Source organism: Malaclemys terrapin, chromosome 9, assembly GCF_027887155.1.
Source record: "Malaclemys terrapin pileata isolate rMalTer1 chromosome 9, rMalTer1.hap1, whole genome shotgun sequence".
NCBI classification, from domain to species: domain Eukaryota; kingdom Metazoa; phylum Chordata; order Testudines; family Emydidae; genus Malaclemys; species Malaclemys terrapin.
In genome coordinates, this window is record NC_071513.1 from 60,061,707 (window position 1) to 60,609,229 (window position 547,523).

General features: G+C 43.5%; 4 protein-coding genes across 4 annotated transcripts; 2 read left to right on the forward strand and 2 right to left on the reverse strand.

The window, feature by feature from the left end:
• The first annotated feature begins 43,338 nt into the window (after window positions 1-43,338).
• Window positions 43,339-74,971, forward strand: FAM168B (family with sequence similarity 168 member B). Its single transcript, XM_054040509.1, has 7 exons — window positions 43,339-43,522; window positions 50,070-50,150; window positions 55,695-55,778; window positions 62,055-62,197; window positions 64,451-64,628; window positions 66,176-66,301; window positions 69,895-74,971. Exons 2-6 carry the CDS (start codon window positions 50,081-50,083, stop codon window positions 66,286-66,288), a joined length of 588 nt encoding a protein of 195 aa, XP_053896484.1. The 5' UTR covers window positions 43,339-43,522; window positions 50,070-50,080; the 3' UTR covers window positions 66,289-66,301; window positions 69,895-74,971.
• A 14,686-nt stretch (window positions 74,972-89,657) lies between these two features.
• Window positions 89,658-426,125, reverse strand: LOC128843202 (uncharacterized). The gene is given in 17 exon segments (XM_054039816.1): window positions 89,658-95,029; window positions 95,032-95,129; window positions 98,247-98,324; window positions 99,120-99,363; window positions 101,901-102,032; window positions 106,610-106,739; window positions 108,676-108,908; window positions 110,188-110,367; window positions 111,508-111,702; window positions 114,371-114,550; window positions 169,601-169,740; window positions 263,158-263,287; window positions 269,858-270,178; window positions 274,568-279,019; window positions 366,114-366,215; window positions 407,932-407,967; window positions 425,859-426,125. Coding segments are annotated over 17 exon segments (6,957 nt in total). The 5' UTR covers window positions 426,072-426,125; the 3' UTR covers window positions 89,658-94,936.
• Window positions 426,126-456,209: 30,084 nt separating this feature from the next.
• AMER3 (APC membrane recruitment protein 3) lies at window positions 456,210-509,021 on the reverse strand. Its single transcript, XM_054040413.1, has 3 exons — window positions 508,971-509,021; window positions 497,080-500,154; window positions 456,210-456,990 (listed from the first exon to the last, which is right to left on the reverse strand). The coding sequence occupies exon 2, from the start codon at window positions 500,131-500,133 to the stop codon at window positions 497,095-497,097; it is 3,039 nt and encodes a 1,012-aa protein (XP_053896388.1). The 5' UTR covers window positions 500,134-500,154; window positions 508,971-509,021; the 3' UTR covers window positions 456,210-456,990; window positions 497,080-497,094.
• A 30,400-nt stretch (window positions 509,022-539,421) lies between these two features.
• On the forward strand, window positions 539,422-540,465 carry GPR148 (G protein-coupled receptor 148). The gene has a single exon (XM_054040866.1). It carries the CDS (start codon window positions 539,422-539,424, stop codon window positions 540,463-540,465), a length of 1,044 nt encoding a protein of 347 aa, XP_053896841.1.
• Window positions 540,466-547,523: the final 7,058 nt, after the last annotated feature.

Below are 547,523 nucleotides of genomic sequence, written 5' to 3' on the forward strand. Positions count from 1 at the left end.
CCCCACCCCTCCTGTGGGGGCAGGAGGGTGAGGAGGGACACTGTGAGCAGCGGGAGGCCTCATGCAGGAGTGGGGTGGAGGAGAGGAGGGATACAGCAAGTGGTGGGGACCTCCGGAGAGAGGGGTGGAGGAGAGGAGAGGAGAGGAGAGGAGAGGAGAGGAGAGGAGAGGAGGGACTCACCAAGCAACAACAGCACTTTGGGAAAGGGCGGAGCAGGGAGGGGAAGAAGCAGAGCACAGGGGGGTCACCACGAACCTGGCATTCAGCAGTGGGACAGCAGCAGCTGTGCCATGGGACACTTAGCCTCCCCTGGCCTATTATACCCACTGCCCATGCTATCTTTCCTCTTTTGATGATCTGTTTTCTTTTTAGTTTTATTCTCAAGTTGATAATAGCCCTGATCCAAAGCCCCAGTGAAATCAATGAGATTCTTTACATTCACTTTGGGGGGCTTTAGATCAGTCCTAATGTGACTGTTACCGTTGTGCTGCTTTCCTTTTGTAGAGGAAGAAGGATCTCTGTATCCACTGTCTAATTGTACTCAATTTATATAGCGATATAGAAGCTCTTTAAGAAGAGTTCATTAGATGGCCAAAAAGCCATGCTTCCACAATGATGAAAAAGGACAACTTGGGGTAAAGGCCTATCTTGATTCAGTGGGGAAGTGGGGGCAGCAATTAGAATTATATATATATATATATAAATAAATGGAAAAAAAGGGGAAGTAGGTAACAATCAATATAAATTAGAAGTTATGAAGTACATAAAATTGAGAAGGAAAGCTAAAGACATCAGGGAAAAATTCATGGCTGGCAGAGCAATAAGAAGGAGGTTTTTTAATAGTACCTACTATTATAGAACAATAGTACCTAACTCTTATATAGCATTTCTATTCGGTAGCACTTTACAAGGATACAAGCATCATTATCACCATTTTGCAGAAAGAAGCATAATAGTTTTGATCACTTTATTAAAAATATTACTATCTCCATCTAATAATAATTCAGGAAAGGAAGAAGCATTCTATAATATTTCTGTTCTGTATTTGGAAAGAAACAGGATGATGTACTCATATCATATGAGGATGAACTGCTTTTCAGTTCATTAGTAACTACAGAGGAAGTTGAACAGGGATAATAGGGATAAACATTTTAAAATCAGTAGCCACAGATAACTTGCACCCAAGAGTCCTAAAAGAGGTGGCCAAGGAGCTCTCTAGCTTGCTGATGTTAAAAATGAACACATCTTGGAAAACTGGGGAAATTCCAGAAGACTGAAAGGGTGCTAACGTAGTGTGAATATTCAAAAAGGGCAAGTGGGATGGCCCAGTTCATAGACCAGTTAGCCTGTAATCAATCACAGGCAAAATAATGGAAAAGCTGATATGGGATTCAATTAATAAAGAATTAGCTCTCTTAGTTTTATGGAAAATAAGTCTTGTCAAACAAATATAATTTCATTTTTTGATAAGATTAGAAGTTTGATAACAGTAATGTTATTCTTAAAGCACATGGATTAACAACAACTGGCTAACTGATAGCTCTCAAAAAGTAGTTGTCAGTGGGAAATCATCATAGCTTTGGGGTATTCCTAGTAGGATTAGTAGTAGGCCTGAGCCTAATCAACATTTTTATCTATGATTGTGAATGACACACAGACTGGCAGAATGGTAAATAATGATGAGGATAGGTCAATAATACAGAGCAATTTGGATCTCTTGGTAATCCAGGCCCATTCAAACAAAATGTGTTTTAATACAGCCAAATGCAAAGTCATATTGAGGGATATTTGCAATCTAATATTTGCAAAAACATGAATGACAGGAGAGCTCCCAGAAGACTGGAGAAGGGCTAACGTAGTGTCCATGCTTAAAAAAGGGAAAAAGGAGGAGCCAGGGAACTGTAGACCAGTCAGCCTAACCTCAATACTTGGGAAGCTACTAGACTAGAGCAATGTATAAAACATTCAATTTGTGAATACATGGAAGATGAAGGGGTGATCACTAGCAGCCAGCATGGATTTACCAAGTACAAATCATGCCAAACCAGCTTGATCTCCTTCTTTCATAGAATCAGAGGATTGGAAGGGACCTTGGGAGGTCATCTAGGCCAACCCCCTGCTCAAAGCAGGACCAAGCCCCAAATCCCACCCCCCTCAAGGATTAAACTCACAACCCAGGGTTTAGCAGGCCAATGCCCAAACCACTGAGCTGACAAGGTAACTGGTTTGTTGAATGGGGGAATGCAATGGACATAATATACCTGGACTTCAGCAATGCTTTTGACACAGTCCCACATGACATTCTGATAAGTAACCTGGAAAAATGCAGGCTCAGTGGAACTACCATTAAGTGGATACAGAATTGGTTAACAAATTGCAAACAATGAGTAATTATTAATGGAATGATGTCAGAGTTAAGGGCGGTCTCAAGTGGGGTTGCACAGGGATCTGTTGTGGGTCCAGTGTTGTTTAACATCTTTAATAATGACCTGAATGTAGGAATAGAGAGCATACTGAGCAAATTTAGCTGGGGGGTGAGGGGTTGCCAACACTTTGGAGGATAGAGCTAAAATTCAGAGGGATCTTGAAAAATTGGAGAACTGGACTACAGGTCTGTCGCATCTTACACTGGGGTTATGTTCCGCAGTCAGCGCGTAAAGCGAAAATCGCGTATAGTCAAAATTACATTGAGTGTAATGGCGGGTGGAATCGCCTGCACTACAGGTACAGTATTAAAATTGTTTTTTTTTTTTTTTTTTTTTGCCGACCGCGTAAAGCTGAAATTGCGCATGTTAAATGCGCATAAGATGCGACAGACCTGTATAGACAACAACATCAAAATTGAACAAAGACAAATATAAGGTGCTACACTTAGGGAAGAAAAAACTAAATGCACAAATACAGAATGGGGGATAATTGGCTTGTCAGCATTTCTGAGAAGGATCTGGGAGTTGTGGTGGATCACAACCTCAACTTAAGTGAGCAATGCGATGCTGTTGCAATAAAAAGGCAAATGCAATTTTAGGTTGAAATAACAAAGACATAGCATGCAAATCACAGGAGGTGATAGTACCGCTCTACTCAGTGCTTGTTAGGCCTCAGCCGGAGTATTGTGTCTAATTGTGGTCACCAATGTATAGAAAGGATAGAGAGAAACTGGAAAGGATCCAGAGGCGAGTGACGAAGATGATGAAAGGGATGAAATCCAAGCCATATGAGCAAAGGCTGAAGGCACTGGGTATGTTTAGTTTGGAAAAAAGAGATTACTGGGGACATGATAGCGGTCTTCAAATAATTGAAAGGCTGCCATAAAATAGATAGAGAAAAGTTGTTCTCTCTTGTCACGGATGGCAGGACAAAAGGCAATGGGTTCAAACTACAGCATAGCAGATTTTGATTAAATCTAAGGAAAAACTTCCTAACTGTAAGAGCAGTAGGACAATGGAACAAACTGCCTAGGTAGGTTGTGGAAGTTGCTTCACTGGAGGTTTTCAAAAGGAGGCTGGATAGCCATTTGTCTTGGATAATTTAGACATAACAAATCCTGCGTCTTACCATGGGATTAGACTAGTTTACCCTTGCAGTCCCCTCCAACCCTATGGTTCTATGATTCTAATGAAGGATGCAGGTCATATCTCCAGAATGGGGCACCATATTCTGGAAAGACATGACTCTGAAAAGGATTTAGGGGTCATAGTGGACAAGCAACTCAACATGAGCTCTCAGTATGATGTTGTGGCAAAAGGGTTAATGCAATCTGTCGATGTGCAAACAGCAGAATAATGAGCAGGACTAAGGAAATTATTTTACGTCTGTACACAGCAGTGGTGAGACTAATCCTGGGAGACAGAGTACAGTTCTGGGATCCACATTTTTAAAAGGATGTTGAAAAATTGGAGAAAGAAGCCACACAAGTGATTTGAGGGCTGGAGAAAATGCATTATAGTGAGAGCTTTGGAACCGACTCTGTGGGTTCTTCAGGGCTCAAGCACACATGGAAAAAAATAGGGGTGCGCAGCACCCACCAGGCACAGCTGTTTGGCAGGGCCACCAATCTGCTGTTTGGTGGCTGGCGGGAGGTGCTCAGGGGAGGGCAGAAAGCAGCAAGCAGTGGGTGGGGGCCTTGTGGGAGGGGCCAGAGCAGGGGTGGGAAGACACAGAGTGAGGATGGGGCCTCGAGGCAGAGCTGGGGTGGAGCACCCACCAGGAAAAATAAAAGTCAGTGCCTCAATGAGAGACTTTGAAGAACTCAATCTGTTTAGCTCAGTGGTTCCCAAACTGTGGGGCAAGCCCCCCTTCGGAGGTGCGGAGGAATGTTTAGGAGGGCATACAGTGGGGCCCAGACCAGTCCCCACATGGGGGACAAGGAGGAAGCACCACCCAGCCCCGTTCCACTCCCAGCTGCAGCTCCACTCTGCCCCCACCTCAGCTCTGCCCTCATTCTCTCTCCACCTCCAGGCCAGCTCTGCCTCTTGCCCCAGCTCCTCTCCCATCCCCAGTTCTGCCCCCAGCTCCTCTGCTGAGCCAACTGTGCAGAAATGGGGAGGAGGCATGGACACATTCCATTACTGATATGGGAGTGGGTGACAGGAAAAGTTTGGGCACCAGTGGTTTAGCTGATCAAGAAGAGAGAGTAAGAGATGACTTGATTAAAGTGTACAGGTTCCTTCATGGGAAGTAAAAACTGAGTACTAAAGGCCTCTTTAATCTAGCTGAGAAAGGCATAACAAAAACCAATGGCTGGAAGCTGAAACCAGACATATTCAAATTAGAAATAAGGCACATGGTTTTAGCAGAGAAGGGGATTAACCACAGGAACAAGTTCCCCAGGGAAGTGGTAGATTCTCCATCTGTTTGTGTCTTTAATGAAGACTGGATGCCCTTCTGGAAGATATGCTTTAGCCAGACACAAGTTGGGCTTTAGTCAAACCCATGTTTTGGGGCTCAATAGAGGGAAAGTTAATAGCTTGTGATATACAGCAGGTCAGGCTAGATGATCCAATGTTCCGTCCTGGCCTTAAAATCTATAAAAATTGTTGCTACCCTTTCAATTTATCAACACACTAAAGTTCATTAAAAGCCTCATCACTCTTCCCCTCTCCTCTCTGAACCCCAAAGCTATCATATTAGCTCAATTCTGTTGCTGATGTAATGCCAATAATGTCGGTCAAGTTAAAAATATTACCTGGATGTATCTAATTTCAGACCCCTACTACTACTTGTAGGCACTGTACAAACCCAGAGTAAAAACAGGACACTGTTGCTCCAAAGAGCTTTCAGTCTAATTTAAGACAGGATACAAGCAGTAAGTGTAACAGGATGGAACAGGAGAAGGGAGCATGAGGGGAACAATAACATGAACATGTATTAACATGGGCCAACTATGCACTCAGATGGTTTCAAGTCAGTTAACCAAATTCTCTAGGATGTATCAAAACACGTAAGTTTGAAAATCCCTGAGAAGAAAGCAATAAAGTGACAGATTTCTGAGTGACAGACCCTGCAGACAGAGTATGGACCCCACTCTCCCCTTGCTTTGGATTGGAATCAGTAACTCCATTGACTGCCAAGGAGTTTCTCCTGACTAACTAGGGTAAGTGAAAGGAGAATTGTGGCCTGTGTGTGTGTTTGGTGTTCCCACCCGCAGTTACAGGCTCTTCCCCTTCCACACAGAGAGTCTATCTTTACACAAGGGTCCAGATTCACAGAGGGAGGCAACTCGCTCCCTACCCTACTTAGGTGCCTTTGTAAATGCCATTAGGCACTTTTCTGCATTTTTAGATGCCTTCAAAGATCTGGCTTAAAATGGCTACTTCTCTGGGGTGCTGCCAACTCACCAGCATTGACTGGAGGCCCAGAATTGTTCTCTGATACCAGTTTTGTCTAAACCAATGGTTCTCAACCAGGGTCTGGGGCCTCCGGGGGGCCATGAGCAGATCTCAAGGGATCAGCCAAGCAGAGCCAGCATTAGACTCACTGGGGCCCTGCGCAGAAAGCCAAAGCCCCAGTACATGGGGCTAAAGCCCGGGGCCCTGAGTCCTGCCACCTGGGGCTGAAGCTGAAGCCGAAGCCTGAGCAATGTAGCTTCACGGGGCCCCCTGTGGCATGGGGCCCCAGACAACTGTCCTGCTTGCTAACCCCTAACATGAGCCCTGGCTTTTATATGTAGAAAATTAGTTATTGTGACACAGGTGGGCTGTGGAGTTTTTATAGCATGGGGTGGGGGAGGCACAGAAAGAAAAACATTGAAAATCTCTGGTCTAAACAATGTTTCTTCTTTTGGCCAGCATATAGGCCCACTTGAGTACATTATGTTATATGTAAGTATTAATTCCCCCCAAATCATACCTACAAGTCTATTGGGGCAGGGGGGAGGGCTAAGACCTACGGACAGTACCTTTATTACCATGAAAATGGAGGTAAGCCTGTTACAGGCAGCAGAGTTCAAGAAAGGGAAATATATCTTCAGGTAGCCTATACTGTATACAGAACGCAAATTAGTTAAATCATCAATGTTTATACTGCAGGTGAAATTCACATAGGGCAGCTCGCAGCAAGGTTTCATTTATTAATGCCACAAATATATTTACAGCCTGCTTCTCACATGCCCTATTCTTATCATGTCGACTCGTGCACTGTTGTATTAATCATTCTCAGAGACTTCTGTTGTTGTCTTTGATGCGTAGCTGCTGTCAGGGCCAAGTTATGCTGCTAATTAACTTGCACGCTTCCCCTTTGTTTTCATCCACTGAACCTCTCTATGTCATTACTGCTCAAACTCCCATCCTCTGTGCTTTGAATTCCTGAACAGATGTTGACAGAAGGAGCTGTTGATTAGATAGCCTCTTGTGATGCCCTCTCCTTGCAAGGAGCTACCTTGCATCCCCAACAATTTTCTTAATAATTTGTCAGTTTTCTTTTCTCTTTCATTTATATAATATGTATGAAGGAAAGAAACACACTAGCTATACAGCGAATACGATCAGGGCAGAAACATATCAACATAATGCTTTGTATTTCCTTTGCAAATTAATTCTCCATCTTTCCTATCAATACCCTCGCTACAGACCTGATTCTCCATTGCCTTGTCCTTGTAGAGTCATTTATGCCACTGCAAAGGAGATTTTAAATGCTACCATAAGTCAGAAAGGGAGCATTTTGCACAGGTGTAAGATGACTGGCCACAGGGGAAGGCAGGGGAGAATCAGGTTCTCTAGTTTTGATACAACTTTTTTGTGTAAACTGAAAAATCGACAATGTCAGAATTGTACTTCTCAACCTCAGCTGTGAGAATTGGCAAGGAGTGAGATACCCATTGAAGTGATGGGGACAATGATTTAGTTATTTTGTTGTCAGTAAACGCACAGAGCTTGATCATTTTACTTAGTAGTAAATAAAGCTTCCCGGGGTACTGGGATTGCTGGGAAGAATTCTCTTTTCTTCTTGATTTCTATTTTCTAGCACTCTGGCCACATTTATAGGTACTATTCAGATAACTTCACAGCACTATTTATTGTTACGTAACTATTTTGATTTATACATAAAGAGAAGATGATTATCGCAGTCTCTAAGCACCCTACTAATTTCTTTTAAAAACCTCAATCAGTCCTATAGAAATAATAATTCTAGTGGATAACTCCCCCCTCCCCATGAAAAAGAACTCCTTAAACAAGGCAAGTCCAAAATAAACTCCAACCATCCAGGCAACTCAAAGTGTGAACAAATAGATCGACTCTCTGAAGATCAACAGATTTGGCTGTTTCAGACCAAGCAGGGAGTGAATTCCAACATCATAGATTCCAAGGCCAGAAGGAACAATTGTGATCATCTAGTCAGACCTCCTGTATTACAAACAACATAGAACTCCCACAAAATAATTCCTAGAGCAGATCTTTTAGAAAAACATCCAAGTTGCCCGTGGTCAAGAATCCACCAAGACTCTTGGTAAATTGTTCCAATGATTAATTACCCTCTCTTTTAAAAATTTACGCCCTAGGGTTCTAATAGAGAAAACCTTGCCAGCAACAATTCCCTGTTTTCTAAAACAAGGGGGCCCCAGTTCAAGTTTCTCTAGGGCTGGTAACTACATTTTTATCATACATGGAGAGAGGTAGTTACTCAGGTAGGGAGGTTCCAAGCATGTAGGGTTTTATAGGTCAAACCAACACCTGAGAATCCACCTGGAAGCCAAGTGGCAGCTGACTGATGTGACATACTCATGGTCAGAGTCAACTGTCGACATTTCTACATGGTACCTCTTAACCAGAAGGGACTCTTCTCACTTTCAAATTACAGAAAGTATAGTGGTACACATTGTGAAGAGCAATAAGAGCTGAGCAAAACCTACCAGGAGAGCGGAAATAGGGGATTCCATCTGGCCAGCAGCACCCCTCTTTCTCCTGCAGCCTTCACCTTCTATTGTGGGGAAGCCAAGTTCCTCACACTGAAGGGGTGGAAAGAGTTGCTAGCCAGAGCAAGGACCCATTTCTCTTGGCTCTCATAGCAGATCAAAGTCTGGGTAGCCAGTTCCAGAGGCAGTGAAGCTCCCTGCCGCCATTTCTCCAAATACTACACCCCCAGGGGGCAGAACATTTGGGAGCAAGCTGGTGAAGCTGTATTTGGAACTAATTTTTACCTACTTCTCTCTACTGGGAACAGTGATGCTTGTACTTTCACTGCCTATCGTGGCAGAGTGACAACTGGTACATGTTCTCTACCCTTCCAACAGCCTGGCCTTTGCTGCTCCACTCTCCTTCCCTTCAAGATGCACAGGACCCTGATTCTGATCCCCACAACTGCAGAAAGCTTCTTTTCAGCAGCTAGACCATCTCCTCCCTGCTACTGTCATGGTGGAAGCTCTAGATGGTCCCACAGACAGCAAAGGTGGGGAGAGAGAAGATCCCCTAAACCCTCCCTCCAAAAAAAAAAAAAAAGTAAGGAGTTACTGTATAGAGAGATGAGAAATAACAGACCTCAACTCTATTGTCCCTCTGCAAATTTGTGTACACAGAATCAATTCCTTACCTCTCTCTAAAAGTGCAAAGTTTCAAAAAGTTCAATGAATAGAAGATTGTTGAGGGTGGAATAGATCTGGACAAGGAGAAGTCTGGAGATAAATGTGAGAAGGGAGGGACGTATGCTTGTTTTGTTAAAATATTATATGTTTGCTGTTGAAGAAAAAAATCCAGAATACTTAACGTTGTTGTTTTAGTTAAATAAAACAATTTAAATGTCTGGCTGGTGATGTTCTCCTCCTAATACAGCATGGCAAGAACATCCTCCAAATATTAATGATTAACCTGTGAATTGGAGATAGTTCACCTCCCAATGACTTCATAAATATCTGCTTCAATTATTTTTGGTAAATGAAATAACCAAACACTCATTCATTTGCTGATATAGCTGTAAAACTAATCTGAAAAGTTTTCAAAATAAATCACTGTTTAAAAATGTATAGTGTGTACCTTCTAAAAATGAAACCTACATCTATCTCTGAGTTGTGAAGAATATGTATTAAGGTTAGAACAACCAACAAGAATGCACTTTTATGTAGAAAATCATGATATTAAACTGAGTCTTCCTGACTAGTGATTTAAATCATGATTTAAATCGTGATTTAAATCAATTTGATTTAAATCAAATCTACCCTGCCTGCACTAATCAGTAATTTGCCCAAACGTGATAGGGCCTACCTCCATGGTGCCCCTCATGGCCCAACAGGGCACTACTCACCCGGTCACCGGGTCGCCAATGGTCAATTACCACCTCTTACAGCTCAGGCACACTTAAGTCCCATCCCTTTGGGGATATCTGAGTCCAAAAGTAGGAGAATGCTAAGAACTCAAAATAGGGTTACCTGATGAGTCTTCACTGGGATCCTGCCCTTGTACTCCAGGCCTGTCTTCAATCAGCCAGTCGTTTGGTTGATCTCTCCGGTTGTCTCATCCACTGGGACACTCATCCAGGGAGCAAACTGTCTCAGACTCTTGACTGAAACCAGTCATCTTGCACCAAAGGAGAAGCAGAGCTTTGCTCTCCTTCCTTTTAACGCCACACTTGACATCTCTAGAGGAGCGGGGCCAGTTGGGTCCCCAGGTCTTCATTAAACACCTCCTTGCTGGTGTACGGTCTGTACACCCCATCACAAACATGTTTCAGAGTAATAGTTTAGCTGTGTAACTGCTATTCCTTTGTTTCCTGTGTACTGCACCTTTAAATCTCTAAGGACTGTTCCCTGTAGCCATTTTGTATTCTGCTTAGTGCAGACTGGTGCATAGGAGATGCTCTGTCATGGGGACTTTACTTTTGTTCTTTCATTTTTTGTTCTGTATTAATTATTCTCACTGAAACTATCTATTACCTCTTTCTGTACAGAAAAAAATGAACAGTTAGGTTTGAACAAGAAACTGATTGTGGAAGTGGTACTTGGAGAAAACAACTTAAATGTTCATGTAATGACATTCCTACATGGGTCAAATATAGAGTTTAATCCAGGGACTTCTGAATTTAAAAGCATGAGCCTTTAAAGGAATGAGCCTCTACTGAGGCTAAATGTACAAGACTGGGGCTAAAATGTTCAAAAGCACCTAAGTCTCACTGTTTTTCAACAAGCCTCAAGTCTGATCTATAGACAGTTTTTGTACCACTTTAACTACATCTGTTTAGAAACAGATTCAGTGTATGCAGTTATACTAGAAAATAGGTACTTTTATCAGTATAGTTCATTCCCCCACATTTAGTAGGGACATTGCCCTCTGACTGTTGCATGTGCACCCTGCTTCTGGGGTGGTTGCTACTACATCACTTTCCCCATTCCTCTCCCACACTGTCTGCTGTAGTACTGTTTCCTCTAGTAAATTCTCATTTATCCTGGTGGCTTCTTCGCTGGCCTTTCCTCTTTTTCTTGGATGCTGCTGACCCCTTCCCTTCCTTTTTTCCGGTAGCTCCAATTTGAGATCAGGTGAATAATTAGGAGTAATTGGATTAAATTAAAAATCAGGAAGACTTGCTAACAAGGGGATCTCTTGAAAAGTGGAAAAATCACATCCAGAATTTATGGACCTTTGACAATATGAAGTATTTTCAAAAGAAATTGGCCCTCTAGCACAGGGGTGGGCAAACTTTTGGCCTGAGGGTCGCATTGGGTTTTAGAAATTGTATGGAGGGACGGTTAGGGGAGGGGGTCGTGGCCTGGCCTCCACCCCCTATCCGCCTTCGCCCCCTCCCCCCCGGGACTCCTGCCCCATCCAACCCCCCCGTTCCCTGACAGCCCCCCGGGACCGCTGCCCCATCCACCACCACACTGGTCCCTGTCCCCTGACCGCCCCTGGAACCCCCGCCCCTGACTGCTCCCTGCTGCCCCATCCAACCCCTCCTCTCATTCCTGACGGCCCCCCTGGAGCCCCTGCCCCATCCAACCACCCCTTCTCTCTATCCCCTGACTACCCCGGGAACCCCTGCCCCTGACGGCCCCCCCGCCACCCCATCCAACCCCCCCCTCTCATTCCTGACTGCCCCCCCGGGACTCCTGCCCCCATTCAACCCCCTTATTCTCCACCCTCTGACCGCCCCGACTCCTATCCACACCCCTGCTCCCTGACAACCCCCCCAAACTCCTCTGCCCTCTATCCAACCCCCCTGCTCCTTGCTCCCTTACCGCACTGCCTGGAGCACTGGGGGCTGGCGGCGCTACAGCCGCGCCGCCCGGCTGGAGCCAGCCACGCCATCACCACCATGCAGCACAGAGCACTGGGTCAGGCCGGGCTCTGCAGCTGTGCTGCCCCAGGAGCTCACTGCCCAGAGCATTGCACCGGCAGTGGGGCGAGCTGAGGCTGCAGGGGAGGGGGAACAGCAGGGGAAGGGCCGGGGTTAGCCTCCCGGGCCAGGAGCTCAGGGGCAAGGCAGGAGGGTCCCGCGGGCTGGATGTGGCCCGCAGGCTGTAGTTTGCCCACCTCTGCTCTAGCAGAAGGTGTTCACCAGGTGCTAGAATTTCTGGTATAGGCTGATCAGAAAATTTATCAAAATGGATTTTCTTCAGAAAATGCTGTCTCAGTGCAAGCTAAACTCTTTGTGAAATTGCATCAATTTAGACAAAATTTTGTTTGAAACAGTTGGAAGGAGCATTTCAAAATTGTGGAAAATATCCTCTTTTTACACCTTCTGAATGAAAAGTTTTAACTTTTCATTTCAAAGTGACTTTTTGTTTCAAACCTTACTTTATATATATATTTTTAAAATAAAACAGCTGATATAGAAACAATGTTTCAATTGACTAAACTTAAAAAAATAGAATTTCAGTTTATGAAAAATTTCGATGTAGGGAGAAATACAAATTTTTCCATACTCCTGACTGTGGCAGACTGGACGGAAATGGGTGGATCTGCGGCAAAGACTCCGCGTGGAATGATCAGATCTGTGACTGAGCCTGCAGCGGTCCCATTGGTCAGTATTTTTTCCAGAGGGTTCCAATTCAGAACCCAAGGCATACGTGCATCCCAGGAACAGGGAGTTAGCTGAAGCCTCTTTGAAAATGTTAACTTTACAGTGAAGTGAACTTCAGAATAGGTTGGATAATTTTATAAATCTCTTTCTATTTTTGTCCCTCTTCACTTCTGCTTATAGACCTGGCCAGAAATATAAAGTGCCAAAATATTGCAAGAAAAATGTGTTCTCATGAGACTTCCAGCCTACTTTTACAGACTCCAGGTGTTAAGAAAAGCATCTAAACTCTTGATTGCTTATCCAAACCTTTTCATCCTTAGTTTCAGACCGACACATTAGTTATTCACATGACCCCACGGAAGAGAAGTAAAGCTCTGCCTCATTTGGAAAGCGTGATATATTTTACTTGCCAGAATAAACAGTGCACAATATGCTTATTAGATACAGTGTATAGGAGGCTCGCCTATTTGTGATTTTTAAGCACATCTTCCAACTAACTCCGAAATCTAAATGTAAAATCCAGGACATCATGAAGATGTGTTCCAGGCTCCTGAGAATTCTGGGTCCATAAATCAATGAATGAATTATGCTGATCCATATTCAGAGCTTGGTTATCTGTGACAGATGCTAGAGTGATATTACGTTTAATTTATTAAATCATCCAAGTATAATTCTGTGGAAGTTAGTAATCCAAGTTAGAAATAGTCTTACCTTTATGTAACCGTTTAAAGGTGAGAACACACCTGAACAGAGAACACTGCTTATACAAGCATTAAAAAAATGTTGTAATCTTTGCTTATTTCCTTTGCGTCTTGCAATAGGTCTACGGAAAGTGTCACACTAGGGCTTGTCTATTGGAGCATGCCACAAAGCTAAATGGCATGTCATAGGTCTACACTGGAGGGGGGATCGATCCAAGATACGCAACTTCAGCTATGCAAATAGCGTAGCTGAAGTTGAAGTATCTTGGATCGAATTACCTGGGGTCCAGACGGCGCGGGATTGACGGCCGCGGCTCCCCCGTCGACTGCGCTACCGCCCCTCGCTCTGGTGGAGTTCCGGAGTCGACGGTGAGCGCATTCGGGGATCGATATATCGCGTCTTAACGAGACGCGATATATCGATTCCGGATAAATCGATTGCTACCCGCCGATACGGCGGGTAGTGAAGACGTACCCATAGTTTAAAACATCAGCTGGCAATATGCCTTTTCTTTTAGAGAGCAGCATATCAGAATGTGCACTGTGTTTTTAAATATGTAGTGGGAAGCCAGTCAGGAGAGGGGGCGGAAGAAGGTTCCAGGTAAAAGAATGAAGCAGAGAGCGAGAGCATGTGAAGCAGAATAGTGATGATACAGTTTTTCCTCATTCTAATAAAGTTCCTTGTTCGGTGTTCAAACAAAGCAACTCTCTGTAATTCTTATCATTGGCACATAAGGCATGACACTTGTCCCAAATTGTTATAGCTTGCCATGCAAAACACTTTGAGTATATCCGTAATAATAAGACCTAGCTCTTACTTCTCATTAGTATATCTCAAAGTGCGTTACAAAATAGGTCAGTATCACTATCCCCATTTTACAGATGGGGAAACTGAGCTACAGAAAAGGGAAGTAACTTGCCCTAAATCAGTGGCAGAGTCACGAATAGGCCCAGGTCTCCTGAGTCCCAGTCCAGTGCTTTATCCCCTAGGCCACACCACCTCCTTTGTAGTATTGTTGCGCTATGTGGTAGTGGAATAGGCCCACAAGGCAACAGTGAATGAGGCCCTGAGTACTTGCAGAATCAGGCCCAGAACACAGAGACACTTGAGTGCCTAACTTCTTATTTCTATGTGCAGATTCAATCTCTAAAAGCAATGGGGGGGAGGGGAGGGAGGGAATCACTGAAAGTTACCAGGGTCAGTGTACAGGAGGGAAAGAAAGAGCACTGGAAATACACTGCCAATGCAATTCCTTCAAAATGTCATGACTGTCTTGCCAGTAATTAATATTTGCCCTTATGCAGTAACTCTTACAGAATTCCTTCTCTTAAAATAGGTACTGCTAAGATGAGTCTATTAAGTGTGATGGTTGCTTCTACATTAAAGTGAGACAAATGTTTGTCTCAGTGATAAAGGTATCTATCAGAGCAGACATGTGAAAGGCATTACCCTCTGAAAGTATCTCAGCCCTGCTAATTTTAATAATTTGGAAGCACTAGGAACACACCATGAAAAGTGACTATGCCACAGGGCATTCAGCTGTCAAATAATGTAGCAATTGGAAGTCAGTGTGAGTATCCAAAAAAGAAAAGGAAGATGTGTAGGAGTTATTGCAAGCCATTTTCATATACAAAAGCAAATTCCTTGCCCATACAAAACCAACAGAGATTAAGCCAGATTCCCAATTGGTATAAATTGGCACAGCTCCATTTAATGTAATGGAGTTATGGCCGTTTACACCAGCTGAGGATTTGACCCACTTGTGATAGACCCCTTAGGAAGCCACCTGATGTGCTGAGATACCACTGAGTCTACCTGTTCTGCCAGTATGGGCCCCTTTTAACCTGTCTTGCTGAGCCAGGCTCTTAAAACCTCCTCTAACACACACACAGGCAGGGCCACACCCAGCTGCAGATTAGCTCAGTTTAAGGGACTTGCTTGAGCACTCAGATGTCTACCTACCTTGCAGCACAGACCCAAAGATATATTATGAAATTTGCCCCCTCCCTCAATGTGGAGAGGTGTGTGCACACTTCTTGCCCCCGCAGTTAGAAATTGCAGAAACTGGGTTTAATAATAAACAGAACAAATTTTATTAACTATAAAAGGCAGATTTTTAAGTGGTAAAAGGGGTAACAAACAGAACAAAGCAGATTACTAAGCAAATTAAATCAAACATGCAAACTAAGTTAGTTTCACTAAAGAAATTGGTTACAAATAGTATTTCTCACCCTAGATATTGTTGCAGGCAGTTTGCTAAGCTTCTGTGGTTCAGAGTTCCAGTTATATTCCTTTTCAGACTGGACCCCTGTCTCAGTCTGGACTCCCCCCTTGCCTTCTCTTTTGCAGTCTTTTCTCTTGGGTAGACAGGCCATGGAGAGGAGGAGACCTGTTTGCCTTCCTCCCCACCCTTAAATAGGATTTACATGAGGTGGGAATTCTTTGTTTCCCAAACTTGTCCCCCCTTCCCTTCCCATGGAAAGTTACAAGAAGTGACAGGTAATGTTTTAGTATCAGGCAACAAGACCACCTGACCGTGTAGTACCACAGCGTCCATGAGTCAGTGGCAGTATGGAGCGTCCACAGGAAGGCCAAGCTTTTCAGTCTATTGCCCTCACTGATGTGCCATCCGCCCTGTCTGGCTTTTCCATTGTTGCACCTGAAGTGTTAGCATTGGGCACCACCCAAAGTAGCATAGTTGAAATACAGATACATAGTCAATATTCCTAACTTCAGATACAGAAATGATACAGGCATACAAACTGGATAATCACATTCAGTAAATCATAACCTTTCCAATGATATCTCACATGAGCCATCTGTCATAAAGGATATCTCAGTTATGTCATATTCATATCATAAGCATATTTTCATAAGGAATATTGAATGCAATGTCACACCACTATTTGCTTATGTGTAATAAAATAAACAAAGTATATAACAGGAGTTCTCAAACTGGGGGTTGGGACCCCTCAGGGGGTCACAAGGTTATTACATGGGGGATCGTGAACTGTCAGCCTCCACCCCAAACCCCGCTTTGCCTCCAGCATTTATAATGGTGTTAAATATATAAACAAGTGTTTTTAATTTATAAAGGAGGGGTCACACTCAGAGGCTTGCTATGTGACAGGGGTCACCAGTACAATAGTTTGAGAACCATTGGTATATAATATGGAATGTGAAGCAGTATCAGAAATCTCATGGAAATATAACTAGGCTTGGAAGAATGTGATTTTAAAATAATTTTGACAGTATATCAGTGTTGATAAGCATGTTTTCTATTTTTATTTATTTAAATGTTCAGAGTTGTGCAAAATTATGGGTTTTAAGCAATTTTTTGATCATCAATTTAAATTTTTACAGTTGTGGGAAATTATGTGGGTTGAGAGGGGAATCAGACAATTGTAATTCTTTAATGGCAGACAGAGTCAAAAGGATAAATCTTTATAACTGTTTAAACAAATTGTCAACATTATATGCCACTATGTACAAAGTAAATAGCCTTAAACCAAATTCTAATAAATTCTCAATCTGTACATTTCAATTATTATCAAGGGATACATTTTTCATCAGTTTGTATGTGTGTACAGTGAAATCATTTATCTATATTTACAAACATGTGATCTTTCCAAGCCTAAATATAACCCATCCTTTTAAAGATTTGAGACAAAAAAAATCAACACATGGGTGAAAGGAGCAGAGATGACTGTCTCAGCACAGAGAACAACAGGGTTTCTGGTAGCAATTTTCAGAAGCTATATTATTAGTGCTGGGTAAAAATTGGAAAGATAATTTCTCAAAACATTTTGAAAGTCATTTTCATTCTGCATGTTTTACAAAGGAACAGTTTGTTCTTTATTCAGACTCTTTTACAGAAACAGTTATTTTTTTTAAAGCGTCTAAAAATGTCTCCCTTCCCCTCCCCACTTTTTACCTTTTCCATTTTGCTCCTAAAAAGGGGTGAGGGAGCAGAAAGGGAGGGAAAGGGGGTGGGGGTAGTGAAAAGCCAGTAAATATTTTTGCTTTTCAGTTTCACAACCACCAACACCCCCAAGATTTATTTTTAATTCACAAAATTTTCCGATTTTGAAAAAAAGGCCCATTTTTCAACAAAAAACTTTTCCCTTATATTTTCAGCATATTCTGTTTGTAGAAGGGCATAAAATATTAGTATACATTTCCAAAGCTGCTATTCCACTATATTCTTAGTAATCTACAGCCAGATGGCAATACCCTTATTCACACCGAGGGTTTGTCTACACTTACAGAAGCCCTCCTGTTGACAGAGCACAGGAGTTTTGTCGGTATAACTGCCTCACTCAGGGGTGTGGATTTTCCACATCCCTGAGCGACGTAATTATACTGACATATGTTTGTAGTGTAGACCAAGGCTGAGTACACTGAAGTCAATGGGAGTACTCATATCATAAGATACTGCTCAATATGAGTAAGGGTCGGACAATGTGGCCCTATAGAGCAGTGGTTCTCAAAGCTGGTCCGCCACTTGTTCAGGGAAAGCCCCTGGCGGGCTGGGCCGGTTTGTTTACCTGCCGCGTCTGCAGGTTCGGCTGATTGCAGCTCCCACTGGCCGCGGCTCGCTGCTCTAGGCCAACGGGGGCTGCGGGAAGCGGCGTGGGCTGAGGGATATGCTGGCCGCCCTTCCCGCAGCCCCCTTTGGCCTGGAGCGGCGAACCGCAGCCAGTGGGAACCGCAATCGGCCGAACCTGCAGATGCGGCAGGTAAACAAACCGGCCCGGCCCCCCAGGAGCTTTCCCTGAACAAGCGGCGGACAGGCTTTGAGAACCACTGCAGAGCATCTCAGAATAGGAACCTTAATCCTCGTGTCTTCTGCTTAAATCTTTGCTGTCCCCATTGCTTTATATTCCATGGGCTATAGCATGGCTTTTAAGCCACAGCATACAATACGTGGAGGGAAGAAGGGCTCTGTAGTGATAGTCCCTGGAGTGCTTGGGGTGCACCTATGGAACTCACACAGCAGCATCCACTGCTATCCTCTTTAGTAGGGGGCCTTGCATGTTCCTCCAGAGATAGCTCAGGTCTACCATAATGCGGAAGGCTGGGGAGAGCCATGGGCCAGGCCCCTCCTTCCCCTTTTAGGGTTAGTAGTGCTGCTACCAATGCTAGACTCTCCTGGTCTGTTTCCAAATGTTTACAAACATTTGGAGTCCATAGGGAGGACAAGGACTATAATTTGGAGCTGGCCCCTGTGCAAGAACTTAAGGGAGGGGGTCATAGGCATAGTTTGATTTCTATATTTGGGGGGCAATTAATACTTAGTTAGACCTATACCTATTAATAGGTATAGGTCTAACTTCTGGATTTACCGATTGTTAGTGGTACTTAAATAGAAATCAAATACAGTTTACGGTCATTATTGAATCACCCTTAATTTTTTTAACATAATTTGCCATGTTTACCAGCTACCATTTAAAATCAACATTAGCATAAAAACAAATTCTTGACTAAACATGAAAGAGCTCGGTTCTGTAACTATGAATCACGTCTTACAGATACATAAGCATGCAATGCTCCCAAACAAATCTATTGCTAAAGCCTGTTCCCTTTGCCCATCTGCCTAATCACATTCCACTCATGTGTAACCTTCCCTGTTCACTCTCACTCACCTGGGCTTGACACAGTCAATGTGCTCAGACATTGGGAAGCAGCTCAGAGCTTATGTTCACTTGCTATGCTGTTACCAGTGCAGATTAGCATGCGGCCCCTATGTCTAAATGCCTCTGTTTCTGGGGCAAGTCTCTTATTTTATAGGCTAGTAAAACAAACAGCCAAGCTGGAGCTCTCCTGCCCTCCCTTTATGCAGCTCAAGTGGGGAAAGTGAGCTGGATGCACAGAATGCCTGGCGTCACTGCTCCTTCCCCCTCCCTTCTGCAGGGAGGAAGCAGAGCCTGATAGAAGGGAGAAAAAAATCTGGGTGCCCCTGCCACACATTGCCTCTGCAATGCCCCCCATGTTGATCCCCCAATCTCCGCTCCTGGGGAGGGGCGTTTCTATGCACCCTTGTGTACCTGCAGATTGTTAGCTAACCTAATCATGGAAGGCCAAATCTTTATTTAGGCCCCAGTCCTGCAGAGCTCTGCACCCATACAGAACCTCACTGGAACTTGGCACAGGGGACCAACTGTGTGGCACTCATGACAACTAAACCCCTGATTCTGCTACTTGGGTGGAGGTTCCAAGTAAGTTCATTGTAGTTTTGCCTGACTATGGACTCCACAAGGACTGAAGAAATTGACCTCTCTGGCATGCTTACTCTAGTGGCAGGTCCACATAGACGATAACAGCTTTTTACTGCTACAAGTTGCTCCATTAGTTCAGGTGGAAAAGAACTGTGGTCTGGATCTGAACAGTCCCTCACAGTGATGACCCAATTATGGGTCAATATGGTCCCATTTGATGGAATATCTGTTACTTCAGTATGCTTTTTAAAAATACATTTGAGATCACATCCCCCCCAAAATAGGGTAAAAGAACATTAAGGTGGCAAAGTCAAACACTCAAAAGTTAGGAAATTCCAGAATTAAAGGTGTCTGTGCATACAGCACTATGAAAATCTTTAATTACATGATCATATACTATTTTTTCCATAGGACTCCTAAGTTCAGATCCTTTCAGAACTTAGCAAACAGCCATAGCCTTCTGCTTTTCTGTCTGTCTCTCTCAGACTCTTACTCACTCTCTGCTAGATTTCATACCAATGTTAACTATAGACATCTGAGATATAAATCCCTGAAAAAAAAAGAGATTATAACTGATGACGCTATTATAAGCTACCCAAATAAATAAGATGCAATGCACCAGTTAATTTCAATACTAAACAGGAAGTGAAAAAAAATGGTGGACAAGTAAATCTACTAAAAGAGAGGTGTGTTTGGTTTTCAAACACACATTGAAATGAGGGTTTCTTGTCCACCTCTTTTAATAAAGCCTACTTCATTAGCCTGCCTTGTACAACAGATGCATCAAATAAAAAGTGACAGTTCAATGACAGGAAATATTAATGGGTGTCCTTTTCTAAATGTTATACCCTTCAGTCCTTTTCTCAGCTCCAAACCAAGTCTCTGCCTGATAGAACATTCCTTTCACCAATCATGCCATCATTTAGGGCCCAATCCTGAAAGATGCTGGCAAATATAAGTGTTCAACACCCTTCAGAATTAGGACTGATCAAATATAGAAAAAAATGAATCTCTACAGTACCCATGAATCTCCAACCTATACCTCTACCAATAATATGAGGTTAAATGCCCTAAAATATTATTCAGATAAATTATTTGACCAGAAACTGAAAAATTCACCAAATACTATTATACCAGCTCTTCTCCAAATCAGATCCTTATACTGAAAACTTCTGTGGGAAGAAATCTGTCAATTTTGTTTGTAAAGACCCAGGCATATTTATGGTACTGTAACACAGCCAGTGTTCGCTGTGCCGAAATCACTGCTAACAGCTTACATCTGGGAAAGTATATGTTCCACTTCTGCATTTGAAACTAAAGGAGATTGTCCCAGGGTTTTCAACAATTTAATGTTTGCTGTGGAGAAGGGGGTTGATCCTTCACAGCATGAAAACAATGCTTCATAACCATGTAAATCAGTACCCCAGAGGTTCCCCTAACCTGGGCTCAATCTTGTTATTCATGTTTGGGGGTTCTTACTGCAGTAGTAGATTAAGAAGCCTGTCAGTCACAGAAGAGCAGGCTCACCACAGCCCAGATGGGAAGTAGTATTTGACCTGCTCCCTAAATAGAACAGAGGCATATTTGCTGAGTTGCTCCATATTTGAGCAGGGCTGTGTCTTTAGTCTATAAGAAATGTTCAGCTATTCCTCAATAAAACCGGACATGATGGGTGAAATCCTGACAGCACTGAGAGAAATCCCCTTGTCTTCAATGGAGTCAACATCTCACCCCTTGTCTTTAAGCTTATCTATGCTTATACAATAGTAGAGTAAAGGTGGCGTAAGTGATCTTATTTCCAGGTATTTCAGTGTTTGGCTCTCTTATGTTTACCCTTAACTCTGAAATTCCTGGTTTCTAATGTTTTTTTTTTATAATTACAAAGTTCTTGTCATGTCTTGTATTATTAATACACAGTTGTAATCTTAATTCCAGTGATACAAAGTGTTTTCTGGATATTTAATTACTTTTAATCATATTATGATTAAGTACTGCAGCCAAATTCACTACTGGTAGAAACAGTTGCAACTCATGGAGAAGAAAGGTGGAGAGTAGCTAAGATATTTTCATCATGTTGGCAATGCCTGAGGTAGCCATGGAATCAAGGATAGCTGAGCCTGGGTCCATTTCCTGTGTCCCTAGAACAGACCAAAAGATTTGTTTCTACTGCTCCATTGACCATTCTCGGGCCTGGTGTAGTTGTCCTCATGTATATTGTTCTCAATCACTTCTGTGTGCATGCAGAAGTTAACTGGTTCATTACTTCCAGATAGCCACAGATTCTCTGGGCATAACCCAGAATACCATGAATACTACTACAACCATACTCTTGACCTCATATTTGGATTTATGTTAGCTATTTAAGAAGTTCAGATTACTAATAGAATGGTCCAACCTTATATGTTTTGATACAGAGGATATTCCACACCTAAATTAGCACCAGAGGCAATCTGTTTGTTTACAGCCAGAGAGATTAATTAATCCCACTGATTTCTCTGGTCTCATTGGTGCCAGGCACAGCTCAACACCACTGCCCTCCTTGCCCGAATATCAATCAGCTCACCAACACACATTAGTAGCTGTCATCCTCCGTTGGCTGTTTCTTGTCCCTGGAGGTTTAATGGTGATCTGAGAACTGCAGTACTTGGGGTACAGACTGGAGAGGGCATGGGTGTGAAGCAGCCCAGATTTGGACCTGCTGTAAGACATTTCATATGAACTAAAGTGCTGTGAGGAAGGCCAAGAAATATAGCTTGTTCTAGGCCATAGGTCATAGAAAAATCAATCCAACAGGTTAATCCAGACTGTCTCATCCCTGTAACTGTTACATTAACCAATCCCTATGTTGAGTTTGGCATTTTCTTTATGAATAACACCATATTATTGGTGTACTAAAACGTACTCCCCTGACAATCAGAATTTGCCTTGCACCCCCTTTATTTAATAAATTGGGTTTGAGCATATCTGGTAACTGAAGTTTGCATTTCTAATATATTGACAGACAAATATGGTTAATATTTATTGAATAGATTTTAAGGAACGAGAATCAAGTATTTTAGAAAAAAATTGTTTACTAATAATGATTAACATTTTAATATATTGTTATAGATTGAGAATGTCTTCTTCAATATGGCATATTATTTTTCAGAACTAAATCAGAGAAACATAGGGGTGTGCGATGGGGTCCAGTGGGCCAGGTGCATCTATCTCAGTGCCCACAGTACAGTCTGTCTACAGCCCTGTCCCTGGACTCAATCCTCAATCAGTCCAACAGGACCTATCATAGTTCCCCAACAGTCTCTCAGCCCCTTCTGCGCTCTCTCAATTATCCCTGCTCTGGTGTGGAGCAGTGCCCCCAGGGCTTCCTCCTTGGAGACTGCTCATCTGTTGTGCCCAGCTCTCCAGCTGAGCCACTCTTGACAGTTTAGTCCCCTTCTGGGGTGTTATCAAAAGTCCAGCAAATACTGACCCTCTTTCTGGGGCTTCAGGCCCTTCCCTGGGTTACTTCCCTTCTCAGGGCTTAAGCCACTTCCCTAGTGGCTTGGGGGAGGGAGGAGAAGAGAGGGAAGAGGGAGAACCCAAGCCTGCCCACTACTCTGGGTCCTGACCCAGGGACCCTATAACTAGCAGCCACTTGCTGTGTCCCTTTACTAGTTGCTGCATTTCCCTGGGCCACTTCCCCACAGCCCCAGTACCTTCACCTTCACCCTTATCTCAGGGCCAAAGTCTTTCTTGAATCCCTGTATCCAGCCAGGAGTACCGACTTTGCTCCTCTTGCTCCAGCAAACAACTGATGTTCTCTGTCCAGCAGCTCCTTTTATATGAGTTTGCTGGACTCTAATTGGCTGCTCCAATCTCTCTCCAATTGGTTGCTTCCCCGCAGCTGCTTTATGCAGCTTGGAAGACTCACCTCTACTGCTCTTTTCCTGGGGCACGGTGTGGTAGGACACGAGGCCTCCAGCAGCAGACCTCTGAGCTTGGTATACCCTATCACAGGCTGGAAGAGACTTTGAGCGTTCAGCTAATCCAGTGTGCTGAGGCAGGATTAAGTATTCTTCATATACAAATATTTACTTTAGCCCCTCCTGATGTTTTGGCCACCAATAGTGAGTCAGCCAATTAGAGTCCAGCCAAAACCTATGGTTTTCATCAATAGATCTCAAAGTACTTTGCAATTTGTAATGCATTTATCCTCACAACACCCAGTGAGGTAGGGCTCTGCTATTATTCCCATTTTACAGATGGGGAACAAGGCACGAAGAGGCTAAGCAGAGGAGCAGAAAATTGAAGCCTTGTTTCCCAAAATCTAAGCTAGTGCCCTAACCACTGAACCATTTTTCCTCTCACAAGAGTTATGAATGGCAGTTGCTCAGATCCAGAACAAATGTTCAGCAACACTTTTTTGCAGTATTTGCCCAGCTCTGTGGACAATTAAAATTGTCCAGAAATTATTTAGACTAAAGACACCATACTTATGGATATTTATCACTCATTGGATTCTTTTGCCAGTCTTCCTGAAGTATAAAGATAGCTCTCTCCCCTGGCAAATGCACCAAATATCTACATTATCAAAGTTTATCACAAATTAATTTGAGCCCATGTCACGTATTAGCTCACACTTTCATCACTGGGAGACTCTGTTACCACTAGAAAAAAAAATTAAATGGTTTGTGGTAGCAGTCACACCATAGAAAAGCACAAAAAATTAAGACAACAGTCAATAATCACTCATGACTCCCTACATATGGCTGGAAGATGGTACTCATACAGTTTAGAATCGCTCCAGGTCTACAGTAGCTTCTAAATTCCACTGGGTGGTGATTAAACAACTCTGTGTATGTATTTCCCTGTTCAAGTCAGGGTCAGGTTGCAGATGTCCTGTGTGCAGGAGAACAAAGTTCGGAGTCTTTCCAGACAGGTCAGCTTGAAGCTTGGAGAATCCTTAGCTATCAGAGGTGAATTCATTTAGTCTGTTCTTTTCAAATCTATGGAGCATTCTTTTATGACATGAAGAAACAATTTGATGGGGGGAAGGAAAAGTATTATATTTTTCTACACAGTATCTTCACCTCCTTCCCTCCTACGGAGACTGTCATCAGTTCCAGAGCCAGAATAACTAAACCATATTTGCCCCAATGCATCAGAAGTGAGGGAGGTTACATATTTTCAAGTGATTTCTGTGTATGTGACGACAGATAAAATTTGTTCAAAAACCAAAAAAAGGAATAAAATTTCATTGCACTGTATTGTCAGAGACAATGTCCCAGATTCCTCGACAAATTCAGTCCTGTAAAGATAGTAATGGTAATGTTCTGTAATAGCTATTCACCAGCCTTACTGATGTATGTCAGTTATCAGCTCTGGAATTGTGGTACTGTGAAAGAGAGGCATTCAAGGAGAATCATTTGAAAACAAAAAATTGTCCTGCCTGTCAGAAATGTCAGAGAGCTAAGAACTGGTTTGCAACTCTGCCGAGGGGAGGCATGTCACATTTAACTCTGCTTCTAAAGAAATGAAATCCTGTGAAGGAAATTCCACAAATGGTAAAAAGAAAGCCTTCCTTTTTATTAGTTTTTTAAAATGATTTCAGTCTTGTAAATGATTTCCCAACCACGCTCATGGGTTTGGTTTTTTAGAGGGAGTCAGAGAGTGGGAATTATGCTAGCCACAGCTATCAGTCCCGTGTACACCCAATTTATAAATAATACTTTATTAAAATCAGTTAGCCATATCAGGGAGTGATGGATTTACATCTGTGCCATTAATAGAAGAGTTCAGATTGTTTGGTATTTTGCTTGAAACATACGGGTACATTTTTCACTAACATACAAATCATGAGATAAATATTTATTATTTAGACAGTTTTTATATAATTGTATCTAATCTGATTAATAAGCCTGTGCTCTGCATTAGAAATAAAAGCTGGCAGGGCCGGCTCCAGGCACCAGCCGAGCAAGCTGGTTGTTGTTCCACTCCGGCTGCCCTGTAGGGGGCAGCAGCATGGAGGATGGGAGTGCCCTGCAGCAAGCCCGGCAGGGCAGCCCGCATCCTTCCCTCCCAGCCGACCGGAATGGTGCGAAGCCCTCCTGCCAGGGGGCACGGCGGGAGGGGCTGCATGGCAGCGCCCCGCTGAAGCCCTGGCCACCCCCTTTCTCTCTCTCCCCCCGCTAGCCAGGGCACATCTGCAGAGCAGGGAGTCCCCCTGCACCCTGGCTCCGGCCGCGCCGCAGGTTTTTTTTTTTTTTTTTTTTTTTGGCTTGGGGCGGCCAGAAAGCCAGAGCCGGCCCTGGAAGCTGGGATGGTACTAAAGGATATTATACCTGTATTTAAACAGAGCTAGATTGTACTTTCATAAGAAGAGGAGATTCTGATCTGGGGGAGTGCCACAGAAGGAGAGTGCTGCCTCTGAGACACAGTCGTGAGAGCTTGCAGAAGTTCCACAGATAGAGCTGCACATGATTCATTCTTTGTGGAACTCTGTAGGCACAGAAGGGAGTTGCAGAGGTGAAGCAGGGCCAAGCCATGCTGTGACATCATTTCCTGCAGAGGCCATGGATATCCCAAGAGATACCTGAGTCAGAACCAATGCTGCTTCAAGGAGCATTAACTGCCAGTGGGTCTGTCTACGGCACACAAACAAGAGGGAGCTCACCAATGGCAAAGTCATTTCTGAAGGAGATAGGAGCCAAAAAGTACCACAGAGGGCTCAGCCTTGTGCTTTGCCAGATATGAGGCTTCCTTTTCCCTTAATTAAATCTCTAAAATCTACAATATTGGGAAGCCACTCCCCTTGCCACACCCATTGCCTCCAAAATCGTCTAAATTATAGCACAGTTACTTGGAATATCTTCCAGCATGTGGAATTTCTGGATCTCTCTGCCTCCACATGCAATGTTTTCAAGTGAAATGGACAGGAGAGCAGTCCCTTATTTTCTTTAATTGTTAACATTCCATCAGCCTCTCTAAAATTTTACCATCCTTCTTCGGTAAGGATGTACAATCCAGTTCTCACTATTAGCTGCATCTGTATTTGACACGTGTTTTATATGCTTTTAAGAAACCCAAAATGTTTTGAAACAATACCCAACTTAGAATTGGACACTAGATTGTATACTTCCTATTGGAGAGTTAGCTGATGTCTTTTCCACCTGCTGAGATCTCTATTCACAAGCTGAGAGCAGAACAAAAAATCAAATATCTTTCCTCAGTCCCAGAAATCAAATTGTTCTACTTCATATTAGCATCAGCAAAAAAATAATATTAAGATCTCCTGCCCACAGTACGTTTGATCAACCATATGCATGCTTCTCTTTCCTATTCTTCAATTCTTGCAGCCTTAGTAGAAAGACAAACTGTAAGATGTTGCATGGTGTCAAAGTATACCCGTGACGGAAGTAAATACAAACCTCACAGAAACAGATAATCAATGACATAAAAAGCAAAACAAAACAAAAATGGGTAACTACATTCAATTTTATCTTTGTGAGATGATTCTTGTCAAGGGGTTTGTCATTTATGTAATATTTGAATTCAGTATAAGACTATTACAGTATATTCGTTTTAGATAATTGGTGTAAATAATTTACCTTGGATTGACAGTGCAGAAGAGATCAGATAGAAAACCCCTACATATCACTGGCAGATCTTCAGGTGAATCACCTCCTTCTCACCTCACAAGAGAAAGTGATATGCTGACAGGCTGACAGTTTGGTTATATCATCCAATACTTAGCAGACACATGGAGAGACTTCCTCCCCACCCCCACCCCCAATCCTTCATAATGGAAAAAAAGAATTTGTCACTTGCAAAATAGACTATCTGCACCCCACTACAGCCCTGGTCTACACTACGGGGTTAGGTCGAATTTAGCCGCATTAGGTCGATTTAAAAATGACCACGTCCACACAACCAACCCCGTTCCGTCGACCTAAAGGTCTCCTAAAAACAACTTCTGTACTCCCCAGCTAGGGGAGTAGCACTAAAATAAACCTTGCTGGTTTGAATTTGGGGTAGTGTGGATGCAAATCAACGGTATTGGCCTCCGGGAGCTATCCCAGAGTGCTCCATTATGACCGCTCTGAACAGCACTTGGAACTCTGATGCACTAGCCAGGTACACAGGAAAAGCCCTGGGAACTTCTGAATTTCATTTCCTGTTTGGTCAGCGTGGCGAGCTCAGCTGCACTCAGCAGCACATGTGACCATGCAGTCCCAGAATCACAAATGAGCTCCAGCATGGACCGAAAGGGATACAATAGATCTGATCACTGTCTGGGGAGAAGAATCTGTGCAGGCAGAACTCCGATCCAAAAGAAGAAATGCAAATATATTTGCCAAAATCTCACAGGGCATGTTGGACAGAGGCTACACCAGGGACACACAACAGTGCCGCGTGAAAGTTAAGGAGCTCAGGCAAGCCTACCAAAAGACAAAGGAGGCAAACAGTCATTCCGGGTAAGAGCCCCACACATGCTGTTTCTATGAACAGCTGCATGGCATTCTAGGTGGGGACCCTACCAGTACCCCACCACTGTCCATGGACACCTGCAAGGGGGGAGTCATGGAATACGGAGGAGGATTTTGCGGATGAGGAAGAAGAGGAGGAAGAGGAGGAGGAGAATGCACAGCAGGCAAGCGTTCTCCCCAGCAGCCAGGAACTTTTCATCACCCTGGAGCCAATACCCTCCCAAGGCGGGATCCCCGACCCTGAAGCCGGAGAAGGCACCTCTGGTGAGTGCACATTTGTAACCACAGTACAGGGTTTAAAAGCATGGTCACCTGGTTGAAATATGGGAATTTTTGTAAGAGAACAGTAAAAGAACCCGTTCATGCTGGGCTGTTTGCGCTTGGCTAAAAGGGATCATCCCAGAGAATAGTCACGCGGCGGGGAGAAGGGATCATCCCAGAGAATAGCCACACGGTGGGGTGGGGTAGGTGTGTGCTGCACATCTACTCAAATACTGCAGCCCCTCCTTTTAAATGTGAAACAAACCCAACCCATTGCTTGCTCTGGGAAAGGGGGGCACTTCAGTTTGAAAACATTCCCACATGTTATGAAGGCGTAAGAAGCCAACCCAATTTTACTCTCCCTTTTTATCTCCTCCCAGGTGCAAATGTTTCTACGCTTCCCCCATCATTTTGGTCTTTGTGGTTTTTGCAGATTAGAAGGCAAAAAAAAAAGCACTCGCGATGACATGTTTTCCGAGCTGATGCAGTCCTTCCGCACTGATAAGGCACAGCTCAATACATGGAGGCATTCAGTGGCAGAGGCCAGGAAAGAATTGAGTGAGCATGAAGAGCGGAAGCAGGACGCGATGCTGATGCTAATGGGGGAGCAAACAGACATACTGAAGCATCTGTTGGGGGAGCAAACGGACAAGATGAAGCATGTGTTGGAGTTGCAGGAAAGCCAACAAGAGCACAGACCCCCTCTGCATCCACCGTATAACCGCCAACCCTCCTCCCCATGTTCCATAGCCTCCTCACCCAGACGCCCAAGAACGCGGGCGGTGGGGGGGATGCTCTGGGCACCCAGCCACTCCACTTCAGAGCATGGCCTAAGCAATAGAAGGCTGTCATTGAAACAGTTTGATTTGTAGTGTGGCTACAATAAACAATGTGGCCTTGTCCTTCCCTCCTCCCCCACCTCACCCGGGCTACCTTGTCCATTATCTATTTTTTTTTAATTATTAAAGAAAGAATGCATGGTTTCAAAACAATAGCTACTTTATTTCCAAGCGGTGAGGGTGGTTGGCTTACAGGGAATTAAAATCAACAAAGGGGGTGGGTTTGCATCAAGGAGAAACACACACCACTGTCACACTGAAGCTTGGCCATGTCATGAAACTGGTTTTCAAAGCCTCTCTGATGCACAGCCAGAGGTGAAAGTAAGCCAGTATGGTACGGCGTACTGGCAAGAGCCAGTACGCTGTGCTGGACTGGACCAGCTTCCGCGGCAGTGATTTAAAGGGCCCAGGGCTCCAGCCGCTGCAGGGAGCCCCGGGTCCTTTAAATCTTGAAAGGCCTCACCTCTTCCAGTTGAGGCCCTGCCTCTTCCGGTTGAGGCCACACCCCTGCTCAGGACTCTGGCATACCAGTAAGTCCTTTAAGTTACTTTCACCCCTGTGGACAGCGTGCCACGCTGTGCTCTTCTAATTGCCCTGGTGTCTGGCTGTTCATAATCAGATGCCAGGCAATTTGCCTCAACCTCCCACCCCACCATAAACGTCTCCCCCTTACTCTCACAGATATTATGGAGCACACAGTGCCAGCGAGCTTTTAAACATCCAAAGGCACATTCTATCACCATTCTGCACTTGCTCAGCCTATAGTTGAATTGCTCCTTACTACTGTCCAGGCTGCCTGAGTAAGGCTTCATGAGCCATGGGAGCAAGGGGTAGGCTGGGTCCCCAAGGATAACTATTGGCATTTCAACATCCCCAATGGTAATTTTCTGGTCTGGAAAGTAAGTCTCTTCTTGCAGCTGCTCAAACAGCCCGGAGTTCCTAAAGATGTGAACGTCATGCACCTTTCCCAGCCATCCCACATTGATGTCAGTGAAACGTCCCTTGCGATCCACCAGTGCTTTGCAGCACCATTGAGAAGTACCCCATGCGGTTTATGTACTGGTTGGCAAGGTGGTCCAGTGCCAAGATGGGGATATGTGTTTACATCTATCGCCCCACCACAGTTAGGGAACCCCATTGCAGCAAAGCCATCCACTATGACCTGCACATTTCCCAGAGTCACTACCCTTGATAACATAACGTCAATGATCGCATTGGCTACTTGGATCACAGCAGCCCCCACTGTAGACTTGCTCACTCCAAATTGATTCCCGACCGACTGGTAGCAGTCAGGCGTTGCAAGCTTCCACAGGGCTATCGCCACTCGCTTCTCAACTGTCAGGGCAGCTCTCATCTTGGTATTCCTGCACTGCAGGGTAGGGGAAAGCAACTCACAGAGTTCCAGGAAAGTGACCTTACTCATGCGAAAGTTTCGCAGCCACTGTGAATCATCCCATACCTGCAACACTATGCAGTCCCACCAGTCTGTGCTTGTTTGCCTGGCCCAAAATCGGCGTTCCACTGTATCAACCAGCCCCAGTGCCACCATGATGTCCCAATTGCCACAGCCCATACTTTCAGGAATGTCTGGGTCCATGTCCTCATCACAATCATCCTCATGCTGGCGTCTCTTAGCCCAGTTCTGCATATACTCAAGGATAATGCATGAGGTGTTTACAATGCTCACAACAGCAGCGGTGACGGTTAGCTGAGCGGGCTCAGGCTTGCCATGGTATAGCGTCTGCAGGAGAGCAGAGTTGCAGCAGAAGTGGTGGATGATGATGGTTAGCACCGCACAGATTTCTGGAGAAATTTGCTGTTGAGACTGAACACATTTACAAGAGCAGGAGAGTGGAGTTGCAGTGGAAGCGGTAGATGGCGACGGTTAGCAGTCCTACTGCACTGTCTGCTGACAGCAGTACCCAGGACACAACAGCAGCAGTGACGGTGAGCTGAGCTGAGTAGGCTCCATGCTTGCCATGGTATGGCATCTGCACGGGAAAAAGGCATGAAACGATTGTCTGACGTTGCTTTCACGGAGGGAGGGGCGACTGATGACATGTACCCAAAACCACCCGCGACAATGTTTTTGCCCCATCAGGCATTGGGAGCTTAATCCAGAATTCCAATGGGCGTGGAGACTGCGGGAACTGTGGGATAGCTACCCACAATGCACCGCTCCGTAAGTCGATGCTAGCCACGGTAGTGAGGACGCACTCCGCCAACTTAATGCACTTAGTGTGGACATACGCAATTGACTGTATAAAATCGATTTCTAAAAACCGACTTCTATAATATTGACCTAATTTCGTAGTGTAGACATACCCACAGTCATTGCTGTTGGAGAAGCAGACAAAGGAACAAATTAGTTTTTTTAATAATTGAATTTATTTTAAGACAATATGGAAGACTTAGTTTAAACTGGTTATCCGTTTAAACCAGATTTCAGCCTATTTCAGGCATTCTGAAATTGTGGTCTGTGGACCACCAATAGCCCGCAGAGCACTTCCTGCCGGTCTGCAGTGAGCTGGCTGGTCACATGGTGCTGGCGTCTCCTTATTTCTTAAAATACAAGAAAAGACCATTTAAAGTACATTAAATACTAATATAATATCCTATTATAATATCAAAATAGAAGAATATATAAAATCATTGATGGTAAAGTTTGCAGATGAGACAAAAATTGGTAAAGTGGGAAATAATGATGCGGACAGGTCAATTATACAGATCAACCAGTCTTGCTAGGTAAGGTGAGCAACATGAATTTTAACAATATGCACTTTAAAACAGCTAAATGAAAGAAACAAAGACTGTAGGTCACACTTACAAGATGGGAGATTGGATCCTGGAAAGCAGAGATTCTGAAAAGGATTTAATGGTCACAGTAACTAACCAACTGAACAGTAGATAACTAACAGAACATCAGCTTCTATTGTGGTAGCTAAAAGGGCAAACACAATCCTTGGCTGTTGTGACGGGTTGGATCACAGAAACCCCCCTGGGAGTTGCCACCCGATGTGCAAAGACTACCTCTGCTCCTGTTTTCCCTGCCAGCTCAGGACTCCAGCACCAGCTCAGGACTCCAGCACCCTGTCTTGCTGAGCCAGACACTCCCATCTGGCTCCAGACACAGACGCAGGGTCTGAATCACTTGTCCCAAAGCTGCAAGTTTACCTGAAAACAGCTCACAGTAGTGTGCTTGTCTTTAGCACTCAGATGCCCAACTCCCAATGGGGTCTAAACCCAAATAAATCCGTTTTACTCTGCATAAAGCTTATGCAGGGCAAACCCAGAAATTGTTCGCCCTCTATAACACTGATAGAGAGATATGCACAGTTGTTTGCTCCCCCAGGTATTAATACATACTCTGAGTAAATTACTAAATAAAAGGTGATTTTATTAAATACAGAAAATAGGATTTAAGTGGTTCCAAGTAGTAACAGACAGAACAAAGTAAGTCACCAAGCAAAACAAAATAAAATGCACAAATCTATGCCTAATTAAACTGAATACAGATAATCTCACCCTCAGAGACGCTTCAGTAAGTTTTTTCTCAGACTGGACACCTTCCAGGCCTGGGCACAATTCTTTCCCCTGGTAGAGCTCTTGTTGAAGCTCAGGTGATAGCTAGGGGATTCTTCATGATGGCTTCTCCCTCACCTTGTTCTCTTCCACCCCTTTATATATCTTTTGCATAAGGCGGGAACCCTTTGTCCCTCTAGGTTTCCACCCCCCCCTCACTGGAAAAGCACCAGGTTAAAGATGGATTCCAGTTCAGGTGACATGGTCACATGTTACTACAAGACTTCATTACTCACTTGCCAGCACACACATATACAGGAAGACTCACAGGTAAATACAGCCATCTGCAGACAATGGGAGTCATCAAGATTCCAAACCATCCCCAATGGCCCACACCTTACACAACCACAACAGGTCCTCAGAGCCATGCCCTACATTTCCAGTTTTAGATACAAGAGTGGTACATTTCTACAAATAGGATGATCACACTCAGCAGATCACGAGCCCTGCAATGATACCCCACAAGAGACCCTCCGCATGAAGCATATCCCAGTCACTCCATATTCACTTATTACCATATTTTTTCTAAAACTATCCCAGTTACATTATATTCACTTATTATCGTGTTTTTATAAAACCACATAGACTGATCAACGTCACAGCTGTATAATCAGGGTAATGTCTATAGTAGTAGGGAAGTGGTATTACCATTGTCTATGGCATTAGTAGGGTTGCCAACCCTACAGAATTGCCTTGGAGTCTCCAGGAATTCAAGATTAATCTTTAATTAAAGAGTATGTCAAGTGATGAAACCTCCAGGAATACGTCCAATCAAAATTGGCAACGCATTAGTGAGGCAATTACTGGAATACTGTGTCAAGTTCTTGTGTCAGTACTTCAGAAAGGATGTAGAAAAAATTAGAAAGGATTCAGAAAAGAGCTAAATGAATGCTCATAGGCCTGAGAAACCTGCCTGATAGCAACAGACAAAATAAACTCAATCTATCTAGTTTAGCAAAGAGAAGGTTCATAGGTGACTTGATCACAATCTACATGGGGAAGATATTTCTGTTAGTAGACCACTCTTTTATCTAGCAGAAAGAGACATAATGAGATCCAATGGTTAGTTGCTGAAGCTAGACAAATTCTGATTAGACATAAGTAGTTAGTCAGGATAATTAACCACAGGAACAACTTATCAAGGGACACAGTGGATTCTCTGTCACTTGCAGTCTTTAAGACATAACTGGACATCATTCTTAAAAGATATGCTATAGCTGAAACAGATGTGATGGGCCTGATGCAGAAATTACTCCTGTGTTATGCGAGAGATCACACTAAATTATCATAATGGCCTTTTGCAGGGTGGATTTAAAAAATGATTTCTTAAAAATTTAAATTGGATTTTTTAAAATTTAAATTAAATGCAGTTTTATTAATAAACCTATTTTAAATTCTGATAACCTATGGTAAGGCCCAACCATATTATAATCTGTTAAAATCACTTAAATTAAATTTTAAAAAATTAAGCAGCATGTTTGCTGCCAACTTGTAAAGAAAGTCAAACCACTGAACTGGTGTAAGTCATTGGCTAAGTACCTGGAACCAGAGTTTGTTGAAGTGCTACACCAGCTTTTGCCAGCAGTAACCACTTCTGCAAGTGAAGAGAAAATATATTCTTCATTTCAGTTTATTCAACTAGCTCAGTTCAATGATTACTTCATTCGAAGTTAAGAAACCAATTGGAAGTAGAAAAAGCAGGCTAACTGTTTTTCCTTTTCCAATCTATGAATAAAAATTAGGTGTGAAAGGACAAGATCTACTAGTTCTAAAATCTTGAAGGATATGGTGACCAGAAACTATCAGTTCAATTAATTAATGACATATAATATTTGCTTTGTTTAATAAATCAATCAGTTTCAAATGCAAAACATGTTTTGATAAACTGTTATTTTTATGTTTCCAGCACTTTTAATGTAATTTTGTTTAATAAAAAATTAAGATGCCGTTTTTGTGTATTTTTAATTGAATGTTAATTTCCATCCAAACAGAGCTTGACACAAATCACAGGTAAACAATTAATCATCATCTAGTAAATCACCATTTTCTAACATAGAAAAATATATTTAAAAATTAATCTAAATAACGATAAGGTAAACTATACAATTTCTTCAGTGAATGTGTATAGATATAGTATATCCTCCTGGTTAGCAAAAAGAAGCACTAAATTTGGTGTAAAGACTATATTGATTCACAAATGACATGTTTTAATTAGGGCTGTCAATTAATTGCAGCTAACTAACGCAATTAATTCAAAAAAATTAATCGCGATTAATTTTTTAATCACGATTAATCGCACTTATAACAATAGAATACCAATTGAAATGTATTAAATATTTTTGGAGGTTTTCTACATTTTCAATATAGATTTCAATTACAACACAGAATACAAAGTGCACAGTGCTCATTTTATATTATTATTTTTCATTACAAATATATGCACTGTAAAAATGATAAACAAAAGAAAGTATTTTTCAATTCACCTCATACAAGTACTGTAGTGCAATCTCTTTATCGTGAAAGTGTAACTTACAAATGCAGATTTTTTTTGGTTACATAACTGCATTCAAAGACAAAACAGTGCAAAACTTTAGCACCTACAAGTCCACTCAGTCCTACTTCTTATTCTGCCAATTGCTAAGACAAGTTTGTTTACATTGACAGGAGATATTGCTCCCTGCTTCTTATTTACAATGTCACCTGAAAGTGAGAACAGGCGTTCGCATGGCACTTTTGTAGCCGGTGTTGCAAGGTATTTACATGCCAGATATGCTAAACATTCGTATGCTCCTTCATGCTTCGGCCACCATTCCAGAGGATACGCTTCCATGCTGATGATGCTCATTAAAAAAATAATGCGTCAATTAAATTTGTGGCTGTACTCCTTGTGAGAGAGAATTGTATGTCTCCTGCTCTGTTTTATCCACATTCTGCATATGTTTCATGTTATAGCAGTCTTGGATGATGTCCCAGCACATGTTTGTTTTAAGAACACTTTCACAGCAGATTTGACAAAACGCAAAGAAGGTACCTATGTGAGATTTCTAAAAATAGCAAAAGCACTGGACCCAAGGTTTAAGAATCTGTGCCATTCAATATCTGAGAGGGAGGAGGTATGGAGCATGTTTTTAGAAGTCTTAAAAGAGAAACACTCTGCTGTGGAAACAACAGAACCCAAAACATCAAAAAAGAAAATCAACTTCAGCTGGTGGCATCTGACTCATATGATGAAAATGAACAGGCATTGGTCTGCACGGCTTTGGATCATATAGAGCAGAACCTGTCAGCAGCATGGACACATGTCCTCTGGAATGGTGGCTGAAGCGTGAAGTAACATATGAATCTTTAGCGCATCTTGCAACCCCAGCTTAAATAGCTTAAATATCTTGCAACGCCAGCTACAAGAGTGCCATGCAAACACCTGTTCTCACTTTCAGGTGACATTGCAAACAAGAAGCAGGCAGTATTATCTCCTGCAAATTGTAATGAACCTAAGTGATTGGCTGACCAAGAAGCAGAACTGAGTGGACTTGTAGATGCTAAAGTTTTACATTGTTTTATTTTTGAATGCATTTTTATTTACATAATTCTACATTTGTAAGTTCAACTTTCATTGTAAAGAGATTGCACTACAGTACTTGCATGAGGTGAATTGACTTTTTTTGTTTTTGTTTTTTACAGTGCAAATATTTGTAATTAAAAATAAGTAAAAAGTAAGCACTGTACACTTTGTATTCTGTGTTGTAATTGAAATCGCTACATTTGAAAATGTAGGAAACATCCAAAAATATTTAAAATAAATGGCATTCTATTGTTGATAACAGCACGATTAATTTTTTTAGTTGCTTGACAGCCCTTGTTTTAATGATTGAAAACTAATGAGACTCAATATTTCTTTAGGAAAATAACTATAAAGTATAAATTAAAAACATGATTAAAATTGATAATTTAAATCAAGGTTTCCTGCTTATTGATTTAAATGATGATTAAAATTGGTGATTTAAAGTCCTTTGATTTAAATCATTCCACCCTGGCCCTTTGTGGCTCTAAAATCTATGAATTCCTCAGAATAATGAACAAAAATACCTTTGACAAGATTCCATGTTAAGTCATAATCCTTCTAATTAGTATCTGAAAGGAAATACTTTTTACACAATGTATAATTATCCAGTGGGACTCATAGTCACAAGATATTCATGCTATGGGCTAGATCTTCAACTTGTGTAAATTGTCACAGCTCAGTTGGAATCATGACAATTTACACTAGCTGAGGATTGGACTTTAAGATTTGAGATTGACACTTCAGTAGGTAATTAGAATACCCAACGTTACATTAGATATATTCAGAAAAGATATAAATACTCATGATTCATGGTATAATTCAACCACTAACTACCTTGGAATAAGCAAGAAACTTCCCTACATGGGTAAGTGATTTCATAATTGACCTTCACAGGGTTTCTTAAAGTATCAGTACTGGTCACTGTCACGGACAGGATACTAGAGTAGATGGATCGCTGCTCTGACCCATTACAGCAATTTCTATGTTCCTAAACAGGATATGTCGGTTCTTAAAATCAAAAGGTAATCTGTTTTAAACAGTGTACAGCAACACCAAGCAACAGTTTAGGGCAGGAAATGAAGATGAACAGTATATTGAATTGAAATTGCAGGGGGAATTTAGGGAGGCAGCCATAATTAGCTGAAGTGTAATATGGCTAGGACAACAGAGTTAGATCGTATTTCTTATGAAAAATATCATGTGATCCTTAATGACTACAAAAGATCAAGGGCTCAATTTCACATCTCATCTGATCTATCAACACAGTACTTCCTAACATCCTGCCGGGACACAGATTTTGTACATTTACATAGATAAAAACTAAAAAGAAAAACCCCAAACCTAGGAAAGTCCATAAAAAAGAATTATGCTAACTGGATGTAGGTAAGGTACAACAAGACGTAATGGGCTTAATCAACAGCAAGGGAGATTTAGGTTAGATATTAGAAAAACTTTCTAACTTTAAGGATAGCTAAGCTCTGGAATAGGCTTCCAAAACAGATTGTGGAATCCCTGTCACTGGAGACTTTAAGAACAGGTTGGACGAACACCTGTCAGGGATGTTCTAGGTTTACTTGGTCCTGCCTCAGCACAGGGGGAATGACTGTCTCCAGTCCCTTTCAGACCTACATTTCTATGATTCTGTGAATGTTATAGTTGCACAATTAAATTGCTAAAACTCAGGAGAATCCAGAGCTAAGGTTGCAAGTACAAACTGTCCCAGACTTTGTCTGCATGGTGTACAGAGTAGTCTCATGTAAAAGATCCAGCGTGTGTTCCTAAGGCTGCAATCCTGCCATGAGCTGAGCATGGGCAGTATGCAGATGGCAAGCAGTGGAACTCATGGGAGGATCATGGCAGAAAAGACTCTGAGATGCTGTGGTGCGATGTGAGAAGCTGCATGTGACCATATAACTGAGGCCGTTGTCATGAGTGGCGGTGGACAGTTAAGGACACCTGCAAACTTCCCACCTTTTGAGTGTCCAATGGGCAACCTCTCGTTCTGTGAAGTGGGGGTTCTGTATGGAATCAGGCCTGGCTCTCAGAGACCACTCAGCAAACCCTGCCCACAGAGGATAGCTGTGCCTTGCCTGGGGCTGTCCCCTTCCCCGACAAGGCCTCCCCATCATTCCCTACCAGGGAAGTCATCCCTTGCCCGCATCAAGCATGAGGGAGCACGCCAGGGGGCAGCAGTGCTGGGCTCTTCCATGGCCTCCTCTCCTCAGGGAGACCACCCCCAGCAGGGAGTGAGGGAGAAGGCTGCACTTCCCAGTTCAGTTATCCAAAATACAGGACCTGGTAGTAATGGAGGACTTTAACTATCCAGACATCTGTTGGGAAAGTAATACAGCAAAACAAAAATTTCCATAAGTTCTTGGAATGTATCAGGGACAACTCTTTGTTCCAGAAAGTGGAGGAAGTAACTGAGTGGGCGGGGGGAGGAGGGGCAAGAGCCATTTTGGACTTGATTCTCATCAACAAAGAGGAATTGGTAATGAATCTGAAGGTGAAAGGCAATTTGGGTGACAAGTATCAGAGGGGTAGCCATGTTAGTCTGTATCCATAAAAACAATGAGGAGTCCAGTGGCATCTTTAAGACTAACAGATTTATTTGGGCATAAGCTTTCGTGGGTAAAAAAAACACTTCTTCAGATGCATTAATTTGGGTGACAAACTCAGAGAACTGGTAGGGAAGGTCCTATGGGAAGAAAATCTAAGGGAAAAGAGTTCAGAAACCTGGCAGTCCTCAAGGAGGCCATATTAAAGGTGCAACTGCAAACTTATTCAATGCAAAGGAAAGATAGGGAGAATAGTAAGAGGCCAATATAGTTCCATAAGGAGCTCTTTAATGACCTGAAAATCAAGTAGGAACCCTACAACTAGTGGAAACATGGCCAAATTGATAAGGAGGAGTACAAAATAACAGCACAAGTATGTAGGGATAAAATCAGAAAGGCTAAGGCACAAAATGAGTTACACCTGGCGTGGGACGTCAAGGGCAATAAGAAGAGGTTCTTTAAATACATTAGGAGCAAGAGAAAGACAAAGGAAAGCATAGGTCCTCTATTTAGCAGGGAAGGAGAGGGAATAACTGATGGCATGAATAAAGCTGAGGTACTTAGTGACTATTTTGCTTCAGTCTCCACTAAAAAGGTTAATGATGACCAGATACTCAACACAATTAATATTAACAACCAGGGGGAAGGAATAAGTCAAAATAAGAAAAGAACAGGTTAAAGAATATTTAGATAAATTAGATGTATTCGAGTCAGCAAGGCTTGATGAAATTCATCCTAGGGTACTTTAGAAACTCGCTGAAGCAATCTTGGAGCCCTTAGCAATTATCTTTGAGAAAGTATATAGGACAGGAGAGGTCCCAGAAGATTGGAGAAGGGCAAACAGTACCTGCCTTTAAAAAGGGGAACAAGGAGGACCTTGCAAATTATAGACCAGTCAGCCTAACTTCAATACTTGGAAAGATATTGGAGCAAATTATTAAACAATCAGTTTATAAGCACCCGGAGGATAACAGGGTTATAAGGGAATAGTCAGCATGGATTTATCAAGAAGAAATCATGCCAAACTAACTCAGTGTTCTTTTTTTATCGGATCACTGGCTCAGTAGGTTGGGGGAAGCAGTAGACATGATATACATAGATAGTAAGGCTTTTGATACAGTTCCGAATGACATTCTCATAAGCAAACTAGGGAAATGTGGTCTAGATGAAATTACTATAAAATGGGTGCTCAACTGGTTGAAAGACCGTACTCAAGGAATAATTATCAATGGTTTGCTGTTAATTGGGAGGGCGTATGTAGTGGTGTCCTGCAGGATCAGACATGGATCTGGTACTGTTCAATATTTTCATTAATGACTTGGATAATAGAGTAGAGAGTACGCTTATAAAATGACACCAAGCTGGAAAGCAAGTATCAGGGGGTAGCCATGTTAGTCTGTAGCCACAAAAACAATGAGGAGTCTGGTGGCACCTTAAAGACTAACAGTTTTATTTGGGCATAAGCTTTCATGGGTAAAAACCCACTTCTTCATCTGAACTCCATGCATCTGAAGAAGTGGGTTTTTTACCCACGAAAGCGTATGCCCAAATAAATCTGTTAGTCTTTAAGGTGCCACCGGACTCCTCGTTGTTCAAGCTAGGAAAGGTTACAAGCACTTTGGAGGACTGGTTTAAAATACAAAATGACCTTGACAAATCGGAAAATTGGTCTGAATTCAATAAATGAAATTCAGTAAAGACAAGTGCATAGTACTTCACTTAGGAAGGAAAAATCAAATGCACAACTGCAATATGGGGAATAACTGGCTAGGTGGTGGTACTGATGAGAAGAATCTGGGGGGTTTTGTGGGCCACAAACTGAATAGGAGTTGTCAATGTGATGCAGCTGCAAAAGAGGCTTATATGATTCTGGGGTGTATTACCAGAAGTATCTTATGTAAGACACAGGAGATAGTTGTCTACGTGGCACTGGTGGGGCCCCAACTGGAGTACTGTGTCCAGTTCTAGGAGCTACAATTTCAGAAAGAGGTGGACAAATTGGAGAGAGTCTAGAGGAGAGCAATAAAAATGATAAAAAGTTTAGCAAACCTGACCCATGAGGTAAGGTTACAAAAACAGGGCTTATTTAGTCTTGAGAAAAGACGACTGAAGGGGACCTAATAACAACCTTCCATTATGTTAAGGACTGTTATAAAGAGGACTGGGCTCAATTATTCTCCACGTCCACTGAAGGTAGGACAGGAAGTAATAGGTATAATCTGCAGCAAGGGAGATTTAGGTTAGATATTAGGGAAAAGTCTCTAACTCTAAGGATAGTTACAAGCACTGGACCAGGCTTCCAAGGGAGGTCATGGAGCCCGCACCACTGGAGGCTTTGAAGCAGAGATTGGACACTCAGTGGTGCTGGAACTAGGGGTGCTGTCGTACCCCTTAGCTTGAATAATAACAAACACCAAATAGATGGTTTCCATTATTATCACCCCCACACACACTATAAAAATTGTTCCTGAACCCTGTGGAAACCGCATTGGGGTGGACTGGGGGGTGGGGGTCGTGTCTCAGCACAGGGGCTGGACTAGCTGACCTCTCCAGGGCCCTTCCAGCAAGGGTTACCTCCTGGCCAGAATTTGAGCGGTCTGGCCAGTTTTTGAAACTATAGTAAAGAACGAAATTGTTAGACACATAGATGATCATAATTTGTTGGGGAATAATCAACATGGTTATTGTAAAGGGAAATCACTCCTCACCAATCTACTAGAATTCTTTGAGGGGGTCAACAAGCATGTGGACAAGGGGATCCAGTGGATATAATATATTTAGATTTTCAGAAAGCCTTTGACAAGGTCCCTCACCAAAGGCTCTTAAGCAAAGTAAGTAGTCATGGGATAAGAGGGAAGGTCCTTTCATGGATTGATAACTGGTTAAAAGTTAAAAGATAGGAAACAAAGGGTAGGAATAAATGGTCAGTTTTCAGAATGGAGAGAGGGAAATAGTGGTGTTCCCTAAGGGTCTGTACTGGGTCCAGTCCTATTAAACATATTCAGAAATGATCTGGAAAATGGGGTAAACAGTGAGGTGGCAAAATTTGCAGATGATACAAAACTACTCAAGATAGTTAAGTCCTAGAGAGACTGTGAAGCGCTACAAAAGGATCTCTCAAAACTGGGTGACTGGGCAACAAATTGGCAGATGAAATTCAATGTTGATAAATGCAAAATAATGCACATTAGAAAACATAATCCCAACTATACATATAAAACGATGGGGTCTAAATTAGCTGTTACCACTCAAGAAAGAGATCTTGGAGTCATTGTGGATAGTTCTCTGAAAACATCCACTCAATGTGCAGCGGCAGTCAAAAAAGCAAACAGAATGTTGGGCATCATTAAGAAAGGGATAGATAATAAGACAGAAAATATCATATTACCTCTATAGAAATCCATGGTACACCCACATCTTGAATAGTGCGTGCAGATGTAGTAGCCCCATCTCAAAAAAGATATATTGGAATTGAAAAATGTTCAGAAAAGGGCAACAAGAATGATTAGGGGTATGGAACAGCTGCCATATGACGAGAGATTAATAAGACTGGGACTTTTCAGCTTGGAAAAAAGATGACTAAGGGGAGATATGAAAGAGGTCTATAAAATCATGACTGGTGTGGAGAAAGTAAATAAGGAAGTGTTATTTACTCCTTCTCATAACACAAGAACTAGGGCCACCAAATGAAATTAATAGGCAGCAGGTTTAAAATAAACAAAAGGAAGTATTTTTTCACACAATACACAATCAACCTGTGGAACTCGTTGCTAGAGGATATTGTGAAGGCCAAGACTATAACAGGGTTCAAAAAAGAACTAGATAAATTCATGGAGGATAGATCAATCAATGGCTATTAGCAAGGATAGGCGGGGATGGCATCCCTAGCCTCTATTTGCCAGAAGCTGGGAATGGGTGACAGGGGATAGATCACTTGATGATTACCTGTTCTGTTCATACCCTCTGGTGCACGGGGCATTGGCCACTGTCAGAAGAGAGGATACTGGCCTAGATGGACCTTTGGTCTGACCCAGTATGGCCGTTTTTATGTTCTTTTTATGGATTTGCCAGTTGCCAGAAAATTAATTTAATCTGCCACTTTTTTTAATGTAGGTCTAAAAACTTTTCATTATTATCACCATACACTGGATATGAAATGTTAAACATTTCGGCGTCCAGCTAAAGATGCTACGATGTTGCTGCTAAAAATAAGAAATGGCTGGAAACAGCATATACAAATTCAAGAAACAGACCCAATGGATTGTCTTTATGTATGAAGTGCCAAAGTGTTCACATTCAGGGATGTAGTGAATATATCCAATCAATGCAGTTTGGGGAAAAATAATCTCGAGAAAGATGGCCAAGATCAGAAAACCATGTTATTGATCTGACATCTGTGTTATTGCTCTAGCTACTACAAGTGGCTGTTGGGGGGGAGGGCGGATTGTGGAGTTGCCTTGTGATTGGGGTTGCCCTAGGCTTGTCTGGGGTGGGGGGGTGGCTGGCTTTTTTGCAGTTCAAAGGTGATAATCACTCCAGCCCCAATGTCTGTGATTTTACTTGGGGGAGGGGGGGGTTCCCTGGTCACGTGCCAGGGCCGCCTCAGAAGCTTCCTTGCACGTGACCCTCCTTTTCCTTCCCTTGTAACTTCAGGGCCGAGAGGCCCCCTCCCCCCGTGCGGAAGTGACGTGCGGCTGCTCAGTTGCTGCGCAGCTCTCCGGAGAGGGACGGGAAGGCGCCGCCGGGACACACAGCAGCAGGAGGCGCAGGCCCCAGCCGCCGCTCTAGCTCCCGCCCCCTCCGACTGCGAGGCTCCGCCCCCTCCCCCGGCCGCAGCAGACACCGAGCGCCAGAGCCAGAGCCGGGGCCGCCACCACGAAGCGCCGCAGCCCGGTGAGTGCGGGACTGCGGATGGCGCCGGCTTCCGGACTCCTCCCGCCCCCGGTGTAGAATGGGGCCGGAGCCGCTGCCGCTGGGCTGCGGGAAGCGCACAGCCTGGGGGGCCCCGGCGGATCCGATGTCCAGGAAGGGGGGGATCGTCTCCGGCCCGGGGTTTATTTACCTCCGTGCACCCGGGTGCGCCCCCCCCCCGCCCGCGCTGCGGCCGGCCCCTGCGCTCCCCCCTGTCCTACCGGCGGGGGTGACAGCGGCGGGACTCCGGCCCGGCTGCGCTGGGGCCTCCTCCAGCGCCCGCCGCCGAGCTCTGGGAGGCCGGGCGCTCTGCCCTTCAGGCAGGGAGGCCCCGAGCCGGAGTGGCTGCGCCCCGCGGCGCCGTCCCCGCACGGCTCTGGCGCTTCCCCGGCTCCGTGAGCCCGGCGGCGATACCGCAGCCCGGAACATAGCTGGCACTGCCCCTCGGAGCGGCCGCCGCCCGAGCATCCAGCGCCGATTGGACCCCTGGTGACTGCCGGCCCCAGCCACCTCCCCTGCGGTTGAAAACCCTTCGGGCGCTAGCAAAGAGGCAGGCCGCTTCCAGCAGCCATCAAGCACGATCCACAGGCAGAGGAGGCTCCAGGGCACTTTCTGTAACAGGTGTCAAAAATGGCTTGGCCTTGAGGACGCTAGCGGCCAAGTGATGGGCAAGGCATCCAGTGGTTGTCAGCCATGTTCCTTTCTTTGACCAAGTCTACTTTTAATTTTGCCCCTCATTTTTCTCCCTGCCCCCAGAGAAAGTTACTGCCCTAGAATAAAGTCAGAGAAGAGGGTACGTTTTAAGCTGTCCTGCAACATATTGTTAGTCCTGTACTGATGTAGGCTAAATGACAGTCTTGCCAAGACGTTTATGAAAATGACATTTGCATGCTACCAGGTGGTCAGAGTCAGCAAAATTATGTAAATAATAGTCACAGTAAATATTTCCAGTGCATGCTGAAGAATCTGCTTGCAGTAGCTGAGTGTGCAGCTTATCAAAACAGTACCATGTTCAATAGGCTTTACTAATTTTGTTTTAATTATTTAAAAAAAAAAGTTTTGATCAAATCTACAACCCTAGAAAGGATTCTGTGATTTAAAAAATCTAATATGAATTGTGCTTTAATTAGACATTTCCCTGCAGTGTTTGAAACACATCACAACGTTCTGCTGAAATTTTTTTATTGTTCTGAGAAATTGTTTCCCTTTAGTAATGTGCTGTTGCTTCAGAGATCAATAGTAGAACTGCACTTTAATATGTATTTTACAATCAATTTAAGATGCTTACTATTAGCATATGTTATCTAATTTGACTAGATTTTGTCTGAATTAATACAATTTCATAGTGAGACTTCTAATTGGAAGTGTCATAAAACACAGCTTCCCAACCTTTGCATTTTGTGGCATTAATTATGTATTTCAACTTCCAGGTTGAAAGATAGGAAGAATTAGAAATGCTTTTTTAGGTTCCATCTTTGTGGGGAACTCATGACAGTTGCCTCTCATTTCTAAAAGGTGTGCAGAATAAAGTGAAAAACTAATGTTAGGAAAGCACCCAGGTAGGCTAATAACTTACCAAAAAGAAGAAATATTATCTTAAGTATACATATATATTGAAGTGGTTTTGTTCTTTAAGTATTCATTTTTTCCCTTCCATCTGAAAATCTGTTAAGTGCCCAAAATCAGCAGAGAGGGTAGTTTATTTTTTTGTAAGACTCTGATTATCAAGGAACTGGAGGCTCAGTTACCTGTACTTTCTCACAAATTATATAACATCTCCTCAATTATCTCATGAGGCACAAAAAAAAAAAAAAAAATCCTCTTAAACTCTGATTCTGTATGTGATCAGTGTACCACTGGGCTGGTCTGAGAAGACTTTGCTTCAAATGTAACTAATGGAAATTCTACATGAAGAAGTACTAAGTGAGTAGATTAACATTTTTCTTATATATAGAAATTCATTGCCATTCTTCTCAAAGAGGAAAAATATCCTCCAGCTCTTTAGCATTATACCTTTCCAGAGGTATAAATACATAATGTAAATAAATTACAAATGATGCTTGTTACCTCAGGTTCTTGGCATTGCCTGTCAGTTTGTACCACAACTTGCCTTAACTGATGGGGTAAATCTGCATATTTAAATGGCTTCCTGTAATTTTAAAATTTCCTGTAATGTATAATCATAATGTTTTGTGTTCTCAGATACGAGTGTAAATAGAGACTTTAGATGATGATAGTTTGTGTTCAACCTTAAAAAAATGTAGAACTATTATTAAGAAAATTACAAATGAGAAGACTGATTTAACATATTTGAAAAGGAATTCATTTACGGATTTGCAAAATCCTGAGTTCAGAGCTCACTTCTCTTCCTGCCTGACTTGTGGCTAAGGCATGAGACTAGAAGTCAGATGTGGGTGCTATTCTCACCTGTGTCACAGATTCCCTGTGCAATTTTGGGAAGTCACTTAAAAATAAATGGAGGGAGAGGGATTGTTTAAAAAAAAAAAAAAGGGGGAGGGGGGAAGAGGGGAGAAGAAGAGGAATGAAGTTTTCTGAATGTCGGACTCTGCCCAAAGGTGAGATTTGGCAAACTTGAGCAAAAAAAAAAAAGGGGGGGGAATAAATTTTTCCCCATTAAACATTTCCAAGCATGCTTCAGAATAAGCTACATATAAAATGACTGAATATAAACTGAAAATGACTAGCAATATAGAAAAGGCTGGGGGTTTGCAACACCCAGGAGGAGACTGCGTGATTTCTAGCACACAAACAAGTTGGGTCCTTCACTGAAGATGTGGAAAGGATTGTTTTTCACTGAGTTGAGTGGTGTCTAAGGCTCAGTCCACGCTTGGAAAATTTGTAAGCATTTTTCTATACTGGTATAGCTCCATCCAGTGGTGGAAGCTGCTGGTTAAACACCACGATTGTACACACACCTGCTGTGTCCAACTGCAGCTTCCTTTGTTGTTAGCACAAATGGGTCTACATTGGTTCATATACATGTGTACAAACTTTCCAAGTATGGATGCCTCTGAAATGGAAGAATTGACATAGTATTAATAATAGCTCTGTACTTCCCACAAGGAGGCTGTGTGATGCAGTTTAAGGCCGTGGTTCCTTACCTTACTTGTCTGGAGTCCCCTTTGTGCTGGCTCCTTACTCTGCATTTCAGTTGATGTAATGCCCTGCTGGAGCTGCTGTCTCGCCTGTTTTTGTTCAGTTTCTCTAGAATTCTCTTTTCTGGGTTTGTTTTTTCATCTTTTCCCAGGTTGCATATTCTTCAGTTCTATTGCTTATTTATGACAATGCAGGTTTTGTTTTTTTGCTATTCCCTCACCCTTCCATTGAATACTCTTACTGCTTCTTCCCTTCCCTAGAAGTCTCCCATGTTACTTAGAACTGTTGCCTCCCAGTTACTATAGAGATTGTGGAGAGCTGCACTTTGAAAGAGGAGGTCACAAGGCTGAGGGCACCAGAGAGAGGGAGGGATTTGTGATAGCCCTGCAGGTGTGAACACAGAGGCGTGGCTATCTCCCAGGGCATTCACTCCATGATTTAGAAATACCAGGACTAAAGGAAAGCTGGGATCTCATGGTTTTTTTTTAAGGTCTAAAAAGGCAGAATGCTTTAAAACATTAAAAGGTGGACAAAGATGGAAATAGGAAGGTAACATACAACATGAAAGATGTGCTGATGTGTAAGTGGATGAAAGTTAATTGATTCAGAAAAGAGTGAGAAAGACAAAGTAAAATGGCACAGGCTAGTGAAATATTAATCTTTAAACTTTACTGTGATTGTAAGGAAAATATCCCACAGCTTTGTACATGGAGGAGAGGATGAGTCAGGAAGTAGTGTAGAATGTTGTTGCTAATGGGAATTAGGTCAAATTGTTCCTTTACAGTTTGGCAGGTAGTAAATGCGGCTGCAGGTAATGTTCCTTAATATTAGGCAATGTAAATTGTGGGTTAATGTCATTTAACTTTTAAATGGACTTTTCCAGTATCCTAAGTGATTTGATTTTTCTGTGCTGGAGGTTTGCCTGTTTTTTTTTTTTTTTTTTTTTTAAGTAATGTTTGTATTGCTATTAGATAAAATAGTTGAGTTTGTAGAATACCATTTTCTGTGGTATTTTGGATTTTCTATTAAAAATGGTACAGCAGATAGTTTTGCAGAAAGCATAGTAAATTTCTGTTTGCACAAGTTCAAGGGGCTTCTTTGCTTATGGTTCTGTGTTCTAGAACAATGGTCTCCAAACTTTTTTGATTGCGCACCCCTATCAGTAAAAAAAAATTTGAGCACGCACCCCCTGCCGCGCCAGCTCTACCATTTTTGCTGAAGCAAAAAAAAAAAAAAAAAAAAAAGCCATTCTGACTCCTGCCCAAACTGCCAAAGCACCTTGGAGACCACTGTTCTAGGAACAATATTTTGATAAAGAACTATACTCTTTACTCATCTTAAAAATCTGGCTGACTTGTTTTTTTGCTCTTTCTACTGTTTGATTGCTTCCACTCATTCATGTTAGCTAGTGAAGTTACACTGGCCAGTTTAACTTTAACTCCCTTACAGTAGTATAACAGTAAGTCTCCAATGCTGCAGTGTAAGGAGTTGGACTCACCCCTGTACCACCTCCTGCTGGTCATCTATGGGAATTAGCTCATCTCAGCTCCAGAGCACCCCCTGCAGACTAGTGATCTGCCTTGCCACTGGCCCAGTGTCCCTCCCAGGACCCCAGTGCCCCCTTCTCTTTGGGTCTCCCCTCTCCAGGGAACCCCCACCCACTAGCCCCACCTCACCTCAGAATAAGGTCATTGCCAGTCACCAACTAGCCCCTGCTCCCTGGGGCAGACTGCAGTATAAGCTATTCAGCATCGGCAAGTTTGGGTTTGGACCTGCTGCCTTTGCCTACCCCTGGGCTGCCCTCTGCAACCCCCAGTACCTATTTGCCTCTTGCTAAGCTGCAGCCTGGGGCTTTCCAGGCTGGAGCTCCCCAGCCCTGCTCAGGTACCTTGCCTCTAGCTCCCTGCAGCCAGAACCCTCTTCCTCTATAAACCGAGAAAGACTGCTGAGCTCCTGGCTCCCAGCCTCTTATATAGGGCCAGCTGAGGCCTGATTGGGGCATGGCCCAGCTGCGGCTACTTCCCCAATCAGCCTAGCAGCTTTTCCCCTTCCAACAGCCCTCCCTCAGGGCTGTCTTTAAACCCCTCAGGGTAGGAGTGGGTAATCACCTTGCTACATGTAGGTAATGTTTTAGTTACTGAAGCCCTTTATTTAGGTTCATAAATTTTCTATACTCAAAAGTTGTGTGACAGTTTTGGGCCTAAACTAGTAGAGTGTCCCTTCATATAACATTTACAGGTCAAGCAATAGAGAGAGGGAGGGACTCAAGGATAATGGAATGGCTAGTTCTGGTAGCATGCATGTTTTGCTACCAGATATTATTTTAAGTGCAGGATTGGCACTAATGGACAGAAAAGAGGAGACATACCTGCAAACACATTTATCCCAGTCCTCTGTTTTAATGTGTCATACTTGAAGAAACTCAATTTTTTAAAAATTAAAAGCAGTACAATTAACTTAACACATAATCTTGTTTCTAAAAATCTCTAATAAAGAGAATTTTATCTTTAGAATGTGCCAAACTGACCATTTGGGACTGGAATCCCTTGTGAATAGAAAAATTAGTGAAGCTTCTTTGCAGTCTTGCTAATACCTCAACCTTGACGTACAATATCCGCTCTAGAAGTGGGAGCATGGTTTAGCTTCTGTACCTGTTAAGCTTTTTGCTTTTTTTTGCTAATTATGGCAACTTTTGAGATTTGGGCACTTATAGTATTGATGTAGACTAAACTTGAACATATGAATTGTGGTGCTGTTTTCATACTAATTCTGAGCCATTTAGTGTAGAACCTTTTTTTTCCCAGCTATTTTATTTATTTCTTAGGCTATTGATGCTTCAGGAATTTAAATTTGAGAGATTAGAATCCCATGCCAGAGAGATTCATTTATTTTATAGCCCTTACTCCACACTGCCAAGAGAAGCACTAGCAGAGTATAACTGTTAGAGTATCACAGACATAATCTTACAGTAAAGGAAGAGAGAGAAAGGAGGAAGAAAGTCAAGATTGAGATGGAGGTGCACATAAATGGAGAAGGCAAGGTGAGTGGAAAGCTGAAGCAGTGTTTTGATGGTAGTGAATGCTAGTTTGAGACAGTTTGGTGGTTTTATATTCGCTTGGAGAGCAGGGGATATGGGTACAATTTGAAAATAATATGCTCGACCAGTGGGGAAATACTTTGCCCATTAGTAACCACTCCGTTAGTGGACTCAGGGAAAAAAACATTCTTAGAAACTTTTATACAGGAGCAGCACAAGTGTGTTTCTCTAGCTGCAGTTTAAAATGTGGATGGCTGGGATGGGTGGTAGAATTGTGCACTTTCCTTCCCACCAATTGCATTTAAAGGTCAAGGATTCTAGGGACTCCATATGGTTGGCTAAGTAGATCTGATTATGTTCTTGTTTCCTTTTCAGTTATTGAAATCATGAATCCTGTTTATAGCCCTGGATCTTCTGGGGTTCCCTATGCAAATGCCAAAGGAATTGGTTATCCAGGTAAACAACTGAATTTCTATCTTAAGTTTTCTTTCAAAGGGATGCCTGTGGGTTGTTCATTATAACCCTGTCAGTGTAGACATTCGGGTGACTCACTTGTGAATGTTTCCATACCTTCTGATAACTTTCACTCACCAAGTTTATAATTCAAGAATAGATCACCTTGATTGATCTTCAGCCCTCATATAGATTACGCCGATCACATCAAGACTAGATGGGGCACTTAAGTGCCTTGATTTTGTGTTGTACACCTCTACCCCGATATAACGCTGTCCTCGGGAGCCAAAAAAATCTTACCGCATTATAGGTGAAACCGCGTTATATCGAAGTTGCTTTGACCTACTGGAGTTCACAGCCCCCCCCCCCCCCCCCCCCCCCCCCCCCCCCCCCTGAGAGCGCTGCTTTACTGTGTTATAACCGAATTCGTGTTATATCGGGGTAGAGGTGTATTTTGTGTTCCTTAAACTAGTCTGGAAAAAAGTTACCTTAGGGGCTGTAACTAAATTTAAAATTAATGGCCTGAAGGGAAACAATTGGGTCTACTATTGGCCCATTGTTGGCTGAAAATTTCCTTTTATATCCTACAATTTTTGTTTCTTAGGCATTGGCAGTCGTGTGCCACAAATACAATACAAAAATTGAGACAGAGTGCCAGTGCCAAAGATTTTTAAACAATATTTTTAGTGATGCCAAAACTATAGGGTTCTGTGCATTTCCCTTATTTTTTTTTCCCACTCCTGTTCTGAGGTTTTCTTTGTTTCTCATCCCCAAGCCCGCCTCCTTTTTCACAACTCAATGTTTAGTTTGAGTAGGCCTGGCTTCTGACGCCTCCAGGAGTTCAGAAGTAACATAAGACCATTAGTTAAGCCTATCCAGAGTTCAGTGAGAGTGTATGAAGTGAAGAAATATATAAATGTTTTTTCTGCCATGAAGTATTCCAAGTAATTATTCTATTAAATAACTATAGATATGAGAAGTATAGACCTTTTAGGGCAGGAATTGCTCTATACATGATTTTTTTGTTGCTTTGTCCATTCTGCTTTTAAATGATTGAAGTGATAGGATTTATAACTTCCATTGAAAACTGTTCTCCATTTTAACAAGTTATACTGTTGGGAGCTTGTTTTAGTTTCATCCTGTTTGTTTATATGCTGTTCAGTCATACTAAATTCATTATTTGTGTTCACACCCTTCAAATATTTATAGATATTTGTGTCCCTGCTTAGCCAAATTATGCATAAAAATAATGAATCTTCTCATAATTAAATTCTTCCAATACCCTAATTTTGTTGCTCTTCTCTGAATCTCTTTTAATTTACATATCTTTCTTGCACTGAGGTACTGTTGTAATAATTGGGCCTACAGATTTACTGTAATTGCAAGCTCAATTGTAAAAAATAATGTAAGTTTTTCCCAGTTTCTCTCTTTGAACCAGGTTTAAGCTAGTATTTACCAGCACCCTATCCTAAACTAGTTTTTCCAAGGGAAATTGCCAGCCCTCACGATAACAAAGTTCATGTGGCTATTAAGACTTAAGGTTATTGAAATAACTTAAAATAATAGTTCAGCAGTTGCTGTACAGAATAGTGCAGAGCTGAATGGCTATAGAAACAGTCTTTGAAAACCTTTGCCATCATTTTCATTGGTTATTATATTGCCTACATTAATTGATGCTAGTTAATTTGCTTTCCATCCAGAGTGCATGATTTTCGTCATGATTTAAATCAGCAAGCAGCAAACATTTAAATAATTGATTTTAAATTTGTGTTTTGCATTTGTACTTCATTATTTTCCTGAGAAAAGGTTTATTTTTTGGTTAGTATAACCATAAAAACATATTTGCAACCAAATGTAGTCTTTACAACACTAAATTTGGTACTTTTTGCTAACTAGGAGCATACAAGATACCCACACACACGTGTTTAAGCAATTCTATAGCTAATCATAAGTTTATTCAGAGTCTAGTTTGTATGTTTATTCTATTAGAAAATGGTGAATTACGTATTTTAGATTTTTTTTTTTTTTTTACTTAGAATTTGTCAGGCTACGTGAGATGGAAATTGGAATTAACTTACAAAATCAATATTTTAAAATGTCTTTTGTTAAATAAAATTACCTTAAATGTGCTGGATACATAAAGAAAAATGTTAACACATGTTTAAAACTCATTTAAACAAAGGAAATATTAACTGTAGTTAGTGAGTTGATAGTTTCTGATCATCAGGGGCCAGATTTTCAAAGGTATTTAGGTGCCTCAAGATGCAGATAGGTGGATAGTGGGATTTTTCAGAAGCACCTGAGCAAGAGATGGCTGAACTTCCATTCAAATCAGTGGGAGTTATTTAGGCTCCTGATATGCTTAGGTGCTTAATGTGATTTTTAGAAGTTCTTATCAGTTTCCCCATGATACTGATCACCTTTGTAAAGCACTTTGGGATCTATGGATGAAAAAGGTAACAGGTAGTTAGTATTATATGCATCTTTAGGTGCCTAAATACCTAGGGAAAATCTGGCCCCTCTGTACTTCGTTTTTAGAATTAGTAGATCTCATCCACTTCCACTTGCCTTTGTTCATAGATTGGAAAAGAAAAACAAGTGTTGCTGTTCTTTCAACTCAGTTTCTCAACTGTGAATGAACTAGTCCAAATATAGAGTATTTTCTTTGCATCTGCTAGCTAAACTGAAGCCAGAAGAAATTGAAGCAAAATCTTTACTGTATAAGAGAAAGTACATACACCCTGTAAATCCATTAAAGCATGATGACTCTCTGATGTAGCAAATTTAATTGATTTTAGTAGATTATAGTACATTTAGTTAGTTAGTAACCTAAATTGTCAATTTTATCATTTAATTTTAAACAGGACACTAACCTCAGAACTTTCACTAATGTTTTCTTTTTAGTGTTTGAATATATATTTAGTGCCAAGCTTTGTTTATTGTTTTTTTTTAGCTTTGTGTTGTATGAATATGGATTTTTCATATTTCATTAATCATTCAGGGAATTAAACAATGTAATAAATTAAATTGATAAAATGTAAATCTAATGCCGTAAAATGGTATATTGACAGATTAAATTAAATTAAATTAATATATCTTGTCTAGTTCAGGTTTAAAGGGTATAAACATGCTCTTAAGTAAATGATGAAGGTTGGGACTTCTTTAATTAAAGATAAGACACTTTTAGTCACTGCATGACTAAAACATCCCTGGCCTCCTTTTTCATAAGACCACTGATTCTTTCTTCAGAACTGCTGAATTTAGCAGGATGTTTTGGTGCTGAACTGGTCTCTGTTTTCAGAAGGCACACTTTATCTAAAGACAGGTTTCAGAGTAGCAGCTGTGTTAGTCTGTATCCGCAAAAAGAACAGGAGTACTTGTGGCATCTTAGAGACTAACAAATTTATTTCAGCATAAGCTTTTGTGGGCTAGAAGCTCACTTCTTTGGATGCATAGAATGGAACACACAAACAGAAGATATCTGTCTGTGTGTTCCATTGTACTTTATCTAAATGCACTGATATCTTCATAAATACCAAACATAGCAAAAAGGGTTTTTTGGGACTAAAACTGTTAAGAAGGGTACTTAGGCAGGATTACAGTAACAAATGAGTAGTCAAGAATGAAAACATTCGATTTAAAGACTAGTGGGTTATGGGGAGAAGTTGTTTAATCTGCTACTTATGTTGTGCTGTTTGTTTACATTTCACAGGAGTAATTTCCTCTAGGAGTGTCTTGTTTTTAGCTCAGTAGGCACTCTTACTGTGGAGCGAAACCTATAAAATAAGGACAGAGGATGGAAAAGCTCAAACAACCTTAAAAATAGTTGTGTTAGGTGGCAAGTTATAATTAAAGCATTTGTTTTTTAATTAACACCTTAAGTCAGTGAAATAACATAGTAGTGTAACCCTCAGTCAATTGTTGACACTATGGATAAAAATATTTTTTTAAATAACAACAAAAATCATTTAAAAATCAGATTTAAAAGAAACTTTCGAAAGTTTGAAATTGACAACGTATGTCAAGGCCTAAAATTATTATCTAATACAAAAAAAAGCAGTAATGTTTGCTGCCAATTTTTTAAGACAGTCAAACCACTGAACTGATGGAAATCACTGGCTAAACACCTGGAAACAAAGCTTGTTGAAGTGACAAACAAGTTTTTGCCAGCAGTACCCTCTACTACAGATGCAGAAAGAATATTATCTTTCCAGTTTATTGAACGGAACAAATTGAATGACTGGTTCAAGTTAAGAAACCAGTTGGGAGTTGAAAAAGCAAGAAAGCTTTTTTTCCTCTCCAATCTATGAATAAAAACAAAGTGAGAGGATGAAAGCTGCTAAAATCTTGAAGGACATGGGGACCGAAAACAGTCACTTCACTGGCTGCTGCTAACATTTCTTTGTTCAATCATTTTTGAAAGGAAAACCATGTTTTGATAATATTTTCTTATGTGTCCAGCACATTTAAGCTAGTTTTATTTAATAAAAAGCTTAAAATGCTTTTTTTGTGCATTTAGTTGCTTGACACAAATCACAAGTAAAAAGTTATCTAGTAAAGAAGAAATGCATCCTTTTCTAACGTAATCAGAAATGTAAAAATTAAGAATTTTGAAAAGAGGTAACTGAAGCAATTACTGCTTAATAAGTGTATAGATATAGGTATCCTCCTGGTTAGCAAAAAGAAGCATCAAATTTAGCGTAAAAGGCTGTATTTAGTTGTAAGTTAATAGTTTTAATAGTTACCAACCAAGGAAAATAACTACAAAATACAAATGCAAAACACTATTGAAATGGATGATTTAAATCAAGGTTTCCTGCTTGCTGGTTTTAAATTACCAATTTAAATTATTATTTAAATCAGTCCACCCTGATTGTCTTTCACAACGTGCTATTATCACCTTAGAACTTGGTTCCAGTCTTTCTTGACATTGGTTTAGTCATGGTAATTGTGTATATCCGTGTCAAGGTGTCAACACCGCATTTTGCCACTCTGCCAGAGTGAATCACAGATTGTAACTGCTGAGTGTCATTGTGGGTGGTTGAAACGATAGGAGTATAACTGACATCTAAAAACAGAAACCAATCTAGGTTAAATAAAAACAAGATATTTTGGAGGGTTAAAGTTGGCTTTTACTGTCCAATTTGGGAAACTATGATCCAGGAAATGAGTCACTCACACTTCTGTATCTTGTCTTTACACCGGGAAAAGGGCTCACTCTGAGTTCAGTAGTCTTAATGCATTTCAGTGTTTGATATTCTTTTGGATTATTTAATATTAAAGCTTGCAATCTGACTGCAGTTACTAGTGAGCTGGCTAATTCAGACTTTTGCTGAAAGTGTGTTCGGGGAGCTGGGAAGGTTGAGAAATGGGAACTGTGGCTTACTACACTTTTTAGCTTTTCTTCTCAACTAGTAGTAACATGAATTTTGAAAAATTGCAACTTTTGTTGATCTTTGGTCAAAAAGTGTCATGCACAACAAATTCTCTGAAAACATTGTGTTGCTTATCTAGAAAATAACCTGGAATTGTTCTCTTTTGTCATAGCTGGTTTCCCAATGGGCTATGCAGCAGCTGCCCCGGCCTATTCCCCCAACATGTACCCAGGAGCAAATCCTACCTTCCAAACAGGTATGCATAAAATACTTATTGCTAAGAAATACTCAAAAACTTTGTCTACATTAGAAGCATGTAAAATTGGGAGTGAGGAGAAATGCATAACATTTTCTTTTACTTTGAAAATAGCATAAAATGGTGGTCTTCCAAACTAACCAGTGACTTCAGTTTTTGCATCTGGGGATGTTTACGCAGTGTCCACATGCAGTCTCCTGTTATAGATAAGGGAGGACTTTAACTAGTTTTTGGGGAGGTTTGAGTTATTTAGTTGCCAGAGACAAGTATTAGATAGGTAGTTAAAATCCTTACACAAATTTTTGCTAACATCTTTCACTAGTCCCATCTGACCTGACCTTCTGGATATTTCCCTTTATTTCCATGTCCCCTCAGTAAGTCTCTTCCCTTCCTCTTTCAGAAAGGCGTCTGGAATATACCCTTTTATCACCTCCTCTGATCTTTCACCTCCTAAATTCTACGTGCCCCTTCCTACCTCAGGATCGTGCCTGTCATGCACCTGCATACGGTGATTGTCCAACAATTCTAGCAACAGGGTGATTCTGGACAGCTTTACTATTGTGTTCCTACTGGGTTGTGGGGAAAGAGCAGTGTTTAGGAACAACACTCTCGTACTGCTCAGCTAGGGGGCAGGCAGGAGGAGGGATTTGGGGAAGAAAGAAGAAATGCACAGGGGCCAACGAACAAAAGTGGAAGAATCCCTCAGTATGATGAGCATTCTATTAATATTGGAAAGAAGGAGAAACTGATAGTAGCTGTTAAATTAATCTCCAATCACAACAGAAGGATACACTCGGAAAGGAAACCTTAGACTTTTTCAAAAGGGATATTATATACAGATAAGAAATTGCTTACTGTCCTTTGTAAAATATTATGGCTTGCATAAATCTACATTAGCAATGAAAGGGAAAAGGATAGTGGAGAAAAACTAGCCTGTTTATTCATTTGCATATTGCTATACAACTTATCTAGAAAAAATTAGTATTTATAGATTGATGTGTAAAGCATACCAAAGATGACAGGGGGTGAGGGAGAGGAGGGGGAAGAGAAGAAGGGGAGAGCAGGATGGAAGGAGAGGAATTTGTATGACGAGCCTAATCCACAAATGGGTCATGTAAGTGGTTTCATTTACCACTGTAGCGCCCACTGGTGTCAGAGCCTGCCATCGCTCGGGTCTTCATCTCCAGTGCCCCCTGCTGTCCATTGCTTCGACTACGCAATGGCCTGCCTGGCTACATCTTCCATAGCCTTGTCCTCCAGCTAGGTCACTTCTTTCAAGTTGTGTCCCCTTCTGGAGTAACAAAAGTCCAACCAAAGAATCCACACCAACAACAGGGCTCTTGGGCTACATTGGAGTTCCCTGCTCTTCACCCCTCTTCTTGGGGACTGCAGAGTTCCTTCTTTGCTCCTTTAGCTGAGTACTTCCTCCCATGTTTTTTTTTCTCCTGGAGGCTCTTCTTCCAAGCAAGTTTCCTCACTGCCTTTCCTCCCCAAGGACTCCAGCAGTTTTCCCCAGGACCTCTCTGCTTCTTACAGGCCCTATTCCAGAGCCTCCCAGAGGAACCTAATTGCTCCCTGTCTCTCCAGCCTGCCTTCACCAGGCACTTCCCCGACAGAGGAAACTCTTCCCTCAGTGAGTTCTCTTCCCTCTTTATGTAGTTCTCCCTGACCTTTTCATAGGTGGGATCATTAGTTGTAACTGAGTCACCAGATGAGGATGAGCTGGCGATTAAACGCTATGTCCCAAGCCAAGCTGAGCCTAACTTCTCTTAAAGGGCCAGCCAGCTTGGACAGGTCAACACAGTGTGATTTCATAATAACTTTTTTCAGGCAATGTAAGCTTAACTAAGCTTAATTTAACTCTTAAGCTTACCTTAAAAAATTTAAGTGATGCCTGACATTCTGCAAACTGCTGTTCTAGGAAGTAGACAGTAGATATTAGGTCCTCTGGCCCTGGGAAGCTTGTCATTTGTACTATTCATGACTCTCATTACATAAAGTATGGTTGTAGTCACTCCTGTAGTTCAATATTCAGTAATACCATTCTGATTTTAGTTTTTGTCTATGCACCTTCAAGAGCTGCTCCACTCAAATCCATTGTGGACCAGAATTTCAGAAGTACTCATGTACTTCTCCAAAATTGGCTCTGAATGTCTAGTTATAACTTGTGGAAAACAATATATGGTACCTAGGAATATAGTTTGGTCCTCTGCCCTTCATACGAACAACCTTGTTGTCTCTACAAGATAATTCTAAAGTGTTGTTCTGTTAGGTTCCAAAGACAGCTCTGTCAAATAGAATGCAGTCATAAAGTCTCACAACTGAGAGTAATCACCAACTCACAAGACTTGGACAAGTGACTTTAAATTTAGGGGGTAACAGGAGAACCTTATTTCTCACAGGGCAAACAGAGCTGTTCTCAGACTTTGTGATACATCAGTAAGTACTTACATAGTTAATGCCTGGAAACATGGTGCTTATTTGCAGGGCTATGAGTTTTAATGAGTCATCAACTTCTCTCACTTATAGAAGAGAATGGCAGCATTTGCTAGGGCAGAGAGTAAGCAATCTAAACTCCTAATTGGGCACAGGTTCTATATTTATAATAATAATATCACTGTACATGGAACTGGACAGTGGTTTGTTTGGCACATCTCAGGTCCCTGCCCTGAATTACTGTCTAAAGGCACAGCAGGTGGAGTACTGGTTTCTGCTTGCCTTTGTCAGTTGGATCTTGAATTTGAGGCAGGGTAGCTTATAAGCATAACTTTTTTCTTTAAAAAATGCTCAGAATCCCACCAGACTACCTTATTTGTAGTCTGCAATGAAACCAAGAACTCCAAGCCTCCAGTATATTGAGGTGATGAACTGGTCATACTGAACTCCAGCTTATCAGATAGGACACTGTGTCTCTGGAAACACAGAATCCGGGAGGTGCAGAGAGGTACAGCAACACTCTGTTGTTTGGCACATGAGTGCCAAAGTCCTTGACTCTAGGCAACTGTGAACAGAAACCAGAAGACACCTCCCCAGGCAGAGGTAGCATTTGGCATGGGACTAGAGGACCCTAGATTGGGGCGGGCAAACTTTTTGGCCTGAGAGCCGCATTGGGTTTCAGAAATTGTATGGAGGGCCAGTTAGGGGAGGCTGTACCTCCCCAAACAGCCAGGCGTGGCCCGGCCCCTGCCCCTATCCGACTCACCCTGCTTCTCGCTCCCTGATGGCCCCCTGGAACCGGTGCCCCATCCGCCCGCTGTCTGTCCCCTGACTGCCTCCGGACCCCCCCGCCCCTAACTGCCCCCCACAACCTCATCCAACCCCCCCCCCCCTTCCTGACTGCCCTCCGCCCCAGGACCCTTGCCCCATCCAACTACTCCTTCTCCCTGTCCCCTGACCGTCCCCGGAATCCCCGCCCCTGACTGCCCCCTGCTGCCCCATCCAATCCCTCCTCTCCTTCTTGACTGCCCCCTGGGACCTCTTACCCATCCAACCACCCCTTCTCCCTGACCGCCTCCGGAACCCCTGCCCCCATTCAACCCCCTGTTCCCCGCTCCTGACTCCCCCCCGCCCCCGAACTCCCTGCCCTCTATCTAACCCCCCTCCCCCGCTCCCTGCCCCTTTACCAATCTGCCTGGAGCACCAGTGGCTGGTGGTGCAGCAGCACCAGGACAGGCAGCTGCGCTGCCTGGCTGGAGCCAGCCACTCACTGTGCAGCACAGAGCACCAGGTCAGGCCAGGCTCTGCAGCTGCGCTACCCTAGGAGCTTGCAGCTCCACTGCCCAGAGCGTTGTGCCAGCGGTGCAGTGAGCTGAGGGTGCGGGGGAGGGAGGACAGCAGGAGAGGGGCTGGGGACTAGCCTCCCAGGGCAGGAGCTCAGGGACCGGGCAGAAAGCAAGGAGAAGCAGCCCACAGATGACTAGAATTTGTTCTGTGAACTGCTAGTTCTCTGCAGACAGTGGTTTAAGAGCCATTGTGTATGTAGATTTGGGTCTGGATAGTCACACACAATCAAGCATAATTATCCTATATAAAAATAAGTAGCATATGATGTACTTACCAAATTAAGGTGGTGTTTAATTTTTATCCACAGCTCTTCAGTTTGTTCTCATTTAATATTTGGCCACTTGTCTTTCTGACATGCTTTATTGAATGGTTAGATCTAAGCTTAGCTTGCAACACATTTATTACAGTGGAACTTATTCTACATTTGATTAAGGAAATATTTTTCACTTTTGTAGGGAATGATTAAAACTGGATAGAACTACCTCTTTGTTCACCATCCTCAAGCATACCAATTTTATGAAAGCTAACACCATGAGTTCCTTACTGCTGAATGGGGAAACTAGAGGTCTTCTTTCAGAAGTAATAGCCATCATTTTTGGTTACTTTTAAAAATTATTTTAAAACTTTTAAAATATTAAAAAGTCCAGATTTTTCTGCTTAAGACAAATAGCTTCATTAGGCACTTGGTATTAGTCAGAAGTTCCTGTAAATAAATAAATAAACTTTCCCTAGGAGGATGACAGTCACCAATCCCTTGCGAGTCAGTACATTAACACTTAATATCCTCTTTATTTGAAGCAAATATTTAAACTGCACAAAACTGATACAGAAACTCAAGTTTAAGTAACTGCACATCTATATCCAATGGACTTCTAATGTCTAAGGCAAGATGGACCAGTCACTGGATTCTGTTTTTGGTACCCACTGGTGGCTCTCTTAGAGTTAACACTGAGCATTTTGCATCAGCTCCATGGAGCCATACCACATGAGGCCAGAAAGTGCCCTTACTGGGAATGCCAATTATATCATTCAGCATGTGTGACTTGAGGCCTTAGTCTCCTGCCTCAGGGCTGTTCATAGTATGGCCCCACCTTCCATTGGCAGAGGTATGCACTGCTGACAGAGGGTGTTCATATTCTAGCCTCTCCCAGTTAAGGCCCAGTGTCAGCAGTTACGGTGCTGCTTCTCACTGTTCTCTTGCATGCTCTGTCAGACATTGACTCCATTATCCTAAGTCTGTTTACCCACTGAGTAGGCCCACAGAATCTCAGATCTGCCTTTCAGGTGTATGGGGTCTGAGCCAAAAGCATATGCCTCAGTCACTGCATATCTGGGTAATAACTGCGTAGCTCCTAACATGCCTGAGAGGGAGGCTCACTTCTATGGACCTCCCGAGATGTGTAAAAGCATTGTGGTGGGATCAAGCCTTTTATGAATCTATTTTCAAAGTCATTAGAGATCTTTAGGAGCTTGTCTACACACAAATTGTATAAAGGTCTTTATTATTGAATACCAATAAAATGTAGGTACACAAGTGCTATCTTTAAAATGGGATCTAAGCTCTTAAGTGACTTAGGTGCTTATGTTACTTGTATCTTACTTTAGCATTTAACCACTGAAGCCTAGATTTTAAAATTTAGTTTAGGCATCCAAGTCTGAAAATGTTGGCATTTGCTGTTAAATGGCAAGGAAATATCATTAAAGGTAAAAATGGAAGAAGCAAGCGGGAGGTGTCACTGCATCCCTCCATAATGTTTGAGAAGCCCTTCTAACCATTTAAAATAGTTCTAACCTGTAGAGTAGGGTAGTTCTGCCATTGCAAAGGGGAAATCTCTGCAGAAAACTATGCAAAGAGATCATTGATTGTAATGATTATTGGTGTGTGCTGGGAACTTGGTTAGCATTTAATGCATTCCAAGTCATTTTGATCAAAATAGACCTACCCATTATGGTGGAGCCAAGCTTCTCATCAGTGTCATAACAAATGTGAGTTACAGCATGAAGTAGACTTGAAAAAGATCCTAGTTAAGACATGTTTTCTAGATGCCAAAAGCCGAATGTGTTGCACTACGTCCTTCCTCTCCCTAACATCAGTGTGTGGCCACATTTGGCACTACTCTTCCATTCTGCCGCCTTCCTTCTGTTCTGTTGGAGCACTTGACTCAGTCCAGGAGGATCTTTGGGTTCTTCATAGTCTTCTGTAGGAAAGCAGCTTCCTTAAGTCCATTAGTAAATTGGAAAGTGGTGAGTTATGTGAATTAGTTGATTGACAGGCAATCAGGTATTACTGACTATATCTGTCCCTATGTGACTAATGCCTTTAAGAATATGTGCATAGGTATTGATGATAATATATCATATTGAATAAGATAAATGTGAAACATGAGGGTTAAGAATAATAAATTCAGTTATATTAGTCTCAAACTTTAGTACGCAGTACTCTGGTCATTGTCTTGCCTATGGCATTTTAAAGCAGACTTATCTTTGTTTCAGGTTATACACCAGGAACACCATATAAAGTATCCTGTTCCCCCACCAGTGGTGCAGTGCCACCTTATTCTTCATCACCCAATCCCTACCAGACTGCTGTGTATCCGGTTCGAAGTGCCTATCCACAGCAGAATCCATATGCGCAGGTAAAAAGTAAAGCTCAACTGGTTTGTGCCAGTTCAAATAGTATCTTGCTTTCAGCGTGCATTGTAAACTTCAAAATTCTAAATGTTGGGTTTCATTGTTTCATGAAATAAAGATGACCGCTTATTTCTACATGTTTTGAGGGTTTGTTACCAAAATGCTTCATGTATTAAAAAAAAAAAAAAAAAAAAAAACTTAATTGCCTGTCCAGCATGTACATTTATTTTGTGCACAGTGATGGGCTTTTCCCTTGTAATTCTTCAGCTCTACTCCACGCCGATTAGGCCTCAACTGGAGTATTGTGTCCAGTTCTGGGCGCCACATTTCATGAAAGATGTGGACAAATTGGAGAAAGTCCAGAGAAGAGCAACAAAAATGATTAAAGGTCTAGAAAACATGACCTATGAGGGAAGATTGGGAAAAAAAAAAAAAGGGTGTGTTTAGTCTGGAGAAGAAAAGACTGAGGAGGGACATAACAGTTTTCAAATACACAAAAGGTTGTTAGAAGGAGAATAGGACAAGAAGCAGTGGGTTTAGATTGCAGCAAGGGCAGTTTAGTTGAGACATAAGGAAAAACTTCTTAACTGTTTGGATGGTTAAACACCGGAATAAATTGCCATGGGGGGTTGTGGAGTCTCCATCATTGGAGATTTTTAAAAGCAGGTTAGACAAACATCTGTCAGGTTTAATCCTGCCATGAGTCCATGGGACTGGACTGGATGACCTCTTGAGGTCCCTTCCAGTCCTGTGATTCTGTACTCTTACACTAAAGTTAAGAGTTTAAAAAACGGGTGCCTAAAATTAGGCTTCTGAGTCAAGATTTAGACATCTGAATACATGGCCTTATTTTTCAAAAGTGTTGAGGAACTCATTAAAGTCCATGTGAGCTTGTGTTCAGCACGTTTGAAAATTTTAGCTTTAGTTATCTAAATAGGTCACCTAATTTTGAAAAGTGTTTGTCACATTATGTAAGTTGGAAACTTGAAAATCAGTGAGACTTAAGAGTCTAAGTGCCCAAGTCACTTGTAAAAATAGCATGTTAGCTTCCAAATCTCTTAAGGTAAAATTGTAAAAGTGCCTGTGTCTGGCTTTGGAAACTAAATTTTGGGCACTCCTTTTCTTAAGTTCTTTACCCCTGCTTCAAAGAGGATTGTGGCAGCTACTATAAGAGGATTGTGGCAGCTGCTGTTCCTCCTTTATGCAGTAATAGCAGGAACACACTGTCCTGGTCAGTTTCAATCCACTTTTCCTACTGTGCCATTGTGAAAACAGGAACAGAAGCCAGATTGTTCACTGTGTGTAGTAGAGACTGAGGTCTCTCCTACCTTTTCCTGACATTCCATACAGAGTACTTCCCCTATGACCCAGCTGAAGCAGCATAATGAAACTGATGATAGCATCAGTTTCACTCTTCTGCATCACTAGACAAGTATCTAGGATACAGTGGCATAAGTGTGATGCTATGGAGAGGTTAGAAGTAGAAGCAAGGAGGAAAGAGCTGGGGCAGGGCTAGATGAAAACTAAGGGCTTGTATGTATGTACTCCACCTCTCCGAGGGGAGTAGCGTGCAGTGCTGTGAGCGAGCGTGCAGCGCTGCAGGCACTGATTACACTGGTGCTTTACAGTGTTTTTTCACACCCCTGAACACAGCAAGTTGCAGCGCTGTACAGCACCAGTGTAGCCAAAGCCTCACTAGGAAAAGTGAGCTGCCCTTGGGAGTCAGAGTGCAGCATGTTGTAATATTTACGTAAACTTGCTTGCAGGGCCTTGGCAGTACTCTGAAGTGGTCTACTTGGGCCCTGCGGGACGAAAACTTCTTCATATTGCACTGTAGTAACCTTTTAGGGCTTCTGATTCTGGAAGGAGACGCACCCAATCCTCAGCCACATGGTTTATTGGGAGGGAGAGCAACCTTGAAGGATCCCCAGGGCATGAGAGGGGAGGGGGCAAAAACATAAAATCCAGATGCAAAGGAAGAGACAAAACAGCTTAATTCTAGAGAGAGGTTATATTTGGGGGTTTTGGCTGCCCAACCAGTAGTTAGTAGCTGAAAAACCGTTTTTCAACCCTGAAGTTTTAGTTTTTCTCTCTTTCAGCGTTTAAGTATTCTGTCTCCAGTCCCTGACATACATCAGACTCCTATTTCTGGAATAAAACATTGCTGCCTTGAACATCTCAAAGGTTGAATTATTGCTTTCAGTACATGTGATAGTGAAAATATACTTAGTAGGTTTACTTATGTTCTTTTCCAACAGCAAGGCACTTACTACACGCAGCCTTTATATGCAGCACCACCCCACGTAATCCATCACACCACAGTTGTGCAGCCTAATGGCATGCCAGCAACTATGTATCCTGCTCCAATTCCACCACCAAGAGGAAATGGTGTGACTATGGGAATGGTGGCTGGGACCACTATGGCAATGTCAGCAGGTAGATTGATTTATATTGCTTACACTTTTTGATGAAGTACAGTTTGGGTTTGTGGTCCATCTTTTACAGTATGGATGCATTACATGTTAAAGCCTTACCAGAAATGTACTGCAGTTATAGGTTTCCCACAACCACTAGTTTTGTTTAATGTGAGATGTTTGTGTGTTTGTATATGAATTTTAAGCCATTCTAACTACAAAATCCTAGTATTCTGGATCAGGCCAAGTAAGCAGCATAGAAACATTGAAACCAAGGAAATCTGACGTGGCCTTCTAATTGCAGTGCTGCCCAAGATATCATCAAGAGGGGCTTTTGTTCCTCTAGTCGCTTGGGGTTTGGGAATTAAAGGGTACAATTCTCTTTCCCAGGCTGAGTGCTAAGTGAACTCTCCATTTTAGTTAATCAGATAGAGAATCATTGCTCAGAACTGCCAAGAACTCCCAAGCTGCACTTTCAGAGGGAAGGCTTTTGGGCCTGGACATAATGCAAGTACAACTGTGGTCAGCACAGTTGACTGTCAGTTACTGGTGTCCGTGTTCTAACATGTGTTTTTAGTGTTATCAGAACAACATAGTTTTATGACTAAGACCTAGGTCGTAATATTGTGCCCCAGCACAGTTACAGAACACGCAGTCCTGTCCGCATTAGCCCTAAGCTATGTTAGAACTTGAGCGACTTTGTCAATCTGAAGAAATTGGTGTCTTTGATTAAATGTCTCAGAAACAAGTCTGTTTCTAGTACAGAATTAATATACACTTGGGATGCTTCTCCCCAGAATTTTGAGTGATGCTGTTTTTTAAGCACCAACAGTGTGAGAAATCTGTTTTTCCCCGCACCACTGCTGCTCTTCGATACCTTAAAAGTTTTCAGATTGGCTAACTAATGATTGTGTTACATGATAGTGTTCTGGATTATTGAACTACAGATTTCGGCTTTCTAACCTCAGGTATCCCACAACCCTGGTGGGGATATTTTTTTGTGTGCTCTCTTCATTACTTTTGTATTTTTCCCAGTTTCTTTGTTTGTGTGGGGTAAGCAGCAGCAACTAAACATTAGTAATTTGTACGTGAAGTGCTGTAGAAGGAAATTGTTAGGATTCTGGGGTCCCAGTCTGTTGCCTTCTACAGTCCCTTTGACTATAAAACCCATTTGCACAGACAGGAACTAAATGATACTTACCCTAGTCAATTTTCTTTTGCATCAGGTGTTCCTAAAGCACACAGAGCCTGCTGTGAGGAAAAGTATTTTTCAGTGTATAATGTGTGCTTGTGGTCTGGAGCTGCTGCTAAGTAGTTATTCACTACTTAAAAAATACCTAAAAATGCATTGGACAGAATATCAAAGTGTCCTTGGTGCATAAGCATTTGAAGGACGGTAGATGGAATTGAAAATGTTAAGATACAGATTCACAGAAGTTTCATATTGGTATATGACAAAAGATGTTCAAGTTCTGATTAATATGATTTTGGTTTTCAAAATGACTGTAATAGTGTTGAAAGGCATATTTGTGAAAAATATTTAATATAAAAATGTTTTGTTTCTCCTAGGTACTTTGTTGACAACTCATTCCCCAACTCCAGTAGCCCCTCATCCAGTTACTATGCCCACATATCGGGCTCCAGGAACACCAACCTATAGCTATGTGCCCCCACAGTGGTGATTATTCTGGCAGTGTAAGTTACCAGTGCCTACAGTTGAAACAGTGGCCTGTATATAAATGACTACATGACTGCAACTTCTTTCATGGAGATTTCACAGGCATTAAGATATTTGGGGGAATTTTACAATATGCCAATTCAGTGAATAGGGATATAAGTAGACTATTTTGCCTAAATATCAGTTCGTTTTGATTAAGTTGTGTAGGAGGAAGGATGTTTTTTAAACACGTGTCTGTCTTCTGATGAGACTTTCTTTTTCTGCATATTCATCTAATTGATGCCTGCATATAGAATTCCAAATGATCTATTTCTCAAAATACAGCATTTTAATTTGCGCAGCTGTAGAAATGTTAGGTTTGCTGAATCCAAGACCCTGTGGGGCCTATATGGAAACAGGCTAGTTTGCTCAGTGATTTGAGTTTTGTGACCATACTGAATCCAACAACACTGATCCATGAGTGAAAAAATATGTAAAACATGGACGTTGGATCAGCTTAAATAAGGGGGCTATTTGGATCAGTATAAATAAAGGGGCACTTCATATTTCCTTATGGATGAACATTTCCCAGAAAGAGAGGCCATTTACTAGTAAGCATAAGAATCTGATCATTCCTATCACCCAAATTCAGGTGGGTTTAAATTTAAATTTTAACTGCTTATAGTCTTCATGGAAAAATCATTACAGTCTGTAGCACAGTTTAAGCTACATGTGGAGAGAAAAAGACTTGTGAAATCTGCTCTAGATTTCTACTGATAAAAAAATTGTTAATTTATGAAGCCAGCGTATTATACTTTTTTTTTTTTTTTTTTTTTTGTTAAGTTTCAAAGGGGAGTGCTGCTTAAAATTGACATGGCTCATTGTTCTTACTCTTTTGGGGGCCTGATTCTGCTTGCGTTTCACCAGTGCAAATCAGGAGTAACTCCACTAGTGTAAATTTTATGTTTATAAAACCAGTGTGAGAGCAGAATCAGGCTGGCTCCCTTCATTTATTGCTCTGTTAAATGTTTATAACAAGTTAAGACAAAATCTAACTATCCCCTATTTTCCTTGCCCATTTCTATGATTGGAAGTCAGGAGCTCACTGATATGTTCTGGTTCTGCCACGGGCTCATTGTGTGCCCTTTGAACTAGGCGCTTAACATCTGTTCCTCGTTTGTCAGATCTGTAAAAAGAAGCTACCGCTACCACTAACCCCTCAGTGGTATTGGCTTAAATATCTGAAGTGGTTTGCACTTACAGCACCTTTCAACTAAGAATATGCTATATGTGTACTTAAAGTGACAACGTGCCATGAGCACAAGGGCGGAATTGTTAAGGATAAGTTGCATATAACAATGTACACATTGTCCACCTATAACCTTTCAATATGCAGTTAGTGCAGTGGGACTGATTCTGTAACCCTTGCTTACATAAAGTTTCCAATGACATCAATGGAAACCTTGCTGGAGTAAGCTATAGGATTGGGACCATTATAATAAACTCTCATCTAGCATGTTTCATCTGCAAATCTTATTTTATGCTTTCCTTTGTACTGTTCTTCTGAGGCAAAGAAGTAAAGTGACTTTTCTAGGGTTCCATAATAGATTAGCTGAGCAGAGACTAGCACTTAGCTCTGCTGATCTATATATGTGGCTTTTTGCATGATAAGTTGTGACTCCAGGCCAGCATTATGACCGTGTCACCAATATAATTTCTGCAATATCGCAGTGGAATGAGTGTTAAACTTCACCAGTGTAAGCTTATTTGAAGGGAGTGTCGTTCGTATGAAACACAATGTGTGCACAGGTCTATTTGTAACATCTTATTACTTCATTCCAAATATATCAGTTTTAGTAACTACGATTTTCTTAAGGTAATTTCTTCAGTTGCTCAGTGCTTTAGTTGCTAAGTATTAAAGGTTTTCTTCAAATGAGATGTGAAGGAAAAGTATTATGCTTTGACTTAAAACACTTCAGTGGTGGTATTAAAAACTGCCTGCATTTGGAGCAGTTAGCCATTTTTATTTGGATTTTGGTAGGGTTACCATCCGTCCGGATTCCCCCGGACATGTCTGGCTTTTTTCAGGTAAAAATAGCGTCCGGGGGGAATTTGTCAATGTCCGGACTTCCCCCGCCCCCGCATGCAGAGCGTGCGGGGCTTACAGGGCAGCCGGCCGGATGGTGCCACTCGCATGGGGCTCCGGCAGCCAAAGCCCTTCCTCCACTTCCCCCCTCCTCTCTCCTGCAACTTGACACCACTCCCCTCCTCTCCCTCCCTCCCCCCGCCCTGCATTCACAGATCACCGGCCGTAGCCTCGGCCTCCGGAAGTCTGGAGCTCTGAGCCTGCTCCCCTCCTCCGCTGTCGAGCGCGCCGCTCTGCAGCACAGTAAGGCGGCCGGGGGTCAGAGAAGCGGCAGGGAGGTTCTGGGGGGGGTGTAGTCAAGAGACAGGGAGCAGGGGGAGGGTTGGATGGGTTAGGAGTTCGGGGGGGGCTGTCTGGGGGTTGGGGGTGTAAGGTTTTGGGCAGAGTACAGGTGGGGGGGTCTCAGGAGGGGGCAGTTAGGGGACAAGGAGCGGAGGGGGTGTTTGGGAGTTCTGGCGGGGTGCTGTCAGGGGGCAGGAGTGGGGAGAGGGATCGGAGCAGTCAGGGGACAGGGAGCAGAGGGGTTTAGATGGGTCGGGAGTTTTGGGCGGGGGGCAGTGGGTGGGGAGTGGTTGGATGGGGCGTGGGAGTCCCAGGGGTCTATCTGGGGGTGGGGGTGTGGATAAGGGTTGGGGCAGTCAGGGGACAGGTAGGGGGTAGAGTCCTAGGGGGCCAGTTAGGATGTGGGGAAGGTCTCAGGAGGGGGCAGTCAGGGGACAAGGCGTGGGGGGGGAGGGTTGGGGGTTCTGAGGGGGCAGGAAGTGGGAGGGAGTGGCAGGGGCGGGGCTAGGGCAGGACAGGGGTGGGGCTCCTCCCATCCTCTGTTTTGATTGTTGAAATATGGTAACCCTAATTTTGGCAAATCTGGAATATCTGTTCCCTTTTGCTTGTGAAGTCCGTGGAATGTCACTGAGGGGTTTGCTTCCGAAAACCTAATCCTTTTTTGTAGCAAAATCTGTGCCAGCAATCATGTTATAAATAGCATTTGGGGTATGAAATTTGTAGGAAAATCTCTTCACTGCCAAAGCTACTTAAATATAACACCTCAGTGGATGTTGGATGTGTGAGGAAAACAAAGGGTCTTGTGTTCAGGATTGTTGCGGTGAAGTACGAAGTACTTGAGTGTGCTACAAATTCCTCAGTGGGAAAATTCAAAAGCTAACAAATATTTTTTAAATCAAATACTTTGTCAGTGACCTTTTAAAAAAAGTCTAGTCAACATAAGATATTCTAGTAATAAAAGCTGCTGTCCCCCGATTCACCCCAGTTGGTGACTTAAGGGGCAGTGAGTGGATGGTGGGTTTACAGCATAACTGCTATAAAGTAGCATTAGGTTATAGTTTGCCTTTAAAAAAAATCAATCTATTTTAAATGCATAACATTTAGTGTAGAGCTTGCAGCATTAAACTAGATTCTGGGATATTACTTGGTTAAAGTAAAACATAGTTATGAGTATCTATCTTGCCTCTTTCTCTCTGAATGTAGGTTTGAAGATGGGAGATATGCAATCAAGTAATTGAGGTTTAAAAGTTGGTGCTGAAGCCCTCATGCCTCCAACCAGGACTTTCTTTCTTCTGAATGCTTTCAACACTTTGCTAAACACTACTAATTCCAGATCACTGAAGATTTTTCCAGTGCTGCATATCTTACATCTTGGAACTCCAGCAGTTAGTCTTAAAGCAAATCCTGTTTTGTGGACTGTCTTGCAATTTTTTAGCTAATTATAATGATAAAAAAGGGAGTATAAACTTATTCTGATCAATATCTAGTTGAATGCATGTTAAAAAAAAAAAAGCAACAAAAAAACAAAGCTTGCTCATGCAGTGACTGATGCAAAAACCATATGCAAAATCCAAAGGAACCGAAAAGTATTTTACAACTTGTATCGCTAATGCACTGTTGTAACATATGCAGGGTCTTAAAAGGTAGAATTGTGAAAGTGAATTTCTTTATAGAATACCATAATATACGTCAGATAACTGCTTCAACCTTTTTGGGTTGATGGAGTTGCCAGTTAAAAGGGGGAAAAAATTATTTAAGTGATGTATTCCTTTCTAATTAAATTCAGCTAATGCAAATTGGAGTGACTGGAAATCGAGTCTGATGAGCTGTAGAAATCCTGCACGGAATTAGTTTACCACATTTACCCTTTCATTTCTATTGTATGGATGCAGTGTTACGTGGACATTCTTAAGGATCAGAATGGAATGGTGAATGAAGTTTTGTGTGGCCAGTTAATGAAAAATGTGAGTAAAGCAGCCTTCCAAGCTGCCCATATCCTTAAGGCAAATCTGCGCCATTAGATGGGGTGGTAACACCATATATGTATATATAAAATGAATTCTGGCTCCTGAAAAAAATACATGGTGATAGAATCAAATTTTCTTTGGCTTCAATCCAGGAAATCCATTCTGTTTTTTCCTAAAGAATGTTCTAATCAGCTGAAAATGTATGTGCAGTTGACGCAGCTTGCTTTTCTAATACTTAAGAAATGCTAGGGTTTTCTGCAACCAACAGGAGGAGTTCAACTACATGTTATCCTGAAGAAAGTTTGTGTGCTTGTTAAGTGTATTAAAGGGGAACAAACCATTTTAACACAATTTCCTTTTAGCTTATATTACATGCGATGTGGTTTATGGGTGCAGTATAGCAGGGCTGTTGGAATGTAGAGATTTCAGAAAGTTTTTCCTTTTAAAAAAAAAAAAGTAATTGATCATAGTAGGAGTCATTCATTGGTTACAAAATTGTTGATGTAATTGTTGGGTTTTCCTTCTTTTACCTCTTAAATTGCACTTGGAAAGCATGCAAATTAAGACTGACTGCAGATTAGTGTTTCATTGCAATGAGTCATTTCTGGTATTCTTGCTCGCAGCTTCAATTTTTAAAAAGTACCTCAAAGCAAATGCTGTGGGGATAAAGGGCTAGCCTTGGAACCCATTTGTATACCAAAATCATTATGGGAAAGATTTTAAATTTTTAAAGTTGATATTGCACAACAAAATCAAGGTTTTTCTGAAACCTGCCTGATTTATGATTCCAGTAAGATGCAATTTTTTTCCAGATACATCCTGCCTGCAATAAATTATGCGGTAAATGGTTATAAAATGTTGTTCCCTTTTAAGAGTTTACATAGAGGTATGTCAGGCTGTAGTGTTTGTAGTCTAATTTCCATCCAAAAATAATTTTTTTTTAAAGTTGTGTATCGACTTGGGTTTTGTGTTGAAGTGGTCTGCTCCTTCTAGAGGTTTGGCAGCTACTTCAGGGTAGCATCAGTGCTGATTTAATGCTGCCATTCCCATACTCTACCCTGGTGGGAGGCGTATGCAACCTGAATGCCCATTAGAGGTTAGAGTCTTCAGTAACTATTTTTTACAATAAGCACTCTTTGTATTTTTTTACTTCCATGTTTTGTTTTATAAAGTTTAGGATTATTTTGCATGGATCACTGTAAACAGACTACCCCTTATTGCTAATGCCTTTAACATAACTATGGTGTTAACTATAAGTACTTTAAAACTTACTCATGAGCACTTACTACAGCTTAAGGATTTCCATATATTTGTATATGGAGCAGAGAATTACCCCAAACAAACAATTTGAATCTGTACTGCTTTGTTCAAGTCTGTTTAACAATTCCATTTGTGTAGTAGGTTTGCAGCATTGACTGGTCAAGTGCTCCAGAGGCTGTAGTGAACATTAATGCAGTTTAGCTAGTTTAGAGTGAGAGTTTCATTGTCTTTGTATGTTTTTAATAAAAATACTTGTGAGGTGTGAAACAATGCTGTCTTGGGGAGAAGCTATAGAGAACAAGTTTTAAGCTTTGCTGTCTCCAGTCTTGTTTCCCAGCGATAACAAAGCTTTGAAACCCTAGGAGAGAACTTTCATGAATGCTGTGTTAGATAAATAGTTATGGAAAGAATATAAAGTCCTATATATTTGCTCTGACTTCAGATTCCTAAATGTTTCCTTGGAATTGTTGTTTCCTAATAGTACTGTTCCATAACATTTAGGGGGTCTCGCTTGAGCACTTTTTTCTAAGTTGCATTACGGGATTCATCCACAAAGGGGAAATTATACCTTTTTTCTTGCAAAAGGTATGGCACCTTCCAGATGTGATATAAACTAATGGGAGGTTTGAGCTGTTCTCCAGTAGTGTAAGGGAGTAACCAAAAGCACAGTGGTGGGGGAGGGGGTGGTGTGTATATAAACAATCTTAATGGCATTTTGTTGCAAATAGTGGAAAGCATGGATATGAAACGGTGATAAAAATCATACATTACACAGTGGGGTGGGGGGTCGGTCTTATGAAACATTCTCTCCTGATTTTTCTATTACATTCCCTATTTAAAATCCTGTATAGCTTTACACACATAGACACAGTACGTGGCTGCATTGGAGCTTTCAAGAAAATGAAAGGGCTCTACTGCAGTAGAAACCAGTTCAAATCAAGCTTCTCTGAAACTTTTATGGCAGCTTCATAGAATAGAATAAAAATACTACTACTTTAAACCTGTAATTGAAGACAGCTATTACAGCAATAATATAAGAGAAGTCTAACGTAAATTTTGGATCTAACTTCAAGTGTTGCATTTAAACAAAGTATTGTTAAGGCTGAGGAGTTTCCCCTGTTGGTAACATCTGATTGTGTCTCTTAAATATAGCAATGAAATCAAGTCATTCTTGAAAATGACTAAATAACTGGCATCAGAAGCTGGTAGCCCTGATCTGTAGTGTGGTCATTAACCAACCAATAGGAAGGAAATAGAACTACTTCATTATTTTAAATCTTGTTTATAAACTTATTTTAACCAACCATTTCCTGCTGACGTTTTAGAAGACGTACAGAATTGCTTTGAGTGCACTATGCAAGGTAAGGGCTTAGACGCAGCGATAGATGACAAAAGTTCATAATTTGGGATTCAGTTGAAGTCCTTCCTCCTGCCACCTCAGCCACTGAAAAGCCCCGTAAGTACAACCATGTCTTAGTGTTTTCTGACTTACAGTTCCTGGTACAGATGTGTAGAACAGGGTACTCCACCTTGATTAGTCTTTACAGAGCAATCTAGCTTAATGTCTACAGAGAGAATAGGCCACTTACCGTATCGGAGCCAAAAAAAGTTCAGAATTTTGACTCCAAATAGCTCCCCCAGTGCTTGAACACAGTATTGGATACCATTAGTTTTGGCCTTAAACATGTTAATTTTGCCAGAAATGCAGCAATCTTTTGACACAATCATTAACTGTAGGTTTAAGACCATATAAGAGAATAGAAAATACCTTTTATGTGAAACCCTCACTTCTAGGCACAGAAACAGTGAGGTGATACTTCAGTTAAACTTCTGGGAAGAGAGGACAGATTTCCTGATAGTTATTTGCATAACTTGAAACTAACCAGAGAAAGAAGCTTGGGCTGGTGTCTTTACACACATTTTATGCCTATTCTTCTCCAGCAGGTGTCACTATAGGATAATTTACTATTTCTGGAGGTTTGAAACAATCCATTAATCCCCAGTTTAAAATGCATTCTGTTAATGGAAAACCTGTTAAAAAACATAAGGAAGAATTAAACTTGTCCATGTATTTCTAATTAAGGAAGCATTAAGCAGATAAGTTTTACCCACTGTAAGCCTCTGTACACACAGTTGTGAATGTTAATAAGGAAAAAGTGCAGTGAGGTAGGATCATTTTTCACTAACATGCCTCATTCAGAATGTTCAGGCCTGTTCAAAGATTTCCTCTTCTAAGCTAGTGAGGACTTCCCAGCAGGTGCTGTTTACCCTGTGAGTGTGTAGGGAGGAGATGAGATGAGGCCACTAGTGTTGAGGGGAGGAGGGGGCTGGCATGGAGGAGGAACAATGCTTAATTGGGGTGTGTGGGGGAGAAATCTCTTCCCTTGTCTCTTGAATGTGACATTTGGAATTATCGGACTACCACAGTGTTGAGTCCACTTGTAATATCAAATATTCTGAACAGTTTATAACCTGAAGCTCCAACATCAAAAAAGTGAACGTCACTTTCCCAGGCCTGTTGTGACTTTTGGGACTTAACAGGCAAACTGGGAAAGCTTCTTTAGCTGGCTGCTGTACAGACTTGTTTCAAGTAGAACGGATTTGTTAATGATTTTCTTTATTGTAGTGCTATTATTGGCTGCCCTCATATCTGCGATTTTGGGGATGGGGGAGTGCATGCAACAGAAGTACAAGAGGCCCCAGTAATAGTTCTCCATGTTTGTTACAAAATAGGCACAGGTTTCCTTTTTTATGACTTTTTTTAAAACTGTCTTACAAGCAGTTATATTGGTACTTTTTTAAGTTTAGGTAAATGTTGTCTTCCAGAATAAGTTTTAAAGCATCACTCACTTCTGCATTGAACTATTGCATCAACACACAAAGGAGTGGAGATTCCATTCTGAGCCAGTTCAATTATGTGTAAATTCATACTTTTTTATTTTTATGCAATCCAATGAGTAGATGAGCTCAGATTTAAATTCTTAAAAGCACGTTTATTGTAACAAGAATTGTTATGTATTCAGTTTTCAATAAAGATTGACTTGTGTTGCTTATTATGGTCTCTTGCTATTCTGTTTTTAATAACGCTGGTCACATTTTTATTATTTAATTGCTGACTGGCAGCATAACAAATGTAACATGTTAGAATAACTTCCTTATCAATTTGCTGGTTACTGTACTTATTAGCTGAATATTTTCTTCCCTTTCATCAGTTAGCTACACTTATACAAATAAACTCTCTTGTGGTGCCTTAGATTAATAGAATCCCTGCTAGAATTCTAGCTCTCCAGTTGGGTCCAGAGTAATTTGGCTCCATAGTCTGCCAAGGGCTACCCACAATTGCAGGTATTGCTCCCTAATTTCAGCCCTGGGTGTGCCTGGTGCCCAAAAGGGGTCTGGGTGCAGAAGAGAGAAATCTGCCCGGCCACCAGAAACAATGAAGTGCTTCACTTAGCAGAGTGGGAATAAACTTCCCTGTATAAGCAGGGCTGGTGTAGCTCCATGTCATCCCCTTTGACATCTCTGCCTTACTGGTACAATTGAGTCCTTAGAGTATAATGAAAATGTGTAACTGTATAGGTCAGTGAAATCAATGAAATGCACATGCATTTTCACAATGTCTTAGTGTTTGTCTTGTATCTGGGATTCAGTGATCTCTTAAAGGCAACAAGCCTGGAATAGGAGGAAGTTTAGGATTAATTAGGTTATTCTCTTGGGCTTTCCACACAAGCAAATTCACAAGTAGGAGTGATAAAGACCGCTAGTCTAGTCCTTTTTCCTTTAGAGGGCAGGTGGCTGTAAACATTCCTCAGTTCATGGCCAGGAAGCAAGACAAAGAGTGAAACTTGAACATTATGACTTTGGCGTATAATGTTTCATATAAGAGGATCAGTATTTATTTTAGGTTTCTGACCTGAAATAGTTTAGTAATACTCCATCAGAGCAACATGGATTTGAAGAGAGATGGGAAGGTAGTACGACACCATGGAAATCTTACTGCAAGTGCAAGTTGTCTGGACTTTAAAATTGCATAGGGTTCCCTGTTCCATTATGTACTTTTGCAGTTATCAACCAGCCTAAACCTCCCATCTGTGGCTGGGCATTTAACTTCTACTAGGATGTTTCTTGATAAGTTTTTACCTCCAGTTAATTGATTGCCAATGGATAGGGTAAACTACAAATGTTTGGGTGGTTGTGGGGAGAGTCCAGACTAGTTTTTACAAACACATCAATGGCATTGAGTTAATTGTCAATCAGCTAACTTGAGAGAGAAAAAACTAGTGGAAACAATCCCTCCACAAAACTACCAGAACCTGAATTGTATTTGGAGGTGGGGGAGGCGGTGATGTGCAATTATGCTAATTTTCCCTCCCCCCAATCTCATAAATTAACAAACACTTTAGTGCAAAGGTTTCTCTTCCCTCCCCCTTCCCCTGGGTAATGGCCAGGGTAGGAAAATCTATTTTTTGGCTGAGGTTTAAATATATTAAGATACAAAGAGCCTTCAACATTCTAGAAACATCTCTGTGCAGCTTGGATAGCAGTCAATGAGAAAAGCAGTCTGAAAACTGCTAGGACAGTGATCACCAGCAGTAGGGCAAGAACCTTTGGGGTTTAAATTTTCCAATAGGCAGTAAAAATGTATGCCTCCCTTTGAGATCCTTATCTCCAGCTGCCAAGATGACGGACAAGTCAGCTAACAGTGGGAGGTGACCACTCCTGCGAACAATCACTGCCTTTGCTTCTTGGTTTGTAGTGGTTTCAGAGGGGACATATTCACTAGGAGAAAGTCCCACTGTTCTCAGTTTTTATTTTTAAAATTTTCTGGGAATTTATCACTGTTACAAAAATGGAAAAAAAAGGGTGAAAATCTGTTCAAAAACTAATGTTTCCTGGGTAAATATTAGGGAACAGGAGTACAGAAAAAAGCAACACATAGAAAAAAGTACTGAAAGTAAAAGCAGTTTGATGCTGTTGCTTATTTAATGAACTGTACAGTACATTAACAGTACTAACTGTGGCAAGGCACCACCTCGGTCTCATTGGGCTTAGCACTTCCCCCGCTGGCTGTGGAGGGTTCTGGGGTAAATCCCGCCCCACTCTGACCCATGTTGGGCTTCCCCCTCTGTTCTCTTATCGGTATTTTCAAGGAGTGCTCCTCCAGCAAACACAAAAAACCCAATTTACAAACAAAGAGGGATACCTTTCCGCGGGCAGGCAGGTGTGGGGGAGGGGTTTTCCTGTTGTTCCCGGGTGACAGTCCTTCCCCTAAACAGGCAGTCCATTTGGTTGTTTCCACCTTGGAGAGCAGCAGCCTCTCACAGTACTGCTATTAGACCTGCAGCAGCTTGTCATTCCCTCCCACACCAGAAGAGGGGTTTTTAAAGATTTCAGACAGCCCTTCATTGGACTCAGGTATCCCTAATTGACCTGAGGTAACCCCTTCTCAGCTTATAGGGGAAAGGGCCTTTATCATTCTAGGGCTGACATCTCTCTCAAAGAAAATGAAAAGAAGAAAAAGGAAGCAAAGGAAAAAGACACTTGATTTAAACTGAAACGCCAGCCTTCTCCACCCAGAGAGAACCAATGGCAAAGAAACAGCTGCTGGAGCCAATTCCCCATGGATTCATGGCATAGTGTAATTTAAAGAAATAAAGGTGTCTATTTAGGACAAAATGCAAAAATAATAAACATAATAAAAATCACACTCTTGCATCTATCCCAGCCTGACTTTCACAGTACATATATGCACGTGCATGTGTGTAGCTTCTACTACATTGCCTTAGCCTAAGACATAGCCTCACATTTACACTTCAAAACACACCTAGCTAATGTACTGGCTTTTCTTAACCTAATCAGTATCTTCACTTACTTGACCAGTCCAAAATTTGGGTGAAAATTGGTAAAAACCATGTAGCAGCTTTTGTAAAGCCTGGAAGAAAACTGGAAACAAAAGGCCTCAACTGTTAATTCCCTGAGAGGCTTCAGCTGTAATAAATAGGTGCTAGGTCCTGATAGAGTAGCTACACCTTGCACATGGGTTGCAAGATAGCCCATATCCAAGCACAACAAGTGTGATGCTTTTGTTTGCCTATTTCAGGGTCACATCAAGCCATTAGCTATGCTGCTTCAGATGTAATGGAATAGAACCTGGGTCACGTGACGATCACAAGCGTTTACACAATACTTAGAGGTCTCTGGTAGTCATAAGAAGCTTCTCTGCTACCTGTATCGTCATGCTGGGTATTGCTGGCCTGTTGGTGATGGGTGAATCAAACTTGTCAGCTACAACTACTATTCCTATTTGGCCAACTAAATGTTGCCAAACAAAGTGGACCTGAAAAATGTTAGGCTGCCAAGTCATGTAGTTAGATAGCTGCTGAGAGCATGTCAAGTCACCCTGTTGCTTGGTTTGGACTCTTACCTTCAGCTGTTCTGCAGTCATTTGTAGTAGCTTGCTGCTTTCTGGACCAGAGGAGAGCAACATAAGGCTGTTGGTAAAGGTACCAGCCACTTTATAGGCTAAGAAACCTAATAAACATACTTGCTTATAAAAAGAATCGCCTCTCTGAAGTCACTTGCTTGAGTGGGATGGGAAAGAGACTAAAATGATGGAGCAGTAACTTCCAATCTTTACCCCTCCTCTCACTTATGCTTTGGTTCAAATCCCTATACTGCACTGATGGAGCAAGCAGCGAGACAGTCTTCTGAATGCAGAAATAGCAGCAGGAGACTTTCTATAGCACTAGGATGCAGTCAGGCACAGAATCATCCTCATGGCCTAAAGCTGAGGCTAACACAGGAATAATTATATGATTGTAATGGCCAGGAGAGAAAAACAAAGGCTTGGACAATGCTGCAGTCAACTGAAGCAAACTTACCACCTAATTTCCCCATGACCAAATAAGGCATTGGATGCTCTAGTGCACAAATGTTAATGTTGCTGAGGTCAGAGTTAGATGAACAGAGTGTGTGTATTGTGTGCAGGGCAGTACAGGGGAGGAGAAAGGGAGCTCCTGGTGGAGGTGAGTCTGTCATCAAGACCAGCTCTACACTACAGATGCTACAGCCTGCAGCTATGCCACTGTAGTGTACCACACTGTAGCTGCTGCCCATATCAATGGAAGGGGTTTTGTCTGTCGCTGTTGTGAATCCACCTTCCTGAGCAGCTGTAGCTAGGTCGGGTGGATGGAGGAATACCTCTGTTAACCTAGCTGAGTCTAGACCAGGGGTTGACTTAACTATGGCCTTGGCAACACTTGCAGATGTACAGCGCTATGAGTTAAACCTGACTTCGTGCAGCTGAGTAGGGAAAGCGCTGCAGTCTGTCCACACTGACAGCTGCCCAGCGCACTGTCGTGGCCACATATGCGGCAATTGCAGCACTATTGGGAGCGGTGCATTATGGGCAGCTATCCAATAGAGCACCTTTTCCCATTCTGACGCCGTGGGTTGTGGGAAGGGGGCGTGGGTGCAGGGGATTCTGGGTCCTGTCCCAACACCCCGTGAGGCATCGCTTCGCATTCCAGAAATCCCTTTGTTTCTGTCCACCTTTGGCGCCCTCTTTCAACGGTTTCTGTGCAACGCGATCTGTCTGCAGGAAATGGAATCCGAACTGCTGAGGCGTATGCTGACGAGTCTCGCCAGCACGTCACGTTTGGCTGTCGAACTATTCCTTAAGATCCAAAGTGACAGTGCGAGTGAGGGTGAGCAGTCCGACGATGCTATCGAGCCGCGTATGACACGAAATTGCTTGTGGCATTCACGGACATGCTCAGCACCGTGGAATGCCGCTTTTGGGCTTGGGAAACAAGCACCGAGTGGTGGGATCGCATCGTCATGGAAGTCTGGGATGACGAGCAGTGGCTGCAAAACTTTCGGATGAGAAAACCCACTTTCATGGGACTATGTGAGGAGCTTGCCCCCACCCTGCGGTGCAAGGACACGAGATTGAGAGCTGCCCTGCCAGTGGAGAAGCGAGTGGCTATTGGAATCTGGAAGCTGGCAACTCCAGACAGCTACCGGTCGGTCGCCCACCAGTTTGGAGTGGGAAAGTCAACCGTTGGAATCATGTTGATGCAAGTTTGCAAGGCCATTAATCGCATCCTACTCAGAAGAACCATGACTCTGGGCAACGTGCAGGAAATAGTGGATGGCTTTGCACAAATGGGGTTTCCTAACTGTGGAGGGGCGATAGATGGGACGCACATTCCTATTCTGGCACCACCCCACCTAGGATCCGAGTACGTTAATCGGAAGGGGTATTTCTCCAGGCACTTGTGGATCACTGTGGGCGTTTCATTGACATTAACACAGGCTGGCCCGGAAAGGTGCATGACGCACGCATCTTTCGGAACACTTGGCTGTTCAGGAAGATGCAGGCCAGGACTTTTTTCCCAGAGCGGAAGATCACGGTAGGGGAAGTTGAAATGCCCATTGTGATCCTTGGAGATCCCGCTTACCTGTTAATGCCGTGGCTCATGAAACCCTACACAGGGAGCCTTGACAGCAGCAAGGAACGGTTCAACTACAGGCTGAGCCAGAGCTGAATGACTGTGGAGTGTGCCTTTGGCTGTTTAAAGGGCCGCTGGCGATCTCTATATTGGAAGCTGGACTTGGCCGAAAACAGCATCCCCGCGGTTATATCCGCATGCTGTGCCCTCCATAATATTTGTGAAGGGAAGGGTGAAAGCTTCACTCAGGCATGGACCTCTGAGGTTCAACACCTGGAGGCTGAATTTGCACAGCCAGAGAGCAGGGCTATTACAGGGGCCCAGCGCGGGACTGCAAGGATTAGGGATGCCTTGAGGGAGCAATTTGAGGCTGAAAACCAGCAGTGATATCTGGTGCCCTGGACGGGAGTGAAGTGCAGTAGTTCCAATCTTTAGGAATCAGTGTTTGCTAAGCAGACAAGCAGACTTGCAGTGCCTGTTTATTTCTTGGGCTAAGGAGTCTTTTACTTTATGCAATAATAATGTTTTCAAAGCCAAAAAATCCATTTATTGAAAAGAAACAAGGGGGTGGAGTGGGGAACAGTACAATCACAGATTCGCGTATGTCCTGTCTGGTGTGCTGTGCAGTGAGTGCTGCACTTCAGGACAGCTATACTGCATGGTGATGGGAGTTGAGTGCAGAGGGTAAGGGTCGTGGTTTTCAGGGCTGGGTGGTGAAGATACCGGTGTTGGAGGCAGCGGGTGGCGTGAAGAACACGGAAATTGGGGAAAGTGGGTTGGAGGTGACAGTGGGGCACAACGGAAAGAGTTTTGGGACAAGGGTTGTGCGGGGGGGTGGCGTTTGCGGTACTGCTCCTCTTTCTGCATGGCTACCAGCTCCTGGATAGCGTCTGCTTGGCGCTCCAGGATGCTTATGAGCCTATCAGTGCTTTGCCGCCGGTGCGCTGCATTTTCCTGGTGGATCCTGCTTTCTCTCTTCCTCCAGTTCTGTGCTTTCTCATTCTCTTTAATAGCTTGCTGCATCACTTCTTGCAGCATGTCTTCTTTGCTTTTTCAGGGTCTCTTCCTGAGTCTTTGCAGTCTCTGAGCAGGCGATAAGAGGGATGGCTGAGGTCTCAAGCTTGATGCAGCTGTATAGGCAAAATGCAACATTTAACAGAGGCAGCATTGTTTATCCCAGACAGAGTAATGATTCCACCCCCACTTAAGGAGTAGAAAACACACAGGGTCTACACAATAGCATAATTTTCCCGTCGGAAACAGCACACATATCCCACGGGAGACTCAAAATGGTGAGTAAGGGGGACTGATTGCTTCAGGGCTGCACTGTCCTCTGGGTTTCTGTGCTTTGGGGAGAGCCAACAGCTTCAGGGGGCACCTACACTGAACACTGTCCCAACATTTTCCACAAGAGTTCGTCCTGTACGATATCTCACTGCTGAGGGTGACCTGGGAAGCCAGGGAGGATCTTCTACTGCAATGCGGCTTCCTCCCTGGCCCACATGCAGCTTGCCTGTGAGCACCAATGATCCCCCCGCCCCTTGCGGCACAGTGGCGCGGACACGTTAGCCTGGCTGGGACAAGGACCACGGTTGGCTCTCCTGATAAACCTGCGCAAGTGCATTGCACATGTTCTGGATGAGACATTTGAGGAGATTACCAAGGCCGATTACTGCGATGTGATAAACCAAATCATTGCACTATTCCGTATCTAGGCATGCATGCCTAACCCTCCTCTCCCAAAGAGCCCGCACTGAAAAAATTCCTTCCTGAAAAAAAAAAAAAAAAAAAAAACGCTTACCGGGAACCTGCTCTTCTGTTTGTCCTCCACCAAGTACCGGCCGCTGCGACTGGCTACCTTCCTCCTGGTTTGAGAAGAGCTCCTGGCTGCATGGCTCCAGGGATTCCGGGGTGTCTCCATCTGGCCCACCACCATCACTCCCGTTTTCCTCCTCCTCCTCCCCCCCCCGTACACCGGCTCTGAAGTGTCCATGGTGGTGCTCGGAGTGGAGGTGGGGTTAACCCCAAGTATCGCATCCAGCTCTTTGTAGAATCGGCAGGTTGCTGGGGGAGTACCCGAGCGGCCGTTTGCATCGCGGGCTTTGTGGTAGGCACTACGCAGCTCCTTCACTTTAATCCTGTACTGCAGGGCGTCTCGGTCATGGCCCCTTTCCATCCTGTCCTTTGATACCTTCCCGAAGGTATCATAATTCCTACGGCTGGAGTGCAGCTGGGACTGTACAGCTTCCTCCCCCCAAACACTGATGAGGTCCAGCAACTCGCCATTGCTCCATGCTGGGGCTCGCTTGGCGCGTGGAGGCATGGTCACCTGGAAAGATTCGCTGATAGCACTCCACACCGGGCTGAGCAAACAGGAAGGGGATTTTTAAAATTCCCAGGGAATGTAAAGGGTGGGTCACATGGGTTACTTGAGGCCAGGGCAGTAGAGTTTGAACTGATGACCAGAGTGGCTAGAACAGGCATTGTGGGATACTGCTGAATAATTTTGGAGGCCATTCACAGTGCATTGGGCAGCCACACTGACGCCGCAGCGCAATACTTGCTATTCCTCTCGGAGAGGTGGGGTACATGCAGTGCTGCAACCACGGAGATGCAGCGCTGGAAATGCCTTGCCAGTGTGGACAGGGAGTGAGTTACAGCGCTTGGGGAGCCTTTACAGCGCTGTAACTCACAAGTGTAGCCAAGGCTTATGACACTCGGGGGAGAGGGGGGTAAATTTAGCGTTGTAGCTTGGGTGATCTAAATTTTCAGTGTAGACCAGGCCCCATACTGGTTAATCAATGTGTAGGTGTTAAAGTAGGCTCCCTCAGCTTGTTGCTTTCAAGGGCTTGTTGTGTGGGTGGGTTTGGCACTTAATCATTCTTAGGGAGTTTAACCTTTTGTTGGGTATACAATAAACCTTCAGGCGTTGTTTTACATTCCAGCATTATCTCCAAACCACAATTGAGGGCTGGGGCCCACTGTGCTAGCCGGTGTGCAGACACCTAATGAAGACAGCTTTCTCAGGCTGCATGGGAAACAGGTGATTGAAACAGACAGACAGGAAGGGGGTAGGTTGAGCGGCTGAGATAATGAGAGAATTTAGCAGGAAAGCTGCAACCACAACCCAGCACTGAGCTAGCTGCTCCCACCCAGGAGTGATTTGAAGGCATTCCAGAAGAGGGGGTACGAGGCAAAGAGGAATTTAAGAGGATAAATGGCATTGTGAGCTTTGACCAGGAGCTTTCCCCAGAGTGCTACATGATCTTCCTTGGTTCCTTGTAATACTGTAGTGTCATGATTAACCCCTCCTGCCAGCTTCAAATAGTCATGTTACGGGTTAGGTTGCTAAAGTGGCACATCTTTGCATGGAAAGAGGAATTAGTGGGTAAATGAAACCATGTCCTTCCGGAACTAGCTGTGCTGGGCAGCTGGATTCCTGTTTGTCTGTTAGTGTTTGAAAGTTGTGTGTCCAGGATTCGGCAGGCCCCTGATGTGGAAGTGCAGGGGAGCAAGGGGGAAGCACATCTGGCTTATAACCGAGCTGTGAGTGGTTTATAAGCAATAATCTGGAAGTGATGCAGATGTAGCGACACCTACAGAATTCTGGCACATCTCCCTCCCTTAAGCTTTAGAAACACTTAATACTGAAAAGCTCAACAAGGTCCCACGCTGTAGTTTACTGGAGGGTGGGGCAGACTACCTGGATCCCTGAGCCTACTGAGAGGATTATCCTGAATATTATTATAATTAGATAGTTCATTTCTTCTTTAGATTGTCTTTTCTCTGATTCTAGGCCTCTCCTTTTTCTCCTCCTCCTCTTGGGCTTTATTTAATTGATGTTTCAGATTCCTAGATTGCAAGGCCAGAAGGGATCATTGTGATCATTTACTATGACCTCCTGTATAACACAGGCGAGAGAACTTCTCCAAAACAATTCCTAGAGAAGACTTTCAGAAAAAACATCCAATCTTGATTTAAAAATTGTCGGTGATGGAGAATCCACCATGACTTTTGGTAAATTGTTCCAATGGTTAATTAGTCTTGCTGTTAAAATTTTACACCTTATAGCCAGGACTGCCTCTCCATTTAGAACTTCTTGACCAAAGTGAGATTGTGATGATAGAGGAAAAATTAATTCTCAGCATTTGCACCATCAGTTCTAACATTCTCTATTGCGGATGTTTTGTTTTTTTCTCTCTAGTTCTCTTTCACCAGTCCAGGGATCAGGCAGCTCTGTATCAGTGTCCAATATGGCCATTTCACCCAGGAATGCTATCTTCACTTCCTTGTTCTCTCAGAGACCATCACCTGCATCTGCTCGGACTAGCTGCATGATTTCTGTGATGTTAGGGGTTCTGTTTCTCTGGGCGTGCTCACTGAGGAAGCTGGGAATTCCTGGTCTATCTTCCTCGTGTGGTTTTCAGGCTGCTCTTGCTTGTCTGTTTCCAGAGCCTTCTGGGTTGTCATCTTATATTTGAGCTTTTTTGCTTTGAACCTCTTTGTATCTGAATTTGCTTCTCCAGGCTCCTGCTGATATTCTGTGGGTGTTGCTTAATGGAATGTTCATCAGTATGGTCACTGTTCCCTCCATGCTTTCCTGATCTGGAGTTTGGCCTGATCTCAGCTGTATGTTGCCTACCTCCTCTCCCATGGTGTATATGAGGAAATGCTGCCTCTTTCTTTCAGTTCAGCCCTGGCAACACAGCCTGTAACGGGGGCTTCTCCCCTGTGTCTGGCAGTAGGATCCAGCCAGTTGTGACACTATGCAGACAGGAGCAGGGAGCATCGAGGGGCATCTGCGCAGTCTTAGAACAGAGGTAAGTGCTTTATCATGGATAGTTAGCAGTACTTCTCAGTAGAGTGAGCCTTGCAACATTAACCCTTTAAGGGCTTGGCTACACTTGCGAGTTACAGCACATTAAAGCAGCCCCGGGCGCACTAGCTCACTACCCGTCCACACTGGCAAGGCACGGCTAGAGCGCTTCTGGTACTCTACCTCGGCAAGTAGAATAACATTTGATGCGCCTCCACTGGAGCGCCCCAGCATCATGTGAACGAGGTGTTGCATTACTGCACTCTGATCAGCCTCCGGAAACGTCCAACGATCCCCTAAAGTCAAGTGGCCACTCTTGTCATTGTTTTGGATATGCCCTTTGAAACCTCCGTTTGAAAAGCCGGCTGCTTATCTACTCCAGGACAAAGCAACCATTACTGTGGAGTGCTGTGTGTGTGTGTATGTGTGAGAGAGAGGCGGGGGAGGGGAGTGGGGATCTGCTGCTGTCTGAACTTACAAGACAGCATGCTGACATGCTCTCAGCCCCCCCAAAACCCACTCTCTCCCCCCACATACACACAACACACTCCCTGTCACACTCCATCCCACCTCGCCATTTGAAAAGCACGTTGCAGCCACTTGCATGCTGGGATAGCTACCACAATGCACTGCTCCCTGTGGCCGTTGCAAGAGCTGCTAATGTGGCCACATCAGTGCGCGTGCAGCTGTCAGTGTAGACAGACTGCAGTGCTTTCCCTACTGCACTCTCTGAAGGCTGGTTTAACTCAAAGCACTCTACATCTGCAAGTGTAGCCATGCCCTAAGTGCCTGTCAGCCCTTACACAGAAATTAGTCGGCAACACTGGTGTTGCAATTAAAAAGTCAAATAGCTTTCAGTTGGGCAGATCACTCTCCAGAACCCTTGCTGAGAAGAGCATTTGTAGGAAACCAGTGATTTCATTGCTGACAACAACTGCAGTGCTACGGTATGATGTCGTGGGATGAATCATGGAACCAAGCAAGCAGCCCTTTGTCCCTCTAGGTAAACAACTCTGGGAGAATCCCAAACAGAATCATTGCCCCCCTTTCACAGGCACCTTTTGTCCCCCATTCACAGGCACCTTTTGATGTTTGCTTGGTTTATTGGTTTTCGGCCACTTGTGTGGAAAGTAGGAAAGTGGACAGGTGGAAATGTGGATACCTTGTTCATGTACCATTTCATGAGTGCATATGTGAACAGCCATTCGCACGTGGAGGTATGTACATGTCTCGGTCAAGGATCATACATGTGCCACCCATTGGGCTCTAAAACAGTGCAGAGAGCTGCATTGCTAAGAGAGCGCTGCAGAATAACAGCCCACCATGTACTGGGGGAAGTACAAAGTAGTTGCAGGGACAAAAATGACAGTGAATCTAAGGGCACGTCTTCACTACCCCCAGATCAGTGGGTAGCAATCGATCTATCGGGGATAGATTTATTGCATCTAGTGTAGACGTGATAAAATCGATCCCTGATCGCTCTGCCGTTGACTCCGGAACTCCACCGCAGCGAGAGGCGGAAGCGGAGTTGACAGGGGAGTAGCAGCGGTCGACTCGCCGCCATCCTCACAGCCAGGTAAGTCGACCTAAAATACGCGAATAGTGTAGTGTAGCCCTAGCCTAAGTAAGCAGGACAAGCAGCCTTCAGCAGAACACAGTCCCTGTCAAAGCCATGCTTTTTTTTATATCACAGCTCATGATTGTTGAAGGAGACAGGAGATGGGGTAGAAGGATTAAATGTGATGCGAGATGTTAATCCCACAGCAGGAAGGAGATTGCAAGCTCTGGATAGTGAGTGGGTATAAGCCAGGCCAGGAAACCAGAATTCTTTCGCTTCTCATGAGTCTGAAATTATGCAATGGCTAACACAGAAAACACAAGTGAAATAGAGTTTGTGGCTAAGAAATGTACTCTTTAAACATGCTGTACGCAACCTCCCTCCATCCCCCCCCCCCCCCCCAAAACGGAACCTGTACACAGCAGTCCTCTGAAGCAGCATGTGATGGAAATGCAGATGTGGACACTTTGGTTCCTGCCAAGTAATGTTTTTGGTTCACTTTGGAATGAAATTATGAAATGGTGGAGTTGCAGCAAGTGGTGACTGAAATGAGTTGCACTGATTTTCTCTCTGCTGCTTTGAGGAATTGATTCCCCCACCCCCAACTAGGTAAATAAAGCATTGCATCTCACATGGGCGTCCCAACCATTTAACTTACTTTTAAATTAAAATCTATCAACTCAAGAGCTTATTCTTTAATCCATTACTTACGAACTGCCTGATCCTGCAGCCCCGCTTAGCACTGCAAACTCTGTGGGGCAGGGACCATCTTTGTGTTGGAATAATTATATTTGGTCCCATTAGGTTCCATTGGGCAATTAGTGAAGAGGGGCGCAGGATTAGACCTGAGTGTTTAAAGCAGAAATGAGCAGAAAGGGCTGTTCTTAGAGCACTAAAAGTTATTGCAATCTCACACTCCCTGTTCAAACATTTAACATGATGCAATAATCCTCATTAGCAATGCAAACAGAGGTAGTTGCAACAACATGGTAAAATTAGCACTTTGATATTGTGGATGTGTTAGCACTTTGATATTTGCATTAGCCCTGGCACAAAGCAATCTATTTCATGGGATCAGTTTGTTTTAATTAAAACAAAAACAAAAAAAAATGTGAATCCCAGGCAATCAATATAATGGAAGTTTCACTGAAAATATAACCCACCACAGTGCTTTGCCATACATACTTAATTCCACTGCTAGTAAAGGATCTAATCCTGCTGCCACCGAACAGCAATTCAGTGGGGGCAACCTCAGGCCCTAATACTTTCCTTCAGTTCGCAAAATTAAAACCCTTAGTTTTCCAGAGAGGATAGAGTAACAGCAAACGCCCCAGACTACTAAACGGAGTGGAAATTTCTGCTTATAAAGTCACAAAAAGTTAGTCAAAAGTGCCTCTTACTTTTATTTGCCTCCATTCTTGGGTGACCAACTCGACCCCTTGGGGCCCAACTTCCTGACACCACAGCTATTATTAAGTGAAGCACTTCTCAAAGTCACGGGCCCAACGGGACTCAAGCTGGACATCCAATTGTGTGGTGACTCTTCAAAATTGGCTGCATCGCAGGGTCACAATTCATGGGATGCAAGTGTTGCAGCGTGATGCATCTTGAGCAATTGGAACTGTCGACTCTTTACATATGGGGAATATGCTTTTTTTGAAATCGACAAGAGCACAAGGAGGGAGAGTCTTTTCCATGTTCTTCCGCTGCAGCACAAAACCAAAAAGCTCCACTACTTAGACTATGCAGATTCATCTAAAAGTTCAGGTCCTATTTGCCATGGAAATTCATCAGTTCATTACTTTCTTTGCATTTGCTCTCGTAGGAAGTCTCATTTGAAAGTACATCTTCCAAAAGTTGTGGTGAACCTATGGAACCATGAAGCTTAGGTCTGGCTCCAGCACCTACTCTAACGTTTTCAGACCACATAGTCGTTATTCCCAGCTACTGAGCTGACATGGGAAGATCAGTCAGATGCTCTAAACAAAAGAGAGATTTCTTGGTAACCACACAAAGTCCACATTACACTGGCTACTTCAAGAATTTCTCATGCAGTCTTTTAACCAATTCACACATTTAAACCATTCCCCCTCCTCCCCTCCACCAAAAGTAAAGTCTGGACCAGTTGTACTCTAATATTAATACATATTTTTTCTGTAGCTTCTGACAGGGAGTTCCCACTTGGTGAGCACACTGAATTTTCTCACTAAAAACCAGATGGCAAGCGTTTTCCCAAGTTAACAGCTCAGAAAAATTCTAAGCCAGGCCAAATCCCTCTTATCTTTTTCAAGTGAGTAACCCAGTTTTGCAGTACATGGAGGAGTAGACTCTTTGGTCTGCAGTCTGGTCTGCAATCTTGAATGGGCCACTGACATTAAAGACAGGTGCTCCTGTCCAGATAGGACTGGCATGTGAAAATACAGATTTCTATGTTTGCAAAGGTGCTAGGCTCATCTCTGGAGGAGAAAGACTAGCCCCTAGGTCCCTGCTGGGATCGCCAAAATTTTTGTTATGTTTATAAAGTGCCTAGCACAATCTGGTCCTGGCCTCTAGGTGGCTACTGCAATACAAACAACAACAATCTCGGGCATAATTGTTCATACCACTTTCCCCCTCTCTCTATGTTAAATAACCATTGGTGACTGCTTGAAGAAAAAGCAACTTTTTTCCACTGAACTGTTGCTTATACATTAGAAAACATGTCCCATTGTTAAGAAAGTAGATAATGTTCTTAAATCTGCTGGGTATATACAAACACTTCCCCCCTCTACCCCCGTTTTTTCTAATGTTGGCAGTGTAAATTGAATGACAACTCCTTGATACTCCAAGTATCAGGCTCCAGGGTGGGAGGAGAAAATAAAACTCACCTTGAGAATGTGGATGATTGTGTCATTTTGACCTTTACCCAATAATGCAGGAGAAAATTTCTGACTTTAATCATAGCAAACCAGTCTATTTAATACACAGATATCTGATAACACAATGGTCCATTCATGAAGGAATAGGTCTTGTATGATTAGAGAACACTGAATTATTACGGAATATAAAATAAGACATGGGATGACAATTACTTGTTAAAATTCTGTCCACGTAAACTGGTTTCTATCCATTAGCTGCTATATGAATTTGCTATATCGTATATACACATGTTGGTGCATGGGAAGAAATCTTGGAAAAAAATGAGTCAGATCCTTGTCTCGATCATACAACTGTCAATCCTGGAACTCCACTGAATATAGAGCTAAACCCTGATTCTACTCAACGGCAAAACTCCCGTTTTCTTCAATGTGACCAATATGTATCCTTAATGCTAGGCTTAAACTGAGGTCAGCTTCTAGGCTCTGATGTTTCTTACAAGGCCAAAATTACAGCTGAAGGAACTTTTAAATATTACCAATGACAGCAAACATTTAAGCAGAACACCCCTCTCTACCAGAAATAAATTACAAGTACTCAATACAATACATAAAAAGGGACATCATTTGGCGGCACTAATCTATCTTGGCACCTATTAGAAAAGAGATGTCTAGAAAAGGATTCTCTTCACAAATAGTTGTAGTGTGCGCTAACTAGGTGTGAACCAAGACTAGTAAAACAGTTAAACTCTGCAGATTATGTCTATGAGGACAATAGGACAGCAAATCACTTAAAAAATTGGTTTTCAAGACTCCTTCTCTCCCTTAGACTGGTTCTATACTTCAGTGGAATTACCGCAATTTATACCAGTGTACGAAGTTGGCCTACATCCCAAGGCTGATTGGCTTTAGAAATTAAAACTGAGTTTAAAACCAGGACAAACCAGCTCCCCAGACTATATATCATGAAACAGTCATGGTCAGAAAATCATCACTTACATGCCAACCTATTTTCTTCCTGGCCAATCAAAACAGACATATTGCGGGAGGTAGGGGGAAAGGAGAAGAGATGCAGACATGAAGGGTAAACAGAAAAAGAACAGTGCCTTCTGTCAAGCTGAATGTTTCTGCAACACAATCCAGCTCTGACTGTGATAATCTTGTGGAGTGAAGTGTGGCAACCTGAATGCCGCAAGGATGCTTCAAGGCAGAAAATCACCATCAGCTCAGTTAAATGAACTAGGACACTGGGAGATCAGCATGAATCCTCTTCTAATTGGTAGATAAAGGGCCCTTTTCTACAATCCTGATTTCTGTAAGTAATTCCATTGCTAAAATGTGATTCAGTTCCCTAGCCACGTGAACCCCAAAGGCAGTACGTGTGTGGGGAACGATGACTCATGTGACATCCATTGCAAGCTTGTATTCAAAGATGAAGCCCGGTGCAGCAGTAACATGGTTAAAGCAGCAGGCAGAACATTTACTGCACTAACCCCAGAGGAATGGATTGTTACCAAGGCGAATGATGAGTGGGTCAAAACGTTAGGCTGAAGTCACATTTTCAGGCCCCCACCCTACAGGGACTTGTGATCATGTTGAAAGCCAATTTCGAAAGTGGCTGTAGTAGTCTGGGGGGTCTACATAATTCACCTCTAGCAGTGGTAGCAATGATGGAGGGTTTAGAGCAGATACAACCTAGCCCAACTTCTTAACAAGGTTTGTAATCATGCCAGTCATAGATCCTGAGGCCCTGTGGGAGCATTCACTGAAAATACCATTGCTAATGCTTCTTCAGCTCCACCAGTGTTAGCAACGTTAGGGGCCCTAGTGTGATGGCTGCAGGTTTTAACACAATCTCAGGTAAGCCAGCGCTGAACAGGTCTGATTGGTGTTAGGCTGCTGGTGGTGTTTAGTACCATGGTCGTTAGACCTACTCAGGACACGCTTTAAAAAAACAACTGTGCAGCAGCCCAGCTCCATGAGCGCTTCCTAGGTTGCTAACTCAGGGGCACCTGTATAAGCAGCAGTGGGGCATGATTAGAAAATGTAGACAGGGCGTAACGTAGACAGGGCCTTGGCATGCATGTTTACAGTCTACTATGTACTTAAAAGCCCAAGGCAGGATCACATTAGGTGTCCCTAGGGCAAGTTAGTAGTAGTGAATAATGCTTCAGATTTTGGCTTATGTAGAGACAGGCTCAGTAAAAACCATACTAGCCTTGAGCATTCAACAGCAGCAGCTGCTGCAGGTGTTTTCATCAGTATGCCATCTAGGCCTACTCTGAACAAAGTCGGGCCAGTGGTAGATCCATTCGTAGGCCTCTAACTGCTGGCATAGACATTTCTTCTTAGCAAGTCTTTGTTAAGGGGCCAAGTCTATGCCTGGGTTCTAGTAGAGTGGTTGGCTGAGGAAAAAATCCATGTCCACTCGTGGCCAGTGAAACCATACGTGCTCCAACTAGTCAGCCCTGGTGTTAGGACGTGGCTGTAGCTAGCTTAGTTCTGATTCCCATAGCGAGTCGGAGTACAGAGTTGGATGGGCAAGAGGAAACCAGCAGGAAGACTATCATCAGGTATTGCAACCAAGAGAAGCAAAAGGCCAAAGCATTAGTAAATGAAATATTTCCTGCTGTACACTTAGGCTAGCTGATTATTAAAAGAAATGAGACGAAGTGGGTGAGGTGTAACATCTCATTGTACCAACTTCTTTTGGTGGAAGAGACACGTTTTTGAGCTTCACAGAGTTCTTCCTCAGGTCTGGAGAAGGTAACCAAAGTGTCATAATCAAGTTAGGTCCAATAAAAGCTATTACCTCACCTACCTTGTGTGTCTCACAGCCTGGGTCCAACACGGCTATGGCAACACTGCAAACAAGTATTAAAAGGAATGTTTGTTCACACCAATAGTCTTCAGAGGATGTTATTCTGAATATAGTAAAGTTTTCTAAGGGACCTGTTTACCCAAAGTCGAAGATGCATTTGCAGAAGTGACAGACTATGCTCCTGCAATTGATGCAGTGTTGCCCAGACAATCAGAAGACCAATTTTGAGGACTCTTTTGAAATTTGGCTCCGTCATGGAATTTAAACCTTACACTTTCCCCATAACTTGAAAAAATTACCTTGTGCAGAGATTTGTCCTTCAGCTGAAAAGTTCAACATTCACAGAGAGGATTGCAAAATAGGGGTCTCCTAGGCCTGAGGAAATTGGGCATGTGTCTGCAGTTACAAAGGGTGGTGACCTTTGCAGCAAGTTCACGGAAAGGCCACACCCCATGACAGTCTCTGTACTGGGCTATACAGCTGCTGCATGGCTACATATAAGTTCTTTCCGGCAATTTTTTACATCTTGGAACGGCGTTCCCATCTCTCTCCTCACAGGAGTGAGAGGCAAAACAGAAATCCAGGGCTCAGGCATCCACTGCAGCTTATTTAAATACAATGTATCGATGGGAAATGGTCCATCATGAATGATGCACTTGCTTTGAAGTGACCGGCTGATGTCAGGAAATTCAGTGCTGTAACCTGTCAAGGGATAGGACAGGAATTTGGAAGCTGGCCTTTAATTCCACTGGCAGCCTTGAGCACTCAATTCCAACTGACTAGCATATTTCCAGGTTCCTCTGTATCTCTCGACAGATATGCCATCCCCAGGAGGACTTTGAAAGATGCCACTTCCAGAGTGGCCTCTAGTGACACATGGCCACCTATGTAGCAAGGAAAAGAAGCAGCTAGGATTGTGAGGAGGCCGAACGAGGACCACACCGACAGACATGTACGTGTAAGACACAAACACTGGCTGTATGTCACTTTTACAAGTTTCTTTATGAAATTAAATGTAGCCCCTGGCGAGGGGAAAGATATAGTGCAAGAATGACTTTGTACATGCTACTGAATTCAGATATCCCTGGATAACCAGACTTCAGTCAGCTACAGTATCAGCAAACATTGGAACTCTGAGCTTTGCAGACAGTTAGTGCTTACTCACAATAGCAACACGCTGGAACGAATGGGTGTTTTCCTTCCAACCAGCCGCAACTTCTTCTAAGCTATGGAATTCAGTCCTTATGGCTTCTAACTCTTTCACTATTGTAAGGCAAATCTTTCCTTTTACTAACCGAGGATTAAATGAATTCTTTTTGGCCAGAATTTACAAACCTGCGTGCCTACTGCTAAGCTCTTAATTCCACATTTAGGCACCTTATAAATGGCCTGATTTCTTTTTTCAAAGGTGCAGGTGACCTGGAATACACCTCAATATGGGGGGGTGGGGTGTACGTGTTCTCTGGTTTGGAAAAATCCATCCATTTTGAACGAAGGAGCTCAACTGTGGAGTTAGGACCTTAACTTAAGGGAATTAAGTTTGCAGATGTTGGCCTTTGTTTTTTGTTAACAAAAAAAAAAGAAAGACAGACGAACAGGCATCAAGTTAACAACATCTGACAGGACTGATTACAAACTTACAAAATACACAGTTCTGTATTTGCCATAAATAAACACATTACAAACGTTTAACATTTTCATTGGCCAGGAAATATGGCAGAGTGACAGTGGGAAGAGTCTAAGGAGCTGACAACAGTATTTATTTTAGGCACATTTTTTTCCTAACTCATTTTTTTTTTACATAACTCAAAGAAAATCAACTAGGTTGCAAGATGCATGTACTTCACTCATGCTGTGGGTTTGATTGGCACCATTTAACGGACTATAGTTCAGCGGTGTGTTGACCTAAGGAAAAGAAAAAGGGCACAGCAATATCATTGTTGCCTTCTCTGAGTGCCAATAAAGGCTAATCAGTCTGTTAAACGTGTAGTAAGATCATTTCTTTGAAGATGAACTCGGGAATTGGGGCAGTAAAAGGAAGGGTTTAGTCCCCCCAAAAGTGCATCACATCAGCAACAATGAACCATGGTTCTGAGCATGCTCAGTAGACACCAAGCAGGCTGGTGTTGGAATGGACAAACTGCCATCTCTGCATGGGCAGCCAAGTTGGCTGAAGGCTAGAGTCTCTCTGGCAGTTGTCAGACAGCAATAATGTTCACAGCTGGGAGGATTGGTTCAAGATGCAGCTGACAACAAGGGTAAGATGAAAAACAGTTCAGGCTCCATCCTGTCGTGATCTCTTCCTGGGGGTTTGTATGGCTCCCGAGTGTTGTGCAGGGCTGGCTCACTTTGACTGGCACAAAAACACGCAACACAGTGTTCCACTTCGGACCCATTCAAGTACAGTCAGTCTGCAGAATAAATAGGGAAGGAAGGAGCATGCGCCATCCTTTGCAAACAGAGGGATGGAGGAGCCGGGGGTCCGTCAGCTGGAACAGATGGCTAAAGTGCTTTCTCAGTAGGGATTCAGGCACAATAGGGAGCTGCCCCTCACTTCCGAAAGGGTGTCAGCCTGCTGATGTTCTGCCAGAAGTTCGAGGGCTTGCGCTTGGGCTCTGCCAGCATGAAGACTTGCTGCTGGGGGAGGTTGGTAGGCAGAGAAGGGTGCTTCTGACGCATCAGAAAGTCATAGTAGGGCCTGGTGACAGCTGTTCAGACCATGAGACAGGGAAGAGCAAACGTTAGACTGGTACAGTCCCATGCCCGATTCCCACACAATCATTCTCAAAGCTGAGGCAGAGTTAGCCATAATAAGTAACAGCCAGTTACAGATAACTCTGTTTTGAGTTATCTAACCCCAAAGGCAGTTCGGGGATTAAGCCGATAGTCTGGGAGTGCCCCAAATGTTGACTGGAATTCAGAGATGCTCGCATGCCCTCAGAATGTTGCCTGCAGCCACGCGCAGCAATGCGAGGACAAAGCTGGACACTTAAGGCATGTCTACACTGCAAAGGAAAACCCTCAGCAGGCCGTACCAGCCGACTCGGGCTCTTGGGGCTGTTTTATTGCAGTGTAGACTTCCGAGCTACCACCCGAACTCTGGGACCCTCCCACCTCACAGCCCGAACCCGGAAGTCTACACTGCAATGAAACAGCCCAAAAGCCCAAGCCCGAGTCAACTGGTATGGGCCTGCCATGAATTTTTCTTTGCAGTGTAGACATGCCATTACAGTGCTCTACTGCTGACAAACTTAAACAGCACCCAATTCTGAATGCTTGGAAGACTGGTTAACTGACCTGCACTTGTGCACATTAGCCTGTGTGGCAGGTTGTAAATACGCAAGTATTTATAAATGTTTAAACGTTGCAAAGTCTTACTGAGCAGTGGGCCCAGTCCACAGCATTTAGATATAGGATCTGGATTTGGAAGCCCTTGGGGTTCAGTAGTGTTTGGAGTTAGGGGCTTGTCTAGACTACAGACACTATAATGGCACAGCTACGGCACTGCAGCCGTAGCGCCATTGTGTAACAATGGAAGGGGTTTTTCCATCACTGTAGTTAATCCAAGAGGCGGTAGCTAGGTCAACAAAAGAATTCCTCCATCAACCTAGTGCTGTCTACACTGGGGCTCAGATCGGCTTAACTACTTCTCTCGGGTGAATTTTTCACATCCCTGAGTGACCTAGCTAGGTTGACCTAAGTTTTTGGTGTAGACCAGGCCTTGGTTCACTGCACTAGAGAGAGACTGGGCAGCCTATGCCAACTGGATCTGGCTCCTGTTTCCAAACTCCCATGATACTTGGCAATATCTGGCTCCAAGTCTGGATTACAGCCGAACTGTCCTTCTTGGATTTTTGCAGTACTGTGCAATAAACTGCCAGCCTGTGTTTCATTCCCCACACAGTACCCAGGGAACCATAGAAAGGTAAGAGACTGAATTCCTTGGCAAGCTACAGTAGAGGGAGTCTGGTTTCCCAGGGCAGTTCTGTGAATCTTCACCTGGAGGCAGCGTCCATGACGAAGGGCAGGACAGGCATAAGGAGGGGAAACTTCCCTGCAACTCATAGAGCTCATCCTCCCTTCGGCTACTGCTAAACCTCCCTTGTTAGGCTGCTGCTTTCTGTCCTGGGTGCCTACAGACGCTGTTGAAGAACACATCATCTGCATCTGCCAATCTCCATGTACAGCAAAGGGTGGGTATTTAATTAACTGTTCTATTGTGGTAGCAGCAACACTGCCAAATACCACACAAACATACACAGAGAGAGACTGCCCCTGCCGCAAAGACCTCAATCTAAACCCTTTTCACTTCCCCAAGAGTTCCCCTAAAACTCCTCTTGTCATTCTTCCTGCAAGCTGCCCCATTCAAATTGCTTAGAGACCTGGCTTCTAGGGCTGAGGGGGGGGGGATTCCAGTCCCCAGCCAGATGCCATCCAACAATCTCATAAACAGAAGCTGCCAATTGTATTTAGCTACCTTGAACTGTTATAGGGGTTTTGGAATATGAACCGATGATTAGACACACAGAATGGCCCTTGTAGCCAGGAAATATTGGGTTGCTGAATCTCACTCGCTTAGCTGAGGCTGCCAAGTCTTCAACTTGGTGAGAGCTGCTGGGAATTGTACTGCAATTTTCCACCTCTCTAAGCCTACCAGCTGGCCTATCCCAGAACTTTGTTAGCGTCACTTGATTGACACTAATCACATGCAGTAAAATCAGCTTGTTCGGGGAAAATTTCCATATAATGGGAGACAATAGAAAAATACAGTGCTGAGTAATTTCCACAGCTTGCGGACAGTTCAATTAATTTCACCGGGATCCTATTTCCCTGTCATGACTCTTTCTCTGTATTTTCTTTCTCATCCATCAGTGATGAAGGGCTTGAGCCAGCAAAAATATTACATACTCATAAAACTGCATTTCCTAGTTCACCTAGGAGAACAATAGCTCTCAATATGGTAGTAGGCAGTTAGTGAGGTGTTAGTCACCCCCATCTTTAACATTCCTGTTCAACCCCAGTGGAACAAGACCCACCAGTGGAAATCCTTAGTCATTTCCCTCTTAGCAGTAAGAGTAGGGAGATGGATCAAAGTTTGTGACAAGTCACGTCTCCCATCCAGCTAAAAGGGTATATTGACTGGATGCCACTAGAGTCTGGTTTATTTTCAAGGTCTACAGTCGCTGTGAGATTCCTTAGCATTGTGTTTAGCTATGGATCCCTATTGGGATCTGAATTGGAGGTTAACTCTTAACACTGTGTTCTTTATTTAATACTGAAATGCTACCTTAACCTGCAGAATAACTAATTGTAAATATTGTTATAAACAAAAATACTGTCACTGGGAAGTTATGCTGAAACATTGCTCACCTGTTTATCGACAAGTTCAGATTGCTTAATGGGCGGCACGTTTATCAGTGAATCTGGATTTTTATTTAAACGTGACTTCACTAAAATATTTGTTTTCCGAACTGTATGTGCTGATCCAATTTACAGCTTGTATTTTTTACTCTTAAGTTTGATCAGGTTTGTTCCTAGGCTCCATAAACCCGGAGCGACAGAAAATTAAGAATGGCTATTGCTAAAACAGGGGCAATTGCTTCTCATTAATTTCCCTACCACACCAAGTGACCCCTGTGCCACTGGAATAAAGATCTTAAAACCTACCCCCCCAGTGGTAGGAGAAGAGTAACGCTTACCAAGCTCCCAAAGATGAACAAGCCGGGGGAGGGGGCAATTAATGCATTGATCAACCCAAGCTTATTTGAAGTCGGGTTTTTAGATGTGCTGATGTGCTTAGGAGAAAAAGAAAGGGCCACACTCACCCTTAGGCTTTCCGGTGTGGTGCTGTTTGTTGGCATTCAGCATCGCCTGCTTCTTCTGCACCTCTGTGATTGAAAAACCTTAAAGACAAAACCGAACCTGTTAGCAGCTGTACCGCTTAGGGCTCCACCTAGTTCCTCCTACAAACAGTGGGGCTCATGAAGAGGGAAGTGTGGGGATGAACACATCACTATGGATTTGATTGTGCTCTTCAGGCACAGCCCTATATTGGGGTCTACCTTGCCGCAGGAGCCCCGGGACACATTCTGGGTAGAATTCAGCCAGAATTGCCCCTGGTGCTGAGGGAGAGTGTATGCTGCCCAGGGCGCGCTGCCAATTTTTAGCAATTGCAACATGTGCCTCACTTTGTGGCAGCTACGCCCCCACTCAGTTCTCCCTGCCTCCTTGGTTAGCATGGTCAGTGGCAGCCTACCATATGGCCTGCACACTTGGCGCACTGGGTTGGCCCTGCTTGTGTGGCCCTAGTCACATTAGACCAAGTATGAAAACGGTGAAATGGATTTGCCCCCTAGAGAACATGTGGCCATGTATAGAATCCTGGATCAATCTTGTGCTGGGCTATTGACGAGTCTGTCTCTAACCCTGCCAATGGGAAGAATAATTCAAAACTAACATAACTTACTATTTAATAGTTCAAGCAGGCTAAGCAAAAGATTTTAGCAGCTCCCTGAGACCTCATTTCAGTGATTGCTCTCTGCTCTATTCTTTGTATGATGAGCAGAGGGGAAAAGAAACATCATGCAAAATATATACATCTGCAGCCCAGCCCTGGGCTGGAGGGGCACGTATTGCATTTGCACACATTTGTGTTCAGCGTGATGGAGGGCCCTGCTAGACAGACAGCCTTGCCATACCAGTTTCCTGGTCAAGCTGAACCTGTTTCCTTTCATTCTCGAATGCCTTGAGCCAGCGCTGTTTCTGTTCAGGCTTTTTTGCACAGAATAAGTGGACTTCCTCAGGGTCCCTGCAGAGCAGCTTGAATGCATTTTTAACACTGATATTGAAGTCCTTATCCTTCCCATCCTCCACATCCACTATTTCCATGTCATCCATGTTGATCCGACTCTTATAATAGAGGATGTCCCGGCGCAGGAGATCCTGGAAGAGATTATTTTCATTGTAACTATATCCATTTCCATGCACACAATTCCTTTCTCTTCCTAGCCACAACAGACGACCTGTTACCTTGCTGATGTGCACTGCTGCCTTATGAGAAAAAGCAATGACACCTAGGCCTCTTCACCCTGACTGTGGCTTTCTGGAACTCACTTTCTGATGCTGACTCCAGTCTTAGAACAAGCTGGTAGGGCCCAGGAACAGTTTCTGTAGCTGATGGAGCATGTGTCTGGGCAGGACTATACTTACAGCAGTGTGATATATGTACTGCCACTCAGGGATGGAAGTGAGCCGGTACAGCATACTGGTAAGAACCCATATTGGCCTGTATGCAGCCCACATTAAAGCGCTGCCACGGCGCTTTAATGTCCCTGCCCCTTTTGCCTCCCCCGTCGGCGGCCCTGCTAGTAGGGTCCGTACTGGCAGGGCCGCCCACAGGGGAGGCAAAAGGAGCAGGGACATGGACGGTCTTTTGTCGTGGCAGCACTTTAACATTGCTGCGCCCCTCCAACGGCGGCCCTACCAGCAGGGCCACCGACTGGGGAAGCGCAGCAATGTTAAAGCACTGCCACGGCAAAGGAGCCTACAGAGCTTTAACGTCCTTGCCCCTTTTGCCCCCACTCGGCCACCCACGGGCGGGGGGTGGGGGGGAGGCAAAGGGAGCAGCTGCCCCGGGGCCGGCGATTTAAAAGGGCCCGGGGCTCCGGACGTCGCTGCCACTACCACAGCAGCGGCGTCCAGAGCCCCAGGCCCTTTAAATTGCCACTGGAGCCCCGGGCGGCGCGGGCCAGGCAACCTGGAAGGGCTGGCTGGGGGATGCTGACCCCCCCAGCCCTGCCCCTTCCACCCGAGGCTCCGCCCCTTCTGGGGGTCGGAGCTGGCCCCAGCCCCATACCGGTAAGTGTCTGGAGTTACTTTCACCCCTGCTGCCACTACTGTCAACTGCACTAGAGTGCTTCTGTAATTCAATGTCACTTTCCAGGATGTCTGAAAGGCAAGCACAGGTTCCTGTCATTGCCCTGACACGGGGACACTGGGTACTTACTAAGCCAGACAACTAGTCAACGTTGTTACTCCAGATTTAGGACAGTGTAACGGAGCAGGATTTGGCCCCTACAGTCTATCTCAAGAAGCCACAAAATGCAGGATTGGATTTTCCTGCTAATGTTGCTGGTGAAAAATACAGCCAGCACTAGTGTCTGAGGCAAGGCCCTCATTAGTTTAAGTCACTTGAAGTAAGGAATTGTAGGTATAGTGAAATGGGTCATGCGCTCAGTGAAAAGCTTTGGTGTGGTCACTTCTGACGTGCTGTAGGAAGAGCCCTGTCTCCCTTCGCACTAGGTCACAACCACATCTGAGTCTTTGCATTTACACATGTAGCTGTGACCAGCCAGCATTCCCAATGAAAACAAGCCAAGTGACGCTTGGCCTACTGATGTGGGGGCCTGGTTTTCAGTGGTGCTGAGCAATTTGACATCACCTGGAACTTGTAGTGCTCAGCAACCCTGAAAACCAGGCCTGTGAATTAGCTCAAACTCTGAAAGAGCTTTCAATAAAGAACAACATATGGGGAGGAAAGAGTCTGTGGGGCACATTGTGCTTCCCCTGAAGAAAATACAAAACTGATCTTTCAATACTACCCATCCAGGGGGAAGTGCCAAAAGGCAAGACCCCAAGTGAAATGTGTTGTTCCATCCTTACTTAGAGCCTGAGCCAAAGTCAATGGAAGACTCTCATTGACTTCCGTAGGCTTTGGGTCTGGCCCCTAAAGGGAAGACAGACGGCTTTAAGGACTGTGATCCCTCCTGTTATTTAAATAGGCCATCTCCTTGGGTTCGTTATAATCCAATATAGGAGCTGTAACATGCTATGCTTTCCCTATGAGAGCAGTGTATCCAAACTGATTGATCTGGAAGTTAAGTACCCAGCCACAGCCATTTTGTCTTCTGGGTACCAATTCAGTAATCTGGCCCTAAATTCCTGCTGATGACAACCGTGTTAGCTGAGAGCGAAAATAGTGATGGCAATGTTGATGCATTTGATTTTTTTAAAATTAAGACTCACGCTGATCCTACAAAAACCAATGCCCAGCTTTCCTCTCTAGAGTGACCAGACAGCAAGTGTGAAAAATCGGGACAGGGAGTGGAGGGTAATAGGAGCCTATATAAGAAAAAGACCAAAAATTCGGGACTATCCCTATAAAATTGGGACATCTGGTGACCCTATTTCTCTTTCACAGGACACCTGCCTGTCAAGAACCCGCTACTTCCATTTATCATCTGCAATCAAGTGCACAGTAGACCAGCATGGCAGGAAAAATTGCTGTGTATGCACATACACAACTCCAGCCCCCTGACTGATAGACAGACATGTCTAGCTTTAGCCTGCCAACCTACATACTGACCCTCTTTAAAGATATTCTGGGGAGGGGAATGTAAAAAGTAAAACTGAACTGAGGCGGGATTTGACTTCAGTGGGCAGATCAATCAACAGAGATAGAGACAGGCTCCTCAAGTTACCTTCTTACAGCAGACCAGCTGGTGATCAAAGAGGAAGAACATTCTCTGTTGGCTCTTCGCTTGAGGCTGGGAGATTTTGGTTAATTCCCCAGAATAGATGAGTTCTGAGCTTCTGACTAGGACGTCTTCACCCTGGTGGCAGCAGCAGCACCACAAAGAGCATGTTAGTTTGTTCCAAGAATCACAAGAATTCAACCTGATTGAGCACCTGGGCTTGATTGGTTAAATGGTGTGGTCCTGACCTACCATCCTGGATCTTAGATGAAAGTTCATAAGATGTCACAATGACCTAGAACAACAAATGTTGATGGGAAAAGGTGCAAAGGGGAGACAGACTGAATCAGTCCAAACAAAAAGGCCTCCTGATATAACTCAAGGAGTTAAGATCATGCTTGGTAAACAAGAGAAACGTGCAACCAAAAATCAGTGAATCAAAACTGGTGCATCCTGGATGCAGGCTGCCTCTGTGAATGCGGATGGAGTGAAAAAGGAGCAGGGGCTGTTGTATGAATTTAGATGGAATAAATGGGCCAAAGGCGTTAACATAACCCAGTCACTGTCCAACACTCAACGGCATTAAACAAGGTTCTGGGTTTAGTATGCAGGGTTTAGTACTCAGCCTGCTTAGTACCATGGCAAACACACCATTAAAAATCCTTAGCCTTTTATTAAAGACATAGAGAAGAAGGAAAAACAGTTAAAGCAGTTGAAATATAAAGCATTAAGGAAGGCTTTCATTTTAAGAAGATTTCTTGTTCCCTTTCCGTTTAGCTGGAGAGAGTTTTTAGAAGGAAAAGCCCCCTTGTCTGACATCTCTTAGATGGTATCAAAGATGAGATAATTCAGTTTAAACTAAATGGAAGGATAAACAAAAATAGATCTGTGACTAGGGTTTTTTATTTCAAAAGGGCTAACTTTAAATAATTAAGGAAATTAGTTAGGGAAGTGGATTGGACTGAAGAACTTGGGGATCTAAGGTGGAGGAAGCCTGGAATTACTTCAAGTCAAAGTTGCAGAAACTATCAGAAGCCTGCATCCCAAGAAAGGGGAAAAAATTCATAGGCAGGAGTTGTAGACCAAGCTGGATGAGCAAGCATCTCAGAAAGGTGATTAAGAAAAAGCAGAAAGCCTACAAGGAATGGAAGATGGGAGTGATCAGCAAGGAAGGCTACCTTATTGAGGTCAGAACATGTAGGGATAAAGTTAGAAAGGCCAAAAGCCATGTTGGGCCTTGCAAAGAGAATTAAAACCAAGAGTAAAAGGTTCTATAGCCACATAAAGAAGAAGAAAACAAAGAAAGAAGAAGTGGGACCCCGCTAAACACTGAGGATGGAGTGTAGGTTAAGGATAATTTAGGCATGGCCCAATATCTAAACAAATACTTTGCCTCAGTATTTAATGAGGAGCTTAGGGATAATGGTAGGATGACAAATAGGAATGAGGATATGGAGGTAGATATTACCATATCTGAGGTAGAAGCCAAACTCGAACAGCTTAATAGGACGAAATCAGGGGGCCCAGATAATCTTCATCCAAGAATATTAATGGAACTGGCACATGAAATTGCAAGCCCATTTGCAAGAATTTTTAATGAATCTGTAAACTCAGGGGTTGTATCATATGACTGGAGAATTGCTAACATAGTTCCTATCTTTAAGAAAGGAAAAAAAAGTGATCTGGGCAACAGCAGGCCTGTCAGTTTGACATCTGTAGTATGCAAGGTCTTGGAAAAAATTTTGAAGGAAAAAGTAGTCAAGGACATTGAGGTCAATGGTAATTGGGACAAAATACAATATGGTTTTACAAAAGGTAGATCGTGCCAAACCAACCTGATCTCCTTCTTTGAGAAGGTAACAGATTTTTTAGATAAAGGAAATGCAATGGATCTAATTTACCTCAATTTCAGTAAGGCATTTGATACGGTTCCACATGGGGAATTATTAGCTAAATTGGAAAAGATGGGGATCAATATGAAAATTGAAAGGTGGATAAGGAACTGGTTAAAGGGGAGACTACAACGGGTCGTACTGAAAGGTGAATTGTCAGACTGGAGGGAGATTAGTAGTGGAGTTCCTCGGGGATCGGTTTTGGGACCAATCTTATTTAATCTTTTTATTACTGACCTTGACACAAAGAGTGGGAATGTGCTAATAAAGTTTGCGGATGACACAAAGCTGGGAGGTATTGCCAATACAGAAAAGGACCGGGATATCATACAGGAAGATTTGGATAACCTTGTAAACTGGAGTAATAGTAATAGGATGAAATTTAATAGTGAAAAGTGCAAGGTCATGCATTTAGGGATTAATAACAAGAACTATTGTTATAAGCCGGGGAGGCATCAGTTGGAAGTAACAGAGGAGGAGAAGGACCTCAGAGTATTGATTGATCACAGGATGTCTATGAGCTGCCAATGTGATATGGCCGTGAAAAAAGCTAATGCGGTCTTGGGATGCATCAGGCGAGGTATTTCCAATAGAGATAAGCAAGTGTTAGTACTGTTATACAAGGCACTGGTGAGCCCGCATCTGGAATACTATGTGCAGTTCTGGTCACCCATGTTTAAGAAGGATGAATTCAAACTGGAACAGGTTCAGAGAAGGGCTACAAGAGGATCCGAGGAATGGAAAACCTGTCATATGAAAGGAGACTCAAAGAGCTTGGCTTGTTTAGCCTAACCAAAAGAAGGCGGAGGGGAGATATGACTGCTCTCTATAAATATATCACAGGAATAAATACCAGGGAGGGAGAGGAATTATTTAAGCTCAGTACCAATGTGGACACAAGAACAAATGGATATAAACTGGCTATCAGGAAGTTTAGACTTGAAATTAGACGAAGGTTTCTAACCATCAGAGGAATGAAGTTCTGGAACAGCCTTCCAAGGGGAATAGTGGGGGCAAAAGACATATCTGGCTTCAAGACTAAGCTTGATAAGTTTATGGAGGAGATGGTATAATGGGATAGCCTAATTTTGGCAATCAATTAGTCTTTGACTACTAGCGGTAAATATGCCCAATGGCTTGTGATGGGATCTGAGTTACTACAGAGAATTCTTTTCTGGGTACTGGCTGGTGAGTCTTGCCCACATGCTCAGGGTTTAGCTGATTGCCATATTTGGGGTCGGGAAGGATTTTTCTCCAGGGCAGATTGGCAGAAGCCCTGGGGTTTTTTCGCCTTCCTCTGCAGCGTGGGGCACGGGTCACTTGCTGGAAGATTCTCTGCACCTTGAAGGCTTTAAACCATGATTTGAGGTCTTCAATGGCTCAGACACAGGTTTGATACAGGAGTGGGTGGGTGACATTCTGTGGCCTGCGTTGTGCAGGAGGTCAGACTACATGATCATAATGGTCCCTTCTGACCTTAAAGTCTATGATTCTATGGTCATAACTGTCCTTTTGGGGAAGAGAGAAGAAGTTAGTTGAGATGAGCTGGAGCTGCTGCTGCTGTTAAAGTCCAATCCTGTTTCATCTCAGGTGGTGTTTGGGATTCAGCTGGAGCTGGCAGTGGTGGTGACGTCCCCTAGGTCGCTCTCCCTGGCCTGGTCTGCTCAGGACAGCTCCAGGATCAGGATGATGAAGGCCCAGGATCCCAGGAGATGGTGGGGAGTAGTAGCCATGATGGTGAAGCTTGCTCCAGTAGCCAATTTCCCCCCCAACGTCTCTTTTTTTAAGGACCTCCGAAAGGGAATTATGGGTGGATAGTGCATACCCTCATTATTTTGTCCACCAGTTAGGCCTAGTTTCTGACATACCAATTTTGGTTCACTGATTTCTGGTTGCACACTTCTCTTAACACACTCCTTGAGTTATATCAGGAGGCCTTTTTGTTTGGACTGATTCAGCCTGTTTCCCTTTTGCACCTTTTCCCATCAACATTTGTTGTTCTAGGTTATTGTGACACCTTATGAACATAAACACACTATTTTACAATTGAACTCACAATTAGGGTAAATGTGTAGGTCCAGTTATCACAGCATGATCTCATTCCATCACAACACTGGAGCACAATCCCTGCCTCCCATGAGAGTGAGGGATGCTGTCCCTCTCACATCCATTGAGCACCAATTTGGCTGGGCATATGCAGAAAATGAAATTTTGTTCTGGATTCAGCCCCATTTGCCAGGTTTGGATCATCTGCTCATCTGCTGAGCCAAATCCTCTGCCCTCAGAGGAGCTACATTAGTTTACACCAGCTGATGAGGGGGGAAAAAAGGATAATTTAATCAAAATACATTTGCTCAGCTCTAAAAAACAGGCAGTTTTGTTTATTTAAAAAATAAATAAATAAAACTGGTTTTAAAAAGCTTTTCTGAGCATGTACAAATACTATAGGAAAATTCAGATGCCATTTTATCTGTCAGGGCCTGGTAGCCTTCTCAAGGATGTCGCCTAGATGCCAGCTCTGCCTGCCTCAATAATGCTTGAAAATTATTCAAATAATAAATGATTTATTGGAATTTCAGTAAGCAGCATGTGCCAATTTCCTTCTGCAAAGAGCAAGGATGTATGGTAAACAGGACCCAGAGAGCTGTACAAAGCTGTAGAAGGGTATCAGCCTAGCTCAGGTCTTTCAGAGTTCCTCCAACCCTATCAGGAGAAGGTGAATCAATAAGCATGAGTGTGACAGAATGTGATTGGGCTAGTGAGCCATATAAAATAATCACTTGGGGGCCCCATTCACTCTGTGTGGCACTTGAGTCCCCTCACCTCCCAGTCCTCTATGGAACTCTGCCACTGGGCAATTTTGTCTATGTTCTCCAGCCTCCTTTTTCTCTCATTGATCAGTCGAGCAACGTTCTTCATGGCATTTAAGGCAGCTTCAACATCTTTAAAATCCCTAGGGCGAAACAGATTTCATTAGGCACGTCTACATGAGCAGACTGGAATCTGAAAGTGCTGCAACTCTAGAGTCTAGTGAACTGGAGCACAGAGCTGGAAATCTGGGTTCCATTTCTGGTTCTGCCACTCACTAGGGTTGTATTTCTAAAGCACTTGAACAATGTCACACGGAGAGCCCCGTGGGCCACATTTTCAGAAGAACTCATCTCTCATTTAGGCATGAAAATAAGAGGTCAGATTTTGAAAGGAGCTGAGTTCTTTGGAAAGCCAGGCCCGAATGGTTAGCGCTGAGTATCTGAAAATCTAACCCAGCAGGTGCAAAGTACTTGTTATTCTAAGTAACTGTTTTCTCTGGAGATTTAAAGCCACTATTTTGTCCATCACAAAAACTATTTTTTAAGTGAAATTGTTAAAGCCACAATATTTTCATGCCATTACATTTGAAGATTTAGTTGTCAGACATGGGACCAAGACCATTTAGAAATGCATGGGTCCCTTTCAAACAGGAGGCATTATCTATTTGTGGTAGGACAGAATCTCCTGCAACCAACCCAAACACCATCTGCTACCACCATCTCACTCATTATCCCTGGAAGAAGAGCGTTGGAGTGTCTTGCCTTACACACTATTTCCAAAATCTCAGAGCACCCACTGTGGCACGTACTCTGAGTAACCCCTTCCAGATATATTTAGTTTCACAACATAGTATTTACGAATTTAATAACACACACACAAAGTAATTCTGAGAAACATCAGTGTGGTCATTAGGAACTTGAAAGTCCAGCTCAATTCATAGTGTGTCACTATGATCACTTTCCTCCAATACAGATTTTCAGGTTTATTTGTGTAACTCTAGTTATATCAGGTGCATTATTAAGAGACACATTTTATTATACACAAATACGTTCCTTGTACTGTGATTCCTTAAAAAAACCAGTTGATCAATGGTTGCGCTATGAGAATTTGAACAGATTCCGTCAAAACTGTAAAGAGATTCTGTTTAAAAACATGGGCCCAAAGTTTGTTGCGCCTTAAAATTGTTATGATGCCCAAGGGCAAGTTCTCTAGAGCCAAAGGGCCACATCCTCAGCAATGTGTGTAGCCCCACTGAAGACATTTTAAGTGCAATGATTCCCACTAACTGAGGATCTGGCCGGGTATTTTTTAAGCCTATTACCCTGACTCCATAAAATCGAAATCATGGAACAAACATGCCCATGCAGTGTGTCCTAGGAACAGGTTTCAAAGCTGGGGGGTGACTGTGCAGAGGGGGCTGAAGCAGCCCAGACCTAATGCATGAACTGTGCATGTCCCTGATGCGATGGAGAAGATCTCCACAATGGTACCCAGTTACTGCAGGCAGGGAGGGCAAACTAGATGCCTGAAGATGTACGTCTGTGCTCACCATGAATCCACTGGGCCATAGGACAGCAGCAGACCAAGTCCACCACTCCCCTCATACCCTGCAGTATTAGCCACAGCCTGGCTGCTCAGACATCCTGGCTAATTCTGGCCGAAGAGCCCATCCTTTCAGACATGATACTTCTAACTCAGGCTTTGTTCAGATTCCCAGACAAACAGCCTTTGTTTTGGTAGGATCTACAGCATTTTGTGCTGTGCTCCTGCACAGCCAGCAAAGGAAGCACAAGTTGACTCATGAGGCCTATTTGCTGTGCTAATATCACTCTTGGGGCTCAAATAAGGAAATGAACATGATACTAAACAATCAGTAGGGTGGTACCTACTACACAGATAGAGAAAGCTCAGTGTTTGCCTAATAGAAAAGGAGATATCTGGTAAGAGGGCATGCTAAACAATTGTGAATATAACATACAGCTACCATGAATATCCTTTTTCTGTAACTCTGAGACAACTGTTCTCAAATTCCCCATTCCCATGCATGTATAAGCCGTTCCCTGACATTTTGCACCTACCTGTGCTGGGGGTTGGTATATTTGAGTAGTTCAGCCAGCTGCAGTGGATACTTGCAGATTTTCTGCACTGGAGTCAGCAGAAACCCATCCAAAGAGATGTCTATCATCTTCTGAAGCAGGCGGCACGCTTCAAAGAAGTAGACATACTTGTTGACTTTGGTGAGTCGGGACAGCTCCACGCAGGCGTTGGGGTGGTTGTTGCAGTACTCGGAGTATATCTGGAACTCTGTTTGCTGAAATGGGAATGAAAAGGCAACCCCTAGTGGTAATCTCTCTCATATCAGGGTCTGGGCCTGAAAATGCTGCACAGTGCAGAGCTCAGCCATTCTCTACCCACTGCAGGCCCCTCTTCCCAAAACAACTACAGTACCTACCCTGCTTCCCAATAAAGGGACTCCACCCAACTGTCCTGGTAGAATCATAGAATCATAGTATCAGGGTTAGAAGGGACCTCAGGAGGTCATCTAGTCCAACCCCCTGCTCAAAGCAGGACCAATTCCCAACTAAATCATCCCAGCCAGGACTTTGTCAAGCCGGGCCTTAAAACCCTCCAAGGAAGGAGATTCCACCACCTCCCTAGGTAACGCATTCCAGTGCTTCACCACCCTCCTAGTGAAATAGTGTTTCCTAATATCCAACCTAGACCTCTCCCACTGCAACTTGAGACCATTGATCCTTGTTCTGTCATCTGCCACCACTGAGAACAGCTGAGCTCCATCCTCTTTGGAACCCCCCTTCAGGTAGTTGAAAGCAGCTATTAAATCCCCCCTCATTCTTCTCTTCTGGAGACTAAACAATCCTAGTTCCCTCAGCCTCTCCTCATAAGTCATGTGCTCCAGCCCCCTAATCATTTTTGTTGCCCTCCACTGGACTCTTTCCAATATTTCCACATCCTTCTTGTAGTGTGGGGCCCAAAACTGGACACAGTACTCCAGATGAGGCCTCACCAATGTTGAATAAAGGGGAATGATCACGTTAGGCAACCACTAGTCTCTTCCACGCCTCACCCTGGCCTTGGTAGTGGTGCCCTTTGGTAGTGGGTATGCCAGGCATGCTGATATACTTCTCTCCCTGGTAGGCCTATACACTCAATGATGGATCTATATCTATATGATCTGATAAATGTCCTATATGTTTTCCTGGCTGAAGCCAATTAAAAATTATGGTACATGCTACTTTTCAGACAGGCTAGGATGCGTCCAACATCCCATGTACTCCACAGGCCACTCTATCCCCTACCCAGATGGACGTTTCTGATGAACTGATGATCAGGAGTAAAACACTTAAAATATTGGCCTGCAAATGGCAACATTAGGCTACAGAGTTTACAAACCCAATGGAGAGGTATTGCACTCAGCAAGGCAGCTTTTTATTGAGTCACATTGGGAAGGTCTTCTTGGCAACCAGAAGGGCTACAGATTTAATTCTAAAAAACCTAAAGCTTAAAAATTCTATCCAGCTAACATCTCCCCAGCTAGCCTTCTCCCACGAAGACACTGCAAATCAACTCACATATTCTAGGAAGCAGGAGCCGACCTCACTCAAGTGTGGATGGTCTTTGTTGAATTTCTTCTCCAGCGCTTTTACAAATTTTTTCTGGCATTTGTAAATGTCTTCGATGTTCCCAAAGATTGTCTTCAGCTGTTCTTCTGTAAACATGTCAGCCCTCTTGCGGCACTGCTTAATGTAACCCTGGGAGGAAGTCAGATTTTCAAGGTGTGTTGGGTATTTGCTCAAAGGCCTGGTCCACAGACAACTGGAGTCAATGAAAGACTCTCATTGACTGCAGTGGGTTTTAGATCAAAACGCTATACCTTTCTAGTATGAGTCCGCTGTGCTTTTATTACTATTTCTGAAGGTACCATGCCTAAAAATGGCACACATGGAAATCAAACCATAGTCAGAAACAGGCCTTGGATGACACTGTAACCCATGCTCAATGGTACAACTTGCGCTATAGAATCTTCTCCGGTAAATAACTAACTGACTGTATGTGTACCAGATATTCTGGTTAAACACAAAGGGTCAGATCCTCAGCTGGTATAAATCGACATAGCTCCATTGATGGAGTTATGCTGTTTTACACAAGCTGAGGATCTGGGCTTGAATATACTAGTGTCCTTGGATAAAACTGTCTCTGTTTCGCCCCAGTTGGCTTCCTCTGTCCATCCCGGATGAGGCTGCAGCTCAGTGGTGTTTTAGATATGTATTTTGCGAAGTGTTTGGGGAGGAAAGGTCCTATGTCCATGCAAAGCTGTTATCACCAATCATCACCACCTGGCACGTCTCTTGTTAAAGGAGATGTCAGAATATTCAGCATGTTCAGAAGTGAATGCTCTAATAGGCCGAACATTCCCCAGGATTTGGATCTATGAGTATATGAATTGCATGAAAACTGGTATTTCTGTTCATGCCACCTATTACCATTTATTAATAAAGAATATAGTGGTGCTAGTATTCTAGTCTTCTTGGCTTGGGAAATTCAGTTCATTACATTTCATCAGGACTCCTCTTTGTGCTCCAAATAAAGGGGCATTTGGGATATTCCTGGAATGAATCAGTATTCTCCATTTCCTGAACATGCACAGTGATTACAGAGGGGGTAGGCAAAGGGTATATAACAGGTATATGACAGAGAGACAACTCTGCTAACCGAGGGTTCTTTTCTTAAGGGAAGAAGAGTAATTTGCAGCTAGAGAGAAAAGAAGAGCACAAGACAGCTTAGTAGGGTGGGGGCTGGGGATCTCTCCCTTCTGAAGTGGGTTCAGTTCATGCATTTGGGTCACACCCATTCTATCTGCCCCTTATTCTCTCCTTTCACAGCCTGGTTACCTCACAGATGTCCTTCAGGTGTTTGATGTAGTCTCTCTCTGTGCTTATGATCTCGTTGATAACATTGGTCCTCATTTGGTCCTTGCTGGTCTGCCCCACTCCATAACGCCGGGCGGCGGTGCTGGCATCCTCCTCTTTGCCGTCCTCTGCCTTCATAGGATAGTCTTCCATGGGTTCATCTTGGTTCACTCGGAGCTGTGTCAAACACACATGGGTTTCCATTGGGTAACACTCCCTGTTTTTACTCTCTCATCTTGCCTGGGTCACTAATTCAGATCCTTCTACCACCAAGAAGGACATGTTGGAGGACAGCAAGGCTGCTGTGATGGGCACTTCCTCCCTGTCACATTCCTAGAGCCCACACACGGGTTAGTCAGTGTCCTCCAGAATTAATTCTATGAAATATCCAGAACCTGGGCCCAGAGATTGGCCAGGGGAGGGTGGAGGGAGTTCTAGTGATAGGGATAGCTAGTTTCAGTCAGTAGACCTTGCCATTTGCTCCATAGACCTTGGAGGGGCTGAGAATATGGCAGAGGATAGGTATTCAGCACCTGGGGGATGCCTTCATATCACCCAGCCACTGCTCCCGTTAACTAAGGTGTGACATTGATGGGTTCCCTCTTGGATGGAAGGATCACAGATGTGATGTGAGGAAATACATATAAATCAAGGGAAAGCACCTCAGTAAATGATTTACTAGTCAAGTCTGAGGGTTTTTTATGGGGTGGGTTTAGGGGAATAAATCAATTGATAAATTCTGCTTTGATAGTCTTTGTTAAGGAGTAAATTAAAGGACACTCATTACTTACAAGGTAAATAACAGTAATAAAACATTTCTTTATATGAATTGAATACAGATGCCAGTGGGCAAGTAATGCCATATGAAGAGACAGCTCAAGGCTGCGTCTGACGAAGTGGGTATTCACCCACGAAAGCTTATGCTCCAATACATCTGTTAGTCTATAAGGTACCACAGGATTCTTTCTTGCTTTTTACAGCTCCAGACTAACAGGGCTACCCCTCTGATACTTGACACATTTAATATGAGACTCATGCTTCTTTCAGTATGGCCACTAGATGGCAGCACAGCATGAATATTGGCAAAAATATCAGACATTTTCGTAGAGGACTTGCTGTACACTGTCTACCTTATCAGCTGTACTAAAATCACTGTTAGGTAGTTCCAGGCAACATTTTATCATCTGGAACAGGTCTTCGGCTAGGGACTAAGGATGCTAAGGAGGAGACAAGGAACCTCTTCTTTGCCTCCTGCACAGCCCTAGCAAAAGATTTCAAAACTTTTATGTCCCAATCAGTCAGACTCCCAACCAGGACTTTTGCTATAGGCATAAATACATAATTTGTATCAGGTAATTTGCGTGAGGACAAATAACTGAGAATCCAGGTATCCTGACAGACCTGAATTTCCCCATATCAATTCTCAGTTAATGTAGTCGTGCTGAAGCAGAGCTGGGATTCCATACTGAGAACTGCAGCTCACACAATGGAATGAAAATTCCCTCTTACCTGGAAAGGGAAGGAAAATATGTGGCCTATGCACTGAATCTGCCTGGGCTCTTGTTCTCCCCCATAAGTAAAAAAAAAAAAAAAAAAAAAAAAAAAAAAAAAATAATGGAGATATCCCATCTCCTAGAACTGGAAGGGACCTTGAAAGGTCATCGAGTCCAGCCCCCTGCCTTCACTAGCAGGACCAAGTACTGATTTTGCCCCAGATTCCCAAGTGGCCCCCTCAAGGATTGAACTCACAACCCTGGGTTTAGCAGGCCAATGCTCAAACCACTGAGCTATCCCTCCCCCCTAGTAAGTAAGGAGAACTCGGATGGCCCAGCAAACCAGCAGTAAGGAATCCCACTTCTGCACTATCCAAACCACAGACTACACTTCTGGAGCTCACATTTTGTCCACTAAGTCTGTCACATCCAATAAATGGGGCTTGTAGGGCCAGATTCTCAGCTGGTGTAGGTTCGGCATGGCTCCATTGATTTCAATTCAATTATGATGCTTTACAGTCGCTGGGGATTTGGGCCTACCATGACAAATGGAGAGATCCACTGAGGCTTCAGTTCAGGACAGCATAGGGTTGCCAACTGTCTAATCACACAAACCCAAATACCCTTGCCCCGCCCCTTCCCTGAAACCCTGCTCCTGCTCCACCCCATTCACTCCATCCTCCAGCGCTCGTTCTTCCCCACTCTCACTCACTTTCAGTGAGGCAGGGGGTTGGGGTGAAGGAGGGGGTGTGGGGTGCAAGCTCTGGGAGGGAGTTTGGGTGTGGAAGGGGGCTCAGAGTTGGGCCAGGGGATTGGGATGTGGGAGGGGGTTCAGAGTGTGGAGGCAGTATGGGGTGCTAGCTCTGGAAGGGAGCTCAGGGCTAGGCAGTGGTTTGGGGTGTGGAAGGGGTGAGGGGTGCAGGCACCGCCCCCGCAGCTCCCATTGGCCACAGTTCCCGGCCAGTGGGAGCTGCGGAATCGGTGCTCAGGGCAGAGGCAGTGTGCGGAGACTCCTTACCCACCCCCCACCACCAGGGACATGCTGGCCACTTCAGGGAGTGGGGCAGCCTGCTTTTGCCCCGCTGCGCCACCGGACTTTTAGCGGCCTAAAATCTCCCAGTTTGGCTTCAGTAGCCTCCGGGAGATAGAGTCTGATTCCGGGAGACTCCCGGCGAAACCAGGAGGGTTGGTAACCCTAGCAAGCATTATTAAAGAGAAACAACAATGTACATGGCTCTGATCACCAGCACATTCTACACCAAATCACCTCCAACCATGGAAGTGCTTGGGGCACTCCTATCAGGGAGCTGGTGTTAACAGACTGGGGTTAAAAACAATGTTTAGGTCCTTACCCGTACAAAGCTGGCTGGAAACCAGCCTTCGCTGTCCAGGATCCTCCCCCACCACCACTCCTTGTTGGTAGCATCCATCACTTCGATGACATCGCCAGCCTTGAATCCCAGCTCTTGGTCATCCATGGTGACATGATCCCAGAGGGCTTCTGCGTATACCACGCTGCCATCGCTGATGAGCTGGGAACAGAGCAAGTAAAGCATTGGCAACCAGTTACCTCCAACAGAAGCATTTCACTCAACTAGCACTCTGAGCACAGGCCTTGTTCCAGATCACTGCCACAAATGGCACAAGTCACCCCACTGTGAACAGGAGGAGGACAGAACCATGCTGCCTTCCCTGCACACACACTCACAGTGTCCAGCAAAAGACAGCATGTTCCAAGCTTTGGAAGGCTGACACTGTTGTGTGAACTCCTGGTTTCCAGGGGCTCATGCTGCAGTGTAGCCCCTCCTTGTCCCAGTATGGGCCCAGTTTAAAGCCTCAATCTGGTTCTTATTCTAGTGTGAATAAGAACCTTCAAATCCTTGCAGTAGCATAAGAATTTAAAGCACATTCATTTCTTAGTGCAGTTCATAGGGCTGAATAGTGACTATTTCAAACGGCACCTTCTTACTGAAATGACCTGCCCTGCACTCTCTGTGTATTCAGAGTCATCTCTGCTGACTAGGCCCCAAATCAGATTTTATTGCTTTAGAGCCCTTCAGAAGCAGCGAAGTGACAAGAAGCCAAGTCCATTCTCGCTCATGCTTCATCAACAGAATTACTAAGTGCCAACTGCACAGCCAAACTGTGCTTTCTATTGCATCTGATCCACCCCAGTTTGAAACAGCGAGAGGTGCTGGGTAAATGAGGCAGATTTTGGATCAGAGAGTTGTTGTTATTGGTGATTATGCATTAGCCTGAAAGAACAGAGCATGCACTTTAGATCTCAGAGCACGTTTGTGGCACCAGGTCATATTTGCTAAGGAAGCCCTTGAGATACAAAAATGGAACCCAATGGTAGCATTTTTACAGAGCCACTTTTCAGAACAGAAAGTACCCCACAGTGACCTAAGATTTTATGCTGCTTTTAGGGTGGTTAAAATTAGCACTTAAGCCTCTTTAAGTAAGTCCTCAAAGGAAAATAAATGCTTAAGCTTAGGGTCAACTGGTTATTAACATATATCAAAAAGTGCTTACTTTGGAAAAAATGCACATATGCTCAGCCCAGCTCTTTGGGCGAACAATCACTTGCATTTAAGGAATGATTCTACTGCGTGTATTCAGTATGTAATTTTCAAATGGTTGCAACTTTCTTACTTTCCAAACAATTTGTTTAAAACTTAGTCTTGGACATACTCCTCACTCAGGACTATTTACATGCCATGGTTGAGTCATTTTTCAATGATCTGTGTGATAAAACAGAGCAGCAAGTCCTTATAACCATGGGGACAATAGTCCTTCCCTGCACCCACTCATGATTCAGTAACATCAGAGGAGGTTCACTTCAAACATTCCAAGTAAAAGCTTTGCTCTGGCAGAGACGAAGCCTGGAAAACTTCAACCCTAAAAGATCATTTTAAAAAAAATGCATGAAGAAGTAAAAGCAAGGGACCATAAGGAAAATCTTTGTATCCTGCACTGTGATAATCACTACCAAGGGAATGTCCAGCTGTCTTTTCCCTACAAGTCCACCCTGATTTGTTGGGTCAGAGACTTTCCCATTAACCTTAACCTCTGGAGAACAACATTTATGGGCTTTCATCAGGGACATGACTAAGAATAACGGCCTAGACATCTATGCGAGTCTGTGAACCTTTGGGGGCTCCCTTCCTAAGAGGTCAAAGAAAACACAGGACTCTTCCCGTTATGATTTGGTTAGGGAAGTGTCCCCAAACAGTCTAATCCAATGTAGAGGGGGGTGTGAATCCTGATTTTCTGTAACCCCATTGTGCAGTGCTAGCCTCTGGAAGGCGGGTGGCATGAACAGTCCCTGAGGAGGATGGGAAAGGAGAAAACTTCTGTGTACACCTCTACCCCGATACAACGCTGTCCACAGGAGCCAAAAAATCTTACCGCATTATAGGTGAAACCGTGTTATATCGAACTTGCTTTGATTCGCTGGAGTGCACAGCCCCACCCCCCCAGAGCACTGCTTTACCGCGTTATATCCGAATTCGTGTTATATCGGGTCGCATTATATCGGGGAAGAGGTGTACGTGTAACCCACACACCTTCTGGGTGTGGTGTTCTGTCCCATCTAGTGGCACTGAAACCACTTAGAGAGAGAGCAATTAATGAGTCTGCTCTACAGCCCTAGCTAACAGCCAGTTTGCTTTTAGCTCATGTGGTAGAGGTTCATGCACTAAGCTCCAGAGGTTCCCGGTTCAATCCCACCCGCCACCGACCAAGGTCTGTTGGCGTTACATATGGTTCAATGACAAGTTATTTATTATACCCAATACCCCGTCTTCAGTCATGTTAATAATCTCTTCTGAAATATTATCTCTGTATCCATCCACTGTGCTGTATAGCCCAGCATCGGCTATGATATGCACCTGAGGTTGATTATATTTTTCCAGGCATAGTTGATCACATCCTGTGTTACTATTTTTTTTTTTGGTTTGGTACCAATACAAATAGTACATGGACAAAAAAGGCAGGGGATCTTGTGCATGCTACAGGATGCAGAACAGGAGGCAATAGAGCTAGTTGCATTTTTTAAAAAACAAAATTATTTTGGATGGGAAATGCTTTTTTATCGAAACCAAAATGTTTTGTGTCAATGTATCTGTTTCGCCAAAATGTTACAAGGAAGATTTCTCAGGTCCAGGTGAGGGAGGGAGAGAAAGATTCCTGGAATAGCCAATAGCCCATTAGTTTGGGCACTCACCTGGGTGGTGGGAGACGTAGGGACAAGTCCCAGCTCTGAATATGGCAGGGTGGGTACCTGGGTCTCTCACATCCCAGGGGAGTGCCCTAACCACTAGGCTATTTTGGGGTGAGAGAACAACTTGCTGTAGTTTTTTCACAACATAGATTCATAGATTCTAGGACTGGAAGGGACCTCGAGAGGTCATCGAGTCCAGTCCCCTGCCCGCATGGCAGGACCAAACACTGTCTAGACCATCCCTGATAGACATTTATCTAACCTACTCTTAAATATCTCCAGAGATGGAGATTCCATAACCTCCCTAGGCAATTTATTCCAGTGTTTAACCACCCTGACAGTTAGGAACTTTTTCCTAATGTCCAACCTAGACCTCCCTTGCTGCAGTTTAAGCCCATTGCTTCTTGTTCTATCCTTAGAGGCTAAGGTGAACAAGTTTTCTCCCTCCTCCTTATGACACCCTTTTAGATACCTGAAAACTGCTATCATGTCCCCTCTCAGTCTTCTCTTTTCCAAACTAAACAAACCCAATTATTTCAGCCTTCCTTCATAGGTCATGTTCTCAAGACCTTTAATCATTCTTGTTGCTCTTCTCTGGACCCTTTCCAATTTCTCCACATCTTTCTTGAAATGCGGTGCCCAGAACTGGACACAATACTCCAGCTGAGGCCTAACCAGAGCAGAGTAGAGCAGAAGAATGACTTCTTGTGTCTTGCTCACAACACACCTGTTAATACATCCCAGAATCATGTTTGCTTTTTTTGCAACAGCACCACACTGTTGACTCATATTTAGCTTGTGGTCCACTATAACCCCTAGATCCCTTTCTGCCGTACTCCTTCCTAGACAGTCTCTTCCCATTCTGTATGTGTGAAACTGATTTTTTCTTTCTAAGTGGAGCACTTTGCATTTGTCTTTGTTAAACTTCATCCTGTTTAACTCAGACCATTTCTCCAATTTGTCTAGATCATTTTGAATTATGACCCTGTCCTCCAAAGCAGTTGCATGTTTTGAAATATCTCAGTTTTGGTCTGCTCTCTCACAAACAAATTCCAAACTGTGACATATTTCATGAAATGGAATTGTTGTTTTTCTGACCACCCCTAGAATTAATATAGCAACTAAAATGGTCCGAAATGTTTCAGCTGTGCCTCACCCCTTTTCAGCACTCCAGCTATTGGGGGTGCATTATAATAATGCTTAGCATAAATAGAGCACTTCTCATCTGTGCAACTCAAAGGGGCTCATAAAGGTGGACAAGCATCATTGTCCCCAGTTTACAGATGGGAAAAAAGAGTTACAGAGAAGTTAAGAGATGTGCCTAAGGTCATATACTCTATCAATGACAGAGCCGGAATAGAATCCAGGACTCAAATCCCAGTCCTGTGTCTTATCTACTGGACCTCACTACTTCCCATCTCCACTGAGTTAGGATGAGTTTGGATCATACACCTGGTGTTAGTATGGGACCATTTTCTATGTAAGAAAAGCAAGGATTAAATAGTGGTAGTGAGTGACCCAGAAAACCAAATGCTACCATAGCTAGTGCAGCAGTAGAGAGATCTTTTCACACTTCTAAATGCATGGTATACAATTTGTCCTATTAAGCTGTGTGTGTGTGGGCGTTTAAGTTTAAGCTTGATAATTAATCAATAATGCTGTTAGGGCCATTTACTACACTGCTTACTCATGGTTCACATAGCAGAGGGGAATAGAAGCCTACTGCTGAAATTTCTCCTTTCCCTTCAGGCATGACTCATTTGCTCCACTGTCATATAGCTATGGAGTAGACTAACTAAGAAATCCTTGAAAAGAACAGAATTCAAAGGGCCTCTCAAGATACAAGTTATGAAGAGCTCATAAGATAAAATAACTCCACTATGGCCTTAAATCCACTGCTCTGAGTGTGGAATCAAGTACCAGAGACATTCAGGTCACACACTCTGTGAATGGGGCCACACACACCTATATGACGCTTCTTTACAAAATTGCTGCTGCAACACAAGCAAGATTCAGCAGAAGTGAATAAATAAATACTATAAGCTCCAGGCAGTCAGAACTGCCTATCTTTATAAGGAAGACAGTATGGCCAATGAGACCCAACATTAGCAATGATCCCAGGTTGAGCTGTTAACAGCTCACTAGGGGATTTTACACACACAATTCCCATTGAACTTGATGGGAGCCGTGTCAGTAAAACGCTTAATCAGCTTTGAAAATCTCAGGCTTCGGCACAGGTGGACGGCTAGGCTATCCTTTAGTTTAATGCAGCGTCTAGTATTAATACCTGACGTCTTCTACATTCAGGAATGTCGCTATAAAGGTGGTTGTGTATGTAGCTACAGAGTCATAGCTGAAATACCAAATACCCAGGAGTAGGCAGATACATCCATGCCAAAGATGTTTGGGACTCATAGTGGTTACTCAAAAATGGTGGTGGGGATTATAGACCAACTATTGTTTCATCAACCGTTAACAACATTTCTATAATAAGGGAGCAATGAGAGGAGATTAAGGCAGAAGAGTGAAGAGAAAAATGTTTTATTTAGGCTCTGGACTTTCTCACCCAATTTAGTTCCGCAATATTTGAAACACCACCTTGACTGCTACAGCTCCCTGATTCAATGCGACTTTAACTCAGGGATCTATTTGGCTTTTGGGAGGTGACAGGTATTGAAAAATTCAATAGTCCATTGATTATTATCAGCATATCATGTACTGCCCATTGGTGCATCATGTCTTTGATCTGCACCTTTTTAAAAAAAAATAATTTTGTTGGACTCTCATGGAATGATTAAATGACTCCTTGTTTTAACAGACCCTCCTCTGAGATAGATCATTTAAGAGTAGACTGTGCCACTACTCAACATCAGTCATGATGTCATTGCCGTAAATATTGTTAAACTATTGATATTATTTCACAGTTTCTCTGACTTGATAAGTGCAGCTGTTCCAGACGTGATGCTGAACCACAATGGACACTGTAGAATTCAACAAAGCTTGTTCTGGCAAATACATGTTGCGGCTGGGGTAAGAATGGGACAGTTAAGGTTCTCCTTTTGCTAATTAAGAGGAAGCACAATAGGAGGAGAAGGGTTTTCTGCAAGATGTCCAAGAACACTGCATAGTTAGACAGGTACATTACAAGCGCTTCTTGCCTTCCACAGAAGCATCACGCTAGATGGAGTATTGATCACTTCCAGCAGAGCAACTCCTATGATTGAAAAGGTTCACAAAAGTTACCACAGCACATGCCCTGCTCTTGCTATTTACCATAGTCACTGAGAAACAAAGGTCAGTTTCCATACACAACAATGTATAACTTGTCCATTCTATTGTTGTGACTTCGGCAGCTTTTCATTCTGACCACTCCAGACCTTTTCTGAAAGGCCTGCATTTGCTACCGCTAAACTTGTTCTTGTGACCTAAGTAAGGTGACCAGACATCCCGATATTAGGGGCTTTGTCTTATATAAACAACTATTAACCCCTCCTCCTCCCCCGCAAAAAAGTATCCTGATTTTTCACACTTGCTATCTGCTCACCTTAGACCTAAGCAACTTGTGACCCAGAGTTTCCAGAAGGGAAATGGTAGAAAACAGAATGCAAACCTTGCCTTCTCCAGACCTGCTCTCAATCAGTTTTGTTTGCAACTCTGGAAATAAGCAGAAATGAGGGAGTTCTCTTTATTTACACCAGGGTTGCGTGTGCAAGGATACATCAGCAAACCAAATGCAATATTATCAGTGTATCACTGACATTGAATATTGACTGTACTGCAGGTGCTCTAATATTACATTAGCATTTTTATTCATCTGCAGCTGTTTTTAACTGTCCACATAGCTACAATCGGCTGTAATTTGTTTGCTGCTCATTTACAGTTCACCAAAGAAGCACTGTGTATGTTACTCGATATGTCACAAAAGTGAACAATAAGGTACGTTAGAGGCTGCTGCATCAGGCTCCCAAGCACTGTCTGTTCAAGGGCAGAACAAATATGACCTAGAGGGGCAAAAAACAGCCCGGGGTCCACTGCAAATCCACATAATTACACTGAAATTAGGCCAAGTATATGTATGCAAAGAAATGGAGTTTGCCAAGCACTGCATCTATATGCATGTTTGTATTTTGACTGTTCAGCTCTTGTTGATCTTAGGCTGTATACCTCGGCATAATTGCCTCATCTGTCCCAGGCTTGTTCTAGCAGAAGCTCCAGGCAACATTAATAGAGATAAAAGATCTGTGAACTGTGTAGAAACCCTATGAAACCAGGGATGGAGGCTGCGTTAGGGAATATTTATCTGTCAGCTGTTTAGTTCTACTTGAATAAAACTGTAATAACCTTCTATTGCTTATGCTGAACACTAAAAGCTGAAAAAGCAGCCCTCCTTCACTAGGTGCATGGGCTATCAGTCAGGCACAGGGGATCTCAGCCTCCAGTTGAGAGAAAGGATAAGGCACAAGAACCACATTTTCTGCTCTGTGACCCTGGAACAGATGCCTTTCAATCAAGAGTAGCTATAAAGTCAATCATTGCAGCACTAACTAAAATATGTCTGAGAAGCGTTGCTTTTATTTTTCTGAATATTTCTTTGGATCTCTCCGAACACGTGTATTAGAAACAGAAAAAGAGAACTGGGCCAAGACACCAAACATTTAAAGCCTTCAGTCCCACCAGTCTGCAAGTCAGCAAGCCCCCCAAAAGGCAAAACCCACAGACTGCTCCAGCTGCTTCACTCTGTCAATCCTTCCGCTATGGAAAGTGCAGCAGGGAAGTTTTATATAGCATATTATTTCCCATCATGCCCAGAGGCACAGCTTTACTCACTCTATAGATTCTTTTAAATGTACAGGTGTAATCTAGCCAATCTTTGCCCCGACTTAAAAATTTCTCCTGTAGTTCAACGCTTCCCTCCCCCTCATAGAATCATAGAATATCAGGGTTGGAAGGGACCTCAGGAGGTCATCTAGTCCAACCCCCTGCTCAAAGCAGGACCAATTCCCAACTAAATCATCCCAGCCAGGGCTTTGTCAAGCTGGGCCTTAAAAACCTCCAAGGAAGGAGACTCCACCACCTCCCTAGGTAACGCATTCCAGTGCTTCACCACCCTCCTAGTGAAATAGTGTTTCCTAATATCCAACCTGGACCTCCCCCACTGCAACTTGAGACCATTGCTCCTTGTTCTGTCATCTGCCACCACTGAGAACAGCCGAGCTCCATCCTCTTTGGAACCCCCCTTCAGGTAGTTGAAGGCTGCTATCAAATCCCCCCTCATTCTTCTCTTCTGGAGACTAAACAATCCCAGTTCCCTCAGCCTCTCCTCATAAGTCGTGCTCCAGACCCCTAATCATTTTTGTTGCCCTCCGCTGGACTCTTTCCAATTTTTCCACATCCTTCTTGTAGTGTGGAGCCCAAAACTGGACACTGTACTCCAGATGAGGCCTCACCAATGTCGAATAAAGGGGAACGATCACGTTCCTCGATCTGCTGGCAATGCACCTACTTATACAGCCCAAAATGCCGTTAGCCTTCTTGGCAACAAGAGCACACTGTTGACTCATATCCAGCTTCTCGTCCACTGTGACCCCTAGGTCCTTTTCTGCAGAACTGCTACCTAGTCATTCGGTCCCTAGTCTGTAGCAGTGCATGGGATTCTTCCGTCCTAAGTGCAGGACTCTGCACTTGTCCTTGTTGAACCTCATCAGGTTTCTTTTGGCCCAATCCTCTAATTTGTCTAGGTCCCTCTGTATCCTATCCCTACCCTCTAGTGTATCTACCACGCCTCCTAGTTTAGTGTCATCTGCAAACTTGCTGAGAGTGCAGTCCACACCATCCTCCAGATCATTAATAAAGATATTAAACAAAACCGGCCCCAGGACCGACCCTTGGGGCACTCCGCTTGAAACCGGCTGCCAACTAGACATGGAGCCATTGATCACTACCCGTTGAGCCCGACGATCTAGCCAGCTTTCTATCCACCTTACTGTCCATTCATCCAGCCCATACTTCTTTAACTTGGCGGCAAGAATACTGTGGGAGACCGTATCAAAAGCTTTGCTAAAGTCAAGGAATAACATCCCGCTCTCCAACTCTCTGTTTTCATGGAAGGAGAGAGGAGACGAGAAAAAGGTCAACAAAGAATGTGCAAGCTGGTTTTCAGAAAAACACCAATAACAAAAACAGAACCAGCCCTTGGCATGAGCCAGGCCCAGGCAATTAACATTCCCCTACCCAGGAGCTTTAAGAAATCATTGTCCCCTTTTGTTACTAAGACGGGAACTCCTAGATAGTCATTTATTCATACTGTGTAAGGCCTGAAAGCTCCATTAGCTCATCTAGTCTCATTTCCTGAATATCACAAGGCACTACATTTCACCCAGTTTCCCCTGTATTGGTCCAATAACTTGTATTTGGCTAAAGCATACCTTTCAGAAAGGAATCCAGCCTTGATTTGAAGACATCCACAGATGGAGACTCCACCACTTCCCTCAGTAGTTTGTTTGAATGGTTCAGCACCACAATTGTCAAAATATTGTGCCTAATTTCTAGTTTGAATTTGTCTGGCTCCAGTTTCCAGCCATCGGTTCTTGTTCTGCCTTTCGCTGCTGGATTAAAGAGCCCTTTAGTATCTGGGATTTTCTCCCCATGAAGGTACTTACTTATACAGAGTAATCAAGTCACCTCTCAATCTTCTGTCTGATAAACTAAACAAACTGAGCTCCTTAAGTTTCTCACTGTAAGGCATTTTCTCCAGCCCTGCAATTGTTTTTGTGGCTCTTTTCTGTACCCTCTCCAGTTTTTCAAATCCTTTTTAAAAAATGGACACCAGAATTGGACACAGTATTCCAGTGTTAGCCTTTCTAATGATATATCATCTCCCTACTCCTGTTCATACATCCAAGGACCACATTAGCCTTTTCTGCTACAGCATCACTTTGGAAGCTCACATTGAGTTGCTCTTCTACTATAGGGTGACCAGACAGCAAGTGTGAAAAATCGGGATGGGGGTGGGGGATAATAGGTGCCTATATAAAAAAAGTCCCAAATATTGGGAGTTTCTCTATAAAATCAGGCATCTGGTCACCTAATATACTATGACCCCTAAATCCCTTTCAGAGTCACTGCTTTACAGGATACAGCCCCCATGTAGGTGTGGCTCTGCATTTTTTATTCCTAAATGTATGGCTTTGCATTTGGCTGTATTAAAACACAGTTTGTTTGAGTGGGCCAAGCTTACCAAGTGATCCAGATTGCTCTGTATGACTGACCTGTCCTCATCATTATTTACCACTCCACCAATCTTTGTGTCATCTGCAGATTTTATCAGCAGTGATTTTATATTTGATTCCAGAACTTTGATGAAAGTGTTGAATAGTGTTGGGTCCAGAACTGATCCATGTAGAACCCCACGAGAAACACCCCCATGCAATGATTTCCCATTGATGACTACTTTTTGAGATCTTTCCGTTAGCCAGTCCTTAATCTATTTAGTATGTGCTCTATTGATATTATATAGTGCCAATTTTTTAAATCAGAATGTCACATGCTACTAAGTCAAATTCCTTATAAAAGTCTATTACATCTACTTTTTATCAACCAAACTTGTAATCTCACCAAAGAATAGAATCAGATTTGTTTGATGACCTATTTTCCATAAAAGCATATTGATTGTCATTAATTATATTCCTATTCTTTAATTCTTTATCAACTGAATCCTGCTTCCAATTCTTCCTGCTCCCCGGGATAATTTCCCTCTCAAGGAATATGCAGCAGTAGGTGATTAAAGTAGATTGAAACAGGAGGGGGAGCACCCACTGTGCCACACAAGGAGAAGGGGGAGCTGTAGAGAAACAGATTACCCAAGCCAGGGGGAAGAGGGATGCTATCCTTGTTTTTAGCAGAGTAGGCAGAGCGGTGCTAAGCTCTGTGTGTGTGTTGGGGGGAGAGGTTATAGGAAAGAACTACAATCCAGGCATTGCTTACAATGCTTTGCATGTTAGGGACCCACTACACAGCACATACATGCACCTTTTGGGGGAAGTCTTCTCTTCAACATCCATTCCAAGGACAGATTTCCCATAATTTTCCCCTCTGACATTTCATGACCGATCACTTTAATCAACCAGAAACAAATTTGGTAATGCTTTCTCCCACGGACATCTCATTGACTCCTGTTAGAGATATGGGAGTTTCCTGTTTTTATCATGTGCTGTATAGTAACAGAGTCTGCTAACTTTCTAGAGCTAATATCCTCAGTCTTCGGCAAAGGAAACCACAGAAGGTAAAATACCACTGAATCCTTCCCAAGGTTATCATCATTCTCTAAAAGACAGTTCCTGCTATCACGCCAGGTAACAAAAATGTTAATTTATTACAGAAGTTGCTGGTAGTTACCACTCTAATTAAGGTTGTAAAATGGTTTCCAGAAGCCCTTGTTATCATTCACTCAAGTTTCCAGAAGATTATACTTTGAAGATGAAATTTTCCATACTTTTTTCCCATCCTCAAGCCATATTTTTTTCTGGTAATTGTGAACTAATTTTCTTCAACTGTTTTTGAATGAGAAGATAGCAAAAACAAAACTAAAGCAATTTTCTATTTCCCATTCTGACCATTGTTTTACTCACAAATGGCCGAACTCTGAACATTCAGACTTGATGTGTAGGCTCCTCAGTGAGGAATAGCAGAACCTTTGCTTGGCTGGAAAATGTGTGGTTTATCATTTAGTAGTTATGAGGGTTTGAAAATGCCCTCTGTGGAGCATGCAGAGTGGAAATATTCTCCTGTCCATGAATGCACAGTACAAGTAGGCATGCGTATAAAACTAAGGAAATACAGTGTCTAGGGTTACCATACGTCCGGATTTTCCCAGACATGTCCGGCTTTTGGGGGCTCAAATCCCCGTCCGGGGGGAAATCCCCAAAAGCCGGGCATGTCCGGGAAAATCGGGAGGGAGGGCTGGGCCGGGGTCGCGGGGCCGGGCCGGGGTCCAGGGGCGCAGTGCCGGGCCGGGGCCGCGGGGTTGGGCCGCCGGGGGGGTGAGCTGGGCCGCGGGGTCGGGCCGCCGGGGGGGTGAGCTGGGCCGCGGGGTCGGGCCGCCGGGGGGGTGAGCTGGGCCGCGGGGCCGGGAGCTGGGGGGTCGGGCTGGGAGCTGGGCCGCCGGGGGGGGGTGCGCAGGGCCGGGGGGGTGCGCTGGGCCGGGGGGCCAGGCCGCCAGGGGGGTGCGCGGGGCCGGGGGGGTGCGCTGGGCCACGGGGCCGGGGGGCCGGGCCGCCGGGGGGGTGTGCGGGGCCGGGGGGGTGCGGTGGGCCGCGGGGCCGGGCCGCCGGGGGGGGTGCGCGGGGCCGGGGGGGTGCGCTGGGCCGCGCGGGGCCGGGAGCCAGGGGGGTGCGCGGGGCCGCCGGGGCCGGGAGGGTGCGCGGGGCCGCCGGGGCCGGGAGCCGGGGGGGTGCGCGGGGCCGCCGGGGGCCGGCCAGCAGTGCTGGGTGGGCCGGGGGTGGTCGGCCGGGGGCCAGGGCCGGCACCCCAGGGCCCGAGCCGACCCAGGCTGGAGCCGCCGGGGGGGCCAGCCTGGGCTGCACCTCCTCCTCCCACACCCCCCCTTACCTGCTCAGGCTTCCCGCGAATTAAATGTTCGCGGGAAGCAGGGGAGGGGGCGGAGACTTTGGGGAGGGGGCGGAGTTAGGGCGGGGGAGGGGCGGGGCTGGGGGCAGGACCAGAGCCCCGTGGAGTGTCCTCCTTTTGGAGGCACAAAATATGGTAACCCTAACAGTGTCTTTCAAAAATGTTCAAAAGGCCTTTGGCAGTTAAGTGATTGATTAAAGCCATCTTAAGCCCACAGAGCCCAAGAACTTAAGTTGCTCTAAAGCCTTAAATCAGCTTAAGTTTAAACCAATCTAAAGCCTTAAAGTGACTTAAGCAGCTTATACCAGTCTAAGGCCTTTAAGTGGTTTAAAATACTTCAAATTTTGGCTAACCTGCACCTCCCTCCCCCGCAGGCCTCTCCAGCAATACAGTTTGTGAACAAGCAGCAGGCACCAGCTGCTAAAAACTTTGCCTGGGATTTTCAAAGTGTCCGAGATGCCAAACTCATATTGACTTTGAATGGCAAGTGGACACCTTACTCCCTTAGGTCTCTTTGAACTTCTCCAGCTTTAACATTTTGCTGCACACCACATCCACTCTAAAACTCAACATGAGACTAGGACAGAACTCAAATCCTCCTGCCCCTTGAGGTGAAGACAAGTAAAACCTCAGGTAGCTGTTCTAAGTGTAGGGCCAATGGCATACAGTTGACCAGTTCTGATTCTCTCCAGTAGAGGGAAGCAACACATAGGAACTAGTCAGTGCATTACAATATTAACTGTGAACTTTCCACTGTGCTCTTGATTGTGGGTCAGACCCCAAACCATAAGGAACCTATTTTCCAGTTCTAGTTTGGATACAGCTAAAATGTTGGTTGATCTCATAAAATTTGAACCCCAAACAGAGGGAATCTCACAAGAGTAGCTAATTGCACAACAGCAGCTTTAAAGATTTTGGCATCTTCAAACTTGAACCTTACCTTACGTCTGGCTTCAAATCCATCCTGTGAAACCTAACTGTAGCGAGGCCGTGGGCTACCCCACAGCCCCGCTGAGGGCCAAACCTCCCCTACTACTAATGTGGGCGGAGCCACCGGGTGCGGCGCCCACCCCTCCGAGGTCACGGCCCCGACCCGGAAGTATAAAAGCCCGCCTGCAGAGCTCAGTGGAGCCCAGGCCGGCGGAGAGAGCAGACGTCCCTGGCCGAGCTCCCGCTTGGGAAACAGCCGCAGGCCACAAGCGGCCTGCTGACTCACCGGGCCGGTCGAGCCTACCTCTCGCCAGGTACCCCCAGGAGGACTGGCCAAGCCTGCCCCGTGCCAGCTACCCCGAGGAGGAGCCGAGCCTGCCCTTCGCTACCTACCCCGAGGAGCCCATGCTTGTGGAGAGCACTGATGACACTAAGACGGCCCAGGTACCAGACGAGGGGGAGTGTGGAAGTAGCCCGGGGGCAGCCAACCCCAGTCTGGCTGCTGCACTGCCAGAGCCGATGTCAGTGTGTTGCGGCCAGGATCCCCACTGACAGCAGCGAACGTCCGTCGCTGCTAGGGCCCCGGGCTGGGACGCAGTGGAGTGGGAGGGCCTGCGTTCCCCCTGCCACCCACTCCTTGGGTGGCAGACTCCCCCTTTTTCCCCTGGCCTAGAGAGGCTGGGTGCCTGCCTATTTGATTATTGCCCGCCCTGACCTAGGGCCTGGGCTGCTACAAACTCTGACCCAGCCCCTGCTTAAAGGCCTGGGTATTTGCCTGACTGTGTAATTACTGCCCCGCCCTAATTGAGGGCTCGGGGCTCTTTTCTGACTGTAGCGAGGCGGTGGGCTACCCCACAGCCCCGCTGAGGGCCGAACCGCGGCCCAAAATTACTACACGAACCTATACCTAATAGGAAGGAATCCAGATCCAAACATCACCTCCTCAGCCTCTCTCTCATTATTTAATTGTGACTGGCAAAATTGTTGCAACTTTTAATTTTATCTTTACTCAGGGACCCAATTGGGAATGCTAGTTATTGTCTTCATTTTAATGTTATGTGTCTATGATTATACTACATATACATGCTGCTGTGTTCTGTATTCTAGTCTCTCACCATGGTTCTTCCCCATCCCCTTCTTCCTTCTTTCCTCCAGGATCTGAATTTCTCTTTAAGCCTCTCCCATCAGTGCCCCCTTTATTATCCTCCATGATACCACCTGTCCCTCTGTCTTTTTGTTGGAGTTCAAACTTCCCCTTAATCTCCTGTCCCTAAAGTGGGCTGCTGCCAAATTTTGAGGTTCCTCCTTTGTACCTTCCTTCTCCCCCTTCAAGGTATTGCTGCCATTTTTGAGGTGTGGGGAGATCACGTGCCCTTTAACTGTGGGCCAGCAGCCTGCATCTTATCTGGCTCCTCCATACAACCGCTGCCCCTTGTGGCTGGAGGCCACATTGACAACTCAGGAGAAGCCAGCTCAGTTTTAGGAAAGCAGCGACTGCCTGAGAAGTTCAGAGTGCCCTTATCTCCGTTGGGAGAAGTCCAGTTACTCCCCTAATGGATCAGGAATCCCCCGCACCAAACAAGAAAAAAATGGGTAGATACACAGCCACAGCATTCCTGGGCATAAACACCTGGCCCTAGCTCTTCATCTGTGGAAAGACGAGGGAACCAGAAAGACTCACAAGGCTCTAAGCTTTGAGCCAGACCTTTATTCCTTCCCCAGGAGACTCAGTAACTTACAGAATGAGCTGTAGCTTGGAGGCAAATTAATCTAAATTTGTTTTACAAATGAGGCAAGAGGAAACATTTGCAAGAGGCAAATATAACAGTGCTGTTTGCAAACCACTTCAAATCAGCAAAAGGTCAGCATATCTCTGGTTCTGGGATAGGCAGCATGCCAGAAAGTAGCCCTCATTTTTCTTTGTGTGTAATTTAATTTTAATGGAACACGCTGCAAGGAACACACTAAAATGATTTTTATTGCTACAATTGCCTGTGAAAACATCCCCCTTGGATTAACAGTCATGTGCCAGATCCTGCCCCAAATTAATGGGAGCTGAGGACACTCAGCACCTAAGAGGAGGAGCCCCAGAATTTTCAGGATTTGGCACTTAGTAACAATTTCCCCTGCCCCCAAAGAACCATTCAAGAATTAGCCTCTGCCTCCTCCTGTTAAAACAACTGCAAGTGTCCAGTGACCCCAAAAATTAGCTATAGTGGCAATTTCTCTACCTGTAGCTCTCTCTCTCTCTCTCACACACACAAACATACACTTCAGGCTTTCACCTTATTATGCTAGTGGTCAAATAGCCCTCATCCCTTCTTCCTTTCCTAGGTGGCCCTAAGAAAATCTCAATATTAGCAGGGCTGTGGGGTGGAATTAGAACTGATGCCGTTTCACATGTTCGTCATTAGGCAAATGTTAGTTATTCCTTATCTGATTGGTTTCTGTAGGAGTAAAAATGTAGTCAATCACTTTCTCCTTTTTTATTCTAACAAGAGCTCCTTTGTTTTAATCAAGTTCTCTCCATATCTCCTTCTCTGAGTAAATATATGTTGTTGTTTTAAAAAACCCTATTGATGGTACATGTAGTGGGTAGACAGAAGTAGCAGCTGGTTGGGATCTTTTGGGGTCCTATCATGCTTATGCCATTTAAATATTTCCCATTTTCCTCATTTATCTGAGGTTTCGATTGCCATTTTGGTCAAGAAAGCCAATGGATTCCCTTAGCCCATTATCCATATTGCTGCCTCCAGTCCGTGAACATAAGAACGGCCATACTGGGTCAGACTAAAGGTCCATCCAGCCCAGTATCCTGTCTACCGACAATGGCCAATGCCAGGTGCCCCAGAGGGAGTGAACCTAACAGGTAATGATCAAGTGACCTCTCTCCTGCCGTCCATCACCACCCTCTGACAAACAGAGGCTAGGGACACCATTCCTTACCCATCGTGGCTAATAGCCATTAATGTACTTAACCACCATGAGTTTATCCAGTTCTCTTTTAAACCCTGTTATAGTCCTAGCCCTCACAGCTTCCTCAAGCGAGGAGTGCCACAAGTTGACTGTGCACTGTGTGAAGAAGAACTTCCTTTTATTTGTTTTAAACCTGGTGCCCATTAATTTCATTTGGTGGCCCCTAGTTCTTATATTATGGGAACAAGTAAATAACTTTTCCTTATTCACTTTCTCCACATCACTCATGATTTTATATACCTCTATCATATCCCCCCTTAGTCTCCTCTTTTCCAAGCTGAAGAGTCCTAGCCTCTTTAATCTCTCCTCATATGGGACCCGTTCCAAACCCCTAATCATTTTAGTTGCCCTTCTCTGAACCTTTTCTAGTGCCAGTATATCTTTTTTGAGATGAGGAGACCACATCTGTACGCAGTATGTAAGATGTGGATGCACCATGGATTTATATAAGGGCAATAAGATATTCTCCATCTTATTCTCTATCCCCTTTTTAATGATTCCTAACATCCTGTTTGCTTTTTTGACTGCCGCTGCACACTGCGTGGGCGTCTTCAGAGAACTATCCACGATGACTCCAAGATCTCTTTCCTGATTAGCTGTAGCTAAATTAGCCCCCATCATATTGTATGTATAGTTGGGGTTATTTTTCCCAATGTGGATTACTTTACATTTATCCACATTAAATTTCATTTGCAATTTTGTTGCCCAATCACTTGGTTTTGTGAGATCTTTTTGAAGTTCTTCACAGTCTGCTTTGGTCTTAACTATCTTGAGCAGTTTAGTATCATCTGCAAACTTTGCTACCTCACTTTTTACCCCTTTCTCCAGATCATTTATGAATACGTTGAATAGGATTGGTCCTAGGACTGACCCTTGGGGAACACCACTAGTTACCCCTCTCCATTCTGAAAATTTACCATTTATTCCTACCCTTTGTTCCCTGTTTTTTAACCTGTTCTCAATCCATGAAAGGATCTTCCCTCTTATCCCATGACAACTTAATTTATGTTAGAGCCTTTGGTGAGGGACCTTGTCAAAGGCTTTCTGGAAATCTAAGTACACTATGTCCACTGGATCCCCCTTGCCCACATGTTTGTTGATCCCTTCAAAGAACTCTAATAGATTACTAAGACATGATTTCCCTTTACCGAAACCATGTTGACTTTTTCCCAACAATTTATGTTCTTCTATGTGTCTGACAATTTTATTCTTTACGATTGTTTCAACTAATTTGCCCAGTACTGACGTTAGACTTACTGGTCTATAATTGCCGGGATCACCTCTAGAGCCCTTTTAAATATTGGCATTACATTAGCAATCTTCCAGTCATTGGGTACAGACACCGATTTAAAGGACAGGTTACAAACCATAGTTAGTGGTTCCGCAATTTCACATTTGAGTTCTTTCAGAACTCCTGGGTGAATGCCATCTGGTTCCACTGACTTGTTACTGTTAAGTTTATCAATTAATTTCTGTTTAACTAACCCCCTCATTTTTGCATAGTTCCCCTTTCTGAAGTTAATGCCACAGTATTGGGCTGTTGAGGTGTTCTTCCCACCACAGGAGTGTTAAAAGTTATTATATTATGGTCACTATTTCCAAGCGGTCCTGTTATAGTTACCTCTTGGACCAGATCCTGCACTCCACTCAGGACTAAATTGAGAATTGCCTCTCCCCGTGCTGGAAAATAAGGCAGCTGAGCTGGGGCAGATCACAGGTTCTCCTCCTCCTCTTGTGTAACACTATTCCTTACCCCAGCCAAACACACAAGTGTTCAACAGATTCCCTCTCTTCCATGGAACTGAAACCTGCAGCTATGGAAGAGATTGCAAAATGAATTGTAGGCCTTGCAATAAGCGGCTTTGCAAGGCAATCAGAGGCAATGTTGTTTAGTGGCTATGGCACCAGACAGACCCAGCAGACCTCCGTTCTATTCCCAGACCTGCTGTGTGACCTTGGGCAAAGTCTCTTCCCCTCTCTCTGTCTGCTTCTCTTCTTGCCCTTTGTCTGTCTTGTCTGTTTAGACTGTGAGCCCTTTAGGGCAGGGACTGCATCTTACTATATATATATGTGTACAGTGCCTAGCACAGTGAGACACTGATTCCTATTGGGGCCTCTAGGTGTTACTGTAATACAAATATAATAAATACTAAAACATTCAGTTACAATTTCTTACCAAGATTCCTCACGGTAATTTTCAAACCCTGCTTTTACTTATCCACTTATGAAACTTTTTTGGGGGGACTCATGGGGGAGAAAAAAATCTTCTCTGCTAGGTTCTTTGTTCCAGATCCTCGATTGGTGTAAACCAGCACAACTCCTTAAACTCAACAGAGCTAGGCCAATTTACACCAGGTGAGGGGCTGATACTCTGTGTATTAAAACAATGCTGAAAGTGATGGCTGTTTTGGAATGCCTGAAGTAAGCCCAGCACAAATCTGTGCAGAGGAATAAGTCAATAGGTACAAGAGAAATACCATTTTATTCATATTTTGCAGCTTTTTCATTAGTTAACATGCCCAGGGATGCAATATAAATACGAACATTCCTCATTTTTTAATCTTATCTAATCTTTGCAAATGGACATTTTAAAAATTACAACAGTAAAAGCATAAATTACAAATAATAGTTGATGGTATCATTCTAAATACTTAACGTGTTTCTTATCGGGCCAGCTCTATGCCTTAGAGCCCAGGAATAAATCACAAAGACAGCAGATGGTTATCAAAAGTCACCCTACAGAAATGAATCTAGCTTTGGAGAATAGACGCAGACCAAAATGTGATCAAAAGCAAATAGCTCCCTCCTCGACATAGGTCCAGTTCTCCTCAATGGAATGGAGCAAACTTTTGTACTGTCTACATTTAAAGCAAAGAAACAAGCTTAGCAGGCCCTACTCTCTCATTGGACAGGCCACTGCCAGTGAAATGTTCTGGTGCACTAGAGCTAGACCGCTTCTCCTGGTCCCATATCGCTGTGTAGGGGAGTGGAAGACAGTAAAGACACACCTCTGTGCAGCCCATGCGGGTCGCTTTTTCTTGCAATTGGGGAAGTACAGAGGTTGCACTTGGAATGTTCTCCCCCGGCAGCAACCAGGAAGTCAGTGAGTAGGGAGTGAGGGGAGCCATGACTCTGTGCCCCCATGCATTGACCAGAGAAGCTGGCTGGCTGTGGAAGAGTGCGCTGTACCCCAAAAAGTGCATCAAGACATTACTCCCTCCTCTCCAGCACAAATGGAGAGCTAGGGGAGACACTGTGCCAAGGAAGCTTGTCTGAGGCTCACCATCACCAATACTGCTCCTCAGTCAGGGGCTGGGTTGTGCCCAAAGGCACAACCGAGCCCAACATCTGCATTGCTGCAGTGAAGAAAACGAACAGTCTTGCTGCTGGGTCTTCAGCTTTGATGATGATTAAGTGCAACTAGCAAAAAACAAATACACAAACAAAACCCAATGCCAACTTTTGTGCCTTCAAATCCCAAATCACCTTCCTTTCCCATCAGTCTTTTCAGCGTTGCCAATGCTGTTCACACCCAACACGACTCCGGAATCCTTGGCCTGATGTCATCTTTCCAGGTTGTTTCTTAAACTGAGATTTGAGGCGGGTTTGAATGAATCATGGTTTCTAAATACAGGTTGATTAACTTCTATAGGCCAGAAGTGAGGATTTCCAGGGTAAAATCCCACTTTCAGAAACAGATTTGATCGCATAATTAGCTGTACCCAGCTTGAGGCTGTATATATGACTGTAGGCAAGGCTGGGGTGGAGCAAGAGAAACAAATATAAGTGTTCCCCTCCCAACCATAAAACTATGCCCAGATACCACGAAAATGGCCATCTTACAAATAACACTGCTCTACAGCCAAAATGCTTCTGAAATAAATGTAGTCAAACTTTACTAATTCTGGGTCACTGAGAATGAAAATGATGCTTAAAATTGTTGATTGGCTCTAGTTTTCAAGATATGCTATTGGGTCAGTATATACGACCCTTGACTTGGGAATGGCGGAGGATAAGTGAGGTATAAAGGGAAGGGATCTCAATTTAAACCAGAAATGACTAAAATACATCTTTGACTGCATCTATGAATAAATCTATGACTGGGTTTGGACAGTACTTGCCTTTTAGGCAAAACAATGAATGATGCAATCTGAAGCTGGTATTGCGTCATACATGATATGAATTGCATCATGTTATTCCTAGAAGTCATGGATGATGCAATCATAATGAAGCTTACATCACTCTGCTGAACAAATTGCCCTATATCAGCTCTAGAAATCATACAGTGTCGTGCTCTCTTATTTGTCAGTGTTTGATTTTGCAAAGGGACACATTTCTGTTTAGCCAAAGTGAGCAGAGATGCCTCGTACTTGTGTGAACAGTGCAGATAACTTCTGCTATGTTTGTGGTGAAGTGACTTTTGCATCACAAAAGCGCAGTACAGCCACTATGGTTAAGAAAGCCTATCACCTTTATTTTGGTTGCAAAATTGGCGATCAGGACAAGAGGTGGGCCCCACACATATGCTGCAACACTTGTGCAACAAATCTTCGCCAGTGGTTGAACAGGAAAAGGAAATCTATGCCAATGATTTGGAGAGATCCAACTGATCATACCACCAATTGTTACTTCTGCATGGTGCCTCCAGTTGGGAAAGGTGTGTCAAAGAAGAAAAAGTGGACTGTGCATTATCCAAACATTCCATCAGCTATACGCCCAGTACCCCACAGAGAAGGACTGCCAGTTCCTGATGCACCAGAATCATTCTCACTTGAGTCAGATGAGGAAGAGGAAGAGGATGAAACTTCTGGTCCTGAACCATCAATGCACAGGACCCACATTTTCTCCCATCCTCCTCCTCTGAACCACACCTCATAACACAAGGTGAACTGAATGACCTTGTCGGGGATTTCGAACTACCCAAGAGTAAGGCAGAGCTGTTGGGCTCCAGACTACGGCAGTGGAATCTCCTGGCAGGTGATGTTAGGGTTTCCATGTTCCGTGACCATCAAAAGGAACTTGTCCCATTCTTCTTCATGGAAGGTGATCTTGTAGCATGCAACAACATCGATGGTGTGATGGCAGTCCTCAACATCATTCACGATCCAGATGAGTGGAGACTGGTCATTGATTCATCGAAGACGAGTCTTAAAGCTGTTTTACTGCATAATGGCAATGTTTTGCCATCAATTCCAGTTGGTCATGCAGTCCATATGAAGGAAACCTATGACAACATGAAACAACTTTTGAGGTGCATAAACTATGACCAACATCAGTGGCAGCTTTGTGGAGATTTGAAGGTTGTTGCTCTCTTGCTTGGTCTGCAGACTGGATACACAAAGTACTGCTGTTTTCTCTGCGAATGAGAGAGTCGTGCAAGAGATTCCCACTACATCAAGAAAGATTGGCCACTCTGACAGTCATTGGAGCCTGGGAGGAAAAGTGTTCAGCATCCACCACTTGTTGAATCAAGGAAGATTTTGTTACCACCCTTACACATCAAGCTGGGTCTGATGAAGAACTTTGTCAAGGCCATTGACAAAACACAAGCAGCTTTCAAGTACCTCCGTGGAAAATTTCCAAGGTTAAGTGAAGCTAAGATAAAGGAAGGTGTCTTTGTTGGTCTTCAGATTCGTGAACTTCTTCGAGATGATGCACTTGACCATGCACTGCGTGGCAAGGAAAAGACTGCATGGAAAGGCTTCCAGTTAGTGGCAATAAATTTTCTCGGAAACAACAAGGCAGACAACTACAGATTGTTGGTGGAAAACCTCCTCAAGGCATACAAAAGCCTTGGTTGCAACATGTCACTAAAGATACATTTTTTGCACTCTCATCTAGATTTTTTTTCCCACCGAACTGCGGAGCAGTGAGCGACGAGCACGGCGAGCGATTTCACCAGGAGATTGCAACAATGGAGAAACGCTATCAGGGCAAATGGAGCCCATCAATGCTTGCAGACTATTGCTGGACAGTGACAAGAGATGCTCCATTTAATGAATACAAGAGACAAGCCAAGAAGCGCCGAGTAGACACTGAATAGGACTAAACTATGTACAGAATAGTTTTTTGCCCTTTGTTTCATAATACATTTTATTTATATAACCCTTTTGCTGATTTTTAAAGTGTTACATAAACAGGACAGGTGAAATATTATCATGTAAAGCAACCATAAACACATGGAAAGACCTAGGTTTACAATTTATGATTAAAACTCTACTATCTTCACAACATACATAGACATAAAATGTAAAAACTTAAATATCTTAGAAACAGTAGCCAATCAGTTGTTTTAATTGTCATATTTGAATTCAGCACATCAAAATGCATAATAAATAGCACATTTTATCTCTGAAGCAGACAACTTCTCAAAAATTGTAGACCAGTGTAACCAGATAAAGAGATGGAAATGCAAAAAATAATAATAATTCATCCATCATTTCCTCATTAAATATTAGGGGCAAAAGACCCAGATTCTGACCCATATCCTGTATTCCCAGGCGTGGTGACCATCCAGGGCTGCTGGAGTCTGGAGATATACTTCCAATTAGCACTTTGCTTCAGGATTTCAGAGTTGCCCTGTCTTTGTAACAACTTCCTTTTTGACATAAGGATTGCTGGCCCCTTCAACTCCCATCTACGCTGTGAAATAATAATACACAGCATGATCTGTTAAGGTTCTCATAGCAACATTAAACTGCCCACGGGTGCACGTGTGGTTTTTGGATAACTAGCTATGCTGTTAAATGTGTGCCTTAAGAGCTGAAAGAGCTTTACAAACATTGATTCATTTAGTCTCCCAACTCCCCTGTGAGAAAAGTATTGTTATCCCTATTTTACTGCTGAGAGAAACTGAGGCAGAGAGCAAAAGCAATTTGCTCAAAGTCACCCAGAATCTATGGCAGAGCCAGGAGTAGGCAGCAGGCCTCCTGACTCTCAGTACTGTGCTTTCAGCCCCAAGACGCTTTCCCCAGAAATCCCTTTCTGGGTATTGCAATGCTTGCCTTCCAAGGAGATCATTACAGAAAGAGGGAAGTGGATTAACTGACATTACAGAACAATCAGAGGCAGCATATAGATGAAGGCAGGAAAAGCCTTTATACACATTTCACAAACCACAACCCTGCTGTCTTTACTGAAAAGGGTGCCCCTTAACACTCCAGCACTTGGGACCACAGCCTTGCTGAGCTGAGGATTTGCTTCTTAGAAAGGATTCTGAGATAAAGAAAAGGATACGCACCGTACACTTAGAGCACCTCATGACTTTAGAATAGGTAAGGCAACTATAGTTGGAGCCGGAAGCTGCCACTATTATTCAGATTAAGCGATACCTTTACATGTAGTCTCAATCCTTTCAGGGGGCCATTTGCGGCGTAAGGCTCTGCCCAAGACAATTACAGAGGGCAGAGTCAGGCTTTATGGGAGAATTTTCTGACACACACACAAAAAGCATTGACTCATTTTTCTCTCTTTTTATTGCCTTTAAAAACATTATCAAGGAATTTTAATGTAAAAGGCTGAGTTAATGCAGTGCTAAGATTGCAGATTTAAACATCAACAGTCAAGACATGCCAAAGTTAAGGTTCTCATAGCAACACTAAACTGCCCACAGCTGCACGTATGGTTTTTGGATAACTAGCTATGCTGTTAAATGTGTGCCTCAATATTCAGTACTGGGTATGTTAAAATCACTGTAAGAACCTTCATTATTTCATCTCCTGGATTTTGTGTGTTTAAATTTGCAATCTTAACATTGCTCTAATGTAGTTTTATATCCAGTATATATATAGTGTGTGTACACACACATATACAAACTGTACATTCTCAATATAAAACTACACACACACACACACACAATATATGCATGCAACGGAGTCAAGTGTTAAATAATTCTCCTACTAGCTTAAAAACAGGGATGATAATAGCTTGCATTGCAAGAAGCCTTTCCCTTTATTTGTCTTTAGCTTGCTCCCAACCCTATTTCCGCAACTCTGCCAGGCTCTCTCCACTGCCCACTAATGGCAGCCAGCACTTTTCAAGTCAGAAGCAGTCCAGGAACCTTTGTGTCAGCAGTTGCTGCATGTCAAGAACAAGGGAGCTGCCATGGCAGTCAGCAGTGAGGTAGATCAGTGCCCTGGGGGCACCAGCTGCCAGAATTATGTTTCCAACCAGACTCCTCTTGGTTGTCTCCAGAAGCAGATTTTCCACCTAGTAATGGCAGCTAGCAATTTTAGGTCTCATATGCTCCCCAGGATCCACTCCATTGGCTGCTGTTGCATCACCTTTGAAGGGCCACAAAAGTTAATGCAAAAGGTATTTGAATTCATCTCACTCCCAAAGCCATCAGCTCCCGTGACCGAGCAGAAAAGGGCAAAAGCTGCGTCCTGGGACAGATATGAAACTGGTGGTGGCAGTGGATGGGAGAAGAGTGGAAGAGGAGGGTCACTAATATGTTAACAAGGGTCAAATTTCCCCCTGTATTTAGCCTGTGACAAACACCATGTAAAAACAGGGGTACCTGACTGGAGAATTCCTTCCTTTCAAGAAACACTTTCTTAAAGCCAAGAAAACAGTCAACATCACTTGGCAAATCATTAAGTGCAACTGGTATACAAGTTTATATTGACTTCCTGAAAAGCATAATGAGTATATTCCCTGCATTCAGTGTTCAGCTTGTCAGATCTGAAGGACACCATGGTGGGGTGAAGACCTTGGTAGGGAGTGAGGGGCAGTGGGTTCTTTCTCCCTCTTTGACATATTTTACAATCTGATTCCTTCCACAAGCAAAGGCTTATGTAACCCACACACATAGGCACCGACTCCGTGGTGCTCCGGGGCTGGAGCACCCACAGGAAAAAGTTAGTGGGTGCTCTCCACTCACTGGCACCTCCCACCCCACCTCCTCCTCTTCCTCCCCCCCATCCCGAGCGTGCTGCGTCCCCGCTCCTCTGCCTACCTCCCAGTACTTCCCCCCGGCTGCCACCAAACAGCTGTTTGGCGGCGTGCTGGGAGGGAGGGGGAGGAGCGGGAATGTGGTGCGCTCAGGGGAGGAGACGGGAATTTGGGGAAGGGGTTGGAATAGGGGTGGGGCAGGGGAGGGAAGAAGCGGGGCAGGGGAAGGGCCGCATGGGAGGGGTGGAGTGGGGGCGGGGCCAAAGGAGAGGGTTGAGCACTCAGGGGAAAGCGGGGAAGTCGGCACCTATGCCCACACACCTCCTGGATGTGGTGTTCTGTCCCATCTAGTGGGGCAGGCGGGGGAGGAGGAAGAAGAGACAGACAGACATCAGCCTTAGTTAACAGCCAGTTGGCTCTTAGCTCATGCAGTAGAGGCTCATGCACTAAGCTCCAGAGGTCCCAGGTTTGATCTTGCCCGCTGACGACCAGCAACTGTCGGTGTTACACTTACTCTACAGAAGTATTTTTATGAATTCCCCCAGAAATAAATCATTTCAAGTTGGTACAACTGAGCAATATCTAGAGGAGGGCAGAGTCCTTTAGAATCAGGGAAACCATTCTAACCCTCCCACAAATTTTGTGGTAAAATTTTTAAAAAGGGGGCTTCTGGGACCCCCCCTCTGGCACATCACTAGGCAGTGTGTAATGGACGAAAACGGAGTTCAACTGGGTGATGAGAGTCCTGATATTGAATTCCAGCAACTGCCGACTGGCTGAAAAAGTGGGGGGAAAAGCGTATGGATCTCTGGCAAATGGCTATGTGACCAATAGCATGACCAACTACTGATCAATACAGAATTCTTTTGATTGCATGAATCTACCTTAACAAACAGGATTGTGTTCGGTCTTCAAACATTGTAATCAATATTTCAGGGTGTATGCATATGTCACCCTGCCCAGGCATGGTTTGTGTATATTAAGACAAATGACTGGGAGATCAATGGATGCATTCTAACTAGGGGTGTCAATTAATCACAGTTAACTCATGTTTTAACTCAAAAAAATTAATCGCGATTAATCGCACTTATAACAATAGAATATTACATATTATTGGATGTTTTTCTACATTTTCAATATTGATTTCAATTACAACACAGAATACAAGGTGAACAGTGCTCACTTTATATTATTATTTTTGGATAAAATATACGCACAGTAAAAATGATAAACAAAAGAAATAATATTTTTCAATTCACCTCATACAAGTACTGAAGTGCAATCTCTTTACTGTGAAAGTGTAACTTACAAATGCAGATTTTTTTTGGTTACATAACTGCACTCAAAAACAAAACAGTGTAAAACTTTAGAGCCTACAAGTCCACTCAGTCCTACTTCTTGTTCAGCCAATCACTAAGACAAACAAGTTTGTTTACATTTATGGGAGATTCTGCTGCCTACTTCTTATTTACAATGTCACCTGAAAGTAGAGTGACCAGATAGCAAATGTGAAAAATTGGGATGGGGGTGAGGCGTAATAGGTGCCTATATAAGAAAAAGTCACAAATATCGTGACTGTCCCTATAAAATCGGGACATCTGCCCCCCCCCCATCTGAAAGTGAGAACAGGTGTTTGCATGGCACTTTTGTAGCCGGCGTTGCAAGGTATTTACATGCCAGATATGCTAAACATTCGTATGCCCCTTCATGCTTCGGCCACCATTCCAGAGGACATTCTTCCATGCTGATGATGCTCGTTTAAAAAAAAAAAAAGCGTCAATTAAATTTGTGACTGTACTCTTTGGGGGTGGGGGGGAGAATTGTATGTCTCCTGCTCTGTTTTGCCCACATTCTGCATATATTTCATGTTATAGCAGTCTCGGATGATGACCCAGCACATGTTCATTTTAAGAACAGCAGATTTGACAAAACACAAAGAAGGTACCGATGTGAGATTTCTAAATATAGCTACAGTGCTTGACTCAAGATTTAAGAATCTGAAGTGCCTTCCAAAATCTGAGGGACGAGGTGTGGAGCATGCTTTTAGAAGTCTTAAAAGAGCAACACAATGAGGCAGAAACTACAGAACCCAAACCACCAAAAAAGAAAAAGAACCTTCTGCTGGTGGCATCTGACTCATGATGAAAATGAACATGCATCAGTCTGCACTGCTTCAGATTGTTATCAAGCAGAACCCATCATCAGCATGGAAGCATGTCCTCTGGAATGGTGGTTGAAGCATGAAGGGGACATGTGAATCTTTAGCACATCTGGCACGTAAATAGCTTGCAATGCCAGCTACAACAGTGCCATGCAAACGCTTGTTCTCACTTTCAGGTGACACTGTAATCAAGAAGTAGACAGCATTATCTCCTGCAAATTGTAACCAACCTTGTTTGTCTGAGTGATTAGCTGACCAAGAAGTAGGACTGAGTGGACTTGTAGGCTCTAAAGTTTTACATTGTTTTATTTTTGAATGCAGTTTTTTTGTACATAATTCTACATTTGTAAGTTCAACTTTCATGATAAAGAGGTTGTACTACAGTACTTGTATGAGGTGAATTGAAAAATACAACTTTTTTGTTTTTTACAGTGCAAATATTTGTAATAAAAATACAAAGTGAGCACAGTACACTTTGTATTCTGTGTTGTAATTGAAATTAATATATTTGAAAATGTAGTAAACATCCAAAAATATTTATAATATATGGTATGCTGTTGTTATTTAACAGGGCGATTAATTGTGTGATTAATCACGATAAATTTTTTTAGTTGTGCGATTAATCGCTTGGTAGCCCTAATTCTAATATTATTTATAGCTATATTTCTACAGGGGGAGTCACCGTAAATATCCTTGGTTCTTGTCCAAAAATGCCAGAGGTGTACTGCACTTTATCAAGACATAGAGTAGGATAGGTATTAATAGCTGACACTTCCAACTTTTTGTAGGCAGTGCTGATACCCTGTGGCCCAATACTGCTCCCGTTACTGTCAGTGACAAAACTCGCATTGACTTCAGGAGGAGCAGGAGCCAGCCCACCAAAACATCAAAGCTTGCTTAAGCCTGGTGAAAAATGAAGATCAAATTCTGCTATCATACGTTCACAGGCATCTGCCAGTGACTTCACTGGGAGTTGGGATTCGTGTACCTGAGAACAAAGTTTAACGCTGGACCTTTAATATTTTGAGGGATTTGCTTGGCTGTATCTATAATTCACCCCTATCTAAAAACAATCCCTTTTCCATAATACCTCTGTAAAGTTATGACTTTAAAAAAAAATTACAATCACAGAATAATCACAAAGCTAGAATGGGGAGATCTCTTTGAAATCCAGATTTGTTTTTTAAACAGCTTGAGAAAACAATGTCTGTGTGGGAATTCCAAGGGCTGGATTCACTATGCTGTTCTCTAAGGAATATTTGTATATTTTGATCACTGACATTAGATCATGGTTGGTACTCAGAAAAGCACCCTGGGGTCTGATTTGCAGTATCTCAGCCCTGTGATCCATGGGATTATATATAGATGTCAGGTATGGTTACAATGAAAGAGACAAAGAAAGAACTCACAAAATACAATTTCATTTCTGTGTGTGCTGAAATGGCAGGATTTTGGCACAACATCAATGTATTACACATAAGCATGTAAATAACCAGTACAGAGAACATCATACGTGATATGACAAAGACAACACCACAACCAAAGCTCTCCCAATATCAGATCAAACTCCATGAGCCATTAATATTCAGGTCTGAAAAAGATCATGGCAGCTCCAATAACATCACAGGGAAATGCACTGCCCTTATGAAACCTGCATCTCATTGCATGCTGCTTGCAATTGCAAAATGAAGAGGGAGCATGTTGATTTTTTTAAGGGCTTGGACATTTTACTGAGCCTTTTCTATGCCAGTAAAAAAAACAGTCCCATGGCTTCCTTTATAGTGTGTCTTCCCAAGATTCATTTGCCTTTAATGCTACCAGGTAGAATGTTGCTCCACTTACGTGCCACTGCTTATGTCTGGAATTTCATGATGTAACAAGCCTGGTGATATGACATCACCAAGCTGAAAAAGCTATGTCAGGGGCTCAGCTTCATTCCCCTTCTCTTCTAACAGGCCTATTTCAGTGCTCCTGGATTCAATGTTCACGCTGTGCATGCATATTGTGTTTCTGCTAGAAATAAGGGGCACGAAAGCAGTTTTCTGTCCAGTGATTTTGCCAGCCATTTTAGCAGACATGCACATCTATACAAGCATGGGGTGGTAATTAAAGAAACAGGATAAACGCCAACAAAATGCTCTTTCCACACTGTTGCAGCTTTGTGTCAAACATGGATTCCTGATGCACCCGAAGATCCATTATTAATCAGTTACAGTTAATTGTACATTACTCACATCCCACCACACAGCACATATTTCACAGCCCCGATGCTGGCAATTAGAAAGCAATACAGGTTTGAATGGATCAGGCTTTTGACAGCACATGTAGCCTTTGCTTGCGCGATAGTTTGTTATAAAATGATTGCCACTCAACAAGCAAAGAGAGTGCACAGTCTGTACAGTACTTGGGGATCCTTTGGGTTGAGAAGTGCTACATTCACGCATGGGATCACCATTGTTCTGAATCGGGGGTGTTTAGCACCACGGATAGCAGTTATTCAATTGACCGGGTTGGCTCTGTTACCTCTTTCACTTTCAGTGGTGTAACGGTGCTCTGGACAGCAAGGCACAGACGATGACAACAGGGAGTGGGGGTGGGGGGAGGAGTGCTGACTAATCAAAACAACAAGGGGTACTGTCAGACACACGGGCACCGTGATGGGAGACAGGCAAACCAGAATCAGACAACGACAAGCTGACCTGCTGATCTGTCGCCCAGTCCTGGAAACCCCCAATCCACCACCACCACGCAACAACCGTCTTCCTTCAGTGAAACGCCAAGAGGAACATCAGCACCACGTTAATGAGGATGAGGAAGAGCAGGATGACAAAGACCACTACCCGCTGGGTCTCCGGGTTCATGTTGCAGCGGAGGAACGTGTGAAGCGCGCTCCATTTATGCCTACTTCGGTCTGGCCCCTTCGCCATGGCCAGTGATGGCCCGCTCAGCCCTCAGACAAAAACAGTTCTTTAGCTGGTTACTGCACGGTTCCTGGGGCGGGGGAAGGAGGGAGGAGGGAGGGAAGAAGGGAGTTACACACAATAGAGCTCTTCTGCAGCTGTCAGGAGAAGTCTAACGGACTCGGTATAGCCATTATCGGCACTTAACGAGATACAGCACACGTGCCAGAACCCCCCTTCCTCCCGTCAAACAATCCGGCTTATCTCCTTCTAACTCGGCATAGCAACGGGTTTCCACGTCTTCTTCAGCAAAGCAACCGCCTCCGTTACATTTGCAGAAAGAAGACATTAAATTCCTTATTGCAGGAAGCCTGCGCGTGCTGGTGCACAGCGATCCCAGCTGCGATACTGGCTTTCCAAAGAGCCACTCAGCTATTTGCTAAGCTCGGTATCCAGGATACATGCAGGCCATAGCAACAAGGAGAGCAGGGAGGAAAACGTGGGGGGTGAGGGTTCTTCTAAGGAGGGTCAGGAGTGGATTAGGCAGCTGCTTTTTTTAAATCCTTACTCCCGTGCTAAGAGTATGCCACAGTTGGAGAGAAGGCTAATGGAGCGCCCTCACAGGGGGCCTATGTAACTAATGTCCATACAGTGTGACAGCACAGAGGTAGGGCACATCTAGGGCTGCAAGGATACTTCAGTTAAATCCAAGTTCTAAAAGCACAGGTGTGGATTAGAGGAAGGATGGACTTGGGGTTAAGGCACGGGCCTGGGTCTCAGAGTTCAATTTCCACCACAGCCTTTCTGTGTGGCAAGCAAGCCACTTAACCTTTCTGTGCCTCAGTTCCCCATTTCTAAAATGAGAATAATAATACTTCCTGTGTCTGTCTTTTCTATTTAGACAGCAAGTTCTTCGGGACAGGGGCTGTCTCTTACTCAATTTATGTACAAATTTGAAAGATTTCAAATTTAGAAATTTTTTAAAACTAGGAAAATATGTAGTGATTTTCCCCTAAATCCCCCTGATGCCCCACAGTTGTATTTATTCTTCTTCTTTATTTTACAACAGTGGCTGGAGGCCCTAATCAAGATCAGGACCCCCCACTGCAGTAACAACAAAGCAGAGGAGGGGTGTGGGTTGGAGGAGGAGAACAGGATGCTGATAAATGCTCAACTTGCTTCCATTATTGTGATATATATAACACACAAACCACCTTTTTTCAGCTGTTGGCAAGATTTACAATCAGGACATCACCTCACTGAAGATACCAACATTGACCATCATTTCTTCTTGAGGATTTATATTGCTTAACTTTTTCTGAGAGTTGCTGTCTTTTTTATTATTATTTTTTAATTGTGCTACTTTTGGGAAAGAGCGGGTGTTGGGTGGGAACTGCTGACCTGAGAAATAATTTCCTCTCTGTTATATTTTGGTAGTGTGTAAAATATCTGTCCTTTGCAGACAGTGTTATAAAAAACAAGTCTGTAACAACTGCAGCTCACTGGTATCTGCACGTGAAGAGTACTGTGAATCATCGCTGACACCTAAATGGAGAGCAAGACATACAACGCCTAGGTGGAGAGGGCTTAAGACTCCAATGTATATTTAGTACATGGCAAATAATGCTCCATTTTGTCTTTGAGCCCCATTAGCAGTTTGGGATGGGCCTCAGCAGCTTTGTCATTCACTGCCTCATAGACCAGGGGCTGTGTAGCCATATCACATTTTAAAATCTATCTGAGGTTGTCAGATCTATGCTGTTGATCTCCACAATCTGTTTTTTTTTCTGAGGCATTTCAGCATGAGGATCTGCTGGTATGATGCCTTACTGGAAAAGCGTAGTACTGGAGGTTCTTCGAGATGTGTGGTCCCTATATGAATTTCAAATATGGGTGTGCAGGCAGGTCAGGCACTGGAATGATTTGTAGCAGTGTCCATTGATCCACACGTGCATTGTCCTCATGTCTGCAGCTGAGACTATAAGAGGCCGTGCAGATCGATGCTACTCCAGTATCCCTCCCACCGATAAGCAGCGTAGACTGCAGCAGAGGGGATGGAGGGCGGGTATCGGAATCCAAAAAGGGATGACACATCTTGAAGAACCTCCAGTTACAGGTAAGTAACTACTCTTTTTTTTTTTCCAGACCTGGGTGATTAGTGATCAGTGATCAGCGTGGAGGCAGGTGTGAGAACTTGTGAGGAATTATTGTCTATAGCACAGTGTGGCCCATGGCTGCATCTGCGGCTGCCACCCAGGCAAGGTAGTGAGACATGAAGGTGTGAATGGAGCGCCACTTGGCTGCACAGCAAATGTCCTGCCATGGCACTTCTGCAAGGCAGGCTGATGTGACTGCATATGCTCGCATGAAGTTTGCTATGACTCTAGGAGGTGGAAACACATTGGTGAGTATGTTGCATTCATGAATGCAGCAGGAGATCCACGTGGAAATGCACTACGAGGAGAAGGCTTGTCCCTTGCATCAGGCTACAATGGCAACAAAGAGCCTGGGTGATACACAAAAGGCACAGGTGCAGTGGATGTAGAAGGCCAGTGCATGCTGGACATTGAGGGAGTGTAACGCTCTTTCCCTGTGGGGGGTGTGGGGTTTGGGATAGAAGACTGGGAGGTGAATGCACTGATTGAGGTGGAATTCTAATATCACCTTAGGTATGAATTTGGGTTCAGGCACAAGGAAACCTTGTCCTTGTGGAAGACGGTGTAAGGAGGGGGTCAGCCATCATGGCCACCAGTTCACTAATGCATCTCGCCGATGTGATGGCCACCAAGATCATCTTCATGGAGACATGGAAGAGAGAGCATGTTGCAAGAGGTTCGAAGGGCGGCTTTGTGAGGGAAAAGAGAAGAAGATTAAAGTCCCAGGAAGGTGTGGGGTTGGAGTATTGGTGGGAACATATTCAGCAGACCCTTGCAGAAGCCAATTGTGGTTGGGGGTGCAAAGATACAGATGCCATCCCCCGGGGAGAGGAAGGCACTGAGTGCCGCCAGGTGGACCCGTTTGGAGTTGTGGGCAAGGTCTGATGTTTTGAGGTGGAGAAGGTAGTCCAGTACGATAGGAAAGGCTATGGACTCCAGCAGGTAATGGTTGCTTGATAAAAGGCCCTAGTAGATGACTTCCTGTTTTGCATAAGGATATTGTGCACTGGGGTGGAACACGCCTTGTTTCTGTGCAAGCTCCTTCCAAATACCAAGCTGTGAAGTGGAGTGGGCTTGGGTTGGGGTATCAGAGCTGGCCCCACACCTGTGTGAGGAGCTCAAGGTGTGTGCAGAAGAGGAGTGGGGTGTGAGCAGAGAGGCAGAGGTGGTCTGTGAGCCAATACTGGTCAGGCCAAGAAGGGACTAACAGTATAACCATCGCTCAGTCCTGGCCAAACTTGTGCAGGACTTGTGGGATGAGCGGAATGGCATATCATAGGTTGCCGGTCCAGGGGAGGAGAAGGTCATTGCCCCATGAATTCTCCCTCACACGCCCTTTGGAGCAATAAAAGGGGAGTTTGTGGTTCTTGCTGGTCATGAAGGGGTCCCATCGCGGGGTGCCTCACCTGTGGAAGACAGATTGGAATGTGAGATTGTGCAGTTCCCACTTGTGGTCCATGTAGAAGGACCTGCTGAGCATGTCTGCAAGGGAGTTGTGGGAGCCTGAGAGGTATGTGGCCTGGAGTATGACATGGTTTTAGATGCACCAGTTCCACAGGTAGATGGCCTCTACCCAGAGAGAGGGGGACTTGGCTCCGCCTTACTTGTTGACATAGACTACCGTTGCCATTTTGTTGGATAGCAGTTGAATGTGATGGGATCGTATGAGGGGGAGGAACTCCCGGCATGCAAGGCAGATGGCTCTTAACTACAGGATGATGATGGGCATCTTGGCTTCTCTTGGTGTCCAGATGCCCCGGGCTGTGTGACCATTCAGGTAGGGACCCCGATCAGTGAGAGAGGCACCTATGGTGAGACTGGCATGCGGGGTGGGAAGTGTAAAGGGAGTACTGACCATGACCTTAGAAGGGTTGATCCACCATGTGAGGGAGGCCAAAACAATCTTGGGGGAACAGGGCGGTTTTGTCCAAATGATCTGTCTGCGGTCCGTAGATGGACAGAAGCTACAGCTGAAGGCAACACATATGGAGGTGGGCATGGGTCATCACTGAGGTACATGCCGCCATCTGGCTGAAGATGGAGACACATTGGCAGACAGAGGTGCAGGGGTTGCAGCGCAAATCCATGATTATAGAAGTGAGGGTGGCAAAGCAGTCTAGTGGGAGAAAAGCTCAGGCCACGATAGATTCCAGGTGTGTACCAATAAAGGTGATCAGATAGGTAGGGACGAGGACCGACTTTGCCTCATTGATACAAATGCAGAGAGTGTTGAGAGATTGTGAAAGACCAGGATGGCCAGTAAGAGGTGTTGGTGGGAAGGCACGAGAACCTGGTTGTCCAGGTAGGAAAATACAGAGTGGCCGAAACGTCCAATTTGTACTGTGACAACAGTGAAGACTATTTTATGAAGTCCCAGGGAGCCACTGCAATACCGAAGGGGAGGACATGGAACTGGTAATGGGAGTGTCTGACTGTGAAACGGAGAAATTTCTGGTGGGCTGGGTGAATGTTGATGTGAAAATAGGCCTCTTTCATGTTGAGAGCCACAAACCAGGCACCCTGGGAGAGAAAAGGGATAATCATGGAGAGTGTGACCATCCAGAACTTGAATTTCCTGATGAATCTGTTGAGTACCTGAAGGTCCAGAATAGGGTGGTGTCTGCCTCCCATTTTTGGAATGAGGAAATATGGGGAATAAAAACCGTGTCTCCAGTAAGGAAGTAACATGCTCTATGGCGCCCTCGAGGAGGAGGGCATGCCCTTCCTGTCGGAGGAGGTCTTGATGGGAGGGATCTCCATGGTAAGTGTGGGGTGGACAATGAGGGGCGGAATAAGAGGAATTCTATGGAGTACTCCTGATGGATGATCTCCAGTACCCAACGGTCCATGGTGATCTTTCCCCAATTGTGGGAGATCAGGGCAAGACAGCCCCCAAAGATGAAGGGGAAGGGTGGGAGAAATTTTACAGTTTACAGTTCTCAACCTGTGAGTGAAATCTGCTGCTTGGACTGGTGTTGCAGGAGAGTTGATGAAGTGGAGGTGGTGGAGGTGGAGTAGTGTGGTCGTTGAGCTCGCTGGCAGGGGCAGGGTGTCTCCTACTGGTGTGGATAGCAGGGCGGGTAGGGGATGTGGGGATGTGGGGATGGGGAAGAAGGACTGACTCTGCTACCGTTGCCTCGGGGTGGAGGTGTAAATGCCAAGAGATCACAGAGTGGCATAAGAAGCCTGGGGCAAAAGAATCCGTCTTTTCACTGAAAAGTTTCAGAGTAACAGCCGTGTTAGTCTGTATCTGCAAAAAGAAGAACAGGAGTACTTGTGGCACCTTAGAGACTAACAAATTTATTAGAGCATAAGCTTTCGTGGACTACAGCCCACTTCTTCGGAAAAGTTTGTCGGTGTCAAAACAGAGGTCCCAAAGAGTGATTTGTACCTCCTCAGGGAATCCAGAGAATTGGAGGCAGGAATCCTGTCGGAGTACGATGCCAGTCGCTAAAGAGCGGGAGGCAGTGTCGGCAGCATCCACAGCTGCTTGAAGGGCCACCTTGGCCATCAGCTTCCCTTCATCTATCAGCACCGGGAACTGCTGTTGCTTTTCCGTTGGCAGAAAATTTTTAACATCCAAGAATTTGGAGTAGGTGTGAAAATCGTATTTCGCCATCAGGGCTTGGTGGTTGGCGATACGAAATTGAAGTCTGGCGCAAGCGTCTACCTTCCTGCCCAAGAGATAAGAAGGAGCGCTCCGGCTCCAAGAAGCCCTCGGACTTGGAGGATGGTTCCAGCAGTGGCGGAGCAGTCGGTCCAAGGTGGGTGGAAGAGGCACGCCTCTCCATCAGAAGCAATAGGGGTTCATCCGCTGGAGAAGGCAGGAATGAGGTGTCCAGGGATCCAGAGAAAAGAGATATGGGAGCATTCAGTGGGCAGTAGCGGTTCCAGGTGGCTGGGCGTGTGTGGAAACAAGTGTGGCAGTCTGGAGAGTCTGGGTGCCGTCAACAGTGCTGCATCGGTGTTGATGCCAGAGTGGTGACTGGGGCCACTTCGGATCTAGAGCAGCCAAGTCAAGACGCGACTTCTCACCCAACCTGCTTGGCTTGGCAACACTGCAATTTGTGGGCAGTCCAAGACTGCCCTTATGCCCATGGCCATGCTTCTTGTGCTCCTGGCGGGGCCTGTTGGACTTCAGTGGTATTGACGGAGCCAGCGTCTGGGAGGTAGACAGAGGGGTGCTCGCAACCAGTGATGGATGCCAGTCCCGGATCTGACTGAGCATGTGGACATGTAGCTTGCTTCATAAGGAACTTGTGGGGAAAAAGTTCCCTGGCCTCCCGTGTTCAGGGAAGGAACGAGCAGCAGCTGGTGCAGCTGGTGGCAACGTGGGCTTCCCAGAGGCACTACAAACACCGTTGGTGCTCATTGCTCACAGAGAATGAGTGAGGACTCAAGCCATTTTGAAGCCAATTTGCTGGGACATAACTCCTGGGTGGGAATGTCTCCCCAACGGGGAAGAGCTCCATTACGGAGCAAGCCTAACTAACTATAACACTAATAGACTACAAAAATAAGAAAAAAATAATTGTATACAAGAAGGAAGAATGGGCAAATCACTCTCTCAGCTAGGTTAAGAGCATGAAGGACCAGCGGTTCCGATTCAGGCCATGCAGCAGTAAGAGGGAACTGGAGCTGCGTCGACCTGCATGGCCTCTCATAGCCTCGACTGGAGACATGAGGGCAACGTACGTGCAGGTCAATGGACACTGCTACAAATGGCATGTGCACCCACGTTTGGAATCCAAATAGGGACCACCACTTGCCTGAAAACTGGGTTACTGCAAACAACTTCGCAGGTCTGACACTAATACTGGGCCCCTGCTCATATATCTTCAAGGATTCTCATGCAGGTTTCTCATCTGCTAGCCCTCCTGCTCAGTGAGTATGAGAAGCTGTTGAAGGATATAGTAAGGCAAGGTGGACTGCAGTATTTTCAGTATATGCATGATTCCAACTCTACCTCTGTGTCCTCAGACCTGAACAGAACAGATGATCACTTTACACAGTGTCAAGAGCCACTTGGCTGATGCCCACCCTAGATAACCTCCAGATAACACAGAGGTAATGCTTGTGGTTGGAGGGAGACAATTAGAGGAAATGTTGGAGATTATATCAGATCCTTCAATTGGCAGGTATGGAGGGCTTGTTGGATACTGTGCTGCTGCTTAGACTCCAGGCAGCAGCAGAGGTCAAGACTGCATTTTTCATCTATATTTGGATGAAGGATTTTACTTTTGGGGGGAGGAGAAAGGGGGTTGCTGTCCTTGACACAGTTACTCATGCCTTTGTCTCCTCAACACTGTGTTACTTGCAACGTGCACTGCATGAACGCTTGAACCTCAGCTAGAATACGATATGGCTGCCTGTTTATTACAGCTATGCTCCGGAGACTGTCCTGGGTTCCAACTCATTTTGACCTTTAAAGTCCTAAGTGGTTTAGGCGCTGATTACATAAGAGCCCACTTCTCTGTATGTGTGACAGCACATCAACTGGAGTGACTGAGCCCATTTTGTGAAGGGTCTTCAACTCCAGAACTTACTCTCCCACTTGATTTGCTGACCTTCAGGACAGCCTGCAAAGCTTATTTATTCCTGCAGACTTTCCATGAGTGGATTGCTGTTGGACACGAGTGAAATGAAGGGGCTGAATCTTATTTGTGAGGATTGGGGAAGTTTTGGGAAGGCTAAGTAGGCTGAGTGGAAGAACTTTCTTTAGGGTGGGAGAATGATTATACATATTTTCATAAAACGTACAGAGCACCTACAACTTTAGCCAGGCATCTGATTAAATTGAAAATAAATAAACAAACTGTAGTGATTGATGAAAGCCCTTGATGTGTACTGACAGTGACTGAGGCTGAAAGGAACCTCAACAATCTCTGATGGGCTGTAGGAATACTGAGAAGATGTGAAGAAGTCTCCGGGTAAGGGTTCTTCTAATGCTATAGTTCAGGAAATCTCTGTTTTGAAATATTTTTATATTAGAAATGTGTGTAGGTGTGATAAATGAAGTGTGTGTGTGTGGGGGGGGAGAAGCTCCCTTTTATGAACACCCAGCCAGTCAGTTAGCTGTAAAATCCCTCTTGGTGTCTGTTTTCTCCTTGCATTACCTGTAAAGGGTTAACAAGTCCACAAGTAAAAGAATAGGAGTGGGCACCTGACCAAAAGAGCCAATGGGAAGGCTAGAACTTTTAAAATTGGGAAAGTTTTCCTTTTTGTTTTTAATAAAAATTTACCTTTTTTAAGAACAGGATTGGATTTTTGGTGTCGCAAGAGTTTTGTGCATGTTGTTTGATTAGCTGGTAGCAGATAATTTCCTTTGTTTTCTTTCTCAGCTCTTCCCCGGAGGAGGGTGAAAGGGCTTGCGGGTACCCCACAGGGAGGAATTCCCAAGTGTTTCTTCCTGGGTCCAAGGGTTGGGGTTTTTTTTTTTTTTTTTTTGCATTTGGGTGGTGGCAGCGTTTACCAAGCCAAGGTCAGAGAAAAGCTGTAACCTTGGGAGTTTAAAACAAGCCTGGAGTGGCAAGTATTAATTTTTAGAATCGTTGCAGGCCCCCACCTCCTGTACTCAAAGTTACAGCGTGGGGATTCAGCCTTGACAGTAGGAACTTGAAGACGAGGAAAGTAAATACACCTTGACATTTTTTCTCTTTGGATACTCCCATGAAATTTCTTGAAAAAATGAAATATCTGGAGGGCAACAGGATGCAAGGGCAAAAGAAGAATTTTTTTTAACACAAAATTCTGTGGAAGAAAAATATATTTTGCATACAACTCTCATCACAGCAGAGCTTAGAAGACATCCTAACCCAAAGATCATATCTGTCATGACTCTTACTTTATGTTACAACCCCTATTGCATCAAGCGGGAATGCATAAGAGTCAGGTATAATGTATTTAATGTTTGTATGTCTTAAAGTTCAAATAAAGTCACACAGTCACCTTGCTGACCTTACAGTGGATAATCTGACTGTGAAGGCATGAATGGCACAGATACTGCAATCTGACATTGGTTGTGATACATCCTGTGTTTCTACTACCTTGGCAGGTCATCCAAACCATCCAACAACATTTCTTGATCAGGAGAATTTGTACCTGGAAATAATTTCCATGGCAACTCAAACTGTTTCCCTGCTGCAAACAGCTAAAATACAATCGCTCAGTTATTAGCTATTATTTTGTGCACTTTTCATTACAGAAATAAGATCTGGTTCTCTCTCATCACTGACCATGCATTTGTATATATATATGGTAGGTGTTGTCACTGTCAGAGGAAATGACTTAAGATATTAGCTTGCAATTTGGTATACTCTGAAACAGTGAGATTTTGTATGTGTGCTCAATGAGCTCTCAGGAATCAATGTAACCAGTAATTAGTAATTAGCAGTAACTAGTAATTCACGTTTGAGCCAGGGCCTAAAAGTGTCAGAATGGAAAAAGTTCAGCTGTTTAAATTGCACATGGCCAAACATTTTTGTAATGGAAAACTATTCTTATAGGTCCAGAATGCCCTCAGAAGTTTACAGTCTGTAATGTTCCATGGCCACTGATACTAGTACACTGGGAGAAAGTTGTTTCTCATCATTCCAGATAGAGCACAGCATGTTCTCTAGCAAGTATGACATGGCTTAATTCAGCTTCTACAGCCAGTACTGCACTGGACAATTTACAGGTGTTCTACCATTAGTATATTACAGATGGCTTCATTACTAGAGTGCTAAAATATGGTACATTGGTTGTCAAAGGACAATAAGCTAGTCTGGATTTCTCTGTATAATCCACAGATTTAGAGATTGTTGGATGGGGTGGGGGTGAAGGGTATGACATTCAGCCATTTCAACCATGTAGTTATAACTGAAATCCTGAAAAATTAAAGGATTCCGGTGACATTTCCATACTTTTGTTCCTCCTCACTTTCTGAAAGTGGCAACAACTCCAGCCCACCAACAATTTATTCAAGGTTGGAGGAAGATGTAGTAATCCCACTTTGGAGCAGTTCTCTACAGGGGAAATCCCTTGTATGAAGAAAAAATCTTAACTGGGGATAATCTAGAAGCCAGAATCAGTTTTGAAGGAGACCTTTCACCTTCAGACCTCTGTAGTAGAAAGTCTTCAAAGTCTCTGCTGAAGGCATAGTTCTTGCCCTCCGTCCCTCCCCCTTGCTCTCTCTGATTATATAAGGGGTTTCAAGCAAGCAATTTAGTTTTGTGATGTTCAGCTTATTTAAATGACACTACTCAGTAGAAAGAATGAGCATTTGTGTATCTCTTTTCTTTACACAATGTGTTTTACTACAATTCAGGTCAGGGAACTGTCATGATGGGCTCACTGCCTTGTCTTGTTGCCCACCTCTGAATATCCCAATCTTGCCAATTCTGTATGTGGAAAATACTGAAGTCCGTTACACCAAAGAGTGCTGTAAAGAATACACAGCTGGCATGTTATTGTGACCCCAGGAACCCCTCAATGCCAGTCAGGAAAGGGGTTACAAGAAGGTCCTGATTCTGGTATGTACATTCTGGTTCACCAAAGAATGTCATGTGAGATCTTAAATGAAAACCAGGGTCACACTGGTCATGGATATCATTGTGAAATGTATGTACAGAGATACTATGTAGGAGTTATGTATGTACGTTGTTCTTATCTTCTGTGTCACAGCAGAGGTGCAGAAGCAGGTTTCCTGTCAGACAAAAGATTCTTATTCACCTGTCTCTCTGTCGGCATGTACAGTTACTTTGTGAACCACTGCTATCACCTTGTGCTTCTCCATAGTAGAGTATGCATGTCCATTGTGGGAACAATCCGTCCATGCTAAGAAATTAGACCCTGTTTTAAGCAACAGGTGTCGTGGAACAACAGGATGTCTAAAGCCAACACCAAAGGACAGCCTGTCCTTACCGGCTGGCATTGCACCACCTGATATCAGGAGGAAGGTAGCAAGCCCAAGAGAAAGATCCTGGCAGATGGAAGTTCCAAGACATCCATTATACGGTCACACAGGAATAATCAAACACTTTAAATCACGAAAGAGTTTTATAACCAGTTTTGTGCCTTTGGATATGACAGCTGGCAAGGCACAACTGAGGTTATGGAATGAAAGACTATGCACAGTTGGACGCACTGAAATAGATCTGGAACCCCAGAAGGACTTTCCCGGAGGGGCTGATATAGACTGGTCAATATGGCGATGCCTGAACCACCTGTGCATGCAGACTGGCAGATCAAAGACTAATATGAATAAATTGGGCTATTTTAATGACACAATATAGGCGAGTGTAGCAGGGTGCAGATCATGGAGCACCTACTTGTTTGCCAACTCTTTGGGGAGACCTGTACAAAGGAGGATCTTGCTGCAGCAATGGAAAAAGCCATTGCTTGTGCACAGTTCCGGAAAACATCTAGTCTGTGACAAGGACGCGAGAAGAAGCAGCAGCATGTATATTAAGCATTGTAAGCAAACACAATGGAAGCACATTTACATACGAATTCAACAGAGAAAGATGACGTCAACAAGGAAGGGCACACAGCAGGGGACGAGAACCTTATCTTGTGATACACTTCAAAGGTTTGCTAGACTGTATTTGGGGAACAAAGAAGAAATGTTGTCATCTGGTACCTAAGAAGTAACTGGGCAGTGCATTTACACTCATAGAAATAGAATCATAACCAGGCTTGGTTGAAACACTGCAGAGGATATATGGGGTGAGAAACTTCAGACAGAAGGTTTGCCCGTTAAGTCTAGTCTCTAGAAAGCATGGTAAGATTTTGTTTTATACATAACTTTTTGTTTCCATCATCCTCACTCTCTATCTCTTGAACCTTTGCTCAACTTATCCTTGTTTTCACTATAAATATATCTCAGTGCTGTGATATTAAGCTAGGCGCTGATCCCAAATTGAATCATACAAGCTGGTGTGCGCACTGTTCCCTCAGGGACAGCAGACTTGGTATTTCTGAGTGTGTCCAATGGATAAGGGGCTGAACACTACAGGGAAATGCTTCAAAGGAGCTTAGTGACTGGGGTGCACCTATTGTTAAGCTGCAAAGCAAAATGAGGGTTGACATTGTCCTGCAGAGAGTGCGTGGGTAGTTAACAGGCTAGTGGTATCAGGAAGCTGACACCCAGTTAAGCACAAGCAAGTCTCCATTATGCTGGAGGCAAGGGTGTAACAAGGTGACTCACAGTTGTGGGTACCCCGAGAACCATCATGGTAATATACATAGGGCCCTACCAAATTCACGGTCCACTTTGGTCAATTTCACAATCAAACGATTTAAAAAATCGTAAATTTCATGATTTCAGCTATTTAAATCTAAAATTTCACGGTGTTGTAATTGTAGGGATGCTGACCCAAAAAAACAGCTGTGGGGGTGTTGTAAGATTATTGTAGAGGGGTTTGCAGTACTAATACCCTTAATTCTGTACTGCTGCTCATGGCAGCACTGCCTTCAGAGCTGTACAGCTGGATTGCAGTGGCTGCTGGCCGGGAGCCCATCTCTGAAGGCAGAGCTGCCACCAGCAGCATGGTATGGTATTGCCATCCTTGCTTCTGCACAGCTGCCTAAAGAGCTGGGCCCTCAGTCAGCAGCTGCCACTCTCTGGCCACCCAGCTCTGAAGGCAGCAGTGCAGAAGTAAGGGTGGCATGGTATGATATTACCACCCTTACTACTGCACTTCTGCTGGTGCCCGGCCAACAGCCACCGCTCTCCAGCCACCCAGCTCTGAAGGCAGCGCAGAAGTAAGGGTGGCAATATCACGACACCCCTCCTACAGTAACCTTGTAACCCTCCTGCAACTACTTTTTGACTCCCAATTTGAGAAACGCTGGTCTTCCCTGTGAAATCTGTATAGCATAGGGTAAAAGAATACAAAAGACCAGATTTCACTGGGCCCGAGCAGATTTCACAGTCTGTGACGCGCTTTTCATGGCCATGAATTTGGTTGGGACCTAAATATACAATAAGGTTTGCGTGGCAATCCTTTTCATCAGCCTCTGACGAATTTAAAAAACAGGAAAAAGTCTGAGTTTTCTGGAGTGTTTGAGTGAATAGGTTATTTGAAAGCAATAACTTAAATGAGTTGTGTTCAAGAAAGAGACTAGTAGACTGGAGGAAATGTTACCAAGCAAAAAAGCTAGACTCAGAGAAATTTGATGGAGAGAAATGTATTGGTCCAAGTGGCCTTTTTCAGTCTAGCAAGTACTGATGCCTCTATTCAGGCCAACAAGTTAGGGAAAATGCAGCAAAGTAATGTGCACTGAAGAATAAATAATTACAGGCTGTTCCTCGTAATGTGCCCCATTTGTTTTGCCCAAGAAACAAACAATAACAAGACACACAGCTCTTGATGATTCCCCCATAAACACTCCAGAATGTAGCTTTCAAACAGATCAACAACGCTGACTGCAGAAATTATTGCTTTGTGACTCTACTGATATACGACTCCTCCTCTGACCTATGGTAAATAAATAAGTCATTCTTGTTTGTATTACAAGCAAAATATTCATGAGGGGCTGATGGTATGTCTACATAATAAATGCTATATAGCTGTACCACTGTAGCATTTCAGTGTAGACACTACTATGCCAATGGGAGGGGCTCTCCCATCGGCATAGGTAATCCACCTCCTTGAGCGGTGGTAGTTTGGTCAATAGAAGAATTCTACTGTCACCTAGTGCTACTCAGGGACTTAGGTCGGCTTAACTACACTGCTCAGGGTGTGGATTTTTCATACCTCAAGCGATGTTGCTGGGTTGATCTAAATTTATAATGTAGACCAGCCCTGAGACAGCACATTCAGGGGAAGGAGTGAGTTACCTCCCTCCATCTGTTCAGAGAGTCATACTGACTGGTCCACTTGGTGAGAAGATGGGTTGGCCAAATGCAAGGATTTTGGGAAAGGATAAAATTTGAAATGGGTTGGGGGAGCAGTTGAAAACAAAACAGAACTGAACAAAACATTCTACAGGACCACTATCACCCACCTCAAACATCTAAATCTAAACAAAGACATTGGGACCAGATTCTGAACTGGCATAAATCAGTGCAACTCCAATGAAGGCAGCTGAGGCTCGATTTACACCACCAGAGGATCTGGCCAATGATTAAATGTCTCCATGAGTCTGCTTCACAGATATGCAACATGTGGAGATTTGTTCAATCTAGTCCAAGGTTATATACAGGCAGAGACAAAGGAAGCTATTCTTCCCTCAGGGTCACATATGTATGTGTATGGGTGCGGGAGTAATGGGGTTAATACAAGTAACTTCTATTCATTCTAATGGGAGTAGCAGACATGAATCACCTGACCAGCAAGAGAATAACAACACTCAGAGCATATGGTCAGGGTAATCTAATGGGGCTTGAAACAAAGCCCGCTGAAGGGAATAGAAATCTTTCCATTAACTTCAATGAGAACTGGATCAGCCCTTAAAGAACTCTGTTGTGACACTAAAACCCCCTCTGTCTGCAGCTCCTACAGTTTGCTGCTTTAATCAAAAGAATCAAATAGGATATAAAGGCACCTTCTAATACCCCTTTTATTACATTCAAGTGCTCTGTAGCTTTGCTGCCTCTGCCCCCAAACTCAGGCCAGTTCTGCTCCCATTGTCCTCAGTCCATGCAGCACTGGCCCTTTGTCCTGAAGGTCGCCAAAGCCACAAGGGAGGGTCTGCCAAGGGATCAATAATACTCTCTGAAGTTCCAGAAGTCAGGAATGAGTCACAAAGACTTTTGTTTCTCTGCCATAGGATTCAAACAGATTCTACAGTGAAAGAGGCAAAAAGAAAAATAGCTTCTCAGTCAGAACTGGAGGAAAAATAATCTCAGAATTTTTCTGTCAGTAAAACCATCCCAAAGGAATTTTGAGATAGAAAAGTTGGTATGAAAACCAATTTGTTCCACATAAACTCCCTCCTGCTTCCATGTCAACACTTACGTTCGGAACTGCCTAAATCAACATTCACCAAGTGCTTTCCTACTCTTTCAAATGATTTCCAGAGACCATATGTACAGAAACATCCAAACCTCTTGTGCTCCCACTAGCCACTACATGTGCTTCTTTAACTAGGAGACCCATTCTACTCTACTAACTGTACTTAGTAGTGGCATAGTATGGGTGGGGCTGTATCAGTAATAACTTGGAAGCTAGCCTTTTCTGTTGCACACTGATACACTATCCCGTACTACAAACTTAACTATGGTTATATTATTTTTTCTGAGGTAGACAGGGCCAAACTCTTTGTGCCTTCTTAAGAACAAATCTTTCCCTTGATGTTAGGTGTTATGCTGGTGACAGAACAGGGTGGACACATATTGGCTCCAAACCACAACTTGCTACTGCACAGCAGGATGGTTCAGGTTTGGCAGTCACACCACACACAGGAGTCTTTGCTACAGAGTATACCTGGGGATTTTCAGCCCAAATCAATATTCCTAGCCAATGCTGGGGAATAAACTAGAGATTTATATGGAGTGTGAAAATGAAGTTTTATAATGGAAGTTGACTACAGCCTTAACTGTGAAGAAGCTACCATCTCTCCAGAGCACTAGTAATTGTTTTGAACAATTAACAAACCAGTTTTCTGATTCTGTTATTGTGGCAATGGTTAGATTAAATTTTGGGAGGAGTCCCATATGACTGAGTGATCAGTTTTTAAAACCTATAGAAATGCTGGGTAATGTACAGACAGACTGTACAAAAAGCTTTTGGAATTAAAAATCTGTTTGGATATTTTTTTCCCCAAAGGGAAGAAGTATTCTGTGATAGGGTGCTCATCTCTTCTCCCATCTCCCGAAACTAGGAATGCATTTAATACTAGCAAAGAACAGAAGTTATTAACAGTATCCCCTAGTACTTGCATTGTCATTGTCAAGCCTAACAAAGCTGCTATAGCCTTTACAATTTAATAGCTCACATGAGATTGGCATAAACATTTCAAAAGACACTGCTCTATCTTGGGTGTTTCTTTTGAGTGACTTTTTTATGTTTGTTTTCCAGACACAGACAGACATCTAATCTTTAGCCATTTTAAGGTCTGTGGGGAAAAAGCAGAGAAACTGGCCATTCTGTTGTGTCCTTTAAGTTTAGTTTACATTAGAGGCAACTGGCCAGCACAGAGAATATCATCATGAATCACTAATTCTTTATCTAGATACTGTACTTAGATGGACCCCCTCATTACTGAAATATCTCAGCACATGCTCTGAATTAAAAATGACAGTACTCTCTCTCTTTAGTCTTCCCCTGCCACCAAGAACCAGAGTTAGGAGTTGCTGTTTTGTTTTGTTTTGTTAGGAATGAATCTGAGAGAATGAGGATGCTAATGAGGAAAAGCCTGGGGTGAAGCTTGATTCAAAACTTTCTATATCATTAAAATGAAAACAGTGATTGGAATTAATGTCAATTTGTGTGTATTTTTATACAGAAATCTCATACATACATACACATATGTACGTATATACATACAGGGCAAGACACGTGGTCTTTTGCATGACTGGAAGGGTGCAAAGAAATCATAAGCCTGCCCTAGAAAGGTTGACGAGGATTTCCCTGCCCTAAAGAGACTAGGATAATCCTCACTTCGCATAAAGCAGGCATAGTCTGCCATACATCACCAACTCCTCATCTCTTGTTGTAGAGGAGGTGGCAAAATGAGGAGCAGAACCAGGCAGGACAATAGCACACAGTGTTCTGTCTGATCCTCAGCTAGTAGAGAAGTCCCTGTGGGATTCCTCCAAACAGTGTAACTTAGAGCATCCCGGAACCACCTTTTGCTGCCCCAGGACTGAGAGTGCAGAAAGCTGTCTTGACAGCTCCCTGGGAAACCTGTCCTACCTCCCTAATCAGATGCTCTGGACATGTAATGAGTAGGAGCTAAGCATCTGGCCGACAGTATATGCCATGAAGCATTTGCATATACTGAAACTTTTTAAAATAAAATGTAAAAATATCTCTGATGAAATATTCAAAGTTTGCACATTTAAGAATCTCTCTCACACACACACACAAATCTGAAAATACAAAGAGTTTTTAGAACATGATGCTGCAAACGTGTATGCACGTGCTTAACTTTAAGCATATGAGTAGTCCCAGTGATTTCAATGGGACTGCTCACATGTGTAAAGTTACTTATATGCTCACATCTTTACTGGATCTGAGCCTTAGACTACAGGGTCCTCAAGGAAGAAACTGTCTATTTCTTGTCCTTTACAGCGTCGAGCACCACTGGTGTCTAATAAATAAATGATTGCTGCTGTCAAACCATAGTTGTCTCTGTTCAAATCTTGGCCACAGTAACATGTGGGATCTGCAAACAGGAACTTGAGCCAGCAGAAGGAGGGAGGGAGAGCATTTGTTTTACAGCTACATTTGCTTTAGAGTCTGGCTATCAGTTGAGAGAACAATATACTCACATGAAGACATAAAAGAGGCAATAAATCATCTCTCCTAGACTATATGCATGAACCCAGTGTATCACTTCCAAAAGATTGATCTATCTAATTATGTATGTTGTGGCTGGAAGTCTGGTCTCACAATTTCTTTCCCAAATTATTTTGTATCCTTGAGATTGATTATATCCTTCCGAGGCAAAATGTTACATGGAGAATGGTATGTTTTAAAGACTTTTTTTCCCCCCCAAATTGTTCGCTCATGAAGTATATGACAAATGTATAATAAACAAAATATCTTAAGGATTCTAGATGTATTATTAAATTCTATGGACTATACTCTGTACATTAGTTACTGTTTATGTAGTCTTCTGCAATATTGAAATTTACCTGAATTATCTGATGGTAACTTAACCTGTTTTGGTAATGGTGTTACACTGCTGAATCCCATGGAATGACTAAAGATGCAATTATAAAAACTAAGTTTTAGAATCAAATTACAGCTTCCATTACTGTATTTACTAGGGCTGTCAATTAACCGCAGTTAACTCATGTGATTAACTAAAAAAATTAATCACGATTAAAAAAATTAATCACGATTAATAGCATTGTTAAACAATAGAATACCAATTCAAATTTATTAAATATTTTGGATGTTTTTCTACATTTTTACATATATTGTATTCTGTGTTGTAATTGAAATCAAAGTGTATCTTATCCTTGATTACAAATATTTGCACTGTGAAAGGTAAACAAAAAATAGTATTTTTCAGTTCACCTCATACAAGTACTGTAGTGCAATCTCTGTGTCATGAAAGTGCAACTTAAAAATGTAGACTGTTTTTGTTACATAACTGCACTCAAAAACAAAACAATGTCAAACTTCAGAGTCTACAAGTCCATTCAGTCCTACTCCTTGTTCAGCCAATCGCTAAGACAAACAAGTTTGTTTACATGTACAGGAGATAGTGCTGCCCTCTTCTTATTTACAATGTCAACAGAAAGTGAGAACAGGCATTTGCATGGCACTTTTGTAGCCAGCATTGCAAGGTATTTACTTGCCTGATATGCTAAACATTCATATGCCCCTTCATGCTTCAGCCACCATTCCAGAGGACATGCTTGTATGCTGATGCCGCTCATTAAAAGAATAATGTGTTAATTAAATCTGTGACTGAACTTCTTGGGGGAGAATTTTATGTCCCCTGCTCTGTTTTACCCGCATTCTACCATATATTTTATGTTATAGCAGTCTCTGATGATGACCCAGCACATGTTGTTTGTTTTAAGAACATTTTCACTATAGATTTGACAAAACGCAAAGAAGGTACCAATTTAAGATTTCGAAAGATAGCTACAGCACTTGACACAAGGTTTAAGAATCTGAAGTGCCTTCCAAAATCTGAGAAGGATGAGGTATGGAGCATGCTTTCAAAAGTCTTGAAAGAGAAACACTCCGATGAGGAAACTACAGAACCTGAACCACCAAAAAAGAAAATCAACTTTCTGCTGGTGGCATATGACTCAGATAATGAAAATGAACATGCGTCGGTCCTCACTGCTTTGGACTATTATCGATCAGAACCCATCATCAGCATGGACGTATGTCTGCTGGAATGGTGGTTGAAGCATGACGGGATGTATGAATCTTTAGCACATCTGGTACGTAAATATCTTGTGACGCTGGCTACAACAGTGCCATGAGAATGCCTGGTCTCATTTTCAGGTGACTTTGGAAACAAGAAATAGTCAGCATTATCTCCTGCAAATGTAAACAAACTTGTTTGTCTGAGTGATTGGCTGAACAAGAAGTAAACTCTAAAGTTTTACATTGCTTTATTTTTGAATGCATCTATTTTCTGTACCTAATTCTACATTTGTAAGTTCAACTTTAATGATAAAAAGATTGCACTACAGTACTTGTATTAGGTGAATTGAAAAATACTATATTTTTGTTTTTTTACAGTGCAAATACTTGTAATCAAAAATAAATATAAAGTGAGCACTGTACATTTTGTATTTGTGTTGTAATTGAAATCAATATATTTGAAAATGTAGAAAACATTGAAAAATATTTAAATAAATGATATTCTATTATCGCTTAAAAATACGATTAATCGCAATTCATTTTTTTAATCGCATGACAGCCCTAGTATTTACTTCTTTTATAGAGTGAGGCACATAATTCATACCCCATACCATGAAAGAAATCTCTTTACTATGCATTAGCTATTTTGTTAAATAGAAGCATTATATATATATATATTTCTGGGTGTATTGATCAATGTGTTTCTTAACTGAAGCCAATGAAACAACAAATAGAACATATGCAAAATATTGCAAAACTGGTGATTTAAACTAGGGGTTCTCAACCTTTTTCTTTTGGAGGCCCCCCCAACATGCTATAAAAACTCCATGGCCCAAGGGAGACCTTTGGGCTTCAGCTGCGAGTGGGGGGGGGGGGGGAAGGGGGACTGCTGCCCCACAGCACTGGGCAGTGCTTGGGAGCCCCATGGGTTGGGGGGCTCCAGGCTTCTGCCCTGCAGGGTGGCTTCTGCTAGGGCTTGGGGCACCTGGGCTCAGAGCTTCAGCTCTGTGGTGTGCTGGGACTCGGGACTCCAAGCTTCAGCTGCTGGGTGCCAGGGCTCAGGGGTCCAAGTGACTCTGCTTGGCAGACCCCCTGAAAGAGTTTGTGGCCCCACAATGGGCCACAGACCCCCGGTTGAGAATCACTGATCTAAACTATATGGCATGATCACAGAATGATAGAAATGTAGGGCTGGAATGGACCTGAAGAGGTCATCTAGTCCATCCCCTAGTGCTGAGGCAGGACCAATTATACCTAGACCATCCCTGATAGGTGTCTGTCTAACCTGTTCTTAAACATCTCCAGTGACTGGGATTCCACAGTGTCCCTTGGAAGCCTATTCCAAAATTTAACTACGCTTGCACTTAGGAAGTTTCTGCTTCAGATTAAGCTTACTATCCTACCTTCAGTGGACATGCAGAACAATTGATCACCATCCTCTTTGTAATGGCCCTTAAATATTTGAAGGTCCACCCTCAGTCTTCTTTGCACAAGACTAGACCTTTCCTCATAGGTCAGGTTTCCGAAACCTTTCCCCCCCGCCCTCTTTGTTGCTCTCCTGTGGACTCCTTCCAATTTGTCCACATCTTTCTTAAAGCGTGACGCTCAGAACTGGACACAGTGCTCCAACTGAGACCTCACCAATGCTGAGTAGCGCTGGACAATTACCTTCCATTTCTTACACATGACACTTCTGTTACTATAATATAAACTATAACCCCTGTTCAGCATTACTGCTGCCTAGCCAGTTATTCCCCTTTTTGTAATTGTGCAGTTGATATTTTTCTTCTTAACTGAAGTACTTTGCATATGTCTATATTAAATCTTGTTGATTTCAGACCAATTCTCCAATTTGTCAAGGTAGTTTTGAATTCTAATGCTGTCCTCCAAAGTGCTAGCAACCCCTCCCAGCTTGGTGTGGTATGCATTTTTTACAAGCATAGTCTACTCTATTATCCAAGTCATTAATAAAAATATTGAATAGTACTGGACCTAGGATAGATTCCCTGCAAGACCCGACTAGATACCTCTCCCCAGTTTGACTGTTATGTAATACGTATTGGATTTATCATTGACTTTAATGGGACCAGGATGTCATACAAATGTATTAAGTGCACTGACGTAAATAAATAGAAAAAAATGACCAGTTTAGTCATTGCATTAAAAGATAATTTCCAGAGACTTGATTCCTTCCTCTATACCCAACCTATCAATGCTATTGATCTTGGAAAAATCATCTAGTAAACAACAAAGATATGCTCAGGTACAACAGCGAATTTTCCAATTTATGCAGAAACATGCTCCCCACAGCAGAGAGTAGGATTGAACCCTTTGTCTAAGATCTGATATGTTCTAAATCAGTCATGCCTAAGTCTATTTGCCCAGTTTGATTAATTTTATTTGATGAGCAAATAAAGTATTATTGTTTTCTTCACTATTGTCATGGTACGGGTGAGTAAGTAGATTTTGTGCCTAAACCAGTCAAGGTTCTAGATAATTTTACAGTGCTTAAATTAAATGGATATGCCTCACATTTCACGTAATTTATAGCTACATGTGTCCAATATATTATGTTTCCATATGGGAGGACTGAAAAACTACACAGCATTAGTAATACAGCTTCCCCGGTCATATTTTTCAGCTGATCATACTTCGGATGTGTGTGGATCTGTTGCCTGGAACTCCCCAAACTAAACCAAACAAAAATATAATCTCAACCAAAAATCTCTTTTAAATACATTCTCTCTGCTCATGAAAAAGCTTTGACAGGGCCTCCAAGAAAGATATTTTTCCCCTTTTCTTTTCTTAAGAATTGGTTCATATAATTCCAGCCCATCCTCTATTATTACTTTTTGATTGGTTTCTTTCTTGGCTTCTACACATCCTTGAGCAGTTCTTCCTAGGTGGGCTCTGTAAGCCTTCCCCCTTTTCTTCTATCCCTCAAACCCCTTTGTCAATAAGTCATTCTTCTTCCATGAAAGGCTTCATTGTCATTCCACAACCATTGTCTACTGATCCCAAACTGATAAAAACTGAAGTTAAAAATAAGGAACGTTGGGTCTGCCAAATGTTTAAAAATACATTTAAATCTTTCTCTGTTTATTTAAAGATAGCTAAGAATGAGGATATCTGCAAGGAAATTGGCATGGTTTCCTTCCTCTAGACCAATGAAATACCAATGGAGATTCAATAAAGCAGGGAAAAGACAACTTGGAAAAGTTTATTGGAAAAATTATTTTATCAATTATTAAATGATTATATTTTAGCTTCTTCACTTGCAGTTCGCCCAAGGCTATTACTGAAAACCTTCAGAGAAGATCCTGCCTAGAAATATTTTTATTTTATAGAGGCTATGAGCTTTGACGCACCACTGAAGTTCATCAAGATGGCTGGGAATTGGGAAGGCTTATGTTAGAAATGTCCATTCTACATTTTACGATATTTATCCATTTAAAATCCCTGCATTAGAAATTAGTATTCTACCATACTGTGCCATTCCAGAAGGCCATCATGCGGAGAGGCACTTCGCTAATGCTAATTGATGCTAAATGATGGAATCATTATCCATCCGAACCAGTGGACAAGGTAAATAATGTGCTACCTGTTATTGGGCCAACAAAACAAGTTGTAATACACAAGCTTACAGGGCACAGGCCAATAAACAAATAATCAATGTTGACTGGTTGACCTGATAAGTCTATGGATCTGAAATGCCAACAGATCCAGATATGCTACAAGAACTTCGCATGTTACAACTGCTCTGGACAAATCAAAGTTACATGATGGATAAGCAGTTAACAAAGACAATGAACTCTTAAAAAAAAAAAAAGTTCTTGTTCTCAGTAAAAAGAATGAGGAAAATTAAATACAGAGAATATCTGATATAGAAACAGAACCATTTCCAAGTGAAACAAAATATTTTTCAGAATTTATCACACGGTATAAAGATTTCTTTAAGGATATCTGTAATTCCTACAATATTATATTGTATCCTTTTTCTTTAACCTCCCCCCTCCCCAAGAACTAGGAAGTTACATACAAAAAACTATGTTAAAAGAATGTTTAGGTTGCACACTCAAGCACTTGAAAAATCAGGAAATGCAGTAAACACCTTCCATAGCTCGAAATGTATCCAGTACATGCTGTGGAATACATTTCCCGTGCTGCTAAACATATCAGAGGCTACTGGCCAAACACACCTCAGGTACCAGCTAAATGTGGGCGAATGCATTCCTAGTGCTGTCATATGTACCATGTCACTTCCAATTCCCTTTCATTACAAAGTGAAGTGGATGTAACAGCACAGAAACTGAGCAAGAGAATAGTTTTGTGGCAAATCTTGTTTTATCCTACCAGTTTTCCCATCTGTATCACAGCATTAGATGCGTTGGTGTTCTTCTAGTTTCTTTATGTTTACTTGCTGATATTAAGGGGAAAAACAGTAATGGGATGAATTCTTAGTTCTATGCTGTTGTGGTGGCATGAAGAGGCTGTAAAGTGGGTGGAAACAGCCCCTCATAAGCTGCTTTCATTAGGAGCCTCCTCACCGGTATAGAACTATGACGGAGACCCTATGATGGGCCTGCTCCCATCCCCATTGTAGCAGTGTAGCTGAAGCATGTTGTATTCCAATTATTCTCTGCTCCCTATCATGCCCAGGGGTTGTGGGAAGCAGAGTGGAAATTAGAGCAGCTCTAAGGCTTTCACTTTCCCAATAGAGTGGGAGACTGGTACTGGAAGGAGTATATATGGTGTACTGTTTCTAAACGGTTTGTTTCTAAGTCTTTACCTCATACAGCTCCTAGAAGCTTTATGACTGCCTCTGACACAGGCATAAGGTGTAGCCACCACCATTCCAGCCATAGCTGACCCCTAAGAAAGCATAATATATCTTTTATCGGTGCCCCTCCATCTTGTGCAGGTCACAAAAAGATAGAGCATACAGCACACTCAGTACAGCAGTCCGTATTATAGTTCATAGGGAGCATGTCCTCAGCTCTTCCAATGAAATGTTTATTAATTCACCCAAAGGAAAGAGCATTCTATATATTGTGTAATACTGCATAGCAGGATTCCTATTTTAATGCACTAGACAATGGCACTGTACTTTTGCAGACAGACAGATCCTGTGTGTTGACTAATACTCACCACACAAGTTAGACTATGGAACACGTTCTAATTTGAGACAAGCAATTAAATTGATGTCAGCATTACAAGAACCGTTTGCCAAAACCATTCCCATTCACCAATGTGCTACTTGTTTGGACATAAGCTTGCATTCAAGGTGAAAGGTTTGAACACGTGTTCAGAATAATCCTTCCAAGGGCTTCAAAATCATCATTCTAGCCCCACTAAGTAAAAATGCTTACCAGACTTCAGATCACACCACCCCTGAAAGTATTCCAGCCTGTGCTGCTCACTCATGTCTGTATATTCCCTTTCTGCCTAAAAACACATGAGAAGAGAGGAACTCCTAACTGAAGTTACCTACAGTGTAGGGAGCTGCAGTTTCATTTTATATCACATCAGCATTCCTTCGATGCTGGAGCCAGCAGCTCTATGGAAAACCCCAACGTGAGTTTGGGATGATAATGCAATTAAAATGGTGACCGCACCAAGTGAATACTGAGCTGTACCCATTTATCCAGGACCCTATTGCAATGGTGATGCCTCACTACCAAAAACCAAAAGCAGCCTCCTTTCTGCTTCTTCACAGACCTACAGTTGCAATACCTCATTGATGGCAAGTTGTTCTCCTCCTCCTCCAGGATGGCCATAGCGGTGATTGGAACTCCGAAAGTCCTCATACAGATCCTCCTCACTTCCCACATCATCTGCAAGAGCTGTCTTATCCAGTGCCCCATCAGTGATCACTGCAACAACAAGAAATGAACTGCTTAACAACACTGCTGAGCAGAGAGACATGAATGACAGCAGATGAAAAAGATCATTAATCTTGGATTTTTAAGTAAATTATTTTAAAATCTGTTCTGTTAGCATGACTGAGAGGTGCCGATTGATGTCACTAGAAATCAAAGTTGTCAGTTTATACAGAGACCAGGAACGGCAAAGGCACTAATAATGCAAACTGTCACATGCAGCCACACAAAAATGGCTAAAACCCAACGTAAAGGAACTACCAGTGCTGCAAGAGGACAGTTCACTACTCATGCCCATTTCAAGTTCTATCTCACTATGGCCCTGATCCTGCAAACCATTATGAACATGCATGAATACGCCCATTGAGATCTGTAGGACTACTCACATGCCCATTAAGTTGAGCACATGCACCAGTGTTTGCAGGATTGGGGCCTAAGTGAAGAGCAAAACAAAAGCTATTTTCACACAAAATCTCAACCTGTGTGCAGGTGAGTGAAGAACTCAACCACCAGCCTCTTCCTATTTTGGCAAACAATGAACAGAGTTAGTCAGAAGAAAAAATAGGAAAGTCAAGGGAATGTAAACTTAAGTTTGGATTCAGGTAGAAATCCTGGGTGGTCGGAGCTGTTTCACCTTCACTAAAGCTTGATTGATACCAGCTTATACGCATCTGAATTCCACACATGGGATACGCATGCCCACCATGCGCCTGAGTCTGGAATATTTTATAAGCAATGTCTGTTGGCCCACAAATGCACCATAGCTCTCCTCATTATATCTGAACCAAGGGCACAACAGGTGGTGTGGGCCAACGCCTCTCCAGTTCCCATTCTTATCGCAGTTCAAATAATCTGCAGCAGAGGGGATAGAGAATACAGATAGGGACCATACACCTGAAAGAACTTCCAGTTACAGGTAAGTAACCTCCATTTCTTCTTCGAGTGTTGATGTCTATGTGTATTTCACTCGTGGGAGATTAACAAGCAGTAGTCAGATGGGGAGTGGGTGTGAGGATGCAGAAGTGATAGCTGGTAGTACTGCTGTTCCCACTGCTATATCTGCAGCTGATGACAGGACCAGAGCATAATGTCTCATGAAGGTATTCAAAGAGCTCCAAGTAACTGCCCTACATATCTCTAGAAGGGGAACATCTCTCAGAGATGCAGCCGAAGCAGCTTGCTCTCTAGTGGAATGAGCGCTCACCCTGCTTCTGAGGGGGAATTTGAGCTAGCTGATAACAAAGGGTAATACAACCCGAAATCCATTTTGAAACTGTCTGCATCAATATAACTTGACCCCTTGATCGCTTTGCTAGGGAAACAAAATAGTTTACGTTTTTCTACCATACTTTGTTCTTTGCAGACATACAGCAAAGCCCTTTGGATGTTCAGAGAATGGAGCTCTCTCTCTTCATTTGTGGATGTGGTTTTGGAAAAAATACCAGTAAGTGAATTAACTGACTCATAAGAAACTTGGAAACTACTTTAGGAACAAAGCTGGTATGGGGTCGTAACAAGACCTTTTCTTTATAGAATGCAGTACATGATGGCTCTACCATGAGCGCTCCCAGCTTGCTGATTCTTCTGGGCTGACATTATGGGTACTAGAAAAGCCACCCTCATGGACAGATGGGCCATAGAGTATGTAGCTAGAGGTTCCAAGGGGTGTGGTGTGAGCGATGATAAAACAAAATTAAGGTCACACTAAGGCATGAACTTCACCAATGGTGGAAAGGACCTGAGAATCCCATTCAGAAATCTAGTTGCGACAGGGTGAGTGAAGACGGTACAGTTATCCACCGGAGGATGGAAAGCACTGGTCACTGCTATATGCACTCACAGACAATTGAGTGCAAGACCTGAAGACTTAAGGGTAAGTAAAGATTCTAAGATAGCAGGGATCCCAGCTGATTCTGGAGACGAGTTTCGTTGGTGAGTCCAAGAAAAGAAACACTTCCATTTTGCTGAGTAACTGCTTCTTATAGAACCTTTTCTGCTTTGGTTAAGCTGGATTGTAGCCTTTTAGAATATGAGTGCTGTATTTCTGATGTCCATCCAAATATCAAGCCCTGAGTTGCAGACTGGGGTGCTTGAACCTGCCTTATGCTGTGTTAGAAGGTCTGGTAATGTGGGGATGTTCATAGGAAGGTGAACTGAGAGCTTCAGCAGATCCATAAACCAGAACTGTCTTGGCCAGATGGGCACAATCAGTATGACACAAGCTCTGTCCTGGTGGATCTTCTGTAGAACTTGTAAAGCATCTAATAGCACTGTTCATTGCCTAAATAAGCACTTGCCACTGAAAGAGTATCTATTACCACCATGGGCATGTAATTCTACTCCTGCAGCTTCACGTAAGTGAGGGCACATCGCCTGAAAGCCAGTCTCCTTCTATTGGATGAAACAAGTGCTAAAGTCCTGAGCATGAGTCTGAAGCCAGTGGAGATACAGACTAGATATCAGAAGAGAATAAATGCCATTTACGTTATTTTAACACAAGGAAAAACTGGTCATCTTCTTTAAAGAATAGAACCCTTTTGTACTGTTTTCTCAAGGTTAGTTACAATTTTCTGAAACTCTCTTTTTACCAAGTACATTTTGAGACGCAAGTACTGGGTGTTGACCGATAATCACTCACTTATTCTATGCTTTTATAAGATATTGTGTATACGTTTTCTGATTTGTAAACTCAGAGGATATCATCTTCCTGCTTTTCTGAGACAATAACAATGGTAATAACTGAACAAAATGCTGATTGGCATTTGTATTCTGGTTAGCAACTGCTATTAGAATAAAGCATACACAGTTTACATGACAAAGAGGTGTACTCCAAGGAGTCTTTCTACGTTATAAAATACAAAGGGAATAACACTATGCCTACAAACAAAACGCAGGTAAAATATACCTGATGGAAAATTTCAGCTCAATGGATTCACTAGTATTGCAGTACTAAAGCTAAATGAAATTAAGATATCACGAGAGAACACCATCTGGACTCTTGGTGATCTCACTGACCAAGTTACAAATGATGTCATACTCAAAATCCTTGCAGAGCAGATGAAACGCAAAGGAAATAATTCTAGAGTCATATAAATAAAAGCTGGGAAAGCCTTATTATATTATCTAGTCCATGGGTTCTCAACCTTTGCCATCCTGGGACCATCCTGGGATCAGCCCCACATTTAGCAGTAGGGGAAGGGCAAGGGGGTCATGACTCCTGGGCTCAGAACCATAATCTAGTCCATCTCCCAAGGACTAGTCCAGAATCATTCCCTACAGGGTATTTTCTTGTAGTTTATTTGCTCTCCAAAGAAAACCACCATCCAGAAGTGACACTCTGGTATCATCAGGAAATATGTGGAAAGCCTTCAGCCTGACCAAAAGAAAATCAATAATATCCAAAGCACAAGCTGCAATGATAGGTGGACCAGGAGCAAGTCCAAAAATGTAATCTGATATATCACTGTGAACAACCTCTCATTCAAATCAAAGTAATAGATGCCAAGCGGTATATTTTGAAAGGCCCCAAACATGGGAATTTAGCCATATGACTAAGAGCCCAAAGGAGCTGAGCTTGTGGCCATTGAATCCAATGGCAAAGCTCCCACTGAATTCAGTGGTGTAATATTAGGTCCTTAACAGCTCTATGGGCTAGACCCTTAGTTGATGTGTACCAGTGTAACTCCACTGAAGTCAACTGCATCACCTTAGGATCTGTCCCTGTAATTCCAAGGCAATGCTTTGGAAATACAGTCATAAATTTCCTGCACAGCAGAGATTACAGTAACAACTGCAATGACAGTTCCATCAGTGCTTCCATTATATGCCATGTTTTGTCAGGGTTTCATAATGCAATCATTTCCAATCACATTGTGTTGAAGCTCATATGTTAGTAATCAGTGAAATGCATTTATTTTACATCATAATGACTGAAGTATGCATCAGATCTGAATGAAACATTTGAAATGTTTACCCTTTAAATGACAATTTACTGAATTCAACAGAAATTTGCAAGGTGACAAAGACCTATTGATTCTCACTTTCATTTGCAAACAAAGCTTCAATTAATTTCAGTGGAAACTATGTGCCTGGGGACAATATGCCCTTATGATTAAAGTGGAGTTTGCTGTGGAATGGTTTAACTGCCCAAGAATTCAGTGTTTTAAGGGATGCTTGACAAAAGCCTGAGTACACATCAAACATATTTCAAATATAAGCTACCGGCACCCTATTGAATGTATGTTCAAAGTATATGTTTCATAGAGAGCAGTTCTCACATCTAGAATACTACATATAAAACTCAAAAGTACTGAAACTGCCACCTTCATAATTTTAATCGGTGGGGTTATAAAGGATTCTATTCTGATATTTATTTAAAATCAACTAATCTACCACCGCTGGTACATCTACCATAGTTTGAGAGCTGCTAACATACAGTGTGTGCTACACACTGTACTGTTGATGAACTATTTTGGGGGCAATGTGTGTAATGACAGAAACAAAAGGTACACTTTCAGGAACATAACGGATTGCTTTGTACAGGAGTGAATCATTGTTTAGCCCATCAAAGCTCCTTTTCTTTGTGTTCTGTCTCCCTTAGCATGGCACCTTATTGATTCCTGCAAGCTTTCATTGCTTTTGCTTTATACCCCCTCTCGACTAGTTGCATTACATAGAGTATAATTTTTGGCCTGAAAAATGTTTCCTGACATCATTAAAGCTTTCTGATTTTGTCATGTTTTCCCAGTTGTACTATGATCAGCTTTATATTGGGGGGGGGGGGGGGGGGAAGCTCCATGGAGAATAGCTCTATTATTTAAAATATTCTATATCTCCGGTAAATCTCTGGCCAACTTTATTTAATTTTGCTATATAGATTTGTTTTTCTTAGTATGTCTTGATTAACTTTGACTCAGGTGTCAGCCTCATTAACCTTCTCTGCAGCCTTGAAAACTGTTGCTACATCTTGTATTGGTTGTCCAAACTTAACTAAACAAACAAAAAGCCATAGGTAAGTTTCACCAGAGAACTCTATTGCTTGCAATAATGCAAAAGGTTTTTGGTTCTTAGTCTGTGATGGAAATTTGTCCAGGAGAGAATTTTTTCATGATATTTTGTGAAATATGCTAATAGTTCAGAAGGCAGGAAGAAAGAGTTAAGAAAAATGGTGATTAATGAGACTTTGTTCTGAAGCCGCTTATTCAAGAGGGAAAAAAGAATCCTGAGAGTTGATTATTAAAAAAAAACCCTTTGAAACAGTGACCCAATACACTAGAAATCAGTCAAGGAAGTAGGGCAAGTGAAGGCTGTTAATATAGGTAATGATTCAACATGCACAGTCGTAATTAGGTCAAGCAGGAAAGAAGTAAGCGTTAATCTAAAAATCTATTAAGTGGACTGATAAAAATTGTTAAAATGGTCATTCGGTTTCTTCATTAGTTTCATCAAGTGCACAGTACTAGTTGGACAGGCACCCATTATGCTGCACAGGAAGCAGAGGCAGCCTGCTGCGCCCTTCTCCCCAGCCCCAACAAATGCTTGTTTCATCCACACTTGAATGCACTGATGTGGTCACAGCTGGCTGTCTCCTTTTCTCTCTGAGCCCAATAATCTAATCTGTCACGGGAAAACACAGAGCAGTAAAGAACAACTTTCACCCCAAAACAAGATTCTGAACTACATTCAATTAATTTTAAACCAATTTCCCCAGAATTTAGATGGCTGTCCAGATAAATTCGTCTAACTGTGACAACAGATTCTACTCTGCAGAACATGGGGAGGGAGAGAGACCATGATTTACCACTACGGCTGCCTGCCAGAGTGTCAAAATCCTGCTTTGTATTGCTGCAAGTCTGAACCTGAGCTCAGGATTGATGTCACAAAAATACCACGGCAAATGGAAAACTTTGTCATGCTAGCTCATAAGTTATTCTTCTTAGTCCTGAAGCAGACATTCTCTGGAGAGAGGACAACAAACCATATAAACCCTTCTGGGTGCTGCCGAAACCAGAATAAGCAACACTGGGAGGAGGGTATAGGGATCTGAGCCCCATCATCACACATGAGCAACAGTGGGGTGTTACAATAAACGACAAACTCAGAACACTGATCAGTGTTGATAGCACTACTTACACTGAAGACAGAGTCGAGAACACATTTGAGTAAATACAAATGTGGCTCGATAAAAATTAAGCTAAAATATGTTAGAAACAGAAAAGTGGAATAAAGAAAAATGGTTCAGCTTTCTTCAGGCTGCTGAGGAAAAAGTGATTTATTTTTCTCTGCAGTGTGAAGAAATGGTGGGGGGGGGGGGAGAGCGGAGGCGAAGGAGCATGCTGTGCTCTTTAAAGGGGCTGTAGCAAATTATTTCCCACACACAGCGCTATATCAGAGCAAATGGAGGAATTATGCCTCAGAGGAACGCCTCCCAGAGCACTGCAGTCTAGCCTAAAATTAAATTATAATTATATAATTATTCCCAACTCCAATGCCAGCTCACTTCATGACTTCAAATTACTCCCTCTGCCTACAGCCTTGTCTATGCTAGTGGCGGAGTGTAGAATATGTGTAGCTACAAGCTGCAGTGAAAAGCAGGCTGCGTCCACACCGGCGTGTAGCTACACACGGAAGTGAAAGTCTCTGGCAGGGGGAGGCAGTGGGGAAAGGCTTTGGCAGCGGGGAGCTGCCGGTGCTTTTCTCCACTGTCTTCCCTGACAGAGATTTTCCCTACAGCTGAAGTCTTTCACTGAGGCGGGGAAAAGCAATGGGACACTACACTGCTAAAAATAGCACTGTAGACATGGGAGGCACTGGTTGCTCGTGTAGAGAGCTGTGTAGGGCACACAGCCACAGGGTTCAGGTGTGTCCTTACTCTAGTTGCCTAAGCAATGCCTCATTTTCTACACTGTTATTTATACCTATGCTAGGTGGCATATGTACTCTACATGCCACCGTAAGTGTAGATACAGCCTATGTGCATCTGTCTATATAATGGCTATATAGTTACCCATCTCACAAGAGTGTTATTTATTTGTATTATAGCCGTGCTAAGGTTTCATGTGAGATGGGGCTAGTGCAGTAGGTGCTGTGCATGCGCCTAGTCAGAGAGAGAGAGAACCCCCTCCCTGGAAAGCTCATAATCCAATATAGACAAGACGGACAAAGGGTGGGAGGAAAAGCATCCTCATCCCCATTTTCTAGATGAGAAACAAAGGCACACCAAGCTTAAGTGATTTGCCTAAGGTCACAGAGGGACTCCATGGCAGAGACCTCCTGAGCCCCAGTCCAGTGTCATAATCACAAGACAATGTTTGTAGAATACTCCAGAGGGAAAATGCTATTTTGTACAATGCAAGGGCCAAACATTCCCATGCAATCATCGTTTTTTTTTTAATTTTGCAACTACTCAGCAGATATTTTAAACCACATTCTACAAATGCAAATAAAACAGAGTAAACAAATTGTTTAATTATTCAAATACATTGGTTGGGACCCCTTTTCCCCAGAGAACCTGCAGGGTTATTTTCTAAAGGGGAGTTTCCTTGTTAGGGTGGAAGAGGGGGTACTCTAAAATCTGTAATCTCATAATAATTGATGTCAATGTATCTCTCTGAGTCAGATAGGCCTGATGCTTAGCTGGTATAAATCGATGTGGCTCATTGTCATCAGTGGATCTATGCTGATACATTCCAGCTGAGCATAAGGGCCAGGGATTTGGGGAGTGAACCCAGCATTGATGATGAGTGAGTTAAAAGAAGCTGTATTGATAACCATCAGATTCATTTTCATAGGGCCTTTTATAGGAACGCAAGGGAAATACTCCACAACAGTTATGGGTTGCTTTCAAGGCTGATAATTATCTGAGAGCATCTATATTTAACTAGAAGCAAATGAATGAAAAAAAAAACTTCCAAGGGGATTTGATTTTTTGCTCATTAGAAGGCTGTCTGACAGAAGTTGTTTTCTGGGTGCCATAGCCACCTGCTTAATTTATCTCTGTACAGCATTAAATCTAAAATAATGCACAGAAATAACATTAGGCATCCAATTTACACTCAGAGAGCAAATGAATTCAGAGCTAAAGACATCATTCTCTCTCTCTCCCCCCCCCCCCCCCACGCCCCCAGACTGCTGGTGATTCTTGATTGTGGAGCTGCCAGGGTGAAACAGTTTACAGTTAGAGTTCCCATGGCCCAGGAGGCTAAAGAAAAGTATGGAAAAGAAAGGCCAAACTGAAAATGAGTTGCTCAGGTGAGCTGAGCTAAAAGCCTCTATTCTCTGCAATCTAGACTGCTATGTTCTGGTCTCCTTTAGAAATAGTGGGTAACAGCATTCAGCAATTCTGCTTTGACTTATGTGCTTCATTTATCAGCTGCCTGATATATTGTGATCCCTATGCAGCTCCAACAGTAAAATCCATCAGACAGTGATGTCATCCCATTTCTGTTCCATCAGTACAATTCCTCTGGCTCTTTATTGTTCCAATGGACCCTCTTCCATTACTGTCCTCCTGGTTGTGGGCTGGTGAAACAGGAAGAGGGTAGTCTGGTGGGAAATGGGTGACAAGGGAAGAGGAACCAATAATGTTGCTTTATGAGAAAAATGAAAGCGGTCCTGCAAAATAAAGCCTCATGAATTTAATCTATTCCATGTGCAATTATATGCTGGTCATGAAACAAGATTTTAGGGATCTTCAGGGAGAAAATAATGCATGAGAGAGACATACACACAAAATACGCAGAGAAAGCAAATGATGAACAGAACCCCTCATATTAAAACACAAATTAAGAGTAGAAAAAACCCCCATCAAAATGAAATCAGCCTTTCAGTAAAAGTGCCATTACCCAACACTGTTGTGCATGAGCTAGTTGCTAATTAGCTGAAGCAGAGCGCAAATCCACTCTTTGGAACAAAAAAATGCTGCAGCTCTTTAATAAAAACATAGTGGGGTTCTTGTATTGGTCTGCAGGGTTGGAGCTCAGGGTAACATCCATCAACTATAATGCACTGAGCCACCTACTCAGATTTCAAGAGTTTTTTAATCCCAATTAGAATTCTAAATGACTCACAATAAGGTTTGAGGGAGCTTTTGCTCTCATGTGTAGTGTAGATAATTATGGGCAACAGAGAGTCACAGGTGTAAGAATGGTTCTGCAATTTTGGACTTTAGGATTTCGACTTGCAATCTGCTTCCAGCTCATATGCGTCTGCTTCTGCACGTATCAAAGATGACAAGGCGGAAAAGGGGTTTGGGGTGCTTGCATTTGATTGGGAGCAGTGGGCTTAGCTGCTTTTCATCAGGTGATTGACAGAGCAGAAGCTTGAGACAGAATGGAACGATACAAGGGGAAATATTAGATAAACTGAAAAGCAGAACAAACAATTAGATCAAAACAATTAGATCTTTATTTGATCCACAGCCCAGTCCCTCCTGAAAAACTCACCTTTGCCATAATGCAATGGCCAGGCTGTTAATGCTATTGGCTGCTGAGGAATTACACACATCCTGTTCTATTTGTTACCATGTCTCTCCTTGCCCACCCATGCCTATTTGTCCCCATCCACGTGTTATATCTCAACTTTCAACTGTAGAATCTTTGGGGAAGGGCCTATCATTTACCATATGTCTGTACAGTGCCTAGAACAGTGGGGCCCCATGTGGTTGAGGCCTTTAGGTACTATCGCAGTGTGAATGTTAAATAGTAATATTATGCAGTACAAGCAAACCCCTTTCCTCCCGGGTCCTGGCATTGTTCTTTGCTGTGTCATGGGTGAGACATACTCAGTAGGATATAAGCCACGTTGTTTAGTCTCCCATCAAGGGGACTACTGTGAAGTAAATTATTATTTAGTGTAACTAAGGGTGGAAAAATGTAGCTCCATGATTATGCTGAGCCTTAAATAAAATAAAAAACAGATCCAACTCCCAACCCTTCAAAAGAAAAGAAAAGAAACGAAAACAACAATCTAGCAACTAACCAGCCCCGATAAACCTCCACAACTTGCTGGTTTGGTTATTGTGGTTATACATTAATTTGATACTGTCCAGTAGAAAATAAACTCAGCCAACTCATCTTAGCTAGAGCCCCAGATGAGTTTTCAATGCATCTGCATAGATGAAAATGCCACTTGTGTTGCTAATTATGCATTTCTACCAAAATCGGTACAAACAATCAAAGAAATTAAAGCAGATGAGCTGAGAAACTAGAACAATAGTTATTTACATTAGGCAAATGTAGGAGGTGGGGACAATGATCAAATATGTTTAGTGCAGCTGACAAACCTAACTAACATATTTGAACTGGTATGTGAATTAAGGAGGACTTACCAGCAAAATCATGGGTATTTTATTTATTTATTTTTAGAAGAGCATCTGTCCAGCTTTTCAAAGCCTTACAGGCATGTCCACAAATGAGACGATTGACAGTGTCAGAGTCAGATGCATCTGTTTCTTTAAGGATTATTCCAGGGGAATCTCCCTAGCTGATCTGAACACCTGCCCTCAATCAAGCACTCCGCTTCATTTCATAGAGATCACTTTGTGCTTCCCTTGTCTCTTTTTAAACTGGTTGTTTGCATGGATGTTAGGGGGGAGGAACGACAAACAAACCAACCACACAGCTTTACTGCTGTGCCATTATTTCATCCCATTTGAATGTTTCAGTTCAAATGAGCTTAAGTTAAATCCAGTCAAGCCCATTTTATTCTTTTTAAAATTTATCAGGAAACAATTCAAATGAGATCAAGGCATAAGCAGGAGCTTACAGCCATTTCTGACTGCAAGGGATATAGAAGTTGAGAGAGAGAGAGAGAGAATGCAACCTAGCATGGGAAAATTTGGGTTGTAAGTACTCAGTAGAAGCTTGTAGAAATGTCATTCATTACATCTTTACGTTACCCTCAAAGGCTTCAGTGGGGCTTTAAGTCTGATGGAGTTACTTTCTGCTCCCCCACCCCCCCGAAATATTGCACAGCTCTTGTCTGTTTTAATTATATTGATCCAAATGTGATGTGTGCTTCTCTAAGACCAATTTCTGCTCTAAAACCACTTCCTAAGTGTGCATGTTACTAAGGAATCCAAACTATTAAGGACTCTACTTCTCTATTTGATTTCTTGTAGCTATTACCTTATTAAGTAGAGTGGAGAGTGTACACATGCTTTGGGAAAATCTGACTGGTTTGTATTCTGAGAGTTCCTTCATTTTTATTATGCTTTTATTTCCTATTGTTCCGAAGCACTGCGGGCTTGGAAGCCAACTCTGCAACAAAATCTCATCATCTACATTACACAGTATTTTTCAATCTTAATTCACACAATGGAAACACGGTGGTTCTGCTGCATATTGGGCCTTCCATACTTGCTTGAAAACGGTCTCTCTATAAAGCCTCTCTCTAATAAGATACTACAATTCTCTGTGCATTATTCTGAAGCCTGTTATGTCTGTAGAGACAATGTGAAGTGACAGAAACAGCTACAAGCATGGTCAAGGGCTCTTGTTGTTCAGAATATCATCAGGTTGAATCGTCACTAGGTTTCGCAGTCTGTTACTGTAGAGTTATTAAGTTCTCAGCCATTTTGACTTTACAAATTACACCCAGGTAGTGTACAGCTACATTAAGGCATGTATTTACTAGCCCATAATGTCATTCCTATGCAGCATTCTCTGTAGAATGTAGAACACTTCATATTATAAAATATTGTTTATAAAGCACCTTTTAAGTGTTGCATCCTAATCATGATGTACTTTGCATGGAAATATCTAATTTCTTGCAGTGTTTTCAAAAATGGACAGATTCAGAGAACAGCAAAGATACATTTTGTTTTTCAGAGTAAATCCAGGTGTTCTAACTCAACAAGTATAAAAAGAATGAAGTTGTGCTAATGATAAAAAAAAAATCCTCACATTTTTAAGCACAGCCAGCCTTGGACATTCTGAATCAAAATTACTAAGTTTGAATGCCTAAATTAGGCACCTAAATCCATATTTAGGCGCCTAGATAAACCAATGAGCTTATTTTCACAAGTGTCAAACACACACCATTCCCAGCAAAATCAACAGGAGTGGTAACTGCTCAGCACTTCTGAAAAATCAAGCCACTTATTTAGATACCTAAATAGGCATATAAGAACCTAACTGTAGGCACTTATATTTGAAAATTTTGACCTGAATTTCTCCCCAGAACTCTGCACCTCAGGTATAAGATCTGCTCTTTATTTTTGAGAAGTTGTCCAGTCTTAAAATTATATATATTATATATATATATACACACACATACACACACACACACATCCCAGTTCTAAGAAAATCCCTGGGATCAAGCTCTGAGAACATTTTTGCGGACAAACAAATTTAGGATTGGGATTAGTACATTACAATTGTTCTATGAAGAAGGGACCCTTGTGAACTGAACACACTTGAATTATGAAGCATCACATGAGTAAGGATGGCAGAATTGGGCCCTGTAACTCAATGGTGTAACAATTAAAGATATTTGGAAATTCTGAGTTGCAGGATGGTTGTTCATTGTGACCAAAAGTAATGCAGCCTTTTAATTAGACAAACAAGCAAGTCTCTCGCCACTAAAAGGTCATTGCAAAACAAGTTGCCACAGCAACCTAGTTTAGAGGGACCTAATGCAGATGTAGGATAGAATTGTCAAAAGTATTCAAATGATGGCTTTTTCTGCTCTCACAGAAGTCAATGGGAGTTTTACCGTAAACTCCAATGGGAGTAGAATTAGCCCAATGTTGGGGTTACTAGGCCTGCCTGAGCCAAAGTTCTTCCATGTTTAAACTCTGTCCTTCCATGTTTCACTCTAATCGGCCTCAAAAACCAAGGACAGGAATTGGAATGTGTAAATAGCCAGTTAGCAATTATGACCTTGCTCATACCAGGTACCAAACGATAATGATGAGGTTTGCATGTTTCTAGCTGGGGAAGGGGTAATAAACTAAGGGTAAACAGAACCAAATAATAGTTTAGAGAGAAGTTACTAACAAGCTAGATTTATAGCCCTAGAATAATTTAATTGCTTAAATGTATAAACATGCCTTAGGTAGAGAGGGGAGGGGGAGTGGAGGAGGTGGTAGCGAGGGGGAGAGAAGAGGGGCTTAGTTGTAAAATGTATAAAGAAGAGAGAAACTGTTTTTGCTGGTGTGCTTGATTTGAGACTTGCCTGTCTCCTTGCACCACTTTGAGATCTCAAATAAACTTTGATTGTTTCTCCACCCCGGAATGTTTATTGACGTGAAGCACACCGGGCAATGAACCCCACTGTTGCTGTCCTCGGGCCACTGTGCCGGCAACAGTCTTGGCATCCCTGGGTGGGCTCGAGGCTGAAATTTAGCCTTGCCCGGATCCCTCCTGGCGGCCGATGGATTACGACGACGACCGACGCCCAGAGCGCTCACCGGTGACTTCATCGGGGACCTCGCAGAGATGTGGTTTGGTCGACCCCGGAGGGTACAACGCGCTTGATTAGTGGAGAAGCAGCTGCGGGCGACAGTGCAGAACCGGACCCTTGGATAAGGTAGGAACAGTCCAGTGGGGACTTTACCTGTTTTGACCTGGGGACGCCCAGTGTCTCCCTAGAGTATGAGGCAGGGACAGGGTACTGCAGGCAGGGCAAGGTGTACGCCCTTAGAATGCATTCTGGTGAACTGGAAAGTGTTTGGATCGGATCCGTTGATTAAAAGTAAATTAAAAAGATTCTGTACAGTAGACTGGCCTCAATATCAGCTAGAGGACCAGGAAAGGTGGCCACCGGAGGGATCACTTAATTATAATACGATCCTTTAATTGCTTTTGTTTTGTCAGCGTACGGGTAAATGGAATGAACATATGTATGTACAGTTGTTTATGTTGTTAAGAGATAGATCAGATCTTTTGCAAAAGTGTAATTTGACTCCAACAGGTTCGGTAGTAACTATTGTTAGTCCTCAGAACCCTGCCCCGGTTGTAATGGCAGAGTCGGTGTCCCCTTCGGCTCCAATACCCCCATCGTATAAAGATAGGGTGCCTCAGGTCCCAGAGATTGCCCCCTCGGTGGGATTCTATCCATTGATTACTGAGACTCGGATAGCCCGTACTGGAACAGAAAATCGCCCAGCCACTACAATGCAGGTTTATACCCATGTGCCTTTTAACCCAGTGGACCTAGCAGCTTTTAAGGCACAGGCAGGGGACTCCTCTATGAATCCAAGCAAGTTTATCTCGGTCTTTGAAGGGTGTCAGGCTAGCCATAAGCCTGACTGGGATGACTGTAATGTCCTTATGCAGACCCTGCTGTCTGAGGTGGAGCGTAATCAGGTTGTGTATAAGGCACGAGAGGAGGCACAGCTTAGACATGAGGCAAACACAGCAAACGTTCCTGTTGCTGCAGTTCAGGTCCCTACAGCAGACCCCCGGTGGAATCCTAACGTGCCGGCGGATCTCACCCGTCTCACTGTATACAAGGAGCTCCTGTTACATGGTCTCCGACACTCAGCTGTCCGACATAACAATTGGGCTAAGCCGTATGAGCTAGTACAGGAGCCAAAAGCGAGTTCGGTTGCTTTTCTGCAGCATATTCGGGATACCATCAGGCAAACTACTAATGCAAACCCCAATGATCAGGCCACTGAGGCAATTATGAAGGGTATCTTTACCAGCCGTGCCGCCCCTGATATTAAAAGGAAACTGCAGAAAAAGGAGGATTTGATGGGCATGACAAAGGCACAGATTTTGGAAACTGCAAACAGGGCTTACAGCCTTAGCGAGGGAGAAAAGGAAAAGAGGCAAGTGAAAATGATGGTTGCAGCAGTACAGGCTGGTGGCAGGGGAAGATTTCAGGAAGGTGGAAGGGGCCGGGGAATGAGAGGACTTGGACGTGGGCGCCCTGGCTCACAGGAAAGGCGTCTGGGTCGCAACCAGTGTGCCATATGCCGAAAGGAGGGACATTGGAAAAATGAGTGCCCCGAAAGGGAAGGTACCCCTATGATGGCAGCGGAGGATCAAGAATAGGGGTGTCAGGGGATACTGACTATCCTGCCCCCGGAACCCCGAGTAAAAATGCGTGGGTGGGAGATTCAGACATAGACTTTTTAATAGACTCTGGAGCTGCACGAACTGCTGTAAACCAACCCCTTCAGCTGCCTGTAGCAGATTCCCTCACTGTGGTGGGAGCAACAGGGAAAGGAACTAAGTGCCCAGTATATGCCCCAGCGGAATGTGCTTTGGGAAACAGAACTCTATCTCACAAACTGGTTTACCTCCCCGATTGTCCAACGCCACTATTAGGACGGGATCTGCTTTGTCGCTTAGGTGCCCCCCTGCATTTCACTCAAGATGAAATAAGCCTCACCTTACCTCCAGAGAATGCCAGGATAATGACCCTTGCAATTGAGCCCTCAGCCATGCAAGCCCCAGAGTGGAGTCAATGGGAGAAGCGGGTTTTTCCTCTGGTATAGGCATCAGGGATCCCAGGAAAGGCAGCCCATCATACTCCTATTACTGTTCAGCTCTTGCCAGGAAAAGGTCCAGTGCGAATTAAGCAGTATCCGATCAAAAGGGAAGCAAGAGAGGGATTGCAGGAAACTATAGACCAGTTCCTAAAGTGCGGGGTACTTCGAGAATGCCAGTCAGCCTGGAACACTCCTATCTTGCCTGTACAAAAGCCCAGTGGCACATACCGGCTAGTCCAGGACCTGAGGGCAGTTAATGAGCGGGTTAAGACTCTACACCCCCTTGTTCCAAATCCGTATACATTGTTGGCCTCTATAGGGGGGCAGTACACCCATTTTTCAGTCCTGGATTTAAAGGATGCTTTCTTCACGATTCCGGTTGACCTCCAGTCTCAGGAGATTTTCTCCTTCTAGTGGGAGGACAAAAGGAGGGTTAGAAAGCAGCTTTGCTGGACAGTGCTGGCTCAGGGATTTAAAAATTCCCCCACCCTTTTCAGCCAGACCCTGGCTAGAGACTTAGAAGAGTGGGACAATGAGGACAAAGTCCTCCTCCTGCAATATGTGGATGACTTGTTAATTGCTGCAGTGGGTCTAACCTCTTGCCTTAAAGCCACTGTGAGCCTCCTGAACTTTGTTGGACTTAGAGGATATCGAGGGGCACTGAGTAAGGCTCAAATTGCTCCCCCAGTGGATGGAATCTGACAACGGAACACACTTCACATCTCAAGTCGTTCAAAAGATATCGGATGCCCTACAGATCCCCTGGAAGCTTCACACGCCATGACGACCGCAGGCCAGTGGGGTAGTGGAGCATACAAATCAGACACTTAAGCGGCACCTCTCAAAGGTTTGCCAAGAGGCTTCCCTTAAGTGGCCTGATGCTTTGCCCCTTGTTCTGCTCCGCATTCGCGCTCTCCCTAAGGGCAGGTTAGGGCTCAGTCCCTTCGAGATTATGTTTGGAAGGGCATGGCCTATGAATGGTACACCGGTTCTGGCAGGGGAGTGGGAAACGGGGTGTGGCTTCTTATCTCAGTACATGTGCTCTCTGTCTGCTGTTCTCTGTTCTCTCCACAGGTATACCAAAGATTTGCAACCTCTCCCGCTGGATGCCCCAATCAACTCCTTGCAGCCAGGCGATTCCGTACTTGTTCGGACCTGGAAGGACGAGCCTCTCCAAGAGAAGTGGAAGGGACTCCACACCGTCCTGCTGGTCTCCCATACAGCAGCAAAGGTTGAGGGACACAAAAACTGGATTCATCACTCTCGTCTGAAAGCAGTGCCTGCTCCTGAACGGTGGACCATCCAGCCTGCAGAGAAGACTGCCAGCGACGATCTGGGACTTAAGCTGTTATTCAGACGACAATAGTGTCTGCTGGGAATGCCCTGTGATCTCTTTGGACAGTCACAGCGCACTTCCCGCAAGACCTCTGAGCGTTGGTTGTGTTTATTTTTACAGGGTCGGCCTAACCTGGTGCCCTGGTCCCTTTTGTTTTTAATCTTCTTACTATTGATAATTGTTATTTTGTGGGTATTTGGGGAATTGTGATTGTTAGACCCTAGGATCACCTGCCCAATATGAGTTCAGATTCAGGGTCTGCCACAGTGGTGCTCTTTGCCATAGGGACACTCCTCTTGTTAACTCCCGTTTCCCCCCAGGCACATGCGGGATGGAAAGGAATCGCTACTAACTTAGAGACAAACACATATGAGTCCCTGAAGGTTTGCTTTGCCCAAGAGTTTAACCTCTCCAATTGCTGGGTATGCTCCCAAATCCCACACCATGCTGCAGGGTTACCCTGGAGGGTGGTCCTCAGAATTGGTCAGATATCTGTTGGGGATGGTTCAGTAGGGGGAAAAATGCCTCGGGTACCCCCTTGTCGCAGAACTGTACCATTGAGTCCCAGTATGCATTAAGGGACGACCCCTGGAAGCCGCAGGCCAACTCAACATATATCCCTTCCCCTATTAGGTTAGGGCCAGTGGCCCCTGGGTTGGTGTGCTATCGACAGTTTAAGTCCAGCAATCACACCTGGTTTGCTGGGAATAGCACCTGTCAGTATTATTTATTCCCTGACAGTGATGCTTCCATCCCTGTCTATGTTAACGGCAAATCTGACTCTACCGCCCGGTTCAGATCATTTAATGACAGACAAGTAAATAGGTGGAGTAGTGGTTATAATGGCTTGGTAGGGAATGGCCACTCCTTTTATATTTGCAGTACCTCTGCCTATAAGTGGCTACTGCATCGGTGGTATGAAAGCTGCTATCTAGGATATCTTGCCCCTCCCCTTCATGTCTTCCCTAAACTGCCCCACGTTGGGCGCCAGGCAGCGTAGATCTTTGTATGCCACCCCAGAGCCCATTACAGAAGGAGACAGATTGGGTATGATCTTTTTCCCATCCTATGGGGTAGATCGACTGGCTCAATTTTATCGTAGGCTCTCTGTGTTTCTCACCAAGTATGCCAATGAGACCTTGGCCATAGAGAAAAGCCTTAACTCAGAGCTTTACCAGCTCCGGTTGCTGTCCCTGCAAAATAGAAAGGCCTTAGATTATGTTTTAGCTTCCCAGAGCGGGGTGTGTGTCCTTATTGGGAGTGAATGTTGTACTTATGTCCCAGAAAACTCACAGGACATTAACAAGCACATCCTGTCAGCCGAACAGGCTTTTGAGCAGTGGAAGGCTCAGGAAAGGTAACCCACATTTTTTTATTCCCTTTGGAGTTGGTTGCCCAACCGGGGAGGACTGGGAAATAGCCTTGTGCATCTCCTCCTCACAGGTGTGGTACCGTGCCTGGTCACCCTCCTCCTGATTGCTTGTTTTAAATTGCTCTTCCGTAAGCTTTGTGTCCCCCGTTCCCCAGAAATCCCAGCATACTCTCTTATTGAGAACCCCAGCTCCATGGCACTCAATCATATCTTGTCTACAGAATATGAGAAAACTCAGCCAAAAGCTTGTTGAGTATTCTCAAAGGAGGGAACTGTTGGGGTTACTAGGCCTGCCTGAGCCAAAGTTCTTCCATGTTTAAACTCTGTCCTTCCATGTTTCACTCTAATCAGCCTCAAAAACCAAGGACAGGAATTGGAATGTGTAAACAGCCAGTTAGCAATTACGACCTTGCTCATACCAGGTACCAAACGATAATGATGAGGTTTGCATGTTTCTAGCTGGGGAAGGGGTAATAAACTAAGGGTAAACAGAACCAAATAATAGTTTAGAGAGAAGTTACTGACAAGCTAGATTTATAACCCTAGAATAATTTAATTGCTTAAATGTATAAACATGCCTTCGGTAGAGAGGGGAGGGGGAATAAGGGGGGGTGGTAGCGAGGGGGAGAGAAGAGGGGCTTAGTTGTAAAATGTATAAAGAAGAGAGAAACTGTTTTTGATGGTGTGCTTGATTTGAGACTTGCCTGTCTCCTTGCACCACTTTGAGATCTCAAATAAACTTTGATTGTTTCTCCACCCCGGAATGTTTATTGACGCGAAGCACACCGGGCAACGAACCCCACTGTTGCTGTTCTCGGGCCCCTGTGCCGGCAACACCAACAATGACCAATTTGCAAATCCCACCCCTAAATGTGTTTAAGACCAGTTGTACAAACAGATTGCTAGAATGAACAGCTCTGTGGACTATGTAAACACCACCCCCTCTCTAAAACCTCTGAATTTTCCTTCCTAATATATACATGTGAACAACTTTTTCTCAAGACTTTTCAAAGTCCAGAATGAAGTGTAAAGTGGACAGCATTAGCTTTAACATATATTTAAAAAACAAACAAACTGCCAAGGCTGGTCCAAAGTCATTAAGGCATTCAATCCTGTTCAGAGAGAAGTAGGGGGACAATAGAAATTCACTCTAAAGGCCTAGTCCCTGAGGAACTCAGGGCACACTGAATATGTCACTTCTTCATGGCTCTGACTGAAATGAGTATGCTTGAAACATGGCATTTAGATGGTTAACTATCACAATAGATTTAAAAGCATCATAAAAGACTTATGGGTTCAAACACAAGAGCCTTACAAACAGAACTTACATTAAATAATTGCATGTTTTCCAGTAAATGGAAGTGAGAAGAGTAGTTATATTATTCGTGGTCTTTTCACAATATTCCATACGCAGGGGCGGCTCTAGGCACCAGCAAAGCAAGCAGGTGCTTGGGGCAGCCCATTTGCAGGGGTGGCAGCCGGCAGGGATCCAGCCTGGGAACTGAAAACCAACAGGGGGCCCTGGGAGCTGTAGTTCCTTGGTTAACTCCCTGCCTATAGAGCCAGCCCTGGAGCAGGTTAAGAACTACATTTCCCAGCATTTCCTTGGTCGCTATCAACAGGAAAGGGAGAGGGAGGGAGTATGGTAGTTGAAACCTCATGCTGCAGCTTGCTGTGAATGGAGAGCTCACTGCTAGAGCAGGGTGGCATTGTGAATGGGGAACAAGTATGCCCAAGGGGTAGAAGGCTTTGGCCCAGATATCCCCTTCAGAAGACATCCCCAGACTGGATTAGGGATACTGGTGTGACCTCACCTTGCAGCCCCCAAAGAAAGAATTGGGTGGATTAAATGGACAATGCCCCTCTCTATCTGAAGCCTAGCAAGGGAGGTATGTGGATCCCACTAGAATTTAAAATGAAAAGTAAGGGAGGGGAGACTCTACTCGACCTGGGCAGCTTTAGATACAGTACCAGGCACGTAGGAGGATTTCCACTTCTGAACCATGGAAGCAGAAATTGACTTTTCCTTTCCAGATTTAGCTAATATTCAGAAAGGGAATCTAGCATCTGCCTTCCAGATTTGAACACCTCAAAATTCAGGAGTGCTCAAGCTCAATTTGGGCAGCTGTTACTTCATTTCTCCCAAATCAAATATACTGATCCACTGTAACTTGCTGTAGAAAAAGTAGGGCTGGGGTTGGGGCAGTCAAATTTGTTTTTTGCTTGGGGCAGCAAAAAAAACTAGAACTAGCCCTGTTCATACGTCTGAACTGAATCTAAATATGTCAGATAGAATCTAGATTGATACTAGCAAAAATCTCCCAAGTAGAGGATGTAGTCCAAGTGGAATAAGTACAATAAAATACAACATTCCATTCAGACAGATTATTAATCAGAATCCTGGAAAAAAGAAAGCTTTCTGGCAAGGTCACCAGATTGGTCAGGCTGCCTCCAATTGTGAAATGTATTACTTTGGATGTTAACTGAAGGCTCCAGCACAGGATTAAGAAAAGTAAAATTGATAGGGTCAGCACTTTATGGAAGTGTTTAGCCTGTGATGCTAAATATGCACATCTAAGAGTTCAAAATGACACACTGCAACTTACAGATCATTAAACATAGTGACAGTGAATATTTTGAAAGCTCTGGAGATTGACTGAAAGTAAAAAATGCTAGGAGACTGGAAAATAAATAGCAAAAACATATTAAAACAACACAACCAGCAAAGTAACCCCACCACTAAATGAGAAGTAATTGCTAAATCAGACTGGTTGAACTATCACTAATATCATAAAAGGTAAGAAAAGGGATGAAGCTTTCTCAGAGGTTAAAATATTAGCCAAAAAGCAGTCAACCAATATAGTCCAATGCTGACCAATGATCCCTCTACCTGGATCATGAATGCCAGAAAGAGAATACTCTTATACCGGTGGTTCCCAAACTTTAACAACCTGTGAACCCGGTTCACTAAAATGTCAAGTCTCATGAACCCGCCTCCCCCTCCCCAAATGAATATTTACAGAGATTTTCTCCTTTACCTGAGTATAAATTATAAAACCAGTGATCTTGGAAATATAAAATTTGTTCTTTTGACATTCTTATTACACACTATTTATTAAATTATTATTTATTACAGTATTTTTATTACATTATGAAAACGGCAACACTCTTCCGAGATATCAATTTCATAGCTTGCATCGCTTTGAATAAGCCTGTTATAAGACAAGGCTCCTATGTTTCATCAAGAAGTATCAGATGTGAAACAGCATGAAGGTATTTAAGAAACCAACTCAAAGAGTTCCTTCTACACAAGCATTCAGGTCTTGAGCAGTCCAGGGAAACAATGCACATTACAATGAAGCTTAAACTTGTTCTTCATAATAATTTAAAAAACAATACTAGCTGCGTATTTAATTTTAAAAACAGCAAAAGATATCCACCTCTCTTTCCATTTCTTATAAGAAGTCTTGAAGTTTAAATCTCCCCAGTGTGATAGATAAACTTGCTTTGATCTGCTTAGCTCTTGGAAGTCCAGGGGCTCTGGGCTGCTGGCCTCCTGCTGCCTGGGGTCCCTGGGGACAGCTCTGTCCACCATTAGGGAATTTTTCCACCCGAGAACCCCCTGTAACATTTTGCGAACCCCCAGGGGTTCACGAATCCCAGTTTGGGAACCACTGCCTTATACAAAGAAATAGCTGTTAAAAGTGGCAGCAGTGAAGGTAACATAAGCAAGTTTGATCGAACGATGCAACCCTAATAAGCGACAAAATGCATGTTGAAAAAGAACAGTGCCTCCTATAGTGATGGTATGCAGGTCTTCAAAACCGAAGTCTAACATATAGTGTTGTGTTTTGTTTTGTAATTTTAAATAATCAGCAGGGTGCTCAAAATCTGCCTATGAGCACATTTTATTTATTCTATATCCAAAGATAATAAGTTAAATTTATCACATGATTAGCCAAAACTCAAAGCAGTGAACTCGACAGGTCCCTCAGTGGGATCTATCCAAGAACCAATAAATACATGGCACTATGGATGAAGATGGATTCCATTGGTAAGTAGTCTAGTGGAGGCAAAAATGAAATAAATACTGATGCCAACCAGAAAATAAATTAAATAAAGATATACATGCCAAATACCTACACTTCTTTTAATTTGGGAAATCAGTTGTAGTAATTTCTCCAGCCACATTTATCTAATTAACTGAACAAAACTGTTCTTCAATCATTTGTGGTTTCTGGACCCGTAGCTCTACTGAGACAGTAATGATAGTTTCCTTGAGCCCAATCTATCTGTCTAGAGTGACTCAAAGAAATTGTAAGTCACTCTCCCTCCTATCTCCACAATACACACATCAATGCCAGAAATGTTTTTAGCTTTCCAAACACATCCCATCAGCTACACTATGTATCTGACTAGCTTTAGCTTTCAAAGAAGTGCTCATTTTATAAAATACATTTACCCCCCCAAAATTGGAATGCACTGAAGGATCCGTGGTAGCTTGCTAGGCTGTGCAATCATTATTTTTTCTTGAAGGTTCTAAACACAGTTACCAAGAGTAAAGCTGAGCAAATAGTGAAGAAGTTATTCAAGAAACATTTTGCAAATTAGAAATGAAAGTTATAATCTCCATAGTTTCCTGTAGCTGAAATTTGCTTGACTGAGAAACAGAATTTGTGTAGGGCAAGATTCCAGCTTCTCCTATTTATTTGCCATCATTCATCATGTGTGCTGGTGACCAATAAAGGTAGTTACAAATAGTACAATGCTTGATAAACACAACCGAGAAAGGGGAATATTGTGGTGTCCACCAGCCCCTGGACCAAAGATCCTATAATATCTAGATGGCTATTAGCCTCAAATGTGCTCACATAAAATCTTTGAACATTTGTAATAATCAAACACTGTGTGTGAACAAGTCATGAACAGAGAAGAGGGTGGAGTTCATCAAATACATTTTCAGTATAAATAGTTCTATCCTAGGTGTTATATGTTTTTTTGTTTGAAGTATATTCAAGTCTGGGAAAGAGGCACCCACATGACAAAGAACAGAATTTGTTCGAGAGGAATGAATCTGGGAGAATTTTCCCTATTCCTCTCCAAGCTGGAAAAGAGGAAAGTTCCCATGTGTCAAAGTCAATTTGAAAAATCATAGATACAGCCACTGAGAGCCACATTCCACAATCATTCCATGCATTGAACTCCCATGGACATCTGTGAAAACAAACATGGCCCTGAGTATTTCATCCTGTATCCCATGGGCTCTGATGTAGTTTTTAGAATTTCAGCTTAGAAGACTATAGCTGCTGGTAACGCTGAGTTTAGAAAGGCCTCATCTGAATGTCATTTCCATTATGCTATGTTGTCACACGTACTGTACATTCCTTTGAGGAAACTTTTTGTTCTACCCCTAGATTGCATAGTACATGATTATATTTCAACTATAAATCATTCTTAAGGGAAGATGTGGGAGAAGAAGTTAGTTCTGCAATCAGGAAGCATTTTACACTGTGGTAATAACAACTTCATTGAACCTAAAAACTTAATGTCAATCCTAGATATTGCTGTCTGACAGTAGTTGGCATATTTAACACACAGGAACTTTCTACACACATAGCACTTATGTGTATGCAGTTTGCACGTAGAATTCTTATAACAATTCATGCTACAGCTTGGAGCTTCAGGATCTGAAGTCACATTAGGGAATCACAGATAAGTGATATGAAGTATCTTAGGCCTTGTCTACACTCAAAAGCTGTACCACTTTAACTATGCCAGTATAATTAAAACAGTGCAACTCCACCAGCGTGGACAGAGTTATACTGATATAAATGTGTTTCTACTGGCATAACCTACTGCCGTATGGGAAGGGGAATGAACTATATTGATATAAGGTACCTTTTTACTGCTGTAACTGCATCCACACTTGGGGTTGTGCCAGTATAACTATATTGGTTGAAAAAAAAAAACACACACACACCTCTAACAGAAATATGTAAACTGGTACAAAACTGTGTGCAGCCTAGGCCTTAGAAATAGAGGCCAAACTGCAGCTGCTATATCATGGATGAACCTAGAACATAAGAAGCACCATCCACTCACCTAGAGCACTGGGCAGAAAAACAGGTATGATTTAGCTGGCTGTTTTGGCGAGCACAGGGGAGGGAAGGAGACAGCAACCCGCCAGATGGTATGTTTGTGGATAGAGTGACAGCCCTCAAGCCCTGCATACCAGGGTGGCTTCAGGAGGGGAAATCCTTGCTATAGCTATTAAACAAGTATCAAGAGAGACCACAGTCCCAGTAGAATTACACTGCTACCTTGATACAACATGACCCGATATAACACGAATTCGGATATAACGCGGTAAAGCAGTGCTCCAGGGGGTGGGACTGCGCACTCTGGTGGATCAAAGCAAGTTCAATATAACGCGGTTTCACCTATAACGCGGTAAGATTTTTTGGCTCCTGAGGACAGCGTTATATTGAGGTAGAGGTGTATTATACCACTGAAACACTCTAGGCACTGAAGTTTTAGGGTGCACCAAGTGAAGCATATCAGACCATGTAGCATCGGGAAAAAGGATACTCCTCAAAAATTGTGTGCTCTCCAAAAAGATAACTGTATTCTTGCTGAATGTTGCAGGGGCCCTGCTGCAAGTGCAAAGAGGTAGAGGAGGGTTCGAGCTTCCCTTTTCCCTGCTACATGAGTTTTCTTTGAAGAATAAAGAGGCCCTGGAAAGTTTACATTTACCTCATAGAGAAACTCGGGGCGTGATACAGAGTGGGCTCTCTCCACAGAAAGAGTAAAGGGAGGGGAGCAGGAAATGGAAGAAGATGGGGCTCAGTATAATACAGGCTCTGCTGCCTTGTAGTCCATGCTAAAGAAAGCATGAGAGGAGAAGTTGCTATCTGCAGGACTTAGAAGGTGGGCCAGATGCTCAGCTGATGTAAACTGGTGTAGGTCCATGGAAACCAACAGAGCTATGGTGATTTCCACCAGCTAAGGGTCTGGAGTTTGAAACTTAGCACAGACCATGACAGAAGAGCTAGCCTTAGTTTATGCATATTTTTGTACAAATTTCATACTTTATAAGGTGCCGTGAACTCGTTTTCAGATTCAAATACTTAACAACCAACATTCTTATGACTTTCTAATTTTCTGTTACTTCATGTATAAAGAGAGAATCATGGAGGTCTCAGACTTACATGGAAATGAACGGCATCATCTCTGCATTGCAGAAAGTAAGACTCATGCTTTGCTCCTACCCATTAAAAAGTAGACCCCATTTCCGTATTCCAGCAAAATGAAATAGTTTTAGTGGGCTCAATACCCAGGGAGCTGGTGGTCTTGGTGTCTTTGTAACATTTCCAAGTGAGGTTCCAAGAAAAGCAACAGTATTTGCAAGATGGAAATCTGCCACAATGGAGGTGAAGGTATATTAAAAGTTGTCATGTAGTCAAAGGGCTATTTATATGGATCTGCACATCGGTGAGCTGATTTATGGATTAGCCTGAATTGAGTGTAAACATAAAATCCGCATCAGTTTATAATATATTTCTGTGGAATCAAGTTGTTGGCCAGTGTTCATATTTAACATGCACTGTCCTTTGACGCTCTTGTCAGTAACATCATTCTCTCCCTGACAGCATAGCTGTGGCACGGGTCTTGTATATTTAAATAATTATTTTATCTTTTACTTCGGTGGTATTTATCCTGCATCAGAAGCCTACTTGTATCATCCATGAGTGACAGCCTATGCAATGCAGGACTATTAAATTAAAGAACAGCATTGAAGTATCAGTACATGAAAAAGCTCCCAAGGGAGTTGCTGTCAAAAGAAATAAATTCTTCCTTCAGACAGGAAAAATAACCCCCCAAAACAAACCCTTTCATCCCTTCCAGAACGCCGCCTGTCTCTGTCTAGACAGTGACTGATGTTGCTCCACACGTAAAGCAATTGTTTTACTTGCCAACCAGTATGGTGAATTAGAAAAGGGGAGTTACATCATAATACAGTGATCATTGGGGAAAAATAGTGGTGAGAGATATACAGTAATTTGTCAGTTACAATGGTGCAAGTATGAAGTAACTCCACTGGCTTCTCCAGACTTACCCCAGTGTCACTGACAGACAAATTTGGCCCATTGAATACTGTGAAACTCTGAATTCAACAGCCCGAAGGACTCTAGTTGTAGAATTGCAGCTCTGTTCTAACAGGACTTGGGCTGCTTTAAAAGACGATTATTCATGTGATTAAACCTGAGAGTGAGGCATGTGGTGTGTACTCATGATCATGAGGTTTATTATGCTGCAAAACTAATGAAAATTCAGGTTACATAATCAGTCCATAGGGCTGTACGAGTGCTATCAAGACAGATATCCTGTATACATATTGTGGAAGGTTGCACTCCCCTCTTGAGCATTCCCTTGTTGTCTGATTATAGTGCTGCCGTTCTCTTCGGCTACCAGCACCTCCTGCAAGCTGTCGGCCTGCCTCCATAGGTCTTCTGTGATTCAGCCCTTTGATCAGATGTCACAATCCAAAACTTCTTCTGGGGTATAAAACGCAAAAGAGATATAAACAGTTCCTTGTCCTTCCAGGCCAATTATAAACAAAACAGACTTTTGCCCTTTCTGGGTTAAATTCCTTCTCCAGGACTGAATCAGCAGGGTTCCTTCTGGCCCAGCCTGGTTCCTCTGGCAACAGCCTAGGGAGCGTTCCTCTTCACTCCTCTAGCTCCATCTAGGAACTGACCTGCCGAGAGCAGACAACCCCTTTTATTTCTGCCTGCAGGGCCTCATAGAATCATAGAATTGTACGACTGGAAGGGACCTCGAGAGGTCATCTAGTCCAGTCCCCTGCACTCACGGGAGGACTAAGCATTATCTAGACCATCCTTGGTAGGTGTTTGTCTTGATTGGCTGTTGTTAGTTCCCAGCCCTTCTGGCTGCTAGAGGACCAGATCTCACTGGTTTCCAAAATGGCTGCTCTTTCCCCCCAAAGATAACTCTTTCCTGGGTGGGGTGCAGTAGAGCAACGGGGACTCCAGTAGGGGATCATGAAGGCCTGGTACACCTCGTCAGACATATACATCATACTAGATCTGTCAGAGTGCATAAAAGATTTAGGGCAGAATGGTGGCATAGCATCAGCCCCACATTTGCGGTGGTGCACAAGTATGCACCGCAGTGGGAGCTTGGAGAGGCACAATGCTGAAAGGCCACCATTCCTGAACCTTACTGAGAGTGCCCAGTATTGCTACCAGCACTAGTTCTGTGAAGCAGGGCAGTGAATAGTTGTGACTGGCCTCTGCCAGGTAGGTGGAGAGGGCAAAAGAGAGGTCTCTTTGGGCCACCCAACTGGGAAGGGGCTGCCCACAAGGTGGTCTGAAGGCAACTGACTTCCCTTTAAGGGTAACCTTTGTTTTGTTCCATGTTTGTACAGTAGGGTCCTGTCCATGACCAGGGCTCATAGGAGCTATGTTATACAATGAATAAATAATAATAGTAATGTAAAAACTATGACTCTGATCCTCGGAGGCCCATAACACTTTTGCGCTCCCCAATCCCTGTCACTGGTTCATCCCCCAGCACACTTTAGAGTAGGCTCAAAGCTGTACTAAATTCCATCAGCTTGTAAATCCCCCACCCCCACCAGGGGCTGTTTGGCTGGCCATGGATAGCCGGAGAACACCATCACCCGACAGTGGTGGGAGGTGATGGAAGGCAGTGGCTTAGAATCAACTCTGTGCCAGCCAGAGACTCCCCCAAGCAAAGGGAATCTCCAGCTGCCTGTTCAGGGCAGCTTTTAATGTTCCCTTTGCACAACACCGGCACAGGGCCGAATTTGGCCCTGCATACATTCGATGTCCATAAAGCTCTCTACAATCTTTCCTCTGAGTCATTACATTTCCGTTTTAACATAAATTGAATTGTGAGACTTTACAAAGGGGACTGTCTCTGTGCCAAATCCCCTTTGGAGCTCAGCAGGTAGAGCTCCATTGAAAGCAGGAAATTTTCCCAGTGTCTGCTTGTCTTTCCTGCTGAAACTTTGATGGTAGTCATCAAAGTGTATCAAAATTTAAACACAATCCCCCTGCCTCTGATATTCCTTTTTTATAAGTAAACCCTGAGCTTGTTTGAACTCTAAAATGTTGTTCTGAGCTGTAACTGCTTTCCATTCAACATTTTGTCTCCAATTGATTCCAAGGCACACCTCCATAACTGTGTAATTCTCATTTCGAGCCTAACAGGAACCTTAAAAGTTTGAGCTCATTCCCTTTGTCAAACAGCTCAGATCCTGGGGTTGCATAATCTTGAAAATGTCAACAGTACAGACCGAGGCAATCAAAGCAAACATAACTTGAGCTGGTCTTGGTTTCCATAGAGCATGACATTTCCAAGCTGATAAAGATTGGAAATCATTATCTCTGAGTGGTGAAGGAAAGATGCCTTTCTACTTACACACATCTCTTTCAAAGGTGAAGAGATGACACAAGAGGGAGGGGACACTAATATGCAGAATATTAGCAGAGCTGTGAGAGTTTATGAGGAAAAAAAAAAACTGGCCTGCTAGCTTGTATTTTAAATGTTAATTAGTAATCCTAGGCCAAGTAATATTATCTGAAGTCAGTGGTGACTGAAGTTCAAACATAGAAAGGAGGAGGTAATAGAAAACAAGATGGTTTAAACTAGATGGGTCTTAGATGCAAAATCTGCACCTGTATCCATCTATATTCATTAAACGTCTGTGGTTTCTCAGATCATTTGTCTCGACAATAGGGTTAGGAGCTGGCTAGTATCTGTAACTCAAGATGTGAGTTTGGACTCTGATTATCAGAGTTCAGAAGTGTTTGGATGTGGGGTTTTGCTTTGGATCAACTCTAGTTTAAACCAGTCTTGAAGCTTAAGGAGCTTATTGTCAAGACCTCACTCACTGAGTGATATGTCATGGGCAGACTTGGAAGGATTCAATTTTTATTGGTAAATGTCAGTAAACATTGATTTCACTGTATACACACACACACGCACAGACAAAAAAGATTTCCATAATGATAACTGAAATTTATAGATAGGCAAATTAAGAAAAATGTCGCTTGAGAACATATTAGAGTTTGATTTAAGGATAGTAATTTTATATATTTGATATGTGATATTAACAATTTGTACTTTAATGGCTATAAAGCTTTAACTTTTGGAATCTCAACATCTACTCTCATTAAATAATGATTGTGTCATTCCATTCACTGTCTACTCCCCCCATAAGTTCCCACAATTGTGAAAACTGAAATCGATAAGCATTGAGAAATATGCTTAAAACCCATAATTTCATGCAACTGTGAAAATGTAAGTAAATAAAATAGAAAAATGCTTAAAAATAAACATCAATATTAATCAAAATTATTACATGGACTGGAGTTTGGGGATAAAGGAATAAAACATGTTTCTTTTAGTTCCAAACCAACAGAGTCTGCAAAATTGGTCTGGGTATCTTGGGGAACAATTTCCTTGTGGTGACAAGGAAAGATGCCTTTCTATTTACACACATCTCTTTCAAAAGGTGATTGATGCTACATCCTTCACATTGAACTTGAAATAAGAGGACATAGTTGGAGGTTTGGTGCTTCTGGTCCCAGCTGGCACCAAGGAGTGCAAAGACACAATAAGGAGAAAATCTTCAAAGTTAACTGGACTCTTTGACTTTTGGTAACAATGCAGGTTTGGTTCACCTATGTGGGGACAGTTTGGCTTGACTCTCCTCACTCCCCTCGCATGTTCAACCCACCTCTTTTTGGGGGACTGAAAGGGGTGATATGGAGAGACTGGAGAACTCCTAGCCACCGACAATGCTATTTTTCTCACTGGAGTGCCAGTCTCGTTCATTCTGGTCCCTAGAACAATCACAATCGTCTCTCGTTATCATAAAGCAAACAATATAATGTACAGGAAGGGAAGAATTTGTTCTGGGGTTTTGCTTTTATAAACCTAATTGACCTCTTAGTCAATCCTCTTGCACACAGGAAAATCAGTTGTTCAATGTTGTTATGATACCAATTAATTTACTGAAAAAAAGAGAGTCGGGGTGGGACCAATTCTTATATTAACATTCCTGGCATTACTTCCATGCCATAAAGCTAACAAAAGCTGAAACTACAGGAGATACAAACATGGTAGTGAGAAAAAACTATCCCTGTGCAACTGTAAATGGTGTCATCTGCAGGTGAATTAGTAACAACAGAAGTGCCCATACAGATGTGCACAGTTGGTACACAGTTGACTGTCTTTTCTTTCACCAGAAAGCAAGCTGTGGACAGCATTTTTTCCCTCTCTTGTGGCAGCAGCTCACCCACAATTTCCTGATCAGCCTACCTCACACAGCAAAAATCCATTACAATAATCTTCTGCTTTCTTGAATACTGTGTTAAGCATCCAGCTAACAGTATTCTACTTGCACACTAGAAATATCATAGTGTGCAAGTAGATGTAATCACTTGTTTTGCCTAATATGAACAAAGAAGAGCAAAACAAATTATTTCTAAAAAGGGGCCCGGGGAGGGTAGGGGGAGTGGCAGCAGCAGTGGAATCCTGCACAGCATTGTTTCATTTTACTCTAGTCTGTAGAATCGAGTATTTTTTTTCTTGTCCATGCTTATAACTTAATTATACCAGTCTGAAGCTTTTTCTGATCAAGAAAAAATGGACCCTAAAATTACTGCTTTTGCACTCAATCTACTTCTCCTTCTATGCACTTCTTTTTTCTCGCTGATACCCTCTGTACAGCCTTGGGCACTTCTTACTTGCACTAATAAAGGGGTCTTTTCCACCACACGTAATATTGTTGTGAATATTATACCTTGTTGCTTCATAGCTAGAAATCTCCAATATAGGATAAACTTACATAGATTACAGGAAACTCTCAGTTTCCACTCATGTTTTCTCCACTGCATTGTTCATTGGGATTCATCCATGAAGAAAAAGGTAGAGAATTCAACCTACTAAACCTGCAGATCCTGGGATATCAGAAGCCAGGGCCCTCCACCGTTCTTCCTAACCTACCGTCCCCTGGGGAAAAGGGATTAAATATTGCAGAGTGGGAACTAATGTGACTTGGAATGGTTCAACATAATTTTTATTCTTGTACGTCCTAAGGGCTTTCAGTGTGATGATACCAGAACTCAGAAGTCAGCTCAGTGGTTTGAGCATTGGCCTGCTAAACCCAGGGTTGTGAGTTCAATCCTTCAGGGGGCCACTTAGGGATCTGGGGCAAAAATCAGTACTTAGTCCTGCTAGTGAAGGCAGGGGGCTGGACTCGATGACCTTTCGAGGTCCCTTCCAGTTCTATGAGAGAGATATATCTCAATATAATATAATAATAATATAAAGTCTTCCCCACAAGCATTCCCCCTCTCCTCTGATGGCATGTTCCTGGGACTTACACACATTCACATCTATAGGGTCCAGACTCTGTCGCCATACATCTAATGCTCTCGGAGTGGAACTTTTCCATTTCCCCTTCTCCACCAGGCCATCCATTGCAGAGCTAACAGAGATGGATTCCCTCTGTATGCGGAAGCAGAGAGGATGACCTGGCCCTTAGAAATTCAGAGATGGAGCAGGCTGAAATTGTGCCAGAAACCAATTTGCAATGACACAGACAGGGCAAAACTCTTCATGCTCAGATAAATGGGTGACATTCATCCAGTGATGATGATCAAGCATAAACAGGTGAACTTCAACTTGAGAGGGACTTGTAAATTGCCTTTCACAGGTCCTGCAAGCAGCTTGCATTGGCTCTAATTAAGAGTTTGTTGAAACAATGTTTCAATTTTATTTTTTGCAAAAAAGTGTCGATTTTAATCTACTTCCACTTTCCACCAATTACATCCCCATTGCAACAAAAGTGTCTCTGCAGCTGCAGGCAGAGACTTATAGATAACATTCAACAATGCTTTATACAGATGGCATCAGAGAAATCATGGGAGGATGTAGAATCCTTACTCTGAATGGATAAAAACAAAACAACCATTGGCATGTGTTGAAGCAATAATGGGGTCAGGAGGACAAAGGTACTCAGAGGCACTGGCAGCCAGCCGATTGTCAATATGTGGCACAGCCACCAAAAGCGGCCTTGTATAGCTTAGTAAGCAGGAAACTCATGCTGCTGGAAATGTTCCCGTATAATGTCTGGCCTCTGGATTCTGTCTGTAATGCACAAGGAGTGGGTGATGGCATGAAGTGGGCTAAGTTGTATCATGTCCATATTAGTGATGAGTGAGTTTCAGAAAGTATGGAGACTTGCTTTTGATAATTTCCCAAAGTCTAGCTATTTAACCAGCCCTACAGGGTCTCAAACACTGAATTAAAAATCTTAGAAGACCAGGTTTGCCAAACCACCCTTTTTTGGAACCTCAAAGGCTGGGTTTGAGATGGAGGCAAAACTTTTTATTTTCTTATTATGGTAGCACTAAAAGGCCTCCACTGAGGCTCCAGCGTGCTAAGGTGATGTACGAACACATAGTAGGAAGCAGTTCCTGTCCCAAAGACCCTGAAGTCTAAATACAGACAAAAGATGGGAAGGTAAATAGTGGCCTTGCTCAAGATCACATGGCAGATCAGTGGCAAAGCCAGGATGCCAGTCTTCCAGACTCCGTGTCCAATGCCACAGCCTCTGGACTACATGGCCTTGCCCTAGTTTAGCAATGTGCCCATCCTTAACAGATATTGCACTGGGCTTTAAATTGTTCAAAACCATAGACCAGTGGTGGGCAACCTGCAGCCGGACCACGGGCCGCACACGGCCTGTCAGGGTAATCCACTGGCGGGCCGCGAGACTGTTTGTTTACATTTGCACAGCCGCCCGCAGCTCCCAGTGGTTGCAGTTTGCCGTTCCCAGCCAATGGGAGCTGTGGGAAGCAACGTGAGCCACAGGGATGTGCTGGTCGCCACTTCCCGCAGCTCGCATTGGCCGGGAACCGCGAACTGTGGTCACTGGGCGCTGCGGGCAGCTGTGCAAATATAAACAAACTGTCTCGTGGCCCGCCAGTGGATTACCCTGATGGGCCGCAGGTTGACCACCACTGCTGTAGACAATATGTTACTAGAAGGTGGATGCTTGCGAATTGCTCCTGTGTCTCTTTTTAAAATACAAATAACTGTTTTAAAATTAAAAGATTACGCCTTTTCTCCAGGACAGCACCATTGCAGTGCTTCCGCAATCATTACAATGAAGCTAGCAAGCCACTGTGAGAACTGCAGCAATTTGTTTATAATTAGGGGAGTAATGTGTACAAGACTGCAAAAGACTCGCGGGTTGTCAGTATTTTGTAGTGAAATTACTGGTATTTTTTTTAATTTAAAGGATTTTGAGGAGCGACCAATATTATTTACCCATGCGGAGCAATTAAAACCTTGCAATTTATAGGGGCATAAGTGGCACTCCAATATCAACTGTAGCCCCAAGCCTGTAAATAATTACACATATGCTTAACTTTATGTACACGAGTAGTCACATTGACTACAATGGGACTCCTCAGACACTGAAAATTAAGCAGGTGCATAAGTCAGTGCAGGACCAGGGCCCACAGATGTAAAACTGCCTTCATTTAAGTTAAGGGCAAAACTCCCATTGATTTAATTCATTTTGGATGAAGTCTAGAGCTGGTCAAAATATTTAAGCTTTCTGATCCCTTGGGACACGTTTTTCAGGAACACTTTTCCAGCAGCTCTGATCTAATGCTGTGGGTCTGATCCTGGGCACTAGCAGGAGTTGCCCCTTTCCCAAGGTTCTGTATTACATTCTCAAAAAGGTGCCACCCATAATCATGCACTCACTCAGCAAAGTCAGAAGAAAACATTCTCACCAGGTCGCATGCTAAATACAGAGAAGCCCCTCTCATTCTCTGTGCCTATCTTGACTCGAGCTGAACACCCAAAGCACAGTCTCTGTCTAATACCTAGTCTGTCCTGAATTTTGCACACATCCCTGCCAAGAGATTTGCTGACCCAGCCTGTCTCTCATTTTCTCTTATTTATCGCAGCTCAGTCGACTCCTAGAAAGAGGCCTGTCAGTTCTGGTTGTGTGCAGCTCTGAGGACACTCTCTCACTGCTGTGTGCTTTGTTTATCAGAGAAGTGAGTCTCTCAGGGAAAAATACACAGCAAGGTCTCTGTCTTGCAAAGAGCTGCATAGCTTGATGCTCTGCTCTGCCTAATCCCAAAGGGGACCCGGAGTACTCCCTTCCTCTCCCCCCACTCAGACTAGCCTGGGTATAAATGCGATTGCATTGGCAAACATCCACAGCTAGAGGTAATATACCCTTTCTAATTAATTGCTGCCACCAAACCCACGTACAATATGTATTCAGGCAAGGCGCAGCCCACAGAGTCCTGACACTATCAGTTGCTGGCAAAATTGTTTATGTTGCTGTTGTCTGTCTTGATTAAAGTTCCCTGTGTGGTCAGAAAAGTGGGCCTCTGACACTGGCTGTCAAATACTGTTTCTGAGACACTGGGGCGCTGGAGTTAGAGGCTGCGGCTTGACTCCTCATGCACTATAGGCTAGGTCAGGGAGAGCTGCCTCAGTAATTAATCCCAAGTTCTTGGCAGGGTTTCGATGCGTCTCACTCAGACCAAAGGGCTCGCGACTCACATCAGCTCCCCAAGGCCCCAGAGGCAAAGGGACGTGGGAAGCAGGGAATTAGGAGAATCTGACACAATATAGAAGATCAAATGGTCAACAGGGGTCACAGCTCAGAGAGAGGAATGTTTAGGGCAGGAATTCATGCTAGCAGACTACTCCCACTCATGCTTTTCTCTGATACAGGGGGATGCTGAGCAGATAAACCAGAAGCAAACAGAGGAAAATCTCTTAACCTTGAACACTCACTGTGCTTCTAAGAAATAGTTAGTTTGCCAGCCATGTTGGGTTTGCGCTCAGGGAAATTCAGCTGCATGAAGGATGACTTAGTAGCTGTGGTGGTTAATTGTGTCTTGTTCTAATTAGCTAGTGTCTGCTAATTAGCAGACAGTCTTGGAAATACAGTAGTACACAGATGGAGAGTGACTTCCATGCTCACTCCAAGCATTTCTCTACCACATAACAGTGAAATAATTGCTCTGGTCAGGTTTGGGCTCACATTTAACTCCCTCCATAAATCTGCCCCTTAAATTTTATTCTTACACAGCAGCATCCCTATTAGACAGAATAGAGACAGTGTAACACAGGGGTGGCCAAACTTTTTGGCCTGAAGGCCGCATTTGGGTATGGAAATTGTATGGCGGGTCATGAATGCCCGTTGTGGGAGGGGGACTCTATGGGGTGTAGCATGGGGGGCTCTATAAAGGATGTTACCAAGGTGGGGAGAGGGGGACTCATGGGGTGGGGTGGGGTGTGGTGGAGGGGGGGTCTACAGGGGCATTACAAGGGGACTCCTAGGGGCCTTGCCAGCAGTGACACCAAGGCAGCCGTACCAGGCACCGCCATGGGCAGAGGCACCCTAGCTGGGATGGGTGCAGCCCCTGAGCAGTTTCGAGACTCTCGAGGGTGGGGACATAGGAGACCGGGAGGGGATTGGGTGTGCTGCCTTGTAGGGGGTGGCTGCCGCGTAAGGGCAGAGTTCCGATCCCGGAAACAGTGTGGTGAAGTTGCACCTGCGCAGTGTGGCTCTGCATGCCAGAAGATGGTGCTCATCAAGGGAATTGTGAGTCGGGGGCTGGGGAGCGCCAGGCGGGTGCAGCAGGGCAAGCCCACTACCCCGCTCCCCGGTGGGAGCTCGAGGGCCGGATGAAAACATCTGATGGGCTGGAAGTGGACCGCGAGCCGTAGTTTGCCCACCCCTGATCTAGCACATGGTAGGCACTAGAACAAGGCTGGCAGAGGAAAGCCGAGCACCAGGGTCATGGACGGATTTCCTAAATAACTTTTGGTAACACCTCGTGAGCTTTCAAGAAGAGTGTTTGCAGTCTGAGCACCTCACACCGTGAGGTGCTGATGTGTTGCAGTGCTCTGGAAAGTGGGGGTTTCCACAGAAAACTTTACATTGGAAATTGGATTAATACTTAAAAGCTTTTCATCCACAGATCTCTTGGTACCTGGCAAATTTCAAAGGGAGGAACCCCTCCTGCAGACCAAATGCCACCCGGGTCAATCTCCAGCTAGGTCCTTAAGTGAGTCTGGCTGGATATTCAGTTTATGTCAATTATTAGTGATCTTATTGTGCCATCGAAGCTGTTGGCTACCACGTGATCGCTGGTTATGTAGCAGCATTCCCTGATGAAGTGAATAAGCATAGTATCCTCCATTTTAAAGACATGGTAACTGAAACTGTGCTTTATGTGATGTCTAAAGTCCTGCACTGAAGACCAGGTGGTGCACCTTTTACTCACACTGGTGTGTGGTTACTCACTAGAGTTGTCCTACTGAAACCACTGAGACTACCTCAGTAAGTAGCTACTCACCAGTGTGAGCAAGGGGTCCCACCTTGCCCCAAGGCAGTAGCAGGGTCTGGAACAGAACCCAGGGCTCCTGACTCCCCACGTTCAGTACACTAGATCAGCGGTTCTCAAACTGTGGGTCGAGACCCCAAAGTGGGTCATGACTCCGTTTTATTGGGGTCACCAGGGTTCGCTTAGACTTGCTGGAACACAGGGCCGAAACCAAAACCCAAGCCCCACCATCTGGGGCCAAAGCCAAAGCCCGAGGGCTTCAACGCTGGCTGACGGGGCTGAGCTAACAGGCCCTTTTCCTGGGGCTGAAACCCTTTGGCTTTGGCCCCCCCCACCTGGGACAGTGGGGCTCAGGCGGGCTCAGGCTTCGGTTCCCCTCCTGGAGTTGTGCAGTAATTTTTGTTGTCAGAAGGGGGTTGCGGTACAATGAAGTTTGAGAATCCCTGCACTAGACTACCCCAGCTGATCCAATATCTTAATATTTATTACTAGAATTATTTTACGACTATATTTCCAGTTCCAAATGGTGCTTCAGACTCTGATGGAGAGAGTGGGGAGGAAAACTGGGCCGTGAGCCCTGAAAAAACAAGACAGTTTGTGTTTGTTTGTTGTTTTTTTTAACCTTGTTTAGGCAATCAGTGTCTTGAAAGCCCTGGGAGTTAGTGCCTGTGAAGCCTGCTTAGACTGCAGACTAATTTTCAAAGTAATTGGGGAAGACAGCTCTCTGCATGCTCAGACGATTTAAGCCATAACTACTGTCTTGCTCTCTTCCACATATTCTTCATGGACGAACATGACAAATGATCAGTGATACAAGAACTCGGCCACTTCCTGGAATCTCTTGGTTTTAATGCGAGTGCATAAAATCCAGGGACAGCGGAGCTTTCTGTAATATAATCCCAAAGCTGCTTATAGGACAAACTAAAATAAAATTGTCATTGTGCCTTCTCAGTTGTTATGCTCAGTAACATCTGGGTTGCCCATACTACAGAATATTAGATTGACCTCTGAATATATTAAATGCTTTAAAAGGGTATGGAGGTACCCTTCATCATTTTTTAAAGTCACATTTTATTTATTGTCTATAACAGGAGTAGGCAACCTATGGCACGCGTGCCGAAAGTAGCACACAAGCTGATTTTCAGTAGCACTCACACTGCCTGGGTCCTGGCCACTGGTTCAAGGGGCTCTGCATTTTAAATGAAGCTTCTTAAACATTTTAAAAACCTTATTTACTTTACATACAACAATAGTTTAGTTATATATTATAAACTTATAGAAAGAGACCTTCTAAAAACATTAAAATGTATTACTGGCATGCGAAACCTTAAATTAGAGTGAATAAATGAAGACTCGGCACTCCACTTCTGAAAGGTTGCCGACTCCTGGTCTATAATCACTCCTTGGAATCTTGAAACTGAAATCAGTTTCCTCATTTGCTCTCTCTCCATGAGTGTGAACAGTGCATTTTTTTTTAAAATAGGGTTACTCATTTACAGCTTGATGAAAAGGCCACTGAAGTCAATGGGAGTCTTTGAAGCCATAGACTTCACTGGGTTTTGGATTAATATTTGTATTACCCCCATAGTGTCTAGAGGCTTCAATACAGAGCAAGGCCCCATTGCGCTAGGCACAATACAGATACTCTTTGGTGCAAGGACAGTTTAAAGATGACATGAAGTGTGAAGGGGGAAACAAGCACAGAGAGGTAAATTGGCTTGCCCATAATGAACAGACCCAAGATTTCCTGAGTCCCACTGCAGGTCTCTCTGCTAGACCACATTGCACCCCATGCTCATCTTCATCTGGGTTCAGGCCCTAAGGTAGGGTTGCTTATTGATTTTTTTTTTAAATAGATATTGTAGCACTTACCTTTTGGGGGGAAAACTAACAACTACATGGGCTTTGTAAACAGGCCTAAAATCTGACTTGTTTTTTGTCATCTTATATAGCAACTATCAAGCATGACAGCATCCCTTCAAATTAAGTCCTTAAAGAGGCAGAGAGTAAAAACTAGCCTAAGGCTACTCTTCCACCTCTTGTCAAAATATTAATAAAATAACCAAGGCAGGAGCTCCAATTTCTATATAGCTGGACTGAAAATGCAGCTTTACAAAAGGTCTGGCCACAGAAGGAAGGCACAGGATTACGTTTGTATTGATCTGATTATTGTCTGATCACATCAACAGTGGGAGTCTGTTATATGGTCCAATTGTCTGTAGTACTTACAAAAAAAATCCACCCAACTCAGGCAGTTGAGATGCTGAGGTTGGTTCAGTGCCTAGCACAATGGAGCTCCGGCCTGGCTGGACCCTGCTGCTACTGCAATATAAAGTTTTAAAATAATAAAAATTAGCTACTTTTTGTTGAACTTTAGGAGCCTGATCTCCTGAGCTGCACAGGGAGCCCTGGATGGGAGCAAGGCCATCTGCTTGTGCCATTTGCCTCAAGCGTGTATGGCTGTCCAGCATGCAAGGGAGGAGCTGCGTGGTTTCACCCTTCAATGCCTGTTGCTCCCGTGCCCATGCTTTGTCACAGGGAACATGTCAATCCAAGCTGCCCCTGAGTGCTCCAATGCAGGCAGAAAGCAGGGCAAAGAAGGGAAGCATTGCACACAGCCACTTGAGGAACTAGCCAACTGGGTCACAGACACAACAAAAAGAGAAATGAGCATGGGGGAAAGAAGAGAGGCAGCCCCCAGTGTCAACCAGTGTGCAATGCAAGCACATGGATAAGCGTTCTGTCCTGCCTCCGAGTACCTGCAGAGTCACCTTTGTCATTCAGCCCACATTCTCTCTTCAACCCACAGTCATGGCAGATGCTCCCTGTGACCTTGCCTAGAATGTGACTGGGCTTGCATATGGGGACACTAGAGGTTTGAGTAGCACCCTTCCTCCCTACGCTGTTGGCCATGAGGCTACGGTTATCCCAGACTAAAGCTGGTCAGGAAAAATTCAAAACTGCTTTGAAAAATGAAATCTTCCCTCTTCCAACCAGCTGTGCCCCAGACACCTTTTGCTCAGTCTGCCAAGATGCTGTTTATTGTAGGGTTTGAAACTCTTTAATAAACATCACCATTTAAGCAGGTGGCTACCTCCTTGGCCCCTTCCTGCACTAGCTCTGCCTGTTGTGACTTATTCTCCTTCAGGGGAGCATTCACACATGTTTTCCACATAGCTGGGTGTGCATTTCCCTCAGATACGTATTTTTACATTACTAGTATGATCTGGCCATAATAAATATAATGTAATTTATATAGAGAATAACTTAACTCTCACAAGCCTTTACAAACCATGCTGTGAATTCATGTGTCAAAAACAATGATTTATAAAATTAAGGAAATAAGAATGTTCGAGTCGATAGAAAAGTGCAGAGTGTTTGATTGCAAATTAAAAATGGCATCATCTTAAAGAGGAGATATTTGGAAACTGATTTGTGTGGGTAAAGCTCTGCCTATGTTTTTACTCTTCTTGTTACAAAAACATGTTCATTTTGGTGAGAAAATGCAATTCTAAAGTTGGCTGGGTAGTGGAAATGCAAAGCTTCTGGCCTGTCTTACATTAGACCACACAGGAGATAGTTTGGGGAAATAGTATCTCTTTGGCGATGCTACTGCATATGCTGCTATAGGAATGCAACTTATTATCACACAAACTAATTCATTAAAGGCAATGTGATGGGGTACAGAAGCATCACCCTTTCCTTGGTAAGCAAAGGGTTAACACCTCAGACTTAGGACTAGTCTACACTACCTGCCCAGATTGGCGGGTAGAAATCGATCTCTTGGGGAATCAATTTATCGCGTCTCATCGAGACGGATAAATCGATCCCCGAATCGACGCGCGTATTCCCACCTTGTCAGGAGGAGTAAGCGCTGTCGACGGGGGAGCCGCGGCGGTCGATTTGCTGCCGTCCTCACAGCGGGGTAAGTCGAATAGGATATGTCGAATTCACCTACGCTATTTGCGTAGCTGAATTTGCATATCATAAATCGATCCCCCCCCCCCCAGTGTAGACCTAGCCTTAAAAACAGAGGCCTTAAAAACTAGGGTTACCATATTTCAACAATCAAAAAAGAGGACGGGAGGAGCCACGCCCTAGCCCAGCCCCTGTCCTGGCCCCGCCCCCGTCCTGTCCTAGCCCCGCCCCTGCCCCTTCCACTCCCTCCCACTTCCTGCCCCCTCAGAACCCCCAACCTTCCCCCCCACGCCTTGTTCCCTGACTGCCCCCCAGGACTCCCCCCCTCCCTAAGCCTCCCTGCCTCTTGTCCCCTGACTGCCTCCTCCTGAGACCTTCCCCACATCCTAACTGGCCCCCTAGGACCCTACCCCCTACCTGTCCCCTGACTGCCCCAACCCTTATCCACACCCCCACCCCCTGACAGCCCCCCCCAGAACTCCTGACCCATCTAAACCCCTCTGCTCCCTGTCCCCTGACTGCCCCCTCCTGGGACCCCTGCTCCTAATTGCCCTCCAGAACCCCACCCCCTACCTAAGCCTCCCTGTTCCTTGTCCCCTAAGTGCCCCCTCCTGAGACCCCCCCCACCTGTACCCTGACTGCCCAAAACCTTACACCCCCAACCCCCAGACAGCCCCCCCCGAACTCCTGACCCATCCAACCCTCCCCCCTGCTCCCTGTCTCTTGACTACCTCCCCCAGAACCTCCCTGCCGCTTCTCTGACCCCCGGCCCCCTTACTGTGCTGCAGAGCAGCGCGCTCGACAGCGGGGGAGGGGAGCAGGCGCAGAGCTCCAGACGGCGAACGGCCGGCGATCTGTGAATGCAGGGAGGGAGGGGGAGGGAGAGAGAGGAGGGGAGTGGTGTCAAGTTTCAGGAGAAAGGAGGGGGGAAGTGAAGGAAGGGCTTTGGCTGTCAGAGCCCCGGCTGCTCTGTAAGCCGCGCGCACGCTCTGTATGGGGGGGGAGGAGGGGAAGTCCGGACATTGACAAATTCCCCCCGGATGCTATTTTTAACTCAAAACAGCCGGACATGTCCGGGGGAATCCGGACGAATGGTAACCCTATTAAAAACAGGTGCTCCAGGAATAGGAGAAACTGCCTGGGAGAAGGCTGGAGAGAGAAGCCCCAGGACTGAGAGTCTGCATTAGAAACCCCAGGCTGGAAATATCTTACATTATATTTCTGATGTTGTCTCAAATGTTCTGTGATTGGTCTATAAAATCCTTCCTTATGGTGGGAACAAACACTGCAAATAAAAGGGCACTGATGTTTGCACAAAAGAGGTCTCCAGCTGATTTTTGAGAGGAGCAGTGAAGAGCACCGTTATACGTGGGGGCTTGTACGGGACTGGAAGCCAGTGAACGTGGTTGGTGACCCGGAGATGGAGGAGACCTTGCAATGGCTGGTAAAGCAGCAGGAACAGACACAGCAGGCCCTGCAAAACTTCCAGCAGTCCCACCAGGCTGATAGACAGGCCTTCCTGGCCTGGCAGGCGGAACAGCAGCAGAGCCTACAGGACTTTATCTGGGAGCAGACCTCTGGTAGAAGGTGGTCCCAATCAAAGCATGCCTTAAGTCAATCCTATGCAATGTAGGAAAGCCCGGGTTACGATCTTGACCTGCAGGCCTGGTTCAGCATATGTCTTCATTTCCTGTCTAACCTTCCTAGGCATAACAATCCTCAAGGAATGTCAAGAATTAAACAGAGCCATCAATACAGGGCTCAGAAGCAGTAAGAGTGTGTGTGGTATTAAGACTGATCCTTCTTTGCCATTATTATAATTATCAGAAAAGTATGTAAGGAAGAGGCTGCCAAACCACTTATTTACTTACCTTGTTCCTGGAACAAATTCATACTCATTATGCAAATGTAGGGTAAGAACCTTGCACACACAGAAGCAGGGCCGGCTCCAGGCACCAGCTGACCAAGCACGTGCTTGGGGTGGCACCTTGTAAGGGGCGGGCAATCTTGTGGTGGCTTGCTTTTTTTTTTTTGGTTTGGCGGGGCGGCGCTCAAGGTTTTTTGTTGTTGTTTTTGTTTCGGCGGCGCGGCACTCGGGGGCGGTGTTTCGGCGGTGCGGCGCTGGGGTGTGTGTGTGTTTCGGTGGCGCAGCGCTCTGGTGGGGGTGTTTCAGCGGCGCAGCACTCGGGGGCGGGGGGTTTACAGCAGGGCGGTGCTCTTTTTTTTTTTCTTGGGGCGGCAAAAAAGTTAGAGCCGGCCCTGCACAGAAGGACCACTAAACAGGAGTAAAGTTAGTTACTAGCTCACTGTTACATCTCTGAAACTCTGGCACTCAGAATTTGCACCATTTGGAAACACCTCAGCTGCAAGTTACCCAAGGATGCTCTGATGCCTGACAGCAAAGTCAAATACACCTCTACCTCGATATAACGCTGTCCTCGGGAGCCAAAAATCTTACCATGTTATAGGTGAAATTATATCGAATTTGCTTTGCTCCGCTGGAGTGCACGGCCCCGCCCGCCTGGAGCGCTGCTTTATCGTGTTATGTCCAAATTCGTGTTATATCGGGTCATGTTATATTGGGGTAGAGGTGTACTGCAGGAAACAAATCTCAGAGATTTTGAAAACAATGTATCCCCTTGGTAAAACTCCACTGAAGTAAGGCAACACTGGTGTCCTGGCTAACTTTCCACACAACATTCCTACAATATAAAACTACCACTGATGAAAAAGGCAATCTGTATTCTGGACCCCAGTTCTGTTACGGTTATTAACACTGGAGATGTCCCGATAAGACTGGTCATACAACACTAGGCAACCGTTCCCAGGCAGTGCTATTAGAATACCAATTTTTCCCTGTAGTTGGTGGAGCATCATTATCTAGTAAGTAGCCCAATAACCCTATCTTTGAGGACATCAGTTCTGGTGTGATCAGGAGTACTTTAGTCCCTTCTTACAAAGGAACATAATATACCTCTCGGGCATAATGGAGCTATTTTTGGAGGCCACACATTTTGTTAAAATCTACAGATTACAGGGAACCAAGAATTATCATTCCTGCATTCTATGCTCAGCTCTGCTACAGACTACCTGTATCACTTCGGGCAAGCTATTTAAACCTCTGTGTTAGCTCCCTTGTATGTAAAAGGGACAATGGGTGTCTGTAATGCACTTTGAGATCCTCGGATGAAAAGCACAAACTAAATGCAAAGGACTGTTTAGATATTAGAACAGGGTGGATTTGTGATGGTACATAGTAAAGTACAAAGGGGATTGAGTAGACCCTGAAGCACAATCCACCTCTACCACACGCATCCACTACACCCCCTTATTATACAGGAACTCACATAACTTCATTGAGTGTCCTAGACTTTTATTTGCAATGTATGGCTGAGCATTCCAACTACTAACTCAGCGTTTCATGCAAGCTCAGGTTTGCTAAATTTTCTAGGATGGGACCCTTAGTCCAGTGCTCTACTACACCTACAGAATGATCATGCAATTTCTTCCTCACCCCTACTACTTACAAGAAATCACTGCAGAGTATCATTCATAAATTGCCAACCTTCTCCTTAATTCAGTGGGATGTTAAAATCCATGATTTCTGACATCACATTTAATCAATCACAGAAACAACTGATAACAAAACCCTTGTGACTACCCTGAAATAATGAAATGGGGAGGTGAAGAATGGTGGCTATCAAACACTTGTATTCACATGGACCTCTTAGTAATCAAATTATACTAGACAGAATAGGGAAAAGGTTCATGATAACTTAATGTAATCTTCACTTTGTATAAGTATGCCAGAATACTATTCTGTTCATTTTACAAACAGTATTATAATCTACTTTGTATAAAATGCCAACTCAATAAAATATCATAAACCTATAAGTCCTTTAAAGGAAACTTCTTTAGAATTTAATAGGGATGAAAGTAATAGGGTCCTATTGAAATTGAATTGATACCATATTCTTTATGTAGGCCTGTTCACCCATCCCACAGAAGGTTAAAGAAGGGATGCAATTATCATTGTATGCCTCTAGGTACAATGTCTCTGGCTGGCACCCGAGAGGACACAAGACTCCAGCTCTCCCTGGAGGAAGAGACAGTGGCAGCCTGGCTGACTTTTCATCATGACTTCCTCAGGATATATAGCTTTCTCTCAGAACAGAATAGGGGAAGGTACAGTATTTGTCTCTGTATCTCTGCAGTCCAATTAAATTAACAATTTGCTAAAGAGCTACGTTTTTATAATTAATAGAGATGCACAAGGCTAACAGCACTGCAGAAAAGCACTGTAGGTCTATTTTCCAGAACTAGCTGACTAATCCACTTTTGTGACCATTTCAATAAGAATTTCAATTAGCATTTTGCCTCCTATGCAATTTCTAAGATATTTGGGGTTGGGGCCTCTGCAGAAAGCATATACTTGGTATTCACCTTTACCTGCTGATTAACCTGCTCTTTTAGCTCATTTGGCTGTTTGCTATCAAATTGGATACTTTCCTTGCACAAAATGTTCATGCAAATTCCACATGAACCAGTAAACTGCTCCTGATGAGCATCTGGGCCTGGGTGGGGAAGGGAGTGAATTTTGGTTCACAGCTGTTTAAAGGGTTGGTTACTAACTTCACTGCTAGCATTTAGCATTGTGCCAACTCAGCATGGGATGCTAAACACACGGGGCACAATCCAACGTCTATTGAAGTATTATGTGTTGGGCCCATTAAAAAAAAAAAAAAAGTGTCAATATCACAATGTAAGAAATTCGAGCATGTCATGAACACAATAGTCTCTCGACAACACAAAAACCATTAGTTAGTTTATAAGAAATGTGATCTGGGTGCTGATCAAGGTAACATCTACATGGACTTTCAATTGCTTTGCACCAAATCCTGAAGTGCCGAGTGCTTGCATTTCCTATGGAATATAAAGTGAACTTCAGGTACCCAGCACCCTGCCCCTTTTGCCTCCCCTGTTCGCGGCCCTGCCGGTAGGCTCCCTACCAGCAGGGCTGCCAAGGGGGGGGGGGGGAAGGGGCAGCGACCTTAAAGCATTGCCGTGGTAGCACTTTAAGGAGTGTCCTTTCCTGCGGCAGCGCTTTAAGGACCATCCTTAAAGCGCTGCCACGGCAAAGGACCATCCTTAAAGCGCTGCCACGGCAGTACTTTAAGGTCGCTGCCCCTTCCGCCGTCAGCAGCCCTGCTGGTAGGGTCCGTACCAGGAGGGTTGCCGACAGGGGAGGCAAAAGGGGCAGGGACATTAAAGCGCCATCGGCGGAGGGGGATGGGGGGGATGGCGCAGCAATGTTAAAGTGCTGCTGCGGCAAAAGACCCTGCAGAACTTTAATGTCCCTGCCCCTTTTGCCTCCCCACCCACAGCCACCGACGGGGGGCGGGGGTGGGGCAAAGGGAGCAGTTGTCCTGGGGCCAGCGATTTAAAAGGACCTGGAGCTCCGGACGCTGACCCCCACAGCCCCGCCCCTTCTGCCCGAGCGCCACCTCCCCCCCCCGGCCCCGTACCGGTAAGTGTCCTGACTTACTTTCACCCCTCACAACTCTAGTAAAGTAACAAAGTTATGCCCATTCACTACCTCCCTAGCCAAGCTCAGAGTATACAGTTATACTGGATACAAACTTCTCCAGAGCATCCTGCAAGTTCTAGTTTGTAGAGCATTACTGTGAGGAGAGATTTGGTTCAAAGGCAGGCACCTGCTATGTTCAGTCAAAAAGACCTGGTAGTCCGAGATACCAGTGACAGGTCAGAATGTGACTCTTTGCAAGCTAGAAATGAGGGGCTAGAAATGAATGCTCCATATTGTTTGGGAACGGAGATTGTTTCCTATGGCATATGAGTGTGACAAGATTGGACCTTACAATCACAATCACTTTCATCTTCCACCCCGTACATTTCAATGTAATTTATAGCAGCTGCTGTTGAATTCCTAGGATGGATCCAATGCTGTAATAAGCTATGTAAAAATATCTTGGAGTCCCAGTTTTCATTCTTCATATAAAGAACGAATCTCTAAGAGTAAGATTCTTCCTACAGCAATAGGCACATTGGAAGGGATTTGGAGGGGCCACACTTCAGCAGAATAACCACCTACCCAAAGAACTTGGAATGAACCATCCAGGGAGCCCAGGTGGAATGCACAGGAAATGCATGCTTTGGGGCAACTCCATCACCCTAGCTATGGCACGAACTCCCCTCCCCACCCATGAAGAGGGGACTGGCATACCCTCACTTTGCCCTTTCTGGTCACCTACCATCACCACCACAAGGGAACTGTTTATATATCCCCCCACAGGACTGTGCCCACCCTGAGACAGGGCACAAAAGGCGATGAGGCTCAATGGATCCTCTCTTCTCCCCTTGTGCACCAAGTTCCTGATCCTGAGAAGACTTATGCATATGCTCAACTTTAAGCACAGTAGTCCCATTGCCCTCCACAGGGCACAGGCTCTTAAGGGGAATAGATTTGGTAGAGTTGTGTCCCAATGCAGATCCCTCAAATGAACAGTTACTAGGGAGGGTATTTGGTAACTTGCTATAAGGTAATTATTTACAGCCCGCATGTGGTGGAGTTTGCTGTTGGATTTGTCTTTGTGTTGCAATTTGTGTTTCTCAATCATTCTCAAGGGCACCTAGAACCTGAGAAAGGCTCTTTTTCCATTTAGTTTTATAAATCCAAATAAACTTAGGTGGACAAACTCCTACAAAGGCCCATTTCTCATAGCTGAGTGGGAGCTCACAGAAATAGCTATGAAATCACAGAATTTGTGTGCTTTCTCTGAGGAACAACTATTAAAAAGTTCCACTCAAGAACAGACTTAAATCCTTTCTCCTCGATGGCAGACTCTTAACATAGCACTTGCTAGCAAGGAATTTGCATACTTTAATGTTACCAGCTTAGCAGTAAAGCTTCACTGAGTCTTGCTAGAGTTGAAAAGAATGATATATTTTCAAGCACTACCAAGCATGACCACTGCTGAAGAGAAATCAGTGGGCCTATAATTGATAAATGCCGATACTTCAAAACCTTCCAACTACTTCTTGCTTCTCATTTTTGTCCTCCCTTTTCTGATAGTTTTCTACCCCAGCCTCACTTCTAAAGCAAAGTAGTTTATGCTGAATTGCAGCAGACAATTTAAATCCCTGCTGATCACTTTCAAACATCACTCATTCTCTTGCTTTACAGGTCTAGAAATGTTAATAAGGCTCGGTCTATTGTACACAGAGAGGCAGTCTTTCTAATATCTTCTGGAGCTTAGAAACTCTATGTCAATGCTTGTTGCTTTTTTTTTTTTTTTTTTTAAGAGAACAGGTGCTCAAATTTGGCCGAGGGGCAGGTAACAAGGTCTTGGACTTGTGGAAGGCAAACTGTTAGCTCCCCAAGAAGATAAAATGATCAGCTTTGAAGCACTGTGCGGGGAAATGAAAGTTACTGCTATCTGTTTGTTGTTTGGTAGTCTGAGAGCTTGATTCTTGGGTCTGCTATGGTCACTCCAGCAACATAAAGACCATAAAGCCTGCCTAAGCAGCTACCCAGGAATTGCCCTTATGTAGTTGCCTCTAATTGTCTGGCTCTATTCTCACACACTGCCCCTAGGGCAGAGAGCATGGACAGAGTGCCTTTTCGCTATGGCTATTCCCAGCTTCTCAAAAGACCTCTTGGGGCTATAGCCAAGCATACATGAAAGCAGCCCCACTGCAACTCTAACTTACATGGAGGAACTTCAGTTAGCCTCAGAATAAGGGAACCACAAAAATGGCATAAAGCTCCCTTTGCCCCCTAGTCCTATTCTTGGGTCCTGTACTGAGCACACCTTGGCTGGACCCAAGCACTAGGGCTTGGGTATGTACAAGAGTAGAAGGTCTCATTCCATTTCCTAGGGGATAGGTGACTATTTCAAGCCATAGACACTGATGCGCTTCTTGGCAATTTCAAGAGGAAGCCAAGATTTGAACTGGCAAAAAGACTAAGCTATTGTCACCAGATCAAAATGGAGGTAAAAATGGGGGATGGGTGTGTCAAAACCATCTATCTACTCACGGAATAGGAGCCGCACAGACAGTCTCCAGCAGTGTCATTCTAGCAATCTGTATCAGTACTATATTGGCTTTCTAACATTGTTACAAAGAAGGAAAAAATGTTCGTCTGAAAGAAAATATCCTAGTTCGTTAGGGTCCTTTTGAGGAGCACAATTTCCCTCAGATTTCCCCTGTCATCTGCAGTCTACTAATTAAGAACACTTGCAGCCTACAGCTTTATCCACAGGAACATGAGACTCTCTCAGCTCCCCACAGTGTCTGGTGGGCAAATGAAGGAAATACAGTCAGCTCCTGGAATCATGCATTTAGTGATGATGGGTAAAGAAAATAGAGTTGATAGGATGAGTTAGGATGCCCCTTCAAGGGAAAAAAACGAATGTACATAGTCTGAATAGTTTACCCTGGGCAGCACTCAATCTGTCAACATGGAATCTAATCTTTGACCAGAACCGCCTCCAATTCTACCCTGGTATGTTGTCCTACGGTGTCTCTGACAAGTATAAACGTAAGAGCTTAAGCAGCTAGACTGAGGTCCTTCCTCCAAGCTGGATAACAGTGCTGAGCTTGGCTTTCATGAGCAGGACCTGTAGAGGATTATAAGTGCCTCTTATAGGTGCCTGGAGAGTAAAGATACTCTAGTCCCTAACTAAATCCAGCACTACAACCTTACTAACATCTGGCCGTGCCTTAAGTCGTGCCCAAGCAGTGCCTCTCATGAGACAAGCTGATGCGACTTTAGGCTAAATCTTTTTAAGAGCTCTTCTGCAGCTGGATGTCAATACTAGTCTTGACAGCCCAGGAAAGCTCAGCTGTTACCGTATCCTTTGGGGAGTCTCTTTTTACTTGGTAAGACTACACTCAGCCAGCACCTGTTCTGATTTACCACTGAAAGTTCACTGCTTTTGTCCACTTTTCTCTCACTCTGTGGTGAGAGAGAAGGTTGTGGGGAGAGAGAACACCCAGCACAGTCGCTGGTGGGGCAAGAAGAAATAAGTCATTTTGCAATCCATGAACAAAAAAGCATCTCTTTTGGGGAAATGGTTTGAAGTATTCCATCTTGTTAATGACACCCCTCACCCACAAATACACATCGAATAGGAGTCTAATGCAATTCAAATAGATCTACACTGTCAGAAGGATTCATTCGTTATTGCTAAAAACAGGAAAAGTGCTCAAAGTTAAGGGACTGGAGGTATAAAAAATGTCTAACAAAATAATGCCTATTGGTAAATCAAAGTCAATGATTCTGTTTGACTAAATTAGTCTCAATTCACCAAGACAAATATATCCTTAAATATCCATACAGCTATGCTAAAACCAGTTCTTCTGTGATGTCCAAGGAGTGAGTTTACATTTATGAAACTAAGAGCTCCTAATCTATGTCTACCTCTGCATTTCCCAGTGCACCTTGTGTCCGTCTTTGAGACTAAGGTCTCTGAGATGGGAATGTCATTTGTGCATTTTACAAAACTTGGTAATAATCTTGAATTCTTTTCAGAACCCAAACTTCCTATAAAATCAATGGGACTGTTGAATGTGCAGAGAATGCAGGGTTATAATTATAACCTGGATGGGCCAACACATTCTGTGGATGAGAGAAGTTGGGTAAGCCATAAGCAATTATAATTAGAAAAGGCCAGACATATAGTCTATGATATCAATTTTGCATACCTACACTATCAAGGGACCATTGTGGATTTCAACAAGATTTTTGACCCATTTTTTCCCTCTGAAATGCTGACCTATATTCCATATCTCGTCTCCACAAAATAATACGAATATCCCAAGTACTGTACCTTCATGCAGTCTTTTTTAGGTCTAATTTTGTACTGGGGGTACATAAGCAGTCTACGCTCAGATGGAATCTTGACTCAAGAATGCCAAATATCCCAGCTATTTAACTAATCCCAGTTGTTATTTTTTTCAGTACTTTTCCTTGGTCACCTCAATGTTTCCCCCCAAAAAGCGTTTTAGGAGTGGACCCTGCCACTTAGAACAGGATCAGGAGTTGTGACTGAAAGATTGACTTTCTAGGTTTTAAAGATCAAAGAAATTGCCCAGGGCATCCATCCTAAAAGACTCATTATAATTTACTATTTGATTCACTAATCATTGAAAATACTGTTGTGTCAGAAACTGTTCCCCAGATTTAATGATTTGGCATATACTCAGAACACTATTAAATAACATGCTTTGTAAATGAAGATAGATGAGATATGTCATAAATAGTCAACCTGAAGCACATCTATGAATTTGTCTTGGTCAATAGACTCCTGGGTGACCAAAATGCAACTCAACTAAATAAACTTTGCTTAGAAAGTCAGTTGAACTTGTGGCAAAAATCAGCCCAGTCTAAGCATTTCTAAAATGCCTTGAAAGTAAAATATGAATTTGAATGCCACATTTACTTTATTTTCCTGTTCTTAATCTCATTCATTATTTTGTGCAAAAGATGGAAGGAAATCCTAGAACATGTCACCACCAGTCTTTTCTCCCTCTCTACCTTTTAATTTAAAGGGAGAGTGACGGCACTAGGTTCAGATAGCTCTACTCAATTTGAGACGGACTTTGCTCCTTCTCAAATGTAGTCCCACTGAAATCAACAGGACTATTCAGGGCATAAGGTACTATTCAGCATGAGGAAGGGTATCAACATCTGGTCCAAAATGTGTATTTATATTCTTTAGGAAATCTATGGATGTCTGAAAATCCAGAAAGGCATAAACGTTGAAACATTTGTCCTGTGTCCATACAATATAGCTACAGAGCCCTACTGGAAACCTTGGGGCTCCTACATTTACCCTGCACGTGGCACTCAAGAGGCTGACATTTCAGACTGAAGTGACATAATGAAGACCATTTTGAGGTGCGGTAGTCAGGCTGTATTTTCAGTATTGGTTCTATCTGACAGGTGTTTGATAGTCTCAGACCCTTGGTTGCTGAACCCCATCTCTTATTACTGCTGTATTAATCCTCTTTTTACTCTGAAATGCTATTTCTCTCTAGTTTCTCTGGAAGACTTTTTCTAATACAAATAATCCAGAAATAGCAAGTGCTTTCTAGGTGGCCATTGATTCAGGGGGAGTAGGGGCGGGGGATTTCAGATGGAGCTAGTCTCTAGTTATTAAACAGCCAAAGAAGTTGAGAAGCCAAAAAGAGGTCAGCTAAAAAAAGGGAGGTATTCCTCACTCTAATGTGCAAATTGCATTCATTCATGTACAAAATGGCTGAGAACTTTCCTCTACGCGCCGCTGCTGCCTACTGTCCTTATTTTCAGCTCTTCTGGGTGTGGACTCAGATCTTGGGAATTTCATTCTACCCCACAACAAGAATCCTGAACAGTGTCATGGAATAGCCTGCTTTCCTTCAGCAAACATACAGCACAATATTTGGTTCTCTCCTATTTTAATCTTTGTTTAAAACAATTTTATGCCTGCTTCTTTCCCTTTTTCCTTCTCCATTTCTTTTTCCTCTAAATCATATCTGCCATATCTTTGAAAGGGGAAGAGAAGTGAGTGTGGCTAAAAAGGGAGAAGATGAGGAATAATGGAAATTGAATAAACAAGGTTATATATGTTTTTCCTTCTGCCTTGCCGCTAATCCAGTATTCTGATATAGAACTCTTAAAACTATGGGAGCACACTCAGGTTCTTGCCATGACCACCTGATCTCTAGGTTAGGAAGGGCATATCTCCAAATGGTAACTTTAATTCTAAAGTGAACAGCATGCTTGAGAAAGAAGGAAGGCACCTCCGAAACGTAAAGTCCGTTTATCACTTATTTGCAGAACAAGTGCAGCAGGGATGGTAGCCATGTAAACTGCCAACAAAAGCTGAGTGTGTCTTAATCCCGTTCAGGAGGGAACCCTCCCAAGGATGAGATGCTGAAGCGTTATGTCTACTCAATTCTTGGCCTCTCCAGAGTTTGATAACAGGGAACACCACTTGGTGTTAATTATGATGTGGATAGAAGCCACTAGGAACTGGGCTGAAACAGCTCATAATGCTTTACAGAGATCACCAAACAGCTGTGAAACAGTGACAACTTCTCCTTACTATCACCAAGTCCATCTTTGGTCCATAGTACATTTTTAATCATTATTTAGGGGCACCGTTACACTTAGATGATGCAAAGACTTTATTGCATTTTAAAATTAAGAGTTGCATATGAATTTAAGGTAAGACAGTTTCCATCAATGATCTGCTGACTGTAGTCAGTTGTAACTGCTGATTTAAATTTTAAAATACTATTTCCCCCCCACACCCCCCGTTAGCACTATAGAGCTATTACAGCCATGGGAAGGTCTCTGGAATGTATTCTGACTCATGCATAAACAACAGAATTGTCAATTAAATCCTAATTGCTGAATCTTTATTCCTACTGATGACCAGCCCAGAGAAATCTCAGCTTGACTTTCAGATTCCAGGTATCACTTGCAGCTCTACTATCTTTGCTCTCAAACTGAGAACTTGTTATGGAATCCTGCACACACACATGGAAACTCACAATCCCATTCTGAGTCACTTTCCATGCTAAGCTCTGTGTATCAAAAATAAATTATGCTCAAACATGTCAGAAGTTTTATATTTATGTTCTTCAGTTGCCACATATAATTTAATCAATTAAGGCAACCTAAAAAAAATAGGTTGACACATTGCCCTCCTACCTACCAATAGCTTCAGGAGTACGTAACTGAGCAACAGGATGCTGATCGAGATAGGGTCACATGACCCTATGGTTTAAAATATAATAAGGCTTTGTAAGGTGCTTGAGGTCTACAGAGAAGGATTGCTATATAAAATGCAAGGTGTAAAATATTAACCATTTATTGCAAGCTTCTTTGCAGCTTGCCTTGATTAGATTTGGCATTTTAGGTGCTCAAATCTACAGGGAAACTGAGGCATAGTGCCCCACTGATTTTTGGTGCTAGATTTGATAGCTCTGGCGCCTAGCTGAGCACTCACAGCTCTAGCTGAAGTCAATGGGATTGGAAACAATTGGAAAAGCTGAGAGCAAGAGAAAATTCACAGCACTTCAGTCCAAAGATATCAAACAACGCAAAGCAAAAATTCGGCAGAAGTTTAATCTGAGAAATGTAGTTTATTTGATTTCTCTTTAAGTGAGGAATCCTATCATTCCAGTTTTCAGTGATAGTTGAATAGTTTCCTTCTCCCCATAGGAATCGAACCAGGTCTCAAACTTCCCATGTTCTTGTGCCCTTGCTCCCCCTTATATAACTCAGTGCAATGTGTAACAAAGAGCTATTTTATGCTTTAATAGCAAACAATTTCTTCTGAGGGGAAAAACAAACAGGATGTGTTGTTTTGGGTAACTCTGCCTGTGGTGACAGTACAAGATCTCATCCTTATGAGTACAGTAATAGAATTTCCTCCAGAGAAAATGTTCTAATTCATAATACACCTCTTAGATTCTTCTTGCTTAAAACATTTTGTCCACTTTTTTTTTACCACTAAGCACACATCTAACTCAAGCTTTGGTTGGCTCCCTGTTGTGTATTTTTTTTTTTACTTCGATAAAGCTATTTCTTTCCAAATATGCTTTACATAAAGATTCCCAGGCTCATTATTTTTCAGAGCCAAACAGTAAATCAACATCTTGGGTGTTATGGACATTATCTCTGGTTCTCACATCTGTTGAAGTCAAGGCTCTATTTTATTGTGGCATCTGGACACAAGAGAAGGAAACTATTCGACTATCACTGAAAACTGGAATGGTAGAATTCCTCATGGAGCTTCTTCCTTCCATAAGTTATAACTAGCCCGAGATACACCTCCTGGACTTCTTCCTCTTTGATAATATAACCAAATTCTAGAGCACTAAGGAAAATAATATTGCTGATCACAATATTAGCCTCAGAAAATGAACAAACTTGAGGAGAGACTCATTGCCATTTCTAAGGAGAGGATGGCTTAAGAGGCTAACACTTCATAGCTTTCATTAATCTCTCCTTTAGGTGTTGGGATGATTGCTCTTCTCTGTACTCCATTTCAGGTGTCAAACACAGAATTTCAAGATGCCCTAACATTAATTTCTGGAATAAAAGACACATGACCAAAAATTCCTGTAGGCCTTCAAACAAAATTGTCCAGAATCATACACGTGTTGACTACATTAAGTTACATCTGGAAAAAAAGTAACCAAATAGTGCAGTCTTCAGACACGCAAAATTCCTTGTGGGAGTTTTGCCTGGGTAGGAACTGCAGGATGTGGTTTTTGGCATGGACTATAGAATCCCCCATCCCATAGCCTAGTCTTGATGGGTCAATCCTGTGGTGGAGAAAGTCTTATGAACTTAGATGCAACTTTGTCACCCAAAAAGTGTATCTGATTGTGGTGTGTATGCTGGAACAGTGAGGCATCCTGTGGTAGTGCAAAGGGGCTACAAATGACCTTAGGCCAGGGCTGTGTGAGTAGCAAATGCAAGTCCCAAAAGGGAGACCTCATTGAAAAATGAGGTATGCTCCAAGCAAACTGCATCCATGTTCATCCTGAGTGGCACAGGGAAAAGTTACATTAACTGGTGCATTTTAAGGTAGCCCTAAAATACACTCACAACACTGCAGCCATCAAAAGTCATGCAACGCACCCAGTCAGAATGACAGAACCCACCTCCAACAAGAGCCAAGGATTGTCACAGAGTTCAACCACCACCCCAAGGACAGCATTTCAATTGTGGCTATTGTTGCACTTCACCATCTGGCACAGAACTTCCATGGACATAAGCACAGAGAGGTTCTGAATAATACTCCTTCCATCTCCAGATCTTCAAGAGCTCTGAAATATTAATGAACGAAACCTCACTTCAGCCCCGGGAGGTATGGTAAATACTACTGCTTGCTTACAGAAAGAGAAACCGAGGAATGCAGAAATTAAGTGATTTGTTTATGGTTATGGAGGAAATTCATGGCAGATCTCCTGGCTCCCAGTGCTTTCTCATTTCCTTTCACTGAGAGCTGTGCCACCAACAGAAGCTGGGAGGTAGCTGCTTCCTCACAGGGTCTGATTAAGGGCAGTACATACCAATGCAGAAGCAAGTGTCCAAACAGCAGGGGAGGGAGCAAAGTATGAAGAGAAGAATCTTTGAATGAACCAAAGCCTCAGTGTGACCCAAGTGCAACATAAAGACTCAAATAAAATAAAATAAATCCTAGAAGGCAAATAAAAACACCCAAAATGTTTGGTTTTTTCAAAATCATGATTTTGGGGGCCAAACTCATGAGTTTACAATATCACTAACTCCAGGCATTCAAATCACTCACTTCTGATGTATCAGATTCTGGCTCCATGGTTCTAGTGGGAATGAAATGTTGTGCCATAAATGTGCTCATTATTCTGCCACGGACAACAAAAGACAAGTGCTTATTGCCTTTCTACCTCACAACCTTGTCCGTCACTAAAGAGAATCTGAAAAGTCCAAAAGCCTTGTATGTCACAGAAGAATGGAGTTGGCAGATGAAAGCACACTACCCATCAGAAACATGCAGCATGGTATTCCATAGCTCTCTTCTGTTTCCCTCAGCATGGTGGGCCTGAACAAGTATCTGAAATGGACAGCTACCTCTCATTGGATTTCCTCTCTGCATGAGCAATGCCAGAGGGTTAAAAGCTTGTGTTGTCTGGGAGAGGAGACACAGACAGCTATCCCAGCATCACAGTGAACAAATCTACCCCTAACCTGCTTTGCAAGAGGTTCACCTGAAAAGTACACAGGTGGAGAGAGACTCCTGTCTCAGTCACAAACTCCATCTTGCATGTCACGTACAGTGCCCTTGCTTTTTCTCTGCCTCTTACTATGTCTCAAGCAAAGCTGTCACACAGCATCAAAGCTAGAATTATGTCATGAATTAGTGTTGACCACAAATTACCTGACCACAGTGTATCTCAGAATTCTAAGGAGCCAGAAGATAAAAGCCATTTTGCAGGCATGGTCTGTTTGTTTAACATTGCTAGAGAGAAGTAGAGTATCTTAAAAGTTTTAATTCAGATTGCCCTTCTGTGGGCCTGCCCATGTTTCCTACCTGTCATTTAACTGTGCCTATTTCATCATATTAACGGTAAGAGGTTACCCCACTGTAGAGTGTATTAGCATTTAATATTTCCTGTTGATTCCACAGCAAGTAATCACTTCCATGCACTTAACTTGGGGCTAATGTATCTCTCTAAAAACATGGTCCTAATCACTGAGAAAGTCACCCATTTCAGAAGTATTTCCCGAAGGCCAACAAAAGCAGCTTTGTACACCAAACAACTGAGCAGATTGGTTCATGTGGTTTTTTTAGCCTGTATTTGAGCAAAGGCATTAAAATCACAGATTCAAAGTGGGATGTTTAAGATCAGAGCAAGAGACAATGACCTTAATGTATGATGTAGAAAGAAATTATGACTGGAATAAAGACATACCTACCTAGTTTGCTACTTGTCAACTCCACTCACTTGTTAAATAAAAGAATTTGACCAAAAAAAGAGTTAATAATTGACCGATCTTCCAGAACATGAGGGTCTTGGAATGAAATCACCTTTTGATAGGGATACTTTTAGTCACGTAAAAATGTTAAGAGCTGGGTGGAGTACATCTTAATGAATTAGAACTAGCTTCTCAAGCAAATTAGCTTTTAAGTTATCCATGTAATTTAGTATTAAACAACTGCTTTAGAAATCATTCATTTGCTTACGTTAGAGATCTCACTGACATTAGTAATTCCACTGGCTTCACAGAGGGAGTTGCTTCCGTTCTCAGCAATGTGAGGAGAATAAAGCACAAAGGATATAGAGTAAGAGTCAAATCTAACCTCAGGTATAATTTAACGACATTCTGCACTTCCATTCTAAGAGAAAAATGACCTAGGGCTAATGATGCAGTGTATTATAAAACAAATAGTAAAATATATTTATAATACTTAGGTACCATTTTTTTCTCTAAAGTAGGATCTACTTTTTATATACTAAGCTCTCACAGACGAGGCGTGGTCCTTTCCACTAGACAGACTTTGATTCTTCCCCATTTGTCTGGAGCTGAATTCAAGTATGTTCGACAACAATCAACCAAACTTACCTTTGGTTTACCATGGGGTAAATAATGGCCTAGTTGTGGAAAGTCCTGATGGAGGAAAATGTAATGAGGTTGGGCTGTGGAAGCACAAAAGCCATAACTTTACTATGGGGCGATCTATAAGTGGCTCCAAAAGTGGGAGATACTAAGCCAAAAGGAAGGTATGGCCCAGGTTTCTAGGAAACTGGTTAATCCAGCCACTTTCCTAAATCTGCCAGTAGCACAGCTCCTAAGTACCCAAGCAGGTTTAAGGTGGTCTTCCTCAGAGCTCTCAATTAGCAGAACTTCAATGACAGGTAAAGTTGGAAAAACATCCTGCCTTTCTCAGGGACGATTCAGCTCTCGGGTGCATGAGTCAGGTTGGTAACACAGCATCACACCTCCTTGTGCCAGATTTGCTGAATTTAGCCCTGTGGGTTTTAGCTTATGTTACACAGACCCCTGGTAGAGTGTCCTGATTTGTGAATTAGCATAATCAGCAATGCTAACTCACTGCAGGTGAGAACAGCACATGCTAGTTATCACCTGCTGCAGACAGAGCACAAAACATTATGTTCTTGTGCAATGGAAACATAAAGCTTAAAAGAAAACTTCGATGGATGAGAATTTCAAAGGAAGCCTAGAATTCAGACACATCTACCAGGCCTGGGCATGGGCAGTCTGACTCAAATGGTTAGAACCATGCTGAGGGAACCAGCACTAAGGTTGGAGTCAGGAACCAGGATCAGGGCAAGGGAAAGAGCAAGAGCAAGGCTGGAGCAGGACAGAAGTAGGGCTGGTGCTGATTCAGGACAGGAGCAAGAGCAGTCGCAGCTGTGTGCTCAAGCGTTGAGCAGCCAGTGACCTGCTGTTGCTGACCCTAAAAGCACATCTGCTGAGTTCTGCCAAGCTCATTTATCTGCCTGGAGGCTGGTCTGACTAGTCCTCAGGCTCAGCTGAAAATGCTCAACCCTGACAACGTCTTTCATTAAAATCTCCATTACTTTAAATTGGCTGGCTATTCCTAGATTATAACAGAGGTAAGATTACCTATTGGATAGGACCCCCACCTCTCAAGCTACATCCAGAGCCACTGCAGCAATCCTGCTGGTAGCACTGTAAGTCAGCAGGAGCACCATGGTCTAAAAGACAAGGCACATCTCCAGCCCCCAGTCCACCCCCTGACACTTGGGAGTCTCAAACTACCAGCTGTTCCCCCCAACCAGTACAATGGAGAATAGCAAATTCCCTGCTCCTCCTTCCTGGGGAGGAAAAGAGCACAGCAATTATCTGCTGTTCTCCTGAGGAGTGTGGATCGGCGCAATAAACAGTGATCTTAGCAGCTGCATTCTTCATGGACGGGAGAGGGTAGATGTGCATGTTAGGGAGGAAGCTGTTACAGATTGGATGGGAAGCCTGGACAAGAATCATTGTCTGGATGGAAAGAGCATATCATAGACAAGTTATGAAGGAGGAAGCCGCAAGATTTGGATACAATCTGAATGGGGTGGGGGAGAGAAGAGTGAGAGAAGTTGAAGATGACTTCTAAATTATGGGTTTGGGAGACTGGGATGAGGTTGGCGATAACGGTGACTGGACCGGGGGAGGGGAGAAAGTTTGGGAAGGAAAAAAGGGGTGAGAGTTGGCCATGTTAATATACATTGATGACAAGACATCTAAGTGGCTGAGATGCAGGACTGAGTTTAGGAAGAGGGATCAGAAGTAGTAAAGTAGATCTATGAGCCAGTAATTGAAGCCACGTAAGCAGATGGGAGGGGAGCTGGGTGAAGGAAGAAAAGAAGTAGACCCCCTGGAGAGTGAGGCAGAAAAAGAGCCACCACAGAATGGCACAGATGCAGGAGAGGACAAGATTCCCCCCACTGACAACGTCAGGGGAAGGTATCATAACCATAAGATCCAGTTGTGGAATCAGACTTCAGTATGCTGACTTTACTTGACTTCAATGCTAAATCAGAAATATCTAATGCTCCCAATATTCCCTCCCCCACTCTAACAGCAAAAGTTGTGGTGTCCAGGAAATAGTCTGCATTATTAACGAGAAGCCAGCAATCACATTTTAGTGGCAAATCATTGCCTATGGAGAATCTGATTACAAAGCTTTACAGTACTCCTTATGAATGGGCTCCCAACCTCAAACTCTGGCCAGTAAAACTTGTTTGTGAGCAGCTCTGACTGGACTGGATGCCTGCCACTGCTGCATCCATTAAACACACACAGCAGACCAAATTCACTATGTAACAGAGAAGAAACTCCCATTGAAACTGGTGGGAGCTGCATTATGTAACTGAGCAGAATTTGGCCCAGCTAACCAGTTAATATGTCAAATGACTCACACTGCTAAATACACACTGGGCTCTCTTAATCAGCCAAGTTGGCACTCTATAGTACCAACAGTGACATTTTTGCATTTGGCATTTTCTGCTCCTGTGCTTTATCATATTTTCCACTACAGTGTCAGGAAAGATTTCTATCTGCTTCAGCTGAAAGAAGGAGATAACGGCCAACAGCAGCCCTGTACCTTTGTTATCTTTAACTTTATAAAAAGGTTGTTATGCATGCTGCCTCAGTTCTCTACAAGACTAAGCACAAAGTTCAAATGAGCCATGTATCCTGCTTCGTTGCCGTCCCTCCATCTCTTTGGTCAATAGCCTATCAATGTGGCGATGAGACCAATGTCAAATATTCGCTTGATGTTTGCCTCTCTTTGAGCACAAAAAATGAAGTGTTGCACGTGCAATTGTCAAGACACCCATTTGAAGTGCAACTGTTTAAATGCAGCTGTTCAAATGCACCTGTTTGAGGTATGTTGGTTGGTACTGGTCACACAGTACTAGATACAGCTCCCGGATAGGGGGACATTACTTCCCAAGGTCAGGAGGTGCAGCAGAAGCCATTTTACCTCTGTTTCTCTAAAGTAGTCTGCAACTGGGCTGTTCACCAAGACACATTTTTTTTAAAGGAAAGTCTTTCTGCCTGCTGCTTTCCCAGCTTTTTACACTCAAAACAGCTTGGGTTATGATTAGACAATATTTCACATTTTATAGTTGTTCATCACAGTAGTAAAAATATAACCATATCCTGAAGGCAATGCCCTCAGGAGATTCTGGTCAGTTGTGTCCAGACCATTAGAAATAAGCCTAGTATATCCTCTAATACAAATGGAGGACTAGCTTCCTGGAAATATGAACAACAAATTAAACTGCTGTCTTATTTAATCCCCCCTTGATTACGTAGCCAGGGAACTGAATGGCTTTTAAGCTACTTGTCATTTTACTTCAGGCTCAGGCTTAGTGTAGAGTCTTCAATATTTGACCTTATCCAAAGAGTATCTGCAGTACCAAGAATATTGTAAGTGCTAAGTATTTAATGGGTCACCATTGTAAAACAGGAAGATAACACCCTGAGGAAAATCAGAGGTCTTCTCTGGGCAAAACAGCTCTCTCACACACAGCTCTAATGTTTACATTGCAGTTAGAGCTGTCCAGCATTTTCATATTCTTCAAATTTGACTTCCAAAAAAAAGTCATTAAGTGGCTTTGTGCATCAAAGCCACAGAAAATCTCAAAGGCTCCTTTCAATCACAATATCCCATTCCCAGATAGAAATCGGAGTCTTCCCTTTAACATTTGCAGTGTTAGGATTTGCAAAATGTGAAAACAACTTGGAGGAGATTTTATTTGTACTGTAGTTACGAATATGCTGCACACCTCGAAGTTGCAATCTATTGCTCAACTATGGGAAAGCAGAATTTCCATTTGCTGGAAATACAATTAAATAGCAAACATTCAGCATCAAAGTTAAAGATGAAATCCACCAAAGGGGATGGAGTGGCTCTGAGCATGGTGGAGCTTGGCAGCTGGAGTGGACTAGGAAGACCCCAGTGCAGAACCATGGCAGTTTGTACAAGCAGCCTTGGGACTTATGTGTAGCGCAGATGTACTGTCAAATCTGCAGAAGCCACAATGGAGAATGGGGTTTGGAAATGGACCTAGGAAGAGACACTCTGTCTTTGATTCTTGTGGATCTTAGTTCTGGCACATGCCTTTTTATCTGATTTGGCAAATGTGTGGCTGTACTGGGAAGAGGACAAGGTTTTTGTTAGGCATGTATCTCACCTATTTCTTTCTTATGGTTCAGGGTGAAAGACTTGCTTTCTGCAATAAAATGCAAACTGCACATTGTATTCTACAGAACAGGCTCCTGTACAGTGTGTCTGGAATATGCACAGGAAGACAAAGGGACACTTCCTGCAGATGCTGCCACAGGAAGAAAGAACCCCCTGCAGAGTTAAGTTCCCAAATTCAGGATGCAGATTTTCTCTTTCCTTCTGAAGTTTTTTATCTTGAGATTCTCCTTCATGGTAAGAGGTTGAGCCAAGCAATGACTTGTCAGAATGCTTTTTATGTGAGGCAAATAAATGCAACATTCCTGTTACAGCCTCCCATGCCCCCCTCCCACGCCCCACTTCTAATTCCTTGACTTCTTGCCTTTGGAGGGTGCACAATTCCCCGGCACTAGTGGCAAGGCCCAAAGAGTCATAAAATTTGACTGTCAAAGTAACTAATTTGTATTCTTTAAATGACTCTCATAACATCTCCCTGATTAACCCTTAGGGCACCAGCATTTTCCAGAGTTTCAGCCAAATTAAAGCTAAGGAAGACATATGACCACAATCCCCAAAGAGTTCAGTTATGTATAGTATTGAGATGTGGGGCATAAGTGATGAGAAAACAGGACCCAGCATTTTCTCAGCATAACCACAGTAATACAAGGAGACTGGATCGAAGCTAGAAATACTTGGAAAAATCTACTGATATGAAGTGATTTATAACTGGCATAAGGTATACATTTATTTTAAAATAAAATCAATTAGTACCTCAAATGAAAATGGTTTACCTTTCCTGGCTGAGATAGAAGGTCCTTTAATGTTCTCTGGAGACTTCATCAGGGCCTGCCTTATTCCCCTACTCATTGCTGGTGCCAATGGACAGTGTGCTGGAAATGGAATCCTGCCAATGTGCAGGCCCATAGCTGCACAGCTGCGTGTCAGTTCAAGAGGGCAAGGTTATTCCTCCATCACTTTCTACAGTCTGCCAGGCTTCCCCTCCCCAGCATGGTAAACCTCGGGAATTTAGGGAAATCAATGAGATCATTTTGTCTACAAATCCTTAAACTCTGAGCATAAAATGTGTGGTGCTGCTGGAAATTCTAAACTGCAACCATTCCAATCCATTTTTACTACCAGTAGCATATTATGGCTTCCAGGAGCAGCAGGATGGATGTAGCTGTTGTGCCCCAGGGTCTTACCTGTTTGCTATTCTGTGCAGCTCTAAATTACACTATTTTTAAAATGTTGGGTATAACTTTACACAGATCTCTCCACACTCAAGTTCAGAATATTTAATCACACATCATACACCTCCTAATACAGCTGTTAGTCTGAAGCACACATATCGCTGATGGTTGAGTGTTTAGAGCAAACCTCCATCCTTCCCACACAGCATCTTCCACAGAATGAAGTCACACTGCTGTATCTGTGTCAATACAATCATCTCCATGACAACAGACTAGAATGTTCCAAATATAGACGTGTGACTTCATTGCACGGAGAAGGAAGAGATGCACAAAGGCCACAGCTCTCTGCTCTGATCTAACAAGATCAGACAATTGCCTGGGTCGTCTAAATATTCAGAATTAGATTAAACCCAACATTTTCCTGAAGACATATCTTTTGTATTTTCTACTACAGGTTTCACTTGAGTTTCTGGAAAACATAACTGGCAGGATCAATTCAAGCACGACTGGGTCTCGCTGCAAAGAGTTACAACTGGGTCTCCAGCTGAAAAGCCCAAGATTCAGCCTGAGACCTCCTCTATGCAGTGTTAGCTTGGTGAATTCAGTGTTATGAGGCTGGGGAGTAAAATGGGCAACATGTACACAGGGCTCAAGTGATGAGCACCACAGAGCACGGTCTGGATTGAGTGCCTTGTTCTTCACACTGTAGCACTACAGCCTGAGCAGTAAATATCACACAAGTATTGGGGACCCCCCTATGATCCGTAAATTCTCTGTGGCTGGAGGACTGACAGCACTGTTAGAGCCAGTCCTGGTTTTATTTATTTATGTAAAATTAGAAATGGACTCAAGCAGCCAAATTCAAATCCAAACTATGAACACTCCTAAATTTGGGGTATTTGGAACCAGGGTTCTGGCCCAGCTCATAGTAGAGATGGGGCCAATTTGAGAAATTCAGATGTGGGTCAGAATGATGGTTCGGGTGTTTGGATTTAGATCTGAGCTTTCGGTTTGTTGCCCAGCCCTGCTTTCCTTTTCTTTATCATAGGGGCAATGGACAACAATCAAAGTCAGCCTGCTCCTTTTTATTTAGGCTTGGCAGGGGAGGGAAGTAGAGGGAGTATGAAGTTCATGGCACTTACTGGCATGGGAAAGAGTAAGCAAAGTAAATGCTTCTCAAGGACCCTCTATGCCATGCTTCCATTCTGCCTTCAAATGGAGAACGGATCTTCAGGAGACCTCCCAACTTGATGCTTCTTTACGTGCTTGGGCAGGGAGAGGAAGGAACAAGGTTGGACCAGTGTTTAAGAAAGAAGGTAACATTTAAATACTCTCCTTGGAAGGGTCTTAAAGTGCATAACTATTGCTAGATTGCATGTATATACACTCTTTGTGCACCACATGCTTGGTGACAAAGGACTCCGTTCATAACAGAGGGCTGCCGTGTTTAAATTGGGTTATCCATGGAATTTACTCATAAGTGCCCATTCTTACTAGCACACTGGCCTTAACATGGCTTTTGGGGATTAACAAATAACTACAGTATTGCAGCAGTGGAACAATGGGCAGCTGTGTCTAACATGGCAGGTTTCTTCTATGCCATAGCTTGTTTTTTATTGAGTGCTGTAAACAGAGAGGCTAAATAAAATCTGTAAACACAGAATCATAGACATTTGGGGCTGGAAGGGACCTCAAGAGGTCATCTAGTCCAGCTCCCTGCACTGAGGCAGGACCAAGTATACCTAGATCATCCCTGACAGGTGTTTGTCTAACATGCCAGTACAAACTTCCAATGATGGAGATTCCCCAACCTCCCTTGGAAGCCTAGTCCAGAGCTTAACTGACCCTTATAGTTAAAGAGTTTTTCCTAATATCTAACTTAAATCTCCCTTTGTTGCTGATTAAGCCCATTACTTCTTGTCCTACCTTCAGTGGAGATGGAGAACAATTGATAACCATCCTCTTTGTAACAGCCCTTAACATATTTGAAAACTGCTATCAGGTCCCACACACACACACCAGTCTTCTTTTCTCAAGACTAACCATGCCCAGTTTTTCTAACCTTTCCTCATAGGTCAGGTTTTCTGAATCTTTTATCATTTTTGTTGCTCTTCTGAAGTCTGCAATTTATCCTTGGACCATCTAGTTACCTCAGGGTATAATCTCAGTACTTCCAGGTAATTTTTCATGCAGATCTATCTGCCCATAGACAGGATCCATTTCTGGTGGACCTCAGAATCTGGCCTGGAATTTGCCTGAGGCAATGGCTTAGGTAACAGCCTGCACTACTATCAGAGAGGTAGATACAGCAGTTACCAAATCTCAGTTCATTAGTGGTTTAATTCTGCTAGATGCTGAGCACCTTCTTAATGTTTCTCAGGGACTTCAGTACCCACTGGAGTCAATTTGGAAGTGAGGACATGCAGAATAGCTGAAGAGATGCACAGCAATGTGCATGATCAGATTCATGGACCAAAAAAGGGGGAAGAGCTGCCACTATTTTACACAGAAGGATTCATCTGTGGATACAACAACCAATCTGAACAGGACAGTAAGAAACAAGGGGAGATTAGAACTATTACAACAAAACCAACACAAAAAATATACAATCTTACTTTTACCCTAAGCAAATCCAAGCCTACAAATTCCAAGTTGCTTCTCCAGTTAACACTGTTTATTCAGAGTTCTAGGCCCCACACAGATTTTGAAAGACATATACAAGTTCCAATGTATTAATAGCCACATGACTCTACAGCCTCACTAAAATTGTCCCTCTTCAGTCCACCTCATATCTACAAACTTCCTCTTCCATCTGTGTACTCACCTAGTCAACACACCACCCCAGAAAAAGGCTGGGAGACCTGCAGCATGCTTCATGGTCAACAAATACAAGTTATTTAAAATCAAGCTTGGAAAGTATCCTTGAGGCAAAAGTTCTTACTGCAAATGCCCTTATACCAGACCCCTCCACTTAAACAGAGAAGCTGATAGGTCAAGCAGCAAATGTGAGCACAACTCTTATGGTATCCCACAAGGAAAAAGGCTGTCTCCTGGGGTAGTCAGGACCCAAAATAGGACTTTATAAGTCAAAACCAGCCCTTTAAACCTCAGTCAGAAACCAGCTGGCAGAACCCGTGCAAACTATGCTATGCCGGTGTAACATGCTCCTGCTAAGAAGTGCCTGCATTAGGCAGCTGCTTTCTGTACTAGCTGTAGAGCACAACTCAGCTTTCTAGTCTGTAAGTGACAAAAACATGTGTAACTGAGGACAAACAAACCAACAAGACAAGCACAGTTTGATAAAAGTCCTCTACCCCTGCTGCTACCCGGTCAGGAAGCAGACAACACTATTCCCAGGCAGTGAACCTGTGTAACAACTAGAGAAGCAGTTGACAATATCTTTGCCGCTTGTTCTTGTTACTCCCCCTGTCTTTAAGAATCATCTCAGCCTTACCAGGATTGAGTCTGAGCCAGACAGCTCTCATCGGAGCCCCATGCTCTGCTACACACCGAATAAATTGCTGAACTGCACCCTCTAGGCCCAATAAGATGGATACTTCAGTTGCAGCTGCACAGTGGAAGAACTGCTCTGCCCCAACACCTAACTAAATCCCTTAATACAGAGGTTCTCAACTTTTTTCTTTCTGAGCCCCCACCCCCACCCCTGCAACATGCTATAAAAACTCCACGGCCCAGCTGTGCCACAACTGTTTTTCTGCATCTAAAAGCCAGGACCAGCGTTAGGGGGTAGCAAGGAGGGCTATTGCCTGGGACCTCACACCACAGGGAGCACCGCAAAGCTAAGTTGCTCAGGCTTCGGCTTCAGCCCCAGTGGTGGAGCTCGGGACCTGGGCTGCAGCTTTCTGCCCTGGGCCCCAGCAAGTCTAATGCCAGCCATGCTTGGTGGATCCCTGAAACCTGCTCGCGGCCCCTCAGGGGCCTCCGGCCCCCTGGTTGAGAATAACCGCCTTAACAGACCAGTGTCAAATATTCCTTTCTGCTTTATGTTACATAATCGGATCACAAATTCAGTGTTAGGGTTCGGTTTAAGGTTAGGATTAGAATTCAGAATTCTTCCCACCCCCTTTTCCGAAGTGGGCCCAGAAACTTAATTTTTTTAAAAATCTGCAAAACTTGCTATAGATCTGATCGACAAGTTGCATTACCTCTGGTTTCTGTGTATTTTTAACTTAAGCAGGCTCTTAAGAACGATAAAACTACCCATTTCTAATTCTTACAAATCAGGGTTATTTTCAGACAGACAAAAAAGGACTTTCGATCCAGGGGGAACCCCAAACCTTGAGGAAGGGTTGGAAAAACTTTAGCCTACTAAGGCCCCATAAGATGTATGGGTAACCTCTGGTAAGCTTTTTGCAGGCATGCAAGAATGTTTACAGGTTTTTATATGTTTTCTCTGTAATGCTTTTACCTGAAGAAAAAGAGGTGCTTGCTTAGAAAGAGCTGTGTGGTAGCTTGTAACTGCTGGCAATGCACCGTGCATAGCCCTAGAGGAGAAAGTCCTGCCCATCTGCTAGATCATGAAGAGGAGCCTCAAGTCAGTTTAAACTCAGGCTACCTCTCCAAAAGTCCTTTCTTTGTCTCCTGGTCTCTGGAGGATCCAGTTTGAATGGGTATATGTGAGCCTTCCCAGGAGGTGGTATTGTGGCAGCCCTCCCCTGTGCAGTAGAACACAACCAGACATAAACCATTAATTTAATATAGTGGACCCCCAAAGATACTTACACCTAATTCAACAAGGTCTCCCAAGAATATGGCAGGAAGTTGCCATATCTATCACACAAGCATCACAACAAAGTTTATGCACGAACATATGATCTTCCCAGCTCCACAAACATAATCTGTCTCTAGAATTACAGGGCACATTATGTCCAGACTCTCCTCCCACTCTCAGGTTTCCACTGTATTTTTGCAGTCTTGATTAAAAACAAGGACAGTGCTGAACAGCTGAAATTATGCCTTTAAGATTCAGGCAGGAGCAACAGCAATAGCTAAATGCTATTCCACTATATATGATATGATCAGGGTCAGGCTCCATCCCAGATCTGTGGTGTGCACTGCAATATATCGTTTTTAAAAAAAGCCGGCTATTATGCTTGTATACACATGCACAAGAGTGAATCTTCCATGACACAGCAAAATTGATGCAGGTTTGATATGCCTGATGGGTACTTGCTCAGCAGGTTACATTGACCCCGACTGCATTCGTTATATGAATCCTGTTGTTAGAGAGCTGAACTCTTTACCTTTATCTTACACTGTTAAGGATAAACAGGTTTTCCCCCTTCCCCCCTGAAGCACATAACACTGCAAGGAAAATGCCCATTCTTCAGTGAGTGTATGCTAAAATTGCACATTGGCCCCAGCAATGGGGATAGAGCACACTGTACATACTATATTTCCTTTTCTTCTTAAAGCCTTTTATGTATTGCTATTTCCAAATGCCAATGTGTGCCTTTCTGCAAGTGTCTCATCTGAGTCATGAACTTGGCCCATGCTCAGCTGAGGGCGTTCAGCATCCAACATGGGAATGTTTTGTTGGCAATCAGAATGACCATCAATAACCTAATACAAAACACCCCCCTACCCCCGTTGTTGCGACAGAACAGTCACTGGGTTACTCCTCTTTGCCTTACATTATAAAGGCAGTCTTCAACGGGGAAGAGACATTTGTAACACTAATTAAAAACTACCATGTGGAAAATGTTTTCATTATCAGGATGACAAACTCTTTCCCTGCTATCTCACTCCTACTCAGAAATATGTCTGTGCCTGCTGCTTTAAAACAAAAGCAGCCTTCACTTTAATATTCTTCCTTACTGTGTCACAAGACACGTTTGTTATACTGTGTTGTTCTGCGATAAAGCCAGTGAATCCTTGGTTCCTGTCCATCCCAAGACATGCCTATCTTAAATTTTGCTTGGGTGTCTAAAAAGGAATCCTCCCAGGAGAGTACATTTAAAATGGATTTAAACTAAAATATTGGGAGCCCATAAAAGTACGTCAGAGCGAAGCCTCTATACAGTCGTGGGGGGGAACAAGTTTAGACTCAGTCAGAAGCACTTCTGAGTGCAGTAATTGTATGATGAGTCCAAGATTCGTAATTAAAGACAATACAGTACAATAGATTAGAGAGATTCCCTGATTGCTAATGCAGTTCCCTTCCACTGTACCTTACTACAAGGCCTTTGAACAATCGAAACCTGGTAGTCACTTTATTGGGTTATAGGGGAGGGAGGCAGCATAGCTGATTTTCTGCATCTCTTATTATCCCAAGCACCATCATCCAAGGGTGATAGAGACAAGAACACTTCCCAATCCCTTTCTTGCATAAATGAGCTCTGCTACCCAGGGGAGGCTCTAGCTTTTTTGCCGCCCCAAGCACGACAGGCAGGCTGCCTTTGGCAGCGTGCCTGCAGGAGGTCCCTGGTCCCGTGGATTTGGCGGCATGCCTGCGGGAGGTCCGCCAGTCCCGTGGCTTTGGCGTACCCGCCGCCGAATTGCCGCCGAATCTGCGGACCCGGCGGACCTCCCACAGGCATGCCGCCGAAGGCTGCCTGACTGCCGCCCTCACTGGGACCGGCAGGGCGCCCCCTGCGGCTTGGAGCGCTGGTGCCTGGAGCTGCCACTACTGCTACCCCACTTTTCATTCCAGCAAACACCTCTTACAAACCATGAACAGGCAGCTTTCTTTACAATGTGTTAAATCAGTGGCAATATTCCTATCATTATCCTCATCATCCAGGGAATACACATGTTGTTACAAAACAGTCCCAGAATGCATAAACTGCAGAAGTTAACTTCTCCATCTTGCTGTCTCCAGATCTGTCTTTTCACTACTGACATCAGTAATAGCTTAATTTTATTCACTTCTTCGTTTAAAACATTTTGAGCCATAGCAAAGTGAAATTGTTCTGAATCAGAAAAAACAGATGCAAAATAAATGTCTTGGGTCATTTTTATATTCGTTTCTAGAATAATGAATAAATCTAATACACATTATGGCCTAATAGTCTGCATATTACTAGTTGAAAAACGGAAGCACTTTTTTTTTGTTACAGCAGCACAAAACACCCTATAACTTGTGTGTGTAATGGTGCATATTTATGTGCATATCAGCATATTTCATGCAAATTCCATTACACATTAATTACATTCATACACATTGTAGATTAGGTACAGTACCAAATTTGCATATAACAGGCCAAATATTCAGTCAACATCAAAACAGGCTTCCAAACTGTGCCCACAATTTGCGTGTCTCAACTTGCATCCAACCAACTGCTTGATTCAGAAACATGATTGCTGTGTGTGTGCACAAGAACTGCAGATGCATTTTTAGAAGCCAATTTTCAAAACCAAGCCTAATATTAATGCTCTCTAAAGGCGTTTAAACTCCTAGAATGCTGAGATTTTTCACACTATCGGCTAAAAGAATAATTATGAGGACATAGGTGCGTGTGTATATGTTTGTAGACTCAAATTCAAATGTTCCAAAGACATAAGAAAGAGATTGGTGTGGTGTTTGGATTTTAATCTTGATTCTTCTCCCTACCCTGTTTTGGAAATTATGAAACAAATGTGGCCATCTACAATTCTGCCAACAACTGACAACCACCATGCTTGTGATAAGTGGGAAATACCTTCTGGCAATATATATTTTTTAATGTTGAGCCGTTTAGAGAGAGAACCATCTCTTGTATACAGATTATGAAAAGGGCAAACAATTATTTGGTTCAGATAACCAGCCATAGTTTAGCTAACCTCTTACTTTTGGAAAATGGTGCTGAAATTTTATAAGAGTCTCTCATTACAGGATATGCGAAAAACCAGTTTGCATAAATTAAGGACTACACCTCCATCCAGAATTGAAACCAAACTTGTTTAGAAAGCTGAAAAAATGGGGATAAATTTTTCCCCTCTGCACTTTTTGTCTGAATAAATGGAAGGGCAGAAATACCATGAGAAAGGCTGGTCTTATGCTATGTTCCATCCAAATGAAATAAGGAGGTAATGAAAATGTCAGGAAGAAGACTTTGTCTATGCAGGAGCTACAGCCATGTAAATTAAACAGTCAACCAGAGCTTCTAAACTCAATTTAAACATAGTCTGCTAATGTCCACACTTAGTTAACCTGAATTGCTGATTCAGCAATATAATTTTAGGTCTAGTGTGTAGGGGACCTACATTTGCTTTGGAGATTTCCTACCCAAACCTGCATATCGAAGAGGCTTAGATAAGCTTCTGGCAAACACTGAAACTATTTTATGTTTAACGTTTGAACAGTTATGTACCATATAAAATGCTCCATAGATTAGGCAGAGGAAGGGCATTTACCACATAACAAATATTGAACTTGTGTGTGTGTGTGTGTGTGTGCATCTGTGTGTATTCACACACGTGTGTGTGTAGTTTCCAACGAGACACAAGTCAGTTCCTGTTACAATGTCAATTCCCAGCTTGAAATGTAGTGGTAGATCAGAAACTCACTGGCACATGGAGCTGGCCCCTAGGAGCTCACACAAGGGTTCTTGAGAGTATGGCACAGTTTGGAAAGAGTTCAATTACTCTGGGATAACAACTTAATAACTTTCCAGATTGCACCACATCATTAGCAGCACTATTAACCTGAGCTCCTATGGGCCATACTCCAGGCGAGTTCCTGCTCTTGCCTCTGTGATTTCAGGGGACTGAAAACAACAACAAAAAATAAGTTTAACTTCAGTTTTGTGTTGAATGGCCCCTGCTATTAGGGGCATTGAGTACATAAACTTACCATTGCAGCTCACCACGGAACTACAGGTAGACTCAGATGAATAAAATATTGTGTAACATCCCCTTAACCTTCAGCACCTGTAGACACACCACTGAACAGTTGGCTATTAACTAACCCTATTCAGAGAGAGTCTTAGAGGAGCCTCCCCAGATGAGCATGAACCATCCGAGGGCCAGCTAAATTTCTCTAATTCTTAAAATGTGCGACTATCATTATTATATTTCAAGTGGACTGTTACAGTATCAAGGAGTATTGGAGAGAGGGGCTAGCTTGCACCAGGATACCAAAACACACCAAACCTATTTTGACCAGCTTTTTCCATTTTCCAATTGCCCAGAAAGGTTCAGGTCACAAGCATATCACTCGATTCCTATCACACTGGCAGGAGCTTGTCTATTTCAGCCTCTCCTCTTATTTACAAAAAGACTGACTTATTTCCAACTTCCACAAGACCCAACAGCAAGGTATGTTAAATCACATAGAGCAAGGTCTGAAAGGCGTGGGCAGAGGACAGGAAAAGTAACACACACACAGGCACACAGAGGGATACATTAAGATGGCATCTAGTACAAATTCAAAATCCACCTCCTCCCAACAAATCTATTCAGCTTTGAAATGCCCCCGTCCCCTGCCCCACTCCTTTTGCCACCCATCCAAAATGGCCATCCTATCATATATGCCACTCTCTCCTTACCCCCTTACTCCAGTCTTCATAATCCAGCCCCACTTCATGTCCACCTGCAGTCACCAGCAGCTCTCCCCATGTCTTCACCAAATCCCAGTTTCTCTGCCCCCTCTTCACATCTCTGGGAGTTCTACCCATTCACATGGGTGTCTATTGCTCCCCTGGACAGGTGTCTGCCTTCCCCCATGATTTAATCCCACTGCCTGAAGCTCATGAGGCTGCTAGAACAGCAGGATGGAAGGGACAGCAGAAAGTCAGATGAGTTTCAAAGTTGCTACAGCTGTTTTACCAGCTCCATTGCAGCAGTGCAAGGACTGATCCACTTCCCCCACCTCTTGCTGGCACTCCCCTCCATCTGCAGGCCAGTCAGAGCCAAAGGGAAGTATAACCCTGGAAGCATAACTCCTCCCTCTGCAACTACAGCCACTGCAAAGTGGGAACTCTTCCCACCCCATCCCCAGTGCCTAATTGGGACATTCTGAAAAACAAGCATTTTCTCCTTTAAAAAGAAAAAGAAGGGAAATTCAATGCAATACCCCCTATTAATGCATAGTTAAATCTACAAAAAGCCAAGGAATGCTTCACTTAAAGCTCCAAAATCAGCATTCACTCAGCTCCATTGCATATACACACAGAAATGTTCTATTTTCTATTCTTGTTTTTACGGTTAAATATTCAACTAAATCACTGTTTGTGTTGAAAAATATATCCAATGTGCAACACGGCCAAGTCAATTACATAGATTTAGTATTATTGTGACAACATTAAATACAATTAACTCAGTTAGTGTTAATACACATGCCCTAAGTATTTGACTAGGATTCCCAATTGCAGTTCAGCATTGGTTAATGAACAGTACCACTATGTAATTATCTGAAATTATCTCCACATCAATTTTACCTAATGGCCAGCAAGTCATCACCCCTAGGCTGAGGTATCCCTGCAATTCCCAAAGAATTCAGGATCTGTTTACCTCCTGCCTAACTCATTTGATATAAACTGTGGCACATAATGAAAATCCAAGTTAATTTGGCATGGCTTGTTTCTTTAAATCCTGGGTTTTGCCCACATTTTAAGCACACCAATTGATCATTTAGAACACTAACGGGAGCTGCTTTGGCAGGTGGCTCATAGAGCAATGCAGGGGAAATATATAAAGAAATTCATCTGGGGAGTTTGTGAGGATGGAGTTGATTAATCCAACTGAAATCTCCTAACTCACAGCGTGCCACATGGAGCGTAAAACAATGTCAACATGCACTAGTGTATGCTTTGAGGCACTGAATGTATTTTTTTTTTTTTTTTGTCTCTTGAAACGTGCTGAAAGACTTTGAACTTTAAATCAATCTCCTGTTGTGTGACCTCTTCAACTGCAGCCGACTACATGACCTGGAGAAAAGGGGTCAATGAAATTATACACTGTAGTCCACAAACACAGCTGCAGACATCAGTGCTACAGGGAAGGGCCAAAGGAAAAAGAAAGATGCTTCAAAAGAAAATCTCTCAGACCAAACAAGAAATATGCAAACAGTTTGCTGCAGCTCTGCTAACGGGTCCCTAGTCAGCAACAGTAATGCAACAAATGGGAAGAGAAATGAATAGCTCAGCTCTCACTGACGCAGTTTTCTAGCTGTGAAACAATAACTCCATGCTCCCCCCCAGCGCCCCGATTTTAAAGGGCCATATTTCCAAGGAGGGGATGGTGGGTGTATTCAAAACTCCCACATGCACATACACAAACAAGTATATACCTATGGAAATCTGGACACAGATGCACTATCTGTGCAAGTAAATTGCAACACAGGCACAAAGGCAAGGAGGATTTGTTGTGAAACCATAGTGGCCTCCTTTAGTCAAAATATTGGTTTTCAATGATCACCACTTTTCCATGCTCTTTCAGGCCTTCAAGACATAGGACAAAAGAATGGACAAGAAGCAGTATTAATAAAGTGAAGGACTAAGCCAGCAACAAATGGACTAGAGAAACAAAACTGAAACTGAAAATATCAGTAAGCAAATCCAAACTCTTCAGCTGGATAATAAAATTAAAATGAATGGGGTTGGAGAGGCATGCTAGTTTGGACAGAGAGTGTGCTGCAATACAAATTCTCAGCCAGGAAATCTGGGTTCTAGTTCCCATGATACCACTTAGTCATTTATGGCCAAGTGTTCACAAGTAGCTTTTCAAGATAGTTAAATCCAAAGCAGATTGCAAAGAGTTAAAAAGAGATCTCACAAAATTGGGTGACTGGGCAACAAAATGGCAGATGAAATTCAATGTTGATAAATGCAAAGTCATGCACATTGGTAAACATAATCCCAACTATACACACAAAATAATGGGATCTAAATCAGCTATCACTACTCCAGAAAGAGATCTTGGGATCATTGTGGATAGTTCTCTGAAAACATCTGCTCAGTGTGCAGCAGCAGTCAAAAAAGCTAACAGAATGTTAGGAACCACTAGGAAAGGGATATATAAAAAGATAGCAAATATCATAATGCCTTGATATAAATCCATGGTATGCCCATACCTTGAATACTGCATGCAGTTCTAGTTGCCCCATCTCAAAAAAAGGTATATTAGAACTGGAAAAGGTACAGAGAAGGGCAACAAAAATAATTAGGGGCATGGAACAGCTTCCAAATGAGAAGAGATTAAAAAGACTGGGATTTTTCAGCTTGGAAAAGAGACAACTAAGGGGGGATATGACAGAGATCTATAAAATCGTGAATGATATGGAGAAACAATTAAGGAAGTGTTATTTACTCCTTTACATAACACAAGAATGAGGGGTCACCCAATGAAATTAATAGGCAGCAGGTTTAAACAAACAAAAGGAAGTATTTTGTCACGCAATGCACAGTCAATCTGTGGAACTCGTCAGGGGATATTGTGAAGGCCAAAACAATAACAGGGTTCTAAAAAGCATTAGATACGTCCATGGAGGATAGGTCCATTAATGGTTATTAGCCAAGATGGTCAGGGACACAACCTCATGCTCTGGGCGTCCCTAGCTTCTGACTGCCTGAAGCTGGGAGTGGATGACAGGGAATGGCTCACTTGATAATTTCCTGTTCTGTTAATTCCCTCTGAAGAACCTGGCCTTGGCCACTGTTGGAAGACAGGATACTGGGCCAGATGGACCATTGGTCTGACCCAGTATGGCCATTCTTATGTTCTAAAATTTGGGTGCCTAAATTTTTGGTGCCCAAAATTCATAGTTAAAGTCACAAAAGCTTCCAATTTGGGCCATGTGGCAGTCAGAAGGAACTGGAGTGGTGTTGGTCCGACCACCCCCTTATGCCCTCGGTTTGGAGCATGAGGAGGGCAACTGTACAGGTGCAGAGCAATGGACACGACTTGCTAGAAACCTCTGGTCTGAGGCACAGGGAGTGCATGCGTACCCGAGTGTGGAATACACATAAGGACCAGCACTCGTGGAAGAATCAACCTTTACATATTTTAAGACAGGCACCCAAACAGTGAATCATCCAACATTACAGGCTACTTTTGAATATTTGGGTCTCAAGCTCTTGGTGCCATTGTTTCCCATTTATAAAGTAAAATAAGGACAGTAATACCCCACAGGTGTGTTGTAAGGCTTAATTCATTAATGCTTTTAAAGCGCCTTAGGGAATGGAAAGCTTGATAGAATTGCAAAGTATTCTTCCTCTATATTTAGAGAGGGAGGTTCTCCACGTAACACACTGGAAAGTGATTCAGACCAAAAATGCCAGGGCCTGACAATAAAAAAAGACTAGACTATATTTGAGCCTATGCAAGTCCAAACAATGCTTTGCATAGCTTCTCCAGCTGACGTTGGTGTGCACGTTTATGCTGTTACAGTGGGTCTTTTGCCTTTTAGATCTTTTTCTCGTTAGTCATTTCCCCTCCAATGGCAAATTTTTAAAAATCTATTCCCTTTAAAAACATCACACTTGATTATTGATCACACTAGAGGGAGATTTCTACCAAGACTAGATTTACCCTATTTGTAAAGTGGGAATACTGCTATTTATTTTCTCCGCAGAGGAGATGTCAGTTCATGTTCCCTAAAGCCTTAAAATTCACCAAAAGTCTCTCACAAACTTCGATCGGTCCCCTTGAACTCCAGCTTGTTAAAAGAAACAATTATTTATTTATGTATTTATTTTAAATGTTAGTGACTGTGCATGGAATCCAACACAAGCAGTTGGATTCCACTTTTCCTGAAGATCCCCCAAAACTTTATCACTTATCTCTGGCTGGATCCCATCTTGGTAACCCTCCCCAAAGTCTTAGACCAGCACCAAGCACAGCAGCGAGATCATTATGGACAAAAGTCTACTGCATTTTGCAGTGGGATAGAAATATTGTTCCCCACCCAAAATTGTTGAGGCCGATTCTGGAAATGTGTAACACCTCTATTAATTCCCTGTAGGCTGACTCATCTTCCAGCCTTCCATTTCTGCAACTCTGAAGCATCTGAATGTGCTTGGTGCACACACATATTTCCTATTCATTCTTCTGTTGGTCTCCCTAAGTGATGCAGCAGGATCTCCTCATGTACCGATTGAGATGACATGAAACCATCACAGAACTCTTGCCTTGAACCTCATCTTACAATCCAGACTCTAGCAGTGTCATGCTTGGCCAAGTGCTTTTTAAAAATGAAATATTAAGATTTGCAGTAGATAACAACACTTTAACGTATTTAAAACACACACTTTCCATGCAAATCTTTGAGGTTTGTTTTTTCTGCTGCTCCATAACAGCACATTGGTGCTGCTGGCCACACTAGCTTCAGCATTACCCCAGTCAGGAATAATGAGATAATAAAATCTGAATAAAACTCATTATTTTAGGGAGAAGCATAGTCTACTGTTCTAATCCTAACTCCGACATGGACTCTTTCTGTGGCCTTAAACACATTTTGCAAATGGAAACAATGCTTATGCAAGGCATTTCCAGTAGACACAGAGATGTATTAATGCCACTGTACAAGTCATGGGTAAGACCTCATTCGGAATACTGTGTATAATTCTGGTCACCCATGTTCAAGAAAGATAAACTGAAACTGCAACAGGTGCAGAGGCGCTACTGGGATGATCAGGAGAATGGAGAGCCTATCTTATGAGGGGAGACTGGAAGAGCTTGGCTTGCTTAGTCTTGCAAAAAGAAGGCTGACATGGGATAGGACTGTTCTCTATAAATACAGCAGGGGGGCAAATACCAGGAAGGATGAAGAACTATTTAAGCTAAAGGACAATGTTGGCTCAAGAACAAATGGATACAAACTAGCCATGAACAAATTCAGATGGAAATTAGGTGGTTTCTAACCATCAGAAGTGGTGAGGTTCTGGAACAATCTCCTAATAGGAGTTGAGGAGGCAACAACTTCATACATTTTGAGAGAGAGATGGACACATTTCTGAGTGCAACTGTATGGCAGGTTTGCTTGTGATGGTGGGGACAGGGTTCAAGAGCCTTGTGGTCACTTCGGGTTTATGTCTTATGTTCCTAAAGCTCATGCTTCAGGGTTTCAGCCATCCACCAGGAAGGGTCAGGAAGGAATCATCTCCCAATGTACTCTGTGAGGGTTTTTTTTTATCCCCTTCCTCTGAAGCAACAGAGATGGCCATGGCTGAAGTCAGAACATTGGACGGGATGGGGCAGGCTCTGAGGTGATATCAAGCAATCTCTCTCTCGTAGGTGCTTGCTAACATGCTCAGAGTCTAACCGATCACTATATGTGGGGTCAGCAAGGAATTTCCCCCCAGGTCAGACTGGCAGTGACCTGGGGATGTTTTTGCCTTCCTCTGCAGCATGTGGATGCAGGTCACTTGCTACGATTATCTGGGTATATCTCACTTCATCATTTCCCTGCTATTGCAGGGGCCTTGAGCTCTAGTGCACCTCAGTGCCTCCTATTCATAAATGATCTGAACAGGGGGTAAACAGTGAGATGGCAAAGTTTGCTGATGATTCAAAATTACTCAAGATGGTTAAGACCAAAGCTGACTGCAAAGTTACAAAGAGATCTGACAAAACTGGGTGACAAAATGGCAAACGAAATTCAATGTTGATTGCTGCAAAGTCATGCACATTGGAAAACATCATCCCAACTACACATACAAAATGATGGGGTCTCAATTAGCTGTTACCACTCAAGAAAGAGATCTTGTAGTCATCGTGGACAGTTGTCTGAAAAACATCTGCTCAATGTGCAGTCAAAAAAGATAACCAAATGTTAGGAACATTAGGAAAGGGATAGATAATAGGACAGAAAATATCATAATACCACTATATAAATTCCTGGTACACCCACACTTTGAATACCACATGCAATTCTGGTCGACCCATCTAAAATAAGCACACACATTAAAATTGGAAAAAATACAGAGAAGGGCAACAAAAATGATTAGGGGTTTGGAACAGCTTCCACGAGGAGAGATTAAAAAGACTTGGACTGCTCATCTTAGAAAAGAGACAACTGAGGGTGGGATATGATAGAGGTCTATACAATCATGAATGGTGTGGAGAAAGTGAAAGTGTTATTTACCCTTTCACATAACACAAGAACCAGAGGTTACCCAATGAAATTAATAGGCAGTAGGTTTAAACCAAACATAAGGAAATACATCTTCACACAATGCACAATCTGTGGAACTCATTGCCAGGTGAGGCCATTGTTGGGAAGGCCAAAACTATAACGAAGTTGAAAAAAGAATTAGATAAATTCATGGAGGATACATCCATCCATGGCTATTAGCCAAGATGATCATGGATGCAACCCCAAGCTCAGGTCTCCCCAAACTTCTGACTGCTCGAAGCTGAAACTGGATGACAAGGGGTGGATCACCGGCGGCTCCAGGCACCAGCGCTCCAAGCGCATGCCTGGGGTGGCAAGCCATAGGGGGCACCCTGCTGGTCCCTGCGAGGATGGCAGTCAGGCTGCCTTCGGCGGTGGCATGCCTGCGGGAGGTCCGCCGGTCCCGCGGATTCAGTGGCAATTCGGAGGCGAGTACGCCGAATCAGCGGGACCGGGGACCTCCCGCAGGCATGCCGCCGAAGGCTGCCTGACTGCCGTGCTTGGGGCGGCAAAAAAGCTAGAGCTGCCCCTGGGTGGATCACTCGATAATTGCCCTGTTCTGTTCATTCCCTCTGAAGCATCTGGCATTCGCTACTGTTGGAAAACAGGATACCCAGCTAGATGGACCATTGGTCTGACCCAGTGTGGCCATTCTTATGGTCTCTGCCTGTGGCACATAACAATCTAATCACCTACGAATCTCATTTACATGTTCTCTCTTCCATTGTTAGGTTCGGTATGCGGGTGCTTGGGAGTATTGATGGCCTGTGATATACAGGAGATCAGACTAGATGATCTAGTGGCCCCTTCTGGCCTTAAACTCTATGAATATGACTGATGGTGGTATTCTTGAGGAGCAGGGAGTCCTAGGTTTCAGTGAATTGCTTCTATTAAACTATTACATCAAGAACATAATGATGAAACTGGATTTGTTTCTCCCTCAGAGTCCTCAAACTCTGACTCCGTGCCTCACTCACTTCCGCACTTCCTGTTAGATGCATGTGGTGCCCACAAAATGGCCTGTGCCGCACAGATGTACCACACATGAATGTGTACACAAAACCCTTTGAAATTAAAAATAAAAGTATCAGCCCAGTGCTAGGCACGATTCACACCTGTTGATTTAATCTGATCAGTCCTGAGTGCTCTTCCCAAAGAAGAAACCTGAGGGGGCAAACATTCAAGGGCCTCAGACAGGGTAGTGCAGGTGCAGCTGTGCTCTGTTCAGCAATAAAAAGATTTTATTGAACAGCATGCTATTTACAGCAGAGCAACGCTTTTACAAGGCCCTTCATAAACTAACGGTATATGCAGCTAAGGCAAGATATACCACCACAGCTAAAATTTCTACTAGGCACGCCTCTGGCTGGTAGCACAGAGCAATGCTGCCTGGAAAATGGCAGTCAGCTGACATGCTTGGAGACACTTGTCTGAATTAGCTTAAGGAAGAAACTAGTTTGCTGCAGCCCTGCTCAAAATCTCCCCAGCCTGCAACAGTCAGGCAACAAATGTGAGAAGAAACGAACAGCTAGGCGATCTCTGCTGCGCCCTCCCCGCTAAACTTTCAGCCAGGAATGATAGTCTTCTTCCCAGGCTCACAGCTCATGCGTCCAGACCCTAAACGCACATGGCAGTGACCGAACAACGAGAATTACATATGCAGGCAGGAGTGAACATCCCTGAAAAATCCTGAGAACACAGAGAATCGAACCAGGAGTCGAGAAAATAGACACACAACTTGTACAGTCAGCTCAAATGCCTTGCCTTCCCTATCCTCGGTGTTCTAGAATGCAAACCCTGCTGTCCCTCTTCTATTGTACGGCACATCATCTGGGCATTTTATAAAAGAGGAGATGCACTCCACATTGTCATTTAAACAGAAAAATGCCAACACTGGACTCTGTATATTTATAGTGCAAAGAGAAAGGCCATTCCAAAGAGAAAAGATAGCTTTGAGTTGGTGAGAGTCTAAGCAACGTTTCTGCAGCCTTTAAGAACCCATTTCTTCCTACCTGATCCAAGAAGTATTTCGGGGTTCACTGTCATTTCACTTACAACTAAGAGACCAACAGCCCATTTCCAACTTATGGAATTTCCCCAGACGGTCTGATTTTGTTTCTCAAGGTCAATGCAATATCACGTAGCAATAAAAGAGTTTCTCTTACCTGTAGCTGAATGGAGACTCTCCAGACTCCAGTATCTTGACAGTACGCCTCTCATCCCACCACCACCGCACACTATCCCGCTGCTGTCCGAATCTGAACCCGGAGAGAGCCCAGAGCTTCCACTGCTACTGCAATTTTCTCCACTGTGTGCCCCACTGGACTCGCTGGGGCATTGCTGGGTCCTCATGCAGACAGGTAAAAGTGAGAGCCAAGGGCTCTGCTGTGCTGGAGGAGGAAAGAGGCTGAGCACTCTGTGGCTGCACTCAGGGCAGTGGTACCTGGTACTGCTGTCTAAGGGCTGAGCTGCATTCCTAGCCCCTTCCCCGCTAGTCGGCTGCACGATGCAACCTGACATCATAGGGGTCCACTAAGGAGGCTCCCTCTGTGGCAGCTGAAAAGCTTTCAGCTGCAGTTTCCAGAAGCAGATTTGTACTAAAGCCAGTCTTGATGCATTAAAAAACCCAAGGTGGGACAGAGATCTTCATTTCCAGTCCCACAGAACTGTCAGATTAAACCATAAATGGGGACAGCAGAATTCATGCATTTTTAAAAGGCCCAAGCGAGAAAGACCTTGTCTTATCTGCTTCCCCGGAGAACACTCAGAAAGGACTTAACATGCAAACTAATCATGGTCAGTATTGGCTGCTGCTACTGCTATTAAAAACTAGTTTAAGTACTTAGAACAAGAATTGAAAATGAAAAATAAATGCTCAAAGCTGGAACAGCAGATTGGGATTCAGTGAGGCTGCTGCTGTGAGCATGTGAGCTTTGAATAATATCATTTATCATCCACTCCCATTCTGTAAAAACCGGGATGGTCTCTCTGTTCAGTTATGTGATTGCTTGCAGAAGACCCAAATTAAATGGAATGATTGACTCTCTTTTCTTAGTTAATTAAAATATGCTCATTAGCTTCCAAGTGCCAGAGTACGTTGATAGCATGGAAAGAAGAGGTGATCTGCAGGGATGCCGTTTTCCTGGAAGATGGAGCAACAACTATTCTGTCCCCAAGAGCTTTGAAGCATGGCACAGGTTCCTGTGCAAAGGGACACTTCCAGATGAGCCTCCCTTTGCCACACCCATCAAAAATCCTGCCTTGAGGCAGCAGTTTTGTCAAACACTTTTAAAAAATAAGTTAGCAGTGAGCACATGGTTTGCACTATAGCAGAGATTGTGCAAAACTGCTCACCCCAGTGAGAAATGAGGATTTCACATTTTTTGTTTATATAAAAAGAAGGGAACTTACAGTTAGCAAAGCCAGCACCCTTTATGGTGTATCATGAGTATTTTCATGGGGCCAGGTCAGCCCATGAGAGTTGTGCTGAGGGGATCGAAATTCTCAAGCCTACGAGTCAAAGGAAGGTACATTATTGCAGACAGACAACCTGATATCCCATTACTTCCATCTATTTCACATCAGTGGAACCTGATCGACTTCAACGAAGTTATTCCTAGTTTACAAGGGTGTAAGACCAGAATCAGGCCCACAGTCTGCTGCCCCCTTCCTCTACCCACAAGATTCCAGGCACTAGTGGCAGCTGAGGGAGCCTCAGGCACTATGGCTCCTGCATGGAGTGGAGTTACTCCAGATTTACACCATTGTAACTTGAGATCTTGCCCCTCAGCTCTGAATTGCCAGTGATAGTAAGATATTTCTGGTGGTGATGTTCAGGGAAATTGCCTATTAGTTTAATGCTTCCCATTTCCCATAACACTCTGAGAGATGGAAGCACATCTCTCTCGTACATATAGCTTCGTGGCTGACATTAGTAATAGACATATCAGTCACCCTGGGTGGAGCTCTGAAGTGGCAAGGGCCCCTGTAGTAAAACAAAAGAGACAAGCCTTCAACCAGATGGGTCAGCTGCGACAGCCACCCCATCATGCTTCCATTAGTAGGGCAGACTGATATGTCTTTAAAAGTGCCCTTTTTCAGGGGGTTTATTAGACTAGGAAGAAATCTGAGGATTTGGTTTAGCAAACCTTAAACAAAGTTTTCTAACTGTTTACATGTAATCCCTGCCGAGTACAGACATTTTAAAAAGAGGTGTTGTCTAGTGGTCTGAAAACAGGTGTTGGGTCCAAGAATCCCCAAGTTCAAAATCCCACCCCTGATGCTGCCTGCCTTTCTAGCCTTGGATGAGTCACTTCACCTTTGTTTCCCTACCTGAAAAATGGGGATAATGTTTACCCCTCTCACCGGGGTTATGAGAATTAGTTACTCTTTACAACAGGCTGTGAAGAGGAAAACAACTCTATAGTGTGATTATTTTTGCGCTTTCCCCTTTGGTGTTCCTCCCAGGATCCTGATCCAGCATGTACCAGGCTGTGTGTAAAATCTGGGATGGTTCTCTAGAGGAAGACTTTTCTTTGGTTGCTCCAAAGGCCCCGTCAAGAATTTGGAGTGGCTAGCCTTAGGTCATTTCATCCTTCTTTCTCAGAAAAGACATCGGTCATAATGATGGTCTATGCAGCTATACAATCTGTTTTCTCTGAGGAGTCTGTGAGCTGCCATTTTGTGCCTCTGTTCAAATGCAGAATGTTAGAGTGTGAACATAGTGTTCCCTCATAAGACTTTATGTTTGTTCTCCATTCATTGTTCTCCTTAATCCAACATAAGATATATGGACTAAAATACACACATTCTGGCCTTTGTGTATGAAAAAGCAAAACGATGGTGAGGGTCTCGGAAAGTGATAAAGGAAAGTCAGAACAATGAATTTATGGATAAAGCTGATCTGGGTTCTGATTAGCTGAAGCGCACAACAGATCAGCTCTAAGGCAGTCAAAATCCAGGCAGCCACTATTATTGAGATTCCTAAATACAGATCTAGGAGTGGACCCTAACTTAGGTACCAGAGTTTGAAATTTTTGGCTTTAATAATTCTACCAAAGGGAAATAAAGATGTTATCCCACAATCATTTTCTCCTGCTCCGACATAGAAATCACGTTGGGTTTGCCTCAGTAGTGGGGCAGGAAAATATTTTCCTGGGACAGAGTTCTATTCCATGGATGCTTTCTCAAATGGAAAACCCTTTGTATTCCATCACTTCTGGTTATGACAAAGCACTTAACAATGTCCAGCCATTCAGATAGCTCGTCCTTGAACAGTCCAATACGTCTTTATAATAAGCAGCACTTGGAGTAGCAGCAATAATAATGTTCCACTTCCATTAGGGATGAGGGAGTTCCATTAAATTATCTTTTAAATACAGAAAAATGAAAGACACCTGTGGTTTCATATTTGAATACATGCACCCTACTGTGTCTCTCAATATAGAAATGTCCCTGTATTCTCAAGTTGACTGAAATAGAACTACTCCTCTTTGCTGTCCAGTCAAATCTAACCAGAATTGCTCATATTATAACACACACTAAAAGAAGCACTGATTGATGGGGACATATAACAAGAACAAATATCGATAGTGGGGTTACACACACTAAGTATAGCTAGAGTGCATCAGAGCGGAAGTGTGGTCTAGTAGCTAGGACACTTGATGGGGAATCAGGAGACCTAGATTATACTCCCACCTCTGCCACTAATCTGCTGTAAATCATTCTCTCTGTGCTCCTTTGTTTACCCTCCCACCCTTTGCTTGCCTTTTCTATGTAACCTGTAAGCTGCTTGGGACTCTTACTATGTGTTTGTACAACCCCTATCACAATGGGTCCCTAATCTCTGGTGGAACCTGTAGGTGCTATTGTAATAGTAATAATAAAATAGTGACCTCATGGTGTAACTGGATAGGCATATTTTAATACAATGTAAGGAATATATAAATACTATAAAGCATGGCTGCAGAAATCCCACTCAGGAACCCCATCCCACCTTAGAGAGATGCCATCTACTAACACATTTCTGCACAAAGGTGGGATAGAGTATTATCTGTATTGTAGCAGGGCCTATGAACTCCAGTCACAGATGAGGGCCCTGTTGTGCGAGATGCTGTACCACACGTAACAAGAAGGCAACCTTTGTCCAGGAGAGCTTAATCAAATAGCCGCTGTGTTCACCTATTTTTGTCTTATGTGTTTGAAGCTGGCTAATTTGGGGGAGGGAGGCAAGTGGATTGTCTACACAGCCGTTTATAGTTTTCTAGGATTTTCTTTCACTTTTCCAATTAAAAAATGGATAAGAAAGGTTTTGTAGATATACAAAAACATTTTTCCCTAGGTAGGTAGTGCACACGTTCCCATTTAAATGCTCTCTAATAAACAGGTACGCAGTACTGTTTCACACTGGGAACCAGCTAGCACAGCTTTCAATATATGAAACATGTGGCAATCTTTGAGAGAGTACACATTGCCAGAGCAAACACTGGTGGTTAAGATTAGATGCAGTATGTCAATCTTAAATCCATTTAATCTTTCTATGATTTATAGACAGAGTGCAAAATACAGATGACATTGCAATTAGCTTCCAACCATTTAAACTCTATAATACCCGCTCCATGGTTAAAAGGAGAAGGAATTGACATTTCAAGCTACAGCACTAGCTTTTAAGGTGTGCGAGTGAGAACACACACACATGTGCGCACCCACCCACGCACACACACTTTTTTTGTTCTATAATGTCTGTTTCATAACCACTTTGCCCTTCAAGAAGAAAAAACGCAAAAAACTATGTGAGTAAAACAGCCTATCTTGTTATTTAGCCAAACTACAAGACTGCTAAATATTTATAAGATATAATGAAGGCCTCTTATTAAGCTATTGTTTCTCCCCTTGAATAGATTTCTCCAGCAGTTGTCAAACATCTTCACATTAACTGTTGCCCAGTGTGAGCGTAACAGCCTATCCATTGCTGGGAAAACAGGATGGAAGTCAGCCACAGGATGCTGAGCAAACAAACAGTCTCTCTGCTGAAAAAACATTTTCCTGTACTCAAGCAGGTCATCTCACTAAGCAAATCCCTAACTCTGCTTACACTGACACTGCTCTCGGTGTGTCTAGTTAATGCAGACGTAAAAACTCCCTATCCATGGGGCTTATACGAAAATAAAAATGGGCCAGGTTCCCCAGATGCCATGGCCAGAGCAATGTCAGGTAGTTCTCTCACCACTGGCAAGAAGGGAGCAAGCTCAGGGCTCATGCCAGCACCAGTACTGATGCTGCCGTGCACCCTGGTGAGCAGCTGAAGTGTACCCAGAGGCACCATTCTTTAGTTCATCTCTTGGGTTGTCGGCGGACAATAAAGTTAAATATCCTTTGGTTCTTAAGGCTGGTCTACACAGAGGAAATTTCCAAACAAATTCAACCTGGTTTTAAAATTGGTTCAGCTGGGCCAGCGTTAAAACTTGCTGGAGAAATAGTGGAGACCAGGCTTAGGAAGTATGAACTGGTTACGAGAATAAGGAGATCTCATCTGGTTCACTAAGAGTGATCCTATCCCCCTAAATCAGGTCTACACTTCAACCCTGAACAGTTTTAAAACTGGCTTAGCAGAGCCAGTTTGAATTTGGGAGGAAATTTTCCCAGTGTGACAGGCCCTTATCAAACAGAGTAGATGATACCCGTGCTGTCTTGGTCAGCTGAAAGAGGTTTTCATATTGAAGGCTGTGTGTCAGCTGTTCCTGAGAACATGAGGGATGCTCCATTTGCCTAGAGGGGCAAGGCAAACCAGCCACTGCGGTAACACATTACTTCAGAAAGTCCTTAGAGAAACCATTCCTCAGGTAGGAACTCTCCAGCTGCCATTATGTTTTGTTTTGTTCACACTGAGTTCCAACACTTGATTCTAGACAGCCCTGTTTTATTATTCACAGCAAGTGTGGCATAAGATGCATCCTTTTATAAAACATTTACTTTGGTTTCAATGGTGGCCTTTAGATCTGACATTTCTCCTCTCTACATTCACCCATGAGGAGAGAGCAAACTCTGTTGATTTTGGTTCACCTGGACTACATCATCCAAATGTTTCATGGCAGTCTGACAATGGAACAACCCTAACAGGTTTCCTTGAACCAAAACCATCAGGACAGTCATCTCCTCAGGACTCTCCTAACACTTTATCCATCCATTCTTCAAACCATGGCCCCCTCAAAATCTCACCATTCCTCTCTTCTAGGAGGTCAGTGACCAGCCCTCCCTCTCTTCTTTGTACTGGGCCCAGTAGCCCCTCTTTGGGACCTTCAGAGGGTGCCAAGTAGCTGCTTCTTCACATTTTCTAGAAATCAGGCTTGGGCTGCTCTCGCCAATCCACCAGAGTCTTGATGAGAGGAGAAGCAGAAACCGGTGTTTCCTGTCCTCCCTTGTACTCACACATTGGAGTGGGAGATGGAAAAACACTCCCTTTTCTACTTTAGGAAACTGCTAGCATCATAGACTCCCATAATCCCCAGTGCGTAGATATTAGTGAATGTGTTAAGTCTTATGCAGTGTCAATACTCCTGTGGTGAGCCTGGTAGCCAGCTGTAACGATAGAGGAAATGTTTCCCTTCTTCTCTCACTCACCCTATAACGGAAAGAGGCAGGTATTTTCCTGGACCACCCCAAAGACTCCAACAATTTGTGTGTGCACAGTGGGCTATTCCAGGATGCCACCCCAGAAGCCAAATGATGGGAGGACAATTCACATAACACCCCCTGAAAGTCTGGGCGAGAGTACTCAGCCTCAGAAAAGGGAGGTGCTGGCAAGGTGAGAGGCAACTGGCCCACCTGAAGAGAGCAACAATAATGCTGGGGTTCGGTCCTGGTGGAGGAAGGGAGAGGGAGGGAGAGATGGGCCAGCTGACAGGGAGGGGAATGAACTTTTCAACTAATCTCATCTCAGGTCTGCAAACTGTTTGTGGATCTAGGATGTTTGCAACTAGGATCAGAACCTGAATTTTGCTCCCAGTCTCCAGACAAGTTGATCTTGTCCTCTGAGGCAGTGTACTGAGACACAGTTTCTCAGGAATATATGGCCCAAAACATAAAGGATTCATAGATCAAAGTCAATACCTGGAATTGCAGAAGGTGATGGGTAGGAAGCCAGCAGAGCCTCTGGAGAAGAGTTGTGATATATGCCCTATGGTCGACTTTGCTAAGCAAGTGGACATCTGTGTATTGCACTCACCAAAGCTCACAATTTGTTATTTTTAAATGTACCATCACCTATGGTACACTGTCGTAATCCAGTCACAGCGGCACGGGTAACTGTTGCCAGGCATCAACTGGAGAGGAAAGGTCATAACCATCTAACTAAACACTAATGGCAAAAGCACTTAGTGTAGCAATCAATGCCACCTTAGATTCCCAGAGCGGCCAGAGAGTCAGGAGTTCCACTGCAGATTGCAAATCTTCTTGACAAACCATGGTCCTATCTCCCTCAATAACCTTTGCAGAGCACAACCACCTATCAGTATCACCCTACACTTATCTGGATTAAGGCTCAACAAACACATTTTCATTCAGACTCCACCGCACATAGGGAAAACAATACACAAGCAACTGATTTTTAGTAAAAGGGAGTTAGAGCTGCATCTCCTCCACCTACTAGTGTCTCATAAGCATCCCTACAGGCCTCATTGAACAAAGGGGTATGTAGTGGAGCAGCTGCCCCACTCCTGAGGAACAGGGGTTAAAAGCAGCCCTGGGGAGGGCTGTGGCTGGGAGAAAGCAGCTACTAGGCTGATTGGGGAAATAGCCACAGCTGTGGCGACACCCCAATCAGGCCATACCTGTCCCTATAAAAGGCCAGGGAGCCAGGAGCTGGCAGATACTCCCTCTAGCTTTGAGAGGGAGGGACCTGGCTGCAGGGAGCTGAGAGAAGGTACCTGGAGTGAAGCAGGGCTAGGGGAAGGCCAAGGGAGCTGGGGAGTTCGGGCCTGGAAACCCCCAGGCTGCGGCCTAGTGGAAGGCCAATTTGGTACTGAGGTTGCAGGGGGCAGCCCACGGGTAGGCAGAGGCAGCAGGTCCAAACCCCGCTTGCCTATGATGAGTGGCTTTTACACTGCAGTCTGCCCCAGTGAGCGGGGGCTAGATGGTGACTGGCAGTAGCCCACGACTGAGGCAGGGTGGGGAGACCCTGAGACTGTGGGGGTATTGCCAGGGGGCAGCACCCCAAAGACAAGGGGCATTGGGTCCTGGGAGGGACATGGGGGCCAGCGGCAGCGGGAGACACCTGCCTGCAGAAGGCGCTCCGGAGCTGGAAAAAGAGCTAATTCCCAGGACACCAGCAGGAGGAGCTGCAGGGGTGAGTCCCGCCCTGTTACAGGGTGACAGATTGGAACTTTGCAGAACCTTACAAGAAACCACCCTTGGAACATGCAATTAACTGTCCGACCCCAACCTCTAGAGTCTCTAAGAGGAAAGATTCAAACTTCTGCATCTCAATTATCCCAGAAGGATCTAAATTGTTAGAAGACCATGCACAGCATACTCTTGTCCTAGTACAAGGGACAGAAGCATGGATGAAGATCACACAATTTCCCCTGCATTAATCATGCACCCTCAATGAATGCCATGCATCATGGCCATCATCCTGCCATACAAGGAGGACTGGAGGGAAGTTTAGGAAATTTCCAAACTCACAGAAGCCTCTGTAGAGCCCCCTGCCCAACCTGATGCAAGGAGCAGATTCTGGAAGTGGGGGTTTTACCAAAATCCATCACCTGGCCACACACAACACAACTGCAGGAGGCCTCCATTTTCCTTGCATCAGTGTATACAGTGGCTTTCCATGAATTAAATTATTATTAATACAGAAGCTATTTAAACTTTAAAGTCAAGAATAAATATTAAATGATTTTAAAAAGATCTGGTAAACAGTCATATTCAATTTTGTTATAAATAACCCACAGCTCTGTCCAGGGCAGCAATTATAAAAACAGAGCTGTGTAAGAAATGAAATGTACATATTTTTATACTGCAGCTGCATCCAAGATGTTTTTGATCTTAAGATTCACCAGTGAGCCTGGAGCATTGCCCAGTCAAATGGGTTAGTTTTCTTACTGGCTTCAGAGAAATATCCTACCAGGATGAAAATGGGCAAGCAAACACAAACATACACTATGGTGACCAGATGTCCTGATTTTATAGGGAGAGTCCCGATTTTGTGGTCTTTTTCTTCTATAGGCTTCCATTACCCCCACCCCCATCCCGATTTTTCACACTTGCTGTCTGGTCACCCTAACACACACACACACACACACACACACACACACACACACACACACACACACACACACACACACACACCTTTTACATGAAGCCCTAGTAGTAGTTGATCACTGAGATGGCAACGCTAGGAAAAGCGTCTTACCCTCTCCAGAGGATTTTGTTACTATGAAAAGGTTTTGTGGCATTTCATTCCAGTTTGCTGCAGCTTCAAGCAGAATTCCTGAGGTTCATGTGTAGGTCATAACATTAAACATTCACTCGTATTCACTGCTGATCTCAGAATATTCTGTGCCTCCAGAAGATGCAACTTTAATGGTCCCTTTTGCTGGGGAAGTGTTTTCTAAAAACCCAGGGCACCACCTATTGGTCAGTCCAAATTCACTTTTCATTTTACTTAAAAAAATAATAATAAAGTTTCAACTATTTCCATATAAATACCCCCCACTGGGGGCTACTATGAATTTCAAGTTCTCTGAGCCAGCTGCACTCAGAACATTAGTATTATTTATTTCTATTGTGGCAGTGCCTAAAGGATCCCAAATAGGGATTAGGGTTTTATTTGACTAGGCAAAACACAGACAACTACTCTGCTTAAGTAGATGATTAGTGCAGATGTCGCTCCAGAATGCTCACAATCAGAGCCTAAGATTTAAACAATATGCAACTGGTGAATAAACTAACACTCAGGATGGAGGCAAGAAAAGGTAACAGAGTTATAGTGATGTCAGTAGACACAGGTCGCTACTGTGATCTGTAGACATCTCAGCAAAGGTAGGGATTTGAAACAGGCTAAGGCAGCAGCTTTGTGAATTGTATTGGGGAGTTCTTCCCAAGCCTAAGCGGCAGTAGGGGAAAAATCATAAAGGTGCTTGTGGGAATAACACACAGGCTGGCAATAAACGCCATCATTGTCGGCAGAGCAAAGGAGGGAGGGGGTGACATTGTGATAAGAAATAGTTTGTTTTCTGGTCTCCAGGGCTAATCCGCAGCCTCTGTGTTTGAATTTTACTAACCACCATAAAGCAAACAATTTTTAACCCAGCTGTTCGTAATACTCTGCTTAAGTAGATGATTAGTGCAGATGTCGGTCATCCTGATAAGGATTAAAATCTGTATACCCAGTGTTAAGTTTATCAGGGTGACTATATTGCTGAAATCATAGGGGGAGATTTTCAAAGGCACAAATGGCATTTCTGTGCCCAATTCCCACTGCCTGTAAATAGGAGTTAGGCGCCTAGCTGCCAACGGTGCCTTTGAAAATCTTCTACATAATGTTCTTTCTGCATCCCACTCTGAAACTGCTAGAGTTATCAGCTTATCTTTCTGCAGATATGGTTATCTGGAGAACACAAGAACCTGTTTAATAAAGTGTGAGGCTTGCATTTGAATTTTTAAAAAAGTCAAGTAACTGGAAATTAAGTAGACATCTGATCTCATGCATATTCCACATAAAAATACAGCACATATCCTCCTTTAACATGATCTCTTAAATACTGGAGACATTTGGTCCTCAAGGCTCATTTAGCTGTTTTAGTGCCTACTTACCAACTTAGAGAATCGTACCCCAAAGATCTCCAGCTAGCATGAAGCAGACACTCTGTTGTTTGTCAGAACCTAATGAAACCTGCAATTTAGGTGAGATCATCTTGAGCTAGGTGAAGTTCCCATGGGACAGTAGGACATCCCCTTTCACCACCAAGTCTTGCTCTACATTATTACTATTGATCTGTTTTTCTCAGTTGCAGGTTCACACTTTGCACTTACAATGTGACTTGCAGTGAGGGATGCTTACAACAAATTGCATTCTTTTGCTCCACGCTGTGAGAGAACTAACTCAAACAAGTCCCGATGCTTCCCTCCCACAGAGACCCCACAGGGAGGACTCAATGCAGTTAGCAACTCTGCAAGGTTTACCCTTCTGGGGTCAATGTCACATGGGAAGGGTTTGCAGCCATGCAGAGATGGCATGGCTGACAAACCATGCAGATCCTCTGGGAGAGCACAGCCCAAGTATCAGAATCCTAAGGCAACCCCCATGGCTGGACCTTTCCTCTCCATTTCCATATCTTTTTGGTTATCTCTGCCTGACTAAGCAGACAGGAGCACCTGGCTTGGAGATGTTTTCTTCAGGGTTTCTCAGTCTCCCAGCAGAAGCCACCACAGGTACACTGCAGCTGTCAGCATGCAGGGCCTGAAACTCTGGAAGTGTATAATGTGCTGGTGTGGCGAAGTATAAGCCTCTACATTGAGAGGAAGGATGGTCATGTAGTTAGGGCACTAGCCTGGCACCCAGGTTTAACTTGCGTTCAATAACCTGTCCTGCCCCAGCTTTCCTGTGTCAACCTTGGGCAGGTCCCTTGGTCTTAGTGCCTCAGTTCCCCATCTACACAATGGAGATAGATTGGGAGTCCCTATTTCACAGAGGTGTTGTGAGGATAAAGTTAACAACGATTGTCAGGTGCTCAGATACTACAAAAACCAGGGCCATTGAACTACCTAAAAAAGAGAACTTCTGGGTTTGTGTCAAGTATTAGGAGCATCCCCTTTCCCCTAAACCTCCTCTTTACTCACAGACATAATACTCATTCCCAAGATGCACCAGGACAGTTACTGAGACGTGTCCTTACTTAGTTGAGTGAGCACAGAGAATGCATTGATGAAGAAAAGTAGGACTTATTACACTGCATCAGACCATTCATTCAAGTATCCTGCCTTCAGCCACATCCAACACCTGATGCAAAGCTTGCAAGGTGCACCTAATCAACACTGCAATGTTTAGATGGAGAAAAAAATCCTTCCTGCCCTTCACGGTGATTAGCTTATACTATGAAAGATGACATTTGGTTGCATTGTTATTGCTACAAGGGCTGTAAGTACTGAGGATGCATTCAAACTTTCAAATCCACTGACAGGACCTAGAGAGATATAGTGAGTTACTCTTGCTCCATCTGTAATATGCTGGTAGTAGGAGCCACCCACAGAAAGAGCCTTAACTGCACAGCTTTAGCCTGAGGATATGTGAACTGTAAGGGCACATTCATTAATATAACAGAATTGGATGATATTGCCAATACTATCCAGTTTCTGTATTCAATGAAACAGAAATTAATTCTTGCACAACAGTTGTCGAAGTAAGACTGCAGCATACACACCAGGAAATGAGATACGCCGTCTCCAGCCCACGCAGTCTAAGCCTGTTGGGGTGCTCTGGGAAAATGGATGCAACTTCAGGGGAAGAATCTCAAAGGCAACTGGAGAAGTTATGGACAGACTCATTCTAGCCTGCAAGAAAGAAAAGGAAAACAAAGGCAACATTAAGCTTAGGTACCCAGAAGTACGAATTATGGGCTTCATCCTGAAACATTTCCTTCCAGCTGTAGTGATTGCTAGTGTGAGTAAGATAAGGATTTGCAGGATCAGGTGATTTATAGTTAGGGAGATGGGTCTGTCCCATCAAAAAGAGCCTCTTCTTTAAAATGGAGATTCAAACAGTGATGGAGAGGACAGAGCTCCAAGGTGACAGGGACAGAAGAAAAGGTTAACTGAGCCATGATGCCGTCTTGCACAGACAACATTTTAATAGGTACCCTGTCATTCTTAACTAGCATCTGTTTTGCCCTAGAAACACATGAAATTATTTCCCTTCTGTTAAACACCTTGTGAAGGAAGAAGAAAAAAGACAAGAGATTTCTTTTGAAAACTGAGCATTATATGGACTATCCCAAATATGGACTAATTCATCCCATGAAATTTTTACCCAATAAAAATTAATCAGAGCCTGTTTTGCCAGTGAAAGCAGCTTTCTCCATGGATAAAAATGGAAGAGGGACATTCACCAAGAGAAAAGGCAGTTTTCACCTGCCCAACCCCCTCCCCCCCCAAAAAAAATCCTGAAAGGAAAGTTCATTTGCTTTGTTTATTGCTATTGCAAGAAAACCTTTTATTTTTTTGGAACTTTTTCCATAGCAAGACATGTTCAGCCCGATCCATCCCCCACTGCCTTGAAATAGGAACTAACAGCTGTCAACTTGAACTTGGTAATGGAAACAGGATGTGGTAGATTGAGCCGTATCAGTCTTAGAATGGATCCTTTCTTCCCAGTAGAATTCACACTAAAGCTCAGCAATTCAATAGGTGGGGAGGAAACAGACCTGGAGGACCCGGCCATCATGATATGCGGTGAAAGTATGCTGAACTCAGTATGAGATAGCATAAGTAGATCTCATGAGATTGAACAAGCAGCACTTTCAATCAATAGGATGTGGAAATGACCTGCTGGAGCCAGAATACTCGGTTCACTAAGGAGCCAGAGGAATGCTGCAAACTGAGTATCCCTCTACTAGTTCATCAGGGAACACAGATGACATGTACCATGCTACAAATTGATGAAACCCTATCACATTATAGATCATCCAGGATCTTAGCACAATATGCAATGTGATCAAAGACACCAAACGCTGGAGTTACTGGAGCACAAGCTAAGTTTGCTTTCATTGCATATTTTTTTCTGTTTCATTTTTATTATTTCTCTATCTCGTATCTCTCGCTGCTGTGCACTGGGTAGAATATTAGTGACTGCAAGTGTAAATGAAATTAATTTGACAGCAGCAGGCCAGAAAGGGTTGGTCTCATGGGTATGGCAAGCCCCCAGCCCACTACCATTACTGTCCTTTTCCTTTACTACTTCTGAGCTTTTCATAGCAACAATAGTCTCATCCATCACCGAAATAAAGGTCTGGAATACAGAAATCCAGTATTCATACTAGGATCCTTCTCCTTTCCTGCTAGTACACTGGTCTGTCACCACAAGCATAATCTTTGCTTCCTTGTTCACCTACAATACCGTAAGTAACCAGGGATGTCATGCAGACCTGGCTTCCTGCCAATGGCTTCTTTAAGAAAACTGGTTCTTAGCAAAATGACTATATTCTTCTGAAAGAAAAAAAGCAAAGCAACCACACTGCTCAGGTAGCTGAAAGCGATACTCTTCCGTTCCAGTCCACGGGGTTTACTCTCTTGGAATACAGAGACCAGAGCCAATGTTTTCCCACCAATCGCCATCTCCAGTGTAACAGAGTAAATCCTGTGCAAATTAAGCTAAGCAGCGTCTGTTTGTTTAGACAATAACAATAAAGCCCCACCGGGGGCACACCCACTTCAAATGACAAGACAGCGCAAAATAGGCAAAGCACAGAAATGCAAATACCAAGCATGATGTCTATGATATTTAGTTGTAAACAGGGTAGAAGACATTATTGTGCTGTGCACACTACAATTTCTGTTACAGCAGAAGCTATGGGCCAAATACTATACTAACTGCTCCTTAGAAAAAACGCAAGCTTTGCTTCAGCTGGGCTCTTCTTATGCCAGCAAGCAGTTAAATACCCCCTAAGGAATTCTATATTTGGAAAAGGCCTTTTACCACATCCCCATTCTTAAGATGCACAAGAGAGGCATCTTACCTGGTCCAAGCTCTGCTCCCAAACAACTTGGTTATCCTTCCAGAGTGAACCTGATACAACCACAACACACGTGATCTGGCTATAATCACAGATCTTAATAGAAGGATACCTCTGTGTGTTAAAGGAGACACATCCTCTTGTACAACATACAATGCACGTTTTTGCACACTTTAACAATTCTCTGGGCCAAAGGCTCTCCCCATTTAAGTGACTACTGAAGTTAGTGGGATTGACAATGGTGTAATTTGGGCCTGTATGTGTACATACATTTCCTGTAACATGGTGCTATATTTTATTTGTTACATTAAGATAGGTTTCCTTGTGTTCTATGTAGAGAGTTTAGCTGGTTAGGAATGTAATGGGAGATTACAGCCTTAAAATTTTCAGCATGTTATTGATGTTGATTGTTAAACTATAATAGTCTTCTTCATTCTGCTGTTTTCAATTGTTGCTTACAAGCCTAAGCGTTTGTCTGCACAGTGGGTAATGTGCTCTATAAGAGTGTGATTTCTAAAGGCACTAACATGTTATGCATCAGTTGGTCTGTGTAGACCCTGCTGGGGTGCACTGAAGGTGCTCTAGCGCGCTTTGATGTAATACTGTTTCAAACGTTAAAGTGCACCAGCAGGGTCTACACAGACCAATTAATTTGCAACACAGTGTGCTCTGGAAATCACACCCCCATAGTGTGCATTATCCCACAGCGTAGACATACCCTAAGTTTCCGTTGTTTCACACATGTAAAATGCATGTGTTTGACATGAGGCTCTGAGGGGGACACTGACAGGAGTCTACTTAGCAAGGTGAGAGATCAGATTTGCTTTTTCCACTGTTTGTTATTTCCAGTGCAGAATATAAAATGGAACTGTTTGGTATAACCATCCTCTGCTGTCCCATTTCTGGATTCCTCAGAAGTCCAGCAGCAAGGGACTTGGGTTCTGCTGAATTACCCAGAAGCTGTGTTCTACCAGATGCACATATGACCGCAGTCAAGTTCAACTGTCAGGGTTTAATGATGTGTTGAAGTAGAGAGGAGAAGAGAGAATGAGTAGATGCTGCTAAAACAGCTCCTGCAAAAGAATTCTGAAAACAGATGGGGGGTCACAGATTTGGATTGCCCCTAAAGAATCAGTGGACTACACAGAACTGTGGATTGGACATTGATTTTGCTCTAGTCTTCTGAATATATGATTGCATTAAAATACATCTATAACACTCCAGGCTGCATTGAGAGCCCCTGCACTATGTACATGAATGCAAGTCAGTGGCCAGCCAAAATGAAACCGATTTACCAACAATCGTGTGAATTTCTCTCATTCCACTTCAGGCAGTGTTAACTTCAAAGGCTAGCTGGGACCAGTTAAATGTTAACACTTTAAAACATGAGATTAGCAGACACTCAGCTTGTTATGGGCGATATTTCATTGTAAGTGACAGCTGAGTCCAGCTTCATGTTTGGACTCTGGGGATTTATATAGACTCCCCCCATTCAAGGAAGATCAGCATCTTACTGGACCTGAGCAAAACAAAGACCAACTGTGACAGACTATACACCTGCGTTCACACCCTACTGTAATAATTTTTGTACAAGGTATGCTGTGTGAGGTGTCATTTGAAAACTCAATTTGCTGATCAATAATATCATGGCAAAATCCATGTGGCAGCATTATATGTGAAGCTATAAACACAAAGCTGAAATTATGAATAAAAGTATTTTCCAGAGAAGTCTGGGGAGTGACCAAACCGTTTCCTCAGAGACAAAGGGCAAGCTGACACCACAGGCAGGTGTAAACAAGTGGCCATTCTTTGGCAGAAAGGGGGCAGGGGCAAAAATCTACAATTTAGCAAAGAAACAGCCTGGAGTTTCTTCCCACACAGACTGCCTGTCGCCTTGCTCCCAGCTGGAAATATTTCTCAACAGGCGACTGAAACTCTTAACTCCAGAGGCAAACACCCAGGACACCCCTTTCTCTCTCCCTGCCCATCTCATTCACTGCACCTGAGGTAAGGTGACCAGATAGCAAATGTGAAAAATCGGGATGGGGGGGGGTAATAGGAGCCTATATAAGAAAAAGACCCAAAAATCAGGACTGTCCCTATAAAATAGGGACATCTGGTCACCCTAAGTCCTGAGGAGACAAAGGAAACAGCTGTTAGACTCTGGGGGAGGGGTCCAGGTCCAAAGGGTTTCGTAAGTAAGACTGCTAATAGCATGTGATGAGAAAACTGTTTTGAATCTGATATAGTTTGTTAAGTTAGGCACCAGTAAGTGTTTTATGTTTATTTTTCTTGTCACCATTTCTGACTTTTACAGCTCATTACTTATACGCACTTACAATCTCTCTCTTTGTAGGTAATACACTTGTTTTACTCTTTTATCCAAGCTAGTGCATTCAAGTTAAAGTGTCTGGGTAACTCCGTTTGGGGTAACAAGTTGTGTGCAAATTATTCCCTTAAAGGAATAACGGATTTCTAAGTAGCCCTTATACTTACACAGCTGATTGCAGTTTAAAGTTACCAGCAGAAAAAGAAAGTGGAAAGGTTTAATGGAGACAGTGTTTATTGGTAGCAATAGTTTTCAGCCTAGGGAGCAGATGAGTAGAATGAAGAGCATCTGGACCTAAAGGGAGAAGTGAAAGATGATGAAATAATTCATCGCCCTTTCTACAAGCTTTAATATTTTAGATGCTGGCTAAAATTTGTTGTAGCATTAATTACATTTCCACCGCCGTTCACGCTGTCAAGCAATTATTTTTTAACACATTTTACTGCCTTTTGTTTAGAATGAAGTCTATGCAAGTCTGAAAATCATTTTTCCCCTTGAAAACAATCAGTCATTTGCCCAGTATTTTACACAATGCTGAAAATAACACGATCGCTTTTACTAAAAAACATCAGCAAGGTCACAATACATCGTATGCCCAGAATGTTGTCTTCTGAGCCAGGAGCATCACTCACTGTCAGCAGAACCTGCCCATAGTGAGCCTGAGCCCCCATAAGGTGTTGAGCACCCTCAGGGAGCTAAGAGTTTACAGTGCATCATAGGATTGGCCCAATATTTATTAGGACCCAGCTGTGGTAGCACCAGCAGATGAGCTCATGTTGTGTGGGCCTACAGAAATTCGGCATGCTGAGTTCTTTTGAGGAGAGAATGGAGGATAATTTTTCATCAACTCTATTTTTAGAATCAATCTGGCTATCTTAATCATTTTAAGGTAGATCAAATATAGGGCATAAGGCCCCCAATCTTGCCATTATCCTCCATTCTCTCCTCACAAGAACTGATAGAAACGCTGAATGTTAGGCATTCAAGTAGTCTCACTGACTTCAACAGGACTGCTCATGTGTATGAAGTTAAGCATATGCTTAAGGGTTTGCGGGATCAAGGCCTAAATTCTCAAAGAGGCTCTCTTTAATACAATGGCAGTCAGAGACATTCTATTAGCATTTCTAAGAGTCTACACAAAGAAAGGGAAATAATAAATGCAGCAAACTCACCCACACACAATCCCTGACAGGAGCTTTTTTATTTGAAAACCTACATCTTCCAAAGCTAGGCCTAAAGTGTTTCCATTTTATTAGCAGAAAGCTGCATACAGATGCCTCCTTTCTGAGCCTATTTTAGCTCTTTCAACACATAGGCTAAATTCTGCTCTTGGATACACACACGGCTCTCACTAAAGTTCATGGAAACCTTGGTCTTGCCTACAAGAGTCGAGCAGTGTTGTCTGCATGAGTCAAAGTGGCAGATGGCCTTTGTCACAAGCAGCAATAGCACATTTCCTAAAGACACTATCAATGGGCAATAATCGGAGCAGTTTTCAAACCAATAGTATCAATTTACAGGCTCCCATGGAGAGTTTCTGTCAAGCGCTTCTTGCAGTCCTTCCCTCTGGGAATCAATGGGAGTTTTGCCTGAATAAGGAGTGCAGCATTTGACTCAGAAGTTAAGGAACGGGGGAGAACGGGGGGTGTCTCTCTTTGAAGAGATGCAGCAGCCCCCAGGGAATAACACTGCATAGTAACAGATTTCATTAGTGAATTTTTATTGACATTAGAAGACTGATTTGTTCCCCCCTCCTTCCATCTCCCCGCCCGCCGAGAGAGAGATTTGATGCTATCGCTCCCCATCACAGACCATGTGACAGAGCAGAAGCTGCACGCTTTTAGCAACAACAGAAGCCTCCTGTCTTCAAGACAGTCACTGGGCTGGTGAGAGTTTAATTTTACATGCTTGGTTGCCACAGACCAGAGGCCCAAAGGGAAGCAGACAGAGCTGCCGCGAGATGCAGCCTGAAGAGAGAAGAAGATGACAGCAGAAGGAAGCAGCCGGAGAGGAGGAGGAGTACAGTGCCAGAGAAGAGAGGAAGGATGATATCCAATTTCTTACTTTTAACTGGTCCTCTGGGAGGTTCCTCAATTGAATCTCTCTCTCCAACTGCGTCTCCTTCTCTAGATTCCTTTTCCGGTACCTCTCCAGCCACATGTCGTCACAGCTGAAGCGCTTGTACAGGGGTTTGAGTCTCTTCCTCTGCGACGTCTTCTTGGCTTTTCCATCTGGGGTGAGGAAGGGGAGCATCCAGACTTTGCTCTCAATGCTGGAGAATGGCCGTGGGGACAGCATGATCTGAGGGGACTTCTTTTTGCGATGCAGAACCCATTTCTCACTGGGCCTCTTTTCAGGTGGCATTTGACTTTGCTGTTGGGGATCCTGTGTTATAAGCAGCAGGTGAAAACACAGGGTGGTTTTTTATCATGATTGAACAGCAAAGCTCAGTGCCAGGGCCCAGAACCACTTGGAGGTCTGAGCCTTTACTTGCGCTCTGGAAGACTGAAATCCCATCCTACCCACCCCACCTCCGCACACAAACCTGAGAACCTGACCAGTGCAGCAGTGATTGCATCGTACAGAGGTAACTACCAGGGTGTTGCACAGATTTGATTTCTCTCGTTTATTTTAAAGGCCCAGCAGAAGCTTAAAGCTGAAATTGGGTTCCATAAGTGGGAAGGAAGGAAAAACACAGTGGCGTTAAAACAAAAATCACCTAATGGGTCATTTGCTAGCTTTGGAAAAGACAGTTAATGGGGAAAATGATCAGTTATGTTCTGAGCCTGCCAAAATTTTCCCCTTTTAAAATACCATATAGTAGCTGCCTCACACACTGTAGGCCAGACCGGGAAAACAAATGATAGCCCACATGCAGGGGAAGGAGACAGTAGAGGAACCTTGACTCACTTAGCCAGGACTGCTCCAGGGCTTTCAGCATACTGTACCCTGGAGCTGCAGCTTTGCTATCCTTTGATAGAGTGCAATGCACGTTCCCTTCTGCCCTGAGCGATACCTCCCTCAACCTCCACTAGCCGAGTGTGTGGCCTCTGCTCCCTGCGCACAGCCACCAGGGAAGGAATCATCATGTATACTCAACCTTGTGCACTCGTACAGGGCCAGTCACAATCTAGTCCTGTGGTTTATTACAATAGTGCTACCAGTAGGATTTAGGTCACTGTGTGCGTGCAATATTGTTTATAAAGGTGTCTCTCGAAATGCAGTCATACCCTGGCTTGCCTGTCTGTGCTTTCCCCACAGCTAAGGTACTTAGCTATGAAAGGTATAAGAACCCCCTGGATGTCTGCTGGTCTGACACATGAGCCTAGTGCTTCTGACGTGGCACTTCATGTTATCAATGTTACTTTAGCTGAGGAATTAGGAAGCTGGGGGGCAGGAGGGGATTGCATAGGTTTTGGGTTCATTCCCTTTCCTTTTCCACGTGCTGCTGCGCGCACACAATTCCCCCCCCCCCCAGCTTTTACACAGGAACTATTTGAAAATGGAGATATCACAAGGCATTTCACCATTAATCTACGTTGTATTGATGGAAGTTTGATAATATATAAGGTAAGAGATCAGAGACACTAGAGCAGGAATCATCTCAGAGCAAAGGAGGTGAAGTACATCCTCCATGTCAGGGAGGGTTGATTTCTAGAGTGACTGGGGTCTCCCTGCTATCCCCCATTGTTTGAAGAACTCAAGTATGACAAACTTTTTAAAAAAAATAGTAATTTTCCATCTCTTCTTAAACCAGGTCCTACATAAATAACGCTGTGCCAGCTCAGTTCTCGCTTGCAAGTGGCGTGTGATGCCACAGCCTGGCAACAGTATACATCCTTACCAACACCAATGGGAACGCAGAGAGGGAAGTGTCTGCCTGAAATACATGAGGCCCTGACCCCAGTGTCTCAAGGAAGGGCCGCAGAGGGGATGGACCGGGACTGCCTTTTATTGCCTGCTGAGAACACAGTTACATAAATAAGTGAAAGCATGTCAAAAACAATCAGATTGATTAAGTCACATCTAATGTGATACTCTGGCCTCAGGGCAAACTATCAGCAGTGCAGAACTGGGTCACTCTATACTTTCAGCATAAATTCTTCTGTCTTAGAAACAAGTTTGAAATTGTTAACAATTTTTGAGGGGAAGTTGGAGGTTTTGGGGGGGATGGTTTTTTTTTTTTTTTTTTACACAAGAATTCTACATTTATCCATCTGTCTAGCCATCCCTCCAGTTATACCACCCACTAATCAGATACGGGGGGAACGAGGGATGGGGGGGAGTAGTCTTTTAATCTATTGTTGACTGTATTTTCTGACATTTTTATATAGCGACAGATGTCCAGAAGTATAGTCCTGAATATATATTTAATTGGCAAACCCATATTGGAGAGACTTAATTCTATTATTTTATTACAATATATATCTCATTAACATTTACTTTGTTCAACACCTGTCCTGGATATTCAGAGTTCCCCTGTGAAAATCACCCTGCATGTTGAACTCCCTTAGCCATAATGCAGGGTTCAGGGCTACCCCCATTTCACAATGTCCCAAATCAAACCACAGTGCCTAAAATAAATCTACCTTGGTAGCAGTCAAAGATCCTATGTACTTTCATGTGTCAGAATTCATATCTTGGAAGCTAGGACAGTTACTTTAATTTCTTTAAAACAATATAACTCCACCTATTCATATTGCGGAGTATGAAAAACAGCCACCAAAGGGAGGACTAAAACTGCTCCAAACCATCCAAACCATGGCCTGGGAGCAATTTTAATTTCCATACTTCCCTTTCAATTATTTAATTAAGCCCCAGTTTTAAGTAATTATTTATTTGCTCCTAATGGTTGGATTTCAGAGTTTAGGCTCACACAGTCAAGGCTTTACATGCCTTCTCTCTCCATCCCAGCTAGATGATCTTTGGGATCGCTTATCAATGCTTTTGTTCAGCCTCCAAAAGGCTCTCATCTGTTGGCAATGTGTGTTAACAGCCCCTTAGAGACTTTCTTGAGTCAGCTATTTAAATGTTTTGGAGAGATGTGGGTTTACCCTTATTTGCAGAGTGCTCAGAGATTCTTCTGTTACCTGAAACTTATTGTATTTATTACACATTTTGTGTGAAGGAATTTATGCTCGTGAAAACAAGGGTCCCAGAATACCAGCTAGAGTAAGGCATAGAGTAACTTGGGGATGTGCAAATTCCCACACACTGCTCTACCAGTACTGTGCCCCTCATTGTGACATACGACCAGCCTCTTTTCTCAGTTTCCAGGCAGTATTAGCTGCAAAATCTTGCAATTGTTTGGAACACAAATGAAATGTCCACTGGGAGGAGGACAGGCAAACTCATTTTTATACATCTCAAACTCCGATTTTGAACTGGGACAGCAGCAGAGAAAGATCAATGCTTAGATCAGTGTGCACCCACAAAAGGGCCAACAAGAGTCCTTTGCAAGGAGCCACTTGCTGAGATGGGATTGACACAACAAACCCTTGGTTACAGGGCGGATCAACAAGTTTTAGACTCAGAACTGTGTGCGCACACATTGGTCAGTGCAGGTGGACAAGACAGAAAATCTCACATCTAAACCCTGTAGTGATGGTGGTACTGAAAATACTGTTCAACAAAATCACGTTGCTTTTTTCTTAAACTACACCGAGTTGTAGCAATTTCTGTCAGCCTCAGCATAACTGTAAGATGAAGCTCACCCACCCCAGCCTCTGAACACCCTGCTCCGAAGCACTGCACGGGAGGATCTAGTGCAAGCATTCTCCTGTATGCTCTTTGCTTTGCCAATGAGGGAAACCAAACAGGTGATTAGGAACCAATGGAAACACAAGAATTGCACTTGCATTGGCTCCAAACTGTTTCAATAGAAACCCCTTCTTCTGTCCCTATTGGAAATATATTCTTCACTTTGAGGCCCATTCTCCAGCCATTATGAACCTCTCTCATTACCAGTTTTAGAATTATCCACACACATCAGCTGGAGATACAGCCCATATTTATTTTCTTTTTGCTGCAGGGGTGGCAGAGGAGTGTCCATAAGGGGTATTTAAAGAGAAGCCATAGTGACAGTAAAATCCTTGTGGTATTCTGAGTGATAGCAGCTTACTGTCTAAAATAAGATTTCTCTCCTTTTTGCTTTTGTTAGCCTGCAAAAGCAACACAGCTAACAGTGAGTCGATTTCTATTTTGCCTTATGAATCATTAGAATTGTTTATTAGGTGCCAATTACAGGGACCAGTTTTGCCTTGAAGACCTGACTGAAGACAATGGCTTAGCATGGATGTAACAGAGGGCAGTATTTGGTTTGTGCAATTTGTATGATGCATGAGCCAGAAAGAACCCAGTGGGACTTTCAAACTCCAGGGTAAGTTTTCAGCACTGGCAGTTAGAAAACCCTGATCTTTTTACTTGTAAGAGGAGTAAATTCTAATCTAAAGTCATTGAGAGGCAATAAATATAATAAATATAGAGAATCATGATGCCAATTTCACAGAGTCACCATTTGCAGTAAAGCTTCACTTTAAGGGAATGTAAATGAGCTTAGATGCAAAGAGGCATCTCCCACTATTCACTAGGAACAATCACTAGCGTTGAACTATTGTATTTACACAAATATATGTTTATCCTAAAACCTAACTAATTTGCTCATTTTCTATTAATGGAATACCACTCTTGGCATTTGGGATTCCTTAACCCCAGCAGGAGAGCACTGCAAAGCAAACCAAAACTAAGTCTGATAATTCTTACAGAGCAACTCACCTCATCTCTGAGTATATCGCTAACTGAAGAAGCAGTGTTTAAGCTGATCTGTGACTGGCTGCTTATCCCACTGTCTTCTCTCAGGTATTCATTGTCCAGTGAGTGCACAGAAAGCAAGAGAGTACCCCTGGGCTTCAGTGTCTTTGGCCTCTCGGGTGCCTCTAAATTGCTGTCGATAGCAGAGCTGTTCCCAAGAGAAATCATGGAAGTGGCACTTATTCTCCCGGGATAACGGAAACTCTTACGTTGAGAGCCAGGTCTTGGACTTTGTGGTTTAGGGCTCATGGGACGACAGGGCATGTCTTTACCTTCATATGTCGATAGCTGGGGGCAAGAGGGGCTTAGCTGAGTAAACGGTGATTGCAGGTCACTGGGGCTAAAGGGAGATCTCAGCCAGTATTCCTCAGAAGTATCTGAACTGTTGACCATTGTTTCCCGCTGCTCAGCATAGTCTGGGTATTCTGGACATTTGATAGTCAGATCATAGGATAGTACTCTTTTTCTTCTCATATCTATAGGTGTAGAGACCTCAATGGATTCCACAGAGGTGTCAGAATGGTTGGCATCCGTGGAGGTGGCATTAAACTCATATGAGCTCAAATATGCTTGTCCATTAGAGCTCTCCTGCGTCTCTGTGGATGTTCTTCTTGTAACATTACCAGGACCTTGCTGGTGGCCCCGGGTTGTTTTAAGACTCTCCTGTGATGGTGATAAACTTGCTAAGGTTGGCTTTTTCAGTCCATCAGCCTCCCTGCTTTTCAGAAATGCTTTCCAGGAGCTTTGGCGAAGCTTGGCTTTCTCCTTTTCATGTTTCAGTGATCCTTTGGGACTCTGTTCAGGATTTTCCTTTTCCAGGGATTTGGATTCAAAGAAACTTGAGAAGGATTTATGTGCCAAGGCCAGTCTTGTCCTGAATTTTTTACCCTCTGGGTTTTTGTTTCTTTTATACTCATTCTCACTCAGGGATTTCCTCACCCCAGAATACTGTGGCACTTCACTGTCATTATTTTCAACTGATTCTAAGACTCGTGCTTCAGAGTGTTTGACATTCAACGAGGGGGAAGTAGAATTTGTGTCTATGTTGTCCATCAGTATCCGACCAGAGCCAGAAGCCTTCCTCAGGCTGATTCTACTGAACAATCCAGCAGGTCTTTCATAAAATAAGTCGTCATCATCAGAATATTCAGAGGTGTAGCTTTCCTTTCTTTGGAAGGCAGAACTGGGTGAACTGCTTTTAAAAGACTGCAAGCTTTCTGTGTCTTCATCCTCTTTCCCAGCATCAAGTTCTTCTGTCTTTGTTTTGCTGCCAAAGAAGCTGCTGCTACCTAGGTTTTCAGCAGCCGCTGTCTTGGTTTTCTTGAAAGATGCTATTTTTGAGAACACTAAAAACTTGGAAGGTTTCCCAGTCTTGGTCTGCTTCTGCACAGCTTTATAGAGACTGCTGTTACTCCCCAAGAAATGGAACGAATTCTCATCCATCTCCTCACTGTTAGCACTGCTAGTGCTTACATTATCTAGACCCAGGGCAGAGGCCTCTTGGCTCTCCGTTTTCACTATACAGTTAAAAGCATCGGTCTCATTTGGATTCTGTTCATTGTCTTTGCTAAGGCTCGCCAGCTCCTCCACAGTAGAGCCCAGCTTTAGTTCTCTGCTGGGAGAATCTTCACTAATGCCTATTTGTTCCTTTGAAATATTACAGCTTTCAGTTTCTTTCTTTTCTAGCCTCTGTACGCAAGAGATGATGCTCCCGAAGGTGTCACCATAAGCACCATCTCCCTGACACAGGCCACTAATCCTGTTCTTTTCCAGTGCTGTTGCGCTAGTTCCACATATATCTTGCTCTAGGCCTTGACTTGTATTGAACTCATTTTCCTCAGTCACTTTGCTGTCTCTTGTTTCAAAGAGTGATTTTTTTAGCAGCTCTGTTTCTGACTGCACCCCAGCATTAGTTCTGCAGGGCTCTACCTGACAGATTCCCCCAATAATTACGCCAGGTGATTTCAAATGTGCTCCAATGCATGCATCTGCCTTTTCTTTCGAGGGAACGGTAACATCTTCCAAGTGTAAATTAGCCCCACTGGATTCATTTTTTATAGTGGTTACCGGGAAGCCACTGCAGCTGAGTTTTAAAGACAAATCTGGATCTGTTCTCTCTACTTGCTGCTGCACAATTTCTGATTCTTCTTGCCCTGTGCTCCCAGCAGCGGTCACCTCTTCATTGCCAGAGATGGGCTGTATGGGCAGAGTTTGCTCTTCAAGGCTGGAATATGCATTCAGATCTCTCTGTGATTCATCGGGTTCTTTTATGGCAACGGGATGAGACCCCAAATCCTCATTGGCTAGTTCTCCTAATGTTCCAGTTATTATTCCAGCAGGACGGTCATCGTTCAGCATCTTGGACTGCAAGCCCTTCTCCTCCACAGATATTATAATCAAAGCAGGTTTTAACTCTGAGAGCTTCATCAACTTTTTCCCCTGGTGCATGTAATGTGGTTTGGTAGCTATTTCAACAGAACAGGCATCAACACCATCATTCTCATCCTTTTTTCCTGCATCAGCGAGATGTCCATTTGTTGTTACAAGCTCAGAGTGACCCTGTAAGGCATTGTTTTTGCAATTCAGGTTTTGCAGCATCGAAACGTCCTGCTCTCCTGCAATGTCTTGGCCACCAGAGTTCAGTGTAGCCTCCAGGGATTTCCAACCCAAATTCAGTTCAGAAGAATCCTCTGAATCTCTTTCTCCCACACAAGCCTCAGTACTTGGTGATTCAGGGCTGCTCTCCTCCAAGTTGTTCAGCTGTGTTTTAACAGCTGGGCCATAGTTTGCTAAATAGTTATCACCTTTGTTTTCTGCAATGGCAGAAACACCTACAAGACAAGTTGCTTGGTCCTCACTGATGCCAGATTCAGAGTTAATGCTGTGAGAGAACCCGTGTGCTTTGAAACCCCTCTCAGATTTGCATTTAGCTTTTCTTACCTCTCCTTCAGCATTTACGCTCATTGGCTCTGAAGCCAAGGCAGAGGGAGTCTCCCTTTCTATTGAATCCCACTCAGAGGTATCTCTCAGTTGGAGCTGTGCTGAAGATAAGCCATCAGCACACATGTCTGCTTCTGGGTTAAGGCCACATTTCTCTGATTCAGTGTGCAAATTAGCTTCAGCACTTTGCTGGGAGCCCGCTGGATGAGATAGCTGACTGTTATTTGAGTCTAGGCAGGTATTAAGGAGTGATCCTTTTATGCCAAATTTCCCCTCCACTTTTATTGCTTTTTCAGAGCTCCCACCAACCCTTTCTATGTTTTTCCAGGTGTACTCAAAACCCAATCCTTCAAGATGTATCCTGGAACATGACAATCTTAATTTATCTGTAAGCTGAATGCAGTTACCTAAGTAGTCTCTCTCGCCCCCAGCATTTATGTTTTCAGGTGTACTGTGCCATGTTTTACTTTCTTTGATCTCTGGCCTCATGGGTGGAAGCTGAAATTTGGATTTTAGGCAGGGCTGGTATAAGAGTGAATCCGTTTTAAGGGTGGCCCCTGGAGTTCTGTTTCTTGTCTTTGTAGCTGTAGTTTCCTCATTGTTAACTGAGTTCCTCTGACTGCATTTTATGTGGGATCTAGAATCTAGTTCATAGTGAAATTCAAATGTCTCAGAGTTTCTTTTACTGTCAGTTCTATTTGTTTCAAAATTAATATTAGGCAAACTATGGCTTGATCCTACATCTGGCTGCAAAGGAAATTGCTGAGTTTCGGGAAAAGTCAAACAGCTTTCAGAGTTTGCTTTCAGACAAGCAATGCTTAATCCTGCTGGACTTTTTTTACTCTTTGCAATAGCATCTTCAGCTGGTTCTGAGCTGGCACAGGATTGCACTTTATTGTTTTCAGACTTTGCTTCACCTTGCAATCCATCCACTACCAATTTAGTCTCTGTCTTAGATATAGTGTCCTCTCCACTAGTGCCAGACCTAGTATTGGAGGGATCACTAGTTAATATTAGTTCTTCCTCTCCTGCCTCTTCTTCTCTTCTCGATTTTGTAGTCTGTATACAAAATTCACTTTTACTTGGTGCTACTTTTAAATCAGAAGACAACTCCAATTGTGCCTTTTGACTCAACTCCAGTTGGCTCATGCAATGAAGTTTATGAGGGGGTATTTCTGCATTGGTATCAGGAAAAGTATGGCATGGTTCTTTTTTTTCAGCAGAAAGGCAGTTTGAACTTAAGCAAGTTTCTCCACTTACGTCACTGGCAACAGACTCTGTGTCTGACACACTTTCATAAGGCTCAGTCTTTATGTCAGACAAGGATTCACTCTGATGCGATTGGGTCTCAAAATAATCTTCATCTGTTTCCTGGCTTGACCCACGTATTTCCAACTCTACCGTGCTTGGGGCAGAAGAACTCTGGTCATCTTCAAACTCTCCTTCAGTGATGTAGTTTTCAGTTGGCTCTGGGGTCTACAATAAAAAGACCAAAATTAGTCAAGAATGAATTCAGCAGCTGAGTATCAGAGAGAAAGATGTTTCTCTCTATGATATTTCTAGAAAGAAATAATGTGTTGGGATTTAAACACAATAAAGATACATGCAATACAGGATATACCCCTTTCCTCAGGGATTATAGCGGATGTTTGCACAGGGTTGGACTTGATGCCCTTATGTCTCTACTATAAACTATTTTTAATAATATAGCATCCAAAATGTGGCAGAAGCTCCAAAGACTTATGATCATTTGCACCTTTCCAATCCAAAGGCACTTTTCACATTTTACATAAATCAACTTAACATCATTCCTTCCATGTAAAAACTATTAGTGAATCCACCTCTGAATCTCAGCAGAGATTTACTGCACAAACCAGGGGCATAGATATTACTATCCAATTGTGTAACCAGTGCTTCATGTGGGTGGGGCTGAGGGTAGGATTGCAGACCTGGCTTTTTTTTTTTTTTTTTTAAATCATGCCATAGCACTTTAAGCACTGGCTTACCAAAGCTGAGGCTCCAAGATGATCAGAGACCCCCCTACTTTTTTCAGCCCACTTTTAATACTCTTTAGAACACAGTGTCGTTAGTTGTTTGGACACGGATGTGAACCAAGTTTGAAAGTGATGTTTGAACTCAGTTTAGGGAGAGACCAAGAGTCATCAGCACATCAAGTACTGGATCAAGCCCAGCTCAGCTGCTTACAGGAAGAGAGATCAAAACAACCCTGTCAACCTCAGGGATAAGTCTTTATCCTAAATGAGCCTGCTTAAAGGGCCAACTATCAGAGGTCTCGTCTTTTTCCATTTTTTACCATCAGAATGCAAGCTGAAACTTCCCCAAACTTAAAGGAACAGAGCCAATCCTGATAAAACTGGATGAGGGGAAAATGTTAGCTAACATCCACTGCCATCACTGGATATAGCTGCATCCAAAGATTCTACATGGTTGAGACTGATCAAGGTACTCAACTGGTTTCAGACTCAGATATCCATGTATGTACATCAACAAATTAAGCTCTATATAATCTGTATCCTGTTAACTCTCACACAGCACACCTGTGAGGTAGAAAGCTCTCTAGGTTCTTATACCTCAGACCTTTCCTGGGAAAACAGAGGCAAGGAGAGGTGGGGACCTGTCTAAGACAAAACAGAAGGTGAATAGCAGAGGTGCAAGTAGAACTCAGGACCCTAGGTCAATACAGCTTTGAGTAATGCCCACAGCTGCTCCATTCCCTCAGGGGCACAACTCAATGGAAGCCCTAGAGAAGAACCAAATTAAAAAAACAGAGCAAAAGGACAGATACCAGGGTTTCTGAGCCCTGCTACCACAATACAGAGATTAAGGTGGGTTAAGGACAGAGCTGGAGGTTAACTGAGAAAGCTAGTAAAATGGGGTTATTTGGCAGAGGAAGAAGATCTTTGTCTGAACAGACTGGAACCTGATGAAAATATGGCTAATGGAGATGGGAGGAGGTTTGTGTCATTTTTTAACAATATTTCTTAAGCACCTGTTCACCATTTTTCTCTATTCAATATTGTGCTGGGATGGATTAGAGATCTGATTTTGAGCACTCAAAAGTACATCGCTGAGGAACTTAAGCATAAAACACGTTGCCTTCCCTGGGCAGTAAAGATAAAAACAAAGTCCATAATGGGAGGAGGGTCACTGCTTCAAACTGAGTTCAAGCACCCCTTTCGCACAATGAAGCCAGCTCCAACCAAATCGCAAAAGTCATGTAATCTACAGAACAGTGCATCCTTCCCTGCATATAATCAATGAAACACACAATTTAGGTCTTTCAATAATGTCAAGCCCTGCCATTAACAGGATAGAAATGACCAGCATTACAACTGTACAGGCTCATATGCCACATGCTGATCAATGGTGCGGCCGGCTATCAGGAGCAGTTGGCTCACACAGCAATGAATACAGGAGCAGCTGCTAGGCATTAGCAAAGCTGAATCTCAAATGATGCACTAAACAAATTTACAGATGGCACTGAGATAAGCTACGAACTATTCAAGCAAGTGGGGTCTGAGTAATGAGGACACCTGATAGTCCTGAGAATAATTATGAATTAAATTACACCAAAATTAGGACACAGATTTATTAGAGGCCATCTATACGACAAATATAGATGTGCCAGTGTATCCCGATTTTGGTTTTGATGTTTATGGGCCTTATTCAATACGCTCCACGGTCGACAAGGGCCCATCTGTTGACTTCAATCCACATACTGAATGAGGAAGAGAGTTCCAGATACCAAGGGCATTGATTATTGTTTTCATTCATTGTTCATGGGAGAGTCCAAAAATTGCATGGCCTGTGCTGTGTCCCACAAGGCTGCTGATTGGGACTGCTGAAGTTCAGATTTTAGCTGGCAGCCACTTTGTGGTGCAGCAGCCACCCCCGCAACACATGAGAGCAGGCCCAGAACTGCTGCCTTCTACCCTGGACTTCCATGGGGCAGCAGCATTTCCTGTGATGATGAGGAAAGGAAGACAAATTGGGGCAAGTATAATCTGGTGGGCTTCATTCACCAGCTCTGTTATGCATGCACCAGCACGAACATCCACACAGCAATTATATGCAAATATGCAAATAAACAAATATTTATGTAAATACCTCAACAGCAAGTATTCTATTCTACATAGGTTCTTATACCACCCCATCACTGTAGAATCTGAGTGTATTCCAGTGGTGCATTATTCTATGTGATTAACATGTATCACACGTGGTTTGTTCTCTCTCTCCTCCTCTTCTCAGGGAGAGAACTGTATATAGAGTGGAGGGACATGCTTTGATAAGGCTTTGGAAATGTATTTATTTTACTATGTATATGCTATGTGTTTATATTGGAGAAGTGTGCCTTGCACTTGGAACAGAATGTGGTGAGGTTTCTAATGGCCCTTAGTTCCCGTGGTGAGCACATGTTCCTCCCCCTGCCGTGACAATCCCAAGCAACAGGTTTGAGAACTGACCACACAAGCCATGTAGCACTACTCCTCAAACAACGAGCTGATCAACAGTGAGTTAGGATGCCAGTGAATTCAATAGGACCAGGTGTTTCAGGATTCAAATGATGCTCCCAAATCGGGCCCAGAGGGCTCCTTATTGAAATTCTAAGGACAGAATTTGGCCCTAAGCATTTATGCGTAATGTGAAAATAGAGAAGCAATGTAAAGACAAGGGTATGGAAGAAATATGCAAGACTCATGGTTCGAACCACATTGTGACACTGACACTGGTCTTTCCTGAAAATAATCTGTAGCAGCAGCACAGCTAGTCCCTTGGCTTGCAAAAGGTTTACACTCCTGACCTGGTGTGAAGTGCATTATTTTCTCATTTCCGTTAGTATCAGAAACTCAACAGACATTCCTCCTATTGGTGAAGATGCATCAACCAGACAAGCAATGGTAAACTTGTGAGCTGCAGCCAGAGGAAAAGAAAAAACTAGCAAGCTTTGAAGGTGGGGGATAAACTGTAGTGAAATAGCTACCTAGCATCTAAAAAAGAAATAGCAGTAAAATAGCATGCACCAAGGGGCAAGCGACAGTAAATTAGCGACACTCTGAAGGGCAGGGGCATACATTCACAGGTTGAAAAAGTGGATACAGTGGAAATAAGATAGCTTCATAGGAAAGAGGAAAGAAGATGCCTCACAGGCTTATTGACCTGTACGTAGTGGTGGGACTTGCTAAAGCGCCACATGTATCCAGCCAATAGGAAAAGGTTCTCAAGGTGGCACATCCTCTCAGTTTGATGAGACATATTATCAAGATTGCAAAGACTAAAAGCAATTTAAAGCTTTTGCATGTCCAGTGCTAGAGCTGGGGAAATATTTTCAGTGTAAACTTTTTTTCACTGAAAAATGCAGATTCGAGCCAACTCAAGTGTCTCACCAAACCATGTAAAATTTACCAAGTTGTTTCAGTCCAAAAAAAAAAAATTCCAAAAAAGTCAAAATGTTTCAACCTTTTCTACACGCAACATGTTGACTTTTTTATTCGAAACTACTTTTTGTTTCAAATTTTACTTCTAAAAAAATTAATAAAATTTAAGTAAAAATAATCTCAAACACTAAACTAAATATTTCATTTCAGATTGAACAGAATGTTATGTTTGATCCAAAATTAATTTTTTATAAACTTTTAGTTCACAAAAAATACTAAAAAAATTAATTTCCTTTTAACCCTAAACTCTTTGTTTTTGTTTTTCTAGTTTTCATTTCAGCCACCGAACCAAAAAATCAGTTATTCACATAGCTCCATCCAAAACATTCACTGGTTACTAGGAATAAAATGTTACCTTTTAGTGACATTCTGCAAGGAAAACACAGGATACAATTGCTGATTGCATTTTAAGATGCAAGAATCATGCTGCTTAATTGTTCTCCTTTTGAAGCAAGTTATATTCATTCTCACTAAAAGCTTCATTTAAACTAGAGCATGCTAGTTCAAAGAAAGTTATTTTGGTTTAAGGACACCTTCAGGGAGCATCCAGGAACAGGAGAATGTTTCTGCAGTGTTTGAGGAACATTTGCCAAATGGGTTTTGAGTGACAGGTCATGGCAAAAAATGGACTGATTGAAAGTTATCAAAGGGGTAGCTGTGTTAGTCTGGATCTGTAAAAGCAGCGAAGAGTCCTGTGGCACCTTATAACTAACAGACGTAGAGGATGCATGCATGCATCCGAAGAAGTGGGTATTCACCCACGAAAGCTCATGCTCCTCTACGTCTGTTAGTCTATAAGGTGTCACAGGACTCTTTGTTGATTGAAAGTTTTCACTTATGTCTAATATCACTGTGTCTTCCTCTAGCTCTACAATGCCTCGTCACTACTCCTTCCAACCTCCCATACAGATAAAACTGATGGGCCCTACATGTGTGAAGAAAACAGATTGAAATTAACAGAGTTAATGTTTTTATTGGGGACGCTGTTGTGGATGCAACCCTGTAAAATGCACTATGGGTCATAAGCATGACCAACCTTAGGACCTTGAGCCTTGCAGTGAAGGCTTGTAATACCTGAGGTTTGGAACAACTGTAGGAAGAGAAGGGACTACTCTTGGTACAACTACACAGACCACCACTTTGAATGGGATAGGACAGTGCCAGTATGTTATATCTGCTCTCATTGGAATCATGGGCCCAGTCCTGCTCTCATCAATGCCAACGAGATATTTTTGCCATTGATTGCAGTGGAATGGGCCGAATTTCTATGGATCACATTCTCCACTTGCACCATTTCTGTATACTTGATAGGAATAATGTGTTCATGATGTGACCATCATAAGTCCTTAACTCTCCATTTCCTAGCTTTCCTCTGTTTTGAAATCACTAGGATCCAGTGACACTTGTCACTTAACCTAACTAGTTTTTGAAATGAAGATTTGTTTTTGCAATTCAGACTCACCTCCACCCTGGGAGGTAAATATTACTGTATCCATTTTATTCTGAGTCCCAGTTCACAGAGCACAGACCCCTACCCTAAGCACTAGACTGCACTCCCACCTACATTTTGTCTTACTACTGCAGTGACAGGTATAGGTCAGTTCTTCGCGTCAAGTCAGAACAATGTGAAAGCATTCTCACTATAACATGACAACTGACCCTTTTGATGTCCATTGTTCCCAATGGATACGATGGTAACCACAGCTCCTGAATTAGCCCAATACAGTGCACAAATCCTTATTATTCCTTGCTTGGATGGAAGACGGCGTATGGCATTGCTGCATACTTACCACCTGCACTGAACTAGGTAATAAACCCGGCATTGCTTCATGTGCAGACACCACTCTCTAATAATAAGGTTGTTTTTATAGTTCATCATGAGATGAGATTGAAATGCAATACTTAGTAGCACCACAGCCAGCTATCCTTTGGTTGCCAACCCTCCAGGATTGGCCTGGAGCCTCCAGGAATTAAAGATTAATCTTTAATTAAAGATTATGTCATGTGATGAAATCTCTAGGAATACATCCAACCAAAATTGGTAACCCTAAGCTATCCTCTTTGCTCAGTGAGCCTCTACACTTGTCATTGGATTAAGCAAATAAAGATAGGCATATGGGTATTGTTTACCAATGGCCCAATCCTGTGTGGCGCTATGCATTCTCACCTCCACTGTTATCAGTGTGAGAGAAAACTCAGCATCAAAACCAGAACAACACAGAGAAAGCCCTCAACCAGTGATGTAAGTAAGCCGGTACGGTCAGGTACGCCGGACCATTAAAACATTTATGCCAGTATGCCATACCGGAAAGACACATTTTCAGAACCCCAGGGCTTTCCCAGGCACCGCAGTGGCAAAAGGAGCAGAACATGGAGCTGCCACTCCCATGAGCCAGCGCCCTGAGCCGGCAGCTCCTCCGGCACAGCTGTACCATCCTCATCCCCAGCCCTTCCACGCAGCTGCATCCCTTGTCTGGGGTCTGTACAGACCAACTGGAGGACAGGGCTGGGGGCAGGGCTACAGACGCATTGGAGGAGCTGCCGGCGCGGGGTGCTGGCTCCTGGGAGCTGCGGCCCCATGTTCTGCTCCTGTCACCGCTGCAGTTCCCAGGAGAGCCCTGCAGTTCAGCGGATACCGATTTCTATCTGTGGATATCCACATCCGCAGGTGTAAATTTGTATCTGTGCAGGGCTCTAGTCACGAAACAGTTTTTATGAGGGGGGTCGGGGTCAGGGTGTCGGTACCATACCGGAAAGAGTTCAAATCTACTTGCACCACTGCCTTCAACCATCTGCTTATGGATTATCTAGTAGCTTTTTCTCTCCCTCCCTCTTTGAGAAGGACAGTGCTATTATATCCACTTAGCCAGAAAAAAAGAATAGAATGAAAAGTAGATGTGTCTGAAGACTGTCTGCATTTTACTGGTAACCTGAAGTTCCTGATATGACAGACAGCATTAGATGAGAACTGTGGTATGGAACTGCAGTTTGATTTAATTTGTATTTTATAAATGGGATTTTTACGAAGATTGTAAGCATTTACAATCCCTCTTTGTTTCCCCAAAGATAATGAGTTGGGACAGATTTCTCAAAAGGTGCCTAAATTAGACTTTTAAATCCATATTTAGGCACCTAAACAAGTAGCCCCTATGCACCCACAGGTATCATTGAAGTCAAAATGAGTTGTGGATGCTCAACATTTGAGAATCAGGCTACTTATTTAGGTACCTAAATATGGATTATGGGGCCTAAATTCATCTAGATAACCCAATGTGAAAGCACTGGCCCCTGCACCCTTTAGTTAGTGCTTGTGAACGTTGCTGGATTGAGGGCACTCTATGAAGAATGAAGTCTTGTTTATTCACAGAACAGGCACAGCATGGGCCATGGCAGCTTCCCCATATCATACTTTTAACACCAGTCAGCTCTGGCCCAGACTGACCAGACCCTGAATGTTAGAGGGAAATTCAATCTTCAGGCCCTATTTAAGTCTTGGTCTCTCAGCTGGGACTGTCAAAGGGTGCCAAAGTAATGGTGCTTTGTGGTGACTTGGACACCTGTTGAGTATAAAATGGACTACATGGCCCGAGACCACCAACTCCTTCAAACAGGCTCCTGAAAAGCTGTCATAGTAATGACTTTGGGGATCAGATTAGCCTCTTAGATTCAGGGCAAGCACCTGCCCCTTTTTACGCACAATAAAGAAAGTTCCCTTCACAAGCAATTCAGTCACCGAGTTCAAATGTGGTTCCACAGAGCACAGCTGCCCTCTTGCACACATCACACTGCCTCAGTCACAACAGGAAGATAACTGGCAGTGAAAGAGCCCTTTAAACGCACTTGTGCAAGGGCCACAGAGATATAACTGAGGCCTCAATTCACCAGCCCTCCCCACACTGAACTGAAATGTGGCTCTTTTACAGTCATCCTTCAGAGCAAATTGGGCAACAGTCTCAGGCCCGATTATTCATGGTCTGAGGGGTGAGACACCAGGGGGTTCTGGGTGAGGAATGAATTCCAGAGAAAAGCTTCATCCACTGAAGAGGATAAAATGGGATTCCTTGGGTGGGGCTTCCCATAGACATGCTGAGCTGGGTTGAAGAGAAGCATAGCTGTAAGGTATCATATGTTTATCCAGAGTCCCATTAATGGCAGGGATCTCTACGGCTCTGGGAGTCAAGGGTCCTGGACCCTAGCAAAGTTAACAGCAAGTCAACCCCCACCAACAAACCCAAACTAATCAAGTGCGCCAAAACACACCAATAGAATTCGAAGTGCTTTGTAAGCACAGGGAGGAGGAGCAGAAAAGTAGCTTCAAGACATTTCTTGCAGCCCCTTATGCTGGGGCCATCCTGGCACTGGTTCAGCACTCTTTCAGGCTGCTCTGATTTACACAAGCAGAGCCACTCTGGCTACTGGGTGATGCCAGGGCATAATGGATACCTGGCCACATCTTTTCCCCTCCCAACATGTCTCTGCTGCACTAGCAGCCAGGAGATAGTAGATGTACAGCAAATATTCAAGATTGCTCACTTTGAAATCTTCAAAGCATTCTGCACCTAATTAAGTGGCGAACAATTACTTCCAATTCCACTAAATTTGATCCCGAGCAGCTGCCTGAACTTAATGGGAGTAATAAGAGCTCAGTGATTCACAGAATCAGAGCACGAAAGTAACATTCCCTTTGACAGATTCCTGCTGAAGGCAGTGGGAGATGTATATACGCATCCAAGAGCTAAATTTGACCCTAAGATCTTCAACAGTTTCGTGACTATACTGTTTAGTTTAATTTCTTTTTTTATATAGAATTGTGTACTTGTTTGCATTGTACTGCATGCTTAAGCTACAGCCTCTGAAAATTTAGCCATTCATGTATCCAATCACTAAACTGTTACATTACTTAGGACTCTAGTGGTTGGTTCAGAGGATAACAGTCTACTATCACTGCCAGCTAGTGACCTTTTGAGCTAGAAGTGACTCACAAAGCATGGCCTCTTGATGCTTCAGGTCCTGGGTTCTTTGACAACCAATGGTGGTGGGAGGCAGGGGGAAGGGGTGGTGTTACAAAGTTAGGGTCCTTCGGTAGGTGATCCTTTGATACAATCTAAACTGCACCTGGTGCCTTCACTGGAAAGTCTCCAGAATTAACTACCAAATGGAGTGGGCTGTTGCAGAATAATTAAAATCTGCAAGCAGTTCCTTGAGCTATCAACAAGTGCCATCCCATAAAGGGTATGTTTATTGAATGAGGGTGGGGAGCACAAAGAATTTGAATCAGATGTAAAGCAGTGGGAAATCTCAAAATACAGTCATGCCAACTACAGTAAAAATGCATTTCCCTCTCCCACAAGCTGCAGTCACAGCATCCTGTTTATGCACAGCAGATGGTTAGGAGCCAGCTAAATTACACTGTTCTTGGTTATGCTGATGAGTTACAATCCAACACAATGCAGATGAGTTTAGAGTGGGCTGCTGGACAAGCCCCAAAAGTTGACACACCCCTGTGGGGTGCAGGATTTCTGTGACCCAAGCAGTACCTTCATGCAGAAGAGCCATTTGATACATGCAGGACTGCTGCCATGTGCTGACATCAGTGAAAGATCGCAGGTGAGAGGCTTGTTGTACTATAGCAGACACCATGCAGCTTCCCTCAGACTCCACTCAGCAAACTAAACTCCACACCTAGAAGCTGCTCTCTCCCTGCAGGCCAGAGACATTACTGCCCTCATTGACCCTAATTGTGCCGCTGCCAGGTGTACTCTCTCAGACAGCCTCTAGGAGTCTCTGCTACTAATATCTATGGGTGCCAGCTAGAGTTGGGATGAGGTGACAGTCAGAGCTCAGTTTACCTAGTGGACTGAAAATTTTCTAGTAAATACTGACTGCACTCCAGTCACATCCCGTCCTGCTGGTATAAAGAGACATCCTCCCACCCCACTGACTACATCAGCATTAACAGAATAAGGATCATCCAGCAGAGCAGGTGGAGGACCAACAAAGGAGTGTACGCATGTGTGTGTTAAGCACAAAGTAGCATGAGCTAAGTTATCAACACAACAATGTGAGAATTAAAATAACCAAATTCACATCCTGTGGTGCTGCGGAGAAACTGTAAAATAGGGCTGTGCAAAACTGTTTCCTTAAATATTTCATATATTTTTGCAGTTGTGTTTTGGACAATTCTGTGACTGCCTGGCTTTGTTTTTCATTAAACTTCACTAGATGGTTTTTTGCACTGAAATGTGTAAATATTCATTGTTTATATTTTTCAATGCAAAAGTTGATCTTCAACTGCAGGAACTTTCAAATGCAAATATTATAAAAATATTTGCTATGTTTATTCAAACAGCTCCAGTCAAGGACAACTGTTCATTTTCACTCAATATTTCACTTTATATTTTAGCAAAAGCAGAGGTTTGGGGCAAAATTAGGCTATTTTGGCAAAGTCACAATGAAATGCAAAACTCTAAAGCTGTGCAAAATATTTGCAATGAGATCAAAAGTGCTGATTTTAAAATATTGATATTGTTAAGTAAGGCCCCAGTGCTGGAATCAGATCTGGAGAGCCAAACTCTTGGGCCAGTGCTGAGCCCCAGGTACTTCAATGGTACTTGGCACAAGATGCAGGGCTCCAAGCTGGATGACCTGTTTGCAAGATCAAGGCTTAAGTAATGGGAGGAAAAAGATTAGAAGAAATTCAAAAGACCAATTCACAGTAAAGAATTCAAAGCTATACTAATAATCAGCACAAGAACTGTTCTGAGTTGTTTTTTTATCAGCCAGTCTTATTAGTCAATAAGATAGTAAAATAAAAGTTGGTACATATACAGTTGGGGAATTTGAACTCTAACATAACTTGTCTTCAATTTGAATCGTTTTGATGCATTCATTGCCCTGCAATAGCTCCCTCTGCTGGGTAATTTAAAACAAGAAAATGTTTTGACATCTTAATTCTGGCTTTAATACACAGCAGGTTTCCATTCTTAGCGTCTATCTTTATTTTAAAAACAAAGTAACAATATTTTTGCATACAAGCTGATACTGAGTAAATTCTCTTTTTTCTTCAAGAAATAGTCAAAAAATAGCAAAGACATGATTAAAGGAGTCATGCTGGAAGTAACAGTTCAGCCTAAAGATAGAGGGTAACATTTTCATAAGTGCTTACATGATCTAGGAGGCCTAAGTCCCATTTGCAAGAGTGATGTAAGGCCTAGTCTACGCTAGAAAAGGTGTGCCACTACAGCTATCCTGGTACACTATACTGGCAAACCCTCTAGTGTAGACGCAGCATAGATCAGCAAAAGTACTTGTGTGCATAGCATGCTTTTGCCATATATCTTACACCAGATTCGGAAAGCTATAAGCTCTACCAATAAAGGGACTTTGCCAGTACAATTGTATCTACACTTGAGTTTTTTCTGGTATAAAAATGTTGTAAAAATGTTGTAAACTACCACCACACGTATAACATCAAAAGTTCTAGGTGTGCACCTGGCCTTCATCACTTAAGCCCTTTTGAAATTGTTATCCTAGGCCTATTGTTGTCTGCTGAATCGGAGCCTTGATGAATAAAATGCACTTGTATTTTTTCAAAGCTCTTAACCACATGCTTAAATACTTTGTAGAACTGAGGCCTTCATTGGCCAGGGTAAAATAAATGTGGGTTTATAGATTCTGGTGAACCAAAGCAAGTGAGGCATTTAAATGGCTGATGACTTATCCATTTTCTTTAAACTTGCTGAACCTTTTTTTTTAAAATAAATCTTGATATGATTAGTAGTTTTTTAAACTGCTTCCTTATGTGAAATGTTTAGTGTGTTTTCTTCAATATCCTGGTGGAATAATTTTCTGAAATGCTAAAGACACAAAAACCAGCCATCAGACCAATAACATGAATGTGACAATTCTCAATATACCAGCAATCTGCTCCAACGTGTCAGATCCACGAAAAAGACTCAGTAGCTAGCTATGTTAATTGCCAAAAGTTCAAGAAAATTGCATTAAAGAACAGTTCATGAGTAAGGCATCCCAATAAATTGAAATGAACTGTGCAGCCCCCCACACCAATATGCCTGGTAGTCTTATGCCACCTATTTTGTTCATTTATGATCTTTAGTCTTCTTCGTCCATCCCCTCTCCCCCCCCCACCCCTTGAATCACATTTGCTTTTTAATCCACTATAGGGCACCGGTGATAAGGCTACTAAGCATCATGTAGGATTTTGCCTTACAAATACATTTTCCAGAGCTTTACTATTTTATTTAAATTACAGTAACACCTAGAAGCCCCAAAAGAGCAAGGTCCCATTATGCAAGGCACCGTGCACCCGGGGAGACAATCCTTGCCCTAAGGAGTTACCATCTACATAGGTGAGAAAGGGCAGGAGAGAGAAAGTACTATGCCCATTTTACTGACTGGGAACAGAGATTCATTGACTTGCCTGAAGTCACAAAGGAAATCCATGGTTGAACCAGAAATTGAATCCCTGTCTCCAAGGAGTGCCAGTTCATGAGACCATCCTTCCTCCTTCTGATATGTAAATATCCTACATAATTTAACAGGGCCAAAGCCAACAGAGTGTTACGAGAATTCTTCTAGACCTTGAGAATAAAATACAGAATATCCTTCCTACAATGCCTAAGGGAACTGTGCAGAGTTTAACAGAACTATGTCCCTGCCATCAGACTCCAGAGAATTTCCCATACATTGTTTTGATTTAAAGAGTCAGCTTTCCACATAACTCCTTCAGTACAACTAGTGGTTTGAACTAGGGAGAAGACTCCTACCTGGATTGCTTTGGGTTTTCAGATTAGTTGGAGCAGAGTCAAAGAGCCTAGTATTTTCAAAGCACTGCCCATATGTATATGCACTGTGGCAACTGAGGGTGGGTGCAGGGAGTCCCTTTTCTCCTGAGTATCCCTGTGCAGAATGCTAAGGCTCCCTGCATCACTGGCAGTCTGATCAGGAGAGACCCAGGCTTGGAGCACCAACGGAGTGACAAACTGGGCATGGAAGCTCGCACAGGCCTGCTTGCATTATGCATGAGTTCAGCCATTGACCCCATATATGCAATATCACTTTAATTCAGGCAACTGTTCTGCAGAAAGTGACAAATCATTCACATTCTTTCTTAAAACAACACTTTGACAGGAGGGACATGTGGACAAGCTGGGAGGAGCACTGTGAGACTGTGAAATGCCTCATTTCATAACCTCCCTGATTCTGTAACAGGAACTTTCACCTCCTATTGCCCATCAAGGAAGTCTGCTGCACACACTTATTAACACATTCCACTCCGGATTACATTTGTTTTCTCTTCAAATGATTTATCCTGATCACGTTGCCTATTTCCATCACGCTGGATGCTGTACCGTTTTGACAGATCTGCAGATATAAAATATTCAATACCAAACATCCTCTGAAAATTTAAAACAAGCTACTTGGAGCAAAATACATAGCAACTAGATGCCACAACAAAGTTCACAGCCCCATTGTGTACTATACAGCCATGCTAAGAGTCTCTGTGATAAGGAGTTACAGGCTAATTAGAAAAATTAAAGGGAGGGCGACAGGAAGTATTATCTTCATCTTACAGATAGGGATCTGAGGCAGAGAGACTAAATGACATTTCCAAGGTCACACATGAGGTCGGTAGCAGGGTTCAGTCCCAGTATCCATTATATTTATTAATTGATATTTCAGGGACAACCTAAATAGATAAGACAAAAGGCTTGTACGTAGAAATGGGTGAATTTGGGAGGGGAGGAGGCACATAGTAAACGTGCCCAAAAAATGCATTTTTCAGTACACCAAAACTATTTGCAAATTTGGGTTGAATTCAGCGAACTGTTTCAGGTACAAAGAATTTTAAAAAAATGTAGAAGATGTCTTTACAATTCTTTTCAACCATTTTGAAACCCAATGTTTAGAATTTTCATTTTGAAATGACATTTTGCCTAAAAATTCAGCTATATTTATTTTTTCAAAAAACACAACAAAAGGGGTAAACCTCCCCCCCCAAACTAAATGAAGCAAATGGAGTATTTTATCGTATATCTGGAGGGATGGGTTTAGTCAGCTTACTAGGACCATATGTCTCAAGTGCAGTTCTACCATGGAAAGTGACTAAAAGGAGCATTGCAGCATTTCACGTTTGTCCTGATGACTTCCAACTCCAGTTTGCACAGTTTTTAAGTAAATTTAAATCATTTCCTGCCTGACGCTGTCAGCCTGGGAGCTGATAATTAAATCAGTTTATCTTTTTTATAGCAAAGCCCTTCATCTTTAGGCTTCCCCTTTGTAACCCTACTGTCCTTAGTCTATGTCCTCACAGAAGATTGTGCAACCCCATTGACTATTAATAGGTGTGTCTTGCACAGGTGTCAGTGACGTCACTGTATGTATATGATTCCTATCTAGTTGCCGCACCGGGGTGCCATGGCAATACTTTGAGGTACAGGCAGTCACAGAGCTATTGCACTGTTGACATAGGATCCCTTGCCTCCTTCGCTCTGCATCTTCTGTTTATGTGACCTTCCTGTACTGTCTGACATCCAGTAGCACCCAGCACTGAGATAGTAGACCTGGGAATCTAAGGCTGCAAGAGGAATTATTTCAGAAGTAGTATGTGGTCATGCCATTACTCTACTGTAATGTATAGGCACAAGGGGACAGCTCCTTCATGCTATTGGGTGCTGTAGAGAAAGTTCTGGCTGCAAATGCCCAACAGAGAATTCCCCTGGTGTAGGGGAACTCCCTGTTGGTGCATTTGCACCGCAGTATGACTCTTCTGCCCCCACCCCTGTGGAAGGGGAGTGGTGGGCATGGTGGAGTTCTGCCACAATAATCCTTCATAGGCAAGGGAGTATTATGGACCCTAAGCTAGTAGCAGAAGTTGGACTTACACTGGCCCGGAGGATCAGGAAGCTGGAACGTTCTCCAATGCCTGCTCCCTCCCCATCCCATATGAAGCAAGAATCTAGCCCTTAAGATTGATTACATGTGCAAACTCAGCTTTGGCATCTGCAGACTTCAGTGCTGACCTGTGCAAGCTTCATTTGTAGTCCTAAAGAATGGAATAAAGAGAAGCTGCTGTCTGAACAAGGTGCTGTTTGTGAGACTATATCATCCCCTAGGACCAAAAACTACTTCAGTAACAGGAAAGGATCTGGCTAAGTATGACCCTCCCCTCCCCCACCTCACTGGAATGAGAAGCAAGTGAAGCTGCAATGATCTGCCCCACCCACAGCCTTTTCAGCTTGACTGGCTGTGCGGAAAGGAAGTCCCTTGCTAAAGTGGGTGTGCTTAAATCACTCAGCCCTCGCACATTCCAGACTTCAAAATTACCTTTTACATGAGAGAACTCTGCAATGAGTCAGGTAAGTATCCGCCCAGGTATTAGCTATTAAACAGAGGCTCTGGCAAGAAATACACATTCAAAATGGGACCAAAATCCAATGTTTAGGGAGTGATATACTTTTAACAGCAGCATGCCCCATGCCATGGATGCCCAGTCAGACAGACTGCTCAGAGAGCCAATGCTAAACGGTTCAGAAGTTTATCATCCTGGCAACCAAAGTAATGCTATTTAAGCCAAAGTCCAGCTCTCAGCAACTGCATTTAGGAATCAGGAACAAGATAACCATAATGTACCAACAGGCAATTTTGTTTGTCAAAGAACTGAGTTACATGCATGACCAGGGCACCAAATGACTTGCAGAAACTGCATTTCATTGGCTACCCTCTTCAAGGTCCTTTTGAGGCAAACAGCATACATGGCTATGAAAATATCCAAGAAGACATACACTTTAGCTAAGGAGACAGCTGTCAGCTTCATTTTAACCAGAAAGAGAGAGAGCAGCATTAAACATTAAACAAAACATGCAAATCCTGCATCTTCAGTTCTTTGAGGAAACTGCCAACGTTGCCTCAGATTAGGGTGGCATTCAATACAGTTCATTTCTCTTCAATCAGCCTTTTCACCAGCCTCAAAGCACAATTTGGAAAGAGCACTGAATATTTATACCCTCCTTTTAATTTCAGTAGACTTTTTGCTGCATGTCACGGAATAATTACATTTGGTGGTGTTATAGGCAAGATACTCAATTGTTTGGGTCAGCCTAAGGGTTCTTATGGTAGTTCCCATATAATTGCCTTGGGGGAATTCTCCAGAGGGGGCTTCTGTGAGGGACAGCAGTGTACCTCTTCTGTTAATGGGAAAGAGGTCAGATCAAGTAGCATGAGGAGAAACTAATTGAACTCCTCCACATTGCTCTGTTTTAGGCTTTCAGAGAGAGATGAGCTGGGTATTATTTCTGCACAGCCTATTCGAGGGCACCTAGTCTTTAAGGAAAACTATTTCAGCTATTGAGTTTATAGGCCTCTAATTTTGCCAACACTCTTCATTCAGACTTCCCTGTTCTCAGATCTTGCTACATCATATTTTGTTTACACCACTAGTTCAGTTCTCCCCCAGCCCGTGAGTGTCTGTTAGAGTTGAGGAGGAAGGTGCCAACTTCATCTGTGCCTCTTACTGACCAAGAAGCAGACAGGAGAGGAATCTGACTCTTCCTTTTGCCATCGCTTAAAAAGAGGAAGTTTCGTCGAGCATTCGAGCTACAAAGGAGTAAATGGAGTGCTTGGCTGTAAGGCAGATTACTCTGGATAGGGATATGCCCCAGAGGAGCTTCTAAGGTTGAATCTTGTGCCCTAGGCATCTCCAGTATAAAATGAACTCAAAAATGACACCTGTTAGTCCCTCCCTCTCGTTCTTGCCCATCCTTCACTCCCTTCCATGCTAATACTGCACTTACAGATCTCTATAATTCCCCTTCTTCCATACACCTCCACCCAATCCAGCTCATACCATCTCAGTTCGTTAGCAAGGCACTGTGCTCCATCATTCCACAGCTGTGAAGTTGCCCCTGCAGAAATGAAACTCTTAGCCCGCAAAGAAAGCCTTTCCAGTGTAAACTGAAGAGCTTCCTCGAGACTTCAGACAGGCCCATCCAATAGCAGAGAGGTGTGTAATAACTCAAACTTAATACAATTAACTATTTTGTTGCTGATTATTTTAGCAGAAGACTCCAGTTAACTCAGTGATACATCATTGCCAGATGCAGCAGCAGATATTGCTGCAGGTGCTGTGAGGCAGCTATTTGCTTTTAAGTAAGACAACTCCCACCTGTTTATGCTCTCTGTATGTGTGTATATATATCTCCTCATTATATGTTCCATTCTATATGCATCCGAAGAAGTGGGCTGTAGTCCACGAAAGCTTATGCTCTAATAAATTTGTTAGTCTCTAAGGTGCCACAAGTACTCCTGTTCTTCTTTTTGCGGATACAGACTAACACGGCTGTTACTCTGAAACTTGCTTTTAAGTGTTGCTGGACTAGATCTATCAGCTCACGCACTCCCAAAACCTTCAAGTGACGTCTGAACCTGTCCACAAAGGAGGGAGAGAAAATGCATCCTATTCCCAGTGCCAAAAGTCTGTATCGCTGCCTCAGAGTTACAAACCCAATTTGCCTCCCTCTCCAAATGGGGATGTTTTTGATTCAACAGTCACTAGCCCTTCTCTAACCGGAACTATTGTGACCTTCTTAAAACTGCTTAGATTGTTCCACTAGCAGCATACCCCAGTTTGCAGGATCTGTTCCCACGTTTCCTTATTTGGTACTATACCGCCAGTCTCTTTTCATTCATCAAACAATGGCCTACCTGGAAGTTCTTTACTCCCAGGTGTGCGGTCTTTGCTGGGGCATGACGCCCTTCCTTCTGGCCCAAACATCTCCTCGCTGTTGATGCTGCGGATGGCCCCATGCTGCAGGAATGCAGGATAGAGCTATTTTGCTTACTCTGGCAACTTTGTTTTGCAAATGGTAGAGTTTTTTCCCCTCCGTGGGGGTGCAATAATTTAGAGTGGCTGAAATCTCTGATACTCCTGTTCTTGTTACCACTGCTCCAGCTCTCCCACTGCTTTACTGCTGCTGAAATCACCTTGGTCTGCACCTCCTTGAACGCCTCCTCCATCTGTGACCCCAGCTCCACTGCCCTGGCCAGAGTCAGTGAGTTAGGTTCCAACAAGAGCTGCTCCCGAATTCGCCAGTCTGCTGCTTTCTCGATTAGCTGACCCAGGATCAGCTGATCCTGCAGAGGTCCAAAATCACAGGCCGCCGCAAGCCGCCGCAGCACTGAGGCAAAAGCCACAAAGGTTTCCCCAGGCAGTTGTGCCCGCTGTCGGAACTGGAACCTCTGTACCATCACATTTCGCCTGCCTTTGAAGTGCTCCGAAAGCTTCCTCACTGCCTCCTCGAAGGAGGCCGCTGATCCCAGCATTGCAAAAACCCTCTGACCTTCTGTGCCCAAAGAGTGACAGAGAAGAGCTCTTTTCTGGGCATCATCTGCTTTTTCCAATCCAGCTGCCATCAGCCACATCTCAAAAGCCCTGAGCCAATTAGACCAAGGTACTGGGGGCTCTCCTGGGCCTGGCAAAAATGCCAGTGGTAGGAGACGGTTTGAGTCCTCCATCTTCATTGCCACAATGTTGTGTAGTCTATAGTAACTCCCACCATCTCTGCGCAAGAGTTGGTCTAGTCAGCATAGTGACATATTGCAGTCACTCCCCATCATCTGATCCACACCTTGTAATCTGAAAACCCCACCCTTTAATGCCTCATTGCCCTGAACACTACTGAACTGGAAATATCATGTTCCTCCCATTCTGACCACAGGGAAGGAAGGAAAAGGAGTAAGGGAAGAGAAGGCAAATGAATGGATTTGATGGGGGGAAAGAGCTGTAAGAAATGCCAACACTCCTCCAAAGCAGTTTTCTTGTATGTCCCCAAAATCTTAAACTTGCTAAACTTTTAAATGACATCACATGAGAAATCCAAGTTTACTGGTTCTACACTAATTTCTCATGATCACACACAGCACAGCAAAACAATCCCCAAATGCCACTGAGGCATGCTTCTTACCAAGAGATGGGAGCTAGAATAGCAGGACTGCAGTGACTTGGGATTCAAAGCCACAGCTGCCCCACTTTTAATTTCACAGATCCTAGCTTTCAGATGGTTACTTCTGGAAGCCCCAATTCACCTTCCCCCCTCTGTAAGATGTCACCTTGTGCCACAGCCTTTGCATTTAGAAATATTAGCATCATTTCATTTGTCCTTACTCTTTTTTAAGTGCAAGGAAAAAATCATCCATTTTATCACACTCTGATTGTACTCAATCACCAAGAAGAGTACTTCTCCAGCAGGTTGCAACATAGCTTATGCATACTTATGCATATATATGTGGTTTTCATAAGACAACAAGGCATGGGTGTCACATGCCACCCACATCCTGATCTAAAAATAGCCCAGACTAAGCATGACATAAATGATCTACCATTATAAAATGTTATCAGAAGTATATGTATCTCCAAAGCTAGGGTCAGCTATTAACTGTGGGATCTCAATTTAGAGGCCTTTCTGTGATCTTTTGTTGGATTTTGCTGGGAGATGACCCATCTTTGCAACAATATAGCAACAGAAGGGGAGCATGACCAAAGGTAGAAGAACAGGACTGAAATCCAGGAAACAATGGGGGTGTCTATAGTGGCAAAAAATCTGTATAGTTCACCACTGGTACAACTGTAGTGTTGACAGGATTTGATCAGTTTTTCCATTTTGTCATCTAAGCCAGTTAGTGGGACCCCTTGCTCCATGCCTGCTGCTGAATCTAGTTGCCCACTTGCACTCTGCTGAGTTATTGCTTTGAGCTTCAAATCAGTTAATCTCCTGGTTTGTTTCTATACTGGACTCAGTTATTAACTCTTAGACTTAGTAGTAAAAAAAAAAAAAAAAAAACAGATCCTGTTCAGACTACACAAAATAATGGTGTTCTCTGAGGATCTGTATTTGGACCTGTGGAGTTGAACATATTCATAAATGATCTGGAAAAGGTGGCAAACAGTGAGGTGACAAAGTTTGCTGATGATACAAAATTATTCAAGACAGCTAAGGCCAAAGTTGACTGTGAAAAGTTACAAAGGGATCTCACAAAACTGGGAGACAAAATGGCAGATGAAATTCAATGTCGATAAATGCACAGTAATGCACATTGGAAAACATAATCCCAGCTACACATACAAAACAATGGGTTTAAAATTAGCTGTTAGCACTCAAGAAAGGGGATTTGGGGGTCATCATGGATAGTTCTCTGAAAACATCTGCTCAGTGTCAGCAACATTCAAAAAAGCTAAGAGAATGTTAAGAACCTTAGGAAGGGGATAGATAATAAAACAGAAAATATCAAAATGCCACTCTATAAATCCATAGTTATGTCCACATCTCGAATACTGCATGCAGTTCTGGTCACCCCATCTCAAAAAAGATATATTAGAACTGGAAAAGATACAGAGAAGGGCAACAAAAATGATTAGGGGTATGGAACAGCTTTCATAAGAGTAGAGATAAAAAAACTAGGACTGGTTAGCTTAGAAAAGAGATTACTAAAGTGCGATAGAAGTCTATAAAATCACGAACGGTATGAAGAAAATTAATAGGGAAGTATTATTTACTCCTTCACACAATGCACAACCTGTGGAATTTTACATGCAGCAGTGTAGGGAACTTCCACAGGTGACCTGATTTTTACCATAGATGAAGATGGAATAAAGCATTAACTAGCAGGTGATCCTGGATTATACTGGATTGAAGAAAATCCAGAAAATGTTCTCTAAACTAACACAGACTACAGCATCTCTGCACTTTTCTAGAGGGCTAATAGTCATAATTTGCTTTAGCAGCACTACCTCTTCCCAAAACAGGAATGGGAAAGACTATGACCCAGATGCTCCACTGCCCTGAACCTTTGCACTCTGTACAAGTGCAAGTGATGGCACAGGGGTATAAAATGCCACCAGCATAAAAGTGAAGATTAAGTTAGTAGCATTTTATGCCCACTTTGCACAGGTGTAAACTATTCTACAAGATGTCAGATGTTGAAGAATTAAGCCATAAGCACCATTTTTATAAAATCCCTCTTTTGAAATCTCTCAAGTTGTGATTAAGGTAAACCACTTCATTAGAGTGGAACTCTCAGAAGAAGCCCACTAGGAAGCAGGTGAAATATGAGGCAAATGGACAGAAATGGGGGAAGATACCACAATAATTTCAGAACAAACTGTTAGAAATCTTTTAAGAAAGATGGGTTCACAGATGCTAAGCTGGTTTAAATTGGCATAGCTCCACTGAAGTTTCTAGGTGATACATCAAATGAGGATCTGGACAATAGTATTAAATACTGTGTGAAGAGAGTTGTGTGGCACATGTTCTGACCAACAGCTTTCCAAACTAGGCAAGAACTTCATCCCTTAACCTTCAGGACTCTGGGTGCGGGACTGAATCTGAATGAACCATTACTAACAGCACCTTCCCTCTTTCACAGGAGCATCTCAGTTGATTCATAGGGAGCTACCCATGTTACAGGCTTGGAACCGGATGGCTCACTGGATTACTCACCTGCCTTTGCATTTTTCAATCAGGATTAAAATGGATTATTCCAGCAACTGACTGAAGGCAGATTTAGGGGAAATGAGTCTGTAGTGTCTCATCCCAGCTCTTAGCAAGACACTCTCGTAAATAACATTATGAGCCAGGCTTGGTCACAGTGACAACAGTAGATTTGTTTATGTTTATGGAAATGTCCTCAGCTTCATCTAGAGTCCTAATGAACTTCAATTTTATGCTGCTCTAAACTCACTCAAAGAAGATTGCTATTTTATCCGCTAGACTAGAGGAGTTTCCACTAACAACATGTGATACTGTAAGTGAGAGAGGAGACGTAGATAGGAATCTGTCCTTCTGCACAGCCATGCAAGATTAAAACTACCAGGGCAATCAGAACAATTAGTTACACTGTTTGACATTTCAGTCATACCTAAACATCTCACTGGCTTGCATGGCCTCAGAGCAGGGAAGTGAGCCCAGCACACAGACCAAATGGCCGCTATCCTGGAAGGCAAGGCTAGGCACTGGTTCAGCCCATGTGCAGCTTAATCCTGTCTGCAATGACTCTATAGGCTACTGATGCAGTCTCCTGTATCATTCCTAGAATGTCCCCTGCACCAGGGCATATGGCCAAGGAGGGGGAGACAGACATACAGGCACTTATACAGGCTCTGCACCTGCTGAGGAGACCCCCTACTGAGGGCATCATCCAGCTGGTTTATGCCACCAGGGCTGCCATAAAGTGTTCACAACCCAACAACCATGAATGCCCCCATAGTTAGCAAAGTTTCAAGCAACACTCTCAGATCGCCTCATAGAAGTGAATGTGATCAAGGGGTATCCTCAAATGGTTCTAAATCAGATATAAAAAAGCACAGGGAGACTACAGACAGACTATAGTCAATACAGACAAAAATGACCATAATAGTTTCATCAGAACAAAGTAGCGTAATTTGCAACTGCAAAGCCTTCCTGCTGAATTTTGCATCAGGTAAAACTACTGACAGGCTTTTATTAGAACTAGGTGAAATAATTAGTGAAATGTGGTTTTGACACAATTTGCTGTCTTTAAAGTTTGTGAAGCTTTGATAGCGCATAATTCTGAAAGGTATTTGGCTTGAAGTGAGTGAGTTCTGCCAATCATGTGAATTTTTGAAGAAGACTATGTGGCCTGAAATTATGGAGTTGGGAACCCAGAAATCTGGTACTGCTTGGATTTAATATAGAGGCCTAGTCTACGCTAGCAATGTAAGTCGATGTAAATTACGCTACTTAACCTACGTAAGTTACATAACTCAAGTCGACGTAACTTACATTGACTTAACACGTTGTCTACGCCATGCTATGTTGATGGGAGATGCTCTTCCGTCAACATAGCTTCCGCCTCTTGTTGAGGTGAATGAATTAAGTCGATGGGAGAGCGCTCTCCCGTTGACTTATCACTTCTTCACCAGACCTGCTAAATCCATGCAGCAGTGCTGATTTAGCCCGTAGTGTAGACAAGGCCTCAGTTAGGCCTCACAACATCCCTAGATCAGTATTCCCCATTGCACATATGGGGAAACAGAAGCTCAGAAAGGTTAAGTGCCTTGGCCACGATAGTAAATGAGTCAGCACCAGGATTAGTAGTTGGGTCTTCTGAATCCCAGTATCTCCATCCAATGCAAGTCATTTTCTCTCTATGCCTCAGCTTTCCATCTCTGAAACAGAGATATTACAGCTGGTCAAAAAACTCCAATGAAAACTGGAAAAAAATTCCGAGACATTCACAGTTCTCTTCCTCCCTGCCATCAGAAGCCATCTGCTATGGCGTAAAGGAGAGTTGAATGGAGTAATCCAATTGGCTAATGAACAGCATTAATTCTGTAGAGTGGACTTGAATATATCAGCTGAAGCTTTATCAACCTGTAAATAGGTGATGCTTCATGTTTTGTTCTTTAAGTTTAATTACATAATATTCATAGAGAATGTTTTCTGGTAACTAGCTGCATGGGGCTAACCACCCATTATTAAGCCACCCAACATGCCTGGTGTATTTTTCTTATTGCTTAAATATTAGAAAAGGTGCTAATTTTTTTAATACATTGATTATGTTCTTGTGAAGTTGACATTCAAAGTCTTCAGGTATGTCTGCATTATTGCCAAGGAAAAACAGAGCATCCCTCCTATAATCTAATTTATGGAAAAATAGACAACCCTAATATAAAGACAGGGGAGTTCAGTGCAGAGAAATAGGAGACAAAAGAGGAGTGAAAGGAAGCGGTACATTCTTTCAAGCATTTTTCATAATAAGCCATCAATACAGTGATGGCAACACTGATTTGGTAGGGAATGGACTATTCCCTATCAAATCTACTACTCCTCTTTTAGGCTCAGGTGTGAATAAGAATTGTGTGTAGCTTGAAAGCTTATGTCTCTCACCAAGAGAAGTTGGTCCAATAAAAGATATTACGTCCCCCAGTTTGTCTCCCTAGATTACAGGCAGAATAACAGATTGAGGTTGAGTGATTTGCCCACCGCCACATAGCAAGTCTGTGGCAGAAAAAGATTAGAACCTTCTGAACCACTAGGCCAGAGTGAAGCAAAAATATGACCTCAAATAAAGGTCAGTGTGTATAAATGTATTCTAGATGCTACCTCTGCAGGAGCACATTGGTCCTGTGTACACAAGAGATAATTGTCCAAAAAGTTCTCCATCACCAACACTGGTTCAGCTCTGCCAGTGTTAGCAACATTGGGAGCTCTAGTGAAGATGAACCATCAGTTGCCACTCGCATTTTGAACATTGTCAAGGAACTTTGCTTGTAATAGGTCTAAACTGACGTGGTGTTAAATGCCAACTGCAGCCTGCACCTTTATCTACACTGGGACTTTTAATATGGCTTTTAAATGTGGTGCTAAGTGATGGCCTAGCATGGACAGAGCCTTGCTGAGGAGGAGAGTTATGCCAAGTAACTGCTGTTATTATTAAAACTGTCACACTAATACTCAGCACAAAGTCTTTACTAAAGCTTCACATCTACAAACTGCTGCACCAGTGACAAACCTGCATACATGGACCCAATTCTCTACATCCTTTGTCAATTTTACATTGGTCAAAATCCACCAGGTTTAAGGGAATCCCTTATTTACCAGTGCAAGCAAGAGGAGAATCTGGCTTAGTGGTAAATGTGAACTTTTAGACTATCTTTTTTGACGCTTAATCTTGCTCAGCTTTGCTGTGACAATGTGAATAGCAGCTTATTAACACTAATTACAATTGGCTTGCAAAAGAGGCAGAGAAGAGGAGACCTCTCATTTCTGCTATCAATATCTGAGACACAATACTACATTAGTTATAATACATACTGAGTTCATTAAACCCAAGAAAGTTGCTGGTTTTTGTCTGATCTTCCACGTTTAACATGTCACAGGTTCTGCCTTATATTTATGATGGCCTATCAGTACCACTATCTTCTTTATACTGCAATTTTAAATTTTACAATTTGTCTCCTGGTATGTAACCAGACAAACACATCCCAGCTTAGGTCGGCAAGGAACAGGCCACATGGATATGCTCTAGCAGCCCCTAGGACTGAAAAGTATTATGCTAATTTGAAGACTAAATAGCGACTGGGCAGATCTATGGCACTAGCAGCTAATAAATGGACATGGGCATGTTTGCAGAGACCTTTATTCATTATTTCACTACTAAACCTTCATTTCCTTAGGTTAATGAGTTCTCTCCTATTTCATTATCCGTCTATTTAACACCTACTGTCTGTACTCTGAATATGTGACAACAAATTCACAGGTGCATTGCAAATTCACAGTGAAATATGAGTTTAAACATCATTCACTGTGATTTGATAGTATCTGAGACTGGTCGTGACTCTTTCCTCAACCCCTTTCTTGGCAGTGTGCTGCTGACAGCTCCACAGATTGACAATCCTATTAACAGCATTTGTCAAGTTTCATCTTGGTTTCCCCCCGATTGCATTACCTAGCCTCATAGCTACTGCAGCTAGTGACAGTCAGCACAGCTCCAGAATACAGTGAATGCTAAACATCACCATGACTGTTACTGAACACTGTGGAATCCTGATGGCTTGGCAATTAACTCTTAAGGCAGCTTTTGACCCTGTGTGACCTTGCCACTCCTGCAAGACAATGGGGGTTTTCTGGAGTGTCACCCAATTTAGAGTATTGCATTCACTAATAGCTTCTATAGCAACTGTGGGGAGAACAACCCCTTTGTGAAGGAAAGCACCGATTTTCCATTATTTAATTTATTTAAAAAACTTGTCTCACCCCTGTGTGGCCCCTGGGTGTGTTTACCAGTAGCTCTGTACCACAGCAGCAGCTGCACCTGTTGGGACGAATTTTATGGGAAGATATCAGGAAATGTTCATAGCAAAATGCTAGTGCAATTCTCCATGCTTTTTACAGGCACAAACCTGGAGATTTAAACTGGGGCAGAGTAGTGAGCAGGAATGGAAAAGCAAACACTGAAGGAGGAGGCTGTATGGGGTCATCACCAGGGGTAAAAGTCAGTTCTTTTATTTCCCAAGTGACTTTGTGGGAACAATCTCACTGCACCTCTGAACTGAGTGGCTGGTAGTGTAAGGGGAGGCTAATTTGTGGTCACCTGGAATAATTTCACTAGATCTATCTTGTCCATTATATGCAGAACAGGATACGGAGAATAAGGTTCTGCTTCCCCTTTGATTCCTGTTCCAAGACACTCAAAATAGACATTAACAATAGTAATTGTTTCTGAATTTAATGACATAATTTTGCATGACTTATAGCAGCAATAGAGCCCTCCAGGCCAAGAAGTTCCTATAGAAGCAGTTAATTATTGGTTTATAGCAAAGGGCCCAATTTCCTTGAGCCTCAGCCTCCTCTCAGCTAGTCATTAACTGCCTAGAAAGACCATCCCTGTTGGTTCTTTTTGCTTACACAACGCACAGTACTGTACACTTTTTCTTATGCTAACTTACACTGTGATCTATTCTTAGCTAGAAACAACATGTGTCACTTTACTGACCTCGCACTGCAAAATTCTAGGTTAGTAACATACTCTAAATGCACACGAAGCATTTTGTAAATTAAAAAAAATGTTTTAATGCTGGTTTGTGAACAGTTCTCAGTGCTCAATTAAACCTCCCATCTGCGCAATGTATAAAAATACATCAGCTTCTTCTGGATTCCCTATAGAAGCCTTTAAAATTGCTCCATTCTGCAGATTTAAATACTGCAGTGCTCAACAGATTCCTAGATTTTAGAGATACGCTCATCACTCATCTCAAACCCCTAAGAACCGGATGCACAGATATCCAAACTATTTAGCTAAGGGATGGAATTTACGTAATGTTTTTCTTCCTGCATATTAGGTAACTGAATGATCACTCCAAAATGATACAATGCAAATTCCATGTTGAAAATGGGTATAGGACCTATAATGTTCAGTCTCTACATTAAAGATAGTTATAACACAAAAGTAACTAATCTCTTCATTTCAAACCGTCAATTGGCTCAAAATTGGGATCCTGAGCATGCCCCTCCTGTTATGGCTGGCACTTAGACATCAGTGGCCGGCGTTTTAGTTCATGGCAGGCTATAGAAAACAGTAACAGCAAAGTTAATTCATGCAGACGTCTCAAAAGACAGTCGCATCCAGCCTCTTCAAGATTATCAATGAAATAGTCCTTTCAGCTCATGTGTGACTAAACACCGGATATTTTGGAATATTGAAGTGACACAGTAACACGTGGTCCAAGCCAGTCAGATACTGAATTCAGACAAAGTGGAGCAAACATGTGACAGCACAGCACTGTGATGGCGGGCCTCTGCGTAGCGTGTATGTCGCTTGGACTGCTGTGCTAGAACTTAGAATTAAAGGCAGGAACACTTTTTTTGCCACAGTCCTTCATGATTGGATGTTTACTTATCCACCAAGAATAGAAATTAAAGCCATTTACGAACAGAGATTTCTCTCCAAATTATACCTTTTAAGGTGTTTCAGTCAGAGGCGCAGCGAGCGCCCTCCGTACCCTCCGACCGGAGGGGGCCCCGCAAGGAAGGGGGCCCCTAAAAGTGGCAAAATAAATACCGCATTCCAGTTTCTGCATTGTAAGGGGCCCCGCCCGGACATATGTTTAAACCGGAGTTTATAGCTCTACGCATTCTTTTAACTTTGCCAGTTTCCGTAGCTAGTGGGGAACGTAGCTTCTCAAAGTTAAAATTGATAAAAACATATCTGTGTTCGACAATGGTGCAAGAGCGACTTGTTGGACTTGCCACAATGTCAATAGAGCAAGAAATAGCTGGAAAACTGGATCTAAAAGAACTTGTGACTGAATTTTCAAAACTTAAAGCAAGAAAAGTCATGTTTTACCAGCACAGTGTGTTTTTTATTCGGAGTGTTTTGTAAATACAGATTAAAGTTCATTGAAGAGTTTTCTTATTTCTTTCTATATTGGATGTGGTGGTAATGGCAGTTAAAGCAGGATAGCATAATGGATGATTTGGGATTTGTAATAATAAAAATTATAATTAACATTTTAATGCATTTTTATTTGAAATCGGACTGAAATATTATCTAGCTGTCGTGTACAAATCTATTCTGAAAATTTCATATCTCTATTTTATCTGATCTCAGAAACATTGGTTGGACAGACAGATGGACGGACAAACCGAATAAGTAAGCCTCTGTTTTAAAAAAAAAAAACGCTTAGAAAACATTAAAAGGAAAAAAGGAGCAAAATGTTTCCCAGTTTCCCAAAAACCTCAGCCTAGACCTTCTCTTGGGATTTGGGGGGCGCCGATTGCATTATTCGCCTAGGGCGCCAGTTGCTGGCAGCTAGTCTAGGGCTGCCCCTGCTAATATAATAGCTTTGAGGTGAAAGGCTAAACTGAAGTCCCACACTACTTAAGTAATTCTACAGCAACAAAGGCAATTAGAATGAAGAGATGTAAGTAGTTTTCTTATTTAATTGAGATCCACTACAATAAGGCATATGGCATAGAGTTTAATACTCTATTCCCTGCTTTGCATTGGTGGGTTTGAGAGTTTGTCAGACTTTGCAACCCTTACTTTGAGTAGACTTGCTCCTGTAGGCAATCTCCTTGGTTTCAGCAGAAGTCATCCATGTGAGGCCATGCTTATAAAGCAAGCAAGGAATGGAGAATCAGGCTCAAAAGAAGACCCAGAGCAAGAGAAATTTAAGTAGAAAGCAGCTGGTCCTTCAGATACAGGGTAGAAAATATAGTGAAGGGACTGAAACTGAAAGACAGTAAAGGGGCCAGATGGGTAAAAATGGTTTTCCTTTACATGTCCTGAATTTTAATGATCTAAGTGGGATGGTGGTAGGGAGGTGGAAAATGGTGCTGCTTGACTGGCAGGAAAGGATGAAATAAATGGGAACCCTTTCTTTGTAAATCCCACTTGCAAAGTCCACTGAAACTGCTCCATCCATCCTCTTTTGTTTCACTCTGAAAGCTGGTCAGCCTATGGATTCCCCTTTGAAAGTACAGCTCCTGGAGGGCTGCGTGCTGCAGTGGGTTAATGCATTAGCTTTTCACCTCTGGATTCAGAGCCTGAATTCACCACAAGGAAAAATGAGTTTGGGCATTTCATCCTGTTCATTAGTAGCCATGAAAAAGACAACCCACAACTGAAAGTTGCTGCCCAGACAAGTTCCAGGACTGGAATAACAAGTGTTACTGCTTTGACAAAGCACTTGAATTCTGAGCAGTGTGTGGGTAGCTCATACAGCACCTGGCTGCATTACATATGACAATCTACTGCTATTCAGTTTTCTGGTACTGATGAAAACTAAAGTCAGATTTCAGAAAGGAAACAGAACACTAAGAGGGGAATGCTGCATTAATAATCTGCAGAAATCAACTGCTTATGCTGCCACTTTGTGGTGTGAATTAAAATTTATGGCAAAATCCTCCACTCTAATCCACAGTGTAACTCAGAACTAAGTTTTTTGAGAGGCTCTGATCATTTGGAAGGAAATACAGATAGAAACTATTGCATATCAAGATGCACAAGCTTTGAAATGTAATCTTAATATGTGTAAGTCAATTTCCTTTTTTTTTTTTTTTTACTTAGGATTAATCCTTGGAGTTTTGGCTCATTAAATTCCAGAATGTGTTCTGTATAGTTAAATCTAGAGATTATACATGAACAATTTTCTTCATTGATGGAGGGACTCCAGTGTATAGAACTATATATTCCCCTTTGTTTTCCTCATTTTCCATGCTTCTTGTGTAACACCAGGCACACTGTGGTCACTTAATTCCTGAACAGAGGAAATGTATATTTTATTGTATTGGTACAATAACTATGTGAAACTGATTAATAGCAATGGAGAAGGGAATAGATTACTGTAGCTAGCTAGCTAGCTATGCAAACGTTAGCTTGAACCAAGCCATATTAACTTCTCTCTACAGAATGAATCTCCAGACATTCCATTCAAAACACTGGACTTTCACAACTGACACCAGGCCACATCAGGTGCCAAAGGTAGTGAATGGATTATGTACGAGTCTGATTAACATACAGAGGCCATAACAGTTGTTTAATAACTAACAGGGTCATACTGGTACAACGTGTATGTGTGAGACTCCTACAGACCAGAGTGATTTACCGTGCTGCCGCAGCAAAAATGTGGCTTTACTTTCTTGTCTACAAATTAATGCCAAACAATAGTGAATGTGAGTAACTGAAGTGACCATTCATGTTTCCATTCTAGTTTTCCAAAGTTAGTGTGATGGGCAATAGCATCACTATAAAATATGAACGGCAGGAATGCCCAGCAGGTGGCGCCCTATCACAATGTTCTTGGTTCTGACAGTGCATCCTGATGGTTCCTGTAATTGATTTTTGACCAGCAGGGATTTGACAGAGAACTGACTTGTGATGAAGAACCTCAATGCGAGTTCGTCTCAGAATTGCACAGTCCATAAATGAAAACAAGGTGCTCCCGTCCCCACTCCAAGCGAGTGCATTAATGATCTCTTCCAAATTTCTTCCATGCAAAGTTTGGTGGGTAGTGAAGTATCTATCCTTAGGGCTGGTGCACCACTGAGAACAACTCAGACCCTTGCCATTAGGGGTTTCTACTTCAGTATTTCTAGTGAGTCTGCTAGTCCCTCCTATCTGATCATCTCCTGCCTAGAAGACAGGCTGGTGCACTTGGTTAAAGGAAAAATCAGCTGGTACTGGCAGTGCAGAGACACAAGCAGCCCAGGGTGACAGGGAGAAGCCATTTTCTGTTTATTCCTACCCTGAATTAAGTGAACCCCATAAAATCCTTGTGGGTATTTCATGTTTCCAGCTCCCTATATTTCCTCCAGCACCCACACAGGTAGAAAGAGATATTTCTGATTGAGTTTCTTGACTGTTTGTTGGATTGTGAGCATGAAAGCAGACATTTGTGACGGGAAAAAGGTTCCCTCTTCGGGGTTCTCAGCCCTATTGTAGATTGTTTTTAACCAGAGTTGTAAAGAAGCCTCTGAGAAGGTATATGTGAACTGATGTAGGCCAGTCCAGCCTGGTAGGCCAGTTCAGACTCCTAGTACTAAGTTTGCTATGTGTAAGTCAATTACTGCTTTTACTTGGGAATCTGTATTGAATGTGCCTAAATAAAAAATTTCTCTCTGGCGCAACATGGAAGGCATATTCTGTTTTTGGATTCAAGACATTTTGCGTGAGTAAGCCCACTTCTGTGTGGAACTCTGCAACGTTTTGGCTTATTTACTGCAGCTGTGCCTCAGTTTCCCCACTGGAGATGATCTCTCTCAGGCTGATAGAACAATTTGGCCCTCTAGCCATGTCAAAATTTCTCTCCCTCTAGGGCAAACAATCCATAAGTACAAGATTTCCAAAACAAGTCCCCCCATCAGCAGAGCAACCCTTCCTTTTGCTCTGAACCTTTTTTTGGGTAAGAAGGAACCTTTCCACATGTCAGGTGTTCAAACCATCCTTCACACTCCTTCGGTCACAGCTTCCCTTTAAGTCTTCCCATCCCATGCCTACTCCACGTCTTGCCATGGAGCCCACCCTCTCCCACTACTCCAGGCTCTGACACCAGGCTGAACTAAACACCTGTTCATTCCAAACTCCTAAAATTACCCTGCTTCCTTTATCCCAGAGCCACCTCCATCTACACTTCTTCCCTGACTCCCGTTCAGACTGCAAGCACCCTGGCAGTCTTCAGCCCGTGCCCACCTCCCAGTCCCTGCAGAGCTTCCCACCAAGCTGCTACTTTCACAGATCTCTCCACTCTAAGAAACAAGACCCGCCTTTTATTTCCACTTCCCCATTCCCAGCAAGCCTTTTTGCAAAAATCAAGCAGATACTCAGCAGCAGAGGTGCAGTCTTATGTAAAAGACCTGCCCCCTGACGAATTGTTTTCACGAGGCAAGAGCTACAATCAGGCAGGAACAAAAGTATGGCTCCCTCATTGCCTGGCCAGGTGGTTCTACCTCCAAATGTAGAACTCCTGGGTTCAAACTGACTTGGTACCACATGACATTTTGATTAAAAAACTAGAACTATATAAAATTAACGTGACACACATTAAATGGATTAAAAACTGAATAACTGATAGGTCTCAAAATGTAAACAGGGAATCTTCAAATGGGTGTGTATCTAGTGGAGTCCTTCAGGGATCAGTTCTTGACACTATACTATTTAACATTTTTATCAATGACCTGGAAAAAAAATCACAGAATCATCACTGATAAAACCTGCAGATGACACACAAATTGGGGGAGTGGTAAATAAAAAAGAGAGATCTAGATCACTTGGTAAACTGTTTGCTTGCATCCAATGTGGGTTTAATATGGTTAAATGTAAAGCAGTGACTCTGATAAAGATTTGGGGGTCATGGCAGATAGTCAGCTGAACATGAGCTCCCAGTGTGATGCTGTGGCCAAAAGGGTAATGTGATCCTTGGATGCATGAACAGGGGAATCTAGAGAAGGTGAAGAACGGATATTTTATTTCTGCATTTAGCATTGATGCAACAGCTGCTGGAATATTGTATTCAGTTCTGTTGCCCACAATTCAAGAAGGAAGTTGATAAATTGGAGAGGGTTCAGGGAAGAGCCACGAGAATGATTAAAGGATTAGAAAGCATACCTAAGGTAACAGACTGATCTACTTGAGTCTATTTAGCTTAACAAGAAATGGTTGATTGCAGTCTGTAAGTACCTACATGGGGAATAAATACTTAATAATGGGCTCTTTAATCTAGCAGAAAAAGGTATGACATGATCCAAAGACTGGAAGTTGAAGCTAGACAAATTCAGATTGGAAATGCATAATTTTTTAACAATGAGAGTAATTAACCACTGGAAGAATTTACCAAGGGTTGCGGTGGATTCTCCATCACCAGGGCCGGCTCCAGGCACCAGCTTACCAAGCAAGTGCTTGGGGCGGCCACTCCGGAGAGGGGCGGCGCATCCAGCTGTTCGGCGGCAATTCGGCGGATGGTCCCTCACTCCTGCTCGGAGCGAAGGACCTTCCACCGAATTGCTGCTGCAGATCGCGATTGCGATCGCAGCTTTTTTTGTTTTGTTTTGTTTTTTGTTTTTGTTTGGCTGCTTGGGGCAGCCAAAACCCTGGAGCCAGCCCTGTCCATCACTGACCATTTTTAAATCAAGATTGGATGTTTTTCCAAGAGATCTGCTCCAGGAATTATTTTGGGGAAGTTCTATGGCCTGTGCTGTACAAGAGTTCAGACTACATGATCACAATAGTCCTTTCTGAATAACCAAATTTCAGATCACTAATGGAAAGTGAACCACCAGGGAAAAAGGTGTCAGACAGTCGCATGCTGGTTGCTAGACTCATGTGCATTCTGTTGATCATGAAGCTGATGGAGGATGTCAATGAGGTTGGTAACAATGTGCAAGTCTGGTGAGATATAGCTATTTCTCCAATCTAGTACACTGCAGCCCAAGAGAAAGTGGCTGAACTAATGCTCTTTAGTGGCCCTTGTTACTCAAAGTCCTGCTGCCCCAAAATGGAGACTTCTCAGGTGGATTGCCGTGGTCTGGGGAGGCAGGCTGAATGCAAGAGGACAGGCAGCCACCCAAAATTTCTTAAACCAATAAGAGGTGAGAAAGTTTTAGGTCACATTGGAGTCCCAAGGCATGGGGGGAAGGGCTTTGCGCTGAAACCATGCACGACTCAGTAGTTCTGCCAGTTTCACTTGGAGTACTGACTCATTTGAACACAAAGCTTCACATGAACCTCACTAGTTATGAAACTGAAATTCACCTCAGACTAGTCATCTTGAAGAGTCTAGCATGAATCAAAACCCAGCAAGTTTTGCACAGCTCCACCCAGTCTCACAGCAATTAAACGTGTCATTTTGATGGATTTAGTTGCTTTGTGGGTCCCCAAAATAGCACTTTTAATGAGCCTGTTTGCCTAGCTCTGACCCTCTTTATGTTTACAAGCTGGGTGAAAGTTTTTGCTTCAAATTTAAAGAAAAAAATCAATCCCAAATTAATATGCTTGTTGGCCAGGCACAGCTCACTCTGTTCTTGCACAGTAAATACTTTAGTAATTTTCTTAATCCAGCCTCTATTAGACAGTTACAAAGTAAGGGGGAGAGCTTCACTAGCCATACCTGTGGGATTGTGAGCTCCAGGGAAGCCATATGTTCAGTGGGATCAATTCAAGCACACAGTTTTAACAGGTGGAATTGAGCATAAAATGACTAAACTGATGCCACCTAACAAATGACCAGCAGGGGGATTTTGCATGATAGATGCTCAAAGTGTGTCTAAAAACCAATGAAAGAAAATGTCAGCATGTGATTTGCCTCGTATTGCCTGTTTTCTCGGTCGTAAGTTTAAAAAAGTAGAGAGGTCATGGGACTATTTATGGGTTCATCCATTTCTCCCCTTGAAAGAACTGGTCATTCTCAAGATCCCATAAATATTCAATTTCTCCTGCAAGTTTCTGCTACATTGCTTCCTTGTAAAGCGCAGGATCCTTTGTATTCAACCAATACTTGCGACCTCAGATTACCACATGCTGAAGATGTCTCCAAGACTCCCTAAAAAATCCTGGCATCTTCTTTAGTCTGCAAGGGACAATCCTGGGAAGCAAGAGCAGGACTAATTGCACCCAACTACAACCAAGGATACTACATACCACCTGTTTAATATTTGCTGTTATGACTATCAGTTACATTGCTAAAATCCATTGTCATCCAGCCAGTCAATTTATTCTATTCCTGTAATCCATTGCATTCTTAACATCCACCCCCTGCTCCTCCCTTTGCCACCCCCCTCATATCGCCCCCAAAATAAAGAGATCTGCAGCAAGGTTAACAAACTGGGTTCTAGAAAACTGGGGAAGGAGATACATTCTTCCTCTGGGTCCTCCTGTTTCACTAGTCATAAGTCATTTGTAAATCACAGAAACTGGTAAGCAGAATTGGGTTTAGGAGCCAGTGTAATAGCCGGACAATATCCCAGACCAGTGATGCAGTGGTCAGTTGGCGCCATAGTAACCTGCTCAAAACTTTTTGCCACTGGTTCTATCTCTTTGGATTGACAATTAAAACTTGCCCCAACTGGTTAAGAGCTCTCCAATTCCAAATTGCAGGTGGAATAGCCTTTTAGTCATGGTATCTGATTACCTTCCCACCTCCAAACCCACTGTAAACATAGATCAAGTTTGCCAACGATATGTTCCAAGCCAGAAGCTATTTGGAATGGTCCCCTCATTTTCATGGTAGCCAAGAACTCTTGAGTCAGCACAGAAGAACTGTCATCAGAAGAACTGTCATCTGCATGGACAGTGATGTCATGGAGCACTCTGAGCCTGAGCACTTTCAATATCACCAGCGTGAGGAGCCCAGCAAACGCTTTGTGGTACTGTGGAGTAGGATATATAACTTGTCCTCATTCAGTGTTCCTTTCCTCATGCCCGCAAGAAGTGAGCTAGCATTTTTAGAGTCACCAAGTTATTCTCTCTCTTCTGGCTTCCCTGTGTGTACTTTTCAGTGCCTCTCTTTTTGACTGAGTTCTTTGGATTAGGGACTGTCAGTTTATATCATGTACACTTGCCAAACAAATTGCTGGTGCAGAATCATTTAAAAACAAATGAAAGGAGAACAAGATCCATAAGAAAAATAAACATTTCAGAACTTTCCCCTGCTGTAGCCCTTATTCTTTATAGCAACTGTACTATAAAGGTGCAAGGAAAGACATCCGATTGTGCTAGGTACTGTTCAAACCAGTAAGAAAAAAAGACACTCTACCCCCACCAAGCTTATCCAGCTCATTGTCTAGTGCATTTCCCGTGGAATCCCAACCATAACTGAAAAGCTGAAAACCCCAAGGGTGGCATGTAGCAACACCACTACTTCAACATCTTCATTAATGATCTGGATGATGGGATGGATTGCACCCTCAGCAAGTTCGTGGATGATGCAAAGCTGGGGGGAGAGATAGATATCCTGGAGGGTAGGGATAGGGTCCAGAGTGGCCTAGACAAATTGTAGGACTGGGACAAAAGAAATCTGATGAGGTTCAACAAGGACAAGTGCATAGTCCTGCACTTAGCACAGAATAATCTCATGCGCTGCTACAGGCTGGGGACCGACTGGCTAAGCGGCAGTTCTGCAGAAAAGGACCTGGGGATTACAGTGGACGAGAAGATCAACGGATATGAGTCAACAGTGTTCCCTTGTTGCCAAGAAGGCTAATGGCATACTGGGCTGCATTAGTAATAGGAGCATTGCCAGCAGATCGAGGGAAGTGATTATTCCCCTCTATTCCGCACTAGTGAGGCCATATCTGGAGTATTGCCTTCAGTTTTGGGCCCCACTACAGAAAGGATGTGGACAAATTGGAGAGAGTCCAGTGGAGGGCAATGAAAATTATTAGAAAGCTGGGGCACATGACTTATGAGGAGAGGCTGAGGGAATTGGACTTATTTAGTCTGCAGAAGAAAAGAGTGAGGGGGAATTTGATAGCAGCCTTCAACTACCTGAAGGGGGGGTCCAAAGAGGATGGAGCTCGGCTGTTCTCAGTGGTGGCAGTTGACAGAACAAGGAGCAATAGTTTCAAGTTGAAGTGGATGAGGTCTAGGTTGGCTATTAGGAAAAACTATTTCACTAGGAGGGTGGTGAAGCACTGGAATGGGTTACCTAGGGAGGTGGTGGAATCTCCATCCTTAGAGGTTTTTAAGGCCTGGCTTGACAAAGCCCTGGATGATTTAGTTGGGATGGGTCCTGCTTTGAGCAGGAGGTTGGACTAGATGACCTCCTGAGCTCCCTTCCAACCCTGATATTCTATGATTCTACTTGCCCTCCCCCATAGTGTGAAACTCCGCCTCGGGTGCAGGCAGATAACAAGCATAGTACAAGGTGGTGTGATGTACACACTGAGCCTGGCCCAGGGAAATCCCTGGCACACCATCATTTCAAGAACTTTAATGCAGTTTTAGAATTTTTTCTGTGGATAATTTCAGTGTTTTAAAATTTGAATTTTCAGGATCATGGGGCCTTATTCTCCCAACACAGTATAGGAAGTTACTCCCATTGACCCAGGTTTAGATTCGCAATTCACAAGTCATTTCCCCTTTTCTGTTCCCATGATTTTAGATGAAGTACTGTTTATAGCAGAGGAGGGCAAACTACAGCTCACGGGCCACATCCGGCCCATGGGACCCTCCTGCTTGGCCCCTGAGCTCCTGGCCCGGCAGGCTCGTCCCGGCCCCTCCCCCACTACTCCCCCTTCCCCACAGCCTCAGCTCACTGCACCACCGGCGCAATGCTCTGGGCAGCGGGGCTGCAAGCTCCTGGGGCAGCGCAGCTGCAGAGCCCAGCCTGACCCGGTGCTTTGTGCTGCGTGGTGGCAGCGGTGGCGTGGCTGACTCCAGCCGGGTGGTGTGGCTGTTGTGCTGCCAGCCACCGGTGCTCTAGGCAGGTTGGTAAGGGGGCAGGGAGCAGGGTCCCGGGGGGCAGTCAGGAAGGAGGGGGGGGTTAGATGGCAGTCGGGGGGGGGATTCTGTGGGCTGTCAGGACAGGGGGTGGGGGGCAGTGGATGGGGCAGGGATTTCAGGGGGGCCGTCAGGGAACAGGGGGGTTGGATGGGGCAGGAGTCCAGGGGGGGCCGTCAGGGGGTGAGAAGCGGGGGGGGGAGTCAGATAGGGGGTGGGGCCGGGCCACTCCTGGCTGTTTGGGGAGGCACAGCCTCCCCTAACCGGCCCTCCATACAATTTCTGAAACCCAATGTGGCCCTCAGGCCAAAAAGTTTGCCCGCCCCTGGTTTATAGCATCAACAACTGCAGCATAGTCAAGCCAGGTGGAATACCATCTGAGACAATGAGAACAGTAACATTTTGAGCTGATTATCAAGCGTCGGAAGTTTTCTCAGAACTAGACAAGTTTAAAAATTATATATAAAGAATTTACAAAATGTTACTGTCTCTCTATACTAAAGTGTGGGAATGAAGGAGGACAGGATCTGACAACATTAGAAGGCTGGATTCTGGCTGCAATGGTTTACTAGTATTTTGCACTAGAAGACTAAGGCTCTTGTATTCCACCCCCGTCACTTCTGAGAAGAGAAAGATTCTTATTGATACAGTACTGCAAGTCTAAAACGTAACCAATTTCCCTTCTTAAAAGGCTTCTTTATGTGAATGACTGCAATAGGATGACTCTCATTCTCAGAATGCAGCAGTTATTTTACTGACATAATTAATGAGTCTTTTGAGAGAAACCAATGGGAGGTCTGCACTTGTCCTTTTGCTGATGCTAAGGAAAGACTGGCAGTGAAGTGTCACGGTCAATGACAACTTTTATATAGTTTGTGCTCACACGGAAGAGTTAGTGTATGTTAGAGTTATTAGTTGTGTCATGGCAGTGGCATCATTTCTGATGTTTACCTTAGCTCTATACTGTATATAAATTCAAGCTGAGGATGAAATTGAAGCATATCTTTTCTCCTCACTGTTGAAAATTTAGCAGCCGTTAAATGTCATGTGTAAATTTCCTGAACGTGCCAGCAGCAATTAAAAAAGTTGATAATGTTCTCAATGTGTTTTGGCATCAGTGTGTGGTAAGGGCCAAATTCCACAGTGGTATATGCAGCTCTTTAGAAAGTGACTTGTGCCCAGAAATGCGTAATGCATTCCTCTTTAGCCTCAGATACACATAACTGGATCAGTAATTTTGTCCACATTTCAGATGATGGTACTGTAGAAAAAAGGCAACTGTCTAAAGGCATTATACATTAGTTTCTCAATATAAAATCTTTTAAAGTTCATGTCAGAAGAGGCAATTATTCCTGACCTTAAGTGAAAAAGTCCACTCCCCCTTCTCTTATCTAGAGATGGCAATCCATATGCAATTGTACAAAATGTCTTCTAATCCAAATAATCCAACCTCAAAATTTCTGCACCCGAAGGGTTGCTCAGTATAAAAGATTTGGGATGATCTCTTAGGGCCAATAATGGGAGTAATCTTGTTTGACAAATACCTGCTGCATGGGTTTTCTGATTAGGGAAATAGTTGTATTTACCTTCATCTCTGCATTTGTGCTCAAATCTCAAGATGAACAGTTCTTCATGAGCATGTAAAAATTGTGTCATTTCTTTTGAAACATCAAACTCCTGGGATTAGCGAAATGGGGATAGTTTGCTTGTGAAACAGTACAGCTGTTGTAGAATAGAAATAGAAAATGTGGGAGGAGGCAAAGCATGAAGCCAGTTGTGCGCATAGTGAAGTGAAGGCAGAGTTCACACCTTTTCAGAAGAGCCCTTCCACAATCTGCCAGTAGTACAGCAGAGCTCTGGTGCCAAGCAGCCACAAGAAGCAAGTGTATACATTCAGCCTTGCTTCACTGACATGTATGCATATGCCACAAAATACACAAAATGCCTTCTTTGGAACCTAATCTACTAGTAACAGTGCATGTTACAATGGAGAGTCCAGCACAGGAGCCAATATGATATTAACTTATTTGTGGGGTGACATTCTCTCTGGGATAGCCAGAATCTGCCCAAATGGAAAGTTACCAAAAATTGTTTTGGCTTCTGGTTTCTTGATGAAAGTTACATTTTTCCCACCAACATTTTCATTTGATGAAGAGCCAGAGGATATCATAATAGAAATCAGTGATGTCTAAATTATCATCCTCTTCTGTGGCTGCTGTTTTGCAGTTAGAGGGAATTTAGCTAGTGGTAACACAACTCCTCAAACATTTTCCATCTACAGCTGGTGGATGGGGACAATCCAGTCCTGCGTTTCTTCAGATCCACCCACCAGACTTCTCCCCCAGTTTCTCATTGGGGCACTCTAAAATATTGACCCAAGGAGGGACAATTGTCCCCCAAAAATCAGTACTGTGAGAATCTGTCAGAAGCCAGAATTTCATCTTGCTATGTACATAGCATGAGTCTCTGCAGTGTCTTCTTACAGTATAATTGCTTTATTCCCTTACAACCCCACTATGCATTTCGTGATTCTGAGCCTCATGGATATTATGCTGTCCCTCAATGCAGTAATATAAATTATACCCTGCATCATTGAGTTCTTTCAGTTTGCAAATGCAAGTTTCATCTTAAATGTGTGTGGTCTTGGCTCATTTCTCAGCTTTCAGAATAGTGGCCCACATTCCCAGGGCATCAAAAGAACTTGGCATGGTTCATGCAAAAGGGATGCAGGACTGAATGACTACACAGAGAGAGAGTAGAAAATTGTTTTGTCAGATCAAGCATTGCTTATGGCATGCAAGTCTAGTGAAGGAACCTGCTGTACTGAGCGAGGGATAAAAGAAATCTATTCAATAGGTATTTTTTCAGTTCTTATAAAGGCTGTTTTTTTCAGAAAGTTTCTGACAGACAAAGGGAGCTCAACCCATTGTAAGCCCCCCATCAAAAAGAGTCTGATATCTTATGATTAGCTGAAAGACCTGTCCACTCTTACTGGCCTCCAGTAACATTTTGTCATTTTCACCATCAAGAAGTATTTCACTTGCAAAATTGCGTTATGTGAAAAGAAGCTACAAAAGTCATTTCAAAACCAAAAATTTAGCTGAAGTACAGCTTCAATAGTTACTACAGTGAAATCACTGTCATGCAGCTTTAAAATCTAATTCCCTAGATAACTTTTTGGTAGCTCAACATGGAACTGTAGTTACAAACCTTAGAGGAAAGTCATAGGATAAGAGGGAAGGTCCTCTCGTGGTTCAGTAACTGGTTAAAAGATAGAAAACCATCTTCATAATGGAAAGAGGTAAATAGCACGGCCCCCCAAGAATCTGTACTTGGAGCTGTGCTGTTCAACATATTCATAAATGATTTTGAAAAGGGGGTGAACAGTGAGGTGGAAAAAATTGCAGATGATACAAAATTACTCAAGATAGTTAAGACTCAAGCTGACTGCAAAGAGTTACAAAGGAATCTCACAAAACTGCGTGACTGGACGACAAAATGGCAGATGAAATTCAATGTTGATAAGTGGAAAAAATAATGCATACAAAACGATGGGGCCTAAATTAGCTGTTACCACTCAAGAAAGAGATCTTGGAGTCACCATGGATAGTTCTCTGAAGACATCTGCTCAATGTGCAGTTACATTCAAAAAATCAGGATGTTAGGAAACATTAGGAAAGAGATTAAAAAACAGAAAATATCATAATGTTGCTATATAAATCCCTGGTGTCAACCTGTCTGGAGTGGCTCATGACCCTAAATGCCAACCTCAGGGCAGACTATCAAAAATCAGGGCAGACTATCAAAAATCAGGGCAGACACCCCAAACTGGTTCCATAATTAGATTTCAGCAACCCATTAACAAGTGTGAAATCCTAAAGCACAACAATAGTCTTACCATGGAGTCACAAACAGTCCCCTTGGGCAGTCCCGTCTATCTTGCCACCCATGCAAGCTGGACTGTGTAATAAATGGTCACGTTACACCTAAAATCACAATATTCAGGTTACTTCCAGTCCCAAAGGACCAGTCACTTACCCCAGGTCAATTGTACTCAGATCTCAAGCCACAGACAACACCTGTAGCCAATTGTATAATAAACTAACTAAAGATTTAACTAAGAAAATAAATGAGAATTATTTACAAGATTAAAACAGGAAACATACACACACACACACAAATGAGTTACAGTCTTAGATTTAAAAAGGTAATATAACATGAATATCTATTTTAATTATACTACCCAACAGGTAAGCCAGACTGATTTCCAGATATGTATGTTAGTCTTCAGTGAGGCCTGGGGTCTTGGCATGAGCAGACACCTGGTCTATCAGCATCACACATGGTACAACCACACTTTGAATACTGAGTGAAGCTCTGGTCATCCCATCTCAAAAAGGGTCCATTAGCACTGGAAAAGGTACATAGAAGGGCAACAAAAATATTTAGGGGCATGAAACAGGATGAGAAATTAAAATGACTGGGACTTTTCAGTTTAGGAAAGAGATGACTAAGGGGAGATATGATATTGGTCTATAAAATTATGAATGGTGTGGAGAAAGTTAATAGAGAAGTGTTATTTACCTCTTCACATAACACAAGAACACCCAATGAAATTAATATGCAGCATTTAAAGCAAACATAAGGAAGTATTTCTTCACACAATGCACAGACAACCTGTGGAAATCATTGCTGGGGGACATTGTGAAGGCCAAAATGTATAACTGGTTCAGAAAAGAATTAGATAACTTCATGGAGGATAGCTCCATCAATGGCTATTAGCCAAAATGGTCAGGGACATGACCCCAGGTTCTGGGTGTCCCTAAATCTCTGATTGCTGGAAGCTGGGACTGGACATCAGGGGATGGATCACTCAATAGTTACGCTGTTCTATTCGTTTCCTCTGAAGCATCTGGCATTGACCACGGTTGGAAGACAGGATACTGAGCTAGATGGACCACTGGTCTGACTCAGTATGGGCATGAAACTGAGTGACTGTACTGCACTCTGATCCAAGAGGTGTTACATTTATGGCATAGACAGTATAAGGAAGGGAAAGATAGGACAAGACCCTGTCCAAAGTGATTTTTATGGTTCCCAAACTTAACAGCTAGCAAAGCACCAAGGTAGAGACTATGGACATCACTACACTGCATGTCTCCACTGATTGTAGCACAGGTAGGCATGCCTGTGCTAGCTAGATTAAAGCTAGCACAAGTATGCCTACCTGTGCTACAAACCTATCTTCACTTGCAGTGTAGACATACCTGTTCTAGAGCTGTGCAAAGCGCATGATTTTTCTTTTGTTTCAAGAACAAAATGAATTTCAGGTTGCATGAAAGTCCAAGTACAATTACATTTAAACTGCCAAATTTGCCTGATTTGCACTCAAACAACAAATAGGCCCAAGTTCAGTTAAACTTCACCCAAGTTTGCTTGAAACTTGCAAAACTTTCAGCTACCATGGCCGAAATTTGGTGTTCATATCAAAGCCTGGAAAAATACAGGACAGCTCTTACATTCTTGCTCATGCATCTTCCTCAGTGCCAGCACAACCCATTAGGCAACCTAGGCGGTCACCTAGGGCACTAACATTTGGGGGGCGGCGACTGCGGCGGCCGGATGTTTGGCCGCCCTGGTTGTTGTCAGTATTTCGGGGGCGGGACCTTCCACCGCCTCTGTCGGGGGCAGCATTTCGGGGGGACGGGACCTTCCGCCGCCTCTGTTGGGGGCAGCATTTCGGGGGGACGGGACCTTCCGCCACCTCTGTCAGGGGTGGCATTTCGGGGGCGGGACCTTCTGCCGCCTAGGGCAGCAAAAAAGCTGGCGGCGCTCCTGATCTTCCCCTTTCCCAATCACATAAAATTAACATCTTCATAGTTAAAGAAAAATTTAAACCTATTAGGTCTAAAACCAAGTATTTGTTCCTAACCACAAGTACAGAATTTTTTTTTTTTAAATATTTTGAACTCCTAAACTACAAAAAAAAATGTGATGGGGGAAAACGTAAGCCCCCTCCAAAATTTCAGTGATTTCTTTTTCACCCCTGTAATTTAAATGTCTTCGTTTTAACTCTTTACACGTTAGAGGGAGATGTAGTTTTAAACATCTTGTGCCTAAGTTAGTTTAGAGTTTAGAAGCAAAAAGATAGTACTATGTCCTTATGTGGTAACCCTCATGAAGGGTTCAGGAAACAATTCCTTACTAGAAGCCGTTCTCCAAATGGGCCAGTAAGCAGATTTAAGAGGTAGGAAAATTGAAAAATACTCAGAAAGGATGTCACACTTATGGCCCCTCTGCTCTGGGTTGTAAAGCAGAACAGATTGCTTGTGGCACTTGTTTGATAGATGCCTGTCTCCAAAACGAGATCTAGAGATTATCTACATCATAAAACGAGATGTACTTGGGTCTTACCACTTTATAAGCAAAGCTAATCTTTATTAATCAGTTGCCATGGAAACTTCCCAGCCATGGGAAAGCTATGTCTGGTACGCAAGGATCAAAATACAAACTGCTTTCGGTAAATGACTTAATCATGATTTGGATGCTTATCCAAACAGTAAACAAGGCAAAAGTTTGTCTGTTTTAGCAAGTCACATCCCACTGAACAGATTTCAGAGAAACAAAAGCCATGGAGGTTTTAAACTAAAAAGTGAAGTCATTGGAAAGTGTTTCAGATATTCAGAATAATAAGTATTGCAATTCTTCCTTTGCTTTCATCCAAAAGTTTTAACATGAACTAATTAGTCCTTATGTATGTAATGCTTGAAAGCACCAAGCCAGCAGTGTGTCCATAGAGGAAGCATGGACCAGCCACAGAAGTAACATGTCTGAGGAGCATGAGGCCAATGTTCTACCTGCTTAGTGGGGCCGCAGTGCAGGGGTAGAAAGGCAAACCTCTCATTTAGGGTCTTTTATTATGTCTACAGAGAGGAGCATGAGATGGAGCCTCTTCACATGGGGGAGGTGGAAAGGGATGTTATCCAAACTTGGGTTGGTTTTCTTTCCTCTGCTTAGAACCTTTGGGATGAAGTATAATGTTCTAAGGGTCTTACGGTTTAAGTTTGAGGTTGAGAAAGGCTATCAGGGAATCACTTCATCCACCATTGAAATGCAGCCATGCCACAGGTGGAACAAAACTAAACAAAGCAATGTCACAATGATACAGCTCGGAGGAATTCTGTACCCAGCTGAAATTGCTGAGCAGGCAGAATGCAATGATTAGAGCTGGAATCTGGCCAACACAATGACAAAAACTGAGGAGGCTGATAATCTTGTTTCCAAGTGTGGTGTTCTGATTTTTGTTTTTTCCTGAGGGGGTTGCAGGATTTTCTGGCTGATTCTTTTAACATTGTGAAATAACTGTGACACCCATCATGTCATATGGTGAGAAAATCCAGAAGCTTAAAAAAAATAAAATAATAAAAAAAGCTTCATTGTCCCACTCCCTTGCAAAAACAAAGCCATGATATGCCATGCAACTTGCTTCCTCACATAAAAATGAGTTCGGATTGTCCTTTGAGTTTTGTTCTGTTTAAATCTCTGACTAAGATATAGGTATAGAATGTTTAACCTCAACCCTTAGCATTATACCCAAAAATCTACAGACTTCCCTCTCTGCAGGTGCATTAAAATCAGTATATTACAGTGAGAAAATGCAGTGCATTTTGGTCAATTCTGACTTTGGTTAAATGTATGTAACTGACTGAAATTAATGTGACATAGTGGCTAGTTAGAGGGAAAGTGCCAAAGATTTGAGTGGAAAAGTTTCATACTTCACACCTATTTGAAATTATACTCCCAGCTCAGACTAGTCAGTTACGTGTCACCAAAGATACGTCAAGCCTGATCTTCGTTTGGAGTAATATAGTATTTAACAATGTTTGGTACTTACCCAAATCCTTCAGTAAACGTGAGTTTTCTAGAATAACTTTGGTCCTGATAGAATATTATGGATTCTAGATGTCTTAGTTAGAGCTAATCATACATGGCTTCGAGCCCAAATGTATGTTCAGCTCTAAAGTACATTCCAGTTCTCTCTGGCTGAAACTCCCACTGTGTAGAGGACCTAACTACTTAAGCCCTGACTACTTCAGTCCCTCAACGTGGTGGATAGGCATGCTGGCCCTTTGTACAGGGGCCCCCAATTTGTCCCTCAATGCACACACTGTTTCCACTACTGTTGATGACTGTTCAGCATGCATAGCAAAAGGGAACTTATCCCTACATGTGAAAATATTTGTAGACTCACTGTTGAATTAATTAACGTACTTTTTATAAATCAAGTTAAGGTTTGGCATCTGCTTCCTACTGTACATCCTCACAGTTATCAGTGGTATGTTGAAGTGTGGAATGGGGTGTTGTCTTATGGTGAGATACAAATCTGTATGATTTTCATTAAAATTGTCCATGCATGCAAGAAATAAATAAATAGCAAAAGGGCAAAGTCATTTGACAGTAATTGCTAAAAAGAGAACAAAAACTCAAAGACAGGTGTATCTCATTCATTGGGCAGCTGCACGGTTGACTTTCCCTAGATATGGTCAGAATATTTTATTTCTGATACAAAGTATCCTAAACTTGACTATATTCCCTTCACTTTTCTCCCTTTTTACCATATAGTGACTTTCGCTAAGAATTTGGTGAAACAGAATTTAAGCCCCATATATAAATATAGCCCTTAATGAGAATCATTTGCCTTGTAAGTGTAATTTTATAAATTTAATTATATTTAGTCTAGAATTTGAGACGGTTAATAAGAGTTTGCTACCCTATTTAATCTTAACAGATTTTCCCTTCACAGATATGGTCATTCTCTGAATTGGAGGGTATCTGACCCTGCTTAAGGACTGTATAGAAAGACCAAACTTTCAGCCAGGCTCAAGACAGTTTTTGAATGCCCAACTGATTGCAACTCCAAAATGAGTTTTTAAAAAAATGTGTGTGCATGTAAGTCATGTAGTTGGACAGGCACTGATCTCCCTGATTTCTGCACACAGCTGGCTATTCACATCTTGAAACTTTGGGCATGTTGGCACACTGGATACACATGGCCAGGTGCTCAGCTGGCATAAATAAATGCAGCTCTGTTGAAGTCAGAGGAACTCTGAATCTGGCCCATAAAACTGGAGCCCAGGACTGAAATCTTGGCCAGGTATTGTCTATTTAATATTTTAGATCCAGGAAATTGGGAAGATCCAGCTCCTATAAGAGCTTGGGGGCAGATGAGTCTTATTCCAGTCTCTCCCGATATCTGGAGCCCATTCCCGTTCCTTATAAAGCACATACATATGATCTGGCTCTATTTTACTCAAGGCATGTGTGTTGCATCCAGTTTGCCACCACGGAAATGTGTGTGGTGTGAATACCCAGGATACGTATGTAGTGGTGGTACTCTAACATTAATGGATAATTAACTGGGTCCCTAACCACTTAGTAGAAAGTTGCTTTGTGGATAGTGTTTAAGGCAAAGTAGTGTTATAGTAGGAAGAGGGAACAGTCTCCTGCTGTTGGAACAGGAACTGCCTGCACTTCCAGCTGTAAACTTGGCACAATCTGTTTTCTGAAGGGCACCCCAGCATCTCACCCTTTTATTTTTAAATGTGTTATCTGACAGCTCCTGTGTTACATGTGAAGCATTTCAGCTATTTGTTCAAAAGGCCACAACAAGCCAAGGCACCACTTTGTCGAGGTGGCTACATCAAGACTCTTCTGTTCCAGGAGCACTCATGTGTTATAAGTAAGAAAATGTGCCTTACTTTAATCCTAACTGTGTGTTTCTTTCCTGAAACCACTGCACATAAATCAAAATGTTGCATGAGAGTAATTGAACAGGTGCTGGTAACATAATCACTCCAAAGCTTCATGGTTTACCTTCTGGCATTTTTATTCAGGTAATAACTCCCCTGGGGTCAAAAGCTGAGCCTAAGGCTACCATCAGGGTCAGGTAATTTTAAGCTTCGTAGAAAGGCCTAGACATAGATTTTCAGACCTCTGTTATATTTTAACTGTAACATTTAATTATGGTGCAGTATCATACATGATTTCTGAACAAATGGTACTAGATTGACAGCACATTCATTGAAATCCTATTTATCCAAACAGTTATGTGGCAACGCAAGCATCCCAGCACTGTGCTCCAACCTTTAGGGTAAGAGAATATTGAGCTCCCAAGCCCAGTCTGACTTCTTTGCTGGCACTGCCAACGGGATTGCCAAACTGCCAATTGGCAAGCTGTCTATTTTTATATTCTCGGAATCCAGATCCTTTTTAGGTGAAATCCTGAAGTCCCATGGGAACTTTGACCAAGCAAAGACTGAGCAGGGATTTCAGGATTTGGCTCACATATTGCCCGCGAACTTGCCTTTCTCCATCGTATGACCTCTCACAGGAATTTCCAGAGCTGACCGCCAGTTCTAACTGTGATAGTTCTACACGAATGCCTAGAAGATTGTTTTAATGTATAAAATATGCCCTATTGCTGTATTTCAGGGCACTTGTACAATTTAAAATTAATCCTGATCACCAAAAAGTCATCCCAGCACCAGCTCTCAGATAAAGAGCTGGGAAAACAGATGTATTGTAAAGTTTCCTTCTACTGTTGTAATCCTAACCCCTAATGTATCTACTCTTCGGTGGTACAAGGTCTCAGTTGGACTGTAAGACCCTCAGGGCATGGACCAGTCTATATGGTCTGTAAAGTACCATGCAAACCTACATACTGAAATAAATAATAATCATAAAAGCCAGTGATCTAGACACTGGAACATGTTTCCTCCCTGATATTTAAATGTGGAGACTAAACTTGAGCACCGCGGCTCACCTCAGCTGCTGAAGCAGTACCATGGATAAGGTACACATCTACCCCTGTTGATCTACATATCTGCCAGTTCTCCTGGACGGTTATTAATTCCAAATCCCAGTATTCACATAGCCTCATTAACTCTTCAGAGAATTTCAGTTCTGCATGTCCTTTAAGTGTTTGGACTCCTTACATGTTAAGCGGTACTATACTTGGGCTTTGTATCTCTTTAAAATATATTGCAAGCAAAATGCCCTATTTCCATCACTCTGAAGTGATGAGTTCATTTTCACCTTTTGCCTTCCTATTTTTATGTCTGCATTGCCCCCATATCCATAAATCCTCCAAACCCTGTTTCATTTTAGTTTAAAATACTCTCTTTTTCAAGGCTAATTCTTTAATCCTCTCGTCCATTAAATAACTTCTAGTATTATCACATAGGTTTCTTTCCTTATGCCACCTAATTTCCTTTCATACAGAAGCCATTATCTGCTGTATCTTGTTTCTCTTCTTCAGCTACCATGTATGCTTCTATGCTGTAGCACCTTTTCCCATGACACACCGCCCACTGACATAAATCTACACAATGTGCTTTCTTGAAGAATGTTAACTAGTTTAGTGCTGTCTGACAAGCCTCACCCCACTGAACTTCCGAGTACTGAGGATATTGATGAGTTGCACCAAGTTGTGAGGCTTAATTCAATGTATGTAAAGTACTTCATGATCATTTGATGGAAGTCATTTCAGACATGCAAAGTATTAGCCTTCATCTTTGTTCAGGGGTCAAGAACACAGAGCATCTTGGCAACACAAATGACTAAGATGAGAGATGAGATCTAACTCTGGCCAGGATGGCCTCTGCAGCTGTGAACAGGTCTCTTCGGCCAAAGTTTTCACATCTAGCATCTGGAGGTGCAGAACACTTAGCTCCCATTTACTTCAGTACCTCTGAAAGTCAGGTACCTTATCTAGGACAGTTAGGTATGAATATAGGTGTATAACTTTAGACACAGATTTAAAAATGTGTCCTGTTTGTGCTTTATAAGGATAGTTAAAGTTAAGCACCCAGGTAATATAGATAAAAGATACCCAGGTATATATGTTTTGGGTGTAATTTCATTACACATATGTAGGTTTGGATGGATTAGGCTTTTATCAGTAAATGTCCATTTGCCCATAAACACACAAACCGATGAAAAAATATTTCCATCAATAATAATAGAAATGTACAGATAAGCAAGATAAGAAAAATGCTGCTCTGTAACTTACTAGAGTTTGATTTAAGGATATTTATTTTGTACATGTTGACATCTGATTAAGACAATTTGTGTTTTGATAGTTACATAGCTTCAACTCTTTGAACCTCAACATCTACTGTCAATAAATAATTATTGTCTCACTTCCCATTATGTCCTTCAGCTATAAACATTTAAATCAATAAAAAGCAGGGGGGAAGCTTAAAACTAGGGCTGTCAATTCATCGCAGTTAACTTATGTGATTAACTCAAAAAATTAATTGCAATTAAAAAAATTAATCATGATTAATCGCAGGTTTAATCGCACTGTTAAATAATAGAATACCAATTTAAATTTATTAAATATTTTGGATTTTTTTTACATTTTAAAATATATTGTAGTCTGTGTTGTAATTGAAATCAAAGTGTATATTATTTTTATTACAAATATTTTTACTGTAAAAATGATAAAATAAATAGTATTTTTCAATTGACCTCATACAAGTACTGTAGTGCAATCTCTTTGTCGTGAAAGTGCAATTTACAAATGTAGATTTTTTTTGATTGCATAACTGCCCTCAAAAACAAAACAATGTAAAACTTCAGCGCCTACAAGTCCACTCAGTCCTACTTCTTGTTCAGCCAATCGCTAAGACAAACAAGTTTGTTTACATTTACAGGAGATATTGCTGCCTGCTTCTTATTTACAATGTCACCTGAAAGTGAGAACAGGCATTTGCATGGCACTTTTGTAGCCGGCATTGCAAGGTATTTACATGCCAGATATGCTAAACAGTCGTATGCCCCTTCATGCTTCAGCCACCTTCCAGAGGACATGCTTCCATGCTGATAACGCTCATTAAAAAAATAATGTGTTAATTAAATTTGTGACTGAACTCCTTGGGGAAGAATTGTATGTCCTCTAATCTGTTTTACCCGCATTTTCACATATATTTCTTGTTACAGCAGTCTCAGATGATGACCCAACACATTTTGTTCGTTTTAAGAACATTTTCACAGCAGATTTGACAAAATGCAAAGAAGGTACCAATGTGAGATTTCTAAAGATAGCTACAGCATTCGACTCCAGGTTTAAGACTCTGAAGTGCCTTCCAAAATCTGAGAGAGACAGGATGTGGAGCATGTTTTCTTAAGTCTTAAAAGAGCAATACTCTGATGAGGAAACTACAGAACCCGAACCACCAAAAAAGAAAATCAACTTTCTGCTGGTGGCATCTGACTCAGATGATGAAAATGAACATGCATCGGTCCGCACTGCTTTGGATTGTTACTGAGCAGAACTCACCATCAGCATGGACACATGTCCCCTGGAATGGTGGTTGAAGCATGAAGGGACATATGAATCTTTAGCACATCTAGCACATAAATATCTTGTGATGCTGGCTACAGCAGTGCCGTGCGGACGCCTGTTCTCACTTTCAGGTGACATTGTAAACAAGAAGCAGGCAGCATTATCTCCTGCAAATACAAACAAGTTTGTTTACCTGAGCGATTGGCTGAACAAGAAGTAGGACTGAGTGGACTCACAGGCTCTAAAAATTTACATTGTTTATTTTTGAATGCAGTTTTTTATACATAATTCTACATTTGTAAGTTCAACTTTCATGATAAAGAGATTGCACTATAGTACTTGTATTAGGTGAACTGAAAAATACTATTTTTTGTTTTTTTACGGTGCAAAAACTTGTAATAAAAATAAATATAAAGTGAGCATTGTACACTTTGTATTCTGTGTTGTAATTGAAATCAATATATTTGAAAATGTAGAATACATCGAAAAATATTTAAATAAATGGTATTCTCTTATTGTTTAACAGTGCAATTAATCGCATTATTCACAATTAGTTTTTTTAATCACGCGATTAATTGTGATTAGTTTTTTTAATTACTTGACAGCCCTACTTAAAACCCATAATTGTGCAAAACTGTGAAAATTTTCATAGCTACAAATTGAATTTTTTTTTAATAAGCAGAGATATATATATATTGAAACTATAAAAACTGAATTCTTCCAAGCCTGCACATGAGCAAGAATGAATGTCATCAGTACTTAATACAGTTCTCATTCCGCACATCAGTATAAACCAATACTTGGTACAACATGATGTGCAATCATACAGGTTAGTTTAATGGGTCTGCAAGCACATGGGGTAGAGTTCATATACTCAGGTAAGTATATTGGTATTTGGTGCAATATGGCTGCTCACATACTGTAAATATTAGTGTTATTTAGTTAGTATTAAAATAAGGATGACGTAGGTCAGTCACTTTAGTTCCAGGTTGATTATTAGCTTTGTTTTCTGTATGTTATAAGCAGTTCATTGGCTAAACCTAGCCATGCGTGAAGCCAGCTTTGGGCAGAGCATTTCCCACACTATACTGAAAGGGCATGTTTTGCTGTCCATTATAATTCTGTTGCTATTTTGAAAGTTCAAGCACTAGCGATTGTATGAGCTGAATTTGCTACCTGGAATGTGTGCTGAGTGAACTCTGAGAAGTCCCAGCATTAAGTCCCAAAGGTTGATACACTGTGAACATGTGTTGAAAAAATGGCAGCATGTGACTAAGATACTGCTGTCCACAGCACAGCCAATGCTTGTATACACAGCAATGTATATTTCCTTGGACCAAAGTTTTGATTTTTTTTTTTTGAGTGAATCTATGTTCAGCAGAGTCCCTGCCTACAAGCTAGTGCCTGGTACACACCTACATAAAACTAACATATTTCTTCAAAAATCCACACCTAAAGTTTCATATAAACAAGAATTACAAGAAGGTCAGAGGATTTTCAAATTATTCAGCATAGAACTGTAGCAAAAAGGACCATCCTAAAGTTGAATGCATCACTAAGAACAACAAACAAATCCTGCTAAGTATGGATCTTATTGTTATTTTATGAAAGGAGGAAACTACAGTAGGAACACTACTTGCCCGGTCATAAATGCTGTTAGCATAACTAGTGAAGAGATTAAACCTTCACAGATGCAATAGACAGACGATATTATTTTTGAAACACTGAACACAGGGTCACGGAAGAGCATACTGTAATTATGTAGTCTATATAGACAGCAGTTGAATCATATTGAGTGCCATACAAACAGGGGCGGCTCTAGGCACCAGCTAAACAAGCAGGTGCCTAGGGCGACAAAATGTATGGGGCAGCAAAACACTCAGGCCCCACCTCAAGCAGCGTCCTGGGCTGGATCCTGACCGCCCCAGGGGGCGGTAACCAGCCTGTTGTTCTGCTGCCGGGTGCGGCAGGGCAGGGAGCCGGCTAAGTGGGGAGCGTGTCCCCGCCACTCTCCAGCGGGCAGCGGCCACCCTCCCCCTCAGGCGGGAGCCAGTAGCACGGCCCTGCCCAGGCTGCAGAGGACGGACAGCTCCTCCTCGGCTTGTCCCCACTGCTGCAAGCCGAGGAGAGGCCTGTCCCCTGCAGCTAGGGCAAGGCCATGCTACCGGCTCCTCCTGGGGGGTGGCCGCTGACAGCAGGAGAGCGGCGGGAGCCGGTAGCACAGCCCTGCCCCGGCTTCAGAGGACGAGCCGCTCCTTGGCTTGTTCGCGCCACTCTCCTGCAGGCAATGGCCACCCCCCCCCTCAGGCGGGAGCCGGTAGCGCAGCCCTGCCCCAGCTGCAGAGTACGGGGGAACATGGCGCCCCGGCGGTCTGCTCCTCCTCGGCTTGTCCCGGCCTCTGCCTCCTCCTCCCCTCTGCTCTGTCTCCTGCCAGGGGAGGGGAGAGGGGAGCAGAGCAGCAACCTGGGCTGAGCCCAGCTCGTGCCAGGGCCAAGGCGAAGACCAAGGATGAGCAGGGCTGGGATCCAGCAGCAGCCCCAACCCCTGGCCCTGGGAGCGGCGGTGACCGGAGATGAATCCACCTCGGGCCAGACCCGCAGCAAGGTAAGAGTCGGGCCAGGCGGGAGGGTCCCCGGGAAGCTTATGCCTGCTGGAGCCCCAGAGGCTGCTGCCTCCCTCCCCAGCCCCTCTCAGCACTCCAGTGCCTGGAGTCTCCTTCTGCCTCCTCTCCTACAGGGGGTGAGCGACCTGGCAGAGAGGGGCAGCATCTGTCCAGCAAGCTCAGTGCCTCTTCCTTGGCTCTTCCAGCCCCAGAGCTCTCTACACTGCATGCCCCTTGGGCTCCCAGCTGGGCGGCCTCAGCGCTGGGAAAATGCCAGCAGGGGTGGGTCCAGTGTGTATTCGAGCTCGTGGGGAGCTCTCTCGACCCAATGACTAGTGCCTTACCTACAGCAAGTACAGTAGTGCAATAGGAGTGTGACGTGAAAAATATCATGTCACATTGTGACACAGTCACTCAAATCATGATTATGTATGTGTACTGTGCTGCCCTATTGGCGCCATTCACGCTAATTTCCATTTCGCATCGGTGACAGTGGTTATAGGCCTAAAGTGCCGGGACAAAAATGAAAACGACTTTCTGGTGCTGCTTTGAATGCATTGAAGGTGGTTATTCATCAACTGATGAAGACCGATCGAACCAAAGATTACCTTTATCAACTGATAAAGATGAACAACAGTCTGACCAAAGATTATTTTCGCTAACTGATAAAGGCGAACAATCACAATCCATCCAAAGATTTACTATTTCAGCTGAAGAGTCCAGAAATGAAGAACTGTTATACAAATCTAAAACTGAAGAACAATTATTGGAAGGTGGAGAGACTGACATAGGATCAGATCCAAGTACATGGCTGACAATAATTACTGATACAATGCGAATTATTATTGTGAAAAAAGGTCCTTCAAAACTAGATCCTACATTTGAATATCCATTTAATGAGTCGAATCGTCGATTTATGCCATCCAGTATGAAGAAAAAAATGAAAAATGGGGAACAAATTAATAGATCGTGGTTAGTGTATTCACAGACCAAAGATGTAGTTTTTTGTTTTTGCTGCAAACTATTCTGTAACTCGGACATTCTTCTGGCAACTGCAGGTTTTAATGACTGGTGAAATTTGCATCAGCATTTGAAAGAACATGAAATATCAAAAAATCATTTACGCTCATTGACAAATTGGATTGAGCTGTCAAACAGATTACGTACCAGTACAACAATCGATCTGGTATAGCAACGTCAACTAAATTCAGAAATTCTACGTTAGCAAGCGGTGTTGGAATGTTTACTGGCAATCATTAATTTCCTAGCCGAACAGTGCCTCGCATTCCGTGAATCCTCGGATATTTTACATGAGAATAACAATGGAAATTTCTTAAAATTGGTTGAGTTATTGGCAAAATTTGATAATGTTATGGCTGAGCATGTACGAAGAGTGAAAGATGGAGAGATTCACACCCATTATTTGGGTAAAAATACACAAAATGAGATAATAAAATTAATTTCTAATGGAGTGCGTAATGAAATTTTATCGAATTTGAAACATGCCAAATATTACTCAATTATAGTTGATTGTACTCAAGATCTGAGCAAAACCAAGCAAATGTCAATAGTTTTATGATTTCTGAAAATTGATGAAAATGCAGAAGTGAAAATTTGTGAACACTTTCTAGAATTTATACCAGTGAACGAAACTACTGGAAAAGCCCTCACAGATGTAATTCTAAAGAGATTGGAACACTATGAAATACCTTTAGAAAATATGTGCGGCCAAGGGTACAATAACGGCTCAAACATGCGAGGACGACATGCAGGTGTACAGCAAAGAATATTGAATTTAAACAATCGAGCTTTTTTCATTCCTTGCCATGCGCATTCACTCAATCTGGTTGTCATTGATGCCGTCAAATCATCTAAAGATGCTGTTTCATATTTTACTAGTGTGCAAGCAATTTACAACTTTTTTAGTGCTTCCACACACCGTTGGGCAGTCTTGAAGAAGCATCTTGAACAAAAACTCACACTTAAACCTCTGAGTCAAACTAGATGGGAAAGCAGGGTAGAAGCTATTAGACCATTCCGATATTCATCAGGAGAGATTTACAATGCACTATTCGAAATAAGCCAGGACTTGTCGTATGATCCTTCATTTCGACATGAAGCTGAAACATTGGTTCAGAAAATGATGCAGTTTCAATTTTCATGTTGCATGGTTATTTGGCACAATATTCTAAATCAAATTAATTTGACCAGCAAAGTTATGCAGAACATAACAATAGACATATCCGAGGCAAAGACGATTTTGAATAAAATGCTGGAATATTTAAAAAAATACCATTCAGATGAAGGATTTGAAGAAACTGTCAAAGAAGCAACAACAATAGCAGAGGATCTTGATTTTGAATCAATGTTTGCACCTCAACAATTCATTCGTCCTCGGAAAAAAACAAGACAGTTTTGTAATGAGGTTCATGATGATCCTATTCTCGATCCAAACGAAAGGTGTAAAGTTGACTGTTTCTATTGTATTCAGTTTCTCAAAACTGAAATTACTAAAAAATTATTTGAGGTCCACCATGTCTCAAAATTGTATGTCAGGACTGGCATTAATTTCAATTGAAAGTACTATTGCAAAAAATTTAGATTTCACTGACTTATTAAAAGACTACGCAAGTATAAAAACCAGAAAAATTCATTCATATAAATTCTTTTAATTTATGAGAAACTGGAAGACACTAACGTTTTTCATTACACTGTATAGTTGAACTCAAATTGTTTGTAACTGTGTTTTTGTTAAACTTATACACTAGTAGGAAATTGTTTTATTTCACTAACTACAAATTCTCTGTTTTCATTTTTTAAAAAATTTAAACAGTCAAAACAAAACTGCAAAGTCCAAACATGTGTAAAAGCCAAAAAAAAACAGGGGGGGGGGGGAGCCAAAATTTTTTTTGCTTGGGGCAGCAAAAAACCTAGAACCAGCCCTGCATACAAATAAGGGTATGTTTACACTACAGCGGTTACAGTTGCACTGCTACAGTGCAGCAGCTGCACTGCTGGAGCACCATAGAGCAGAAGCTTTCTCTACCAATGGAAGGGGGTTTTCCATCAATGTAGTTAATCTGCCTCTTCCATCGACCTAGCTGCATCTACAGCGGGGGTAAGGTCAACCTAACTACATCACACAGAGTGTGAAGTTTTTCACAGCCTGAGTGATATAGCTAGGTTGATCTAATTTTTAGGTGTAGACCAGTGTTAAGTAGTGCTCATATTATTTATATTCGTTCCCTCTGCAGCAACATGCTAGCTAGTAAGGTAAGCTTACAGTTAGTGCTGTTCTCAGCACTGTTTCTCTCAGAAGTCAACAAGTGCAGACAAGGGCATCTTAATGAATCTTTGCTTATTCACTATGGGTCAAGTTCTGTAGCTGATGTATATAGCAGTAAGGGGCCAACAAGCCACATAAACAATTTCCATACCCAGCTAATACTGGGAAGGAGTGGCCTGGCATGGGAAAGAGGGAGTCAGGGGAACCACTCCCATGCAGAGGAAACAGAGAGCACCCATTGCTGTTGGAAGATTCCCAGCAGTGCAGTTTGCTGCACATTTAAGGTTCAGTTGTGGAAACTTTACCCATGCTGTTGAGCACTTGCTCACATGGATAGGCCCATTGAAGTCAACATGAGTAAGAGTTTCAGCAATCAAGTCCTTAGTAGGTTGTACAGAACCTGCTTAGGAAAGGTATCTATTCTATATGTGGCATGGGCATCCACATAGGTAGCTATACATTGGAAGTGATGTGAGCAGAGCTCTCAACTCTTCTGGCCCTACAGAGATTAGGATTTCTAGTAGTTTAGCTTCAGCATGGAGCTGTGCCAGTGGGTCCCTTCAACACTGTTGGTGGCCTTACCTTAATATAAAAAGAAGAAAAAAAGAGAAGTTATGTTATTTTTAGATCAGTCTTAATGGCTACAATGCCATGTGGGCATGAACTTTGAGACTGGAAATGTGTAGCAGAGACCCCACTGTGCTACATGCTGTACAAACACAGAACACAAAAACGGTGCCTCCCCCATAGTAGCTTATAAGCTAAGTATAAACTAAGAGACAAAGATGGATATGGAGAGTCCAATGGGCCCTGTCCTCCCTTTAGTGTTAAAGCCCATGTAAAAGGGGTTGTCCAGGAGTGTTGAGGCAACAGATGATGGAGTCATACTCTGGCACTCTCTGGAGGAGCAAGGAAGCTGATTAGCAGACACAATTGCAGGTCCCATTTGTGACTGAGTGACTGGCACTATTGTATGTAATCTGAAGACAAGAGCTCTGATTGAATTTGATGCAGGGACTGAAATATTAATCGCACAAGGATACCTTTACACAAAGGGTGCTCAGAATATCAAGCTGACTGCCAGAGAATCAGCAGCACCAGAAATATAGGCAGCCATTAATGAATTCAAGAGGGGAGCCAGAAGAGTATGAAAAATGGGGAAAGCATTTTAAATAAGTTTTAGAGGTTAAGATGAGGGGATACCACTGTACCATGCAATCTTAAGGACAGGGCTTTCATAAATCATGGTCTTGTTCTTTCCACCTGGGACATTTGAGACAAATAGATACACTTCAGGGAACAGAAGACTGAGCCACTCTGGATATTGAGTGCCCCCATAATACCCTATGGCAGCTCAGCTCAGCAAAAAGATGGAGCTAATGGGGTGCAGAGTAGTTGCTATTCGGCTTAGCTGCTGAGACCAACAGTTAGCCTCCATTTTGGAAGGTGGGGTTCTGGATTGTAGTCAACACCACACTCTGGTTGGTCTTGTGTTAGTTATGTAAAATGTAAATAAAAGACTTTAGTTAAATAGGTCTTCAAGCCTTAAAAAAAAAAAAAAGAAAGAAAAGAAAAGCACACACTAGGGATAGTAAAAGGCAAAGCAAAGAAGCCTTTTAACATACCCAGAGCCCAGCCCAGACTATATTTTACAATTAAAAGTGCTTTTTAGTGTAATGTTTCTTCTGGCTATTGCACCTGAGCAGAATAACCACAAAGTGGTGCTTTGCCAGGGATACGGATCTTTTACAGATTCCGAGGTACAGAGACTAACGAAGCTCAACATATAGACAAAGGTTTTTCAGTCAGAAGGGAAGATAAACTACATCAAACAGATTAGAGGAGAGCAACCGGCCCAAATACACCAAGCCGGAACTGGTTGGGACCCCACACAAACTTACCTACATGTATGCAGCAGCTGACACAGCCATGATGTCCCTACAAAAAATCAACGCAATGTATATCTTGGTCAAGCAATTTAAACCTGATTCAGGTAAACTTGGGATAAAAGGGTTCAGCATGTAGCTCAACAAGGAAGATAGGTTTAGATCCAAGGTTTATGTTTAAAGTGAGCTGGGTAGGATGGGGGAGCCAACATAGCCCCAAAATAGAAAGCATCGATCTGAATTCTAGGAAGGTTGCTGCCGCTGAGGGCGCATTATGAAAGTATCTATTTGAACACTGAAACTGTTCTGAACTGATGAAGTTACAATAATTGGGCAAACCTAGCACTTCTTGTACAGCACTGTATGCCCCGCTTAGACGTTTCTAGATTCTTTCACACTGGGATGAAATGCTTTGCTTTAATGACAGGCCTGCTGCAGTATGAATGGAAAGACCACCCCATTCTGGCTATTTCTATGGGAAAGTTCAGGGGTTCAAGAGAGAGCTCATTTCTCAAATTTCTCTGAATGGAGAACATCTGGTTAGGACTGTTACACCACAGAGTTTTTTCATCCCTTCCACATACCTTGGCAACAGCTTGCAATGTTTGCCATGTCATCTAGTCTTCAAGACATGAGCAAGTAGAAAGTGGTGTGAGGACCCTGGGGTATCATACAGCAATCATGGTAACAATCCCACTGTAAACAGATGACAGGCAGCTAATGGTATTGCTCACATGTGTTCTATGGAGTGGAGATGCCAAAAATTTTGAGTTTTCATAAGTGGTGCAATTTCATTCATGGCAATTGGAACATAACCAAAACCCCAATATTTTTATCTGATTTCAGATTAGATATAGTCATACTGACCTGCAGCTGCACATTTGGCAACAGGAAGGCTATCAGCAAATCTGCACTGTACTAATAACTGTAGCAATTAAAGCCCAAGCATATATCAGTCTTAATTGTTTAGCTGGTCTTAGCAGATTGGAGCTTCAGTATTAGGAGAACAACAGAAGTACTGTTTTTGACGCATTAGTGGTATTAGTGGCAAATCGGCACTGGTGCCTTGTTTACTACTGTACCAGCTCCATTAGATGTGGACTGAGACTGACTGTAGGAGGCTCCTTGTTTTCAATGACTCAGTGTCACTGAATAAAATATGTTACACATTAATAAGAGGGTAAAATTAATTTTAACCATGGCAGTCAAGAATTCTCCTGTGGTCACCACTTTAAGAAGTCAGTGTGACAGATGTGGCAAATTCCTGCAACATCCCTGGGGGGAGGGGGAAACCTTGGATTAAGTGTAAGAATTTTTGGAGCCCATTGTATTAAATGCAAAGGTTATGTATTATCATGGGCACTGATGATCAAAGGAGTACATTGAACAAGAGAACAGACTAGCATGGTCTTTTGGGACAATATGTGTGAAGTGAAATTACTGGGGAATTTCTAGAGGAGGAGAATGCAAATACCTTCTGCCAGTTCTGCAAAAACTTACCCTGAGGAAGGGACCATTGTCCACAGAATACCTGTTCCAGAAATCTGAAGATCAAAGGCCCAAGTTGTGTAAAGAAAGAGGCTGAGCTGTGCAGTCACTGTGTTTGTTCTGAGCTAAAGCAGTTATGAACTTGTAACCACAGAAAAAACCCTTGGTGGGGTTTGCAGGACTGACTCCTACCAGAGCCCCGGAGTTGGGGGCTGATCTCTAGTAAGCTTATTAGTATATGCGTATTGTTTTTAATATGTTTTCTCTGTAATGCTTTTGCCTTAAGAATAAATGTGCTTGCTTAGAAAGAGCTTCTGGTAACTTGCAACTGCTGACATTTACAGCTGTTCATAGTCTTCGGAGAGAAAGCAAAGTACAGATGCTGGCCCGTTTAGGCAGTAATATGTGCTGGGAATATCTTCCCATAGGCAAGGAGCTGTGTGGCCTAGAAAAACCCCAATCAGGAGGGTGACAGAGGTGGGTCTCTGCCCAAGAGAGGTGATGGCTCATGAGCCAGGAACCAAGAGGGGTCCCCTTGGTGGATCACGAGGGAGGGAAATATAGGTGCAGTTGCCTTGGACTGTGACAGTCAGCATTATCAATCTGTATTTTGTGGTATTATACTTAAACAAGCACAACAAAATATGATGGTAAATACAAATACTGCAGTGTGGAAAATGCCAATTTGATTTTAAATTATTGCCATTGTTTAAAGACTGACCAAATACCCACATATATGTCTCTCTCCTGTAGTGAAGTGTTATACTTTTGATTTCTGTGTGTGTACTATATGAAAACTAAAAACATTTTCACAATAAGAATTGTGCCTTGGGCACAGGATATTTTAAGACATTTTAATTAAAAAGTTACTGTAGCTAGTGAGAAAAATCAGCAATTAAAATCAAATGGATGCATAATATATGATATTGTCAAATATAGCCTTATTTCTCTTGGCAGAAACGAAGGAAAATAACATAAGTCCTTAAATTAACTCTCATGAGAGGCAGAAATCTTGAGCTGCAGAGATGTCAGAATATATCTGCTGATACATATCCTAAGCCACAAGATGGCATCTGATCTTCTGAAATCTAGAGCTGCATCCAATTTTGTGCCTACTTTAAACATTCAGTGATGGAAATTGGATGCCATTCAAGTTGTAGTCTCTGGCAAATCTACTTGGCCATTGGCACATATCTGTTGGAGGTCTAATTGGAGTAACTGCACATGCAAGCTAGGCCCGCAATTTTAATACAAACCTAGGTGCCTGATTTTTTGAAAAACAAGGCTCGTAATACGTTAATTGTCCTGTGACTCACTCTGAAGTTGCAGGGTAATGGGACAAATCTCCAGTAAGTTTTCCAGCATTACAACCCAAGAATGGTCAATAGTTAGAAATTAAATCAATATGTTTGCTGAACACTGGTTATGGTACTATAGCTGGAACTTCAAAATGATCTGTCTGAATATTGGGCCAGAGCCCAGCCTCCCTGTGCCCCTGGCAGAATAAACAGGCTGGGAAACTGGCATAAACAGCCAGCCCAGGATGCTCCTGGAGGTAAAGAGCCAATACAGCTGGCACTACACTATGAAAACCCTCCAGCCAAAATCAGATTAAAGTAATTTGGGTCCTAAGCACACCACATCATTGGTCCCCCTGTGGCTCTTCCCCTTTAACCTCACCTCTTTGCCATGGCCCTGCCCCATTGTGGAGTAGCAGGGGGGTCCTTTCCCTCCCAGAGGCAGGAGCAACAGCATGGTGCTTCCTTCTCCCCACAAGAGTTACAGCTGGGATCTCTTCCCTTGAGAGAAGCAGGGACAGCCAATTAACCCTTTCCCAAGAAAGAGCCCCCAAGTACTTACTCCTGAAGCCAGAATGTACCCAATGGGATGGCTAGACTGGGCCCACTGACACTCTTCTCCTGCAACATAGTCATCTACTGGGGTAATGCTGGCAAGGCTCTTCACAGCAGCAAGCATTGGCGTTAACACCCCATTGAGATATATGCAACAGTTCACACCTCAGACCAGTTAACACCCCATTGAGATATATGCAACAGTTCACACCTCAGACCAATCACTTCAGGTTGTCTGTGGATGTCTTTGCTATGGTTACACTTGGGTCACTTTTTCAAAGACAGCCTACAAACTTAGTCTGTGCCCCAAAGTTCACAGAATCTAAAAAATACAATTTGTAAAGTTCCTAGCACAATTTAGGCACATAGTGTATAATTAGTCCACAGGAAAGTACTTTCATATGGCTTTGTTTACATTTCCAATAGTTCTGGCACTCGACATCCAGCATCTTCCCCACCCAAGAGGCAAAACTTTTTCCAGTGGGTATTTTGAGTATAGAAATTACCCAACTTCTCTGGGGGTTTTGCAATTAAAAAACAGTGTCTCAATCTGCTCACACTTCAGCCATTGTCACCTGTTATAGAGAACGAATAGGGAACAAATATTTGATAATGGGTTCTTCAGTCAGGCAGAGAAAGGTACACATGATCCAATAGCTGGAAGTTGAAGCTAGATAAATTCAGACTGGAAATAAGACACATTTTTAACAGTGAGGGTAATTAACCATTGGTATGATCTGCCCAGGGCCATGCTAGATTCTCCATCACTGGCAATTTTAAAATCAAGAAAAGATGTTTTTCAAAAATATCTTCTCTAGGAATTATTTTGGGGAAGCTCTCTGGCCTGTGTCATAAAGGAGGTCAGACTAGATGATCACAATGGTCTCTTCTGGCCTGGGAATCTGTGAATCTAGATTATTTTAATGGAGAATAATTTTGATAGGTTAACTGAGCAGGAAGTGATTAGTATTGGGCAAAGTTTGCTGTCAGTTCAAAACCTGGCTAGTTTTGAGCTAGTCTCCCAAGTTGGAAGTCAGACTATTTGCAGAATTTGCTCCGCAGTCATAGACGATTAATTGTATCTTCTTCCCATCCATAAAATGCTATACCTTACAAAGAAGCTGTGAGGCTATATTAATACTTGTAAAAGTGCTTTGAAATCCACAGATGGTAGATGCTATAGAAGTTCAATAATAGATATACTAACATAGTGGTCCACCTCACCAAAACAGCATAATGCAGTGTGGCATGCAATTACTGTAGGACAGGGGTCGGCAACCTTTCAGAAGTGGTGTGCCGAGTCTTCATTCATTCACTCTAATTTAAGGTTTTGTGTGCCAGTAATACATTTTAACGTTTTTAGAAGGTCTCTTTCTATAAGTCTATAATATATAACTAAACTATTGTATGTAAACTAAATAAGGATTTTTAAAATGTTTAAGAAGCTTCATTTAAAATTAAATTAAAATGCAGAGCCCCCCAGACCAGTGGCCAGGACCCAGTCAGTATGAGTGCCACTGAATATCAGCTCGTGTGCCACTTTCGGCATGCGTGCCATTGGTTGCCTACCCCTGCTGTAGGACATAGAGCATTATTATAGGTAGGGTGTGTTTAGAGTGAATCTAGACCAAGATTAAAGCAAACCCCTCACTTCCCAAGAGGTTCCAGGGAAAAGTTTGTTTGTATGTGTAGCTCAAACTTTCCCGTTTCAACACCAACCCTGACAAAATCCAACCATTTTGACTGAGTTTTACTTTGAGATTTAGTTCATTCAACTCAGTGACACTCACCCACACTGAACCCATTGAACAAAACAGTGTACTATACTCCCGAAACCCAAAATGACCAAGTTTACCCCAGCTACAGTGGTCACCACAACAGAGCACATCTGTCCCAGTTTTACTGAGACAATCCCTATTTTTCATCTAGTGTTCTGGTGTCTTAATATTTGGGGATGCCCATTTCTCATATCAAAACATTTATTTATTTTGTATCTACAAAATGTTTAAGATATTTTGCCAAGCCAACATAAAATGTTTACATTGACAACCACTAGATAGCAAGTGTGCGTTTTGTGCCAACCATTATTCAAGTCCAATGTTGTCACCTGACAAGCTTTGGCATGAGCCTGATGAGTCAATAATTCTGTGCAACGGATGCAGAAAAATCCTCCTACTCTGTTCTCAAAGGAGTCTGTCTGTCTGTGTGTCCCTCACTTCCACTCTCTATAATAGCATAAAGGGTTCAGTCTTTTTTGATCTAGTTTGCTATCCCAAACAGAACTTTTCCAACCAAATGGAGCAGGTTAAAGAAAGGAGCTTCAGTGTGGAGTAGGTGTTTATTTGCAATCCTAAAGCATGTTGCTACATATATTACACACTTTTATTTTTAAAATACAGTCAATTTACTACAAAAAGGATGGTGAAAGCAGGTCCAAGAGATGGGCTGCATCACAGCTACCTGTTTAAAGACCAAAGTGAAACCTTTCCCTGTTTTGAATGCGGAGACAGTTGATTTCCCATTTAAACTTCCCATAAAGACGCAAAAAGAACAGGAGTACTTGTGGCACCTTAGAGACTAACAAATTTATTAGAGCATAAGCTTTCGTGGACTACAGCCCACTTCTTCGGATGCATATAGAGTGGAATAAATATTGAGGAGATATATATACACACATACAGAGAGCATAAAGACGCAGTTTCAGCAATGTTGTGTGGTACATTACTGCTGATTTTACACTAGAGTAACAATTCCACAGAATAGCTAAGTTAGTTTGACTTGAAGATGTATAAGTAAAAATGGCAGTACAATGGAAAGTTAGTTTTCATACAATTACCAGCATTTTATTCTCTAAGGAATTGCCTTCAAATTAGCATAATTCCCTACCGCACTCTAAGTTATGAAAGCACATTTGACCAGTAATCAATCCAATAACTGTTAGTGTTTAAACTTTACCTTCCTTACACCTTACATTTTTGATCATCTATCAGGCATGCCAATGTACACATCTAACAAATCCTGTCACAAACATTGACAGTGCAATGCTTAAGTGCTATACCACTGATTAGATTTTGTTCTCAAATCTCCAACTGTTAGTTTTATCGATCAGATGACAGTAAAAGAAGTTCAGTCATATAACTGTACAATTCTATCATGCTATTTGACATCAGGTATAATGAAACTGCACCGGGATAATTCAGTTTCCCTTAGTTTCTGAATTTGGGAAGGGTATGTTAACAGAATAGGTAACTACCAAAGATTATGCTTATCTGCAACTTTTGATGTTCTATTTTATTTAAACAAAATATTTTTCGATGATGCTTATGCTTAAGTACGTTTAAAGTGCAATAAAGGCTTCAGGGAAATGTAAGAATAATGAATTCCAATTGGTTTGTGTCTCAGAAAATGCATCACTGGATCTGTTGAAAGTTGCTGCCAACTACTCCCTGTTTCTGAAAGTGGCTTGCATCGTAAAAATCTGCTGTTTGAATTAATACGAATTTCCCTGGCTCAAAACCCCAGAGTGTTTTCCATTTCATTGTAGCAGAACATAACTTTCTAGAAATCAAAATGTTAATACAAAGTTAGTGAGTGCACTTAGTTACTGGGCATCAGACACTGCAACACAGTTTTCCCCATTCCTGTACAAAGCTTTCTCAGCTAGTTTCCTTCTTGGCAAAGCACACACATGCTTAGGAAAAGTAAAAATTGCTTACCTTGAAGAAGCTCCGAAGAAAATACATTATACTTAGCATTTTTGGAGGTTTAAAAAATGAGGAATCGTTCAATCCTTACAACATCCGAGGCCTGTGTGAATTCCTACACTCCTGCTGTGTCTTTAGTTACATGCTTTCTTGTTGCTATTTTGGACAGTCTTAGTACAAGAGAAGCATATGAGCCATGCCAGGAGCTTATGCTAAGGAGTTGCATAACAATTAGGGCTTATCTGTGCTGTGCTGTACAGTACAGCAATGCAAACAGGTTTGTTCACAGTTTACTGGCTCCAGAGCACTTCTACTAGGCATGCCCAGAGTGATGCCATTGTATTTGCTAAAGAAACTAAAGCAAGAATGGCTATTTGTGAGCTCTGCTAAAAGAACTGGTAACCAGTGAAACTAGAAAGCACAGCACATGTTCACTTACATTTCCCCCTCCCCCCCAGCTTCTGTTTTTGCCAACAGCAATCTCAATTAATGGGTATTAAACTTACTACAGTCATTTAAAGGGGGAGAAGACAAGAGCATGAGCCCTCTGACTATCCCTAAAGGTGAAGACAACTGGATGGAATGTTGCATTTTGCATTTCGGTATTGTAGGGTAAAGACAAGTTAAGTTTATGTAAAAATTTTTCTTTCCCATACATTATGAGATTATGTAGGCTTTTATTTATGCCTCTGTAGTAGGCATTTTATGCTTTTGTGGTAAAGGACCTGTCCACATTTTGTTGCGAGCTTTAGAGATTTATAATTTACACAAAACTAAAGATATGTAAATGAGGTTGCAGCCACCTGGGGGTGGCTAGTGGACTGTCTCATCCCCAAGGGGGTGGAGTGGAGTGGCAGGCCAGGTAGGTGTGGGGGGAGGGGGCAGGAGGTGGTGTCTCACTACATGGCACTGGCCTCCTGGCCTGTCCTGACCCAGGACAGGGATTAGAGCCTAGCTTGCTCCGTGCTCAGCTCCAGCCCAGGCCACTGCTGCTGCTTCCTGTCCAGCCCGCCCATGGCATGACCCTGACAATTTATGGTGATTAGGAACCCCAGCCCGGCATGCCCAGGAGCGGGTCCCGGCAGAACCAAGGGAAGCACTGCAACACTGGCTACCGCGGAGCTGAGACTAGGACCCACCACTTGCAGCATGAGCAGTCATGAGAGGGGGCTCTGTCCCAGCAGGGAATCAAGGTCAGACCAAGATCCATCACGGTATCACAATTTCTGTGCAGTCCATGAAATCTAGGGATGCCAACCCTCCAGGATTGTCTGGGAGTCTCCAGGAATTAAAGATTAATTTTTAATTAAAGATTAGGTCATGTGATGAAACCTCCAGGAATAGTTCCAACCAAAATTGGCAACCCTCGTGGTTTACACAGGACCTAATATATAATGTCTCAGACTGGGAGCACTTATACATTATTTCAATTATCAGGCACCGGTACCAGCAGCCTAAATCTGTTTTTCATTTACGATAGCTGGTGTTGAGTGGTTCAGCCATTCAAAAGTCGTACCAATAAAACCTTTACAACAAGCAATGTATTCTCTGTCTCAGTGCACAGTGTGTGTGCATCTCTGTGCAATCACTCACAAAGACTGCATCACCTGCGCTTTATCCATTAATCCATCTCCCCTGGACTAATTCTAAGATTCCAAACCCCTGAGCATCTTCATACAGCCGCTACCAGGGCTTTGGAGCAGAGCACAGAGCTGGATCGCGGAGCAGCTCTGGAGCGGTGGAGCTGCAGGTTTTTGCCTGGAGCTGGAGCGGAGCTGGAGCACAGCTCCAAAGCCCTGGCCACTACAGTATTTTTTTAAAAAACTAAACTGCTAGATCTATGTTTTGATTACTGTAGTAACATACGCATACAGGTATCTGAAGGGCAAGTCCCATTTAGCCATTTACACACTCACAATAATTGCATGTGCAGAAAGAGTAACAGCACAAAAAGTTAGGATTGTGATTGCTCATGTCACTACACACCTAACTTAATAGAAACCAGGCAAGCAATTTGGTTTGAGTGTTAGCATTAGCCTGCAAATGCAATACAAACTGTGGTTTAAACTGCATAGTGTGTACTTGTTATCAAGTGACAGCTTTGCTTTAACAAAGTTGTCTTCCTAGCTCTTGCAAATGGCAAATCTCAAAACTTGGTGCTTTTCTTGAAGCCCCAGCTCCTGGAATCCTGAACCTCAGCTTTCATATTTTTTTTAAAAGAGTAAATTTCTAGGCCTCATGGTTGGGGGAAAAAAAGCCGAAAATACAGCCCCCCGAAAAAAACTCAAAGCAGAAGGCAACTAAAAACCTAAAACATATCTTTAAAATCTCAATTTTGGAGACCTGAGTCATGATTTTTGAATACTTGTGGTTGGCAATATTGACATTTGGGTTATTATGTGTTCTAAGGAATTATTGTAATTTTTTTGGATTCTGTTTTCCTATTTATTAAAGACATTGCATGTAGACTGATTTATCCTGGCTGGCCCTCACTGATTAATTGATCCCCTAGGTCATGTCTTTACAAGATTCAGGCCAGAGAATTCTTGGACAATGGCCTGACATCAGGCTACTTCAGTTGAGGAGGGAAGTCACCTTTAAAATACAGTCTAATTCTTACTACCATAGAGAATTCACTTTTTTTAAAGAATAAAAAGGGAAATAAAACCACCTATCTGTATTACAATATTGAGGGCTAAATTTTTTAATTAGCACCAACCGGCATGTGTAAATGACATCAGTATTTCTTTTTTTTTTGGTCCATTATGTTATTTGCAAGCATAGATACCTCTTTTGCATGCACAATTGCAATGTGAGAATTTAATTGTTGTGAGTCTGCCCCAAGCATTTCACTTAAATGCAGAAAAACCAGGAAACTTAAAGTTCAGACTAAAACTCCAAGCGGAGGCTGTCCTTAACTCACTCTCTTGCCTGCGTCAGGTATTCTTTCATAGGCTGAAATACCAGCCTGGATTTTTAGTCTTAACCAAGTTCCTTTTGTAAATCACTTAGTGTTTTTGCTTAGACGTTATTATGCTTTAGGATTTGGGCATTTTATTCTGTTTCACAAAAAAGACGTACAAGTTGTGACATTCCCCTAATCTTGTAATACTTTTAAGAGAACCAAATTTTGAATCATACAAGAGATTTACAAGAAAGACTCTAGCAAGTTAGGCCTTTGCAGAATGTCTCTCTCAACATACCATTATAGTGTTACATTAATCTTCTTACTTTCCTTGGAAATACAGGTGCACTGTCTATGAATAGACCTAACAGTCATGATGAGAATCTGCCACATGAATTAAATTGACTTACGTTATGTACAAAATCCAGTCTACACGAATCTCCTCTTCCCCTCATTCTATATCCCAAGATACAGAAGTTACCCTAGAAATGTCCCTCTTAGGTAAACATTCCTTTACAAATTGCTGTGATCAGTTTTTACACTGATCAGATTCTGATGTTTCAGTTACTTTAATAGTGATTTTTATTCTCTTTTGAGGCAACAAGAAGAATTTATTGCCCAGTTACACCTGGGTAGCCACTGCTAATGGGGAATTTTTCTGTGCCCTTGTGTATCATGTTCTGCTCATGGTAATAGGTAGTCTTTTTAAAATCACAGAGGAGAAAGGCAGTTGAAATGAATAACTGTACCACAGAAAAACAATATAGAAGATTAAGTATCAGGGGGTAGCCGTGTTAGTCTGTATCCACAAAAAAAACATGGAGTCCGGTGGCCCCTTAAAGACTAACAGATTTATTTGGGCATAAGTTTTCATGGCTAAAAGACCCACTTCTTCAGATGCATATACAGAAGATTGTCTTTTGACAGGGCCGGAACAGACTAATTTTTAACCTACTTTTAGCACTGTACAAAACTTAGAAGATGACATGGACCCTAGCCCAATAACTTGCAGTTTAGGAGACCAGACAACATAAGACACCTAGTCCAAAAACTTCAAATTTGTGTCTTAAAGTTAGGCACATAAATCTAACTAAACACCTTGGCTGGAATTTTCAACGGGAATTGGGCACCCACTCTCATTGAAACCCCAGGCCTACAATGGAGGGAGACTTTTTGTGGCCATAATTTTGATAGTTGCCACTTTACTATGATTAGTTTAATACCACTAGCTTTTAAGGAGATTTTAAAATAAATATTTCTAACAAAGGAGAAGGTAGGGAAACAGTTTGCTGGTATAATTCCAGTCTTATGGCTTCAAGGGATGATACATACTATCCCATGAGCTGTGCATGCTGGGAATGCAAAGGAGGAACTTGGAAAATGCCCCAACTTCTTATTTTTTGGGGTGTCAGACACCACCCTGGGGCCCATGAAGAGAGAAGTCTCTGCATTACCAAGATCAGGGACTGCGGTTGTGGATGGTAATTAGTCAGGATGTGCATAAGGCATAAGAATTCTTAGCTCTCCTTTTTCCCTTAGAATCTATAGTTTAGACATTTTGTTATCTTCTCTACATCAGTAAAGACACACAGGACCATTCAGACAAGAAACAGAGTTACTGTGGTACATGCAACTTTAATTTACACTTCCTGTCTCCTGAGCTCTGACCTGTGCAGCCTTAATGTTCTCTTCATAGGGTCTGACACAAAGGCCTTTAAGTCACTAGAAAGACTTCCATTGACTTCAATTCACTTTGCATCAGGCACATTGTTTTTCATATGAAAATACAGAAGGGAGGAGTTGGAACTGAAAAAAAAACCCTACAAAGTTCTACATTTCTAACAATGGGGACTTTAGTAGTGAGTAGTGGCTGAGGAGTCACCCACACGGGTCAGAGACTAAGTGACACTAGACCACTGCAGCGAACCAAATTGCACTGGCTGAGCAAGATAGACTAAGCAACCGCCTAGACTTTTAATCTAATTTCTCTGATCATATAAGCCATTTTCATTTTGTTAGTAGTTGCACATTTGCCCTAAGGCCGGCCAGTCTGTTCCTATTATCACAAAAGATAATTCTTTATGCGGTCCAACATGTTGGTTCAAGTACTCTTAAAGGCACTATGAATTTACCTTCTGCAATCTCAGCAGTGAAGTTTTCCATCTGTATAGTACGTCACAGATTCTGGAGATTATAACTAGAAACAGTCAGTCCGGGATGGAGAGAATTATTTCTATTCTGCACTTCCCCCCCAGCTCTCAGCAGGGTGAACCTAATCATCCGTTGATGTTAGTAGTGCCTCCTCAGCCCAACCGCATTTCTTTTGTCAAACTGTTCCCCGTGTAATGACTAAGGGTACATCTACATTGCAGCTGGATGTGTGAATGGCAGTCATGTAGACATATCCACATTAACTGTACTCTAGTAGCTTACTAAAATTAGGAGAGTAGATGCTGCGTCATGCGCTTCTGTGCGGGTTGCACAAGCCAGCTTGACCCCCTGCCCAGGTACACTTCTATGTTTAATGAGCTAGCTAGAGTAGAGCAAGCATGGGTATATTTGCATGAGCTGCCATTCTCATCCCTGGCTGCAGTGTAGACAGGGCTGGCTCCAGCCGACCAAGCCTGTGCTTGGGGCGGCACCTGGAGCCCACCAGCGCTCCGGCCACCGGGGAGAGTGGGGCCGCGGCGGGCTCGCCGCCCCCCTGGCGCTCCAGCCGGCTCGGTGCCCTCCCCGGCCGCGCTCCCCGCCAGGGGGCCGGGGGCAGCGGGAGGCTTTTTTGCCTGGGGTGGCAAAAAAGCCAGAGCCGGCCCTGAGTGTAGAAGTACCCAAAGTCAGAAGTCAAAGCAGTTTCTACATTAGTCTCGTCATGTGAATCATGACACTAGCCCCTGAGCAAGTTAAAAAAAAAAAAAAAGTTTCAATATATAAGGCTTAATTCTTCTTGTGAATTTAGATACTTAGGCATCTATACAGGAAGAAAACCTCCCACATTTACACATGCAATGTATCAGCAATGTTTTATTAGACAGAAAAATACCTGATTAAGGAGATGATTGTAGAAATATTGATCTAGAATGAAAACCCTGCTTGCAGAGATGTGCATTTCCTCAAAAAAAGCTGAACACTTGGCTGTAATAAAATTAATACTCCTTATTCTTACACCAGCCTTGTTGACATTTCTGACCCTGCAGCTTTCAAATTCACTAGGAACTGACTGAACACACAAGAGTCCACGGTTTCCTCTTCCTTCCTGCTGAAGGCTAGAGCTCTCCCACATTTATCTACTTTCTTTGAATCTTTGATATATTTGTATCTTATGAGGAGACAAAATGATTCCTGACCTAAACTAAAGTTAAAAAGAGACGGCAAAAGCAATCGATCCCAGAGCAGAAGTTATGCAGCTTGCAAAGAGAACCTTGCCACCAGCAACAGCATATCCTCTGTATTGAGGAAAATAACCAGAAGAGAAACCGCATTGCACAAGCTATTCCCCTACCCCTAACTGAGATGCTTTTTTGAAAGGAAAACTTTACTGGGCAAAACTACTGGAGAAGCTAAAAAGCAGCACGAACCCAGATGCCGGGCTGGTGCCATTTTACTGTAGCCCATTATATGGTCAGAGATGGTTTTTGAAAAGATGCAGCAAAATGTTAAAGAGTACAGTCACCTCCTTATCTTTGCACTGAGAAGTTCCTCTCCATTTCCTAAGACTTGTTATGCTATAGTTCAGTATGTGCTTTTTGTATTGTCCTTACTGAAGAGGACAGTTTGCAAAAGGAGTGAGAAGTTGTCCATCAAACATACCACTCCTTCAGGGAGGCAAATAATTAATCTCTTGTAAATTGCAGTGGTTGAAATCAAAGCTAGCTGTCTTGAGCCCAGTCTAGGGTCACCAGCAGGGCCGGCTCTGGCTTTTTTGCCGCCTCCCCCTTCTCCCCCCCCCCAAAAAAAAAAAAACCTGCGGCGCAGCCAGAGCAGCAAAGCAGGGGAAAAAAACAAAACCTTTGGAGCGGCCGGAGCCAGGGTGCAGGGGGACTCCCTGCACTGCAGACGTGCCCCGGCTAGCAGGGGGAGAGAGAGAGAATGGGGGAGGCCAGGGCTTCAGTGGGGCGCTCGCCACGCAGCCCTAACGCCGCACCGCCTGCCGGGAGGGCTCCGCGCTGCTCCGGTCGGCAGGGAGGAAAGAACGTGGGCTGCCTGCCAGGCTTGCTACAGACCTGGCACCGGCTGGGGCAGACAGAGTGCGCAGCCCGCTCCCAGCAGGGCGCTCCCCTCCTCTGCGCTGCCGCCCCCTACAGGGCGGCCGGATCAGCAAACAAAAACAAACAAACAAAAAAAGCGGCCGTGCTGCCCTAGGATTGGGCAGAATGCCGCCCTGTAGAATCTGCCGCCCCAAGCACGAGCTTGCTTGGCTGGTGCCTGGAGCCGGCCCTGGTCACCAGATGTCCCGATTTTATAGGGACAGTCCCGATTTTTGGGTCTTTTTCTTATATAGGCTCCTATTATCCCCCACCCCATCCCGATTTTTCACACTTGCTGTCTGGTCACCCTAGCCCAGTCTAATGTTTTGAAAACCACAAGTAACTTGGGACCTAAATATTGGCCTTCTAGTCCAAAAAAGAGAGAGATTACTATTGTTTTAGAAAACATTGCAGATATTTGTTAGTTTAAAAATCCCATGTGGTATACAGCTACTGCATTTGGAACAATAAATAATTACTTTTAACATTAAACACAACTGATATAGATTAGTGCCAGTAACATAACAGCAAACAGAATTCTTAGCAAGTTTGAGTTATATACTTGAAGATGTGGAGCCCACTCAACACTGACCAGTGTCTCCATATTGGCACCAAGGAGGTGGATGTAGGTCCCCACATGAGTGTGGAAGGGAAGAATAGAAAAGCCTGGAGACAGTCATGCTCTAAAGAGGATTCAAACATTTGTCTCCTGAATCAGAGTTAAAGGTTTTGTTCTGGATGTTGGAGCTCCTAAGCTACCAATTGAAATCCTAGTTTACTCAGAACTAAGTTTGCAGTGAAGAGATGTTATTAAAACAGTTATATGGAACTGTACTGATTGTGTGATTGGTCTTGTTCACTGGTTTGTTTTCCCCCCTTACTAGCTGCTAAACCTCAAAGCCATGAAGGAGAACTCCATCCCAGTCTCCAGAAGCAGTTAGTTTGCCTTTGATCACAGATCAGACAGGAATCAAGTACTGAACAAGTCTGAGCACACAATGCATTTTTAATCTGTATTCCTTTCCAAAGAGAACAGGATGATTAATGTAAAACAACAAATCCTGTTTTTTGAGGTTCATTTCCATTTATATTTGACATGTGTTTAAGTTTTGAGAAAAGTAGGTCCTTTAAGACTAGTAGATGCCCACTGATACAATGACAATTCGGTACAGAATTCTGCTTCAAACTGCCTGAGAACAGTCAAACTAGGTCTTGAGCAGCACTATGTTTGTACATGGCCACATTTCTTAAAGCAGAATGAAGAACAGGAGTACTTGTGGCACCTTAGAGACTAACAAATTTATTAGAGCATAAGCTTTCGTGGACTACATTCGGTATGCATCCGAAGAAGTGGGCTGTAGTCCACGAAAGCTTATGCTCTAATAAATTTGTTAGTCTCTAAGGTGCCACAAGTACTCCTGTTCTTTTTGCGGATACAGACTAACACGGCTGCTACTCTGAAACCTGTCATTAAAGCAGAATGTCATTCAGGATTACCCCAGGCTTTCCCAGCCTCACTGCCTTTATTTTACTACTCAACAGATGCTGGAGAAAGGTTATGCCATATGGATTCCCTATGCGTTATGTTTCCCTGCAGGCAGATGTACTACTGCAACTGAAGTAAATGCGTACAGTGCAAAACAAATAAACTAGCCAGCTGAGAATTTCCTTTGCCTTGAGGAAAGCTCCGCTGGCATAAAGCTGGCAGAGGCAGTATAGCCATCTCCTATGCCAGCCATCCCTTCCACCTCTAAATTACAGTGTCAGTGCAAGGCCAGGACACAGACTAAGGATATGGGGAGCACAGCAGAGAAGAGCTCTTCTATTTCAGTCGTCCAATGACATAGGGCAAGGGTGGGCAAACATTTTGTCCCAAGGGCCATATCTGGGTATGGAAATTGTATGGCAGGTCATGAAGTCTCACAAAATTGGGGGTTGGGGTGCGGGAGGGGGTGAGGGCTCCGGCTGGGGCATGGGCTCTGGGTGCGGCCAGAAATGAGGAATTCAGGGTGCGGGAGGGGTCTCCAGGCTGGGGGGGGGGAGGGCTCGAGGGGGGAGGCTGAGGATGAGGGGTTGGGGGAGCAGGAGAGTGTTCTGGGCTGGGATGAAAGGGTTCAGAGGATGGGAGGGGGATCAGGGAGGGGCATGGGGTTGGGGCATGGTAGGGGGTCAGGGGTGCAGGCTCTAGGGTGAGTTTACCTCAGGCATTCCCAGAAGCAGCAGCATGTCCCCACTCCGGATCCTATGCGGAGGTGCAGCCAGGTAGTTCTGTGTACTGCCTCGTCCGCAGGCACCGCCACTGCAATTCCCATTGGCTGTGGTTCCTGGCCAACGGTAGTTGCAGGGGTGGCACTTGGGGCAGGGGCAGCATGCGGAGCCCCCTGGCTGCCCCTATGCATAGGAGCCGGAGCGGGGACAATGCTGCTGCTTCTGGGAGCTGCTCAGAGCAAGGCAAGTCCCTGACCCTGCTCCTGGCTGGAGCTGGGCAAGCCCCGGACCCCACTCCTCAGCAGGAGCTTGAGGGCCAGATTAAAACGTCTGGAGGGCCGGATGTGGCCCCCGGGCCATAGTTTGCCCACCCCTGGCATAGGGTCATTGAAGGACCTTAAGCCACCAGCATGAAGTTACAGCAGCACCTCATCAGCCATAGATTAAGTCAGAGCTGAGCAGCACAGAACAAGGAATCACAACCACCCCACCGCACCCTGGATCTGCACTCTGCTCAGGCCCGACTGAGAATCCAGCCTGCTAGTCATTATGAACCCTGCTCTATGCCTCTTTCTACCCCTGCATTCCCTGACCCACAAGGCATTGCTTCAAAGTTATTCTGAAAAGCAGCCTAGAATGCCCACAAGAGTCAATCCCTGCAGCAGAGGGAGGAGCACACAGCATACTCTGTGCATCAACACCAGACAAACTGCCCTCAGTGCCACGGCGCTTCACTAACTCAGAGCACATGAGCAGTAACCAATACAATCCAATGTTGTGCATTAGCAGCCTAATGTGTTTGGTCAGGAGAGTAAAAATAAATACAGCTGTAATCAATGTTGTTAAAAATGAGACATTAACTTGATTTTAGGTCAGAGCCCTTGTATCAACCATAGGATTCAGGCTATTTACTGAGCCCTGAGTCAATGTGTGACCAGATGGCCCCCAAGGAGTTTACAGTCTGAAAGCTTGATTCTATTGAAACCAATGGTAAGAGCCCCATTGGTGTCAATGGCAGCGCACATCTAACACTTGCTCACTATCAGGCACAGTTCAAATACGTAATGCAGGTAGGATGATGGTCCAAAATTTCAAGATGCATGATATTTATATCTGTTTTTCTAATCTTAGAGGGTTATGAGGCAATGCGAAGCAGAATATTCTAAGAAGGGATTTGACTGGAAAAGGAAATTATTTGGTTGCCAATGAGAGGGAAAGAGTTCCAGACAAGGCATGTCCACACACAAGTCTGGGGATACGGATAAGCTGCCACAGACTCTTGGGTCACCCAGTGATAAGCTCCTGTGGCACTTCTTAAGAAATTCTGCTAAAAGCAGTCGAGGTTGCAAGGTAATCCAGTGTTCAAAAGGGAGCCAGTTCTTCAGTCACTAACTATTAGGGTGACCAGATGTCCCAATTTTATAGGGACAGTCCCGATATTCAGGGCTTTTTCTTATATAGGCACCTATTACCCCCCACCCCCACCCCCTGTCCTGATTTTTCACATTTCTCTATCTGGTCACCCTACTAACTACTTCACAACAGAGAAATAAACAAGGCACTTATATTCTAGAAGTGAATAAGCCCTTGCTTGATCCATGATGGCTGTTTTGCTATTCTACAGAGCTTTGAACCAGTCAAAACCAAAACGCATGACACATGGGCCAGGTTAAAAATAGTAATGGAGGATGTGGGGCTCAACGTGCAGCAGAAAGAATCTGACTATACGCTGTACGTAGCATTTCTGTCGTATATTGTTACACACTTCACATTTTACACATGGACTAAGCCCATGAGCCAGCAGCCACACAACCCAAAGCCACAGACCCTTCAGACTATTCAGTATGGGAATAGAGTTGCTTACTGCAGATTTTGTCAACCTTTTAAAAAGATAGAAGTGTAACTTATTTGCCTTCTTGCTCCCCCACCTTCCTGTTTTAGCTGCACTCTTTCCTGTAGCAAATTGTGGCATGCTTTTTCCTACATGGTCTTCAATGTCCATCTTCTCTCTCTTCCTTCTTATATCTCCTTTTCCATCCACATTACATTGTCTACATTCTTCCCTGTATATTATGTTTCTCACTTCTCCAGTCACCTTTGGCTCCTCTTACTCATGTGGGGTATGCCTCATTAGAGTTTTGAACCACAGTTCAACAAGCAACAAACCTTATGGGTGGGCTCCAATCACCTTTCCTTCACTACTTCTTAGAGACCAAGGTCTGGTCTACACCAGTGGCTTTAAAACTTTTTTTCTGGAGACCCAGTTGAAGAAAATTGTTGATGCCCATAACCCAGTGGAGCTGGGGATGAAGGGTTTGGGGTGTGGTAGGGGCTCAGGGCTGGGGCAGAGGGTTGGGGTGCAGGGGTGAGGCTTGTGGGGTGGGGCTTGTAATGATGGATTCAGAGTATGGGAGGTGGCTCTGGGCTGGGGCAGGGGGCTGTGGTGCGGGAGGAGGTGAGGGCTCTGGGCTGGGGGTGCAGGCTCTGGGGTGCAGCAGGGGGGGTCTGGGCTTGGGGGGCCTCAGGGCTGGGGGTTAGGGTGCAGGAGGGGGTTAGGTTTCGGGGCTGGGGGTGCAGGCTCTGGAGTGGGACCGGGGTTGAGGGGTTTGAGGTGCAGGCAGGAGCTCTGGGTTTGGGAGGGTTCAGTGCTGGGGCAGGGGATTGGGGCACGGACTTTCCTTGGGTGGCTCCTGGTCTGTGGCACAGCGGGAGAACTAAGGCAGGCTTCCTGCCTGTCCTGGTACCGCAGACCGTGTTTCACCCTGGAAGCGACCAGCAGCAAGTCCAGCTCCTAGGCGGAGGTGCACAAGCGCTTTGCGTGGGTCTCACCCTCAGGCATGGCCCCACCCCAGCTCCCATTGACCGGGAACCAATGCCTAGGAGCTGGACCTGCTGCTGGCCGCTTCCGGGTCGCAGCGCAGTGTCAGAACAGGTAGGGACTAGCCTGCCTTAGCTGGGCAGCACTGCCGATGGGACAGTACTGGGTCTACACTACACCACTGGTCTACACTACACTTACATCGACCTAACTATGGAAGGTTACTAAAATTTCACTCCCACCAACGTAACTGCCTCTTTATGCTGCCTTAATCACTCCACCTCCATGAGTGGCGTAGAGTCAAGGTCAATGTAGTTAGGTTGATGCAATGTCAGTGTCGACACTGCGTTGCTTACCTCATCTAACACTGGCTTTCAGGAGCCATCCCAGATTGCTTCGCACTGACAATACAATCAAAACAAGCACTCCTGGTGAGGACATGCACCACCAATGCAAAGAGCAAAGTGTAGACATTCACAAGCAATGTAATTACTGCAGCAGCTGTATGCTGATGTAAATTAAGTTGACGATTTTGTAATGTAGACATTTTCTGAAGCTTTTTATCTCTCCAGGAAATCCCGCAAACAGTCAAAGACTCAAATGTCATAATAAATTAAGCATAGACAGAAATCAGATTAAAATAAGAAATTATGTACAATTTGTTTAGTAGAACTCTTGGCAAGGATTTAAACTATGTAGTTAGTAGTATCAATTTCTCTGGGCACCTTGCTACCAGCTGCTATCCATATTACCAATTGAGAGCTCAGATATACTGTAAACACTCATTGACTGAATGCCAATACCTTAGGCAGCAATTGTTGAAAGAACACTATACTATGAACTCAAACATTTAAAAATCCTGATTTAGGTAATGACGGGAATTTGATCTTAATAGTCCTCTCTCCCTCCCCATCCCCTCCCAATTTGTCCAGATCAGAAGAATACAAAGCACACAATTCTGCAAAATTAACAGTGTGGGCAAAGGTGATGCTTGGCAGGGGAATAGCAGGGGCAGTTGCAGGTCAATACTGAGGTGCATAGGTAGAAAGAGAGGGGGAAGATCGCAGAGTTCCTGCCCACATCATGCCGTTCTCTAGTCCATGCATTTTGTGAGCAGTACAAATTCAACAAAAAATTAACACACTTTTAAAGTTTTACAAAAACAATGCCTTAATAGTGTGAGAACTACGCTGAACAAATGAAGTTACAGCTATGGAACAGATACTTCTTTAGAGACCATCCATTGTGATCTCTGCTTCAAGCACCAAAAACTCATGCTATTTATGTCTTGGCTGTTCCAATGCATTGTCATATGTTTACTATGTGTTTCAAGGATTAACTATGTGTCTATTGACTGCAGCTGGAATCTATTAATTTAACAGCTAAGAATTCAAACTCAGCCATTGATTAGTGCCAGAAGACTTACACCACTCAGGCTACATGAGGGACTCATTTAATATTGAAGATGTACTTCAATGGAAGGCTTTCTGCACACTCTGCCCTCTGTCTGTGTATTCATTTGAGGGACACTGCAAGTAGGCATTTAAGTGACTGATTAATAGTGTAATTACCTGTATACAATTGTAAAAGGCAATTGTAGGCAGCAGGTTTAAAACAAATAAAAGGAAATTCTTCTTCACGCAGCGCACAGTCAACTTGTGGAACTCCTTACCTGAGAAGGTTGTGAAGGCTAGGACTATAAAAGAGTTTAAAAGAGACCTGGATAAATTCATGGTAGTCAAATCCATTAATGGCTATTAGCCAGGATGGGTAAGGAATGGTGTCCCTAGCCTCTATCTGTCAGAGGATGGAGATGGATGGCAGGAGAGAGATCACTTGATCATTGCCTGTTAGGTTCACTTCCTCTGGGGCACCTGGCATTGGCCACTGTCGGTAGACAGGATACTGGGCTAGATGGACCTTTGGTCTGACCCGGTACGGCCTTTCTTATGTTCTTATGTTCTAAAAGGAGGATGTGACAGAGCACGTAGAGTGTGAACAACAGATTTCCATGTGCGTATAATGGGAGGAGTCAATAATTGAAATCATGCAAGTAATGACATATCCAGACCTTTTGCTCCACCAGGAATTTTACTCTTCCTCCATCTCCTCATTGTGACATTTCCATGGGAGGTTAATCTTTGCAAAATTGACCCCTTCTGTTATCACGCATATTAAATCAAACATCCAGAGCTCTGTTGAGCTCTTATGATGCTTGCCTCCATCCAAAGAAGGCCCAACCACAATGCTAACCTCTTCCCCAGTTCTTAGTGGTACTAACTCATATAGTCTTTGCACTCTGGTGAGAGCAATGGTTTAATGGTGATGTCCCCTGCACTGCAGCTGTGGCTCACTCCATGCCCCCTCTCACATACTGGGGTCACAATGGAGTCCTACGAATTAACTTGGAGAAGCACAGATTGAGTGCTTACAGATTCCAGAGTTTTATTGTGAGCTGCAAGCTAATGAAAACATCGCTGCGTGTTTTTGGATAGAACTTGCACAGCTAGAACCACTTGAGAGCAGATCTGTTCACTGCTGCTCATATTTCAGACCAACAAGTTCATCCTGGTGCCAAAACTATCACAGTATGCTAAAGCTTTTCCACATAGCTGAATATTAGGCCTTTCCTATATTCAACCATGCAGTTTAACAGACGCAATCTTGTTATCCAGTAGCAGTGCCAGAGCAAGTGTCTTCATAGAATCAACTATCACAATACATGAAGTTTGCCTTTATTGTTTCCCTCTATTAACTGCTTCTTGCATTTTTCTCAGGTTATAAATTATTTTTACAGCTACCTGCTGAAGTACTGCTATTATTTAATGAATTAGCAATAACAATATTTTAAGAGCAACCAGTTTTTAATATGGATAACAGACAGTAGCAGGGAAATGATTTGAAAACAAATATTACAAGACTTTACTTATGGGAAGCTAGATGGCTCAGATAACTGCTAATGGAAAACACACCTTCAAATCATCATTAGCTCAGGCCTGCTCTGGTTGGTAGAGGCTGAAGTAGTTATAAACAGGCACTTGCACTGGCTAAGTACCAAGGTCAAAAAGATAGATGACTAGGACACTGGAAATTGACCCCTTTGAACAACTAGTTATATTCGTTAATTGCCTAGAAATTTATAATGTTGACTTGTGTGTGTCTCTTTTCAAGCTTTAGGAGGCAATGTTAAGTTTGGGTGGGCAGAGCAGCAACGTGTACGATATGAAACCCTATTATTCTCAATGACTTCACAATAAGTGCCACATTGTAAGTTCACGATAGAGCCACAGGCCTGAGGTACCCAGGATAGTGATAGCTCAGCTATTTTACAATGGGTCAGATCCTTTCCTTGCACCAAGTTTGAGTGAACAGGCTGTGATGGGCTGAATCCCAACCACAGAAATGCCCTTTGAAGGGGAGAATCCTGCGCCGAGGGCTACAACCTTCCTAAAAGAGAAGGTGAGCAAGTAGATTTGAAATCCACTGGCTGCAACCCTAATCAATCTCCAATAGTTTTCCATACCATCATGGATGGAGTCCAGCTCTATGGCACAGAGAGCCCAAACCATTGGTATTGGTCTCCTGCATCCTTCCCCTTTCTACGTATGGCAGCACTTCCCTTATTTTACCCACTGTATAGTGGGACCTTAGTATCCACAGAGCAGGAGACCAGATTTACAGGCATTGAAATATTTCATATACAGTAATAATCTGACTGACCACCAAGCAAATCCAGATATGAGAGGCTCTAGCCTTCATTCACCTTAAGTATTGCATATCCTATAATACACAAGTAGTGCTCTTGTGAAAAAGTGAGCTGCAAACTTCAAACTGTTTGGTAGGTTTCTCTCAGAATATGACCTAGATTCCAATTGTGATATCTGTTAGTTAGCTATATAGTGGGGCTACCTTCAGTTCTTGTGTACAGACAAGTTCTAATTCTATATTCCAGAGGCAGAAGGCAGCCCCAATACTGCATAGGGTGGGCTTAAAAGAAGTTACCAGCTAATTTTCTTGTGTGCTGTAAGAAGTGGAAGCAGTTGGATCTCAAACAATTCGTATGCTAGACATGCCAACCATTGCAACACATTGATGATCACTGCTGGTGTTCTTTACAAGATTAATATTCAAAGAGGTTCAGATACCAAATTATACCATGATTTCATGTATCACATATATAGTATAATATGAAACCAAGAAGCAGCTAAATGAAATTTATTCAAGATGGTAACACTGAATATCCTGTACATAGAGCATTCAACAAGGAGTTTATGAGCAGTCCCAAGCAACTGAAAGCTTCCATGGTGACTTACACAATATTTGTTTTGTAGCATCTTTCTACTTACTCAAGACCCTCTTTTTCTGTAGATACAATGTGATGAAGAGTTTACTGCATATAAGACATTGGAAGCATAAGCCAAAACAATGTTCAAGGGCAGAAAGTGACTGTATTGATATATTTAGGTCCACTTTAATTCACAAAAGCAAGGAAATTCAAAATAAGGTTAAAGAACTGGAAAGACACATTAAAAAACACATTCCCTTTTTTTTTTTTTTTTTTTTTTTTTTTTTTTACAAGAGACTTCATTTTTTGGCCTCCAGGAAAGGGCTGAATAATTTCATTGTAATCCCATGACATTTTCATAGCAAGTTTTAATGACGTGACATGGAAAATCTGAGAGATGTGGACACTGAGACAAGAAACAATATTGTTAAAATTATGTCTCTAGTCAGAGAAACTGGATATGGATCATCCAAGTTATGGAAGAAGCCAGGGAAGCAGAAAATTACCTTTGAACATTTTAGTGCCAAGGCTACATTTTAAAAACAATCATCACTGAGCCCAGAGCCTAATGCTACAGATACCAAATCCTCCTTGCAAAAACTCTGATTACGTAAATTGTCCTAATATGTTAGAGTATAACTCCAGAATCAAAGTAAGTGACTTGGGCAAAGTGCAGTAATGCCTGGAGTATAAAATAGCTCTGGATTAATGACAGTTCATTCACTCTTCATAGGGATGGGGAGCTTGGTTAGTCTCATTGTTTATGAAGGAACAAAGTATAAGCAGTGGCCAAATTTTCAAACATGAATGTCTACAGATAGGCTCCTATATGCTAAAAGGGGCACGATGGCTCAGCACTCATTTAGATACATCAATATGAATTTAAGAGGCTACCTTTATGCACTCACTTGCAAATTGGACCAGTACTCACAACCTTTTTAACATTTGAAATGTGACGTGTTTCTCTTACCAAAAGAGTTCTCCTGCTTGATTTTTTCTTTTGCAATGTCAGAAATATCAAGTACTCAATTTTTGCTGGATGACCTTGCAATAATCTTTGGAGGACATGAACAGTGGGCTGCTGCAAGGCTAGGACCATAACTGCAGACAATTTAAGTCAGAATCTTTCCCTTCAGGGGGAGGAAGTGAGCTAAAGTACAATTTAGCCTTGTAAGACATTACTGTTTAGGTCCTCCAAAAATCTTGTTAAAGTTCTCCAGCGGGAAGAGGACCCATCATCTCCCATGTTAAAAGCAAGCAGAAAAGATTATTTTATTTTGAAGAAATCATTCAAGACTCTTCATAAAGAAGCAAGTTAAATTCTCAGCTGGAAGTCTTGTGCAACTGGTTTTGCATGAACACTAGTTTATCTTAGTACCTCTTTTTTCAGGGAACATGCAGGCAGGGCCAGCTCTAGGTTTTTTGCCGCTCCAAGCAAAACAATTTTTGGCTGCCTCCCACCCCAGCCCTGGGCTCTCACCCCCCCGCCCCACCAGTGTCCTCCCCCACCCACACCCCTGTTCCCCCAGCCCTGGGCTCTCTCCCCCCCACACACACACCCCCTGCCACCCCAACCCTGGGCTCCCCCCCACTAGTGCTGACTCCCTCTGCTCCCCCCTCGCCTCCAGCTAGTCCAGCGCTGGCAGGGTCGGCGTAAGCAGTGAGGCTCCCATGCCGTGCCTCAGCCCAGGGTCCCTCCAGCCAGGGCTCCCACCTCCAGGACTGGTCGGGACCCAGGAGGGCAGAGCTGGGGGACCGCCCTGACAAGGGGCTGAGGAGCCGGGGCAGGGTAGCCCCAGAGGGAGCGGAGCCCTGGAGAGCGGGATGTGGGCCCCGCATGGCAGCGCCTTGCCCTCTATGGCCCTGCTGCTGCTGCTTCTGGCCGCCCTGCCACAGTCCCTGGGCAGCTTGGGCCGCTTCGCCCAGCCCCGGCTGCGGTGCTGGGGGGCGGCCGCCCTGTGGCATCTGCAGGCGGCTCCCTGTGCCCCGCGGGGCAGCCCCCAGCCCAAGTGTCCCCCGCTCAGAGCCTGCCTGGCCCAGCCACAAGGTGCAGGCGCTGCTCCCCCATGGCGCGAACTGCAGTGGCCCCAGCGCGCCCCCCGCGCATGACATGCTGCTACTGCCAGGGCTGGCTCTAGGCTTTTGCCGCCCAAAGCAAAAAAAAAAAAAAAAAAAAGATGGCCGGAATGCCACCCATGAAAATCTGCCGCCCCAAGCATGTGCTTGGTTTGCTGGTGCCTAGAGCCGGCCCTGCATGCAGGATAACTTAATATCGAGTGTTGCCCTTATAACTTTTTTGAAGCAAGTATCTACAGTATGTTGCCTGTTGCTGTAATTATGAAAACATACAGAAGGGGATACCCTTAGGTATCTGCAGCCTGAAATTGCAGGATTTCAATAGAATATTTAATATTTAAATTGCCAGAGATAATTGCATGCTGTTTAAATTTCACTAGCATGAAGAGGCTAAATATTAATATCCTTTAATTGCTATGTGCTGAAAGAGGACATGAACTAGCAAGCAGGCAACCTGCAATAAATGGCTAGTGAGCTTTGCTTTGAGTCTTAATTAGCATTGTTAATAGGTTTATGTTTCATTTTTAATTGTGTTCTAAATTGGGCTTCCTCTCAAATTAGACCTTCCCTTCAGAACCACACATGAGCAGGGAGTTACTGCCCACTGAATAGTTCCTGGATAAACAATACAATTTGACTCAGAAGATGACTAGAGAGGGACATTTTTAAATAAGGCTACGTGATTTGTGAAGAAAAGGAAGTACAGGTTTGGGGAGAAAGAGACTTTGATCCTTCTGGAAAGTGGATCTTCACTAGCCAGATGCTAACAGAACCTCAAATGTACTGTTTAATTCATTGTAACTTTGTTTATAGAGTTGATTTATTTTTAATAAGAAAAAGGAAAGGATTGTGCGATTATTGAAAGAGGAAGACTTATAAATTCATTATTAAAGAAGTTCTCTACTGCCCAGAATCTTGCTGAGAATGGAAGAGTCAGGGGGCTTTACAAGAACAAGAGCTGGTCAGGAAAGTGCATGTTCAGAAGGACAGCAGAGCTGAGAGATCAATTTAGAGTGAAACAAGTAAGCATAGTCCCCCAGACAGTCTCCCAAGGAACTCAGCAGCAGTGAAGGCAGTACTTAATTTGTAATGAAAGAGGTGCCGGGGCTCAAGCAATTTTTTATATTCATAACTCGTGCAGCAAGCTCAGAGGTGTCAGTGCTAGGAACTGCCAAGCCTAGAAGTTTCAGGGCTCAGCCCTGGCACAAATTAAGCACTGAGTGAAGGAGAACAAATAGCAAGTGTGAGGAAGGGCGGTGAAGGAGTCAGAATTAGAGAAAAAGGTAGAGCTAACAACAGAGACCACACTACCAACAGCTGGCTCAAAGAGGAAGGTTTGTCCGGTGGTTAGGGTGCCAGCCTCAACCTTGAAAGACCCAGGTTCAATCCTGTGCTCTATCAGACTTCTTAAATCACTTAACCTCCATACTGCAGCTTCTCATCTGTAAACTGGGGATAACAGCACTTCCCTAACTCACAGGGTGTTGTGAGGGTAAATACATCAAACATTGTGAGGTGCTCAGATACTGTGGCAATGCTGGGTATGTCTACACAGTGAGCTGCAGCACGTCTCAGAGCCTGGGCAGACAGACTTCGATTATGGTGCTAAATACAGCTGTGTAGACATTGTGACTTGGATACTGATGTCTAGAGAGCAACAGCATCCATATAGCTCTTTTTAGCCCCATAGTGCAGCCTCACAAGACTAATTCTGTTGACCCTGAGTCTGAGGCTAGGTCTACACTACCCGCCTGAATCAGTGGGTAGAAATCGATCTCTCGGGGATCGAATTATCGCGTCTCGTCGGGACGCGACAATCGATCCCCGAATCGACGCTCTTACTCCACCAGCAGAGGTGGGAGTAAGCGCCATTGACAGGGAGACGCGGAGGTCAATTTTGCTGCCATCCTCACAGCGGGGTAAATCGGCTCCGATACGTCGAATTCAGCTACGCTATTCGCGTAGCTGAATTTGCATATCTTAAATCGACCCCCCCTGTAGTGAAGACCTGCCCTGAGACACACTGCTGCTCACTGTGTAGATGTACCCAGTAGTACCTATGGGAGATAGAGGGAAAGGAGACCTCTGAGAATATTACTAGCACTATCCCATTACTGATGTATACCAAGTCTGTTTAATGTGATAAACATAGCTAATTAATGTAATAGGCTAGCAAATCAGCTACCAAACGGGACTGTATTTATGACCATGATTTTCTGCAACTGCAAGAATTGTTCAGTTGCTTTACCCAGGAGCAATTCCATTAATCTAGCATTTGAACTGAAATGAAAGTAGGACTAACTGGGGAGAAATTGGTACTTTGATATTAGTAACCACAATTCCCTACAAACAACTCACAGTTGTGCAGCATTATACACAGCTACCCAATTACATTAGCCACTGAACCCTAAATGTTATATTTTTATAAGGCCTGCTCCTGTGAGGGGCTCAGCACATCTAGCTTGCATTGTCTTCAAATGAGTCATAAAATTACATTTTGGTTTACCATGTTTAAAAATTAGTGAATGGTTGCATAAAAACTATCAAACTTCAAAGATTATGAACAATGGGTAGAATTAGGATTGCATATTTAGTTTTAGTATTGGCTGACTTTGAAAGAATGTTTACTATATACATTTACTCTTGCATTAAATTTCCTAAAAGCAGCTATAGTGATTGTAAGGTAGTTGATCATACATCTCCTGAGACTAGTCCTGAGCCATCTTGAAAAAGCAACAGACTTTCTTGCAAAGCCTATAACCCTCATGAGGAGAAAATCTCTCTTCTTTTTAAAACTCTGGAAGAACACAGATTAAGACCCCAGCTTTCTAATGAGCTCCATATGGGCAGACCCCTGCACACGTGCACACACACAGAGTACATCTGACTTCACCACGAACGAAAATAAATTACCAACATAAAACATAAGGAGATTCCCCAACCTGAAATTGACTCAGCACTTGGGTATGGTGCTTTGGCTTCTTAGAAGTAGTCTCCTCTTCTGTCACTCCAGCAGTCCCTCTTGCGGCACTTCCTCTGAGCACCTGTACAAAGAGAAAGCCACGCTGGAGTTAACCCTTTGGGTACCAAAGACACACCAGTGCTACCACACCCTATCATGCTTGTGTATAGAAACAGATTTCTTGAACTCTATGTGGCTATGAGTTATAGGGCAGATTTTCAAAACAGTTCAGAATCCAATAGCTCCCACTGAGAACAACAAACATTATCAAACTCTTTGGAAAGGCCAGCCCTAATTGTGGGTGCAGTGCTTCCCGAAGCTGAAATCACTAATAACAACTTATAGCCAGTTCCTGTAACTGAATCTGCCCATTCAGATCCTTGTAAGCCTAAGGCCTTTCTGTCATAACTAGCATCGTACCCTACACGGATAACAGAAATTGCCAACTACTTATAACTGTCATTTGATTTCTTTCACAATAACATACCATAATTTCAGTTATTCTAACCCACAGAAACAATTAGACTCAAAGCAGTCTTTTAAGTAATGTGCAAACACAAAGTTATCTGATACTCAGGCCCACCAACAGGGTGGGGGGGGGAGCAAAGGGGGCAATTGCCCAGGGGCCCAGGCAATTTAAAAGGACCCAGGGGGCCCTGGCCGCTGCCACTGGCAGCGCAGCAGGACTAAGGCAAGCTTCCTGCCTGCCCTCACTCTGCACACTGCCCCCACTCTGAGCGCTGACTTCACAGCTCCCTTTGGTCGGGAACTGCAGCCAGTGGGAGCTGCAGGGACAGTGCCTGCGGGCAGCAGTGCATGAGACCTTCTGGGCCCCCTGCCTAGGAGCCACTACCAGAGGGGTGTGCTGGTTGCTTTCGGGAGCTGCCCAAGGTAAGCACCCACCCCCTGACCCTTTCCTGCACCACAACCCCCCACCCCAGCCTAGAGCCTGCACCCAAACCCCCTCCCAGAGCCCGCACCCACTCCCGCACCCAAACTCCCTCTCAGAGTCTACACCCCGCACACCCTCCCGCACCCAAACTCCCTGCTCCAGCCTGGTGAAAGTGAGTGAGGGTGGGGGAGAGTGATCAATGGAGGGAGGGGGGGGAATGATGTGAGCAGGGGGCGGGGCCTCGGAGAAGGGGTGGTACAAGGACGTGGTCTCAGGGAAGGGGTGGGACAAGGGTCTTTGGATTTGCGCAATTAGACAGTTGGCAACCCTACCAGGCAGGCCTGTGGAACCCCTGGCTGTGCCAGAAGACTGCGGCCAGCAGCTCGCTGGGCACCAGCCAGCGCAGGCGCAGCATCGCCCAAATGTCAGGCAGATCGCGTCCGCAACTTATGTGTGCGTGGGGGCCTATTGACTGTTCTGCCCTGGGGCCCGGAATGGCTTTCAGCAGGCCTGCTGATCCTAGGAATCATTTTTACCTAGAGTCTTTAGGTCAAAAAGTCAGACAAAGTTTTCTTACATGTAACAGCAGACATTTTTTAAGAACCTAGACTTAACTTTAAACAGATCATAGTACCCAACTGACTAGTGACTGGTTTTATGTTCATTCAGAATTTTCATACAGCTAAAATACACTGTCAGAATGTACCCTTTAAAAATTGGGTTGCAATTTAGTAGAGTCTGTTTTTTCCTTCTTTCATACTTTATTCAAAATTTCTCCTTCCTTAAAATGGCCAAAATTTATGAGGGGTTAAAGCTACCTAATAGGATTGCAGGTGCTCAGACCTCCAGTAAAAATGGCCTCTCTACTACTTGGGGAATAGATACTCCTTGCAAAGATGGCTGCCCTGTTTCCCTTTGTTTTCAAGATGACTAAATCAAAAGCTGTTTTTTAAAATATTTCTTCACTGTGAATTAAGCCATTACAAATACTGGAAAGTAGGAGTTCTACTATGTGCAAACATAAATACCCCTCATATGGGTAATTAATAGGGTTTGTTCTCAAGCCAACTCTCTGGAAAGGGAGTGTTGCCTAGTGGTTAAACACATAGCCAAGCGTATAGGTTTGGTGGATCCCTTCTGATGCTTGACGGGATGGAGCTAGAAATGATTTTATAAAACCTCTCTGTTAACTTACTAGTAAAATTGGGTGGCTGGGTGTAAGGTACTGCTCAGCTTCTGTAGTAAAGTTAATAGAAATATAAAAAGCAGGGAGTAGAAGAGATGAAATTTGAACTTGTGATCGCCTGCATTCCAGCCCAGGACAACATCCACTAAGATACAAGGTAGTTTGCTGGGGATATTGCCCTCTCCTGCTTAGCCAAAACTGGAAGCAAGACTCAGCTGAAATGCAGTACATTTAAGAGCTCTGCTTGCTCTGTGAGAGTGAGGCCACCGCTAGCAAAGAAGAGAGCCACGGTCTATGCTTCATAGACTAGTAAGGAAACTGTCAATCCCATGCACCTCAGCTCAGTTGTGGAGCAGCAGCAGAGGTGCCTGCAAGAGAGACACTTACAAGTTCTAGTGCTCGGGGGTTCTCCAGCCTCTGAAGCTCTGCAGCTTTGGCAGAGGCTCCTCTGTTCTCAGGAGCTGTGGCACTTGACAGGAGCCCCATACCCCAGGTATGTAGACACTGTGCTGCTGGATTGACAAACTGGCCTCCATATACATACACACAGTTAGCCACCCAACCCCTCTTCCTCTCCCCTTCCCCACTTCAACCATAACTGCTCTCTCCATATCCCCACAGGCCATAGAGAGGACAACATCTCTGCCCCCACCCCTTTGCATGTTTTCCCATAACCATCCTATACTAGCTGTGCTTAGGTGAAGGGGATTAAGGCTGGTTAAGTGTGACATCCCCCAAGGCAAACACTGAAGAGCAAAGAACAAGTGACGGGATGCCTCAACACACCAATCTCCCTCACGGGACAATGCAAAGCCTTCATTACAACTTTGGCAACATCAGCACACATTCAGGGGTGACATGCACACAGGTTAAGTGTGCCATGTGCTATGCATTTTGAGGGAAATATGAGGTCGTAAATAAGGGTTTTGTGTTATATTCAGAGGGAGATTAATGCAGTGTGTAAAGTTTTCTTAGCAGCTGGAGATGGGGGGAAGGTAAGTGCAGTCTGTCAGTGGAAACATGCTCTTTCGGTACTATGGTAGGGCTAAGAAGTGCCCATAACTTGCTCTTCCCTTGTTATCTAGGGCTTGTGCTGAGGAGATTTCACACTGAGGCCTTGTCTTCACTGCTAAAAATGGTACATCTTTTACCTCAGGATAACTAACGTGTATGAACTATCCCAAGATAAAAACACAGTGAAGACATGGCACTTCAGTTTTACCATGAGGTAAAAAACACACCTTTTTTAGCAGGGAAGACGAGGCCTACTCCCATGTAAATGAAGTTTGGGTGGGGGGAGAGGGTTTCATAGAATTAAAATATACATAATGTATACTTCAGTTATGGACCCCACTAATCTCCACCCATACTAATGTCATATCTATTTCCATAGAAACTGCATCTGTTATTATTTCAGCAAAATTCCCATGGGCCTCAATCGGGGTTTTGACCGAATAAGGTCTGTAGGCGTGAGCTCATAGTAACGAAGAGCATATTTCAAAAGGAGAAGAAAGCAGAAGGGATTTATGAAAATGACAAAATGAAGAACAAAAAAAAAATGATTAGACTGACTCTAAATCGCACAAGCAAACTATGTGATGTTGCTAGGTTTATTTCCACTTGCTTGGAAAGATTGGTATAACTCCCTCTTGGCTCTGCCTTCAGTGATTAATATAAACATTCTATACTCATGACAACAAAAATACACCACACCATCACAGGGTGTGAAAAGTGTGGGGACAGATTGATATTGAGTCCATTACCTAGAGAATACATAGCAGCTGATCTTTCATGGCATTTACCTTTACTCGTGAGGAAAGACAGGATAACTTAACTGTGCTTAAATCACTTACGATTACCCCGCATTTCCTCATCAAATATTGTACCATCATGTCATGTATTTTTACATGCTGATTCCATAGCAGTCTCTTGTCATAGGTTTTTTACTGTTTGGGCAGCAAAATGGATTCATGCTATGAAAGGAGGAATGCTGAATTCTGTGTGAACCGTTCATTTCATTTTTTTCCACCATAAACTACAGAAAATGTGCCAAGTCTGTATTGAATGGAGTTCAGTGTAAATACATCTTTCTGAGGTATTATTGGATTTTAGACTTTAGCCTTTAACTAATCCAGAAACACAAATGACTAATTGTGCAATGTTGTTGTAGCGGTGTTAGTCCCAGGATATTATATAGAAAAGGTGTGTGACATAATATCCTTTATTGAATCAACTTCTGTTGGTGAAGGAAACAAGCTTTCAAGCTCTACAGAGCTCTCCTTCAAGTCTAGGACTAAGCTGGGAAAGGAAATCAGAATGTCACAGCTAAATACAAGGTGAAACAGATAGTTAAGCATAAGAAGTTAACACGTGTTGCAAGAAACCATTCAAAATGAAGTGGACAATTAACACCTCTGCAATCAGAAGACAAAGGAAAATTAGTGGGTTATATATTGTAATGAGACATAAAACCAGTGTTTCTACTGAGTCCATGATTAGCAGAGTTATGAATTTAAGCTCCCAGACTCATCTTTTGAAGGTTTTATAATTGTACAGTATCAAACTCAGATAAAGAATGATGATGGATTTTCTAGGGGGAAATGTTTAATTATCAGACGCATTCCCTGTGTACAATACAGTAGTAGATTGTTGAAAGAGCCTACATCTGGTTAGGGAGGAAATTTAAATCAAAGTAATTAGCATCAAATTAAGTTCGGTCTCACCTTTAGCCAGGTAAGCATAGCACTCTCCCTTTATCAACTGCCCTCTAGTGGAAGACAGCAAATTAGAAAGAGAAATCACATATACCACTACACACAATGGCCAACACATGTTTCTAACTGACGATAAACTGCGTAAAGGAGTGTTTGTTATAGACAGTGCCACTTGCAACTAACGTGGTGCTTAGTAAATTAGGAGGAACAGACTATGAAATTCTTCAGTATGGATTTAGAAATAGCTCTTGAGCTGGCTAATAGTACCTAGGGTCTCTACAGCTGGCTACAGAACATTTACAAGGCAACAATAGAAAATCGTGTGCATCGTCAGGTGTTTGACCAGTAACTTAACTAACTTTTGACAGTTGCTCCATTTTACATCCTTTCCAATAGTGTTTCAAAAGAGGTGTCACATGACCTTTCAAAATGCAGTTTGGGAACATTCTGAAGCATTGGTCCTGTACACTTCCATGCAAAAGACCTAGATTGATTTCTAGGTCTGTTTTTTTGCTTGCCAGGTCAACAAAGCAGGGGATTCAGGCACCACAGGAGTACCTGATTCAACCTCTGGCAGAGGTAGCATCTCCTATTGCACCACAGCAACTCCTGCAGTCAGGCAAAGGAGTGACCTGGATAGGGTCCAAAGGTAGTTGCATCTAGCTCTGCTCAACCAAAACTATGGGATCTTGAAGAGGAAAGATGGACTATTGTTTGAGGACACCAATAAAAAAAAAGGACTGATTGTTTCTCACAACATCTTAGCTATTTTCAACACAATAACAAATAGCTTAGGGCAGCGGTTCTCAAATTGTGGATCAGGACCCCAAAATGGGTCGTGACCCTGTTTTAATGGGGTTGCCAAGACTGGAATTAGACATGCCTGGGCCCGGGGCCGGAGCCAAAACTCTTGGACTTCAGTTATGCCCCCCTGCCTGGGGCAGTGGGGCTCGAGCAGGCCTAGGTTTCAGTCTCCCCTCCTGGAGACCCCGCTCCTAGAGTCAAATTTTTGTTGTTAGAAGGGGGTCGCAGTGCAATGAAGTTTGAGAACCCCTGGCTTAGGGTAAATTAGCATTTCAGTCTAATTTCTGAAAATTAGATAAATGCCCTCCTTTTGCAGGAAGTGTATGTCCAAGACTTGCAAAGATTAGAAGACAATAAATATTTGGACTGATTTAATTAAATGCCTTTATGGGAAACAGAGAAGCTCTTTTTGTAATTATCAAATTGTAAAAGAGTAGGATTCTTCCCCTTGCCTTCTCCTTCATTTTGGTGACAATCTGGTACTTTTTCACCTTTTGAACAGGCTAATTTGTAGCTACCCTGCAGAGTTTATAGTTATAGTTAATAGTTTATAGTTAATTTGACCCATTCTGCCAGAGAATAAACAGCTGGAAAATAGTTCATCTCAAAAATATGTGAATGTCACAAATTAACTTGAAAATATTTTTGTGATTGAAATTTTCACAGAAGAGAGAACCCTAACAGTTAAATGAGCAGCTCAGATCCACATTCTTGGACCAGGTTTCAAGATACTTGAAACCACAGGATACCATACTTCAGAAGGATTTTAACTACCTATTATATCACAAAAAGAGCCAAAGTTGCATTAGCAAAGCAGTTTGTAAGTTATGTTCTGTAGAAGAAATCTTTATAAACCAAAAAGCAAAAACCACAACTTGAAGAGACATTTGCTTGAAGAATCTATCCTGGCCATATTTGCCAGCAGACAGGACATGACTGAGAATGTGAGGATTTATAGGTGTGAAGGACAGAGGAGCTGACAGTAATCATATAGTTTGAAACAGAACTAGTGAATGCACATTTACTTAATTTCACCAGTGTAAGGATTGGGATCACAGAATTCAGAAGCACAAGGGTATTGGATTTCAGAAAAGCAAATTTTGAAGACTTAAGAAATCGACGTAAGTTTCAATGGGAGGAAGTAGCCAAATAGTGTACTTGAAGGAAGGAGGCCGGGGAATGCTGAAAGACTACAGTTTTTATGCAGGGCCAGCTCCAGGGTTTTTGCCGGCCCAAGCGCGAGAAGAAAAAAAAAAAAAAAAAAAAAGCTGCGATTGGCAGCAGCTCCACCGCGCCGCTTTGTTCTTTGGCGGCAGGTCCTTCCCTCCAAGAGGGACTGAGGGACCCGCCGTTGAAGAGCCGTATGTGCCGCCCCTTCCCCTTGGCCGCCCCAAGCACCTGCTTGCTGGGCTGGTGCCTGGAGCTGGCCCTGTTTTTATGACAAGGAAGAATGCAAAGGACAAGAAATGGCAAGCGTGGTTTCAGGTGGGACTGCTCAGATACGATGTTAAAAACAAAAGCAAAAAAATCCTCTGTATTGCACATGGAAAATGAGGAAGGCAGATGATCAAAAATATATACTCAATTAAGGTTTGCAGGAAAAGTTAAGGGCAACATGAAAGCACAATGAGTTAATGTTAGCAAGAGGGCTGGGGAAAGAAATATAGCAGGGATAAAGAAAGGACCACAGGGATCATCTATAAGTGGAGGTTGTTGGAATTAACAACTCAAATGGCAGAGACACTGAAGTCCTTGTTTCAACAAGAAAAATAAAGAAGAGTAGCAACACTTAGGAAGTGAGGCTAACATAGAAACAGCTAGTTATAAAGAGCTGGGAGGGGAATTTTAGAAAACTTGAATAGCTACAAGTCTGTTGGCCCAATATTATACACCTTGAGGGGTTGGAATTAGCAAGTTAACTTACTATGCCACTCAGTCATTTCTGAAAAAAGTCATGGGAAGTGCCAGAAAACTAAAAAAAGCCAATGTTGTACTGATCTTTTAAAGAGGAAAACATGACTAGGCAATTAACAGCTGTACAAGTCTGACTTCTATATTTGGTGAAATAATAGAATAGATACTGAGAAAACAATCCCTAAACAGCTACAGGATAATGGAACCATGAGCAATAAGTAGTAAGTGTTTATGAAGAACAGTCCTTGCTAGACGAACAGTTTTATACAATTACAGAATTAGTGGATGAAGGAAAAGTGATAATGTGACATCTGGATTTTAGTAAACAATTAGATATAGGGGCTCTTGAAATCTCATACAGCTAATTAAAGCTAGCTGGTATACATAAATGCTGTCAAGGGGCTTGGAAACTGGCTAAGGAACTGTAAACAAAGGTTTATGATAAATGCCAAAGTACTGAGTTATAGGGAAGTATCTAGGGAATACTTCTGTACTTGCAGAAGGATAACCTAATGGGTCTTCTTCCATCCCTTTGAACTATGGTTCTAGGATAAGTCCCTAAGGGATAAGATAGAGGGAACGTGTTTTAAAATCTGGTGTTCTCTATCAAACAACTGAAGTCCTAACTGCTGTCATCTCAGAGGCTGGAATCAGGGATTTTAAAATTTGCTCCCACACATCATAGTCTTAGAAAATATATTTCTTAAATTCCGAAAACGTTAATGAAACTTAGAAGGAAAAAATGCTGCAATATCAGCCCCCAGTTTTATTCGTTCTTCTCTTAAAGATAAGAGTCACGTTATTTCCTCCTGCTCCATGTGCTTGCACTAGTCGGCCTATGAAATTTAGCTGGAATTTGTCTCTAACTGTCCAGCTGAGAATTCCCCAGCATCGGGGAGCTCTCAGATTGCATTTAGCCAGCTCCTACACAAACTGTGGCCTCCTAGACATAGGGACAGAGAGGAACATACTTGCACACTGCCAATTTAACTGGCATTTGGGCCCTTGAGGACAATAGCCAGCTGGTGTAAGTTAGAGCAGTGGTTCTCAAACTAGGGCCGCCGCTTGTTCAGGGAAAGCCCCTTGCCAGCTGGGCCGGTTTGTTTACCTGCCACATCAGCAGGTTCGGACGATCGCGGCTCCCACTGGCCGCAGTTCACCGCTCCAGACCAATCACTCCTGGTCTGCTGTCATGCAGCCTCCAGCACATAAGTTACTTCCTGTTATATTGTATGACTGCTGTAGTCAACCACTCTTGAATTACACTACAGAGCGACACCAGCAAACTCCCAGGCCCAGACTTTCCCCAGAAATGTGTGTCTTGTACTGCACAGCTCTCTCCTGGATAATACAAACTCATATAAAGTCCATCATTTTATTAATAGAAAATGATATGCACAAATCCTGTTATCCCAAATGTAGTTTCCCAAACACTTCAATCCAAACACACTGTTTTAGATAAAACAATAAAGCAAGTTTAACTATAAAAGGATAGATTTTTTAAGTGAATACAACTAATGAGGCATAACAGGCAGAATTGGTTACAAGAAAAATAAAAGTAAAATAACTAATGCCTAATAACAAACTAGAATGAATTCAAAGCAAGGTTTCTCTTGCCACATGTTTCAGCAGCCCTACTGCCTGAACTTCTTTCAGTCAGGATCCCTCCCTCAGTCCAATGGTGCTTCCTTTGTTCTTCAGGTGTTGTGGATGTCACGGGCAGATAAAAAGGAAGGAATCAACTGGGGCATCTGCCCTCCCTTTTTATAGTTTTTTCCCTTCTTGGAGAAGCAGCCAGGTTGATGAGACAAAAAATCTCCAAACTGTTTCTTTTTAAATATGTAGATTTTTTTCCTATGCCCCTTTTCCTGACAATGAATGGCCATTTAGCAGGTGATGACCCATTTGACCTTGTTTACACCTGGCTGAGGCAATAGTTTGCTCTTTTTCTCTGAGGAACTGGTTTGGCCACTCCTCAGACTTGGAACATGTCTGAGTAACATCATGCTGTGGAATGTTATAACTTTACATACTGTGTTGCCAAACATATTTTATCAGGACGATATTGACCAGCGAGTTGAATTTTCAGATGATCTCTCACAAGACATACTTGTACAATGATTATGATAATACTGTAGTGTGCAAGGGTACAGACAGTCCCATGGGCTGACTGAGGAACACTGCAAGGACAGAATTGATCCCTGAGGCTGGCCCGGAAAACAGGGCAAGATCTAGGGAAAGACTGAACAGGAGGCAGGACACTCCCTACAGAGAGAAATCCTCAGGGAGCAAAGTAGGCTCCTGTTGGAGGAAACCCGAAGATATGGTTTGGAAATGAAAGCAGATGACTTCAGTAGTCCAAAGGAGCAAAATAATTATTCAGATTTGTAGGGATTTTCATTTAGATCTTCTGGTTATCCATGACAGGGTTGAAATTTTATGTGACTTGGCCGGATGGTAGAGCCCCAGTGAAAGGCAAATGGCCAGCAGGAGATGCTGGAACTGAGGATACCAGCGACACTATGCATGGATGCCAGGGGGCGCTCTTAGGAGGAGTACACTACCTCACCTAGGGTTGCCAGTTTTCGTTGGGATGTATTCCTGGAGGTTTCATCACATGACAAACTTTAATTAAAGATTCATCTTTAATTCCTGAAGACTCTGGGACAATCCTGGAGGGTTGACAAAGACTAACGCCACACCACTGTTTTTAGTTAATGAGACAGATCCTGTGCACTGGTAGTTTCTAATGGAAAGAAAAGAAAAGAGAATGGAAGAGAGAAACAGTATATAACAGATTTCAGAGTGGTAGCCGTGTTAGTCTGTATCAGCAAAAACAATGAGGAGCACTTGTGGCACCTTAGAGACTAAGAAATTTATTTGGGCATAAACTTTCGTGGGCTAAAACCCACTTCATCAGATGCATGGAGTGGAAAATACAGTAGGAAGATACATATACAGAGTACATGAAAAGATGGGGGTTGCCTTACCAATTCTAACGATACAATTCAATTAAAGTGGGCTATTATCAGCAGGAGGAAAAATCACTTTTGTAGTGGTAATCAGGGTGGCCCATTTCAAATAGTTGACAAGGAGGTGTGAGTAACAGTGGGGGGGAAATTAGCATGGGGAAATAGTTTTTAGTTTGTGTAATGACCCATCCACTCCCAGTCTTTATTCAAGCCTAATTTGATGGTGTCCAGTTTGCAAATTAATTCCAGTTCTGCAGTTTCTCATTGAAGTCTGTTTTTGAAGTTTTTTTGTAGAATTGCCACTTTTAAGTCTGAAATTGAGTGTCCAGGGAGGTTGAAGTGTTCTCCGACTGGTTTTTGAATGTTATAATTCTTGACTCTGATTTGTGTCCATTTATTCTTTTCGTAGAGACTGTCAGGTTTGGCCAATATTTATGGCAGAGGGGCATTGCTGGCACATGATGGCATATATCACATTGGTAGATGTGCAGGTGAACGAGCCCCTGATGGTGTGGCTGATGTGATTAGGTCCTATGATGGTGTCCCTTGAATAGATATGTGGACAGAGTTGGCAATGGGCTTTGTTGCAAGGATAGGTTCCTGGGTTAGTGTTTTTGTTGTGTGGTGTGTAGTTGCTGGTGAGTATTTGCTTCAGGTTGCGGGGCTGTCTGTAAGCGAAGACTGGCCTGTCTCCCAAGGTCTGTGAGAGTGAGGGGTAGTCCTTCAGGATAGGTTGTAGATCCTTGATGAAGCACTGGAGAGGTTTTAGTTGGGGGCTGAAGGTGATGGCTAGTGGCATTCTGTTACTTTCTTTGCTGGGCCTGTCCTGTAGTAGGTGACGTCTGGGTACTCTTTTGGCTCTGTCAATCTGTTTCTTCAGTTCAGTAGGTGGGTAGTGTAGTTTTAAGAGAGCTTGATAGAGATCCTGTAGGTGTTTGTCTCTGTCTGAGGGATTGGAGCAAATGCGATTGTATCTTAGAGCTTGGCTGTAGACAATGGATCGTGTAATGTGGTCTGGATGAAAGCTGGAGGCATGTACGTAAGTACAGTGGTCAATAGGTTTCCGGTATAGGGTGGCGTTTATGTGACCATTGCTTATTTGCACTGTAATGTCCAGGAAGTGGATCTCTTCTGTGGACTGGTCCAGGCTGAGGTTGATGGTGGGATGGAAATTGTTGAAATTCTGGTGGAATTCCTCAAGGGCTTCTTTTCCATGGGTCCAGATGATGAAGATGTCATCAATGTAGCTCAAGTAGAGTAGGGGCATTAGAGGACAAGAGCTGAGGAAGCATTGTTCTAAGTCAGCCATAAAAATGTTGGCATACTGTGGGGCCATGCGGGTACCCATATATAACAGACTTTGTTTAAGATCATGAATGTTTCCTCCAATCTGTAAAATCCAAGCCCAAAGCTTAAATTACTGCACACTGAAGGTCTGAAGTCTTTCAGAAAAATCATGTTTAATTTTGCTATAGGACTTTAAAATAAAAGTGCATTGATATATCCAATTTTCTTTGTTCTCAGCCAGAGATGAATAAGTGATGGTATCATATAACCCAATATATTCTCCAAGTGTTGAGTCATGGTCACATGGTGTCACATGCTACTTTCCCCAGAGATGATGCACTATTGTTGGCATGGTGGGATTTCCCTCTCAAATCTCCAAATGTCCAGTTGAATTTCCCATGGTGACAAGCTAGTGCCACCATTTAAACAGCAGACACCTGAGAGACACTGATGGCTGGAGAGTTGGATGCAGTTAAAGCTTTACAGAACTGAGACACCCTAGAGAATATAGCAAGTCTGAATGACTGAAGATACTAAGTTTTCTTATATACGAGAATTATATTCCTCTAGTGAATATAATGAGCCAACCATGTTTTCAGCATTACACTTAGCTGGTGATTTAGACATTATTGGTCATTTAGCAGTGAAAAATTAGGACCATCTACTCCTGTTGCACATGGTGAAGCTTTCGGCAGATAAACCTCTTGCCTTAGCATAAAAAAAAAAGCTTTTTTTTTCACCGGGGTTTTTGGTATGAAAGTTAGTCAATTCTTATCAATTCACATTAGTTCTGCAGTTACCTGCTGTCCTAATCCCTCTCATGAGCTCTCCATCATTACTGTACATTCACCATTATCCCAACACTAACTTTTGGACCACAGTGAACAAGGTCTTTCTAAACACCAAAATCTCACAGGATCCTTTCAACATAGAATAGAAATCCCAATAACTGCACATCATACCTTTTTCACATGGGTACTGTAGTCTTAAAAGCCAGCCGGGGTGAAGTCTTTGGCAGAGTTTTCTCAATTGCAGAGCAAAGGGGAAACTCCTGCCAAGTATGACAAAAATTGTTTTCTGAGTTTCTGAAAGCCTTAAGAGTTCATGTTTCCAAGGCAACACCATCACACAGAGAATCATTAAAACAGCCACTATCTTATTTCACTTACAAATCAGGCTCCAGCTCTTGTCTAAACAGGGTATTTGTAAACCAGCAGAGCATGACTGCTTATGCAAAGTGCTGGGAGCTCTTCACAGATGAAAATAAATTATGAGGCTGAACAAGGCTGGTGTCTCAACAGATCTGGGGTTATAAATGTAAAGGTTAGCAAGAGTCTTGTGTAAATTTCAGTGGGTATTAGTGCTGGGCCTTTAAGAACTCCTGAAAGGGGAACATCTGGGAAAACTCTCTATGGCACAACAAGATTGTTCAGAAGGACATAATAAAAGGGGATCCCACTTCCATTCTGAACACCAACAAGCCACAGTAGAAGCCAATGAGCAACACAGTGGCCTCTTTCATTTAAGTACAATGGAAGATATTTCCTCTGCTTTTATTTTTCCTACATCAAAATCTGCATTGATCTGACAGCAAATCTAAAAATGGTTTGAATCATTTTTTCAATTAAAAGCAGGCAAGACTTGTAAAACTTTGAAATTAAATGGGTCCTAATTATAGAACAAACAATGTAACTGGGGAGTTTAATATTTATTTTGTCTGCTCTTTAATCTGGCAGCTAAAGGAATAACAGAAACTAGATGCACATTTTTAGCAGTGAGGATAATTAACAACTGGAATTGTTCAAACGATATGGTGAACTCTCCTTTACTTGAAGTCCTTAAATCAAGACTGGCTTTTTTTCTAAAATTCTCTCCAGCTCAGCCACCCATTACTGGGCTCAAAGCAGGAATCACTTGGTGAAATTCAATGAGCTGTGTTATGCAGCAGGTCAAACTAGTTGATCATAATGGTCCCTTCTGGCCTTATTATTATCTAAATATTAAGATATTTTGTATTGTAAGATATATCATAAGTGTGTACTTATCTAAAAGTTAGATTTTTTTTCAAGTACATAAACATATACATATTCCATCCTTGGTGCTTAAATGCCTTAAAATAACTAAATGTTATGAAGGATGCCTTAAGGAAATAACGGGGCAGAAAAGGATGTCAGTCAAGTACTGTACCTCTGACTGTCCATATCTGGTCATAGTTCAGTCTTCTAGTAAATATCCAGTTTGCCAATCATCCCGTCTCACACTGCTAGTGAATTCAACATAGGGAAATGTACCCAGAGAATCAAGGACCTGAACCCTCCAGAACAGGGTTGCATCTACTAGAGGGATAGTGGAGGTTAATGACAACAGTGAACTTACAATGCAGTTGATCAACTGGGATGGGAAACTCATGTAAATATGCTTCCCCACTGCGGAGTGCCTCAATATAAAATTCCAAGTTCCTCTATCCCACCTGCTAGTGCTGCAAAGACAGCTGACCTCAGGGAGTTGGAGAGGGGGAGTCTCAGACCCAAGCAGGGTGTGACTCAAAAGCCTCTTAAAGCCAACAGGCAAGGGAGCTACAAGAATATCCTGATAGGTACATTATTCTTCACCAAAGAATGTCATGTGAGGTCTTAAATGAAAGCCAGGGTCACGCTGGTCATTGAGATCATTGTGAAAAGTTTGTACAGATACTATGTAAGGAGTTATGTTTACTGAAATGAGTATGTCTGTTTCAAGACAGCTGACAAACAAATTTCCTGTCAGAAGATGTTTGCTCAGCTCTCTCTCTTTTAGCATTGTCATTAAGCACTGTAAGCTAACGCAATGGCTCCATGGCTACAAAGTCAACAGGGGGACATGAAAACAACAGGGAAGAAGTAGAACACAAACAGTAAAACCCACTGTCGCTAGTTTTTTCCTGAGTACAGACAATGAACTTTGGGGATATATGTAGAAGGCAACAAAGATACCCTTTTTTCCTGAACCTAGGAAGTAAACTGGCAGCATGTTTACATTCATGAAAATAGAACCTCAATCAGCCTTGTTTGAAATGCTGCAGAGGACCTTTGGAGTGAGAAACCTATTTAGACAGGTTAGTCTGTTAAGTCTAGACTACAGAAAGCATGTTATAATGTTTCCCTTATCTTTACTCACTATCTATTAAATCTTTGATCATAAACTGTGACAGACCCAGACCAGTGGGGTACAGGAGTCTGGTAGATGGCAAATATACTGGTCACTGAATGAGTAGTTTTCTTTTCCCTGAGTGACCAGACCTATTGGGATCCAGGAAGTGCTAAAGGATCCCCCCCAGCCTAAAGGGGGGTCCACAGGACCTGGAGACCAAAAAATTACGGGGGACAACTAATAAAAAAACAGGGACAGGAGTGAGGTCAAAGGGTCAAACAAAGCGAACCAGACGGGGACACCGAGCAGAGAACCCCGGACAGCGCCCACTGCTCCTCGAAGGCGTCAAGGGAGCCAGTGGACGCAGCCCAGAGGAACTCTGCCCGGATACGTGAAAGAACGGAGGACCTGAAATACGCCCCACAGTCACAGGAAACTCCATCGGCCAACCTCCTCACTCTGGTTTTATAGATGGCCAGTTTCGCTAGGGCCAGAAGGAGGTTGACCAGGAGGTCCCGCGACTTTGTGGGGCAACGGATAGGGAGTGCATAAATAAAAAGGTGAGGAGAAAAGTGCAACCAAAATCTTAAGAAAACATCCGTGAGGAGCCGGAATAGGGGCTGCAGCCTGGCGCACTCCAGGTAAACATGCGCCAGGGTCTCCCTCACGCCACAAAAGGGGCAGGTGTCTGGGATAGGGGTAAACCGCGCCAAGTACACGCCCGTGCTCACGGCTCCATGAAGGAGCCACCAACTGATGTTCCCGGTAGGCTTCAGGATCAGAGCAGAATAAAGGCTGGCCCACCGGGGCTCCTCACCCTCCAGAGGTGGCAGAAGGTCCCGCCACTTCGTATCGGGGCGGGACGCAAGGGTGAGGACATGAAGAACATGGAGCACGAGCGTGTATAGATGTTTCCTTGGCGCAGTCTGGAATGGAACCGGCTGTAGATGTTGCAGCCGGCTCATCGCGAATGGACGGGGAGGGGGCTGGTTGGGTCCACGGGGCAGGGGCCCGATGAAAAGGTCTGGAGGGCTCGGAGTGGAGGGTGGGCGGGGCATGCCCTCTCGCAGGACCCGGTCGAGATAGTCCCGAGCAGCGGGCGGCAAAGCGGCCCTCACCTCCTGAAGTATGCGCCGGGGAGTACGAGGTCTGGAGAACCCCATGCGCTGAGCGAGCGTCAGGGGATCCAGCTAGTCTCCCCGGTCGTAGTCCAGGAGGTCTCCGACTTTGGTGACTTCTGCTAGGACCAACCTCTGGCGCACCATGGGGACTCCGCCACCTGCACATGAAGCTGGGGGTTGTATAGCAGGGGCTCCGCGAGGAGATCTGCCCCCACGGTGGCTGCCACAGACCTGGTCATTGAAAACAGTTTCCAGGTCCGGAGGAGGTCCTGGTAGAAGACCGGCAGCTCGGAGAGGCCTCGCGGAAGACCTCTCGGATGAAGACAAAGGAGCTGCCGGTCATATCGGAGCCCTCGGAAGCGGTGCAGGAAGGCGTGCGCCAATACGCTCCATGCCGGACTATCTGCACCATAAAGGAGCCTCTGCAGGGCCTGGAGGCGGAAGACGTGGACCTGAGCGTGCAGACACTTCAGACCCTGCCCTCCCTCCTCCAGGGGTAGATGGAGAACCCCCGCAGAGACCCAGTGCAGTCCTGACCAAAAGAACTCCAGAATCAACATCCGGAGGGTGGTCAGGAAGCCCGGGGCCGGGACCAGGGTGTTGAGCCGGTACCAGAGCATGGACAGGACTAGTTGATTGAGCACCAGTGCTCTCCCTCGAAGGGAGAGACACCGGAGTAGTCCTGTCCATTTCCGGAGCCGCTCCGACACTCTGCCCTCTAAACCTAGCCAGTTCTCCGGCGGAGATGGATGCGTGGCAGAAAGGTAAATGCCGAGATAGAGCAGCGGACCCACGCTCCACCGGATGGCCTGAAGCGCGGGTGGGAGGGAGCTCGCCTGCCACCCGTCCCCTACCACCAGGCCAGAGCTCTTGACCCAGTTAACCCGGGCGGAGGAGGCCGCCGAATAGATGGCCTTCGCTACGATTTTATAATCCGTGCTGAGGAGCGAGATGGGACGCCAATTCCGTAAATCGCGGAGGTCCCCCTTCTTCGGCAATAAGGTCAGCACGGCTCGCCTGCACGAAAGAGGGAGGACCCCGCCCTGCAAGGACTCGGCCCAGATGGTGACAAAGTCCGGGCCGAGGACATCCCAAAACACGCGGTAGAACTCCACGGTCAGCCTGTCCATGCCCGGAGATTTATTGGTGGGCATGCGGCGGAGGGCTTCCGAGAACTCTGCCAGAGTGAGAGGCAGCTCCAGCTGGTCTCGGTCGCCCGCGCTGACCGTCGGGAGTTCATCCCAGAGCATTCTGCAAGCGTTAGGATCGGTCGGATCCGGGGAGAAAAGGCCTGCGTAGAAGGCCCTGGCCCTCCCACACATTTCTGCCGGATTCGTGAGGGGGGTGCCATCCTCTGCTAGAAGGCAGGTGACGTGCTTTTTAGCCCCCCTCTTTTTCTCCAGGGCGTAGAAGAAGCGGGAACCGCGATCCATCTCCCGAAGGAGGCGGATGCGGGATCAAACAAAGGGACCTCGGGCCCGATGGTCCTCGAGGGTCCGCAGCTCTTCCCGCTTCTCCCGGCACGCTCCGCAGAGGGATGGATCACCGGGGCTGGCGGCCAGACGCCTCTCCAGCTCTAAGACCTCCCGTTCCAACTGCCCTATCGCCGCATCCCTCCGTCGGCTGGCGCCCCGGGTGTAGTCATGGCAGAAGAGCCGGGCGCGCACCTTCCCCAGGTCCCACCACCGTCGTGCCGAGGGAAAGGCACGCCGCTGCCCTCGCCAGGCTAGCCAGAACTCCCGGAAGGACGCCACGAAGCCCACATCCTCCAACAAGCTATTATTAAAGTGCCAATAGGCCGGCCCTGGCCTCTCCACGCAGAGAGAGGCTGTCATGGTGGCTAGATGGTGATCTGAAAAAGGGGCCGGCCGGACCCTGGAGGAGTGGGCCCGGGAAAGATGGAAGTGTGACATATAGATGCGGTCCAACCGGGAGTGGTTCGACCGATGGACCTCCACCTGGACAAAAGTGAATGTCGAAACGTCATCCAGGTGGTGGTCGCACCAGACGTCCACCAGGGAGTGATGTTCGACGATCTCCCAGAGGACGTCCGCGGCGGCCTGGTGCTGCTCGGTCCCCGAGCGGTCCCGTTCCTCAAGGGTGGCGTTAAAGTCCCCGCCCAGGACCAGGCACTCGCGAGGATCCAAGGTGCCGAGGAAGGCGGACGCCTGCTGATAAAAACACAACCTCTCCGGGCCCAATGTCGGGGCGTAAACGTTGACGAGATTAACTACAAGCCTCTCTATGCGGACCCAGAGGTGCAGCAGGTGGCCCGGCACAGCCTCGGTGACCCCCAGCACCTCGGGCCGTAGGTCGGGGGAGAACAGGGTCGCCACTCCAGCCGTACGAACTGTGAGGTGGCTAAAATAGACCCTGTCCCTCCACTCCAGCCGCCAGCTAGCATTCAGTGGGGTACAGGAGTCTGTTCAAAGGCAAACACACTGGTCACTGGCTGAACAGGTTTCTGTTCCCTGAGTGACCAGAGCAGGGGCTGCACTAGAGTAATCAGGAACCTGCTAGAACTAGTTAAGGCAGGCAGGCTAATTAGGACACCTGGAGCCAATTAAGAAGAAGCTTCTAGAATCAGTTAAGGCAGCCTAATCAGGGAACCTGGGTTTTAAAAAGGAGCTCACCCCAGTTTGTGGTGGGAGTGTGAGGAGCTGGGAGCAAGAGGCGGAAGGAGCCGAGAGTGTGTGCTGCTGGAGGACTGAGGATAACACAAGCGTTATCAGACACCAGGAGGAAGGTCCTGTGGTGAGAATAAGGAAGGTGTTTGGAGGAGGCCATGGGGAAGTTGCCCAGGGAGTTGTAGCTGTCATGCAGCTGTTACAGGAGGCACTCTAGACAGCTGCAGTCCACAGGGCCCTGGGCTGGAACCCGGAGTAGAGGGCGGGCCCGGGTTCCCCCCAAACCTCCCAATTGACCTGGACTGTGGGTTCTCCCAGAGGTGAAGGTCTGTGGGCTGTTCCCAACCCACATGGTTAATCTCTGAGGCAAGAAAATCTGCCAATAAGCGCAGGACCCACCATGATAGAGGAGGAACTTTGTCACAAAACTTATGGTGGTTTTCACTATAAATCTATCTCAGTCCTGGGGTATTAAGCCAAGTGCTGATCCTGAGTTGAATCCTACAAGCTGGTATGTATGCTCTTCCCCTGAAGACAGCAGACTTGGTATTTCTGTGAGTGACAGTGGAGAAGAGGCTTGGATGCTACAGGGGAACAATTCAAAGGGGCTTGGGTGCATCCACTGTTAACTTACAAAGCAAGGGCAGCAGAGTCCTTTGGACATATTCAAGAGGAGATTCAGAATCTCCCAAAGAACACTTAATAGTAAACACGCGCAATGTGCTGATTTGTGTATAAATCACGTTGTGCCCACTGTCACTGGTGAAGGTTCCATGTTGTCCTCCATTGACGTTCCATCGTGGGGCTTTAAAAGTGCTTTGCAGCTGACCCTGTCAGATCCTGCTGGGGCTTCACTGTGTTGTATAGGCCACATGTCCAAATTTGGGTAATCATCAATCTGGCAAAATGTTTCAAAAGGGTAGTGTGCCAAATAGCTGGGTAGATGCCACAATAGTTATGCTTGGGAGGTAATATGAGCAAAATAAGCACACACATGAATTAACTGCTGTGGGTTGTTTAAAGCGATCCAGCCTTTTCATTAATTTATTTGTACAGAAAATAGCAGAAGGAGCTAAGAGTCTTTATACTGTATATCAGCTCTGGAACCAAATACTGCAATTAATCATGTCTTTGTATATAGCTATCAGTATGAGAGTTTCAGTGAGGGAGATTTATTACTGAGATGAAAAAATCCTGTTTAAAATGAAATCGGCTCAGATGATGGGCTTCTCCTACCATTTTTTTTCATGATTTAAGTTATAATATTTTAACAGAAAATTGCTTTCTAGCATGCTGTTTTGGAAGAGAAGTATTTCACTTTTTTAAATTTTGGTATTTATGTTGTAAATAAATATTTACATTTATCTATAAAGCAATAAATCCCATGAAGGATGAAAAAGGAGTCAGTTGATGAGCAAACGTGAAGGTACAATGAAGATCATAGTAATTCAGAGAACTTTAAGAACCAAGGAGAGCCGAAAGCAAAAAACTTCAAGATACGATTTAAGACTCGTAATAAATATTGCTTTAAAAGCCCGTTAGCATGATCACCATCATCATCATGTTCCTATTATGCCTGTGGTCTTTAGGGCAGTGATGGGGATAGCTCAGTGGTTTGAGCATTAGCCTTCTAAACACAGGGTTGTGAGTTAAATCCTTGAGGGGGCCATTTAGGGATCAGGGGCAAAAATCTGTCTGGGGATTAGTCCTGCTTTGAGCAGGGGGTTGGACTAGATGACCTCCTGAGGTCCCTTCCAACCCTGATATTCTATGAAACTCCTCTGTTTCTGGCAAGCCTTTCAATGGTGCCCCAGGTTTTTCAGCACAGCTCTTTGCCATGTTGTTTTCGAGCGGCCTCGTTTTCGCTTGCTTTCAGGTGTCCATCTTATTGCTACTCTGGTGATGGAATCAGTTTCCATCCGAAGCACATGAGCAATCCATCTCCAATGCCTCCTGGCAATGATGGTGGTCAGATCCTCTTGGCTGCACTGTGTCAATAGATCTTGGTTTGAGATTGTTCTGGGCCAAAAGGTGTGGAGGATTTTTCTGAGGCAGGTTGTATGGAATGTCATACTTTCTCATTCCCCAGCATTCTATACTATAAAGTAGTGTTGAATGTACGCAGCTCTGATAAATATTGAGTTTGGTTTTGGTGTTGTATTTTGATGATTTCCAGACGGATTTAAGCTCCTGAAGGTGTTCCTGGCTTTACTGATTTTTTTCCAGATGTCCTGGCTTGTTCCACCATCCTGGCTAATGGTGCTGCCCAAGTATGTGAATGTTTCTCCATTGGTCAGAACATAATCCTTTATCTGTACTGTACTGGTGATGGTGAGGCAATATTAAAGGTCATGATATCTGTCTTATTGCAGCTGATTTTCAGTCCAATTTGCTGGCTGAATGCATTGAGTAAAGTTGTTTGTTCTTGTATATGGTATTGCGTATGTGATAGGGTAGCGACATCTGCAAAGTCCATGTCTTCAAGGGATGAGAAGAGTGTCCATTTAATGCCTCCTGGCATGTCTTCTGTTGTACGCCACATTACCCAGTCAATGGCAATGTTGAAGAGGATTGCAGACTTGATACACTCCTGATGTACTCCTGTTTTGACTTCAAAACTGAGCTCACTGTGATCAACACTGCATGTAAAGTTGAAATAGAAGCTTTTGATGACGTTGATTATACGGAAAGGAATTCCATATGCCCACAGAATGCGCCATAGACTGGTCCCGTGAATGCTATCAAAAGCCTTCTCAAAGTCTATGAAATGTATGTAGAGTTGCCGTTGCCATTCCAAGCACTGTTCTGTTATGTTTCGTAGAGTGAAGATGTGGTCTGTGCATCCATGCCCTTTCCGAAAACCAGCTTGCTCTTTTCTGAGAATTCTATCTGCCTCTGATATACGCTGGACTATGATCTTACACAGTACTTTGCTTGGCACAGATAAAAGTGTGATACCACACCAGTTATTACAATCACAGAGTTCCTTTCTTTGGTATCTAACCCCATTGGTCCACTCATTTGGCATATTTTCCCTTTCCCAGACTGATGTAAACAGAGGGGCCAGGATAGATGCCGCTAATTTAGGATTTACCTTGAACAATTCTGCATTCAAGTTATCCTTGCCAGGAGCTTTCCCATTTTTTTAAGGATTTGATGGCTTGAATGATCTCTTCCTTAGTTGGAGTGTCTGTTTTTATGTCAAGATCTTCTGCCTCCTATATGTTTGCTTCCTCTTTAGGTGGCTCCCTGTTCAGCAATTCTTTGAAATGCTCTGTCCAGCATATTTCTTGTTCTTTTTCAGTTTTAGTAGGTGTCCTTGTTTGTTCCTGATGAGTGTTGGTGTCTGCCATTTACCATTGATAAGCCGCGTCATTTTGTAGATGGTTCCTTGTTCACCATGAGCAGCTGCATCCTCTGCTTGTGTTGCCAGATTATCAATATAATGTCATTTGTCCTCTCTCACAAGGCATTTGACCTCCCAGTGTGCCTTGCTATATTGCTCATGGTATTTATCCTTTAGCTTCTGGGATTTTGTGTCTAAAACTTTTTTCTTCGGGGCTCATCTGGTTTCTATGGCGTTCCATGTGCTGGGTGTAATCCACTCCTTCCTTCTCTTCTGCCTGTAGCCTAAACAAGCTTCACTACTCTGTTTATAAATTGCTGTTACTTTGTCCCACTTCTTGTTGATCTCCTCATCTGCATTCCCCTGCTCTTCATCAAGGTCTGCAAGTGCTTGAAACCTGTTCTTTAACTGCAGAACGATGGCTTTCTGTATTTCAAGGGACTTTAGCTTGTCAATATCATAACGTCTATGTCCCTTGTTCAGTAGACCTACACTTCTCAGTATTCATGAAAAATGAAACTAACAAAAATACTGATGAGCAATAAAAAGCTTCATCAACAATTCCTGTAGCTACTCTCTAACTTAAAAAGTGGCTGCAGGTACTGTATATGGCAACCTTATGATCATGCAGTGTCTCTAAGTAATATATAAAATTGGAAAGAAGGTTCACTGGGTATATGGTAGTGTGGAGGAGGTCATTTAAGCTGGTTCAAAGAGCAGTGGATTGGTTATATATCTGCAGGGAAGATATGGGAAGTTGAGGTTTTCCGGTGGGTAGGAAGTGTGTGGTATTTTGGTTTGTGTATCCATATTTGATGGTGCTTGTGTCTCACACACCAGTATTTACTGTAAGGGAGGCGGGGATCTGTGAGTGATATTGGAACTATAGGAGGCATGCTGGTAGATAGGTGAGGTATTTGGTTTTGAATAAGCAATGGAGGAGTGTCAATATGATCAGTGTTGAAGGTTTTGTTGGGGTTTGGTTTGTTTGGTTGGTTGGTTTGGTAGAATTTTAATTATGAACTTCCTAATTTTCAAATATTTGGGAGAGGGGAGACTGGATTTTATAACAATCTTACTTTGAATATTATATCTTTCAGACCTATTCTTTTAAATAACTACAAAAATCCTATTAGAGTAAAATGATGACTTCAACATCATGCCCTCAATGTTGTAATGCTTCCCTGGGAGAAGACAGGCTATGAATATCCATTCCTGGACATGGGCTGCTTCCCCATTCACCACAGTCTCTCCCATCTCCATTGCTCCATCCTTGGATCATTGCATGTGATACTTGGCCAGTGTTTTAATAAGAATGAGGATATTGTTTGGGTTTTTTCTATGAACTTTGCCGCTAAATCTTGAACTAATACTGAGCCAAAGTGGCTTTGGGTTATTGCATCCCTAATGCTGTGTATCTAGCAGGAAATATTTCTAGTCAGTTGCCTAGAACCATTGAGGACTAACCAATACCACACTAGACTTAAAGTATTGAGCTTTACAGTGGTGTTCAGGACTACTTCCTTAATTTTATAACATACTCATACATATTAAGCACGTTTTCAGTAAAGACTTGAATCTAACTCAGCAATAACACTGAAAAGGGAAATCAGACTTTTCACTGTACATTTCTAGCAGAACCAAAGTATATGCTTCAATTTCCCTTCAAACCCTGGAAGCATAAAGAACCCCGAACTGAAAGCCGAGCAATAAAACAGACACAAGAAGTTCCACACTCAAAGCATTTCCACAATGAGCCATTCATTAGTTGGTGCTTCCCATCAAGACTGTTAAGGGTGACACAGGTTTACCAAACAGCTAATCCTTGATAATGAAAGGTTTTCAATAAAACCTTCCTTCCAGGGAGCCTAGGCGCTTTCACATTACCAAGAATAGACAAAGTGCTTCAGGAAACCTGCCAAATAGTAGCTCATGCACTGGAAACAAAACACTGCAGTCTTCAGGGGACTAAGTACAAATATAGTGATTTTTTTTGTTTTGTTTTCTTCCTGTGTTCATTAATATTTTTTCTTGGTTTTCTTTGATATTATTTCATTGAGACAAATTATTGAATAGATACACATTCATCCATTAAACTTAATATACAGTTATGGATCAGTTTGTATATTGCTTTATGCTGTCCCCCACCTAAATGTGATATTGATGTTTCCTTTCTTCAGCATGGGGCCCCTCTGAACCTGTGCCATCCTTTCTACTGTCCAATACTAGGCAACTGTAACAGCACTGCCCGCTAGCCATTCATTCCCCTAGGAATTTGGGGGTGGGGGTTGATACTCAACAGACCATGAGTTGGATACCCTTGACTAAATAGGTCTATTTTAAGAAGGCTTGGTCAAATCAGCTGCAGCTAAGTATTTAAGTACACTAATAACTAAATATTTTTCAAACTTACATTAATCAGATACTTTGGGTGTTGCCAACTTGTATCTCATCCACATACTGCAAAAGAGCTAATTCTTGAGAACCTCCTGTGAATGGTAAAACCCAAATGTGCCGGGGCAGTCTTCTCCTCCCTTTGGACCACCTCAAACAGTCTGGACACTTACACGTTTCTAAGCACCACTGTGTTATTTGAATCCCCGCCACCAGTACAGCCTCATGTAGCAACATACAATTGGAAGTAAGCTTCCCCCTTGGCCCACTCTCCAGGAAGGGTGAGGGAAAGCTCTTTGTCCTCAGACCCTGAATCACCTCCCCCTTGTGCTTTCTTCCTGTCCTTTAGCTGTTCCCAGCCGACGGGTTGATTGCTCTCATTAGCCTGTCAGCCCCCTGCCTAATTAGACCTTTGAGCACCCATCTCCCAATTAAGTCCACTGTAGGCGGGACGGGGGGGGGGGGGGGGGAGAAGTTAGTAGCTTAGTGACCGGAGTGTTGGATCAGATCTAAGCAATTAACATTCAGTCAGACCAAAAAGGTCATGGAAATAGAGCTTTCTGGTCGTGTGTGGACGGTAGTTATGACACATTAAGCTCTGGGTTATGGCTAAACCAGGACACAAATTCACAAGGGTAGAGTAGCTGGATGTCTCAGGCATTGAGGTAAAGAAATAGGGAGACTTTTTCATCACTGGTTTAACTCTGAACAAGATCAGTAGTCGCAGAAAGTCTACCTCTGCTTGTTAAGAGCCGGCACAAAGAGCGGTCACAAAGGCATGAATCGACATCCTGGATGGTGGCCACTGTTGACAATCCCAACAGAGGCTAAAGATGTCAGGGCCAGACTGTGTAAATGATTATGTAGCCCTGCATGAGAGGCTGGGTGGAGTTTCATGGCCCAGGGGGAGCTTTGGGGAGGATTGTGTCCTGCTGACGTACCACAGATCTGGGGAGCAGAAGGGAGGGTGCATGCTACACCTTCCTTTAGGGGGGTACAATGTACTATCCATTGTGCATCCACACAGCTCTAGTGACCACTGCAAAGTGGAAGGCAAGATCCCGCCTTTTACTGCCTATCCACCCCTTTATGGAATGATTTGCCTTCTCTAGGGATGTTTGAATGGAGGAGTTCCTCTGCTCTCCCAAAGAAAGGATTACAATTCTTCTTGGACCTTGGGGGAAGGTGGTAGGAAGGGAAGCATATGGGAGGAAGATTCCTTAGGCCACCATCCCTCCGCATAAGGACCAGGCACAACCTACCACTGGAAAACCATGGAGACTAGATGACTCATTCACCCCTACATGTGATGGCTGTAGTACAGGTCTCAGGCACAGTGACTGGGCTCTGTGGGAAAGCTAGTGCTGCTGCTCACACTGTTCTATGGATGGAAGACTCCCATTTCTAGAGCAGTGATAGGCAAATACTTCTATGCAAATACTCATTGAAGTTTAACTGCTGTATACTCCAACAGACTAGACTGCTCAACACTGAACTCAATGATAAACGCAGCAGTACTGTAGCCGAAGCTTCTCCCTTACTGATGGGCACTTTAAACTGCAAGCAGCCACCAGAGGGCAAGCTGCCCATACTTATATAATAAACATTACAACTGGATAAATATAGAGTTATGTTTCTATTGATTGAACTGCTTGGAGGGGGCAATGATGAGATAGTTTTAGTTTGCAAATGACTGTATCTAGTTTTTCTTTGTCTCCAGTCAGGGAAATTTTGGAACAACTTTAACTCAAACAGTTTGATCAGGTGTGGTTTTTTTTTTTTTTTTTTTTTTTTTTGTGCAGAAACATTCTTTTTAGCTTTCCAAGTAAACCTGGCAATTTTCAGCCCTTACTAACTTTTCAGACCAAGTCAATCCTTAAAAAATTAAGGATTATAATGGAAACTGGTGGCAACCTTAAGTATTGAAGGTTTCTAATCTCTGTATAATGTACAGTGTGTTTTTGTGTGTCCTACCATCAAATATACTGTACTCATGCTGGTGAGAGGGAATGCAGAGCTTGCATGCTTCTCAGTGAAGCCATTGCCTATATAAGGACTGCAGGATTAGGCATTTGGTTTATCAGTATTTTTGCACTCAACAGTTCTTCATATGGCAGAGCGCTGGTGTTCTCAAGCATCTGCTTTTCCTGCAACCAGTAAATAGAAATTAGGTGAGGCCCTAGAAGTCATGTAGAAGGAAGCTGTGGGACAACGGGAAAGGGCACTCTTGTTATAATCTAAGTATTTTATTGATGTTAGACAACCCAAGGTGTGTAAGTCATCCAGAATTAGGTTTGAACTTTTAAAGAAAATAAATAATTACTACTTAGCAAAAATGCATTTTGCAAATAAAGAACTGTGCCTGAAACAACTAGGAATTACATGAACATGTATATAAATCAGGGCAGTATGACTTCCACAAGTGAAACTGAGTGTTTGCCATAAAAACAAAACCTCTGAAAAAGATTAAATACAATATTTTTGCCTATTTTTTGTTTACCGCAAATAATATTTAAACTCAAAATACAGGCAATTGAAGAAATAGCCTCCGCGGGACTGAATGAACAGAAGTTATCATTTAGGTTTGGCAGGCTAACAGAGAACATTTTCCAGTCTTGACAAATATTACAGTTGGCTGTCTTTGTGCCAGTCCACAGCACAAGTGCTGAAAGACCCTGTGCATATTATACTATGCTATTACATGACAAGAACAAACATTTGCATCTATACAGCTTGCTGCAGCAGAATGAACTCAGTTCAACAAAAACTGCCTGATGCTAGAAGTTGTGCTGATTTTTCATTTGTTGTGCTTTTGAACAAGTTGTGATCCTTTAATCCTTGCAATTCCTCAAAGTAAAGCACCAACAAGCTTCAATTGTAAGCAAATTATTTGGGCCAGATTTTGTCCTTAAGGAATTGTCCTGCTTTTGGGTGCTGTGGAACTGAGCTATCCCACTAGGACCCCAGAAAGAATTGTGCCCCACTGTATCCCCATGGTTTTCCACTCTAGGGAGGCACTCTTCTGAGGCCAGCACTCTGTACTGGCAGGTGCGGGGGGGAGGCAAGGCCATGCCTCTTGCCTTTTTGGGAATGGCTAGCGCTAGCAGAGAGTTATCCCTGCTCAAGCACGTATGGGGATTTGCAGTTCTGTGCCTGGTTGCTGTGTAGGAGGAATAAGACAGGGGAAGACTCCTTGTACCCTTGCTTCTTGCACAGACATGCAGGAGAGAAATCCAGCCTTTTTCAGCTGTGATGAAGATTTGATTATCTTTATAAGTTGTGAAAACTAAAAATGTGTATTTTTTTTTAAATCCCTTTTTAAGGAAGGAACTAGTCAAATAAGGTTTTTTTTTCAGTCAGTGCTGTGCAATAGGCAACACCTGCTGACAGACGTTAGCTTCAAAAGTGGTTCTTCAGAACTGGAAGGCAGTGCAAGGATATCTATGCAGAGTGATATGTGCTTAATGTGAGTCAGTAGGGAAGGGAAAAGACAGCTGGAGGTAGGGAGGAGCATTCCTGGAATATTTTAAACTAGGTAAGGGAGGGAGGAAAATGGACTTTAAAAGCAATGGGGTACTTAGGAGTTCTCTTTAATACATAATTGGATAGAGGGGTGACTTCATTTTATATACCTTTATGCAATTGCTCTGATGGCTTTCATTGTAATTGCAGTTGTAATACCATTCTACATTATTTCTTAACTTGTCATTCGGCAGCCATCAGCATACAATGAATAAAACATAAACAAGTTAAAGCCATAAAAAAATGTGAATATGCTTTGGAATGGTTTTGGCCTTCTGTGATTCATTCAACAGAGTCTTCCCAGGTCAACAAAACTGAAAAGTGATTATATCAATTGTCCGAATGAAATCTGTCTGTAGCAAAGCAGATTCAGAATTTCTACCTTAGATACTAGTCTCCAAAGGGTTTTCATCTGGATAGTGATGATTAAACCAGGGTTACCAATATGTCTTATTGCATATAGTATGCCAGCAGCATATATTGGACTGTAAATCCATCTTTAGAAAATAATGGGATCTCCCCATTCTCTTTACAGTACCGACAATTTTGACTTGTTGCACAGATGGTGCCTGCAGCAGCTTTGCTACCAACAAATATGGTTTGAAATGTTTGTCACCATGTAACCTTACAAGGTTTTGCTGTATTGATTTTGCCTCATTATAATTTACAGCGCTTCATAAGATTTCATGTGTGCTGTATAGAACCTACCAAATTGTAATGAAATGTCCCTCCAAGGAACCATTATTAAAGGAACAATCAAATAGCCCCATGTAATTGCCTAGAAAAGCAATTTACCCACATTGAAAAAGGATCCTAATTATTATGCCCATTAATTTGTATTGACAGTAGCTAGGGAGAACTGCAAAGCCAGGCAGATGCGAGTATGAAACTTATCAAGCCCAGCTACCCAAGTACTTTAAGTGTACTTTCGTCCACTCCTCACTGATCCACCTCCATTGACTGCAAACAATATATGGACTTAGTTTAGCTTTAAGAGGGGTGGGGGTTTTAAGTGTCCATTGGAGTTCATATAAATGAGTGGCAGATAGGAATTGCTAGTCCTATTCTTAGTGCAGTCAGCAGGGCCGGCTCCAGGCACCAGCATAGCAAGCAGGTGCCCGGGGTGGCCAATGAAGAGGGGGGTAGCACGTTCAGCGGCAATTCGGCAGTGGGGCTGTCACTCCCTCTTGAAGCGAAGGACCCTGCCGCTGAATTGCCACTGTAGAATGAAGTGGCGGTAGAGCTGCTGCCGATCGCGATCGCAGCTTTTTTTTTTTTGTGTTGCTTGGGGTGGCAAAAATGCTAGAGCCGGCCCTGGCAGTCAGACTCCTACCAGCTTCCTCCAGAGAGCTATGGTTCTCAGCATTCCCTGCTATTCAAGTCCTCAGCTGGTAAAGTCATTTTGACTAGAAATCATGTGATGCGAAGAAGTGTTCGTCAAGGACCAAGCTGAGATACTAAGCTCACTTCTACTACTGACACAAGGCAGGAATTGAATTCAGGCATCCAAAGATAAAAGTCTAGAGGGATGACTCATTGGTGTCATCTGGACTGTACCAGTCATGCAGTTCTAAGTACTTGTTTTCCTAGCTTAATGGCCTACAGCTAGGAAGAGGGATGCTCTCAAGGAATGTTCTTTTTGCTCCTCTGACTCCAAATGTGTACCTTCATGAGGTATGCAAGGACTGAGGAAGCAGGAACTGATGTGACAAGAGAGGCATTCCAAAATGGTGGAGAAATGTGAGGGTCTCAAGCCTCACTTTAACTTGGAGAGAACAAATGGCAGTACTGGAAACTGTTGTGTGCCAGTTGGGGGACACACCCTTAGAGCAGAGTTAACTGAGTTCCTCTAACTCTAACAACCAACCTGAGGGCAAGTCTACACTGCAGTGCTACATTGGTGCAACTGCACTGCTGTAGCACATGTGGTGAAAACACACCATGATGATGGTTGAGTGCTCTCCCATTGGCATAATTACTCCACCATAGCAGAAGCTATGTCAGCGGAAGAGCGTCTTCAGCTGACATAGCACGGGTGTGGAAAGTGCAAAACTTGCGTCGTTTTGGGGCTTTTTCACACCCCGAGCGACATAAGTTAGATCAATTTAAGCGGTAGTGTAAACCTGCCAAGACCCAAACTCCAAGACCAGAAACAGTTACTAGGTGATCTGAAAGGAAACTTCCCCTGGCTGACCCAGAAGCAGCTGAGCTAAGCTTGACTCAGAGGCAAAAAGTAACTTTTATCTCTTACAAGAAGCACTTCACTTCTCAGTATAGAGCTCACCAAGAAGTGGGGGAGGTGTTCCCAAGGGGACAGAAGGACTGAGCAGAAATATAAAAAGAAACAGCTCTGAGTTCATCTGTGAAGCCAGCTCCTTTCCCTCAGTGGCCTTAGGGTCAAAACTTGAGACACTGACAGGGCTCCTCCCTAGCAAGGGATGCTCAGTGCTGGGCATGTACCAAGGCCTCAAGTATTGCTGTAAGGAAACTTCTCTGACAAAACCACAACACAGATTTAAACTCTGTCACAGACACAAGCCTCATGCCAGGTTTGTAAATTGGGGCTGAGTGAATGTGACCTAGGTTTATGATTCTGGATGGAAACCAGTCAAACCTGTGACTCTGCATCATTCTGACCTGAAATTAGCTATGAACATGACAGTTTGGTTTCATTTTAAATTTCTGAGCTCATTCAAACCTGAAGGGAGGAAGGATGCGGTTGTGGTTAGGGCACCAGCCTGGGAATCAGGATATCTGCATTCAGTTCCTTCCTCTATCTCAGATTCCCTGCGTGACCTTGGGGAATGCACTTAATCTCTCTGTGCCTCGGTTCCCAGTCTCCCTACTTCACAAGCGTGTTGGAAGAATAAATTCATTAACACGAGGCACTTGGGTACCATGGTAGTGTGTATCCCATCAGAGCGGAGATTAGAAACTCAAGGGATGTAAACGTAGGTGAAGAAAAAAAAAGTTGCTATGATTCCCAGCAAACCCAAACTGCATTTCCCACAGCTCTTGGCAGATAAATTAAAAATAAGGAGCAGTTATCATAAAAGTTCCTTATATCCTAAAGATAACTTTCTTTTTCTTTCTTCATATGAAAATGTATCAAAGGGAACAGGTAATTGCTGCAGGAACATCACCTTCCTCCTTTACACTAAAACAGCTTAACTAAAATTGGCAGTTAGGAAGCAACTGGTTAACTTGTCATGTGTCCATACTGTGTCTTTCAAAATAAGATGAGTCAGTCAAATGCACAAAGTTAGTTCTACTGGCAGCAAAGGAAGCCTCCTAGAAATATAATGGACTGCAACAACTCCAGAAACGTCAGCTGGTAGTAAATGCATCAGCAGTGTACTCCTTAGACAAATATAATAGGCTTTGGTACATAAGAGCGCAAACAAGGTCTAATTGTAGAAGAGCACATTCAGATTATATCTTCACCTTCAAAGCTGGCACTAACAGCAGCTTCTGCATAGACAGATATCTGGCACTGTGCTTCATTAACTTTTGAGAAAGCATTTGACAAAGTTCCAGTGCAGAAGACAGTGGAGATTTATAGTATCCTCTCCAGAATAACTGATGTTATCAAAGGCTCATTCATGGAGTGAACCAGTGCTACTTCACTACTAGAAACCAGATAACAATTCCACAAGAAGATGCTTCCTTGAGTGAGTCTTAATCCACCTAGGAGATGGATTGCTAGGTAGGCCTTTTTATTGGCACTTAATAGCAATCTGTCCGTAGGAGCCACCAGGTGACCAGCAGGATCCCAGCGAAGACTGGCTGGAAATCACCCCAGGTCGCAGCAGAGCAAGCCAGAGCAGCAGTGAAGAGTGCATGTGGTGGAGGGCAGCTCAGCAGCAGGGCACACAGTGACTGTGAGTGACCTGCCACACCCAAATGGGTTATGCTTTTCAAAGGTGGCATCTGAATGGAAAGAAGGATATGGTGGCCCCTGTTGGGATGGATAATTCAGTGTCTTGTGTGCTAAACGCTGTCTGTTTATCCCTTCCTTTAGGATCGAGTGAAGAGATCACAGGAGCTGGTGACTGGATTTGCAGAGATATTGTGCACTTGGCTCCCAGGCAGGTGGCCCCTGGAAGTGGCATGGAGGGAAGGACATGCAGTGGGGTCAGCGGATGTCCTTTTACATTTGCTGGCCAGGGAAGGGCCACATGAGTGGATCAGTTGAACCAGGGGGACAATCTGGGGACTCAGTAAAGGCATAGGACAAAGAGATTAGGGGTAAAGTCAGGCCCAGGGGAATCACAAGTCCTTGGCAGGCGAGGGCTAAATTAGGAGAGGGAACAGGTAGAGATTTCCCATCATGAAATTGCTTAGGGCTTGAGGTATACAGGTAATCTGTCACTGGCATTCAGAAGTGTACAGGATATCAGAGGCCCCCCATTGAAAGTGTGTCTAATGAGGTGAACGTGCTAACTTTGCTGCTATCCAATTTGAATGGGTCATGAGAGCCAGTGTTTGGATCTCTGGTCTCAGAATAGTGCACTGGGCCCACCAGCAGGCAGCCACTTCCCTTCACAGCTGGGCCTCGGTAGCAAGGTGATTCTGAGTTGATATGGGCAGAGGAGTGTGCTCTGGGACCAGGGGATGGCCCTCTAACGCTCTTAGGCAAGCAGGAAACAGCCACTTCATTTATTGTACACCTGGGTGAAAATGATTTCCAATTTTGTAAAAGGTTGACTTACTCATCAGGGAACAGAGAGATTTAGGGGAGCTCCAGAATGTTGGCCCAGGGTAACTGTCTGATCTGGGCAGGGCTGGCTCCAGGGTTTTGGCCGCCCCAAGCAGCCCAAAAAGGAAAAAAAAAAAAAAGCCGCGATCGCGATCTGCGTTGACAATTTGGCGGAAGGTCCTTCGCGCCAAGCAGGAGTGAGGGACCGTCCGCCGAATTGCCGCCGCATAGCTGGACCTGCTGCCCCTCTCCGGAGTGGCCGCCCCAAGCACCTGCTTGCCAAGCTGGTGCCAGCCCTGGCAGAGGGTACAGCAGGGAGCTGCCAGGCCTCCATAGGTTGGCAAGGCCAGAAGATGTATGAGGCATCTGGAATGGGGAGGGTTAGTAACTACTAATCATAGATACCATATTTGGTACCTGAGCGATTCAGGGATGATGGGGACATCTCTCTGACAGGGAAGTGGGTATATTTTTTATTAAGGAGGGAATGGTTAATTATCTGGGAACCTGCCTGTTGTGGGGGGAGGCAGCCAAGCTAATTGCTGGCATCTCCTGGTGACATGTTTCCAGTGCAAGTATTTGTTCCATAGGGGTCTGGTTGCTTGATAAACCAGAATTAGAAGTGGACTTAGAGGAAGGCATCCCTTAGAGATGCTGGGGAAAAGGGATACGTTCCTAATACCTGGTACAGCAAGGATGCAACCCTATTATTCCAGCCCCTTTAACCTCACACAAGAATAGCATGGCAGGGTCTGAGCAATGGGCTGGGGGGGGCTGACAGCAGCCCTCCACCAAATGGAAAACATTAAGGAAGGAATGACCTGCACTCTGAGGTTGTGCTGGATAGCTCCCAGATAAGTTCAGTTAATAAAGTTATAGCCTTAATTAAACTGCATTCCCTACATCGTTGTCTGTCTTCCCACATGTCCAGGACCATAAAGAGCTCACATTTAGTTGCCAGTGTATATCAAAGAAACCAAAATTGCAGGCCAAATACATGCAAATCAGTTACTGTCTAAAATAACCCTCCTGCATGCTCAAAGAAAATATCCTAGCTTTATTTGGGCATAAGCTTTCAGGCTGGACTGAATTAGCCTTCAACATTGGTTCTCCACTTGTAAGGTAACTCCTTCTCTTCATGTGCCAATATATATTTATGCCTGTATCTGTAATTTTCACTCCATGCAGCTGAAGTGGGGTTTTTTTACCCACAAAAGCATATGCCCAAAAAAAAGTCTTCGTCTTTAAGGTGCCACTGGACCCCTCGTTGTTTCTGTGGATACAGATGAACAGCTACCCCTCTGATACTTGGTATTCTAGCTTTGTTATTTCAGTACATTGATTTGAAGGATAGGTGGCAACCTTAGCAACAGTCCTTTCAGAATTAGAATTCTATAAGCATGATTAGGAAAAAGTCATAAATTAACTTGCTGTATAATTATCTCAGGGTAAAACCTAAAACTCTTCTTTATTAAACGAACACCTACTGCTTCGCTGTATTAGTTTTACACTTTGATAATGATTGTTTGCTGGCTGCATTTCTAGAAATTGGCACCTAGCAGCCAGTAATGGGAGAGTAACTGTTGCAAATGTCTTGAAACCTGCAGGTGCATGCCTTGTAAAAGGTATTGTGCCTGCATTTATTAACTAAGCCCTCTCATTCTATTCCTTAGATGTTTGGGACCTGTAAGTACTGCTTTAAATTCATTTGTTGCACTCCAAAATAACATCCCAAACAAGCAACAAACTTGCTGAAAGAACAATGATTGGTGTTTTAAAAGGATTATGAAACCTAATTTTGGATACTGTTGGGTAATGAACACAGTCCTTCCCACACTCCTACAGCTCCAGCCTGGCCTGGCCTTGACATGGCACTTTACTGTCCTGCCAGCTCTTAATTTTTAGCTTTTAAAGTTAAATTAGGATTCACTTTTAGCTGACTTTTGTAATAAAAAAATTAGACACCCTTGGCTATGGGCAAAGACTACTGAAAGATATGATTAGTTAATGACTTCAAATTTACACCCCCCCCCCCCCCCCCAATATCTGCACTGGCATTCCAGGCATATAGGAACAAGGAGAACAAAGATTTAGGTGCCTTTTATGCAATTCCAGATGCTGGAGTGTAGTTCCTCCCAACTAGCACACGAAGCTAGTAGCCTGAGGGTATGTCTCACTGGCAAGTTCCTGCACCACAAGTTATACCACTTTTATTAAAATGCTGGAATTAAACCACTGTTGCATGTCCACACTGTGCTCCTTGTGACACTGGAGTGCATCCACATTAGCAATTCTTGCAACAGCAAAGACAGCAGTGCATTGTGGTAGCTATCCCACTGTGCAGCTGGCTGCAGGGTGCTTTGGGAAGGGTTTGCAATGCCTCATGGGGCAGGCACAGCATCACATGATGCAGGTTTCCCCAATCCCATTGTTCTAAGGGTATCCTACTACATTGCCAGCTGTTTTCAACTGAAGAGTGAGGGGGTGGTGCGGCAGAGGAAAAAAAAAAGAACACCCCCGTCCCCCCCCCGGAAAGGGGAGGGAGGGCATGTCTCCAGGGCAGCTGAGTTCAAAACAATGAGCAGAGCAGACCCTTGAGACATTATGGGACAGCTCCAGAGGCCAGTTGCAGCTCAGAAAGCAATCAAGTGTCTACACTGGCAATAGTGCTGGAGCCATAGATGCCAACTCCATGGGTGCTCTGGGGCTGGAGCACCCACAGGGAAAAATTGGTGGGTGCTCTGCATCCACTGGCAGCTCCCCCACCTGTCCCCCCCCACCCCAGCTCACCTCCATGCAGTCTCCTCCCCTGAGCGTGCTGCATCCCCACTTCTCCTCCAGCTCCCAGCAGTTGGGGCCACAAAACAGCTGTTTTGCAGCAGCAAGTGCTGGGAGGGAGAGGGGAGGAGAGGGAACGTGGTGTGCTCGGGGAAGAGGCAGGGCTGGGGTGGGGATTTGGGGAAGGAGTCCAATAGGGGCAGGGAGGGGGTGGAGTTGGGCAGGGACTTTGGGGAAGGGGCTGAAACAGGGGCAGGGCTAGAGTCAGGGCAGGGCCAGGGGTGAGCACCCACTGGCATTGGGAAAAGTTGGCGCCTATGGCTGGAGCCTCTACGCAAATAGCCTTACAACTCTTGTCAAGGTGGTTTTTTGCAGTGCTGCAACTGAGGAGTTTGTGCACAAAGTGGCTTGGCAGTATGTACATGCCTGCAGTCTGAGTGCAAAAAAGCTGCTTTACTGCACAGAGGCTTGCCAGTGTAGCCAAGCCCTAAGACTTATTATAGATTCATAGATTATAGGACTGGAAGGGACCTCGAGAGGTCATAGAGTCCAGTCCCCTGCCCGCATGGCAGGACCAAATACTGTCTAGACCATCCCTGATAGACATTTATCTAACCTACTCTTAAATATCTCCAGAGACGGAGATTCCACAACCTCCCTAGGCAATTTGTTCCAGTGTTTAACCACCCTGACAGTTAGGAACTTTTTCCTAATGTCCAACCTAGACCTCCCTTGCTGCAGTTTAAACCCATTGTTTCTGGTTCTATCCTTAGAGGCTAAGGTGAACAAGTTCTCTCCCTCCTCCTTATGACACCCTTTTAGATACCTGTAAACTGCTATCATGTCCCCTCTCAGTCTTCTCTTTTCCAAACTAAACAAACCCAATTCTTTCAGCCTTCCTTCATAGGTCATGTTCTCAAGACCTTTAATCATTCTTGTTGCTCTTCTTTGGACCCTTTCCAATTTCTCCACATCTTTTTTAAAATGTGGTGCCCAGAACTGGACACAATACTCCAGCTGAGGCCTAACCAGAGCAGAGTAGAGCGGAAGAATGACTTCGTGTCTTGCTCACAACACACCTGTTAATACATCCCAGAATCATGTTTGCTTTTTTTGCAACAGCACCACACTGTTGACTCATTTAGCTTGTGGTCCACTATAACCCCTAGATCCCTTTATTATAAACAAGGCCACCCTCTACAAAAGTGGATTGCCTTCTGACTCCCACAGCTGTCAGTCTCCAACAAGTGAAGCATCAGTACACTTACTGGCTGAGAGGAAAATCCAAAACAAAGGAGAAAATTTAATAGCCTCAAAAGCCTGCAGAGATTTTAGCCACAAATTGTTATGCAGCTGCCTTGGAGAATTCACTGTATACAATCTATTTACACCTTTAAGATCCAGGTTCCTAAAGAGGATTAGGCTTTTTGAAAAAGCAGAATTAGTATAACTCATACATAGCAAGAAAACTTTCCAAACAATCTCAAAACTTCACTTTTCTGTCCAGAATGTACACACACTTAACAGGGAGTGCCTTAGAAATGACAACTCCAGTTTAGCACCTACACGTTTTGAATGAGATGCAGCTGGTGTGGCCTTATGCTTAAACTGAAGTATTCAGTTTTACAAAATAGATTTAACAGTTTTTACTCTTTATTTTATTATCCCTTTTTTCCTTTGGGCCATTGTAAAATGTGCTTGTAGCAAAAGCCTCTGAAGTTCAATATAAAGAATTGTACATACCTGGGACAATGGACATGCAAACATTTAAAAAAAAAAAACAGGTTTCTTTGTCCTAGTTTCATGTAGCAGTTGGTAACTATAAAGTCTCCTTGCTAGAGGATGTTCTGAAGGCCAAGACCATAACAGGGTTCAAAAAAGAACTAGATAAATTCATGGAGGATAGGTCCATCAATGGCTATTAGCCAGGATGGGCAGGAATGGTATCACTAGCCTCTGTTTGCCAGAAACTGGGAATGAGCAACAGGGGATAGATCACTTGATGATTACCTGTTCTGTTCATTCCCTCTGGGGCACCTGACATTGGCCACTGTTGGAAGACCGGATACTGGGCTAGATGGAACTTCAGTCTGACCCTGTAGGGCCATTCTTATGTTCTTATAAAGTCATGGCTATAACTTGATTATAATTTAATTTGGCCAGGAGTTTGCCCCCATCGAACATTAGAATAAAATATAGCTAGCAAAAAATTTAACAGTAACCAAAGAACAGGCTTGTGGTATTGTAAAGAAATTGCATAACATGAGAAGTCTTCAAAATATGCATCCAATCAGTTTGTGATGGGTTGGATCACAGAAACCCCTTTGGGAACTGCCAACTGATGTGCCAAGACTACTTCTGCCCCTGCTTTCCCTGCCTGGTCAGGACTCCAGCACCCTGTCTTGTTGACCCAGACATGCCTGTCTGCTCCAACACAGACCCAGGTCTGAACCATGTGCCCCAAAGCCGCAGTCTTAACTGAAAGCAACTTACAAGAAGTGTTCCTGTCTAACACTCAGATGCCCAACTCCCAATGGGGTCCAAACCCCAAATAAATCAGTTTCACCCTGTATAAAGCTTATAAGGGTTATACAGGGTAAACTCAAATTGTTCACCCTCTACAACACTGATAGAGAGATATGCACAGCTGTTTGCCCCCCCCTCCCCAGGTATTAATACATACTCTGGGTTAATTAATAAGTAAAAAGTGATTAAATACAGAAAGTAGGATTTAAGTGGTTCCAAGTAGTAACAGACAGAACAAAGTGAATTACCAAGTGAAATAAAATAAAACAAATCTAAGCCCAATACAGTAATACGACTGAGTACAGATAAAAATCTCACCCTGAGAGATGTTTCAATAGGTTTCTTCCACTGACTGGATGCTTCCTAGTCTGGGCACAATCCTTTCCCCTGGTACAGCCCTGGTTCCAGCTCAGGTGGGAGCTAGGGGATTCCTCATAATGGCTGCCCCCTTTGTTCTGTTCCACCCATTTATACATCTTTTGCATGGAGGTGGGAATCCTTTGTCCCTCTGGGTTCCCACCCCTCCTTCTCATCAGAAGATGATCAGGTTAAAGATGGATTCCAGTTCAGGTGACATGATCACATGCCACTGTAAGACTTCATTACCTACTTGCCAGCACACATGTATACAGGGAGACTTACAGGTAAAACACAGCCATCTGCAGTCAATTGTCCTGGCTAATGAGAGTCATCAAGATTCCAAACCACCATTAATGGCCCACACTTTGCATAATTACAATAGGCCCTCAGAGTTATATTTCATATTTCTAGTTTCAGAGACAAGAGTGGTACATTTATACAAATAGGATGACCACACTCAGTAGATTATAAGCTTTGTAATACCTTACAAGAGACCTTTTGCATGAAGCATATTCCAGTTACATTATATTTAAACTCATTAGCATACTTTCATAAAATCATATAGAGTGCAGCAGCATCACAGTTTCCTTCATAACCTTAGATAAGGAGGCTTCTTGTGTTCAGCATGGATTCTTGCAGGTAAAGCCAGTGAAGTGGAACACTTTACTGATGAGTGACCAATGGCTCTTTTGAAACCAAATCCAACTTGGAATTGTAGATCTCTATTGGTAATAATATCCCTGTATATTTATGATGCAAATTCCATCACCAAACTATAAACCAAATAAATGAAGCTAAAGATATAGTTGCATTTCCTTAAACAGTAGGAAAGTTCACAGTGGAAACTGAGTGAGTTTATCTTTTTCTAGAGAGGAGATGCTATAGTTTGTGCAATATGACATTCATAGGGGATTTGATTTGTATTTTGCTGTTTTAAATGTCATTCTGCAGCTAGGGGGGGATAATTGGCACAATGTCTATTCATAAAGAAGTTACCTCTACTTCAGCAGAGAAGTGGCCTCTCCATTGTTCCTCTTTACTTTAACACCTGATTTATGTTTCATTAAACGTTCGGTGACAACCTGATAGATTCACTGCATCACACGCCTTATTTTCTGTTGATCAGGAAGACTGGCAGTGGACAGGAAACTCAGCTGGCTAAATATACCTATTCTGGTGCCAGCTTGCCATTTTTCACATAGCTGTCACTGACTCTGGTACGTGCAAGTGACTGGACAAGATTATACTGCTGGCAGTGGTCACTGAGATGGCTTTTGAACCAGCTCGTCTCCAAGGCACATATCAAAATAGGCAGCTGCCCCTGAGAAGCCACAGACAAATCTGTGAGAGAGACACACACACACACACACACACACACACACACGATTAAAGCAATAATCAGGGATAGCCAGTTTTCAACACCTGTGCACTGATTAGTAGGAGTAGCCCCATTGATTTTATGTTTGCAGATTGCCAATAAATGCAGTATTCTACCCAGGACCGGTTCCAGGTTTTTTGCTGCCCCAAGCAAAAAAAGCTGGAGTGCCGCTGCTGAAGCAAAAAAAACAAAAAACAAAAAACAAAAACAAACAAAAAAAAAAACACAGAGTGCCGGCCCTGAAAAGAGCTGCCCCTAAAGGGCTAGAATGCCACCCCTTGGGAAGTGCTGCCCCAAGCACATGCTTGGAAAGCTGGTGCTTAGAGCCGGCCCTGGTTCTACCTTTGCACAGCACCAGGGGATAAGCAGCAGGTCTGGTCTATCAACAGCACTGTTAATGGCAGCCCCCTTGTTACACTAGTGAGGGGTGGGAGGGACTCAGTTTCATTCTTGCATGAATCTTCCAACTACTTTCCTTCTGGTGCATGTCTCATCCCCGGCTCTGGGTTCCTCCTCCCTGGAACTCTCCTATCTGATTCTAATACCAGCTCCTAAACTAAGCTGAAAAGTTTAAAATTGGAATAACTACATCTGTACCACAAAGTGTCATTACCTATATTGTAATGAATTGTCTGTACATCTGTATTCACAATCTATAGCCTGCAAAATTAAGCCTTGGAATATTTAAACTCTTAATTCACACTGTAGGCAGATTTTTTACTACTGCTTTACTGAATGACACTTACTCTGGTGTGGATTGTGGCTTCTGAATTGTTAGGCTGCCTAGAATGGTGGATTGGCATCTTTGCTGATTTAAGTATCAGGGTTAGGTTGCGCCAGACTGAGTATGGAGCAGTGCATAGGTGCCCTGCCTCAGGGATAGCACTTGGAAAGCACTGAGTCTCAGAGGCACAACTTCTCTCTTGAATTGGCAAGAGTAAATTATATACCATTTCAGGGGGCAGCATCCTCCCTACTGCAAGCCCAATATACTGGTATGTAGTGGGGGCAGCACCATGGGTCTGCCACTCCCCACCCCTTCCTGTCCATTTGCTCACGGAGGATAGTCTGGGCTGTGCAGCCCTTCAGCCACATAAGGGATGGAATTGGGGCTTACTCCTCTGCACTGCCATGTATGCAGTCTATATTGATTTCACGGATTTTGTATACTATTTATATTGATAGTATGCAATGACAACGCAAGTAAAATAGAGCAGACACTCCACAGGTGTAACTTAAAATTCTTAATAAAAAAGTCCCTAGGAACTATGTGTTCAAATTGTTCTTGGTATAAAGAAATGCATAGGACTGGGAAAGGCATGTCACCTCAAAATTGTCTCTTTATAGCGGGGAATAGGCTAGTCTGTCTGTGATTCAAATGGATACAGGATTTTGTTCCAGGGCTTTGCACACAAGGAAGATTGTGTTTACAGGGATGTGTGCATGTGCGGTAGGGGCAAGCACGTACAGAATGAGACATGTACAGAGGGAGTCACTTCCAGAGTGAATCAATGGCCACATAATGAGCAGCCTACCCAGCTGAATATTGATTAGTGTTGGCAAGGTTCTACTCTAGGGAGCTCAGTATTCCCGCCAGCTGCCTTGTATAAGACAAAGGAAGCCTCAGCAAATTATAAATGGCAGGGTTTATTTGGGAGGCACCACTTGGGCTCATAATAGGGAAACATGTTTGGCCGTAAAACAAACATGAAACATCAACCATCCTGTTAACTTTTGCTAATAAGTATCAGTGTATTTTATTAAATGCAATCAAAAGTTTGCCCTCATAGAACTTTACTTACAACTAATATTAGAGACTATGACTTGTCATTTCTACTGGTGGTAGGGGGCAGGGATTTTTTTGTTTTTTAGTTGCTGGAGGTTCTTGTTCCCGGACACTCTCCCCTTCACAAGAAATTGAAGGCTTTCATAAACAACATTTTGGGGTCTTGCCCAATGCCATACAATTGTATGTTTCATGTCCATTCATTAATGGAATTAATTTAAATATACTAAAATCATCATTTTTCCTAAGATTAGTTACTTAGTCACATTGCTACAGGAGTGGCATTGGCAGACAAACAGAACTACTAACAATAGTCTGATGAAATGAAAAATTATTCAGTCTGTGACTAAAAAGAAATCCTACCTTTTTAGAAGCAGAGTCTCCTTTCTCACAGGCTCTCTATGGAAAGAGAAATGGTACAAGTTAGGAGAAGGGGATCCAAAAATAGTATTCTACAAGCAATGGGCCCAGTTTATTCCTAGTGTAACTCTGACTTCAAGTAGAGTCACACCAGGGATTAAATTTGGCCCTATGTCTTTGCCAAACAACAACAGAAGCTGGCCAAAGACAGCTGCTTTTGCATTTCCTCAATGAATCTGTTCATTCTACCCTCATGATGGAGAGGCTGTAAACAAAGGCTCTTCATGATGTCTCATTGTGCTATGCATAATTATACTGTATATACTCCATAACTATACATGCTTCAAGGCACATTGCAAAAGCTTTCTACTTACCCCGGCTTTTTCTGAGAGGGTGGGTTAAGTGGAGAAAGGATAAGGGTAACCGTTAAAATGAAAAAGAAAAATCTTAATAGCTGCTTGGGATGGCAGTTGGGAATTCTCTAAACACAGTGTGGGGGAGGTCAAGGGGGTGTTAATAAAAAAAAAACCTAACAAGACCTGCGCCTAGCATCACCCTGATCACTTTGTTTGTATGTTTTAGCCATTTTGCTCACCCTTTCTTTGAGATTATAAACTCTGAGACCAGAACTGTCAGGTTTGTATTGTACCTAGCACAATGAACTGGATTGGAGTTTTGGGGATTACATAATAAATATCACCTGGGTTGCTTTCCCCCCCCCATCCCCTCAGCCCCACAAAGTTGAGAGACTATTTCCTCTGAAAATGTGACCCTTTCCCATATGAAAGGGTGCTTCTCAGGAAACGCCAGCAGAGGGATCTCAGAGAGTTTTCCATTTCCTCTGGTCCTTTTCAACAGATTTTTTTGGTGGGATAGGGCAATCTGGCCACCCTCGTTTATCAGTGCCGGAGCACATGCAGTTAGAAGCTGTCTTCTACAGACTCTGTAGAATTTCTGTAGCACAAAAAATTTACTAACTCTGAACATTGCACTATTTTAATCACAGAATGCACAAGCTTCTGCAGGTTTACTAGTGAAGATCCACATCGCCTGACTATGATCTCCTTTCACTGAGGTAGAAATCAGGAGTCACTCCATTGAAGTCACTGGAATTACAGCGGGAAAAAAATAATCTGCTGTAAAATCAGGATAGGGTTCGAATTGATTTAAGCCACAGCTGTTTAGAAAGATTTTTTTTTTTACCAGGTGGGCGTGCAGATCTTTTTAGCTCCTTGGTTTACAACATTTATTAATCCCACTAGTTTTGCCAGGAATATGACAATTTTGCAAGCTTCCTTTTCACGGCTCCACATTCTGCTGCCCTTACACTGAACAGTATCTTATGCCAGAAGAAGCCCCTTTGACTTCAGTGGAAGGGTTAGTAAAGTTACTATTCAATGTAATTACTGGTGGTAGAATGTGGCCCATATTGAATTACTTAAATTCTGGCACCTAGTCATGTCAACATAATCCTAAGCACTAGATTTCATTGTGGATTATTGAGCAACACAATCCTGAAGTGTGTAAATCAAGGCCTAGGCAACATCTACATTAGTGAGATCGCTCGTGTAGCTGCTCTATGCCAACGAGAGAGAGCTCTCCCATCAACATAATTAAACCACCCCCAACGATTGGGAGTAGCTATGTCAGGCTGAGAGCGTCTCCCACCAACATAGAACTGTCCACACCAGCACTCCCATCAGTGTAATTTATGTCACTCAGAGGGGTGGTTTTTTCACACCCCTGAACAGGGCCGGCTCCAGCATTTCTGCTGCCCCAAGCAAAAAAAAAAGCTGCGATCGGCGGCAGCAGTTTAGGAGCGAAGGACCTGCTGCTGGAGGGAGTGAGGGACCTGCCGCCCCCAAATTGCAGCAGGTGCCACCCCTCTCCCTTGGCCACCCCAAGCACCTGCTTGTTAAGGTGGTGCCTGGAGCCAGCCCTGCCCCTGAGTGACAAATTATATCGACAAAAGTGCTAGGGTAGACAGCTGACTAGCAAATCTGAGTTTTAAAAAAGCATAGCACACTTCTTAATGTAATTATCTCTAACTTGTCTTACCTGATTAACCTCAACCACACTGACTCCTTTGCCTAGAGGCCACAATTGGTAAATTTCAGGCAGATTGGCACTTTTCTGAGGTGAGTGTAAGAAAACCAGGCTTATAGAATTTGAGGAGCTTCCAGAGCTCTGTAACCACATTGAAATAACAGCTCCCTTTCTCCCAGGAGGGATTTGTACACAGGAAATATTACCACCCTCACAGTGCTAGTCATGAGGCACTCCCATTGAAAGCATCAGGGGAATAGCTGGGGAAGATGGTGGAGAACTAACAGGAATAAGACCTGCTCCCTCCTCTGCTCAAAGATCATGGCTAATGCTATTGTCCTCACCTAATCCCCAGTGTTTTATAAAGAAACACACTGCTAGTAGTCCCAGGAAATCTCCATTAGCATCAGGCACACTAGACTATATAGTCACCATGTAACTATTTAATGAGCCATGGACTTGCTCTAATATGGTTATTTAAAAAAGATACTTCTGTTCATTTCTCTATTGAGTACAACCCCTCATCTCTGCAGCCAAGTCGTTAGGGCCTGTTATTTTATTTATGTGCTGGCACTCAAGGGAGTGTCAAACTCCAAGTGCTAGAGGAAAGAAAAATATTAATTGACTTAAATAGAAATTACCTTTGAGGAAAACGCAAATCAAGCAATTTTCATGCTGTAAAGAAGCAGAGGAGGTTGCCATTGTTAAGCTATTGTTTAAAACGTGGGTACACAGTTTAGGGCCGACAAAAGGAACAGCATGCACAAGACAGCTGATGCAGTAAACTATACTGCACTGTTGCTTTACAGAAACCAACACAGAAAATAGCACTATTAAGACGCTATGTTCTAAAAATCTTCCTCTAAAGATTTCCTCTAGGGAAGTAATATTGCTCTCTGAATTATGTCCAAGAAACAACTTGGGGCCTGATTCTGCAATCCTGGCACGTGGCTTTATTAGGACTACTGCCACGAGTAAGTGAATGAGAGTTGCAGAATCCTATCCATTGCAAGGAATTTCACCACTGCAAGCAACAAGGTTGTCTGCCTAGGTAAACCCCTTTGTGTTTGGCAGTGGTGCAGCCACAACTGGAGCACAGTGGCCAGTTCTGGTGTCCACAATTCAAGAACGTTGTTGATTGATTAGAGAGGATTCAGAGAAGAGCCTACAAAAGGATTAAAGGATTGGAGACATGCCTTATGCTGTGTATAGAGATAGATTCATGAGGTCCATCTGCTCAGTTTAACAAAGAGAAAGTTAAGGGGTGACTTGGTATAAGTACATACATGGGGAACAAAAAGTTGATAATAGGCTTTTGAATCTAGCAAACAGGTCTATAACACACGACCCAAAGGCTGGAAGTTGAAGCTAAATAAATGCAGACTGAAAGTAAGTCAAATTGTAACAGTGAGGGAAATTAGTCACTGGAATAATTGACCAACCACAGGGGTGTGTTCTCTATCACTGGCAATTTTTAAATCTGGTTTGGATATTTTTTCTAAAAGATCTGCTCTACTTCAAACAGGTCTTAATAAATCCTATGGCCAGTGTTATACTGGAGAGCCAATTATATGATCAGAGGCATCCCTTCTGGGTGTATAACCTGTCAACCCAGAGGATTATAATGCTTTAGCCCTGGTAGGGAACATCAAGGGAATTGATGCATACCAGAAAACAGAAAGGACCTGGAAAACATCCAGGACCCATTCAAGAGACTGCTTTTCCATACTCAAAATGTCAACAAAATTATGCTTTTAAGAAATGTCATCTTACCTATTAAAGCAAATTTAATCCTTAAAGGGTGCCAATTTGAGTACAACAATATCTATAGAATGAACACAGCATAGACTATGGCTATCCCATGCATGATGCCAGTGTCTCAACTCTCATTTATCTTTTTGGGGAATCACTTCTAAGGGCAAGAAGGCAGTTGGCCTTTCTACTGACACTGCCAGCATAGTATTAGTGAAGTAGCGATGGCAGTTTTGTCCTCTGTGGACACCCACTGATAAGAGACAGAGCACTCAGGCCTTGATTCTGCAAACTGATCCACATAAACTGACCTCTATGCTCCATCACGTGATCAGACCTCTATGTTCCATCGACTCTCATGCTTGATGCACTGATCAGCTTGTGGGATTGGAATATAACTCATTCAAACTAAGCAGGTCTGAAATGCTAACAGCTTTCATTCACTACGTATGTATCCCAGACTAGACCTGCTTTGCAGCTCACTGCTAGTGAGAGTTGTCAGAAACAGAGCAGACTCAGCTCACAGGGCTTCAAAGCATCAATTTTGGCTTGTGTGGGTTCCACCCTTGAGTTCCATTTTGCTCTGGCTTCAAATGAAGGCTAGAACACAACGCTAAATGTTTTTTGTGGCTTGGGGTCAAAGCCATCCAGATTTTCACCCAAACCATAAATCAGCCCACGCTTGCTTGAAATTTTGCCCAAGGTTCCTGAAAAGTTCATGAACTTTGGTGAACATGCCCTAAACTTTAGGCTGGAAATTAAAAACAAAACAAAAAACTTTCCACTTTCAACAGGTTTTATTACAAACATTTTGGCTAGCTCTCGTATGGATCCCTTAAAGGAAAACACCAATGTTTTTCTATTAAACACTGAGATCCTTCCCCATTCCTTATATTCTTTGCCCAGTCTCCATTTTCCAACATGTCTAGATTTTTCATCCAGGTTCCATCTGTGCCTCAGATGAACCTAGGGTCTGGGATGAGACAGAGGCCCAAACCATGGAAACAATTAAGCTTATGCATAACTATTTCACTCACATGGATAAACCCAGTGGGATTACTCAGGTGAGCAAAGTTATGCCTGTGCTTACACGTTTGTGGGATCAGGGCCAAAATTTTCATGCTGTCTCAATGGGATCAAATTGTGACTAAATGAAATAAGGAAATCTTTGAAGAGTGAGTTTTTTTTTTTTTTTTTTTTTACAGGATCCTCACTGTTAGTGACTCATTTTAGCATAAATGAAGTAATAATTCCATTTTAAATAGTTCTGAATTTTTGTATTTTCATAAATAATTTAAAGTGGTGTTGTACCCATGTGGGTCCAGATCTGAAGAACTCAGATGCTCAAAAGTTTGTATCTTCCACCAACAAGGGTTGGTTCAGTAAAAGATCATTTCACCCAGCTTGTGTCTCAGTATTTAAGATCCTCTGCAGTTCACCTTTAGTTTTTGCACTCATCTCTGTAGTTGGTGTCCCGTTTATCTCTGAAGAGCTTCCCCGTTTTACAGATATCAACACCGGGTTTTAATATCAACTCCTATCAAGCACACTTAAACTCCTGATCATACAATGAGTTCTGTGCAGATTCCAGGGCAAAAAAGAGCTACAAGGGCAAAAGCAGAATAGGTGGGATCTTGGGAGAAGGACATGGAAGCAGATTATCTCTATATGCAACTCCTGAAGCTCCAAAAATAAATATACCTCATTCAATTTAAAACCAAACTAGTTTTACAGGGATAAATTAAAAACAAAACAAAAAAACCACAACATTGAAACTTGCTTAAAGTAGGGTTACCATATTTTGTGCCTCCTAATGGAGGACACTCCCGGGGGGCCCGGCCCCGCCCCCAGCCCCGCCCCCGCCCCAACTCCGCCCCCTCCCAAAGTCTCCGCCCCCTCCCCTGCTTGAAGCAGGTAAGGGAAGGGGGGGGGGAGGGAGAAGGAGGCGCGGCCCAGGCTGGCCCCCGGCGGCTCCAGCCTGGGTCGGCTCGGGCCCTGGCCAACCACCCCCAGCGCACCCCCCGGCTCCCAGCCCCGCAGCCCGGCTCCCCGACCCCGGCCCGGCTCCCGGCTCCCAGCCCCGCGGGCCCGGCTCCCGGCTCCCGGGCCCCGCGGGCCCGGCTCCCGGCCCCGCGGGCCCGGCTCCCGGCCCCGCGGGCCCGGCTCCCGGCCGGGCACCATGCCCCCGGCCCCGCACAAAGAGGCCCCGGCCGAGCCTCCCGATTTTCCCGGACATGCCCGGCTTTGGGGGATTTCCCCCCGGACGGGGATTTGAGCCCCCAAAAGCCGGACATGTCCGGGAAAATCCGGACGTATGGTAACCCTACTTAAAGCAGCTTTCAAAGCTATCTGCTTTTTTCATTTATTTTTCTCTGTTTCCATTGCCTTTTGAAATAGTTTCCTTTGTTGACTACGGTTTACCATTATCACAGCAATGTTACACTTTTTTAAAAGCCAATTTATACAAGTCTAATTCTGATATTCTGCAAAAAACAACAAGCAACTTCCTGTAAAGTATCCACCTCCCCAAGGATTGCATATTTTGAAAATAAATGAGGCTTGAAAAACAACCTTTCGATTCTGCAGATTTTGTTTCAGTACACTATAGCAGTCAGTCACATCTTGAGTTTCAAACTTAGCCTGTCCAAGTTGGCAAGTATAATATATTCTGTAGCTAACCTTTTTCTCAAGCAAGGAGAGGTTCAGTCTTGCTCCCACTGAAGTCACCTTTTTCCATAAGCTTATTGCTGAAACTATTTCCAAGTTGTACATTATGCAAATTCTGATTTGTTTGACCTTCCATGACACTGACTTCTCCCTAGTGGTATAGCGACACCTCCTGTAATCTCTCACATCCTACCCATACAGCACATCCCTGTTATCAGTCTTACACACCTGGTTTTGGTATTCTCAGAGCTTACAATTTAGCCAAAAGAACATGCAATACACTGTTGCTAAAGCCTCCTTTCATCACCCTTCTTCCTCCCCTCTATATGTTGTCCTAAGAAATTCCGCCTTAAGTATTAGACGACTTTTGCCCCAGTAACCTGAATTAAAAACTTTGTCTAAATTCCACTTCCTCCTCCTTGCTAACAGGTAAGCATCCTTTATATTTCTACTCCTGCTCATTGTATTATACCTAGAGCCCCCAACCAAGCATGGGCTCCCTATTGTGCTAGGCACTGTATGTACACATCGACACATTCTCCTACCCAAACAGCTATACAGTCTAAAATGAGAGTAAGAGTGGGAGAAAGGAAGTACTGCCCCCATCTTGCAGATAGGGAACTGAGGCAGAGATTAAATTATTTGCTTAAGGTCACTCAAGAAATCAGTGGCAGTGCCAGAAGCGGAACACAGAACTCTAGTGCCTTAACCACAAGTCCATCCATCCTCTTTTAATTGTTGATCATCAAATCATCTATCTTCTTTCTCCCTTCCAGTAAGGCTACCTGTCGTCACAGACTGTACTTCAAGTTTGTCTTGGAATATCCCCTCATATAGCATATGAGTAGAGAACAGTGATAGGCAACCCATAGAGTTCCACTTCAGATACTCATCTATACACAAATGCAAAAAGCCTGGGAAACAAGCAGGGAGAACTGGAAGTCCTGGCACAGTCAAGGAACTATGATGTGACTGGAATAACAGAGACTTGGTGGGATAACTCACATGACTGGAGTACTGTCATGGATAGTATAAGAGGTTGACTCACCCCTGCAGTGCCTCCTGCTGGTCTCTTCAGGGAATCAGCTCAATCCAGCCCAAAGCACCCTCTGCAGGCCAGTGATCCACCTTGTCCTCCTACTGGCTCCCATGTCCCTCCCAGGACCCCTTGCTCTGGGTGCTGCCCCCTGGCAGTACCTACACACACTGGGTCTCCCCTCCCAGGGGAACCCCCACCCACTAACCCCACCTCACCTCAGTATCAGGCTACTGCCAGTCATCATCTAGCTCCACGCCTGGGGCAGACTGCAGTATCAGCCTACTCATCACTGGCAAGGAGGGTTTGGACCTGTTGCTTTGGCCTACACCTGGGTTACCCTCTGCAACCCCCAGTACCCCTTGGCCTAATACTAGGCCACAGCCTGGAGCTTTCCAGGCTGGAGCTCTCCAGCCTTTCCCTATCCAGGTACTCTGTCTTAGCTCCCTACAGCCAGGCCCTTCTCCTTCTGAAGGCAGAGAGAGACTTCTGAGCTTTGGGCTGCCCCGGCCTTAATAGGGCCAGCTGGGCTCTGATTGGGGCGTGGCCCAGCTGCAGCTGCTTCCCCCAATCAGCCCAGGTCTTTTCTTCCACAGCCCCACACGCTGGGGCAGACTACTTTAAACCTTCCCAGGCAGGAGTGGGTGTCCACCCCACTACAGATGGATATAAACTGTTCAGGAAGGATAGGCAGGTCAGAAAAGATGTGGGAGTTGCATTGTATGTAAGAGAGGAGTATGACTGCTCAGAGCTCTGGTATGAAACTGCAGAAAAACCTGCGGGTCTCTGGATTAAGTTTAGAAGTCTGAGCAACAAGGGTGATATCATGGTGGGAGTCTGCTATAGACCACCAGACTAGGGGGATGAGGTGAATGAGGCTTTCTTCTGGCAACTAACAGAAGTTACTAGATTGCAGGCCCTGGTTCTCATGGGAGACTTTAATCACCCTGATATCTGCTGGGAGAGCAATACAGCAGTGCACAGACAATCCAGGAAGTTTTTGGAAAGTGTAGGGGACAATTTCCTGGTGCAAGTGCTGGAGGAACCAACTAGGGGTAGAGCTCTTCTTGACCTGCTGCTCACAAACAGGGAAGAATTAGTAGGGGAAGCAAAAGTGGTTGGGAACCTGGGAGGCAGTGACCATGAGATGGTTGAGTTCAGGATCCTGACACAAGGAAGAAAGAAGAGCAGCAGAATACAGACCCTGGACTTCAGAAAAGCAGACTTTGACTCCCTCAGGGAACTGATGGGCAGGATCCCCTGGGAGAATAACATGAGGGGGAAAGGAGTCCAGGAGAGCTGGCTGTATTTTAAAGAATCCTTAATGAGGTTGCAGGAACAAACCATCCCGATGTGTAGAAAGAATAGTAAATATAGCATGGGACCAGCTTGGCTTAACAGTGAAATCCTTGTTGATCTTAAACACAAAAAAGAAGCTTACAAGAAGTGGAAGATTGGACAAATGACCAGGGAGGAGTATAAAAATATTGCTCAGGCATGCAGGAGTGAAATCAGGAAGGCCAAATCACACTTGGAGTTGCAGTTAGCAAGAGATGTTAAGAGTAACAAGAAGGGTTTCTTCAGGTATGTTAGCAACAAGAAGAAAGTCAAGGAAAGTGTGGGCCTGTTACTGAATGAGGGAGGCAACCTAGTGACAGAGGATGTGGAAAAAGCTAATGTACTCAATGCTTTTTTTGCCTCTGTCTTCACGAACAAGGTCAGCTCCCAGACTGCTGCACTGGGCAGCACAGTATGGGGAGGAGGTGACTGGTCCTCTGTGGAGAAAGAAGTGGTTCGGGACTATTTAGAAAAACTGGACGAGCACAAGTCCATGGGGCCGGATGCACTGCATCCAAGGATGCTAAAGGAGTTGGTGGATGTGATTGCAGAGCCATTGGCCATTATCTTTGAAAACTCATGGCAATGGGGGAGGTCCCAGATGACTGGAAAAAGGCTAATGTAGTGCCCATCTTTAAAAAAGGGAAGGAGGATCCGGGGAACTACAGGCCAGTCAGCCTCACCTCAGTACCTGGAAAAATCATGGAGCAGGTCCTCAAGGAATCAATTCTGAAGCACTTTGAGGAGAGGAAAGTGATCAGGAACATTCAGCATGGATTCACCAAGGGCAAGTCATGCCTGACTAACCTAATTGCCTTCTATGATGAGATAACTGGCTCTGCGGATGAGGGGAAAGCAGTGGACGTGTTATTCCTTGACTTTAGCAAAGCTTTTGATACGGTCTCCCACAGTATTCTTGCCGGCAAGTTAAAGAAGTATGGACTGGATGAATGGACTATAAGGTGGATAGAAAGCTGGCTAGATCGTCGGGCTCAACGGGTAGTGATCAATGGCTCCATGTATAGTTGGCAGCCAGTATCAAGCAGAGTGCTCTGGGGCCGGTTTTGTTCAATATCTTCATTAATGATCCAGAGGATGGCGTGGACTGCACTCTCAGCAAGTTTGCAGATGACATTAAACTGGGAGGAGTGGTAAATATGCTGGAGGGTAGAGATAGGATACAGAGGGACCTTGACAAATTAGAGGATTGGGCCAAAAGATGAGGTTCAACAAGGACAAGTGCAGAGTCCTGCACTTAGGACGGAAGAATCCCATGCACTGCTACAGACTAGGGACCGAATGGCTAGGTAGCAGTTCTGCAGAAAAGGACCTAGGGGTGACAGTGGACGAGAAGCTGGATATGAGTCAACAGTGTGCCCTTGTTGCCAAGAAGGCTAACGGCATTTTGGGCTGTATAAGTAGGGGCATTGCCAGCAGATCGAGGGATGTGATCATTCCCCTCTATTCGACATTGGTGAGGCCTCATTTGGAGTACTGTGTCCAGTTTTGGGCCCCACACTACAAGAAGGATGTGGAAAAATTGGAAAGAGTCCAGCGGAGGGCAACAAAAATCATTAGGGGGCTGGAGCACATGACTTATGAGGAGAGGCTGGGGGAACTGAGATTGTTTAGTCTGCAGAAGAGAAGAATGAGGGGGGATTTGATAGCTGCTTTCAACTATCTGAAAGGGGGTTCCAAAGAGGATGGATCTACACTGTTCTCAGTGGTACCAGATGACAGAACAAGGAGTAATGGTCTCAAGTTGCAGTGGGGGAGGTTTAGGTTGGATATTAGGAAAAACTTTTTCACTAGGAGAGTGGTGAAGCACTGGAATGGGTTACCTAGGGAGGTGGTGGAATCTCCTTCCTTAGAGGGTTTTAAGGTCAGGCTTGACAAAGCCCTGGCTGGGATGATTTAGTTGGGAATTGGTCCTGCTTTGAGCAGGCGGTTGGACTAGATGACCTCTTGAGGTCCCTTCCAACCCTGATATTCTATGATTCTATGAATCTATGATCTTGTACCAATCTCCTGGTGTTGGCAACTAGGCTAAAAAACCCATGAGAACAAGCTGTTTGTCAATATTTCCCATGCTTGCTGGCTTCAGCTAGACTGGAAATACCATGAGAATAGCTTCACTTGTACTATGATTGCAGATATTGCTACCTTGGGCTATCATGCTGTTCTGTCCCAGGCTGTATTAGACCCTTCCAGGAATACCTAGATGCTGCAGGAAGTGGTGGTGATTCAAAAGATGGCTCTCTTCTCTTTAAGGCACTATTAACGCAATATGGTGCTATGGGACACTAAATTGTTGGAAATGCTGTCTTTTGAATGACATGAAAAACCGTATCACACTGATCATCAAAGATCCCAGGACTCCTTTTGTACAAGTGTGCCCTGGTGTCTTGGCCTGCTTCCAGCAGCACCAATTTGATTTTTTTATTTGTTTCAAGAGCTCGTCCATTGCTCCCTTTACATTCTGCTGATATAAATTCCCCTGCACATTGAGCTTAGCATGCTGTTCTTCACTTCCTGCTAAATTGTGTCTGCATTTTATGACGTCGGTGTAGGGTCTCTAATTAATTTCTGAAATGGTTTAAGTTTTTCAGAGTCCTGTACAAATGTATTCCAGTATTTTTCACTCAGATTGGGTAGGTGAAAAAACCCAAAGTGCAGAAGCAGATGAGCTGGGATTAGCTTTCCATATTTGGCCCAGACTTTAAACCACTTACACGATTATTGCCAATGCCAACCATTCAAAAATCATGAGATTTTAAAATTTGGGGGGGTACTTCTATTTGCCTTTTTGTTTCTAGAGCTTTAGGTGTCATAGTTCCAAGCTTTCCTCCACAGCCAGGAGAGCTAGAAACTTTTTTTTCTTTATTTTTCCTTTTTTTAAGTGAAAGCCAAGATTCTTATGTAATCCCTTGGCTTCAGGAGCTGGGACTTTACCATCAAGTCACAAGTCTTGGGTTGCCAGCACTGTATGACCAAATTCCCAAGCAGGGCCCTGTTTCCTATGCATTGATATTCACTTTTTATGCACTTTCATTTAGGCATTTTTTACTACTGTGAATATATAAGGTCTCTTCAGGAACATAACTGAAGTGAGGAATGATTAGAGTAGCAGCTGTCTGTAAAAGCAAAGAATGACTGAACCTTCATTTTATGCAGGAAAGTTGGGTGTCAAAACAGTGAGTGCCATTTTATAAATGATATTATAGCAACTAATATAAAAAAGAAAACGTTTTTACTTGGAAACAACACTAGTCCCCTCTGCCTGCCCCACCCCTAAACTTTCTGTGAGAGCACAAAAGCTGTCGGTCTGCTTTGGCCCAAAGAAACATTTTTAAAATGTTTCCACATACTATAAGTTTTTTCTTGTCCTTTTAAACTTAGCTCTGCAGGAAGACCCAAATGGGTCAAGGAATGGGAGTTTAATTCTTATACAATTAATGTTCTTTAGTAAAGCATTTAGTCCTCCTTGTAGGAGTAAAGTGTCTTACTATGGGAAAAGGCTAAAAAGTCAAATGTACTCATGGTCAGCTGCTTCTGTAGTTTCCAAAAGTGAGGCCACACCTCCTAAGTTTGTCTCCTCCTATTTTGTAAGCCAAGGGCTTATTTAATAATACTTTGCATTTCTGTTGTGTTTCTACTCAAGGATCTGAAAGTGCCTTAGTACTGAATTTAGCATTGCAACACTTCTCGGGGGCACATCATATCATCACCATTTTCTAGATGGGAAAACTGAGGCATAGATTTAGACCACACAGGAAGATTTCACTACAGCTGCATATAGAGCCAGTGTTGCCTGACTCCAGATCCTGTGCCTTAACCATGGGAAGTCGTTTAGATTCCTCTATCCCAGGTAGGTTTTCTGATGCCCAATGCTGTAATCTTTACCTTTTGCTAAATAAGTTTAAAGAGGATCTCAAGATGGAGATGACTTCCATTTTCTCTTGGTATGATCAAAAAGACAGGCTATGTGGACTTAGCATAATCAAAATGGTGACATTGCCTAAAATTCTATATTGATTCTATAAAGACAAGGTGGGTGAGGTAATATTACTTCCCCCACCTTGTCTCTTTAATATCCTGAGACCAACATGGCTACAACTCCGCATACATTGACTGTAGGTATTCCCCGAGTCTATTCAAGAGTGAAGCTGAGAGTTAGAGGGGCTTGTTTTCCCATTTCATCTGGTGAGGCAAATGCTCTGTATGCACCTGTTAGATCTCACAACGTTCAAGACGGAGGGACAGCTTGCACTTCCTTATGCTATTAGCTGCATTATTACACACCAAGTTCATTTCATTGGAGCCTGGCTGGGTGTGATTGGAAGCTAGATTTCACTGAAGAGGAGTGGCTTCTTCATTGGATTATGCAGCATTCTTCCTTAGCACATGTGCAAATTTCCAAACATCATAATACAGAGCCTGAATTCACAACTGCTTATTTGAGCATCTTCCTCTGTCTTCCCTTCAGAGATTTACACTTGTTCTTTAAATCAGTGACATTAACCCAATATAAATCTGGAGAAGGGCCACTTGATGGGGTCCTCCAGCATTTTTATGCTGCTTTCGTGCCTTAAATGCTGCTATATTTGCCCACTTTCATCAAGTATGGACAAATAACAACTCTTTATTTTAAAGACATCACAAATAATTGCACTTAAAACATCACCAGATAGGTTTTATGCCCTATCAAGACTAGTTCAGTGTTTCTTCTGGCAGAAGTGTGCCATTATCACACCCAGCAAAGCGGAAGAAATGGAGCTCCTAAGATTAGGTGTCTGTAATGCTATCAACCCGTCCAGGAAAAGCATAGAACCTTCCAATCATGTGCTGGCAGTAAGTACAGAAGGAAATTATTTTAAAATACTTTGTTTTAAATTGTTTGCAGTTTTGTAGCTGATATGAGAGACCAGGTGGGTGAGGTGACATCTTTTATTGGACCAACTTCTGTTGGTAAAAGGGACATGCTTTCAAGCTTCACAGAGCTCTTACTAAGGTCTGGAGAAGCTAACCAGAGTGTCCAAGTTAAATACATGGTGGGACAGACTGTTAAGCATAAGGGCTTCACACATGCTCTAGGAGGTCAGCTAAAATGAAGCCTGAGCCCGAGTCAGCTGGCATGGGCCAGCTGCAGGTTTTTAATTACAGTGTAGACATATCCTTAATCCTTGTCCTAAAAGGAAACTTCCACAACACCTTCAAAAGATGAGCCTGGGACCTTAAATTCTTAACTCTGCTAGACACGAAAAACCATGCACTTGACGGAGACTGGTTGTATGGCTCATTACAAGAAGTTATAACGCAGCCTACTGCCTGCCAATTGTTGACTTCCCAATTCATTTTAAGCTTCTCCTTCCCAGCAACAGAAGTTGGAACAATAAAAGTTATTACTTCACCCACCTTGTTTTAAATTGTCTATAGTTTTTTTTTTTTTTAAGGCTAGGTGTGTACTATGTTAGTGATTTACAATTGTAGACAGTATTTTGTACTTATTTAAAGTCACAGAAGTGATCCTGCAACGCGGTCCATGCAGGCAGACCTATCTTCCTTCACAGAGCCCCAGTGGTAATGGGGTCTGCCTGTGCGGAGCTCATTGCAGGAAATGGGCCTAAGTTAATAATGCAAAGGAAAGAAAATGCATATTTTTGGCTGCTGCCATCATTTGAGAATTCTCTTATATCTATAAAGTCTGCTTCATAGACCAGCTTTCCTGAGCACAAAGATTTTGTTTTTTTTTAGGGGTGTCAGTATTAGGAAATGTGGCTATATAAAGTGGATGTTGTTGGCTTTTCTGGCTAGCTCATTCCCTGCCTTTATAAAGGATGTTTCATACTAGTTCTGGATATCACCTTTGCACGGCCTGTGCTCTATGAACATATTGGTTGTGGATTGGAGCTGGACCTGAGACACGGCTTGCTGAATATTAAATATCTTGGGGGGGGGGGAGGAGAAGTTGAACTTCCAGGCACACGTTCAATGATTTACACTGCTCATAAAAAAATTGGCCTGAACCTCTGCCCAGAATGGGAAATGAACTTGAACCAAGCCTTTCGGTAGGTTTCAATGTGTTCAAATTTGCTCTCCATTATTTTTCATTTTCATTGCTTTGCCTCTCTGCACCTCCTGGTTCCACCCAGAAGATCAAGTGTGGGAATATCACAATGTCTGTTATGGTATTTCTGGCCCAAATTAAAGCAAGAAGTATTGGTAATAATTAAAGCAAGATGGATCATAAGGGGTCAGCTCTGCCCTCCCCTCCACAAAACAAGAATCTTGGAGGCAGATATGAATGGCTGAGAGTTATAAATGTACCTAATCAGGCTGGTTAGACCCTAATGTTTTATTAAATACTGAATATCTTGGTCAAAGTAGTAACCCTGGAGTTAGTGATATAATTTAAGCTGCCTAATGTGAGGCACCTTAAAAGGGCCTGATTTTCAGAGGGTGGGATCTCAGCACTTTCTGAAAATCTGGCCCCTTTAAGTTGTCTCAAGTTGGGCACCCAAAGTGCTTTTGAAAATCTTGGTCTTCATTCCTCAGAGTTAAGTAAAATATATTTCAGTGGAGTCCAGTTAACACCCCCACCAAAAAAACCTACTTTTAGGTAGAAAAATTCTACTGCTTCCCAAATGTTAAAATGTCTGGAAATGAAAAGTGAAGGGACCTGGCCAGTTCCTCACAGTCATATAACCAATCTTTTGTCACTATCATTCACCTACCCAGGAACAACGGATGTTCCAATGGTTAGCGCACTAGCTGGGGGCTCTGGATACCCAGGTTCAATTCCCTCATGTTCCAGAGACTTCCTGTGTAACCCTAGACCAGTGGTCTCCAAAGTGGGGTGCATGCATCCCAGGGGGCGTGCAAGAGGATCCTGGGGGGTGTGCGGCAGGAGGAGCACTTTTTTTGTTTGTTTGCTTCGTCAGTTCGGGCAGGAGTCCGAGCAGCTTTTTTTTTTTCTTGGGCAGTTCGGCGGGAGGCCGACCGCCTTTTTTTTTTTTTTCCCTTCAGCGTGCTCAAAATTTTTTTAGTGATGGGGTGCACGATCAAAAAAGTTTGGAGACCACTGCCCTAGACAAGTCATTTGGCCTATCTGTGTCTCATGGCATATCTTCACTACAGACACTATGCAGCATAGCTACATCTCTGTAGCTATACCAGCATAACCCCGTAGTGGCAACACAGCCTACACCAATAGATGGGGTTTTCCCATTGGTGTAGGAACACCAGCTCCCCGTGCAACCATAGCTACGTTGATGAAAGCATTCTTCCATAGCTGTGTGTGCACTGGGGGTTAGCTTGGCATAGTTACGTCAGTCCAGGGTGTGATTTTTTTTTTTCACATCCCTGACCAGCATAGCTATGTTAACTAACTTTTATCAATAAAATGCGGCTAATAGTACTTCACTAGCTCACTGGGGTGTTGTGAGATGCTCATATTACAGTCATCGGAGCCCAGGGTACATTTATGATAGACTTACACCCCTCTGCTCTTGTTTTGTTCTGTAAGAGAACAAACCAAACCAAACAAAACAAAATGTTGGACATAGTCCTAATCTTTTTCTATTTATTAGAAGCGTGAACATTTTCCAAAGGATTACAGTCCCAGGGCATATTAAATTCTGTCAGGACATTCTGTTTTCTCAATGTGACATGTTAGTAGAGTAGAAGAATATTTTTATGAATAGAAATGGATACAAATGTTACAAAGTATGTTGATGTATTACTTGTGATGTGGTAATGCCTAGAAACTTCAACCGGGTCAACGCCCCATTCTACTAGACACTATATAAATAGAAAGACAATCCAGCCCTGAAGTGCTTACAATCTAAATAGACCAGAGAAAGAAAGTGGATTTTCCTCATTTTACAGATGGGGGGATGAGGCACAGAGAGTAAGGCCCAGATTTGTAGAGGCAATTAGGCATTGTTGTTGTGCTCTGGTTGCAACACCTTTCTAAATACTCATTTCTAAATACCTTTAAAAATCTGAGCCAAAGTGATTTTCCCAAGGCCAAACAGGAAGTCTATGGCAAAGCTGGAATTAAACCCAGATGTCCTGAATTGTAGTCCAGTGTTTTAAGCATCACCTTCCTGAACTAAAACTTTATTGTTGTAGCTTTGTGTCTAACCCCCAAGAATCACAAAATATCTGACCTGAAATCATCAGTTGTGCAGGACTGAATATCACCTGTCCTAGGTCTAAGTGACAGTGTAAATTTCTGGAAGGATAGGAAGAAATAATGCAATTCATTACACGGTTCTACAATTTATCAGTGGGTATCACATCCACATACAATAAATTACAGTGAGTATATGTTTAGTAGAGGAGCACAAACCACAAATTCTTTACAAAATCATATGATGAAGTCATCGCTGATTCACTTTGACATTCCACAGTAATGTTCCCGAATACCACAGTTCTGTTACTACCGCGTTTGGAGCTTACAATTTATAAGGCTTGTTAGGTTGTAAATGAATGAAGTGTGAATTAACGATTCATTCTGTTTGAATTACACTTATGGTGTGCTACTAAGCACAAAATGGAAAGAAAAGCAAACAGTAATACCACTAGAAACAGGCAGCTTCTTACACTGTTATCAAATCCAAGGTGGCCCCTCTCCTATCCATTCAGTTTTAGCTGGTAAAGTGATAGTGTCTGATGGCATAAAGAGAGGAATTCTGTATTTTTAGAGGGTTACAATGTGATTCCCCCTCTCGTGCAAAGGCTAGCTTTAATATACAGTACCTCTGAGTCCTTCCATCTGTTCGATAAAGTATGTTGGAAAGTTGGGTAGCAACTGTTGATCAGTGTACTGCGACTCACAGTGCTAAAATAGTATTCCCTATGTGCTTTTCAGTTGTAAGCAGCATGCATTTCTGAATACAGCCATCTGAATACACTGTAAATACTTGCATTCTCCTTTTACTAAGATGCTATTAAGATGACTCTACTGTACACATAGCTATCCTTTCAGACTATCAGATTCTACAGCATTGTGGCTTTGCTCACTTTGTCTTCTCAGCATTCAGGAAGTTAACTATTAATGCCAATATATTAGTACTAAATCTCTTACCTTGCAGAGTTTCAGAACTAACCAGCATGCCAGGTATGCTGTCAGGGTGAATTTAGCTTTCATGTAGGTGTCCGGTAAACAGGTAAGATACATTTGTACCAGATCCAGCTCTTCACTGACAACACAATTGCCAGCATCAGCAGTAGCATCCTCCCCATCCCCTTGTCTTTGATCCTCTTCTACTGATGCACTTGGGCACTTATTTAACTCCATTTTATCAAAGATATTTTTCCTCCTTGACAAAGTCCTGATCTTTCCACAGAAAACTCAGGGAACTTTTTGTTTCATATCAGTAATTATATTTTCTGAGCTTCCAAAAGTATGTAGCCTTGCCTTTAAGCCAACCCAAACGTTAGACTATGGTGGAAGAAACTTTCTTCAGTTTAAACTCCCTTGGATCATTGCCTTTTTCTTATTGAGCGACCTTTTGCAAATGTGTGTACAGCTACAAGATAAATATAGCACTGGCTAGCGAGCCTTGTCATACAGCACAAGAATACTCCTGCCCGTTGCCAAGAGAGGAGAGAAAGATTCCATTTATTTAAAGAGCAAGTCCCCGGCATCAGTACTCCCTTGTTCATTTAAAGAAAAAAAGAAAAAGGAAAGAGCTGTTATCTTTGAAACCTTTTTTTTTTTTTTTGACAATTGTGCTTCCTCAGAACAAATCCCATTTCTGCAAGAAATGTTCTTACGGAGGAGGATTTTTTAATCCAGAGACTTGTAGCCACAGTAATTCATTGTCTGTGATATTGCAGATGCTGAGCTTGTGAAGGCTACAAATTTCAAAAGAATAAATGAGGGCTCGCAGATGGAAAGAGGCCAAGACATTCTGAAATAACTAATGGTCCTTCCATAGGCCAAAAAATGAACAAAACATGTTAGAGATTAACCAAGCAATTTTCCAGCTAAATGTTAAGGAGTTCATTTATGCCTTGAGACAGCATTCATTTGTATATGCTAAGAACACTTTAAGACACACTTATTTTACTTTTGATGGCCTACATCTTAGTAAATGGCTTGAGAAATATAGATTTAATTGTAGCAGTATTTAATTGTTAATTTAATTAAACAGATTTAATTGTTTCAGTGGTACTAATAACAAATGTATTTTTTTTTGTTTTGACCATTAGGGCTAATTGTCTTGGTAGCTTTAGCGATTAGCAAAGGAAATATCCATCCTTCAGATGAGACATTCAATTCTGCTTTCTTCCTGCTTCTTCTTCTTGATGTTCAGATGGAAAGTGGACAGCCTATGGCCACTTGCAGAAAGGCTGTGGGAAAACTCTGATGTCCTCGGCAGATATTTCCTTCTTTAATGTAAAAGGATCTGGTGGCTAAGACTTCAATTAGTGCGTTTGAGCTACTTCTAAGTACCAAGTGGCAGCTATTCAGTAAAAGTATTCAGTAAAAGTACTGCAAGCACCTAAATCTTTAAGGTTCAGTTCTGTCACACTTATTCACATTGAGTAGTAATCCTATTGAAACTCATGAAATTATTTGTGGAGCAAGAGTGGAAGAATCTAGCATTTACTGTGAAAGGCATAATACAAACCTGTAGACTAGATCCATCTATAATGAGATAGAGGGGAAAAGCAGACTACTAAACAAGAGCCCTCATTCTGACTGAAACATGCTCCCAGGGGTCCAACCTGGGTCACTATTCAACGGCCAATATTTCCCTATTTTTCCAGACTGATGAAGGTGAGTAGGAGAGACAGCAGAGAACTATGGAACTAAACTTCGTTGGATCAGTGAAGTGCTGCAAGTGACATTAGAAATAAGAATATCATTGGCATTCCTGCATGTAATCTGGAGTGCAGATGTTAAAGGCTTGATTACGCTGCTGCTGGAAAATAGCCGAGTAGTCTCTCCATCCAGCCATGCCCCAATATTGTGTGTTAAGATGTTAAGAAGAATATAATCAAAGCTATAATAACACACTATAGAAAACAGTTAGTGTGGCTTTAAATTTGCAGAGGGGTTAAAAATGAACACCTTACATATTCCTCTTCCTTCAGTGTGTCCCCAACAAACTGTGAGAGCTTCTAATGAGCAAAGTCAAGTCCTCACTTCCACCTCTGGATCTTCCTCCTCTTCGAGTCCTCTCTGGCTTTGTCCACAAGGAGGTTTCTACACTGGCCTTTTCCCCCAAAGCTTTCCAATATTGCTACCACTTAAGGGGCTAATAACTACAGGGAGCTAGCATAGAACAGTTTAACAGCATTTAAACCCGTGTTATCTAACCCTGCTAAGTGCTGATGACACAGTAGTTAAAGTACCAGCAACCACAAGTATCCTGCCCGTGCTGCCACTCCTACTATTTCTACCACAAGTGAAGCTGAAGCAGAGATAGCACCAGTCAGAAATCTGAGGAAAATAAAGAACTCAGACTAAGATCTCGCTATCAGGGGCGGCTCTAGGCACCAGCAAAGCAAGCAGGTGCTTGGGGCAGCCCATTTGCAGGGGCAGCAGCCGGCAGGGATCCAGCCTGGGAACTGAGAACCAACAGGGGGCCCTGGGGGCTGTAGTTCCTTGGTTAGCTCCCTGCCTATAGAGCCAGCCCTGGAGCAGGGAAAGAACTCCATTTCCCAGCATTTCCTGGGCCGCTATCAACAGGAAAGGGAGAGGGAGGGAGTATGGTAGTTGAAACCTCATGCTGCAGCTTGCTGTGAATGGAGAGCTCACTGCTAGAGCAGGGTGGCATTGTGAATGGGGAACAAGTATGCCCAAGGAGTAGAAGGCTTTGGCCCAGATATCCCCTTCAGAAGACATCCCTAGACTGGATTAGGGATACTGGTGTGACCTCACCTTGCAGCCCCTAAAGAAAGAATTGGGTGGATTAAATGGACAGTGCCCCTCTCTATCTGAAGCCTAGCAAGGGAGGTATGTGGATCCCACTAGAATTTAAAATGAAAAGTAAGGGAGGGGAGACTCTACTCGACCTGGGCAGCTTTAGATACAGTACCAGGCATGTAGGAGGATTTCCACTTCTGAGCCATGGAAGCAGAAATTGACTTTTCCTTTCCAGATTTAGCTAATATTCAGAAAGGGAATCTAGCATCTGCCGTCCAGATTTGAACACCTCAAAATTCAGGAGTGCTCAAGCTCAATTCGGGCAGCTGTTACTTCATTTCTCAGAAATCAAATATATTGATCCACTGTAATTTGCTGTAGAAAAAGTAGGACTGGGGTGGGGGCAGTCAAATTTGTTTTTGCTTGGGGCGGCAAAAAACTTAGAGCCGTCCCTGCTTACTATTAACAGTCCTCAGTCCTGATTTTTTCACTGCTTTGCTCCTTGGATAGACATTTTCACCTCTGTCAAATGAGTGTAAAGTAATCTGCACAGGTATAAATGATTCCATGAGCTTCAAGCCAGTGGAGAATCTAGCCCCATATTAGCATGTTGTATAGTACCTCAATGCTCAGCTTAGACATCAATACACAAATACAATTGTAGTTCTACGTTTCATCGTATTTGATTAGGTACATTGTCCCTGTTTCTCCAGAGACAGTATTTAATCTAATTTGCATGGGTGCCTATCTGTGCACTTCAAAGTCATTTTTTGCATTTAAAATAAACTTTAGAACCTGTTTCTTGAATATCCAAACTTTAGTGTAAAAGCTATTGCCTAATACTTGCATAGTGCTTTTCAACTGTTGATCTCAAAGCACTATTTGTGATACGCCTTCCTCCTTCTCACCATTCTCTTTTAGGAGACCCATACTTAGGCTAATCGAAGCTGACTGTGTCCCTTCAAATCTTTTTATTTCAATTCTCCTACTTTTCCTTGCTTTTTAAATTCTTCTTTGACTTTGACTTGCCCTGCTGAGGATTATAAGTCTGTACTTGTGAAACTACAAGGGAAAAAATAGACAAACTTGCATACCAGATGAATTCTCAATAGTTCTATCAAGTCTGCTCCCAATTCCAAGCTTCTCCAGTACCACACAGCAATAGCATGTCCTTCCGAGACACTGGGTTTCCTACCTCCAAATTGTAGGATCCTTTTCCTTTTATAAATTCTATTAGCAAGAGTCCATGAAGCTGATTCCGCTGAATACAGATGTGTTGACAAATACCCGAAGGTCCTGCTGAAGGGTGGGGTTTTATAAGCCAGACAGTTCTTTAATTGGACTGGCTATATCTGCTACAGAAAACAAATTGATTCTCTCTTTTGGTATTTCTGAGGGGTTTCCACCGATGTCTCAAGAACACAGAAAGCTATTCTTAAGAGTCTTACACAGACACTGAGGTTTTGTCATTATGTTGTCTTGACATTAATATATTGGGAATCATCCACAAAATAACTAGCTGAAATTATTGAGCTGGGACCCTTCCCATGGTAATGCTCTGCAGTGTAATGCAAGAGACTTAAATCCAACTCTCAGTCTGGCCACTTGCTCCCTTCAGTAATCAGAAAGAGGACAGAAATCTCAGGGATCTCCTTTGCTTGCTTTCTCCACCTACCAACCAGGGCTGCCGGGGGGGGGGGGGGAGGGAGTGGGGCAATTTGCCCCAGGACCCACGGGGCCCCACACGAGAATATAGTATTCTATAGTATTGCAACTTTTTTTTATGGACAGGGCCCCCAAAATTGCTTTGCCCCAGGCCCCTGAATCCTCTGGGCAGCCCTGCTACCAACATCACCTCAGTCTTATCTGAATTGAGTTTCAGCCATCTAGCTCTTAGTCATGCTCTAATCTTATCAAACACTGAGCAAAGTGTTCAACTGCTCTAGCAGCAGGGTCAAAGAAGAAGGAGCCATGGGGTCTGCTCCTGCTCCGACTGAAGTCAATGGTAAGACTCCCATTGAATTAAATATATCAGGATCAGGGCCACAGAGCTGGATATTATCAATATGCTGACGTCCATTTGTCTACTGGGCCCTCATCCTTACATCTACCAGAAGGAGGAAAAAAATCAGAACCATGATAGCTATTCCTTTTCATAGATTCAGTCATCAATTTTAAGGCAAGAAGGAACCATTATGCTGCTCTATTTTGACCTCTTGCATAACACAGACCATACAACCTAGTATTTTTTTCATCAGGCCCATAACTCCTGCTTGAACTATAGTGTTTTTCTTAGAAAGATATCCAATATTGACTTAGAGAATTCAAGTGATGGAGAATCCACCTTGTTTTCCAATGTTAATTATCCACACTGTTAAAAATTTGCATCTTATTTCTAGCCTGAATTTGTCTAGCTTCAGCTTCCAATTACACTGCTCTACAGCCAAAATGCTTCTGAAATAAATGTAGTCAAACTTCACTAATTCTGGGTCACTGAGAACGAAAATGATGCTTAAAATTGTTGATTGGCTCTAGTTTTCAAGATATGCTATTGGCTCAGTATATACGACCCTTAACTTGGGAATGGCGAGGGTTAAGTGAGTTATAAAGGGAAGGGATCTCAATTTAAACCAGAAATGACTAAAATACATCTTTGACTGGATCTATGAATAAATCTATGACTGGGTTTGGACAGTACTTGCTTTTTAGGCAAAACAATGAATGATGCAATCTGAAGCAGGTATTGCATCATACATGATATGAATTGCACCATGTTATTCCTAGAAGTCATGGATGATGCAATCATAATGAAGCTTCCATCACTCTGCTGAACAAATTGCCCTATATCAGCTCTAGAAATCATACAGTGTCATGCTCTCTTATTTGTCAGTGTTTGATTTTGCAAAGGGACACATTTCTGTTTAGCCAAAGTAAGCAGAGATGCCTCGTACTTGTGTGAACAGTGCAGATAACTTCTGCTATGTTTGTGGTGAAGTGACTTTTGCATCACAAAAGCGCAGTATAACCACTATGGTTAAGAAAGCCTATCACCTTTATTTTGGCTGCAAAATTGGAGGTCAGGACAAGAGGTGGGCCCCACACATATGCTGCAACACATGTGCAACAAATCTTCGCCAGTGGTTGAACAGGAAAAGGAAATCTATGCCAATGATTTGGAGAGAGCCAACAGATCATACCAGCAATTGTTATTTCTGCATGGTGCCTCCAGTTGGGAAAGGTGTGTCAAAGAAGAAAAAGTGGACTGTGCATTATCCAAACATTCCATCAGCTATACGCCCAGTACCCACGGAGAAGGACTGCCGGTTCCTGATGCACCAGAATCATTCTCACTTGAGTCAGACGAGGAAGAGGAAGAGGAAGAGGAAGAGGATGAAACTTCTGATCCTGAACGATCAGTGTCACAGGACCCACATTTTCTCCCATCCTCCTCCTCTGAACCACACCTCATAACACAAGGTGAACTGAATGACCTTGTCAGGGATTTGGAACTACCCAAGAGTAAGGCAGAGCTGTTGGGCTCCAGACTACAGCAGTGGAATCTCCTGGCAGGTGATGTTAGGGTTTCCATGTTCCGTGACCGTCAAAAGGATCTTGTCCCATTCTTCTTCATAGAAGGTGATCTTGTAGCCTGCAACAATATTGATGGTGTGATGGCAGCCCTCAACATCGTTCACGATCCAGATGAGTGGAGACTGTTCATTGATTCATTGAAGACGAATCTTAAAGCTGTTTTACTGCATAATGGCAATGTTTTGCCATCAATTCCAGTTAGTCATGCAGTCCATATGAAGGAAACTGTAGTAAGAGGAGGCCCTGAGATATAAACCTTGGTATCAGAGGCCCGGTATGAGGCCTAAGGCCTGAACTAAAGTAATAGTCAAGACTTTGCTAACATAAAGCAAAGTTAAGCTGTGAGCCAGAGGCAGGCCCTGCTCACAGAAGCTGGCAAGGAAAGGGCTAATGCTGCAAAAAGAGACATACCTAAAAGGTACTGGACACCAGATATCAGAACATTCGCATACTTGTACATTCCACACACAACAAGGAACAGGCTGACCCATCCCAATGACAGGGCCAAAAGGGGAATATGATGGATAGTGTTGTTTTGTTCGAACCAACATGTACAAGGTGAGAGGCGGCACCTTACTACGTAAAGGGGTTGTACCTTGCTGCGTAGAGGGGTAGCACCTCAATACCTCAGGAGTGATGTGTAACTTGTTTGTATCTGTGTATAAGAATGCATCCCGGAGTGGATATCTTTGTCCAGCCGAGGAGTGGAAAGTCCCGCCACTGACTGAGCCGGGTCCATTGCCAAGAGGCACTTTCTCGTAGTATGCCCGGTAGACTAAGTAATCTACAGGGAACTGCAATTGTGTCCAAGGTCGCAATAAACCTAGTCAACGTGACTTTGCATCTTACTAGACTCTGTAGTTATTGGGGGTTCTCTTCGGGTCTGCTGGGTCAGCTATCTGCGCAGAGCTGGGGCAGCACACAGAGGGAACACATGCACGCAGCCGACTGATATCAATATAGGAGAAAGCAGAGCACCATACCAGTAGCATCTGACAACGGAAACCTATGACAACATGAAACAACTTTTGAGGTGCATAAACTATGACCAACGTCAGTGGCAGCTTTGTGGCGATTTGAAGGTTGTTGCTCTCTTGCTTGGTCTGCAGACTGGATACACAAAGTACTGCTGTTTTCTCTGCGAATGGGATAGTTGTGCAAGAGATTCCCACTACATCAAGAAAGATTGGCCACTCTGACAGTCATTGGAGCCTGGGAGGAAAAGTGTTCAGCATCCGCCACTTGTTGAATCACGGAAGATTTTGTTACCACCCTTACACATCAAGCTGGGTCTGATGAAGAACTTTGTCAAGGACATTGACAAAACGCAAGCAGCTTTCAAGTACCTCCGTGGAAAATTTCCAAGGTTAAGTGAAGCTAAGATAAAGGAAGGTGTCTTTGTTGGTCCTCAGATTCGTGAACTTCTTCGAGATGATGCATTTGACCATACACTGCGTGGCAAGGAAAAGACGGCATGGAAAGGCTTCCAGTTAGTGGCAATAAATTTTCTCGGAAACAACAAGGCAGACAACTACAGGTTGTTGGTGGAAAACCTCCTCAAGGCATACAAAAGCCTTGGTTGCAACATGTCACTAAAGATACATTTTTTGCACTCTCATCTAGATTTTTTTCCACCGAACTGCGGAACAGTGAGCGATGAGCACGGCGAGCGATTTCACCAGGACATTGCAACAATGAAGAAACGCTATCAGGGCAAATGGAGCCCGTCAATGCTTGCAGACTATTGCTGGACAGTGACAAGAGATGCTCCATTTAATGAATACAAGAGACAAGCCAAGAAGCGCCGAGTAGACACTGAATAGGACTAAACTATGTACATAATAGTTTTTTGCCTTTTGTTTCATAATAAATTTGATTTATATAACCCTTTTGCTGATTTTTAAAGTGTTACATAAACAGGACAGGTGAAATATTATCATGTAAAGCAACCATAAACACATGAAAAGACCTAGGTTTACAATTTATCATTAAAACTCTACTATCTACACAATATACATAGACATAAAATGTAAAAACTTAAATATCTTAGAAACAGAAGCCAATCAGTTGTTTTAATTGTCCTATTTGAATTCAGCACATCAAAATACATAATAAATAGCACATTTTATCTCTGAAGCAGACGACTTCTCAAAAATTGTAGACCAGTGTTACTGGATCTCTTATACCAGGAGAGATCCTATGCCTTTTTTCTGCTAAAGAACAGTCTGTTATCAGCAATATCTTCTCATGTGGGTCCATATAGACCAGGATCAAGTCACCTCTTACTCGTCTCTTGAATAAACTAACTAGATTGAACTTCTTTGAACTCTCGCTAGATGCCATATTTTTCAGATCTCATATAATTCTTGTAGCTCTTTTCTGAACCCTTTCCAATTTTTCAACATTCTTTTTGAAGTGTGGACACCAGAACAGGACAAAGTATTCCAGTAATGCTCTCACTAAAGCTATAAGCAGAGGTAATAGCACATCTCTGATCTTATTTACTATTCCTCTGCTTACGTATCTAAATATCATGTTAGCCCTCTTAGCTACAACATCACTCTGGGAGATCATTTTCCGTTGGTTATCTACCACAACCCCTAAGTCTTCTTCAGTGTTGTTGTATTCCAAAATAGAATCCTTCATCTTGTGAGACATACATTCTTTGTTCCTATCTTGCATTTGGCTGTATTAAAACCAGGGCCGGCTCTAGGTTTTTTGCCGCCCCAAGCAAAAACAAATTTGACTGCCCCAACCCCAGCCCTACTTTTTCTACAGCAAATTACAGTGGATCCGTATATTTGTTTTGGGAGAAATGAAGTAACAGCTGCCCGAATTGAGCTTGAGCACTCCTGAATTTTGAGGTGTTCAAATCTGGAAGGCAGATGCTAGATTCCCTTTCTGAATATTAGCTAAATCTGGAAAGGAAAAGTCAATTTCTGCTTCCATGGTTCAGAAGTGGAAATCCTCCTACGTGCCTGGTACTGTATCTAAAGCTGCCCAGGTCGAGTAGAGTCTCCCCTCCCTTACTTTTCATTTTAAATTCTAGTGGGATCCACATACCTTCCTTGCTAGGCTTCAGATAGAGAGGGGCACTGTCCATTTAATCCACCCAATTCTTTCTTTAGGGGCTGCAAGGTGAGGTCACACCAGTATCCCTAATCCAGTCTGGGGATGTCTTCTGAAGGGGATATCTGGGCCAAAGCCTTCTACTCCTTGGGCATACTTGTTCCCCATTCACAATGCCACCCTGCTCTAGCAGTGAGCTCTCCATTCACAGCAAGCTGCAGCATGAGGTTTCAACTACCATACTCCCTCCCTCTCCCTCTCCCAGGGAGAGGGAGGGAGTATGGTAGTTCCTTGATAGCGGCCAAGGAAATGCTGGGAAATGGAGTTCTTTCCCTGCTCCAGGGCTGGCTCTATAGGCAGGGAGCTAACCGAGGAACTACAGCTCCCAGGGCCCCCTATTGGTTCTCAGTTCCCAGTCTGGATCCCTGCCCGCTGCCGCTCTTGCAAATGGGCTTCCCCAAGCACCTGCTTGCTTTGCTGGTGCCTAGAGTCACCCTTGATTAAAACACATATTGTTCAAATGAGTCCGCTGTACCAAGTGACACAGATGGATCTGTATAACTGCTCTGCCCTATCACCATTTACCATTCCACCAATTTTTCATCTCCTAGTTTTACCTGTGATGGTTTTATATATTCTTCCAGATAACTGATAAAGATACTGAATAGTATTAGCCCAAGATAAATTCCTGCAGAATCCCACTAAAAACACCTCCCTTCCTCCCAATTGGATAATGATTCCCCATTAACAATTATTTTTTGAGCTTACTTATGAGACTTACAGTGTACTTAGGACTGTGTGTGTGTGTGTGGGGGGGGGGGCTAGAGATTTTGTTTAAAAAATCTCTCGTTTGCTCTTAGAAATGAAATGTCCTGGTTTGGTTTGCTTTTTATCTGAAAGAAGCAGTGTCCTATCCAAAGTTCTTGTGAACAGCTGCTGTGGGGGCGGGGTAGTAGAGAAGTGTGGAACTGGGAGCTTTGTATGACCTGAAGGGACCTTAAACAAACTTCTCTGAAGTGTGACATCATGCTTCTGCTATGAATCATTTTTCATATTAAAAAACCCCACACAAACTTGAACCACTTCTTTGACAGTACAGTTTGTGCTGAAGAAGCTGGAAGGCTGCGCTGCCTTGAACAGCTGCTTTAAAGTATAAATCAACAGATGAGCAGCCCAATTTTTGTTTTGCATTAGAAGATTTGAAATTCCGCAGGGTAGCAATAATTGCATATCACAGTGGGGCAGGGCTCTTCATGCTAAAATTAATGCTCTGCAGTGTTTGTATCAGTCTCTCATTAGATTATGGCAACATGTTACTAAATAGCAGATTGGTTTTACACTTTACCTTAAATCTGTTTTAAACTTCAAATCCCAGTACAGCCAACCCTTACTTTCAGATGCATGATTCTCACTGAAATCAGTGAAAATAGCATGTAAACTGCAGGCAAGCCTCTCTTCAGTTTATTCTCTAAAGCACATTCTGAACTCATTCCATGTTTGAAACCCCCCGTGATGTTCGTCAATAGAAATTCACAACTGGAAACAGACATAATATGTCATAGCAATCTGCTTTCCTACCTCTGATTTCAGTGGGCCTTGGATCAGCCCTTCTGTGAGAAGGAATTTGGATTAAGCTTGCAGAATACCCTGTGACAGATGTGATGGACAGACAGAATAGTCAGACTTTAGTTCTAGCTTGATAAATATTATACGTATTGTTAGAGGCTAGTGATTGTATTCCTGACTCAACGAGGGTTTCCTGCAGGAACTATGAACACTGGGGGGTTATTAATGCAAATTCCTGGGTAGGTTACAAGTCTGGAGAAGACTCATCCCCCTCCACCCCCCACTCCCGTTTGACCTGCTTCAAGAGGGTGGCAAATAAAACTGTATGAAGTGACCACCTTGTGATAGGGGAACTCAGTGGCTCTGCTGCATTGCATCTGCCCATCCTGAGGTGCACAGCCAGCACTGTATCCCGCTCTACAAGCAGCATCTCCGCTTCTAGTCAACAAAGCAGGAACTGCAAGAGACTGAAGCAAAATTCCTGAGCTGTCTCAGGCTGATCACAATCAGCCTCCAAAATAGGCCAGAACTGTGACACTTGTGATAACTTTCATAAAGGGTGGCAACCCTGCTTAATGCATACTCAGCACCTTTACCCTAAAAGTCTCAGCTTCACAGTGCAGGAAAATCCTCACTAAGTCGCACCAGCAATTAAGGGATTCATCGCAGAGGACTGGGTTTGACTAATTAGTGAGTGCAGCACAGTAAAAGGAAGGCTGCTGCATCACAGTACAGTAGTCATCTGTTCTGACCATTTCACAGTCTAGTTTTGAGTCATTAACTGTCCATGCATTAGCAGATGTAGTGTCATGTATCTTCTTAATACAATGTTTTAGTATATGAATCTTCATTGCTGCACTGTTTAAAATCTTTGAGATACAAGTGTCTGCCACATTTTTGTGTATCATAAAGTATGTAAATTAGCGAAGTTCCATGGTATTTTAAGATGAGACATTTAGTAGGCTTGGATCAAGGAAGAAAAAAACTATTTCCACTGGTCATGGATTGAATTCAAATATTCAGAGCTTTGGTTCTGCTAAGTAGTCAATACCCTAAAACTGTGGGTTTATTTGAACTATACTGACCACATGAGCCTAACAAAACTGGGCAGGAAATCTTGCAAGAGGAAACCGCCTTGTGAGTTTTCTGGTACTTGCTGCTTCTGACTGGGTCAGAAATGGCAAAGAACAGGCTCTTGGTGTATTCCAGCACAATTGATTCTTGTCCCAGCCAAAGTGAGGGAACCTAGGGGTGGAGGGTGAGAAAATGAAATTATTTTCAAAGTTAACTGAACATCAAAGAAGGTTCAGTTCAGGTTTCAACCAGCACCCTGCGGTTTGGCATGAAACAAACTACACTAATTCAGTACTGGTGTGAATACACTACTATGTATGCCCCGCTCCCTCGTCAAATAAATGGCCTTACATTTACTAGTGCATTTAGCTTGCTTTTAGCTTATAAAAAGCTCCACGCAAAGGGGGGTAGTGGGTGGCATCACTGTTTCATTCATCCAGTTTCAGATATCCTTGAAAGCTCTTTTTGGTCATTGTTACGGAGGAAAGGAGAGAGAGAGGCCTTGGCTACACTGGCAATTCACAGCGCTGAACTTGCTGCGCTCAGGGGTGTGAAAAAACACCCCCCCCGAGCGCAGCGAGTGCAGCGCTGCACGCTCCCTCACAGCGCTGCAAGCTACTCCCCTCGGAGAATGCCGTGGCAGCGCTGTGAATCCACGAGTGTAGCCAAGGCCAGAGAGAGAGTGTAAGCACCATAGGTCCAGATTTTCACAGGTGGCCACTATTTTGGGCAGGGCCACCCAGAGGATTCAGGGGGCCTGGGGCAAAACAGGGGAGCTTGTACTCATGGGGCAGCACTCCGAGTCCGCGGCGGTGGTGGCGGCATTTCAGTGGTGGGGGGGGCCTTCAATCGCTCCGCGTCTTTGGCAGCACTGAAGGGCCCCCCACTGCCAAAATGCCGCCGAAGACCCAGAGCGATTGAAGGGCCCCCTGCCACCGAAATGCCGCCAAAGACCCGGACCGCTGCCGGGTGAGGAAAGGGATTCTCAGCCAGGGCTCACAGGGTCCCTGTGGGGCCCGGGGCAAATTGCCCCACTTGCCCCCCTCTGGGCGGCCCTGATTTTGGGGCACCAACCTTGAGACACCTTCTGAAAATGCTGACCAGCCTTACTGCAGCAGGATGGCTGCACTTTTCACATCCCTGCTCCTTCCTCAACTGCAGTTTCCTGCATACACAGCCAGGAGCGGCGGCAGGGTTTTTGCCATCCTAGGCGGCAGCACTCCTCCACAGTAATCGGTGGCAGCTCCTCCTCTGAAGTTGCTTTCTCGGCAGCGGGGATCCTTCCGCTCCGGGTCTTCGGGGCACTCCGGCGGCGGGTCCCGGAGCGAGTGAAGGACCCACCTCCGAATTGCCGCCGAAGACCCAGAGCGGAAGAAGCCCCTCACCACCGAAATTCCGCAGAGGGTAGCGAAATGCCGGCCCCCACATCCTGCCGCCCTAGGCAACTGCCTAGGGTCGCCTAGTGGAAGCGCCGGCCCTGCTTCCAGCCCTCCTGTCCAGCACATCGAAGCACTGGAGTAACTTTGTCCCAAAGGTTTTAGTGTAGGGTGACCAGACGTCTCATTTTTAAAGGGACAATCCCGTATTTAAGCCCTCCTGCAGGTGTCCTGACTTTTTCTTAAAAACGGGCCAATTGTCCCATATTTTCTGTCTCCCCCTACATCAGTACTGGCGGCTAGTGCTACTGGCCGGATCCCTGCTTGCCAGCCACCTCCCACCAGTGGTGAGTGGGGGTGTCCAGTGGCCAATGATGGGAGTGGGTGTGCAAGGCTGGTGGTGGGGCGAAGATGCAGCGCATGTGGTCAGCCGCTCCCCCTGTTGGTCCATCAGTTCAGCCCCCGCTACGTGCCAGCTCTCAGCCAGCAGGGCCCTGCCTCCCATCCCGTTTCCAGATGTCACTGGCTGGTGAGTTTGGGCAGGCGTCCGGCAGCAGCCAGTTACGTTTCGCCTCTGCTGCCCACCCATCAGCCCTTTACGTGTTTCCCCTCTCACTGTCTTCTCTCTGCTTTGCTCCTTCGCCCCTCCCTCCCCCCGCCCCGCTGCTCCTACATATCCCGCCTGGCCAGGCCTGCCTCACTCCCAGCATTGTGCAGAGAACCAGCCCCTGTTGGGAGTGCTCAGCTCACCAACAACCTGGCCGACAGGCTCCTTCCTTCCCCTCTGCCTCTGGCTAGGCCAGCGCCCCTGAAAAGCCCAAGACCCTCTGACCTGGGGCACTGGCCAGGAGGAACCAAGCCCTGCATGTGCCAAAACCCTGCACAGTGCTGGCACGGGGCAGCCTCTCTGCCCCTCAGCTAAACTCTGGAGTGGTGGCAGGGCAGGGGCAGGGAGGGGGGTTTGAAAGCTGAGCCAGGTCTCTGGCCAGATTTGCGGAAGCCCCTGCAGTCAGGTTCCCTGGGCCCTAGTGCACAATGCATCCATAGGGCTTCATCCCTTCCTGCCCGCGCTGTGGCCTGGGGACAGGAAGCAGCTGGGTTACTCAGGTGGTCAGCAGCAGCCTGGAGGTGTTAGCTGCCTTTTGACACTGTGTGGGCAGGAAGGGACAAGCTGCTTCCAGCCACGGGGGGGGGGGGGGGGGGGGGGGGAGGGGTGGAGCGGAAGTGGGAGAAGAGATGAGCTCTACAAAGACACAGGCCAGGTCATCCCTTTCCTCTCCTCCTCCCCTGCAGCTGGAAGCAGCAGCTCCCATCCCTCCCCTCCTGCACAGTGACGAAAGGCTGCACATTCTGGTGTGAATCCTGGCAGAAATCTGGGGAGGGGGGCACGTGACCCTGCATGCCCCCCACCACGTGTTGTCTCAGGAAGACGTGGCTGCGGGTACCAGGAGAGGCGGGTCCATCCTGGGGGCCCAGCCTGGCATGGAGGGCGAAGAGCACCAGGCACAGAGAGTCGGATCAGTCGGCCACCTCTGCCCCCCAGTGTGAGAGAAGTGTACGGGAGTGTGTGTGTCACCTCTCCCCGTGTGTGTGTGTATGTGGAGGGGTAGGGGTGTGTGTGTCACCCTTCCCTATGTGAAACCTAAAGCCTTAAAGATAAGAAGGTAAATAAAAAGAATCCAACTATGCCAGGGGTGGGCAAACCTTTTGGCCCAAGGGCCACATCTGGGTATGGAAATTGTATGGTGGGCCATGAATGCTCATGAAATTGGTGTTGGGGTGCAGGTTCTGGCTGGGGGTGCAGGCTCTGGGGTGGGGCCAGAAATGAGGAGTTCAGGGTGTGGGAGGGGGCTCCAGGCTGGGGTAGGGGGTTGGGATGCAGGAGAGGGATCAGGGCTGGGGCAGGGTTGGGGTCAGGGGTGCAGGCTCCGGGCAGCGCTTACCTCAAGCAGCTCCTGGAAGCAGCAGCATGTCCCCCTTCAGCTCCTATGTGGAGGTGCAGCCAGGCGGCTCTGCGCACTGCCCCGTCCTCAGGCGCTGCCCCTGCAGCTCCCATTCATCACAGTTCCTGGCTAATGGGAGCTGCGGGGGGGGTGCTTGGAGCAAGGGCAGCATGCATAGCCCCCTGGCTGCCCCTAAATGTAGAAGCCGGAGGGGGAACATGCTGCTGCTTTCAGGAGCCTAAGCACGCATACAGGGAGCAGCCTCCAACCCCACTCCCTGCCTGGAGGATGGGAACAGGGCAAGCCCCAGACTCCACTCCCCAGCAGAAGCTTGAGGGCTGGTTTAAACCAGCTGGAGGGCCGGATGTGGCCTGCGGGCCATAGTTTGCCCACCCCTGAACTACGCAGTATTTCTTTTTAATGGGGGCTCAGTAAACTTGATGTTAATTTGAACATTTGTACTGCATAATTCTGATTGATTGCTGTTGAACTCATAGACTCAAAGACTTTAAGGTCAGAAGGGACCATTATGATCATGTAGTCTGACCTCCTGCACAATGCTGGCCACAGAATCTCACCCACCCACTCCTGTAACAAACCCCGACCTATGTCTGAGCTATTGAAGTCCTCAACTTGTGGTTTAAAGACGTCAAGATACAGAGAGTCCTCCAGCAAGTGACACGTATTCCATACTGAGGGGAGGGCTAGCTCAGTGGTTTGTGCATTGGCCTACTAAACCCACGGTTGTGAGGTCAATCCTTGAGGGGGCCATTTAGGGATCTGGGGCAAAAATCTGTCAGGGATGGTACTTGGTCCTGATGAGAAGGCAGGGGACTGGATTCAATGACTTTTCAAGGTTTTTTCCAGTTCTATGCAATATGTATAACTCACATGAATACAAGTAATTTTACCAGATGTCCCATATTCAGCATAGGGAAATATGGTCACCCTATTTTAGTAGGGGGAGGAAGAATCTGGTTCCACAGCTCGGCCCAGTGCCAATCCTCCCAAACGGCCTCCAATAACACCATGCCCTACATCTCCACTGTGTGTCTAGGGAGAGGTCCTCTCTGTGTGTGTTGTGTATACACTCCCCCAGCACTCGGTGTGTGTGTGCACACGTGCACTCCCCAAGCGTGCATGTGTGCGTGTGTGCATGCCCCCAGCACGTGTGTGTGTGTGTATGTGTGTGTGTGTGTATGTATGTGTGGGTCTGAGGGTACACTCCCTCAGTGCTCTGTGTGTGTGCATGCGCACTCCCCCCAGTGCATGTGTGTGTGTGTGTGTGTGTGTGTACGTGCACTCAGGGCTAGCATTAGACTCGCTGGGGACCAAGGCAGAAACTATGAAGTGGGCCCCCACATAGGGCCTGCTCCAGCTTTTCTGCCGCCCCACGTGGCTAAGAAAAAAAACAAAACAAAACAAACTCGATTGAGCTGCCGCCGAAGTGCCACCAAAGAGGACGAGAGGGAGTGAAGGACCCACCGCCGAATTGCCATCAAAGATCCAGACGTGCTGCCCCAACAACAAACGGAGTGTCGCCCCTTTCTATTGGCCGCCCCAGGCATCTGCTTCCTTCGCTGGTGCCGGCCTTACCCCCACAAAAGGTGTGTGTGATGATCTCGGGGGGGCGGACCCAGCGATTAACACTGACCTGCAGGCTGGGTGGCTCGCTGAGGTGAGTCAGGGGGTGGAGGTGGCACTCCCTGTGCCCCACCACTTGGGGCTGGAGTCTGTAACTGGTTACCACCTTTGAAAAGCAAAAAACCCCAGCCCTCCTCCTGCCATAAGGCAAGCCTGCCACAACCCGAGCCCCCCAACCACAAGGCAACTCCACAACCTCCACCCCTTCGACGGCCACTTATGGTATCTAGAGAGATAACACCTCTAGATAAGATTGATAACATCATCTCTTACTTAAACTGCGGAAGTGGGAAAACTGCAGCATCTTTAGCTGGACACAGAAACTTCTAGCATTCGATAGCCCAGTGTATTGTGATAATAAAACAAATGTTTAGATCCACATAAAAAACATGGCAGATTAAATTATTTTCCGGGCAACTGGCAAATCCATTTAAAAAATGGCCTGGCTGATCAAATACCGGCCAGGTGGTAACCCTATTAGCGAGGCCCCGGGCAATCACCTTGCTTGCCACCCCCTAATGCCAGCCCTGAGCATGTGCACTCTCCCTGCGCTCAGTGGGTGGGTGCGAACAGTCACCCAGCACCCTGCATCGCACCCCCTTTGGGTCCAGGCTCCACAATTCAGCCTCCCAGCAGTACTTTCCTGCCCTTGCAGGTGTCCTTCCTGGTTCTTCCCAGGTACCTCAGGCCTGTGGAGACGGGAAATCTCCTTTCTCTGCCTGCGAGCAGAGCTGGGCCGGAGGAAAAATGGAGTTCCACAGCCAGCCATGATGGCTCCAGCACAGGACAGGAAAGTAGCAGCAGAGGTCAGAGGGGCCCAGGGGACTGGAGGGGGACCCAGAGGGTATGGGGACAGCATCTGTGGGGGCTGGCTGCAGGGGAAGGCTGGGTAGAAGGGAGATAGGAACAGACTTGCCCTGTTGCTGGCAGGGAGCCAGCAGTACCGGTGGCAGCAGGTCTCAGAACAAGAAGCTGGTGTGGAGAGCCCAACAAGATTCCTCTGTTATTGCCCCTGAACCACACTGCCCTTAGGAGTGGATTAGGAACTGCTTGGGTCAGTCACTGTAGCCAGTAAAGAAGCCGTGCCTTTATTTCTGGCAGCCCTATCCATTAGACTGAGTATTCATGGTGGAAACCCACCGAGGGCTAGAGCCTGGAGAGCCGAGCGCGTGGAGCACCAGCCAGCGTGCTGCTGGACCTGTAGGGGGCTCTCACAGCAACCCTGCTGTGAGGTCCGTTACAATACTCAGTTGTTCCCACTGGTAAAAGGTGGGGAATGTGGCTGTGAAAACCTGACAAAATGAACACAGGTACAACAAACAAATAAAACATCCATTTACTCTTTAGGAAACAGCATGTTAGAAAACAGCATTCAAAAGCAGCACAAAATGTACCTTTGGAATTACAAATGCTACTCAAATAAGTTCAAAATATTGATCCAGACAGGGCTCAGATTTTTTGGTACAATTCTAATCAGTGATTTTTTAGAAGATGATGATTGCCCGGAAGAACATCAAGGCTGGATAGCTTTTCAAAAACAAGTTAGCAATTTTTCCACTGTGGATGTTGTTCCATACGGTCTTGTTCTTGAGCCCCTTTGTTTTATTGTATTTGAACCATATAAATGCAAGGCAAGTATAAGAGTATCCAAATGACACATACAGCACTTATATCACTGTATTAATAACTTGCCATAAGTTAATTCAAATTACAGAGACACAAAAAACTTCATTTGAAAAAGTCTGAGTTTTTTTTAATTAGGTAAAACAGTACGTTTTGTAAATATCAATTTTGTTTTTACAGATGACTGCTCCCTGGGATGCATTAACATAAAGGTTTGCTGTAACATGCAAGTAAGCACAATATATAACTTCATTATGCAGCTGAATACCACTGCATTCTACTTTTACACAATGGCTCTGCCTAGCGAATCTGTGCAGTTCTTTTCATGCAGAAAATATATACTGTACATGAGCACAGAGGACAGTTGTCAGACACATCCTTTGTGCACCGTAATACAAACACACATTTTCTTGTGTGCTGCTTATTCAGCTAACTCACAGTCATAGCAATGTGAGCCTTTGTCTTTTCCATAAGGGACAAGAAAGGTGCTCTCTGATTACTGTGCCGCCAGCTTCATTGCGCCTTTCTCTTTGTATTACAGCATCTATCATTAGCCCTGGTTTTGCAAGGTTCTGAGTGCTCTCAACTACCATTAAAGACTCACTGAAGGAATTTTAGGGTGTTCAGCACTTTTCTTGCATTAGGCTCATTAGTATTACACCTTATATTGAATGTTGTGTCCAGTTTTCAATGTTTTTAATGTTCCAGCATGGGAGAATTTGCAGTCTTCCATCCATGTGTGTGAGATTTGCATGTTTAGCTCCTCATTACCATTAATAGATGTACACGTTCATGTTAGTATTACAGTAAATTGTTGATGTAAATCCTCCATAAATGAATGAGAAAATGCTTACCACTAAAGCCATTCAAATACTCTTAACATGATTAGACTTTAAAGCTTCAGTTCTGAGAGATGCTAAGCATCCTCAATGCACACTCACTTTCAGTGGGATTTTTGAGTGCTCAGGACCTCACAAGATGGAGCTGCAGGCCCCATGATAGCAAATATACTAGGGCTGTCAAGTGATTAAAAAAATTAATTGCGATTAATCATGCTGTTAAACAACAATAGAATAACATTTATCTTACATATTTTGGATGTTTTCTGCATTTTCAAATATATTAATTTAAATTACAACACAGAATACAATGTATACAGTGCTCACTTTATTTTTTATTTTATTTATTTTTATTACAAATATTTGCACTGTAAAAGAAAAAAAATATTTTTCAATTCACCTCATACGAGTACTGTAATGCAATCTCTTTATCATGAAAGTTGAACTTACAAATGTAGAATTATGTACAAAAAACCTGCATTCAAAAATAAAACAATGTAAAACTTTAGAACTTACAAATCCACTCAGTCCTACTTCTTGGTTAGCCAATCACTCAGACAAAGAAGGTTGGTTACAATTTGCAGGAGATAATGCTGCCTGCTTCTTGTTTACAATGTCACCTGAAAGTGAGAGCAGGCATTCACATGGCACTGTTGTAGCAGGCATTGCAAGATATTTATGTGCCAGACATGCTAAAGATTCAAATGTCCCTTCATGCTTCAACCACCATTCCAGAGGACTTCATCAGCTTCCATACTGATGATGGGTTCTGCTTGATAACAATCCAAAGAAGTGCGGACAGATGCATGTTCATTTTCATCATCTGAGTCAGATGCCACCAGTAGAAGGTTCATTTTCTTTTTTTGGTGGTTTGGGTTCTATAGTTTCTGCCTCAGAGTGTTGCTCTTTTAAGACTTCCAAAAGCTACACACCTCATCGCTCTCAGATTTTGGATGGCACTTAAACCTTGTGTCAAGTGCTGTAGCTATTTTTAGAAATCTCACATCAGTACCTTCTTTGCATGTTGCCATGTGCCATCTGCTGTGAAAGTGTTCTTAAAACGAACATGTGCTGGGTCATCATCCAAGACTGCTATAGCATGAAATATATGCAGAATGCAGGTAAAACAGAGCAGGAGATATACAATTCTCTCCCCAAGGAGTACAGTCACAAATTTAATTGATGCATAATTTTTTTAATGAGTATCATCAGCATGGAAGCATGTCCTCTGGAATGGTGGCCAAACCATGAAGGGGCATCTGAATGTTTAGCATATCTGGCACGTAAATATCTTGCAACGCCGCTACAAAAGTGCCATGCGAACACCTGTTCTCACTTTCAGGTGACGTTGTAAATAAGAAGCAGGCAGCAATATCTCCTGTAAATGTAAACAAACTTGTTTGTCTTAGCGATTGGCGGAATAAGAAATAGGACTGAGTGGACTTGTAGGCTCTAAAGTTTTACACTGTTTTGTTTTTGAGTGCAGTTATGTAACCAAAAAACACCTGCATTTGTAAGTTACACTTTCACGATAAAAAGATTGCACTTCAGTACATGTATGAGGTGAATTGAAAAATACTATTTATTTTGTTTATCATTTTTATAGTGCATATATTTGTAATAAAAAATAATAATATTAAGTGAGCAGTGTACACTTTGTATTCTGTGTTGTAATTGAAATCAATATTGAAAATGTAGAAAAACATCCAAAAATATTTAATAAATTTCAGTTGGTGTTCTATTGCTATAAGTGCGATTAATAGTGATTAATTTTTTTAATCACAATTAATTTTTTTGAGTTAATCACGTGAGTTAACTGTGATTAATTGACAGCCCTAAAATATACATTAAATTAGTGGAAGTGTGAATGTTCAGCTGGTCTTTGCACTCTTCCCCATTTGGCCCTATGCGATTCTGAGACAATGGAATGGCACAGTTTGGCAAGAGTCTTATACAGTGAAACCTAACAATTCTCCAGCAGTTAACTCTTAATCATTATTTTGTGTTCAACCTTGAAGGGACATTTCTATTGATGCCTACTGCTCTGTGTTAAAATGTTGCTTTTATTTCTAAAGCTACCATATTTAGGTGGATCTGTATGCACATCAGATACAAAAGTAACTTGAGAAATGCAGTATTTCAACTTAGAAAAGCATTTTTGCCCAAATTCTCATTTGGCTCTCAAATGCACATATGTACATATGGTTTCTGAGAGCAGAATTTGATTCACAAATTCTATTTTACAGCACCTCCAAGAATTGTAATATGCCATATTAAAGTATATTCTCCTTCATTTTCCCTGTCTGATCCTTTGCCATTTTTCTGTATGAAGAACTCTCATTGACTTTAATGGGAGTTCCACAATTAGAAAGATGGGGAAAGGCCTCTGTGTATAGACTTGGATTTCCAATCTATGCTCCCTTACACAGTATCCAAGTCTTAATTTCTTGTATTTTCCTCCTTCAAAGAAGAATTTAAAATCTTTTTTAATTAAAATGTAAGCATAATTAACATAGCACTTAAAAATGTATTAGGCATTTATAGTAGATGGGTTGGAAAATGAGTCTCTGCGAACTGACTAGTTCATAAAAACACCTACTACCAGATGTAGTACTTGCTACCATAGGGTTGCATAGGGTTTCTTTGACTAGGTAAATTGAGACTTGCTCCTTTCAAGTGTTTTGGCATGCACTGCCTCCAAGTGGTCAGAAAACTTCCCTCTTCTCAGGCACAGCTGCAAAACTTTAGGAAATTATCCAGTTCCCATGTGTAGAGCCCTGCAAATCTGCAGATATCTGCGGACCATTTTTGCAAATCACGGATCGGATGCAGTTACAAATTTTGTGTCTGCGCAAGGCTCTACCCATGTGGCTTGCACCTAGGAATTAGCTAGTTTCCTATGGATTAAATTATACTAAACTGGTGTTCTGCCATCCGAAAACCTTATGTGTCAGATGACTACTGTGTACAGAAGCACATGCACTTCTACCCAGAGAAGAGATTGAAGGAAAAGGGCTGCATTATGCTTGTGCTAAAGGCCATATTGTAGAGAAGGAAATAAATAAAATGGATAAGTATTCGCTATTGTTGAATAATGAATTTTTAATGCTGGAAAATGGTGTGTAAAGTAAATAAATAAAATGATGTTGAAAAGAGGCCATACATAACATAGGATTCAAGTGATTTTAATATGCAATGTAGAATATGGTAACTAAAATATAATACATAAAGCATAATACTATACATCAGATATGGAAGATATAAGAAAAAAAGTTAGCAAAATATTGTAGTCATAGCATATAAATGTATGTAGCTTAATTACATTCAATCATAAGTTCTGAAGTATTCAACAACACTGTAGTCCATGGTTTAGAAACAATGTGCATTTCAGATTTTCCACTGCAAAATCCATTCTTCAGCTGAACAACTTTGCAGAGATTCTTCCGTTTACATGTTGCATCCATGCACACTTTTCCCTACCAAAGCTACCACCGGTACTTTTTCCTTTCCCATATCAGGGGAAATGTAAATGTTTCTATACTTTTTTTACTGTTTTTAAATGTGCCTCAATCTAATTTCAACTTTGCTGTGCATCTTTAAACCAATATCCACCTACCAGTGACCTTGTAACTTAGCAAGAGCAATAACATAGAAGATAAATACCAGATGTGAGGCAGGCCAAAATATGGCCTTTTCACATATTCAAAATACCCACCCATCCCTTTTAATAACCCAGTCTTCTGAGGGACACTTACCTTGCATGCACATGTCTAAAATTTCTGACTGCATCAGTTCCACAGCATGCTCTTAGTATTATGTAGTTAAGGGTCAATTTTGTTCCGTGATGAGTGCCCTCATCATTCACAGAAGCTGAGGATGCTCAGCTCAGCATGTGGTCAGGTCCTTTGCCCCACTGGCTAAACAGTCTGATAACAAGCAAAATGAAAACAGTGGGAGGAACATGCTATGCTGTAGAGACTTTATAGAGAGACAAGGTGGGTTAGGTAATGCTAGTGGGGGAGTGGCACTATATGTGAAAGAAAGCATAGAATCAAATGAAGTAAAGATCTTAAATGAACCAAACTGTACCATAGAATCTCTATGGATAGTAATTCCATGCTTGAATAATAAGAATATAGCAGTAGAGATATACTACCGACCACCTGACCAGGATGGTGATAGTGATTGTGAAATGCTCAGGGAGATTAGAGAGGCTATTAAAATAAAAAACTCAATAATAATGGGGGATTTCAACTATCCCCATATTGACCGGGTTCGTGTCACCTCAGGACGGGATGCAGAGATAAAGTTTTTTCATACCTTAAATGACTGCTTTTTGGAGCAGCCAGTCCTGGAACCTACCAGAGGAGAGGCAATTCTTGATTTAGTCCTCAGTGGAGCACAGGATCAGGTCCAAGAGGTGAATATAGCTGGACCGCTTGGTTATAGTGACCATAATATAATTAAATTTAACCACAGCCCAACACTGTAGCATTTAATTTCAGAAAGGGGAACCACACAAAAATGAGGAGGTTAGTTAAACAGAAATTAAAAGGTACAGCAGCAAAAGTAAAATCCCTGCAAGCTGCATAGAAACTTTCTAAAGACACCATAATAGAGGCTCAACTTAAATGTATATCCCAATTTAAAAAACATAGTAAGAGAACCAAAAAAGAACCACCATGGCTAAACAACAAAGTAAAAGAAGCAGTGAGAGGCAAAAAAGCATCCTTTAAAAAGTGGAAATTTAATCCTAGTGAGGAAAATGGAAAGGAGCATAAGCTCTGGCAAATGAAGTATAAAAATATAATTAGGAAGACCAAAAAAGAATTTGAAGAACAGCTAGCCAAAGACTCAATAAGTAATAGCAAAAAAACTTTAAGTACATTTGAAGCAGAAAGCCTGCTAAACCAGAATGCTGGGAATCATTAAGAAAGGGATAGATAATAAGATAGATAATATCAGATTTCCTCTATATAAATCCATGGTATGCCCACATCTTGAATACTGCATGCAGATATGGTCGCCCAATCTCAAAAAAGATATATTTAACTTGGAAAAGGTTCAGAAAAGGGCAACAAAAATTATTAGAGGTATGGAACAGCTTCCGTATGAGGAGAGATTAATAAAACTGGGACTTTTCAGCTTGGAAAAGAGACAACTAAGGGGGGGATATGATAGGGATCTATAAAATCATGACTGGTGTGGATAAAGTAAATAAGGAAGTATTATTTACTCCTTTTCATAACACATGAACTAGGGGGTCACCAAATGAAATTAATAGGCAGCAGGTTTAAAACAAACAAAAGGAAGTATTTCTTCACACAATGCACAGTCAACCTGTGAAACTCTTTGCCAGAGGATGTTGTGAAGGCCAAGACTATAACAGGGTTCAAAAAAGAATTAGATAAATTCATGGAGGGTAGGTCCGTCAATAGCTATTAGCCAGGATGGGCAGGGATGGTATCCCTAGCCTCTGTTTGCCAGAAGCTGGGAATGGGCAATGGAATGGATCACTTGCTGTTTACCTGTTCTGTTCATTCCCTCTGGGGCACCTGGCATTGGCCACTGTTGAAAGACAGGATACTGGGCTCAGGGCTGGCTCCAGGGTTTTGGCCGCCCCAAGCAGCCAAAACCAAAAAAAAAAAAAAAAAAAAAAAGCTGCGATCGCGATCTAAAAAAAGCCGCGATCGCGATCTGCGGTGGCAATTCAGCGGGAAGTCCTTCACTCCGAGCCGGAGTGAGGGACCGTCCGCCGAATTGCCACCGAATACCTGTACCTGCCGCCCCTCTCTGGAGCAGCCACCCCAAGCACCTGCTTGAGAAGCTGGTGCCTGGAGCCGGCCCTGACTGGGCTAGATGGACCTTTGGTCTGACCCAGTATGGCCATTCTTATGTCTTATGTTCTTTTATTGGACCAACTTCTGTTGATGAGAGACAAGCCTTCAAACTACACAGAGCTCTTCTTCAGACCAGAAGCTCTGTGTAGCTTGAAAGTTCATCTCTTTACCTTACCCACATCTCTAACACACTGGGACCAACATGGCCATGACAACACTGCTAACATCATGTAGATTTTTTCACATTTTACATTGTTTGGCTTGAACAGGAATGTAGCATGGTAAATCTGTGTTCAGGTTGCTGAGCCTTGCTTGGTGTAGCAGGACCATTCATTTTATTAAAGTAGGGATTTGCCCTCCTACGAGCCTCTGCTCCGCACCACCTCTGCGTAACAGAAGCCCTCTCCAGTCCAGCACAGCACTCATGGTCTACTGTGTTGTGAATATAATATTTTGTTAGAACACAAAATATTTTGACATCACTTTCAGATTAAAAATGTTTTTAGTTGATATATAAAATTCTAAGGGCGGGCCCTTAAGACATAATCTATGTCTTATTAACTTTATTTTTTATCTTATTTTTAACACTTTAAATTTTCATCATTGGTATGAGCAGTCACAACTCCTTCGAATCCAATTGGGTTGTGCCCATTCACACAAGTGAGTTGAATTTGGCGCAGTGTTCCAGTTTTTTGCCAAGCCTCAAAGCTCCACTGAGAATTTTATCTGGAGACATCAATTCTTTAAAGGTGATCTTTAGAAGAAAGAAGTAGTGGTACCCTGGTGCCCCTTTTTGACTTGTTTATGATGCATCAAGAAGCCCTGGAAGGTGTTGGCCATTAAAAACCACCTTTTTTTCAGCATGTCTCACATTAGAAATTTGCATCTTGTGTGCCCTGTTTTTCTTGGAATTGTCTGGAAAGCTAGTAGTGTCAGTGATTTTAAGGCAATGAAACCTGATCATTTTGATGGGAGGGGTGATTTTTTTATTCAGGCTACAGTGTTTAAACACTGTTTAACTCAGGTGCCCTATGACCTTGGGAGAAAAGATCTCTGTTAAAATTTCAATAGTTGAGTGCTCAGAACTCACAGTGAATTCTGCAACAAAAGTACGGATGAGAAGGCTGGCTATTTCTAGGAGAAAAAAATAAAAAACAAAACACAAAATTCCTTTCATAGCTTCTGGGTACATTGTAATGAACCAAAAAAGGAGTATAGTAGAACCCCATTACTTTTGGAAAGGATGGTTCAGTGGTTAAGCCACTAGCCCAGGACTTGAGAAATTAAGGTTTGATTTCCTGCTCTGCCAGAGATGTTCTGTGTAAGCTTGGGTAAGTCTTAGTCTCTCTATTCCCCACTTGTAATGTGGGCATAACTTATAGGCATGTGCTCACCATGGACCCAGTACTCCACTCCTTGCACACTTTGGGTGTGCAAAGAATATAAGACAAGGAACAATATACAATAGTTGGTTTCACTGAGCCACAAAAAAATGCATAGGGTTTAGATTATTACGCTTCCTTCCTTCATCTTAGGTTTGAATCATTTAAAATTTAGTAGACCATCAAGATGTGTAGACTAAACAGAAATACTAATGTATTACAGACTGAAAGACCTAAGTGGGAACCTGTTCCTTCAAAGCACACTGCAATTTAAAATGAACATTCACATTATATGGGTTCAATTTGTCAGCACATCTGAAGCTTCACATGCAAGGAAAATGAAGCATACACAATGTAACCAGTTTATCCTAGATACTTGCTGCTGAACCAGCAGGTGGCAGCTATGTTTGTTTACCTCAAGGTGGGTCATGAGAAGGTTGAATATTTTTTAATGTTCAAAGAAAAAGATTGGATTTAATTATTTTTGATGGGGCATTCACCCCATGCAAGCCCTGGCAGGGTGAATATTGGCAAGAGAGGACAATTAGCCATAGGCTGCACCTGAAGGAGAGCTAGGATGCGATGAGGCTTAATTGGGGATGATGATCATCTGCACAGAAACAGGTGGGACTTGGGTTCCCTTACAATCCACTGTGGGAGTATTGCAGTGGGTATGGAGACTGCTTGAGACTGTGTGGTGAGAGACCCTAGTGAGACCCCAGAAGGGGAAGACAATTGTGACTTAGCTAGAAGGCTAAGCCATGGAAGAGGCAGAGCAAGTGACACAGGCAATGGGCTGACTGACTGCAGGATGGGGCACCCACAGTGGTGAACTAATTCCCCAGATGAGCCATGAGATGGCACCAACAAGTAGTGAGTAGCATGACCCCATTACGTAGTTGTCCTCACTGAAAATTTCTGCACATTTCCCAGCATTTGTGCAACTCCACTGAGGCTAGCAACTCTGAGACAATTAGCATAGACTGGTGGCTTGAATTTTCACCATCATATGTAATGCAGCATGTCTGGTGGGGCTGCTGACAGCAGGAATCAAACCCTGGGTCTAAAAGCACACCCCCTATACTGCCCAAGCTAGAAGGTTATAGCAGACTCATAAATCTCTGTGGTCTAGCCAAGGGGGGTGAGGAAGACTATTTGGGCAAAGTACAGGTGTGGGGGCAGGGAAAAAGCCTACCAGATACTTTTAGTCCAGGCAGCTTGGGCGGGGGGACAAGGAGTCCCGCACATAGCTGGTGGGTAGGATGGGGAAGGAGAAAACCAAGGCAAGAGAAGAGCAAATACCAGTTAAAGAAACAAGTACTGGTTGAATGTGACCCAAGAACCACTAAATGCCAACTAGCAAGGGGAAGCAGAAGGGTTATGGGCACCTCATGGGGCAGGTATCTGCTTTCTAGTTCACCACAGAATGCCATGAGAGGGCTCAAATGCAAGCTAGTGTCACTATGGTCATTAATATTGTTGTGAAATGTATGTACAGCTACTCTGTCAGGAGGTGTGTGTGTATATATATACTGAAAATTTGTTTTTTAAGTCTGTATCAAGGTATTAGTCACCAGCAAAGGTGGGGAAAAATGGTTTTGCTCTAGACAGGAGGTAAGAAATTAAACATTCTAAGCTAATGCAATGGATGCCTCTTTATATAGGAAGTCAAATGTTAACAGAGATGTGAAATCAACAGGGAAGACACACAGAGGAAAAACAAGCCGGGGTGGGGTGGGGTGTATTCTGGCTAGGAGTAAAGACAGTGAACTTTGCGGGTATTGCTGAGAGGCAGAGAAGACACCATGGTATCCTGCACCTAGGAAGTAAATGGACAGCATGCTTTCATTCATAAAAATAGGCTCTCAGCCAACCTTGGTTGAAAATGCTGCAGAAGACTTTAAACAGGACATTAACCTGTTAGTTAAGCTTAGTTTCTAGAAAGCTGTTTTTGATTTTATATGTAACTATTTGTTTCCAATATTCTTACTCACTGTTACTTGAATCTTTGATAAACTTAATCATCTTTTAACTATAAATATATATCTGATATTAAGCTAAGTATTGAACATGAGCTGAATCTCACAGGCTGGTGTGTTTTGTTCCTTTGGGAACAATGGATCCAGAATGTCTGTGAGTTGCCAGGGACTGGATATCTCAGGGGAATGCTTCAAAGGGGGTTTGGGGATTGTAATGCACCTATTGTTAACTTGCAAGGCGAAGCAAGGGTTGGCATAGCCCAGAGGCAAGTGCTTGAGTGGCTAACAAACTGGTGGTGTTCAGGAGCCAACACCCAGCTAAACACAAGCAACTTTCCCTCACTTTGGAGTCGGGGGTAACAAGGTGACTCACAGTCCTGGGCACCCTGAGAACAGGTCTTGTCACTTCACCTCCCTGTGCCTCAGTTTACCCATCTGTAAAATGGGGATAATGATACTGACCTCCTTTGTAAAGCACTGGGAGAGGTATGGATGAATGTGCTGCATAAGAGCAAGCCGGTTTTATGTACTTTTATTAATTCTAGTTACAGTATGGTCACTTTGTGGAGAAATTCTGGCCTTGTGCGCTCATTGGCCATCAGTATTGCAAGGACAGTTTGGAAATAAAGTGAAGATAAGAGGTCAGTTGAATAATTCTAAAAGAGAAGAGATCAGTTTTGTGAAGAAGAACAGGTTCTTACACAACCTCTTCTGTTGAGCCATATGTTTATTATTATTATTTGATTAGCCCACAAATAGTGTGTCACTTTAGCATTGCTGAAGGGATGCCTATGTGATTAATTATTTGTGATTTTAGACTTTTTACATTCTAAATGATAAATTCTTAGCAGCCCAACCTTACCTATATCTCAGCAGCAAAGGAGGGTCACAAATGTTCCTCTGCACTGTAGAGGACAGGTTCTTTGTGGCAAATGCTTTCATCCTGAAGATGACCTGTACTGGAAACCTTGGTGACCCTAGTGGGTGGGTTTTACTTCATCACTATCCCTGAGAGACCATTTTGAAACCATATGCTATCTCTGAATTTCATTTCACAGGTCCGTGATCTCAGTGCATTATGTTATTTTTGTACCGATTCAGCAAAATTTAGATAATAGTCACTACATTATCCACTCTTAAAAATCTATCTACAGTACTTGACTAACAGCTGCAAATGTCCAAGCAAAGGGTAACCACATGTCATGCTTCAAGGTGTAAAATGACTGCTTGTGGAAGTCAGGAAAGAATCCTCTTCCCTCACCTCATTCTCCACCCCATATTACAACATATAATTGCATACATTATGGATGATTTTTTTTTTTTCCTTCCACAAAGCATCAGATGTCAAACCCTATTTGAGGCAGGATATCGGACTAGATGAGCTAATGTTCTTTTCATAGATTGTAAGGCCAGAAGGGACCATTAGATCACCAGTCCAATCTACAGGCCATAGAACTTTTATGTATCCAGTTTCAATCCAGTATAATCCTAAGGCCTTCCAGTATGTGACAGCTTGCAATTAAGTACAAGTTAGAACTGTCTTGAAAATAATGGCTTTTGAGTTAAACCACCTTGAGAGGCTTCTTCGCAGAAAATGAAAGTGAGGTTAATGGTATATCTAACTGGATTCTAAATTAGAAAAATAAGACTTTCTGGGATTAAATAAAACCACAGTTTCACACTTAAACAGGGTGTTTTTCTTACCTTAAAACAGAACAAGTAACAACTTGTTAATAGTCATTCTCAAACACAACCCTCTATAACTAGGATACACGGTAAACAAATTTCTTTGGAGAATATAGACCATTTTATACTTCCTGTTATTTTTATCTCCATATTTACAAAAAGTTTTAAACCAAGTGGTAAATCTCAGCATACAAACGTAGTCTGCATGATCAAGTTTAAGATGATTAAACTATTACAATAAAATTAAGCACTTCTGTGAAGTTCAGTAGAAATTCACAATATTTACATTATCTAAAAGAATGAAAATTATCTAAACCAAGTAAATGCTTATTCAGCACATATTTGCATTTAAAAAAAAAACATACTGGCATTTTTTGTTGCCCGAAAGACTTCATCATATGGTGCAATATGACAAAAGATATTCATTTCATTACTCATTCATGTCATGGAACAACTTTCACCATAATTTCATTGCAATTTAAAAATGGACCATGTTTATTGCCCATTTGCAAACCTGGATTCAAGGATGTGTGTCATAAGCTCCAACAATATTTGTTAATAAGATGACAGAGTAGGATGATTTTTTCCCTGTAGGATCTCCACTGGGTCCCTTGGGGCGAAATCCTTGTTGCTTATGACACCAGTTTGACCTCATTGTGACTTGCATCATTTAAACACACAGGTGGGAAGCCATCATTATTTACAACTGATTTCTTCAGTGTTGCACCTGAAATGTAAGCAGGAAACATACTGAGTTTTCATTTTATATTGCTTCTAAATACAGAACAAAAATAAGCTGTGTTTAGTGTGCATTTTATTGGCGTTCTTATTTTATTATACAAGTTGAAAGAATAAATGCAGTAGCGTGACTAGAAAAACAAGAATAGAAATTGGCTACAAATAGCAACGTGGTCAGAAAAATCTCCTGTTCATTGTGATATATATATATTTTTTAAACAGTGCAGTCGATGTTGCACTGATATAGTAATACTGCCCTCAGCACTGAAATCCAGCCCCTTCTGCTTGGCACACTGCAACACTGCCTAGCATGGGAGGACAAATAGTGACAGATACCTCAATAGTGGGAGAGTGCAAAGATGCTCTGGAGATGCCATAGTGGAAAATGGGCTGCCTTCTCTTCAGTGGAGATAACAAAGGGCTGTGTAAGCAACAGGACTTCCCCTTCCAAGAAGACGACTGCCGGTAAATGTCAGTGCTACCATGTTGGGAAGTAGGCAGTTGTTTGGGCTGGGGCATATGGTGATTCTGACTTTTGAATCCTTGGGAATTGATGTATTGGTATTAGTTCCCCAAATCTCACTAGGCAATGCATATTGCCTTCAGAGAGGCCCAGCTGCTCCTCAGAATTATTCCAGGAACTTCTTTCCTCAGTACCAAGTGCTATGAGGCATGTACGTGCAGTGACCAGTGGGAAGACAGCAGTGTGTGTCCCATCCCAGTAGACTCTTGTAGAGGGGTGCGACTTACTGGCGGGGCACCGGCTGTTGGTCATCCAGGGAATTAGCTCTTCCAGCCTGGAGTACCCTCTGCAGGCAAGTGTCTCGCCTGTCGCTGGCCCCCATGTCCTTCCCAGACCCCGGTGCCCTTTGCCCCAGCAGCAACTCCCAATCTGGGTCTCCCCACCCAGGGGAACCCCCAACCCCCACCTTGCCTCAGTGGCTACTGCCAGTCATCATCTAGCCACTGCTCCCTGGGGCAGACTGCAGTCTATAAACCACTCCTCAATCGGCAAGGGGGGGTTGGACCTACTGCCTCTGCTTATCTCTGGGCTGCCCCTCTGCAGCCCCAGTACCCTTTGTGGGCCCTTAACTAGGCCTGCAGCCTGGGGTTTTTGCTAGGCTGGAGCTCCCCAGCTCCCTCTGCCCTGACCCAGCACTGCTCCACCCTAGGTACCCTTCTCGACTTCCCAGGTAGCCAGATCCTCTCTCTCAAGAATGCTAGAGAGAGTGTGTGTCCTTCCTCCTGGGACACCGCCCTCTTATAAGGGCCAGCTGGGCCCTGATTGCATTGGCTACAGCTGTGCCTGCTTTCCAAATCAGCCCAGCTTTTCCCCAGCCACAGCCCTCTCCCAGGGCTGTTTTAAGCCCTTCAAGGCATGGCAGGGTGACTACCCCGCCACAACCCTATACTGAGTTAGGTGGGAAGCAGGTGCCTTTGTGTAGAACTAAGCAGAGGGTGGCCAGGATGCTCTGTTCCCACTTAAAATGTACAAGCATAATGTCTCCCTTACAGCACACACAACACCACTTAATGCTGTAGTGATTGGGGTAGGAGATGGAGTCAACCCCCACCACCTCTCCTATAGCACTCTTTGTCTAGGTGGACAGATGAGTGGAGGACAAAATACTGATGGGGACAGGAACAATTGGACTTCTGAAGAAAGGTAGAGGGACAAATCCCCCTTTAGCTACTGGGTGTAGAGACTAAACCTAGCCATAATCTTCTCAAAATGTCAGATGGGGTATAGGTCTTTTAGCCATCCTTCAGCCATACCAAAGTGGCATCATTGGCCGTTGTACATTCTCTCACAAGCCACTATCTTATCTCATCTGCCATTCGGCAGGGGAATCTGTGAAGAGATGGAGGATGCCTGGGCCTGGGGGGAGGCCTCTGTTGATTCAGTGAAGTATCCAAACTTCTGAATGTTTATCCAAGCCCCAGCCTTTATGAAATTCCTCTGTCACTGTATGTTTTTACAGCATATTTGCCTGGTTTTGTGTTTGCTCTGGTGCTGGGTTTCCATTATTTTTTTCACTTTATTCCCTTGGTAGCCCTAGAATTGGAACAAAACTTAACGAAAAGGGGAAAGACCTGTTACTTCAGCTTGGGAGCCACAACTGAGCAGGGAAAATTCTAAGTATATTCCCTATTTCTATAGGATGTGATGGGGTGCGTATTAAATCTCAGGAATGTGAGGAATGGAAAGATAGAATTACTATATGGGTTGTAGTGTCACTGGTAGGGAAGGGGATAATAAATTGAGTCCTTGTTCTGGAATATGGCTGCCTGTCTCAGGCTTTTGGATGAATTCAAGCTATTGGGAGTACCTATTAAAATCTCAGGACTTATGTGATGCCTGGGCCATGGTTGCTACAAGCCCCATAGCCGAATGCACACCACGACAGTGAGAGAGACATTGAATACACCAGAAAAGGGAACAGAGCCTAGACAGGAAAAAGGGAAGCCAATCCTTGAGTCCCATCATTGTCCAGACCCACCTAAAGAGAAGGATATATTTTTTCCTTATTTAAAAAAAAAATTATATTGTTGCTTTTCCCAGTGATCTAGAGAAGCCTGGATATTAGCAGATGGCTGCAGGGTTGCAGGAGAAATTATTCTCAAGCTTTCCATTTTCTGTGTGGGTAGATCTATTTTTGAGGTCATGATGATTCAGATATCATTAAAATGGCCAGTATGCAGGGCCGGCTCCAGACACCAGCTTACCAAGCAGGTGTTTGGGGCAGCCACTTCGGAGAGGGGCGGCACGTCCAGCTGTTCGGCGACAATTCGGCGGATGGTCCCTCACTCCTGCTCGGAGCGAAGGACCTCCTGCTGAATTGCCGCTGCAGATCGCGATCACGGGGTTTTTTTGTTTGTTTTTTTGTTTGGCTGCTTGGGGCGGCCAAAGCCCTGGAGCCAGCCCTGCCAGTATGTATATGTACACACCCTTCATGGCTCCCAGGGCCCTGGCTTATTTGGAAATTTGGCCCTTTGAGACATTTTTAAAGTATAGAGGAGAATTTACAGCTTCCGTTTCCTCTTGTCAAGTGTTAATCTTTCCATGTAGCCGGGAAAGGTATGGAAGGAAGAGTGGAATTATTCCTCTGGAGGGAGCCAGAAGGTAACTTGTCAGGTATGTTGGGCTGGAGAATATAGACATGTGGGGGGATTCCTTTGAAGGGATATGTCCACAGAGTTCCCACCTCTCTGAGCTCCGTGTGGTGAGTTTCTCAGTATGAACTTCTATAGTTGTGCTCTTTTTCTTGACTTTTACTAGCATTTCAAATTCATACATTTGGGAGACACTGTTGTGCCCCTTCTCAGTGGGGCAAAGGATTATTTTTAGCCTCCCAGTGCACCTTGACACATGCCTACGATCCACCTCTGCATTGCTAACCTGACAGGGTTTTTTAGGAGAGAGCACAAATGGCCTTACTGCTTGTGCTGCTGCTCATTACACAGATTGAAAGAGGTGAGGAATAGATGTATTCCTGACTCCTGAGAACAGCTGTCATAGCCAGGTGCCCATCCTAAATGGGGAGGGGTGCTAACCTGTGGCCAATCTCTGCAGATTGCACACGCATTGCAGCAACACTCATTCAGCGAATGCAGTGACTTTGTGACATTCTGAAGCTTTTGCAGTTTAGTTGTTGATTTGAACACTGTTTTCCAGGGATTACAAGATAACGAATGAACCATCTGCACTATCCAGCACTTCAAAATGTAGTCCATTAACTGCTGGAACTGTTAAGAATTCATTGATGTGTGAATTATGCACAGCACCACAAAGTCAAAAGTGCAAACCCTGCTTGTGAAAGTCTGCCATCTAATGGCTGAAAAAGTGGTTCATGCTCCATCTGTTTTTATTCACATTTCGTTTAGCAAACTGCTGGATATATATTTGCAGTACATCTTTTGAGTTGTAGAGCCTTACTTGGACAACTGGTCCTTGCTGCAACATTCACATTTCCGACAGATATATTCCTGTGGGTTGCCTTTTGTATGCCAAGATTGCTGGAGCTGAGCACATTGAATTCATGAATTCATCAAGTGAACACCCGAGATCAGCTCTCAGATTATTTCTGGCAAGTACAGACAATTTCTTAGCCATATCCCAGCCATTTCTACTAACTACAGAGGTGTGGCACCTGAAACTCCCAGAGTCAGTAACTTTTTAGTGTTCCCAGAACAGAACTAAGTGGTTTTGGTTGAAACAAGGAACTTAAAAGCTCAAGGTATTCTTTAGCTATTTGAATTATTTTTTCTCTTGGACTTATTCTGCTGGGTTCTCAGGATGTGTTGAATACTCGTGAAGGTGCTTGTGTTAGACTGTGACCCTGTATAATACTCTGCAGTTTTATAAAGCTTTCCATTGGAGGATCTGTGTTTTATTAAAATTTCCACTTAAGCCACATTGCCCATGTGAAGTATTACATCAATTTTACAGTTGGGTAAACTAAGGCTCAGAGAGATGAAGAGACTTCCAAAATATCACAAGTCAGTGGTGGGACTAGAACTCAGAAGTTCTATATTCTGGTCCTTGGTTCTAACCACTAGACTACACTGTTTATCTAAAGCCCCTCTGAGATAGTGATGGGAGAGACCACAAGGGTTATGAGTACTGTTGTGTGAAATGTAAATCTTGCGTGGTGGTTTATTTGTATTGTTAGAAACTCAAAACTCAGCCCGTTGTCACTGAAAAGTCCTGAATGTCTGTGAATGGTTTGGTCTTGTCTAGGCTATGGAAAAGGGTGTATAAAACATTCGGGTATATCTGATGTTAATCCAGGGGAGAGTGGAGGCTAAGGCTGGAGGGAGGGGCAGGGTTTAAATACTTCCCCCCCCCCCCCTTCCAGTGCACAGGACCAGTGACTAACCTGAGCCCTGCCCACCAGCTCAGGTGGTGCTCCTCCAAGTCCAGTGGGAGCCATAAAGGAGCCCCTCCTTTTTTCTCTCCGAGTCAGTCCAGACAAAGCCCTTCCTTTCTCCCCCTGACTTTGCAGATGCAGGAGTTGCATTATAAAACATCTTTGCTAATGTTTTTTAAGAGCTGCTTAAAGACATGCTAGCTTCTAATGTAGACAGGATTTAGCATTTCTATAATCGTAGAACCATAGAGTTTAAGGCCAGAAGGAACAGATATGGTCACCTAATTTGACCTGCATAATACAAGCCAACATATTACCTGGTCGCAGTTAATGCTACGTGAGCAGTCAGAGCAATAGTACCAGCCAGCGATCAACCAATGGGTTGCAGCAGGAGAAATGGAGGTGGTAGCTATCGATATAGTTTGTTTGTTTGGTACTGAAGCAAGACTCCCTGAAAATCCTAATTGGAGAGCAATAGCTATAAAATGGTACCCAAAGGAAAAAGTATAGTTTTGGAGCCTGTGTACTTTGTTAGGTGCCTTAGAGGTCTTTGGAATGGGGGGTCCTATAAATCAAAATATCTTACAGCTTGCTATTGTAAATGATTTCATGTGCACTGCATCACAATCTAAGAGACTGCACCTTCTGCTCCGTGGATCTAAACATACTTTGTCAATTTGCTGTGGGGTTTGCAGGTTGTGCAGACCATCAGTCTGCATTAGCATTTACAGTGAATCTCACAGTCTCAAGGTCACTGACAGCCTAGAAATCAATTTTCAACCTCTCCATCCTGTCTTCCTCAACCTGATTGGTTTTTTTTCTTATCTATCTGTGTGAGAGAGCTGCTTGCACAAGCCTGTGTTTGTAAAATGGGACTAACTCGTACGCTCAAAGTCTTTGTCACTACAACTGAGTGAATATGACTAACAGTAAAACCTGCAATAAAATGATGGTAAATAATCTCTTCCCATATCTGTTTTAAACCTTACAGGTAATGCATGTATTTAATGTTGATGTGAGTGATGTCACTGCTGGGTTTTTTTGCTATTTTGATGTGAACCGTATTAAATTTTAAGTGGTAACCCAGATTCTCCAATTTTCAAAAAAATAAAATAAAATCAAACCTGGAGGCAGTAATGTATTTAATGTTTAAATACAACCTAGCTATGTTTACAATGTCATGCCAGCTTGGATAATATTGGATAAGGCATGTTTGGTTAACTTGTGAAAATTAGGGTCAGCAAACATGACGGGCAATCAGTTATATGTGTCAAGCGGATATAAGTCTATCTGAGGATAAGCTTCAAGACCAAGCTCTCCCTGCTTCTCCCCACTTTCTCAATCACTATGGAAAACGTCACCATTCTGCCATTACTGAGGCCCATAACCGGGACATCATCTTTGACTCAAGTGTTCCTCTAAGTCCTCACATCCAGACTTTTTCTTTTTCTCCCTACCATGTCGAAGATAGGGCCTTTCCTATCTATACACACACACACACACACACACACACACACACACACACACACACACACACACACACACACACACACACACACACACACACACACCCCTAAAACTCTCATCCCGGCTCCCTTGTGCCTTGATTATTGAAATATCCTTTTCTGTGGCCTTGACAGATGCAGAATTGCCTTGCTTGTATCCATTCAGAATGCTGCTGCAAATATTGTTTTCCTAGTCTGTTGCTTTGACCATATCACCTCTGGCTTGCCATCCCTCCATTGACAACTCCTTCTCTCTCATGTCAGACAAGTTGCTTATTTGTCTCCACTTTTCAAGGCCTATCCCCACTATACCTACCATCTCTCATTCTCTATAAAAATGTTAAGTCCAGTTGGCTAATGTCAGCCTCCATTGCCCACTTGTTAAATTGTCACTTGTTAAACCTTTGTGCCTTCTCTCATGCTGCCCCTCCTTCTTGGGAGGAGCTCCTCATAAATCTCTGCAAAACTAACTCCTTCAAATCTCTCCTTAAAACACTCCTTTGCTGTGAGGCCTACAAAAAACAGGAAAACAGTTAGTCCCCTGGTGCACTAAGACCATAGGCGCTGACTTCATGGATGCTCCGGGGCTGGAGCCACCCACGAGAAAAAAATGGTGGGTGCTGAGCACCCATTGGCAGCCCCGCTACCAGAATCTCCCCCTCCCTCCCAGCGCCTACCACCTGCTGCGGATCTGCTGTTTCATGGTGTCAGGAGGCACGGGGGGAGGAGCGAGGGCACAGTGCGCTCCAGGTGAAGGGGTGGGGGCAGGGAAGAGGTGGAGTGGAGGCAGCGCAGGGGTGGGACCTTGGGGGGGTGGGGAGGTCAAGTGGTGGCAGGGCCTGGGTGGAGTCAGGGGGTGCACCCCCCGGCAGATTAGAAACTTGGTGCCTATGGCTAAGATCTGTGCCTAACATGCTGACCAATATTGTCTCTCTGTTTTCTTGTATTCCTCCATCTATGTTTCTATATCCATCTGTGGTCTCTTTCTTATACTGAGATAATAAGCTCTGGGGGTGAAGGGACCATCTTTTTGTTCTTTGTTTGTATGACACCTGTCATAGTGGGGTCCTATCCGTGACTGGGACTCCTAAGGTGGTACAGTAATACAAATAATATGTGAGATAGTCAAATGGATAACCTCTTAGATGTGACTAGGTTAACCTCTACTACAGCATTTTGAAAAACCAAATCCATTGTAGGCCCTCTGGTTTGTTAGCCTGGATATTGTACTATACAAGGCCATATCCACTTTTGCCTATTCAGTACACTTTAAAGCCTCCATATAGACAAATTTATGTATGCATAGTTTTTTGTAAACATCAGAGGAACAGGCAACAGGAATGAAGATCTGCATGATGCAGTGCCCTGACCCATGCAGAAACCTTTGTCCAGCCCACTTTTCATTCTGGAACAGTTAATTTTAAGTTAACACTTTCACTCCCAGGGTCAAATGAATTTCAGTCTGTTTCATTGACAAAGGTCAGGCAGCAAGAAACAAACCTGAAGAGAGACTGCAAGGTAGTCCATATAATTTCACAGGCTGCATCTTTTAGCCATGAAGAAATAAGGCAATTCCCAAAGGCTTCTGTCAGAGCATTGGAGCATGTGAAATTTTCAGAGGAAAAAATAAATTAGCACAATTTCAAATTCCAAACCTTTGCACCTAACATGTTAGCCAGTAAGCGAATGTATAATCTCACACTGATTGGGACTATCAGTTCCAATCAAACAACCTAAAGAGAGAATAAGGGGGTGATGGCTTTTCTATTTCTCCAGGGCATGGGAGGGAAAGAGGGTCTTTATCCTTCCAATACTTCCCCCTCTGTCAATGGGAAGGCAAGCAAAGATGCCTGCAGCCCCCTGGTCCCATTACCAATGCAGACATTGATGAAGTGACTCATTCTCCAGTGCTCACCCCTGATGAGGAAGCGGGATGAATAGATCAGCTCTGCCAGCTCTGCCACTGCCTAAGAAGGATGGAAAGATCCCTTTGGCACCTCTGGGAAGAGACTGATATGGGATTTTTTGGGGCTCCTGCCCTTCTTTCCTTGTCAAGGTCATAGGGTATGATTACCTCAGTGTTCCTTAACCATGTTTATGACATAATGATGACTTCGATAGCAACCAACTGTGATGTCAGAGAGAATGATTGACTTCAAGAGGGAAATTAGCAATGAGAGCTGACTGAAAACTCTTCAGTAGCAAACCTGTTTTCCTTGCCAACACCCTACTTACAAAAATAAAGAAAATGTAGCCTAGAGAAACATTGGATGTTTTAAAAGGTTCTGATGAAGTTTGAGCAGCTCTTTAAGAACTCTTCTCCAGAAGTAAAACTGAAGAGAACAGCTGGGAAGAGATTAGAACCTGTGGCCTCCTCTACCATCTAATAAAATTGCTAGAAATGCAGTGGGAATGTAGAGCTCCTGATTTGTCTTTACTAGCTCAGACTCTCGGTGCTGCCTTGGTTTTTTTAGGCTTCTTCAAGATCTTCTTAGTTGTGCTCTTAGCTAAGTCAGACAGGCACCTGCTATCCTGCAATGGAATTTTCTTTTTCAATCTCATTAACGTATATTCAGGTTCTAATTTGTATTCGCTGGATGTTGTCAAATAGGTAAATAGACTTTAGTTGACCTTCCCACACTTCACAATCATATTTTTAATCACATTTCACATGCTTGACCTCACATGATGCAGACCGCCTAGGAATTAAAAATGGATGAGGCACTAGTCTGGGGTTCAGCTGAGTGGCTGCATTAGCACTAAAACTGTGGTGGAGTTGAATTATTGATAGCGATAGCAATTTTTACTTTCCGTTTCGCTGCTGAATAATAGATTAAAAGCTGCATGGTAGGATTATTTTTATTACTCAGATAAATGACTTGTTCGATTAAGAAGAGTGAAAATAACAAATGAAAAGTGCCTTGGGGTGGGAAATGAATTAGGCTTAAAATGTTATGGCTTCGAATGTTTAGCCATTTTGGGGGCCTTTTCCAAAAATCATTTAGATTTAACTTAAGTAACAGAGGGAGTTTCATATAATTCAGAAGATCAGGAAATACAATTGGACAAAACAAGGTAACCGATTTGAGGGAACAGGAAAGCTATATATATTTTAGCAAAGTATCAGAGGGGTAGCCGTATTAGTCTGAATCTGTAAAAAGCAACAGAGGGTCCTGTGGCACCTTTAAGACTAACTATTATAGCTAGTGACCAATCATAAGCTAAACAAAAAAAATTAAAATAGGCTGACTAATTCCAGGGTATTCATTCTTTAACACTGCCCAGCTATTAAGTCTCAGACTTAAAAGTATTTAGGATGTTTTGCGTCTCGTATTTTGTTAGCAATAAAAATGTCTGTGCAGGGCATTTCTAGGGATTAACGATCAGTTTGGGAAAATGGCCTTCAGCAGTGCCTCTAGCCATCGGCTTCTCTGGCTAGTCATTAATCCTCAGTAGAGGTCTTGCCCTGGAGCAGTATTAATCAAAATCATCCTTGCTGAAGATGTTGGATCTCACAGCAGCCCTAGACTCTGAATAGGGTGAGGCACTTTTGCATTTCACGTGTGCATAAATAGAAATGAGCCCAGCTTCTGTCCTGCAGCACTGAGACTGATGTTGACTTTGAATTAGACAATTCTCTCTTTCTCCCCCCCCCACCCCCCCACTGGCTTTGAACTTTTCACAGTGCAACCTCAGCAAGTATCTGGGAGGATGCCTGGACAGCTTTCTATTTCTGTTTGGTTAGCAGCAACTCAGTAAAAGGAAAAAAGAAATCCTCCTTGAACTGAGAGTTCCACACCAATAGATCAAAAAGCACTGGTTACAGCCAGGCTAGAACAGTGGGTCTTCAAGAATGGTTTACATGTTTTCCATTCCACTGTTTTTACTTTTGAATAAAAAAGCTAAAAGTACTGCAATTATAGGCATTTCCTCTTGTAGGATTCTCAAAACCTTGTCTTTTAAACATTTTAGGGCCTGATCCAAAACCCCTTAAAGTCAATTGAAAGACTTTATAGCACCTGATGTAAAGCCCATTCAAGCCAATGGAAAGACTTCCATTGGCTTGAATGGGCTTGGCATCAGGTGCAATGAAGTCTGTCAATGGAAATCTTTCCATTGACTTTAACTAGTGTTGGAAGGATTAAATTTTTATTGCTAAATGTCAGTCAACGTTGATTTTTCACCCCCCCCATCCTCTCCTCTCACACATAATGAAAATATGGTTTTGTAAGTAATAATAAAAATTTTACAGATAGGTGAAGTAAGACAAAAGCTCCTTGAGAACTTATTAGTTTGATTTATAGACATTTACTATGTCAACATCACATGTTGAAAAATACAACTTGTGTTTTAATGGGTATAAAGCTTTAACTCCTTGAACCTCAGAATCTGTCATAAATAATTCTGACCAACCCATAACTGTCTGCAACTGTGAAAATGTAAATGAATAAAAATTAAAAATGCTTAAAAATATACATTGATGTTACCTAGGGTTACCATACATCCGGATTTTCCCGGATATGTCCGGCTTTTTGGTCCTCAAATCCCCGTCCGGGAGGAAATTCCAAAAAGCTGGACATGTCCGGGAAAAGAGGGAGGAGTCGTGGGGCTTGGGTCTGGGCCGGAGCCGCTGGGGCTGGCGGTGCTTGGCCGCCGGCCGGGGCTGGGGCCGGACCGGGCCGGAGCCGCTGAACCGGGGCCCAAGCCGAGCTGGGCCGGAGCTGCTGGGACCGGGGCTGGGGGTGCTTGGCTGCTGGCCGGTGCCACTCGGCTAAGGCCGGCGCGCCCGGGCCTAGCCGGGCCGGAGATGCCAGGGCCAGAGCCTCTTGGCTGGAGCCAGCCGCAGGAGGGAGCCGCTCGGCCAGGGGGGCCAGACTGGGCCGCGCCTCCTCACGCCCTCCCCACTGCCCCAGCCCCAGCTTACCTGCTGCCTGCCTGTTTCAGGCTTCCCGTGAACATTTGATTCGCGGGAAGCAGGGGAGGGGGAGGAGCAGGGGGGGCGGAGTGTTCAGGGGAGGGGGCGGAGTTGAGGCAGGGACTTTGGGGAAGGGGCGGAGTTGGGGTGGGGCTGGAGGTGGGGCGGGGGCGGGGCCCCGTGGAGTGTCCTCTTTTGGGACTATTAAAATATGGTAACCTTAATGTTACCCATCAAAATTATGCAAAAAATAAAATTTGAGTTTTGCCAGGCCTAATTTTAACAACCTCTGGATTCAGGCCTATACTGAATTTATTGCTTGTTAAGTGCCATATAGACTTAAATCATTCTTCTCCACATAATAGGTACAGCATGTGCAACAGCAATGCAGGCTTCCACCCTACCTACCTCTGTGACTCAGCCCTGAACTACCGAGGTTCCATCTCCATATCCAGTCAGCTTGAGACTTCCCAAAGGGGTGCTAATTGTGATACTGAATTTTGTGACATAGATACCGGTCTATGAGGAAAAAGACAGAGCCCACAACTCTGGGCTGTTATCAGAAGGTAATAGCTTAGTCCCTAATAAAATATGAATATGGGGTAATAATTGGGACCTAGTAGGCCTACAGTTGTGAGCCTAACTATAAACTTTTATCCATTTTTCCACAGTGTCACAATAACCTATAACAATAAATGTTGATAGGGGATAAGTGCAAAAGGGGGGGGGGGGGAAAAAGGCCTACAAATATAGTTCAAGGACTTTAAGATCATGCCTGATAAACAAGAGACGTGTGAGACCAGAAATCAATGGACCAAAATTGGTGTCAGAAATGACACCAAATTGGTAAATAAAATAATGAGGGAGGGGCTATTTCACACACCACTTCCTTTGGGACCCTCAAAAAGAGATTTTTTGGGGGAAATTGGTGAACACTGACTGAAAGACAGGAGAACAGAAAAGAACAAGCTTCACCATCATGGTTGCCTTCTCTTGGGACCTTGGGATGCACTGTAACACTGCTGGGTCTTTGTTGTCCTCATCCTGGGAGATGTTCTCCAGACTAGGCCAAAGAGAGGGACCCAGATGACATCACTACCTCCTCTGGCTCTGTTTAAATCCCATCCACCACCTGGGATGTGAGACTGTCACCGCCCGCCACCATGCGTCCTTTTTCTTCCCCACCTTTATTTCTTCACTTTCTTGTCCCTTTCGTTTTTCCTTTTGTGTGACAAGAGTCTGGCTTTGCCAGCCAAGTCTGCACATTTTTCGTATTTTGCAATGCTGCCATAAGACTGTGACCAGAAAGAGGCAGCTAAAAGCAATGCCTTAAAGAGCCCAATGCTGGTACAAGTTTGCCAGGTCTCGGAGTGGCTGATAAGATCATGTGTCATGCCTGTCTTTCTCCAGCAGTGAGGTTGCGCATGAAAGTCAACACCAGAGCCGGAAGCTGCATTTTTTTAAATCTTTGCTGTTCTCTTCCTTCCTCTTTTGTGTGCATAGGTCTTGTTTTGTCTTCTAGGAAACAGGATCAGATAGCAATAACCACAGCTCCAGCTCATTTCAACTAACTTATTCTCTTTTCCCCGAACAGACAGTTGTTAATATCTTTAATACCCTCTAAGAGACTGTCATATTGGGGGAATTTCCTTCTAAAAATTCTCTCTAGCTAAAGGGAATAAGGGATGTTGTTAAAATGAAAGCCGTACTTAATAAACTCCTGAAGAAGAGCTCTGTGCACGCTCCAAAGCTTGTCTCTCTCACCAGCAGAAGTCAGTCCAATAACAGATATTACCTCATCCACCTTGTCTCTCTAATATCCTGGGTCCAACATGGCTACAACAACACTGCATGATTACTTAATTCTTTAAATTTGAAATGCTTTAACTGTTTTTTCCTTTTTCCTTTTCCTTTTTCTGTATCTTTAATAAAAGGTTAAAACATTTGTTACTGGTGTGTTTGCCATGGTACTAAGCAGGCTGAGGTCCCTGTATACCAGGGGTTCTCAAACTGGGGGTCAGGACCCCTCAGGGGGTCGTGAGGTTATTACATGGGGGTCACGAGCTGTCAGCCTCCACCCCAAACCCAGCTTTGCCTCCAGCATTTATAACGGTGTTAAATATATAAAAAATGTTTTTAATGTATAAGGGGGGTCATTCTCAGAGGCTTGCTGTGTGAAAGGGGTCACCAGTACAAAAGTCTGAGAACCCCTGCTGTATACCAAACCCTGAACCTTGTTTAAAACTCTTTAATGTTGGATCATTTCAGGGTCACGTTAACAGATTTGACTCTTTGGGCCCACGTATTCTGTCTAAATTAATACAACACTAATACATAAGATTGTGCTATGCTATATTTTTCCAGCAGTCTCCTTATGCCATTACTGATCACCTGATCTACTTAATCCCCTCCGTGTTATATGTAATTAGGTCAATAAGATTGTGATTTTTAATTATTCTTTGACTTCTGGACTAACATGATTACAACTTGAGACAATATCTCTGTTTTATAATTTGATATCCCAACCCACTGATATGCATATTGAGGCAGATAGGTTGAGGTCAAAATTTTGGATACAGGTTTAAAATGTGGATTTAGTCACCCAAGGCTAAGCATTTTGATCTAAATGACTTGGTGAAGGTGATTAAAGGAAGATTTCGATAGAGCCAGACTCAGGAGTTTCTAGCTCTGAGTTAGAGCTGCTCAAAATTTTCTGGAATTTGATTTTTTTTTTTTTTTACTATTTTTTACACCCCCCCCCCCCCAAAAAAAAAAACCTAGCCACCCTCCAATGTTGACAATTTTTGCTGATTTTCTAGTATTTTTGACCAACTCTACCATTAGACCACACTTCTTTCTGCTAAAGAAACTCAGGGCACTATAAACAAGATGCCCTGACCACCTACAAAAAGTAACGAATGCTACCAGGAGAAACTATGAATTCTTGAGGATTCATTATAATGTTTATTCTTCTGAAATATCACATTGAAGTTCAAAAATAAAAGGGGGTGGTTTGTCCAGTCGGGGTTGTGGAAACTGCCTTTGAATCTGCTACGTATTCTTTGGCATACAAGTTTTCAGTGATTTCTGTGTAATACACTTTTATTTCACATGCTTCCTTTGCTGTGTTTGCCCCTGTACATTGTGTAAATACTCTGAGCCCAAATTCTCTAATCCAGACAAGCTGTGCTCACCACAGTACCAGGGTGAAGAAAAGGTAGTGTTATGCCATCTTTACATTCCTCCATTTCTGCAGCCAGTGAAAGCTATTCTTATGCCCTGCTGGCCAAGACCTTAGGAGGCCATTCTGGCAGCTGGGGGGGGGGGGGGTCACCAAAGCATAAGTATACCCCAGGTACGCCCCCTTTTTTTTAGGAACATCCCTTTTCTCTGGCTCTAAGCCACCTGGAGATTTCCAGTACAGATAAGCAATCTTGAAGGACTTGGGTCCACAGAGTTTCTAGCTGCTTTGAACAAAAGCAAAGACAAGAATCTAGCCCATGATTTATAATCCTCTTGACTGCACCATTTAACAGAGTTCACTTAGCACCTCTTAAAGGCCCATTACAGTGCATCCATTTGAGCAGGTCTGTTTGCATCCAGTTAATCAGAACCCAGTGTTTTGCAGTCCCCTTGGTTTTTAAATTTGGCAGTCCAAAAAGCTGGCATTTCTTGGTGTAACCTTGGACATCCATTAAATGACACACACTCCTATATGCAAACACGGAATGGATTGGGGTATCTAGGAAAGAAGACTGTGTGAGTAACATTGCATCATAATCTAAATATGACTTTCTTTGTGTGTATTGACTATCGGTGGGGGGGACGGGAAGGGAAGTGCTGATCAATTAAAAACATGACTAACCTCTGTTATGATGGGTCAATAACTTAATTCATGAGGATGATTCAATTAAGGATCATTAAATTTTCATTAGAAATCTATATAGCATATGGATGTGATGTTTTATTAAAAAGGAATGAATGGGCACCAGCTTTTTAGAACTTTGTGCTGTCATTTGTTTTGTGGAAAAGTGGGTGTGAAATGTCACCAATCGTGTAACTTAGTGGAGAATTCTGACTTCATAGTAAAAAGCAACAGAGGGTCCTGTGGCACCTTTAAGACTAACAGAAGTTTTGGGAGCATAAGCTTTCGTGGGTAAGAACCTCACTTCTTCAGAGAAGTGAGGTTCTTACCCACGAAAGCTTATGCAAGTGAGGTTCTTACCCACGAAAGCTTATGCTCCCAAAACTTCTGTTAGTCTTAAAGGTGCCACAGGACCCTCTGTTGCTTTTTACAGATTCAGACTAACACGGCTACCCCTCTGTTACTTGACTTCATAGTGTAAATGACTACAGTGTGTGAAGCAGGGGCGAAGCAGGGGCAAGATTTGTCAAATTGTCTGAGTCTTTCAAGCAAACTGGGTCCACTGCAACCTAAATTGGGGTGATTTATGCTTTCACCCCAAACCAAGAGAGGTTGGGGCTGGGCAAGGGTTGTCTAATCCTGAAACATGAAAAACTCAAACTGTAGAAATCTGTGAAAAGAAATCAAATAATGTTTACCTGAAAGCTTGCAAATTGAAACTGCTTTTTCAGCAAAGATGTAGGTACAGCAATACTGCCTGTCAAAAGAATCACATACTTCTGTGTTTCAGTTATAGTTGCTATCACGACTGATTAAAGGTCACGCATTTTACCACCTAGCAGAAAGGAAGCATGAACGTACAACTCAAAGGAATTTTGCAAATGTGTTAATAGCGAGATATTAACACAATAAACTTCCAATTTGATTGTACAATTTATGGGAATTGAACAAGTGAAAAAGAAAAGAAACAATGAAATTGTTACACTAAACTTTTCTTATATTTGGATTAACGCACATGAGTATATGCAAAATGACTAAACTGAAATGGATTTTCAGTCATGGTTACCAAAAAAGAGAGGGTCCTTCATACTGATCTGAATGTGTAAAATTATATCTGTGTAAACTAGTTTTGATGTTAGATTTTATTGTATCAATTTGAGTGTTTACACTGGAATAGTTTTCTTTCCATGATACAGCCTCAAGAAAATCTTTCCTATAACTGTCAGAAGTCTGTCTAGTGGCTTAGTAATGCTGCCCTTTGCTCTTGTATGAGTGCCATCTATATGAATTAGGGTTGATAATAACCAAGTCCCTGGTGGATTTCATGATTTGTCTAGTTCCTCTTCCTTTGTTAGAGCTCTGTTTGGGGTAGGATTTTTTCATCATTATGAGATTTTGTTCAAATAGGGCTGCTATTCATATTTTCATGGTTTGTTTTCACTTAATTTATGGGGCCTCCATTTAATTATAGCACTAGACAGGAAATATAAATGATGAATGACATGACAATTGCTGTTTGGAGGAGTTTATTGATTTATGTGCTGTGGATTATTGTCATGACTTTTATTAGATAACAATTATTACTGATTTACTAGGTTGATTTAATAAAATCAGGGTTGAGCCTACATCACCTGAAGGGCGCATGCCCTCTGTAAGGGATGCATGTACTCTCTTCAGCTCCAAGGAATATATAGAGAGAAGAGTTAAAAGTACCAAAAGCAGCAGAAGGTGGCGAGTCACCCTTCATAGCAATCAAGCATCTCTGGCTTAGTGTATGTGTGGAGTGATGTGGGGAGTGGAGGAGGAAGCCGCCATTTTCCACAACATATTCCACTCCCAGATGAACAGCTGTCCACACAAAGGTTAATGCTGCTTCTAACAACACTGTCTATGCTCTGTGCCTGCAGCAACCTTGCACCGGGAAGCATCAAAAGGCACAAATGGAGGAGCTAGTGGGAGCAGGGGAGGCAAGGCAGAGTTAAGGAGGGATGGTCTCTCTATGGATTTGGAACTTCCTTTCTTCATGAATCCTCAGGCGCTAGAGGGCATGTCCTCTTCCCCCAAATCCCTGAGGTGAGCCTTTGATAAAAACATAAGAATGGCCATACTGTGTCAGACCAGTGGTCCATCTATCCCAGTACCTTGTCTTCTGACTGTGGCCAGTTCCAGATGCTTCAGAGGGAATGACCTTATCAAGTGATCTTCCCCCTGTTGTTTAGTCCCTGCTTCTGGCAGTCAGAGGTTTAGGGACACCCACAGCATGGGGTTGCATCCCTGACCATCTTGGCTAATAGCCATTGATGGAGCTATCTCCATGAGCTTATGTAATTCTTTTTTGAATCCACTGATACTTTTGACCTTCACAACATTCCCTGGCCATGAGTTCCACAAGTTGACTTCTTCACACAATGCACTGTACTTCCTTTTGTTTGTTTTTTAAATCTGCTACCTATCAGTTTCATTGGTGAGCCCTGTTTTTTGTGTTATGAGAAGGCGTAAATAATACTTATTCTCCACCCATTCATGATTTTATAGACCTCTATCATATCCAACCCTTAGTTGTCTCTTTTCTAAGCTGAACAGTCTTATCTTTTTAATGTCTCCTCCTATGGAAGCTGTTCCATATCCCCTAATCATTTTGTTTCCCTTTTCTAATTCTAATATATCTTTTTGAGGTGGGGCAACCAGAACTGCACACAGTCTTCAAGGTTTGGGTGTACCATGCATTTATATCAAAGCATTATGATATTTTTATCTTTTTATCTTCCCTTTTCTTATGGTTCCTCTTTTGAGTGCAGCTGCAAATTGAGCAGATGTTTTCAAAGATATAGGAGTCATTGTGAATAGTTCTTCCTTGAGTGGTATCCGCTAATTTAGGCCCCATCATTTTGTATGTATAGTTGAGCATATGTTTTCCAGTGTGCACTACTTTGCACTTAACAACATTGAATTTCATCTGCCATTTTGTTGCCCAGTCACCCAGTTTTGTGAGGTCATTTTGTAACTCTTCACAGTCAACTTTGGACTTAACTAGCTCTTGAGCAGTTTTGTATCATCTGCAAATTTTGCCACCTCACTGTTTACCCCTTTTCCCAAATAATTTATGAACATGTTGAATAGGACGTGGTCCCAGTACAGACCTCTAGGGGGACACCACTATTTACGTCTCTCCATTCTGAAAACTGACCATTTATTCCTACCCTTTGTTTTCCTATCTTTTAACTAATTATTGATCCATGAGAGGGGCTGCCCTCTTATCCCACAACGGCTTACTTTGCTTAAGAGCCTTTGGTGAGGGACCTTGTCAAAGGCTTTCTGAAAGTCCAAGTATACTATATCACTGGATCACCCTTGTCTACATGTTTGTTTGCCCCTCACTCTAGAATTCAAAGAGAGTGGTGAGGCATGATTTCCTTTTACAAAAGTTGTATTGACTCTTCCCCAACATATCACATTCATCTACATGTCTGATTCTGTTTTTTGTTTGCTTGTTTTTTACTATAGTTTTCCTGGTACCAGAGTTAGGCTTAGTGGCCCCTAATTGCCACAGTCATCTCTGGAGCCTCTTCTGCGATTTGACTTCTTGCCTGTGTTCTAATATTTACCAATTGACTTTAAGGTCTTAGTTTTATGATATAGTGAGTTACTGGGAATTCAGTAACATTTAGGTGAAAGTTGTATATTGTTAGTTGGTCCTTTAACCTATGAGATATGAGCAGGCCACATGATCCAGCAACATTCTCTACTTCAATATGAGGAATCTGGACTATAATTTAAGTAGCTTATCCTAACCAGTTTAAGCACAAATAAAGGGCCAGTGTTACCACCAGCACAATCCAATATGTAACTCCATTGAAACCAATGGAGTTGTAGTGGATTATGCTGGTAGTAATTTTCACCTAAGGTATCTTCATGGATTGTTGTCTACTGGTTAGAATGGGGAAGCAGGAGTCAAAAGTTCTGGGTTCTGTTCCTGGTTCTGCTACCGGGGCGGCAGGTTATATGGGCTATTGGTGCCCGAGCACCAGGAATATTCAAGGCTAGGGGCTGTGCTCCACCAATATTTGGAGCTGGGTTTCTCCCCTGGCCTTGCCTGGAGTGGGCTCTGGCCCCCCCTGCCGGAGCGTCATCCCTTCCCCCCCACTCCCACCTCGGAGCTTCCCTGCCTGGAAAAAAAAAAAAAAAAAACAGCCCGTGCCCCTCTCCCTTGCTTGTGCTGCCAACTGCCTGCCGCTGCTTCTACCTAAGGCTATAGGGAGCAGTGGCCGGCAGACGGTTGGAGCACCTCGGGAGGGGGAGAGAGGAGGGGGGAGGAGGCACGCACCTGCTTGGGAGCCCTCTCTCCCGTCCCCCGGCACCCACCTGGAGGAGACGCCAAGGGGACTTCCAGCCAAGAGATGGACATCTGGAGTGGACCTTGCTCACCTGAGCGGCTGCTGGGGCTTCGGTGAGGTTTGACCCTGTGATTTTCCCCCCCGCTCCTCCCCACAGCCCCCACTCCTGCCCAATGCTGGGCAAGGGGCATCCCCATCCCCAGTGAGGGTGTAGCAGGCTGCAGCAGGGGAGGAAGGAAGCCACATGTGATGGCAGTCCCAACCCTCCACCACTGGGGGTGATTCAGGGTCCAATATTTCACTCTAAGGGGGGCGGGGGGCTTCCTAGACCTGAACAGCTGGGGCTTGGGTGAATTTTGTGACACCCTACAACCCCCCCCACACACACCCAGCCACCACCCTGCAGTCCCCACTCCTCCCCCACGCAGGGCAAGGGGCAGCCCCATCCTCAATGAGGCTATGGTGAGGGGCAGCAGCAGGGGAGGCCACCCGTGATGGCAACCCCTGCCCCCAGTACCCATCAAAGGGGAGGTGAGGGGGCTTTCAGGACCTGAGAGAGGCCCTAGGAGCATATGCAGTGACTGTGGTGCAGAGTGAGTGTGCTGCGGGAGGGGTGGGGAGGAGAGAAGAGGAGGGGTCCCTCCCCTGGAGCTTGCTGCTGCCAATGGGGGAGGGGGAGCCCTCTCTGGCCCTAGCCCTGGGGAAGCCTGTCTGCACCCCAAGTTCCTTATCCCCAGCCCTGCCCCACCCCAGAGCCTGTGCCCCCAGCACCCCAACCCTGAGCACCCTCCTGCACTGTGAGCCCCTCATCCCCAGCCCCACCCCAGAGCCCTCACCTGAGGGGGAAAACGTGCAACTTAAATTTCATGGTCAGTTTGGAATATCATTGTGTTTAGCACAATACTTGATTATTTTACACCCTTTAAAGTATATAACTAGTCATATACAGGTGTTCTTAATGTTTTCTCTGAATACTATGTGGGTGCCTCAGTTTCCCCTATGCATTTCTCAAGTATCTAGGTGGTGGGATAAGGGGCTGCGATTGTTGCAGAGCCCGAGAGGGCCAGTGTGATGCTGTCTGCACAGAGAATGGCCGACACCCTGTCTCCTGGCAACTGATGGCCTGGGCTGCTCTCCTGCAAGGTGCCAACTGAAGGTGTTGGAGAACAAAGAGATCAGGTGGCCTCCTAATGCCTGGAAAAGAGACAAAGGCCAGAGGAGGGAGTGTCAGTGCCTGTGCAGACTTCCGGGAAGCACATGGTGTGCAAGGGGATGCTGGGATGCTTTGGAACTACTCCATACAAAGCCAGTCAGGACTCTGGGGGAGCCTCCTCTCTCTGAGCATACTGTCTCCAGGGCAAGAAGCTTACACGACTTCACCTTCCTGGGTCAGACCTCGGAGCATTCAGCATGCCCTTCCACACCGTGCACTTTCTGCAGCGAGTCTGCCCAGGCAGGTCCTGGGGCAACCAGAGGTCCCTGCACCCCAACTCTGCAGTCAGACGTGACTCTCAGCCAGCCGGTAAAACAGAAGGTTTATTAGACGACAGGAACACAGTCTAAAACAGAACTTGTAGGTACAGAAAACAGGATTCCTCAGCCAGGTCCATCTTTGGGGGGGGCAGATCCAAGTTCTGGGCCTCTCCCCATTTCCCCAGCCAGCTCCAAACTGACACTCCCTCCTCTGGCCTTTGTGTCTCTTCTGGACAAGGAGGCCACCTGATCTCTTTGTCCTCAACACCTTCAGTTGGCACCTTGCAGGGGAAACTGAGGCACCCATACAGTATTCAGAGAAAACATTAAGAACATTCCCACTTTGTCACAACAGGTGCAACAAAATATAATACTGTATATTGAAGCAGGCAAGTGCTGCTTCTGACTTTCCACTTTCAATTGACCCTTGTAATCTTGTGGTGCCGACGCATTGTAGCTTCATTTTATATCGGCTTACAGGGCGGGAGCAGGGGGGCACCACCATTTTGGGCACCACCAAAAATTATACAAACCTGCCACCTATGTCTGCTACTGACTTGCTGTCTCCTCATGAGCAAGGAACGTAGGCTTTATGTTTTCAAATGTCCATGAATGTTTGGCGCCTCCAGTTCTGGGGTGGCCAGCTCAAACACTAAGGGCCTGACTTTCCAATGTCCTGGGGATGACACTGAATAACTAGTTTCTGGGAGTGAAGATTTATTAATGTTTCAAATGTGATTTGAAATCCTTGGATGAATGGAGATATAATTGAGAAGTATAATTATTAGGCAAATAAATGTTTCTCTATTCTTGCTCATATATTTGAATTTCCAACTAAAAAAAAATATTCTTTTGACTTCTGTGTTAGAAAAATAAATGGTTTGTCCTGTTGACTCCTGAGGTATATTCTACTGTGTAAGCAAGTATTTGCCATGTCAAGAATAAATTATAAAATAAATGGAGAGATCCTATCTCCTAGAACTGGAAGGGACCTTGAAAGGTCATCAAGTCCAGCCTCCTGCCTTCACTTGCAGGACCAAGTACTGATTTTGCCCCAGATCCCGAAGTGGCCCCCTCAAGGAGTGAACTCACAACCCTGGGTTTAGCAGGCCAATGCTCAAACCACTGAGCTATCCCTCCCCCTGTACAATGTGGACAAGGATGTATGTCGGAAACATCTTTATTACATCATTTCAGTAGCCACCTATTTGTGGATGGCCTGATTAAACTAGACGCAGAGCAGGGTGCAAGCTAGCCAGTTTCTTTGCAGCACAGACATCATAAATCAGTGTCCCCAGACTGTATGTGCGGTAGACAATTGGCGACTACATGCCCATAAGTAAGGAAACCTGGCACAGCACCCTAACTGACAGGCCTTGGGGACTGGGAATGGTTGCAAAAAGCCTGTTTTTGCTGAACTAGCCTTTAGCAGAACAGTTGTGGAGCTGATCTTAGAGGTATGTACATGCCAGGTAGGGTACTGCCCCCTTACTCTAAACAGCAGTACAATAGCAGTATGGTATTTCAAGTCAGCTTGTCCATTTTACACTTACACATGCACATACACAGTCTCTCTTCTGATTCATTCTCTGTCAGACTTTCAGACACCTTTTTTCAATTGAATTTTTTAAAGGTTTCATGAATCTTTAAAAAGAAACTAGTAAGACAAAGGTCAGTAATAATTTACTCAGCCAGTAATGCTTGTAACTGAACATTAAAGAGTAGCAATTCATTTCTAACAATGCTACTGTTGTCTGAAACCTTCCAGGCAAAGAACCAGAAAATGCTTCCAAACTAATTGGAGGATACATAGAGCGCTTATTCTCTTTATACATGACACATCCCATTATAAATCACAACACCAAACAGTACATTTATTAATAATACCAGCTCCAAAGACCTATCAGCTCAGTTGAATGTAACACTTATTTTAGGACCAAATCCTGCGCTCCCTCCATTGTGTGGATATACAAGAACCAAAAAGAAATAGAACAGCTGGGAAGTGGGGGAGCAGGCCATGGAAAGGGCAAGAAGGGGACTGTGCACACCCTGCACATTCTAGGTAGCAGCACTCTGTGGCAGCTTACCACAACAGTGCTAACAAGAAGTGACAGTGGGTCAGGTGAAAGGTGTGGAAGTGTCAGGGGGTCTGCAGGTACATGGATCCACTGACTAAAACCTGAACCTTGGGAGAGCACAGTGGCTGTTGCTCAGCAGACTGGAGGAATCTCTTTCCAAAAATTTCTGAGACAATCTGCTGCTGGTAGCCCATTTGTTCTGGGTATGTGCAGGAAAACAGGCTTTGGCCCTCAAGGAGTGCACATACGATTGCAAAATTTGTGCTGCAAATGGTACCCTCATGATAATGCCAATGAAGCAGCAAGTGCCAAGGTGTATGCATTGAAGCTGCTTCTGTTTTTAGAAATATTAATTTAAAAACATGCAAAATTGATTCACTGCAACTGATTTGAACAGATTTCAATTTTGAGCTTCCCAGGCGCTAGGATGGTAAAGTTACTTTGAAAAGGATTATACAGTTGGGTGTCCCTTTAAATTTACTCCAATCTGCATTATATTTTAATTGCACCTGTAAAAGTGAGCTGTTGAGGTATTTATAGCTGGCAGCAGGAAGTGTGACCATTCTTTGTGTTGGAACTTGACTATTGGCTTCTTTACTGACTAGAGATAAATTTTTTATCCTGACCAAGCCAAAGGATGCATCACTTACATGGAGATTGTGCATAGCTCTCCGTATCGTGCTCATGGTCACCCTGCTTGCTTCAGAGTACAAGCAAAGAACAGCCCAGTGGTGCTGGGGTTAGTCCCCTTGTCTCTCTCTGGGTCCTCAAGTATTATTAAGCCTTTTCTTCACTGCCAGTCACTAGTGTCTGACTCTCTAGCCCAGTCCTTCAAGAGACTGGCTGTATTCTTTTTAGAATAGTTCTTTAAACCTCAGTGCATAAAATAGAGGTGAAGGACTTGATTGGTAAATATAACAAGTTTTTAGCCTAGATATTTAGAAGTCATTGTCTTCATTCATTGCTAGTTCAAAAATCATAATTATGGTCTACACTCTGCCAAGCTGATTTATGTATTGTCCCTCCCCAGGCCTGATTTGCCACTCCCTCATAGCAGTCACATGACATATCACTAGTCTGAGGGAATGGAGAAACAGGCCCTGAAGTCTTTTGCCAAAACACTTTCGCTTTGACACTATGGGCATGTTGGCTACTCAGCTATCTACCTGAAGGACTGCCAAAATATCACTGCACACCATTTGCTGTGTGGGGTTAGCCCAATAAAGCATTTCCTATCCAACACAGGCAGAGGAAACTTTTTGCTTTCTTTTAGCAACATAAGGGAATGTAGTGCACCTTTTAGTTTACATGGTATTTCACCACAACAAGGAATCCTTGACTGTAGGACCAGAGAGAAGATTGTACAACTCAATACAGCACAGCTCAATCTAACCTAGATTACTGAATACTGTGCTTCAGTATCAGAAAGATAACAAATTAGAAAGAATTCAGAGATGGGCAATATGAATGAGGGAAGCTGGTGGGGTTGGTTTCATGAGGAAAGAAATTCAATATTCTACAGACTTAACCAGTCAAAATCTCTGTTGGCTTTAATTGGTGTTTGGCTGAAAATGGACTGCAAGATTTGGCCTTATAGAAATATATTTTCCCTAATGCATGACTAGAGGAAGGGACGTGAGCACCAAAGAGGGAGAGACATTTTGAAGGTGGACTTCAGTAACAAGGGGTAATAGAATACTCCTGGGGGAATTCTGCACCACTGTGCATGCGCAGAATTTGTCCACTGCAGATTTCGTTGTTTCCCCACAGAAAAATGACTTTCTGATGGGGAAGCAAAGGGAAGCCACAAACGTGGTCATGTGACCCTCCCCAGCAGTATGTTTCAGGTGCCAAGGGCAGCCTGCAGAGAGGTAAATCACTGTGGGGCGGGGGCAGGACTGGGGAGGATGCAGCTGGTGGCTCTTATCCTGTGCTGGGCTCAGCTGCTAGTCCCAGCTGGGCTGGGGAGAACAGAACTTCCTCATCCCCTGCACAGCATCAGGGGCCAGGTCAGACGCACCCCCAGATTTCTCTCCTGGCTTTAGGAAGCTCTGCAAACTCCCCCACGCTTCCTGCACCCAGTGCTCCTCAGTTGCAAGGGGAGAGATCACTGTACAGGGAGTTGCTCCCCTATCCGTCCAACCCCATGCATCCAGACCCCCTCATACCCGGACCCTCCCACTGAGCCTCAGCCCCCCCGCACTCAGAACCCCCCCAACGAGCCCCATTTCCCCTGCACCTGGACCATCCTGATGAGCCACCCACACCCAGATCACCATCCTACTGAGCCCCAACCAGCTCCACCTGGATCCCAACCCCACTGATTCCCCACTCCCCCAGCATCTGGACTCCCTCCCCCCAGTGAGCCTGCCCAGAACCTCCCAACAAACCACTGTGCATCCAGATCTCCCCTGCACCCAGATTGCCCCACACAGAACCCTCTCAACCCACACCTGGATTCCTTCCACGCTTGGATCCTGCCTTGCTGAGCCTTCCTACCCACACCTAATGCACCTGGCAAGGAGGGGCAGGGCTCTTAGGTGTTTCTGGGGCAGGCCCAGTCCTTGCGCTGTGTCAGGGTTGGATGCAGCCTCACCACTGAGCCCATGTCCTGAGAGGGGGGAGCTGCATAATGATGTCCCATCTCTGTGCAGCCAGTGGTCTGTGCTCCCCAATGCTATGCTGTAGCCTCTACATTTGACAAATAAAATTTGCAGAATTTTCAAATATGGTGCACAGAAATCTTAATTTTTTGGAGCAGAATGCCCTCAGGAGTAATAGAAGAAAGGTGAAAAAGAGATGGGTAGGCTGACTAGCAGAAGAAATGTCCATACCATGAGATTTTTTTTTTATGACCTAATTAATGTTTGCTGAAGGACCAATAGGTAGAAAGAAGCATTCTTTACATATCTGACAGTAAGAGACAGCCTATCTATGCCACTCCACTGCAGAAATTGTTCAAGAGCAGTGCATTTGTGTGAAAATAAGACTCCAGCAATATTGCCAAGGCCATTGACACTATCTGCAGAACTCTGCTGAGATCTACTAATTACCAAACTAAGGACATAAGTATTTGTAATGTAGGGTGTGTGAGAGAAATAGGATTCGGTCCTTCTATTGTCCCCTTTGTCCACCATTCACAAGGTCTATTATTGAGCTATATCTTCCTGATGAAAGACTGAATGTGGCTCATTCTGGAGCTTGTTAATAATAGCTTTGGGTTAGCCAAGGGATGCTTTAAAGCAATGCACAATGTTTCCCTTGCAGAAGCAGAGTATCTAATCTGGTGAAGTACCACCATCTTTTCATGGTCTGGGGAGTTACAGGCTGATTTTTATTTTTTTGTCCCAATCTCTGATCTTCAGGAAGTAGCAGTTTTCATTCCCCCTAGGCAACAGCATTGGCCCCTCTCAGTGCATATTTTACTAGTGCCACCTATTTCTGCCATAGACTTTCTATCAACAAGGTATTTGACAAATTTCTTCTGAGGGGCACAAGTCTTCCTATGATATAAGCGGAAAGAATAAATGTCATACTATCTGATCACCATTCTATCAAACCCCAGAATGTAGGTCAGGGCAGAATAAACCTCTATTTTTATATACATCACAATATTAAACTTTCACATTTGTACCAGCAAATCCTTGCAAGTTTTCATTTTCACCTAGCATAGTCCGGGATCTGCACTAAATATTATTTTTAAATAAAGATTTAGAATCATCTGCTCCTAATTGGTGTTTCACTTGTGACACACTCTACCCTAGAATCTAGCTGGCATCCATTTTAATAAACACGGGGGAGGGGAGGGGGGAGAAATCAACTTCATATCATTATAATTCCTTTCCCCAACAGAAAATTGGGCCATCAGTGTTTTCACATAAACTGAAAGTCAAGCAGCTCTTGAATTCTGAAAGAAGCTAGAAATATTGTTAAATTAGTCAATAAAGGATTGATTTAATGTCCTGTGATTTTACTGATGGATATTCCAAGAGCACTTTTGAGACAGTGCTTGAATCATCTGACAATCTCTTTATTGATCGAGACTTGGTAAAATCAAGTAGAAATCTTAAATGACATCCCTGTTGTTTCTTGGCAAATACAGTTAAGATGGGTTATTGTATATTTTTATCACCTCGGCTATTAAGCGAAATACTTCTCAATACAAAAATCTCTGCTGCCACATAACTTAAACAACCTTGCCCAGTTCAGATAAAAAATTATTTTAAGAGTTTAAAAATATTAGCCAGGAAGCTATAAGACTTGTTTTTTCTGAGACCTATTTTTGTGGGCTGTTAGACTACCATCCTTATAATAAAGGGTTTCAGGGAGTTGGTTGCTATAGCAACAGTCTACTTAATGCTTTTCAGAGCAAAAACCAACTTCATTGTACATTCAAAGCAAGAAAGAATGGGAAAGGAAAGGAAATCCAACCTCTGTCTGTCTGAGTGCTGCGAACTGCAGCATCCTGTACTTAATAGTAATGGACTGAACAGCAGCTATTTTCCTGAATTGTTTTCTATTTTCTGCCACAAATGGGCTTTTTTTTACATTTACAGAAAACAAAACATAAGATGATGTGCCAGCATTTCTCGGTTCCAATGTGCAGCATCAGCAAGCAGAGTTAATAACAACCTAGGGAATATTTCTTTAAAAGCGTAGTTGAGAATGCAAAATACAAAACATGTCTTTCAAAGTTGCAGTTGTGACAATTTCTAGTGCAGTTTCTTGCAGTATTATTTACAGTGAATGTCTGCAATTATAAACAGGGCTCTATCCTGCTTTCAGTGAAGTCAATAATAGTTTGTTTTGCCATTGAGTTTGATGAGAGCAGGATCAGGCTGCAGTATTAAATAAGCCTATGCCTTACTCACACTTTTTATGTTAATGATTAGAGCTGGGAAATATTGCAAGAAAAGTACTGTACATATGCAAAAATAAATTGCTTTATATTTGTGAGCATTCCTGTGAGCAAATATTCACTTGCAGAAATCTTTGAGGAAAAAGAACATGTCTGAAATGCATGAATTTGAATTGATAGCTTAATGCAAATGTCGGGCATCTTGGAAAATTATTGATGGGTTTCCTTTCAATCAGAGAGCACAATCAATACCATTCCGTACCACAAATGGGCTGAAGTGCTATGGAAAAGTACAATTTTACTGCAAACTAGAGCTGAGAAAAATTTCCAGATTTTGAAATGTCAAGGAAAAATTTCATTATGTTAAGTTTTCATGAAAAAATTTACTGTTTTTTAACCAGCTATATTGCAAACATAAGAAGGTCACCAGTCAATGACCAACACATTGTTTGATTCAACTAACTGTGCTAAGTAGAGTAGCACAAAGCAGATGCTTCTCCTGTCTAAGGTTTTTGAATTAGCAATATAGTGCCACATACCAATATTTCTAGACTTTGCAAGTAACAAACTGTTCATGTTAATTCATTAGTTAACAGTTCAAGAATAATTTGCTGTGTGAGTGCCTCATATTATAGCTACTTTTTAAAGAAATGCATCTTAAAGAACTTAGGTCCTTTTATCATCTGATCTCCTGAATAGTGTAGTCCAGAGGCCACCTTGGTTTGTTTCTGATAAGGAAAAAAAATGTGCCTGTGACATATTAAATACACAGCAATGGAGGAAAAATAACCCTTAGTCTTGCTGAATCTTGGGGTCTGATTGTCCACTGCCTTGCACCTTGTGTAGTCATCTACCCCTGTGCAAATGTGAACTGAGAACACAGTGCAAAGTTTGGTTTTGTTGTTGCCTTGTGGGGTTTAATTGTCTGAACTTGGTTGGCTTTTGTGGCTACAGCACTGTAGTTACTGTGCAGGACTAGCTGTATTCTCCTGGTGCGCAGACATAGAGTGACCAGACAGCAAATGTGAAAAATCGGTACAGGGGGTGGGGGGTAATAGGAACCTATATAAGAAAAAGACTGAAAAATTGGGACTGTCCCCATAAAATCGGGACATCTTGTCACCCTATGCAGACCACTGCATTTTCATTTCATGCATAATCATTTGCAGTTTGCTGCAGGATGGAATTCCACAAAGTCAGCACATATCTCTAGTGTAATAATAATTAATTTAAGAAAAGAACCATGCATCTATTATAGCTGGCCTGTTGTAGTGATTGTACAGTTTAGTTTTATGCATTTCCCACCCTGTGCAAAACAATCTTTCCCTGCTGCCTGTGCAACTTCAGGCTCAGAAACGAGTAGGAATGGGGATGGAGAGGCCTTCTGAGTTTGGTGGTGGTGGGTGTCATGTAGGAGAGGGATGACTTCTGAGCCTAGGGATGATTTGTCAGAGTCCTGGAGGGTTTTCTGGGAGATGGTCCAGGGCTGAGGGGGTGTTTTCCAAGCTGTGTTTTCTCAGCCTTGATGGGATAGGCATGGAGGAGGGGGGGCTTCTGAGCAGGTTGGGGTTGGATAGGAGGGAGCTGAGGGAATTGACAGATTGTGAGATGGGAGAGCTGATCACAATTGGTTAATGGGAGGGGGAGAACTGGTGGGCATGGAGGAGATGGAAGGGTTAGAGCCAGATTGTGGGGGGGGGGAGAGGGGGAGGTTGAGGCTAAGATATCAGTGAAGAAGCGACAGAGGGATAAATACTGTTTTCTCATACCTTGTCCTTGACTGTAAAGTGTCCCAGTGTTTTGTTTTTTATTTTCTTTGTTTGTTTGTTTTTATTCTGAATGGGGAAATAGAGGCTTCAATTTGTTCTTCCTTCCTTCCCACATCTCCCATATGCCCCCAAAATGCTTCCCTGTGACACCCTGTCGTAATGTCCTAGTCTTTCCTTTGAAAATAAAATCAGCCTTCAAGGGAGGAGAAGAGATTATAGGAAAAGGGCCCCTTGTTACCTGCAGACTCACTAGTTAATTTAGGCAACAGCCATCACTGTCTCCCGTCACTTTCAGTAAGTGCCATGACATGTTTAACCCTCATCCAAAGAGCTCACAGAGGGACAGAGGAGCCGTGCTTTAATGCCTCACGCAATAAAGAGGCTCTCCAGTCACGCACTATCCACTCCCCGTACTGTCCACATCAGAGTCCAAGCGCTGGTATAAGATAAAGGACTTAGAACCTGACTCCACAGCCATCGATGTTACTAAATAAGAAACACATGCCTTGATTTGGAACAGAATAGAGAGAGACTTGCCAAGCCATAGCTATATATATACACAGTGAAACCTTTCTTAAGTGGCCACTAAAGGGACTGACTAGAATCCTTTCTTAATAAAGGTGATGGAGAATTGTGCTCAATTTTGGGTGCTCTCTTGAGATAGGAATTTGCCTACTAAGTACAGTTCATTATGCATGCTTCCTGTGCTACAGCTGGCCACCACTGACTCATGATTGTCTCATCACTCTAGTTACCATTTCAGATACATCCTGACTTCTGTGTTACTGAAACTTCTAGAATAAAATAGCTACATATTCAGGAAGAAAGTTGCCCACTGAATTATACTACAACCTGCCAGCAAAACTTTCCCATTGCAGACAGAGGTACTACTTTTCCTATGTTCTCTACTCCCACATGATCTCCTCTTTTCTAGCTCTCAACCAGAGGTGACATGCTTTTAAAGGCAATAACCAAACAATGAAAATGAGGAATGTCATGTGATAAAACTTGTGCTCCCCAAATTTCAGCAGGAGAACCTCAAACGCAGGTAAAGAAGACCAGCAGAGACTAGAATAGTGATTCAGAGTAGATCTATACTGAGATCTGAGGCGTGATTGCAGCTCGGGTAGATGTACCTGCGCTCGCACGGCTAAAATTAGCAGTGTTGATACAGCAGCACAGGGTTCAGTAACACAAGTACGTACCAGGGTCCATGTCGCGCTCCTACAGCCAGCACTGAAGCCCACACTGCTGCAACTACGCTGCTATTTTTAGCGAGGCTGGCGCAGGTAAAGCTAGCACCAGTATGCCTAGCCAATTCTCAATTGCAGTGTAGTCAGACCCTCAGGGGTGGGGAGGAAAAGTTGATTGAGAACAAGTATCAGAGGGGTAGCCATGTTAGTCTGTATCTGCAAAAAGCAACAGAGTCCTGTGGCACCTTTAAGACTAACAGATGTATTGGAGCATAAGCTTTCGTGGGTGAATACCCACTTTGTCAGATGCAGTGGATATTCACCCACGAAAGCTTATGCTCCAATACATCTGTTAGTCTTAAAGGTGACACAGGACTCTGTTGTAGGGTTAGCATATCTAATAAATAAAAAAAGAGGACCCTACACGGGCCCTGGCCCCGCCCATTCCCCCACCTCTAGCCCCGCCCCAACTCCACCCCTTCCCCGCCCTAACTCCGCCCCCTCCTCCCTCCCACTCCCAGCCACGGGGAAAGGGCTGCCCCAGCGCTACCGGCTTCACGGTTTGCCGGGCAGCCCCCAGACCCTGCGCCCCCAGCTGGCGCTTCCCCAGCGCAGCTGGAGCCCGGGAGGGGAAGCGCCCAGCCGGGGGCGCAGGGTCTGGAGGCTGCCCGGCAAACCGTGAAGCCGGTAGCGCTCGGGCTTTGGGCAGCCCCTATGCCTCCGGACCCTGCGCCCCCAGCTGGGCACTTCCCCTCCCGGGCTCCGGCGGTGCTGGGTCCGGAGGCACAGGGGTCTGCCCGAAGCTGGTAGCGCTCGGGCAGCCCGGCTCTTAAACAGAGCCGAAGAGGAGCAGAGCCTCCAGCCGCGGCGGCTCTGCTCCCCCCCCCGACTCTTCGGCTCTGTTTAAGAGCCGGGCTGCCCGAGCGCTACCGGCTTCGGGCAGCACCCGTGCCTCCGGACCCTGCGCCGCCGGAGCCCGGGAGGGGAAGTGGCCGGCTGGGGTCCGGAGGCAAGGGGGCTGCCTGAAGCCCATAGTGCTCGGGCAGCTTGGCTCTTAAACAGAGCCGAAGAGCCAGGGGAGGAGCAGAGCCGCCATTTTCCCGGACATGTTCGGCTTTTTGGCAATTCCCCCCGGACAGGGGTTTGACTGCCGAAAAGCCGGACATGTCTGGGAAAAAGAGGACGTATGGTAACCCTACTCTGTTGCTTTTGATAGAGAACGTTTCTCAGTGAGCAGTACTAAACCTTTGAAGGAGGCCTAGGGGTTTTGGTTTTATGTAAGATGTTGTCTTTATTGGGGTTTGGTGGTTTGTTTGGTTTTTGTTTCTCTTTCCCCTCCCCCCCCCGCAGAAAAATGCAAAAACAGTATTCTCCAATGTCCCCTAGGACTGTTATGCAAGCAATCTCTCTGAAACACCACCACCAGTCTGATTAATTTGTGATGGTATTCTGTATTGTATTGCGTTAGCATACTGCTAATCACTGCAAGATGGTATCTGCTCTGAACAGTGTACATCTGTGGTAGTGCCTCTGCTATGCCAGATACACAACAAGATATGGCCTGTGACACACATTACAACCTCATGCATTTATCTGTGGAGACCATTTTGTGTTAAGTGCATGAATGGCCTATGTACCACTGTGAGCTAGGGGCTGTATGTAACTCTCAAGGGGAGAGGGGGAAGGTTGCCACAGCTCCCCCAGGAACTAAGAACAGTAGGGGATGATTAAGGTGAAGCACTTAAGTAATAAATATTTCCAGGGAGGCTGGGGCGGCTTGTATACTGGTTCTGATTTTTTTTTCCAGCAACCAACAGACAAAGAAAGGGCTTTTGATATAAAAAGTCTGTTTTAAACTGACTCAGGGCCTTCTCTCTGATCCAACAAATGGGTAACCGTTGGAAAGATTTTGGCCTCCTGGGACCCATAAGACTGATGGGTGACTCCTGGTAAGCTTTTAGCATGTGTATAGTACCTGTAATTGGTTATTAACATGTTTTCTCTGTTTTTTCCTTAAGAATAAAGGAGCTTGCTTAGAAAGAGCTGTATGGTCACTTGCAACTGTTCACTGCCCTCAGAGAGAAAGCAAAGCACAAACGCTGGCCTTTAGACAGAAGGGCTTGCTGAGGATACCACAATGTAAGGCAGGGAGCTGTGCAGTCTTAAAAAAAAAAAAAAAAAAACAGTCAGGAGAGCAAAAGATGCAGGTCTCTTACCAAAGGTGGTGATGGCTGGGAGCCAGAAACCTTAAGCGGGTGTCTTCAAGGGAGGACTGCAGGGAAATACAGGTCCAGTTACGCTGAAACATAGCCCCTGCCCCAAGGAGCTCATGGACAAGCAGACAGAGGTCAGGAAAGGGGAGGACTTCCAGAGGGGAAGTTGGTACAAATCAACAAAAATGTATAGAGAGAGCACAATGGAAGTGGGCTTTTAAGAGGAACTTAAAAATAGAGGCAGGGTAGGGACTTTACAGATGAGTACCGAGGGACTGAAAACTCTCCTTCTCCTCGCTTGTCCCCCAAGAAAAAAACAACAAAATTCCTTTGTTTGCTGCTAGCTGGTTGGTAAATACAAAATCAAACAGTTAGAGAATATGCCTCAGCCAGTCCTTCTGCTCTACACTCTCTATAAGCCAGCTGCTCTGTTCAATCCTCTTATATACTGGTATTGGTTAAAATGTCTGCTCCATAGATTAGATACTGACTTTTTTTTCTCCGTGCCTTCCTATGTTTCATGGGGAAAAGAGTGTGTGTGGGGGGAAGTGTTCTTCACACTACAGCAACCATTTTTAATACTGATGAAACAATATTTGGTCCAATCCAAGGCAGATATTATGAGGTAATTCATTTGGTAGCCGAAACCAGACCTGAATTTTTGCAGTTAACTGGCAGGAGGGTCTACTAAGCCACTGAACAGGAAGTTGATGTGTTTGTATTTTGGGCTTTGGCTCATCTGCACTTCTCACTTGTAACACACAGTGGTTTGCTGTGCTTGCGCTGTGCCTTAACCACACCTGCTGAATACAGAACCTGGTTACCCTCCAGTGAAAATCCTGATTACAGGGCTACAAAACACTAGAAGCTAAATTCTGCTGTCTGTGCAAATCTGGAGTAATTCCAGTGGCTTCAGATTTATACTGATGCAGCTGAGATCAGAATTTAGCCCTCTACTGCTGCCAGGGGGAAAAAGAATGGCTATCAGACTGTATCCATGGAAACCCTGCTCCTGCAATAACGGGCAGAATGGCAAATCAATTTCTATTCTTCAAAATGAAACAAATTTAACACTGTTATAGAGCATCTGTCCTCTGAGAGAGCATCTTTGTTGATAACTGTACATCTAAAAATCTTTCCTGGTAAATATGCTGGTGAAATCCTTCTCTCCCCCTGTTTCTGACAAAGCTCTGATTTTACACACAGTAAAGATCAGTGAAAAAGTCAGATGCAGACAGTACAGTGATACAGAGCCAAGTCCGGAAGCCATAATGTTTAATGAAGAAGAAAATTGTTTAATTTAGCATCTAGCCCTAGTGTCTGGGCACATGGTGACTAACATTCAAATGCATTAGTAAAGGCAGTGGCCCATCACCTTACTCTCCATCTTCTCTTGTTACATGGTACCATATGTCTCTAGCAGTAAATTTGTACCTGATGATGATACATTTTGTCTGAGTAGGGTGTGTTTTATTCTGTCAGATGAGATTTTAGAATCTGCTTCTTACATGCAAACAGGCTTGGGCAGCTCAATTTATAAATCCATAAGTATCAGAAAAGGGTGCATTTCTGTTGAATGCCATTCTTCTTGCCAATATTGGAGCACAGATCCATTATTTTAGATCACCTGTTTCCCTGTTCCATGCTACCATCAATGAGGGCTCTCAAGCAAAAGAACTGTCATTTTAAGCAGGGGGCTATTGCTGGCATGGCATTCTCTGTGAGTGGGGCTCATCTCTCCCCGTCTCTCCTGGTAATGAATATGGCTAACATATCCATACTGATTTTGTTAGATCTCTCAGCCATGTTGGATACTGCTGTCATCCACAAGATTCATTTTACTCAGTTGTGGAATCATATGGAAATAGAGGGGAAGGCCCTTCGGTAGTTAGTTACTACTTGCTTCTGAGAGTTGCCAAAAGACATTAGGGCTGGACCCAAACTCTAGTGAAAACAGTGGAATGCACTGACTTCAATGGGCTTTGAAGGGGTAACTACACTCTTCCCCCCTCAAGGGCTCTCAGGTGCATTTCTACAGGGTTCCATCTTTTTCTTTCCACCTGTTAAATATGTAGCTACAGCCACTAGGGATGATTATGATGATATATTTTAGCCCACAGCATTGCCAATATCTAGGTGAGACTCAAATCTACATCCCCTTTCTGTCAAACCCAAATATTGCATCTCTGATTTTCCTGTGCCTTTGGGGGGGGGGGGTGTGCAGGGGAGCCAACTGCCTAGTTTAGGGTAGACAGGATGGAAGTGAAGATGATAGGTAAGGGAAAGCACTAGAGTTGGCCATGAATATGCCTTCTATTGGAGATGTATATCTGATCTTTACAATATCTCTCAGCTGTATCTGGGTCGTATTATACCCATTGCCGCTTCTCGGTTGCTAGATGACTGCTATGGCCTCAACTGTACTGTCTTCTTTTATCTACTTTTGGCCAAGATGCATGGCCATTCCTCTTTGATATGGACCTTGTCTCAATCATCTCTTCCTTTCTAATCCTAAAGCTAGATTATTGCAACGCACTCTCTTTAGTGCTATCACTGAAATGCACCCAAACGTGTCAGACGATACATGATGCAAGGGCTCAGCATTTTAATGAGATGAGCTATTATGAGCACTTAAGTGCTTGGCACTCTGCCCTATCTACCTCTTCACTTAAGAGGGCAGTTCAAAATATCTGTTAAGATCTATGAATCTCAAAATGAATGTGGGCCCAGTCTAAGAGCTTCTCTCTCTATCTCTGTCCAGTCGTGGTGGCATAATCTGTTCTTGCTGTCAGTTCCTGGGGTGTGGTCTCCAGGGAGAACTCCCCTCCAGGAGAAAGCCATCCCAGCAGCTCCTCCTGTTCAAACTGAGGGATTCCTGCTTTACAACCTCCAATGCCAGGGTATTCTCAGAGAAAGGTCTAAATGTCTAGAACCTGCCTGCTCTCGTGACCCATTGGAACCCAAATTTAGAGTGCCATGTAAGGTTGTGTCTATTCACTGCCCCACAAACTCTTTTAATACTTTTTGTCAATCTCTTGCCAAGTATTTCTTACGAGTAACTTTCACTGGTGCACAACTATGTTCTACATCTCAAAACAAGGATGTTAAACCATTCCATTCCTGCTTTAGGTGCAGACCTATTGTGCTGGGAATTACTGGTCATGTTCCACTGATGTGTAACTTACAAATGGGATTTGCAAATTCACACCATGAATTGAAGGGGAGGGGGAGACTGAAGAGGATCTGGAGCTGTTTCTCCCAGTTGCAATGCTCCTTGCCAAAGTCATCAGGCTTCAGTGGCTGCGAGGTGAGGGTGAGAAGGAGAGCAGCTGGTACAGGAAGGTGAAGAATGGTGGTCCTGTGCGGTTGGAGAATTCAGGAAGAGTGCTAGCTGTGTATTTGGTCTCACATGGCTGAGGAGAAAGCATGTGCCAGTTTGGCGAGAGGGAGGAGCAATGGGGTCATTTGTCATTGGGGAAACTGGAACATGTGGAGGTCAGGGTACTTGAGATCTTCAGCTACAAGCACATCACAACCAGGTTTGAACATCTCCGTCCCTGTTGGATGCATGGCAGCTTCCCTTCCCTTCCACCCCTCCTGCAAGACAGGGTGTAAGATTATCGGTAGGAAGCCTGCACTGATGCTGCCAGTGCAGCATTTGTTCTGTGGCTAAACCAAGGACCTCAGTCTCTGACTGTCACTACAGAGCCTTTCCCAAGCATGCCATTTTAAAATAGTGAGATCATCGCAGCCTTAGAGCTTTTGTCATGTGTAAATTCTCTAGGTTTAAGCAATCCTGCCCAGAGCAGGTATATTTTCTTATTGTTGTATTTCTCTGTAGCATTAGAGCAGGTGCCCCATGTATTTTCTGCCCTTCTCCGACTCCCACCTTCATCAATATGGTAGAGATATTCAGTCATCTTCCAAAATATTAAAATCCAAAATGAACCCACAAGCCATCTGTTAAAGTGGACTCAAAAACGACCAGAGAAGATGAGTCCAGATGGGAAAACTCCATGTTACACAGTTAATAGCTACCACCACCGCTATTCTAACATCCATGCTAAATACCATTTTAATAATTGTGTAAATTCATTTTCAGTAAGAGTGTAATAACAATGAAGGAGGCTGTAGCAAAATGATTCCCTGAAATGATGCTTTTGAGCACACAACCCACAAATATGTAAATTCCATCAACATTTTAAATTGGTAAAATGTGTGTACTATTCATTTTTACTTTGTTAGACAAATCTTCTGTCACAAACTAGCATATCCCTTTTGCAAAGAGCAAATATTAACACCTCTTTGGGGCATGTGCTGTGGCATATGAACGCTATTATAATCCCTAACACTGCAGGTATCCACACTGACAAGTGGTGGCATATAGCAGCTGCCATTTGATATGATGCAGCAGAAAATGCCCTGAGACCAATAATGTCTACTTGCAGTATATCTCATACCGTGTTATGATACAATATATTACCACTTCTGACAGTTACATCAGCTACAATTCTGCCCTCCCTTTCTAGCAGACAGTGATTGTTTCCTGCATCAGAAATAGAATTTCTTTCAACCGTCCAAGCTTGAGAACTAATGGATCTGCATAGCAGAGCCTTATGAATGAATTTCAACTATAAAGTAGAAACAACAAGCAAACGTATATATTGGTCCACTGATCTAACGCTAGGCAGATGTGGCCAGCATTGGGGACTTATCTGTAATAACCGTGACTGCTAATCTTTCCTTTTTTATTATGAATTTTTAATTTCTATATTATGAATCTCACAGCAGCAGCTAGTTCCAAGAGCTACAATCTGTTCTTTCATGGCAAGGTGCAAGCTGAAATGATGGGAACTATAGTGGAAAAAGAAGCCATCTTGGATTGTCATTACAAGTACAATAGCAGAGAGCATAACACTTTGCTGCTGATGAGGTGAGCTAATCAATACAGGATATTTTTTAACTTTTTGGGTTTTGGAGTGACGATGGTAGGTTCATAGTTAGGATGCTTTACATAACTGATTTTAGCCCCCTTCGGAATCCAGTCACACTGGCCTCAAAATCAGCAGTTTTAGCACTGGACCTGAAGTAAAAATTTACTACAAAATGTAAAAATAATTGGAGAAAAGGGTTTCCTGAATTATGACACACTGAAATTAGAGCTGCTCACGAGTACCAAAACCACCTTTTTCTAAATCCATTTGAAGCAAAAAATATAAAGCAGCAGGGGTTAAAAAGCACCTTCATGTACTAGATTAAGATCTAGTTCCCATCACCAAAATGTTGTAGAATAAAGCATACTTTCAGAAGTTATTAACTAGCAATCATAGTCACAGAGTACATCAAATGACTGCTGTAAACTAGGTTTTCACAATATGGAGAGGGGGAAAATTTTTGGCCCTTTTCTTTGCTGAGAGCTTTCAAAAGGTGCTCCCCTCTGGCTACTGTTGGGATGCTTGTCAAAATGGTAGCAAGGAGCGGCTGAGCTTCCAAAGGCCTTGGAGGGGTAGGAACTCAACAAGCCTAGGGCTCGTACATGGAGGAGCACTCTCCCTTCCTTGCCTTCTCTACTTGACAAACCACTTGGGGTTAAGCAGAGGGGACTCATGCTGCTGTGAGCTACAGAATGCTTGCCTGCTGCAGAAACCAAAGAAGTGCTAGGGTTACTTCAGTTCCTTCTCCTGCAGCACTGAGCTTCTCCTTTGCTCCTCCTCCTTGCCCTCTTGTCTCTCTGCAGCCCTCTTCCACACACTGCACAGGCTCTGAAGGTTCCCGGGAGACACCCTCCCCCCGCCCCATACATAAACCCTGTAAAAGGGTGCTGCAAGGCATAGATTGTGCAGTCCTAACAAGCATCATAAAGCTCTTCAGAAGGTCAGTGCCAGGCAGCGCCTGCTCCGATGCACACCTCCTCGGGTCCCTAGGAGACAGGTTCTCTCCTAAGGATCTTAAGAGTATTGCACATTTAGTGAGGTCCCCCTTTACTGACCTGAAGAAGGCAATCCCTCTCCAAAACTTCCTTCCCTCCCCAGGCCCATTTTATAGCTATTTAAAAAACTGAGGAATACTCTCTCAAATTGTCATTACTGAGGAGTTCACGTTGCAGGAGACAGTAAGCTCTTCAAGACAGGGACTGTCTCTTCTGCTGGTACAGCACCTACCACGATGGGGCCCTTTCTCATTTGGCCCCTAAGCCCTGCTGTTCTAAATATGATAAATAATCTGTGGTTTGAGGGCATGTTACTTTTCAAGGACATTAGAGTTAAATAAAAGTTAGAAACTCAGAAAATGAAGTTAAGGTTCCACTTGCAAGCAAGATATCCAGACTACCTTAACTTCTTGTAGTGATGCGGGGGTGGGCGGATTCTGCAAAGAAAGCTGTATTATCAGTATTGGAGGGAACTTTTGTAAAATCTAGCATTATATGATGGATGCAGTTCTCTGTAAACTTACTATATGGCAGCCATGTTTTGACATCCAGTATCAAATATGTCAGTTTCTGCAGTTGTGATCAGGAATGTTCCTAAATTATCTGTATGTTCTGGAAAATTGCTAGGTAAATGTGTGCAACAATCCCTGTGAAATACTCACTAATACCCATATTACACTGTTTTAACAACCCAATGTACACCTATAATACAGTCTACAATTAGGCATTATTGATTTTGATGGAGTTACGTGAGAGTGAATGTGATTTAACTGAATGAAGAATCAGACCCAGTTTCTCCACCTTTGCATGGAGCTCTCATTCATGTCCATAAACTTGACACTTACCTAAAGCAATATATGGCCCTTGGCTTCAGGAGTCTGTGCAATTTTAACTCTATTTCCTTTCTTCTTATTTTGTCTCTATCTATAAAGCAGATGTTAAGAACCTGATCAAACTGTGAGGAGCACAAAGTACTCGGTAGAACCAGGTGTAGTGGGCCTTAATTCTGTTTAAAGGGAATGGCTAACATTTCATTTTTTCACATTTTATTTCAATCTTCTCTGCAAGAACTTACCTTGTTACACTGGTGTCATTGATGGTTCTTGCCAGTCACTGCTCTGTCTGTGGTAGTCAGCTCTGGGTTATTAGGAAGAGTGGCTCCTTCAGAAAGTCCTTGGTAGTATTCTTCTGTGTAACTGCATGAGGTTGTGCTGCACTGCTTAGATTCATTACTTTGCAACGGTTTGTCCAGTGAACTGTTTGAGCAGGCTTGTGAAAAATCATTGGGTACAGCCGAGCAAACAGAGTTGAAGAGAGGTAAAAATGTTGGCCTACTAAGGGGTGTCATGCTGTTAGAGTCACTTGGTCTTGGTTCAAATCTGAAGTCTTTTATGTAAGAGAGGGCTTGATTATTTAGCTGGGCGTATTCAAAATTTATCTTACTCCTGGTGACCTGACTCATATGATCTAGGATATTTGTTCTGTGTTTCTGATCTTTAGAGCAAATTAATTCCTTATTTTGTTTCAACTGATATGGATTACTGGCTTTGAGGCTTGTCTCATAATTATCTTGGTTTGTGTGAGGGAGACCAGGGTATTCTAAACTCTGGGTGATACAGTTGCATTCATTTTGCAACAATATTTTGTTTTTGTATTGAGACATCTTACAAATTATGTTGTTCATTTCATTCCCGATGCATTTGTCTTCCAGATGTTTGTTTTCATAGCTGATTTTTAAGGATGCAACTTGAGTGACACAACGTTCCAGAAGCTGCACTATAGTAGTGTCGCTTTCCCTTTGTGTGGGGCTGATGTAGCTTTGAAAATGTCTCAGAGTAAGAGGCTGCATTGGCTTGTCGCAGGAAATAGACAAGGAATGATATATTGTTTTATTGCCATCTGCTGTCTCTAGGGAATCCATTGGGGAAGTTGCTGCAGTCATATAAGAATAACAGGATTCTACTTCCTGGCTATCATTTAACAAAGGATTTTGAGAGCTCTGGCAAGCAGGCTCCATGTTCAGGTCGCCTTTTAATGGGGCTTTATCTCCAGGTCCCTTGCATTCTCCTAAAACTGGCATCTTCTCTTTTTCAGACAAACAGGTCCCTAAAGTGTCTCCAATAGCTTGTAATCTTGGCACAGTACCTGATGTGCTGTTGGCTTCCTGAAGCCCAGACACAGCACATGAGTCCTCAGGGCAGTTTCCTTCGCTTACCTGAGAATGCCCATTAGCTGTGTGAGGCCACAAAACCTCCCTTTGGTCTTTTTCAGCCACACCCCCTAAACACGTCTGGGCCATGTCATTGTCATCAGCCAAAGAAGACTTTGGATTAGAAATATCAATTTCTCCCTTGGTTTGTTTTTCCTCCTCAGCTGCTATGTGCTCACTCTGGCATGGACTGGGACTACAGGCGACCAATGGATCGCCACTCTTTTCCAGCTGTAATTCGGGACTCCTAATCGGGTCTGTGGGGGAAACCAATCCTGGGTTTTTTCGTAGCCAGTTTATTATCCCCATGGTCAGTGAAAGTTCAGTATCACAGAGCTTTAACAAGCATTCCTTACCTTTCCATGTGCTGTGAAGAAACCCCTGGCTAATGATGTCAACAGCTGGCTGTGAAGCCATATTCTCCTCCGCTCCCACATGAAAGCTGTAAATTGACAAAGGGATTTCAATGGCCTGTTCTGAAATGCTTTCTGACATACACAGCTCATCGTCTAGGACTGGGCTTATTTTTGCTTCATTAGGATCATAGAATAGTTCATAAAGGGCATCGCCACTGTAACTGTCTCTTGGAAATCTACCTGGAACCCCAGGAGTCTGAGCCTCCTTCGTTTCATCATCCTGCCCAGGAGAGAATGAATCATAATATCCTTCATCGCTGGTGGAGGTGGATTCTTGGTGGTCACTTTTTGGTGTCCCTGTATCTACAGAGCTTTCTTTGGAACTGTCAGGATCTTTATCAGGTGACACCAGCAGGTCAGTCATTGAAGCAGCAGCTTCACGTTTAGTCTTTCCCAAGTCAGGACTGGGTACTTTCAACAACCTCCTATCAAATAACGTGCTCTGATGTAATCGCACCGACTTGTTGATGTTGTCCCAAAATTTCGCAAAGTCAGCTGCTTCGTTTTGGGCAGGGGATGCCAGCTGTTCCACCCCCCCTTGAAAAGACCCCAGGGCAGGGCTCTCTTTGTGCTTGGATCGCCTCACCAGCACTTCTTTGCTGCTCTCCAGCTCCAAATGAGCAGAGCTCTCATCTGCAAAGATTTCCCCACATCCAGTGAGAGAGTCAAAGCTCTTCAGAGAAGCGACATCTTCACACAGAGCATTGCAGTAGTCATAGGAGGAGTCAGACTGCATTTCGCTGTCGGAGAGGTCTTGTGCCAAGCAATCAGCTGCAAAGGTTTCTCTGGGTTTGAAAAGATACTTCCCAAGCCTGCCTGACAGCTCGCTCTTCCATGCTGGAGAAGGCAGCCTCTTGCCCTTCTCAACTAGCAGCGTTAGGCTCTCTGGTTTATTTTTTTTCATGTGAAATATATCCCTGAGCCCTTTTTTAGACCTCTTAAGGGAAATCCTCTTCCTAGGAATGCTTTTTGCTACAGCTGGTACAAAAGGCATCTGTGGCACAAAGTTTCTATAATCTATCATCTGCTGACTGCTGCAAGTGGACTGGCTTGGGCTGACCACGGACTCTTTCTTACCACTGGAATTCAGGGTGCTCCCCACCCCAGAAAAGCTGATGCTATTGACAAGTCGCCCTTTACTTCTTCCTGGAGCTGAAGAGCCCTCCTTGTAAGCTTTATCACTGTGGCTGCATTGTTCTGTTTTGTCTACCCCTATCACACAGTCATGGGTTTTACTCTTTCTTACCAGTTTGTAGGAAGACCCAGATGGCGCTAAGATGTTTTCACTAGCCCCGCTCCTTGTTGTTGTATTAGAAAATCGGTCATTTTTCTGTGTGGCCAAACTTGATGGTTGGACCACTTCGCTTTTGCTCCCCTCAACTGCTACCCTTTTGTCTTTTTCTAGATCATTCTTGTCTGTAGGAATCACATCCACCAGTGGCGCTTTCTCAGAAGTCAGCTGCAAATTTGATTTTATGAAGGTCTTTCCTCTCCTTAGCTCCATACTGCTTCATCACATTTGTTTCTGTAGAGGAAACAGCAGAACAAAATCTTAGAATCTGGCTAGCAGTGTGCTTTCAGCTAACAAAGGACCCATATGGATTTGGGGTATGTTTCCCAAACAACTAGAACCCCATTAGAATTTGTATATTTTGAAGAAAATCTAGAGAAATGGACGGGAGGAAATCAGCAATATTAGAACTGATTTTATTTCTTGCGAGAGACTTCAGTCAATAACTCATGGTGTTGTTTGAAAAAGAGTTCAAGTGAAACACAGGGAGTGTTGCTTGTAAGGTTTGCAAAGGTCTGAAAGAATCAGCAGGAGAACAGGTCACTCTAGGTTGGTGGCTAGTTGGCCTGATTGCCTTTGAAACTGTCAAGCTGCTGAGCTTTCAGATACAGGATCACTGGAGAACAATGAGGATCAGTGGATACCCAAGGAACTTTTATGCCAAAGGCCTGCTTTGGGGAGATGATTGTTCATTAACTTATGCCTTTGATTAGGTCAAGGGATGAGGAAGATCCCAAGTGGGGAAAGCTCTGGGGATGTAAAATATAACACAAGAGATTTTCATTTTACATGGAAAATCTCTGCAAATCCCTGCCTGTACATCGTGAACTGGTCCTTTGCTTGGAATGCATGCTGAAACTGAATTACTGTTCTTGCTTCTGCTGAAGTGTGTGAAAGGGACATGCTCACCACTAGCACCACCTACTGGTTGGGCGGGAGTATGGCAGGTTGTTTTCCTATCGGGTGTCCCCTTTTATTACCACGGCTCTGCGCTGCAGTGGTCTGTCCTTCCAGTGACGCTGCCCTCCGGCCAGGTCACATTCGCAACTCTGTGCCTTTTGGGATATGTATAAAGAGTCCAGCAGTGGGAGGAGGGGTCTTTTTGCAATTAAGCAGGAGGCCTCAGGACTCCCCTCCATCTTGGGTTGAGATCTCACAGCCCAGATCCTTTTATCATCAGAGTAGGCTTGGACAGGTCACTACAGTCAGGCCTCAGGCAGCAAGAGCTCCTAGGTTGCTCCTTCTCAGGAGCCCAGCACGTAGGTCAGCTCATCTGCCTGCTTTTGAGCTGCTCTGCTTGCCTTTTAAAGCTCCTTCTCCAGCCTGTGCAGGCATAGCAGGTGCAGTGGGGTGCGGCAACTTGGGTGCAGAGCAGGTCTGCTTTTCCAGTGGGGGATTTGTACACCCTATCACAGAGTGCAATCTATAATTTTTCGTAGTGCTACTTTTATTATAAAAAATCAAAAGTAGCTTTTATAAAAGGCACCACTAAATATCACTGGACAGTTGGATTGGCTTGACAGACATTTTTAAGTGTACAATGACCAACTATAGTACATAGATGCATTGGCAAAACATATGCACATTGTACATTGGTTACTTTTAAATGCACATGCATTGCATAGTTCATTACAAACTTGGGGTCTACACCTGTATGCTACAGTGTTCAGTACAGTTGATGTTTTCATGCAGTAGATAAACACTTAACTAAAATACTCATAAAAATATTATGCCATAGTCAACTTTCCTGGAATTATTTCATAAATAGACAGCACTTGTTTCTCCTCCTCCCTACACCTGTGTAAATCAGGAGTAAAGCAATGGGATTATAGCTGCATAATTCAGAACAGAATCAAACTCCTCATGCAAGCTCTCATGCAAACGAAACTCTTGTTGGACAAAAAGAGTGGCCCAGATTTTTATTCAGAGGCCTGTTCTTTAAAAAAAAAAAAAAAAAAAATCCCTTCAGATCTGCACTGAATTAAACCTCCGTTTAGAATTAAATTCTCTAGTTCTGCATCATTTACATATACACTAAAACTAAAATCATCTGGGCCCTGAAAGTCAGCAATAATTGACAATGAATTACTGCACATTAAAAGACGCATTAGCAGCACAGTGTTGCATCCAACACTCGTTGATAAACCATGCACAGCTACACTAGCAGAATAAATAACTGCCAGTGTTTCAAAGGAGATGTATAAACATGGGACCAGCCTCGGATCCAGCTCTTTTGCACCCAGTACAAGTCAGGAAGGGTGGTTTTTAAACCAGCTTTTTATGCATCCTCCCACCAATCGTGAGCTTGGCACAATCTGAAGACATAACTTGGAGCAGTCTTAGGGCTCCTCTAAATTGTAGCAACTGCCCATGGCCTCTAAGAGGCGGTTCTGTCAGCTAAATCTGACCATCCTCCCACAATGGACAGGTAGGTGTGGAGGAGCACATGGCTCGGACAGAGACATACCTTAGGGGAGGATCTATTCTCTATGTCCTAGTAAGGAGGAGAGGATGGAAGGTGATGAAATAAAGGTAAGATCTGATGAGAAACAGTCAAATGAAAAAAAAGTCCCATTCAATTACATCCCGTAATGGCAGAGGGCTAAAAAGTGACAAGTTTAAGTCTAAATATAATAAGATGGGTAAACTTGAGTGCCTCCTATTGAATGAGAATATTGATGTAAGAAGCATCACAGAAACTTGGTGGAATGAGGATAATCAATGGGACACAGTAATTGCAAGGTACAAAATATATCGGAAGGACAGAACAGGTCGTGGAGTGGCACTATATATGTGAAAGAAAGCGTAGAGTCAAATGAAGTAAAAATCTTAAATGAATCAATCTGTACCATAGAATCTCTATGGATAGTAATTCCATGCTTGAATAATAAGAATGTAGAAGTAGGGATGTACTACCAACCACCTGACCAGGACAGTGATAGTGATTGTGATATGCTCAGGGAGATTAGAGAGGCTATTAAAATAAAAGACACAATAATAATGGGGGATTTCAACTATCCCCATATTGACTGGGTACGTGTCACCTCAGGATGGGATGCAGAGATAAAGTTTCTTGACACCTTAAATGACTGCTTCTTGGAGCAGCCAGTCCTGGAACCTACAAGGGGGGAGGGAATCTTCAGGTAGCCAGATCCATGGCTATCCAGTGGCATAAAGCAATTTTTAGTGGAGGCTCTGGTATGGCCTATAATCAGCACATTTATAACACAGGGGAAGGCAGGAAATAGCGGCAAACTTTAGGGTGGTGTGTGACTGTATATATGCACAGTCTGTACAATACGGCATACATGATGGTGTGGTGATAGATAAAGGTTTTATCAGCATGATTTTGATGTAGCCATTTACTCATAGATGGAAATGTGAGTTCTTCAGATCTGTGATGAATGCTAATAAATACTTTTCTACCTCACTACACCATTGCATATTCGTACATGTCACTGATGCTACAGAAAAGTTACTTTATAAATGTTTTAGGAAAAGGTTATTGGGATGTTTTTGCATCCTGTCCTTAATTCTTTATTAACAGAATCCCAGATCCTTTATTTTGCCTGGGATTGATGACAAGCTAAGCAACCTGGGTCATTCTGCTTGTCATTTGGGTCATTTGGCATAATACTAGCCCTGAAAAAAGAAGAACAGGAGTATTTGTGGCACCTTAGAGACTAACAAATTTATTAAAGCATAAGCTTTCGTGGACTACAGCCCACTTCTTCGGATGCATCCGAAGAAGTGGGCTGTAGTCCACGAAAGCTTATGCTCTAATAAATTTGTTAGTCTCTAAGGTGCCACAAATACTCCTGTTCTTCTTTTTGCGGATACAGACTAACACAGCTGTTACTCTGATACTAGCCCTGGTATTCCAAGATTTATTAAAAATTGCCATCAGTGGGCCATTTATCTCCTTAGCGAACTCTTTTAGGACTCTTGGATACAAGTTATCTGGCCCTGGTAATTTAAAAACATTTCTCCCTCATAGATGCTGTCTAACATCCTCCTTGGACTGACTAACAGACTGGAAAGTACTTCATCATCCTTATGTGATACAAATCATTCTGCTTCTTTCCAAATACAGAGTAGCAATACCTATTGAATACTTATGTCTTTTATGCATCATTATTAATTCTACCATTTCAATCTAGTAATGACCATACCATTTTTTTCCTTTTCCTGCCTGTGGGGCTACGCGTCAATAGCATGGAAACTGTACCATGGAAATGAGGTTAAAAGATTAAAGAAATTTTAAGGTAAAGTTACAGTATATGCTTCCAGTGGTTATGTAATCCTAATAAAACTACTGTAAAATGATTCTAGACTTTTGTAAAATTGTACTTTTGTCTGTGGGTTGTCCTGACCTGTGCATTCAGCTACAGCATTGCATGTCTCCAGTCCTTTTCCATTATTTTTACCCTTGCATTTAATTTCCACTTTTTTATCTTGTACTCCTACTAGAATAAAAAAATATATCTGGGAACTGATTTCCATCTTTGTAAAGGAAATATGTTTTTGCAATTAAAATTCACTCAAAATGACAGGAATCTTTGGAACTGGCTGCCAGCCCACTAAGAATTACTCCATTATGGTTTCAACAAGACTCTGTGTGTACTTTTCCTTCAAACTGCCCCATCTCCTTTTTTCTGGCATCAATGGATTACTTGTGAAATTCATTTAAGTAAATCTTTGCTGGACTATGGTTAAATTGTTATCTACCACTGTCTCAGACGCAGACCTTTCTGCAGCTAAAGAAATGTTATGCTACTGTTGTGGGGAAACTGCCTTTCCCATCTATGATATTGCTAGAGTGACGCATACTTACTGGTCTTGACCACACCACTTAGTCTTAAGGTTTCACAGGCGTCTAAACAAGCAATTAAATCCAAAGGTTGGGCTGGCAAGTATAATACAAATAAAGTCTTGAAGTAAACACCATTCTGGATTTGGAGAATATTGTTTTTAAAATTCAAAGACACTCCATCATCAAACTTATAAGAACCATCTATTATGCACTAGTTCAAACTGAGTGTTGGATCTCTTATGATTTAGGCAGAATGGATATTAATGGTTTACTTTTTGAGAACTCGCAAAAGAGAGATGCTAGAAGTGTGAGGACGACCAGTGTTCCCATGGTTTGGGAGTAATCCCAGCACATTGCCTTTCTGTAGAGATGTTAGAAGAATTGCTTTAACTTTAAGAATGGGTGTCAATTACTTTTAGTTGCTCTCCTATTGGAAAATATTTCTGCCTGCATTTTCTACAGAAATGAAAAATTATTCCTGAGGGCCATAAAATTTTGGCAAAAATATCAATATTCTTGGATGCAACCCTGGGAAAATCAACCCATTTGGAGAATAAGTGTTGACACCAGTGAGGTTGCATGGCTATCATTAATAGCAGAAACGGGCTTAGGAACTAGAAATTTAGATCAAAGCTTGACTCAGTGTTGCTTCTCCTAGGCAAGGAAAAAGGAGCATTAGCCTTATGTGGCATTATGATATTAACATGAACTGTAGCCATATAGATCACTGTTGCAACCACTGTTATATATTTACAGCAAATATTGTACAAAGGTTGTCATGTGAGATGTCTATGAAGAGGTTATGATTTGCTGGTTATAATTATGCTATCTGTATATGTGTGTACCATTTTTTGTAGTTGAAGTTATGAATATTGGCTATGTACTTGTATCTCAATGTGTTTGATTCTAAATAGCATTAGTGAAGCATTTGGTCAGATTCTTGAGAAAGGAATTTGCAAATTGAGTGCCCAATCAAGAAACACTTAACTGACAGTGGACCTGGGGAGACTCCAATCCACATAAGAAGTCTTCCTGGGAACATTCAAGATAGCATGTGAGCAATGGCTGCTGCCTGCAAACTGAGTCATGTATGGACATGTGACTCCAAATTCCATCTTGCTGCTGGGATTTTCCACAGCAAGAACAAAGAGGTGTCCTTCCACAGGGCAAAGAATATAAAAGGCCCTGGAAACGCCTCCATTTTCTCTTCAATCCTGCTTCTTCTGGAGGAACCTTGCTACAAACTGAAGCTCTAAACAAAGGATTGAATGACCCATCCCAGCTGTGGATGTACTCCAGAGACTTCATTTGAACCTGCTGTTTATTCCATCACTGCTACAAGCATGAACCAATAACTTTGCCATTACTGTAGGCAATTGATTCCATTTAACCAATTTTAACTCTCATTTATATTTCTCTTTCTATAAATAAACTTTTAGATTTTAGATTCTAAAGGATTGGCAACAGCGTGATTTGTGGGTAAGATCTGACTTGTAAATTGACCTGGGTCTGGGGCTTGGTCCTTTGGGATTGAGAGAACCTTTTTCCTTTTACTGGGGTATTGGTTTTCATAACCATTCGTCCCTATAATGAGTGGCACTGGTGGTGATACTGGGAAACTGGAGTGTCTAAGGGAATTGCTTGTATGACTTATGGTTAGCCAGTGAGGTGGGGTGGTGTGCCTTATTGGTAAAGGAAACCCAGCCTTGGGCTGTAACTGCCCTGCTCTAAGCAATTTGTCCTGAATAGATACTCTCAGTTGTGTCCCACCAGAGGCAGCATCGTTACAGGCATTTGTTCCAAAATCTTATTAGCTGTCTAGTTGGAGACTCTGGTCATATGTATACTTGTGATGGGTTTTCACTGGAGACTACTAATGAGCAAAGTTAGGGAGAGTTTTTAGGTATTTTATGAGAATATTTTATCTTTGTTATATTTAGTGTAATAGTTTATTCTTAAACAGTAACACCATGAGAAGGAGGTGCCTTACCCAACCACATACTATATACTGTCTAAACTTGCCCCTTCCCTAGGGTTTGATCTTATTAATTAAATCTATTGACAAACTCTTATGCACAATATTCTTTCTCATTACTGATATTTTTAAAACTGAGTAAAATCCAGCATGCATGTTTTTAGAGTAAAATGTTTGAGGTGTCTAAGTCCCATTTTCAAAAGTGACTTTGACGCTCAGACATGTAAGTCCACTGTGCTGAAGTCACTTTTGAAAATGGGACTTGGATGCTTTTGAAAATGTACTCCTTGCTCCAAAATTAAAACTGTGGTATGATGAAATTTTTGGACAAGAATATAATGGAAAGTGTACTTACTTTAAAAAAAACCCAAAATAATTTTTTAAACAGATAACACTCTGAAGTGAAACTTATTCTCAAATTTTTAATGAAGAATTTGAAGAATAGGAAATGACAAAGAACTGAATGCTTCAGGAAGCCTACTAGAGACTTTGCCATGCTGGCTAATTAACTTAGGGATATGCTGAGCTACTATGACGATGGGTGCCAATCCAAAACCCTAAAAAAGATTAACAAAGAAGTGTAAGGGGCTTAGTGCCCATGATTCCTATTAAAATCAATGGGTATTATAAATGCTTAGTACTTGTTCTAGACCAATTAACAGCATAAAGCAGAGTATATAATCTTACTGAAAGGGTTCTGTTTGGGAAAACAGAATTTAGTTACTTTCACAAACACTTAACTCCCTTTACTAAAGGTCACAAAATAAAGCCAATGGAGAATTTTCCTACTATTAATAGGAACATGCAGTTCTTTTTCACTATTTGGCTGTTTTTAATTATAATTCAATAAAGAAGTTCCCTGCTGAACCGTGATGATATTCTGTCTGCAGTTACTGTAATATGCAATTCTGTTTCTTAAAGGCAAACAGACATAACGTTCCCTCATAGTGTAAACCAAAGAAGATTTTAAAGCATTGCTCATCTTCTCACTTCTTAAATAGATTACTCTGCCAGTATCTTATTCTATTTCTCCTTTTTAAAAATGGCACTAACAATTCATGTTACAGAGGGAGATTTGTTTTTAAATAAACCTCTGTGACATGCAGACCTATGCTGGGATCATACCACCTGCTTGGAGTATTCTTGTCATCATTATTAGTGGTTACATGTTATCATTTCTCTTTATCACCTGCCTCTCTTGGGTAACCCAGAATACCTAATAATTTGCATATACATTTAGGTCAGGCTCTGCTTTTTCTTACTAAAAGACCTAAAGAAACACACCATCATGTGTACACAATAAAATCTTACACCTCACATCAGAATACCATAAGGATCTGTAATTAAATGTTTAATCTTATTAGCAATGTGCTACAGGAAAGTCTGAACCTTAAATTAATCACTGCCAACTGCTCCATAAAGCTGAGATGTCAGTAGTAAAATTAAAGCCCTTGGTATGCAGAGCTCTGCAGTTTTGGGTGTTTAAACGTGCTGGGTACATATAAAAGATCAAAAAGGGTGAAGAAAAACAAGCATTCTTTTTCCCCAGTTCATTGTACAGGGCATGTAAGCTGTAGAATCTCTACATGTTCAGCACAATGGCTAGCTCCTAGCCACTAGTTTCATTCCCTTGATTAGTCATCTGAACAGTTTCAGTAATTACTAGCACTTGCAGCTCTGTGCCAAGGGAAAACAGGGAGAGAACTACACTGAGGAATGTGGGGGGGAGAGGTGAATTCATTACAAAAGGAGGAAACCTTCATGGCAAAACCTTTGCATTACCCTGCACAGCTCAGTTTTTCTTCTGCACCTGAAGCTGAGAGAAAGATACTGGCTCGAAACATTTTTCCTTACACCTTGTGGGAGAGCAGCATAAACTCCAGCACAGGCTACTGGTTAAACAGCTCACTATTTTCAGGGAGAAAACAGCTGCACAGAAATCTCTGCTGTGTACCTGAAAGGGAAACTGTGCATTTATTGCTTGCTGTGTCCAGCAGCCAGTTGTATCAGACAGCGAAGAGTTAACCTTGCTAGCCCTTGTCACTTTCAGTTATTTATTGCTTTAAAAGAGATTGAATGTGCACATCAAAAATATATAAGAAAAGAAATAAAGGAAAATCAGTGCTCCATGTTAGTGTCAAAACAAGCAATCATCCCAAAATAATAATCTGTCCCTTGGAGTCTCGTGGTAGGTGTCAGAGCAAAAGGAATTCTATTGCACGAACAGCTAACAATAAGGCAGATGACAAAAATCTTACTCACCATGTTTTACCATTCAGCAGTAATCCTCTCTACTACAGTCTTGTTGCTGAGGCTGAGAATCTTTATCCAGAGGCTCCTGTGATGCTTTTCAGACTCTGAGGGGCTGTACTACTGCTGCTCTCCACTGGTATTCTCCACCTCCTATCTTTTCCTCCTCCTCCTCTTCCTCCTCTCCTCCTTCCCCTTCCCTCATCCTCCCCCCCACCCAATCCTTCCAGCTTGTAGCTTGCTGTACCCTACATAGATTCTAGGTTTCCCCATGTAGCTTGATTTAGGAAAGATGTTTGTTTCAGCCATCTGTTTGGTAGCAAGTAAATGCCTCACTTGCTCAGGGGCAAAAATTGAAGGTAAACTAGAGAGCTCACAGCCAACATCCTGGTTATACTACACACACAACAGGTTTGGAATAATTCAGGAGCACATTTATTGTAATTGTATTTCTCCCACCAATTTTCATAGCTGACTGGAATACAAAAAGACCGGTCTGAACAGATACTTCTAGGTTATTGGAATGCATCACTGTTCAACATGTATCACCCTTTGAAGAAATGATTTAAAGGGGACTGTTATGGCAAGAGACCGTGCTTTCACATATACTACTTCGGATATTAAAGAAGGGATCTCACCCTGGAGCAAACTGGGGATAGGAGGAGAGGGAATATTTATACCAAAAAATGTAATTGGCTAGTATTTGTCTTAGGTGGGTTTTTTTTAAGTCACTGAACATGTTTTGTTTTTTAACCAGCTTTCCTTAGTAAATCAGTTTTTGCTTGATTTTTGCAGTGAAGGCAAAATTGGGGGTTATATCAGGAGTGCTGGAATAATGAGTATAGTGGGGGTGCTGAGAACCATTGACCCAAACTGTAAACCCTGCATATAATGGAACCCACTTCAAGTCAGGGGGTGCTGCAGTACCCCTTGTACCTCTAGTTCCAGCACCTACGTATCGTATCACAGTCTGTTATGGAAATGAATTTAATTTCAAAATATCGGGGTTTAAATTCCATGGGTTGAGCTAGATCCTCTTCCTCTCTTCGCTTTCCCCTGTTCCCCCCACCCCAAAAAAAAAAAAATACTCTAGCCATGGAGGGGTTGAAAATTGGGCAGAATCCCATATTTTCAAAGGGAAATTAATTTTGCCACCTTGCTCCCCTGTACCTCTCCTCCTGGCCTTCACCTTTCCTGTCTCCTTTCCCCTTGATTGTAGCAGCTCCCGGGTTTAGGGCCTGAGAGGGATTCTCATGAGGATTCTCCTAAAATCAGCACACTGTTTATACATAACGGTCTAAAACACTCCGGTAACACTAGTGTGAGCTGTAGCTTGGGACTGTACTTTATATGTGGGTGTGACAGTTCTCGGTGTACCTTGTTACCACTGCCTCTAGAGAGAGGTACCTTGCCCATGATGGCTGGGGGTTAGCTCCTTAACACCACCAGCCTATTAGCCACTCAAGTGCCCTCCTCTGGGCTTTGCCAGCCCTGTCTTCACCCTACAGGCTATCAAGAGGTGTGTCCCAATTAGGGTGACCAGATGTCCCAATTTTATAGGGACAGTCCCGATTTTTGGGTCTTTTTCTTCTATGGGCTCCTATTACCCCCCACCCCCTGTCCCAATTTTTCACACTAGCTGTCTGGTCACCCTAGTCCCAATCCCCAAGTCCCTCTGAATCATTCCCCTGTGATATCCAGCCCCTGACACTGGCTACTCACAGGAATCCCAGATCCTCTGCCCCCAAAGGAGCTGTGTGCCCCTGTTTTACCTTAAACCCCATAGCATTTGTAATAAAGCAAGAGAAGGTTTATTTAAGAAAGAACAAGGATTCAACTAAAGCCAAGAGAGAGCAGGAGAAACAAATGGTTACAATGCAAAACAAAATCCTAAAGCACAATGTAGGGCCTACACTTAATAGCTACCTTTCCTATCTAATACAGTAGGTTTTCCTTCCAAAATTCAGTCTGTTGCACAGTTAGATGGCTTCACAGGAACCAGGATCCAAACTTCCATGAAAAACACTCCCACTCTGCAAGCTGTTTCTCCAGTGAATGGATACAGTGTCTGTCCCCATCCTGTGTCAGACCGAAACAGTTGTTTGTCTTTACTCAGACAGGGTGCTCTCCTGTCTTTTGTAATGTTCCTTTTTTCCCCCCAGGTGCTTTCAATCATTTGCAATTGTCTCTGATGGTTTTCCAGTGCAAGTCTTGGGATGGAGCAAGACTGGACAACTGAGCCTTGCTTTACGTTGCCTGCTAAATGGAAGGGTGACCACCCACTCCTGTTTGAATGGACCATCACCACGATACATTATCCCCTGGTGATTAGCTTTTACTCCAAGTCCAAAAAAAAAAAAATACTTTTAATATACAGTAAAAGCTGTGTTATCCGGCACTTTACCAACGGGAATGCTCCATAAACCAGCATTTCTGATCTAATTGAAAGTCTGGTTTATAGTCCGGTTGGTTTGGGGCATGGGAGAGCACACCCAGGTAGAGAGGAATTCAGCACCTATGCACAGTTATATTGTCTTGATAAGGCATGAGATTTCTGTAGATACCTTGCATGTTACCCCATATGGATAAATACCCTACAAGACAGTGCCTCAGACTTGCACTGATTCCAAAGCCCTGGCTATGATTTCCCAGAAGGATCAGCTAGCAGGAGCTGGCCTGCGAATGAGCAAACTGTGTTTGAACACTAATAGCTCTGGAAATTGGGTTAAGAGCAATTGTGAAGAAAGCCATGTGAGATAGGAATGGATTCACATGGTCTGATATTTTTGACTTAGCATGAAATATTAATATGTATTGAGTTCTGATTTCAGAAAGCTTGCTACACAGATGATCTTGGCTTTGAGAAACCCTCACTTAGTGTGTTCTAATGAGGGATGAGAAAATGTTAAAGGATTTAAGTCCTTTTTCTAAACGAAGTTAACGCATGTTAAAATGCTGGCAGATATTGCAGATCAATCAGAGGTCACATGCTTCATGTGTGCTGATTCACTGCTGAAGTTCAAGGTTCTCAGTGCCCCAAGAGAGATCAGGGGGTTTAGATTTGTGTCTGCAAAAATGCCTGCATAAAATCAGCATACAGGATTACTGGGATGCATTTTTACATGTGCAATTGTGTGCATACAATTCTAAAGGTCTGTACTTGGGTGTGTAATACCATCCACAACACACAGGCAGCATGAAACAAAGCTGCAGTGTTAAGTCTGTAAAAGCACAAAGTAGACAATACTACATGTGCCATCACAGAAGAGGAAGACAAATCCTCACCATGGATGTAGGGAGAGCGGGGCAGACACATGGTGTTGGTTCCAGGAGCGTAGCCCCTCAGGCCTTTCCAGTACTGCCAGTTCCTAGGATGAAATCTGGCTCTTTCTTCTTCTGGAGTTGGGGTAGGCCTCTCAATAGTCACCCCTTCATCTTCCACCTGATGCCCATTCTTCCCTGGAGGGAGCAGGGGAGATCCTTCTTCAGACCTGGAGGATGGACTCAAGTCTCCTAATTCAGAATCTCCATTCCAGGGGCTGTTCAGGGCACACTCAGAACCATTTGGGATGGGTCCAAGGCTCAGATAGACAGCTCCAGAGATGAGGGGATTTCAGCTCCTGGGGAGTTCACTTTCTCGCTCAAGCTTCGCTAGGAGTGCCTTCTTCAGGGCCTGTCAGGTCCCTGTCATAGAGGGAAGGAAATGGGAATTATTAATTATCAAGCACATTAGTTAAATACAGTGTTGCCATAGTGATATTTTGGGCCCAGTCCTGCTCCCAGGTTAGCCATTGGTAAAACTTCCATTGAGCTACATGGCAGCAAAATCAGGGCCTTTATATGTTGCCATATAACTCACCTTTTCAAAAAGTTGTGAAATATTTCACAGTTTTATAAACTATTCTTTTCCCATTACCACCTCACTGCTTAATTGTCAATCCCAATATATTTCTCTGTAGATCATGAACTACTGGCAAATACTGAAGACAAATTATTGAGGGTAGTTATTAGGTTGCTATAGGTCAGTGGTTCTCAACCAGGGGTACTTAGAGGTCTTCCAGGGGGTACATCAACTCATCTAGATATTTGCCTAGTTTTACAACAGGCTACATAAAAAGCATTAGGGAAGTTAGTACAATCTAAAATTTTATAGACAATTATTTGTTTATATTGCTCTGTATACTATACAGTGAAATGTAAGTACAATATTTATATTCCAATTGATTTATTGTATAATTATTTGGTAAAAATGAGAAAGTAAGCAATTTTTCAGTAATAGTGTGCTGTGACACCGTAGTATTTTTATCACTAATTTTGTAAGCAAGTAGTTTTTAAATTAGGTGAAAATTGGGGGTACACAACACAAATCGGACTCTTGAAAGGGATACAGTAGTCTGGAAAGGTTGAGAACCACTGCTATATGTCACCATTCAGGGGAACTGTACCACTATTCCCCTCTATGATCCAGCAAGTGCATCCACTCTCAGGCTTCTAGCTCCCAGATTGTTGCCATTCTTGGGTGGAGAGACCCACATCTCACTCCTCCTGCCTGGGATATTCCCAGGCTGAGCAGTTCCCTGCCTTCACTATGTTGGTCCTAGCGACAGACAGGCTGCCTAAACTGACCTGCTTGCCTTCTCTTTAGAGGCTGATAACAGTGTAACTGCCCTCAGTTATAGTTACCACACAGCTCTTTCTATGCAAGCTTATTCTTTGGGTGAAAGCATTACAGAGAAAACATTCAAAACAATAAAAGAACCTACATGTATGCTAATAAGCTTCTAGAAATCTCACACACACACACCTGCCAACTGTAAGATAGGCTGTGGCAGGAGCAGTCCTTCAAAAAACCCAAAGGAGCCTCTTTTATGGTCACAAGTTCATAATAGCCTCAGCTCAGAACTAGCACACTCATAACAATTTTGGTCCATCCTTTATACAGTTTGGGGGATTTTGATCTGGAGTTTCCAGGAACAGGTAAATAATAAACTGTGGGTCTCTCTCCCCAGGGCATAGCTTCAAAAGGGGGCTTGGAGGGGAGAATTTTTGCATTTCTCTCTTCCCAAGTACTTCCTACAGAATCGACTTCATGCATATTGTCCCAAAAAAGCCCTTTGAAATTCCTAATATTTTCCAGAGATTATTCATTATTCGATCTCCTAGAGAAGTTATGTACAATAACACATACACAATTGCATTTTTAATACAATGGACCGCAAAGGTATTAAACTTTATTTAATAAAGTTTAACTTTATTCCATAAGATTTATCCAGGATATTGCACCATATTGTCAGTCCGTTACATCTCACCAAAGGCAAACTATGCTGTTTCAAATTCATGTGTCAGCAGAAGTAGGTAGCTGGTATTTCAGTACAATAGACCTATGGGGCAGGAAAAAAAATCACTGGAATAATTCAGTTTAAGACAAAGGAATTATACCATGGATGAATTTGGCCCATAATATATCCTGCCAACATATCAAATCTCTAAAAACTGAGACTATAATGATCCCCAGCTGGGTTTTCTGCTAACATCAGCTTAAACTTAATTATTCATACATTCTTATCAGTATTCAGTGATTTTTGTGTGTCTAAGGGCTTGTCTACACGGGCACTTTACAGCACTGCAACTTTCTCACTCAGGGGTTGTGAAAAAACATCCCCCGAGCACTGCAAGTTTCAGTGCTGTAAAGCATCAGTGTAACAGTGCACCAGGGCTGGGAGCCACGCCCCTCATGGAGGTGGGTTTTTTAGAGTGCTGGGAGAGCTCTCTCCCAGCGCTCTGCCACGACTACATAAGCCATGTCAAAGCACTGCCACAGCAACGCTTTAACATTGCCAGTGTAGACTAGCCCTTAGAGTATTGGTAATGAGATATAGAGCCCTTCACCTCCAGGTGACTAGCATGAGTCTGACTGAGGCTGGAAGCAAACAGTCATTGTTACTAGCTAATACTCTTCAGCAGCTTACCTGAGGTTAATTGCTGGTCTCATTTCAGTAGTTAGTGAACAAATGGCTGTTGCACAAATTACAATCACACATTGTTACTAACAGAAACAATGCTTAGCAGTTATATATTGACTTATTTGTCTTCACAGGATTTTACAAACAACTACATCAAGAATCTCTTGTTCCCTCTCACCAGTTGTGAAGTTCTGTTATCTCCATGTTGCAGTGAAGGAGGCTGAGGCAGAGAAGTTAAGTGGTTAAGCTGGAGTCACTGCTGACATCAGAATTAGAACTCGGGGGTTTCCTGCCTTTCAGACAGACTTCAGTCTGCCAATAATGGTGGACTGACTGAACACAAAGGGGTGCTGGTGCCTCCAGGCCGGAGTCATTACATTTTCAGTGTTGTGATTCTGGCGACTGTCACTAGGAGAGGAGAAAAGAAAATAGACATTTTTTCTCCAAAACTTCTCATACATTTTTTGATGTTCATCAAACTTCCTTTAAAACAGAAATGTTTTGACCAGGTCTAATCACAACCAATATCTTTAAAAAGCCAGCCTGCAATATTTCTACTTCAGAAATGTACAGCTGCATTAGAAACCCCCCAAATTACTTTACAAGTGGCTAATAAAAATGATCATGAACATTCACTGGACCCTGTAGCCCAGTAGTAGCATTACACAATACACATACAACAGCAATGCCTGCGTGACTATATAGACACAGCCACATAAATACTAAATACAAATAGAGGGCTCATATTTAGAATTCTATCTCATTCCTGATGTTCCACAGGGCGTAATTTAGACATGATCATGTCACAGGGTGACGCTGACTCTTTAAAGATCTGTCTACATAGCCCATGGCAGTGAGCCTGCCAGCCCAGGTCAACAGACTCACGCTAGTGGGTCTCTAAAATTTGCTGTGTAGACAGCACTTTGGAGTTGTGGGCTCGGGCTCTGAAGCCTAGGGATGGGGTGGGCTTCAGGTCCCAAGCCACAACTTCAACATGCTGTTTACACAGCTATTTTTAGAGCACTAGCACGAGCCCTATCAGCCTGTGCTAGGAGGCTCGCTACCATGGACTGTGTAAAACACACTCTCAGAGAGAACAGACCCAGTGCACCTGTGATTCATCTGCTACCTCCAGTTGGGCTTAAAAGAGGGGACCTGAGCCCATGTGGGTTCCCACCACATGACCTGGTGAGAGAGGGTCCCCTTAGAGCATGGACTGAGTCAGTCTGGAAAAGGTCATGTGAGAGCTGCTAGAGGCCAGAGAGGGACTGTAGAAGGTTCCAGATGAAAGTGTTTGTTGGTTCCTGAAGGAAGGCTGAAGGCAGGAGAGCAGCAAAAGGGGTTTGCTAGCTGACCTCCCCAAGCCAGAGATCCAGGGCCAGAAGGCTGGGGGCCAGAGAGTAGCAAAAGGCATTGCCTGTTGACTTTTAAGCTAGAAAACTGAAGCTGGTCACCACAGAGGCATGAAGAGGGTGGGAGGGCTGGGCAGCAGAGGGTCTTAACCGCTAATGTCTCCACACTGGAAAGCTGAATCCAAGGGGACAGTGGAAAGGCCAAGGGGAGAGAGGGATGCTCCCCGGGTGAGGATGATCTCCCAGCAGAGAGATTGTGGGGATTCTGGCTGGGAAGAACAGGGTTCCATCTAGCTGGCTGTCCTGGCAGAGGGACAGAAGAAGACTGAAAAAGAGCCTAATTGTGGCAGAAGTCACTGGAGTAAGGTATGGAAGGACTTCCAGCAGAGAGCCTTTGGGGGAAATGGGGGGGAATTCCGCTGGGAAGAGTGGGGTTTCAAGGACCACATGCACTTGTTATGGGAAATGGGCTGTATTTGGTATTTTTGTTGGGGATTATTTTAAGTATGTTTGGTAATAAACCAACCCTAAGGAGGGGTGTTATTTAAGCAAGAGAGCCTGAAGTGGAGTTGCTGGGGATTCTGAAAGGGGAAACTGAGGCAAGAAGGCCTGTTCTGCAGGAGGGTGCTCCAGGAAGGAGCCAAAGATGTTTTCACAGTTACGGTAAATAAGCAGTGAAGCTGAAGGCACTGAGCTTGCTAAGAGACATTTGGTTAATGTATCATGGTTATTGACAATGTCAAGGTCAGCACTGGGGTTGGAGCTACAGTAGTTATCAGCAGGTATTAACATACAGTATTTTATGAGCCTTCCAGCTGGCAAGTCATTTAGACTGGGGTGATGTGCTGAGCATTGCTATTTGTACCCATTCACAGCCTTGCAGGCTCCAAGGCACTGTGGAACGATGGCAAACTCATCTCTCCCTGCATTTCTGATTTTTTGACAGGTGATTATTAATGCTTTCAGAGCATCTGTTCTGGCTCAGCAGTGCTTAGCCTCTACTACAATGTTATAGATGGCTTTTCTTAACATGCAGCCTCTTCTCATTAATAGCAGAAGCATCAGTGATACATGGGATAGTGTGGTCGCTGGGAGACAGGAGAGAATGCTGGGAGTACACTGAAAGCTGAACTCACCTGGGGATGGGAAAGTGGCAATATATTACTCTGATGTCGCCTGCGTTCTTCCTGCTTTTGTTCAGAGATGTAGTGTGCCACTACAACAAGACAGCTTTATTTAAGAAAATCACTTAGAAATAGGTGTTGGAGCTTGAAATACATTGATCCTAGGGATTTCTTGCCCTACAGAAAAATGTACTGTGGCCTAAGTATTCAAAAGTGTTTTTTGAGTACCTCAGTTTCTGGGTATCTGATGTAAGATATCCTAAAGAGGTATGGTTTTTCAGAAGGCTGGGAGCCCAGCACTTTCTAAAAATCAGCCCCCTTTAAGGTGTGTCTTTAAGGCTGGGCTCCCAAAATCACTATCTGGTTTTGAAAATCAGGCCTTGGATGCATGGCTTTGTACTTCAGCAATATTTTTAATACACCAAGAGCTCACAAAACCCTGAGCCAGGGCGTGGTCTTATATGGACTGTGTAGTCAATAGCTGCAGCCATTGTGCACTCAATATTTCGCACACAGCCTGCACCATTCAAACCTGACTTACTGAGAGAGTTTTCCTCTGGTCTCATCACAGAAAGTGCCAGGGGATCTTTAATTTCCATCTGCAAAACAATTAGAGACCAACAGAAATCTAAGTTTAACATCTGCGTAGGCTGATGAAGCGGGTCCAACAACTGCTACTAAGTCTGGGACCATGTTGGCAGTGTGCAGTGACCCAGAAGTGATGAGGGTCATGGAGCTGTGAAGAGAAGCTTGAGCTAGCAGTGCTGTGTACATCAGCTGCTGCCCATGTCTTGCTGCAGGGGCTTTTCGGGGAGGCTACACACTACCCACAACCATGGGAGTACATGGAATCAGGCAGGTTCCTCTGCCCCCACTTTTTTTCTCTATTCTGTACCTCCCCAGGCTAGCATGGGTCTGCCCCAAAGTAGCCACCCCAGGCTTAGAAACATTGCCTAAGCATAACAGAAATTACATTTCCTTATAGACTCTTCCCTCCCCCGCCACTGCCCAGGGACTTATGTGGGGAGAGGAGATAGGGAGAAGGCAGTTGCTTAGGGTTACCATATTTCAGCAAGCAAAAAAGAGGACGGGAGGAGCCCTGCCCTAGCCCCGCCCCTGCCCCGCCCCTGCCCCTCCCACTTCCCGCCCCCCCAGAACCCCCAACCCTCCCCCCGTTCCTTGTCCCCTGACTGCCCCCTCCTGGGACCCCTGCCCCTAACTGCCCCCCAGGACTCCACCCCCTATCTAAGCCTCCCTGCCTCTTGTCCCCTGACTGCCCCAACCCTTATCCACACCCCCACCCCCAGACAGACCCCTGGGACTCCCACGCCCCATCCAACCACTTCCCACCCCCTGACAGCCCCCCCCCAGAACTCCCAACCCATCTAAACCCCTCTGCTCCCTGTCCCCTGACTGCTCCGATCCCTCTCCCCACTCCTGCCCCCTGACAGCTACCCCCCAGAACTCCCAGCCCCACACCCCCCCGCTCCTTGTCCCCTGACTGCCCCCTCCTGGGACCCCTGCTCCTAACTGCCCTCCAGAACCCCACCCCCTACCTAAGACTCCCTGTTCCTTGTCCCCTAACTGCCCCCTCCTAAGACCCCCCCCAACTGCCCCCCAGGACCCTACCCCCTACCTGTACCCTGACTGCCCAAAACTTTCTCCACTCCCCCCAAAAAGCCCCCCCTGAACTCCCAACCCCCCCCCCGTTTCTTGACTGCCCCCTCCAGAACCTCCCTGCCCCTTCTCCTGCCCCCTGGCCCCCTTACCCTGCTGCTCAGAACAGGGTGTTGGGCTCTGTGCGAGCCGGACACGTGGCTGCGCTCCCCAGCACAACACACAACCCGGTCCCTGGCCCTTCACAGGACTGCCGGACCGGGACACTGGGCTGCAGGGGAGGAGGAGCTGCCGGCTCAGAATGCAGGGAGGGAGGGAGGGGGGGAGGAGGAGTTCCTCTACAGCTGCTCCGGAGTCCAGCCCGTGACTTTCCTGCAGCCCTCCCAGCCGCTCGCTCTGCTCTGCCGGGGAGGGGGGAAATCCCGGACATTTTGAGTGATTTACAAATTCCCCCCGGACACTATTTTTAGCACAAAAAGGAGGACATGTCCGGGTAAATCCGGACGAATGGTAACCCTACAGTTGCTGCTGCTATGAGGTTGGGGTTCAATGTTCTTCCTTTGACACGTTAGTGCACATCTGGCTCTAAAATAGTGTGGCTGTCCGGCCTCCTAGTAGCCCCATACCCTTTCAGCAGGAATTTCCAAACAAACCTGTGTTTGTACAACACCTAGCACAATAGGGCCCTGGTACATGATTAGGGCTCCTAGGTGCTACAAGAATAGAAATCATAAATAACTTCATCCTCCCTTCCAGCATTAGTAGATGTTGTGATCTTTTGACATAGTCTAAACCAGGGGTCTCAAACTCAAATGACCACGAGGGCCACATGAGGACTAGTACATTGGCCGAGGGCCGCATTACTGACACACACACCCCCGCCACCCTTGGCCCCGCCCCCCTCCACCCCTTCCATGAGGCCCTACCCCCATTCCAACCCCTTCCCTGAAATCCCCACCCCAACTCTGCCCCCTTCCTGCCCCCAGGAGGGGGGTGGGGTGTGGTGGGGGCTCCGGGCAGGGAGTTGGGGTGTGGGGTGCAGGAGGGGTGTGGGGTACAGCAGTGGGTTGGGCTGCAGGAGCGGTGTGGGTACAGCAGGGGGTCAGGGTGCAGGAGGGGTGCGGGGTGCAGCACAGGGTCAGGGTGCTGGAGGGGTGCAGCAGGGGGCTCAGGGCAGTGGGTTGGGCTGCAGGAGGGATGCGGGGTACAGCAGGGGGTTGGGCTGCAGTAGGGGTTCGGCGGGTGGGCTCCAGCCCAACGCGCACCGGGGGCAGGGCAGGCTCCCTGCCTGCCTGCCTGCCTGCCTGTCCCCGCACCGCTCTGGGAAGTTGCTAGAACCTGGGGGAGGAGGGGCACAGGGGTCTGTGTGTTGCTGTTGCTTCAGGCACCACCCCCAGCAACTCCCATTGGCTGGGAACGGGGAACTGCGGCCAATGGGAGCTGTTGGGGACGCTGCCTGAAGCAAGAGCAACACACAGAGCCCTGTGCCCCCCCGCTTCACCAGGTTCCGGCCGCTTCCCGGAGCGGCAGGGGGCAGGGCAGGCAGGGAGCCTGCCCTGCCCCCGGTGCACGTCAGGCTGGAGCCGCTCTAGGTAAACGCTGGGGGGGGGGCCACGAGGAGCTCGAGGGCCACAGAAAACAACCCCGTGGGTCTCATGCGGCCCCCGGGCCACGTGGTTTGAGACCCCTGGTCTAAACGTATATTGAGTTCTTGGATACTCTGCTATTCTGTTGATGAGTGCTGACATATAAGCTGCTGCTATAACAGTGTTTAATGTAACTTTCAAATGTATATTTTATTTTCTACTTAGTAAAGAGCTTGAGTTCCACATAAACTTTGTGATGACTGGGCAGTGGGGATGGGGTTAAGTTGTTATTTCAATCTATAAGAGGATTGAATATCAGTATCATGCCAAAAAACAATCATTTTAGAAGTCAGTAATGCTCAGCAGAGTGTGCATTCACCAGTCAGAGTTTCAACAGTGAAACAGAACTCCACGTAGAAGACAGCGGGCCAGATTCTCAGGGAGTGTGAATAGGCGTAGCCGCACTGAAGTCAATAGAGCTATACAGATTTGATGAGCTAGCAGGTGATGATCTAACCCAGTAAAAGCAGTCTTGTAAATTCTGCCACTCCACCGGATCTGTAATAAATGAAGGGGGGGTGGTGAGGGGATAGCTCCCTTTTATGGACACCCAAGTAGCCAGTTAGCTGTAAAATCCCTCTTGGTATCTGTTCTGTTTGCTTTACCTGTAAAGGGTTAAAAGTCCCCCAGGTAAAGAAAAGGAAGTGGGTACTTGACCAAAAGAGCCAATGGGAAGGTAGAACTTTTTAAAATTGGGAAAGAAACTTTCCCTTTGTGTGTTGTTCTCTCTGGGCTGCAGGGACATAGCGCAGCAATGCTGTAAGCAGCTTTAAGCGAGGTATGATTATAGATTATCAATTCATACCTCAAACCTACTTATCTGAAGCCTCAGATATGTAAGTAAATTAGGGAATGTCTAGAAAGACGTGATTAGGGTTATTTCTTTTATTTCTTATTGGCTTGTGAACTCCTCTGTGCTAACCCCAGATGCTTTTGTTTGCTTGTAACCTTTAAGCTGAACCCCCAAGAAAGCTATTTTGGGTGCTTGATTTTTGGAAATGCGCTTTTAAAATCTAGCAAAGCCTAAGTTCCAGATGTATTTTCTTTCTTATTGTTTTTAATAAAATTTACCTTTTTTAAGAACAGGATTGGATTTTTGGTGTCCTAAGAGGTTTGTGCATGTTGTTTAATTAGCTGGTGGCAACTGCTAATTTCCTTTATTTTCTTTCTCTGCTCTTCCCTAGACGGGAGGTAAAAGGGCTTGAGGGTACCCCACAGGGAGGAATTCCCAGGTGTGTCCTCCTGGGTTCCAAAAGGGGTTTGGCATTTGGGTGGTGGCAGCGTTAACCAAACCAATGTCAGAGAAACGCTGTAACCTTGGGAGTGTAATACAAGCTTGGAGTGGCAAGTATTAATTTTTAAAATCCTTACGGGCCCCCACCTTCTGCACTTGAAGTGCCAGAGTGGGGATTCAGCTTTGAAAAAAAAGCTTTTAAAAAGCATGGGATCCCCATTATTCACAGGGACACTGCACCAGCTGCTCATCTTGGAAACTTGTTACATGGTATTTTTCTCTCCCTGGTGGCATGGAGGCAGGGTTTGAGGACAGGACAGGCAGAGAGGGAACATGGCCAGGCAAATGCCTGTGTATCTGGGCAGTTAACGGTTGCTACCAGTGTATAATTTGTGCCAGGGCTTGCCAGGACTGAGCCCCAGCCCCTCTAGGCTTGGCAATTGATAGCCCTGGCACCTCTGGGCTCCCAGCCAGTAGCTGCCCTCTCTGGCCACCCAGCTCTGAAGGCAGCAGCACCGCCAGCAGCAGCACAGAAGTAAGGGTGGCAATACAACACACCATGCCACCCTTACTTCTGCGCTGCTGCTGGCGACGGCGCTGCCTTCAGAGCTGGACACTTGTTCAGCAGCCTCCACTCTTCGGCCACCCAGCTTGAGTCCTGGCACCTCTTTCGTTACAAATTAAGCACTGGTTGCTCCTACAGCATGAGGGTTGCAGTAGTGTCTGTGGCGCAGCTCTGCAGCTGTTTTCTGTGCTGGCAGCGGTTTGTGAGGTAGGAATCTCTTGCCCAAGTCCTACATAGGACATCTGTACAAAGAAAGAGAATTGGGCTTCATGGGTGATGCCTAAATATCTAACTTATCTCTTTTGGAGATAAAACCTGCTACCTGACCTCTAGGTAGAATTAAAGAGAAAACTGATCATGGGAAGAAAAGGCAGTTTGGGAGCAGAAGAACGAAGAGGACACATGAGGAATTGTAACACTAGTTCATTGTGTAATTGTTAAATTTCTAGAAAGGAGAACTGGTGAGGCGAAGGTTTTATTGATTTTACATCTACTTTTTTTGTACTTTTGGTGCTCAGTGTCACTGTACTAAGAGTGGACCCCACATGCTGAATAATCTGTTTAGGCAGATATGCTAACTGGTTAGAGATCATTCCTAAACCATTCTTGTCTGGTATAACTATTTGCATACTTATTTGATTTCTTTTACACCTCTTTTGCTCCACAGTAAACTTTAAAACACACAATTAACTCCATCCCCCTCCCCCAGATGGTGAATGGAACTATTTGCTGCTCTTTAGTGTAGTTACATTTACCAAGTGAATTTACTCTTCCCTTTCAGGTTTCTTTTCTGATGTACCTTTGGGGGGGGAGACAGGGGGGAATCAGTAAGGAGAATTTTGGAATAAATATTTTATTTGTAAATGTTGTTGCAGTAATGTGAAAAAGTAAACAAAATAATTAAAACCAAAATGAAGGACAGAAAATGTTACGATACATTTGGGGAATCAGATGGACTTTGCAGGGTTGTGACTGTGAGGTTGTTGGTGACATAGCTGTAGTAGACTAATCCCAATTCCCTGGTTTCAGCTACTGTGGTAGGTGCAGAGATCTCCCTGATTCTCCTGAAATGCTTTGGTGACTCCAATATTTTATGAACGTATTGCCTGTCTAGAAAATCTCACTGACATGCCAGGTCTCGGCATCATATTTTATTTGTGTTTAATATTCAATGTTTGACAGATCCCAATATCTACTATTAGGTGTTCAGTCAAATACGAAGAATGAGGATTATCACATTCCTACTTGTACATTACTGTGTCTCCACTATAGGCTCCCTAAGAAGCCACCTTATTATACATGTATCTTTCCAGTTTTTTTGGCTTGCAGGGGTCATTTAGTTTCAGAAAAATCTTGGCTAACTGTGAAACTTGTCTTCCAAGAACCTGCATAAGTGAGAACACAAAACAAATCTGTGTGGCTTTCTGAGCAAAGCTCCTCTAAGTCATTAGTCAAAGAAAACGAGTAACAAGAAGCCATTTCAGGGCTATGGACCACCGCAAAGAGGCTTGCAGTGAGAGTCTCTGTTCCCCTTTCATAGGTCTGCTCCCATAGATGCTATGCTAATATGAGAAGGGGACACCTTGTGTATGGGGGGAAAAATAAAAAAACATGTAAGTGAGATGTCAACAGACAAAAACACCTTTGTTCAGACTACCCTGTGAAATGCCGTGTGTAGTTTGGACTGATTGTTGCAATGAATACATTTTCCACTAGATGGCTCTCAACATTAAAGATTGTTTTCAGTGTCACCTTTAAATATAAAAATCATGTCATGGATTTGAATATCACTTAGTGGCTTAGCTTTTATCTCTACTCTGAAAATGCGCCCCTAAAAGTTCTGTTTTGCTGTTAATTATTGTACTAAGAGCTGTTGGCAGGCTTATAGATATAAGTGACTTACAGATGCTCTTGATAAAACTGGTACACATAATAAAAGCTAGTTCTGGAACATGTACTAAATAAAGTGCAATAAGTTCAGAAGCAATGTTGGCTCTTCTTGCTAGCCAACAAGATGGCTTCTGATCTATTGGAGAGCTGTTTTAACAGGTCTTTTTAAGTCTAAACTAGAATGATCAGGTTGCTTATTGCTAGGTTAACATATTCTCTGAGAACAAATGTAATGAATTGGTTAATAGTCCAGAGCTGTGTTTGCTGTATGTGCTGCTAGGAAATAGGCCTTGAGCATGCAGGCATTATCAAAGAAGCTGTTCTGGCAAAGCAATTATATGAAGTTAACACCTGAAGTGCTAAAAAAGCAGAAAACAAAGAAAGCCCCTAAGGGTTCCACTGTGATAGAGAGAGGACCCCACAACACACTTTTTTTTTTTTAAATCTATAGCATAGAGTCCTTCTCTATTCTGGATCTGGCAAGCAGAGAGAGTGAGTGTTAACTGGTGGCTCAAGTCCCTTGTAGTTGATATTCACACAGGAAGAAAGGATTGGCTTAATGAAGTACCCTCCCCCCCCCCCCCCGAACTGAGGATGGGCTGATTACCCCTTGGACCACTATATGTATTGCAGTAAGGGAAAGACGTGAGGGTCACTGAGCTGGCTGACCTGGGAATCTTGCGAGTTGACAGCTGGGCGTGGGAGTGGCAAGCCGCAGCCCTCTCAGAAGACCCTCCAGTATCCTCTGTTTTTTACGCTCATGTTGTCAAGTCTTTCCTTCACCACAGGGCTCAGCACTGCATCTGCTATGCTTCTAGTTCCCAGTATCATGAGGAGGAAACACTCATTCTGAGAGTTGAGCCCGGACCTCACAATATGCTACTGCTAGATCAGCTAACGTGAATAGTATGTGACTTACAAAATGTCCAGATTGTGGGCACAGCTTGAGCTAGCTGATTCTCTGTCCTGGGGTCACACCATGGGAGTACAGAAGCTATCCCTTGTTCTGAATCTCCAGTTGCTTGATACAATGACAGGCTTGACAGCAGAGAAGTGACCAAGGAAAAGTGTTTACCTTTTGGTAAGGTGGAAAGCAAGCACACATACTGGAGCAACTGAAACTAATTCAAAATACATTCAACAGACTAGGCTAGTAGAAGCAAAAAATGGTTTATCAAATTCACTGTAGAAAATATAAGGAAAGTGACCTTGGACTTATAGTGTGAATGAGATGGATGTTGCAAAATACTGAGCAGGAGGGAGATAATCGTGAATGTTACACCAAAGCTGTCAGCATGATAGTTGGCAGCAGATGAACAGACACAGACAGGAAAGGCTGAGGTGTATCTTTAGGGACAAGGCAGATAATTCTGCAGACATTGTTCTAGTGCCATAGCCAGCACCAATGAATGGTGGTGATTTGAATGTTGCAGTGAAGAGTTGACATTTCCCAGTGGAACTGAGCATTTCAAGAGAGAAGAAATTAAGGAGCAGGTGGCATTAGTATGAGCAGTTCAATCTGAATGCAATAAGCAGCAATGGCAGTGCTCGGAGACAGGAACCATAGAAGAGGGTGCACCTCTGAAACAGTATCGAATTGGCCAATAAGGACTGTCCACCTCTCCCCCAGTGTTTTTTATTCCTCTCAACTTCCATGATCTATAAGAGTTTTAAATTCTCTTTATTTGCAAGAATGTTTGCAATTGTTCTCACTTCTGTTGGATTGGCACAGGGAACATGAGCTCCAGCACTTTCTCATCAGAGTAAGAAACTGCTGGATTGTTGATGGAAAAGGCTACTCTAGTACATGAATTTTGAAATCAGCAAGATTGTTTGGAGAAGTAGATACCAAAAATTGTAAAATTAGCCCCCAGTGCTAGAGGGTACTGACAATTCTTATGGTATTGCCTCTAGAATCCTGAGCCAGATCATGTGACAGGGGCCAGGAAATAGATTATTTCTAACAAGTCCTTCTATGCATGTCACACCCTTATTACAAGTATCAAGTTGTAAAGAGACTGAAATGGAAATAAGGATGGTTTTGTGGTTAAAGCCCTGGCTTGGGACTCAGAGGTGGGTTCAATTCCCAGCTCTGACGCCGACTTTCTCTGTGACTATAGACAAGTCACTTAATCTTTCTCTGCCTCAGTTCCCTAGCTGCAAAATGGGGATGACACTTCCTGTCTGTCTTGTCCCTGATACAGGTTATTTAGATTATAACCTGTATGTTGTGGGCACATCAGGGTCCCGCTTGTTGTGGGGCCACTAGGCATAAATGTGATACAAACAATAAGTAGCAAAGGAAGAGGGAAGCGAAGAGATGAGGTGTTTGTGTATCCGGATCCAAACAAGCCAATGGTGCCTTTTTTTAATCAGAATAAATCACCAAGTAAAGTAAAAATAAAAATGAATCCAGTTAGCACGTGCCCATGTCTGTGAGCTGCTTTCAGCAACACTGTACTTGGGCTCAGTCTCCATCTGTCATCAGCTACAATTTCACCAACTGACAAGAAACACAGTAAATGACTGACATAAGCTGCACTGGTGTAGGCAGGCCCTGGTTTATGGCAGAGCAGATCATCAAAGTAGTTACACCTGGGCGGACTTATTTTGCCAAGAAATTTTCTGTATTTCCTTGGCTACTATGGGAACATTTGCATTTGAATAAGTTTCTTCCCTCACAAACCTAGCCTCCACTTCTGCTGTTTCTGCAGTGAAATCAAAATCTCCTGGTTGACAGTACCTATGGGGCAGTGGCACAGATGCTACGTTCAGAGGCCAATGGGAGAGGGGTTTTGTGATTGGAAAAATCCCATTTCTAAACACACAAGCAGTGGGTAACTCGCCAGGAAAATATTGGGAAGAAATAGCAGTTACTGTATGTTTGTGGGCAATACTGGATATTCTAAAGATTCCCACAGTGTGGAATCTTTCTTGATGTTAATGTAGGTTGTGATTCTTAGCACACTCTGTCCATTAATCTTTTGCACCATCTGTGCTGCCGTACCTAGCACCTGCTTCAGCAGCATGAGGTCAGGTCAGTGTCAGCCCATGGGTGTAGATCATTTGGAGCATCAACAGGGCTTCAGATTGTTGTCCAGGGACCATGGCAATCCTCAGGCACAGTGCTGTGAGCTAGAAATTAGCATGTTGGCTGTAGCAGTGAAATGCATTCCGTAACTTGATGGCACTCTGCCTGTATCTCACCATGTTGTGAAGTTCAGAGCACATGTTCAGAGCACACTGAACTGATTTGATAACAATCCATCATGAAAGGGCTTGACAAGAAGAGTCTGCACAGTCGGAATCATTCTTGTGCTTTCAGTGATGCATCCCCTAGTTTTGTTTCCTCCTTGTTGCCGCTGAGCCTTAAAGCGACACTACTATATAACCGTAATGGTGTCTCAGAGCGATGGGACTGTTCCCTCCCAGTCGTAATGCCTGGATATTGGATATAAGACTGGGGCTAAGCATTGATGGTACTCCGTCGGCAAGTGTGAAGTGGTACTTCCCCATTCCCTAGTCACCATGCCCACAGCTCCCAAGGGAGCCAGTCTTGCTCACACAGGGGGCCTTCTGCATCCTGTTAACCTTCAAGGGTCTGCATGTAAAAAACCCCACTCCACACTACGAACCATTGAAGAGGATCAGCAAGATGCTATCTGAAGTCCAGCACCACTCCTTCACTGTGGAGTTCTTCCCTTATCTCTGGGCAATCACTCAGGTGCTGCCTTCACAGAACACTACGACCCCGTTATCTAAGAGAGTGAGAAACCGGGTCTGGAAGTGGAACCTCATAACCAGCCTTCCCTCCCCTTTGAAAAAGGAAAACTCACATCATTTGTCTCTTTAATCAGTCTCTATTTTCCTGCCCTTAGGTCAGCCTCCCCCTGACAACTCTGAGCCACTGCATTGCCTCTTCTGGTGGCAGCACTTTCTGTCTCTGACAGACCTGGTGCTGGGTTGGATTCTTCTCTCCTATTCTACAGTATTTTTTTCCCTCCATTTCCTCCGCTCACTTTCTCTCTCCTCTCCCCATTTTTCTCTGCTCCCCAGACCCGATCTACCGTAGTAGCTGAGCATCTCACAATCAATGGATTTTATCCTCACAACACCCCTGCAAGGAAGGCATGGAGACACAGGGTAGATTAAGTGAGTTGCCCAAGGTCAGCCAAGAAGTCTGTGTCTGAGTCAGGAGCCTCAGTCAGGTGTCCTGGCCATTAAACCACCACTACTACTCAACCTTTCCTTCTACACATTAATCCTACCCTTTCTCACCCAGGCTATTTCATCCATCTTCCAGTCACCCATCCTGCTCATCAAGCCTTCATCCTGCTGGGAAATCCCATCCCTGACAACCCCAACCTTTGCAGCACATCTTGTCTTGCATTACATGAGAGACAAAACAGGCCAATGCTAGGCCGCACAGGACAGGATCCTCCTTCTGGCTGGAGCCTTTCTGTAACAATCCTATGCTTCCCTTCCAGCAGATGCTGGAGATTACCCCCACCGTGTGTGAGGCAGCGCTGAGATGGAATAGCTCAGGTGCTAGCCATCTGCATAATGAAAGGGCCTGTGAGGAAAAGGGCTATAATGGCATAGCTGTATGCATACACCAGCCTAGCTTGAGTTCTCGCTGGGAGGAAAGAGCATTATCAACTAGTGATTAGAGCAGTAGACAGGAACCTCCTGTTCCCATCGCTGTCACTGACTCACTGTGTGATCTTGGAAAAGCATTCAACCATATAAAATGGGTGATAATCTTACAGTATGGACAAATTGGTGTTATCATCTCTACAAAGCATGTTGTCAGGGCCAGGCCGCAGGCAGCCTGTGTGCACGGGTTAGCTACTAAGTTGCAGTCAGGAGACGAGTAGCAGGGACTGAGTTGGGCAGGGTCAGGATACCAGGAAATCAGGGTCATGCACCAGCTTGCAGGTGGCAAGCAAACAGCAGAGTCAGAGTCGTGCCAGCTCAGGATACCAGGAATTCAGGTTCAGGCATCAAGTTGCAAGCAGCAGGCAAACAGCAGAGTTGGAGCCAAGTCAGGTCAGGATACCAGGAAGTCAGTCAGGCACCAGGTTATAGACACCAAGCAAACAGCAAAACTGGGGACAAACCAGGGTCAGAAACCAGAGTCTAGAGTCTACAGTGAAGCAAGGTCTGGAGCAGATGCAAGGAGGCAATCCGCACTGTGGCTCAGACCACTCCCGATGATGGCTTCCTGGTTTATATGCCAGAATAAGCCAATCAGTGCACTGTAGGGGGCTTCCACTCAGATCCCACGGGGCAGTACTTCCTGCAGTGCCTACCTTCACAGGCTCCCCCGGCAGAAACTCAACTTAAACTTCTAGTGGCAAGGGAGAAGCATCATAATCCCAGGTTCTAGTCCCACAGTTCTAGTGTATGTAGGATTTATACAGGTGCCTCCTATTAGCACTAACATGGGATTGATTGATTTTTGCAGTGCCATTAGAAACCTAAAAACATAAATATTTCTTTATACAAATTAAGCTGCTTTAGAAAAGAGAGCTAATATTTTAAAAGTTGGCATTATTTACCCAAGCCATTCCCGGCTGTTGCATAAATACCTCATTATAGGAGGCAAGAGGGAAGGAAAGATTATTAAACCCAAGGGGAAAAAAATCCAGAATGACTTCTCATAAGGCACTGTAACTGCTTGTGTAAAAAAAATGACCACATAAATCTGTTTGTTTTCGTATACCCCCAGAAGTATCTAAAGCCTGACTCATAAAAAAACATTGCTGGTTGAATCATGTAGGTCATTTCACCCTGAAGGAAGCACAAAGATAGGAGAGGAAACCAGGTTTGCTTTTCATTGTGTGGCACAGGAAATGAAGTTGTTTACATGGCTGCAGCTCCTAGCAGTGACCCTGCAGTAGGAGAGTAAGCTCTGTTTGGAACCAAATGTGTTCCTTTTCCCCCCTCAAGTTATGATTATTTCACTGACCCTATTGTTTCTTCCTTTATATAAATCTTTTTGAAAGGCTTCAAAATATTCTGCTTCGTTCTACTACCCTGATATCCCATTTAACCTTGAATATTGCACCTGCAGAGTCAAATCTTCCATGAGACCTACCTTCACTTTCTGACTCACAATAACATGTTCTATTATGGCCCCGTGGCATTTGGAATTGAAAAATTATTCAGAGGCTTAGCTCTCAATCATCCCCTCTTCCTTATCCTGTCTCCTATTTCATTTTGGAGCCTCATCAAAACATCTTCAAGCCAGTCCTCCCCACCTTTTCTCTTTCTTTGTTCCAATTGACCTTTAAAATCATTGCAACCTGGACCCACTTTTCACGCCTCTTTCTTTGCTACCTTGTTTTTAGCAACAACTGTACGTGGTTTCTGGACTTTGTACAGCTGCAGGAACAACTTGTGGGCCACCGTAGATTTAAGATCGTCTCACCACAGAATGACCAATGAGATACTGAACAACTTTCAGTACCTCTGGGTGCAACAGGAGACAGAGCTAGCTAAAAGGTGGAGATCATTGGCAATACTCCAATTCTTATTGTTCTTGGTAGTACAGTAACACCTAGAGACCTCAACTGAGATTGGGACCCTATTAAACATAGCAAGAGACAGTCCAGCCCCCAAAGAGCATACAGCCCTGCTGCCCTCAACCTTGTCACAAGCAAAATCCTCTCTCAAGCTACCAGGAACTTTGCCTCAGTGAGCACTGAGTTAAACCTAGAGGGCAGGTCCCAAAGTTCTTCCATGGGAAATCTCATACAATTGAAAACAAATTTGGAACCTAGCAGAAGTGTAGTTCTGTTCAGGTTAATTCTTTGTCTCAGCATTCTAATGGAACTGGCATTTAATTGCTGTTTGAGTCCTCCATTTTCCTCTCTCAACCTTGCAAGGGGCTGAGAGCCTTCAGTTGGACCAGATTCTGCAACTCCAGTGACTTCACAGGGACTGGTCACCATAGAAAGACTCTGCCCCTTGATTTCAATGGGAATGGACACTGCTGCGCATGTTTTACCCAGTACCTCAAAGGACTGGGCCCAGACTAAGCACAAAAGCTCAAGGCATTGCTTTGTGTTTAATGTTCCATTCAATCCTACAGCCAGCTTCCCTTTCCCCAGACTCTTGGAACCAAGGACTCTCTGGCAACCCTGACATAGTTCTGATTGACTTCCCTTCCTCAGGGGAAAGGTAGCCAGTCAGAGGAAGATTTACCCCTAAATTCCCCCACTGACCTATTGGAAGCTCTGGAAACTTTAGTGGGGGGAGGGGAGTCAGCATTGGTAGGTTTCCTGCAAGGTGGCAACATAACCACCCTTGACATACATCTTGCTCAAAGAGGCAACCACCCCAACACTCCTGTACAATAGTCATCTCACAATGTCCCCCCAAAACTAACCTGCCTCTCTAGCCCTTATAACATTGTTACTTGTACAGCAGTAGTTCCTAGAGGCCATGGCACCATTGCACTAGGCATTGTACAAACACATTAAAGAGAAGGGCCCCGCCCCCAAAAGCTTGCAATCTAAGCATGTAACCACTGAGCACGTGGCTTCCCTGATTCACACCACTGGATTATGATGTTAGTCCAGTTTGTTCCTTCATTCTGCACGTAGAATATGTTTTGATACATGGCAGTGTGGATGTTTTGAATCAGAAGCTGTCATGATAATTCTCAGGGTACCCAGGTCTGTGAGTCACTTTGTTAGCCCCCAGCCTCTGCCTTGAGGGAGACTTGCTTGTGCTTAACTGCGTGTCAGGTCCCTGATGCCACCAGCCTATTAGCCACTCACGCATTCTCCTTTGCTTTCTGCCAGCCCTTACTGTGCCTTACAGGTTAACAGTTGGTGCATCCCAGCTCCCAAGCCCTTTTGAAGCATTCCCCTGTAGTGTCCAGCATCTTCTCCACTGAACACTCATGGAAATACCAGGTATGCTGTCCCCAGGGGAACAGTATACCCACCAGCTTGTAGGATTCAACTCAGGATCAGTGCTTGGCTTAATACCCCAGCACTGAGATATATTTATAGTGAAAACAACCATCAGTTTGTAATCAAAGATTCAAGGGATAGCGAGTGAGGAAAATGGAAACAGGTTACATATAAAAACAAAATTGTAGTATGCTTTCTAGAGACTAAACTTAACAGGTTAGCCTCCTGTAAAGAAGTTTTATCTCACCCCAGGTGTCCTCTGGAGCATTTCAACCAAGGTCAGTTGAGATCACATTTTCATGAATGTAAACACACTGTCCACTTACTTCCTAAGTGCAGGATAATGGGTATCTTTGTTGCCATCCACTATATCCCCAAAATTCATCATATTCAGATAGTAAAACCCCCCATGTGATGGGCTGTACCCCCGGGGTGAAGCCTAGAAGCAGTTGGAACCGCTGTGCCCCTTAACTATTTAGCTGGGTTGGGCTACTAAGCAAGTTGTTTTTAAATGAGGTGAAACTTGGAGTTATGCAAGACAAATCAGACTGCTGAAAGGGGTACAGTAGACTGAAAAGGTTGGGAGCCACTGCCTTACATGACACATTTTGCACAAGATGCATCATAATTATATCAGAATCACATTATAATCATACCACTATGATGAATATGGGGAAGTGAGTCAGACCCCCATCCTCCTGGTCACTTGTTTTTCCTGTGTCGTCCTCCTTCCCTGTTGATTTCACATCCTTCTGCTAACATTGTATGTAAATGTTCCTCTGTTGTGTTGCTTAACTGCTTAATGCACAAGTGAATAAACATCTTTTGTCTGACAGAAAACCTATTTCTCCACCTCTGCTGTGACACAGAACCTAAGAATATATTTTCAATATACATATATAACTCCTACATAGTATCTATATGCATACATTTCACAATGATATTAACAACCAGTGTGATACTGGCTTTCATTTTAAGACCTCATATAACATTCTTTGGTGAACTAGAATCTGCATACCAGAATCAGGACATTCTTGCAACCCCCTTGCCAGTTGGCATTGAGGGGTTCTTGAGTCACAGAAGCCTTGAATTCAAACTAGTGTAGTGCAGTGTTAATTTGTAGGCCATGAACCAAAATACACTGGAACTGTGATGCATTCATTGCATCACAGTTGAGAAACTGGTTGAACAGGTGTGAAAGAGAGTGCTTATTTGTCTTGTTCACTCGAATTAGTTAGTCCCCTGCCCCAGGAACAGCTTAATCTATCTTGTGTTTGTACAGTGCCTAGCACAATAGGGCTTCAATCTCAAATGGGACCTGTAAGCACTACTGTATTATAAAGAATAATAATGGATAGCTCTTTGCAATCTATGTAGCAGTATCTTGCTATATGGCAACAGCATATAAATATACTGCACTGTCTCCAGTACTTGATTTATAGTATTAGTTATTGCTCATCATACACTTTGTTTTGCATGGGCCTCCTGAATTCAACCCTATTGATTAGCTCCTGACTTGAAAGTGCAAGCATGGAGATGCAAAACCACAGTTCGCCTTGGCTTTCTACTGGAGATTCACCAATAAATAAAGTAATTAATGGTGCGTGCAATTCAATACAGATTGTAAAATAGGAGCCAGAAGGGGAAGAATCTTTAATACTGGTTGTTCTGAACAAGGTAGAGACATAAGAAGTGCTTCTGCATAACATAAATTTACCAGAAAGTAACACAAATGAATCAATAACTAGAACATTGAGGCCAGGATTGCAGGAAATGGAGAGAATCATTCAGGTTGCACCACAAAATATTGAGCATTCAATCACAAGTAGTACCTATGGTATTTTGGGACACCATGTCAGACACAATGGCAAGGCAGCCTCCCAAATTCATTATCTTCTATAGGAACAGTCTTCAGTGCCACTGTGTCCTTGATCTGTCAGTCCAAATACTGTAATAACATCTAAGCTTAAGGAAATCCACTGATGATCAATGAGGCTCAGGTGCCACCTAAGGTATCTGCAGACCTGTATGTCAAGGCACACAAGGTTTTAAAAACCCAGCAGTCACACACTGGGCAATTGCAGGACTCCTGTTAAAACTTGAGTTACGTGACTTGGGCTAAGACCTGAGTCTGATAGTGCTGAATCCATCTGCACTGTTCAAGTTATTTGCTGTTTCCCGATTTTTCAAAATTTAGGCCTTGTCTAAACACACAAGTTGTGCCCTTTTAGCTATATTGGTTTAGTTAAAGCAGTACAGCCTGTCACAGATGAGGCAACTGCACTTGTATTCCCCCTCTATGGTCCACCGAGGGCACCCACTGTCAGGCTTCCAGTTTCCCAGCCATTACCTATCTTGGGTGGAGACCTGTGTCTCTCCCCTTCCTGACCAGGATTTTTCCAGGTTGCTCCGTTCCATGCTTCTACTGTGAGTTCCCCAGCAGGTCAAAGTGCCTAAGTAGGCCTGCTTTGCTTTTTCTCCTCAGAGCCTATAAACAGTGTAATTGCCCACAGTTAAATTACCACACAGCTCTTTCTAAGCAAGCACATTTATTTTGAAGGTAAAAGCATGATAGAGAACACAGATCAAGAACAAGGACCTACTCAAAGGCTAATAAGTTTACAGGAGATCATCCCAACCCCAACAAGGGCTCTGGCAAGTGAACAGTCCTTCAGACCCCACACAGGGATTTTCTGTGGTTCAAAGTTCGTAAAGATGAGCCTGGGAGCTTAAATTCATAACTTTGCTAGACATTAAAAATCTTGCTCTTAAAGACACTGGATTTATGGCTTATTGCAACCATCTGAAACCCACTAACCCTCCTTTTTTTGTCCTATGACTTCAGAGTTGCTAAGGGGCCACTTCACCTGAAATGGTCCCTTAGAATACATGTTAACTACTTATGCTAAACAATCTGTTCTACCTTGCGTTTAGCTGTAACACTCTAAGTACTTTTCCCAGATCTGAAGAAGAGCTCTGTTTAGCTCAAAAGCTTGTTTCTCTCAACAACAGAAGTTGGTCCAACAAAGAATATTCCCTCACCCACTTTGTCTTCCCTGCTCTGACAGTATATGCTGAGGCAGTGGGGGGGCTTCCACCAGATTTAGGCCAATAGAGCTCACTTCCACAAGAGGAACTCTGTTTGCTCTTTACAGCCGGACTCTAGCCACTTTGCATCACCTGATGGGTGCACCTAGCCCATAACATATACAGCTTTTTACCCTGGGGAGAGGAACAGGTCCTCCACACGGATGCCCATCTTCAAGGGTCAGGTGAAAAAACAGCTAGGCTCAGAAGGCCAGAACTGTGCATTTACAAAGGGAATGGGTCTTAGATCCCTGGATGCCAAGTAATAAGATTAGAGAGAGAAGTTAGTACAAGGGAATATCTTTTACTGGACCAACTTCTGTTGGTAAAATGGACAAGCTTTCGAGCTTACACAGAGCTCTTCAGGTCTCTGTATAAGCTCAAAAGCTTGTCTCTCTCACCAACAGAAGTTGGTAGAATAAAAGATATTACTTCCCCCGCCTTGTCTCTCTAATATCCTGGGATCAACACAGTACAACACTGCATGCAAGTCATAATATTATGATGTTATTCCCTAAGATATAACGTTTTTGATGTGATATGTACCATCACCCTGTGACACACTCGGCTGATAAAGTCAGCCCTGTAAATGCCCACATAGGGCTGTGTGCATGTGCAACAGCTCAACTATTTTCAAAATTGTGTGTTTTTTCCATCAGCTAAAAATGTGCAGCTGAGATGACAATGAGCTACTTTGTTTGGTCGCATTTAATCCAAACCAGCTGGTGGAAAATGCTCTTGCGATTTAACATTCCTTGGATTTCAGATTAATGGATAGAGTCTCTTGTTGCTATGTAAAGAGCTGTGAGACAGAATTTGCTGCCATAATGAACGAGATTTTAGTTGGTTGTGATTCCAGTTGGCCTGAATTACAACCCTTCTCCTGCTCTATTCACAATGATGGTATAAATCCTACAAGTTTGGGTGTTCTGAATACTAAATTTGCTTATGTCTTTTATGAGGTTAATTATATTACTCATTAACAGATGGAGAGTCTGAACTTGAATTCATTTAAGTAACTGCAACACTGATCACACATTCTTCGGTGCATGCAGGATTGAGCCAGTAAAGAATGATGACGACCTGCTTTCATTACCATCAACCACAGCAACAAAGATCCCCTTTATAACTAATGATTACTTACTCTTCTCCCCACACCCTTTGTCCTGTAAGGTGCAGCACGTGAGGATACCCTGACACATTGCCCAATGCATGCCATCTATCAATGTGCTAGGAAAAGCAAAACTTGTATAGGTTTGGATAAGTCACAGTGGGATTCAGACATTGTTTGCCATGTAAATTATTTTGCCTTGTGTCACCTGACATGCCCTAACAGAACGTGTATATTGCACAGCAAGAGTTTTTTCAGTTAAGATTCTGCATCATCTTCCAAGGGTGATACAATTACATGTAACTGTTCATGCTGTCTGCAAAGCGTCTAGCAAACTGCTGGTGCTATATGAATAATGAATATTATAATGCTTTGCTAAATGTGCATTTGCCTTCTTCCTGCTTTTGTTGAGCCACTTCACTGAATCTTTAACAAGCGGGGGGAAATCATCATTTGAAACTGTAGTTCTAAAATCAATAAACAGTTTGCTGTATAAGATGGCAAATGAGGTTCTGGTATATCTGCCAAGATTTCCAAAAATAATTGCCCAAATTTAAGCTAAGTTTATTAGACACCTAAATAAGTAACCAGATTTCCAAAAATGCTGAGCAACTAGCAATTTTCACTGGCTACTTATCTCGGTACCTAAATGTGGATTAAAAACCCTACATTTGGGTACCCATTTTTCTAAATATTGCCCAGGGTCATTTCATATTCACAATTAATTATGTCTTGTCTTTACCCTTTAATCTTCTCACACACAGGGCACTGAGTCCAATGCGTCTGGTTGCCCCTGCCCACCACTGACACAATGGGGTATAATGAATCACCAGGAAATTGGAGATTTTAAGAGAAGCCAGGCACTGTGCTTCTCCCGTCTTGTACCTTGTGCAGTCACTTATGCCAGTGCAAAGCAGGTGTATTATATCGTTCTGATTTAGTATCATTTGCTCCTACTTTTGCATAGGTGTAAATAACTGCATGGCAGTGGTGAGTCAGGCCACTAGTCCAAATAAAGCATACCAACAGCCCTAATAAATAGCGCATATCAGCCAGTAACATGTACCCACTAATATACATAATACTGGGGAGGCTTTTTTTTCTCTCCCCACCTATTTTAATCCCTCTTCCCCCCTTAACTTTCCTTCCCACAGTTGTCTCATCCAGCCACCTGTATCCTCTCTGTTCTTCCCAGTTCTCCTCCCAAAATGGAAAGTTGAGACTGTGTATTTAAGGCCACCAGACTCCACCTCTTTCCCTGCATGCTCTGCGGTTTGCTCAAGCTGAGAGACAACCAGACCTTCACTTCCTACACCCTGTCAAAGTGGCTAGACACCCTGAAGTCCCTCTCATACCGGTCTGAACTGGGAAGCCATTCTGCTCTATGGTGCAGGAACTGTCTCTTTGTTCTGTGTTTGTACAGAGCCTAGCACAATGGGATCCAGCCCCATGCCTGGGGCTCCTAGGCACTGCCACAATTCATTGTCAGGGAACAAGGCAAGCTGCCATATTGAGACCCATTGTTCAGTCTCCTCCTAAAGTTGGGAGCCCTCCAAACACTGGTGTGAAAAGGAGACTGACTCGCCTTTCTCTGAGCCTGGGTCCTAGTGAGATAAGATTTTTAACAAGTACACTCTTTTCTTTCTGACATTTTCCTTCCCCAGTGACATCTTGCTCTGTCATAACAATACATGGTTTTTTTTATGACAGCTTAATGCCACTCAAGGCATCTAAATATAAAATACAGTGCGTACATGCACGCGCGCACACACACACACACACACACACACACACAATTTTCCCTTAGGAGATGAAGAACTTCTATGCCCAAAGGACAACCTTCCCCCTTCCCCCCCCCTCCGCCCTGGCATGTCCCCACTTTACACTACACAACCTGAAACACCACCTATCAACTGCAGTCTCTCTGACAGAGGAGAGATGACTGGACAATACTTCACTTAGACCTCATGGAGGCAATTGCTCTTTCAGCCAGGTGGGGCACTCTTGGAAAAACATGAGGGGTTCCCGGCTCACAAACCAGGGGCTATATGCTCTGCTTTCATTGCACTCCAAGACCATATTAATGAGATCGAGATCAGTAATAGTAATTCAGACCTACAAATGGCAGTGCAGTGCTCTGTGGGGCAACAACAAACAGGAATTAGCATCCGAATGGACTTTGGGATTGCATGCTGCAAGGATGCCCATATATTGTATGGCATGTGATACTGCTTATTTATAAAACTACACATCTAATCAACCATACACACTGGTTGAAAGTTTGTGATAACTGAAAAGTCTTTGTATCATGTTTAACAAAAACATGTCCAAAGAGCTGCCAGTCAAAAATGTGTACCATCTATAAATAAGATGATTTCATTAAACAGACCCATCTTGATGGTATTTTACAACAGGAGCTCGGAGACATTTTTATTGATCCCCCGCAAATCAGTCAATTGTGCTATTGCCTGTGAATTGATACAAAATATCATCTGATCATTTTTATGACTTTACTACATCAGTACACTTGGAATGTCACTATCACATCTGTTTAATCAAGCTCTATTCCATCTGCCTCTTTTGGTGTGGTAATACAATGAGAACAAACTCCAGTTGCTAATAACAAGCAACCCATATATTTCCTGATCAAAGAGCTCACAGAGGGTTTGAAGTTTAAAGCACAGGAAGGTTTGTTTTGTTTCCTTATGCACCATTACTTTTTGCAGAAAGAAAAGAAAATATTCCACGTTGTGGAAGCACCTTTGGGGACTACAGAATTTCAGCAATCTGTCCTTGGGTCTTACCAGGGGACACTGGTATAGAGTTGTCTACAAAAGGTGTTGTGCTTTCCCTGGCTTCTTACATCCACTGCATCAGCTTTTGCAAGGCTAGATTCAACACAGAGCTTGTTTTGTCCAAGTCAATCAGTCCTCCAAAAATCCTAAAGAAATGAACTTCTTAGCCTGTGCCTTTACAATGATTCTGAATGCAACCCTGAGGGAGATGGATTCCAACAGGACCTTGGAGTTGGATGAGCCTTCCACGTACATGTTGCAAGAATGGATCATCTCCCCTCCATATACAGACATGAAAATGTTCCTGATCCCACCAATTGTCTGCCTTGTGGCAGCCATCCTGGTAATTCCCTCCATCTTGTTTGTGATTTTCTCCAGCTTCAGCATCCGCCAGGAAACAAGGTACCTGCTTCTGGGGAACGCTTTACTTTGCGATCTGATGTACCTAATCTTCTACACCCTCTCTGCCATTCTCAATGGCGCGAACCTCACGCTCCCCAAGTATGCCTGTGTACTCCTGTTGTTTTTGCTGGCCGTGACTTACTGCGGGGGATTGCTCACAGCTACTGCCATGGTACTGGATATATTCTTGGCCATTTTGTTTCCTTTGCGCTACGTTGCCATTTTGCCTTCTTCACGAACAAAAAAACTGATTGTGCTCATATGGCTCTCTTCCGGTGTTTTCCCAGGGATCATCTACTTGGTGCTGATGGTGACTCAAAAACCCGCACTGTGTCCCATGAACACATGCTCTGTGCCAATAATACTGGTCATGACTCTGCATGGAGATGATGCTGTGAAGCTCTGTTATATGCTTTCAGTTGCTGCCCTCTTTCTCTGCTTGGCTTTAATACATGGTTGTTATATTATCCTGTATCTTAAAACAAGACAGTCGGGCATATGGGAAAGCGTTTTCTCTAGAGCTAGCGTGACATTCTTGATGCATCACACTATATTATTCTTTTACTTTTCTCCACTTCTGGCCCTTGTGGTGGAAACATTACTTTACATCAATGCTGTCATTGGACTACGGACAGGACTATGGATGTCTCTAACAATCTGCAATGTCCTGATGGTTCTGCCAAAAGCTTTGTTGCCTTATCTGTATGGGCTTCGATATAGGGAGATATCATCCTCTCTCAAATTCATTTTCAGAATGAAGCGCCTTAGTCTTGTGTCACCTGTTGTATCACCATAAAGTGAGGCAGAATGTACCTACAGTAGAGTAAGCTCAAAGGGGCTGTATTTGCCCTGTTGCAATAGGTAAGCATGTCACCAGCTACCTAGATCTTTATTTGCAGGTGTCAAAGGCATTGCTATGGCTGGGTAGTTCTACTGTCACCTCACTACCAGAAGGTTGCTCATCTTGACTCCTACATCACAACATGGGACCATACTCAGTGCACTGCATGTAGAACTAGAGCTTGCTCCATTGCTGGAAGTGGCGTTCTTTGGAGGAGACATTAAACCAAAGTCATTTCTGCCCATCTGTAGTGGGGGAGGTCAAAGTTAAAAATAAAGAGCCAATGACACAAAGACCAATGGCTAACCTTGGCTGCCTTGGTCAACATTGCCCCTCAATAAAGTGAGTGCCCAAGTGTGTGACTGAGGGAACATCTACACTGCAACATAAGCCCATGCTTGAGCTGGGAGTCAAGCCTAACCTCCCTTGCATGTAAACTGCAATTGTTCTAACCCAGAGCTCAGGAGGTTCCAAGCTTGAGTCAAGCTGGGATCCAAGGTCTGAGCCCTATTGCTTTTCAGTGTAGACACAGCCCCATTTGACTTGGGTCCTGGGAATCGGCCAGAAGTATCCCACGTATCCATGGGACAACTTCTTTAGTCCTCTCTATCCCAACAATCTGCACTCCACTGTATTGAAAATGGAAGTTACCCCTGCTAGGCAAACGGCAGCAGCTCAGGTCAATGTTAACCCATTCTCTTCTGATCACCGATCTGCAAACACACTATCCTACGGAGCCTCCTGGGTTTGGCAGGCTGTTCAAACTTTCTGCAACATGCAGGGCAGGCATAAAGTTTTCCCACAGTGCACCATGGTCTCAGGGCTAGAGCAGCCACATTTTGGGCAGTGGGGTGCAGGCGCTAGGGTCTCTGGGATATGGTTACTTTGACTCAGGTCTGCACACTGCAGCATGGACACCAGAGCCCTAAGTTCGAGCATGGGTTAGGAAAATCTTAAGAGGATTTAAATGTGATGTAGACGCTCAAGCATAGGGTTCCCTAACACAGGTCAGCTGACTCAAGTCCCACTAAACATGGGCTTCCACTGCAGTGTAGACATACCCTGTGCTGTTGCTGTGTGCATAATGACTATTGCATTCACCCCTGGAGGAGTTACTGCAAGACTGGTATCCATTTGATTGGTTTGTAAAGCACATTATAACACCTTGGGTATGACAAGTGCTCTATTCAGTGACATCCTGTGCTACTTCTCGTATGTCAATGCATTATCAGTCAAATGGACTAAGTCTGACAATGTAAAAAACAATGGCTTTTCATCAAACATCGGTTAGAAGTGGAATGGTCTTGGATCAGCATCTAGCAGAGAAGAAATCAATGTGCAATGATGTTCTACAGTAGCCAGTCTGTCTTTAATTCTTTTCTCATCCGAAAAGTGCACAGGTGGCTAACTACTGGATAAAATAAATGGATGGTATTTCAGATCTCAAGGGAAGCCAGTTCCTCTTAAGCAGACGAGCATTGGAGGGCAGTGTGGGGAAGCTCTGTTTATTGAACTCTGTGAAAAGCTTCCAGTATTTTAAAAGATTATATTGTTTGAGCTTTTAAAACTTTATGTACACCACAATTTTTTGATTGGCTTTTAAAACACTGTGCCTTGATTACACTCTGTGTGTTACTTTGTCTCTCTATCAGTATACAGATTCTCCACTTTCTGTAGTTCTGTAGCCCTAATGCAGTGGCGCTCAAATTATTGTACTGGTGACCCTTTTTACACAGCAAGCCTCTGAGTGCGACCCCCCCCCTTATAAATTAAAAACACTTGCTTATATATTTAACACCATTATAAATGCTGGAGGCAAAGCGGGGTTTGGGGTGGAGGCTGACAGCTCATGACCCTCCATATAATAACCTTGTGACCCCCGGAGGGGTCCCGACCCCCAGTTTGAGAACCTCTGCCCTAATGCAAAGAGAGTGCAGAGTGGTAGCATATTACAGCCAGAGACTCCAGCTGCTAGGAGCAGCAGCAGCCCAAGCAGGGACCTCTGGACCTTCAGAAAACTTTCTATAGTTTTGACTGGACTTCCTCTGCCCTGTGCAGATTGCCTATTTGCTCCAACCTTCTCCCTTCCCCTGCCCCCTCCTTGACAGTCTCTTCACTTCAGACCTGTCCCTCCTACCCTATCCTCCCATTCCCTTTTCTTTCCATTTAGTTGAGTGTCTTCTACCTAAACTCACACCAATCAAACAATGTTTGCCATCACATTGTTCGCTCTACTTGTGTGTTTTAACCCTTCCCTCACCTTGTGTCTGGCGTCTGTTTGATTGTAAGTTCTTTGGACAGGAGCCATCTACTACTCTGTGTTTGTAGGGTACCTAGCACCATACAGTCCCATTCTTAGTACCTAAGGGCTAACCGTTGGAATAAACATAACTGATAAAAATATGTACTTTGCACTCACTTGACATGGCTGTAAAGGACTACACCAAGCGTGAGGCAGTGGAAAATCAGGTCCAAAGTATTTTGAAGTGAATAAACGATAGGATATAGCAGAGTTTCTTTTATTGGTGGCTGCATGCTTCTCTGGGTATCTTGTCCAAAACTGAACTTTAAAATCGCAAGTACTGTTCCACTGCATATATCTGTTTTCATAAGTTCTTCAATAAAAAAGTGCCTATCATATGCTCTCTGCTGTCTGCTTTTATTTTTCCTTAGTTACAGATCTCATAGACCAGAGGTAGGCAACCTATGGCACACATGCCGAAGGAGGCACACAAGCTGATTTTCAGTGGCACTCACACTGCCCAGGTCCTGGCCACCGGTCCAGGGGGGCTCTGCATTTTAATTTAATTTTAAATGAAGCTTCTTAAACATTTTAAAAACCTTATTTACTTTACATACAACAATAGTTTAGTTATATATTATAGACTTATAGAAAGAGACTTTCTAAAATCATTAAAATGTATTACCGGCACGCGAAACCTTAAATCAGAGTGAATAAATGAAGACTCGGCACCCCACTTCTGAAAGGTTGCCAACCCCTGCCATAGACATTTATTGTACTAGCCAAATTTGTAGAAAGACTGTCATTTAAATACAGAATCAAGTTCTTCAGTAATGTGAGCAGTAAGGGTGGAACAAATAATTTAAATCAGAATTTCCTGAACACTAAATATTAACAGAATCCGGGAGAGTCCCTAGTAAGAGAGTGGTATTGTACAGGTTTTACTATGTATCCGTGGAAAAGTGTTTTTCTCTCTAGCTAGATATTGTTTTGCTCCAAGGTTGTCTGGCTTTTTATAGGGGATTTTTATAGTGGTCTATTAGTGTCCCATGGGAGAAATTTAACTTTTTCATTGGGTTCCCTTAGGTTTTGCTGTACATTATAGAGAGGCTTGCCGGGCTTTGATTCTTGTGATTCTGACGGATAACATCAGTGTTTATTTTTGAGCATTTTTAATGGGTTTCAATATACAGAGTTGTGGGCAATTGGGGGGGGGGAATGTAAGACAATTATGTATTGACAGTAGATATTGAGATTCAAAAATTTAAAGCTTGATAGCAATTAAAACACAAATTGTCAACATCCTGTTCTCAGGCAGCATTTTTCTTACTTTGCCTATCTGTAAATTGTGATTATCGATGGAAATATTCTTTCACCTATTAATGTGTGTGAGTGTACAGTGAAATCAACATTCACGGACATCTACCAGTAAAAATCTAATCCTTCCATGCCTAATGATAAATAAAGAACAGGCCTTTTAAATAAAAACCTCACCAACCAACCCCAAAAAACAACTTGGAAATAGGTTTTGCATGGTTGGTCCATGTTCCAGACTGGTATGGGCAGGATCAGTTTTACTTGGTTTTATTCCTGGCTTTGCCAGAGATGTAAGATGTGATTCTGCACTGCTCTGCACCATGTGCACTCATTTGCACCAGTGCAAAGTGGGTGTAAAATGCTACCAAATCACCGTGAGCTCGTGTAAATGATTACATGAGGTTGGAGAAAAGAATCAGGCCCTTCATAGGCATGTAATTTTGAGCAAATAATTGCATTTCTCTGATCAGTCTCCTGTCTGGAAAATGAGGCAATCCCTATCTACCATACAAATGCTAGGAGACCTAATTCATGCCATGCCTGTAAAGAGCTTTGAGCTCTTCAGATTGAAAATATGAACTTTGCCTTCTGAGATTCCCAAACAACCTACCCCTTCTGTGATGAGCTAGGCTCTCCCCTGGTAAACAAGCCACACCAGGCTGGTGAGGATGAGTGTGCCAGGGGCTAGGTTCCTAGAGGACCAGCTGGCAGAAGATGCCAGTGGTGATGGGACCAAGTTAAAAGCAGATGAAGACCCTTCACACTAGGTATTGAAATCTGTGTGTTAGCCTCTTTGTTTTACTGTGCAAGTGTTGGTGGAGGTGACTTTGCAATGGGGCGACTTCTAATCCAATTGAAGTCAAAGGAGCTAGGACTGGGCCGAATTTATGTTAGCTGAAGAGTGCTTTATGTGATTTTTTGTCTACCACAGAGATGGCTCTACCACTCAGTGTCCCTACTGTCATAGGATTATAAAAGGAAGCCAGTCATCCGACCGTTTCACACTAGTCAATTAATTCAAATAATTTGTTATATCTGGATGCAATTCACATAACATTACTGTGCTTTTCAGTAATAAAGCCAAAGTTTCTAGGACGCCTAAAACAATACATTTGAATATTTTTAATTAAGAGATTTTTCTTCCTAAATTTATAATGCAGTTGACTATTGTCTATTGTGACAGGGTCAGGCCAGCTGGCTACTGGAGAGTGATAGAAGGCACATATATTAGCCTCAAATTAAGCAGGTCCCTTTTCCCTGGGTAAGGTAACAGGGGTGTTTCCAGAACAATCAGGAAGTTGCTGGAACCAATTAAGGCAGGCAGGCTAATTAGAACACCTGGAGCCAATTAAGAAGCTGCTAGAATCCATTAAGATAGGCAGACTAATCATGGCACCTGGTTTAAAAAGGACCTCACTGCAGTCAGTGAGGGGCATGCAAGGAGCTGGGAGTAAGAGGCGCACAAGAAGCTGAGAGTGAGTAGGTGTACTGCTGGAGGACTGAGAAGTACAAGCATTATCAGACATCAGGAGGAAGGTCTGGTGTTGAGGACAAAGAAGGTGTTGGAAGGAGGCCATGGGGAAGTAGCCCAGGGAGTTGCAGCTGTCACACAGCTGTTACAGGCAGGGCCGGCTCCAGGCACCAGCCCACCAAGCATCTGTTAGGGCAGCGCCTGGAGGGGGGTGGCACGGCGGGGCACTCTGGCGCGAGATCGGGGCCGCGACTGGGCTCACCGCCCTCCCTGCGGCGTTCCCGCTGCCGGGGAGAGCGGAGCCGCAGCGGGCTCCCGCTCTGGCCGCCGGGGGCTCGCCGCCCTCCCCCCGCTGCTCCGGCCGCTGGGGGCTCTCCACTCTCCCCCTGGCGCTCTGGCCGCCGGGGAGAGCGGAGAGCCCCGGCCGGGCTCGCTGCCCTGCTCCCGGCGCTCTGGCCGCCGGGGAGAGCGGAGAGCCCCGGCCGGGGGCTCTCTGCCCTCCCCCCGGCGCTCTCCCCGCCTGAGAGAGCGGGGAGCCGTGGCGGGCTCGCCGCCCTCCCCCCGGCGCTCTGGCCAGTCGGGGATTGCGGGCCTGTGGCTGGGCTCGGCGCCCTCCCCTACCGCGCTTGGGGGGGGCAGCGGGGGGCTTTTTTGCCTAGGGCGGCAAAAAAGCCAGAGCCGGCCCTGGTTACAGGAGACACTAAAGACAGCTGCAATCCACAGGGCCCTGGCCTGGAGTAGAGGGCAGTGCCGGGTTCCCCCATCCCTCCAACTCTCTATTTGATATAAGAGGAGTTGATCTGGACTGTGGGTCCCACCAGAGGGGAAGGTCTCTGGCCTGTCCCCCAACCCATTAGGTGGGCCAGCAGAGACTGTGGGGGATTGTTCTCCTCCTTTTCCCCATGCTGGCCAGTGATGAGGTTAGCCGAATGAACGACAAGTTTGTGCCACTAACAAAAGGAGCCAAACTGAGGACTGCTGAAAACCTCTGAGGCGAACAAATCTGCCAGAAAGTGCAGAACCCACCAAGACAGAGGAGGAACTTTGTCACACTATATATAATGTAGAGATTCTAAATGAGGTCAGATTTGAATTCCTAGAGTTCATCTTGTGTCATCCATTACTTGAGAAAAATCCAATTAGTATTTCGAGTAGTATCTTAAATTTTAGATCAGTTTCAATGTCACGCAGTGTTAATAGTAGCAATATAGGTAAACAAGCACACAGTATTTTAAAAAATACACTTGTTAAAATTTTGCTAATTGCTCCGTTAACCTAATTAAACTCCTGCAGGTTGAATAATTTATATTAAATGTGTCTGTTCCTTGAATGGCTAACTCCATCTGTTGTCTAATTTCTGAAGAGAGGTTTAATATAACACACCTCAAGTTGACTCTGTCCGTATTAACATAGTGTATGTAAACTGTTCCTATCTAACTCCATAGTTGCTGCTCACAAAATAAAACTCTCTAGGTTTTTAAATTAGAAGTTAGATTTTCAGCTAAGGTTACTACCTGTGTTCATCAGTGTAACATACAAATGGACAAATATTACTTTAAAGGCCTGCTTCTACTAAGATTGCAAGCTCCTTGGGGCATTTATATAGTTTCTGGCACAAAAGGGTCCTGCTCCAGGACTAGCGTTCCTAGGTGCTGTGATACTACTACTACTAAGATCAAAACAAAAATCTCAATGACTTCAGTGGGAGCAGAACTGAACCCTAAAATTGCACCATTGTTGAAAGAAAATGTGCATCCGAATGAAAGGGTTACTAACTGTATCGCTTCAAAGCATCCTTTCAAGGCAATAACAAAAATATGGTCCATTAGTGGGAGGGAGAAAAGTAAATAGCCAGTTCATCCTCTAATCCTTTGTAAATAGTTTCGTTTCCCCAGTGACATTAAGAATCAAACTGCAGCACATGGAGGGTAAATCGATCCATTTCAGTAAGCCTTGCATATGTGCATTCATAATGTTCTGTTG

Excerpts from the sequence above, each read along its gene's own strand:
- FAM168B (XM_054040509.1), top strand. The coding sequence starts at position 50,081 with ATGAATCCTGTTTATAGCCCTGGATCTTCTGGGGTTCCCTATGCAAAT. Across the intron at positions 50,151-55,694 it reads CAAAGGAATTGGTTATCCAG|CTGGTTTCCCAATGGGCTAT; the intron begins GTAAACAACTGA and ends CTTTTGTCATAG. Across the intron at positions 64,629-66,175 it reads CACTATGGCAATGTCAGCAG|GTACTTTGTTGACAACTCAT; the intron begins GTAGATTGATTT and ends TGTTTCTCCTAG.
- AMER3 (XM_054040413.1), bottom strand. The coding sequence starts at position 500,133 with ATGGAGCTAAGGAGAGGAAAGACCTTCATAAAATCAAATTTGCAGCTG.
- GPR148 (XM_054040866.1), top strand. The coding sequence starts at position 539,422 with ATGAACTTCTTAGCCTGTGCCTTTACAATGATTCTGAATGCAACCCTG.